Source organism: Wyeomyia smithii, chromosome 2, assembly GCF_029784165.1.
Source record: "Wyeomyia smithii strain HCP4-BCI-WySm-NY-G18 chromosome 2, ASM2978416v1, whole genome shotgun sequence".
NCBI lineage: Eukaryota > Metazoa > Arthropoda > Insecta > Diptera > Culicidae > Wyeomyia > Wyeomyia smithii.
The window spans coordinates 43,645,554-44,151,556 of NC_073695.1; the positions used below are offsets into that span (position 1 = coordinate 43,645,554).

The window sequence follows — 506,003 nt, forward strand, 5'->3', positions numbered from 1 at the left end:
AGATTCACTCTATTTTAAACCGTAATATCGCACCAACCCGCTTGAGGATTGAAATTTCTTCCCTTGACCCATTGGATCGAATGAATGTGGAACGCATCAACCCTCACGAAGATCGAAATCTGTCAGGTGATTCATTGAGTCCTATCCTCTGAAGCATTGGGTCGAACGTTTCTTATGAACCGCACTAATCCTCTCAAGGATTGGGTTATGTCCTGCGACCCACCGGGTCCAACGCTCTCTACGGAACGTACCAACCCGCTCGAGGGTTGGATTTTCTCGACTGACCCATTGGGTCGAACGTTCCTTATGGAACGCACCAAACCTCTCAAGGATTGGATTATGTCCTGCGACCCACCGGGTCTAACGATCTCTACGGAACGTACCAACCCGCTCGAGGGTTGGATTTTCTCGACTGACCCACTGGGTCGAACGTTCCTTATGGAACGCACCAAACCTCTCAAGGATTGGATTATGTCCTGCGACCCATCGGGTCCAACGCTCTCTACGGAACGTACCAACCCGCTCGAGGGTTGGATTATGTCCTTCGACGGGTCAATTCGAATCATATGTAGATCGCAGCTTTGAATTGTTTGTTTGTCAATTATCTGGTAAAGAAAAAAAATAAACTAACGTCTAAATCTAGTGCGTATTTTTGGCACATATTATTTTACATCTAATTCATTCACTAATTTCATACAATCAATATTATTATTCACGTATTGGCGATCAACAGTAGTACATTAAACAACGGCCCAATTTCGTAGCTAGTAACTTTTATTTCACAAACGATTATAATCGCATTCTATCCACGCCATTTTAAGGACACGTTTCACAAATTAAATCGCCATTTTTTTTTGCAGTCTGCACTTTACTTTCGTGGCCGAAAAAAATCCTTTTAGTTTATTTAAACCTTACTTACTATTACTTACTTTTTGTTGGGAGCGATTTGGTTATCCAAGACTTTGCCATTGTCGGATTTCTCCATTTTTGATAACTTATTTTTCGACTGGTCACTTCACAACGCGTCTACACTTATTCACGTCTGTCTCAAAACTGACTCGGATTTCCGGTCTGCTCTCTTCAAAGGACTTCTGATGGTAAAGAAGAAACCCGAACAACACTCAATGATCAAGAAGGGATACAGTGCTGCCACCTTGAAAAGTTTAGTTTATGAGTTAATTCATACTCGCATATGAGCGAGACGATTGAATGCCGTCAACGCGACTTGCTATTCATTCACTTCCACACGATTGATTTATTCAATCGTAGGGCCGATACACGCTTATCGAAAACGTTTAATCCTAATTTTATTATGCCGATTTTTAAAACATTTCATCGTACCTCTTTTTTTAATTAACCGCCCTATATATTATCCGCAATATTATCTACAGTGTGGTGGGTTTAGACATGCCTGATACCGAGTAACAGTGAATGACAATGAACTCATGTCCTGGGCTCTAATTAAATTGTGTCCGCTGTCAGCAGTAAGATGAAGATGTTTGAAAAGAAGTGATATTCTATCTCGTTTACAAATATGTTGAGATGTTAGTCATTGAAACATGGCGTGATGCCAAAGGGGTGGTGTCAACAATACCGATACCTTTGAGTCGACATTTCGGTTTTTTTTGAATCGATTCACGAAAGTGCCACACGCTCATTTTTTGTTACTCTATCCCGAATGGGATATCACTCATTTTTGTTGAAAGTGGAGCTACCCTAGTTTGAGTACTTTTACGGTTACTCACTTCTGAGTAAAGGCTTTATTATTGCAAATTCCCGCTGAAACGCGAATTACAGGGAACTTGCAAGCAAAATGTAGACAACTTGTACGTCATATTTATCGTAAACCAGCATACGAGAGCAGTCTTGACCTAAGAGAGAGGCGCCAGCTGGCTTCGTTTTTATTCTCACGAATGTCATCGTGAACCAGACAAGAAATATCATTGTGAATTGGGAGGTCAGATGAAATGAAATATGGAGAGTATCGCAGTCGATGTAAATTTATCAGGCATTTATTTTTTCAAGATAATTTTGAAATGAATATTTCTGAAAGATAAATTATTTAAATTCTATTTTTCATTTTTGTTTATTTCCAGTCTAATTTAGTTGGAAATGTGCTAACTTTTTTGCTTTGGTGATTTAAGCGTTTTTCGAAAGCTCTCACATTATCGAAAGCCTGCATAAATTCAAGTAGATTCAGCTCTTTCTTTAAATGTACAATTCATTGTAAAAAAGAAGCGGAAATAAATAATTAAAACCAACCATAATCAACATCAAACTACAAAACTATGAGCTAAATCAATTAGGAAAGTGCTTATTTTTGTTTCCATCGGCTTTGTTTTTTTTTACACGAAATAATTAAATGTTCGTGTGAATTGAAGTTATAGTTATTGATCTACAGATTTTGCGAGTTTCACTTCGCAGGCAAAATAATAATAATATCGGTGGTGAATACAAGCCTAAATATGTTCTTGATTTTCGACGGCAATCCAAACTCGTACACTGTAAAAATTTGACAAGTTACTGCCAAGTGGATTCCACATACTTCTGTGCTAATAGATGAAGCATATCATATCTGCATGGAATACACTTGCGTTTCAGTTCACTGCACAAAATCAAGTGTCTTACACTTCGGGGACGGGACACGAGGCATATGGACGCTAGGCATATGGATGTTAGGCATAGTATGCTAGGCATACAGACGCGAGGCATAATGGATGTGAGGCATAATGGATATAAGGCATACTGCCAAGAGGCATAACGGACGCGAGACCGAATGGACGCAAGGCCGAAAGGACGCGAGGCCGAATGGACGCGAGGCCGAATGGACGCGAGGCCGAATGGACGCGAGGCCGAATGGACGCGAGGCCGAATGCGATGTTGTGCGATCGCTTGAGATCCAATTATGTAGTTCAGGTGTTATTATATTCCTAAACAGTTTCAGTTGGGTATAATACTTTTCTTGAAATCATGCGGCGAAGACGCATAATCGAGGGCAAGGAAACGAGGCGGCACTAAGCCGCCGTGGTTTCCGCAGTCCGAGCCGCCCGCCGTTGGAAGCGGCGGCCTCTCGCATCCAAACGACTGATCTACTGGTTTGCTAGGTCTACTCAAACAGAGTTTTCTTCCCTTAGTTAAGTCCGAACGAGCGGTAGCGGGTAAGGACAGCATTCGCTCGAACAGCGAATCGGCCGAAGGCCGCGAGTGTATTGCTTTCCAAATGACACTTTGAAGCGAAATACATGTTATTGAATGCTGTGATGATGATGACGATAATAACATATTCCGCATCACTTCCCTTGGCCTTGTATCCATTCGGCCTTGCGTCCATTCGGCCTCGCGTCCATTCGGCCTCGCGTCCATATGCCTCGTGTCCGTATGCCTGCCGTCCATTATGCCTAGCGTACTATGCCTCGCGTCCGTATGCCTCGCGTCTGTATGCTTAACGGGGTGTCATCCTACACTTCGGTTTGCCATGTAATACATATCAAAATCAATCCTTTTACACTCAGATTTTAATGCTTACACACGTCAAATGCCAAAACACGTTTAAATACCGTAGATTCCAATAAAAATCGATATGGGTCGACACAATAGAATGATTAGGTTCGTTAATTGACATTATATGTAAAGAGCTTAGGGATTAGCGTGCGATTTGTTTTCAGTGTAGAACATACCGCTACCAACGCTGTTGGCTACCAACTGTCAAATTTCTTCCATTTTCCTCTTGTTCGTAATGCTTTGGCGCCAATCTTGCCTGTTAGCATCGGAATCAGCGACTTTCAAGCGTAAGCATCTGTTGTGACTGGTTTGTGTTTTAGATATTTGAAATTTTTGTTTGAGAAACTTTTATAAATTGTTTAAACAGTTATTTGGTAAACTCCAACAAAATGCAGCGAGATTACTTAGCCGATAAAGGTAACCGCTACGCGCTAAAATTTTTTCATTGCTCTAATGAATGCAATTTCGCCATTATGCAGAAACCATCAAATCGTTTTTGACTGAATTCCACAAGGAAGATGATGATGGCAAGAAGATATTCGTGTACGCTCGACAAATGACGAACATCGCCCATCGGGAGCAGGTTGGTCTAACGGTCGATTTGGATGATGTGGTCAACTATAACGATCAGCTGGCGGAAGCAATACAGCTGAACGCCAGACGCTACGTTAAACTGTTTTCGGATACAGTTTTTGAATTGCTGCCCTCTTACAAGGAGCGCGAAGTCATCAACAGGGATCCGTTGGATATTTACATCGAGCATCGACTGTTGATGCAGGCACGCACCAGAAATCCGCATGAAGAGCGTGACGCGCGTAATTCCATTCCAGCAGAGCTGATTAAGCGCTTCGAGGTGTACTTCAAAGCTCCCAGCTTATCGAAAGCCGTTTCCATTCGTGAGGTAAAGGCGCAAAGTATCGGGAAATTGGTGACACTTCGCGGTATTGTGACCAGATGTACCGAAGTGAAGCCGATGATGACAGTTGCCACCTATACATGTGATCGCTGTGGTGCTGAAACGTACCAACCTGTTGCATCGATGACTTTTATGCCAACGGTTGATTGTCCCTCGGAGGACTGCCGTGTGAATAAGGCCGGAGGGCGCCTCTATTTACAAACTCGTGGTTCTAAGTTTATGAAATTCCAGGAATTGAAGATTCAAGAACACAGCGATCAGGTTCCAGTGGGACACATTCCTCGGTCACTGACTGTTATGTGCCGTGGAGAAACCACACGCATGGCTCAACCTGGTGATCATGTTGTGATTACTGGTATTTTCCTACCGATACAAAGATCCGGATTTAAGGCTATGGTTTCTGGTTTGTTGAGTGAAACCTTCTTAGAGGCTCACAGGATTGTTTGTCTTAATAAATCGGACGACGGAGATACTAGTAACGAGTTGACTGCGGATGAGTTAACCGAATTGGCTAAAGATGATTTTTACACCCGGATCGCCAGTAGTTTGGCACCTGAAATTTACGGTCATCTTGACGTGAAAAAAGCTTTGCTGTTGCTTTTGGTTGGTGGTGTTGATCGCAGTCCGGATGGTATGAAGATTCGCGGTAATATAAACATTTGCTTGATGGGTGATCCTGGAGTAGCCAAGTCACAGTTGTTGGGATACATCGATCGCCTCGCAGTTCGTAGTCAGTACACTACAGGCCGCGGCTCATCTGGTGTTGGTTTGACAGCTGCCGTTATGAAGGATCCTTTGACTGGTGAAATGTTGCTCGAGGGAGGAGCGCTTGTTTTGGCTGATCAGGGTGTATGTTGTATTGATGAATTCGATAAAATGGCTGATTCGGATCGTGTTGCAATTCACGAAGTTATGGAGCAACAGACAATTTCGATTGCTAAAGCGGGTATAATGACGTGCTTGAATGCTCGAGTTTCAATTTTGGCTGCAGCCAATCCGGCATATGGCCGTTACAATCCTCGTCGCACTATCGAGCAAAACATTCAACTGCCAGCCGCGCTTCTGTCTCGTTTCGATCTGCTTTGGTTGATCCAGGATAAGCCGGATCGCGATAATGATCTGCGTTTGGCCAAACATATTACCTTTGTGCATAGCCATGGAAAGCAACCGCCGTCGCGGATTAAGACGCTGGACATGTCTCTGATTCGACGTTACATTGCACTCTGTAAACGCAAGACACCCGTCATCACTCCGGAACTGTCCGATTACATCGTGAATGCATACGTAGAGCTGCGTCGCGAGGCTCGTAACAATCGCGACGTGACTTTCACCTCTGCTAGGAATTTGTTGGGAATTCTTCGTCTGGCGACTGCTTTGGCTCGGCTGCGACTTGCCGATGAGGTCGATAAGGATGACGTGCTCGAGGCACTGCGGTTGCTGGAGATGTCGAAAGATTCGCTGAATCAGACCGAGCAGAAGACTACTCAGTATGATGATTATGTTTTTAAAATCTTGAAACCATCAATAAATTACTGTTTTCATGTTTTTACAGCGTTCAAAATACATCGGACAAAATCTTCGCCCTTGTGCGAGAGCTGGCCGGTGCCAGCAAAACCGTTAAAATCTCTGATGTCATGGAACGGTGCACTACCAAGGGCTACAAACCTGACCAGGTGGACAACTGCATCGAGCAGTATGAGGAACTGAACGTCTGGCAGGTTAATCAAACCAGAACGAAGCTTACGTTTATTTAAGCGAAAACGTCTCATTTATCTGAATGCATTTTAAATATTTGTAGTTTTGTTTTTTTTCCGTTTGACTTTTTAAGGGTTAAACTTTTCTGCATGTAGAATCGGATGATCATAAAATAAACATCAAATGACAAACTTCAAATAGATGGAAATATTCATGCGTGCATTTTGTACCTTTTGCCATTGAAAATAATTAACACATTCTACCAATCATAGCTTCTAGTGAATACAAGCATGTTATATATATCAATGCAAGTAAATGAACACTTATTCCAATACGTAAATAAAAATTTATTAACACCCAAAGTGCGGCGTCAATTAATTCGGGACTACGGAGCTGCTGATATTTGTTTGGTTTTTCGCATAAGATAACTTTTGTCATCTGACACAATGGAAAATAGAAAGGTCCGGATATGGTTTGAGTCCAGAGCCGGATTTATGGGGGGGCCCGGGCCCCTACATTTTTAGGGCCCCCACAAATCGACAAAAATATATTTTCTCTTTAAAAATGAGATTTAATCAAAAGTTCGATTTACAGTAAGAAAATTTGAACAGACCATTTCAATCTGACACTTTCCTTCAGTGTTATTTTTTCGCGAGCTCCAATATCACAACTACATCCATAAGAGTTCACCTCGGATTCTCTTGGAACTACACACATTAACACACCATTCGAATCGAACCAGCGCGCATTAAACGCCTAGAGTATTTTTTTAAGAAAAAATTCTAACAAATTTTTGGTGATTTTTCAATAGCAAATAAATGCTTTTAACTCGTACGATAAAAAACAGTTTTGTTTTATTTTGGGGCCCCCACTATAACTGGGACCCGGGCCCCCACTATAACTGGGACCCGGGCCCCCACAATCGTAAATCCGGCCCTGTTTGAGTCTCAGGTTTAAAGGGCTTCCTTTTTGTCAACATTGATGACGTAGAAGTTTAAAAACAATGTCCAAAAATCAATATTCGTTTCATTTTTTACGAATTTCTCACTAGTTAAGGCTTAAATGACGTAGCATTCAAAGGGGAGGGGGGATATCATCGTTTTGTGACAAACTGTGACAACAGGGGGGAGGGGTTGGAATAAAATCGACGTAGCATTTATTTTAAAAGACCGATTTTTTACAGGAAAAATTTATAGAACATTGCACAAAGTTTTGCAGCGAGAGCTGTCAAAATCTTTTTATCAAAATCATCAAACACACAATCTGTTTTGAAAATAAAAATCGTCGTTTCTTTGTGGCTTTTAATTTTGGAAAATTACAAGATACTCGTTCCTTTTCAAAGCTGGTAAGTGTAGGGATTAGTTTTTTTTTGCGAATTCCGAAACATTTTCTGTGTTTTCTACAGACATAGATCACGCGAAGTTGTATCATCTATACATCTTTCCGTTTCGTACCAAAACACAAACCCTTTGAAGTAGAAGACATTAATCCGGAGTTGGGTGGTCGGTATTACCGACTTTTCGAAAAACTGGTATTTCGGTATTCATAAAAATAGAAACCGGTAAAAAACCGGTATTTTCATTTTTTCCGGATTAATACAAACCAGAGGCGACTCGTGGTCTTTGAACCTACTTGTTTAACTACAAAATTATGAAAATTATAGTTTGGGGAAGTAATGACAATCATGTTCGCGAAAAAACGCTCTTTTCTCTGTACTAATCAAAATTTAGACTAATTACATATATACATAAATTAGGATTTGAAATTTTCTTGTGCTTAGCGTCTCAGGTTGCATCTATGGACGTGTCGTTGCATAATTATGTTTTTGCATTTATGAGTACCTATGCTACATTACGATCCAGATTTTTTTTGTAAGATTTGGAACACTGCGACCATTTGTTTTGATCTCTTGTGGTATAGGACCCAGATACAACACTGGATGAATTTAACAGTGTTTGAAAAACTTCAATGAATGAATCCAGTGATATGATTACGAATAATATAATTTCGAAAATCATATTAACAAAAAAAAAAAACATGCAGATTTTTATTTCAATTTCTTTCACATCGCAAAACTTACTGTTCTTTTCTTTTCTTTCCTTTTTCTTCGCAAAACTTTTCTCAGCTAGAATTATTGCTAATAAATTCCGGTGCGGTATGAACGACGAAGCTTTGACCATGCTACAGCTATTTAAATTCCACTTTTTCAAGGAGCAGGTATTTTTAGGATGAAATTCTTTATTGATTGAATATTTTATCCTGTAAACAGTTTATATTACAAGCAACTTGTTTATAACTAGGTGCAATCTGAGCAATGGGCACGGAGACGCAAAACAAAATATAAATTCCCAATCCAAATTTATATTTATATGTTATTTTTTTAGTTTTACTTTTAAATAGCACAAAACAAATAATGACCTGCGATTTTTCGCGGACATGGTTGTGATTACTGCTTCAAACTATGATTTCCAGAATTGTAGTTGAACTGGTAGGTTCACAATCCACGAGTTGCCTCTGTAAGTATGAGTAGGGTAAAGATTAGCTGTTCTACTTAGAAAATAAATGTTTTGCTTAATTGATTGCTTCCATGTAACGCCTACCTCATTCGTTGTTTTGCTTTCGTCTCGATTAGACGCAAATTGTTTATCTCCGTTTGAGTTCGCAAAATAACAATACACGAGTTATCGTACGGGTGTTTTTTTGTCGATTAGTTCTTGTGCTGCGCGATAACAATAGCCTGTTATATATCGGCAGAAACATCTGCACACTGGTAGGGGCAGGCTACCCCGCCATTGATTCGATACGCAGCTGATATATCAGCAAGAATAATTCTCCCGCACCGCTGTTACCCCGCTAGCAGCACGGACCATCATACGATCGAGCGAGTGGAAGTCAACTACAAGTGGCATCTACAAGGTCGCGTGTAGGACACGGCCACTGCGTCTCAACACTAAGCTGGATCGTCATTGTTTGTTCTGCGGAGACGCTCGATTAATTCTACTATCAGCCGTGAGGTCGTGACTTAGACGTTCGGTGAAGTATTACCTTTAGAATTTTTACTATTATTATCAATATTATTACTATGTTATAATATTATTATTAATATTTTTATTGATATTATTATTGTTATTATTAATATTATTACTATAATTATTATTATTATTATTATTACTATTGTTATTAGAATTAGTATTACTGTCTTTTTTTTTATTTGATCCATTGTAGGTTGAAAAATTGTTTTTAAAATTTAACATCAACTACTTGAACCCCCCCCCCCCCCCCCCTATAATCGAATATTTATCGTTTGTGTGCGGTAGAGCGTAACGCTCCCGCAAAATGGACGACATGCAGGTGCAACTTTTCCTGGAGGTGGAAACAAACGGGGAAGAAATTGAAATTTCTCCCATCAGCTCACCCCTACCTTCCCCTGTGCCCTCCCCTTTGCCAAGTCCTGTACCAAGAGTACCGGAAGTACGGGTAAAAGCTTACCCAGATGCCGCTGGCGGTCCCTACGTTGTTTTTTTCCGGCCCATAAAGAAGCCATTGAATATTATTCAAATTGGCAAAGACCTGGCAAAACATTTTTCGGCCGTAACCGAGATTACGAAGGTGAGGCCGAACAAACTGCGAGTTGTCGTGAGTAGCTTGAAGCAAGCAAACGAAATTGCTGGCTACGAGCTCTTCACGAGAGAGTATCGCGTGTACATCCCTGCCAAGGATGTAGAAATCGACGGTGTGGTTACCGAGGGGAATCTCACTGTCGATGACATTTTGCGTCATGGAGTTGGCTGTTTTAAAAACCCCGAAATTGCTGGCTACGAGCTCTTCACGAGAGAGTATCGCGTGTACATCCCTGCCAAGGATGTAGAAATCGACGGTGTGGTTACCGAGGGGAATCTCACTGTCGATGACATTTTGCGTCATGGAGTTGGCTGTTTTAAAAACCCCTTGATGCAAAGTGTAAAGATACTGGATTGCAAGCAATTGCATTCAGTATCCATCGAAGAAGGGAAGAAGAAATTCCTCCCTTCGGATTCCTTCCGAGTAACATTCGCCGGATCCGCGCTGCCGAACTACGTCCGCTTGGACAGGGTTCGTCTACCTGTACGCCTGTTCGTACCGCGGGTCATGCATTGCCAAAACTGTAAGCAGTTAGGTCACACAGCCACCTACTGCTGCAACAAGGCACGCTGTAGCAAGTGCGGAGGCAATCATGCTGAGAACGCTTGCAGTGGGGATACTGAAAAGTGTCTTTATTGCGAGGGAACTCGGCATGACCTTCCGGCATGTCCCGCGTACAAACAGCGCGAGGAAAAAATTAAGCGTTCCCTTAAGGAACGATCAAAGCGCTCTTTTGCAGAAATGCTTAAGAGGGCTGAGCCACCCTCGACAGGAAACATCTTTTCCTTTTTGCCAACCCATGAGGGTACATCTGACGATCCCGTCGAAGGGTGTTCCTATGCCTTGCCAGAGGGATCTAGGAAGAGGAGAATGCTCAACTCTCCTAATCTTTCTCGTAAAGGTCGTAAGATAACCCCTAGCGGAATGACCAATAAGACAACACAAAAAGGAAGCGGTGAAGAAAAACCGAAGCAAGTACCCCCCGGTTTTAATTTCAAATCAAACCAGGAGTACCCACCGCTTCCTGGGGCACCAAAAACCCCTCGTGCACCCATTTCTCGATCAGAAGACATAAAAGAAACAGGGTTCATAAAATTCTCTGATATTGTGGACTGGATATTTAAAACATTCAACATACCAGATCCCCTTCAAAACATTCTTCTTGCCCTTCTCCCAACAGTGAAAACCTTTTTGAAGCAACTCACAGCAACTTGGCCCCTCATTTCAGCTATCGTATCTTTCGATGACTAATACGTTGAAAGAGGTTAGGAATTTTGTCACTGTGTTACAGTGGAACTGCAGAAGTATCATCCCCAAATTTGACTTATTTTCACATTTGATAAACACATACAATTGTGATGCGTTCGCGCTTTGTGAAACTTTTCTCAATTCAAATGACCAACTTAATTTCCACGATTTTAACATCATTCGTCGAGATCGAGACTCACACGGTGGAGGGGTACTTTTAGGGATCAAAAAGTGCTATTCTTTTTTCAGAATCGACCTCCCCTCGTTCTCGAATATTGAAGTTGTTGCCATTCAAACGAATATGAATGGAAAAGACCTTTGCCTTGTTTCGTTATATATTCCCCCATCCGCGCGGATTGAACAGAAGCAACTCCTTGATATAGCAGAATTGCTTCCCGCACCTTTTTTGATTTTGAGAGATTTTAACTCTCACTGTTCGCTATGGGTGTCGCTGTACGACGACAACCGATCTTCTTTAATTTGTAACTTGATCGACGACTTCAATATGACACTTTTGAATACTGGGGAAGCGACACGTGTACCTAATCCTCCAGCACGTGAAAGCGTGCTTGACCTATCCCTCTGCTCGACATCACTTGCGTTAGATTGCCAGTGGAAAGTAATCAACGATCCCCACGGTAGTGATCATCTTCCAATCGTTATATCAATTGCTAATGGTTCAACTCCCCCGAACCCAATCAATATTTCCTACGACCTTACACGTAATATTGATTGGAAGCGTTATGAGTCTATTACAGCGGAATCTATCGAGACTCACGAGGAACTTCCTCCGGAGGAAGAATACGCGTTCTTAGCTGGCTTGATAATCGACGCCGCGACGCAAGCTCAGACGACACCGATACCCGGGGTAACGATTAGACAACGCCCTCCCAACAAATGGTGGGACAAAGAGTGCTCTGAGCTGTACGCGCGAAGGTCCGCGGCGTATAAGGACTACCGGGAGTACGGCACTGTCAACCTACTACGAAAGTACGAGGCACTGGGCAGGCAGATGAAGAGCTTAGTAAAGGCGAAAAAACGCGGGTACTGGCGGCGGTTCGTAAACGCGTTGTCGAGGGAAACAGCGATGAGCACTCTTTGGGATACCGCCAGGCGCATGCGGAACCGTGACGTTTCGAATGAGAGTGAGGAGTATTCAGATCGCTGGATACTCGATTTTGCCAAAAAGGTCTGTCCGGATTCTGTACCGGAACAGAAAACCTTTCGCGACGCGTTTATAGTAACTACGGAAGAGCCTCCATTTTCGATGTTGGAATTTTCAATGGCTCTCCTGTCGTGCAACAATAAGGCTCCAGGGTTAGATAGAATAAAATTCAACCTGTTGAAGAATCTACCCGACTCTGCAAAAAGACGCTTGTTGGACTTGTTCAACAAGTTTCTTGAGCTAAATATTGTTCCGCATGACTGGAGGGAGGTAAAAGTCATTGCTATTCGGAAACCCGGGAAACCTGCCTCTGATCACAATTCATATAGGCCGATTGCGATGCTCTCTTGCCTCCGGAAATTAATGGAGAAAATGATCCTCTTACGGTTAGACAAATGGGTCGAAACAAACGGTTTACTTTCAGATACTCAATTTGGCTTTCGCCGGGGCAAAGGGACGAACGATTGCCTAGCGTTGCTTTCTACTGAAATTCAACTCGCATTTGCTCGAAAAGAGCAAATGGCTTCTGCGTTCTTGGATATTAAGGGGGCTTTTGACTCTGTCTCTGTAGAAGTTTTAAGCGCGAAACTTCATTCGCAGGGACTTTCACTAAATCTGAATAACTTTTTGCTCAATTTGTTGTCAGAAAAGCATATGTATTTCTCACATGGCGATTCGACAACTTCCCGAATTAGTTACATGGGCCTTCCCCAGGGCTCATGTTTAAGTCCTCTCTTATATAATTTTTACGTCAATGACATCGATGAATGTCTTGCAAATTCATGCACGCTAAGGCAACTTGCAGACGATAGCGTTGTATCCATAACTGGTAGCGAGGCTAGCGATCTGCAAGGACCATTGCAAGATACCTTAGACAATTTGTCTGAATGGGCTCTTAAGCTGGGTATCGAATTCTCTCCGGAGAAAACTGAGTTGGTCGTTTTTTCTAGGAAGCATAAACCAGCTCAGCTGCAGCTCCTACTAACGGGTAAAACTATCTCTCAGGTTTTAGTCGCTAAATATCTCGGGGTCTGGTTCGACTCTAAATGCACCTGGGCTTGTCATATTAGGTATCTGACACGAAAATGCCAACAGAGGATTAATTTTCTTCGTACGATTACCGGAACCTGGTGGGGAGACCACCCAGGAGACCTTCTAAGGCTTTACCAAACAACGATATTGTCAGTTCTTGAGTACGGCTGTTTCTGCTTTCGCTCCGCCGCGAACACGCACATTATAAAATTAGAGAGAATACAATATCGTTGTTTGCGTATTGCCTTGGGTTGCATGCAGTCGACCCATACGATGAGTCTTGAAGTGTTAGCGGGTATTCTTCCGTTGAAACATCGTTTTTGGAATCTCTCTTACCGGTTGCTAATTCGATGCACAGTTATGAACCCATTAGTAATTGAAAATTTCGAGAGGTTGGTCGACCTTCAATCTCAATCCAGATTTATGACTTTATATTTTGACTATATGGCTCAAGATATTAATCCTTCTTCATACGATTCCTCCAATGTCGCACTTTTAGATACCTCTAATAATGCTATATTCTTCGACACCACCATGAAACAAGACATTTCTGGTATCCCGGATCAATTGCGACCCCAAGAGATCCCTAAGATTTTTTCGAATAAGTTTAAACATGTTAGTTATAATAAAAGGTTTTACACTGACGGATCTAATCTAGATGAGTCCACTGGCTTCGGTGTTTTCCACGAAAATTTTACCGCCTCCTACAAACTCGATGCTCCTGCTTCCGTGTACGTCGCAGAACTTGCTGCTATTCAGTACTCTCTTGGAATCATCGAAACCCTACCCACAGACCACTACTTCATCTTCACAGATAGTCTCAGTGCCATTGAGGCTCTGCGATCGATGAAGCCTGTGAAGCACACCCCGTATTTCCTGGGGAAAATACGGCGGTTTTTAAGTGCTTTAACAGATAAAAATTACCGGGTTACCTTAGCGTGGGTCCCTTCTCATTGCTCGATTCCGGGTAATGAAAAGGCTGACTCTTTTGCTAAGGTGGGTGCTGTTGATGGCGATATTTATGAAAGACCAATTGCTTATGATGCATTTTATAGCATTTTGCGTCAGAGAACACTCAACAGTTGGCAATCATCATGGAACTCAGATGAACTGGGACGGTGGCTACATTCCATTTTTCCTAAGGTATCGACGAAAGCATGGTTCAAGGGATTGGATGTCGGTCGGGACTTCATTCGCGTGATGTCCAGACTTATGTCCAATCACTACACGTTAAACACGCATCTCTTTCGTATAGGGCTTGTAGACAGTAATCACTGCGTTTGTGGCGATGGCTACCATGACATCGAGCATGTTGTTTGGTCGTGTACAGAATACTGTGGTGTTAGGTCCGAGCTTATAGATTCCCTTCGGGCCCGAGGAAAACAACCGAACGTACCCGTTAGAGACATTCTGGGAAGCGGTGATCTCCAGTACATGACACAGCTATACTGCTTTCTGAAAAACGCTGACATTAAAATTAAAAATTTTCTTTGTCTATTTGTCAGATTAAGGATACAAATATGCTATGCTGAAGACACGGAAACGAAGAGCCCGCATCTTTTGTTTTACCGGTAAATCACCCTAATCCAGAGCGAAGTTAACATCATATGAAATGCTCTCACAAGTGTTGATATATAAATTTAATTAGACATGGTGATTTTTTCAAGTAAAGGTACAATCACTGGCAAAACCGAAAGTATAAAAGTGCTCCAAAGGGCCGAATGGCATATATCACTCGACTCTGCTCGACGAGCTAAGTATTTTCTGTGTGTGTGTGTGTGTGTGTGTGTGTGTGTGTGTGTGTGTGTGTATTTGTGTGTGTGTATGTGCAGATTTTTATTCTCACTCACTTTTCTCAGAGATTTCACTTTGGGCTGTTTTTCAGAAACCAAAAGTCGTCATTTTGGACTTCAAAATTGCCTGTAAAGTCAACTTCTGTCATCTGGGCGTAATTCTGGCTCCGAAAACATTCATATTCCATGATATTTGGTCATTTCCGGCTGTTTGCCAGACACCGGAAATCACCATCTTGAAATTCAAGATTGTGTCTGTGATCAATTTTTAGCTTCTTTAGCTTTCTGCATCTTTCTGGTGCCGGAGATATTCATATTTAATGGGAATCGTCCATTTCAGGCTGATTTCCAGAAACCGGAAGTTGCCATCTTACAATCCAAAATGTTGCCTGAGGTCGATTATGGAACATATTTGTTACCACTAAAAACATTCACCTGCCAAATTTGGTTCCATTTAGTTCGTTAGCTCTCGAGATGTGCAGAAATTTGTGTTTCATTTGTATGGCATCCCTCCCTTCCAAAAGAAGGAGGGGTGTCAAAACATTATGGACATATTTTTTACCCCTTAAAACATCTACATGTCAAATTCGGTTTCATTTGCTTGGTTTGTTCTTGAGTTGTGCAGAAATTTATGTTTCATTTGTATGGGACCCCGCCCTTCCAGAAATGGGAGGGGTCTCAAACTATCATATGAACCTTTATTGGCACCAAACACCCCTGCATACAAATATTCACGCCGATGGGTTCGGTAGTTTTTAAGTCTATATGGATCAGACAGACAGACAGACAGGATTGCATTTTTATATGTATAGATTACAACATCAACATTTTAGAACCTAAAGAGTTAATATACATTTATTGGATTGAAGCGTTCAAAAATTCACTTAAATTATTACATTTTTATTATTCAATTTTCAGTACATTCTATATTTCTCAATGCAAAAACTTCGTTCTTGACTTGGTGGCAGCAATAAATTATAAGTCAGGGAAAAAGACTATGTGGTCATTTCGTTAACCCCCCACCCCCGTCCGTGGTCTTTCGTGGTCTTTTGACAAACTTCCTCACCCCCCTCTTTGCCACGTGGTTTGGGAACGGCCCCTAATCGAGTTTCATCTCTAGGTTTTTCGCATTTTGCTTTTGCTAAATCGCAATACTTCCCCTCTACGAAGACAAACATTCTTATGTTCGATTGGAACGAGTTTCGACATAAGATTATTTAGTCCCTAGATAAGTAATGTCGCTGGCGTCGCTGGATTTTTACAGGTTATGTATAGAGTTGATCTGCTTGGGAACGTAATATCAAACGTCGTTACACTGAACGGAATCGTCGATTCCTTATTAGAGAATTCATTGCTCAGAGGTATCAGACGGGAGAAATTAAAAAAGTCATATGAAATACTCGATGCACTAATAATTCACATTAAATAATATTATTCGCTATGCACACTTGTAAAAAGTATCATCAATGAAAAATTTTGCATTTATATTTTCAGTGATAGTTGTCGATAATTTACAACATGAATTCAAGCACATATGTGAAAGAAAATCATCCTTGTCAGCCTCATCAACCCAACCCATTGCCGTATGGCATCACCTGACATCTGAACTTGGATTACAACTTAACAATTAAACTTGATATTTTGAACGATTGAACTAATAAACAACGCAACCCAGTTTGTGTTAATTGTACGCGTAGTTGCTGAGTAATAAGAGTTTGAAGGTCATGTTTCGAGGTAAAATCTGAATACTCTCCGCCGGGAATGGGTTAGGGAAATCATATACAAACATGAACTGTTTTACGATTCAGTTTCACACCGTTTCACTTTCGATGTGCTCATCCATAATCTTTCCCATAGTTTAACTGTTTAGTGTTACCCTTATTTGTTTGAAGTGCGCAAGCAAAGGGTGATAATCTGTTCTAAAATGATATACAATCGTTAAAAGCTAAAGTCAAGCAATGATAACACATTTATGAGCGAGCAATTTGGTTCAGTGTAGTCTGCTTTTTCTTTTGGCAGTTTTTGCCCATAACAAGGCTCAAAATAGAGGTAGGTCTACCGTGCTGGATCGAAGCCCGTACAGTATCGAAATCCGTACACCTAGATGTTTTTCTTCAGTTTTAATCATTATAAAAGTGTAAATTCATTTGATAGTTACATGTACATATCCGTTGAGTTGTTGGCCTTCTGTTAAATTAAACTATGCGTCAGTAGGCCATGAAATAAAAATATTAAAAATTAAAAAATCAATCGAATCCGGTTACTACGAAACGCTACGAAAATTGCACTATTTCAGCTGATATCAAAAATTAGAAAACCGTGTGAAACTTTAGGGGCCAGTTGATCCTCAAAATATACTTATTCGGTAATTTAAAGATAAATTATAAATAAAAGATGTTCATTTTTGTACTTCTTGTTTGATTTATTGTTGTATGGACTTTGATCCAGTCTATATCGCGTGTGTGCGGATCTCGATTCAAAGGTGTACGGGTTTTGATTTAGACAAAAAACTGTGTACGGATTTCGATTCAAAAAATATTCTATTTAAACATGATTTTTTCGAGTTTCGGAGTGATTTTAATCATTTTGCTGGAAAATAGTGATAAAATATAAGTAGACCTATAACTAAACAAGTCAGTTTAAAGCAATATGTGATTTCTTGATTTTAAATTGACCGTCGAAGATTTTCATGTGCTTAGGTGTACGGATTTCGATCCAGCACGGTACTAGATCATGATTCCCAAAGCAGTTTTCAAGTCGAATCGCGACAAATCGACTCAACTACTTGGGATCTTTTGTGCAACATGATTTGCCTCGAATACAATACACTGGGGTCTTTTTTTACGCGGTTGGTTGTACCGCGTTGAAAAAATCCGCGTATAAAAAAACCGCGTAATTTGAAAAAATCGCGTAGAAAAAAACTCCATTCAATAAAAAGATCCGATTAAAAATAATAGCACGTGAGTAAATATAAACTTGAAAAATGATATAAAAATGGTAACAACATACAAAAAATGAGTTTATGGTGCTTCTAAAATGAAAATTCATTGAAGAACAAGACAATTACTTTTTTATAATATTTTCGCCATATTTTTAAGCTTTCGTTCTTCAATCGGAAGTTAATCGCAACGATCCTGACCTGTATCGTTATACAATTTTGAATGTATTTTTGTTCCTTTTTTCCGAATCAACTGAAATTGTCTGTTACTTGATAAGAACAGCAAATCTTTCAAAAACATGCATTATTTAGATTGATAAAACAGAAAATCTTATTGTCATGAACCATACGATTGTTTTTCTACTTTATTAGATTTACTTTTACTAAACTTATTTGCATCCGCGTAAAAATAATCTTCCAAATCGCATAAAAATAATCCGCGTTATTTAAAAAAATCGCGTAAAAATAATCCGCGTTATTATAAAAAATCGCGTAGAAAAAGCCGCATATAAAAAAACCGCATAAAAATAACCCGCGTAAAAAAAGACCGCAGTGTAGTCCATTTTACGAACTGACAGGTGTCACGGATCCTGCTGATGATGATGTTGCTTCTACGTGCGTTATGTCAGCGGTTCCGAGCTTTCTGTCAAAATTTCATTCATGAATTGAGTTCAGAAACGTCTCGTAAAATGGTCTATGGGCACACTAGCGACATTACTTATCTAGGGACTAAATAATCTTATGTTTCGACAGTTTGATTGGAACTTTTCAGTGACAGTCGTCCAAACTTTAGTTCTAGAGCTTTAGGTAAATCCAGCTGCTGCGCAGCCTTTAAAATTTTTGAGCTTCGTTGTCGCGAATCAATGAGGTAAACATAGGTGAGGAAGAAAAAGACATTTGTCTGAATTAGTAGCGAAAAATAGGTAAACAAAGGCACATGTTTGGATTGTGCTAGAGATCTCGGTCAACGAGCAAATGCCATTTGGAACGGTATTCTGCATTGCTTAACGACACAGGTAGACATTTTCAGCCTGAAACTTTCAAAAATTGTAAAAAAATCTTGGAAAAATCTACCAAACATTGTTTTTTTTTTCAACAATGTCATTGGAATTCTACGTCACAACTGTTAACAAAAAAGAAGCCCTTTAAACCCGAGACTCAAACCATCTACGTACCTTCCTATATTCCATCGGGTCGCGATGGCCTAATGCCGCTCGGTAAAATCGTTCTATAGTATGTATCACTTCGGTTCTGGTCACTCACTTTCATCGGTACAAATCAAGCTTCTTAAGGTTGTATACTTCTGCAGTCTGTTAGATTTCTTTTTTCGTTTTGATGAAGAGTAATCGTGTACTGCCAGTTTCAATTTCGTCGTTTTTAAGATCGAACCTAGACAAAAAATATCACCAAGAATTCATTTTATCATTTCATCGAGGGGCACGTCTGTTTGTCTGTGGATAAACTATAAATATCAAAATAAATCAACCAACATCGTGTAATATTATCGAAATATTTGTCCTGAAAATAAAGGTGTCTAGCCCTTAAAAGTTATATACCTTTTTTCATGAGAAAAAAGACCAAAGTTTAGATTTTTTTTAAGCGTGTAGCACCGTTCTTATTGCATAAAAACAGTAATTTTTCAAAGTTCATTTATTCAATAATAGCAAAACACGTTCGTACATACGGGATACCAATTATTTGGCGAGTAATGGCCGCTTCTCTGAAACGCTTTTTTTGGCACAGGTTTGCGGTATTTTCGATAGTGACGCAGCAGATCAACTGAAATCAAAAAACTCATATCAATCATTAGTTCGACAGTTTTCCGGGTATCTGAACGATCGTTTTCATGAGTATTTTGTTTTCAGTGCAAACGGGAACGTTTTTCCCGAAAAAAAAATGTTTTTAGCGTTAAAATTGCTTAATTTTTTTTTTCGGCAAGGTAAGCTTCGTGTTTCAAGAATCGATTTTTCAGTGACCGTGGAATTTAATAACAAACAATTTAAAAAAGATGAAGAAAATCGGTTCAGTAGTTTCGCCGCAATCGAAAACACGGCAAAGTCATTTTTTGAGAAACACCATTCCGAGATAAACGCGCTCTAAGTTTCTCTCTTTCGATCAGATCTTCATGAAAATTTGTAGAAATGTTCTCAAGATGTTGTACTTCAAGATAATGCAATAAAAAAAAATCGATTTTTTGAAAACTAAAAAGGTATATAACCCCTTAAGTCGGATATTTTCGAAACTCTCAGATGATAAATAAACACATTAGTTATGTTTTTGCGAAGTTGGTTTATTCAACCTCCTCTCTTTGGCTAAATTCCCGCAGCTTGGACTTATCACTGCCCAAGTAACAATTATTTTTGCTTAAACATTTACTCGATCACTTTTATTAGGCTACAGTTGAACGATAACCGAAATGGTAAATAAACAGCTTCTGTTCAATGGTTGCTTAGTTAAATTTGGAGAAATTATCACAGTTGCTTAGTAACGGCGGGGAGGGTTTTGAACAACAACAGCAGAATATTTAATTCAACACTTGTTAAACCAGCGTTGAACAGACGCACCGGAAAACATTTATCAGCCTGCTGTTCTGTATGCGCACGACTTGTCGAATGGAATGTTTATTAAAAATTTGTTGAAGCTTTGTTTGACTGTTGAAATGCTCTTGTTCAACGCGCGTTTAATAATAATGTTTGCAAACGTTTGTTTCGCGTGTTAGAACATATTTATGCAGCTTACGTTGAATAGTAGCGTAGAAAAAACATTTAAACGATATTAATTTAGCTATTTTAGCACAAACAAAATGCAAAAATGAAGTTCGAAGAAATAGTTGAGCGATATTTTTTACGTGGTAATATTTTTTTTTATTATAATACCTACTTACTTATTATTAACTTTATTAGATTTTTACTTGTGGAAGTATCGCGGGTAATTTTTTTATTTATGTCGGAAGGCAACAACCACCCTTTTTAAAACATCTTTTTTGTTAGGTTCCTACTGAGATTCGTACTTGCGATCCATTGCTTGGCAGTCATCAATAAATGCATGTGAGCTTAACTGTAATATGACGTGTGCTGTGTTTAAAATTAGCTTCTAAACGTTCTGGTTTAATTGGTTTTCCCGGTGGAACTCCACGACCATGGGCGTTGATCGATGAAGAAGGCCAACCGGTGAGCACTTAAGGTCTTTAAGCGTAGGATCCAGCGTTCAATACTTGAAGAAAAACTAGGAAATGGAGCGTGGCGTAGGTGAGGTGCATAACGTGCACTGACATAACCAACAAGCGGAAACCACGAAGTTGATTAGCTATGGCAGACTACAGTGGGCTGGTCACTTGGCACTAATGACGGAGGAGCGACCAGCGAAGATAGTATTCAGCAAAGAGCCGATCAGAGGTGGTAGGTTGTAGAAACGATAGGAGAAAATTAGCCAAAGTTTGATTGATGTGGAGACATCAATCAAACTTTGGCTAATTTCAGAATATGACTTTTTTTGAACATCATCGTCGTTATCATCATCACCATTATTATCATTATGATACACTTTACATTTTAAATACAGAGAAATGATTGTTTTATTATTTATATTTACCAACACCCTTTAGTGCCGGTTACAAAATCACTATTGATTACTATCCGTGTTTTGTTTTTAATGTCCAAAAAACCCTTAATTTTATCGATGCAGATTACGTACTAGTTATTCAATAGCTTACGTTTTATGGCTGTTTTATAGATTTCGTGGCAGCTTCTGCCCAGACGGCACAGACAAACGACAGCTCGGGCCTATTAAGTCGTCACTCAAGTGGTTTAACTTCACGATGCGCGAAACGGACGCCGAATCGTTAAGCAAGACCTCGGAGCCCGTGCGCGTCATGGCGCGCGGACCGAGTTTGGAATGATTTATACGGTTCATTGTTTTCCACTAGCTTATTTCACGATTCCGTGATACAGAGGGCTATATGAGGAAGGTGCCAGCAATTAAAGAGCGATAAAACAAGAACTCAAAGTGTGCGTAAACTGTTGCTGACGGTTTTGACTATTGGCGCCAGGCGAGTGGGCGTCCAACGCTAGACAGGTAGTTTTTCAGTTGGAATCATATTTTTAAGCATGTTTTTAATAGATTTGTCGTGTACGGTGAGCTGATTTCTAAATGAGAAAAGTTTCCCGTGCGCATATTGAAAAATTGTGTATATGCCAATAAACCCAATTATTGACTCGAAGATGTTGACTGGTTTTATATTTCGCGCAATCGCAATTTTTTTTTGCGTATTTGAATCCATAGATTTTTAACTTTCATCGTGCTATTATTCTTTTACTTTCAGCGAGAATACAGCTGCAGTTAATAACACCCGAGTGCGACAATAATAATAACGCTAAAGGTATGATGAAATAAAATTTCCATAATTGATGCTCAAGCTGAAAGCTGTAGAGAGCTTACGAAAATAAAAATTTAATACGCGGTTTTACGTTTATTCCCCCATTCTATCGCATAAATCCCGTTCGCTATATCCTTTTTTGGCAGCTTCGTTCTCGTTCAGAACTGTTTTCCCCCCCTGCCGCCCCAATATCAAACTACAGTTCATCTCCCACGCCTGACAGAGTTTCTGGCAGACAACACCGGGATGCAACTCGCCAACCGCAGCCAAGTACACCGTCCGGGTGGATGGGAAGTGCCCTATATCTTAAGGGGGTTGAAAAAAAAAACAACACAGCTTGAATCTGCTTCGCGTTGCAAACGTCACATTGCGCTTTGGTTGATGGACTCATTTTCCATAGTTTCACTCGCGTATCCAATATATTATCTCTTATATGTACATATTTCAACCGCGATTTATGATGAATATAGGCCGAGGAAATTCGCTTCATGAAGCGGGTGGGAAAACATTAGGAAAACGAGTGAGTCCAACAATCGCTGGTTATTCCTGCCACAAGCATATGCCAGCTTTCCGGAACGGGGATGAATCTGAGTTGTTACATGATTTCATCATTTTGTGAAACGAAAATAGAACGATCTGTGTTTAGATGTAAATTTGACTAGGAACTACTACTGTTTGGACATTTTTTTATAATTTTGCACTTAAGATTTAAGATTTAAAAAATGTAGAATGTAGAACTACATCTCTCAGGAAGTTCTCCTACGTAGGGTTTTAAATTGAAAACCTAAAATCGAAGAAAGTGAAAAATAAGTCCAATTTCAAATACTAATAATCTATCTTTTATGCATCCGCCCAAATGCAGAAAATTGTATTTTGATTATTCGAACTATTGTACTATTGAAAATTGTCAAGGTGAAATGCAAAATTCGACATATGATTGGTCGTTTATTGCTTGCTGTAACTAACACGGTCGACAAAATATGAAACCTAGTTACCCAGGAATGAATCATTTGGGTTATATAACAGCCTATCTCTGCTCAAACCAATCATTTTATTAGTAAATGCCGCTTCCTTTAGTAAAAGTTGACTTGTGCGGTAGCAGCAGCATCAGCGGTATGGTCCCTCCGGTGAAAAGCTGCCATATTTTGGCAACACACGAACTTTTCCAGGATGTTGGCAATCAAAATCTGTCGGCATTCGGCAGTAAATCACCCCAGTTGCCATTTTAAATCTTTTCATAGCCACCACATTATTTCCAGAGATTTACAGTAATAAATAGTGTTGTAATATTGGCGCACCCCTCGTCCATTCCAATACTACTACTATTATAATGCTTCATACTACTACTTCTATCGATAGGCTGACAAGTCTAAGAACATGAGAGTGTAAGATCAATCAGTTATAGACCACCGCGTGGTTAAGTTCGCTCATAATAAATACTCGTTAAATCGTAGAATACGGAGTTTTATTTACGACGAGAACATGGTGTCAGATGCGGACACGGACTAGTTAGTCATTTGTTGTATTTGTGTTTCCCCGAAATAAAAAAAAACGGGAGTGAAGAACATTTTGGACACGTTGTGTGAAGGCATCGGAAGCCATTTTGTAATACGGGTGATTTTTGCATATAGGAATTCGGAATCCTCATCGATATGGATGCTACACAATTCCAACACTTTATGACCCAACAGGCAGAATTTCAGATGAGGCTGATGGAGGGAGTGACCACGGCGGTCAATCAACAGCCGTCGTCGTCGTCGAGAATTCCAGTTCCCCAGCCATCACCGTTAGTCGTAGACGGCGACATGGAGGAGAATTTAGATTTTTTTATTAAAAGCTGGAACGAATATTCGAGAGCTATTGGAATGGACAAGGGGTGCGTCAATATTACAACAAATAGTGTCTCATAAAAATATGTGTAACAACGGGATAAAATAGTCCATCGTAATCCTAGCGTCTATCGATCAAAGAAATCGCGATTACTCCCGAATGCAACAACGCAAAAAGTTGCGACCTGCATATTTTCCACTCATATTATTGCGTGCGCGTTAGGCAATTCCATTTTATCATTTTACGAACTGCTAGAGTAGGATACACGGTATTTGCTGTTCCATGTTTTCTATGAGAATATTTTCCATGAATTGAGTTCTGAAACGTCTCGTAAAATAGTCTATAGCCGTGTAAGGTCGTTTCTATTGCGCTCAAACTGTGAATCGTCGCATCGCGGTACTCAATTTTTTCCACTTTTTGCTGATAACGTTCGTGGTTGTGATAAATGCGTGAACGTGTGGATGATTTGTTTAGATGATTTTACGCGATGAATAGTCGTAGAAAAGAGCGAGACATCTATGCAAGCGCGGCAGCGTTTTTATAATAACCTATTTCAATTCATGTTTTCAGTCACTGGAAGGAGCAAAACAATAACTATTGATGTGTCATGAAAGAGTCTTTTTTAGACCTTCACTCTTTTTGGGAACACAACATAACGGACACTTTTCATATGTTTTTCGAATCCGTTTTATTTTTCGCGTTTTCCACTTTAACAATATGAAAATTTCAGCTATGGAAGGCAGTCAACCGAGATTTTCTTCACATGCTTCTTGTTGTATTTTATAATTCATTTTTAAGAATCTCACATTATATATGATCATATCTACAATGTTTAGATGACTTTATACGGTGAATAGTTGCGATGCAATGTTGTTGTAATAATTTATTTCTATTAATATGTTCAGCCGCCAAAAGCAGCACAATAACTACTATAGAATTTTCATGAATTAGTCTAATATAAGTTCATCTATTCTATTTTAGCACAACATGACAGATCATTTTCATATGTTTTTCGAATCTCTTTTAAATATTTCTTTTGCGTTTTCTGCGTTAAAAATTTGGATATTTCAGCTATGCAAGGCAGCCAACCGAGATCTTCTTTACATGCCATATTACTTCTTTTTTTTTTAGAATTCATCTTCATTAATCTCACATTATTTGTATATGATCATATTTATATTGTTACATCAATCCAATTAAATCATGGTCATATCACTTATCAAAGTGAATCCTGATCAAAAACCTAACCCTAACCCCACTAACAAAAACTCCCTTCCGTGGTCTTTGTAGGGATGCAGTGGTAAACTCGATCTCTAACAAAACAAAGACTACATTCTAACACTCCTTCCTTATTGAAGGCTCCGTGCGGTACTGGCATAACTCGAAATTCAGAGTTCGAAGAGAAACGGGATTGAAAAGTTTGCGTTTAAAATTACCTTTATCGTCTCCAAGAAATCTACGAGCAAGTTAAAAACTTTCAAAGACACATCAACTGATAACTCAGTTTTTTTGTGGATTTTGAAACAAGTCTTTGTGAAATAAAATTTGATAATATTTGGTATCATTTGACTGCAACATGGAAGACTTTTGAGCTGTGCCGGTATTGCACAAAACCGACGATATCCCCATCTGACTGTAAGGACGTGGCCGGCGCCGTTATTGGTCTATAAAAAATCGGGTCATTGAATGATGCACAGTGAGAAGGAATTACCACTCCCAGTCGTTCTTTCAGTTGATTCATTGTGCATCTTGAGTGGCTCGGACCCATCACGGAGTAGCAACCATTGATATGTTCAGTCAGAACTAAGCTAAGCTAAGCTAAGCTAGGGCATATCTCACAATAGATCTACGATTCTGGTCGCAGTGAGGAAGTCCATACAGGAAAAAAAAAAGCTAAGCTTATAGACACTTTAACAACAAATAGTTAGAAATTCCAAAAAAATGGCAAAAAAATCTCGAGAAATAGAAAAATCTAATTTTTTTTGATCATGTTAACAGAATAAGTATTAAGTGTATCATATTCTTAAATTGATGTGACTTTGTTGGTCGGCATCTTTCTATACCCAGTAGAACCCGAGTTGGGTCCTTGTTTTTTTAAAGTTCAGGTATTTACTAATAAGTTTTGAATACTTTTGCTGTGACCACCTGCGACCAAACGATTTGAAACATTTGAAAGCTTTTGGTTCCTCTAGAGATAACACAAAATCAAATAAATATTATTTATATTGTCACCCAATTTTAGACTGTACAGTAGGGTGGCAATGCTTGTATGAAAAAAATTTCATCATCGAATTTCAAAAACCGACCATGCACATTTTGTTCATTGGCCCAAAAAAATTAAAACGAGTTATGAACTTCACGGTGAAAACTGTAGAAGTGACAATCATAGTAAGCACGGTGTTTCCCATTTGAATTGCACGCGTTTTTTCCGTTGTGAAAAACATTCAAAATCTTCAGGAGTCGATTCACAGGATTTGTATATCATCCCAATTTCGAGAATATCAATATTTTGCACTGTTCGGCCATTTCCCGACACCGGAAGTCAGGTATTTGATTTTTTCCAGCCCTGTTGGTCGGATTCTGCGTTCAAAGCAAGTTTATACATTTTCCAATAGTACAATAGTTGGCAATAGCATCAACCCAACAAACAATTTTGTTGGATAACCGAAACCCACTGAATAATAGGTTATTAAGCTGTAAATCAACAAAATTGTTTGCTGGGAATAGAGGTACAATTGTATGCATTCGCGTCCACTAACGTAGCTAATCCTAAAATCGATTGCTGCAATAATGAAGGCGATTCTTCGAAAACTTACTGAGATATAAATTTTTAAAATTGGAGAATTTTTGTGATGCTTTCGATGTTCAGATTTTTATTTTACACCTTTTGAAAGTAGGGTTTGCAATCCCGAGAACGTTTTCCCGGGGAATACCTATTCCCGAGTTTCTAGAAAAAAAAATCGCAAGAGTTTTTATAGTTTTCTATACGATAGTGCTATAAAACTAAATACTTAATCGTTAAACCATATGGATTATCGCCCGTTTATGGTTATTGATTATTCGGGCTACCCTTTCTTCGCCGTGACCAGATCTTACCGTGGAGCCTTTCATACTATGTAGGCTTTCAAGGCAAACTTCCAGTGGCGGACAAGCTTCGTAGACTAGTGAACAGTCGCAAAATCGTTTGCAAGTAGATGAATCGTTTGTATACTGTAGTGTCGGCTGTGCTGGGAAAGAAGGACAGTAATTGATGGTTTAGTTTGATTTAGATTATAACTGAGGGTTTCATTTCATACTTGGCCTTGTTTTCAGCTCTGATTCGTTAGAATGCCCTACAAAAAGGCTCTACAATTTTCAAAAGTACCCTTTTGACGTAGGACTACGTCTTTGTTTTCTATACTAGATTACACTTTGTGAAATTGAGGATGATACTGGCGAATGTTGCGTCAGATTTCAAACGATTATAGCAAGCGAACGACTTAATGCATCTTAGTCATTTATATTTCGGTGGATAGATAAAATGTGTAACAATTTTTTGATATAATGTTCAACATTGTTGCTTTACTGCTTAATGGTGGAAAAAGGTGAAAAGCTCCAAGGTCAAGCTTTCCCATACATTTCCCTCGCTATTGGCTTGCTTCCCGAGCACAGATAACAATAACATGGACGAAATAAATCCCACTGCCTACATGTTTTGACTCAACAAAGTCTGCGTGTAGAAAATTCAGCTTCATTTTGGTTTGTTACACAATAGTGAGTGCAGTGCAGCTGTTGAAGGCACGCGACATTGAGAAACGAGAGCTGCATACGAGTCAACTTCCAGACAGTGCGGAGCATGTTACCTGCATTTTGCATACGGCAGCAACAGTTACCATCGTACGCTGCAGGATATTTTGCTGGCACAGCTACTGGAGGGCACAGCAGAGAGCAAATTTTATGCGCGGCCAACAAAATATTCAATAATACTGGTGGTGGTGCGATCATCAGCGTTCTATAGCACACATTTCGAGCTGAAGATTATAAAATCGGTTCTTTTTAGAACTATAAATGCTTGAAGAATTTTCACTGCTAAATTGAGTGATTTTCCGGTTTAATTGTTTCTTTGTGTCCACTCGAACACCGTTATCAGTCAAATATTAGTAACGAAAATTACTTAACCTAAGAACCAGAGAGATTTTCGCATCGGAAAAGCAAAATCTTTCTTTTGATGTTTATGAAAATCATTTAGTAGTATCGAAGGTGTTTTGGTTTGTTCCTCTTTCTCCAAGCTGTGTGGCCACGCCCTAATGGCAAAAATCTACGCTGAACTCGATACAAAAGACTGCGTGTAGAAAATTCAGCTTCAGTCTAGTTTGTCACACAACAGCTAGTGGAGTATAGCTGTTAGAGGTACGCCACATTGAGAAACGAGAGCTGCATACGAGTCAACTTCCAGGCAGTGCGGAGCATGTTCTTCATCTCACTCATTGGTGATCCACCCATTTTCCTACATTAAAAGATGCATTTTTGAATATCCTAAAACTTCTCCGAACATACCTTATGCCTATAATGAACATCCCAATCACTATTTAGGAAATTATACGCACAAACGGCAAAATAAAACACTGTGCAATGGAGATATTGAGCTTTGATGGAAGTTTGACAAAATGCATAGTTTTCCATCACATGTAAAAACGCCAATATCTCAGCCCCTTGATAAGATATCAAGGATCTTTTTTCATGTAAATTTTCGTCCCGCTTTGCAGTAAAAATTTCAGTTCTTGATCAAAACATTTTTTTATATGTGTTTTGAAGAATTTTATCTAAAAATTATGAGAAAAATTCACTTTTTTGTGATGTTCAATGGACTCTTTGAGTCAAATGATTGAATGCGATGCTGAACTGAACCATGCAAAATATTCAAAAACAACCCCACAAAAATAAAAAAATATATTAAAAAATTTAGGAATCGAAAAGATTTGAAAAAAAAAACACAAAAGAGTGGTTTTGTAGCTTGAAAAAGTCATGTTTTTATAAATCACGTTTGGGCAACCTGAAAACGATTTTTTAGAAAGTCGAATTGTTCTACAAAAATGCTATAAATAACATTATCTTTCAATTTAGGGCTGAGCACCTTGACTTTTTAAACATCGTTTTTTTGGGGATAGCCCAATGTTCAAGTATATATTGAGAAAATGCTGCGATTTCATGAACTGAGATATTTTTTGAAGTATTGGATGCATGGAACTTCATCAGTTTTTATATTCAATAGGTGGACTTGAACGGACTCGTTCAAGTGGCCAACTACAAAAGATTTTACGCGCGCTATAATAATTGTGCCCTATCCGATTATTTGAATACAACAGGTTCAACAGAAATTTCAGATTATTAGATCGTAGAAAATCGTTCTGGCCGATTAGTGCTAACAACTCAAAAATCTGATGAGAAATGATTGAGTCATACACGCTTAAAACTTGACAACTTTTTCGGCGGCTCCAATTTTAGATTTTAAATAAGACGTAGTCCTTCGTCACAAAACTATTTCCAAACCCAGTTGTTTCAGGCGTCACATTGTTTTAAGGAATGGTAGAATAACACTTATCATCAACTGTCAACAGACGTGCTTCTAGCTGCATTGACGTCATGCCAAAATCATGTCGTCGCTCACACTAGGAGATGGGAATCTAGTCGTGATTTTGGCATCAGCTGCTATCCTGAGAAAACACAACAAAAAACTCAACGAGATTGCGTATCCCTGCATGCAGGAAAGACGTGAAATTTCCTTGCGGCCCTTCCCCAAATCCTAATTGATCGACTGAGCCAAGCAATACATTCGTCGACCCTCCAGCAGCCGCTCTGTCAGCCAAAAAGGGCAGCAGAAAAAAAACTATAACCATTCGTTCTCGTTGCTATCCGAGCCCCAGCTTCAGTGGACCAGTCAGTGGCTCTGCCATAGATCAACATTCAACCCTTCGGAGGGTCTGTGCTTGCTGTTTGTTGTCGAGCAGACTATACGACAACCGCGTCTATCATGGACAGTATGGCGCCAGTAAATATCGATTGGGCGAGAGCTCCTCGAGAGATGCTTTCGCGTTTCTGTTTGTAGTAAAAATGCTAAATCCTTGAGTAGCAGAAAAAAAACGAATCTGTGTCACGTGGTTTCTCGACATTCTCGAAAGACAATCGTTTGCACAAGTTGGTAGGAGATGTTTCATAACATTCACTTATCTCTGTTTATTCAGGTAATCATGCAGAACACGAACACGAGGAAAACGGGTAACATAAATGGTTCTCCTTCCCAAATCCGCCACTCTTACTGCGAATGACACAGATATGGTGCAGAGGAAAAATATGCAACCCACCCACCCGCACGCCCACGTGGAAAAACAGTCGCAATTCAGGAAACAATAGTTTTTATGTCCAATCCGAACGATGGAAAGGCGACAGAATTACGAGCAAGTCATGCCAGCAAAACTTATAATTATTGTCAGTAGTGTTCAGCATGGATCGTGATTTATTCCATTGTTCTACTAATGAATTGAAGGAAAATGAATAAGTGGGGGGGGGGGAGTTGGTTGTTGGAGGTGATGGTAGTTGTGTCGCATCGGATGGAACGAGGAAAATAACAATTGAAGCGTTCGCTGGTGGGTGGCCTATCGAGATTTTGCAATAAAATTATGTAGATGTAATATTTATACCACTTTTTATTACTTCACAAGTGACAAGCAAATGTGGGGGAAGAAACGAACGCTCTATAAAACAATTTATTACTCACTTAGAAATCAGTTATTGACTGCTCTGTATAAATCAGCATCGTCATTTATTATATTGCGCATAGATCCATCAACTATCACAATTACACTGTCCCAATTTCCAATGACGAAGCAAGTGGGGACAGTCAGAGTCAACACGAAGCCTGAATGTTGAAAAATAGATATAAAATCGGCGAATTATTCCACCATCAATATTTCTAGGTCTATTTTTTTGTTCTGATGTGTACTCCCGATCTTTACTGTGTTTTTATTCTTGATCATCTGAATCACTTTTGTGTTTTATGTGCGGGTGTAAGGGGAGACTGGAGAGTAGCATCCCAAGACCGAGTTTTGTGGAGACGTATTCAGAATTCGGTAACTCAATTGAACAAACTATGCAGCCGCTTTGCAACAGAGTACCTATGCCATGTTTGAAGACATGTTTTGAACACAAGAAACATCTTTTTAATTCTCGAGATTGATTCGTTTTTTGTGGGTGTAGGGTAATCGCTCCATTATTCATCTCAACAGCTTGGTGCACCTATATTCATCTTATTTCTCTCATTTGTCCAATTTACCGTCAAATATCTACAAATTTTTGACAGTATATTTATTTGCTTCTCGATTATCTCATGTGGCTGAAAGTTTTACGTTGAAAATATGGTAAAATTTGACGATAAATTGATCAAACAGGTGTGATGAGATGAATATAGGTACTAGGGTGGGGAATCGTTATATGAAAAAACGAAACTTGATGGCAGAAAGCCAGAGCCAAGTGTTTTTTGTTCTATTTGGGGCCCCAAACAATCCTAAATTTATCGGAAGTCGATTGGTTTTGTCTCCGCTTGGCGCATTGCATTTCAAATTTATATGGAGGTTTGTATGGAAAAACCAACTTTTTCGCATTTTCCATTCTAAAGAGCTCAAAATGGCTCAAACCATAGGTTTCATAACTTCAAATGGTAGGTTTTTTGATGCCTAACAACTTGGCCGAAGACTATAAAGAGCTAGTGTGTCCCAGAAAAATACTAGAGCTGTTCAAAGTTGAGTATGTCAAAATTTATGTTGCAAATCATTTTTTCTGCCAACACTGCTAGTGTACCGACGTCAGTCAGATTTCCATCAGAAGTAACCTCTGAAACACGTTGTAGATTCTTTCTACGCCTAGAAAATTGACCTAAATTTGTTTGCTTGATCCAGCTGAGTGTACAAACTCGTAATGACAGGTTACTTCTGATGGGAATCCAACTGACGCCGGTACATTGGTAATGTTGGCAGAAAACAAGATTTTCTGCATTTAAAACGACATACTCAACTTTTAACAGCTATAGTTCTTCTTAGGGACATTCTAGCTCTTCAGTGTCTTTTGCAAAGTTGTTAGGCATCTGAAATATTATACTTTAACATAATGTAGTGCATTATTAGAGCATTATTGAGCTCTCTAGAAAGGTAAATGTAAAAAAGTAGGTTTTCCCATATAATATTTCATACAAATTTGAAAAGCAATGCGCCAAGCGGAGACAAACCCAACCGATTTCAGGTAAGTTTAGGGTTGTTTGGGGCCCCAAAAGGAATCAAAAAAACTTGGTTCTGGAAAATCGATCACTTTTCCCCATCCTAATAGGTACTGAGATGAATATAGGAGCGGTTACCCTACAATGTTTTTATCGAATATCTGTCTAAATGTGAGTCGTTTTTCTCTCTTTTCTCAATCAGCGTAAGCAGCAAGTTCTTCATTTATAAGGCTTCTATTTTATATAATCCCTAATTTTCGTCCAAAAAATGGCTTGTACACAAAGATTAAGGTAAGTTTCTTACGATTTAACTAAATTTCCTCACGATTGACAAGTTTTTAACATGCAAAAAAAAAGAACGTAATTCACTCTTTAACTACTCTCATTCCATCCTTCTGTGTAATCTTTCGCGATCCCACCGTTTCTTTACGAACACGCGCGTTCAGAAACGATTTCTTTTCTGTTCGCTACAATTAATGTTTGACGGGAGCCGATAATGTCCTCCAGTTTCCAGGCAACGGGTTCGAAGCTAGCTTTGTTTTGTAGCTTGTTTACCTAAATTATACCTGCCAGCAGCGTCGTGTCGGGTGCTGCTAGTGATTGTAATCAATCACGTTTTAATGGAGCATTTGGTATAACCAATTCACAGCTGCTGCTTGCCCACGCTGATTGCAAAAAAAAAACTAAGAAAAATGTGCATGCTGTATTATTGTTGTAGTTTTCTCACATTAATTTTAATTGGACCTTCGAATTAAATTCAGTTTGATTGATTCGTGTTATTTGACCTTTCTCAATAATGATCGCAGCCCGAAAATACCTAGATAAACCGGCCAAACATTCGTTCCAAACAACACCCGAGAGCTCGAAAGGCAAAACTCTCCCACCTACTCACTCGATCTGCCAGTAGGGTAGGTTATAGTGCATCCTTTGAACCGTCAACAATCCGACGTGGCGCCAGTTCCCAGCCATTTGCAACTGAAACGACTGCGGTGGAATGCTCCGCAAAAATTCCACACATCATTGAGCGCACACAAAAATATAAATCAATAGCAAGCCAGACAACCAGACGCCACCGAATTTCCCACCACGAGGCAGCATCAGCAGCAGCTTCGGGACCGAGGAATCGAGTGCGTTTTCGTCGCTTTCCGTAAGCTCCGATAAATTATTGAAGCAGACGAAAATTCTGTCCGGATGTCCGATGCAAGAGCGAGAGAGAGAGAGAGAGAGAGAGAGAGAGTAAAGCTATTTTTTGTGTGTGGCTTTTTGTACTTGTCAGAAGCTGAAATTGCTTAGTAGAAGAAAAAAAAAAGAACTGCTATTGATGGCAGAAATATTTCCGAATGCATCTCGGTCAGAGAAGATCAAAGGACACGGAAGATGACCTATTTACTTGGTTTATGGTGAAGGAAGAAACTAGATACGATATGCTATCTGTGATGCTGAGTATAATAGATATTGCGAAATGAACGAAATTGATTCGGAGTATGATTTAACTTTGATTAATGAAATCTTTGATAGTATTAATGAATTGAATTATTGTATCAACCCGTGTCGAGCATAATAATGCTAACCATTCCGGATGGAGTTAAGTCCGTTAGAAACTTGGTGGTCAGCTCAATTGGATTTTCAATTCTAATGTTTTCAATACTAATCATTTAGTAATAATTTTTCTGCGACTTTCTAAAGTTTAATATATAGTTCAGTTTACAATTAAACATAAGCAGGTTTTGATAAAAACATAATTATTTAATTCTATTTTCTGGTGACATGAGTCCTAATAGATTTTTGCATGCTTTTGCTAGCAACTTTATCGAGAACGTCAAATTTTTATCTCTTATTTTTATTTAAAAGAATGGAAAATGGCAAAACGACACAGAACATGATATTAAAACTACGACTTCCTTGTTCTGCGGTGGTATAATCGGAAAAGCATCTGACCGAGATTTGTGGGTTCGTTTTTTTTTTTTAAATTTCATCCCTAAAGGTATAAATATATGGACATATTTTATATCTTCCAACGAGTTTTCAGTAATACAGAAATACATTTCAAGCGCTCAGTTTTTGTTTGTATGGGCATACTACCATTAGTTTTTGAACTTTTGTGGCATTGTCCGGACCTGTCTTGCTGTTTTTAACCTAAAACTACGATATGAGCAATTCTCGCTGAAACTAGGCCACTAGGTGCACAAGGTCTTTCAAATTTGATATAAATACACATAGTTATTAGAAATAGAGAAAAAATGATAATGCCATTTTTGTTTAATCAAATTTGTTGACCCCTTGGTCACCAAGGGGCGAAACAGTTTTCAGAAAAGTTGAAATTTTAGCAATTCTTGATGTATTATTTGAGCTATATCTCTAGAATTCGTAATGTAAAGTACTACAAGTAGCACATTTCTGTAAAGAGAAGTGATAGGGCTTTCATTTGAAGTAATCAGAATTTAGGCCGCCATCTTGAATTTGGCCGCCATTTTAGATTATATCAGAAAAACGCAATTTTGACCATGTTCGCAACTACCGATTTTCGATCTGAGACCAGCATTGGAAAGCTGAGAAAAAATGCTATAAGAAGTAAGACAAAAATTTGGTGAGCATCAGTGTTAACCCATCAATTGAAGCTATTTTCCAAGCTGAGTTTCAAAATATTCATCGTACATCACGCGATCAACGTAGTAACCTGTCTACTGAGACCAAGTAGATGCACATGTTATGTCCATATATCATAATCGATTCGTTTTTTTAAGTTTAGTGAGAATAATGAGTACATACAACACTAGCATGTGTGATACTAACAAAGCGATAGGTTTTTTAATACTGAGCAGTTCCACAAAAAATTTCCCAGTTTTAATATTTCATTTAAATTGTCATTTTTAATTCGGCTGAAACTCTGCATAGACGTTTCTATAGGCAAAAGATGCCATTCTGTGCTAATGGTTTAATATTTTGCAACACGACTCATTTTTGAGAAGCTACTGAAAATGCTATTTTGGGAAGGTATTTATGATTACAAATATTTTTAGGGCCATAACGGTTTGTTTGATCGGTATGACGTCTTCGATAAAGTTGTACATAATACTTTTGTCTTTCCGAAAAAAATATACACTCTATAACTTTTTATTGGTTGCATTGTTTCAGTAATTTTTTGTAGTTCTTATAAAAAAATAGATTTTAAAAAAATGAGCTTTTTAGATAGATATAGGCTCTATTGTCGTCAGATTTTACCTATTATCGCCCGAGGGGGTAGATGATGTCCTAGAGCGTTGAATTTTTGCATGATGATTTTTCATAATGCAGATTATCTTCCTGCAAAAGATTAGTTTTCTATGTCTTCATTGGCTCCCCGGGCGATAATAGCTAAAACCTGACGATAAATTAACATTTTTCTCTTACCTTTTTTTTTTTCAATAAAAAATAATGTTAAAGTGTATATTTTTTCGGAGAGACAAAAATATTAACTACAACTTTATAGAATAGCATATCAACTACAACTTCCCGAAATAGCATTTTTCGATAGCTTCTCAAAAATGAGTCGTGTTGCAAAATATTAAACCATTAGCACAGAATGGCATCTTTTGCCTATAGAAACGTCTATGCAGAGTTTCAGCCGAATTAAAAATGACAATTTAAATGAAATATTAAAACTGGGAAATTTTTTGTGGAACTGCTCAGTATTAAAAAACCTATCGCTTTGTTAGTATCACACATGCTAGTGTTGTATGTACTCATTATTCTCACTAAACTTAAAAAAAACCAGTAGTGGCGTACTAGTTGTAGCATCAATCGATTATGATATATGGACATATATGGACATAACATGTGCATCTACTTGGTCTCAGTAGACAGGTTACTACGTTGATCGCGTGATGTACGATGAATATTTTGAAACTCAGCTTGGAAAATAGCTTCAATTGATGGGTTAACACTGATGCTCACCAAATTTTTGTCTTACTTCTTATAGCATTTTTTCTCAGCTTTCCAATGCTGGTCTCAGATCGAAAATCGGTAGTTGCGAACATGGTCAAAATTGCATTTTTCTGATATAATCTAAAATGGCGGCCAAATTCAAGATAGCGGCCTAAATTCTGATTACTTCAAATGAAAGCCCTATCACTCCTCTTTACAGAAATGTGCTACTTGTAGTATTTTACATTACGAATTCTAGAGATATAGCTCAAATAATACATCAAGAAATGCTAAAATTTCAACTTTTCTGAAAACTGTTTCTTCCCTTGGTGACCAAGGGGTCAACAAATTCGATCATACAAAAATGGCATTATCATTTTTTCTCTATTTCTAATAACTATGTGCATTTATATCAAATTTGAAAGACCTTGTGCACCTAGTGGCCTAGTTTCAGCGAGAATTGCTCATATACGGTAACAGTATAGGGGGCAAATCGTAAGCGTCACGAAATCTACTTTCAAGTGCTTAAAACCTGGGAGGGAGAAACGGATACGAAGCTGTGTGAGTGTCAAAATAAACCAGAATGAGCTGTCATTGACTGTCAATTTGAACCAAGGAAAAAAAGCATTTTTTTTTTGCGATGAGTATTGTTATAACTGAAAGGTATCGCGTTGCTCGAAAAAATATTCATCGCAAACAGCTTTTGTATTCATTGTCGTTTTACAAAATATTTTGGTTTGTTTTTACGTAAAATAAAAAATTTCATAAGCTTTAAGTAATAATCATGCTAGCGTAGCGTAGAAGCACCGGTTTTGGCCATGGTAGAATAAAATTGATAAGGCTGATACAAATTTCGAATTCTTTTTATGTTCAAGGTTATCAAAGTTAGCAGAGGGGGTGGCAAAAAATAAATAACACCGATACGAAAAAAAAAGATCTTTGATCAAAGTTTGTGTGCAAGTTATGACGTTTGTAACTTGCACTCAAATAAATGTTGAAAAATAACACTTTATTATTATTATTATTTATTTCGCTTGCCTTTTGACGACACTCTCGCTGCCACTGGACTTGTCTGTTGCTAAATAAAGCATTTATGCTGTCAGAAAAGCGATAAAATGAACAAAACGGTTTGAGTTTTTTTTCTTTCCCTTCCAATATTAAAGATTTTTGAAGAGGGGGGGGGGGTAACATAAAATGAAAATAAAATTTGTTATGGCCTAATTGTGAAGAAGTATCTTGAATTACTCCTATTTTGAAGTCACCTATTGAAACTGCTGATGTTATTCGACAAATACATTACTTACTGTAGCAAACAAATATGCGTGTTTTACTTTCAATAAAGGAACTAAACATCCTCCTCCCAGCTGGTCTCGTGGTACGATGCTGGTGTAACAAGCCAGTCATCGTAGGTTCGAGTCTCGGCTCGGGAGAGACTGTTAAGCCTGTATCAGACTAACCGTTGCAGCGGTCAACCGCTACCGTTCCGTTCTTTATCGACCAATCAGAACACAGCGGTTGACCGTCGCTTGTTGTTGTTGCAACAAATAGAATCTTTTCTATTTTTGTCGCCGACCGTTCCCAACGGTTGCCGGCTGCTGTCATTGACATGGCGAAGGCAAACGAATCTCTTCACACCTACACAAGATCACATGTAGAGACTTGAAAAAAGAAAATTGTGTGCTTCTCTTTTTGGCACACACGACAGCCAGTCAAAACATTGATAGCACCGGCAACGCTGATTGGCGATGTTAATTTTCGACCAACGCACACTGGCAAAAATGAATCCAAATTCCCACTAATTAAAAGCCGCTGGGCTGGATACCTTAAATATAGCATTTCTTATGTAAAATTGGTCAACAAATTGATTGGCGATGGTTTCATTTTGGACAGGGCACGGGAAATGGTCTTTTTCGCCTCTTTTCACCATATTTTTGCGCATTTTTGGAAATATAGACCCTTTCCCGTGCCCTGCACAGAATGAAAATATCACCTATCGATTTATTGGCCAATTTTACATAAGAAATGCTATATTTAAGGTATCCAGCCCAGCGGCTTTTAATTAGTGGGAATTTGGATTCATTTTTGCCAGTGTGCGTTGGTCGAAAATTGACATCGCCAATCAGCGTTGCCGGTGCTATCCATGTTTTGACTGGCTGTCGTGTGTGCCAAAAAGAGAAGCACATAATTTCTTTTTTCAAGTCTCTATATGTGATCTTGTGTAGGTGTGAAGAGATTCGTTTGCCTTCGCCATGTCAATGACAGCAGCCGGCAACCGTTGGGAACGGTCGGCGACAAAAATAGAAAAGATTCTATTTGTTGCAACAACAACAAGCGACGGTCGATCGCTGTGTTCTGATTGGTCGATAAATAACGGAACGGTAGCGGTTGACCGCTGCAACGGTTAGTCTGATACAGGCTTTAGTGTCAGTAGGATCGTAGCGCTAGCCCCGCAATTGTCCTGTACACTTAACAGTTGGCTGCGAAGTCTGTGTATAATAAACAGAAGGTCGAGTTCCGAACCGGAATGTAGCACCAATGCTTTGCTTTTTTTTTAAAGGAACTAAACATACTCTCCCAGGTTTACTGTACAGTCTAACGTTTAGGTAATTTGCAAGCTATTTTTGGTAGAGCATAATCTTGTTTAAGTTTGTACATTTCTATAGCAAATTTTCTTATCAGCATCAGGCACAACTTATTACAGCACATGGATAAAAAAATAGGCATTATGGTATGATTTTTCTCTGCAATAACAAAAATAACAAAAGCTTTTAAAAACGATCAATGATCCATTCTTGGCCACATATCAAAGCAATTCAATAATTCATAGTCCTGATATTGGCCATATGTAAACAAATCCATGGTAACGTATTAACATTGATGCAAAACATGAAAAGTACGAAGTTTTTCTGTCATAAGATATCGCATGAGATTCGTGAAAACACAAAACTGGTTTTGAATAAGAAAGATTGTATTACTACAGCACCGCTATTTGATGTAATATATCCGTTCCGCATAATATATCCGTTCTTTATTTGTTCAGATTATTTACAAAATTGTAACTTCGGTTGTATCTACCGAAACTAACACTTCGGACTTTCAATAATACAAATAAATTTCTATGTGAAAAAGTAAAGAGCGGAAGCTTATTAATAAAGATAAATGACAGAAGAAAAATTAATATAGATCAATGATGTGATGTCAGTGTTATTAAATATCCTACTCAATTCAAATAAAATTCTAGCTCGAAGTAGTTTGCACTGCTAGCTATGTGTGAATATAATATTATTATTTAGTTTGATTAATAGATATACTGGCCTTTAAGTTAGTTAAATAACGAGGGTTTTCTGCTGATAAAATGTATCTACATGGTGAAGTCAAATTATGAAATAAATTCGTGTGAATTCAACTTTTTCGCGAATTTGCCAAAATAGGAGCCCCGAGTGGCAAATAATAAATGCTATGGCCAAAATAAGAGCCTGGAGAAGTTTTTTGGTTGGAAAATATATAAACAAAATAACATAATTTTGCTATTTAAACCCAATGTTGGTGAAAAATATAGGCGAGTTTATCCGATTTCCACGTTAAACTGATTTAATTACATATTTTTCAAAGGAAGCAGCACAAATACCTCTCATCAATAACATACTATGGCCAAAACCGGTGCTTCGATTATTAAACTTGCGATTCTCATGATTTAAGGCTTTGGTTACAATTTCGAACACACTACATCACGGTCTACCTCAAAACTCTGAAAAAACTTTTATACAACGGCAAATTGAAAAAAAAAACACAGATTCGAAAAATTAGTCTGTAATATTTGCACATTCAGTATTCCTGATGTTACTAAAACTTCGTTTGAGTCATGCATGCGTTACAGCAAGAAGTCAGTTACACGCTATCAGAAAACGACGCATGTGCGTGTTCTCTGTTTTGAGTGTAGTATTCGTTTCTCTCTCCCAGATTAAAACTAAATCAGTTTTCTAAGAATTTTCTTCATTCTTGCAGTAATCGATTGGAAAATTAGATATGTGTCCACCAAAATGCGTGAAATTACGATTTTGTGATGCTGTTACTAATAGACCGCATTGCATTAAATTTCGAACACTTACAGGTTGTTCAATAAGTTCGAATACAACTTTTCTTCGTAGTGTAGGTGTGCACCATGTGCTTTCTGTGTATTGGTTTTGGTGTCAGGTTCAGCCTCATATATAGGACAACTGATGCGCATGGTGTCGACTTGCTGGAATTTGTTGTTTGTTTACCGCGCACGATTAAGGAGTACTGCGATGTCGTAGTAAAGTTGTTTGCAGCATGCAGGTCAGGAGTTCGTGTTTTCTGGTGAGAAATTCTTTGTCTTGCAACAGCTGCACAATGTCAAAAAGGATCAGCTGTTCTACATCAACATCCCGCGGTTCCAGAGTCGGTGATGGTTTGGGGCCGTATCCAGGCGCGGGAAGCTTCCACTGGTGTTTATCGAGAAAAAAACGTGAAAATAAATGCCGCGTGATATAAGGTCGATGTTCTGAAGAAGATTGTGGCCCCGGCACTTCGGGACCTCTACGGGAAGGATCATTAGAGCATCTTCAGCGGTGGTCTATTTTTGGAACAATTTTTTACTAGATTTACATTCAGCAAATCCTGAATGGAACTAGCTAATATAGATCAACTTCGTGTTTCTCGCACCGTTGTTTTAAACCGCTGACATCTGTCATCCGTCAACATTTCAATACCCCATGCTATCAGTTAACCATGAGACTCGTTATAATATGAGGCGCTCAATATTCAACAAACGGAAATTCGATAATTACGCATATTTAACGATTACTTTGGTAAGACACTTAGTATCCACAAGACTATGAATTTGACAGTTTGAGTTGAACGTCAGTTACATTTTTCAAGAAGAATTGGTATGATCGAAAAATTACTGCTACAAGTAGGGCTTCGGAGAACAGCGAAAAATCTCACAACTCCCGCAAAGCTTATATGGAAATACCTAAAAATGAGGTATTCAATTAAAATATGACATTTTACTTATACCAATTGGTAGCGTGCAACGTGTTTCAGAACGTTCTATTTCTTGTTCAAAAAAGTGACAAAAATAGATCAAAACGTATACCAGTTTCAAAATTTTTCAGCTTAGATCTGGTATAAAACAAAATTTACAACATCGGTGCAGCAGTGAGTTTGAGTTCGTTCCAAAAAAAAGAACAAAACAACGATTTGGACCACCGCTGAAGATGCCCTTACGTCCTTCAATAGGGCGGTGCACCGGTTCCCACAGGGAATATGCGTGATGTCGGGAGAATTTCTCGATAAGACTTTGTTGCCTTCCAGCTCCCCGGGACTTAACCTCCTGAAATTTTATATACAGTTGTACACACTGGCCAAGCAGAACGAATATAATGTGAACACCATGGACCAATTAAAAAAGCATATTTTCAAGATCTGGAACGAGATCCCGATGGATAAGGTGCGTGCCGCGTGTGATTTTTATTGGAAAACGTCTCATGCTCGTCATACAGTACAAAGGGAGTGTGCTCCCAGCTTATATGTCGTGAAGGTTCTCAATAAACACTTCTTCGAAAAATATTGATACAGGAAAGAATATCTTGTATTTTCATCTTTCTAACATCTCTTTTCAGTGTATTCGAACTTATTGAGCACCCTGTATGCTATAATGTAACTTCTTGCACTAAAAATCAACGAAAAGTGAAATCGATTTTAGGGGTTCCAAGGAACGACATGGCATATAATAATCATATTTTTTGTTACAGTAGCTATAACAATTTGATTTTTATTCTAAAGTGTTCAAAGTTTGAACCAAACCGGTACTTTTGAAAAATGTAGAACCTTGTTGAACGCACATTCCGACCAATCAGAGCTGAAAACAAGGCGAAACTCTCAGTTAAAATCTAAATCAAACAAAACAACCAATCACTGCCTTTCTTCTACAACACAGTTGACTCTAAAGTATACAAACGATTCAACTGCTTGTAAGCAATTTTGCAACAAGTATTTTGTATGTCAGTAGTAAAGTAGTAAAGTAGTTCCTAGTCTACGAAGCTCCTCCGCCACTGAGAGTTTACCTCTAAAGCTTAGTATAAAAGGTTCCATACCATATGGGCAGTAAGATCTGGTCACGGCGGAGAAAGGATAGGTAAAATCCCGTTCATCTCGTGCCGGACTCTAATTCACGGTAGGTCGAATTCATTGGTGTTGGAGCACTCATATATTTGCTGAATGTCATGAAATACTTAGTAGTTGCTAAAGTGCTGGAAATGCTTCCGTGATAACGTTCTCTTGTTAGAATCATCCCACGTAAAGACGAGAAATTAACCCTCTAGTGCCCGAGTTAATTTTCAGACGGACTTCGAAAAAATCACTAAGAATTTTTATAAACATTTTGAAGCATTGATTGAAGCTTTTTAGAGGTTCAACTGGAGACCGCCTGAAGGCGGCACTGGGCACTAGAGGGTTAAACAAACTTGTCGGGATTACTATTGTGACATACCATTGGCACTTATTAGTGCCGCAAAATTATTTAATTGAAGTAGTTACTATTTTTCTGCCATTCACCAAACCGTTGATAATAGTGACAATAAGAATTACTTCTAAAACAATAACATGTTTCATATACAAGAGCTAAGTCAAACAAGTCTGAGAGAGGATAACTAAATTCAAACATTTATTAGATTTTTAATACAACTATACTGATTTACGTGAACAATGAGCCAATCACATATGAGTAGCACAAACGACACGGATAGACACCAAGCATTTACATATAATGAATTTGATTGAATCAGAGTTGGATAAGGCAAACGCATTAATGATGTATAATTAGGGACCATACTAAAATGACGTAGCATTTATGGGGGAGGGGGGATATCATCATTTTGTGACAAGCTGTGACAAGGGGGGAAGGGGGGTTGTAGTAAAATCGACGTAGCATCTTTTTTAAAGACTGGTTTATTTGCAGGAAAAATGTATTCTAAAAATACACTAAAACATTGCACAAAGTATTGCAGCGAGATCTGTCGAAATGTTTTTATCTGTGGCATTCTGAAATCTTCTAAAAGCTCTGCTACATAAACAATCACTTGGTTTTCCAAACACACAATCTGTTTTGAATACAAAAATCGTTGCTTTTTTGTGGCTTTCAATAGTGAAAATTACAAGATACTCGTTTCATTTCCAAAATAGTTTCTAAGTTGTTTAAACACCTTTACTCCTTGTACCAAAACACAAGCCTTTCGAAGCAGAAGATGAAGTCACGAGTCTATAAGTTGTAAATAAATTGAATTAGACACGGTTTTTTTTTCAAGTATTTTTTGTATGTATGTTACTACAGTCAGGTTTTAATTACGTACCTCGTAAAAAACCGCGTTAATTCAAAATTCCGCGTAAAAACCGCGTTATTCAAAAATCCGCGTAAAGTGAACCAGCAAGAAGGGCTTAGAAAAAACCCGAGGCGCTCTAGAACCAGTATTTAAAATTGTCCTCTTTGACGGTAATTCCGGATCTTTCGGAGGGCGGTGGGTATTTTTTGGACTAAGTCTCCTACTAGATAAACACTTAAACGTTTCTGGTTCCAAACCCACGTCAATCCGAGAATTCGCGAAAAAATTTTTGAATTAGCGCGGTATCGCGTAAAAAAACCGCGTTAATTAAAAAATCCGCGTAAAAAAAAACTCGTAAAAAATTCCGCGTAAAAACCTGACTGCACGTATTTCTGTACGTTTTTTCAGAAGCGGTGAGGGGGGGGGGATTATTCGAATGCTACGTTTTTTTTTTTCAGGGGGGTTTAGGTTTTGTGACCAAATGCTACAAGGGGGGAGGGGGGGGCTTAAAAATCATGAAAAAAATGCTACGTCATTTAAGTATGTTCCCTAATAGAATTATTTCTGATTTATAAGCATTAGGGAAAATTCTTGGTGCTTATTCAACAACCGGTGTGCCGTGTCAAAATGTTGTTTGAGCGAAAAAAACAACACTACAGGCACAAACTCGCCAACTGTGAAAAAAATTTTTTTCGAAAGTTTTTATTATATTTAAAAAAAGAATTTCCAGGGAAGCCTGAGAATAAAAAACCTAAGTCACTGAACAAACGAATTGATTCTGTCGCTGGACTCTGTAACCTTTGTAACTGAAAATCCTTCTAATTACAGTGTTTAGTCTCACATCACCATTTAACACAATCTCTTGGGCTGTAATGCTTGTATGAAAAAAATTTCATCATCGAATTTCAAGAACCGACCACGTTCATTTTGTTCATTGGCCCAAAAAACTGCTCTGTGCAAAATTTCAGTTCAATCGGAGATGATTTAGGGGTGCATCAAAGCGCTCAAAGTTGTAATTTTTCGACCTTCGAAAAATTACCAATGGGGAGGTAGAGGAAATTGGGAAAATAGAAATTTTTTTCGATGCCAAATGTCTTTAAAATGCATAACACGTCAAGATCTGGTGTTATCTAAAAAAAAAATTTGGTTTTGACCGAAAATCAACCTTCTGAGACTAAGCCATTTTCTGAGCAACCGAAAGCTTAATATGGAATATTTTAAAACGGGCTTTTAAAATGACTCACAGCTCGTTCCAAACCAGATGTAAGTTATTTTATTGTTCATTTGGTATCTCACACTTGATTTTCATTAGAGTGATTCATTTATTTTTTTACTAGGGTGGTTTCAAAAACAATTCGTCTATGAGCTGTGATTGCTATTCGTTTTGAGTTCATTGGTAAAAAGTTGTGAGAAAAGAAACTACTTCCAGATGATGCTTCACAATGCTAGAAAGATCTTTTCCTGTGGTTTTACCCAACTTTATTTTTGATCTTGGTGTCTGCTCAAAGCGTGGGAGTTCCCGTGGTGTTGCTGCTTAGGTGGAAATAGATGGAGAACGATTTGAAGTGGTTGACGAATTCGTTTATCTTGGCACGCTTGTGACATGTGACAACGATATGAGCCGTGAAGTGAAACGACGAGTTGCAGCTGCGAACAGGGCCTTCTACGAACTACGTAATCAGCTAAGGTCCCGTAGTTTGCAAACTCGCACAAAACTAGCGCTGTATAGGACGCTGATACTCCCGGTGGCCCTTTACGGACATGAAACATGGATGCTGAAGGAAGCTGATCGACGAGTGCTCGGAGTTTTCGAGCGTAAAGTTCTGCGGTCGATACTTGGTGGTTAATTGGAAGATGGAGTGTAGTGCAGGCGCGAGTTGTACCAGGTAGACAAACATGTTGATATAGTGAAGGTAATAAAGCGGGGTAGGCTTCAGTTGGCTGGACATGTCTTGAGATACGATGCTGGCCTAACAAGCCAGTCGTCGTAGGTTCGAGTCTTGACTCGGGAGAGACTGTTGGTGTCAGTAGGACCGTAGCGCTAGCCCCGCAATTGTCCTGTACACTAAACAGTCAGCTGCTAAGTCTGTGTATAAATAAACAGAAGGTCGAGTTCCGAATCGGAATGTGGGGTGGGTCTACCGCAGGCTTTGAGAAATTGCTTTACTGTGAACAGAAGAGTCTGTTCAGTAACCGGAAATCACTTGTGCTCCAAATCATGCAGCCAGGCAATGATTTCCGGTTCTGATTTCGGCAGGAAAATTGTCGGTGGACCTTTGGATATTTTTACACCTCATCTGCCACTTAGACGAAAGCGGATCGTTGATTCGGGTATTACGTAGTGCCTAGAAGCACCGTAAATCGTTCTTCCACTGCTTTTGATGTTTTCTAGGCACTGGCAGATGGTTTCTTCGGTGTATGAACGAGATACCCGGTGACGTTTTGCCTCTCTCCTAGAAAGGTATAGCAATCACTGGCAAAACCGAAGGTATAAAAGTGCTCCAAAGGGTCAAATGGTATATATCACTCGACTCAGTTTGACGAGCTGAGGATTTTCTGTATGTGTGTGTGTGTGTTAGGGTGGGGAAAATGATCGATTTTCCAGAACCAAGTTTTTTTGGTTCCTTTTGGGGTCCCATACAACCCCAAAATTACTTAAAGTCGATTGGTTTTGTCTCCGCTTGGCGCATTGCATTTTAAATTTGTATGAAAATTCAAATGGGAAAACCTACTTCTTTGCATTTACTTTTCTAGAAAGCTCAATAATGCTCTCATAATGCACTACATTATGTTAAAGTATAGTATTTTAGATGCCTAACAACTTTGCAAAAGACACTGAAGAGCTAGAATGTCCCTAAGAAGAGCCATAGCTGTTCAAAGTTGAGTATGTCTATTTAAATGCAGAAAATCTTCTTATCTGCCAACATTACCAATGTACCGGCGTCAGTTGGATTCCCATCAGAAGTAACCTGTCGTAACGAGTTTATACACTCAGCTGGACCAAGCAAACAAATTTAGGTCAATATTCTAGGCGTGAATAGAATCTACAACGTGTTTTGAGAGGTTACTTCTGATGGAAATCTGACTAACGCCGGTACACTGGCAGTGTTGGCAGAAAAAATGATTTACAACATAAATTTCGACATACTCAACTTTGAACAACTCTAGTATTTTTCTGGCACACCCTAGCTTTTTAGTATCCTCGGCCAAGTTGTTAGGCATCAAAAAACCTACCATATGAAGTCATGAAACCTATGGTTTGAGCCATTTTGAGCTCTTTAGAATGGAAAATGCAAAAAAGTTGGTTTTTCCATACAAATCTCCATATGAATTTAAAATGCAATGCGCCAAGCGGAGACAAAACCAATCGACTTCCAATAAGTTCAGGGTTGTTTGGGGCCCCAAATAAAACAAAAAAACTTGGTTCTGGCTTTCTGCTATCAAATTTCTTTTTTTCCATATAACGATTCCCCACCCTAGTGTGTGTGTATGTGCAACTTTTCAATCTCACTCGATTTTATCAGAGATGACTGGATCGATTTTAATAAAATTATTCTCAAATCAAAGGTCTAGTTGCCCCTATTAAATTTTATTGTAATCGGATTTTTAGTTTGTATGTTATTTATCAAAAAGTGAAAATCACGACAGTTCATTATTTTAGAAACTATACAACCGATTTGAACAAAATTGGTTTAAACGAACGGGCTACCTAAAAAACCCTTAACTTTTGAATTTTAAAAAGATTTAACATGGGCTTCAAAAGTTATGGAAAGAAAAGTGTTCTGGCGATTATTTAATCTCGCTCATGTTTCTTAGAGATGGCTGGACCGTTAGTGTGTCACATGAATGGTCTAGCTGCCTCATAACACCCTATTGAATTTCACTGTAATCGGACTGTAACTTCGTCTGTAATGTATCAAAATGCGAAAATCAAGTCCTATAGAGTTTCAATTCATCCAGTTTTTTTTAATGATTATTTGTTATATTTTCGAGTGAAAACATTTTAAATTAAGAAGAGTTCAGAACTGTTTAAATGAGATAGTTTCCCAAATCGTAGACATATTTCCACAGAATTTTTATTGATTCTGATAATATATAATTATCCCGAAAAATTCTTGAATACCGCTAAATGCTGGTATACCACTATTACCGGTACAACCACTAAAACTGGCTCATCTACCCTATATGAGTTAAGCGTTCAGCGATCATCGAGCTAAATTTTTCGATTAGCGGATTAGCAAAATTTCAATTGGCGATGCCTATCACTGATTTCACCTGCGAAGCAAGAACACTTTGAATAAACGATTTGCATCTGAAACCAAATGTTCGGGGAAATCCTTGTGAAAAACGAATAAATTATGAAATCTGCGTGAAAAAAAAAAGTCTAATTCCAAATTCCAATTTCCACTTTTGAACTCTTAATGAAACACTCATCCTCTGAATACGCCACTGTGAGAAAAATACGCCACTGTAAGAAAAATAATTGAATAAATCGAACACTATTTGTGTATTTATCTTATCAAACTATAATATGCATAGAAGACCGTTCAACATCGCCATAATGTTATCACATCATTTGAAAGATTTAATCTGATACAATCGTTTCAACGCGCCCTGCGCCAATAAATACCGTGCGTATGCGTTTTCTTCATTCATCATACCTGTTATTCTCCTCCACCTCCAATCAGCTGATTGTGGCCACCCGGATGAAGCGGATGAAAAACATCGCATCGGAGTGCGCGAGAGTGAAACCGGGAGCGCGTGAGCGATTCATCTCGTTGCAGTGAGAGCGCACAGCGCGAACCATTCATGATGATGGGAGCGTTCGTCCAATCAGCGCACCGAATTGGGAGCAAACGAAATGAACTACCGCCCTGCCGTGATGCGAATGCTGCAGTTCTGCTGGCTCTGGCAGCAGGAGAGAGAATTATGAATGAAAATCATACAACAAACACAAAGCCGCATATATGCTGGTGTTGTGTGATGCAAAGCGAATCGAATCGAATCGAATCGAGCTAAGAGAGAGTCGCCTGTGGCTTGAGGAGTTTTCATTCTTGGCCGTTCAGTTCATTTCGGGCATTTGTTATGGTTGGTTGGGTTAACGCAGGTTTGTTTACGGTAGCAAAGAGGAGCCATCCGAGCCCTAGGAGAACCGTACCGTGGTGAAAAAAGGAGTGTTAGGATATTACCGCCTAAAGAGTGTCAGTTCTACAACCCACAAAGCTAGGGCTAATTTCCCGATTTTCCAGTACCGGTAGAAGGGTCCTAGTCGTTCCGCTGTTGTAGTCGAAGTGGTTCGAAGGCGAGATCAACGCGCTTGCAATACGGTCGAAGAGAGGAGAAGACAGTCAGTTCAGTTCGGTTCAAAGATCGCGAAATTCGCAATAAATAATCGCACCAGCACACTGCCAACTTTTCACAATCATTCCGCATACGCCGTCTGTCCGTCGTTCGGATATGGTAGTCTGAGGGCAGTGTTCGGCCGGAGAAGAGCTTTTGGACTTGTTGTGGATAAGTGTGTGGCTTTGCTAGTTCTAGCAACAATAATCAGCTACTTACTGACGACGACCGACTGCGACCACGACCGCGGTGAGGAGAGTTCATTTTTCGCGAATTTTTTGACAGCTGAACGTACATACGAAAAAAGGTAAAAAAAGCTGTCGCGAAAGGAGAGCAGCTAACACAGCAAGCGAGAGCGCGATGAGTGTGAATTTGATGAAGAAGTGATAGATAGAGCGCGCGCACAGGGTGCCTTTGCCTTGAAAGGTAGATCAGTGGAAGAAAGAGTGCACGGCGGCAAGTAAATAAAAATAATACCGTGCAGTGCTTTGAGTAAGAAGATTGTGTGATTGGGGCGAATCCGTATCGATAAGAAACGAAACGCGCAAGTGTCTGTTCAGGTTTGTTTACGATTTTTCCGCGCACTGTTTGTTTGTTGACAAGGAAAGGCTACACGAGCTGCGCCGTAATCACCCTCGGGAGCGACCGCTGAGACGGGAATGCTCCGTGGCTTTTAATGTTTTTGTGGCTGGGTTGAAGCTGTGTCGCGTTTTCTTTTGCGAAAAAAATTCATGAAAACCTCGAATGTGCTATAGCTCGTTTCCTCCCGACGCCCTTTCAATAAAATTGTGGAACAGTGAAAACGTCGACAGTTAAGAAATTCAACCCTCCAATTAGTGGCGTGCCGTTTTCTTCGCTTCCCGGTTTGCTAGAGTAAATATGATATACTCGAGAGCCAGAGCAAATCTGTAAAACACCGATTTCAAAGGGCTTGGCAATTAAAAATTCCTTTAACCGCTGTAGAAAATTACTAATGGAAATGTTTGGTTCACGTGGATTACGTTTGTACGCGAAAATGTCACCGTCGTCGGTGCTTATGTTGTGGAGCACCACGCTGCTGCTGCTGCTGCTGGGTGGCTCGAGCACGACCGTGGAGGCCAAAAGTGTCGAACAACACGAACTGCTGAGCTGCGAGCACGTCAGCAATTTTTTCTCGTCGATCAACGTCACAATCGCGCCGGTCACCAAGAACGAAGGTAGGTACGAGCACTTGGTAGGACCACCGAGTTTAACAGCTGTCCGTGTTTCAAGAAGGCCGAATGGGTTGCCGATATGTATTGGGCACTCGATTGACCAATGCGCTGCTCTTATCACTATTGGTGATTGTTGCTATTGTTGTTGTATACATTCGATTGATGGCCCGATTGATAGACGGCTGCTTTGGCAGAGACCGGGTGGAATCGACAGTGTTTAGAGTTTTATGTCAAATTGGCTGTAAAAGGTGCCCTAGCGCCGAGTTCGTGTAAACAGTGACAAATTGAATTTGATTGCCGGGTTGGGGAGTAAACAGGGCCGTAGATAATCGGTTGTTATGACGGCGAATTTACTTCCGTGTGCTTAGTGTTCGCCTCTAATCTGGATATGGCAGTAAATGAACACGGAATAATACTTCTAGTCGTACAATGTGGTTTTTCTACGAATTTTACTCTTTGTTATAGAAGATTAGTAAATATTTGATGATTTTTGATGAAGTTTCAATTACTTTCTACAGGATTAGGTTACATTTTGTAGGATTTTGATTTTTCGGTTGCGTTTGGAAAGTATTTTTAATACTTTTCAAATGAAAATAAATATTATTTTGTTATCTCTTGAGTCATTCAAGAAGTATATGATTAGAAACACGTTTCAATTACGGATGTATCGATTAAAGTTATCGAGTCACATTCTTAATAATGATGATATTAAATCGGAAAATATCTAGACCTTACAGTCGATACTAAGATTGTGTAGATCAGTTAGGCTATCTCTTAGAAAAGTGACTGATACTGGATAGTGGCACTCATGAGTTTATAAAATTCAGGCCTCTTTTGTGACTTCAATTTCCACAGCAAACAGGCAAGTAGTACACGAGTAGAACTGCAGTACCATGCAATTTTTAAAAGCATTGCATACGTAAATCTTCCCCATTCTACTCACCACACTAAGGCGTGGATTTTTCGTGCTTCCTGTCGTTGGTTGCCTGAGTGGGGGTAGCAAATAGAATATTTTGCGTACTTCCGGTGTGCGTTATTTCTGGGAAAACTCGTTCACTGTTGTGGGGAGAACATAAACGACCCTCATGAAGGAAAGGCAATCGATGAGTCACGTTTCAGTTTGCAGGACACACGAATGATGTAATCAGGGGTTGTACTTTGTGTACCCACAAACAACTTTGCACATGTGGTTGGATAAGAACCGCACATATCACGAATCCGGCCAACGATCGTTTGTCGTAAATGAAGGCTGGGATTGGCCTTTTAAAAGTCCCACAAGCCGTTTTTATTGCGAGCAGATAAATACGTGCAATGGTGGGCTTGATGATTGTCTTCTCACATTGTTCAGCAGAAAGGATACTAAAATTAAGCTGTAAAAAATTACTCACAGAAATCGAATTATGCTTCGACTTTCACACAGACACAGGCGCTGCCATGTCCTTCGCAGCGTGTGCTGGGAAGAAAAGTGCGATAAACCCCCGGGAAACAAGTGTCCCTATCGGCAATTCATAATAACGTCGTTTTGAGAATGAACAACGGAGCGAGGAAAAAGAGATTAGCAAAGTGTAGCTTTTTTTTGTTTCGCCGTCCGAAGAAAGGAAAACAGTGGGTTCAGGTATCTGGCCGACAAATCTAGCACTACAAGTTTGAAGTGTGTTGCTACAAAAGAAAGGTGCATAGGCAATGTCGGGTTTAAAGGCGCAGCCGAAAAGGGGCCGATCGACAAAGTGACCAGTGGAATAACTGTCCCTGATTTTTTGCTTGGCTGGCTCTACTTTTTGCTGGGGTTTAATCGTACTTTTTTATCAAATAAACAAGGCTGGGATCTGGAAGTAATGCTTTCATCTGCGTTTTAAGCAAAAGCTATGTCATTACACGAGTAAGTGGGTTTTCCATTTTCTGCTTAGTCGCTAGAAATAAAACACAAAGCAGCCATGGACGCTTATCACAAGGCGCCATCTTTATCTCTTTATCTTGGCTGATGGTGGTTTCAAGGGAATCTGGGAAGTAAAAATAGATTCAATGCGTAAATATATGTACGCCCCAGCCGCCATAATCGGTAATTATACGGGACCAAACATCGGACAGCTCTGGACACAGAAAGACAGCTCGGATGTGGTCAGGTATTCTCGGAAAGCGACGATCCACGAGTCGGACTTTTAATCAGACAGATAAGATTCTGTCGCCGGCCCCGTCCGGCTGTGTTTATCTTATCAATAATTAAAATTGCGCAATCGCTAGATCGGTCCCACTTCAGCGTCCTGGCTTTACGTCGTAATTTGAGCTACTATGCGAAATCGTGTCGCGAGTATTATTTTCTTTCTTTAGCACAACAAGCTACGTCGTTTGACGCTGTGCGGTAGCTTCGCAACAGTCGCAACTTTTTACCAACCAATGCGAAAAAAATCTGCAAATTTGGAAGTAAGTTTTATGATAAAACTTGCACTTTAGTGAATTTACCCTAAAACTCGCGAGTTTTACCCATTTAGACTGTAGCCTGAAAACAAAACGACTGTTTTGCCTTCGGCGTGCTTTCACGTTCTTATCTGATCAACTGACGCAACGCGTCTTTTGTTTGCTTTTATCGTACATCGACCTATCTGTCCCGAGCAGCTATCGATGTTTTCGATTTGCACTATAGTGATGAGTTGGAAGTAAAAAAAGGTGTAATATAAAGCTGTAGGACTTACGGCTCGAAATTCAGCATGTTTAACTGGAGTTGGGATACCCTAGTGGAAACCTTGATGCGTAAAATGAATTTTGTTTTGAATTGTTTTTCAAAATTCCTAAAGTGGATGTCAAAGAACTCCAGTACCCCTTTTTCTTTGATATATGAAAAATGCTTCTGAAACCACACCGAGTGATAATTTGGCGATATGTCAGGGCAAAAAACTATCACTAATTATAATGATCCCAGAAATTGGCATAATCTAAACATATCAAATATCGGTGTTTTTTTTGTAATCCGCAATTTATTGGTATCGCCATCATGGTTCAATACCAATTTTACTCACGCATATCTTAAAGTATTAGTATTAAAACCTGTTTCGTTCGACATGATAGAGAAATTAAATCAACATAGTAATTAAATTGTGCACATATACTCAGCTTTGATATACCGGTTGTGTAGTTTTTTTTTCGAAATTACAGCTCGGTGCTGAAGGACGACGAAAGAGATAATCAAGTACTTTGATTCGAACTCTGCTACCTCCACAACATAGAGGGCTTGTTAGCAAGTAGCCATTTAATTCCTAATTGCACGAAAACATATCTATGCAATAATAAACTTCCATTTTAATATAAACATAAAGAGCATGTTGAATGTTTTAGTGATATTTTGAAATAACCCTGATTAGGTGGGAGCGGCAAATTCGAAAACGGAATTCGATTATTCAAATCAATTCAATAATAATTTATCTCTCGGCGGTGTAGAATCATGTATAATAAAGGACATCACTATATTTTTCCACCGGTGCTTTGCCTTGTTTGTCCACACTCAATTTCAATTGTGTAAATTTACATTGGATTTAACTATTACAGCAAATTATGACTAGCTGCAAAGGTATTCTAAAACCATAGCAAGTGAAATCTAGTCAATGTTTCAGCCTGATTGGCCCATTCTTCAATTTCCTAAAAGAAAGTATGTATTTGAGGCACTTAAAACACACAGGAATACAGTTCGAATATATCGAAAACATCACTGGAATAAAAGCAGTATAAATATTTCCGTGCCACTTTCTGTATCTCTTCCCTGCTACTAACTCCTACCGAATCTTTCGCCCAGAATGTAACAAAATTTGATAAACTACATTACATAAACAGTCACAATGGAGCTATTTCAGCAGGCCCAGGACAGAGTAAAATGAATACAAGTGCAAAAACTTCATTTATTAGAATTAGATATATTACCATAATAATCAAAATAGTGTCAACACTTACCGTTCAAGATTCATGTACCAGAGTATTCAAGCGCGCTCGATCTTTAGACAGCTTTATTTCCACAGTACTAAGTGTCAATCATTGATTTTTGAGAAAAGTCTGCATTCATCATAAACTTTGTTGACACTCTTTGAGACACTTTCTTCTAACCTATGATTCTAAATTCAATCAGTTTCATCCATGTATGGAATCAATTTTAAACAAGTTTGGAATAAATGTTTGCTTCGCCCTTTTAGGCTGAATTTGAATTATTTACTTTTTTGGTTCTTCCTCTCGTTTGAATCAGTTACTTAATTTGAACCAAATTTAACATCATTTCCTTTCTTTATGGATTACAGGAGCGTTCTCAAGCATTTTAGTTAATTCAGAATATGTACCAAGTTTGTTTCGTCCGTTTGTTTCAGGGTTTTTTTTTATAAATTTTAGGACGAATTTTTATTTTCTTCTGTTTCTTTTGTACGTAAAAAGCATTGTTCAGTCCTTTCTTCAAGTTTTGTTTATATTTTTTTTTACTTCTTCTGTCGAATTAAAATGTCTTAAACCATAATTTTTATTGCTATCCTTTTCTAGCATTCAGAGACGTTTCGCAACCCTTTTAAATTTGATATATTTCATTTGAGTTTTATGGTTTATAGTTGCTTTTTAAGTTATTAGAATCTAATCAGAGATCATTTTTTTAGATGTATTATTTTTGGTTTAAAAATTTCTCTGCCGCTTCGAATGTTTTTTTTTTTCGATTTGGGACTAATTTCTGTTGTGGCCTTTCCGCTGTTTTTTTTCGTTATCGTAAACTTTCAAAGTGCATTTTTGAATATTTTGCTTCTGGGTTCTCTAGCTCTCAGGAGCGCTTCAGACAATCGGCTTCCATTTGTTAATGATATGTAAATTTTCTTACTCTGTTATTATTTTCGATTTTCTCAACTGGATTGGGACAAATGGAACCTTAAGGAGTTTATAGTACTTTAGCTTATCTTCAAGAAAATGTATTGACATCATGATTTCACTTGCTCCTTTTTAACCTATACGTTATTACAAAAGTTCACATCAATGGACAACGTAATTCTAATTCCCTAACAAAAAAAACCTATACGTTCTTGAAATTATAGAAAAATTAATTTTTAATTCTAGATGTGATATGACTTTGTAAGGAAAAGTCCTGGATATATATTACCTTCGGCAAAAATGTGTGTTTTGTGTGCCTTAATAATTCCTCTGAACAATACTTTCATGTAAAATGCGACTAACAAAAGTTAAGTACAAAAAACTAACTTTTAAGTAAGTTCCATGTAATATTCATCTTTAACTTTGTACCAAAAAAAGATAGGATTTTCATTTGTTCGACAAAGTTTCATATTTTTGAATCTTCTACAACTTTGCTGAACAAACTATTCTTCTATCTCTTAACACAAAAAGCTATTTTTTTTTGTTTTTAGTATAGTAAACTTTTCATACTTTTTGACAATTTGTGATTATGCGGGTCATTCATACAAACAATTGTTCCGAAGACTTTATTAAGCTAGGATGAAGGCAAAAGGCGTTATGGAACTAAGTTCCACTTTTTGCCTTATTGGACCACTGTGCTGGTTTGTGATTCTGGTGTAAAAATCAAAGCCGAAGTGTATATCGCTATTTTAAAGAACCTAGTGTTTTCCTGGTTAAAGACCAACTTCTCTTAAAATCAATACGTTGTTCTAAAACAGGGTGGAGCGCCATATGACGCGTCAAAGCGGACTTAACGATAGCTGATGGAAAACATGAAATTTTGGTCGAAAGATTTATGGCTTCGAACCTCGATTCGTTGGATTATTCGATTTGGGCATATTGTGGAGCACAAGACTGCAAAACATCCCAACCTAGTATGAAGGCTTTGATACCCGACGACTACGTTCGAAAGGTATGCTCTGCTTCCGGCCGTTGTCTTGAGAATGTCAATAATAAAAATGGAGTACACATCGTGTAAATTTATTTGAAAGAGCCTAATAAAGATAACTGAGCTAGAAAATTTTAAAATTACTACCTAAAGTAGTTGAAAATTAAATATGAAGAAATACATAAAATTTTCGCATTTTTTCCAGCCGCACCCTGTAATAATCACCGTTAATTATTATTTGATAGTTTCACAAACATCTTCACTCTTCTCTGAATCACTATCTTTGTTGTTTTCATCTTCGTGAGTCAAATTTTCTGAATTATCCACGGCAATTCGAGTAGCAAAATTCTTGTCCCGTATTTTGAATTCCATATAGGCCATCTTAGGATCCGACCAAGCCAAAGAAAATCTCATCTTGAAAAAATAAAGTGAATTGTGGTTACGGGAATAGAATCTGATGATAAGTAAATTTGATAAGTATATTTTCGAGTAGCAAGCTCAGCGGCAATTTTGGTTATATGAGTTTAGGTATAAAAATCACAAAAATATTGAATTGGGGCAGAATATATAACTTCCATAGCTCAGAATCGAATGAAACGAACGTCATTTGACTTTCCGATTTTAGTTAGGTTTATATTTGAGCAGAAAATTTGCGTCGACAATTGTAGTATGGATTACAAGAATAAGGTGAATTGGGGAAAATAATACCATCTACAGGACTTGGATTTAAAAGATATCATCACCGTTGGATTCCATGAAATTTTTACATGGAATGAGTTCAATTTTGAACGGTATACTGAGCGGCGTTTGTTGTTGGACGGCAACCATATTTTATGTAACGCTCATAGGGTTGAGGGGGTATCCTTGAACGTTACGATTTGTTACATAGAGGAGGGGAAGGTTGAATCAGCGTTACATAACAAAATTAGACCTGTGCGCCGACCATATCACCGGCGGCGGCGGCGTAGAAAACATTTTACCTCGGCGGCGATCGGCGCGCCGGCGTGACGCCGTTAGCTATTATATTGCGCATAATGTGTGCTTTTGTACTCTCATGTTCGATTTTTTTTAATTGAACGTTCATAAATAAAAATGTATGCGTCAGAGTTGTAAGAATGTCAAAAATAGAAATAAAATTGGTAAGATATCAAGTAAACAAACAATTGAATAACCAGAAAATAATAAACCAAGCAGAGAAAGTACAAACAAGTGTAAATCCCAAGAAAAATCATCAACGAGCCCACAACAAAAAATTACATGGAATACTGTTCCCAGAGACGTTCAATTTAGGAAAAAAGATAGATAGTTTTTTGATATGTTGATTTCGATTAACCGTAGACCTTTGGGAAAATTCGATAAATCTAACGTTAGAGAGTCATTTTTAACTTTCATATATTTTGTTAGGTTACCCATGGAATAACTGAAAAAATGGGAAACTCTTTTCAATCGAATAGAGTTCTTCGGTAAACACCACAGTTTCTTCATTTTCTATTGCGTGTTTTGGGATAAAACTGACCAGAGGTGAAGCATTAAGTCCTCCTCGGGTAACTGTGATTGTGTTGGTAGGAGCAACGAGGTTTCGTTAAGACTCCTCCCTCTTGACAAAATAAGTCTTTCTTATAATAAAACTGTTCTGAGGAATATTAATCCTCTCCAGGAAATTGTAATTGGCGGTATGGGCACGAGGAACGAGGTTTCGATAAGGTTCCTTCATCTTGACATAATGGCCAGAGGGGAACGTTAGGTGTAGTCTCACTCCTGGGAATTGTAATTTGGCAATATTGGTAGAATAGTAAGAGGCTCGTTGTAGTAGAGCAGTAAGCTTGAAACGAAAGGGTAAACTCTCTCACACAAGCACGGATATAAATGAAAAGTGTACATTTACTACCAATAATATGAAGTGCGGAGTACAGAAAACACCTGGCCAATGTCACAATAGATCAAATGTCTCTGGTCGCACAGAGGAAAAAAAATAAAAATTAACGAGAAATCAACAAAAAATATAGTCGTGCTTGAAAATGTTGACGAAAAAACTATCTACAAAAATGTCTGTTTCAGCGCAATTTGATCAACTATTTAATTTGCGCAAAATTTTTAGTGAATTCCCGCATTTTGATCTCCAAAAAAAACTTTGTATTCTAAAGAAAATTACCAAATAATTAATGAAAAAACACTAGTCATTTTTCATAAATTTTTTGAACATTTTAAGACTTCTCATACGTTTGCATAAAAATAAAAAACAAATGTTATGATAACTGAAACAATTTTCTCGAAGCAAACTGACGAAGCAAATCACTGATAATGACATTGATATTTTTGATTTCATTCGATAAAAAAGTCTGAATATTTATTGTCAAATATTGTATCAAATTTCCACAAATTAAGATAATTTACACTTAGGAACATTCGTAAATACACGCTCAGGAGAGGGAAAATACTTAACGAAGTGTTACACTGCGTGAGGCCACCATGCAAAATTGCATTACGTAGGGGTGAAGGGGTATTGAGAATTTCCAAATTCCGCATTACCTAATACCTATACGAGTGTTCCCTTATCGGCTGTGATTTGCGCTATTTCTATAACCAGGAAAAAATCCAGCATACACAATCACTATCGGCGCGGTAAAGATTTTCTCGGCGGCGCACCAAAAATTTCTTTGGCGGCGCGCCGAGTCCAAATCATCGGCGGCGGCGGCGTGCGTAAAAGTGTCGGCGGCGGCGGCGTGGCGTGGCGGCGCACAGGACTAAACAAAATGAGCATTTTAATTATGCGAATTCTTCTACAGCGTTACGTAATTTCTATGAAGGGGTATTCTCATTTATTCACAAGAATCTCGAGTGAAAATTCCCAGAATTCCTATAACTTGATGACGAAATCGTAAGATAAATTCTTCCAACTGAACCTTCTCATTGATCTCTATTTTGGGAATCTACACTCAGAATTTTCAGTGTGTAAGCTTGTTATTGTTCTTCAAAATCATCGCGAACTAGCTCAAGTGAATCTGATCGTTTCCAATTCTGCGAATCCTTTAGGGTGGAAGATTTCGAATCCAATGGACTCTCATTACACGATTCTGTTAGCCAAAAGGCAGAACAGTCTAGAGGATTTTGTTTTCGGTTTTTTTTTTATTGGGGATGACTACCATTCCAATGTGAGGAACCCTTGGGAATCTATGCGAAACTTAAGAGTTCGTCCTTCGCTCCGCTTCCCGGTTTCCACTGTTAAGGACCATCCTGTTGAGATTTTCTGGTGCGAAATGATGACGAAATGACATCCACCTTGTAAGCCTCATTCGGCGTCTTCTGGGCTCGTGATTATTTCTTTGGTGCACATTTTTTAAAATTTGCACTAACATAATTCTGATGTTCTGATGCGGCATTCAAAAGTAAACGTAAACAAATACACTGTCTCCAAAAATAAGTTATTAGTTACACAAATTAACGCAATACTAAAGTGCAATTCCACAATAAAACGGGCAACCAATTTGATTGACCGTTTTGATGTGGCTGAAATGTGGCTGGATAATTTATATTTATTTGCATAGATAATTGCATTTTGTTGCTCATAGAAACGTTTATGCAAAGTTTCGGCCAAATCAAAAATGACCAATCAGAATATATTAAAACTGGGACATTTTTCGTGGAACTGCTCTAAAGTTTGAACATTTTCGCTTTTTTTCTGCCGCACTCGGTATATTCCAAAACATGGTAGCAGCGAAGCTCTGTTTCTATGACGAAAAATCCATTATTTACAAATTATTCCTAGTAGGTTGCGGTTTTGAAGTGTCTGCAATATTCCGCACTTCAGTCATTAGTAATTTTTTTTTGTTCATCTATAATTTATTTGACACGGCACAAATACAATTTAATGTTTAACGGCGCCAATTATATCTGGTAGATTACTTTCTAAAGTATCCTCATAACTAAAAGCAAATTTTTTATCCTCGCTGCCGACTACGAGCTGAAACTAAATCTAACTTAAAGCTATAATATTTTGCATTAAAAGTACTGGTTTACTGTATGATGGTTTTCATTGCCATAGGTAAGCAACATATTAAATTTGTTCCGCTGCTGGGCCAAGATATTACGGACTGGCATATTGGGTTGTTTCCATCGGGCCTTGAGAGTATCGTGCGGGTCTGATTGCTGTTTCCGGATCCGGGGTCTTAACGTGTTCTTGTCGTTTGGTTGGATGTAGGCGGAAGGGGATAAGACTAAACTGGGGCGTGGATGGATTTCAGGAAAACGTATATAAGGGACATATAGGATAGGTCACGGCTCGCCAAGACATCACGAACAGGAACAGCCGACTGCCTACCTTCGGCCTGCAGGGAAGCTATTAATTTAGACCTGGCGTCACGGTGTACAGGGCATGACCAAACAACGTGCTCTATGTCGTGATAACCATCACCACAGGCACAGATACCACTTTCCCCGAGCCCAACACGACGGAGATGCGCGTCAAAACTATAGTGATTGGACTTAAGCCGGGACATCACGCAAATGAAATCCCGACCTACATCCAACCCCTTGAACCACGGGTTCGTCGACACCTTGGGGATTATGGAATGTAACCACCTTCCCAGTTCCCCTCTGGTCCAAGCATTTTGCCAACTGATAATCGTATTCTGACGTACAAATGAGAAAAATTCATTAAAGACAATTGGTTTTTCATAAATTCCACCGTTTGTTGCGCCCACCTTAGCCAAAGAGTCCGCTTTCTCATTGCCCGGTATCGAGCAGTGAGAAGGGACCCACGCTAAGGTAATCTGAGTAGATTTTTCGGATAAAGCACTCAGATGTTCCCGTATTTTCCCCAGGAAATACGGAGAGTGCTTAACATCTTTCATCGATCGGAGAGCCTCAATGGAACTGAGACTGTCCGTGAAGATGAAATAATGGTCCGTGGGCATTTTTTCGATAACCCCTAGGGTGTACTGAATTGCAGCCAATTCTGCGACGTAAACAGAAGCAGGATTATCGAGCTTATGGGAGACGGTTGAATTGTTATCGAAAATACCGAAGCCAGTGGACCCATCAAGAAGTGATCCGTCAGTGTAGAACATATTGTCGCAGTTGATGTTTCGATATTTATTGGAAAAAATTTTGGGGTTCTGCTGCACGCATAAATGATCCGGGATTCCACGAGTTTCTTCTATCATGGATGTATCGAAAAATACAGTAAAATCAGAAGTATTTGATAAGTTGACACGATTTGGAATATTCGAAGAAGGGTTAATATTTTGGGACATGTGATTGAAATACAATGTCATAAAACGGGTTTGAGAATTAAGTTCGATTAACCTTTCAAAATTTTCAATCACAGGACGGTTCAAGACCTCACATTTGATAAGAATGCGAGAAGACAGGCTCCAGAAGCGGTTTTTAAATGGTAGTACTCCAGCTAAGACCTCCAAACTCATCGTATGGGTCGACTGCATGCAACCCAAGGCGATACGCAAACAACGATATTGTATTCGCTCCAGTTTGATCAAATGTGTGTTTGCTGCGGGGCGGAAGCAGAAACACCCGTACTCAACGACAGACAATATCGTTGTTTGGTAAAGCCTTATAAGGTCTCCTGGGTGGGCTCCCCACCATTGTCCGGTTATTGTACGAAGAAAATTCACTCTTTGTTGACATTTTTTCATCAGATACCTAACGTGACAACCCCAGGTGCCTTTTGAATCGAACCAGACACCAAGATATTTGTATACCAAAACCTGAGAAATCGTTTTACCCATTAATTGTGTTTGAAGCTGAGCAGGTTCATGCTTCCTAGAAAAAACTACTATCTCAGTCTTCTCCGGAGAGAATTCGATACCTAGCTGTAAAGCCCAAGCAGACAAATTGTCCAAGGTATCTTGCAATGGTCCTTGCAAATCGACAGCTTTGGCTCCTGTAACAGAAACCACGCTGTCGTCTGCAAGTTGTCTTATCGTGCATGAATTTGCCAGACATTCGTCAATGTCATTTACATAAAAGTTGTAAAGAAGGGGGCTTAAACATGAGGTCTGGGGAAGACCCATGTAGCTAATGCGAAAAGTTGCCAAATCGCCGTGCGTAAAATGCATGTGCTTTTCGGACAGCAAATTGTGCAAAAAATTGTTCAAAATTGGAGAAAATACTTGTCGGTGAAGTTTACCCGAAAGAATGTCAATAGAAACGGAATCAAAAGCCCCCTAATGTCCAAGAACACAGATGCCATTTGTTCTTTGCGAGCATAGGCTAGCTGAATATCTGTAGAAAGCAACGCAAGACAATCATTCGTTCCTTTGGCACGGCGGAAGCCAAATTGAGTATCTGATAGTAGACCATTTGATTCGACCCAATGGTCTAAACGACGGAGTATCATTTTCTCCATCAATTTCCGGATACAGGATAGCATTGCAATCGGCCTATAAGAGTTGTGATCAGAAGCTGGTTTTCCCGGTTTTTGGATGGCGATCACCTTCACTTGCCTCCAATCCTGCGGTACAATGTTTTGCTCCAGGAACTTATTGAACAAGTTCAACAAGTGCCTCTTGGCATTGCCTGGTAGATTCTTCAACAAGTTGAATTTGATTCTATCTAACCCAGGCGCGTTATTGTTACAGGACAGGAGGGCAACTGAAAATTCTGCCATCGTTAAAGGTGATTCTATCGCATCGTGGCCCGGAGACGTATCGCGAACAAAGTTTTGCGCAGGAACAGAGTCCGGACATACTTTCCTGGCAAAATCAAATATCCACCGACTTGAAGACTCCTCGCTTTCGTTGACCGTTACGCGATTCCGCATTCTTCGGGCTGTGTTCCAAAGAGTGCTCATCGATGTCTCCCTCGACGTCTCGTTCACGAACCGACGCCAATATCCGCGTTTCTTTGCTTTGGCCAGGCTTTTAAGCTTGGTATTAAGCTCCGAATACCGTATATAGTCGTCGGGTATACCTCCCTTCTGGAAGGCCAAAAACGCGTCGGATCTTTGCGTGTAGACATCGGAGCACTCTTTGTCCCACCACGGAGTTGGAGGCCGCTTTTTGTTCGTTACGCCGGGATATTTCTTCGTTTGGGCTTGCAAAGCGGGGTCGAGGATTAAGCCCGCGAGGAGGTTGTATTCTTCAAGTGATGGATGATGTTGAATCGACTCGACCGCTTTTGAAATCATTTCCTCGTATAACTTCCAATCGACATTCCGTGTGAGGTCATACGGAATGTCAATTGGTCGCATGCGGGTTGACTCGTTAGTAATTGAAATAAGAATAGGCAAATGGTCGCTACCGTGGGGATCGAGGATTACCTTCCATGTGCAATCCAACCGTAGCGACGTCGAACATAAGGATAGATCCAAAGCGCTTGGGCGCGCTGGAGGTTTCGGGATACGTGTCATTTCACCGTTGTTCAAAATAGTCATGTCGAAGTCATCGCAAAGGTTATAGATTAAAGAGGAGCGGTTATCATTGTAGGGGGAACCCCAAGCCACACCATGAGAGTTGAAGTCTCCCAAAATCAAACGTGGCGAGGGAAGAAGTTCTATTAAATCAAAGAGCAACCGTTGCCCAACCTGTGCTCTGGGAGGAATATATATTGAGGCAATGCAAAGCTCCTTACCTTGTATTGTCATTTGACATGCGACAACTTCGATGCCTGGAATCGAGGGGAGGTTAATACGATAGAAAGAATAGCACTTTTTAATCCCTAAAAGTACTCCTCCATATGGGGTGTCTCGATCAAGGCGAATAATATTAAAATCATGGAAGTTGAGATCAATATTTGAAGTAAGCCAAGTTTCACAAAGGGAAAATGCATCGCATTTGTTTCTATTTATTAAAACTTTAAATGAATCCATTTTTGGTAAAATACTTCTACAATTCCACTGTAAGACAGAGATAGAATCCTTCGTATACGCCAGCGGTTCTCAACCTGGGGTACGCGTACCTCTGGGGGTACTCGAGCGCCTTCAGGGGGTACGCGAAAGAAAAATCAGTAATGGCGGACTAAGGAATTTTTCTTTATGATACTTTCTTTGTTGTTCAATCTTGCCCTTAAAACATGATTGTGCAATCAAACAAATCATAGTTCACTTTGAAACCTGAACTAGTCTACCACAACATGATCTACCACCGCTCTCTTCCATTCTGCGAGAACGTTCTAAGCCAGGGGGTACAATCGATATGAAAAATATCGCCAAGGGGTACGCGGGCAAAGAAAGGTTGAGAACCGCTGGTATACGCAGATGAATTAGGCATCGAAGGATACAATCGCTGCAAGGAGGGGCCATTGGGCAGTCAACTGCTTCAAAAATGATCTAACTGTTGGGAGGAATGCTGTAAGAAAAATTTTAATTGGATCGGGTACATTGAAATTTTCAAAGATCCAGTCCACAATGTCAGAAAATTTCACAAATCTAGAGTTTGTTTCATCAACTGGGTGTGCAAAAGGAACAACTGGGGTTTTAGATGTTCCTGGCAGTGCTGGGAACTCCTTCTGGGACTTTAAATTTGCAAGCCCAGGAGGAGATTGCTTCAGTTTTTCCGCAGCACTGTTTGGTTTGTTTGTAACTTTCATTTCACTTTGGGAAATCTTAGGACCTTTTCGGGGAAGTTTAGGAGAGGAAATATTTTTCCTCTTTCTAGACGCCCCAGGATTGGCATAAGATGTTCCCGCTGGTGAATCGACAGAATCGGTTTCATCAGAGGACAACAGATCAAAGGGGTTCGATGTTATGGTAAAAGTGGTCACGGTCTTCTTCAGCATCTCAGCGTAAGATCGCTTTGAACGCTCCTTAAGTGACCGCTTGATTTTATCTCTGCTGCATGTACACCGGGCATGTGGAGAGCTCATGCTGATTTTCCCTGCAGTGAATACATTTTTCAGCATTTACACTGCAAGAATCGTCCGCATGAGTTTCTCCACACTTGCTACATCGCGCCTTATTGCAGCAGAAGGCGGCTGTGTGGCCTAGCTGCTTGCAATTGGTGCAATTCATAACACGGGGTACATACAATCGCACAGGCAGACGAACCCGATCGATCGAGACGTGGCTAGGGAGAGCAGATCCGGCAAACGTAACACGAAACGAGTCTGACGGAGTGTACACTTTTGTGCCGTTGACAAGAGACACCGACCGCAATTGCTTGCAATCTATGATCTTTACTTTTACGTCGTGACACAAAGCATTTTTGAAGCAGCCAAAACCGCTTGCCAAGATACACTCGACCGACAGACTCGAATCGGTTATGACACCGTCGATCTCCACGTCTCGTGCGGGTATATAAACGCGATACTCGCGTGTGAAAAGCTCGGAGCGAGCAATAGCGTTGGCCTGTTCCAGGTCGCTGACCACGACACGGAGCTTGTTGGGTCTGACCTTGGAGATTTCGGTCACGGCCTTGTACCCCTTCGTCAGGTCTTTCGAAATCTGCAGGATGTTTAACGGTTTCGATTTCGGTCCTGCTTTTGGCCGAAAGAAAACAGTAAAGCTGCCCTGAGGTCCGTCCGGGTAAAGCCTGGGGCGAGGGGGGGCTGGAGAATTAACAGAGGAAGGGTTGGCAGGAGGGACAGAGTCGGAGGGGTTCGGGGATGGTGGCACGGGAGGCGAAGGAACTACATCCATCGCGCTAAATCTAGCGCACTAGCGCCGACACAACACGTACCTCTTTACTTCTCCTTTCAGCAGGGTTGGTTGTCCGAACGGTCGAAGCTGCAGCCGTTACAGCCAGCAGCACCAATACAGCAGCTCCAAACAGCCACCAGCAGCGAGCCGGGTGTGCGATCACTCAGCACAGCGACACAACTCGCTGTCAACTGTTGGCTTCTTCTTTTTCCTCCTTTGTGTTGAGATTCTCGTCCACTGCTGTAGCACAAATCACTTAGCAGCCAAATCGGCTTACGCACCAGCAAACAGCCACGATGCGAAACAGTTGCACAAAGGCGGGCGACCTTGAACCTTCACTCGACCAGGCAAACAATGCCAACACTTGCTCACGCGTCTTTTGTTTTAAATTCTATCGGAGCGATCACCAAACACGTCCGATACTGATGCGTGTTCGGCACAGAATCTAGTCATTAGTAATATCACTATTAGGAGTGTAAGACATGCTTATATTTTGCCTGCGCTTGGGTGAATGCTTTTCACCATTTCTTTTTACGCCTACTGCTCCGAGCCTCGTTCTTTCTGCTAATATTTTCATCAATAAATTTTGGATTTTCGGTTCTGCAGTCGCGGTAAAGTCTCGGTTTCGGCTGTTGATTAAGGCATTTTCAAAGAAATTGAAGATTGACCAACGTTCGACACACTGGATGTAAACAAAATTGCCGTTCAGATCTTCTACTGAGAATATTAGTGAAAAATCTTAAATCTAAAATAGTTAACAGTCGTAACGAAAAAGTTATTACCACCAGTTGCAATTCACTGTAGAGGTTTCAATTGAATGTTCCTCTGGTCAATTTTATTGTAAGAGGGACTCCAGAGAAAATTATTGAGGTTTCGTAGAATTCAATGAGAAGGAATGGTTAGTGGGGGCCTGAGAATAAACCTATGCTTGAGCCCGGTGATATCGAATGGCTAGATGAATTCTACTAAGATTCGAACCCATGGCCACCAGCCTATTTAAACAGACTCTGCAAACTTGCGGCTACGAAGCTCTTTTAGAAACCATTTTTCAAATTTTCATGCAGAGCAGGTTAAATGAACCAACTGAAAGCATAGCTAATATATACTGATTTATTCCCTTCAATGTTTCAAAAATATTCGACTTGAAACGAATTTTTGATTACCATTTTTGTCTATTGCATTTTTTTCAAGTACGGTCCCTTATGCTCCGTCCAGAATTATTTATTTTCTTTTATTCGTTTGTTTCAACCTATTTTCATTTATTTGGAACTCTTGTTTTAGAATTAACAATGTATGTATAGAAAGATTTTTATTTGTCAAATTTTCGTCTCTTGTCTTTCTTTTTCCAGTACAATAATTTCTTTATCCACAGAAAGCCGATTTAAAAAAAGGGTTAACACAAGATTTCGATGTTTTATGCATTTTTAATACATTTGGCATAAAAAATCGATATCAAATATTTCATGAATTTTGCATGGGGGCTTTTTTCGAGGAGACAAAATTTTTAAGCACTACCTCTAAACGAAATTCGATTTCTATTGGCACACCAGTGATAAAATCGAAAAACTACTGTAGTAGTCTAAGTCCGGTCAGAACGGGACATTCGTGTAAACGAATGATTTGCCAAATTCTTCTGTGGAGAATTCGTTGGGTTAACGTGCGTCTCACAGTCTATAATTTTTATACGTGTGTGTTAGAAATTAGCATGAATAAAATTTTCTGTACTGAATGAACTTTTTTATTTATTTATAATGGATTTATATCGACCGTAGAATTCCATTTTTTTATATTTTCTCCTAGTTTGTATTTTGCCTCCTTCCGTTATTCGAATAATAGTACCAACGATTGCTCCTATTCGCTTCGTTGCAAAACCAAAAGTCCTTGATAGCGACAACCTTTCGTTCGCCTTATTGCTTACTACGTGCTACCAGGCCCGTGCCTAGAATCTCTCTCTTGCTACGGCAAACTGTTATTATTCACCTGTCAATCGTTTCTCGTTTGTATAGTTCACTCCGGATCATATTGCTGTGGTTTGCACTATTTTCCGCAGTCTTTAACAGTGGATCAGCTCGAGTGCACCTAATCCCACTTGAACGTACGCTGTGAAGTATTGCATCGACGAAGTCGTCAATCGATTCTAGGCGGAATCTCTTCGCATCGAATCCAAACAGAGTGGTGGGATTTTATACGTTTAATGATAACGACGCCGTATGGCTCGTACATAAAGAAAACACATCGCCAATCAGTCTCCCAGAATCGTCCAATACATACACACTCGCAGACTCTAGAAAGACAAACAATGATAACGATATCGAGGTCTTCCCATTCGTTTCAATCGATGGTTTTTTCGAAATATGCATATTGAATGGGAATGATTGAACGAGTTATGCCGACGATACTGTCGATGTTTACTTTAGATAGCTGAAGAATTTCGAAATTTGGGGTAGGTCAATCTGGGATGAGTTTTCCCTGAAAGGGACAGGTTTTATATTTTTTTTTAAGTTAAAATCACAATGTCAACTCCGTCGTCGTTACGGTTCTCTGCAATGGCGTGCGTGTCGTGACGCCACTTGAATGGCGTGTGAAAGAAAAATATTGGTCGATATCACAGAGCATTAAACCGGGAGTAACTCGGAACCGAAACATGTCGGGTACAGTTTTTCTACCTTTGCTGCTCAACCAGGGGGCAGTATCGAATAGAATAATATTGAACCATAAATTTTAGAAAAGCTTCATCATAATCGAACCCGAATTGTGGAGGAAGAAGGACGCAACGAAATTCTTCAATGACTTTTATTATGTGCTTCGGCTTCTCTATTTTTTCGTGTTTTTTTCCACATTTTTCTTCCGTGGAGTACAAATATGCCTGGTGTACCTTCCTTGCGATTCCGAACACTTATCCGGGGCTCTCCTCGGTAGTTTTGGTTTTGGCTTTGGTCGTAAGTATTCGGCCACTTGGCTTGAAGAAGGAAGTCCGAAACGGGGAATAACGAACATGCAGTCTTCGTCGTACTGGACGGGAATCGTAGTCATCACGAGTCCCGGCAGCTCAGTGGCGGTAGTTGTTGTGTGCCCTCTCGTGCATGAAGCGAATCTCGATCAAATCGCATGTTGTTGAACCAGTTTTCAGGTAAATGGATGAAGGTTAAGTTGAAAATAAAAACCCGCTGTGCTCTCAGCTGAGTCAAGGTGAGGCATCCAACAATACGTCCGCCCAGCACTTGACGCCGAGGGGTCTGCCAAATGTGATTTATGGCTGGTCGATTCCAGCCGGTTCAAGCAGCCCGGGCGGCCCCTTGGTTTCTCTGTGGCAACGGAAATGTAAAAAAATACATTTAAGGTGTTCTGCATGCAAAGAGGATGCCACCAATCGATGCGATGGCTCAGGAATTTTCGCCAACAACAAACAGGATTCCCCGCCCTACCCAGCGCGAAAACCGAACAGCGTGTTTATGCAAAACCGTTCCTACCCAATAAATCTAGATAAAATAAACATTTCTGCTAGTGAGACACAATAGGGACGGGTGAAAAAAAAACAACACACAAACGAATCGGCTGGAAATGATAAATTATGAGACGCGCAGATTCGAGAGTTAGTCGGCTGCGTTGAGTACAAAAAAAAATCGAATGTTATCACTGCGTCGCAGAAATGTCCTTTTTTGTCACATTAACACTGCTCATACTGAAGCAATTCTAAAACCTCCGCTCTAATCGCCAGAACGGGTTTGGTGGGCATCAAAAAGTATTTTTTTTCTCTTTGCTACAAGATTACATACAGTGCCAATCAAAATCTGCTGAACGCACCCATCCGGAAGGCGAAGGGCTGACAGACATTCGCACACAGTCTGACCGAGCAACAAGGGAGTGCAAGATTTCTGCATGCCCTACCTGCCTCTGGTCTGCTCCGACGCAGCCGAGAAACTTCATGATCGGGCCTACAGCAGGCTGTGGGTCGTCTCGCGTTTTGGTGACTGTGGAACAAAGCCAGAGCAGAGCAGAGCCAGGTAAATTCCTTGGTAAAGCGCACCGTCCTGGTCGCTCCTCTTCTGTCGTTCTCTCGCTTCTCTGTGATGGACCGCCACCGTGCAACGAAGGCGATGACGATACACAACGTCCAATGTGCCGTTGCTTCTCCGGGCTCCCGGGACATCCTCTTGGCTTACGGCTTCTCGGGATGCTCGGGTTTTGCTGGGTTTGGTTTGGAAATGAAATTCTTGTGCCTTTCGGTTCTTTCATTATTCCGGTGCAGCAGCAGCGGTCTCTCTGAGTTTCGAAAATTGACAGGTTATTTATTATTTATTTCCATTCTACTTTTCACAACACCTTTGTTCAGTGCTGAACGAGATGATCTGTGGTCCGCAGGGACAATTCGAAACAAAGTTGTGAGGGATGTGAAATTCCATTGAAATCACTGGAAAAACAAGTCCCGAACGCCATCCTCTGGTGGCTGCCGGAGTTGTTAATATTAATTGGAAAAAATATTTTTGTTTGAACAGGACTATCCAAACATCAGCCGTGTTTGTGTTGTAAGTTTCGAAACCGTTTAAAACTACCTGTACTTTCCGTTTACCCTCTCGATGTGCAATAACTGTTGCATTCCTGAGAGCCTCGAGCAGTTCCCACTTGAATTTCGTCGAACAGACTGGAAATAGAGCAATAAAAGTCATTTTACGACCCACATATAATATACATGAAACTTTTGCTTTGTTCGAACTCGACAGATCCTCTGCTTTCACTCTTCAATATAAAAAAAGAAATCAGCAAAAAAAAAATCATTGACCACACAGGAAAAGTTGATCTATTGACTTAGTTTCCTTCTTTTATGAATGCGCCCTGTAACCAGCATACGGTGGGCTCTGTTTTTATGCTGCCCGGGAACCCGTAGAACTGCTGCAGCCCTGTTCGGGATCTCTTTTGTGTCATTTGAGATCGCTGTGCTTCGATGAGTACGTGTCACCGCAGGACATTTGATGCTCTTCTCCGGCTGGTTCGGTAAGTGCCTCTCTAATGGGAACTGGCAATAGAAGACTGTCCGGATTGGCAAAAGTCGGTTTTTTTGCGACTTTCGCTTCCCGGGTGGAATAATAACCTTTTTTTATTAAAGAGTGTATTTGCACTCGGTCGGTAATGGAATAATTTGCACTATTAAGTTAAGAACGGAGTCATTCAGAATAACGGCCAGCTTGCTACCCTGCTCATAACGAAATTCATGAAATGGTGTACAACCCATTGCCAGTTGCGAATGTAATATTTGTATGATTCGAGCCGGAGTTTCATCAACACCAGAGGAAGCTGCTGCTGTAGAACGTGAGAACGGTCGAAACTGACGGGAAAGCGGCAGTCTATCTAGCGCAGGAATGTGCCCTAATGATAGGTTTTTATTCTGGACCCTTTATTCATTCATACTTTCGCTCCGTTTTCGAGAACGTACGGGCCCGAGAGGTCGAAACGAAACGAAATGAAACGAAGTGAGAAATGTTGTTCCATCTCTCGCGTATATTTATTGATAATGCTGACGGAACGAGGCGGGCGGAAGATTGAAAATCGATGAGGAGCCTTTTTTCTCCCCTTCCTACGGCATCACAAGGCCAATCTGGCTGCTTGTTTCCTTCTGTGGGAATGAATCATTCGTTCCACCATCGCTGCCCACAAAGTCTGCTTCTGACGTAGAATTAAATCATGATAATATAAGCTATGAACCCGCGGTGGGTGCGGAGGTGCGCGAGGAACTAGTGCCACACTAAAATTTGTGTATTTTCCTCACCACGGTTATCGTTAACATTATAATAATGATAATGGCAAAATGTTACTCGGCGAGAATGAGCGAAGCGCCTTTCCCGCGGTCCTGTGTTTCCTTTCATGATGATTCAAAGTGCTTCGTTAATTTGATCTGAACTGTTGCGAAAAATTCGGTTTGCTACGGGGAACTTGGAGGTTGCGAATATTTTTGCACTAGACTTAATTTGGCGTCGATGAAATCGGCCATTTTTAATCGATCGGTTCGCAGCGAGAAGCCCGAAGTGTTGTACAATATATGCTCTTAGTTGTAGAACCTCCTCGCTAGGAGAAAAAATAAAGCAGACAGCGTGGATCGGTGAGTGACTGGGAAGAAGATTGATCCCGCGAAATGATTGAGCACCTTTTTCCCGGACTCTGGGAACCGATACGATTAGACCTACGTTCGCTAATGTGCGTCTGTCGAGAGCGTGGCTGCCAGAGATCAAAGCCTTGGCTTGGAATGCGGAATAAAAGGAAATCGTCACGATTGGACCACATCATTAAAACTTCGCGTAATGGATACATTACACTTATGCGATCTAGAATCAGCCGCGATTTGGTGTGATCTGCTGGGCGGAATGGTATACCGACGTTGGCAATGTCGTGGAATGCTGCTAACAGTTTGTTGGTTTTCTTGAGACACAGTTTTGTTTTGTTTTTTTACCAAAAAAAACTTTTCACGATGTTGAATAAAACGTTAAAATTTCATTACTTCATAATGACAGTTCGCAAAAAAACGATTTTTTTTCTTGGGAAAGGTTGGGGACATTTCCATAGGCGTTAATTGTAGAGATGACGCAAGAGCTATTTCCTTAATTTCTCTTTACCTTGAGACTCAGACCGCTTTTAAGTAATAACTTTAGGTAGCCAATAAAGAACATAAACAGCAGTGAACTTACATCACTCCCTTGGGGAACATCAGAAGAGATTGTAAACTAATAATAAGAGCACAAGATCAAGTTTAGACCAGATCCCATGGAGCTTCTAATTCTATCCAGTTTTTAATACAGATTCATTCCCGATTAGAGGCGATTAAAAAGTGATCAGACCCGATTTAGGCTAGCTTTATACAAGATCGGGATCCAATCAAGCATAAACTGGTATAAATCGGGATCGGGAATTGAAAGCAGATTTATACCAGTTTATGCTTGATTGGATCCAGAAGAGATCATGCTAGATTCTAGATTTGATTTACCAAAGCTGGAACTGACCTAGAGTGGAGTTATACTTGTTACAAACCAGAGCAGGAGCACATCTTAATGGTATACAAATTAGGTTCCGCTCAAGTCCACAACAGTTTCAGGTTAGAATTATTCAAAATACATCCAGACCCAGACTAGATTGCTTCTAGGTTAGGTCTGATCCACACAAGCAGCGTTGCCTGGTAATTTTTTTTTAATCTGGAAAAGGCGAAAAAAAAAATCTGGAAATCATTTCGTGGGGTGAAAGGTAAATTCTTCGGATAAAAGTCTTGGGGTACGTAAAATTTATCACCTCAAATTTGCAAAATTTCGCGCCAAATTTGAAGTGATGACCTTTTTGGGGAACAGAGAAATAAATTCTAGATTAAATCTGCATCATTCATGAAAAATCTGGATAACTGGACATCAAATCTGTCTACCTGGATACATGTTCAAAAATCTGGATAATCCAGCTAGATCTGGATACCTGGCAATGCTGCACACAAGACCTAAGTTTGTTTTCAAACAAAAGCAGACTGGACATAAACAAGTTTCAGCTCAAATATAATAATTTAAAACTAGATTTATACTAGTTTCTGGCTATGTTCAGAAAACCATCTGAAACGATACAGATTACTAAAATCTAGCTAAAACTGTGACAACTTCTCGACTAGATTTGGCTGAGATATGGATGAAATCTAGAGCTAGACAGAGCTGGAACAAATTAGATTCCGTCTAAATCAAAAACCAGAAAGATTCAAAAAGGAACAGATTCAAGCCCGATCAAGACTAGATCTAGAACAAAGTCGAAACACATACAGATCAGATTCGGACTCAACCGTGGCCATATTCAGACCCGATTTCTTCCAATTTTACGACCGACCCATACAAGATCCAAATCTGGCTCCAACCAAAAGTAAATAAAATGTAAACAAGATCCAGACTAAAATCAGCCAAGATTAACAGGTGTCCGAAATCAAATTGCATCACGAGAAAATTTTTGAAAAAGTTTATCTTTTCATATATACATCTCCTCATCCATAGCGAGGCAATGCGGGTTTGTCAGCGAATGTGTAATCCTTCACTTTTTTTGCATCTTGCACGAAGCTTTTGCTTGAATTTAGTTTTTTACTAACAAAACTGTTCGAATTCATCTGAAAAGCTTGAATCACGCGCTATTCATCTTCTACATTATTCACATTCCGATCGATGGTCAAAGGTTTGTTGTATTCGTAAAGGTTCGTTGTATTACTTACTGTAGATTATATAATTTCCAGCTTTCTGTAGATGGCACAACGAGTGAGATCCGGATTTTCGTGGTACGTAGAAATACCCAAATGGTCAAAATACATTCGAAAATGATGTAATTCAATTCCGGACACGCTTCGGGATTAATTCGGACCAAAGTTATGCTAGATTCTGGATATCTTTATTTACATTAAGTCCAGATTATAATCAAGTAAGATCTGGACCAATTTTCGACAAAACTTTCACGACAGGCTAAAGGCAGAGCCATCGTAATCAGATTCTGTTCGGATTTAGTTCAGATATTAATTATATGAATACCGGATTCATACTGACTCCAAACCAATGCTAGACCGGATTTCGAAGAAATTCCGACCAAGTTCATATCAGAGTTGGATGAGGTCCAGATCGGCTTCAAACCACTTTTTGATCAAATTCAAGCTAGATTCCAAAAAAAAGCAGACCAAATGTTGTCCGAACTCAGACCATTCAAAAAAAATTAAGGCTAATTGATTCTAACCAGAATCAGTCCGCATTTAAATAGATCTAGACCAGATCCACATCAGATCCAGAAGAAGATTTTGATAAGGGTTGGATTAAATTTCAATGCGATTCCGACTAGATTGGCATCAGTTATTGGACAATTTTAAGTCAGATATGATTTGTCTCTGATATGATTCAAGCTATACCTGATTCAGACTAGATTCTGACCAGATAAAGTTCGAATGCAGACTAAATCTAGACCAGATCCATATCCAATTAGGGGTTAGGACTACATTCCATAGATATTGCTTCCGGCTTTATCAATTACTGGACAAATTCTAAACAATATACATTTAAATTCAGACCAACTTTCGTGCGCCTTAAACTGTTCTTATAAAATTTAGTTAAGACCTGTTCAAGATTAGGTACTGGTTTCCCAGAATTTTCCTTTCAGATTCGGATCAAATACTGGACAAATTCTAGTCAGACTTTGCCCATGTTTAGAACAACTTACGACCGGATTTTATTCGTTCAGATTAGATTCAGGCTATAATAGAGACTTGACAAGATTCTGAGCAGATGAAGTTCAAATTCAGATTTGATCAAGATTAGATCCAAATCCAGATTTTGAAAAGACTTCGACTAAATTCAGCAGGACAAATTTAGACCAGATTCATGCTATATCCAATCAAAATTCAAACAATTAAAATCAAATTCGTTATAGGTTCTGACCAGCTGAAGGACAGATTCAGACTAGAGCTAGACAGAATAGGAACATATGAGATTCCGCCTGAATCCAGAACAAATTCAGAAAAAATTACATCAGATTTGGAACAGATCTATATTCAGACTAGATCTAGAACAAATTCGAAATACATGAAGATCAAATTCAGCCCAGATTCCTTCTAGTTTTACGACGGATTCATACAAAGTCCAAATTTGATTTCAATTATGAGTAGACCAGATGAAAATGAGTTCCATACCAAATCTAAATCCGATATTTGGAATTAGTTAAATTGAATTTCAGACCATATTCCTGCTAGATTCTGGCTATTGTAAGATAAATTCTAGACCTCATTGAAACTAGGTTAAATTTAATTCGGATTATAACTATATTAAATCAAGACCAGTTTTCGACAAAACTTCTGCAACATTCACAACAGACTGAGCCCAGAGCTACTATAACCAGGATTCAGCCAGATTTTGATTAAATTTTGATTGTATAAAGACCGGATTTACACTAAATCCGAACAATTAGAGACCAGATTTCGACAAAATTCCGATCAAATGATCAAATCTGGATCAAATTCTGAGCGGCTTCAGACCATTTTTTGACCAAATTTAGGTTAGATTCCGAACAAATTCAGATCAACTTTTGAATAGATTCATGCTATTTAGACAAGATATAGGCTAGTTTTGATCCAGGCCATATATTACTTCCGAATTTTTATAACAAAAATGGACAAATTCTAGCCAGATTCCACTCCAATGAGACTAACCTTCGACCGGATTCAAACCCTTCTTCTTGGATTTAGACTATATCTGTTCCAGACTAAATTCTGAATAGTTAAGTGCGTGTACAGATTAGATCCAGATCCAGATTTTGATAAGGTTTCGGCTAGATTTCAAAAAGATTCCGACCAGATTTAAAATAATTTCAAACCAGATCCAAGCCGAAGAAAATAAAAAAAGAAAATCGAATTCAGAATAGATTCTTACCAGATTAAGGACATATTCAGGCTAGAGCTAGACAGAGCTGGAACGAACCTTTATAACCTACAAATCACATTCCACTTAAATCCAGAACAGATTTAAAAAGAATCGCATCAGATTTGGACCAGATGTTCAATATGCACCTCCTAGTTGTTTTTGGGGTACGATGCTAGTCTAACAAGCCAGTTGTCAGTGTCAGTAGGATCGTAGCGCTAGCCCCGCAGTTTTCCTGTACACTAAACAGTTGGCTGCGAAGTCTGTGTATAAGAAAACAGAAGGTCGAGTTCCGAATCGGAATGTAGCACCAAGGCTTTGCTTTGTTTTTCAATATGCAATACAGTTTGCATATAGTTGATAAGTAATAAGAGTTTGAAGTTCATTTTTTGTTGTTGTGAAAACTGAATTCTTTTCGGTGGGATAGGGTTAAGATCCAGACTAGATCTAGAATAAATTTAAAACACATGCAGATCAGATTCAGACTGAATCTCTACAATACCACCCAACCAAGAGTTTTATGATAGACTCATTCAAGATCTGAATTTGATTTCAGCCAGCAGCAGGCTACATTTAAGAATGCCTCCCAAATTTCGATATAACACTGATAATGATTCTAGACAAATTACGCCCAAGGTTCAGACCTACTTACGACCTGGTCCTAGTCCTATTCCAGAGTATATTCTGAGCAGATTAGGTCCGATTTTCAAGATATTACTTTCCGATTTACAGCAAACTCCAAATGACAGGACAAATTCTAGTCAGATTCCGCCCAAGTTCAGAACAACTTTTTTCCTGTATGGACTCATCACTGCGACCAGAAACTTTTGATCTTTTGTGATATCGCCCGGGTGTTTATCTACTATTAGCTTTATCGCTATTGAGAGCAAGTGACATTAATATTCGTGCTTGTGTGTATGTTTTTCACCCTTCTTTTTTACGCTTACTACTACGAGCCTCGGTGCTTCTGGTCAATCTTAACGCCAATTACAATTCCCTGAAGAGGCTCCAATTGAATGCCCCTATGGCCAGTTTTTTTGTAATAGGAATTTATTTCTGTCAAGAGGTATTTTTCGAGGTTTTGCAGAGTTCAACGTAAAGAAAGGGCTAGAAGCCTGAGACCCAAAACCCTTAAGTCCGTTGACATCGAATGGCCTGAATTCAACTAAGATTCGAACCCACGACTACTCGCTCGTCAAAGTGGACTCTTTAACCTAGAGGCTACGGAGCTCCACTTCAGAGCAACTTTCGATCAGGCTCAAACCGTTCAGATTATATTTAGATTTTATTTAGGCTGAAACAAATCCAGACTAGATTGTGAACAGATTAGGATCAAACTCAGACCAGACCTGGATTTAGATTTTGACAAGGTTCTGACTAGATTCTAAAGATATTTCATTCAGAACTTTATCGAAAACAGGACAAATTCAAGCCTAATTAGGATCATTTCCTGGCAAAATTTAGATAAAAATCAGGCAAAATTCACATTACGTCCAGATCAGGTTCTTACCAGATTAGGGCCAAATTTGGACTAGAGCTAAATAGACAGAGCAGGAATGAATCTTTATGACATACAATTCAGATTTCGCTTGAATTCAGGACAGACTCAAACTAGAATTGGAATAGATTCAATCCAAACTCAAACTAAATCAGGAAACAAATTTAAGATCCATATAAATCAGATTCAGACAAAATCTCGACCATAAACGACAGATTCATAGAGAATCTGTATCTGATATCATCCAACAGCTGACAAGGTGTGAACATTTTTGTTTCTTGTAAGAACCATTGACCACTGCTACCATTAGTTAGATATATGTGGTATACTCCGCGTTACTTTATATTTATTGTCAGTTCGTTGGGTATCATGCTCGCACTATGGCTGTGATAGCCGCTCTAAGACTGTACATTTCATCCCCAAAAAGATATGACTTTTTTGATAATGTTCCGTACCGTCTTTAGCTCAGCAGACCATATCTTGTAGGTGTGAGAATACCGTTTCCAAAAATACGTAGTCTTCGTTGAATCAATGCGTTGCATTGGTACAGTAAATGTTCCGAAGTTTCATCTTCAAGGTTGCAGAAACGACATATGTCATTTGTCAGTTTAGGATTAGGAATAATTTCAGACCAGATTACTTCTAGGTTTTGACTAGTTATATTCAAATCCAGATCGCATTCAGACTAGATTATATCAGTCGGAATAGATCTAAACCAGATCCCGGCAAAACATTCACAACAGTCTATGAACAGAGTTATCGTAATCAGATTCTGACCAGGTTTAGATTAGATTTTTTTGAGACCAGATTTCGGCGGAACTCCGACCAAGTGTATGCCAGATTTGAATCAGATCCAGACCAGCTTTAAACATCTTTTTTACTAAACTTAGAACAAATTCTGACCAACTTTTGACCGGATTCAATCTATTCAGATTATATTTAGTTTAGTCTTGATTCAGACTAGAGACAAATTCAAACTATATCTAGACCAGATCCAGATGTTGGCAAACTTTCAACTAGATTCCAAGGATATTTCTTTTAGGTTTAGATCAGATACTAGATAAATTTAAGACAGATTCTACCAAAATTGGGCTAGATTCAGATAAAATCTACAGCAAGATTTTGGAAAGGTTTCAGACCACATATAGGACAAACTCAAGCTCAAATCAAGACCAATTTTTGACTGGACGTTAACCGTTCTAGTTAGAATTAGACCGAACATAATTCAGACTTCAGATCCACATTCAGATTTCGACATGGATTTGAGTCGATTCCTAAGATATTTTTTCTGATTTTACTAGAAAACTCTAGCCTGGTTCTGTCCAAATTCAAATCAACTTTCGGCCGGATTCAAACCGTTCTTTTTAGATTTTGACCAGATTAATACCTAAATTCAGTATCCAGATCTTGAACCAGACTTTGACAAGGTTCCGACTAAAGAGCAGACAATGTCAAGTTAGATTTCACCCAAATTCCGACCCATTTTGGACCGGATTCAAATCACGTTTTATAAGATTTAGACTAGATTCTGACCTGATTAGGTCCGAATTCAGACTAGATTTTGATAAGGTCCTAATTTAATTCCAGAAATATTCCTTCAAGATTTGATTAGAATACTAAACAAATTCAAACCACATTCAGACCGGGACTTAATAAAACTAAAAAAAAAAAACTCAATCCACGTTTCCAGACTAGATTCTAACTAAATTAAGGTCAGATTCAGAGCGGTTGAAGACTAAAGCTAAACAAAATTGAAAAATTTAGATCAGCTTATTGTTTATTTTCCACAAAATTTCGACTAAATTTCGACAAGTTTCGCACCAGATTTAAACCGAATCCAGATCGTATTCTCATCAGGCTGAAAACAGAATATGGTAAAACTCAGACAAGTATCTGAACAAATTATGAACAGTTTTTTGAAGATTGGTGTGGTTACTGACATTCGATCCAGATGAAATTCATATCAAATTTAGATCGTCTAGATTAGATTCCGATTAGATTTCATCTGGACTCTGACCAAATTCAGATAAGTCCAACATCTTACCTTTTTTAGACTGGATCCAGACTAGACTAGATCCAGAACCAGCTGAACCAAATCATATCCAAACCAGGACAAATCCAAATCAGTGACAGATAAGATCCAAATAAGACTCAAATCTACACATGCTAATGTCATGTGTTTCTGGAAAGGTCAGCTTTTCAGGAATTCGTATCGAATGTCAGAAACTCGACTAGAAGGCTTATAACTTCAACTACGTGCTCGACTTAAACTCTATTAACATTTGAGTTTTTTTCTGGATCACTATAAATGATTGAGAATATATTACAGCTAGAAGCAATGTAGGGATAAATACATAATATTTAGTCGCAAAACTATAACGGCGAAATTTTACGTCTATTAAAGTTCCGACTCATGCGTTAATGTTCATCTCTGAAAACACCTCGCATCGATGCATCATTTAGGAATATTATATTACGCATAACATACATTACATTGTCCTTTCCCAAGAGCCCTTTACGTAATCACGCTCGTTTCATCCATCTACCTCTAGAGCAACTTGATTAGAGTGCCATATCTCGGCTAATCCCGCCCCGTGAGTGTCTGTAACAAATAATTATCAGTCATACCAACTCGGGCGATTCAACCGACCTGACCAAGGGTGGTTCTCTACACAATATCAACGTGAAAAACGCACAAACTGATTGCTCAGCACGGTGTGAATTTTGAACCGAAATGACAACTGGACACTTTGATTTCCACGAAACTCCCGGCTGCATACACACTCTATATGCGCATGCAAATTCGAATCCCAGCCGCATATAACTGCCGCCCTCGTATGTGGTTGTCTTTCCCTTATTCGGCACGGCTCGTTAGTTCGAAATTGGATTCTGGTATATATTTGGCGGAATCGACGAAAAATTTATGCGCACTGGTCATGCAGTTTCGCTAACGCTGTTGGCTGTTTTTTTTTTGTTTGCGGTTTGGAAGTGGCGTCCAGCGCGGTCGGGCGAGCGTGCAGATTCAGCAACGCCCGGCTTGATGCCATCGCTATGCGAATCTTTATCACGATCACAACCCCCCCCCCGCCCCCCTTCCCCCTCTCTTAGCACAAATTTCAAAATAAAATATATGGTTGTTTTCAATTTTCGCTGACTCACACCGGCATTTTGAAAACCGTCGCTGGTCGCTTGTTGCGACGTGTTGTTCGATATCCTGCTCTATTCGCCTGTCCGATGGATGACATATTACCTCATCATGCGCGAATCACGCGCATCGAATCTTTCCCATCTCTGGCGGGTCCGAGGGTTCGCTGAACGCCGTGAAACTCTCGGTTGGCGCGTGGGCGTCTGCCAAAAATGTTGCCTTTTTGTCGGCTCTGGTGCAGACTGTGGGCTTCGCTCGACACTTTCTGTATGTTTGATGCAGACCCTAGTGAGTTTGGTGAGTCAGAAGATATAACGATCATCTGAGTCATGGCGATGTTTTTTGCTGATTGTAATTATCGTAAGATGTTTTGAAACTGGGAGACTACAAGTGGAAAACTTGCAGTGAAAGCAATTAGATTGAGTTTCTCGTTCTTCGTGGCCTGATTTAGTAGCATTGAAATGCCAACCACTAATGGTACAGCATTTCAAACATCATTTAACGCGCATAATGATACTTCAAAACGATTAGTGTCCTGCCGCTGCCGCAAGGCACAAAAGTGAGAAAAGAAAATATGTGAAATTTTATTCGTGCGAATTGTTTGACAAGGACACGTATAAGCCGACAAACTTCATCCTCATCATTCCAAGCTCCGGCTGAGTTGCGACCAAGAGACGACTTTCCTCAGCTGTATATTTATAACACTCATCACTCATGGCAGCATTCCACACTGCGTCTCTCTACTCTAGTCACAACGACGCACAGAGCTGAGGGCATCCTACACTTTTGGGAAGTTTTCCACTTTTGCCTCCTCGGTGAGAATGTTTTGTTTAAGCTTTTTAATTATCATCTGCTTTTGCTTTTCCACAGCGGACTAAGTTGGATTAAACCAATCAACACATACTTTTTACCGGTTTCTCCCTTCGCTCGAGGGTCCGGGTTTTCACACACAAAAAAAAAGAGTTTTGCATCGATTTGTTCCTCACTTGGGTTTCTCAATCGGATTGTTTTATATATTTATTTTGGTCGATAATGAAAAAATATTAAACAGATGGCCAGACGGATCTACGTTCATGTATTGAAAATATGTAAACGGTTCACTGCTAGCGCGGTTGGGTGAGATTGGCCCGATTGTGGAATCATTCATCGAAATTTTCAAGTGGTCCAAGCCGGACGCCCACTCGTCGTCTGTCGAAAGATTGATTCATGTTGAAGTGGTAGTTTCAAAAATCTTGGTTTTATAGACAGTGAAGAAAACAAAAATTAAATCACTCTCCATATTGCAAAACGAAAACCGCGCCTTTATTTTCGAATCGCAGTATCAGTACCTAGCAGTCGCGAATGCGCGAAAAACTCTCGACGATTCGTTCATTTTATGCCAAAACTAACCTGCTAACCTTCAACCGTTTCTATTTTCCACCAATTTCCGGCAGCTGTCTCGCACTTTATTTCCTCAATAACCCAAACTTCTCGTAAAAACATCAATACAGAATTAGCCAGACCGTTTCGCCATTTCCTGTCCGCCCATTTTTCCTCGACACGAACTGCCAACCGTTCGACTTTCTGACCGCCGCCGAACCGAATTTCCGAGTTCAAGGCGTTCGGAAGATGGCCGGAAAATGATTCGCGTACCAACCCAACCCCGCTAGCCAGTAAGCCGTGTGGCAGCATAAAAGCAAGTGCTATCAATTTAATTTAGAGCCGCAGGTAAAACCGTCTGACATTTATGACTGTCGGTCGGTCGGTCGGTCTCTGAGCAGCTCTGGCTGGCAGCCCGTGAAAAATCTTTATCTCCGTCGTCCTCCGACGCGTTTGTTCGGTGGAGCAGGCGAGGCAGCTTTCCGAGGAGGCTGACGTGCGGGCCAATCGCCCGCGCTACATAGTGGGTGAGGCTTGATGGCGGAAAGCCGTCAGTCATTCATCAAACAAGTTATTTGCTCTTTTTCTTTCCGGGGGAAAATCCTCGAATTTTTCCTGTTACTGCCGCAGCAGAGAACTGACGGCATACAGCACTTCATAAGTTTGACTGGCGGAGGGATGGGGAAGGGTACGAATTCGCTTGGCTAAATTTAGTTCGCCCGCTGCCCGCGCCACCTTTTGCGTGATTTCTGGTAATGGAAAGTGTGATTGGTATTTTTTTTTTTGATCGACGTTAGAAATGCTGTTAAGCACGGTCAGCGGAATAATGGTTGATGGTTGATGGTTTAGCTAAAAGTTTTTCGTGATGTTCCCATAAAACGATACAGTCGTTGATTGTTATTGAGTTTTCTAAAAAAAACTAACGCTTGTGATTTTTTACTTTGCGTGTTGGCAATCATGATACTGTCAGTAAATAGCATAGAGAAAAGTGAATGATTAAGTTTGATGTGAAGTCTTAAATAAAAATAAATTTCGAAGCTTAATTCTTTTAACATTTAATTTTTGTTTGTTGGTCGTTAATTTTAACCTCATGACTACCTCATCATAGATAGTTTTCTCAGAGAAATTCTCGCTGAAACCGTCCCACTGGTGACATGAGGTCTTTCAAAAAGAATATTTTTATGTCTAATTGATTGAAAGTAGCGAAAAAATGAGAAAACCGCTTTGGTTAGTTCATATCGATGGACCCCTCGGGCACAAATCGGTTAAACGGTGTTTACAAAAATTGATTTTTGAGCAATTCTTGACCTTTTTATTGATTTATTTCTCTTGAATTTGTCATTGAACCCCCTACAACCAACACATTGTTTTCAAGAGGAATGATAGAGCTTTCATTTGAAGTAGAAAAAAATGGCCACGACTGCAAGGTTGACGTACAACTGCTTAACAAATTTCAACAGTAGGTGTAAGATGCTATACTAAAGAAAAACTAGTAGAGCTGCCACCCGCTGCTGCTAACCACTACTACTGAAATAGGTTCGACAGTCACACCATCCAAAAGTAAAATGACTTGTTTGATCAAAAGCAAGCTTAAGCCCATGTTGTGAGAAACCCAACCAGTTATGTAACTAGCTTTTCCCTTTTGTTAGGTTTGGTCTTCCCCCAGTTTAGTTCAACGCAAGACACAAGGAATTTTATATTTAGGTTCAGAAGTTCAGTGAACGGCTCACTCACTCTTTTTATTCTTCCTTTGCTATCCTTTCGTGTGCCGTTTATGCTGGTGGACAAACCGTAGTGAACAGTCAAGTAAACTCATCGTTATTCAACGATAAATATCAATCAACGTAACTAGTAATGGTGATTATACCAACAAACAAATACAAGTAAACTTTCGATTGCTTATTTTTGCTTGCTCTCCTGTGTGGTGAAAGGATTATTGCTCGAAATTCGCAAACCAAGTGGAACGAAAAGTGCGAGTGAAGAAGAGCGTGTACACCTTAGTGAGCGGAACCGCTCTGATTCACACCGTAGTGACCCATTTCACCTCCAATCCGCGGCTTATGTCCGATAGTCACACCATCCAAAAGTGAAATGATTTGTTTGAGCAAAAGAAAGTTCATATATACATAGCTCAAAGAATGCACTCTTGGTTAACTTGGTATGATATTCTGTCGATCGTGTTAGGTTAGAAAGCAAGCATTAAGCGACCAATCAGAAGTCGAAGTCTGCATTTCAACAAGACTTGACCATTTTTAATTGTATAATAACTCAAATAATCAAGTTATAGTTTTCTGCATTTCAGCGGATGCATAGATAATTTTTCTATCGAATACAGCAAGAACGAAGGAAATCCATTGCAAAATAACTAACTCATAAGCATTTGAATTTGGACATATTTTTCCCATTTTCCGTTTTTAGATTTTCGTTTTGCACCCCTATGTAGCCGAACTTTCTAAGAGACGTAGTTCTACGTCAAAAAATCTGCAAAGTTAATTATTGAAAAAAAAACTTTTTCTCTAGAGTCGCAATGGTTTGTTCGGGAAAGTGGCAAATTTGTAAATAATTAATTTTTACATCCAGAAAATATAAACTATACCTTACAAAATTTAAAAAAAAATTTTACTAGAAAATTTGAACTTTTTTAGATTATATTCCTTAAGTTCCGACAAAAATCAATATTTAGCTAATATTTTGAAGTGAAAATATATAGATTATCAAAAAGTCGGTGTTTTGAGACATTTGATAATCATTTTTCTAATATTTCTTTTAAAATTTGTTTTTATTATTTGTTTTAGGTTAAAAAAAATATCTACAACTTTGTGGTAGACATTATACCGATCAAACAAACCGTTTGAAATTTTTAGCTAGGTTCGTTTCAAAGGCTAGCCTTGAAAAAAAAACTAATATCACAAAATTATATCTTCAGCCTACAGGAACATTTGTGCAAAGTTAAAGCCAAATCAAAAATGGCGACATTTCACTTGGCATTGCTCTAGGAGGGTGTGCAGTTTAGAAAAAACATTGCTAGTTTATATATTTATTTATATATTAATTATTTCTAGCCTGGGAAAAATCGCACCAGGTGCCACGTAGTAGCCACTTCAAATAATGATATGGTGCGCTATAATCATTGTGCTCGGTATGATTGCGGTACAACGACCAATGATTTGAGTTTGATCTATTTTAAACCCTGGTTATGTGAATATTTGTATCGCATAGTGTTCGCGCCAAAACTCCCGCCTCAGCTGGGCATTACTGTCATCCGTGAGTGACCAGCTGAGGCCCAAGCGACGCTGGTTTGCGCGCGATTATTTTAATCTTTGTTCTGGCTCGACAATGCTGCCGTCCGAGAGGCAGCCTATAAAAGCGCTCTTCAGAGCAGCGCCAGTGTTAGTCGTTAGTGGTTTGTCGATAATCGTACGGTGGCAGCGCCGTCACGCTGCCCCGTTGTAAATATTGTACGGTATAGAATAAATGTAGTTAAGTGAAGACTTGTGTTTGCGTTGCAGTATAAAAGAAAACTTCTCCATGGACCGTAATGCCCATCGTGATGCCAGAGGGCGAAAATTAACACAACGTAGGGCCGTGCGCGATCATATTTGGTGCCGTGACCAGGATCGCGCCAATCTGGCATCACCCGCGAGTGTTCGTGTTACGACAAAGTTTTCGATTCCGCCATACGAACGGAGTAAGAATTTCTTTCGCCGCTGCTAGTGTGCGATATGCAAGTGTGGCAACCACACAACAAAAGTTCTCTTCGAGTGCCAATTTTTACTAACGGGACGTCACCCTCATCGAGCTGAACCTACCCAGCTAGGTAAAGTGTTCAAGTTTCTACATTTACGATCCATCCCTCACGCGTTGAATGTCAGCCGACAGTTAGCAGTCGGTAGTCAGCAGTGACGCAACGCTGTGCCAGTCTGGCCGCATCGCAATGGCAACAGGAAAAATGGCAAATGTGCGGTGCGGTGATTGGAAACAATAGTCAGATGTACATTTGTACGTACAAAAGTGAGTGGATATCGGACTACAAAGTTGTGAGAAGAACAAACTGGCGTATTTTACCAATTTGCAACCGATTGTGTGAAAATCAGTAGTGTAAAACATCTTCGGACAATGATTCACGTGTGCCACTCAGTGCTGGGCCAACGACGAACAAGAAGTAGGAAGTTGCCTTCAACAATTGGCGGAACATGCCGTTCGCTGATTTCAAGGAATGCTGATCAACGGAACGAATCGACATTCATCCGTTTCATCATGGGCAGCCACAAGCTAAAGGTGGCCAGGTGGTTCCAGTAACCGATGCCTCTAGGGGTAGCGCGTTTAGGTCAACCGCGGCGACCGAAAACTGCTGCCCCACAATCCTGCTTAGTTAAGTATTTATTTTTATATGCAACAATGTAGTACGTTTACGCTGTGACAATTTTTAGTTCGCGTCAGTCACCTGACTGTTTTCGATGGAGTTGAGTCTCCACCCGGACCGCTGCGTCCACGAGTTTTCGGAGTCGAACCTCCGCCTGGACCTCTGCGTCATTATGCGTGTTTGGAGCCGTGCCTCTCCTTGGATCCATGCGTCCCCGCCATGGAATGGTTAGCAGCCGTGCCTGCTTTCGATGGAGCTGTGTATTCATCCCGGACCCACGCGTCTGTACAAAGTGATGTTTATGGAACAGTGCCTCCATTGACGGACCTCTGCGTCCACGCTACTTTCGGAGCCGTGCCTCCACCCTTTCGGAGCGATGCCTCCAGGAGCCTAGACTCCTTTGTGTGAATATTCGGAGTCGTACCTCCACCCTTCGGAGCCCTGCCTCCTCGAGTAGATAGTCGGAGACGTCCCTCCACCTTTCGGAGCGATGCCTCCAGGAGCCCTGCCTCCTTGTGTTGATATTCGGAGCCGTGCCTCCACCTGCCGGACCCCTTCATTCGGAAAACGTTGAAACCCATGGGGTTTCAAGGGGGGGGAGTATGTTCGCGCCAAAACTCCCGCCTCAGCTGGGCATTACTGTCATCCGTGAGTGACCAGCTGAGGCCCAAGCGACGCTGGTTTGCGCGCGATTATTTTAATCTTTGTTCTGGCTCGACAATGCTGCCGTCCGAGAGGCAGCCTATAAAAGCGCTCTTCAGAGCAGCGCCAGTGTTAGTCGTTAGTGGTTTGTCGATAATCGTACGGTGGCAGCGCCGTCACGCTGCCCCGTTGTAAATATTGTACGGTATAGAATAAATGTAGTTAAGTGAAGACTTGTGTTTGCGTTGCAGTATAAAAGAAAACTTCTCCATGGACCGTAATGCCCATCGTGATGCCAGAGGGCGAAAATTAACACAACGTAGGGCCGTGCGCGATCACATAGTTTTCTAGAATCGTGTTATTTATTTATCCGATAAATTTTATTCTTGACTGATTTGACGCCAACTTGATCAGATGTTTGCAGTACCCTTTCAGAATTCAATGAAACTTTGTGGGTGCATAAGTATGGTGGAGCTTATTTTTAAAAATGTTTGCGGGATTTGTTTTCCCAGTCAAAAGCACCTCCTTGGGGTTCAATAAGCAACATATAAAAAAAGGGAAGAATTTCACCTAGGTCTAGAGATGACGCAGAGGGCCTAAAAGTCAAATTTTGAACGAAAGCAATTTTTTAACAAAACATCTTCGTAACATATAAAAATGCAGTCCTGTTTGTCTATCTGTCAGTCTGTCTGATCTATATAGACTTGGAAACTACTGAACTGATCGATGCGAAAAGTTTTATGTAGGGGTTTCTGGGACCGGGAAAGGTTCCTATGATGGTTTGAGACCCCTTCCTCTTCTGGACGGGATGGGTCCCATATGAATAAAACACAAATTCCTGCACATCTCGAAAAGTTACCAAGTAAATGGAACCAAATTTGGCATGTGAATGTTTTAAGAGGTAACAAATAAGTCCATAATGTTTCGGCACCCCTCCCTCTTCCGTAAGAGAGGTGGTTCATTATTTTAGAGTACTCTCTATGAAAACTGAAATAAATGTATGGTGCTTTAGGAGAATTTTACTTATTTTCAAACTTTTCTTGCGTACAACTTGAGAACAACTTTGCAAGAGTTTTGAATGCGTCAAAAGTTGTTATTTTCAACAGGAAACTGAAAGATTACATTCTATATATTAAATCATTTTCAATACTAATAGTTATTTGAAGTGAAAATACTAATCAATTTTTTTTGCATCATCCTTTTATTTTCAGGTAAGCAACTGGAAACTTGGTTTCACCAGATGTTTTCAAAGCCAGTAGGTGTTTATGTAATAAGATTATGTTTGAAAGACAGGGACTAGCAATAGAATACCGGATAGAAACTGGATAGAGACATTGATTCCGAACCTTCGATATTTTCGTTTGTTGATAATTCTTGCTTTATTTTGATATTTTGATAAGGTTTTCTACTCAACAAAAAGCTTCCTTACTTTTCATATATTTTTCATAGCATATGATAGATAAATATATTCTATCATTGTATCGATTCTGTTAACAATTTTTTACCAATTCGCTCGGTATTCAACTGCACAAAAAAACCCAACCCATGGGTTCCCTCGAAGAAAGCCGAACGCTGCGATCTTCTGTGTTTACACTCTCTGCCCGAATCGGAGAGAACCGGTTGAACGATTCGCGGAGTTCATCATGGCTAGCATGCCTCCCAAAGGAAGCACATTCCCCTTCAACCGAAGATACAGCGTGAAGACACAGACAGAACGAGAGAGAGAGAGACTAAACGCGCACGCGAAGCAACGCGTATAGAACATCACCTACAATATCTTTGCAGTCCACCAGCCAGCCAGCCAGCGAACCACGAAACGTTATGGCAGAACCGGTTTTCGTTTGCATCTCTTCACTAGGCTTTGCATTTTTTCGATCTCGTTCATGCCTGCGCTGTCGTGGTGCTTGTTTGCTGTTGCCTGTTTGTCTGAGCAGGAAAACCAATCATTCAGCATCCACTCCGGTTAGCCTCCCCAGCTCCCCCGCCGATATGTGGAAGAAGATCTGATCTGATGCGAATTTAGAGCCGAGAGGAAGCGAGCAAGATAAAATTGCAACAACAGTTACATTTTCAACCAATTTTCAATTTCGTATCTAACTCACGGATAAAGAAGTTTCGTGGGAAAGTGGATGATTTTAATCATGGATATGACTTCGCTTCTTGCTGCACTCTAAAACCCAACATCAGGTTATTACCCTAATAAGAAAATTATGGCTGGTATTGGGATGCTTCACACACAGCCTATAAAACGATAGCTCTCTAGTGCACAAATTAGCCTCATTTGCTTCTTCAAACTTCATCGTTTAACTATGGCTTCTGGCAGATCAAATTCATTGAAGGCAGCTTTCAGAAACGTACAAGCTGTCGTTGGCCTGCCAGGTAAGCCACATTCTGTCAACTGCGCTGTCGATATTTGCTGTTACAGCACATGCACAGCGATTGCCGTTTGATTGACCAAATCAGTGTGTACTTCAACAGCTGAAGTAAGTTAAACTAGTTCAAGTGGACATTTATGCAGCAACAAGTTAGTCTGCATCTTGAACCAAGTGGTGGCTAGCCTTTTTTTGTCCACTTCAACAACTGCGGCTTCGTGGACAAACGGTCGGTCGCAATTGCTTTTGCGCGGATAGGACTTTTTTTGGCCAACGCACTTAACCGTAATCATAATAATTACGGTTCAGAAATTGCACCCATTCGTCAAAACTTAGCAGTGAGGTGATCGTGTTCAGCAGCAGCCGTCTGTTTACTGATCTGTTTACTGAGCAAACATCGAATTTTGATGAAGGATGAGGTGCGGCAGGGGGAAACCGTCCAGAAGAACACGGGCCCCAACCAGAATGTTATTACAAACGAATTGGAACCAGTTTTTCGTGCGGGTTTTGTTTTATTGCGCCCTCCCCATCGCTCTCCATTTGCTGGTTCAGGCTCAAGGCAGTCTGGAATGAAGCCACAGCCTAGTCATTCACCGTCACGCGGCTCCCTGGGTGGTTTCGGATGGGTCACCGAATGTTGATCGTTTTAAACGGGTGAGAAGTGCACAATGGAAGCAATTGCTGATTGCAGCACAGCGCGTCATGAATGAACCCGAAATGTGAAGGATCAACGCGGTACAGGTTGATGTTCGTTGTAGCTGCAGGTGAGGCGAAAAGTAACGGTTTTGAATTGATGTTTTCCAGGAAGAAGGAGGTGACCGATAATAAACTTCACAGCAACCCGGGTGCTGCTGCTGCTGCTACTACTGCAGCCGCCGGGTGCTTGCAGAACAAGTTTTCTGCCAGTCCCGACCTGAGGGACTAATTATTGTTGCCTTTTGGTGGTCTTCTTTCTTCGAGAACTTCTCGGGCCGAAATTGTCTAACGGTTGTGTGGAAAAATTTGTTATAAAGACGAGCATCTCGTGTAAAGCATTTTAGTTTGTTAGGTTATCATGAATTCTGGTCGATATATGGCTATAGGCAGAAATATTTATAGGACCACAATGGGAAAACATTCACTTATTCATTTATTACGGCGTAACCACACTCTGTCGAATGAAACAGAACAGCTATAACTACACATCACTGAGGAATCTGCATAAATTTTGCATCTCAGCTTGTTTTTTTGTCGCTCCGGCGTTCATGTTCAAAATGTACGTGGATCCACGTTCGAAAATAGATATGTAAACTAGGGCCTGAAAATACTTCAAGAAATCTAGACTTTTATACAAATATATACAGCTGAAACCTTTTACGAATGATTTCTCAAAGCAGAAAACCTTGATTAATGGTACTTTTATGTTTCCATCTCGTTTGAAACGCCTTGTAATTGCAGAAAAATACTTGTTTGTTGAGGGTTCATGGTACATCCAAGCCCGAAATTCGCTCGAGTTTCACGAGAGGAATTTGAACAAGGTAAAAATCGAAGCTAATTTGTAGCAAAAACGGTTTTTCCTCATTCAAATTTATTATTTCGATATGAATCACAAAACAGAAAACGAAGCTTCTTTAAATTTTTGGCCTAACCATTGTGTATTAACGTTCATCTATCAAGTTAGATTCGCTGAGAAAAAGCTCAATCGAGAGAAAAACAATGATTGCATTGATTGATTGCATATAAAATTTTTGTCACCCAAATTTTTAATATTTTTTAAATAAGCGCTTTATCATATGTAACAACTTTGTAGAAGAAAGTTTTTCTCTAAAATATTGCTATAGAGCTAGACCCAAATTTTCCATAAATTTGGTTTCTGCACCATTGTGCAGTGACTACAGATATAACATCATTTTCAAATGGTCATTTTCTTGACTTAAATCTTGAATTATCTTATCTTTTGAAGACGTCATACCAATCCAACAAATCGTTGCGACTTTATTTTTTTCTCTTCTAGTGAATTTCACCTCAATTTATTAAATTTTACCTCAGTTACTTTTTATAGTTTACATTTAAAACTTAACTTTTAATACTAACTTTTAAATACATACTTTGATTTTTTTTCTCTTAAAATTTGTTTTACCGTTGTAAATTTTGTTGATCTACAACTTTGCCAAAGACGTCACACCGATCAAACAAACCGTTCTACCACTAAAAGTATTTGTAATCATCAGTGAAGTAACAGCCGGATAAAAAAAGACAATGAATTTTTTTTTTGAAATTTGGACATTTTGATGGAATTTCTCATATTGAGAATGTGCGAAAATCAATCTTTTTTTTTTTGCTGTGACGCTCAAATATAGCGTTTTGGTTTGAAGTCCTGGGTGATTAAACCGCTGCTTATATTGCTGTGGCAGCAGATGTTGCATCATTTTTAAATGGTTATTTTCTTGACTTGAATCTTTAATTCTTTTATACTTTTTATTATCGAGTAGTGATAAATATAATACTACTACGATCTGCAGTGGATTTTATTCACGGTTTCAGGTTAATAAAAATCAATCTCTATCATTTTCTAAATATATTTAATTGCTTTGAAAAGGCGACAATTCTCGCATAAATGCGTCATGGCCAGAACGCGTATGTTATATGTACATTAGGGTGACGATGAAAATCGAATTTTCGAATTTCGTTTAGAAGTAGTGCTCAAGGGTTTTGTCTTTTCGAAAAAAGCCTTCATGCAAAATTTCAGCTCAATCGGACTATGGGAACACGTGTCTTAAAGCCGTCAAAGTTTCACGAAAAATCCATTACAGATTTTTTTGAAGCCTTAGGTATCGACAATTTCGTGTACTGCAACTTGTGCCGTTCTTCATTAGTCAAAAAAGTGAAACTTTAATCGCTTTGAAACAGGTCATTAGAAAAAATCTAAAAAATAATATCACTTATCTCGCACGAAATCCCTTTAAGGTTGAATATTACGATAGTTCTGTTATTTGGAACACCAACACTTATTTTCTCGCAAAACACACTTTAAATTGATAAACTATGTGGAGATAAAAACGGCCTTGTTGCCAGTTTACAACCCCTTTTCGTGCTGACTGACCAACATGTGAAGGAAAGTAAATAGAGTTCGAAATGTTGCAGTCGAATTATCCGTCTTTTCTCAGTATGTTTGAATATTAAATGAGGAGTAATGATTTTTCTGTTACGAATTACGCATTTCGAGTAGAATTCGTCACAACTGATTGAAATCGACTCTTGATGAACAATCCGTATTCAAGTTAGTTTCAATTCTTACTTTATGTAAAATACCTTAACAAAGTCCTACTAATGTTATCAAAAATCATTTTTATAATCGCATTCGTTATGATCAAATTGCATACGGCATTAGCACTAAAATAATGTTACCCTGCTCTGCGAAGTTTATTGTATACCCGGGTTGCAAATAATCCCGCCCATTTTTAAAATTACATCATTCTCTTAGTTTCGTGGTGTGACGTCATGACGGTTTCTTTAACATATAATAAGAATGTATGAGAAGGCGATATTTAATTTCATGCTGTCGACCAGCAGATGCTGTCTTCTTTAAACTCACTATTTTATTCTGCTTCATCTCCGTTTTTTTCTTCTTAATCAGGCAGCCAATTAGGCAATTAATTATGTCCTGATATGTGGTTAAACGATCATGTGTAAAATGCGTGTGTTACTAATTTATTTCTTTCATTATATTTTATTTTTCCAATCGGTAAAATTGATGTACGAAAATCTGTGTATGGAATGCAGTCGGTATATAATACCTCGGATACAACTTGCTTTGTCGTGAAGTACTACTTCAAACTTTCTGTATCTACAAGTTCTGAGCATCAAATCACAATCGGAATATTCTGGAGCGTTTCGATTATATCCAACCTTTAGTTTGGAAGCTATTATCATGACTCTGGTTTATCAACTCATCGTGAAGCAGAGCCTAATAACGATCACTAGGCCTTAAACCATAACCTTCTCTCAATCCGTGTTTTGTTCTACTGTTGGAAGTTTTTTGAAAATGTAGTCTTCGCTGTACCCGTACATAAAGATTTCCATGCGTACAGTGGACTCAGGAATAGATTAAAAAGGAACAAAGTCAGTCTTCCACGACTTTTAATATCATGGCAACCAATTAGTCGCACCTAAATGTCTATCGAAAAATAACAATGTGAAGACAAAATCATGGATATCATGTCAGGGAAAAATATTGTCAATCCGACTCAAACCTTATCAAACCACTTACTGACACCCACGAGCCCCAAAAATAATCAGGAAGCTATTTTAGTCATTTAATCGTAAACCTTCACATGACACGAACAGCGGCTAAAATCGATCGCCATTGTTTTTTCTGCAGCTGTAGCGCTGCGGCATGATGATGTGCATTCATGATGTCATCTCTGTGCAAAACCGAGATCGACAAAGTATCGAATGGAAAAAAAAAAAATTAAAACAGAAACGCACTCGCCATCATTGCCACCATATCGCAGCCAACAGCCAGCTTGGCAGCAGACGGGATTGCAGTGCGCTCGGTGGAACTGGTTTCCATGTGACAGAGTGCGGGAAATTTCGCACACCACCAGCAGCACACTCCAGCACACATGTGTTTTCCATCTTCTCACGATCGACCACCGGCGAGCGGTAAATCGTCGTCACAGCGAGCACATATTGATTAGAGCTGCCGCAGCGGGACCTTCGCAAAGTGAGTTGCGTTTACTAGACGGAAAATGAACTGTGGGGCAGAAACAAGCAGCAAAGTGTATTTATTTATAAGATTATTAATTTACACAAACGTTCTCAGCATGAGTCCCATCAGCGCGAACATTGTGCTCTAGTTAGTCAGCTGACAAGCTTACAGCTATCTACACCACTCTGCTTGGCGTACGGCAACACATCACCACCTATTGAAGGAGGAGTCGGGATTGGGAAACTATGCGGAAAACTGTCCGCATCTCAACCAGCCGCAATCCCTCTCGTCCGTTCGCGCACTATGCACCCGTGTGGTTTTGTGCGGAACAAGTTTTAATCTAGACGAGACGACTGCCCGGCTTTCGGTAGCAAAACCCCGACCCCGGTCTTCAAAATTAATTATTCATCTCGTTTCTCCAAAGTGCGCCACTATGTCTTTCTACTTTGTACGACGTAGACTGCAAACAGCCGCCGCAGTGTTGGCAAACCAACCAAGCCAGAAAATGCCCTGCCTGCCCCATACCATAGAAGCGGCGTGCCAAGTAGCTCTAAATGGAACCAGACATGCTGACGTCTCACGTGTTTCACGATGTTACATGCAGGTAATCGTGAGCATTTCAATGAATTACGTTACGCAGACGGAATATCGGAAAGGTCACCGTTTGGCGGCGCTCGCGGGTGTGCGAATTAAAAAATCACAGTTCCGTTCTTTACTGAAGTTTGGTGGGTCACCCTATACCGAGCTAAGAAGACTCATAATTTATAATTCAATTCGACATTAAGCCGATAATGTATCGGCTTGGCTCGATCAAGTTCTACGGTTGCGCAAGGCCATCGGAATAATAAAGTGGAATTAGTTCGTTCGGACAGCAACACAGTAGCATTAGAATCGGTAATCATTGCGTTTCTGGTGTCTTTGCACGGGAAGCATAGGTGTGGATCGGAGGCTCACCCATGTCAGCAAGTTTCGCTGTAAAATTGCGCAATATCTTCATTCAGCTTTGAACCACACCACATCTCATGTTCGCCTGCGGTTGCTGACCATATTGGAAACGCAACTGACAGTGAACAGTTTAACGCTATTTAAGGAAATTCCGCTTCAATTCGCAGCGCAGCTAACAAAAGCGGCAACTCGCCCTACGCCGCTACCAGAGCGGGTTTTGCACTAGCTGTACGTTTGTAGCACACAGTTGAAGATTTCTTTTGTGCCTCCTCTCGTCGTGAACCAGTCCGACTCGATGCTGTCTAGTAGTGCAAAACGCACATTTGCCGTCTCACAAATCAGAAGCTATAAAAATCGCTTTACCAAATGCCAGATACATGTGTGCACTGTTTTGCTCACGCTATGTGAGACACATAGAACGACGGGAGCAGCTTTCCCTGCTCATAGTCACGCGGTGCATTTTATTGTGGGGTTTTTCGGTCATCCTAGGGCCATGTATTAAAAGTGGACAAATTTTTCACAGTTCAAAAAATAATTCAAATTTTTACCAGGTCATCAAACAACTTTCGTTCGGAAAGTATCACTGTGGTTAAGTTGTATGTTGGAGAAAACTATTCGAAGTTTGCATTTTTTTTTAGTTTATGTTGGAAAATATTTCCCTTTGAAATTTAACTAATTCACGAAACGCGAGGGCCTGTTTTGTGACATGGTCGTTGCTTGTTTCACTTCCGAAACTTTACTGCTTTCTTTTGCCTGCTCGCTGCTGTGCAATTCTGTGTTCCTGGATATTAATGTTAAACGTAATACAAATTAGAACACATGACGCTTCTATCACAATGTTAGACTTGCAAATTGAAGGAAAGTAGTCTTCATCTTTCATTTCAACATGAGGTAAAATTTGAAATATTTCAAAAAAATCTGTAGCTATCCTTTTTTTTACCACTGGAAATATATCTCACTGTATACCAAACTCATGCTCGATTTTAGGAAGGGGAATATTTTAACTTTATTACAATTTTTCAAACTCAAACTTCATTTTATTACGCCTTTTCAAACTTTCAAAATTCACTAAAATACATTACCGTTGGAGGCTGCTGATACGTTTTGACGTAGGACCTTGTCACCCTAGTACAGCGGTTCTCAACCTGGGGTACGCGTACCCTTAGGGGTACGCGAGAGCCTTCAGGGGGTACGCAAAAAGAAAATCAGTAATGGCGGACAAAGCAATTTTTTTATTATACTTTATTTGTTGTTCAAAATTACTCCTAAAACATGACTGTGGCAATCAAACAAATACAGTTGAATTTGAAACCTATACTAGACTACCACAACATGATCTACCACTACTCTCTCCCACTCTGCGAGAACATTCCAAGCCAGGGGGTACAATTGATTTGGAAGAGGTACGCGGACAAAAAAAGGTTGAGAACCGCTGCCCTTTTTTTTTCTTCACCTATCTGCCGCTGCCCTAGTAGACACAAATTTTTTACCGTGATATCTTCTATATCAGTATAAGAATTTTTTTACAGAACTTTTCTGTCCCGACAAGTGAACTAATGGTCATTTCCATGAGCCTCTACTATTTTGATGTCTCTAAGGTAGAGCTTATCGAAAAAGTTTGCAACAACCTTCTCTAACACACAATTTAATTAACTGAGGTTTTTTTTTTCTTCATACTGAGGTTGCTTGTGCAGGCACAAGCAAACTTGGTAACGCACGCATAGCGCTAAGAGCGGATCAACATGTAGCTCTTTCTTCCTACCCAACACGCACTCAGTGCTTGATGCTCTTCTGTGACTCGGCACGCAACAGATGAAGAACAGCACCACAAGCCTTTCAGACGGTTTTCAGATTCTTGGGTGTAAGAAAAATTTTATTTCCCGGGAAATCACGAGAGCCCGACAAATAAGCAAAACTGCGAAGGAAAGTAAGAAATCAGCGATTTATATAAATAAGATTTTTTGTCTTATAAAGAAAAAAAGCAATTGAAAACATAGACCGTCAAAGAGGACAATTTTAAATACTGTTTCTAGAGCGTCTCGGGTTTTTTCGGAAGCCCTTCTTGCTGGAATACTTTACGCGGATTTTAAAAAAACGTGGTTTTTTTACGCGGATTTTTGAATTAACGCGGTTTTTTACGTGGATTTTTGAATTAGCGCGGTTTTTTTTTACGTGGATTTTCGAATTAACGCGGTTTTTTTCACGAGGTACGTATCCCCCGCATAAAAAACCTGACTGTATTTCTGAAACATTTAACACCAATAAACAAGGTCTCGGTTTCGTTAGTTTCATTAAATACTTTCTGTGCATTTTTTATCGGTAAAATTGTGTAATTTTTACCGTTTTGAGGTTCCATCTCTCAAATCCAATAGATTCAAAGGTGAAAATTTTTTCACACATTTTTCTACATGAAAGAGATGCTTGCTACTGTACTGTTGCGAATGTTCACGCAATATTGTTCAACATTGCTAAAAAGTATGCAAAACAAAAAAAGATCTAAAATTTAAACTCGAACTAGCAATAATTTTTTTATGCAGCATATGTTTTCCGTGGTCTCGTGATTCAAATAGATGAAATCCCGGGTATCGGAAATTCCGGAAAATTCCATCCCGAGATGTCCCGGGAAGAACGCTTTAGTGTGACTCTCAGTTATTGTTTGTTTGCCCCCCTTTGCTTCGTACCGTCTTCTCGTATTCTGATTTATGCTTGTTTTTTAACGTGTAGTAACTAGTAACTCTATGTTTTATTTCGCAATGGAAGTTTTGACAACGTATACCGGTGACTAATGTCGAATTCGTGTAATGTAAAGTGTAATATAACTATATGAATAGCATTGTGAAAATTTAAAAAGTTTAGCATAGCATCCAAGCTTTCTGAGCCAAATAAGATTAAGGGGTTAATGAAGAAAATAGCGAGAATTCACAAAGTCACAGCTATTCTAAAGCAATGTGTCGAACACTGATTGACTCTGATACGTGAGGTGGACATTAGAACACTTTTCTCATTGAGAAAATGGAACTGGAATAGATTAAAAATAGTATAAACTTCTTTATAGTAAACTTAATGTAGATACCTCAGAGTGCTGCTTCTTTCATTTAAAATTGGCCAAATAGTTCCGCTCTTTGGGTTCGCAGATTTCGTGAGGGGGAAAGAACCCGAACATTGGGTGTTGAAAATGTTAAAAAATTCTCTACTGCCTTCCAAAATTGCATAAACCTGGTAATGAAATGAGAGAAAATATTTCCGCTGTGGGAGCACCAATAAAAAGATAGGCAAAATGGTTGTTCAATAAATCTCTATCAATGTCAAAATAATTTTTTACCCGATTTGGGGATTTTGTAGCAAATTTTCTCATGGGATATTAATATTGACCAGAAAATAATTTCTTTTGATGTCACAGTGCTCTACCCAAACGTCTTAGAGAAAGAAGCCAAAAATCTTTTGGAAGATTGGCTTCTTTCCTGAGAATGTGTCAATACTTGGCAAACTTAATTACGTAGTTATTTTAAGTTAATTCGACTTTGACGACTCGACTTTGATTCGACATGGAAGACAATGATTTTTCATTTCGAGTGAAATTTTACAAACAAAGAAAAGGCACGCCTATGGGAAACCCCTGTTCACCTTTTCTATGTGAGCTTTTTTTATGACGAACTTAGAGAATAAATTAAAAGAGTAAGATTCATTTCCAGACCGTTGGTGGAGACACGTGGAAGATTTTTTTTTTGTATTTTGGGTAAAGGAACCTCTGAAATTTAGACTAATATCCGTGTTACAAAATCCGCCCACTTTGAATTTTCAGGAAACTCACGTACATAAAACGGGTAATACCTAGCACTTCTAAGGCGGCATCTATAAATTACGTAAGACTCATTGGGGCCAGGAGGGGTTTCCTTGAGCGTTACGATTTGTTACGAAGGGAAGGGGGGGGGCTTAAGATCAGCGTTACGTAGCAAAAAAGCTCTGAAGAAACTCTCCAAAAACGAGCATTTGTATTAGGCAAATTTTTCTACTGCGTTACGTAATTTTTATGAGGGGCAGGCCCGGATTTAAGGGAGGGGGGCAAAGTGGGCAAATGCCCCGGGCTTTCCGACACAGGGGGCCCCTAGTCCTGGGCCAGACGGGATGACAGAGTAGAGACCTATTTTTGCTCGTCACCTTCCAGTGAAGCGTTAAATAATTTCAAAATTTTAAATTTTCTTAGTTCCTATTTTTTTAAGAAAAGAGAGCCAATTTTGGGTTTTACTAAAGACCCCGTTTTTACACATATTCTCATGTTTTTCGGTAGTTATGTAACTGAAATTAAGTTTAGTATTTCTTTCGTCTGCTTGTGACCAGATATTCATAGATCTCTCTTTGAGTTTCAATAGCGTTTCCATTACAAAATAAGACATCTTTTTCGGTGTGAAGCAGTAGAAAAAGTACCATTTAATGTCTAAATTATATTTGATTAATGCTTACAAGCCAGCACGATTTGTTTCTATTTAATGATGCATAGCTGACATAAATGTTTTTGTTGCAAAGTTTGTAATTTGTTTCATAAGCCAGTTATGTTTTGAATGAACAATCAAACATCATACAGGTCGGAGGTCGGAACATCAAAAATTTTTTCATTCCGGATAATCGGATTTTCCGGATAATTGAATCCCACAAAAAATACTGAAATTTTGCGATTAACGAACATAAAATAAATATTTCTTTTCTTTATTTCACTTGTATGATACAGTGGCGTAACCAGAAGTTATTTCTGAAGCGAAAAGGGGAAAAATCTTTAGAAGCAAAAAAAAATTGGACATTGATTATTTTCACTTAATTCGAACATGTCCCAAACATGCCGGAATTGACTTAAATGGTAACAAATATGCCAGAAGGGATGGTAAAGGCAAAATTTCGGAATAATAATTGAAAACGGACACCAAAAAAATAAAATTCCGCATAATCGAGTCTAAAATTCCGGATAATCGAATTCCGGATAATCGAGTTTCCGGATAATCGAGTCTCCGGATAATCGAGTCCGACCTGTAGTAAAGAACCTCTAAAAGAAAACTAATATTTTCTATTGCGGAACCATTTTTAAAATATATTTTCAAACGGGTTAACGATTGCTTCCGAATTATTTCAGTGATGACCTCAAATATGCACTCGATTTCTTTGAAACCGTGTCTAGATTGGTCCACTCATAACACATCACCCTATCATTCAACCGAGTCCTTCAACTTTTAGAGACACGGTTTTGTTTCTGAATGCGAAGTTGATCGCCGCTGGCGACATCCGAATCAAGTGGACAGCCAAAGTTTGCATGAGACAATGCGACGACGAGTTTACTATCTAGACAAATGATATAACTTATTGTTTCAGTGCAGTTTTTCTAGAATCTCGCCCAACTTTTTTAGCTGCTGAAGTCAGTGGAAAAACACCGGCACAATTAACTTATCGCACCGTCGTCGCAAAGATTTCATTCTGTCCAATTTTCCCTTCCGGTTAGGCCCATTCCTCCTTTTCCACAAAGAGTGGTTGAGGTGTTTGCATGGTGACCCCCGAACCCCACCCAAAGCGCACAAACAGTTTGTGTTTTTCATCGGAGAAACCCAGACAGGCAAAGGGTGAAAACTGATATCGAACAAACGCGTTTTCGCAACCAAGCTATCGTTTGTCAGTCAGTTCACAAACGCACCTTCCCACACCCACACCCACACCCTCACCCACGGGGGCGGGTGGCCTTTGTGGGTTCCATCATCGAGCGAGGCGCCCGGTCGCGTCGCGTGGGAGTCAACGCGAAGCCAATTCGATTATTATCCGCTGATGATTCAAGGCGAATAAGTGCTCTCCTCAACTCGTGTAGCGAATGTGCATGTCTTGCTATCGATGATTCCATTCGAAAACGACCGCGACGACGATGGCGCGGTTGTTCGAATTTTCAATGCGTCATCATTTAGCCAATGCCAAAGATCACCACTAGTTGGCAGGCTGATGAGACCGGATTACGATGATGCTAGTGCTGCTGCCGATGCCGATGCCGATGCCGATGATGATGATGATGATGATGATAATGGGAACCGCAAGGATCAAATGACAATGGCAACTGGAGAACACAAGCCTTCGAAAGGTTTGGTTGCGTGGGTGCAAAAATCGTGTTGTTAAATATTCATTGATACTCGGGTGGGTGGATGGAATCGTTGATTGTGTACAATGTCGTTAGCATTTTGATGCAGTTGGGCCATTGTGCGGCGGGGGAAAATCTGAATCAAGATATCAAGCTGCGGTATAAAGATTACAGTTGCTGTACTGTGAAATTGGAATGCTGTAAATTAAACTTGTTTTCTACAGTATGCCATTATTTTCGATTGCTTCGGTTTTGGAAAGTTAAGTCTGTTTGGAAAGTTTTATTGATTTATTTTTAATGTTTCAGGTTGTTTCAAGTTTTGTCAACAATAGTGGTAATCTAGAGATAAATTTCAAATGAAAATATGGAACAGAATCAATTCTACGTAAGTAGGCAAAGGCCCTTCCGTAAACCGTTGAAACAAAACAACAGAAAAAACATAGAAAATCTCTAAACTAAATGCGCAGCTATCACAGTTCTAGTCCATAGGTAATCATTCCCCCAAGCTAGAAATGTGTACTTTTTTGTACAAAAAATTAGGGTAATCATGTTTATCATAAATTTTCCGTTTCTCGGAGCTTACTAAATCTCTCATCGCCGTTGCTAGTAACATTAGAGACTCGTTGCGTTATAAGCGGTGAAAAATTGCTATCCGGTTCACCGAGGAAGTAGCGACGACGACGACGACGACGATTGTCGAGGGGATATTTTCCCAAAACAAGTGTCCTTACCAATGAAATCACGAGCCAAACATGATCGCACTGCTGCCCGGGAGAGGCAACCCAGGAAGCGCGCGCACGTAGGTAAGATCCTGTACGGCTCATCGCGAATCTTCGCCGCCAACGATGTGAGAAAATGTAGATTTATCAAGCTGGAACAATTTCCACCCACCTGTCTCGTTAGCGTCAAACTCCAACCGGAGAGACGATCGCGCTGTGTGTGACTGGGTAGGGTCCACTGGGGACGTCGAGCGACGGACGAACGCGGAGACATGTCTGTTTCCGTAGCCGAAATTCGAGGAATGTGGACAAGGCGACCAACGACCGACGCCGCGACGGCAACGAGAGTGCAATGACGCCGGGAATCATATTCTTTAATGTGCTCTCGAATTGAGGTGGTAGCTTTCCCGATGATGGATTCCCGTCATTTATCTCCTTTGTTTCTCGCTGAGTAGAGTGGAGATTTGTTTTTCACATCTAAGATATAGATGGTACTGGTTCTACATTATACCGAACAACATATTTTGGGGTGATTTATATGGTCTAGTTCATGAAAAAGTCAGTGAAAAGACATTGTTAATTGCTTTGTGCTTGCAAAATAAATCAAATTTTACCCCCTTCAAATGACAAAACATGTTTTCGCTTATTTTGTTTCATGACTTTCACGTTTACGCAGTTTGTATTGGCAAGGATAATCCCATTGACGATTTCACAGTCCCTCTAGCCGCAGATTCACAAACACTAACTAAGACAGACTACGAAACAACGAGTAATTTTACAACATCTAAATATTTTTGAAATTTATCTTCATCTTCTTGTTCGGGCAATTGGGACATGGTGACTAATCTTGAGACGAGTTTTACAATCTTAGCTTAAAACCCAGCATCTACTAATATGTTACAAAAAAATAGTTTGGTAAAAAAGTGACTACATTGCTTGATGGAGACGCTTGATGGTTCATGAAGGATATCTGACATTTGTTTGATGCACATACTGTAAACTTATTCTATAATATTCTAACTATTCTAATTCTCTTAAATTTTTTCACCCCATTAGTAGGGTACCCACAAAATGAAATGCTTCTTGCTTTTTCATTTCTTGACCGATTTTCGACCTTGGCCTTTCAGAAGATTGGAAAAAATGAAATTGCCAAGTACATAACGATTAAAAACAAATTTGTCGTACACATCCTTGAACAAGCGAAAACATTTGTCCAAGGAATTGTTGTATTCATAGTTAGTTCTGTAATAGCGGATAGCCAATAGAGTATAGTTCCGGAAACGCCGAGAGGGGGCATTTATTGACATTTGCTTGAGTAACGCGGGTCAGTTAATTACTCCTTAAAGCACATCAAAAACGACGAGGCGTTGCGCTTTATCACGTCTGACTGACAGCGACTCTAAACATATAAGTTGAGTCCCCGTGGCTCTGTGGTTAGCGATGTCGGTCGGCTAGCTCTCCCACACGGTTGTGATATCGGGTTCGATTCCCGATCGAGTCGAGGATCATTTCGAGCTGGAAATTTTCTCGACTCAGCACTGGGGCACGGTGTATCGTTGTACTTATCCTACACATGCAAAATGTACCAAAAAACAATATCGATAACGAATTCTCTCAACTAATCTAGTTGATCGAGACCACTATTAGCCCCATGGCTAAGCGTGCGATATTGTTGTTGACATCTATCAGGGTAAGGGGGAAACTCGACTGGGTCGTTCCAAGGGTGTGACCATAACGCAAACCGCACAAATTTCTTCTGCACGCGTTCAACTGCGAGGTTTTGTCCAAGGCAGTGCCGGGACCAAACAGGCGAAACGTACTCCATAATGCTGCGCACCCGTTCTGAATACAAAAGCGTGACGGCGAATAAACCCCAATACAGAGAAAGCTTAGATATTCATAACCACGATATGGTCGTTGAGCTCTTCGTCAATGGTCACACCGAGATCGCAGATAGACTGTACTGGTGATGAACTGGATTGGCAGAGCTTGTAAAAGATATGTGTTTGTATTTTGTGCTGTTGACACTCATATCATTATTTCGTTCTGAACGTTGATGTCTTCCTGAAGGCCAGTGTGGTCATCCGTAGACACAACTACCCGAAATACTTTCAGGTCGTTGGCGAACGAGAGTTGAAGAAGGATATGAGCAGGTACAAATCATTTACGTAGATGTTATATAACAGCGATCCAAGAACACTACTTAGGGGCACGCCAGACGCGATACAAAATAAGCGGGATCAAGTTGAGCTGAATGTAACATATGAGGGGCGGCCGGATAAGTATGATATGTTGAGTTAAATTAAAACAATTGTATCTCAAGAGTAAATGATATATGTCCTTCAAACATTAATATTTTATGTTAAATTTCCTGAGAAAAAATGAAACGTTATGGTCTTTTAGGTTTTGAACCCTGCAAAACGGTAAAATACGGTTTGTGTCATTATTTTCGCATAGTTATTGTTATTAAAATTACAGTTTGTTATTTTTCTTTGAAAGGCTTTTTAATTAACTTCAATTTGATACCAAAATATTCAAAATCGGTCAAAAGCTACGGATTTCAGAAAATTTTGAATTTTAAGAAAAGTTGATTTTTTGGGCCGCTTTACTTAATAAAAAATACGGGTCTAATTTTTTTCAAATGAAGAATATATATAGCGATTTTGAGCATGCTCGGAGCAATTTTTTCTCTAAAACAATGAAATCGACCCGCTTCGTAAAAGCGTAAAAGCGAGAATGACGGAACTTGAAAAAGTTGTACAGTTGTTGTGTCCCATACATATCTCTCGTAAGATATTTAAGAACTACTGCTGGTGCTTCTGCTTCAGAAGCTAGATTATAAATGAACACGCGCCGCATAGTTGTAATGCTTTTATGCACGAAAAGAATTTTGAGGCTGTGTTCTGCCACAAACATTTCAATTTAAAATTTTTTTGGTTCAGTTCTCCTGCGGCAGCGAACAGTTTCCAAATGTAATTCGGTTTTTGTTTAATGATTGGAGGTAACTGTTTCAATACAAACACTGTCCTTCTCAGGACAAATAAATCTTCTATTGAAAGGTTAATGCATTTTCTTTGTTCGTTATACACATAACGGTAGGTATAGACCGAATTGACACGAGCTTGAAGCAATATTCTTTCTTTTGTGGTAGTAACAGCTCGAGCACTGGTACACTGTCCTCTACAGGACAAATAGGATTGAAAACTGAAGAGTTGATTTTCTCCTTTTCTATAGTATATGCCTTTATAGCTGGAATGCAGAAATGCTCACAAGTTTTGAGAAAAGTGCTCTAATTTATGGTGGGGATAGCACAAGCATTGGCACACTGTCCGTCCACTACTCTACAAGATAAAACACAATTTATGACGTAACGAGACATGAACGATGCCAACATCTCCGTTCGCCGTAAGGGGGTGGGGGGGGGAATTATGTGCTGAATATGTCGTTACAATGAGACCTTTTTTATAGGAGAGGGGAATGTTTTGTGATGAATTAATTATTTACTAACATTTATTCAAAGTTTATTTTGTGTGTCCTGCTGCAAACGTTGACATATCAACACTATGTAATGAGACCTAATGATATTAAAGCGAAGATGGAATTGAAACCAATGACTTGGCAAGGACGTGATAATTTTAGTTTTCTATTCTCTTGCTTACTGTATTGTGTGTTAATGAATTATAGCTCCTCGTTGCCTTACGTCAATAATGCGGTTGTGTGTCATATATAATTTTCTACTTATTTAGTGGTCACATTTGACTTGGCTATTAGTGTTTGTTTTAAATCACGATTAATATTTAAAAAAGGTGTATGAATTGGTATTGAAATTACAAATATTTTTAGAGGCCAAAACGGTTTGTTTGATCGTTGTTACATCTTGGGCAAAGTTGTAGATAATAATTTTGTCTCTCCGAAAAATATACACACCGCAAAAAAAATTGAAAATCAATTATATGAAAAAACTTATTTTGAAAATTTCGACGTAGAACTACGTCTCTCAGGGATGTAAAATGAAAATCTGAAAACGAATAAAGGGAAAATATGTCCAATTTCAAATGCTAATAAGTCGGTTATTTTTCAAAAAAAAATTTTCGTTCCTGCAGCAATCTGCCCTAATGCAGAAAATTGTAATTTGATTATTAAAACTATTGTACTATTGAATCATCAGCTTTTTTGATTTACTCTCCAAATATTGGTTTTATAACCATACTATCTTCTAAAAATATTTGTTATATAAAAAACTCAAAGTATGTTAACAAGTTTAAGTTTGTATCTTCGCCGAAAGTGGCGCTGCAAAATCTTACTTTTTGGTCTTACACTTTTGAGAAAAGCAGTCTTTAGTAAAGTTGTAGGTAATGTGGTCACAAAAAACTTTTCTGCAGAGTTTTTTCTTTAAACTTCTCTTGTTTTGGAGATACACCGTTTCATATAAGACTAGTCCTTAAAATTCGATTTTTTCGGACATCTAAAAACTGTAGCATTTAGAAGGCAAGAATGTTTAGCACGTATGTGTATATCACTGAAACACACAACTTTGTAGAAGCCAGAAAAATGATTACTTCTACACAGACCGAGTTCTACGTCAACCTTGCGGTCGTGGCTTTGCATACAACCCTTCTGTTATATTTTTTTAATGAAAACACATTGATGGCTGTCTGATCATAACAAATGAGGAAAAAAGTTTAAATTTTAAAAATATAAGGAAAAATAATTAAAACCGTTGTTTAATTGCTACGCTGTGTTCGGCAAAGTAAGACAAAAAAAAATCAAGGATAAAAAATATAATGAATTGAATATTCCAAAACCCCACTTTCCATAAATTAAAATTTATTTCTACGGAAACTAAATACTGATAGTTTTTTGAATTTGAAGAAATAAAAAACTGAAAAGTTAAACTTTTCTGAAGACAAATAAATTCCTTTTCAAGTTTTTCTGCAAGTTTGCCGAAGAAATATTTTGAATATTTCGATTTCTTCTTCTTCTTCTCTATATAAAAAAATTAAGCCGCTGTACGTACGGAACTGCGGATCGGCGTGAAAATTTGTTTTTAGGGGTTTTTAGGGCCGAGGAAAGTTTATATGATGGTTGAGACCCCTTCGTCCTTTAAAACTTATGGCTCCCATAGAAATGAAACAAAAATTCGAGCATAACTCGAGAACTATTCAAGTAAATGGAACCCAATTCGGCAGAGGTTTTTAGGAGCAAAAGCTCTTTTTTCAAAGATATTCTAAAATTAAGTTTTCAAGATCTGATTTTTCTAATAAAACACACCTTTTACAAAAAGGCACGATTTTATAAAAAAACCAAAATTAATCCACCTAGCGGTCAGACCCAGCCTTTCTCATTCAAACTTTTATTTGTAAAAATAGATTTACATTAACGCTTCAATCCAATAAATGTATATTCACTCTTTAGGTTCTAAAATATGATGTTGATGTTGTAATCTATACATATGAAAATGAAAGCCGGTCTGTCTGATCCATATGGGTTCGAAAACTACCGAACCGATCGACGTGAAAATTTGTATGTAGGGGTTTTTGGTGCCGATAAAGGTTTCTATGATGGTTTGAGACCCTTCCCTCTTCTGGAAGGATGAAACAGAAATTTCTGCACAACTTAAGAACTAACCGAGTAAATGGAACAAAATTTAGCATGTGAATGTTTTTAGAGGAAACAAATATGTGCATAATGGTTTGACACCCCTCCCTCTTCTATAAAGAAAGGGTTCCATACAAATGAAACACAAATTTCTGCACATCTCGAGAACTTATCAACTAAATGAAACCAAATTTGGCACGTAAATGTTTTTAGTGGTAAAAAATATGCCCATAATATTTTGACACCCCTCCTTCTTCTGAAAGGGATGGGTGCCATACGAATTAAACACATATTTCTGCACATCTCGAGAGCTAACCAACTAAATGGAACCATATTTGGCTGGTAAATGTTTTAAGTGGTAAAAAATATGTCCATAATTTCTAGACACCCCTCCTTCTTTTGAAAGGAAGGGGTGCCATACAAATGAAACACAAATTTCTGCACATCTTGAGAACTAACCGAGTAAATGGAGCCAAATTTGGCATGTGAATGTTTTCAGGTGTAACAAATATGTCCATAATGGTTCGACACCCCTCCCTCTTCTGGAAGGGAGGGGTTCCATACAAATGATACACAAATTTCTGCACATCTCGAGAGCTAACCAACTAAATGGCACCATATTTGGCAGGTGAATGTTTTTAGTGGTAACAAATTTGTTCCATAATCGACCTCAGGCAACATTTTGGATTGTAAGATGGCAACTTCCGGTTTCTGGAAAACAGCCAAAATGGCCGATTTCCAATATAATAATATCCGGATCTAGCATGATACACAGGAGCTAAAATCGATCGAAATTGTCTTCAAATGCCATGATGAAATCCAAAATGGCGACTTTCGGTTTCGGAAAAACAGTGACAAACGACCAGATACCACTCAATATGGGTATTTCCGGAACCGTAATGATGCACTGGAGCCACAAATCGACTTCAGACAACATTTCGAATTGTGAGATAGCAACTTCTGATTTCTAGAAAACAGCCTGAAATGGACGATTCCCATTAAATATGAGTATCTCCGGAACCAGAAAGATGGACAGAAGCTGAAAATTGATCACAGACACAATCTTGAATTTTAAGATGGTTACTTCCGGTGTCTGGCAAATAGCCGGTAATGACCAATTACCATTCAATATGAATGTTTTCGGAACCAGGATTGCGCTCAGATGAGAGAAATTGATTTCACAGGCAATTTTAAAGTCCAAAATGACGACTTTCGGTTTCTGAGAAACAGCCCAAAGCGACCAAATACCACCCAATATGAGTATATCTGGAGCCAGAATGTTGCAAAAAGCTAAAAATTTACCTCAGACACCATTATGAATTGTAGGATGGCAACTTCTGGTTTCTGGAAAACAGCCAAAAATGGCCGATTCCCGTCTAACATGAGTATCTCCGGATCTAGAATTATACACAGCAGCTGAAATCGACCACAGACCCCATTTTTCTAGGATTCTAGGTTCACGACTTCCGGTTCCTGGGAAAATGATCGAATAACACCCAATATTGGTGTTTCTTCAACCAGAATGACGCATAGAGGCCAGAAATTATTTTAAATACCATTTTGAAATCCAAAATGACGACTACCGGTTTATGAAAAACAGCCTAAAATAAACAAATGCTATCCAATATGAGTATCTCTGGAACCAGAATCTTCGAGATAATAGACTTTCGTTGTTTTATAAACAATTTAATACATAACGGTTGCTTAAGTTCGATTATAATCAAATGAAATGGGAACGTATAGGGCAGCCAAAATTTGAAACCACGTATTCAATCATAATTCATCAGGTAACCCTTAACTAGCCCGCTCATCTGATGATAATATTAATCAAATCGCTTGTGTAGTTTCTGAGATAATAAAGTTTCGTGATTTTCACATTTCGGTACATTACAGACGAAGTTACAGTTCGATTGAAGTAAAATTTAATAGGGTGTTAAGAGGCAGCTAGACCTTTCATTTGACACTAATTTTGTGGAAATCTTTGAGAAAAGTGAGTGAGTTTAAGTAGTCTTGTGAATATTTTACTTTTCATAGCTGGATTTCACATTTTTAAACATAACAGGCAAAGTAATAGTCTTATTGCAAAACAAATCATTAGGGTCTTATGGGGCAACTAGACCTTCCATTTGACACTGATTTTATGAGAATCGGTCCAGCCATCTCTGAGAAACATGAGTGAGATTAAACAGTCTTCAAAACACGTTTCTTTTCATAACTTTTGAACCACAAGTTCAATCTTCATAAAGTTCAAAAGTTAAGGGTTTTTAGGTAGCCCGTTCATTTGAAACCAATTTTGTTCAAATCGGTTGTGTAGTTTTTGAGATAATGATGTTTCATGATTCTTACATTTTGATACATAACCTCTAAACTGAAAATCCGATCACAATGAAATTCAATAGGGTCTTATGGGGCACTAAGACCTTTCATTTGCAATTAATTTCATGAAAATCGGTTCAGCCATCTTTGAGAATAGTGAGTGAGAATAAAAATCTGCACATACACACACACACACACACACATACAGAGTCGAGTGATATATGCCATTCGGCCCTTTGGAGCACTTTTATACTTTCGGTTTTGCAAGTGATTGCTATACCTTTCTAGGAGAAAGGCAAAAACTAAACAGTGTCCAAAACTGACATAGAGCTAAGTATCTTCTTGAATTTGAAGACAGTTTTTGCTGCTAGCTGCACATTATTGACTAGCTGGGTTAGAACGTCATCGTGCAATCGAAATTAGCTCACCACTCGTGAATGAAACATTCGTGTCAGCAGTACATTGAATCGGTTCATCGAACTGAAGGAATGATAAAAAAATGCGGCCCCAGTGCGAATTTTACGTACAACTTGTCACCGTCATCAGCGGCGCATTGTCATCGGTGGCGGCAAACGCAGCACCATAAAATCGATGGTCACCAAAAAAAAAAAAAACGGCTCGGCTTGGTTTTTCGGACAGTGCATGCGTTGTAGCGGAACGCCCGAAACGATTAAAATTATTAATGGCGACTGCATTGATCCGAGTCAGAATGTAATTTATTTCTTTGCTCGTATGGCGCGTATGCAGCCTCAGTTTTGAGCGGTTCAATTATGATTTTAGGCCGATGTTGGAGAGCTAAAATTTTCGGTTTTGAGGACGCAATATTCGTTTCTATGTAATTAGTTAGAACAGTGCTACTTGAAGGATGATTTCATTGGCTGACGTTTTTTCTGTTTGAGCAAGCATTTATGAAATATTGTTGTTTGAACTTCCTTTGCCTGTTTGTAAACGAATCAAAGTAGGGCACAATTTTGTTTTTACCATTTGTTGGGCGGAAGTTCCGAGTAGTGCTGATTAATACTCCGCTGAACGAGTTGACTGATTGCAGTGAAATATTTTTTTTTTTCAGCAAAACTTTGTTGTCAGCTCCATCAAAGCTCAGCAATCAACATAGTGCTAATGGATAACATAAACTTAAGTCAATTCGCAAGCTACTCGAAGCTCAACACTACGTCACATATGATGATCATGAGAAGGTGCTAACAGACGCTAGTCGCATTCGTCCTGTTTCCTAATAGACTTTAACTTACGACTATTGACTGCAGAACGTATTGGATTTGTCTCACGTTCATGCGAGAAATTACTAAAGAAATGAAACGGTGGTCTTATTTAAAATGCAGACTTTTTAATCTTCGTCGCTCGATTACATCCCAGCAGCAAGCTTCACCACGAAGGATACCGTTCTATCGTAATGTGCTTTCTTTGCTGCCGTCATGTCTGGCTTGGGGAAAAGTTTTCGCTTCGATTAAAGCCACCCGCCACCGCAGGCCACATTTCTCCCACATCCGCAGAAGAAGGAAAATTGCGAGATACACAAGAGCACACTCACACACTCTTATTCATCGAAATTCACTCACGAACGCCATCCTTTGATGGCGAACGATCCACGAGAAGAAGACAATCCAATCTAAATCCCTTGATTTTATTGGACGTCAGCCGCCCGTTCGGCGAAGGAAGCTGCTCTCGTAAGTGGCAGCTGTTGTCTGGGGGGAATCCACCACCGACGCGACAACCGACGTTGGCTTGTTGGAGGTACGGAAAAGAAAATGGTTCGAAAAAGTTATTCCCTACCGCTTCACCGGAGATGACCTTTTTACGGATGCAAGGTTGTGTGTAGCTGTGGGGACGGAGAGTTTCGCGGAATTATCTACTTGGAATGTATGACAACCTTTCCGCGCCGCTCGCTACCCTGGTTGGTGGCCATTGGCATCCACGCTGTGATCGTCCATTTTTGTGTGTGTTTGTGTGCAATTCTGGTTTGTACGTCAGCTGGCAATGAGAGGTTTTTTTTTTGTTTTCTTCTTGATTTTTTGATGTTGTTACGGGGGGGTTTGTCCGGTACGATGAGCGCAATTGGAAATTTGGTTTCTCATTCGATTGGTTTAAAGAAGGGATGTTTTTGCGAGTTATTGTTTGATGGTGGGTTGACTGTGGCGGAGGACGGTTTTTCCTTTAAAAATTTGGCGTTATTATATTTTAAAATTTTTTAGAATGATCGATAAACAATATAGACGCATTTGTTGCCAACTCGACCCTCTCCGAATTCAATGAGAACTCGTGGGAGTTTCGAAATTACTAAACTAAGCCAGCAACTTTGCATACCTTTTCTTTCGAAAACTGACTAGCACTCGAGAAGGGGGAAATCGTTCTGGATCTAAAAACGTGTCATCCTCTTTACCATTTTTACACAAACCGTTTTCACAAATTAGTCGTGATTAAAAAAAATAACCAATAACACAAAATGATATCTTTAGCTTTTCATTGCAACATCTGGTCATAATTCAGCCAGATCAAGATTAGCTAATTGAAATTATTGCCCGTTTTTTGTGGCACAGGTAATATCTTTGGAAAATTCTGTTTCAAAAGCGATAATCTATTCTGAACTGTTGCCTATGGGCGAGTTATATAAAATTTGTTTCTATGCTTGAAAATAGCATACACTGGAAAGAAAATAATAAATTTTTCGAAAGTAAGTAAAAATGTCAAGCTAAGTTATCTGTCGAACCACGATTTTGTATGTAATAAAACACGCAAGATTTATTCGACATGGCACTCCCACAAACTCTCCGGTAGCGTACAATTACAGCAGAAATTCGGCGTTTTTGATTTCTTTGGTGATTTCCTACTGTACACCCATTACCGATTATCTAATCGAATTAGTCCAGTGGTTGGACAACGGTAACATCTGTGCCGTGTATCCCAGTGGATTGGTATTGACCCGGAAACAGTCCACCAGAGAGAAAAGAGTTACGCGCCGAACGTGCTAAATAATCATAACACACGGTCTATTATTCATCCCCGAGGCGCTGCTGCACCATTCACCGGAATAAAGCTGTTTCACAACGCAGACCGAGCATAAACAGACCTCGATCAAACATAAGCTCCCCGGACCGGACTCGACTCGACTCGACTCGAGTCATCATCTATTTGTAACAGCGGAATAAACAAACAATAACATTAACTCGAAAGGGAACGACAGAAAGTCTTATGTCGAATCATCAATTTTCTTCTGTGTCCAACTGCACAGACCGGCCGCAGCAGTATAGAGAGAACGCCACCACCATCCATTTATTCATCAAAAAGGTTCGCAGGAAGTTTATTTAGAAAAGCGCCCGTGGTAATGATTTACATTTGTCATCTATAGACGAGCGTACGATGTTCACGATAAAAGTAGCAATACTTGTTGTTGATTCTGTTTTTCGAGCACAAATCCGTACCGCTTGCTCCAATGTGTGACCACAGGCTGGGCCAGGTTCAACGTTTTTCGGCGACGCAGCTTGATGCCGGCTACTTAACGCGGCACGGGACGGGGGAGGCAAGTGGGGGAACGGAAATCTGATGTCTGATCCTATTTCGCTTGGGACAGCGGCGTGTCGATTCCGTCCCATTGTGTTATGCTAATAGGAATGATAAACATATACGACTTAATTTTAATCATATGCAAATCGGTACGTCTATCATCTCCGCTTCTTTCGTTTCTTCTGGGGTGCGATAAAAACAACTGGAGCAAAATGTCGCCCGGCCGCCAGCGGGGGAATTGGCTGTATTTTTTCTCATCTAGCGATGCAAATGCAAATTTGTGTCATTTTGCTGCCTCTGGCAGCGAGGACCGGTGATTCCGGCTCAGTGCAGTAATAATTGGATTAGAGTGATATTGAGGCGCTTAGGTAAGAAAGGTAACTTTAATACCGTGGGGAAAGCCAATGTTGCCTAACGTTCCGAATTATCCCAAAACATTCACCCCTGGTAGCTTAAGATTAATAGCTCCAGACAATAGAAACGATCTGCAGCTTAGTAGCATTCCTATGGTTTCAAACAAAGAGGTCGGAACTGCCCAAATAAGCTGTACACAAGCCCCGTAAAGTTGCTGACCACGAGGCCGTCGATCAAGTGATTTTTTGCTCGATTACCACCCGGTGTGTGAATGCTTTGCACTACAACAGTGGACTAGGATCGAACTTCCATTTCGGTTCCGAACGGTTTTGTGCCGGTGGCTGACAGCGATTAGCGATCTGCTAAATCGTGAATTGATCGAATATTAATACACTCGCGCACCAACATTATCATCGCACAGAATGGTTTTATGGTGATTGAGTTTTTATTTATCACTTATCGCACCAGCTTGAACGTAATTGAAAATTATGATCCAACAAGCATATCGATTTCAGGTACTGGTTGGATTGGAAACTAGTTCAATTTATAATCGAGATTGATATTTATTAAATGTCGCATTGAAATAACATTTCCATATGTGGAAGGTAGCAATCGATTATGGTAGCCTAAAATGACTGTTTTCAGTATTAAAGTGATTTTTGAGTTCATCCTTCTAAATTTAACTGAAAATTAACAAGATTGCACGACTTATATTGGATAATTTGATCAAGTTAAGTTGAATTTTCTGCTTGTCGTATCAAGATTAACTCTTCCAAAGTAACTAATGACTTTTTCGGAGTTGTGATTTCGGGTTCGATTCCCGATCAGGTCGAGGATCTTTTCGAGCTGGAAATTTTCTCGACTCAGTACTGGGGTATGGTAAATCGTTGTACTTATCCTACAACATGCAAAATGTGCCAAAAAAATATCGATAACGAATCCTCTCAACTATAATCTAATTGATCGAGACCGCTATTAGCCCTCCAGGCTAGCGTGCGATATTGTTGTTGACATCTTCATCCAAACACCAGGCTCGATTCTCACAGTCTAACTTCAAGCACCTACAGACTGAGAATGGCTGAACAACTGTGAAAACTGATACGAATGTTTTAACCATGAAGCAGAAATAATAATACATTTAGAAATAATCTCAGATCTATAAAGAAGCCGTCCTTCAGAGAGCCTTGGAAATCAATAAAAAATTGAAAGAAAAATCTACTATCTATATCTATTGGAGTGGCAATGCTTGTATGAAAAAAAAAATCACTATCGAATTTCGAAAACCGACCATGTACATTCTGTTCATTTGCCCAAAAAATAATCTGTGTAAAATTTCAGCTCAATCGGACATGATTTAGGGGTGCCTCAAAGCGCTCAAAGTTGTGATTTTTCGACCTTCGAAAAACTACCAAGGACCCTAGTAAAAAATAAACGAATCACCCTAATGAATATCGAGTTTGAGATACCTAATAAACATTAAAATAATTTTCATCTGGTTTGGCACGAGCTGTGGGTCATTTCAGAAACTCGTTTTAAAATATTCCATATTATGCCTCCGGTTGCTCAGAAAGTTCCAGAAGGTCGATTTTCTATCAAAAATTTTTTTTTCGAGATAACACCAGATATCGACGTTTTATGCATTTTAAAGACATTTGGCATCGGAAAAAAATTTCGATTTTCTCATTTTTCTGTACTCCCCTCTTGGTAGTTTTTCGAAGATCGAAAAAGAAAATGCAAACACCGTATATTTGACAGTCAAGCAATCGGTAATTATTTAAAGCCGTTTAAAACTTATTTTTTAGTGAAAGTTATTCACCGAGAGCATATTCCAAGGACCTTTATAACTGAAAATGTCACTAAAATCGAAAATGTTTCGACAATCATTAGAAAATAAGAAAAAATCTCGATCAAATAAATCTTTTAAAAGCAACGAACAGCGTGTAAAGGGAATGAAAATAGTATAAAAATCCATCACCACGGCAGTACTTTTCCTTTCCATTCCAGTCGTTCGAGATGCAGAGGTATACTCGGTCTCAGGCAACAACGATTGCAGCATACACTCTATAACCGACCGCAAAGACGTAGCCGGCACCGTTATCGATCTATACAACGTGGAAGCTACTGAAAAGTTATACATTGAAGATGGTGAATTAATCCCAAATTAGGCATCTTACGGTGGTTCTGTTTGCAACTTCACTAGCTCAGATCCATCACGGAGAAGCGACTATGAAATAGAGATGGTCGGGTACGGGTATTTTTACCCGACACCCGTACCCGACCCGTTCCCGACGGGTTCGGGTCGGGTTTCGGGTAACGCCAAAAAATATTTTTCGGGCTCGGGTCGGGTACGGGTTTGAAAAATTCTCAAGTCGTCAGGTACGGGTCGGGTACGGGTAACTCGATTTCCGTGCATTATGAGAATTTTATTATTAACTTGTCAAGCCTCGGCGTTTTAGCATAGTTTTGGTCTCGGAGGGAGAAACGGATACGAAGCTGTGGAGTGTCAAATTAACCAGAAAGAGCTGTCAATTTGAACCAGTAGAAAAAAAGCATCTTTTAGTAGCAGGTATTGTAATAACTTGAAAGTATTGCCTTACTTGAAAATGAAAGTATTGCCTTACTTGAAAAAATATTCAACGAAAGCACTTTTTGTATTTAGTGTGGTTATACAAAATATTTTGGTTTATTTTTACGTGAAATAATAAATTTCATAAACTTTCAGTAATAATCCTGCAGGAAAAATGAAGCCCAAATTCTCCGTACACAGTTATGAATAGATATTTTGCTGCGTGATAAAATGGTCAAATTTTTCTACATCAGACGAGCGGACGTACTCAGTGACAGATGCTACGCTGGATTCCAGGTGAACCAACATATCGCCTGGATCTCTGGGTTCATTACCATTCGTTCACATGAACACTCGGTTATAGCCTAACTCCGGCCATCATCTCGAGAAACCACATAAGACAATTAGTGCATAAAATGTGCGAGGTAACCAGGTATTTAAAATTTAAAAAAAACCAAAACGGGTCGGGTACGGGTCGTGTACCGGCAATTTCAGGGCATTTTTTTTCCGGGTTCGGGTCGGGTACGGGTATTTTAAACAAACCTGACTTCGGGTTCGGGTCGGGTACGGGTTTGAAAATTCTCGATGAGTCGGGTACGGGTAAAAAATTTCCGATACCCGACCATCTCTACTATGAAATGTGTGGTCGTTCAAGCACAAGCTCGAAAGTGAGTGCAACTTTGTCGAAAAATATGTAATCCAGTTAATTTAGACAAGTTGAACTAAATCGAACTAAAATCTTTAAAATCGTCAAAAAAGAATCTTGACTAATGTTAAGATAAATAAATTATTGAATTGAAAATTGAAAACCTGCAATAATTAAAGTTAGTTAATTTTTATTATACAATTTTTAGTAAAAATTATGCTAATTAAAATCAGGAAAATGCCTCACCAAAAAAAAACCGAGAAGATTTTGTTACTTTTGAGCAACATTTTATTACTTTTTGTGTCTTAGGACCGCGCATTATGCACAAAAAGTAATAACCAAAAAGTAACAATATCTATGACTGCTTCACACTCGTATGTGTTTTTGCAGGGGAACATACAACCAAGAGCCACAATGCATGTGTTAGCAAGACTTTACCCGCTGCTTTTGTATAGTTGAAACGATCTAGTTCATTTCTGTTTTCTTCATTCATACATGACTAGAATCTTACCGGTCAACCTCAAATGTCCTATTAGGAATATCACTGTTTCGTTCCCCACGGTCGACTTAGAAATGAAAAATGACCAGAATTGCCGGAGATGCGAATATGGGATTTCTAAATGGGTACGAGTTTTGTATCATCGACCAGATCTAAATGCGTTTCCATGAGACGATGAGTGTGTGTTTCCAACATGACTTGCATCTACTAGCTAGAAAGCAAATGCTTGTGTTTTTCTCAAACGCATTTTACAAATCGTGGTATGATTTTAGACGCATTTCGTCTTTGACATAATCAACGTTTGCTTACTGTATGACTGAGAAACGTATGATATCTGGCAGCTCTTGTGATATTTTTCTTCTACTCCGTATGCGTATGACGAATGAACTAATACCCGCACATCGGATGAATTGAAGATAGAAGAAGAGTGCGTCTTGAACTGTCCTACAGGTCAGACGTTTTTTCGGTTGCTTGTGGACTGGTCTTTGACTGCCTATAGCTTCAAAGTTTGTGTTTTGTCAGTGTGTCTTTTAAAGACTACCTGAAAGTTATTTCCCATCAGTCTTTCTCAAGACTTCCTACTTTTGAATTTAACATTTGTTTTAACTTTTTTCGTATCACCTGAAATGGCTGGACGGAAAAAGAAACCTCGCATCGCTGCGGGGAGGAAAAGAGAGGCATCTCTTTCTGACACTTCGAGTGTCTGTAGTGACAATCCTTTTGATATTTTGCCTGAGCAAGAAGCTGGTGAAATGGAAGTTGTTAATAATGAAACTATACAAAATATAAAATCTTTAAAAAAGGAGAAAGTTCCACCTATTGTGGTAACTATTTCTTCTGAATTTAATATATTCAAAAAGGAACTTTCAACGTTTGTTTCTGACGTTAAAGTTACCTATCAAATTGGCCGTAGAGGTGAATGCCGCTTATTAGCCGACTCAGTAAAGGGTCGTGATCGTCTTGTCCAGTATTTAACTGACAAGATGTACAAATTTTTTACATATGACACCAAGAACGCCAAGCCGTTCAAGGTTGTCTTGAAAGGTCTCACCAACGATCAAACCGTTGATGAGATCAAACTTACTTTAACAGAATTACTTGGCATAGCCCCTACCCAAGTAATTCTAATGAAACAAAAATCACGAGGCGAAAACAGTCAGAGAACTGGAATTTCCCTTGTTAATTATTTAATTCATTTTAACCGCAATAAGGTTAACAACTTAAAATTTTTTGAAAAGGCACATGCTCTGTATAATGTGCGTGTAAAGTGGGAAATTTATAGGAAGTATGGCGGAGGTGAAAAGCATATCACCCAATGCCGTACTTGCCAACGTTATGGCCATGGTTCCAAATTCTGTAACCTGGACCAAAAATGTCTTAATTGTGGAGACTCTTCTCACAAAAAGGACACATGTCCTGTGAAAGAGAGAGTAAAAATTTTCGCTGTGCGAATTGTAACGGCAACCATATGTCAAATTTTTATCAATGCCCAGTCCGGTTAGCAATTGTTAAGGCAAGGCAAGGTAAACAAAATTCAATTTCTCAATTAAAACCAACTTCAAAACAAAATTCTCCAAGCGTACCAGTGACGCATAGTTTACCTACTCCTTTGCATACCCGTTTAACTTATGCACAGGTTACAGGTAGTTCGAACATTATACCGCCTAGTGTTGGTAGTTCGAAAATGACCGTTAATATGGGTAAGCAAAACACGCTAGAAAATAATTGTACACCTATCACTCCAGCTAATATTGCTACCGAAAATATTTTTTCTAATGTCAACTGCCTGGGGCCTATTACGGCAGGTAAACTTTCTTTTTTGCAACAGGCAATGTTCGATCTTATGAACGCCATGTTGCAGGCAAAATCAATGTTTGAAGCCATTCAAATAGGCACAAATTTTACTATTAAAATTGTTTCTAATTTAAAATTTAGCAATGATTTTAAATAAAACAATTAAAATATTAAATTGGAATGCTCGCTCATTGAAGGCCAATGAGAATGAGCTTTTTAATTTTTTAACAGTAAATAATGTGCATATTGCAATTATTACTGAAACATTTTTGAAACCTAACATAAAATTAAAATATGATCCCAATTACGTGGTTCATAGATTTGATAGGATTCAGGGTTCCGGCGGTGGAGTTGCAATTGTTATTCATCGCCGAATCAAACATCGTGCTCTTCCCCATCTTGAGACGAAAGTTATTGAAACTTTGGGAATTGAAGTTCAAACTGAACTTGGTATTTTATTCATTGCCGCAGCATATTTACCATTTCAATGCACACGCGAGCTCAAAAATTATTTTAAAGGTGATTTACAAAAACTCACCAGAAATCGTTCGAAATTTTTCATAATCGGCGATTTTAACGCTAAACATCGTTCATGGAATAATTCTCAAAGTAATTCCAATGGAAAAATTTTATTCAATGATTGTTCTTCAGGATACTATTCTATTTTGTCTCCGAATAGTCCTACATGCTTTTCTTCTGTAAGAAACCCTTCAACAATTGATTTGGTGCTAACAGATCAAAGTCATGTGTGTAGTGATTTGATCACACATGCTGACTTTGATTCTGACCATCTTCCAATAACTTTTTCTTTATCACATGAATCAGTTTTAAACCCTATGAGCTCTGTTTTTAATTATAACAAGGCTAATTGGGAAAGATACAAAACTCATATTGAGAGAAATTTCAATAATGAGCTTGATTTGCAAAACGAAGTGAACATTGATTCCGCTTTGGAAGCATTAAAATGTGCAATTGTTGATGCCAGGAATTATTCTGTTCCAAAGGCTCAAGTGAAATTTGATTCATCAATAATTGACGAAAATCTTCAACTTCTAATTCGTTTGAAAAATGTCCGCAGACGTCAATATCAACGTTCTCGTGACCCTGTTTTTAAAACTATTTATAAAGATTTACAGAAAGAGATTAAACATAGATTTACTCTTCTGAGAAATCAAAATTTTGAGACTAAAGTTGAAAAATTGAAACCATATTCAAAACCATTTTGGAAGCTGTCGAAGATTCTTAAGAAACCTTCAAAGCCTATTCCAGTTTTAAAAGATGGTGAACGTTTTCTTGTATCCAATGAACAAAAGGCTCAAAGACTTGCTCAGCAGTTTGAGAGTGTTCATAACTCAAATTTGAATTTTGTGAGTCCAATTGAAAATGAAGTCACACGTCAATTTGATTTAATTTCTTCCCAGAATTTTTTACCTGCAGAAATAATTGAAACTAACTTGAATGAGATTAAATCAATTATTAAAAATTTCAAAAATATGAAAGCACCTGGTGACGATGGAATCTTTAATATACTAATCAAACATCTCCCTGAGAGCACAATGGAATTTTTAGTGAAAATTTTCAATTGCTGCTTCAAAATTGCATATTTTCCCAAATTATGGAAAAATGCAAAAATTACTCCAATTTTAAAGCCGGATAAGAATCCAGCTGAAGTTTCAAGTTACCGACCAATCAGTTTGCTTTCTTCAATAAGTAAACTGTTTGAGAGAATTATTCTTAACAGAATGATGTCACACATCAACGAAAATTCAATTTTTGCAAATGAACAGTTTGGATTTCGCCATGGGCATTCCACTACTCATCAATTGCTCAGAGTTACTAATATGATACGAGCTAACAAATCTGAAGGTTATTCCACTGGAGCTGCTCTTTTAGACATAGAAAAAGCATTCGACAGTGTTTGGCATAAAGGTTTGATTGCGAAATTGCAAACTTTTAATTTTCCGATTTTCCTTATCAAAATTTTAAAAAATTATCTTACTGATCGAACTCTGCAGGTTGTCTATCAGAATTCAAAATCTGATAGATTTCCTGTCAGAGCAGGTGTACCTCAAGGTTCAGTCATGGGGCCAGTCCTGTACAACATATTCACTTCAGATCTTCCTGATTTGCCTCCAGGATGCACAAAGTCATTGTTCTGCGATGACACAAGCATTTCCGTAAAAGGAAAAAGCCTTCGTGTCATATGCAGTCGATTGCAGAAAAGTTTAGATATTTTTTCTTCCTACTTGCAAAAGTGGAAAATCTCTCCCAATGCTTCTAAAACTCAAATGATAATTTTTCCGCATAAGCCTAGGGCGTCTTTCCTCAAGCCAAACAATAACTGGTTCCTGCCAAAGGCGAGTATTTTACCAATTTTGAATCCCCCCCCGCTCTCAATGACTGTACCTTGCAGCGCAACGGCAATTGTGCGGACGAGTACATCTGGACCTTTTACCAAAACGTACGTGGCTTGAGGACTAAAATTAACGACCTGCTTCTAGCAGTAACCGACTGCAACTATGACGTGATCATCATGACCGAGACAGGACTTGACAACTGTATTACCTCGCAGCAACTATTTGGTGCTGATTTCAATGTATTTCGTTGTGATCGGAGTCCAGATAACAGCAACAAAGTTCGTTTTGGTGGCGTTTTGATCGCTGTTTCGCAACGATATGCCAGCCGTGTGGTGCACTTATCGTATGGCCAAAGCCTGGAACAAATATGTGTTTCTGCGACTATCAAAGGGAAAAAAATTTATATGTGTGCTATCTACATCCCACCGGACAAAAGCCACGACGTGAGAGTAATCAACGATCATATTTTGTCACTGAATGAGCTGAGCGAGAAATGTCTTCCCAATGACGCTGTCTTGGTGTGCGGAGATTTTAACCAAGCACGTATGCGATGGAACTCGATAGATAATAGTATTGTATGCGATTCTTCTCAGCTACCGGCGGCTAGCAGCACTCTTTTGGACGGTATGAATTATTTGTGCCTTCACCAAAGGAACCTTGTTTGCAACGCTCTCAATCGGATTCTTGACTTAGTTTTTTGTTCGCCAAATTGTGAGGCTGCTGTGTATATCTGCTCGACTCCGTTTCTACCCGTTGACTCGCACCACCCCCCGCTTGAAATATCTCTTCCCGTGCAAGTTGTGTGTGAAGGATCAGCTGATAGGCGAAATGAACGGCCTTTGAACTTTCGTAGGATCGATTTCGAGGCCCTTTCGCAGTATTTGACTACGGTTGACTGGAGTACGATTTTTACGAACGATGTTGATGAAATGGCAGAAACGTTCTGTTCTATTTTGAACAATTGGCTAGTTGCGAATGTTCCACGGATTCGACCACCTGTTTCACCCGCCTGGAGCACTTATCGCTTACGAGAATTGAAACGTGTGCGCAACGCTTGTCAACGGAACCTACGACGACGTAGAACTTCTGGTAACCAAACTAGGTTTCAGCAAGCTAGTAAGGCATATAGGTTTTTGAATTCCTGTCTCTACAAATCGTACGTATTACGGGTACAAATGAGTTTAACAAGAAATCCACGTAGTTTCTGGCGTTTCATCGATTCTAAGCGAAAAAGTTCGGCGATACCAAAAAATGTCTATCTGAATAATCTAACGCTATCTGACGCTATTGTTGATTCTTGCCAGCTGTTTGCCGAGCATTTTTCTTCGGTGTTCTCAACGAATTTCTCATCCAGAACAGAGATAAATGATGCCATCCGTGATGTTCCCGCTGACTTGGTTGAACTGCGTGCTTGTATTGTAAACGTAGATATGGTATTATCAGCTGCGAAAAAGTTGAAACGATCGTTTGCTCCTGGTCCTGATGGTCTACCTGCAGTTGTGATATCTCGTTGTATTGCTGCTGTAGCTCAACCTCTAAGCGACATTTTCAACCGCTCATTTCTGCAAATGAAATTTCCTCGCATTTGGAAGCAGTCTTTTATGTATCCTGTTTTTAAGCGAGGTGATCGTTATAATGTGATCAATTACCGAGGTATTACGAGCCTCTCAGCCGCTTCAAAATTGTTCGAAATAATAGTGAGTAAAATTATTCTCGATGTCACGAAAAACTACATTTCTGTTGACCAACACGGCTTTATACCTGGGCGGTCGGTAACTACAAACTTAATGAAATTTACCTCGGAGTGTATAACGAGCATGGAGAATAAAGTGCAGGTAGATACGATTTATACTGACTTGAAGGCAGCATTCGATAAAATTGACCATCAAATATTATTACACAAATTGTCGCGGCTTGGGATTTCTACTCAACTGGTGACCTGGTTGGAATCCTATCTAACTGATCGTGAACTTCGAGTGATGATTGATGGTTGTGTATCACGGCCTTTTTCAAATAAGTCTGGTGTCCCACAAGGCAGCAATCTCGGACCGCTTTTATTTATTTTGTATTTCAATGACGCTGCTTTGATACTGGACAAACGTTGTCTGAAACTAGCGTATGCTGACGACCTAAAGTTGTATGCTGTAGTACAAACGCAGGAGGATTGTGGGCGTTTACAAACCTGTTTAAGTTTGTTTGCTGACTGGTGCCACAGAAACAAACTGATTATTAGTGTTGAAAAATGCCAGGTTATCTCATTTCATCGTAAATTACAACCAACAGTGTTCGATTACCATATTGACGGCAAATTACTTACTAGAGTTAGTAATGTGACTGATTTGGGAATTTTATTGGACTCAAAAATGACCTTTGATTTGCACCGTTCTGGATTGATATCGAAAGCTACACGACAACTAGGTTTTGTATCCAAGGTTGCTAAGGACTTTTCTGACCCACATTGTTGGAAGTCTTTGTACTGCGCACTTGTACGTCCAATTTTAGAATATGCAGTCATCATATGGCATCCTTACCAGATTACTTGGAGACTTAGGATTGAACGGATTCAAAAACGGTTTATTCGCTTGGCCCTAAGGAACTTACCCTGGCGTAACCCCGACAGTTTACCTTCATATTATGATAGGTGCCGGCTACTGGGATTAGATACTCTTGAACGTCGAAGGAAGTTACAGCAATCATTGTTTATCGCTAAGCTCTTAAATGGCGAAATTGATGCTCCTGGACTACTCCAAATGTTGAACTTTCGTATCCCAAACAGATCTCTTCGAAACACGACGTTATTGCAACCAATTTATCACCGTACCTTGTTTGGAAATAATGAACCGTTCACAGCGTGTGTTCGTAGCTTTACTGATGTTGAAGAGCACTTTGAATTTGACGAACCAACCCGATATTTTGTAAATAGACTTAGAAATGTGATTAGCTAGTTTTTTTATTCATTAAGACTATTATTGTCAGATGGATTATTCAAATACAAATACAAATACAAATACAAATACAAATACAAATAATCACGTTGTCAAGATGAATGGGGTTATTTTAAGTTGGTCCGACAAGGTTAAGTACTTGGGACTAATTTATGATAAAAAACTTATTTTCAAAGAGCACATTGAGAGTATACAAGCCAAGTGCATCAAATATACGAGATGTTTATATCCTCTCATTAACAGGAATTCTAAACTTTGTTTAAAGAACAAACTTTTGATTTACAAACAAATTTTTAGACCAGCAATGCTTTATGCTGTACCGATCTGGTCAAGTTGCTGTTCAACAAGGAAGAAAACGCTCCAAAGGATTCAGAATAAAATTCTGAAAATGATTTTGAAGCGTTCTCCTTGGTTTGGTACACTCGAATTACATAGACTTACTGGTGTTGAACCATTAGAAGCTATGTCAAATAAAATTATTAACAATTTTCGACAAAAATCGTTGCAATCCTCAATTGCTACGATAAGCTCTCTTTATAGCCAATAAGTTAGCAATTAAGTTAGTTGTAAGTTTACTTCCCCTTTTCTGACAAGTAGGTTTAAATCCCTACGAATGATAAGTCCTTATTGCGAAAGCAAACAAATCCTAACAATTAAAATTTCAAATTTCTAACAGTGTTGAGAAGTCACCATTTGTGATTGGACACACATACTCACTATTTACTAATATTTATCATAAATACTTAAGCTACTAACAAATCCCCCCTTATTAAAAAAAAAAAAAAAAGAAGATAGAAGAAACTAAAACCATCTGCAAAATATGCGATAGTATGTGTTTTTTGTTGACTGGAGGTGAATGTTATTACTTGTTTAGTAATAAATTGAATACAAAAAGAGCATTTTTCTATTATTGGTGTAAAAGAACAAGTGAAAATTTTGCATGCGGTTGTAACGGCCATAGTCATGATGTTGTACCACGTGCAAAACACATGACAGTATGTGTTGTTAGTTGCCTGGAGAAGAATGTTATTACTTTTTGTGTAACAAATCTAATACAAAACGGCGAAGTTTTGGTCATTGCTTTTAAGGTAATAAGGAAAACTTCTGCGTGTATGAATCTGCGGTATTTTTTTTGCTTACAAACATTGTTATATACCTGTATATTTATCTTTGTACTTTGTTTGTTAGTTAAATGATGCTTATTCGACAGAAATATTACCTGATAAAGGCAGAAAATTTTAAAATATCGTTGTAGGAAGGAGGTGAGTTTGAAACCCCTCCGTTTTTATTTTTCTTGATCTGGGTTTAAAAACACTGCAAGGTAATTGACAGTTAATATTGATTTTTTATCATAAAACTCAATCTGTCAAAAGGTGGACTTTCTTTTACCAAATCGCTGTTTTTTGAGTAAAACTGAAACTTCATTTTTAAGATATAGTTACCTATAAACCATTCAAAGTATTGCTCATCGCTAGTTTTTAAGCCTAATCCCATCCTTCTGGCAGAGCTTGAATACCATTTCAATACCAGTTTTCGTCTTTCGAGGTTATCCACGAATCAGGCCATTTTTCGATGTCTTCACATGAGCACATGAACTGATCCCTGCCATCGACCGGAATAAATGATGATCGAAAGGACTGCGGAATACGGCGGGTGAGGTAGAACTTCCCATTTGAGCGTTTCTATGGTAGTATAAACGACTTTGGCAGAATGAAACCGAGCGTTGTCATGCAGTAGAATCACTTTTTCGTGCCTCTGCTCGTACTGTGGCCGTTTTTCGCACTGTGCTCGGCTTAATCGCTCCAATTGAAGTAAATACCATTCCCAGTGTACAATGGTCCAGAAACCGAATCTAGGAGAAAGTTTGGATCTAGAGCTCGATAGCAATTTACTAGAGAAAAACTTTTTTCTACAAAATTTTATATATGATAAAGCGCTTTTTTAAAAATCATCAAAAAAATTTCGATGAAATAGTTAGGGTATCGAACGTCTTCGTCAGTGGTTTTCTTCGGAAAGTTTTTTTGCAGCAATCTTATGCAAAAACCTGTCGGAGACAATCACTGACGAAGACGTTCGATATCAATCTAAATTTTTTATGTTTTTAGATATCTCTGAAAATAAGCGATTCATATTGAAAAAAAAACGTATTTTTTGCACTAATTTTTTGAAATCTATTTTCACATCAAAACAACAGCACAATTGAAGCACTTTAGATGACCAGTTCCGAAATAGGTTCCTTTTTTTCCACTGGAGCAATTGTTCACAGGCGACGGCGCATAAGCTCAACATCCCTTGGCTTCAAATCATATGAAAGCCCAATTCCTTATTTTTGAGTCCTCCTCGAAGCTCACAATCGCTTAGAAATGGTTTGGTGGGTAACTCCCAATACCGAAGCGTGCTTTTGACTTAGATTCTCATCGAGCTATTACTCCAAATCAGTGTCTTCGAAAGTTTACGGACTTTCTTCACGCGGATAGTCGTCAACATCAAAATAACTGTCATAAATGCGGCGTTGTTCGGGTTAGATTAGTGTTACTGTGAACTTGTGAAGAGTTTTTCTCACTCATCTTCTGAACATACATTCTCAGTCATTCCGGGTTCTGGACCCCGTGTCACTCGTTCATTCGTGTCATCCATTCATATATATTATTGTTTCGAATGTTTTCAAGAAGATCCCTTAAAACCTCTCCCTTTTTTTCAATGTATTCAATGTTCTTATACGAGAACTTCTCCTCTTTTCATGAAAAAGTTTTTATTGGAGAACTTCCCCCTCTGTTAGAATGATTTTTTTGAATTTTTCCCTTCTCTTACTATTTGTCTACCTCCACTTTTTGCATTTTGAATCCCCTGCCCTTATTTATGGAATATTTTTTTAACTTTCGAATACCTCGAAAGCTTATGTTTTTCTTAAAAATACCGATAAAATCTGTCAGTTATGTATAACAACTTTTTTATCTTTGTGTAGACTCATTACTGTGATTGGAAAAATGATATAACTGTTGAGAGTAATTAAATCTCCATCCCTCCTGCCAATATTGCCAATTACAGTTCCTTGGAGAGGAATAATATTTTTCAAATCAGTTTTGTTTTTAGTAATGACTTGGTTTGTCAAGAAGAAGAGAGTCAGGTCTAAACCTCGTTCCTCCTGCCAATATCGCGCCACAATTACAATTCCCAAAGGTATACTCACAGAACTTGTTAGATTCAAACAGATTTTTTGTTGATAAAAGAAAACATTTTATTCTTAAAAAAATCAATTGATTTGTATATCCACAAACTCTATTCGGACAAAAAAACAACAAACCATATCAATATTTTTTTGTTCCTTGTTTTGTCCTAGTTGCGAAGGTTTAGGTAATACATAGGAAAATAGCGGGAATGACTAGAAAAGTTATTTTCAGAACAGCTCAAATTGACACCAAAGCTTTAAGTGCATTAGGAGTGCATAGCAATCTTAGGCCTTATTTCATTCGAAGAAAATTCAAATCAATAATACCGTATAATTTACACCTAATTTTACCGTTCAAGTGTACTTTAAGATAATATACAGAGCAAATAAATAATCGTCTGACATCTAAACTACTACTACTACTAAAATCGTTTAATTTCTTGAACGAACGCTGTTCATTTTTTAATATCGGCTTAACGGGCAGGAATAGAATACTGAAGTAGCAATATTTCAGGCCTAATGACGACATTTATTCGTTTTTTTTTATTTATTAGTCACTTTAACTGACCATCTGTAATGGTTTTGCTGTGCATTTAAGGTGACATTTGAATGACCCTTCGGTACCCGTAAAATAAAAATCCAACAAGCGCCAGGCGCTCGATCGTCCGGCAATGAAGCGCAGCACCTTTGTTCGGGTTTACCTGGTTGTTACCGGTACAGACTACATAGTGGTTCCATTGGATTTGTTATTAGAAATAGGTGAATCGTCAGAGTTGACTCGAAAAAACGTATTCAAAGTTTATTGTAAACTCATTTTAAACTTCACCGTAGAGGTAATTTTCATCCGCATATGACAACCGACCACCGCGCTCGAAACTGCGTTGTTAGAACTTCATTTTAAACATTGACTAAACAACAATGTTGCTCTTCAATGAGCCACACTGTCTTCAAGTTCCCTATCGTGCAGGAACTTACTACAAACACAGAACACAACACAGGCATTCATTCAGGTTGGTGTCGTCGTTTCGAAAATAACCCATTCCACCTTCGCCGTGACGGCAGAGATAGGAAACGTCGGCATTCGTTAGGTAAATTAGTTTCTTTCATTCCTAGCTTTGATCCTGTCCTGCACCGATAAACATGAAATATTAGTTAGTGGTAGGTACAATTTTAGACCGCACGGTTCACGCGTTTCGCTGTAGGTCGATTCAGTCGAGGTGACTAATGATGTGACAGTCTGTGTTGAGTTCACACTCTCCACCGAAGCACCAAACACAGTGCAATCATCACGAAGCGGGTCATTCTAAGTTGACTCGGGACACGTTACCCTCCCACCCACTCGTGTGGTTCATCCGCCAGAACCTACAAACGGCTACATCGTGACCGGTGATGTTGTTTTCAACCATTTTTTTTGCGCAAACATGAGACGCATTAGAAAAGAGGTACATGACACGTTGCATAATCGATACGAACATACATACCTACACACATACACAGCGAGCAGGCAGAGTAAAACAAACAAGCAGTCACCTTTTCACTGACATTTCTCTTCTCTCGTCGAACGAATTCCGCGCGGTCCAAGCGAGATTCTGCTACATTTTTTCCGTCCCCGCGCGGTGTTTCATTTGCTGCTAAACGGATTGTAGAATTCTATTTTTGAATCTCTTACAGATCTGCATACACAGCCTGCACCCTGCCGTCTGCCAACGAACCTGAATTCGGTTGGGAAAGGTTGACGTACATTTTACGGATCCTCCCGCGTGCCGCGAGTGTGGGCAGGCAGACAGGCAACAAGCGCGTCAATAGTAGAACATCTCTATCGCAGATGGCAGAAAAAAAACCTATGGAGACGCCCGGCGTTTCTGCGCTATGGTGAATCGATGACATTTCTCTTCCCATCGTTTCGCACAGTTCGGTTCGATAAATTTTGAAAAAAAAAAATAAATGAATTAAGTCATAATCGGTGTACAACTCGAACACGGGATAGGATTGTCGTACAGTACACAAATCATTCGGTACATTTGTTTATTTATTCCGTTGGAATCTGCCAACAAGCTGTCTGGGTGCTTCACTAAGGGGAGGATGATATTTCTTCACAAATCACGAGCAATGCAAGTACTGTTAAATTCCAATTAGGGCATTTGGCTGATCTTTGAACCAGTGAAATATCCTTCACGTGATTCGGGTTCCTTTGAATAATCAGACTCAAATAATGAACATATTAATGTTAAAAAAAGTATCAACTGTCGATAGTAATAACATTGAAAGCTACTTCATCATATTTCGTAAAACCTTAGAAAAATCTATCATCAGCCTTCGTCCACCTCTCTCTCACTCCTCTTCGAAATCAGCTCCCGGGGTCACAACCAAAGGCATTCGAAATGGCCTTATTTAAATTTCACTGTCGTGTTCGGTTGTTTATTGCTTTCCCAGTGACCCATGCCTGATGATTTAATGTGGTAAATGTGTTCGGATATTAACCGTCGACCGAGAGCAACTTTTCGGTAGCTCTAGCGCTAGACCTCGCAGCAGTTACGTGCTCTGTAAAATTATGTGTAGAAATTTCCTCTGCGTAAGCGTATCGTATTTTTTTTTACTGTTGTTACTGTCCAGTACCAATTTCGAGCTGAAACATCAAAACGGGGGCAATAAAAGTTCCAGTTGTTTGTTTTCGGGCCGGCCACTCCTGACCGTGGTCTTCACATCCCGTCAAAAAATTCTGGAATTATACGCCGAAAACTCGCACTGCCACCGGTTTTTCATTCAGCGTGGACACTACCAAATAATTTACGGCATGCAGAATGCGGCCATTCTGGTTAATGTTTTCCGCATTCTATAGCACGGCTGCGTTGCATTCCGGCATCAGTAGTGCCGCAGCAGCTGCCGGTCACGCCAGCTGTCGAGCGTCGCTATTACGAGCGGTAACTTTTAGACCTTGCAGCAGCATCGCCGACCGTCGCGCCTGCATGCTGCCACGCTTGAGGGGGCTACGAGTTTGACGACTTCCCCTGAGTAGGACCGCTCCAAAATTGACCGGTTGCCTGTCAATTTTAAACCTAAACGTGATATTTCTATCACGTCTTAGTCGTCGTGATTATTTTCACCTCCACCTCCGGCCCGTGCAGAATGCGATCAACTTTGAGTAAAATTCGGCCAAAATTGGCTAACGGCAATCCTCTCTCCGAACCACCGAAGCATCAATCGCAGCTTGTGTTTGTGGGTTGGTTCGGCACCAAAATACAGCTTTTGTGACCACTGTCTGGGCCGTGTCTTGGTTGAAGTTTTTTGTCTGGCCATGGCAGGGTCATTAATTTGCGTGTTTTGGGCAAACTCATGCCTCAAATGTACAATGGCCGGGGACCAGATAAAAAAAACGAAACTCAAACGTGTACAGACACTGTATCATGGTGGTGAATAAAAATTTGCCATCGCGCACATGCAACAACATCAGGGATGAGGGACGACAAATTATGGGCGTAAAATAATGAGCCCGTAAAAAAAAAAGAATACACTGCGAAACGGGCGAATTTGATGCGCAAAATAGCACCATTTCGCTGCCCGTTGATGGCTCCGCTTTGTTTGGTCGGCCAAAGTGGGGGCGCTCCACACGCGCTTTGAACCCTGCTGCCTGTAATACACTGTTTTTGTTTTGGCTGCGTTGATTTGCGAGCCCGAAGGAAACAAGCGCTGCCGCTCGGGGAAGTTGTGAATCGTTCACACCTAAGCTGAAACGAGTCTGTTTATTTATTTGAGATTTTCGTGAGAGATTGTTTGTCTCGCGCGGGTTTGAATGCAGATTTGTCGCTGTCTAAACTGATTTTAGCGCAGTTTTATATTTTGAGGCTCGCATAAGCTCCCTGCAGCATAATTTTACGAGGATTTAATTCACTGTGAACACATTGTATTTTTTATGATTCGCTGCTAGTGTGATGAAACTCTTTGTATTCTGCAGTCAATGTTTTAGTTTCACGCATTGCAAATCGATTGAGCAAATGGTTAAGTGGGAGGGTACTGAAAAACTCAACACGATCTTCTCGCGGATTGTGACCATATTTTTCCTAGCATGGAAATCCATCGTTGTAGCAGCTTTGGAAACGAATAGACCATTACCATTCATTGCAAACGAAAAGACCATTACCATTCAAAATACCATAGAAAGGTGATACTCCTCCAAACTGAATGTTAGAATGAGGGTTAAACCCGAGGAAGTATGGGAAAAACGAGTTTAGGGTAGGAGAAAAGTGAATGTCTGCAGTATTTGAAGCAATGAATCTGTGTTTCAAGAATGGATACACTTGCAAGAAAGCAAATGTTTGTGTTTTTTCCATTAGTAGCGTATTACAACATTGTTCAACATTTTATCTATCCAACAACATATTAGCTATTGTTATCCATCATGCGGTTATGCTGCTATTATCGTTTGAAACCTGACGAAACAATTGCCAGTTCCATTTCTAATTTTACAGAATGGAGACAAAGACGTAGTCACACGTCAAAAAACGCCTGTAACGTGAATTTTTTTAAGAAAATACGACTTTTCATTCTCAGCGGTGGATCAAAACGCTGCTATGCTTTATGTCCAACGTTTCGGCCTTAGAACTTGACCTTCCTCAAGGGGTATACAAATTTATTGAAACACTTCTCTATAATTATTCGGTTAGAATATTGCAGGTTACTCTGGAGCTTCAACTAACCCTAACGATTCATAAATTATAATATCATCCTACTAATACGCTTAAAACAATATTTTTAAAATTTGAGTTTTTTGGGAGGACATGATCTCTCCATGATCGAATCGGTTGCATTTTTTAAGCAATCTTTTAAAGTTTTTAAAAAAAATTGATTTTTTTAAATTGGGCTAAATGATTAGTAAATGATTTCTAATTTTTCTTTTACCCTTTTTTTCAAAAACTAAATAAAATTTTTAAGAGTGTATTTATTTTCCAAGAGACAAAATTATTATCTACAACTTCGTCGAAGACATCACACCGATCAAAGAAACCGTTTAGGCCCCAAAACTATTTGTAATCATCAATACCTTTTACCTATTCTCGGACCGACCGGTTGCATTGTTTAGGTAATCTTTTGTAGTTTTTATGAAAAAACAAAAGCTTTTTTAGATTATTGATTTTTAACTTTTCTTTTAACTTTTTTTCAAAAAATAAATAATATTTTTTAGAGTGTATATTTTTTTTCGGAAAGACATAATTATTATCTACAACTTTGTCGAAGACGTCATGCCGATCAAACAAACCGTTTGGGACCCAATAATATTTGTAATCATCAATACCCTCCCAAAATAGCATTTTCCAATAGCTTCTCAGAAATGAGTCGTATTCCAAAAAAAAAAAAAACAGTTGCACAAAATGGCATTTTTTTGCCTATAGAAACGTCTGTGCCAAGTTTTAGCCAAATAAAAAATGGTCGATTAAATTGGTTGCCCGTTTTTTGTGGAATTGCTCAGAGGTATCTTGGAGGAAACCTGTTTGTACGCTGAACAAAAAACGGTACAACTTTATGTGAGTGTTTCGAGAGAAAAAATGTTTCAAGTATTAAAAAAAATCAATAAATTCGTAAATCTCCTGAAGAAGTCCAAAAGCCGAAACGTCGGACATGAAACATAGTAGTGTTTTGATTCACGGTTAGGATTGAAAAGTCGTATTTCCTTAAAAAAAATTCCAAACCGTGATTCCAAGCGAGGCTATAAAATTATCAATGGTTGAGAAAAAAACACCTGTCAGCTCTTTTCACATTTTTCTCTATTCCGTATACGTATGACAAGCAAACTAATACGCGTTCTTCGGATAAATTGGAGATGGATGAAATTAGTAACCTGTGCATAAATTTTGCATTTTAAATACACGACACAACACATATGTTACTTGACTCGAGAGTGGAGATGCATGTTATTACTGTTCAGGTAACAAATTTGTTACAAACGGAAGAATTTGTTACAAACGGAAAAGTTATAGCTTTCAAAGTAACAAGTACAATTTTGTGTGTACCTTAAATTCAGCAACATTGATATTCAACAAAAGCACTCAGAAAATTTACCAAGCACATTGGTAATCTTCACAAGCGAAAGAAAACTAATTGCGCATTTAATCATAAAGTTGAGGAATAGTCTAAAATACGTAAAAGCAATTTCACTAGGAACTGGATAGATTATACGGAGAAACCGAGGTCATAAAGTGCTGACATATTGATGCAGCTACATATTGAATTGGCTGATATTTTATCAATATTAACAATTTTAATGATAGGAGTAAAATCTCAATAAAATAGCTGCCTCGTGAATAGAATACAAAGTTTCATCAAAACAATGAAGTAATCAAAGTCCCGTCGGAATGATGATTTATGTAAATGTTGCTAAACTTTTAAAGTAGTGACTGGAACTTGCTCAATTCATACCAGTACTCAAACAATTTTGTATTCAGTATATTTTAAAAATATTTAGGACATATAGGGGGAATAGGGGCATAATGAGCACCCTAACTTGGTTGCTGATTTAAGCATGGAAAACGACAAAAAATTTAGGCTGTCTTCAGTGCAAAACTTGAATTAACTATCTATAATTAAAGGTACACTATCCACAAATTGATAAGTTTGTCGTATAATGGTAAAAAACACAAATTAGATTCATGCATCAAAAACTAGCAATCAGCCGATGTGTGGGGCACAATGGGCACCCCACTGGGGCATAATGAGCACCCACGGGGTATAATGAGCACTCTTATAGAACATATCTTGAAACTGTGTAGAAGTACAACTAATGGGCCAACGTTTGTCGCGGGATGCCGTGATACTTGGCGGCTTGTTTCGTGAATGTCCCGTCGCGCCTTATGGTGGCCAATTCCGCCTGAAGTCCCTTTTTCTGACCGGTTCGGTCTCAAAGATTTTCTAATATATGTTCGCACCATCACTGTAAACAAAAACTGACTATGGAAACAGACAAACTCACAAGTCTACTGAGCTAAATTTCAGGTAAGTTTATGTGACAAGGTGTGCTCATTTCACCCCACCTGAAGGTGACCATTTCGCCCTTATCGAATCAGTTTGAGTTAACATGAGATTTTAACACTACTTGTAGCCTAAAATCAAAACTTCAATGATGGTGAAATCTGGGGTACGACTCATACGTCATATTTATGTGTCTACATATTTGATTGAGCCATTTAAACGACCGTAGAAGCTTATTTTGCAGTGCGCAAGAATAATAATTTTTCCAACATCCGGGAACCAAGTTGATTTTTTCAATATATTTCCATATTTTAAACAGACAAACCACTTTTATTCTACGTAAAGAGATACTGTAGTAACTACGGAAGAGTTCCACATACTATATTGTATTAAAAAATGCGTAGTTCCGCATAAAAGATGGGTGCCCATTTCGCCCCGTGTGCTCATTATGCCCCTAATCCCCCTATTCAACAAAGTGATAAAAGTCACCCCAGTTTACGGTACTTATTAGACTGGGACACTGTTATTTGATATAATATAACAACTCTATAATATCTGTGTAAATGTTCGGGTCGATCCGTGGAATTAAAATTTCGCGCCTGATTTTTTCAAACTTCAATACGATTTTAAAAGGGCAAATTCATTATCCAAAACTATTCTTCAAGGATGTCCAATTGACTCCTGAACATATATCAATACATGATATTTATGAGAAACTTTCTATTCAAGCTGATTGAATATCTAACGGACGGCTTAACACGGAAGTTTTCCAGCAAGATTCGCTGTTGCCAGCTTTCTTATGTATGAGAAACAATTTGGCGCAGAATGATGCTTAGAGGGTGTTTTTTTTGCTTATAGTATCTTCGGAGAAGCTTTCAATCTTAATTTTACGCGAAATTGTTTCTCATCCGTAAGAAAGTTTGCAACAGCAGCACGCTGCAGCGGTATTACTAGAAAAATGTCATGTTGAGCCGTTGGTCAGAAATTCAATCAGTTTGAGGCAAATATTTTTTTCTGCAAGCATCACAGCACCTTGACTGCTTAGCAGTTAAAAACCCCTCAACAAAAAAAAAAAAATTAAAAATTCGGCCCAAAAAAACAGTGTAAGTGATCGATCTGAAAATCTACACAGTTGTTATAGGTCCCATAAGGAACACGAAAATTGCATTGGAGCTGACATTTTTTTTTTGTTCATATGGCTGTGGTTTAAAATTTGTAAAATTTAACAGAAAAATCTAAATGCAATTGTGGTCGTTGACAAAAACACAATTTGGATAAAAAATGAGAAAAAAAAACCCAAAAAAAAATATTCTATTGAGGCAAGACAATGAGTAAAACTAAAAAAGACAGGCAGGGCCGAATTTTGGTGCTGAGGGCCGAGGCAAATATTTTCGTGGGGCCCTCTTTTCTTAAAAATATGGGAGAAATTTAGAAAATTTTAAATTTTGAAATGACTTAACGCTCCACGAAGGTGACGAGCAAAAAAAGGTCTCTCTTCTGTCTTCACGTCGGGCCCAAGGCTAGGGGGGCCCCTCTTGTCGAAAGGCCAGGGGCATTTGTCCCATTTACTCCCCCTCAAATCCGGGTCTGAAGACAGGACCTAATAAAAATTTCATAAGCCCATAAAAACAGTAAAAAGTCAAACATTATCAAATCTTTTCTAGACACAAATAGTAAAAAATCATATAGTTTTTATGTTGGATAGACTCTCAAGGGGTAAAATTCAGATTAGGTGGGGTTAATTGAAAAAAGCAATAATTTGAGATTTCAATTATCTTGAAATATTAAAAGTCAAAAAATAAATTTATAAGAGTGGGGAAAACGGCAGCATGTGAATAAGTTTAAAATTCATAAGAGAGCGTATAATCAAAATCCAAAAAAAAAAACACTGAGAAAGAAAACTTAGAGCGAAAATCTCATTGAAGTGACACATTTGAAAAATGAGGAAAAAATCGTCATAAATGTTAAATGTTAGAGAAAATTTAAAAAAAATCGTAAAAAAACAAGGACTTACAGAAGATAATGAGAACGTTAAACTGGAAGTTAAAAGTTGTTTTCGAAATTCGCGGACTCGTTTGGACAATGTATCAACTTTCTCAAAACTGCATCATATATTAGTCGAAAAAAGAAAAAAATCCAGATTGAATTTATTCCGCAGAAATGGATTAAAACGAAGATTGAACATGAATCTAAAATAAAGCGTAGTGCTCACTATTTTTGCACCCACGTCATGCAAAATACATCTTCAAATATACCATATTCAATAGCCAAAGTACCCGAACACTTAATCCAAAGTAACCGAACACTTAACATTCGAAAAACAAATTATTATTTTTCAACTTTCCAGAGTAGGGTTCCCCCTTAATTTGAAAACCCGCTTTAACAGAGGTATATAGAGAGAAATTATCTTCACCTGTCTACAACGATACAATCTAATGATAATAGACCATTTTATTATATTTATGTTTATGAATTAAAATTGACAATTGTCGAATCGACAAATTGAAATTTGTTTTCTCTCAGTGTACATTGGATAATAATTATCATCCAGCGGCAACACTGTCAGAAAATGTGTCAGCTGGTTTCCAACGTTCAATTTCAGATAAAGCCGTTGATAGAAAGGCAACAAGCATTGAATATTACCCCCACATGATACCAGTGAGGTAATAACAGGTAATAACAGATAATAAATAAACAAAGATTGAAGTGTTAAGCTTGTACAAAATGCATAAATAACGGTTGAAAAATACTCAGCTTGCGTAAAATTTAAAAAGTACTAGGGGCACTAAAGGGTGTCCATGATGAAATTGCCACACACAAAATTGATTCGCAAAATTCGAGTTTTTCATCCGATTGCCATCAATTTTCAGGGATTGAAAAATAACTATTAAACTTCATTTTGCCATTTTACTCATATTTTATTTACAGTTCATACGCAAATGCCCGCACCTTGGCCTTAACCCCGGCCATAAGATTGTGCACAACCTGTGAATCAACCGTTTTTTGCATGTAAACCCAAACTTTCTTCAGTTCCTCGACTGTCTTCACTATTTTAGGTTGTTTAAGAAGGTGCTGCTTCATAATAGCCCAGTACTTTTCGATGGGGCGGAGCTCCGGAGTGTTGGGAGGGTTGAACGTTTTCGGCACGGAATTGACCTTATTGTCCGCATACCACTTCAGCACGTCCTTGGAGTAGTGGCATGAGGCCAAATTCGGCCAGAAGATTGTTGGGACGTTGTGGGCCTTCAGGAGAGGAAGCAGCCGCTTCTGGAGGCACTCTTTCATGTACACCTGTCCGTTATCGTGTCCTGGGTCACGAAAGGTGCACTCCGCTTCCCGCACGTGCAGATGGCTTGCCAAACCAGGAATTTCTTCGCAAATTTGGACATCTTCTGAGTGCGGATATGCTCCGGAACGCTGAACTTATCCTTGGCCGTGAAAAACAGATTGCCGGGTATCTGTTTGAAGTCGGCCTTCACATATGTTTCGTCGTCCATGATGCAGCTTTCAACTTTCGTCAGCATGATGAGGTACAACTTCCTGGCACGGGTTTTGGCGGACTTGTTCTGCTTCTCGTCGCGATTAGGGGCCTTTTGTACCTTGAACGTTCGAAGCTCAGCCTTAGTTTTGGCCTTCTAGTCTAGTCTAGTCTAGTCTACACTAGCACAGCCAGTACTTGAAAGGATCCTGGAAAATGCTATCCACCATTTAAAAAAAATGATTTCCATACATTTTTCTTGTCAACGGCCAGGCCTACTGTGTAGCGCAATATAATACAATAGAATCTAAGATCGGGGACAATCCGTACCAACCGATCCGTGTGTAAGAAGTAATAGGTATACCTAATTCGTTGGGAGTAATAAAGCTGAGAAAGTACACTCCTTTGTTGACCAATCTCCTGGCATGGAACATAGGTATTCCTTATGTTCGGGTTTCGAAACCAAGGATATAGCGCCTTGACTCGCTTCCACTGTTACGGTTGGAACTTGAGTATTAACTCTAGTCCTAGCATTTCTAGCTTATGGTTATAGCGCCATGACTCGCTCTCTGAAATGAATATGGTATTGTTTTTTGTTATTGAAAAAGGAAAAATAATAATATTCTTATTAAATTTAAAATCTGGCACCATTCATGCATCCAAAGCCCGAAAATTCGATAAAAACCTTATAAGTATAAGTAACAATACAACATTTTTAGTCTATTTTAAAAATGCTGAAATAAACGTTATTGTTTTAAAGTGGCTGACCTTTGAAAAATTAGAATAATTATGTAAAATTTGTTTAGGAGCTAAAAATTTATTCAAAAGCTAGAGAAGTCATAAAATTAAATATCTCAAAAAGTTCCTCTTTTAAAAACTAATTTTCTTACACATTGAAGATGAAAACTCGTTATGTTTTGGTTAAGTTCGGTTTCGAACGGATGATCAGTTTTGAGGCGCTTAAAAAACTGTTGGTAATTTTCGTTAGCTGGTTCAAATGGACGGAAGGCCCATAATTTTTCTCAATTACGATTTTAACACAAACAAAAATCAAAACATCTCGAATAAAAATACTACTAATCTAGCAGTAGAACCTGAACTAAAAATCTTGACCAAATACACTAATATTTCTGGCAAGAAAACAACTTTTTAACGAAATTAAACTTAGAGCAAAACCACGCACATCATCCAGCTGGCCTTGTTCCCGGTCAACCCTCCTCGTAACAGATTTGTGCGAAAACCTAATCATTTTGAAAGAAACATACGAATTGTTCATCAAAAAGTTGATAATTACTAAAACCCAAATACCCGCCTTTCCTCCTCTCACGGTTCATCACAAAATTAAATTTGTGACCCGCATTTGGGCTCACTTTAGTCATAAGTTATACTTAGCTGTTCAAGGGTTGAATGAAGATTCTTCACCGCCATCTTGTATTTTCACGTGAACAAGTAAATGATAAAACTTGACTATTTTTGATTTTTTTTTTATTCTCGCTTGTTTTCCGTCGGTCTAGTTCCGCCACTGTTGTGGCCAATCACCGACGCCCAGGAAGGCGACTTCACACCCAGGACCCTAACTCACAACCCGTTTATTAACGGGCCGGCGCAACGGCTTTTCTTCCTCATGCGATGGAAGGCGTGATCCCAGAGATTTTTCGCCTCAGAAAATCTCCCGGTTTCGGCTAGGATTGAATCTAGACCGGTTGGGTTGGTTGTGAGTGGATCACGCCCCCTCACAACCATCGACACCTATGTCGGCGGTGGGATTCGAACCCAGTCGTCGAGCGTGGTTGACCCTTCTAGCAGTGTTTGGCCCAGTTTGAAGCCCAGCCTTAGTTTTGGCCTTCTGGACAAAACTTCGGCTTAGGTGCAGCTTCCTAGCCACATCCCGAACGGAGGCGTTCGGGTTTCGGTTGAAGGCCCCAACTAAGCGGTTGTGATTTTTGGTGTTGTACGGAATACTTTTTCCTTCACTTCTGGGCTTCCGATCGGTGATCAATCGTTCCTCGAACCGCTTAATCACTCGCGACTCCGTGGAATTCGCGATTCCCACCGTTTGAGCGGTGGAACGATGCGAAAGATCCTTGTTTCCGTGATGAATGCGTAAGATTTTATCACGCATGAGCTGTTCTTTCGACTCCATTTCCGCGAGTTTTGATCACAGGACTTTAAAACTTGCAGGATGTAAATAATGCTCTATGAACTTAATTCACCCAAATGTTCATTAAATTCTACCCAACGGTTTAAAAGTTAGAGCAATTTCATGGTGTGGCAATTTCATCGTGGACACCCTCCAGGGGCACAAAATTGAATGAAACGCTGAGAAAAGTAGCCTAAGTATTAAGGGCGAAAAACTCATTTAAGTGGCAAATGTGCAAGAGACGAGAAGCTCGAGAATTTAACACAAAAACCTTAAAACTACTGAATTGATCGACGTGATCATTTGTATGTAGGGCTTTTGAGGCCACGAGAGGTTCTTATGTGGTATCCTCTGAAAAGGAGGGATCCCATACAAATGTAACTCAAACTGATTCATTACAACAGCCCAAAAATGGTCGTGGAAACTATTCGGTCATGCTTCTACGTCGTCGGCTACCCCGAATATATGGGACCAGGTCGGTGTTTTTTATTACAAGCTGTTTAAAGCTAACGAAACCGTCACTGTAGGAAGGTATCGATCTCAATTGATGCGATTAAGCCGAGTATAGCGCGTGCAACGGCCACAATACGAGCAGAGGTATGGAAAAGTGGTTTTACCGCACGACAATAAAAAAACAATGTCGCACGCTTAGCCTTGGGGCTAATAGCAGTCTCGATCAACTAGATTAGTTGAGAGAATTCATTATCGATATTGTTTTAGGCACATTTTGTATGTGTAGGATAAGTACAACGATACACCGTACCCCAGTGCTGAGTCGAGAAAATTTCCAGCTCGAAAAGATCCTCGACTCGATCGGGAATCAAACCCGATATCACAACCGTGTGGGAGAGCTAGCCGACCGACATCGCTAACCACAGAGCCACGGGGACCACACAACCCCACGACCCCACCGCACGACAATACTCGGCCTCATACTGCCAAAATCGTTTAAAACTAACATAAAAACGCTCAATTTGAAAGTCTTATGTCACCCGCAATATTCTACAGATATTGCACCTTTCGATTATTACTTATTCCGGTCGAGGGCAAATTATCTGACTAATCTGCAATTCCGCTTATTTGAAGACATCGAAAAATAGCTTGATTTTTATTAAAGAATACAGAGAACTTAATTGCGTACCCAATGTATAAATTTTGCAGGGCTCATTTTAGATTGATATGTTGTCAATAACTTAAAACTGCTATTTTTCTGATCAACTACCCATATTCATAAAAAACTCCCCTCGAATTGAAGCTCTGTGCACGGCTGCGATTGAAACCAAGTAGGGAATCCGCCAGTCACCTCGAAATCGAACAAAAGAACAAAAGCCGGTTGACATTTGACCTGAGAGGAGACTGTTTTCTATTGCGCTTAAGCGCTGCTAGCACTCCACGGACGAATTCACAACCAACATTCATTTTAGAGCGTTGGTGCACGGTAATGAAGACTTTCTGCGCGCCTGCGTTCCCGCTTGTGGAACCCTTCGAAAGCTCGACGACCTCTGCAGTAATTGTTCGCCCCGGGTTCTCTCGCGTGGTCGGCCGCACATAGAGATATTGACGCCCCCATTCAGTGACACGGCTGTGTATCTTTGTCTGTCGCTAGTCGTTCGTTTGCCCGCACCGACGATGGCAAATTCGTTCTGTTGCGGTTTTGACGCATAGCATGGAAACCGCAAACCGAATGGCAAAAGGGGGTTATATCTGCTTGTAAGTCGGCGACTATGCCTTGCTCGTTGTAACAACATAGATATACACCCCCGTCAACGACGACGATCAGGCGACGTGCTGCGGATGGTAAAAGTTTCCATGTCGCAAGTTCGTGACCCGTTTTGCGAGGAAGAAGACGCCGATACGCGCCTGTAGCAATTCGAGATCCAAAACCGAAGAAAGGCGCCCGCTAGGCTATGCACCGTGGATTACTTAGCTAAGTATCTTCGAACACGTCGCGCGCTGAACACGTACGCCGTGTTTATGTTTCGGATGCCGCTCGTTGATGCGGTTCGTTGTCATAGATGAAGCTCCACAGGGTAGGGAGCGGGGATTTAATTGAATCATAAAAATATCTTGAAACAACTTCTATTTTTTACGATTTATCTAAGAGATTTTTCAAATGTCTGTATGCCGGTAAATGCATTTACATACAGATTGTTTTACTTTTCATAATTTGCTGGTGTAGAGCTGAAGAAATGCGCAGTTGTTTTTACAATGCCAAATGATTCACCCAGTGAGTGTCAGCTGCATGCAGCTGCTGGCCAACAGTGGGTGCAGTTTTTGTCGGAGAGTGCAAAATTTTCGGTATAATTGAGTCTCATATATTCCTCGCTCTCCCTTAGCGCGTCTGCGTTATTCGAGTATGTTTTTCTGATGTCAAATTATCCTCAGAATAATAATCTATTACTTTATATGCGATTTCCTTGACAAAACACAGGGTCTACTCTCTTAAATTTTATCAGATTGACACCAGTTTTAAGCTTTGTTTTTAAGTTTTGAAAGCGCGTACGTAATATTTTTTGATCTCCTATATGTTTGATTAAGCTTCGCAGTTATTGATCCCAATTCTGTTTTCACTAATATATTTTTCTCTCTCTTATTTACTTTTCAGGTATGCACTGTCAACGTCGAAAAATCCCTGTAACCTGTAACTGAGTATGTAACCTGCAAAAGTAAGAAAAGTATGCTGAGATAATATCAATATTTTCGTAATTGCGTTTTATTAATTATTTTAATAATTATTAGACTTGTATTATTGACTGAATAACATTCCGCGCAGCTCTGACTCATCGCATGGCGATTCGAGAAGGTACACCCTTATTAAACATTTACACGTCACTCAAGAAGCATGTCGAATCATACGCCAGTTATCTTCATTTAATAAATAAACAATTTTTCACTTCCTTGCCTCTCACTGAACGAAACCGTGCTAGGTCGGGTTCGGCAGGTTACGCTACCAAACTGTTCATGACGTTCATCAAACCGGGACAATCGACCGTCCCCATTCGTGTACCTACTTACTTGCCTTGTTCGAAGCCGAACCCTATGCACATGCATAAAATGTTGGAATTTTGCAACGACAAACAAAAACATCAAACAACTTCTCACAATGGACTACCATCCGTGAAGTGGCCGAGCTTCCTCTTCGGATCATTTCATTACATCCGTTTATTGTTATTATTCAAATGCTCACATATGTTCCGCACCGGGGTTCGTCGTCAACTTCTCTGTACACTCAAGTGGCAGCACGCATTCGGGGCGGCACACAGAGTACCTGTAATTATGAATAATATTTCATGAAATAATTATTCATCAAGGTTTAACACCCCGTGCACCAGCAGCCACCCGTCTTAGTGTCCCTCTTTGCTAAGCTTGCTTATGCACTACTTATCGCGCTCGAGAAAAGAATGGTCTCACATTGTATTCAAAACGTGCACTCTCATAGCCACTATAACGCTGTTCAGCACTTTTGAATAAAAGATTCTTTCAAATGCGCTGTACTATCATATGCAGCTCCTGTAACTAGAAAGCTTTTCTCTAATAAGTTCCACTCTTTGCTGTCTAGGGTGTCTGTTCCGTAGAACTTCAACGTTTTTTACGGCTGAAGCGCGGAAGCTTCCAAGCTAACAACGCTTTAGAATGCACTTTCAATTGAGTGCAATTATTAAAAAGAAAGGAAAAAATTCTCTCAATCAAGCATATTCCTGAACGAATATTATTAGCATTCGGTGTTCGTTTCATTCATCCGTCAGAGCTCAGTCGAGCAAATAATGAAAACAAAAAAGTCAACAAGCAAACTGTAAGTAGGTATATGTTCTTGCGAATTTCCCCTCGACGTTTCGTAGTGAAACAACGGTGAGGCAACGGGCGGTCGAAGTCCCACGCGATGTGCGAAGAAATTACTTATTAAAATAAACAAAACGCTCCGCCATTCGGGTGGACGCAGAAGGCACCGAATGGTTCACGCTGTTGCTGCCGCTGCTGCCGCTGCTGCCGTTGCTCGCTTCGTCGAGTTCCTGTCCACTATACACTTCCCTCCACTCCAGACGAGTAGGTATTTTGTATACAGACAGGAAAGGAAATGGCGAAGATTCACACTTTTGCATCGTTGAAGAATTACTAGCTAAAAGGCGTCCGGTTAATGGCAAACGGAAGGTGGCAACGCGGCACAATATGCGGCGATGACGGAATGCGCCATTAACCGTGGTTTCCAAATCGGTTTGGCTAAAAGCGGTATAATTTGGAGTGATTGAATAGTTATTTTTGCAGCTCATTTCATCATCATCGACAGAAAAGGAAAAAAATCCTGCTCGTGCGTCTTTGCGCACTTCGCAGATTTTTGAAGCTTAGCAAGTCACGGTGAAATCTAGATTTTTTCTAGGCGGCTTCATTTGGGAATCTTTTGAGTTGGTGGTGGAAATATTTGGGGTTTTTCTGTTAAATTTTAGGTTGCAACTACAAAATATGTTTCTAGTTCTGATCAAACATAAGTAGCGAATTTATGATCAATAGTTTTTTTTAATAAATTTACACACTCTCATATAAGTATACTTAATTTTTGATTTAATTCGAGATGAGAGAGGTCGATGCCCTTCGACATTTCCTGCCTTTCGGTGTTACGTTGTTCACTTGACTAAGCTTAAATTAAACAATTAAAGTCAGTAACTTGAGAATTGAGTGATTCGTTAAAATGCACGGCGGAGTTTTCTCAGGTTTTGTTTCTTTTATGAAACTAGGGTAATGAAAAACACTCAATTTTTTTTTCTTTTTATTCAATTCACTGAAATTAGTTGACGCAAAATTTATTTACTTCTAGCTGAAATCCAATTGCTCACAAAAGTAAGTTTTAAATTAGTGTAAAACAATATTAAATCAAAATATGTAAGGTAATCTAACATATTTACTTGACAATTTTGAAAGACTTTTATGGCGACAGGTCATTAACGACTTATTACCGAATTCAGAATACGTCTCCACATAACTTGTTTTTGAGCAAGTTTTATCCAATCGCCCGATCGGGTGTCCTCATGCACATTATACATCCAACGGGGTCTACCGCGACTCCGCCGAACTTTGTCTGGCTCTCTGCTGAACATTATCTTCACCGGTTGCTCCTCCGACATTCATGCTACGTGGCCAGCCCATTGTAACCTGCCCTGATTGATCAGCTTGATGGTATCCGTACATGTGGGTGAATGATTCCAAACGCACGCTGCGCTAGAAGCATTGAGTTTATGCGATGCTAATGAGAAACAACATTGCGCCCAAACGCGGCCATTCATTTATACAATCAATCACCGCAGAAGGCTGTGTGGAAGTTGAGAATTATGAAATAGGTATACTGCGAAATAATATTGGAACATCTATAAAAGAGCACGCAAGAAGAGTTACAGAAATGTATGAAAATGTTTTGTTGAAATAAAATAGGTTAAATAACATAAGAAAAATTTACCAAATGGCAATGGTGCTGTTTCCTGAGGCTGAAAACATGAATTAACATAAAATATCAACGCAATGCTACAAAAGTACCCGTGTCGTTTGCTGAAGCAAAACGCGCGTTTCGCTTGAAACATCAAAATTACTCGATGCTAATGGGAAACAACATTGCAGTTTAGCCGTGGCTGTTCCTTTCTACAATCAATCAACCGTATGAAGCTGAATAAATATTCGCTGCCGAAAAGCTGTAAAACATGGTGTGTCCAGCAGACCTTTTGTTTTCCAGCATTTTTACCACAAACATCACTTTAAAAGAAAACGTTTCGTTGCACCTACCATCAATCAGCAATGCTTAGTAATTGTCAAAACACAATAATTCATTAAATTTAAGAGACTCAAATAAGGCTTAACTATTTTCCGAACTGAATTTCTATTTTTAACAACGGCTTTTTCGCGTTAACACGCAAGTTCATTAAGCAGACAGTATGTGAAGTAAAGAGAGAAAATAATAAGCGAACTGGAAATGTGATACAGATTTGGAAAAATAAACCGCATCCCGACGGGACTTGAACCCACAATCTCCCTGTCTCCGGCATGGTGTTTAACTACTTACTGTAATTAATGATCTCGTGCCTTCCTATGGTCTTGAAAGCGATCAAAATATCGGTTAAATTGATGAGCATTCCATGAAAATGTCTCAATTTTAATATTTTTTTATTGTCTTTTTCGATTTGGCTGAAACTTTGCAAAATTTTCATATTGGCTAAAGATGTCATTTTGAGTTGTTAGTAATTTTAATTCACGACTAATTTTTGAAAAGGATTGAAAATGATGATTACAATTATTTTTGCAGCCAAAACGGTTTGTGTGGTCGGTGATTCGTCTTCGGCAAAGTTGTAGATAATAATTTTATCTTCACCGAAAAAATATACACTGCGCGAAAAAAAATATTCTAGGGGAAATTAATCAAAAAAATAAAATTGATAATCTTCAAAACCTCATTTAAACTTTTTTCTATAAATATTAGAAAAAGTCAGCCAAACAGTGACGGTTGTCTAATCATGGAGAAATTAGAATGAAAAGTTTTGAATCTCGAAAAAAATTAAAAACATTTTGAAGTCAGAACAGTTTGTTCGATTAGTACAACGTCTTCAGCAAAGTTGCGATCTTGTTCTTCCAGAAAAAAATATACACCGTAAGATTCAAATATAATATGGTAATAAAAAAACACAAGTATAAAACTGAATACCTCCAAAAACCCACATGTTGAACTTTTTCGACGAAAAATTCGCAATATTTGCTAAACATTGACATTTTACTTAAAGAAAAAAAAAATTTTGGTTCATATTTTGTTACGGAGTATATTTTTGACAAAAAACTACGTTTTACGGCAACATGTACAGAGGTACAAATTAAAAAACGGAAAGCATCGAGAGCGTCACAAAAATTGTCTACTTTCAAATGCTTGAAACTCAGTCAGTTTCCAACGGATTTTCTTCATTTTCACAGCAATCGTTTGGATAATTAGTTATGTGTTCACCAAAATGCGGAAAGTTACGATTTGATGCTTCGAACTATTGTACTATTGAAAAATGAAGAGCCATGCTGAACTCATGTTTCGACCAATCAAAAACAAGGCCTTCTTCTCCAGCACAGCCGACGCTGAAGTACACAAACGAATTTAACTGTGTTGTTGTTGTTTCACTTGCCCTAGTTCACAGACACGCCTACCAGAAGTGTAACTCTCAGTAGTCACGTATAAAAACCAGCATGCAGAAATTAGGTTTCCATTGTACATATAACTGATTACTGCAGCAAAACGCGGTTGATGCTCACTGTAAACTGATTTGATTCGCAGCTTGTGAAGCAGCGGCTGATTCGATCGCAGCATTCCACAGCAGACGGATCAACCGGCGCACACTGTTTCCAAAGCTGCAAAAAACGTGGTCGAAATTATTTTGACCCAAAAACATTGATTTTAGAGTCGTAACGTTTTCAGCAAAGTTGTTCCATTAATTATTCTCCATGTTATAGAAGTTGCAATTCCATGATCCATCCACTCAACAGTGAGAAACGAATTTTACTTTTCTCATTTTGGAATATAAAAATCCACTTTGTTCAGCAAAGTTGTTGCAAATTTTAAAGAAATAACTTTGTGGAAGACATCATGCTTCTATCAATTTATTTAAATGGACTTTTGTAGAGTTTTCTATAGATTACTGCTAAAAATGGTTTTTTGCTTTTTACCTTTTTATAGTGATTTTCTACAATTTTTGAATGTTCTTCAAAATTGTTTGCTACAACAAAACAAACAGTATCTTTGAAGACAGTGTATTTTTATCTCACATATATTTTTGGTTGTTGACGATTTTTACTAGAATAATGCGCTAATTTTCACTAATTACTCTCAACTCAAAAAATAATGATTTTGGAGTTGTACACTGAAAATAAATCGCACGCTAATGCTCTATGAAATGAAAATACATATGAATGACAATAAACGAACCTAATCATTCTATTATGTCGACCCACATCGTTTTTTATTGGAATCCACGGTATATTAACGTGTTTTGGCATTTGACGTGTGTAAGCATTGAACTTTGAGTGTGAAATGATTGATTTTGGTATGCATGACATGGCAAACCGAAGTGTAAGACACTTGGTTTTGTGTTGTAAAGTGAAACGCAAGTGTATTCCACGTAGATATGAAATGTTTCATCTATTAGCACAGAAGTAAGTGGAATCCACTTGGCAGTAACGTGTCGATTTTTTACAGTGTAGTGTCTTTAGTAAGGTTGTACTATTAATTATTCTCAATTTTGTAGAAGTTAGAATTTTGTGAAAAATCTACCTAAAAGTGAGAAATCAGTTTAATTTTTCTCATTTTTGCATATAAAAATCCATTTAGCTGAGTAAACTATTAGCACATTTTGTAAGAAACAACTTTGTCGAAGACACTATATTTGTATCTGCTAATTGAAATGAACTATTGTGAAGTTTTCTCTAGAATGCCCCTAAAATCACTTTTTTAATATAACTTTTTATAGTTATTTTCTAAAATTTTTCAATGTTCTATAATGTTGTTAACTATCATAAAAAACACAAGTTCACTGAAGAAAGTTTATTTTTATCCCTTGAGTTTATTTAGTTATTAAAGATTTTTATTAAAATAATGCACTTTTTTATTTACAAATATCTGCACAAGAGACAGCGAGAGACTAATGTCTATATGTCTGCAGATATTTGCAGATTTTAAAGATATCTGTTAATAATGTACTAATTTTGAAAAAAAATCGTCAATAACCGATGAAATATAAGAAATAAAAATAAACTTTCTTTGATGAAATTATTTGTTTTGTGATAAACAAACAACAATGTAAAACATTGAAAATTTGTAGAAAATCACTACTAAATGTTAATTATTTATTGTTAGTTATTTATTTATTTCTTTATTTATCAACAGGCCTCAAATGGCCCCAATGATAAAACTAAAAGTTAAACAAACACTAAACATTTTTGAAATAATTTAAAAATAGTTGTCTCAATCTAATCCTAGGAACATTTAAGTCGAAAATATGCGACACACGATTAAACAGTCTTTGAAGCCCTGTTATGGCAGCATTTGCGGCAACGTTCGTTCTGCTATGGGTTAATCGGAGGAATGAACTGCCTCTTAAACTACGCAGCCTTGCTTGGATGTTGATGCGCCCTAGCAGAGATGGAGCATCACAACGTCCTGTCAAGAGATCGGATACTACTAAAGCCCGAGCTGTATTCCTTCAAGCATGTAGTGGGTCAAGACGGATGAGTTGACATCGATTTTCGTAGCTTGGTAGTCTTAATGGATCATGCCAAGGTAACTGTCGAAGGGCGTAGCGAAGAAACCTGCGCTGAACATTTTCGATTCTCCCAGCTGCATTAAAGTACACTGGGTTCCACTACTGAGCAATAGTCCAGGACTGAGCGAACAAGCGAGCAGTATAAGCTTTTTAGGCAGTAAATGTTATATCAAAAAAAAATGATTTTCAGTGGCAATCTGTAGAAAACTACATAAAAGTCCATTTAATTAGGCAGATAGAAGTATGGTACCTTTGACAAAATTGTTTCTTATGAAAAGTGCAACAACTTTGTCGAACAAAGTGAATTTTTATATGCAAAAATTTAAACAAGTAAAATTCGCTTCTCACTGTAAAGTGGATTAATCACAAAATTGCAACTTCTATAGAATGGAGAATAATTAATGGATCAACTTTCCTGAAGGCACTATGGCTCTGAAATCTATTTTTTTGAGTCAAAATAATTTCGATCACGTTTTTGCAGCTTTGGAAACAGTGTGCGACGGTCCGCAGCACTGCACAGCATTGCTGAACATGTTCGGCCATGTTGGTAATTTTGTCCGGATCTGTCGCGTCACGGTTGCTTCTAGCCATTTGGTCACTGCTTATAGCTGTGAGTGTGCCGATAGCGTGTGTGTATGATCGTTATACACTAAGGTCCTTTTTGCGCGGGGGATACGTGCCGCGAAAAAAAAAACCGCGTAAATTCCGGAATCCGGGTAAAAAAACCGCGTAAATTCCGGAATCCGCGTAAAAAAACCTGCGTTATTTCTGCGACCGAGTGAAGAGAAACCGAGATAGAGATAGAGATAGAGATAGAGATAGAGATAGAGATAGAGATAGAGATAGAGATAGAGATAGAGATAGAGATAGAGAAAGCGATAGAGATAGAGATAGAGATAGAGATAGAGATAGAGATAGAGATAGAGATAGAGATAGAGATAGAGATAGAGATAGAGATAGAGATAGAGATAGAGATAGAGATAGAGATAGAGATAGAGATAGAGATAGAGATAGAGATAGAGATAGAGATAGAGATAGAGATAGAGATAGAGATAGAGATAGAGATAGAGATAGAGATAGAGATAGAGATAGAGATAGGGATAGAGATAGAGATAGAGATAGAGATAGAGATAGAGATAGAGATAGAGATAGAGATAGAGATAGAGATAGAGATAGAGATAGAGATAGAGATAGAGATAGAGATAGAGATAGAGATAGAGATAGAGATAGAGATAGAGATAGAGATAGAGATAGAGATAGAGATAGAGATAGAGATAGAGATAGAGATAGAGATAGAGATAGAGATAGAGATAGAGATAGAGATAGAGATAGAGATAGAGATAGAGATAGAGATAGAGATAGAGATAGAGATAGAGATAGAGATAGAGATAGAGATAGAGATAGAGATAGAGATAGAGATAGAGATAGAGATAGAGATAGAGATAGAGATAAAGATAGAGATAGAGATAGAGATGGAGATGGAGATAGAGATAGTGAAAGAGTTAGAGATAGAGATAGTGATAGAGTTAGAGATAGAGATAGAGATAGAGATAGAGATAGAGATAGAGATAGAGATAGAGAAAGAGATAGACAGCGAGAAATAGAGTGATAGAGAGGGATTAAGAAAGAGGTAGAGAGAGAGATAGATATAGAGACAGAGATAAATAGAGAGAGAGAGTTGAAAAAGAGTTATCACTAAAATTGACCGATTCACATTGACATAAGACAGACCGTCGTAAATCTACGTTAACTACACAGTAAGAAAACTTTATGTAGAATCACATATAAAAAATTACCTCCATTGCTTATGATAGAAAATTCCATGACATTCCACGCAAATTTAAATGATCTTGTACATAATTTTCAAACAAAATCGTGATTTATGTCAGAAGCAACTGAAATTTAAATGACATTGCCCATAATAACATAACTGGGGAAATCAAGCAAAATATTGAAGCCAAACAAAATTGAAATTGACGCAAATTCGAGCAACCTAAGGTTACAAAAATTCAACGAAATGAGTCGAATTCGAAACAATAAGTTGAGCTTATCGCCAGAATACTTTTTATAATACAAAAAAACCAAGTTAAAATTAAATTTATAAATTGAAAAACTAAAGAGAAAATCAAACTGATTCGAAATGTAACACTACATCTTTTGTTTGAAATTTTTAAATTCATTCGAACAATTGTTCAGAACATTTCTATAGTATATCAGATAACCCTATAATGGTAATTACCACAAATTCACTACCGGAAATACTAATGAAGCATGTTAATGAATACCCAAACGTAATTATATTACCGAATTAGTAAAACTGTCACCATCGGTCGTAATTCGAAACCTCCAAATTTCTCATCACTACGTGTAAACCTTAAATCTCCAACCGAAGCAAGTATACGCAAGGTACACATTTTTATCCCACGGTTCGGTATCTGATAAACGAACCATTCACAAGGGGGTTAACAGAAGAGAGAGAAAGAAAAAAAAATGAAAGTGCAATGTGCTGGTCTCGCGAATTCCTCGGTTGGTCTCTGCCTTCTTTCTGCGTTCGCGACCCGCCCGGGTATGATCGGTACGACAATATTGGGGCCCCGAAGCCAAAGACCCCGATACTGCCATCGTTGGCCAGAACGGCAGCGCAGCCATCGTTATAAGGCCTCCTGATAGGATTATTGTTATTATTTTTAATCTTCATACAACTGGCTCTTTTATATCTTCCGAAGTGTACACGTATTCCCAAAATATTTAACAGAAAAAAAGAACGAAACCAATGTACATAACCAGAGGAGCATAAAAAGAGGTTACCGACAAAGAGTCAGTGATGTGATCGCCAAACTCTCTGACCGCACAACGGCAAGCCGTCGGCCGTGGGTACCGAAAAAAAACCCGCAACGCCACAGCAAAATATGTAAATCGATTTTTTGCTCGCTGCAAATTTTCTGGTTCACTCTCACTTGCGTCGTCCCCCTGCGCGGTTCAATTTTATACTTTTCGTTCAGGTCTTTGTCAAATTTTCAAGCCCATCTTATTGTGGTGGCCCGGGAAAAGATCACGTTTCATGTTCCACCCCATCATGGCTGCAGCCGGAGAGCTAATGATCACACTTCTGGTAATGGCCAGTGGGAAGCTATTGACCTTATAACACTGCCGGAATAATTCATAATGCATCCTTTTTCGGCACATGTGAATCGGATCGATACGACAGCAGGATCAGCTTTCCGGGGCCCGAGAACAGCGAGAATCTTTAATTCGAACCAACTTTCAAAACCTCCCGCCTGTCGTTAAACGTTTCGGGTCTTTCCGGTTGAACCAACAGCGTTGTGTTCAAGTGGGCGTTATATTTTTGTCTTTTATTTCGCTGGAGATCGCAAGATTCTGTCGCCTCGTTTATCTGGCTTCGAGTGGCTTGCAGATACGGTCGCCTTTTGCTTCCCAACTTGAACGAAACTTAATTCGTCTGTATGAGAGCAGCCTGAAGGCTACGATTAAAAACTCTTCGGATGTGATTTATCAGCTCCTCCTACACGGGAATATTTTCAGCCAAATGCGCGTGTGACGAACGCGGAGCAACCAACGCACAAAAAACAATGATTCGAAAATTGCTGAAACTCGCCACTCTGGAAGCGGAGCCAAAAACAGTAAATAGAAGGATGCACCATCGTCCACAAACAGAGCACCCAAAATACGAACCAACAAAGCAGTAGATATAGACAGAGAAAAAAGAGTTGCTCACTGTTTCTTCGGCTTGAGAAATCGCCGTTTAATCTAGAGTCATTATTCATGCTGAGTGGATCAATTATTCAAAGTGCTAACGAAACGAAGAGGAGCTGGAGCATAATTCACTTCCAAAGACGAGATGTTTTGCGCGAGATCAGCTTTTATTTTTGGTTAGCTTTTCGAGTATTTCGAAAGGTGAATCGGTTTGGGAATCTCGCGTGTGAAAACAGCCAGCCACAGTTGCATTGTTTCCGTGTCCCGAGCGCCCATCGAGTCTCTCGCTCTCATCGATATGGAAATCCGCGCACCCGGTGCCACTCCACACCGGACAACATTTGCTGAATAATTACTTCAAGTCATCCTCGAGAGGCTCCCTCACTCCAGAAAGGTCTTGAGCGAAAATGTATAATTCATTAATGCTAGAGCTTCCACGCTGTGCTGCGGAATGTGCTAACTCTACCTCACCCCTGCTCCCTTCCAATTCGTTGTTGATTGTGAAACATTCGCAGTTGAAGTTATTTTTTGTTTGTTTCGAGTTTGGATTAAGATGTCGACCTTGAAGGCACTCTCTGTTATTCTGGGATTGATATATCCAGTTGAACTTGTTGAATTTTAATACCTTGCGAGTCATATAACTGGATATTCGGCAGACGTTGCTGAGTTTTCCCGTGAGCGAGAAGCACATTTCCATGATTGCATTTGGTACAAAACCAGACAACCAGATTAGCGTGAGTGACGCAGAACGACCGCCGCCGAGCTCCTCATGCTCGAACAAGCACATCCTACAGTGCTGCTTTCTGATGTACGGATTCATGGTCGGGTTTTGTTTCGTGAGAGCGAAAAGTGCAATATGATACTGTGCCCCTCAATAGGAATCTGTTAACATTCTGTCCGATCACCATCATCAAGATTCGCAGCATTGGTGTAAGTTGTTGTTCTTCCTGCTGCATAGATATGACCTGCGGTTAAACTGAAATGTTTACTAGCAGACCATAATCGAGTTATGGGTAAGGTTTCCGTTTATGCATCAGACCATAAAAACAAAGAAATAACTCCTTATACAAGCGATCCATTGCGTGATTTACTGGCGTGGTTTACATTACCCTAGAAGAGCCGGAACCTCGCGTCGCCGTACTGCACTGTGGGGAGGTTGTCTGCAGGTTATTCCTAATCTGCAGTAAGAACAATACAACGGTCTGAACCAGTCAGCGAAACAAGTCACAAGCGGCGCATAGTCGTGAACAGGATGGAGGTTTTTTGGAATTCTCAAAACTAACTATCAAAACTAACTATTCAAAAATCATACTGGGCACAATCATAACAGCGCGATTTATGAACCATAACAATTTAAATCGCCTACAATTTCAAAAATGATTCTAACAGCAGGATTTACAAAATTCAAAATATACAAAGAATTAGTACTTAAGGGAGCCTTTTTCTAAAGTTTTACGTAAAACACCCCTAACGAAAATCCTGCGCACGGCTATGCACCGACACGATATAAGTATCGCTGATGACGACGATGTCGTCTAGATTCCCTTTCCCCAGGCTGATGATGTCGCTTTGAATCGACCACTGCTGACGAAAACTCTGCGAAACGGTTTGGTGTGTGAGAATTTAATTTTAACTTTTCCCGAACCACTAGAGAAAATTCACCTCCCGAAAGCGAACAAATCATCCGTGTATACGCGATGTTGGTGGCCAGAGGCAGGGTAGCGAGAGAGTAAGAGTGACGCCAAGGCAGGAGATTGTCCGAGATTGCCACGAAGTGAGAACAAGATGGAAAACGTCTGTGGAAATATCTTAATGAAAGTAAATATTTCTACCGCCACGAGTGCATCGTCCAAATCAGCAAATGTTTGATATGTAGCAGACATTCTGGGAGCGTGAAGCCGGCCCATTTGACATCCCTAGCATTCTTGCTGCTCGAGTTTTCTGATGTGTAGTAACGAGAGAAAAAAATCAATTACCTACACATTAACCTGCGCGAACACTTCTCATGCAAATGCATTCTAGAAAGGCGGAAACAAGAGGTAAGATTGCAGGCCACGAGCCTGTGGATACGGCCAGATTCCATCCACGCCGTAGAATGTTTGGCACGTACGGCACACGAGAGTCGAATGAAATATAGCAGTTATGCGGGAAAGATTTATGGAACTAAATTACTTTATAAATATGGCTCAAACCAACGAAACAACTGCGATGAGAGGTGCAATGTCAGAGGCAAAAAAAAACGAGAATACTAACACAGTTTGTTTGCTTCGTGTCATCATTTTTCCGCGACAATCGGTGGCAAAGTTTAGCAGCATGCATCTAGCGTTTTTTTTTCTTCTACATTGCAAATTCGTGCTGAGCCAACATTCACGGCAATAAGGGGAAACGATGCTGTTAGAATAATAATCGGGTGGCGTGCATGAAGGCAACCTTTGCGTTGAATTAAAGGCTCGTTAATCATACCATCCGTTGAATGCAAAATTTAATTTCCACTTTTCTTTGGACTCGCGAAACACTGCCGCATTAGCAGCTTCGTACAATGCTGTGACTTCGTTACCGTTCGTAAACAGTTTACGGATACTTGAGAGAGCCGCTATTCGGCGATGATTACCTGAAATAAGCACCTCACCCGATGGTGATTCAGCGTCAAACGACGAAGAGACCTTGAGCAGGATGTTATCCGCTTATTAATTTGTGTGTAATGGGCAGGAAAATGAGAAAGGCCACACATTGTATCGTGGTGATGACATTCGGTTGCGGTCGATATTGTGATTTACGACTGGTTCTGCTTTTTCGGAAGACAGATGATATCACTTAACGGCACAACACTGCCACGCCATGGAAACTGTTTCATTTTGGATAGCAAAAATTGGTGTTTAATTCTCCCTCCATATTTGATTCATTTATATTTTTAATTATTAGTTAGTAAAAATGAGGTTTTAACTTGTACAATGTGCTCATAATATGTGCATAATAGACCCAAGAATGTCGAATGAAGATTGGAAATCTTGAACTATAAAATTTCTTGAAAATTAAAAAACCAATTTTCGACATTAATTTTTGGGTGAAAAATAACTTTAGCATCGCTTTTTAATCGCTTGGAATAAAAGCAGAACATATTTTATAAATTCGTCGTCGAGCTTCGTAGCCGCAAGGTTACAGAGTCCGCTTTGACAAGCGAATGGTGATAGGTTCGAATCTTAGTAGAACCAAACCATTCGTTCGCAAAAAGGACTTTGAGTATGAGTTTATTCTCAGGCTCTTCCACACAAACTCTTCCCTCCAGACTTAATAACCACTGATCTAAAGCTTCGATAATATCATAGACTATAGTACGTTATATGCTTTTAGAGTGATAGCCTGCAGGAGGATATGATAAGGTCGATAAGGAAGGTAGTAGATTACTAAGTCTGAAGGAGAAGACAAAAAGCACTATAACACGGAGCAGGTTACTTCTCAATCAGTGCTTTGTAAAGGATCGCAAGTGGACTGTTAAAACACGAATGCGATCGCTTTCCGCAGTCAACTTGCCTGCTCGGCATAGTACAGCGATCGCCCGGAGAAAGAGCAGTCAAAGTGGAATTGAACATTTTTTTAGTTCCTAGGTGGCGGTCATTCGCTATGGCAGCGCTCGTTTATTTCGTTTAATCTTTCATCATGTATACGTTCAAGGCACAAAGTGAATAGGGCAGTTGGTAGCATTTCTACAGCTTCGCTGAGTTGCGGGCCAGCGAAGACGGCACAGAAGGCGGGAAGTTAAGAATGAAATAACTTTTGGTCGCTTGCGCGGCAATTAACACATGTGATTTGCTATTTCCTAATTGTGTGCTTTGCATCTGAGGTGGATGGCCTTTAGATTTAATGTACAGGTATACTTAAGGCTGTACATTAACCCACGGTAAGGCGAACCGCCTACGCAGCGCAGGCCGCGCCAGTATGTTTTTAGCCTCACAGTCTTTCGTGAAGGTGTAAAAGAAATCATATTTTCTAATCAATATTTTGTACCGTAAAACGGGGTATCATTGATCAGCGGGGTAACATTGATCAGTTTTACCCTTCTCATGAATAGTTGAAATAAAACTGCCCCGTGATTACTTTTGCTAAATTTGAGTAAAACATCTTAGTCTTGTGTAATTCGAGATCTGAACAATATTGCATTGTTTGAAATTTTTTATTGTTTTGATAACCAAATTTTACAATCAATTTGATCGTTATATTTCTTACTCTCAGTAAGTGCCAAAAAAGCACTTTATACTAGTCGAATGTTAAACATTTCGTATTCATTGACATGTTTTTCAAATCCGTTATCTAATTTTCTCAATCAACTAGAAAAAATTTTATGGAAATTTATTACATTTATAATTAATTAATTTATATATGTATGAGAAAGTCCAGTTTTGAGAATATATATAGAGAATATATGAGAAAGTCCAGTTTTTTCTCTAACCAGACGTCATCCTGGTCTACGCCAGGATGTTGTCTTGGCTAGAGCATAGAACGTAAGAGGCTAGAGCTGGCCTATTGATACTTCCGTTGTTGGAAATGCCTTGCATATATGATCAACATACGTTTTCTGAACACTAACATTTTACAACGATTGCTGACTTACAAAATACTTCTGGCACATTTCGCAACGTTAACGTTTTTCATGATCGAAAGGTGAAATTACATATGGCATAAAAATGACTCGCAGTAGGCCGCGGCTAGGTGCAAGGACAGGACTATCCTCCGCAATGAGAGCAGTCAAGGAGAACGTGATGTCAATCCGGAAAGCGTCTCTGAACATGTTATCAAAGCAATGTCTAACATTTTTAGTTCAAAAAGTTTCAAAACAATTCAAAATTGGCACCGATCAAAGTTACCCCAAATAAGGAAACAACGACGAAAAACAAATGTTTCAATGTTCAAAATTTTCGAAGGGCTTTAAAAACTAACTTCTCAAGTTCTAAGGATGCCAATACTACTAGTACTAAAAATATGAAAACTGTAATTTCAGTTGTAAAATATATAAATACACAGAAATCTTTTTTAACGCGGTTGGTTGTACCGCGTTGAAAAAATCCGCGTAATTTAAAAAAATTGCTTAAGAACCTCCATTCAATAATAAGATCCGATTAAAAATAATGGCACGTGAGTAAATATAAACTTAAAAATAATATAAAAATGGTAACGAAACACACAAAATAAGTTTTTAGTGCTTCTAAAATGAAAATTTATTGAAGAACATGACAATAACTTTTTTATAATAATTTTGCTTCATGTTTAAGCTTTCGTTTCTTAAACGGAAGTAAATCGCAACGACCCTGACTCGTATCGTTGTAAAATTATTAATGTATTTTTGTTTCTTCTTCCCGAATCAACGGAAATTGCCTATTTTTTGATAATAACAGCAAATATATTAAAAATATGAATTATTTAGATTAATAAACCAGAATATTTTATTGTCATGAACCATACGATTGATTTTTACTTTATTGGATTTACTTATACTGAACTTATTTCGCGTAAAAATAATCGTCACTGTGCTACAGCGATTTAAAACTTCTGAAGTAACCTAGTGTAGGTTGTAGGTCTTGTTGAGTATAACATTCGCTTATACTAGAAATTTTACAAACACCCTCAAAATCTGAAGTTAGGGTCAAAATACGGTTTTTGGACCTCAGCGCATATAATATTTTTTAACTCAGTCATTTATCAACCGATTTTCAATATTTAAGCAATTTTAAAAAGGGGATAAATAAAGCTTTCAAACCATATACAGGTTTTTACTAATATCAATAAAACATGTTGAGTTATTTGAGTTTAAATATAGGTTTTAAGATTTTTTCACGCAGTTTTTCGACTTAATTTGAAATTTGCCGTTTTTGTTAAGAAACGTACCACAAATATACTATAATTTTGAAAGTAAATTCAATTCCGAATCAAATGAAAATATTTTGGTGAAAATCGGTTGATATTTGGCTAAGTTATATATATTTTTTTAGGAAACCAGTATTTTTGGCTTCTGTCGCACAATTATTTCACGGAGCTACAAATGATAAAAAAAATGCAAGAACTTTTGATGTGACTTAGTGTGGGTTATATTAGGTCAATGATCTAATTAATCAGCCAATATAGGCTTTTACTTAGTATAAGTCTGGTCTTCTTCAATCAGTTATTAAAAACTATCTTTAGATTTAATCTTCTTAATTGTCTCCGTACGTACTCGTTCACGGCTCAAATCAGAAAGGTCTTTTCATGCTATCATTTTTCGAGAGCGAGAAGTCTCTCGCATCGATTGGTTTTAGTACAATCTGTTATTTTTACATGCTTAATTTAAATAACTAAACTATCAGTATATAACAGGTTATAGTTTAAGTCACTTGCGCGTTTACTTTAAGTTTTTCAAAAAACCCCAAAAATTATAAGTTAAGGCCAAAACCCTGCTTTTTACCTTAGCTTACATTTTTATATTTAATTCGGTTATTTTCCAACCAATTTTTTATATTTCGGCTGTTTTGGATAGGCGAAAAATAGAAACTTTGAAAAATATAAATATGTTTAAACAGTTTACCTATATGTGATGAATAGTTTTAAAATAAATAAGATGATTCATAGTTAAAAAAATAAGATGATTTATATTTTTATTTCAAATTTTACTTATATGTGACAAATAGTATGTTACACTCAACAAGACCTATAATCTACACTAGGTCACTTCAGAAGTTCTTGCATTTTTTTTCTTTTGTAGCACAGTGTAATCCGCGTTGTGTCAAAAAACCGCGTAAAAATAATCCGCGTTATTGTGAAAATCGCGTATAAAAAACCACATAAAAAAAACCCGCGTAAAAAAAGACCCCAGCGTACTCACCAAAAAGTGAAAAAACTGATCAATGTTACCCCGTTTTACGGTATATACCTACCTATTTGTGTTGTTGCGAGCACGAGTGGTTGATTTTTCTTCAAATGCTGTTAATCAATTTACTTTGATTATTGAATTTCATAGATTCAACAGCACTAATGCAGTGCAGAGCATGCAACAAAACGAGACGATCAAAAGAATTGGAATTTTGTATTAAAACGTAATTGAATTTGGATACGACGGCCATGTAGCATGTACCACTTTCACTCTATGAAAAAACAACGGATACAAACGTTGCGAGCTATTTATTCAAAATATATATACATTTAAAACTTATTCAAACCACAAATCGTAATTTTGACAACAATGCGAATGTTAAGCATCATTTCGGGATTCTCTCGCTACGCCTCAAACGTAAGAATGCTTTAGACTGATTGACTGTTTTTTCGGTCGATCATGAACATAAACGAAAAACGGAATGGTAATGCAGACAGAACATTGTACGAAGTTTCCCGAATGGCCTTGAATACCGTGGCCGTGCTCCTTTTGCGGAAACAACGCACGCTACCCGTTGCATATTCATGAATGTTGAAGACTGATTGACTGTTTTTTCGGTCGATCATGAACGCAAACGAAAAGTGTTTGTGAATGCCGGCAGACGATTTTATGACGGACATGAAAGACAAAGCGGCGGTCCTTTTGCGGAAGCAAACGTTGCCCGCAGCTCATTCCACATTCGCTCTGCTTTAAACCGTTAAACCGGACAATGTCACAATAGATCAAACAACTACTGGTCGCAGTGGGGTCCACACAAAAAAAAATCATAAATTGCAGGGTGAGAAAATTTAGCATTGCTTTAAGAACGTGTTTGTGGTCTTGAGAAAAGCCAATTGTAATTTGTACCTGACAGAAGGAACGAAACACTTAATTTTGAGTTTAATAGCAGCTTTACAAGCTATGAATTAACAAAATTGTTTATCGGGAAGTGTGCGTATTTTATGTCAGTAATGTGGTCGTGTTTTAGATACAACCTTCTACTATAATATGTATATGTTGTTTATCTCGTTAAGCCGATATTCACGAACAATGCACGGATTAAACACCATATTTTCACGAAATCATTGAACAAATAAACAAAATACGCTTACATTACAAACTTACAAACTTAGCTTGATTTATTCTGAATTTTGTAAAACAAACCATTTTTCACAACGCTTCCATATCCATCTCAAAACTTGTATCACTACTCAATTTTTTATCTCACGACGCCCCCATATTCATGACACTGTTAATCATGAATGAATCACACTTTCGTGAATGAACGTAGCCGCAAACCGTCATAGTAAGTTACCTAGGTATCCACTGTAGTTTTTTACGTGTAAAATTGGTAACCTAGGTAACCACTGCAGTGCTGTCGATTTATGTCAATTATGTCGGAATAATTCAACGTTTTCAGTATGATCTTTTTGTATTTTTTTTTTTTCTTCACATAACATTTATTTGACACGGCACAAATACAATTTAATGTTTAACGGCGCCAATTATATCTGATGACTTAAAAACTAAAGCAAATTTTTTATCCTCGCTGCCGACTACGAGCTGAAATTAAGTCTAACTTAAAACTAGCATGGGATTTCCAATCAGTGTTTTGTTGTTCAATGGTCGTCTGATAATCGTCGAATGGCATGTATGGATTCGTTCTGCTGAGCCACGATGTCGTGAGTTGGGACAGAGGCTCGTAGTCCTTGGGTCCTGGTTCTGTTGTGCGGGGTCTGGTTGCTGGTTTTGTGCTTAAGGTTCAAACGTGTTCTTGTCGTTTTGTTGGGTGTAGACGGAGGGGAACGGGACTAGACTGGGGCGTGGATGGATTTCAGGAAAACGTATATAAGGGACATGTAGGATAGGTCACGGCTCGCCAAGACATCACGAACAGGAACAGCCGGCTGTCTACCCTCGGCCTGCAGGGAAGCTATTAATTTAGACCTGGCGTCACGGTGTACAGGGCATGACCAAACCACATGCTCTATGTCGTGATAACCTTCACCACAGGCACAGATACCACTTTCCCCGAGCCCAACACGACGGAGGAGCGCGTCAAATCTATAGTGATTGGACATAAGCCGGGACATCACGCAAATGAAATCCCGACCTACATCCAACCCCTTGAACCACGGGTTCGTCGATACTTTGGGGATTATGGAATGTAACCACCTTCCCAATTCCCCTCTGGTCCAAGCATTTTGCCAACTGATGATCGTATTCTGACGTACAAGTGCGAAAAATTCATTAAAGGCAATTGGTCTTTCATAAATATCACCGTTTGTTGCGCCCACCTTAGCCAAAGAGTCCGCTTTCTGATTACCCGGTATCGAGCAGTGAGAAGGGACCCACGTTAAGGTAATCTGAGTAGATTTTTCGGATAAAGCACTCAGATGTTCCCGTATTTTCCCCAGGAAATACGGAGAGTGCTTAACATCTTTCATCGATCGGAGAGCCTCAATGGAACTGAGACTGTCCGTAAAGATGAAATAATGGTCCGTGGGCATTTTTTCGATAATCCCTAGGGTGTACTGAATTGCAGCTAATTCTGCGACGTAAACAGAAGCAGGATTATCGAGCTTATGGGAGACGGTTAAATTGTTATTGAAGATACCGAAGCCAGTGGACCCATCAAGAAGTGATCCGTCAGTGTAGTACATATTGTCGCAGTTGATGTTTCGATATTTATTGGAAAAAATTTTAGGGATCTGCTGCACGCGTAAATGATCCGGGATTCCACGAGTTTCTTCTATCATGGATGTATCGAAAAACACAGTAGAATCAGAAGTATTTGATAAGTCGACACGATTTGGAATATTCGAAGAAGGGTTAATATTTTGGGACATGTGATTGAAATACAATGTCATAAAACGGGTTTGAGAATTAAGTTCGATTAACCTTTCAAAATTTTCAATCACGGGACGGTTCAAGACCTCACATTTGATTAGAATACGAGAAGACAGGCTCCAGAAGCGGTTTTTCAATGGTAGTACTCCAGCTAAAACCTCCAAACTCATCGTATGGGTCGACTGCATGCAACCTAAGGCGATACGCAAACAACGATATTGTATTCGCTCCAGTTTGATCAAATGTGTGTTTGCTGCGGAGCGGAAGCAGAAACACCCGTATTCAATAACAGACAATATCGTTGTTTGGTAAAGCCTTATAAGGTCTCCTGGATGGGCTCCCCACCATTGTCCGGTTATTGTACGAAGAAAATTCACTCTTTGTTGACATTTTTTCATCAGATACCTCACGTGACAACCCCAGGTGCCTTTAGAGTCGAACCAGACACCAAGATATTTGTGTACCAAAACCTGAGAAATCGTTTTACCCATTAATTGTGTTTGAAGCTGAGCAGGTTCATGCTTCCTAGAAAAAACTACTATCTCAGTCTTCTCCGGAGAGAATTCGATACCTAGCTGTAAAGCCCAAGCAGACAAATTGTCCAAGGTATCTTGCAATGGTCCTTGCAAATCGGCAGCTTTGGCTCCTGTAACAGAGATTACACTGTCGTCTGCAAGTTGTCTTATCGTGCATGAATTTGCCAGACATTCGTCGATGTCATTTACATAAAAGTTGTAAAGAAGGGGGCTTAAACATGAGCCCTGGGGAAGACCCATGTAGCTAATGCGAAAAGTTGCCAAATCGCCATGCGTAAAATGCATGTGCTTTTCGGACAACAAGTTGTGCAAAAAATTGTTCAAAATTGGAGAAAATCCTTGTCGGTGAAGTTTACCCGAAAGAATGTCAATAGAAACGGAATCAAAAGCCCCCTTAATGTCCAAGAACGCAGACGCCATTTGTTCTTTACGAGCATACGCCAGCTGAATATCTGTTGAAAGCAACGCAAGACAATCATTCGTCCCTTTGGCACGGCGGAAGCCAAATTGAGTTTCTGATAGTAGACCATTTGATTCGACCCAGTGGTCTAAACGACGGAGTATCATTTTTTCCATCAATTTCCGGATACAGGATAGCATTGCAATCGGCCTATAAGAGTTGTGATTAGAAGCTGGTTTCCCTGGTTTTTGGATGGCGATCACCTTCACTTGCCTCCAATCCTGCGGTACAATGTTTTGCTCCAGGAACTTATTGAACAAGTTCAACAAGCGCCTCTTGGCATTGCCGGGTAGATTCTTCAACAAGTTGAATTTGATTCTATCTAATCCAGGCGCGTTATTGTTACAGGACAGGAGGGCAACTGAAAGTTCTGCCATCGTAAAAGGTGATTCTATCGCGTCGTGGCCCGGAGACGCATCGCGAACAATATTTTGCTCAGGAACAGAGTCCGGACATACTTTCCTGGCAAAATCAAATATCCACCTACTTGAAGACTCCTCGCTTTCGTTGACCGTTACGCGATTCCGCATTCTTCGGGCTGTGTTCCAAAGAGTGCTCATCGATGTCTCCCTCGATGTCTCGTTCACGAACCGACGCCAATATCCACGTTTCTTTGCTTTAGCCAAGCTTTTAAGCTTGGTATCAAGCTCCGAATACCGTAAATAGTCGCCAGGTATACCTCCCGTCTGGTAGGCCTTAAACGCGTCGGATCTTTGCGTGTAGACATCGGAGCACTCTTGGTCCCACCACGGAGTGGGAGGCCGTTCTTTGATCGTTACGCCGGGATATTTCTTCGTTTGGGCTTGCAACGCGGCGTCGAGAATCAAGCCCGCGAGGAGGTTGTATTCTTCAAGTGGTGAATGATGTTGAATCGACTCGACCGCTTTTGAAATCATTTCCTCGTATAACTTCCAATCGACATTTCGTGTGAGGTCATACGGAATGTCAATTGGTCGCATGCGAGTTGACCCGTTAGTAATTGAAATAAGAATAGGCAGATGGTCGCTACCGTGAGGATCGAGGATTACCTTCCATGTGCAATCCAACCGTAGCGACGTCGAACATAAGGATAGATCCAAAGCGCTTGGGCGCGCTGGAGGTTTCGGGATACGTGTCATTTCACCGTTGTTTAAAATAGTCATGTCGAAGTCATCGCAAAGGTTATAGATTAAAGAGGAGCGGTTATCATTGTATGGGGAACCCCAAGCCACGCCATGAGAGTTGAAGTCTCCCAAAATCAAACGTGGCGAGGGAAGAAGTTCTATTAAATCAAAGAGCAGCCGTTGCCCAACCTGTGCTCTGGGGGGACAACTTCGATGCCTGGAATCGAGGGGAGGTTAATACGATAGAAAGAATAGCACTTTTTAATCCCTAAAAGTACTCCTCCATATGGGGTGTCTCGATCAAGGCGAATAATATTAAAATCATGGAAGTTGAGATCAATATTTGAAGTAAGCCAAGTTTCACAAAGGGAAAATGCATCGCATTTGTTTTTATTTATCAAAACTTTAAACGAATCAATTTTTGGTAAAATACTTCTACAATTCCACTGTGAGACAGAGATAGAATCCTTCATATACGCAGTTGAATTAGGCATCGAAGGATACAATCGCTGCAAGGAGAGGCCATTGGGCAGTCAACTGCTTCAAAAATGATCTAACTGTTGGGAGGAATGCTGTAAGAAAAATTTTAATTGGATCGGGTACATTGAAAGTTTCAAAAATCCAGTCCACAATGTCAGAAAATTTCACTAATCCAGAGTTTGTTTCATCAACTGGGAGTGTAAAAGGAGCAACTGGGGTTTTAGATGTTCCTGGCAGTGCTGGGAACTCCTTCTGGGACTTTAAATTTGCCAGCCCAGGAGGAGTTTGCTTCGGTTTTTCCGCAGCACTGTTTGGTTTGTTTGTAACCTTCATTTCACTTTGAGAAATCTTAGGACCTTTTCTGGGAAGTTTAGGAGAGGAAACACTTTTCCTCTTTCTAGACTCCCCAGGATTGGCGTAAGATGCTCCCGCTGGTGAATCGTCAGAATCGGTTTCCTCAGAGGGCAACAGATCGAAGGGGTTCGAAGTAACGGGAGAAGTGGTAACGGTCTTCTTCAGCATGTCAGCGTAGGAACGCTTTGAACGCTCTTTGAGAGACCGTTTTATTTTATCCCTGCGCTGCATGTACACCGCACATGTCGAGAGCTCATGCAGATTTTCTCCGCAGTGAATACACTTTTCAGCGTTAACACTGCAAGAATCTTCCGCATGAGACTCCCCACACTTGCCACAACGTGCCTTATTGCAGCAGTAGGCGGCTGTATGGCCTAACTACTTGCAATTCAGGCAGTTCATGACGCGGGGCACGTAGAGCCTCACAGGGAGACGAACCCGGTGGATCGAGACGTGGCTTGGTAGTGCAGACCCGGCGAACGTAACTCGAAACGAGTCTGACGGAGTGTATACTGTTTTGCCACCGATGATCGATGCTGACCGCAATTGCTTGCAGTCGAGCACCTTTACTTCGGGACACGTTTTGTTCTTAAAGCACCCTTTGGCACTTTGCAGTATACACTCGACGGACAGACTCGAATCGGTTATGACACCGTCGATCTCCACGTCTCGTGCGGGTATGTAGACGCGATACTCGCGTGTGAAGAGCTCAGAGCAAGCTATATCGTTGGCCTCTTTCAGGTTACCGACCACGACACGGAGCTTGTTAGGCCGGACCTTGGAAATTTCGGTCACGCCCTTGTACTCCTTCGTCAGGTCTTTAGAAATCTGCAAGAGGTTCAACTTTTTCGATTTCGGTCCTGCCTTTGGCCGAAAATAAACAGTATAGCTGCCCTGGGCTCCGTCTGGGTAAAGCCTGGGGCGAGGGGGGACTGAAGAATGAACAGGGGAGGGGGTAACAGAAGGGTCAGGGTCAGAGGGGTTCGGGGATGGTGGCGCGGGAGGCGAGGGATCTACATCCATCGCGCTATGTTTAGCGCACTAGCGCTGACAAGAACACGTACCTTTTTATTTCTCCCTTCCAGTAAGGTTGGTTGTCCGATCGTTCGAAGTAGCAGCCGTTACAGCCAGCAGCACCAATACAGCAGCACCAAACAGCCACCAGCAGCGAGCCAGGTGTGAGATCACTCCACACAGCGATACGACTCGCTGACACTGATGGCTTCTTCTTTTTCCTCGTTTGTGTCTCGTCCACTGCTGTAGCACAATCCAGCCAGCAGCCAAATCGGCTTACGCACCAGCTGGCAGTCACGATGCGAAACAGTTGCACAAAGGAACGACCTTGAACCCGGATTTATTTCACTCGACCAGGCAAACAATGCCAACACTTGTTCACACGTCTTTTGTTTTATACTCTATCGGACCGATCACCAAACACGTCCAGTACTGATGCGTGTTCGGCACAGAATGATCTTTTTGTATTAACAGGAACTGATTTGGCAACTATTTGTTTTCTTCAACGCAGTGAAAAGATATAAAAATGCATATAGCTGAAATTTAGGACTTGTAAAAACTCATCTCATATGTACATTTGATAAAAAAGCTTGTATTTGGAAATGTGAGGTGATGATTTTGAAGATTAAAGTTTTCTTAGTGTAGTGAGTGATTTTGTTCAGTGATAAAAATAACAAGTGGTCCTCTAATGACGAAAAAACATGGTTTGGCTGCTGAATGAGTCCGCTTGTGGCCGTATAGAGCAATGCGCGGACGTTGTTTGTTGAGATAGGTGATTGAAACAAATGAGTTTTCGAGTGTATATGCCCGACTGTTATATCGAATTTAGTGCTTTTAAGTAAGTTTTTGAGTTTTCTACTTTATGAGAAATCTAAAGTGAACTCAGAAGAGTTCATTCCATGGATTAATTGATTGATTTGATTAGAAAATATGCGTTTTATCCCGTTTTCAATTATGTTTGCATGTTGTTTGAGTTGAATATATGGGCTGAGATGAATAATGGAACAGTTCTCCTAGTAAGAATATTTTCAAGAATTTATATTTATTGCGACATGTTTTATTGTATTTATTCTATTGTTTCTTTAACTTGTAGTATTAGAAGCTTATTTCTAGTGAGTTCAAGCAATATTTTTATGTGATTTTTTTTACTTTTTCTTTTTTCAGGTACTATGATCGAGTTACTGTTCTTAACAGGCCTACTGTGATGGTTTGTAGAATTTATTCTAGGTTCGTTATTAGGTGATATCCATCAAGTACGTCACGCGAGATTTCATGAAGATTGACCCTCCAACATTCAAAAGCGATTTAATTCTATTCTTAATTTGAAATCACAATCGAAATGAAAAACCAAGGTAATCAATTGATAACTTCTAGAAATTTATCTGAGCTTTTATTTAAAAATACACTAAGGTCGCTTTTCACGCGGTTTTTTAGGCGGCTATTTTTATGTGGATTCTGGAATTAACGCGTTTTTTTTTATGCAGCACGTATCCCCGCGTAAAAAGCGACTTTAGTGTATAGGAAAAAATAGAATTTGTTAAAATAACACTCATAGTTAAATAATTCATACTTGGATGGTTACTTGACGGACTTGCGCTCCTTGAGTACCAGCACATCTGTTCAACTGAAGAACCAAAAACAAGACAAAATCTCTTTATTTTAAGTATTGACATCTAGCGGTGGATAGAACGCATTTTACACTCGAAATTTCATTACGCTTATATTCCATTCATTCAACAAAAGAACTGTATGAGCTCTCGCCGCTTTTTCATCGAGAGAATCCTTTGTTCTCCCCGGTACTGGTATAGCGAAGGTGCCTTCTCATGATAAACGTACAGTACCACCCGCATACGTGCAACGGTTTTTTTGTAGATATATTTTCAATGAATTTCATTGTTGCTCAAGTTGAAAACTGAATATCTTGACTAACGACAATCATTTTTTTACATTGTACCTGATGTCGTAAGCAGTGCTGGTACAGCGCGTCTGATATGCATTTCTAGCAATGTTAGGTATAAAAAACGGTACGAGAAAAAAATATTGTCGCTGATCGAGAAATTCGGTTTCCAAGTCCAACGAAAATATTCAAGCAAATCAACTAACAGGTTAAAATAGCTTTAACACTCGTGAGGTGTACGATCCAAGAAAATTTGTCAGACAATGTTTGAATGGTTGAAAGATTTTAAGTTTAATTTGTTTTATTGACGTTGATTGTGAATTGTTACTGAATTTCCCCTTTAAAGATCTCTTGAATGCGATCCTGTCTTAACTTGATTTTTATAGATTCAACTATTCAAGATCACCTTTTTGCCTGGTCATTAAAGCAAAAAAAATAGTTTTTTGGTGCATGTTCAAACTATTGGAGCGAACTGTTCGAACGATGCACTGTAAAATCAATGTAGGATGGAACAGCAAAAAATGAATGTGAAAGCTTGGGCACCGATTTACTGCAGAGTTTTGTTCGAAGTTGCATATCTGTTCTGTGGTACCAGTAAACTAGGAATGAATTCTAGTTTATTGGCAACATATGAACCTAAAAAAAAATGTGAAAAAAAAAATTTTCACGCAAAAATGTATATTTTGACACATATTCTTAAAATCAATATTAGGAAACTAGAAATCTGTCCCAGTAAAATGAGACCTGTTGCCTCCAAATTGATTCATTTTTCGTAACGTTTTGGCCTTTTCGAAATTAACACAATTTTGCCTATCTCAGTTATTTTGTCTATCCGTTGTATGATTTTAGCCTTTTGAGGTTTTAGAGCTGGGCAGTTCCACAAAAAATGTCCCAGTTTTAATATTTTTTTTAAAATTGTCATTCTTGATTTGGCTGAAACTTTGCATAGGCGTTTCTATAGGCAAAAGATGCCATTTTGTGTAACCGTCAGCCGGGGTGAGATTGTGCCACTGGGGTGAGATTGTGCCATCCAACCCGCGACTTGTCAGCCATCTCTTCCGGGTCAGATGACTAGTCTTTGTTGGTTAAGTATTCGAGGAAACTTATTCAAAAAAGATTTGTCTTGTGATCGTCAAGGGACGGCTGACAAACAATGGGTTTGTATGGCATAATCTCACCCCGGCTTACGGTATTGGTTTAATTTTTTGGAGCACGACTCATTTTTCAGAAGCTTTTAGAAAATACTATTTTGGGAAGGTATTGATTACTTACTTACTTTCCTGGTAAAACATACCATTTAGTGCTATTGGATTAAGTTTTTGGAATCAGTTTTGAGAATCTTTTGAAAAATGATATTTTGGGAAGGTCTTGATGATCACAAATATATTTAAGGCCAAAACGGTTTGTTTGATTTAAAAAAAATTAATATGTTTTAACACAGGGTCCATTCTTTTATGGAAGGACAACAATTTTGCCAAAGAGACTCTGCCAGTCAAACAAACCGTTTTGACTGCAAAAATATTTTTGATTCCCCATAGAGTGCTCTATTGGAAATTAAAAATATTTCTACAGCCATGACGGTTTGCTTGATTGGCATGCTGTCCTGAGCAAACTTGTAGATAACAATTTCGTCCTCCAAAAAAATGTACCTCGAAAAAAAATTGTAAAATAACAAAAAATTCTTTTTTTTCGAAAAATCATTACTTTTTTTTTATTGATTTCTCTTTGATTGAACCGGTTGCATTGCTTTGGCAATCTTTTTTAGTTTTTATATAACAAAATATATTTTTTTAAAATGAGCGTTTTGAGATTATTATTTTTAATTTTTCTTTGCACTTTTAAGAGTGTATATTATTTTCGGAAAGACAAAATTATTATGTACAACTTTGCTCCACACCACCCAATCACACCAATCAAACAAATCGTTTTGGCCCTAAAAATATTTGTAATAAGCAATACCTTAGCATTTTTAGTAGCTTCTGAAAAATGAGTTGAGTTCCAAAAAATTAAACCAATAGCACAAAATGGCGCAAAAGAAACGTCTGTGCAAAGTTTCAGTCAAATCAAAAATGGTCGTTAATTTGGTTGTCCGTTTTTTGTCGAATTGCTCAGTTTCAGGATTTCGTTATTTAGGGATTTCATGATTAAAGTATTTCAGGATTTCAAGAGTTTAAAATTTTAGAATTTCAGGAGTTTAAGGCTTCAGTGTTCCGAGATTTTGAAATCTTTTTTTTTGGTTTAAATGATTTTGGGTTCCTGGGGGCCATCCACATACCACGACAGATTTTTAACGATTTTAACCCCCCCCCTCCGTGGACAACTGCCCATATAAATTCTAAAAATTTGGTATGGACCGTGGACATTACACAACCCCCCCCCCCCTCCCAAGCTTTCCACGTGGTATATGGATGGCCCCTTAGGGTTTTAGAATCCCTGGATATTAGATTTTGGGGTTTAGGTATTTTCAGATGCTAGGATTGAAAGTTTTTCGAATTGCAGGTTTTTTTTTATTTTTGCTTATTTTCCGTCGATCTAGTTCCGTCATTGTTTTTACACGAATCACCGAAGCCCGGGGAGACAACTTCACCCAGGGTTCTTACTTACACCCCGTTGATTAATGGACCGGCGCCAATGGCTTTACTTCCACATGCGATGGAAGGCGTGATCCCAGAGGTTTTTTGTTCAAGGAAATCTCCCGGTGTCGGATTACAGGATCTTAGCATCTTAGGATTTAAAAATTTTAACATTTTGTGTTTTTGTTTTTTTTTATTGTTTGCAAATATGGGATTGCGATTTGAGGCCTGTAGTATTTTGAAATTAGGAGTATAAAAGCGATTGGAGAATTTCACGGTTATAATGTCGTAGAATTTTTATATTTCAAGATTTAGATGTTTTAGACCTGAAATCCAAAAATTCTTTAATCCTCCTGAAATCTTGAAGATTCCTAAATCGCATAATTTTCAAATACAAGCAGCCTAAATTTCTGAAATTCAAAACCCTTTAAGAATCCAATGACACTTTGTGGCTGTGTAGGTCTTACTAAACTAAGACACTTTACATGCTAAATTTTTCGAAAATTTGTTTTGACGAACATTTAAAATGAGCTGAATTGATATTCATAAATCGATTTGTATAAGAACAAGAGGTAGTGGAAGAATTTCGCACCAATTCGACTGAAGGGCTGGCAGCACCCTTCCAATAATTAATTAAACTTTGTGAATCTGTAGGCCTTACTTTTTTTGAAAATTGATCTGAACTTACATTTGAAAACGGGAGCAGTTTTTTTTATAAGTCAAAATACAGTAAGGTCTTTTTGCGCAGTTTTCTAACGCGGGTTGCCTTTCTCCATTGCTCAAAAACGGCACAAAACTTCGACCTTATTTCAATTACGTTTTCCGTTTTGGGCTATCATATTCAAAAGAGGTTCAAACATTAGGACGGGTTTCTTCGTTATATTTTCATCTCAAAAGAAGTCTTTTTAACGCGGTCCTATACAAATTTGAAAAGCATGCCCCGCGTAAAAAAAGACCTTAGCTCTTCTACATAATGGCAAAAGGTAGAGGAAAGTTGTCAAGGGACGACTTTTAGAAAAATGTTTGAACTTTTATAGAAAAATATTGTCATTGAGATTTGTGTAAGATATAGATAAGTTTTTAGATAAACAGTTTAGTTGCTGAAAATATTTCAATCATGGGTATTCTCAAAAAGTGTTTCTTACATTTTTTATATCCACTTAGAAGTACGGTAATGACAAGAGAACAAGAGTTAGAGAAAAGTTGTCCAGGGTTGACTTCTAGGGATTTGTCCTAATTTTCATTTCAAAATCTTGAAAACAAAATGAAATTATACACTGAAAAAAAGTATTTTGGAATCAAAAAGTGATTTGAAAAAAGGCAGAAAAAACTGTTTCTAAGAAAAATTTGTTTAAAAAGGCTCCTAAACGACCATGTGAACGATTATGGTCTTAGAAGAAAGAATCCTGAAACCGCGTTAAACATGAAACAGTTTTTGTTAGAAAAATTTTCTTCAAGAGTGTCCTTATTTATTTGTTCAGAAAAGTTCGATGAAAAATTGTCTATCTAAAAGACATGTTTTGACAAAAAATCAGAAATTACCGACTTTTTTAAAGTCACTTTTCATTTTCAGAATGTTTTTTTTTCTTCAGTGTAGGATTTCACATTCAATTTTGTCAATGTTTTTTAATAAAAATCGGACATTTTTCTAAGGGTCATCCCTTAACAACTTTTCTCTACCTCTTGTTCTTATTCAAATATAACGGTTTATAAACATAATTCATCTCTTTTCAAATATTAGTACAGCAAAAAAGCAAGGTTGCTCATGGCAGTATTGTTTTCACCCCCACAAAGATTCTTTAAATCCTGAGAGAGTGCTGCCAACATCTGGTCGTGTTAAAGCGATATCCTTCAGGGAGAAGTTGTCTAAGAATGGTTTTAGGAAAATTGACTGAAGTTTCACTTGAAAATATTGACAGAAATATTTAGTCGAGTTGGCGCGAAATCCATCATTTCTAAAATTCTAGGATTTTAGGATTTTGGCTTTTTAGAGCTGTTGGATTTCAAGATTTTAGAAGGAATATAGAACTTTGAGTTTCTGGGATTTCAGGATTTTAGCATGAATGATTTCAGGATTTTCGGATTGTAAGATTTTAGAATTACAGGTTTTTTGGATTTTAGAATCTTTGAACTTTCCGAGTTTGGTGTTTTATTATCAATTGAGATTGTACAATTGCAAGATTTTATGATTTTCAGTTTCAAGGATTTTGTAATTTCGATATTTCAGAATTTTGGGATTATGAGGTTCAAGGATTCTAGGATTCAAATATGTTTGGGTTTTTGGGATTGTAGGTTTATAAGATTTGAAGATTTCAGGATTTTACGATATTTGATTTTGAGGTTTAGTATTGTTGCGCGGGGTTTCCTTTCATATACGGGGCAAACTCGGGAACTTCAGTTTTATCTTGTTTTTAGCAAAAATACACTTTTAACTTGTACACAACCTTCTACATGTTGAGGGAACGATACATTTTTCACCATTTTGCATAAGTTGTTTAAAAAAATCGCTTGTTCATGCTTTGCAGAACACGAATAAGTTAGTAATACAGTTGTTGAAACTTTTGTTCATGGTAATTCGTAGTTAAAGTTGCTGAAACTTTTGTTTTAAAATCGTTGTTTTTACCGACCATTAATTTTGGTAGGTCAATAAGTTTATCCAAAAGCTATTCCTTTTTTATATTTGGTCATCAGTTCTGTAAAATTTGAGCTAAAAATTGTTATTTTCACAAAAAACATTAGAGGTGGTCAATTTTTTGTCAGCCATATTGCAAGATTATGTTTGTTGACCAACCGAAAGGCCAACAATTTTCGGAAATATGCTATAATTTCAGGCACACATTCGAGGGTTATCTGTTGAAAAAAAAAAAATAAGTGTAGTAACATAAAGCAAAGCCTTGGTGCTACATTCCGTATCGGAATTCGACCTTCTGTTTTTTACTATACACAGACTTCGCAGCCGACTGTTTAAGTGTACAGGACAATTGCGGGGCTAGTGCTACGATCCTACTAACACTAACAGTCTCTCCCGAGCCAGGACTCGAACATACGACGACTGGCTTGTTAGGCCAGCATCGTACCTGGAGACCAGCTGGGAGAACAAGTGTAGTAATATATTCAACTTGAAACAATCGTAAACATTGCATGCACATCAGCCTTTAATATAAGTAAAAATTATTGAATTCCATCTACTAAAATATGAGCTAAAATTACGTTAAGTTGAAAAACTTTTAATAAGTGTCCAAAGAAGCCCCGCATGCTGATACATAAGAATTTTGATACTTTGTTTGTATCTCTAAGGTTGTAAGAAATTGGGATTTCGAAATTGAAGATTTCAAAATATTATGATTTCAGTATGTCATTCCATGTTTCAATGAGTTAATTTATATTATATTTCCCCCTATTTCAATGCTCCAGCGATTGTATCACAAGGATCCTTACCGTGTGATGTTGCAAGAAAACACCATTCCATGGAATATCATGTTTCATTTTCTCTTCAGGTTTTTTTCTGGCCTTCAGAAATGTTTTTTCGCAATTCTGATATTAATTTAGGGCCATTTTCTTCTTTGGTGATTCTAGCCTTCAAAAGCGTTTCCTCACAACTCCGAACTTATTTTGGGGTCATTTCTCTTTTTTAGTGTTATCTGGGCTTCTATGGTCTCTAGAATCGTTGTTTCTAATTGTAATTTGGAATTATTCTCTGATATGGTCTTCGTAAGCCTTTATAAACATTATTTGCAATCAGCTTAATTTAGGATCACTTCACTTTCTCTCGGTCTTACGGTCTTTTCTTGCCTTCTAAAAGCGTTTTTTTTGCAATTTTAAGCCTAATTTGAAGTCACTGTCTTTATTGGTTGTTTCTGGCGCATTTTTTCGCAATTCTGAGCTAAATTTGGGCTCGTTTTCTCTTTTGGACCGTTTAAAATGTAACATTTGAGTTAAAATGGTCCAAACACTAGATGTTTCGTCGTTTACCCATTTTCATAAAATTTCACCTACGCCAAAAATGGGTAAACTGTCAAAAATGTCAAATATTTATACATAATATTTTTCCTGATGCGAAAAAGATTTTCTTTCACCTAAGAAATTATCCTGTAAAACCCAAAAAAATTACCACCCTCAAACCGGGCCATCTTTATTTCACAGTGCTACTACCCGCACTATCTCCTATCGAATCCACAACAAGATAGTAAAGCCATTAGTGACGCTGTATGACTTGAAGTGCCGATAGATAGAACAGTAAAAAAAGGGAACGCCGATTCATACCTACCAACCTTCCGTGGTCGTTGCGCTGGGCAGGCGAAGAGGAGGACCGAAACGTGGGGCGGAAGATGCCTGCCTTCGGTATAATTTATACATTTTATCGTTTCAATTATCGGCATTATTTATAATTTGTAGCGTGTTTACACGATAAAATGTGGTTGACTGTGGATCGCAACGATTGCATGTGCGTCGAATGCACCCGCAACGGTGTGGCCGGTTGGACTTGGAACCGACTTTGACGGGAGAAAGATTCGGACAAAACGCACTGTCTTTGCTCGATCAACCTTTTGTGTTGGGACAGTAAGTGCAGGAACGAATGAAAGAAGAACAAAAATTATTTCTGGTAGTAACGAGAAACAAAGACAAATTATGTTACCAACATTCGGAAACGGGGTCATAAATTTAGTAATTACTCAGGAAGATAATTTAAAACATAGGTTTTCCCACTTTCCCACCTACAGCGATGGTAGGTTTACAATTTTCTATAAGCGGACGGCGGAAATGCTCTCGTGAGCATTTCAATGAAATATTAAGTCGTAACTAATTTGTTACTAATGGGCATGCTAAATTGAATCCATTTGATGCTAATTGGTGCGTAAAAACTGTTTGGAATGACTGAATTGCAATGCCAGCTCATACTGGATGCCAGGAATAGTGCAACGCTGTATTCTATTTCGTTGTTTGAATGAAAACCGTCTACTAATTGCTGCCATCATTAGCGCGACGGTGAAGCTTTTTTTCGCTTGAATTGTGGTGAATGGATTGAAGCGACAAGCTTCACCTTTCTTGTCTAATGTTATCTGAAAACAAATTTGTTATGTTCATTGCTACAGTACAAATAAACTAAACACCTCTTTGTTTGTGATAAGCAGCGGTCTTGACAGGGTTTTTTTTTTTAATGATAAAATTCCAAGCCCATTAGAGCAGTGGAATGCTGCTATCCAACTGTGATTGTGTAACAACCCAAAAGTATACAGAAGCGGCTTGCCCAGCATCACTGTTTAGCGCTGCTTTGATACACACTTCCAGTGTTTACACGAAACTAACCGTGAGCCTGCTCGGAAGGGAACACACAGCACTGATGGGATGAAGGAATGTGTTTGCCGTCCGGAATGAGGTGTCGAAAGAACAATTTGAAAACGAAAGCAACACCACCGGCAGGAGTGTAGATTAAAGAAGTTGAATGAACTCCGTGTGATATGTACCGAGTTATGCGCTTTGCGGCGTCACTTGGATTTACTAAACTGCACTTTGTTGAGTAACTTTCGCTTGATATAATTAATTTTTGGTGTTGGAACGAAATGGTGAAAAAATATCAGATTAATCGGCGAATGGATTTGCATAATTATCCGTTTCGACCAATTTTCGTTTAAAGCAACACGCAATAATATGGAAGGGGTTCCGTTTCTCGCCCACATAGCAATTCTCGCGCTATCTATCGATATAATCCGAAGAAAGTTTTGTTTCGAAAAAAAAGTATCAGAAACCGCGGAATATGAAATGAGACAAGCTCCAATTTATTATATCTCTTTCGTGTCGGCCGACTGACAAGGGCGCCATGCTTCGATGAGTCACAATCTCCTTCTTTTGGAAGCTTGGGAAACTTTTAGCTCTTTTTGACTGCTCTCCTCGGTTCGGCTCTAGCCGCAGACACGGTGGGCAGCTTCCGTGCGCTTTTCACCAGTGTCGACAAAATTTGAATTAAAAGCGACGGAGAAGAAAGCTCCGCTTGATCCATTTGACCGAATGAAAGAAAAGTAAATGGAGTGCAAATAGCATTTCGAAGCGTTGGACGAGAAGAAATCGATAGCAAATAAAAACTTTATGAAATTCGACGAAAAAAAAAACTTTTTCAACTTGCTCTGTGATACAGCCACTGGCTCGTTACTTGAAAGACAAAAAAAATGTGAATTACTCAATCGGAAAGGAGAATCGAATCATACAAAATTGATCACTTATTTTCGCCCTAATAGATTGACAGGTCAATATCGATTTCCATTACCACGGTAAGCACATTCAATATATTTACTCAGCGCAACTTTTCTCTAAGAATATCATAACAATATTTCCGAAGTTAAAGGACAAATAACGAGTAGGATTGAAAGACATTATTTTGGTCCGACTGGCTGACATTGCAGCTGAATAATATGATATAACGAAACAATTGGAAACATTTCCCCAAACAAACCGGAAACAGTGTAGCACATAAAATCAAGCTTTCTTCGTTCATTTTTCACTTTTTTTGTTCCACATCAGTTCCCATGTACCAATTAGCAATTCCCGAGCATCATTTTGGCTATCTTGTTTCGCGCATCTCGCATCGTATTGTTGACCGAATCAAGTGGACGATTTTTTTCCGTCGGTTCTTGCCTTATTCGAGTGCCGCCGACCTTCATTCATCAAACCATAAAAAGCACTATTCATGCGAAATCATGACTGAGCTTGGGTCGCAGTTTACGCACGGACGCAGCAACCGCAAAGGCTAATTTGTGATAAAATCAGGAATACGACCGACAAGCGTACGGGGTTGGAATAACAGCAAAAAAAAATATGGGAGGCCACAGTTAGAGGTTCATCAAGCGTGCGACGCGTAGAAAAAAACTGTTCGAATCGAATCCAGCGAAAGTTGGTAGCAGTTTCTGAAACTAGATTTTTTCATAAAACATAATAAAATAATGCATAAACTTTATTAAAATTGTTTTTGGTCAATTTCCAATTCCGCGTGACATTCATACCCACAAAATACATATCACATATATACGGAAAACAAGTCACTATCACGTGCGGCTGAGCTGTCCGACAGGTCAGTTGCGTTTTTGGTTGCTTGTGGATTGGTCTTTCACTGCCTGGGTTAGTCGCTCTGAGGAGAAGGAAAGAAATTTATCTCTCGGGTACTTCTAGTGCTTGCAGAGAGAACTTGTTTGATATTCTGCCTGAGCAAGAAACCGACGAAATTGAGATGATTGAAGATAAAACCACCGAGAATGAAACTGCTTCATGAAAGTAAAAAGTTCCGCCTATTGTGGTAACTTTTGCTTCTGAATTTATTTTTGACGTAGGACTACATCTTTGTTTTCTATACTAGACTACACTTTGTGAAATTGAAAATGAAACTGTTAAATGTTGCATCAGATTTCAAACGATTATAGCAAGCGAACGACTTAATGCATCTTAGTCATTTATATGTCAGTGGATAGATAAAATGTGTAACAATTTTTTGATATAATGTTCAACATTGTTGCTTTACTGCTTAATGGTGAAAAAAAGTGGAAAGTTCCAAGGTCAAGCTTTCCCATACATTTCCCTGGTTATTGGCTTGCTTCCCGAGCACAGATAACAATAACATGGACGAAATAAATTCCACTGCCTACATATTTTGACTCAACAAAGTGTTTTGGTTTGTTTGTCTTTCTCCAAGCTGTGTGACCACGCCCTAATGGCAAAAATCTACGCTGAACTCGATACAAAAGACTGCGTGTAGAAGATTCAGCTTCAGTCTAGTTTGTCACACAACAGCGAGTGGAGTATAGCTGTTAGAGGTACGCGACATTGAGAAACGAGAGCTGCATACGAGCCAACTTCCAGGCAGTGCGGAGCATGTTACCTTTATTTTGCATACGGCAGCAACAGTTACTATCGTACGTACAGATTATTTTGCTGGCACAGCTACTGGAGGGCACAGCGGAGAGCAAATTTTATGCGCGGCCAATATTCAATACAACCGGTGGTGGTGCGATCATCAGCGTTCTATAGCACACATTTCGAGCTGAAGATTATGGTATCGGTTCTTTTTAGAACTATAAATGCTTGTAGATAAGAGTTATGAGAATTTTCACAACTACTACTAGGGTAAAATTTTCATGTATTCATGCATCGTTAGTTTTACAATAACGACCATCAAATTTAAACGGTAGTGTTGCCTATGAACAGTTTATCGCAGCATATAATATATACATTTAGTCCTACGCAGACTTCCTGAAATCTCGCTCGTACAGAAAAGAGACAATGCGCTTTGCGCTACAAGTCTCGTTTCTCATTCAGTCGTTTTGTGCTGTGCGCCACATGCGAGCAAGAGAACTTGCAATACGTACGAGCCATGTCTCGTCGCATGGAATTTCTTTTGCGACGTACACGAAGATATCTCGTCTCACAACGTAACGAGCGCGGTACATGGGCGTTGCGCACACGAGACAGCTTGCGCGCAAATTCTCGTGAGCTCGTCTCGCGAGCTAGTTTCACATATTGCTTTGCGCTGATGGCGCAAGGAAGAAATTAATTTTGCCCAGAGGGATGAAGGCAGGAGATTTTATGTGATTTATTATTTACGGTGGTATAGGAGCTTGCGTCAGAGCACCGTTTGAATAATGAATGGTGTGTAAACTAATTCATTTGTTTATCAATTCATATGTTGATTAATCCGACTTTTGTTAACAATAATGAAGAACGTTTTGTTACCATATTTATATATTATTATTTTCTTTGCGAACGGTATAAAAATGCATGGTATTTTTAACTGAAACAAATATATTAGATGCAGAGTGTTAGTTAGATGTTAGTGTTGGTTAACGTGGAGATGCTGTGGGTTTCTGTCGTCGTTTAAGATGTCATTGACTATTATATAATAGATACCATTCCAAAGAAAATCATATTCAGTTATGTACCTATAAGATTATATGTGATTTTTAATTCGAGTACAAGCCTTTCGGGAGTTAAAAATTACAGAACCAATATAATCAATTTTATATTTTTCAATACATGTTGGGGGTAAAGGTGTTGGATAGAATTTTCAAATAAGGTATAGATATTGCAAATCAGATATATGATTCTAAAGCCACATTAACTCTAGTGCGACTATATATACTCGTATTTATAGTAATCTGATCTTTTTTTGCTGTTAGGGGAATATTACCTTGTGCAACGATGTAAACTTTTGTAATAATCTTAGTAATATTGTATTATGAAATTTTCCAACTAATGCACCTCCAGAAGGATCTGAGGGCTCATACTGTATCGAAGACACAAATCTTTGAGTAACTGTGGGAGACGCGTTGCTCGAATCATGTCGCTGATACATGATGCTTTCGATACCGGAGACGAAAATGCAATTCAATGCTACGGTGTTATATTATCTAGTAAATATATGTTTTATAATGTGCAACATGGAATTTATGAATGAATTTCAACATTTCAACGTTCGATTCGTCAAATGCGGAGTGTTAATCCTAGAAAGATGGTCTGCGTCAATTTGAGTCCTGAGTGTTATCATGCCAAATGTCCTATCATCATCGAATATCTACCATTTTTGATTTGGCTGAATCTCAGCACACGTACCTAAACTAATAATACTTACAAAAAAAATACACCGCAATTAAACCTTTTTTGGACAAAATAAATTATAAACAAACACCTTATCTTAATTGACAAACAAAAATTAAGAGTTAATTTTTTTCTCATTTTCTTTTCGAAGAAATCCGAAGTTATAACAAAATTTCCGGTTTAAATTTCAGGATAGTGGAATGAAATGTAAATATTTTTATTGAAGGTAAACTTTTATGAAAAAAATCAAATTAAACATTTTGCAAAACATTCATGCTCTCATGATTTTGGGTGGAGGCGGGCATCGCACTTTTTGGACTAAAATGTCTATCTAAATAACTTAAAAAAATACTTTGTAGACCCATTAAAGTGAGTGTAAAATATTGCATTTTGAAGAAAAAAGTTAAATTTGAAATGGTGCTTCAGAGCGTCTTCAAGCACAGCAGGGACTTTTTTATTCATGACTCAAAATTTTATCCCTAATATTTAACTATTTGAAGTATTTATTAAAAATGATTTAAAAACGGAAGAAAACCAGATGTAATTTTCCAAGAAAAAAATAAAGTTTATGATTTTAAGAGGTTTTAGTAAACATTTTCAATCAAAAAGTTCGACTAGCTTTTGTTGTCAAAGCATTTGTTTATAAGGTTTAGCAGAATGAACAAAATCTTAGAACATCTTAGAATCGTCGAAACATTACAGAAAAAGTAATGGACAAAAAACCAATTTTGAGGGGTGTTTTCCTTTCATTCAGTACTCGGTTGGATACAACTAGAAACAGTTGAGCTCTTATGAGTAATACATTTCTTTTGACAAACTTTCAAATGCATACAGTCTGGTTTGCTACTATCTGCAACCTTCGCCGAAATATGGACTCAAAACATGGTTATTTTCAGCAAAAAAACTAGAAATATCTTTACAACAAATAAAAATAGCAAACCACTATATTCTACAAAAATGCAAGGTTTAGCAGAATGAACAAAATCTTAGAACATTTAGAATTGTTTCGACGATTACAAAAAAGTTATGGCCGAAAAATTAATTTTGAGGAGTGTTCCTCGTAAAACTCTGCTTCGTCATATCAGACGTACAGTTAGAAGATTACAGTGTTCAGCAATTCTTTTTCTTATATATTTTCCTACAACTTTGCTGAAGAAAGCAATCTGGTATTTTGAAAATTAGAAAAAATAGTTTTTATATCGAACTACTAGGGGGATTGATAAAAAAAACCGAAAATGCCAAAAGAAAGGCCTTGTTATATGGAATAAACTTGCTGAAGACACTGGGTACATACAATCAATATTTCACAGTCGAATCTAAAACGATCACGGTTTTTTGTGTTTAGACCACTCTGTGGGTTGCTTTGAAAAAAATTTACTATTTAACTTTATTTTTTGCTAACCAAAATCAAGTGTTCATTAACAATTCACTCTGGCCCAAAAAGTTTTAAAAAAATACACAGTTTGCCAAGTCAAACACGAGTGCAAAGTTCCATTTAAATCGAATAAAATTGACTTTCCCTAACAGAACAGCACAAAATAAGTATTACTTTGAGCCTGGTACACGAGAAAGTCTCACGAGCTCTGGCGCACGAGCTGTATCATGTATGTACAGTACAGGCGTCTCGCTCAATTCGTAGTGTGACAAAACATCGCTTGCGCATCGCAATCCGAACCGAAAGAGAAGCGAAAGAGCAACCTGCAAAGCGCATGTGACGTTGTCTCGTCTCGTCGCACGAACATGGAAATTCTACGAGCGAGAGAAAGATTTCTCTCGTCCCTTGAGAAAAAAGCACGTGCACAGGAAGTCTGGTCCTACGTCTTCATTTCATACAACCCCTAGGGCTGTGAACCTTGTAGTTTTTTTGAAAGGAACTTTCGAAGTTTGTTATCTACCAAAATGACCGTAGAGGCGAATGCCGTTTACTGGCTGAAACATTGAGAAATCGAAATCGCCTTATTGAGTCAAAAAAAAAGCAAAACCTTAGTGCTACATTCCGATTCGGAATTTGATCTCTGTTTTTTTTTATACACAGACTTCGCAGCCGACTGTTTAGTGTACAGGACACTTGCGGGGCTAGCGCTACGATCCAACTGACACTAACAGTCCCGCGCCGAGACTCGAACCTACGACGACTGGCTTGTTTGGCCTTGAGACCATCTGGGAGATCACCTTATTGAGTTTTTACCTGAAAAGATATGTGAACCAATTTGTTGATGTGATCAAAATAACTTTGGCAGAATTATTTGACATAGCCCCTGCTCAAATAACTCTGATGAAACAAAAGAAATTTGATGATTCCAGCCAGAAAATTGGATTTTTTTGTGGATTATATAATTTGTTGTAACCGTAATGAGGTTAATAATTTCAAAATTTTAGAAAAAGCACATGCTATCTAGAATGTGTGAAGTAGAAGTTGTTTGGGAATTTTGATGGAGGTGAGAGGCTTCAATGCTGTATTTACCAACGATATGGCTATTGCACGCTTTGAATAGTGTGTCTTCAGCGAAGTTATTCCATCAATTATTCATCATTTTATAGAAGTTGCAATTTTGTGATCAATTCACTTAAAAGTGAAAATATTATACTACTTTTCTTATTTTTGCATATAAAAATCCACGTTTTGACCTCTAAAGGAAAAATGAAGAAAAAATATTCGTCTGAGTTTCGGATGAGACGTTATCTCAAGATTCTTTCTACGTTTTTTTTTTGACAAAAGTATGAGCTTCGTAGCCGCAAGGTTACAGAGTCCGCTTCGACAAGCGGGTGGTGATAGGTTCGAATCTTAGTAAAACCAAGCCAGTCGCTGGCAAAAGGACGCACTTTTCGTCTTATACCGCCCATCATTTTCTGCACAGTGGAACTGTCAACTCGATCCGCCATTTTATTCCACCATCTATGTAAATCTGCGGTTTTTTTATCGTTCTGCCACTTTCCTTCAACATGCTTGTGATGATCGCCGAATATTTTCCAATTGGACCAAAATTTTTCATACAGCATCCTAGCGCGGCGTTTTGCAACGAGATTCCGCTTAAGGGTCCTGTTGGGGTGCTTGCTGGCGTGGAACGACTGCAGGCCTAACGCCGGCAGATTCATCGAACAGTGTTGCTTGTCAATCGTTCCACTTCTGCGGTTGCTGTGATCAGCGCGATCCAGCGTAAGAGTTTCAGTGAATCTTTTATGCACGCTGTTGACGGTTGATTCGGGGAATTTAACAATGTCGGATTTTCAACGTGAGAGTGCAGAATTTTCTCACGTCTTTCACGTTCCATCGTCGAAATCTTCGATCCATTGGCTCGAATTTGATGAAACGTTCACCACTATGTTAACAAACCTTCCTCACACCAATGACAGTCTCTCGTAACCGCCACTAGAGACACCACAGTAATAGAAAGCTACGACCAAATATTAAGTGGATCTACCTCTGGATCACTGCTGAGCGAAACAAGAGTGGTGAATCGCTCTACTGAGTATAAACAGAGATACACCGCGGTGCTCACTGCTGATATGAATTCGACATCATTCGAAGAGCAAATATGCATGACGGGTGACTGGATTTATTTTTTTGTTTCAGTTCCAAGATACAACGCAATCTACTTTCTTACCTATATTTTTCCCTTATTTAATCTCTGCTTGAGAGACACACAGTAAAAGCACTACACAACTGATAGTTATTGAGCACATTTTCCTCTCGTGTGGGAAAGATCACACCAGTTTATCTCTCTTCCACCACGGTGTTTTTTTTTGCAAGCTACTCAGATGCACACGATTTGCTGCTCTCTTCAAGTAAGTGCGTCGATTTGCCCTCCAGTGAGAGAGTAGTTGTTTTCGCAGTGAAAGATATCCTCAAACACACTAGTGATTATCTCAGGAGAAATGAAAAGCCTGAAAGGTAGTAGTTTATGCACTTATCGATAACGAAACAATTTTTTGATGCCAAATATCTTAAAAATTCATGAAACGTTAAGATCTGGTGTTATCTAAAAAAAAAACTCGGAAAAAGTACACACGACCGCATGACGTTGGACTACGGTATTTTTATATTCTATTAAAATAAATAGTAGACGGAGTTATAACTCTAGTATTTTCTGCAATTTCATCTAGCGGTGCATTTCTAAATGCTGAGATGTTAAAGCGTTATAAATAAATATATATACCAAATGAATTGATCTTTTATATTAGCGCTGTCACTTCAGAAAAACCTTAGCTCCAGCCCAGCATATAATTTAATGTATTTTAAGAAATTACGTTTATTTTAATAACCTAAAAAAGCAAGAACTCAATTATACGCTTTTTGCGTAGTTGTTATAAAGAGTTTGGCGAGTGACAGGAAAATATAAATTAAATATTACTGCTTTAATTATGATTTAGAGCATTTCTTAATGTTTTGTTATTTTTCACGATAGAGACAAGTTTGGTTTTTTTTCTCTGTGTGCGAGAAACAAAAACAAAACCGCGCACCGATAAACAAAAACGAAAACTAAATGTATGCTCATTGAGAAAATTTTACCGATAATTTATAGTACTCCTTTTACCGATAATTTATGGTACTTAGAAGAACCTGTTTTGATCCAAAGGCAATTTCTAGCAAATAAGTGTTGATCATTCATCGGCAATAATTTTTCCTTGATGAATAAAGACTGTCTGAAGAAGTTTAAATCGCTATTGTAAAGTCGAATTAACAAACGTGTTTGTTTAGGCGTGTTAATATTTTTAATGAATGTTAATGAATAAACGAGAAAATACTAAATATTCGATAAAAATCCGCTATAGCTACCCACACACGCGCTATAGTATTCCATACACACAAACGAATGAGAAAATTAATTCGATGGCGTGCGCTTTTATAAGCGATTATTATTTGCCGCCACTCGCTTTCTGCTGCTCCAGAAAGAACCGTCCGCTTTGCCGGTCAATGAACGAATGAGAAGTTTAATTCAATGGTATGCGCTTTTATAAGCGACTAATATTTGCCACCACCCGCTTTCTGCTGCTCCAGAAAGAACCGTCCGCTTTGCCGGTCAACGCACGAATGACAAAGTCAATTCTATGGCGTGCGTATGATACCGGTAGAGTTTTGTAATGTATGTGATGGGGTGAAATGTTCGTATGGTAACTTATATATCAATGTTACGTCAGTTATTTGGAAAGAGGTAAGGAAAGTAAAAAAGCATCGGAAACATAAAGTGACCTCGAGTAAAACAACAATAACAACAACAAATCGTTTACAAAGTCAGAACAGTTGTATCAGTAGTGAGGTAGTGATTGGTTGCTTGGTAAGATTTAGACAATCAATGTTATTTACCAATTTTTCAATAGTGTACCTCAAACAATAGGTTGGTTTTATCACATAAATTTAACCGCAAAGAGTTTCTGATCGGTTGTCGCCAAAGCCTCGATATTCTGAAAAGAAATGACTGATATATAAGCGCCTTAAAACTGACCACTTTTCCCTGGTTTTCCAAGGTTGAATTCATAGATTTTCGAATTCAGGCGCCTGATTTCGTCCAACGTCAAAACTCGATTTTCTGGAATTTAATTTTTTTCAAATAGGCAAACATACGGCAAATTTTACCAATGACCTGATCGTTTGGCTGAGGGCAATACAGAGTAAACAAAATTCAATTTCCAAATCAAAACATTGCTGATTCTTCTAGACCTATTGTACCTATTTTACCGCATAATTTTACTATTCTTTCTAACGCGACCCTTTGAAAATGTTAAACAAAAAAGTTGAAGGGGTTGTGTATGAGACACGGCCGCAAGGCTAACGTATAGTTACGACAGCCTTTGGGAGTACACTCGATTGGGGTTAATCAATTTGGTGGTCTGCAACGGTGAAGTAAAGTGATATATATTTATTTCAACTCGCTCTAATGCCATGATTATGCTAGACTATCTATGTTTACAATTGTTATCCAACACCCAAGATAATAATTCTCTGAAAGTTATGTGACAACCTCAAAAAGGTACAAAACAGTAATTGGGGTCGGACCGGAAATCCAGAATTAGTTTCTGTGAAAAAATCCAAACTCTGCCGGAAGCTACGCGGCTCCAAAAGGCGATGTCCAAAGACCATACAAGTAAAAGGACAAGTAAGGAAAGAGGATGGATGCCTCACTATAACTACCAAGGAAACGTTTGAGGTTCTCATGAACAACCACTTTCCCGGATCGACGGAGACCGAAGAACTGAATAGTGATGGGTCGCGGCGGGACAGTTCGAGACATATGGCGTCTCGGGAGTCCATCCTGCTGGCCCGTCGGCTGTTCACGGAAGCTTCAATAGGTTGGGCTCTAAGCTCACTCCACCCTATGAAGTCTCCAAGTCCAGACGGAATACTACCCATCTTTTTACAAAAATCGGCCGCAGCTATCATGTCCGAACTCATCAACCTCTTCAGAGCCTTTATCCTGGGCCATATTCCGGATGACTGGCTGGATGTGAAGGTAGTGTTTATCCCCAAAGTTGGAAGAAAGGATAAAACCCTACCTAAGACTTTTAGACCCATAAGTCTGACTTCATTACTTCTCAAGCTGATGGAGAAAATAATGGATGAATATATCCGTGATGAGTTTCTTAAAGACTCCACGCTGAATAGGAACCAACATGCCTATCAGAGCGGCAAGTCAACAGGAACTGCTCTTCACAGCTTAGTGACGTTGATTGAGAAGTTCCTGAGTCATCAGGAGACGGCGCTATGTGCCTTTCTTGATATAGAAGGGGCCTTTGATAACACGTCCTTTGCATCAATTAATACGGCTCTCTCCAATAAGGGAATCGACCACACTTCAAGGAGCTGGATACACGTAATGCTCTCTAGCAGAGTGATCACAGCAATCTTGGGAGATTCGTCTGTAACAATGTCAGTGATCAAGGGATGCCCGCAAGGAGGAGTTCTCTCGCCCTTGTTATGATCACTAGTTGTCGACGCACTTCTCAATAAGCTTGGATAAAAGGTCATTAGATACGCTGATGAAATCGTCCTCATCGTCAGGGGTAAAGACGACGCAACTCTGTCGAGCCGAATGCAAGCGGCTCTGAATACGGATAATCACGGGAATACGGAATGCAAGCGGCTCTGAATACGGATAATCACGGGACTCCTTACCGGACACTGTCCCACTTTTTATCATTTAAAGAAAATCGGTGTAGTGTTGAAAGACACCTGTCGATTCTGCAAATCTGAACCAGAGAGTTCAGAGCATTTGCTTTGCTCTTGCGGAGCTCTTGCTTCCTCTAGGTACAACTTCTTAGGAAGTTACCTTTTAACTCCATACCAAGTATGGAGCTCTAATCCCAAGCAGGTCATTAATTTCATCAACTATGTTGTACCTAATTGGGGTACAGGTTTACAACAAAACAGTTCTACTCCATCAATGAGTACGAGCAATCCGTAACCTGTGCACAGCAATCGGGGCCAGCCACAAAAGATAATCAGCAAAACTGTCGCAGTGGCATGTCAGTACCCAGGGCACACAGAAAAAATGGGGTCGATTTAAATGGATATCAACCCGGTTCCGAAAGTATTAGGTAGGTTTTGGCCATTTTAGGATGTATTCTACAAACTGGAAGTCTAAATCTTGGACTTCAAAGTAGCATCTGAAATCGCCTCTATGAATCATCCCAGTTACGAAACTATCCTTATTGAGTGGTATTCGGCCATTTTAGAACGTTTTTCAAGAACCTAAATTCAACATCTTGTGCTCTGAAATGGCACCTGGGGTCGATTTTCGGCAGCTGGGTATCTTTTCAGTTACGAAAGTATCCATACTGGGTGCTAGTTGACCTTGTATTCAAATCTGTTGGGTCAAAATCTGCGTTCCAAACAAAGCTCTATACAACAGGCTTAAAGACTTGCTTAGCAGTTTGAGTGTTCATAATCAAAATGAGAATTTGGTGAATCCAATCGAAAATGAAGTGACACGTCAATATAATTTAATTTCTTCCCAGGATTTTCTGCCTGCAGAACAACTTTGAACAATTTTTAACGGGATTAAATCAATTAGGTATTAGAAATTTTCAAAAATATGAAAGCACCTGGTAACGATGGGATCTTAAAGCACGGTGCTCCCACAGACCGTAGTTATAAAAAAAATGCACCAAAAAATCTGAGTACGCCATTCAATTCGTTATGATGTCCTGAATCTCTGGTCAAATTTTCAAAATCATCATATTTTTGAGTAATGCCCTTTTGAAGGTCGTAAAGTACAAAAAAGTGATATGAAAACGACGAAATACTGATTGTAATGCACATTTTTCAACCACCATTTTATGAAATAACATCCAAAATATTTTTTACCCATTCCAAGTATTATATTTCAAGATATTTACGTTTGCTGCAAAGATTTATTTGAAAATCCCACAGTGCACAGTAGTCTAAATTCAAAAATCGTGATCGTTTCAAATTTGACTGTGAAGAATTGATTTTATGTTTTCAATGTCTTCAGCAAAACTGTTCCGAAGAGTAAGATCTTACTTTTGGCTTTCTCGGTTTTTCGATCAATCCACCTAACAGTTAAGTAAAAGAATATTTTTTCAATTTTTTAATATAACAGATTGCTTCCTTCAGCAAAGTAGTGGAAAAATTTTAAAGAAAACCAATTGCTGAATGCTGCGATGTCCTATCTGTACGTTGGTCACTACAAAATAGAGTTTTTTTTGTGGAACACCCCTTCTTAAAATCAGTTTTTTGTTTATAATTTTGTCTGTAATGGTCAAAACAATTCAAACTGTTCTAAGATTCAATTCATTCAACTAAGCCTCCCTTAAGACTTTGTAAAATTTATTGTTTTGCAATCACAGAAAAAAGTAAAGATAAAAAACTGTTTTTAAGAAGGGGTTTCCCACAAAAAAAACTCTATTTTGTCGTGTCCAACGTACAGATAGGACATCGCAGTACTTTACGACCTTCAAAAGGGCATTACTCAAAAATGTACCGTACGATGATTTTTAAATTTTGCCAGAGGTTCAGGATGTCATAACGAATCGAATGGTGTACTTAGATTCTTTGGTGCATTTTTTAATAATAACGGTCTGTGGGAACACCGTGAAACATATTAATCAAACTTCTTTCTGAAATGAGATTTTTAGTGCTAATAAGGCTTGATTGCGAAACTGTTGACTTTAATTTTTTTTAATTTTCATAATCACAATTTTTAAAATTATCTATCTACTCAAGCTCTGCAGCTTGTCAACCAAAATTCAAAATTGGCGGGATTTCCTGTCAGAGCAGGTGTGCCTCAAGATTTAGTCCTGAATTCAGTCCTAAGAATTACCTCCGATGTTCCTAATTTATCTTCAGAATGCACAAACTCATTGTTCTGGAATGATACAAGCATTTTCATGAAAGGAAAAGTCTTCGTGTCATAGGCAGATTGCAGAAAGGCAATTTTCGATGGAAGTCATTGCAATCATTAATTCAATGTTGCTGTGAAACAGTCAATTTTTGTTGTTAAAACTGAATCATGCCAAAATCGGACCCCTACTGTACTAACTAGTGACGATTTTTAACTTCGATCGCTATACCTAGTTTATATTTATTTCTACTTCATCAGGAACTTGAGGAAAGCATTTGTTTTTCACGCGTGATCCAAAAAAAATCGAAAAAAATAACCATGCTTAGTAACACCAACCACTCAAAAGCAAGAACAATCACATTAGTCAACGAGAAGTTATTGCCTATGCCATCTGTTGGAAAAATATGACCGACAATATTTCACACGCCCCACATCATCACCGTCATCATCGGTGAGATCCAAGAGCCGGCTGCTCATTAATAATAATTAACCCAAACAGTCAAATCCATTTCGGGTTCGGTCAACTGCCAAACCGCCGCGCCGCCCGTCGTCGTTGCCACCGCGAAGCACACGCACACGCGTCGTTCTATCGCGTTTCTAATCAGTGACACACGAAGCCTACCGCCTAGCGATCGGGCGGCGTAGGCATAAGCGATCGAATGAATAACCAACCAGATTGGCGATGAATAATTCATGATTAGAAGTGTGGTAAACCTTTAAATGTGCATCGGTCGCTTCAGATTAGGAAAATTTAGTGTGATTGCCGCTACCGATCTGTCATGGGAAAGATTATTTTGCTGCGCAAATTAACATTGCTGTTATCAAATCAACGGCCTGTATCAGAGATAGTTTTTTTGAAGTAGAATACTTCTCTCAGGAAGTTCGGCTACATAGGGATGTGAAATGAAAATCTAAAACTGAAAAAAGTGAAAAATATGTCCAATTTCAAATGCTAATAAATCGGTTAGTTTTCGATGGATTTCCTTCGTTTTTGCAGCAATCGATTAGAAAATCTTCTAAGATTTCTACCAAATGCATGAAATTGCAATTTTATTATTCGAACTATTGTACTATTGAAAATTCTTAAGCCTTGTCAAAACACAAAATTCGACCTCCGATTGGTCGTTATACGATTGCTTTCTTAAGCGCGGTCGGCAGAGTTATGGACCTAGTAAATTGGGAATGCATCATTTGGCCTATATAAGAGCTTCTTCAGATAATAAACAGACATTTCATCGGATATTGAATTGAACAACTGAAATTTGAAGAACACAAATGAATATTTGAAGAGTTAATATTTTCTCGTTTTGCGCTATAATCCAAAGTTAATTATCTTCATCTACATGCATACTCTGACTTTTATTACGTGTTTGCGTCGCTTAGTGTTTGGCTACGGTTATGCAGAACGAAAACAACGGCGCGATACGATTTGGCAAGAAATGTGTTGAAATGTATAGCTCTACTTCGCCTTAAAAAGAGCTGTACATTTCACCACGGTAAGGCGAATCGCATCGCGCCGTCATTCGCGTTCTGCATAACCGTAGCCTTTGTTCCGTTCCCGTTTAATGATGTCGTATTAAATGTGCATATTACAATTCGGCAGCACCTCAACTTCTCATTTGCACAAAATTTAAAAATATTCAATGAACTTCATTCAAAATATCAAACAAAAAGAAATTATAATACTGCCACTGAACGGTCAATGTTTATATACTAGAAAAAATTACTGACACGCAAGAAGCCGGGTTATCTTTCTTGTAAAAGTATTCTACTTCAACCTTGCGGTCGTGGCTTTGCATACAACCTTCCTGTGATTTTTACAGCACAATTATGCTAATTCCATTAGGTTATACCTTGTTGTCAGTATCGGGATGTTGTTTATGAAAAACGAAATTCGTTCCAATACGATTTCTATTTTGCTTGCGGTTGTCTAGAAAATCACTCATGAGCAGTGAACGGAATCGAACCGGGTCAGATATTTCAGTTAATTTTAATATTTCTCGCCAATTAACGGGAACGCCTTTTCCGGTCCAAAATGAATTCGAATCACTTTACCGTTATTTTTCACTCAATTAAGCGCGACTGCTATCGCCCGAAGAAATAGCTCGGATATAAATTTTTCGCAATCGTATCTTGCAGCAGGAGCAGCAGCACTACCATCGATGTCGTTTTATGCATCGATAAAGATAGCATTTTACGATTATTGGCCACCATCGAAGCGGGTTCAAATCACTGGTCATACACTAACGTTCCGAGCTGAGTAGGAGTTACTGTAATAAGAGTATTTTAACCGATATCTTTGGCCGGACTGGATCTCGCTGTCCCTGCCCCAATACGGTAGCCGGCAGCTACTACACATTCCGATGACTGGTTTTACCCCCGAGCGAGACATCCGAGAGATGAGAGCGTGGCGACAACGTGAAGCCTGATGCCACCTGATGCCACCGGGCCAGTACCAGTGTCAGTGCCAGCAGCAGCAGCCGCAGCATCGCAATGCAATCTATACCTGCTTCTTCTACCACTACTGAGCAACTTTAGCACTCACAAATGGGGTTGCGTCAGACGATACGTACGTATTTATTGTGATGCTTTTAACCTCGTTCATTCCAGACAAAATATCCGATGGCTGATAATCCAATAGCCCGGTGGATCGTGCACTGGAATCGATTGTCTTTTGCTGGTGAAAGGGAGAATTACTTTCAATATATTTATTTTGTTTTGTCAGAATGTCTTACTTTCATGTGTAAGTGATAAGGGGATGAAATTGAACCGATATCGAAAAATTTATCGCAAATGATTGGAGTATTCACTATTCTCATAGCAATGCGTTTGGTGAACGAAACTCTTGGGGTTCAGAACCCCATTTGTGCTTATTAGTTAACACATTCTCTGAGGTCAGCAACAATATAAAACTACAGAACTGAAACTACTTCATCATTTCCTCACACCTCTCGAGTTGCGAATGACATCAGGCGAAAAGTATGTGTCCCTCATCAACATCAGAATTTAATCGATATATTGTTTACTGGTAGTGCCGCTGCTACCCATCTCTATGTTCGCAATTTTTATGGCCTGATTTTGAACTTTTGAACAGACAACTCACAACAACAAGCCTAGGCCCGGAGATTGGCATGTGAATGACACTTTTTTCTCCTCTTTCGGTTCACATCTCCACGCGCTGGGTTGCCGTCAATCAATAGATGCGATGTTTCGTGCCATCGAGGCGTGGACAACTCAATTAGCTCCACTTATCGAGTGTAATATTTTTTAATTGGCCACCATCCGAGGGTGAACATCATAAGTTGCGTTTTTTTGCGGCAAAAATTCGGAGATCACCAGTGTTCGCGGTGACGCGCTCTATTGGCACCCGTGTGATATGTTTATGGTTTAATCGCCGCCAATTATGAAGACTGGAGGCGTCAACACAAAAACCATCAAATTTTGACAGCCGCCATTCGATGGCTATCGTGAGGTCATATTCGAACAACGATGCTTCCAACTTTGGTAATTGATTTTTTCGAAAAATAGGCAAGGCAATTTCGCGCTACGGCACACCCATGACATGAGAGATGAAGGTAATTTTTCAGCCTTACTGCAATCGACGGAATGCTAAATTACGCATCATCTGCCACAATCTAATGCCAAGTGAATGATCCGAAGACTGAAAGTATCCTGTAGATTAACTCTCAAGACGCGGCAATTAATTGCCGCGTATTCTCCGCAGCACGGTTCGACATTTCAGCGACAGGAGATGCGTGGTAGCATTTTCGCCCTACCTACAGTCACAAAAGTTGCAGCATAAATTAACACAGACGCCAAATGCGGAACAGTCCGAAGGAAGATACGATGCGTGATTCGTCGAGTGCCGGCTGGACGGAGGACCTGTTGTTCACGCCTCGTATGTTGGTTTTCCTTCTCCGGCTGGATGACCGGGTCGACCACACGTAACTGTCCTGCGCGGCTTCGGCCGGGTCCACGCGCTACTTGGAATGCGTACAAGTGGGAGTCCTGGGCGAGAAGAGAGCAAACTCATAAAGCAAGATAAAGTACTATTAATCAACGGAATTGTTCGACATCGTTGCTAAAAAGTACACACGATCCGTCGTCGTCGTCGCCGTCGTTGGTCACTACTATGTTACGACTACTGCAAATCTTTCAAACCAATGCTCTTAGCCTGGCGTGATGCGTTCCGTGACTGCGTTGGTCGCATTGATTTATATCGCGCTTTGCAAGTTGTTTATTCGGCGCAAAAAGTAAGACCAGCATATCTACGTTACCGCACAATCAGCAAAGTGGTAACCGAGTGGAATTAATACCGTTGTTCTTCTGCACGGAATGCAAGTCGAATGTATGTTTTATAGTCCTATGATACGGGCAAAAAGATACCGTACCTAACAAAACTTCGGACTCCGAGAAAACCCTAATGGGTGCGGCTGGAATACGAAAGCTGCAACCACTCGATACTCGATCTCTGTATGCTATGTTTCACGCGTGTTCAATTAATTAATCATTTTAACACCAGAGCATAACCACGCAATAGTTGAGCTGCAACCGCTTGGTGGGAAGATTAGATCAATATAGCAGCAAAACTTCTCCCGCAGGCACACCGAGTGAGGGATAGAAGTAAACACTTGCTCGGAAGTATTGAAAGACACGCAATCCATATTTAGTTTTTATTTGCGTGCAGTTAAATGTCGGCTGAGTGGTGGATTTGTACGCTGCAAATGATTCAATTAAAGCTTCATAGTGTAGCTGTCAGTTGGAGTGTTCGATTGAAGATAAATCTCTATGTTGATGTTGATTAACCTTCTCCAGTTTTTATATTTTTCAATATAAGTTTCTGCATTACTGCTTGTTAGAATACCCTCGAAATGTACATGGTGTTACGGCTTAAAATTGGGCAAACAAAAATGTTTGTAAATAGGTCAATAAAACAAATGTTTCTTTGTTGAGTTCAACTTGTACAGAATAAAGAAAAATTTTGACTCATCCTCTGCCGGAGATTTTTCTTGACTCCTTCCACTTAGTTTGTATAGCCTTCTTGGTAATTTTGTTCGTCGCAGAAAGCCAGTTAGTTTTGAACTGCATCTTATTGACAACTGTCTTCGTCAAATAGAGCTCTGGTGTGTTGGGAGGGTTCACGTCTGGATGTGTTCGCGGTAGACCACTCCATTGCTTTTTCCCGTAATGGTAAGATTCCAAATTCGGTCAAAATAGAACGGAACAACTGTGTTGCTCCAGACCAACCTTCCAGCTGGTCTCGAGGTACGATGCTGGCCTAACAAACCAGTCATCGTAGGTTCGAGTCTCGGCTTAGGAGAGACAGTTAGTGGTCAGTAGGATCGTAGCGCTAGCCCCGCAATTGTCCTGTACACTAAACAGTTGGCTGCGAAGTCTGTGTATAATAAACATAAGGTCGAGTTCCGAATCGGAATGTAGCACCAAGGCTTTGTTTTTTTTTTAACTGTGTTGCTTGAGGAAAGGCAACAGACCTTTTTTTAGGCATTCCTGAACATAAATTGCTTGTTTGACGGAACCTTTCACGAATGTTGCTTTTCAAATCACAGGAAGGGATTGCCTGCCAAACAAGATATTTTTTCGAAAATATCGACAACTTAACGTGTTTGAAAATATCTTCCACTTTTCCTGTTCCAGCTGCCGTATAATCTTCTTGCTCAGGAAGTTATTTAAAGTCTGCCTTGACGTAAGTTTCACCATCCTGTACCACGAAATCGTTTTTTAGCTCGATTCACTATTATAGACGAGCTTGCTTGCGACATCTCGGATGGAAAGTAGACTGGGACACGGTTCCGTGCCTTTTTCGTGTTCCTAATGGATCCTATAACAACTGTGTAACTTTTCAGATCGATCGGTGAAACGCCTGATTTGCGCCCGATTTTCAAAGTTTCCATACGATTTTATATGGGAAAATTCACTTTTTCAAAACTTATTCTCTATAAATTCCCAGTTGGGTCCTAAAAATATATCGATACATGATATTTGTAGTTTCTCAATGTAAAAAATTTCATGCTATTTTTTATTGCTCAAAAAATGAGATTTTGACCGTTTTGAGAAACGATTCCCGGATGTCCGATTGCTTCTGAAAGCTGAGTTAATTTATAGATCTTTGCCATGAACTTGTAATAGGACCGCTCGAAGTCAAGTCTGTTGCAAGATTGATTTTAATAAACGAACTCTATTTACACGTATTTTGCTGAAACCGCGGAGAGAAACAAATCTCTTTTCCAATTTCTCTCCATGTCCTTTTCTGTTTTTTTTAATCATGTCATTTATTCCGCTGCCATGCGGCCGTTGTTTTTTATCCCAAAGGAAACGAGGTGTCTAGTATCATTACTTTATTCCAGCGAAGAAATGTTAGGGAATTAGATCAATGACTATTCTGTTTTGCTACATGATAGCCTCTTTCTATTAAAAATTCCTAAAACTCCCTTTTCTCACTCCTTCCCCTCTCCTCCAATAGCAATTCTGAAAACACCCCTCCAAGAAAAATCCTAACTACATCACTCTGGTGCTAATAATTAAAAAGAAAATTTCTAAATTTCAAAAATCTGAAAATGTTATTATTATAATCACTTCTATGTATTGCGGGATTTCGCGGGATTTACGTTTACAATCCAGTCCAGGGCAAGAACAAACCAGCGAGAACATCATGCAGCCAGCAGCAACCGAACAGCATATCCAGCAACAGCCTCAAGATCATTCCAGTAGCACACAACAGGTAAAGCTGTACAGGTTCTGTCCCGTATGTCCTTTTGCTAACAGAAGTTGCTACATTGGCATGACGAACAACAAACTGAACACAAGGCTATTGAGTCACAAATCTAATATTAAACGCATAGACGAGATTATCGCCACACAACAACAACAATAGACGAGATGAGAGAGAAAACAGCTCTCATACAGCACTGTGTTGATTTCGGACACAGATTCAACCTAGACAACACCACCATGCTTGACCGTAGTAGAACCCCCAACACACTTCCATTCCTTGAGATGTGCCATATATACACCACACAACAAGCCGTCATTAAGAGAACAGACATTGCTGGACTAAATACAGCCTATGCCTCTCTTTTGACTGGTATAACGAACAATAGCCCATCTCCCTCTAAAATTAGCTCAAATAGCAATAGCCAAACTTTCAATAACCAAGATACCATTCCTTAGTAGCTTAAATCCACCATAGAGTACGCAACCGCCACAATCACAGTTTTTAGAATTAAAACACCAAAATAGTAAGAAACTTTAAACCTAAGCTAAAAATGACACATTAAAAATAATAATTTTCCAAATTTAGCCAATCCACCAATGTCACTATTGAACGATACAGAACACACAGTTATATGTTTTAAAAAACCGTAGGACGCGAAACAAAGCTAGAACTTGTAAGTAGGCAATGTATGTACAAATGAAAATTGTTAAAATAGTTGACTTATTTAAATATAGTTTCCCCGAGGAAGATACCAATCGGTGTCGAAACGTAGGACACAATTCAAATAGCTGTTTTCAAATTACAATAATCACTTCTTTATCACACGTTACGAGTGTACCAAGATAAACAAATTCATTTTTCACTTCCAAAGTATGCACATCCATCACTATCATGGCACCAACGCCCGTAGGACTACCATGCTTTCTGCCAGTGACCATGCATGTGGGTACAATTCTCGCAGCTTTCCTTCTGAGCGCCGTAAAGACCTTCTCCGAAGCTCAACGATTCACCGATGCTGTCGATGTCATCCACGAAGCCTAGAAGCATGTGAGATTTTGTGATGATGCTGCAGCTCCACTGCACACCTGCCCTTTGTATAGCACCTTTCATGGATATGTTGAACAGCAAACTCTAACTAAACTATCCAACTTCACAAACGTGGCCGAAAATTTGACCACTGTTCTGACACATGATGTGAAACCTTCAACCTTAAATAACCTCAAACAGTTTTATTTGGAAACTATGTTCAATCATAGTCTGCCACATCTCGTTGCGTTTTACTGAATCGTACGCCCTCTTGAAGTGTACAAACAGATTATGTGCCTACAAACTGTGCTTGTGAGACATAGAAGAGATCAAAAATATGTTTCAGTACAACTTAACCAATAATGTTGTTTTTTTTTTGTTGAATATTACTGAAAATTCAGGGAAAAAATGAGCTTTAAAGTAGCGAAACCTTTAGAAGTACAGTGCTGTTTCGATTTTATCAACAGTCGTTTTCATCACTACGCGCCAAATTCACGCTCGATTTTCTCTTGCTTTTTTTCGTTTTTGTCACGCTTTTCAAAAAAAAAAAATTCTAAATCAAGAATAATGTACTGCCAGTTGTAGAAAGTGTATTTGAAACATAATTTTCACTCGTGCCTTGCGTCCTTGAATGTGTATAGTTTTATGAACTCTATTTATTTGATCAATTTTCTTTGGAGCAAAAATTATGTATTATTCGAACAGTTGAGAAAGAAAATCATAGCTCAAATAGCCCTGCTCATAGAACGTGGATTTAAAAGTTATGAAATCTAACGGTTCGTCAATTTCACATAAACAAGCATTAGACTCTCCTGACTATGCTGAAGAATGTGCAGTATAAATCATATTGATATTGCATGTATAATTTCCGTGAGAAAGTTCGCAAAAATGCTATGAGAAAAATTTTATCAGCTAATTTTTTTTGTCTATTCATTTGTATCTTGAATTTATATGTCATTGAACTATGAAAGTGCATCATTTTACACAAAATATCATAAATTTCAATTAAATCCAACACAAAAACTCGATTTTTTATCACGGTTTCGGCAAATTTACGGTGAAACTTTTTTTTTATCGTGATAAAATCGAAAAAGCACTGTATTCATAAAGCCTGAGTAAACTGCCGAATTGTTCTAAAAGTTATAAAAAAGAACATAGGTGAATTAGGAGTGTGTATAATTCTGAAAGAAACATATAACAATTGAAAAAGTTGGTGATTGCGTCTAAAACACAACCACATTTTTGACGTAGAACTATGCAAATTATTATTCGTCAAACTTCTCAGTGATTTTTGTAGTGGTCCTGAAAAAAAACCGTTTTCCAAAAATTTCAAAAAAACACCCGACTTTTTTGAGTGTGTAGTCTTCTTGGTTCGGCTGTTGTTATGGCTGTTTTTTCTTCACAAAAAGGGACATTTTAATACACGTTGTAATACTCTTTCGTAGAAAGTTAAAGACCGATTTCACACCAGCAACTCAGACGTTGGCAACACTTTGTCATAGTTCAACGAATCTTCGTGAGTGTTTAGGCCTTGTAAACTGAGCAACTTTGCTTACTTTTTTTTGTAAATTTATTCAAGCTAAAGTTTAAAAAGGGTTAAAGTTTTAAAACCTTTATTATCATGAATCGGTTTATTAAATGAGAGAGATAGCGATAAAGGGGGAAGTGATGATGTTTAGAAAATTGTTTTAAATTTCCATTCCAAATTATTGAAATAGCGTTGGATAAAACAAATTTTACGTTAGTTTTGACGTAGGACTACGTCTTTCCGTAAGTGTCCATTTTAAGATTTCTCTCGCGTCTTGTCAGCGTGTGTAAAAATCGACAAATATGTTTATTCAACTCCTATATTTTATATGCTTTGTTATTGCCATTTGTAGTACGACATAATATGTTATAATAGTTACTATTTCATTAAAACAATCAACAAGTCCAGAATCAATTCAAAATCAATATCATCCAACCAACCACGTGCACGCTTCTCATACACGGATATCGCAAACAAGTACCAAATATTGCCTTACACCTCGAATCTTCATCGTTACCATGGTTGTTTCATTAATCATACTACTGTCACCGTGGATGAGACGGTCTCATTTTACATTGCATAAAAGCAGGATAAGCATGCGACTCGCATTTATTTTCTAATGTTACTTCTGAAACAGTAGCATCAGCAGCAATTTTTAAACACATATCTTCCGAGCAATGACGCATATGAAGCACATACAACTATACAACTATTTCAAGCTCCGTCATTCTCGCTTCTACGTTTGCCTTAGAGAAAAAACGACAAGATTCGCTTCATTCTCCCATGTGGATTCTCGTCATGAATTTCATTCATCAATCGGATGCAAAAGAAATAATATCCGCCAGAAGCAACAACCAACCAAGAGTTGAATTGAATTTTCGCTTTAGTCCGGTAGGCATCGGACAGCATGGCTTGGATTGACTGTATAAGCCCTCCATCAAGTGTATTTTTGTCTTCAGCAGATATTTTTTTTAGTCATTTTTTTTTTTTTAGTCATCCACATAGTGGTGGTGTAGACCCAATTTAGACGACTTTGAATAAATGTTTGTTTTTGAAGTAGAATACTTCTCTCAGGAAGTTCGGCTACATAGGGATGTGAAATGAAAATCTAAAACCGAAAAAAGTGAAAAATATGTCCAATTTCAAATGCTAATAAATCGGTTAGTATATGATGGATTTCCTTCGTTCTTGCAGCAATAGATTGGAAAACCTTCTAAGATTCTTTCCAAAATAAGATAATTGTAATTTTATTATTCACACTATTGTACTATTGAAAATAGTCAAGCCTTGTCAAAACGAAAAATTCGACCTCTGATTGGTCGTTATATGCTTGCTTCCCAAGCACGGTCGACAGGATCATATACCTTGCAATTTTAAACATGCTATTTGCCTATATAAGAACCTGTTTCCGTCGAAGCCGCACATAATAGTTCTAGACAGCGACAACGGCAGTCGTCCTTCCTTAGCAGCAGCACTAGCAGTGCAGTGGATACCAGCGATGGCGAAAAGCGGCCAAAACTGTGGCGTAGCAATGGATAGCGCACTAGTTGCAGCGGATTCCAGCAACGATAGCAGCTGGGCCAGCTGATGCAGGGACAGTGGGTATCTATGGCAGAATATAGCGGCCACAACTGTGTCATGGCTATAGAAAGCGAACTAGTTGCAGCGGGTTTCAGCATCGATAGCGGCTGATGCAATGAGGCACTTTAGTGAAATGCAGTCTCTTTGCGATAGTGGGCACTAGTAAATGCATTCAATGAAAAGTTGACTCATTTTGACAACACGTGAGCCGTCTAGTTTTGAGTGTTATATCAGCATTTCATTGTTTACTTTATCACAAGGAATACTTTATTCGCCCTGTTAGTGATAACGTGATCGGCATCTTATCCGATACTAAAATAAACAACAAATTGTCCTTTTCAGGATGAAATAAAAACATGATTGAAGAGTTAATATTTTCTAATGAGTTAATTCACATTTTTAAATTTGTAAAAGTTATAAATTTTACTTCATCTCCGTGTCTCAAAACGTACTGAATTATCTTTTCCTTCAGTCATGAGCACGACATCCGGAAAAATTTCATCTCAAAATTTAAAAATTGTCAAGCCCCAACCATGACAAACAACTTACTATATTATTGAAAATGGTCAATCCTAGTTGAAGCGCAAAATTTGATTGATCTGATTAGTCAACGTTTATTTCCTAGAAAAAATGACTGACACGGGTTATCTTTCTTGTAAAAGTATTCTACTTCAACCTTGCGGTCGTGGCTTTGCACACAACCCTCCTGTTTTTTTTTTTGTGGTAATAGCTCGGGCACTGGCACACTGTCTTCTACAGGACAAATAGGATGGAAAATTAAAGAGTTTATTTTCTCCTTTTCATAATATATGCCGTTATAGCAAAATACAGAAATGCTCACAAACTTAAAGAAAAGTGCTTAAAAATATGATGGAATAGTTCGAGTATTGGTATACTACCTGTCCTCTACTCTAAAGGTTAAAACTTAATTTGTGACATAACGAGGCATGAACGATGCCAACATTTCCGTTACCCATGAGGGGGTATGGAGGAAGTTGTGTACTTAATATGTCATTACAATGAACCCAAATAAGATTAAAGCGGTGATGAAACTGGAACCCATGACTTTGCCAATTAACAACTGAGGACGTGATAATTTTAGTTTTCTACCATCTTGCTCACTGTGTTGTGTGTTAATGACTGATAACTCCTCGTTGTTCTACGTCATTAATGTGGTCAGATATGTGTGTTTCTATTTTTTTCAATATGACTTTTTACGGGGGATTTCTGCAATTTTTTAGTGCTCTACAATGTTGTTTTCTATCACAAAACACATAATTTCACTGAAGAAATTTTAATTTTTTTCTTACATAACTTCAACATTATTGAAAATTTTTACATTTCTTCAGTTATTGAAATTTTTTATTGAAATAATGCACTAATGGAGCCGTGCCAAAAACCGAAAAGTTTTCAACACAATGTACATTGTTACACATTGTACTGAACATGCACAGTAGTGATCCTCATCAAAAGTAGATAGCTAGCATAGAAACAGTGAGTTTGAAAAGAATCATTAAACTATATTCAATATTAAATCGTCTTGATAAATATGGTTGTTTTATTTGTCGACCTCACAGAAATTGCAGAAGAAATTCCCAAAATGTTAAATTACGAAATTCAAAAGCAAAATTTTGGATCTTCAAAACGATTTCGAACATTGCAGGTTAAATTCCATTTTACCTGCAAAAATTCCCGAAAAGAACTACCTAAAAAAACGGTTTAATTTCAATACAATGAACTAATTGCTAGCCGTGAAACTTATCAGGGCGTAATTTTTCATTCGCGATTGATCACACCGAAACCAATAGCCCGGTGACAAATGATACGTGCTGCGGCCTTCGGTAACTCCTTGTTCGGATTTAAACGGTGCGATACACATTCCTGATTTTAATGGTCCACTCTCCGCGAGCAGTCGAATCCGTTCAACGCCGGTCAGTCCGTCCAAATGTCGTGCTGCTGCTACCCGGCTCGGGTTCGCAAGTTTTGCTTCGTTGGCGCCTGGCTAGTCCAATAAAAATCGAATAAACTCAAGTGGCTAACTGGTTGGGCTCTGATTCGGCCGTCCGCAGCACAGTGATCGACCGTTTAGCATACGGCTGCCTGTCGCGACAAGCGGATCATTTTCGCCCGGCTTGGTTATGATTATTTTTCCTTCAGTTCAGCGATTTTATTTTATTGCGAAATGTGACACTTTTTGCCAGTTGTATACATTTACGCTGGGTCTGTCGGATATTTATCGAGTCATAATCGATGTGGAACTGTTTATAAACATTTCAAGCTGGCCGTGGAAGGTAATGCCGAGCATGACCAGATTGATGGATCAGTTGAATTGCCATTCGTCATTTGGACTAAATTTCGAATTCTGCCCGAACTTTTGCTGTCTCTAATCTACAGGCGGCGGTGATTGTGTTCTTTACGGCCAGAAGAGCACACAATAAATCAAATTTTCATCCGAGCTAAATTATTCCTCACTTCATAAACAACAACCGCAAGCTCTTCCGAAGCAGAGATTGCAATCGAGCGATAAGAAGCCGCCTCGTGGAAGACACTTGAAACTGACACAGCAAGCGCGCCGCCTCAGGGTTAATATTTCAAAGCATTCAATAGCTAATAAAAATGATAATCCGTATTAGAAATAGCTAACCGAGAACCGAGCCGACACGGCTGTGCGGAAGATCAGCGAAGCCGTTGTAAAGCAGCGTCAACGACACTCTCAACTGAGTCGGCGGAACTGGTTTCGGCCTTAAGGTGGTCTAAAACAGGAATACGATCATTTGCGCACATTCGGAGATTGGCCACGGTTTGGTATGGATAGATGTGAGCGAGCGCTAGAATTAGTGCATTGAACTCACCGCCACCGGGGCTCTCTTCTGACAGTAATGAACATGATTTGATGTGCCAACATGTTATCACCGTTATGTATATCCATAAATAGAATATGCGTCGTCGTCTATCGCTTCAAATCGATGCTAAATTTCCCAAGAAAGCACTTATCGGTGCAGTGTTTGAATATAGGCACAAATCCAGCTCGCTGTGCAGATAATGGAAAATCAATTTGCGAGTGTCGATTGCATCAGTCTTATCGGATAGCACTAACGCGCTACGACGATGATTAGTCTAGACCTGCTTCAATTTCCTTTGAAAACCGAGGTGTGGCTTGATTAGCATCGCTCTTTGTACGGTGCATTCTGCCTCTGCCCACGGTCACGATGAGTGACCGCACGTTGAGCGACGGAATTCACCGTAAACGATGTCGGATGATTTGCGAAGTCATAAATAACCGTATCGACCCGGTTACCAAACGGTCGGTTGCGTCGCAGCTGGTGTCAATTGCCAATTCGTCTAGCATGAAATGACGACGGTGGAGCTTCTTCTAATGGCAGAGTGTACCGGGGAAGTATTGAACAAGGACAAAACAAATAATCGGACATCGCTGGGTGAAATTAGAGAAGATGGAATTCTTTGATTCGATAGCGACTATGATTGAATAAATTATTATCACAATTAATTTTTATGCTGCAAATAAGTCACATATTCACACCCTCTCACAATGACTTCGAAGTTGGCGAAAAAATAAAAACTAGAGACCAACTAACGTTTTGCACCCGGTGCTTGTTTTGGCACAACTTTTGTGTGAGACCAACTTTTTCTCTGCCATCCATTTTCACGGAAAGGAAGCTACATCAGTTGCTCCGAGTGGTCATGCTCTCATTTCATTGTACGTTATTTTCGAACCGCATTTAACTTTTTAAAACTTCCAAAAATTACACTTCAACAACCAAAAATAAAATAAAGTACAGCGGAATGTAAAATTGCTAAATAATTCACGATTGCAGTCTACGTTCCCATTTCGGATTTCCTGCCAGAAACGGAACAACGAAGCCCGGTGAATTGAATGGAAAACGGTTCCGCAAGACGTCGGCCGCCACATCGGTTGACATTATGCATTGCATACATTTTAGAACAGTTCCTGTGGAAAATTGTTTTCGTTGGTTTCCTTTCCGCCCGCCGGCAAAGATCTTCTCTCGAAAAGGGGGTGGAAAGGAAAGCGATACCGGTTCCTTGACTGACGGCGAATTAAATCCGTCGCCGCTGTCTGCCTGTCGTGTGCTTTTGTTTTACTCGAGAGGAGAAATTTCGAACGATTCTTCTGACAATTTGATACCATGATAGGCGTCACTGAGCGTTGTTAGAATGATTGAGCGACTTTAATAAGCGGATGTTTCCTTCTCGCATTGCTCGAGCTTGAAAAGAGCTGAAAAATTCTGCTAGCTCTGATTTTGAAATTCGTTGGTCTGTTGACGAGAGCTTGGTGAACTAGGTTAAAAATCGATCAAACCACAAATAAGAACTAAGCGGATACAAATTAGTGTCATTATTACTGGAATTGGAAGAAGAATACGGGCTCCATGTTTTGGTGGTATAATTCAAACAGCTTTACAATCAAACATTAGAATGAATTTATTTGTTAGGTGCGCAACTAACTTGGCGGGTGATTCCTAATGCAGAAGAAAGCTATTGCACCTTTTGGCATGGATCATCATCGAGCAATTCGAAGGTTTTTAGCCTTCCGATGAGTCGAACAGTCATCCACATCGAGATTACCATCTTTAAAGCTCCAATCAATCACGACACGTTGTTTCACTTGAAGCAGAGTTTTCGTTAACTTTGACGTAGAACTACATCTCGCAGGAAGGTCGGCTACATAGGGTTGTAAAATGAAAACTAAAAACGGGAAAAATATGTCCAATTTCAAATGCAATCGAATGGAAAATCATCTATATTGCTCGAACTATTGTAATTGATTGTAATTGGAAATTTTCGAGCCGTATTGAAACGTAAATTTCGATCTCTAATTGGTCGCTTAGCGCTTGATTCCTCTAGCACGGTCGACAGAAATATATAATTAAATTGAACAACAAACTTTTCTTTTGAGGACAAATAAATACTTAACTGAAGAGTTATTTTTTTTTTTCGTTCATCTATCTCACTTCATTCAAAATGTTAGAACGCCTCTAAAAGACGGTTGCAAATTTGATTTCGTCCCCATATCAGAGCACGAACCGCGTTTTATTTCCTTTCAGCAATGTGCAACACCACCCAACAGCGGTGTAATAAAAAAAATGCGACACTACGACACTAAAACGCATAATCAATCCTTGAAAATTGTCAAGCCTTAATAATGCAAACACTGTACTGTTGAAAATTGACAAGCCTTGTTGGAACGCCGATGTCGATTGATTTGATTGGTCGTTTAATACTCGGTTTCTCTAACACGGTCGACAGAATTAAATACCTTGTTAACCGGGAATGCATTATTTAAGCTATATAAAAGCCTGCTTCTGCTCAAACCAATCATTTTCTAGGACGGTCCTAACTCAATAGTAGCAGTAGTGGCTGTGGATAGCATAAGCGGCGGCGGGTACCAGTAGCAGCATCGCTAGGTGCAGAGGCACTTCCGCTAGTGAACAGCTGCCTCGGCAGCATCAGCGGTAGGTGCACTGACCAGCACTTTCTCCGGTGAAAAGCTCTGCCTTAATTTGGCAACACTTAAGTTTTTGGGATGCTTGCAATTGTCATGCACGAATTCACCATAATTCCTGTTGTTGAGGTAGCATAGAGGTGCAATCTGCATCATATTCTATTTTAGGCTGAACGACAAACTGTCCTTTTCAGGACAACCAAACACATGAATAGAAAGTCAATATTTTCCTGTTTTGTGCTAGAAATAAAAGTAAAACGTTATTTTAACCTGCAAGCACTCTGCCTATTAGAACTTGTTTGTGCCGCCTAGTGTTTAATTCATTCCTGTTTAGTGATGTTGTATTTATATGTGCAAACTAAAATTCGGTTGCACTTCAACTCCTCTTTTGAAATTTTGAACATTTTGAACACAAATAATGTAACAAGCAACCCTATGTAGTTCTACGTTAACCTTGCGGTCGTGGCTTTGCATATAACCCTACTGTCATTTTAACTCTCGATGCGCTTTAGCCACTGTTTTCTTTGAATGAAGTGAAAAAAGTAACACTTCCTGCAAATGACGATTATTTGGCACAAAATCTGATATTGTCACACAAATAAAAGTGTAAACCGTCACAATAAAATCACTTCCATGTCAAAGCGTATTGTTAACCATATGTCTCAGCTTGGTTCATCAAGTTTTAGACAAATAGCGAGAACTTCGTTGCGCACCTAATCTTTATATTCGTAAGAGAAGTAAAAGAAAAGAAGTAAGAGTAAATGCTCAGCCTTTTTATTTGCATATAAGATATGAACTTTATGTCAAAAAAGTTAAGAATAACAATATTTTTAAAATGTAGCAAATATCAAATATGTTAAAGATTACAAAAACAATGATTTTTTTTTGAAATTTCGAAAATGTTAAAAAATTGTTTGAAATGTCAAAAATGTTAGAGATGTTGAAAAATATTAAAAATGTTAAAAAAGGTAAAACACTTAAAAATGATAAAACATTTTTTAATTTTTTAAAAATGCAAAAAATTATTTATTTTTGCTATTGTCGAATTGGAAGAAATATCTTAATCTTACAAATATTGGGAAAAAATCTGAGGAACGTTAAAATATTAAAAATGTTAAAAATGTTAAAAATGTTTATAATGTTTAAAATGTTTAAAATGTTAAAAATGTTAAAAATGTGAAAAATGTTAAAAATGTTAAAAATGTTAAAAATGTTAAAAATGTTAAAAATGTTAAAAATGTTAAAAATGTTAAAAATGTTAAACATGTTAAAAATGTTAAAAACGTTAAAAATGTTAAAAATGTTAAAAATGTTAAAAATGTTAAAAATGTTAAAAATGTTAAAAATGTTAAAAATGTTAAAAATGTTAATAATGTTAAAAATGTTAAAAATGTTAAAAATGTTAAAAATGTTAAAAATGTTAAAAATGTTAAAAATGTTAAAAATGTTAAAAATGTTAAAAATGTTAAAAATGTTAAAAATGTTAAAAATGTTAAAAATGTTAAAAATGTTAAAAATGTTAAAAATGTTAAAAATGTTAAAAATGTTAAAAATGTTAAAAATGTTAAAAATGTTAAAAATGTTAAAAATGTTAAAAATGTTAAAAATGTTAAAAATGTTAAAAATGTTAAAAATGTTAAAAATGTTAAAAATGTTAAGAATGTTAAAAATGTTAAAAATGTTAAAAATGTTAAAAATGTTAAAATTGTTAAAAATGTTAAAAATGTTAAAAATGTTAAAAATGTTAAAATTGTTAAAATGTTAAAAATGTTAAAAATGTTAAAAATGTTAAAATTGTTAAAAATGTTAAAATGTTAAAATGTTAAAATGTTAAAATGTTAAAAATGTTAAAAATGTTAAGAATGTTAAAAATGTTAAAAATGTTAAAATTGTTAAAAATGTTAAAAATGTTAAAAATGTTAAAAATGTTAAAAATGTTAAAATGTTAAAATTGTTAAAAATGTTAAAATGTTAAAATGTTAAAATGTTAAAAATGTTAAAAATGTTAAAAATGTTGAAAATGTTAAAAATGTTAAAAATGTTAAAAATGTTAAAAATGTTAAAAATGTTAAAAATGTTAAAAATGTTAAAAATGTTGAAAATGTTAAAAATGTTAAAAATGTTAAAAATGTTAAAAATGTTAAAAATGTTAAAAATGTTAAAAATGTTAAAAATGTTAAAAATGTTAAAAATGTTAAAAATGTTAAGAATGTTAAAAATGTTAAAAATGTTAAAAATGTTAAAAATGTTAAAAATGTTAAAAATGTTAAAAATGTTAAAAATGTTAAAAATGTTAAAAATGTTAAAAATGTTAAAAATGTTGAAAATGTTAAAAATGTTAAAAATGTTAAAAATGTTAAAAATGTTAAAAATGTTAAAAATGTTAAAAATGTTAAAAATGTTAAAAATGTTAAAAATGTTAAAAATGTTAAAAATGTTAAAAATGTTAAAAATGTTAAAAATGTTAAAAATATTAAAAATGTTAAAAATGTTAAAAATGTTAAAAATGTTAAAAATGTTAAAAATGTTAAGAATGTTAAGAATGTTAGAAATGTTAAAAATGTTAAAATTGTTAAAAATGTTAAAAATGTTAAAAATGTTAAAAATGTTAAAAATGTTAAAAATGTTAAAAATGTTAAAAATGTTAAAAATGTTAAAAATGTTAAAAATGTTAAAAATGTTAAAAATGTTAAAAATGTTAAAAATGTTAAAAATGTTAAAAATGTTAAAAATGTTAAGAATGTTAAAAATGTTAAAAATGTTAAAAATGTTAAAAATGTTAAAATTGTTAAAAATGTTAAAAATGTTAAAAATGTTAAAAATGTTAAAATTGTTAAAATGTTAAAAATGTTAAAAATGTTAAAAATGTTAAAATTGTTAAAAATGTTAAAATGTTAAAATGTTAAAATGTTAAAATGTTAAAAATGTTAAAAATGTTAAAAATGTTGAAAATGTTAAAAATGTTAAAAATGTTAAAAATGTTAAAAATGTTAAAAATGTTAAAAATGTTAAAAATGTTAAAAATGTTAAAAATGTTAAAAATGTTAAAAATGTTAAAAATGTTAAAAATGTTAAAAATGTTAAAAATGTTAAAAATGTTGAAAATGTTAAAAATGTTAAAAATGTTAAAAATGTTAAAAAGGTTAAAAAGGTTAAAAAGGTTAAAAATGTAAAAAAATGTTAAAAATGTTAAAAATGTGAAATATGTTAGAAATGTTAAAAATGTTAAAAATGTTAAAAATGTTAAAAATGTTAAAAATGTTAAAAATGTTAAAAATGTTAAAAATGTTAAAAATGTTAAAAATGTTAAAAATGTTAAAAATGTTAAAAATGTTAAAAATGTTAAAAATGTTAAAAATGTTAAAAATGTTAAAAATGTTAAAAATGTTAAAAATGTTAAAAATGTTAAAAATGTTAAAAATGTTAAAAATGTTAAAAATGTTAAAAATGTTAAAAATGTTAAAAATGTTAAAAATGTTAAAAATGTTAAAAATGTTAAAAATGTTAAAAATGTTAAAAATGTTAAAAATGTTAAAAATGTTAAAAATGTTAAAAATGTTAAAAATGTTAAAAATGTTAAAAATGTTAAAAATGTTAAAAATGTTAAAAATGTTAAAAATGTTAAAAATGTTAAAAATGTTAAAAATGTTAAAAATGTTAAAAATGTTAAAAATGTTAAAAATGTTAAAATTGTTAAAAATGTTAAAAATGTTAAAAATGTTAAAAATGTTAAAATTGTTAAAATGTTAAAAATGTTAAAAATGTTAAAAATGTTAAAATTGTTAAAAATGTTAAAATGTTAAAATGTTAAAATGTTAAAATGTTAAAAATGTTAAAAATGTTAAAAATGTTGAAAATGTTAAAAATGTTAAAAATGTTAAAAATGTTAAAAATGTTAAAAATGTTAAAAATGTTAAAAATGTTAAAAATGTTAAAAATGTTAAAAATGTTAAAAATGTTAAAAATGTTAAAAATGTTAAAAATGTTAAAAATGTTAAAAATGTTGAAAATGTTAAAAATGTTAAAAATGTTAAAAATGTTAAAAAGGTTAAAAAGGTTAAAAAGGTTAAAAATGTAAAAAAATGTTAAAAATGTTAAAAATGTGAAATATGTTAGAAATGTTACAAATGTTAAAAATGTTAAAAATGTTAAAAATGTTAAAAATGTTAAAAATGTTGAAAATGTTAAAAATGTTAAAAATGTTAAAAATGTTAAAAATGTTAAAAATGTTAAAAATGTTAAAAATGTTAAAAATGTTAAAAATGTTAAAAATGTTAAAAATGTTAAAAATGTTAAAAATGTTAAAAATGTTAAAAATGTTAAAAATGTTAAAAATGTTAAAAATGTTAAAAATGTTAAAAATGTTAAAAATGTTAAAAATGTTAAAAATGTTAAAAATGTTAAAAATGTTAAAAATGTTAAAAATGTTAAAAATGTTAAAAATGTTAAAAATGTTGAAAATGTTCAAGATGTTAAAAATGTTTAGACTGCTAAAAATGTTATAAATATTGAGTATGATTCAAATGTTAAAATTGGTACAAATGTTAAAAAAAGAAAATTAATCAAGGAGTCTCAATATAGGTCGGATATGAATTATCTAAGGAGTCAGATAGAACTTATCTGAAACTGAAATGTCGCGATGAAACTTCCATAAAATACGTTACGCTTTAGGAGAATAGCGTGGGGTTACCTGACAAGAACGTTGCAACCCATGCAGAAAAAAAGTTTAAATAAAAGTGTCAAAACACAAACTGACGTTAAGGGTTAAAAGTAAACAACTTAATATAGGGGAATTGCTCCATTATTCATCTCAGCCCATATGTTCATCTCATAAAACATGGAAATACAATTGAAAACAGGAAAAAACGCATATTTGCTTCTTAAACCAATCTGCGAATACATGGAATGGATTTTTCTTAGTTCACTTTAGATTCCTCACAAAGCATAATCCTCAAAAACTCACTTAAAAGCTCTAAATTTGATTTTATAGTCGGGCATCTGCACTCGAAAACTCATTTAATTCAATCACCTACCTCAGAAAACAAAATCCGCGCATTGTTCTATACGACTACAACGGGACTCGTTCAGCAGCCAATCAAAGTTTTTTTATCACTAGCGGACCACTTTCTATTTAAATCACTGATCAAAATCACTCACTACACTAAGAATACTTTAATATTAAAAATGTTCACCTCAAATTTCCAAAAACAAGCTTAAATTATCAGAAATATATGAGATGAATTTCTACAATTCCTAAATTTCAACTGTATGTATTTTTATCTGTTTTCACTGCGTTGAAGAAAATCAAAAGTTGCCAGATTAGTTTCTGTTAATACGAAAAATTCATACTGAAAATGTTAAATTATTCCGACATAATTGACATAAATCGACAGCACTGCAGTGGTTACCTAGGTTACCAATTTTGTATGTAAACAGCTACAGCGGATAGCTATGTAACCTACTACGACGGGCTGCGGCTACGTTCATGCATGATAATGTGATTCATTCATGATTAACAGTGTGATGAATATGGGGGCGTCGTGAGTTGAATAATTGAGCAGTGATTCAAGTTCGGAGATGGAAATTTTGATCAGTGTATATTTATTTTCCAACTCGTTTTTTTTTTAAAATAAAAAAAAACTTGTACCTAAAAAATAAAAATCAAATTTAAAAAACAAAATTGTAAGTTCATGAAAATTTTAATTTTTTTTATTTAATTTAATTTTTTTAATTTTTTTTTTTATTTTCAAATCAACACAAAACTAACTATTTTCGACTTCCACTTCTTTTGTTAAGATCTTCAAAATTTTCTTTCAGGTTGCTAAGCTTTGTCAGACAGCCTCCCCTGGAAGCGTTGTTAAAAATGGTTTGTTTTACAAAATTCAGGATTAATCTAGCTAGTTTTACTAAATATATAATGCTGAACGATTCCATAAGAGCACATAAGCATATTTAGTTTATTTGTTCAATGATTTCGTGAAAATTTGGTGTTTAATCCGTGCATTCTTCGTGAATATCGGCTTAATGAGATGAATAATGGAGCAGTTCCCCTACGCTGATAAAAAATTTTCTTTCCATTTGACTGCATTTACATGAAAAAGACCTAAGGTGGGTTAGTCAAAAAAATCTTCAGATTTATTCAAAAACCACAAAACTTTTACGCAGAAGGAACAAAAAAAACCTGATGCGATTACATACAAGTCGGATGCAATTATACATAGTATCGATTATATATGATCCGAATGAATAAAATTTTAGACTCGATTTTATATAGTAGTGGGATTTTTTTTAATTCAAGTATGCCTTATCTAGAGCTAATATTTCTTTAGAGAACATCCATAAAAAACGTAACGTTTAATGGGAAGAGGGGAGGCTGTCTGACAAAGCTTAGCAACCTGAAAGACAATTTTGAAGATCTTAACAAAAGAAGTGGAAGTCGAAAATAGTTAGTTTTGTGTTGATTTGAAAATAAAAAAAAATTAAAAAAATAAAATAAAATAGAAAAAATAAAAATTTTCATGAAATTACAATTTTGTTTTTTAAATTTGATTTTTATTTTTTAGGTACAAGTTTTTTTTTAATTTAAAAAAAAACGAGTTGGAAAATAAATATACACTGATCAAAATTTTTCCTTACGTTTGACTGCAATTACATCAGAAATAACTACAATATATATTTTTTTATAAGAAATCTGTTTTCTGACTTCTAGGGGGATGAGCGAAAATTCGAAAACAACAAAACGTTAATGTAAAAGAAACAAAAAAAAAACATTTTGTTCGAATATGTGTACATATATAGGTTTCGATTATATAAAGTGTCCAACCTGCATCAAGTTGAGTGGTAGTGTAGCCAGATATATATTTTTTTGTTTTTAAAAATTAAATTGTGTTTTTCGGCAAATAAATACATATTATTTTTGAATTTGACAATTTCATCATGTTTCTGAAAAAAGTTCATGCGAAAAACACTCATTATCAAAATTCTTACTACAGTATTTTTTAGAAATTATTATGTTAAATTTACTTTGATTCGTGTATAGTTTTCATTTTTCAACGGCTCTACTTCCTCATGCGATAGAAGGCGTGATCCCAGAGATTTTTCGCCTCAGAAAATCACCCGGTGTCAATTAGGATTGAATCTAGACTAGTTGGGTTGGTTGTGAGTTTATCACGCCACCCCACAACCATCGACACCTATGGCGGCGTTGGGATTCGAACCCAGGCGTCGAGCGTGGTTGTCGGAGACGTTACCAACCACGCTAGGCCCCCGTCAAATCAGTAATTGCTTTTCCTTTACTATATTCTTACTATATTCTTACTACATTCTTATGACGTTGGACTAACGTCTATATCGAAGTTAGGCACCTGAATTTGAAAATCTAGTAATTCAACCGGGGAAAACCAGGGAAAAGTGGTCAGGTTTTTGAGCGCTTATATATCAGTCATTTCTTTTCAGAATTTCGAGGTTTTGGCATCAACCGATCAGAAATTCTTTTACGGTTGAATTTATGTAACAAAAATAACCTATTGTTCGAGATACACTATTGAAAAATTGATAAATCACATCGATTGTCTAAATCATACCGAGCAACCAATCACCACCTCTCTTCACAAGCACAGTCGACACTAACGGATACAACCGATCTGACTTTGTAAACAGTCTCACAGCTTTCAACCAATAACGAGCTCGCTTTCGGTAGCTGCAACAGGTGTTTCAACACCGTTTTAAAATGCTTCTTTTATCATTACCACTGAACAGATTCTAAACACCAATGGCTTGATTGATAGGGGAATTATTGCGCAAGATTGTCATATAATAATTTAAATATGTTTTCGATACTAAACTAGTTCAAAGTTGTGTTAAAAGTCGTGCACATTCAACCAATCACAAGCTCGCTTCTTGTTTGCTCGCGGATGGATTTTTGCTTTGGGCTATATAATAGCCTGTGTCGTCTCATAGCAGTCATCAGTTAACAAGTGAAAGGCCACCAGGCCGGTCTTGTATAATCAGCAGCGGTGGCTGATTCCAGCGGCCAAACTGAGCTGCAGCAGAACCAGAGCGGTGGTATCAGGCAGCAGCGGCGGAGGTAGTGGGAAGCTGCATTTCTTCATTCAGTTCGGTGCTCCTTCGATCTGAGTTGGACCCCACCAGCGGTAATCCAATTCAGATATCGTTGGGTGAAAACGTTGGGTGTGTGTGCAGTGTGCACATATAGCGTATGTGCATCTGTATTGCTATGACATTTGCGATGATAGGGATGGCGCTGTTGCGTGTGTATGGCTAGCTATAGCGTGTGTAAGACACTAGCATGTGTAGCATATTATGGCTATTGCGTGTATATCTTCAGCGTGTGTACGGATAGTTATAGCTTGTGTGTGGATAGCTGCTGCGTGTGTAATGATTAGTTATAGCGTATGTATGGATAGTAATAGCACATGGTTGGATAGTTTATGCGTGTGTATAGATAGTTGTATCGGATGTATGGAAAGGAATAGCGTGTGTATGGATAGCTATAGCTACAGCGTGTGTATGAATAGTTTTAACGCGTGTTTAGATAGTTATAGCATGTGTGTGAATAACTATAGCGGGTGTTTATCGGAGATTATTATTGTCATTGAAAATATTAAAACGTCTTAACGAACACAGTTGTGAATTTGATTTTACAGCAGCGATTTTAACTTCTTCAGCCAGTCTTTATTCATCGAGGAAAAATTACTACCTATGAATGATCAACACTTATTTACTAGAAATTTGATTTAGATCAAAACGGGTTCTTTTGAGTATCATAAGTTATTGGTAAAAAGAGTTGCAAGTTTTCTCAATGAGCATTCATTAAATTTTCGTTTTTGTTTCTCGATGCGCGGTTTTGATTTTGTTTCTCGCACACAGAGAAAGAAACAAACTTGTCGCTATCGTGAAAAATAACAAAACAATTAGAAATGCTCTAAATCACAACTGAAGAAGTTAAGATATTTTCCTGTCACTCGCCCAAACCTTGATAACAACTACCGAAAAACGTGTGATTGAGCTCTTGCTATATTGAGTTATTGAACCAAACGTTTTTTTTCCAAATACATGAAGTTATATGCTGGGCTGGAACTAACCTAGCATGAGTTTTATCGATTAAATGTCAAACAATTTTCAAATTTAAAATTTTCGGTTGAATCGTTCGGGCTCCAATTTCAGATAGTTTCGTAAAGTTTGCTTTTTGCTTAGATAGGAAAATTTTACCAATTCGCTCAATTAAATGATTGTCTTGGTAGTGCATCAAACAAAGGGTTGATTCGAATATGTATGAAATGACAGCGATTAAATAAAAGATATCCATTCTTTTAGTATATATTATTATTTATAACGTTTTAACGTCTCAGCATCCAGAAATGCACTGTTAGATAAAATTGCAGCAAATACTAGAGTTGCAATTCTCTCTATTATTTGTTTTAATGGAATATAAGAATACCGTAGTCCAACGTCATGCGGTCGTGTCTTGAATACCACCCTCCTACTTTTTTACTATAGATTGCGAAAACAATAAGAGAACAATTGACAACACTGTCTCTGAATAAATATTAATCGAATCTTTGGAAGCATGTTCCAATTCCTTTTAATCTCAATTGTTTTTTGAAATATATCCAACAGAAAATTACGAATTTGAAAAATCTAAAATTGTTTGCAGACAATGCTGTATCTGGTGTAAAAATAATGAGCACCGAAATAAAAAAAATTAAAGGCTGGTAACACTACTGCTCAATTTTATTATTCTTTGGTCAATTTTCTTGAGAATGCTGTTTCTAGAATACCCATTGATATAATATATTTGAACATATAAAAAAATAAAAGAGAATTTTGCTCAAAACTAGATAAAATTGGATTTTACGTCCTAAAAAACGCTGTAACTTGAGTACCGCTCAAGATACCTCGGGATGATAAGTATTTTTCGTATAAAATTATCTCAGAAATACGATGAAATTATCAAATTTAAAAACGATATATATAAGTTTGTCGAAAAATGCAGTTTTATTTATTGAATGCAAAAAAACGCGTACCTGATAACACCATTGTTTAAATTTTTTTTTTGATTCCTTGACTTAATCTCTTCAAAAATAATTTCCAATATATTTCTAGATTTTAGGCTTTTAGCCATATTTGAAAAAAAAAAAACAAAAAAACTATTGACAAAAAATAGCAACTTTACAAAAAAGGGGAGGGTTTTACAGAGCGGGGAGTTGTCCAATCGGTATATAAGTTGGGATTTTTTCATAGTTACCTTATATAACCAATTCTCTATAGTTTAGGCCTAATTTAGGAAGCTCGCTGTCACGTTTGTACATTTGAAAGTTAAAAGTATTACAAATATACAAAAATGTTCTAAATCTAAAAAAATATACATTTTGTATGGGACCCGCATCGACAAACGATGAAAATCTGCTATGTCTTAGTGAATTAGCTGATTGGTAGAATTACTAGTTGGCTGTTCAATATTTATGCTCACAGCAAAGTCTTGGTTCAAATTCACTAAATTTGTTTGAGCTCACCTCCGATGTAATATTAATCTGCTTTCTGTTATCAAAACCTTAGCATTGCACCCTCATCGATTATTCCAAGGCAACCATTGAATCTATCAGCGCGCATCGGCGGCGGTACTGTGGCAGCACATTGCTATCTAAATAAATTAACTCTCACGTGTACACGGTTGTCTACCTGTTTACATTGGAATTATAAATACCCATTTTTACAGCTGGCTTCTTCATTTGCTGCGGCTGTAACCAGAAACGTGGGACGCGCCGCATCGGTAGCTGAAGAGGCAACTCGGTGCAGCAATAAATTATCCAGTGATAAATGATCGCTTCCAGATCTGACGCTTTGGAAGTTAGTAAATCAAACTGTCACTCGGCTGTAGTACTTTCGCCGCGTTCCGCCCAACAATCGATGCAATCGAATGTAACAGGCGGAAAAGTGGAATCGTTTAATTTTCCTGCACGAGCTGGACTATCGGATTCGGCTTCACTGTCGGCTCCCCAGTGTCTCCGAACAAGGGGCGAATTGGAGTTTATCTGTTTGACAAGGTTCTACGGAGTCAATTGCACTAACGCACCACACAGCCCTAGCCTTCGGTGAGGGAGATTAGAGTGCAGCAAGAATTCGAAACCGAAACGAAGCGCCACTGTCTGGAATTTGGGGCACATCCGCCGGTAACAAACGAACGAACCAAAAAAAAAAAAAAAAACATGCTGGAAAACCGTTCGGTGATCGAGGCATTGAGATAAAAGAGATATTTATGGTAACTGAAACGATGCCGAATATCGGGACGCAGCAGGTAATAGGCCAATAGATTTGTAAAACGCTGCTCAATTATATACTGTGTTATCGGTCACGTCGATCCGAGCACCTACAAGTGGAACCATTAACATGTTCGGTAGAATATTTGCTGATGATGGGTTGATTATACGTTCCTCGGCCTTTTTTTTCTGCGCTGTTGTTGATTACCTGTTTTAGGTATGCTGAGTAAATGTATACCCACGAAGTGTACTTTAAAATTAACACTGTATTGAGCCGATCAGTTCACTCAGTTCGCCCACGTGAAAGAGATTCTTTGAACCGTTATGACGGGCTGGAAGTGCGGAGCCTCGAGACAGCCCAAGACTGGATTGCTGTTGAACAATCCACTCTTCTCGGACTTGTCATTTCGCGTTGGTCGCAAACGAACTTTAATCCACGCCAACCACTATCCGCTAATCATGTCCAGTGATGTGTTTGCCGCGTTACTAGACGACAAGCAGAACTGCAGCAGTGGCAGCATACAGAAAGTGATTGAAGTCATCGACATCGAGCCGGAACCATTTCTGGAAATGCTCCGGTTTATCTACTACGGAAAGGCGAACATCACCCCATCGAACCTAAAGCATTTAATCTACGCAGCAGACAAGTACGAGTTGGTAGTACTGAAAAAAGTGTGCCTAATGGTGGAAGCAAGTTTGTGAATGTAATCTGGGTGTGAGCTAAAAAAATGTGCAATATATTTTCCAGTTTGACTGAATAAATTCGATTATATTTTTACCGAAAACATGTTTTTTATTATCATGTCAGAATTTCAAATGCCAAAAATTATTGATGGTAGTACTGACTTGTGCCAGTCCCAACAACACAACATCCACAGCTTGCAGCAGAAAATGAAAATTTGCATTTCATCATCAATCGCAATCACGTCGTCGCAATAGCTCTGTGCCGGTCTTTGGCTGGAATCGTTAAGCGCGCGCCATCATCATCATCATCATCATCATCATCCCCGATTGGCCAGCAGCACTAACAGGCATGGACGCGAGAATTACCATTTCAAAGTAAGATCAATTTCGTGCACGTGTATGCGATACAGCGTTCGCACCCAGAAGGCCGCCAGAGTCAATCAAACGCTCGATCCGCGAGGGGTAATTAGAAGTGCATTTGATCTCGACGGTAAGCCATTCTATGGCAATCGAATGATAATAGCTTAATAGTTCCTGACAGCAGCCGGGCTGCTGGTAAGAAGGAATGGCTCGAGACGACTGGCTGAGTTTAGTAGGTCGATTGCTATTGATTTTGTTTAAGCAGAATAATAAAGCGACCTGAATTTCATTTATGTCAAAGTTGCATGTAGAAGCGCTCTTCACTGAATTGCAACAAATTAATTGTTTTGGAAACGCAGCTTGGGTTCCACGTGGTTTATTTCATTACAGCAATGCAATTGAGGGCTCAAACAAAGCTGGATGATCGAATAAAAGTGATTTCATACACAGACTAATTTATAGTCCTATTCGATCAACTGCCAAAATTTACTGCCTGCTTGCTGCTGGTCCGACAGCCTTGACAGCAGCACTCCGGTGACGTACCACTAGCAACAACGACAGACCAGATCGGTTGCAACGCCTCCGGCTGCCTTCAAATAAACAAAGATTCCAATTTGTTTACAATTATTGCCTCGGAACACATTCCGCATCAAATGCAGTCTCGGATACACGGCCAGCAGTGTTTTGTTTCGTTTTATTGCAACCCTAAAACGGTTTATTTTATTAGCCGAATAAACAGACCAGTGTTCCGCTTCGCTTGGCCACAGATCCCTCTCCAGACCGGACCAGCTGGCCGTCTCCTGTCGTAGTGTCGCGTTCATTACTACTAGCGTACCTTTCGCGGGTTGACAGCACGTCAGTCGATATACCTGTTGTATTGTGTAAGTTTGTTGTCCACCCACCCGGCTTCTGCGGGAACAGAAAAGTGCAGCACGACAACAACGGCTGCAACCTGTCGGCAGGCAAGCAAGCAGCCTTATTTATCGCACAATTCAATCGCGGTTGTTGACATGGCACCAATGTCTAGGCGGGTAATCCGTTTCGTCTGTCGTGATGACACTAAAAATTCTCCTCAAATCTGTAATCGCATCGTAACATTAGCATCTGCGTGTGGGCGAAGGTAGTTACTTTCTGCTATAAAAACTGTTTTTTTCCTCGGAACTTAACGAACGTTAACGATCAATTACCAATTCTAATTAATCAAATAAAAACATGAAAATGTTACACAGTATTCAAGGTGACCTTTTCAGTATGCTACGTTAAGGTTGCTAGACTAATCATTCTGGGTTATATTTTAATCTTCCGTCTCAAACCTCACGCAATGAATGGTTAGAAATTTACGTCATCCTTCTCCACCTTCTCTCTAATTTATTCTCACACCAATCATCGCCCCAATTTTGGGGTGTTTACATTATGCGCCATACCGCCAATTGCTTGCCATTATCGATTCCAGTCAAAATAAACAACAGAAAAAACATCCCATGATGCTTCGCACGTAGCCGTGCCAAAAAAAAACGCTAGAATCTACTAAATAATATTTTCATCACTTCTACTGCAATTGGGGTGGCGCTAGGAAGTCACCATCATCGTTTGCTCTTACTAGGCTAGCTCGCTTTTGGCAAAATATTTACTCACAATCAACGCGGGAGATGCGCGGCTCACTGGAACAAAAATTTCTCATAACTTGAATATTCGAACTTGATTACTTTGACCGCTTTTGAACCTACTTCCAGCTAGGCGTATCAACATCATGTGACATAACATAGGAAAGATGCGAATCGCCTAGCGCCGCCTTATCGCTTCAAAGTTCCCCCCAAAGTTCGCTGTTTATTGTCAGCATCAATTGAATGTACGCACACACCGATGTCGCAGCCGACTGACGCGGTGTCGCAGGCCCCCAGTTTGCCTCCACCGCGGGAGATTAGCTGAAACGTCATCCCCAATTTGTTGTAACTTTCACGGCCCATTAGAAATAATTAATTATTCAAAGATTGTGTCAAGCGAACGACCAACCTTCGCAGGACGGCGCTGCTCTCGCGTTACTAATTTACTCGACCGGCATCGCATTGATCGGCATCGGTATTACCGCTGCTTAATGAAAATGACTGGTATTACTCCCGGTATTTGCTTACCCTCACAGCTGCAGGTGTTTTGTGCATTAGTGGCTTGCCTAGGGTGGGGGCACACCAGGGAGTTTTGAACAGCTTTGTTCGTCAGACTTCATGAAGCGTATCTATCGTGCAATCCAGCTTCGAATATAGGTTTTGAGCTACTAAAATCATGATAAGCTTAATTTTTTGAATAAATAATAAAGTCCCATTTCTCACAAAATGCTCTAGAAATAGAACATTTCCATTTAAATTAATCTTCTCCGTCTTTAATATTTTATCAGTTATCAGCATGAATGTGTATTGGTTATTATTCGGTTGGTAGTCTGTGTCACACAACCAAATAGCGTTTCAATCCCCGCGGTTTTGCGAAGTTGTTCATTCTCGGTGGTCCAAATCCAATCAAAATCGAACCCAAATGTATTCCAAATCCAATCCAAATCCAATCTAAATCCAATCCAAATCCAATCCAAATCCAATCCAAATCCAATCCAAATCCAATCCAAATCCAATCCAAATCCAATCCAAATCCAATCCAAATCCAATCCAAATCCAATCCAAATCCAATCCAAATCCAATCCAAATCCAATCCAAATCCAATCCAAATCCAATCCAAATCCAATCCAAATCCAATCCAAATCTAATCCAAATCCAATCCAAATCCAATCCAAAACAATCCAAATCCAATCCAAATCCAAAACAAATCCAATCAAAATCCAACCGAACCTAACCCAAATCCAATCAAAATAAAATCCAGATCCAATTCAAATCCAATCCAAATAAAATCCAGATCCAATTCAAATTCAATCCAAAACCAATTCAAATCCGAATTTAACCCAAATCCAACCCAAATCCAATCCAAAACCAATCCGAATTCAATCCAAATCCAATCAAAATCCAACCCAAATCCAATCCAAATCCAATCCAAATATAATCCAAATCTAATCCAAATCCAATCCAAATCCAATCCAAATCCAATCCAAATCCAATCCAAATCCAATCCAAATCCAATCCAAATCCAATCCAAATCCAATCCAAATCCAATCCAAATCCAATCCAAATCCAATCCAAATCTAATCCAAATCCAATCCAAATCCAATTCAAATCCAATCCAAAACCAACCCAAATCCAAATCCAGTCAAAATCCAATCCAAAAATAATCCAAAACCAATCCGAATCCAATCCGAATCCTATCTAAATGCAATCCAAATCCAACTCAATCCAAATAATATCCAAATCCAATTCAAATCCAATTCAAAACCAACCCAAATCAAATCCAAATTCAATCCGAATCCTATCTAAATGAAATCCAAATCTAATTCAAATCCAATTCAAATCCAATCCAATCCAAATCTAATCCAAATCCAATCCAAATCCAATCCAAATAAAAGCCAAATAAAATCCAAATAAAATCCAAATCCAATCCAAATCCAATCCAAATCCAATCCAAATCCAAAACAAATCCAATCAAAATCCAATCCGAACCTAACCCAAATCCAATCAAAATAAAATCCAGATCCAATTCAAATTCAATCCAAAACCAATTCAAATCCGAATCCAACCCAAATCCAATCCAAATCCAATCCAAATCCAAAACAAATCCAATTAAAATCCAAAAATAATCCAAAACCAATCCAAATCCAATCCGAATCCTATCTAAATGCAACCCAAATCCAACTCAATCCAAATACTATCCAAATCCAATTCAAATCCATTTCAAAACCAACCCAAATCAAATCCAAATTCATTCCGAATCCTATCTAAATGAAATCCAAATCCAATTCGAATCCAATTCAAATCCAATCAAATCCAAATCTAATCCAAATCCAATCAAAATCCAATCCAAATAAAAGCCAAATCCAATCCAAATCCAATCCAAATAAAATCCAAATCCAATCCAAATCCAATGCCAACATAATCCATATCTAGGATATTTACAGGGGATAGTCAAAATAAGTAGGATAGGCAAAATTTTGATGGAATTTGAAATGCTGTAGCTTTGCCAAATGTTAGTCGATTTTAATAATTCGAACACCATTAAATTGGAAAACTTTTAAAGTTTCATTTTCTGACCACAAATTTGGCCTAAGTCACTGGATGTAAGAAATATTCCTGAATTCCGGTAGGCATGTCAAACCTGCTAATTTTTGGATGGATTTGGTAATGGGTTACCTGATAAAAATGCTTATTTGCCTCATTGACATAGATGACAAAATCATTTCTGAGGCGAATGGTTCATCAAGTTTCGGAATCGGCCAGGAACTCATCGAGAAATGGCTATTTTTCATTTGGAAGTCCTCAGAGGACCCTGTAGTAGGAGGCATTCACATGTTTGCATCAAATACAGCGTGTGACTCCTCTATCTTCAAGATTTTTCATCAGGAATCTTTCAAAAGACATACTTTTGAATACAGGCTTCATTGGCCACTTGCGGAACAATCTGTCGCATGCTATATTTTGATGCAGAAATGTAAATTCCCCCACTACGAGTTTCTTTGGGGACATCCAGGTTGTTTCGGAAGTGGCCAATGAAGCCTATGTCCAAAAATATGTCCTTGAGAGATTTCTGATGGAAAATCCTGAAGATAGAGGTGTCACACGCTATATTTGATGCAAAAATACAAATGTCCCCTACTGCAGGTTCCTCTGAAGACTTCCGGATGAAAAATAGCCCTTTCTCGATGAGTTCTTGGCCGATTCCGAATCTTGATGAACCATTCGCTTCAGAAATGATTTTCCCAAGGAACAATTGAAACATAATAGAAAAATAAATTGTGATCATTTGTTACACTAATGAAATTCCGAGGTTTTAAGAAACATTTTTTGTTACTACGATGAAATTGTAAAGAAACAAGCAACAACTAAAGTTGCATCGCTGCTTCAAAAATCTTCACACCAACAACGTAATTCGCGTGGTTGGATTTGTTGTTGAAACGTGTAAACGGCATTTGGAAATCTAACCTTCACTGAATAGATCTAGAATAGATACGAAAAACAAACACACAAAAATACTTCTAAAAGTTGCTGTCATGCTCTGAAGCCATGTAACAACAACTTTTGCTCGATCGTTCGCCTTATATTTGTTTTTGAGATGCGGTTATTTACTGCGTTGTAACTTTTAGGTACTTGGACTAGAAGTCGTCCAAAAAGTGTGGGTCTCTAAAACGAAATGTGATAAATTGCTTTGAATTTCATTATCACGCTGAGGTACTGATGAATTAAAAAAGCAAAATTAAAACTGGTAATGACCATTAGCATGATAAGGGAAGCAAAATTTTAAACTGAGCCATGAACTTGCAAGTGTTCCTACAGCAAATGGCGTAAATAGTACAAACGAGAAAAGTGAATAGAAATTAATAACTGGAGTTGAATCCTCAAATTTCTGGAAATAATCAAAGATAAATCGCTATACAGACAATCTTTTTCCATTCTGACCATTTGCCGTTTTACAATCTCACCACAACGCCATGAAGTTTCTGTTGCGCCCTAGTTGCTGTTACGATGCATCTTCGTAGCTGAAATTTTACCATGCAGCATTTACCATGTTGTTCTTAAATTCCATGCATTAGTTCATACACATTGCGGTTTCATTCTTGAAACTTGTGTTGAAACAACGAAAATGTTGCAATTGGCTCCACCTCCTGCGCTTTTTTTGTCATTGTATAAGAAACTGAGATGTAACTGCAACTTAATTTCACATAAGAATTTGTTGCTGTGATGCACAAAGTTCATAATCGAAACAAATTTTGCTGCTTGGGTTGTCATCTACGCCAATGAGGCAATAAACATTTTTATCAGGTAACCCATTACCAAATCCATCCAAAATTTAGCAGGTTTGACATGCCTACCGGAACTCAGGAATATAACAGAGAATTAAACTTTAAAAGTTTTCCAGTTCAAAGGCGGTCGAATTATTAAAATCGAATAACATTTGGCAAAGTTACAGTATTTCTAATTTCATCCAAATTTTGCCTATCCTACTTATTTTGACTATCCCCTGTAATAATATCTTGTAGAAAAAAATCAAATACCAAATACCAATACAGGTCGGACTCGATTGTATAGAGACTCGATTATATATTGACTGGATTATATATGATTCGATCATATATTATTTTAGACTCGATTATATATAGTAGCAAAAAAATTTTTTTTGACTACCAAATATGACTTACCTAGAGCTAATATGTCATAAGAGAACATCCATAAAATACTCAACGCTTGATGAGAAGGGGAAAATATGAAAAAAATAAAAAAAATATTTAAGTTTTTTGTAATTTTTCAAAACTTTAAAAATAAAGGAGTTAAAAATATTTAAATTAAAAATACCTGAATAAAAATAATTCAAAAAATACGGAAAAAAGTTAAAAAAAAGTTAAAAATTGAAAATTCAAATTTTGAAAATTTGAGAAATTAAATATAAATGAATTGACAGATCAGTATACACTGGTCAATTTATTTACATTTGACTGCAGTTAGATCAGGAATAACTACAAGATACATATTTTTTTGCAAAAAATGTGTTTTCTGACTTTTAGGGGGATGAATCAAAATTTTAATTATTCTTATTCATTCGAAAAAAACAAATCATTTATGCAAAATAAAAAAAAAACATTTTTTTCTCTGATTTGATCATAAATTTCGATTATACATAGTGAAAAAAAGTCGGGGACTTTATATAATCGTGTCTTACCTGTACTGTACTGTCAACATTGAGAGCAAGTTCGCTAGAAACGCAACCACCTTTTTCAATTAAGAAAACAGCATCCCGAGAATCACCAAGTCTTTTCCAAGAAATATATTTTTTTCCGTTGTAGAAATTTATTTGTCAACTTTGTCACATTGCCCTTAGGTTCTTATTTTGCAAGAGCAATAATCTTAATTTTCAGAAAATTTATCAAGTCTTTCCCGAGCTCTTACAGTTTAGTGATTATGACAGTATTCTGAAAAAAAAATTCTTCAAGTAACGTTTTACCCCAAATGGCGTATCTTTGAGGAAGGCAGAGTGATTATCAAATTTTTAAGCAAAATCTATCGAGTCAAGCCGAAAATATTGTGACTTTAGTGATTCTGATGGTTCTTGGAAAAAAATCTTCTAATGCCGTTTTACCCCATTTGACGCATTTGGCTTATACATGAAATTAAAGCTCTTGAGTTGCTCTTCAGGACGCTATATTGCAAAAATTGCATTTTTTCGTCACGTTATTTCTTTACCATACACAGGTCAGACTCGATTATCCAGAGACTCGATTATCCGGAATTTTATTTTTTTTTTGGTGTTCGTTATAATATTTATTCCGAAATTTCGCCTTTACCGTCCCTTCTAGCATATTTATTACCATTCATGTCACTTCCGGCATGTTTGGGACATGCTCGAATTAAGTGAAAATAATCAATGTCCAACTTATTTCTTTTGCTTCTCAAGATTCTACCCCTTTTCGCCTCAGAAGTAATTATTGCATCATACAAGTAGAATAGAAAAAGGAAATATTTATTTTATGTTCGTTAATCGCAAATTTGAATATTTTTTCTGGGAAAGAAATTTTTTTTTATGTTCCGGGTAATCGAGTCCGACCTGTATTGTGACCATGTATTTTGAAGTACTATTAGTATGGAATAATAACATAATTTTGTAGAAAATGCATCAAGTCTGGCAGAAATTAATAAACTTTTTATGGTTTGGAAGTTTTTGGACATGTCATCTATAAGGGCCGTTTTACCTCACTTAACTCCAATGAAAAGATACAAAATTTTGCCAAACTCCCTACCTTGAATAGACAAACAATCGCTCAAAATTCCAGCCCAATCGGAGAACATCAAAGCAACATGCGGCTGCGCCTCTCGCAAACTAACTCTTAAGTGACGCCATCGGACAGAACATTTTCTTGTTGTGTTTACTGTATTGATAAGCAACAATGATAATGATGATATTTTCAATTGGAAAATATTTTTAACATTTTTCTGAGTCATTCATTTAATTTAATTTTTAGTTTTGACAGTATCTCCCAGCCGAAAATGTGATAATTGTATGGTTACCGGCTTCGTATATCGGAACTACTTCTGGTGCCACAAGAAAAAAAAAAGCATTTTCACCATAAGAGAATATGTTAATTTTTGACTACAGATTTTGACGTCACATAAGTTTGCGAGTTTTCTTTAGTTTTATTTAAAGTTATTATTTTGAGTTTCCATATTTTATGATAACCGCTTGATTAGTTCATCCCTTCTAATGACTTCGAAACTTCTTTTCAACAGTGGATCTTGTAGATTTTTTATTCCGTGAGATAAAAATGAAGGGTACTGCACAAACTACTTTGACTACAAAGAAAGTTCACTAACTCCTCTTCTATCACACACACCGCCTCATTCAAATTTATCTGTTTATCTTTATTCTGCTACAATCCGAAGCATTAAAAGTGCCACGGTATGTGGTTTTCCACAGTCGAAAGTTTTGTCATTAAACTTTTCGTGTATTAACAAATTATTTCAGCTCTTGGGCTGCTTGTTCTCGCGACTAGTTTCGGAATAGTTTCGCTCTTTTTTTTGCAGTACAAATACTGCGGGCTTTCTTCCAAGCAAAGCACATCGCGTCGGAGGGTTCTTTGGGTAATGCCGGTAAAAAGTGTAATTTATAGATAGGAAAACTTTTGGTGCAACATTACAACAACACACCCATATCTGTAGCGGGAGGTAAGATGAACTGAAGGAGGAACGGTTTTTTCGTTAATTTGCTCCGCAGAGCACACCAAACTCATGACATCGAGACGCTGCATAGCTCTCATTGTCATGCAAAATTTCCCTCGGTTACAAAAAAAACCCGAAAGAATGTTCAGCACGGAGTAACGTCAAAGTTTTCAGCCTGTCGTACGCCAACTAAATGTTGAACCGGAAAAGATAACAACAATTTCACTTTTCGGATGTTGCGACGCCGCGCGACTCTCGCGTGGGGGTTTACCATGGCGTCTTGTTAATGGTGCCGCCACGGAAGGTGGATCTGGATTTGGGTGGGAGCAATAAACGAAACGAGCGCCATCAAGTTTACACAAGCGAACATGGAATGATAAATCAACAGGAAACGTGGAGAAAGTTTACGGGTCATGAGCGGCTTTTTATTTCTACACAATGTTTTGGCGTATTATTGTTCGTTTCGAGTCAAATCCAAACACCATCTGCGGACTTCACAGTTCCCCATTAAATTGTTAAAATTAATTCCGCGATCTAAGTCAACAGCAGTGTAGAATGGAAACTTGTGTTCGATCAATAAATGCGCCTTGCGAATGGCTAAGCGCTGTAAGAATCTGAAGAGCTTAAAAACAAATTCAAAACGCAATGTCTGACGCTAATGGCAGTGCCAATTGAAACCAATCTCGCTGATGGCTGCCTTCAAACGGACGGTCTGTCGGTCGTGTGGATTGAGTAAACGCGCAGAGGAAATGTTTGTTTTCCTCTTTTTCACCGAGATTCTACCGACTGATGTAAAAGCTCGCATACAATGGCGACATGATTCCCGTTTGCGTGGAAAATTCTCATGGCCGCGCAAATTTGCGCTGGCGGGGTACCGGTTATTCCGACGAGGGATCACCGGATATGGTTATATTTTCTAGAGCTATCGCAGGCTATCGGATTTTTCGGACCAATTTGTGGGTCCCTCACTGGACCAAATACCGGCTCCAATGTGCCGAGCTTTCGCTTGAATCTTCCCCCTTGAGGGATAAGCAAGATTCTATTTGCACTTGCTGGTATCATGTCAGGTTCTGTTTGTTAGCGTCATTTTTCCAATGTAAAGCAAACTTCGTGCCCTGATCCGGAGAGTAAGTACAGACTCGAAAATGGCACTCTGCCCATTGATGACGGACGGATCGTCAGAACCAGAAAAAGGAGAGAGACCCGTCAAGTGAAAAAATAAATATAGACGTAGCGTTGGAGTGGAAAGTGGAAATCGATTCCCTCCGGTATACCGTGTTGTTGCTTTTCCTCGGGATCAAATATTGGAAATGAATTGAATTGTGTCACAACAGAATGCCGTTTATCTGGATTTTGATGCATCACTGGATCTCGTTTCATCCGATTCAACTTGTTTCCAAACAACCTGAAGCCTAGTGTGTATGGATATTTCAACGGTGGTGCTTCCAAACGACACTACCGGGCATGATATCTGTCCGGAAGAGCTGCCAACGGGCGATTTGAGTCTGCCTTCGCAAAAATTTGAGACTGCAAATAAACTCAGCCGGTTCGCCATCCATCGAAACCTGTCCGATGCGGTGGTCCCGTTTCACTCGGTACGCCATGAGGTGCCAACCGTTAATGCAGATTTTATGTCGCCTGTCCGCTGAAATTATCCCGGCAAATCCGCCAACTGTCACATGTCGCCTGGTGCCGTAACAGGGTGTGAATTTAGTTACTAATAAGTAAGTTTCAAGCTGATCGGTGGGTTTGGACTTAGTTCCTTCGCACTAGAAAATTGCCTTGTCATTTTTCGAATCTTGAGAAAACTTGGGAAACTTGCATAAATGTTTTACAACTTTGCCTAATGAATCATGCCTTTTACTCCTACAACAGATTTTTCATCACTTCAATGACAGCAAGATACAGTTTTCAAGGCAATCAACAATACAAAACCACAAAAAAAATCCAAATAAAATTACATATTTTGTATGATTATGGGGATTTCAGACAATTTTAACACCTTCTACAGTTTTTTCAGTTTTGAGTAGTATGAAAGTGTCTGTTTTTGTGCTTAATAATCGTCATTTGCGGGAAGTGTTACTTCTTATTTTTCATTTGAAGGAAATGATGGCTGAATCTCATCGAGAGTGCCAAAAAGCTTACGTAAATGCTTCTCTAAAAGGAATAACGTTACTGTTGGAGTTACCTGCCAAGCCATTTCACGCTACTTGGGTCAGAACTCAAGAATTTTTTCATCGCATCGTGACGGATGAACAAAAATGGATTTTTTACAGAAACCAAAAAAAAGAAAGACTGCTCGCTCATGTTATTTATTGGGACCGGGTCGGTGTTATTTATCATGGGTTGTTGAAACCGAACTAAACCCACAAAATTTTAATTGATGGAATAAATCTGAGCAATACACGAAAAACAACAGTGACACGAAAAAGTGATGTTACTACATGACAACGCTCGGCCTCATACTGACAAAGCTGTTAAAACTTACATAGAAAAGCTTGACTGAGAAGTCCTATCTTACCCATATATTTGATATGTTGGACAGTTTTAATAGAATTCTATTCTCTTATTTTTTTCCGACAGTCATTAGATATTCATATTTAATTTTGTTTTTATTTTGTTTTTTGGTTTTTTCCTGATTGAGTTTTAATTAATTTATGATTTGGTGTTGAAGGTTCCCAATTTCCTCTCCTCTTTTGGGGTTTAAAGTATGGGGTCCTTTTCCGACGGATCTAAGCCTATATTCTATTTTTCGTCATATGGGCGAAACACCTGAGAAAAAAAAAGAAAACGAGTGGTGAATTGCTGATTTTCGATTTAACTTTCATCATATAGGAGAAAAACAGAGAGCATGATTCAATGATTCAGTCTCGTCAAAAGAGCATCAAAACAATAAATGTCAAAAAGCGGGAGTGCAGATAGCGCGAAGAACAAACAACCTATTTTTTTAATGAAAACTACAAAAGGGTAGCTAAATATTGATGGTTATCTGATCATGGCGAAATAAGTTATGAGAAAAAACAATCCAAATCCAATTACAAACCAAATCCAAATCCAAATCAAATTCAATTCGAACATAATCCAACATAAATCGAACATAAATCCAATCAAAGTCAAAATCCAATCCAATTCTAATTTAATCTAGATAAAATTCAAATTCAATTCAAACCCAATCCAGATTTTATCCCAGTCTAATCCTATCCTAATCCAATTCAAATGCAATCCAAATCCAACTTAAATCCAATTCAATACAAATCCATTCCAAATCCAATCGAAATGCAATCCAAATCAAAGTTCAATTCAAATCAAAATCCAATCCAAATCAAAATCTAATCGAAATTCAATCCAAATTCAGTTCAAATCCAATCCATATCCAATCCAAATCCAATCTAAATCCAATCCACATCCAATCCAAATACAATCCAAATCCAATCCAAATCCAATCCAAATCCAATCCAAATCCAATCAAAATCCAATCCAAACCCAATTCAAACTCAATCTAAATCCAATCCAAATTTAATCTACATCCAATTCAAATCTAATCTTATCAGATCCAAATCCAATCCAAATCCAATACATACCAATTCAATCCAGATCCAATCCAAATTCAATCCGAATCTAATCCAAATCCAATCCAAACCCAATCCAAATCCAATTCAAATTTAATCAAAATTCCAAAATCCAGTCCAAATCCTGTCGATATCCAAATCCAATCCAAATCCAATTCAAATTTAATCCAAATCCAATCCTAATCCAATCCAAATCAAAGTCCAATGAAATCTAATCGAAATTCCAACCAAATTCAGTCCAAATCCAATCCAAATTCAATCCAAATCCAATCCAAATCCAATCCAAATCAAATCTAAATCCAATCCAAATCCAAATCCAATCCAAATTCAATTCAAACCCAATCCAAATCAAATCCAAATTTAATCCAAATCCAGTTCAAATCCAATCCTAATCCAATCCAAATCCAATCCAAATTCAATCCAAATCCAAACCAAATCCAATCCAAATCCAATCCAAAACCAATCCAAATCCAATCCAAATCCCATCCAAATCCAATCCAAATCCAATCCAAATCCAGTCCAAATCCAATCCAAATCCAATCCAAATCCAATCCAAATCCAATCCGAATCCCATCCAAATCCAATCCAAATCCCTTCCAAATCTAATCCAAATTTAATCTAAATCCAATCCAAATGAAATTCTTATCGGATCCAAATCCAATCCAAATCCAATCCAAGTGCAATCCAAATCCAATATAAATCCAGTTCAAATCCAATACCAACCCAAATCCAACTCAAACCCGCTGTAAATCCATTAAAAGCATCTTGTAGTTGTCTGATCGTGAATAAATAAGAAAAAGCAAGTTCAAATTTTCTGAAAAGATAAAAAAATTTAACCCGAACGGATGGTTTGATCAGTATGTTGTTTCCGGCAAAGTTGTAGACAGTAGTTGGGTTCTTCCGAAAAATATGCACGGTATAGCAAAAAAATAAAAACTAAAACTATAACAACTTTTAAAAAATTTGATTTTTTCATGACTATTGGTAATTGTTTGAACTTAGAAATAAATAATGAAAATGGTAAAATTTTCCAAACAACTGTTTTGTTTGAATGTACAAAATTGCTAGTAACAATATAAATAGGACGGTGTACCGATCAGAAAAAATTTTAATATTTTTACAGTTTTTTAAAAATAAATCATTTTGGCTCTAAGAATAATTTTATCATTAAGCGCTCGACTCGGGAAATACTCCCACAGATTATTCGATAAAGTGTCTTGAGCAAAGTTGTAAACAGTAATTTTGTCTATACAAAGAATAAAATTTTTTTTTTGGTTCAATCGGTATAGTGTCTAAGGCAAAGTTGTAAATAATAATTTTGGCTATTAAAAAAAAATCTCCAAACTCAAACAATTATCAATGTTCAGCTTACATTGTGTAGTTTTTGTAGACAAAACTCAGATTTCCATTTCAGATTTATAGTTTATGATTATATTCTTGTGTTTTCTTCTTCAATTGTCTTACGGTGTATAATTTCTCTGGAAGGACAAAATTTCTGTTTACAACTTTACATAAGATGTCACACCGATCAAAAAAACCGCTCTGGCTCTGGAAACATTCAAAATTAGAATTTGCCAAATTTCCTAAAAATGCATGAGACTCTTAAATGTGGTTTATCTCAAACAAATATTTTCAGAAAAAAAAAAATAAGAATGGGAGTCTTTCACAACTTGCAAGTTTTTCAGTCGTAAAAAGTGTTTTATTTTTTAAAACAAAATTATTTTTATTGTTTTAAGTTATTATGACCAGATCTCGACGTTTCATACATTTCTAAGATACTTTTACGAAGCCTTTGAGCCATAAAAATAGTTCGGAAGGTTCGAACATAAAATTAGGCAGGCGTTTATTTCTAAAATTAAGTGAATTAAAACGCTCTCTAATATACACAATTGCGCAGTTTTATGACAGCCCTTTGTCTGCTATTGCACGTTTTCGTTTGATGTACGAAAGCTCTTCTAGTTTTTCGTTCATTTCCGTTCGCTGGTGGCTAAACTGTTCAAGCGAATTAATTTAATGGCTGCAATCTGTTTTCGTTAAATCGAGTACTCTTTTGCTTATGCTAGAAAATTAATATTCCTTCCAATTAAAGTGGAATGCCAAAAACTTTCTCAATTTTACAAATTTCTCAATTTTACAGCTGTCGTTAATCATGTTTTTGTTAAAGAATGTTAGTAGCTGCCAAATGCAAATTCACTCCACTCAACAGTTCGCGCTGTCGCCAACTTCTCGACTGGAGCCCCCGGCTGCCCACGGCATCCCAGTTTGGCTCGATAAGAACATGCACTTTAATGGTACCTAATTCAGCGTAAAATGCTTCTGCTTTTACTCCGCGCTGCCGGAATCGATCGAATTCGCCTTCGCAATATGACCTAGTGAACCAATTTCGCGTAACTGCGATCGAGGTTGACCATTTCGTAGCGGTTGTTGGTCAACAGCGTAGCAGCTTCAATAGTAAATATTAACGGCCTAGGCTTATCGTAATCTCGGCAGCGAATGGTAATTAAACTAATAGTTCTGCTAGCAAAGCAAATAGGCACGGCTGTTCTCGCTTTTTCTCGATCTTTCTCTCTCTCTTCCTCTCACTTCGGTATCTCTGTTTTTAGTATGGAACCGGGAACTATCGCAACAAACAAGTTCCACAAAACCGAGCACTTGCGGCGTGATAATCCACTTCGCAAAAGCTTAAGTTCGTGCTCACTAACAACACGGCCGGCAGGCACCAGCTATTGTGGAATCCAAAACCAGCCCGGGCTTGTCAAGCTCATATGCATGCAAGTGCAAAACGGTAAGTAACTTGTTTCCGTGCTGTGGCGGCGGTATGATAAGCGGATAAATTTTGCACTGTGCGCGATTAAATTGTAATCCAGCCAGTGTTTTGCTGCTTGCCAAAGCTTGTTTTTGTTCGAGTGAAGAACCGCCCAAAGCAAAAGTATCGGATTGAACGGAACGTTCCGTCGGAAGGCGACTTTTGGGCTTAACTTTGCACTGACCAATTACTAGAATCTTCAAAGTACGACAATCTCTGCCAACTTCAATCCCTCGATAAACTATATGGCGACCGACGTCGGCTTATCATTGAATGTGAACCTACTGGTGAAAAGGATAATTGGTCATCATTTCGCTCCTTTGACGAAGCGTTTTCCGTCCGTCTGCCGTGCTGACGGGAGGCTGATCGTAGGGGAGAACCGTACAAGACGCACCAGTTGGGTAAGATGGCCCATGCTTTTAATTCCCCAAAATACTTACACATGTGGCTTTTTATAACGAAATTCTTCGCTTTTTTCATAATAACCCAGCTTCTCTACTGTTCTCATTTAAAAAAGTATGCCATAATGACTAAAAAATTCAAAAAACTGTGCAATTGGCTGTGGCTCTGTCCAACCTGTAATTATTCATGAATTTTATTTAAGCTTCTATGATTAACTGACTTGTAAATAATACAAAAAACTATGGTTCCCCTAACATTTACACTTTTTGAGTTTATAATACTATGAGTATTTTCAATTATTTCACTAACTTTCGTCAAATTTTACCTAAAAACATTTGAAATTAAAATTGGGGCAGAATGCACTATGAAGAGCTTGCAGGAGATTGCTTGACAACTTAGAGCATGTTCCATTATTTTTTATTTACTTTCGAGACTTCAAGCGCTTCGCACTTCGCGAGCTGATTATATTAGCCTACTGCTTTGGAGCATACTGACCTTTGTTGTGGTGCGTTTTGGTCACGGGCTTGTTTGGCGGCGATGGTAATTTTTACCAAGAAAGACATTGAAATCGAGTATTTTATAATAAACTTCGTCATAAACATATAATAAATAGATCCTACAATCATCCAACACGTTCAATGTCGCTTTGAAATGATTTGAAGCGCTGTAAATCGCGCAAATGCTTAACTGGTGCGTTTTGTACAATCCTCCCCTAATAGCAGTCTTGAAGCCCGCCCGGAACAATGCAGCGCCCGAGAGTTGGCTGTGTAAACCACCGAGGCATTTCAGACAAGAAGCCTTTCTTCATGCATAGTTGAAAGTAAGAGGCGAGACAATGAAGAGATGATTGTGCTGCTGCAGCAATGAACATTTGGCCTGCTCGGTGTTGAGAGCTAAAGTCCTTCTATTCTCTTATCTATCAAGTGGCTCTGTTCAAGGTAATTTCCAAACAATGGAAGCTGAATGTAAAAGGTACCTCATTGTTGTGGGAATTCTGCGCTTGTAGAGCTTCTCTTCTACAATCAATGGTAGCAGTGATTCCAAATCTATGTAGCAACGTGCTCGGAATGAATCACAACTGGAATCGTTGCTGAATAAAAAAAGATAAATCATCATTTTGGGGAGAATATAAAGTAAACCACTTCATTGAATTCAGATAAATCATGCGAACGATTGAAAACAGGCATCAAATTTTAATAGAAAGTACTTCATCCGAAATATACTGCAACGCATAAACACGGTCGCCGTTGAACGCAAACCAACATAAAACGGGGCCAGCAATCGCTTTTGTGCATAAAATTGCATCGTTGACGGATTTCGTTAAGCACCGACAACAACGACGACGGCGTCGAAATGAAATATGATATGCATCAACTGCTCCAGCGATGCAGTGCAAGCCCGCAGCGTAAACCATGCTGGCTATGGCCCCACGAAAAAAAACTTGGACTCACTTCATAAAACAATAAAAACCAGTGCGACTGCTCTTTCAACTAATAAAAATTTGAGTTGCCTGGTTTCAAATACCGAACCAGGCAACCGTCGTCGTCATGATGCAGCTTTTTGGAGCGGGGTGTGGTAACCCTGCACACTGAACCGAGACTGAGTGCGAAAATAATAAACCATTTAGTGGAGGAATTTGCCAGTTCGGTGCAGTTCACCACGCACCACTAGTTCATGGTCAGATGTGTGTGTGTGTGTGTGTGTGTGTGCTCGTTTTTTCGTATATCGAACTTCTGCCGAAAAATGCTGGTTGATGCCGTTTGTTTTAGATATTAATTTCTGTAGAAATTGTTGGACAAACCTCTATTTGTTTTCGACCCTGCTTGTGAAAAAACAACCAATGGCATGCTTATTGGAGATGTAATCATCGCTGGTTTTAGGACGTTATAGTTATAGTTTAACGAATGACAAAAAGAGAAAGCTTAAAAAATTTGATAAAAAATTTAAGCTTTGTTCTATATTAAGAAAAATAGATAATAATGCTTAACCTGAAATGTGCCACAAGTACCTAACTTGGGGCCGCTGTCATTTTCTCTTTAAAAAACTGATATAAAGTGTTGATGTCTACATTTCATCATAGAAGTACTCAATTCCCTCAATAGACGTTCGGTGAATAAATGCTTACAGTGCTGAATAAAGCTAGTCATGGAATGTAGCTGCCCTCATCATTCTCGATGTGAAACAACTGACTAATCAATGATCTAAAAATCCTTAAAATCATCCACAAATATCATTGAAATACCCACCAAGGTAGGGGAAATTCGCGCTTAACATGGAAACATTATGGTCTCTGCGCATCCGGTCATCGAGAGAAAAAAAAATTCTAATACTTGGTAATACTTAATGAACATTTTTTCAGCACTTTTTGCTAACCATCCGTTTGTCTGTTTGAGAGAAACGCGTAAAAATTTTTATTTATCCATCCGCGTATTAAGGACAAACAGGATTGGATTTGGATCTACAAACAGTCGACTTCGAGCCATTACTTCGAATTTTCATAAGCGCAGGACTCGGTAACAGTTAATGCATCACGCGTGAAAACGCTAATTTATGTTTGCTGCGGTTACTGAACACCACACATAGTTCCATTTTCGTCGCGTTAATTTTCTTGTTAGAGCCTGGAATGCTTAAGAAAACTCGTATCATCGCATCGCTTTGAAGCTTTTGAAAAGTATCGTTCGATGATATTGTTGATACGTGGTGCTGTTACGGAAGCCAAATTCGAAATGAACGTAGAAGGCGGTAGTTTTCTGCTCTATGCATATGCAATTCCACAAAAAACGGCCAACCATTTTAAACGACCATTTTTGATCCAGCTGAAACTTTGCGCGAAGTCCTTTTATGCTATTAGTATTTTCGACGTAGAACTACGACATAGGGGTGTAAAATGAAAATTTATTAACGGAAAGGTGACAAAATTTGTCCCTTTTCAAATGTTTGCAAGTTGATTCGTTTTCAACCGATTTCTTCCATTCTTGCATCAATCGATTGGAAAATTATACACGCACCCACCCAAATGCAGAAAACTGTTGTTGGGTTATGCAAATTATTGTACTACAGTGATCACCCGATTATATCAGTACCAGATTTTATCTGCCCCCGATTTTATCACCCTTTTCACCCGATTTTATCATCATATAACATGTCATCGAAAAAACATGTCAGTATGAACTGATATTCTTTCCAGATTCAATATTTTAGTACTTTTGCACAACTTTGGGTAGAATAACATTATTCTGGATATAGTTTTCATTGAAAACTCAACCATTGCACAGTTTTTTATTTTGGCTTTTTCGTTCGATTAATTGAATTCAGTGATTCAAGCCATAACGTAAATCCATATATTTTTAAGCTATTGAACAACACATCTTGGTATAGAAAAATGGGTGATCAATTCACCTAAAAGTAAGATAGAAAATTTCCTTCTCCATCTGATTGAGATAGACGCATAGTGTCTTCAGCAAATTTATTAAATATTACGAACCATATGAAGTTTTCTTTCGAAAGGCACTAAAAATCCCAATTTTCGTTCTAACTTTTTCACACATTTTCCCGAATTTTAAAACCTTCTACAAGATGTATGTATGACACTAACAGCACAACTTCACAGCTTTATGCAAACACTAGTACCTAACTTCCAGAGGATGGAGGGGTGTCAAGTTACCATTGACATATTTCTTACTCCTAAAAACCTTACCATGTAAAATTTGGTTCCATTTTCTGGATTAATTTTCAAGCTACGCAGAAGTTCGTGTTATATTTGTATGGGAGCCCTCCCTTCAAAAAGAGGGGTCTCGAGCTACTCTAATAACCTTTTCCGGCCTCAAAAACCCCTACATAAAAATTTTCACGCCGATTGGTACAGTAGATTCACGTCTGTAAGGATCAGAGAGACAGACAAACAGATAGAACTGCTTCTTCATATGATTAGATTTCTTGTATTGATTTAAATCGCTGATTTTACGTATTAAATTATTGGTTTACCATTTTTTATAACAAAATATTAATAAAAAAAAATTCCCTATTTTATCAATTTTCCCTATTTTATCACCCATAACATCATCAAGGGGGTGATATAATCGGGTGATCACTGTATTGAAAATTGCGATGCCTTTTTGAAACGAAAATTACGTCCTATGATTGGAAGCATGCTTGCTTTTCCTAAAGAGATCGACAGAATAGTTATCCGGGAATGCTACTCCTTGGGCTATAAAAGAGCCTACCTCTGGTCAAACTAATTACATTCTTTTGGTAGACGGTGGGACTGACAGACGGTCCTATATTAGCATAAGCGTAGCGGGTTGTGACAATAACAGCAACGGGTAGCGCCTCTGTATCAGCTGGCTTTCCGAATTTGCTTTCGGCTCAAACAAATCACTTGCCAGTTTGCAAGTTGAGGAATTCGGCCATCTTCCATGTGTTGATCTTTGCTTTATTTTGGCCATTTCTATCGTCGTGGATGTAGCTCAGATGTTAGAGCGTTCGCTTAGCATGGGAGAAGTAGTGTAACACGGGACGGTTTTGGACCGGAGCCTGACTTGGGGATTTGCGGGTGGCTTAAATGCGCCACTCCCTTTCGAGAGACCACCCACCTTTGTTGTTCTTGCCCAGCTAATGAGACCCTCCTTATTTCGGGCGGGTTTTATTTGTTCCAAGATTCCGGCTCTGAAACGGTTCAACCTTACCGGAAACGACCTTGATATTCCATCAAAACTTAAAGAAAACTACCAGGGATGACAACCCAACAACACGACGAAATCGGTTTGGCCAAATAGATTCTACTGGCCGATTATCATCACTGGGAAGATTTCTCGCTTCTGCTGTCTTAGAACGCTTCAGACTTGAAGCCAACCTCGCTTGCTTTTCCAAGGCAAAGCGATTAGAATAAAATAAACCCAAAAATATCCGAACGTGAAATTGCCTCAAACCAGAAAAGTAACTAAAATAGATTGCGATTGAAAAACTTTATATTATAGCGGCATTTATATTTAGTGATTATAAGGGAAAAAAAATTACATTATCATTTTTCCATTGCGTGGTTCGAACCTTGGTTCTCTTAACTTCTAATTATCATATCAGTGCTTTATCTACCTCGGCTATCGCCGCTATCTATTTGGTGCTTTCCCAGAGCGCTATACAAACTCATTACTATCTATCTACTGAGCTTTTAAACGTGCGTGCGGAGACTGCAGCGATCGCATCGCTGACCTAGCTAGGATTTCGATTGGTCAGTTCTATCGGTTGAGCAAACGGCAAAGAAGAGTAGCCGTGCTATTTAAGTATTTTCCACGTGGCTTTAGTTAAGATCAGTACATTTAATCGAAGCGGTACAAAAAAACTAACCGACGACGACGGGTCTCGAACCCAGACGGGCCGCGAACCCTAGAGCTTTTTAGCTTTCGAATGAGGGGAGTTAACGGTACGATCTACCCTCTCTACCACCGGGTGATGGGGGTGGAGTTTAATATTTCGAATATCGATCATGCGCATGAATGAAATAATAAGGAACGTACTCACAACCATGGATTCTTTTACGTGCTTGGATTCCTCCTGTAGATTCTACTGATTTAGCCAGGTAAACGGTGTTGACACTTCGGCGTGTTGCTCCCTGCCTAGCGCGCTGATGACGATCGGCGCTCTTCCGGCCGCATGGTAGCCAACCGGGAACTTGTCCTTAGAAAAACGGGATCTCGGGGTCTGAAGCGGGTCCAAACGTAGAATTGGCGATGCGTCGGGAATCTCCAGCGATGAACCTACACCACAAGCACGCATATCACAGATTTACGATTTTGCACATCGTTATCTTTAAGTTAAAATTTTATTACCTTTGATACGATTCTTGCACGCACGATATTTGTCACGCACTCACTATATCTACTCTGGGAACTACTAACTACTCTGGGAAAAGAATCTATTATTAGTACTTCCCTAATATGAAACTTTTTCACGTGGTTTGAATACCTTTTCAACCACACCGCGGCGTACTAAAGAAAAACCGCTCCAACTTCTTTCACGATCCAAGAACAAGTGATCGAGAAATCTAAGGTTCCCTCAGATAAGAATATGGTCCTAGAAATCATCGTGACCGGAACTACGTAATAATTCACGAAATTATTACGAAAGTTCCACCCGAACTCATTGGTGACGGGAGCCACCCCCCTAAAGTATCCCCAAGGTATTGATTTCCAACCTCCGAAGTTCGGGTATGACCGAACCGCTTCTCTTTGGAATCTCGAACAACTTCTGTCTCCCTAATTCTCATTGCTGTGAAAGGGGCGTCTCTACTCCCCTTAACTTCACCGTCAAACCAACCCGTCTGCAAGTTACAGTGGGCCCAAAGCTTAATCAAACTTTCAAACGCTCTGCGCGAGATAGCCAAAGATGCACACTCACTCTCTTGTTAAGGTGAGAACGAAAAGAAGAAAGCTTTAATATTGAGCGAGCCAAATCTACAAGGGGTTGCTCAATGTAATATTTTTATTTGTAATTGTTAATTTATAAATAACCAAAATTATGGTAATGCTACATCATTCCTTACTAGGTTTTCGAAAATTTGATTGGCAGTGGAAAGCGAATTCGCTTATACAATACCAATCAAATTTTCGAAGGTTAAGACTTCGAATTATTTTTATATTCAACTGCCGGGGTCATATGTGTTCATCGTCAAAATTTGACTCATCCTCTATTTGCAGACTATGTCTGTAACTGACCATCAACGTTTCTCAACTCCGGTCTCCAGCAGCAGTATAAATATTAAATTAAATAGACAAACTTAGAGTAAATTCTAATCCTACGTGAACAAAAAAAAACTTCCCAACTCACTTGACCCAATCGACAAACAAAACTATTGAACTTTAATTCATGTTAGCATTGGCAGCTACATACACAACCCAAATAAAGAAAAAAAACTTTGAAGAAATGTCTCAAATAATTCGCAAAAAAAAAAAAATACTAAAATTGCCCAAACAATAAAGAAAGAAATATATTTTTAAACATCAGTATAAAAACTAATTCACTTCATATATTTCTAACCAAAATACCTTCACTTGTGTGAAATAAATCTAGAGAGTTTTGTTTTCTCTTACCCGCGATTTTTATCGAGGAACGATTAGATGAACAAACTTCTCTTTAAAGTAGTGTCTATGTTCAAGTTCCGGTTACTTAATCATCCTGAATAATATCAACCGTTATTTAAACATGTAAATTTTTTTGAGATATCCTTTCCCTAACGGAAATTATTAAATTACCCCATAATTCAACATTCATTCACCCCTCGGGCATTCTGCTCACTCTCACTTGATTACCGACTCATTCTTTTGCCAATACCATAAACAAATGTCAAAAAAACCGTGAACCGTCAGTGCCATCAATCGTCTGCAGTGTTTAGTTTGTGAGAAGTGGAATTATTTACGATCAATCAATATTGCTTGATCTAGGTCCAGAAACTATAAGGAGAGTAAGAACTAGTGTCGTTAATGGTCGATGTAAGTTGAAGAGATGTTTTTTTTTTCGGTTTTTACTTCTAGGTAATGTTGTTGCGACGGCCAACTTCAATCTACGGTTACTGGAGAAACAAGGATAGGATAGGATGGTGGGAACAAGGAACTGTGATGCTATATGGAATGAATAATACGACTACTGACCACAGGACTTGTTTGAAAATAACGATACCTCTCAGGATTTAGAGAAAAAGAGAAAAAAAAAACCGACTGTCGTCACAACAGCCAGCATCGCGATTGAGGGAAAAAAAAAACTGCGAGAAGTTAGGCTCACAAGTGCAACGTCAACAATTTTACCAACTAAACTGAGTGTATCCTTTTTTTAATCTAAATCGGCTACTAATGTTATTATTTTTTTTAAGGTGCTATGTACATGTGAACGATAATTGAAGAAGGATAAAATAATATATATATACATACATGAAGAAGGAAAAACTAGTGCTACGAATGACAAATTGCAACCACCTCATTGTCGGTAAAGAAGAGAAAAAACTAATCTAAATTTTAAGAACTAATAGTAGTAAGAATAGGACGGATTGTAGTAATCAAACAACTAGCTAACTAACTGTAATATTTACATTTTCTATTTACATTATGCAAGTTGGAGTTTGCGATCTCGTTCTCCCCATACTATGCTGAAATGTCTAGCTTCTCAAATCTTTTCTTTGGAAATGTTGGTGCTCACACGGGAGACTGCTCATCTGACTTTGCAAGTTCTACCACAACATCAACGACGGGCTCGCTTTATGATTCATAGCATTGCTACTACTTTTGACAGGTCATAGCCCTGTTTCCGTTAGGCATTGAACCGCTATACTTCTACGAATCCTCACATTCTTCCGTGGAGATTCGGTTATTTTCCAAAGCTACCGCTGAGTGCTAGTTAAAATTTTCCCCGCAGGTGTTTCTTCTCATCGTAATCGGTGGTCGCTTAAAAAGGTACATAGCTGTTAGTCTACTTATATGTTTAGATGAGAAGAAACGGGAATCATTTTCTTCAGCTGGTCGGCGAAGAAAACTCCCACTCTCTTCCCCTGTTCGTCTTTGAGTTCGTAGGTGTGTGAACCAAGAACTTTCCTGACTACTGCACCATTGATGGACGCAGATTTCCACCTGCGGCTCCCTCTGTACTATTTAACATTTCGTTAATGCGAACTTTGAACATTGAAGTTGGCAGTGCAATTTTGTTATCTCTCATACAATCTTCTATACGACGAACTAATTCCCTTCTCATTTTCTTCTGGTCTTCGCTTACCGCATTGCAGCGTTTAGCGCGATACCAATAGTGTAAAAGTCGTGACTCAAATCTTGGTTCAAACCTGCTGTGATCTGCTTTAATCTGCAACCCATTGCGAAATGTGACAAAACTCTTCAGACACATTGAGTGGCGATGCATAGTTTCTACTGTTTTTAATATCTGATTTGAATAAAGTTCTTTATAACCTTTGCTTGCCTGCCAGGTCAAGTTCATTTACTGATCCGTTCAGTTGACCACGAATATTCAACTCATAGTCAACTTCTTCTGAGTTTAAATGTTCAGCGTAGGGAAATTTGTCCATTTCCAGAATAAGTTCATATAATGTAGTATTACCAAGAATATAGGTTAAATTATACAAAAATTTACTAAAAAAAATAACAATAGCTTAAACTAATGAGTGTGCAACGAAATATAGATACTAATCATTTAATGGTCAATTTATATACAGTTGAAGATTCAAACATGAACATATAACAAAAAAATTTTATAGTAAAAAAATTTCATAAAGCGGATTTTTTTTTTAATTTTGAACAAAAACAAATGTCCACTGAGGTTTATTTTAAGAGAAAAAAAAAATTATTGAAAATACTCAAGAAGATTTTGTTTTAATTAAAATTATTCAAATAATGTGCCAAATCACGTTGGGCGCCATTTGTAACACGGGACGGTTTTGGACCGGAGCCTGACTTGGGGATTTGCGGGTGGCTTGAATGCGCCACTCCCTTTCGAGAGACCACCCACCTTTGTTGTTCTTGCCCAGCTAATGAGACCCTCCTTATTTCGGGCGGGTTTTATTTGTTCCAAGATTCCGGCTCTGAAACGGTTCAACCTTACCGGAAACGACCTTGATATTCCATCAAAACTTAAAGAAAACTACCAGGGATGACAACCCAACAACACGACGAAATCGGTTTGGCCAAATAGTTTCTACTGGCCGATTATCATCACTGGGAAGATTTCTCGCTTCTGCTGTCTTAGAACGCTTCAGACTTGAAGCCAACCTCGCTTGCTTTTCCAAGGCAAAGCGATTAGAATAAAATAAACCCAAAAATATCCGAACGTGAAATTGCCTCAAACCAGAAAAGTAACTAAAATAGATTGCGATTGAAAAACTTTATATTATAGCGGCATTTATATTTAGTGATTATAAGGGAAAAAAACTACATTATCATTTTTCCATTGCGTGGTTCGAACCTTGGTTCTCTTAACTTCTAATTATCATATCAGTGCTTTATCTACCTCGGCTATCGCCGCTATCTATTTGGTGCTTTCCCAGAGCGCTATACAAACTCATTACTATCTATCTACTGAGCTTTTAAACGTGCGTGCGGAGACTGCAGCGATCGCATCGCTGACCTAGCTAGGATTTCGATTGGTCAGTTCTATCGGTTGAGCAAACGGCAAAGAAGAGTAGCCGTGCTATTTAAACATTTTCCACGTGGCTTTAGTTAAGATCAGTACATTTAATCGAAGCGGTACAAAAAAACTAACCGACGACGACGGGTCTCGAACCCAGACGGGCCGCGAACCCTAGAGCTTTTTAGCTTTCGAATGAGGGGAGTTAACGGTACGATCTACCCTCTCTACCACCGGGTGATGGGGGTGGAGTTTAATATTTCGAATATCGATCATGCGCATGAATGAAATAATAAGGAACGTACTCACAACCATGGATTCTTTTACGTGCTTGGATTCCTCCTGTAGATTCTACTGATTTAGCCAGGTAAACGGTGATGACACTTCGGCGTGCTGCTCCCTGCCTAGCGCGCTGATGACGATCGGCGCTCTTCCGGCCGCGTGGTAGCTAACCGGGAACTTGTCCTTAGAAAAACGGGATCTCGGGGTCTGAAGCGGGTCCAAACGTAGAATTGGCGGTGCGTCGGGAATCTCCAGCGATGAACCTACACCACAAGCACGCATATCACAGATTTACGATTTTGCACATCGTTATCTTTAAGTTAAAATTTTATTACCTTTGATACGATTCTTGCACGCACGATATTTGTCACGCACTCACTATATCTACTCTGGGAACTACTAACTACTCTGGGAAAAGAATCTATTATTAGTACTTCCCTAATATGAAACTTTTTCACGTGGTTTGAATACCTTTTCAACCACACCGCGGCGTACTAAAGAAAAACCGCTCCAACTTCTTTCACGATCCAAGAACAAGTGATCGAGAAATCTAAGGTTCCCTCAGATAAGAATATGGTCCTAGAAATCATCGTGACCGGAACTACGTAATAATTCACGAAATTATTACGAAAGTTCCACCCGAACTCATTGGTGACGGGAGCCACCCCCCTAAAGTATCCCCAAGGTATTGATTTCCAACCTCCGAAGTTCGGGTATGACCGAACCGCTTCTCTTTGGAATCTCGAACAACTTCTGTCTCCCTAATTCTCATTGCTGTGAAAGGGGCGTCTCTACTCCCCTTAACTTCACCATCGAACCAACCCGTCTGCGAGTTACAGTGGGCCCAAAGCTTAATCAAACTTTCAAACGCTCTGCGCGAGATAGCCAAAGATGCACACTCACTCTCTTGTTAAGGTGAGAACGAAAAGAAGAAAGCTTTAATATTGAGCGAGCCAAATCTACAAGGGGTTGCTCAATGTAATATTTTTATTTGTAATTGTTAATTTATAAATAACCAAAATTATGGTAATGCTACAGTAGTGATGCTATTGAGACGTTTTGAGATATTGCTGAGCTGAAATAGGTTGACAGATATGGAATTTTGCACAACCACGTGAAGGTTCCCGATCACAGACATATATTTCCTATTCTAACACGGCACAAAACATGCAAATTGTTTCTTACTTCAAGTAGTGCAGTATAACTTCGACAGTAGACTCCCAGTGTTCCCGGATGAACACATACGATTCGCATAGATTCTCTAGGATTCCTCACATTGGATTCGTGAGCGTCCTTGAAAAGGATTCCTGAAAGAAGATTCCTCAGGAATGCCCTGTATATGGCTCTAGGATTCTTGAATAAGAATCCTGAGTGGAAATCTTCCGGATCGTGTTTGCGATTCCTTTCACGATTCCGTCACCGAGTTGAAGGTATGCTTCTTACTCAGGATTCTCTGCGTGTTGGTAAGGGTTTACTCAATAAAGATTTTCAGGAATTGTGCAAGCAATAGCAGACTCTATGACTCATTAATGAAACACTTGCAACAATGCGTTTGTTAATAGTGTGCGTAGTTCTACGCCAGTCATGCGGTCGTGTCTAAGATACAACCCCTCCTTTTTTGATGCACGACTACTTTTTTAAAAGGTGTCATGTTAATAGGGTATTGATAATTGCAAATATTTTTAGAGCCAGTCAGATTTGTTTATTCGGTCTGACGTTTTTAGCAAAGATGTAGATAGTAATTTTATCCTTGTAGAAAAATAAAAAAAAAAATTTCAACAACAAAATTCAAAAAAAATTAAAAAAATATTTATTGTTAGAAGTTCATGTTTTTAAAATTTTGTATTTGTTTTTGTAAAAACTTCAAAAGGTAAGATAAAGTGTAATGATTTTCGATCAGGAAAAAATAAAAAAGGTCAAATTATCCAATAAATTTGAAACCATAACTATTTGTTTGATTGATATTATGTCTTCGGCAAAGTTGTAGACAGTATGCTTGTCTTTCTAAAAAAATAAGTTTCGTAAGACGAAGAAATAGGAGAGAAGCCGAAAAATATAATTATAAATTAAATATCTGAAAATAAGAATAAAAATTTCCTAGTAACCAATTTTTTTTAAATTTTGCTACAGTGTTTATTTTTTTGGCAAGAAAAAAATTGTATCTACAATTTTGTCAAAGACTCACCACCGATCACTGATTTGGCCTTAAAAATATTTCCGTTTTTAAACAAATTTTTTCATGATCAGACAACCATCAACCTGTTTTAGTTTCTATACAAAAAAAATTTTAAAAATGAACTCTTTGAAATAATAGGTTATTATTATTTTTTTTTTTCAATGATGTGACAGTAAAGTCGTTTTTACGCAGATTTCGGAATTTGCGCGGTTTTTCACGTGGATTTTTCGAAAAAATCGTTTTTCACGCGGTATGTGTTTAATAGCTTTTTATTCTCAAAACGTTTATTCAGAGTGTCAGATGAGTTTACTTTACTGAATACTCAGTGATTTGGCCTAACCTTTCCATATTTTCTCTTGATTTTCAGCTCGATTCGCAGGCGAAATAACGCTGCTGTTGAATCTTTTTCGAAAGAAATGAAGTTTTTCACATGGATTTCAATTTACGCGTTTGTTTTATGTGGATTTCGGTATTAACACGGTTTTTTTACGTGCTAAATATCCCCCGCGTACAAATTAATGGTTGGATATTGATAGTTCGCAGCAAGTAATCCGTAATGTATATGGATTTTTGAGATTGGCATGTGTATTATACACAAACTTGTTCCAATGAGTCTTTTTCGCGGTTAACACAATAATGGTCAGAAAGAAACTAATCTAGAGAACTTCAAATCTGTTTGGATTCTACGAAGTAATAAGCTCGTGTTTTTGACATGGTTTGCGTCCGCTTGCAAGAACGCCAATGCTTGTGATTTCGTCTAAGGGAACATACTTAAATGACGTAGCATTTTTTTCATGATTTTTACATTATTTAATTTTTTTTTACATTATTTAACCGAGATTTCGTCGAACAAAAACGCTCTTACCGAGATTCCTGAAAACTGAGCTGTCAGAATAACGCGTGTTTCAGGACACACACTAACAGTTTTTTCGTGTCCGGGTTTAGAAAGAAAAGGAGCAGATTTTGCGGCTGATTATTATTATATAAAAAAATCTGCAATGATCTGATTGGTTAAAATATTGAGTGAGTATACACTATTTTTTCTCAGAGCTTGTTTTTTTGCTGCGAGGAAAACTCGATGGAAACGATTAATTCTTTCTTCATTCAATTTCGCAAGTTATAAACTCTCTTCGTAGGATGGAAGTTGCAGAGTGATAGATGTTTGTTTATTTCATGGAAGCAATAAAACTCTCCAGTTTTTAACAATGCTGCACGCAAAAGTTGAAGTATTGAACAATCATTGTGTCTTCCCGATTCGCACAAATGTTGCACAGAAATCGCACAATAAATGTGTGAAACGCATAACGCAACAGTTGTACTGCGAATACATTGACATAGAATGAAATCAGAATATGTATCATACACCGACACTTTATTTCTCACGTCGAGTGTGTTAGTGACTGCACGCGCTTTTTTCTCAAGCGACGAGAGAAATTTCTCTCTCGCTCGTAGAATTTCCATGTATGTGCGACAAGACTATGCGACGCGCAAGGCGATTTCTCGTTGCTTCACGAAATGAGCGAGACACCCGTGCTGTACATACTTGATACCAGTGTTGTTAGTCTCTCACTCATACTGTCGGTGCGTGCTTGCTGCTATTCAGAGGAATGCATGAAGAAGAAAAAGTATCTCGAAAGCGTGTGTACAAAAGACTTGAAAAGCGTAGCATATGTCTCGTCCTCAAGCAGAAAGGAGGAGAAAGGTTTTGCTTCTCGCTCGCTTTGCAATGCTGCTTGATATCAGTTGAAACTGTTTGGGTGTAGTAGTTTGGAGCTGCCAAATACATTTAAGAAACGCTAGAGCATTAATTGCGTTATGCCCAACAAGCAATCATTTTACTGGTTCCGAATTACATCAACAATTGCGCTAAAAACGCACAATTTTGTACTGGTTTCGCACCATCCAACTTTTGCGTGTGTATTTAATTCAATCAGTTGACTTAGTAATTAATAAATTAATTTGTATATTTAATCGTTTTATTCATATTCTGGGTTATCTAAGAAAAGTCGCAAAATACGTGCCTCAGTGAATTTTACTGAAGTTCTCGTAATAATTTGACAGTTCGAATTCCAGATTAGCTCGGCGAAACATAACCGAAAATCTCGTTAAAGTTTGACAGGTTTTTGATTTTTGCTTTTATATAATCTCGGTGTTTTGATGTATTACCGAGATTTTTACCGAGATCTCAGTTGTTGAAAACTCGGTAATTGATTTTACCGTACTCGGTGATAATATCTAAGTGTGTAGTATGATCCATGTCTGCAGAAAGCACAGAAACTATTCCGGAAATGAAACGAGTGTCTTGTAATTTTCACTATTAAAAGCTACAAAAAAGCAACGATCTTTGTTTTCAAAACAGATTGTGTGTTTGGAAATCCAAGTGATTGTTTATGTAGCAGAGCTCTTAGAAGATTTCAGTATGGCACAGATAAAAACATTTCGGCAGATCTCGCTGCAATACTGTGTGCAATGTTTTGGTGTATTTTTAGCATACATTTTTCCTGCAAAAACATCAGTCTTTAAAAAAAATGCTACGTCGATGTTACTACAATCCCCCCTCCCCCCTTGTAACAGCTTGTCACAAAATGATGATATCCCCCCTCCCCCCATAAATGCTACGTCATTTAAGTATGGTCCCTAATGCAATGCACAGATCGTGATGTGGTCAGCCTTCTGAAAAGTACTGTCTTTCCGTGACAGCTAATTTTGAACTAATTCTGCTCTTATTGTATTGCACAGCTCTCTCTGCTCCCTATACGTTTCGTACACAGCACGACAGCCACTGACGACAGCCCACACATGCAATGTTGAACGGACTGTTATTTTTCATCTCCTCACTTTTTTTGTTTCTCCCAAGTTGTCGCTAATCAGCCTTCACAGCCAGAGTTGCCACATTTACATCTGTATTTTTCTTTAAAAATATCTGTACATCTGTATATCGGGCCAAAAAATCTGTATTAAAAATCTGTATCGAGCAAACTAAGAATGTTGGATGGAAAAATTGTTACTTGCAGAATATATTCTCTACAGGTTTTTAAATTTATTTTTTAAAGTTTTCTCCTCCTTGGTCTGCAACGTAGCTGTTAGCTTTTAAAATTGAGAATATTAGCCTAGGGGTTAACAATTTCTGACTTTAGACTTGTTATGAACGGATGTGTTCTAACCAAGTTGAAGAATGTGGATTTATTTAAAATCAATTTAACAAATGATCTGTAACGGAAACATAAATTTACCGTCCCGCCTGAGGGTGTCCAACATATCAGACCAGGTTAAGTCATTTGTTTCAATGAATCTTTCGATCAAAAGTTTGTTTTAAGCGTGCGAAATTCGTTATTCAGCCCTTGTCGGTCAGTTGCTGATACGAATTTGGGGAGTTGACGCATCAAATCGTTTAAATTTTCCAATTTCACGAACGATTTAAGATTACTTATAGCTGCCGTTTTTACAACAAGATCGGTGAAATCGCACCTCTTTGCAATTTGTGTCACGAACCCGACAAATATTTCTAAACGTTAGTTTTCGCGCTGCGTCCAAGTCACATTCCACTTTTTCTGCATCGATACCAACAAAATCCTGATGATTTTTTTAACAAAACTTTGACAATCGTGTAATCAAATTATAACTTTGAAATTGATTTCAGTTTGTCGGTATAACAAAAAAATCTGTAAAATCTGTATTTTCGACAATATTCTGTAATTCTGTAATACAGATTCTGTATTACTTTTTTAGTTCATAAATCTGTAAAATACAGAAAAATCTGTATATGTGGCATCCCTGTTCACAGCCCGACATCCTTCGGTAAAAATCCGAGCGGGCTGTCAGGTACGTGTGATTCCCGAGGGAGTGAGGCGGTGCGAAACACGTTGTTTATCAAGTGAGGAATAAAGTCAAAAATGAGAAAATATATGAAACGGTTGCTTCGTAGTCATTATGGCATCGGTTAAGAAAAAGGAGAAACGAATGAGTGCGAGTCTAATATTATCGATGGCAGCTACAGGCGTTCAGTAAGCTGTCGACAGCGCAGGCCAAACCAACAGGACATCCTCAAAATGAACAAACCAGGCTGTCATGTCCGAACGAACAAAATACTTGCGCAAGAATGAGCTGTCGTGTGCAACACAATGCAGTTTCGTTGCCAGTATGTGAGCTCTCATGAGTTCATGAGGCTGTTATAGAAAAAGAGAGTCCAGTCGTAAGTATAGTGTCGCACCGCAGTACTTTTCTAAAGCCTGGATTTGATTTCATAAGTCACACAAAGGCTTTGAAATGATCAGCATTAGTATTTTGTACTTGAATTCACTAACTGATAAATACAAATTAAGGACTTTTTCTTTTGAATTTCTACAATCGGTTGTTCATTTGTGAATGAAGTTGTATCTTGAGACTAATTTACGACCAACAATTTATTTTCAAAGAGCACATTGAGAGTATCAATTATACGAGATTGTTATTAGAATTTCTAAACTTTTGATTTGCAAACAAATTTTTTGACCAGGAATGCTTTATACTGCACCGATCTGGTCAAGTTGTTGTTTATCAAGGAAGAAAATGAAAGGGATTCAAAAAAAAATCTCAAAATGATTTTGAAACGTCCTCCTTGGTTTGGTACACTCGAATCACATAGACTTACTGGTGTTAAAACATTAGAAGATATGTCAAATAAAATTACAACCAATTTTCAACAAAAATCGTTGCAATCCTCAATTGCTACGCTGTGCTCTCTGTATAGCCAATAAATTAGTTGTAAGTTTATTTTCCGTTTTCGACAAGTACGTTCAAATCCCTACGAATAATGAGTCCTATTTGCGAAAGGACTGTTGAAAAGTCACCATTTGTGATTGGCCACACAAACTCATTATTTACTAATATTTATCATAAATCCTTAAGCTGCTAACAAACCCCACTTATTAAAAAATAAAAGGTATATCTTAAACTAACAAGTTCATTCTGATATTAAGGTGTAAGCATTTTTCCAAGCAAGATACTCAAGATGGAACCTTCTTCGAGATTAAATAATGTTGATAGATATGAGAAGTTGGTTCGACAATATAGTTGCTCATATGATAAATGTGCTGCTAAAATGATAAAATGCTGAAGTAAGGCAGACTAAAATTTCTTGTCCTTGTTTTGCTAAACGGTTCATATTTTTCCAGAAGATACTGGGGGCCTTCGAAAATCATAGAAATTACAGCCAACAAGTTTACCTGGAAAAGAAGAGTTTTTTGAAAATCTAGATAAGTTGAATACTCACCAGACCAGCAATTCAAAGCAGCCCTCAATCTTTCTGAGGCTGCCATGAATAGATTCGAAGTCAACTTCATGATTTGAAAATTCTGATTTTTATTTCAACTGTCAACATCCCAGCCATGAGCGAATACCGGTAGCGGATTTGTTCAACCCATTCTAAATTATCTTGAAATTTCACTCCTAGTTTGGTAACACTATCAACGTAGTGTAATACATCTCTCCCTGGAATACTATTCGATTATCAAAAGGGCCGTTGTTGCCGAATTATAAATATTTACTTTAATTTTAGTCGGTAGGATACAAATTTTGATAGTTTTTATGTCCACGGTAATCAACCTTAGCTTTCGGGAGGGCAAAAAATAAATAACAGTGAGAAGAAAAAAAGAAATAGCTGTCATGAAAAATTGTGTGCAAGTTATGACGTTTGTAACTTGCATGCAAAAGTGTGATGAAAAATATCACATTATTATCATTATTTTTCATTTGGCTTGCCTTTTGATGACACTTTCACAGTTACTGGACTTGATTGTTGCCGAATAAAGCATATACGCTGTCGAAAAGTCAATAATATCAACTAAACGGTTTGAACTTTTTTTTTCTTCCCCTTCCAATTTTCAACATTTTTTAAGGGGGGGTGGTGACATAAAATGAAAATGAAATTTGTATCGGCCTAAGCTGGGCCATCTCTGTTTAAGATAAGTTGATACTACCGAAATATACGTAAAAATGTACGAAATGTACGTCGTTGGCAAACACGTGTATCATGCATACTTTTAGAACTGTCGGAAGATCATAAAAAAATAATAAAGGTCCAAGAGCAGGTCCTTGGGGAACACCTGACAAAATGTTAACTTGACTTCAAAGCTCACTGTCGCGTTTTACGACTTGAGTTTTTTGATCCAGGTATGATTTCTAGGCAGCACAAGAAAAAGCAAATTGACTGGATATTTTTTCTTTCTAAAGTTTAACATAGTTTACTCTGTCAAATGCTTCGGAAAAATTACAAGTAAAGAAATGCTGTACATTTCTTATCAATAGTTCGATGGATGTTATCATGCACCTTTGAATGAGCTGTTATTGTGCTATGATTTGAACGAAATCCTGATTGGTGAGCATTAATCAAATCGTATCTGTTTATAAAAGATTGTATTTGAATTTTAATGATTTTCTCGAATGCTCTGTATAAGTAACAAACATACTGTCCAATCAACGGATTCGCTGTGGTTGTGATGCGAGGGCGGAGGGGACAAACACGTTGTCACCGACGGCGAAATGAACCTCGGTAAACACTCCGTTCTTCCGCAAGCCGGGCAGCGAGGGTGGCAGGTTTTCAAGAGGATTTTGCATTCAGCTTCGAGCAAGACAACACAGAAACTCAATCATCCGTCTCACGTGGAAACTGTACGACTATGACAATGCACAGGCTTTGTCGTGTAACAAGACTGTTGACCGGTAACAAACAACAGCTTCCCGTCAAAACACAGTAAAATTTATATTACTTCTCTTGAACTGCAATTTTTCTGCACCGCGGCTTCGTCGTACGTTGTGTTTCGGGGCCGACGCGGCGTCGCCTCTTCACTTCAGTCAGTCTCACGCAGTCTCCTCTCGCGCAACGCAGCACAGCGAAAGATTATTACCTACTGCCGGCAATGCAAGTTTGAAAGCCTTCTTCACTCATTCGCATACGGCAGTGCCAAAGCGGCGGAAACCGGCGGAAACAGAAGGAGGTAATCGAAGGAAAAAATTCCAATTAAACTTCCCCAGGTGTTTCGAATGCACGTCATTCTGGAGAATCGCGAGCAAAGTTTCCGCGCCGGGTGCGTCTGTATGCATACCGCACATCGTAATTTTTCGTCACTGCCTTGATCCCGAAAGCGAGGCACATCCAGAGGCGTGGAAAATCGATTTGAAGAAAACATTTGTTCATCATCATCGTCGTCATCATCATCACCAGCCGCTGCCCCACGGCCGCTCGCCGCCACCGTCGTGGTTTTCTCTCTGCTGTTCACATCCATGTCTGGTTTTGCACGGTTTTATGCCTGAAAGCCCGACATATTACTCTTTTCTTGTAACAGACGTAAAAAAGCATACAGTTGAGTATGTATTTCCCATTACTTAAGAACCGACATAATATATACCGGAGCGGAGAGATATGCGTTTCGAGTCCTTCATTTCTTGTGCTCAGGTTGGCAAGGTTCCGGTTTGCAGGTATGCCATTCTACCAGTCACCGAAGCGAAATGACTTTTTTATTGTACGCTATAAATAAACTGTAAACTGAAGTATTCTGCTTTATTATTCAGCTAACGAAAGCTCTTTAACGAATAGGTTACTGCCAATTTTCCACAATTACGCATAACCATGCAAATTTGGGATGTTTTTTCCATTATTAACTTGACTATCAGTAAAGGAAACCCTTAGTGACGTTGGGAGAAAACTTCCTGCCCTCGTTGCGATTCACTTAATTCATTTATCATCTCAAAATCAATGCTGCGACGTGACCCAATCTTGTCATGTCGGAGTACGAAATGCCTTGCCCCGAAGAGTCAAAAGGTCAGCGACACACGCATTTTCGACTGATTACGTTCGGCGTTCGCTTTTTGAAGTTTACGAGCCGGAATAAATTGAGCAACCTCCACCTCCATTACACCCTCCCCCTCCACCAGGTGTGCGTGGAGCCTGCGAGATGCAACTGCGAATGACACAGTGCACCTCTTTGCTTCTTCGTTCGTTCGAGTGACGCCCGACATGATGCACTCAATTTAGGCAAATGTGAAACGGCTTTCGTTCCCAACCCGCCGTCCGTTGTCGCGGTGATGAAACTCACTAAATGCTGAAATTGTCCAGGTGCTCGGTGCATGTTCGATATGGTCAGACGATGGCGATTGGGAAACGGTCGACACCAACTGACAGTTCGGATTGCGGATAATGATGTTTTACTATGTGGCATCGGTGTCATGGGAAGATGACAGCTGGGATAAGGTTTCGTTTTGCCTAAATATACCTTTTACGCACTATACTGTAGCCATGTTTAATTATGTAGCACTAACAATAGTTCTTTTTTCTCCCTCTCTTTCATAGGTAAGCACTCCACCAACATCAAACAGAATGATCCTAACTAACCAGAACGGTGGCTGACGATTTGCTAGTGCAGTTGAGCGTGTTAGGTTGAAATGAAACACATGGTGAGGGATTGCTCGTCGTGTTTTTTATACCTTTTCGCCACCCATGACGAAGCTTTCCTCAGCGCGAGCTTAACCCTCAACCTTTGCTGCAGCTCCACTCTACGGCAGACTGGTAAAGTAGATCATGACAGATTTAAAGTCTGCAAAAGATTCCGGTTCTGTGCTGAGGTAGAATGAAACTTTCAGTAATACGCACCGGTTAAGGGAGTGCACGTCTCACCAAGTTGTAGTGCGCATTAGTTCAAATTAGGAAGATGATTTATTTCAGCAGCAAACAGCAGCGTTGTGATGGCTGTGTTACGTTTCATTAGGCACCCAAGTGAGGATTAACGAAGTCGGGACGAAGTCGTTTGAGTACGGATCATGGCGCAATTTACCTCTTCCAGTGTAAATGAGCAAAACTAGACTGCCGCCGTAGGTCAAGAAAGAAGGCGGTTATTTACTTCCACACTGATGTTGGCAGTGGGTAGTAGCCACCCACACAAGAAGAAGAAAAAGAAACGCAAAACTCTTCACTCTACTCGGTAGCACAACTTTCAACAAATAAATGAATGTATTATAATCTACTGCCGAGACTGTCGGCTCATCAACGTGTGCCCCGCAACAGGAAAGCATATTCCCATGACAAAGAAAAAGTTTCTAAGCCGCTTTGTTGATCTGCGCTCTAAAACTCGTAGTAAGGAATCACTTTGCTTGGGAGATAACATTATTACTCTTCATTTGTGTTGATGTACATACGGAAAGTCTCACAGTAGTAGAATATTTTTTTTTGCAGTTGGTTAAAGAATTGCATTGCATCTTCACTGGGCTTTACAATGTGTCAGTGTGCAAAATCGATAAAGTTTCATTCGGTCGTAAATCTATCTAGGCTTTATTGGGATGTCCCACAACTTGTTATAATATGCTTGAATGTTTGTGCTTTTTTATACCATTCTCATTTTTTTAAATCTAACAAGATTTATTAAAGCGAAAATTGAAAAAAATAAACAAAATTAAAAACATTCCAGTATGTGAAGCACTTTTTTCAATTACTTTGATCACTTTCCAGAGTAATTACTTGGCAAAAAAGTTCTACCTTAGTTAATTTATTTAATTCGCTATAGTTGTTCTTTATCGAAAAAAACCTAAATTAATCCACCTAGCGGTCAGACCCAGCCTTTCTCATTCAAACTTGTCATTTGTAAAAATAGATTTACATGAACGCTTCAATCCAATAAATGTGTATCCACTTTTTGGGTTCTAAAATAATGATGTTGTAATAGAAGTATAAAATATGAAATTTGACGTAATGTAAATGCTCAAAAAATAGCGAAACAAACGAAATGACTCCTAATTTCGAACAATTCAATCACGTGCGATACCGGGAACATTCAAATGGTACGACACCACATTTAAATTATATTGTGGCCACATATATTGATCGAAGCAGGTATAGTATTAAATAGCCTTTGAATTTCTTTTCTTTCCATAACTTTTGAACCACATATCAAATTGTTATGGAGTTTGTTATTTGTAAGTTTGAGAGATGACTCGTTCGTATGACACTAGTTATGTTCAAATAAGTCGTGTAATCTTTGAGATAATAGAATTTCGTTGTTTTATTAACAATTAAGTACATAACGGTTGCTTAGTTCGATTATAATCAAATGAAATGGGAACGTATAGGGCAGCCAAACTTTGAAATCACGTGTTCAATCACAATTCATCAGTTAACCCTTAACTAGTCCGTTCATCTGATAATACTATTGATCAAATCGGTTGTGTACTTTCTGAGATAATGAAGTTTCGTGATTTTCACAATTCGGTGCATTACAGACGAAGTTACAGTTCGATTACAGTAAATTTCAATAGGATGTTATGAGTCAGCTAGACCTTTCATTTGACACTAATTTCGTGAAAATCGGTTCAACCATCTCTGAGAAAAGTGAGTGAGTTTTTGTATTCTTCGAAATATGTTTCTTTTCATAGCTAGATTTCACATTTTTAAACATAAGAGGCAAAGTAATATTCCGATTGCAAAACAAATCAACAGGGTTTTATGGGGTAATTAGACCTTTCATATGACATTGATTTTGTGGAAATAGGTCCAGCCATCTCTGAGAAACATGAGTGAGATTAAACAGTATTCAGAAGACGTTACTTTTCATAACTTTTGAACCACACGTTCAATCTATATAAAATTCAAAAGTTAAGGGTTTTTAAGATAGCCCGTTCATTTGATACCAATTTTACTGAAATCGGTTGTGTGGTTTCTGAGATATTGATGTTTCGTGAATTTTACATTTTTAAACATAACCTCTGAAATAAAAATCCAATTACAATGAAATTTAATAGAGTCTTATGGGGCAACTAGAACTTTCATTTGCATATAATTTCATTGAAATCGGTCCAGCCATCTCTGAGAAAAGTGAGTGAAAATAAAAATCTGCACATACACACACACACACACACACACACACACACACACACACACACACACACACACACAGACACACACACATACATACATACATACAGAACTGAGTCGAGTGATATATGCCATTTGGCCCTTTGGAGCACTTTCATATCTTCGGTTTTGCAAGTGATTGCTATACCTTTCTAGGAGAAAGGCAAAAAGTTAAAAAAATTATTATTTACTAGTAAAATATTCGTGCTGAAGAAATAGCGAAATAAAAGAAATGACTTTGAATTTCGTACACTTCAATCACGAGCAATACCGGGAACGTACGAATAGCACAATACAAAATTTAAATTTTGTTGAGGCCATATGTTTTGATTAAGTCAGTTACTGTTTTAAATAGTCTTTAAATTTCCTTTCTTTTCTTAATTTTTAAACCACATATCAAATTGCTATGAAATTTCTTACTTGTGAGTTTGAGGGACAACCCGTTCAAATGACACTAGATATGTTCAAATAAGTCATGTGATCTTTGAGATAATAGACTTTCGTTGTTTTTATAATTTAATACATAACGGTTGGAATAAAAATACTATTATAGTCAAATAAAATGGGAACCTATAGGAAAGCCAAACTTTTCTTTTGACACTAAGATTGTTGAATTTAGTCCAGCCATTTTTGGGAAAACGAGTGAATTTGAAAAGTCACCGGAACATGTTTCTTTCCACAATTTTTGAACCACGTGTTTAATCACTATAAAATTCATCAATTAACCTTTAACTAGCCCGTTCATTTGATACCAATATTGTTCAAATCGGTTGTGTACTTTCTGAGATAATGAAGTTTCGTGATTTTCATATTTTGATACATTACAGACAAAGTAACAGACCGATTTCATTGAAACTCAAAAGAGTGTTATGAGTCAGCTAGACCTTTCATTTGACACTAATTTCGTGGAAATCGGTTCAGCCATTTCTGAGAAAAGTTAGTGAGTTTAAGTAGTCTTCGGAATATGTTTCTTTTCAAAGCTGGATTTCACATTTTTAAACATAACAGGCAAAGTAATAGTCCGATTGCAAAAAAATCAATAGGGTCTTATGGGGCCACAAGAGCTTCCAAATGACACTGATTTTGTGGAAATCGGTTCAGCCATCTCTGAGAAACATGAGTGAGATTAAACACTCTCCAGAACACGTTTCTTTGAATACCTTCTGAACCCCATGTTCAATCTTCATGAAACTCAAAAGTTAAGGTTTTTAAGTAGCTCGTTCATTTAAAACCAATTTTGTTAAAATCGGTTGAGTAGTTTCTGAGATATTGATGTTTCGTGATTTTCACATTTTTGAACATAACCTCTAAGCTAAAAATCCGATTGCAATGAAATTCAATTAGGTCTTATGGGGCAACTAGACCTTTCATTTGCAATTAATTTCATGAAGATCGGTCCAGCCATCTCTGAGAAAATCGAGTGAGATCGGGAGAGCGTTACATACACACACATACACACACACACATACAGAAAATGCTCAGCTCGTCAAACTAAGTCGATTGATATACAAGATTCGACCCTTCGGAGCACTTTTATACCTTTGGTTTTTCCAGTGATTGCTATACCTTTCTAGGAGAAAGGCAAAAATTAATCCGTGTTTTTACCCTTCCTGAAGAGTGACCGAAAAATCAACTTTTGTCAAAATTTTCAATTTTCATAAATTTCAACTTTTTAACTGTTTGACCGATTTTGAATTTTTGGCGTCACATTGTAGGTAATTAGTGAGTCCCACAAGGAAATACACCGGTGTGCTCTAAAAAATAAAAAGTAGAAGGAATGGACTACCGTCAACTGTATTTCTTGGTACGAAAGTGGCTGAGTTTTGTGAGATCTCCTTGCAATCTTTTTGCACACCGTTTCTCGGGAGTTTTTAGTACTGAACCTGACAACGAACAGCCCGAAAACCAATAATAACCAGCATTTCCAGCAATTGGTAACATGGCCAACAGACATTTGACGCAACCCTACAAATTTCGCAATTCGCGTTGCATGCGAGAAAAACGAAGGAAATATTTTTGCTATTTTCATCCCGCACATTTTGACAATTCTAGCTAAACATTTCAAAAGGTCCTATCTGCTTTGATCGATTTTTTGATTGATCACTTTCATTCAATCACCACAACTTATTAAACACCTTTTATGACACGTTTTTGCACAGGTTGATAGCAGAGGGATCACTTTTGCCTTCTGAACGAAAACCACGCTTGGGAGAGTTACTAAAGCTGAATCATTACCAAAATGAAAAGACGCTCCGGAAAAACAATAAAAGCTGATAGAACCTTTTGAAATGTTTAGCTAGAATTGCATATGAGAGTTCGCGTTGGTGCGAGCCAACTAGCTGACATCTCTATCCTAATCCCACTGCTCTTGTTGTCTTGTTTTAGCTTTGACCTGTTATTGTTTTCTTCTCTTTTCAATTACCAAAGCAAATGGCAAATCATATCAGTTCACTGTAGTGTGAACACTCGAAGTGATTTCCGATATCATCTGGCGATATCAGGTGATATCCGACGTAGTCTGAACAAGCCATTAGCGATATGTAGTGAATTTAACAAACTGTGCCATTTATTAGATTACTCTTCTCAAATCAGTGAAAATTTCAAAACCGGTCTAAAACATTTTAACTTGTTCTCTTAAAGTGTAACTTTAATAGCGAATTGTGGATTTTTTAATCATGTTGACAGATCTAGACAGTGAATCAAAAAAACCAATATTAAAAATAAAAACTATGTATATATCATGAAACAAATTGTATTTTTCCGTTTTAGAGGGTTTCAAGTCCCAGGAGATCCTAGCCTTCCTTTTTTTTGATTCCTAAGAAATCATTGCATGAATTGTAAAATTTCAACGGAGGCATTTTTTTTTTATTTTGTACATAGAAATTTTAATTAATTAATATCCTAGAAAATCCATCAAGTTCAAACGTTCTCCAGTAAAGACGTTTGATGACTACAATGTTTGATGAAGGCTTATCTGATATATTTAGTGACATAAAAACCTAAGTAATGTACTCTCGTCAAAATTTTACATTTCAGTTCTTGGGTCTTGAACCCTCCAGAAGGGCAAACTATGGTTTGTATCACGATTTTCGCAAACTTATTATTTTTTAAAGTATGCTTTGGTGTTTGTTCTAGATAGGCTCACTGATAACCTTCAGTTTGACGTAAAAAATTTTAAAATCGGTCAAGCGGCTCAAAAGTTACAATATTTTGAAAAAAGTCGTTTTTCGGACTATTCTGCTTCAGAGAATGTCACACTAAAGATCAAACAAAAAAACGGCTCTAAAATTTTTCGATAACGAAACCGTCAACGATTCTATACCGATTCTGAGTATGATTGGAGTAAAATAAAAATTTTGGGTATATTTTTATTATATTTATTCCCGAATAACAACATTAAATTTGGTTTTTCTTTGTTATATATTTCCGGTATGTATTCTAATTCTAGGTCATGTTGGGGACTAGCAAGCAATAAATACAAAAAAAAACAACACACAAAATAACACTTTTTTTTAAATCAGTGCCATTTTTGAAAGTTTTCATGAAATATTCCAATGTTTTTACTGTCTAAAAAATATTCATATAGGGTATTAGTTTCAGCATCGTCAATTTTGTCCTTCAATCATCAAGGGGATAAATTATGTTCTAGAGCATTAATTTCTCACATGATGGCTCTTAATATCCTGCAAGAGATTAGTTGTGACCTATTGATGGTGGTTTATGCAACGTCAGTAACGCGTACAGTTGTGTACGGTCTTCGTAGTTTTTTTTTATTGTTTTGTTATAATTATTAATATTTTGTTTACATTCATCGGATATAATTGTATATATGAACACTTAAAACTAAGAAGAGTAGGAAGTTATAATTTGTTACACTGTAATGAAACACTCTAATGCTAACACTGAAGTCAAACAAATGACTTAACATGAATTGAACAGAAAGTACATAAATCATATTGGTTCGTGTCCGTGTTGTTGGAATCAAAGAAAGTTTCGCTGTATCATTTGCCGGGGAATAATGTTTAGGTTAAGCGAGCGAGAATCCATGGTGCACTTACATCTCCCAAGAGGCACTTAGTCAGAAAAATGGTCCACAGGATTTTTCGCACACCAGTTCTTCGCAGACTCGATAATCTGCTGCAGCATTCGGCGATCGTCTAGTGTCTTCACCAGCCAATAAATTTTGAAGTCATTGACGTAAAATAACCTGCAACCTTGAGGAACATCATGATAGACGTCGTTGAAGAATAATGAGAATAGTAATGGTCCCAGGTTGCTTCCTTGGGGGACACCGGCGCAAATTTGGAAGTTCCTAGTTTGACGATTGTCGATAGGTCTAATATGATTCTATCCATTTGGTCCAGTTTTGCTTGAAAAATCCAATGATTAACTTTGTCGAATGCTGACCCTAGGTTGGTGTAGACTGTGTCGATTTAAGCTTCCCGTTCCATTGACTTTAGACATACAGAGGTAAACTGCACTAAATTTGTCACCGTCGATCTCCGCGGAAAAAAACCCATGTTGGTCTTGAGATAGATGATTTTGCTGACCGAAACAATTCATTTCTAACAAGGATCGCAAATAATTTGGATCCTGCGCTAAGCGAAGTCACATCATGGTAGTTCGATACATCACGCTCATCCTTCGTACTGAGAAAATATAATAGCGATATCCTTAGGAGGGAAATCAAATCGATAATACGTTGTAAGCGATCGGTATTGCGCAAATTTTTGGCATTTGCCCCTTTTGAACCCCCCCCCCCCCCCTCTCAAATCCGGGACTGCACTTCGTGTCTTGCTGTTGACACGTACGGTTGTGTACAGTCTTTAAAGCTGAGCTTCGCAAAGCGATAGTTACCAAACCATTTGTTATACCATCTATAATTCTATGTCAAGACTACGATAGTTTGAAAATTTGGATATGTTGAATTAGGTATGTTAAACTATTTAAAGTAACCATATCAGTTTTACTATGCACTAGTAGTAGTTTTGATTGCTCGTCCCTTGAAACGGGGCATAAAACTTGTTATTCTCCCAAACTCCGTTTTTTGTATCGTGCTCGATTCAATCGCATCAACTGAAGGCGATGCAGCACTACCGTCTCAAGAGCTCACAATAAATAACACCGACCTGGGTGCACAGTATAAGGGGCCGTTCAATAATTACGTAAGCAAATAGGGGGGAGGGGGTGTGAGTAATTTTCTTACGCTATCTGAATTGAATATCTTACGTGAATTGAATATCTTACTTAAGAAAAACAGAAAAAAAATGCAGCTGTTCAAATAACCATGTTCATGGAAATGTGGACGGTAAAATTCATAGAGGAAAAAATACGGAAGCATGAGCAGCATGAGCATGATTGACCACCCGCGGTTGCTACTCCGTTATTGCCAGATCAGCTGTAATTACACAGAGAACCAATGGATGATGCTTGGGATTAACATTCATCCTCAATGTGTAAAAACTGGTGACCTCAATCTTTATATTAGGCAATACCAGCGCCGGCCGCATCCGAATGCAGGTCAAAGGAGGAGTGTGTATAGGAATATGTTGACGTGATACTCGCTTTATTGGAAGCCGAGAACACCTCTGCACTTCCACGAGAAATCACTGGGATGTTGGCGAAAAGGGTAAGGTTTGCAGCAGGTTTCGTTTTTTTATTAGCGTACATATATCAAGAAATGACTATCATATTGATGGAGTCAAATCAGTCCGTTCGCCATATTTGTCGACGGTTTTGTATTGATCCCTGAGAAGACGCTTTCAAACTCAAACTTTTTGTGAAAGACTAACAACATTTTTAGTATCGTGATAAGTTCACATTTATTCATTGCATTCTCGAAGAAGAATTGCCGCGTTTCAAGAAAACTTGTTTAAACTTTCTAAGGAAAACAAATTTTATTCAAGATAACCATAAAATTAGTCCTTAAAAAACATAAAATGTCGATGTTGAAATGAAAAGAGCTCGAAAATAATTGTTTTCGAGTTTCACAACTATGAAAAACATTCTTTCCAATCTCCGTTTAATTTTTTTTTCTTAAAATGTGTGTAGTGGACTATTTAATTTGATTTATTACCACAAATTAGATGTATGCATTGAACATTACAATTTTCAGGAAAATGCTAGTATATTGAGATTTATTTTTTGACCGACCTTCGTATTCGCCGGTTGCTTGAATGACGAATTAAAAATGTCGGAGAGGTTTTTATTGAATTTTCGCCCAAATGATCCACTTTTTCAATTTTTCCCGCCTATCGGCTTCAAATGTGAGGCGTATTTGTTTATTTTAGACACCTCTATTTGAGGAATACATTATCTCCTATAGGATGAAATGGTTTTAGGAAATGTTCATCTTGAAGATGTGTGCCATAAAACTCTACCAAACTCCAGTCAAGTTTTAAGGAAGTTTCTAAACCAAGTACTTCAAAAAACACATGATAAAACCATAAAACATAGACAATACCAATTCGCATTTCGATTGTTACTCAGGATCAATAACACATTCTCAGCAAATTATCATGATTATAATGGCGTTAGGATTCCACACATACTTTAATCAACAGTGTAATGGAGTATGACTAAACGTAGACAAAACGAATATAGTTGTACAAGCTTTCCTTTTCTAGTAGTACTAACGGATTTCAAGTTCATCGTACAAAGTTGTTCTACATTGTCCTTTGTATTTTCCATTTACATCCTTTTCAGTTATAATCGTCACTAAATAATTGATAAAAAATAAGCAACTTTCAATATCACGAAAGTTGTTTAACATTAATCAAAACTCAATTTTCTATACTCGTTTGTTAGCAGGCAAGAGCGATTCATTGCAAGATAATTTTAGCGTATGGGAATCAGTTTTTTTCGGCGGGTAATAGTTAGATTTCATATTACGCACAGTGCAAATTGGCTACTCGATTATATCATTGAATAGTAGTTAACTTATGCCGCTCTGGTGTGAAAATCCGAAAATGCTAAATCGGATAAAAGTGCACACCCGACAACGGATTATAAACCACAATTGGGTATATCAGTAGACCAAACGATAGTAAGTTTTCAGCACGTTTTCTGTAGGCACTCAGGCACGGACTGCTCCAGATAACAGCCAATTCCATCGCAAACAGCTGACTTTTGACATCAAATTCCGTTTCACCTTCCACTTTCAATTGAAGAAACAAAACTGAAGCCAAGTACACCGAACCTGAAGAAAACAATTTTCCCAATCGTCGTCTGTCCCTGCACTTCCGTTACTCACCGTCGTTGGCCCCGCAGCCGACAGCAACGTTGGAAGCCAGGATAAGTACGCCATTCATCCATTCAACACTTTTTTCGCTTGCCTCAAGTATACTTTTGCCGATTTCAAGATAGCAGCAGAATGAATGAAAAGCTTCACGGGACGGAAAACTCACTTCATCGTCTAGCGGGAAAGGCTTTAGCCTGGGATGAATGAAAAATAATTTAAGTGCTTCGATGGTGCAGTGGTGCAGCATGCCGCCTTCCAGTAGGATTTTGGGTCCTGTCGGTAGCTCGGTTTCGGGGGTGGTGCTGCACCACCAGATGCCAATGTAAAAGCATCTGCAGCAAGGGCAGGCACGGTGATGATTTGGCTAGTCGACCGACATCGTCGTCGTCGTCCTCATCGTCGTCGCTGTCGGCGGCTCGGATGGATGGCAAATGAATGCAATCTGGCCTCTTTTCGAGCGAGGTGTGGTGAAATTAATGCAGCCACTTAGCATATAGACTGCACACTTGAGGGAGCCGCAACAAACTCCGGTTGAAGATGGAGTTGTCAGCATAATGAAGGCCGAGTTGAAACCCGAAAATACAGAGAGGGAAAACTCATAACCGAGGACGATGACGACGGCCAAGGACTGCAACCCTTCGCAAAAGCAGCCTCCGTTTTAGCGCTCGGATATAATAGTAAAGGAAAGTAAATGGGGACACGTATAGAGTGGAGTTTTAGGTACTAACGGTGAAGGTAGCCGGATTTGCTGCAGCTTCCTGCAAGGAAGCTATCAGAAACTGAAACATTCGCCCTCGGCCCCAGTTTTATGATTAATTATGGATATTTTTCGGTGGAATGTGACCCACAGCGGAGCTTGAAAACGCTATCCTGGGACTTAGGTAAACATTTAATCACTAGCTAGCAATGTGACATGTGTTCATACTTGTAATCCGCTGTCGATTTCACCGATTTAATAGCAGCGAGAATATCATTCGATGTTGCAACTGAAGGCTCTGGGAATGGTGGATCGAGAATATAACAAAAAAATCAAACAATGGTGAAAACGTTGCAATGCGCAAATTCAAAATTTATGCATGCACACCCGATGGAGATTATTGCACCGGAGGGTGATTTGAAAATTGTTTTTTTTTGTGGATCTGGATTCGTGTTGAAATTGGAACCAGCTGCAAGTCGAGAAAAAATAGTGAAACAAAGGCTTGTCTAGTTGAAACAGTTTCAATGATGAGAACGAGATTTTTCCATTAGTGCGTAATGGCGATAAAAAAATTCTATCAGTTTTTGTAATCAATTTTGTACTATTTTCTATTTAATAAAAATTAATAAGCAATAATAAAAATACAAACTCAAAACAATTATTTGCACATAATCCGGATGGAATGCAAAAGTTGTTTCATGATGTTATAGACCACTTAAGCTGCAACTCGTAGATAATCGCACGTAAAACCCATGAAGAAATGCACAATATGTACTGTTAACCAGTAAATCTACGTTTACGAGCAAGCCTGCCGGGGTCCATCTTAACCAGAAACGAACCGGAGTTGTGGCACCTAAATGCAACCTCCACAGTGTTAATCCACCGCAGCCAAACGAACGAAGTTGCCAACACGAACGGAGCAAATTATAAAGATGTTCTTCGCCCGGAAAGTCCTGGCCCTGACAACATTAATCTTACGAGGCACGTACTTAGGCAAGCGCATGCCATCCAGAGGGCGCTTCAATGCCGCTCGAATGGAAACCTGTCCCATATTGTAATTTACGGTTGTTTCATTAGAGAAATGCTCTCACCTGTGCAGTGACCCTTTTCCAATCAGAACAACGGTGCTTGTGTTCCCGCCATCAGGAGCATGATAAATGGACTGCTTCCTTGCAGAAAAGCGACCAGCCAGGCTTGGGCAATAAAATACTAGTACGTGTGTGCATATTTGATTACCTGTTTAAAACTTCAATCAGTATGATGGATGTTGTTTCGCTGAGATTGTACAGTTGAAATGTTGATGCCATCGTTGTTGGTAAGTTTATTACCCCACTTTATTTTTTCATTTTATTACATTTAAATGGTAGAAAAATGCAATTCGCAATTAAGAAATAATTCTAAATAAAATAAATAAACAATTCTAAGCAAACTACGTTAAAGTGAACGATAAAAGCAAGATCTGCCGCGCAGATAATTTTTTAATAACCGTTTTTAAATAATCGTTATATTAAAAGTACTACTGCTAAACTTATTTTCAAAAAAAATTCTACGGTATTTTGTGAAATTCTTTGGAAATAAATTCTACAACTATAACCAAATGAGGAAAAAATTAAATTTTCAACGAAAATTCTTTTAAAATAATAGATTAACAGACATTGGAAATAAAAACTTCACTAGCACACTATCTTGGACAGGCTTCAGAAAAGTACTGCGGTGCAACACTATACTAACGACTAGGGTCTATTTTTACTACAACAAGTGATGAATAAGCTATTCATGAGAGTTCACATACCGCTAAAGCTTAAATAAGCAACAAAGGGGCCGTTAATAAACCACGTGGTCATATTTTGAACACTTTTTCTACCCCCCTCCACAGTTCTTCCAGAAAAAAAACATACTGCGGAAAAAATTTAAAAAAAATGTTTTTTTTTATTGATAACTTTTTTAGTTTTTATTTCTACAAGTTCTAACAAGCATCAATGTTTAGCTAACAATGTGTAGTTATTATAAAATAAATTCAGATCTTTGAAAAGGGAGTTTTTCGAGATATTCATGTTATAATTATTTATTAAACTTTTTCCAATTTTTCCCTTTCGTTGTGTATATATATTTGTTTCTGAAACGACGAAAATAATATCTACGAGTTTGCTGAAAACATCATATGTATCCAACGAACCATTTTCCACAAATGAAATAACTACCATGGAACGGGGTGAGATTGATCAATTTTTTTAATATTTTCCAATTAACTAGCTTCATGTAAATTTTTCCCTAAATAATATATATTCAAAACAAGTACTGGTATGTGGAAACGAAAATGAGGATATTTCAGGTTAAAATTTATTCATTTTGGTTCACGAGCTGCAGTTTGCTAAATTCGCTCTCATTTGATCATTGCTCGATCGATTTGCATTCGGTTTATTGCAAACGCTTGAAAACTAGCTTTAAAATTAAAATCTTTGATGTTTCCAGTGAACTAATCAGTATTACTTTGATGATATGGAATAATCATTGCTGAAAATTATATTTTCTGAGCTTTTATCAAATTTTACTCTTTTCTTCAAATTTAACGTAATTGACCCCTAATTAAGATTACTTTAGGTAAATTCAATAGACCCCTAATTAAGATTACTTTAGGTAAATTCAATACTCCATGATCGGACATGATCGGAAATTCAGCTAATCTTTGTAGTTTCCATAAAAAATGGGTCAAAAATGAATAAATTTTCTCTCGTGTCAAGCTTTACCGAGATAGATTATCAGACCCTCCGGTTGTCTTGTTTCGGCCCAAAGCAGAACCAAAGTCGAAATATCTGAACATCGGAAAGTGGCGCCTCAAAGCGGTCAATTTTTTCCTATTTTTAACTATGAAAAATGTCAAATAGTTTTTGAAATTGACAAAATCAGATTTTTTATGCGAAATGGCCTAAGAATTTATGGAGTGTCGATAAAATAGAAAAATGACGTTGGACTACAGTATTTTCATATTCACTGTGTTCCACTGCATTGAAAATGTGACTAAAGAGCAACTCTCTGCCCCGAAGTCTTGCATCTCTACTGGTACCAGTGTATGTGTGATGACAATAGTAAAAAATCCAGCTTTTTGCTCCAGATTGCTTTTTTAACTACCAGTGTATGTGACGACAGATAAAAAATATTGCTGCTTTCACTGCCGTGTACGTAATTATAATAAAACAGACTTTTTCATGCACTGTTGTTGTCTTTGCTCCAGCTGTTTTATATCTCTGCCAGCACCAGTACTAGAATTTTGCTATTCACCAGCCTCGGTTTCTGACAAGTGACAGAGAAATATGTGTCCTTCTTCAATTATGATTTGGAGTATTTAAAACGCTCCGGTTTTCCTCATAAAAGTGACAGGTTTGTTTGGTTCTCCATCATTTTGGATTGCCATTTTATTACACGGTATGATTCCAATTCTCTTGTTAACGATCATACACACTCGCTACCGCTGAAAGTAAAACAGATCCGGACAATTATTATTAACATGTCCGTTTGCTGTGGAACGCTGCGATTGAATGAGTCGTGCAAGGCTGAGCCTTGCTGTATTAAAATCAGCTGCTGTGATGGATGTAGATTCTTCATCTCCCGGTTCCCCATCTCCGAACCCCTCCGACTTTATCCCTTCTGCTCCCCATCTTCTGTTTATTGGATAGTTTCCTCTCGTGTCGAGCTTTACCAAGACAGATTATCAGGCCATCCGGTTGTCGATTTTCGGCCCAAAGCAGGGCCGAAAAAATCGAAATTCTTATACATTTCCCGTTTTCATTCAAATGTCCCTTCATTTGTCTCATTCGAAAACGAAAAAAAAAACCTTTTTATAACGTGAATTGATGTAACGTAATTTTTTCCTCCATATAACAATGTTTCAAATTTTGAAATTTACATAAATAAACTTACTCTGTACTAGCATCTAAATATGCTTAGATGACCTGTATTGATCTCTTCAAAGTAATTGATAACAAACATCAGGTAGCTAAAAAATTTCAAAATTTGTTCGTTTTTAGTCAAACAAAACATTACCTCAAACAATAAAAACAAATAATGATAAGTACGGTACTCTTAAATTGTGAAATGCAGTCTTTTTTCTGGTAAATTTATTATAAAAAACACGAATGCCTGCATATTAATGACCACAAGGAGAAAGGTAAAACCGAATTCCCTGCAATGTAAAGTCAACTAAAAGTCAAGCGCTTCAAACAATTCAGTTCTGTTTTCCCCTCAGCTCGAAAGAAAAGCAAAACAACTGCAACATTGGGAAACTTTCTCAGCAGTTATCTACCGGCTGGGAAATCTTGACACGAACATCCACTTGTCTGTCCTCAACTCAACTGAAGCATGCCCGAAACTGGGCGAATCGCCCGGAGACAACACAATGTGAAACATAATCATTCAACGAGTCCAAAGGGATTCCCTCAACCGAACGAAAGGAAAACGAATATTTCTCTGAACCATTCATTCGTGATACAAGTTAAGCCAGCGGGTCGGTCGGTCCTTTAAGCACCTGCTTCCAACCGGAAGATCACTGAGACGGCAAAATCTCAAAGTTTAGGAAAAATTTCCACTACATAAGTTGCTCGGTTCTTCACCTGGGCATTTTCAAACGATGTACGTGATTCAGTCAACCGTTCTTGGCGAAGTTCATTTGTCCAAATTAAAAAGCGATTCTGCATTTCGAGGATGGCAGTCCCAGTTTGACAGCCAGTTTTAGTCAACTCCGAAAGCCATTAGTGAAATCAGTTTCTCTAGACTAAAGCGTGGATTTTTTAGTAAAACCTTTCCCTGTATGGATGAAAATTTAAAAAAAAATTAAATAGCTGCTTGCGACCAGACAGAGTGGTTGAACTTTGTGTAAAAGTAGAAACACACATACAGGTTACAATCGAACGTATCCTTGAACTGATTGATGATATACGCCGTTTCGGTGACATTTTCTACTTTTGCTATTGACATTTTAATTATGCAGAAGAGAGGTGAGCTAAGAGAAAGCAAATGTGAAAAAGAGATGTGAGAGTTAATGAGAGGATTGTTTCTGTGCATCTTGTAGTACGTTCTCGAAAATCTTAACCATAATCAAAAAACGACCAACTGTTTTTAACACCAAAGAGTTTTAATTCGTATTTTACGGAGAAGGATAAGCAAGTTTCTGCTCTTAGCCTAATTCCGCGGAAGGCGAAAGCGGCGCTTATTTTTATCCACCCGAAAAGGTACTGCTGGTGGAAAAGAAATGGGTTCTGACGTGCGAAGCATTCACAATGATTGTCAAATCAGTTAATGGCTCATTGCGTAATTCGTCAGACCAGTATTGACATGGGTTTCAGCATTTCTTTCTCACTCTCCACTTGAATTTCTTTAAACTATGACGTGTTCAAATATAAAGCACAACATGAGAACAACGCATAAATTCAACTAAAAGTGATTTTTTCTTCATTCAAATTGTGCAAGTGCGTTATCCATGTCGCTCTGCTTCTGCGGAGTGAAACTGCGGTTCACTCCGGAAGTTACGCTACCATCTGCCCATTTTTCAGCAGTCACTGCTTCCTGGGAGCAGCAGCGTAAATATTGTTGCTGAAAGCATTCCAGACAAATGATGTTGTTGCTACACAGTAGGACAAATTTATGGCACCGTTATTTGCGTCTTCTTAGTTCTCCTGTTAGAGAACATTATTGTCGCTTTGGTGTCGTGGTAGGAAGACGGGTCCCAAAAGGAGAAACTGTTTTTTCCGACAAAACTGGGAAAGATGAGTGAATTCTTTATGAGATGTGCCAAGAAAACAGCGCACCTTTTGTGATCCATTGTCCTTTTATGGTTCGGGTTATTGTTCCAAAAACTGACGGACAAAAGTCTCCATTCATACTTGCGGGATTCATAATTAACGACGCGAGCAAAAATTAATCATGTTTAATTAGCAAACAGCTGGTGATTACATGCTCACTCATTCTGTCGCCTGCAAAGTGTTGGAACTGTTCTTAGCGCATCGCATCGCTGCTCGAAAACAGTTCGCAAAGATGCTTCCGTGTGGAATGGTGACGATAGTGTGGTGCTGGTGGGATTCTATTCGATGCTAAGAGGATTAGAGCTGAGTTGAATGCTCTGTACTGACTGACAGACAACGGAGATAAAATTATGTGCGAAAAATTAAGCGCAGTAGAGAGCGACCGAGAGAAGCAAAACAAAGCAGAATTTATATCGCACAGTTCACAAGCAGTGAGATAATTTATACTAAGCAGATAACTCAGCCATTTTGTAAACAACATGTTATTTCTGTAAAGTGTGCTTGATCTAAAACTGTCACGTATGAATAAAGGTTGATGCAGTGAATCAATCATTGTGTTTCTATATTATACGATTCAACATCGCTGTGTAAATAAACCAGTGATATTAATGCGACATCGACACGACACGACAATCGGAACTAATCAGATCAGATTAAATATTGAACACACACCGAGCATCCAGTTTCTTTGTGCAATCTCGAGAACATGCTGTTTAGAGAATTGATCAAGTTTCTTATATTGTAAACTCAAATCTCAGCACAATGCATGATTAAAACTCATTATATTTTTATTATGCTACAGCATAGCTTGTAAAATTTACCAGCTGTGATGGTCAATATTGAAAGTCTTCATAATTTATAAATATCCTATACTAAATTTAGTATAAATTCATATCCCATCACATTTTTTTTCTTGACTGCTCTCGAATAGTGTTTTTTTTTTTTTCCTTCACATAAAGCTCGAATAGTGTTTTGACAAACATATTAAGTTTTCAAGAATAGTCAAGAATCGAAAGCTCAGTTTTCAAGGACGACTGTCAAGGATCGAAGAAAATAGAACCAATAGTGATTGCTTTGGCGTTTTGAGGGTGGATTAGGAACTTTGTTTTGAGGCTGATTTTGTTACACTTTTCAATGCATGTATGTTGCCAAGATTTCCGATCTTATAGGATTATTTTCTGTTGCGTCAACGAGAGCAATGGCCACGTTATTATCCTTAAGACGGTTCTCGTGGTATAAGATGGTGTTGATTGGACAGCCCTGCCGTTGGACTAACAGATTTAATGTTTGTTGGTTTAATTCGGTTGCAAAAATAAAAATGTGATAACTAGTTTCTTTTCAAGTAGAACCTGCAAATTTGTGAGTGGCCCCAACAGCCTTTCTATGTAATTCAGATCCACTTCGTGCAGTATAATATCTTGCAGTTCACTGAAATATACCACTAAATGGGCGTGTGGCCGAAAACATACCGTCTGTTGGTATCAATCAGTCTCAAATCAGAAAACTTAACAATTTTGTACTCCAGTGGAATAAATCTCACACTCGTACGCTAAGCGTGCATCTCTAATCAGCCGATTAAACGAAAAATAAACTGAAAATAGCTCAACAGAATCGGGTATAAATTATATGTATAATTGCATCACTCATCAAAGTGAATCCTGATCCAACTAACCCTTTCCTGCTAACAAAAAGTATTTTCCTGTGACCTTTGTGGAGATGCACTGTCTTCAAATAGCAAGGGTCACACTTACATCCCTTTCTTCTTCTCCCCTGATTTCAATTACGTTTCCGGCGTCGTTATTGACCATTTAAAGTATTGAGTCCCTAAAACTTGTACAATCAGTGGGGTGTCCCAAAAAAATCGAAGTTGTCGAAGTCAAGGTGCTCAAACCTAACTTGAAAGAAAGTTTAATTTATAGTATTTGTGTAGAACATTTCGGCTTTATAGAAACATGTTTAGGGTTTTTTTTCCTGTGTGGACTCATCACTGCGACCAGAGATTAAGTCTATTGTGACATTGCCCAGGTGTTTTCTGTACTCCGCATTTCATATTATTGGCAGTATCACTATTGAAGTAATTGATACGCTTATCATTCATATCCGTGTGTGTAAGTTTTACCTTTCCGTTTCAAGCTTACTACTCTACTATACCGAGCCTCTGTCCATCTTAACAATATCGCCTAATTACAATTCCCTGGAGAGAAATTTAATACGTTACTCACACCAGTTTTATTATAACAGGGACTTATTTTTGTTAGAAGGAGAGTCAACAGAGGTACTGTAGAATTCAGATTGAAAGAAGGGTACTTGGTTGGAAGCCTGAGAATAAACCCATGTTTAAGTTCTTTGGCAACCAAATGGCCTGATTCTACTAAGATTCGAACTTACGACCACCCGCTTACCAAGGCGGACTCTGTAACCTTGCGGCTACGGAGCTCCCCATAGTTTTAAGAGTTACCTAAACGTAATTTATGAAAAAAAAAAGACTTTTTCAAGCTAAAAACATCTTTTTCACTTTTTGCAAATTTGTGGAATCTAATGGAAATCAAACATTTTCCATATTGCATGGTTTAGTTCAGCATCGCATTCAGTTGTTTGACTCACAACACTCATAAAAAACCGCAAAAAAGTGATTCTTTCCTATAATTGATAAGGGAAACTTTTTAAAACACATATAAAAAAACGGTCAAGAACTGAAATTTTTGTTGCACAGCAGGATTTACGAGAGGCTGAGATATTGGCATTTTTATATGTGATGGAAAACTTACTGTTTTATTTTGAGAGATAAAAAATAACAAAAATGCAAAAAAATGGAATCGTAGTCGCACATGATAGTGATTTTTTGTCAAAGAAGAGAGTAAATGAGAGTGTGTATTCTCCTACTCTAGCTCAACTTAAGCAACCGAAGAAGTCCCTTTCTCCGCACTTTCCTTCTAACTGCATCGCACCACTGCTGCTGCTCAGCATCATATCCGAACGATATTTACGGCGCTCTAAGAGTCATAAGAGGAGAAACGATGGCGTCAGCAATTAGCATAGCAATTTTCAATGACTTGAAAAATGTAAAAATAATTCAGATGTTAATCAAAGAGAAAGTAAACAAAAACAAGTCTCTTAATGTTACTTAGGTCCTTTTGGAATGTTACGCGAGTTTTTTTTACGGATTGAGCGTATTAAAGTTTAGTCGTAACCTGTACAGATCATGAGTTGTACAGTTGAACTGTGTAGTTACAGTTACTTTATTAGTTATTAGAATATTCCTAAACAATTCCATGAAAAAAGTGCCAATTTTAATATTTTTTGATAAATTATATCATTCTCATTTGGCTGCAACTTTTTACAGATGTTTCTCCAGGCTAAAAATGTCATTTTGTATTATTGGTCATATTTTTTTAACACGAAGATCGGCTGCACTGCTTTTTGAAGTGCACATTTGATCCTTTTTCAGCTCGTGAATAAAACTAATTTTAGTGGTGAAAAAGAACTACGGAATCACACGTGATAGTGTAAGTGAATATCAAACCGCTACAAGTATAGTGCACAGGCAAGAGGCACCACTTTTTGGGTCTTTTCTAAATTGTACTGCATACATTGGAAGTGGTATACAAAAGAAACGTCATTCGTAGGGTGGTTTACCGGTAAAACAAAAACCGGTAAAACCGTTAAAACCGATATTTTTTTCAATACCGAAATACCGGTATTGGGGAGGCGAAAAAACCGGTATTTTCGGTATTTTTCTCAAAATTGAAAAGAAAACTTGTCACAATTTTCATAAATCATTGTAGGGCTAATGAATGCTACCAACTTAGGTAGGCGTTAAAAACGCATATGACGGTGTATATAATAAATACATTTACACAAAAGCAACATTGAACATAAATTTATTTTCTAAGTAAAACAGCTAATCTCTATACAGACTCATACTTACTCTTTTCAACATCGCTAGAAAAAATATCTGAATATGGCGTTTTGTAGAGCAACTCAAGTGCTTTGATGTCATGTATAAGCCAAGTGTGCCAAATGGGGTAAAACGGCCCTAGAAAGTTTTTTTTTTTTTTCAAAAAACCGTCAAAATCACTAAAATCACTGTAGTTTCTGCTAGACTTAAAATATTTTACTTAAAATTTGGATTATCACTGTACCTTGCCAGATCTACCTTCTCTATCAGAAGATAGGCAATTTGGGGTAAAACGTTCCTTGAAAATTTTTTTTTTCGAAAAATGCCGTCAAAATCACCAATACTGCAAGACCTCGGGTTAGACTCGATAGATTTGATTTGGTAAAATTTAGATAATTACTCTCAGTTAATACGAACTTAAAGGCAAGATGACAAAAATGACAAATAGATTTACATAAGGGGCCATCCACATACCACGTGGACAGCTTTGGAGGGGGGGTTGGCTAATGTCCACGGTCCATACAATTTTTTTAGAATTTATACGGACAGTTTTCCACGGAGGGGGAGGGGGGGGGTCAAAATCGTTAAAAATCTGTCCACGTGGTATGTGGATGGCCCCTAATGAAAATAAATATTTTTCTTGAGAAATACTTAGCGATTTTCGGGGTGCTATTTTCTCTACAGAAAAGGTCCAGAACCAGAAGTTAGCATTTTATAAACAACTACAAAGCTTTTATTTGGCATATTATCCAGATGCATCTTTTGGGAAGTGACTAAAAAGGACTAAAGTTTTCCTTGACTTCACAAAAAGCTTCAAACAAAGTAAAAGATATTATCGACATGATGGTCGCGAAAATAAATAATTCCAACCGAGTACCTACTTATCCGTGGAGCAAATAAAATCGTTATTTGCACGATTCTCTGCAATAGTTATGTATGCAAAACTTAGCGTAAAGGAAGATGGTGCTTTGATGAAAGTTGAAGAACATCATGACTAAAAATTGTTAAGCATTAATTTTCGAAGTCGTGATTTTTCAAAATGATTGTTCATTTTTGTTGATACAACAGCAACCAGATCAACATGATTTTTTTGGCCAACACTCAGGAAAAAGCGAAGAATGAGACCGATGACAATTAAGTTAAAAATAATCAAATTAAAAAGATTTAAATTAAATTTAAAAACAATCAAATTAAAAAGATGAACATGAAACTCAAACCATAACTTACTTCATTTGCTTTAACAAAACTCGAAATATTGCAGTCTTTCAGCAACCGTCTCATCGATATTGTCTTTTACAGGGTTTGATGCTTTTCTTGAAACCTAGTGAAAAAGTCAAGAAAAAGTTCAGTCCTTTTTAGTCAGTTTTCAAATGTAGTAGTATTTTCCAAGAAAAATATTTTTTTTCGTCATGTAAATCTATTTGTCACTTTTGTCATCTAACCCTTAAGTTCGTATCTAACTAGAGTTATAATCTAAAATTTCAGTAAATTTATCAAGTCTCACCCTAGTTTTTTGGTGATTTTGACGGCATTTTTCGAAAAAAAAAATCTTCAAGGAACGTTTTACCCCAAATTGCGTATCTTCTGGTAAAGTAGGTAGTTCTGGTGAGGTACAGCGATAATCCAAATTTTAAGTAAAATCTTTTAAGTCTAGCAGGAAGTAAAGTGATTCTAGTGATTTTGACAGTTTTTTGAAAAAAACCTTCTAGGGCCGTTTTACCCCATTTGGCACACTTGGCTAATACATGACATCAAAGCTCTTGAGTTGCTCTACAAAACGCCATATTCAGATATTTTTTCTAGCGATGTTGAAAAGAGTAGGATGACCCTGAAAATTGACAATTTTTAAAAGAAAAATGCGTTTTTTTCCGTCAAATCACCTCTTTACCCTATATTGTTACCATGCGTTTTGAAGTACTCTTAGTATAGAATAATTCCACAAATTTTTGGAAAAATCCACCAAGTCTAGCAGGAGTTATTGCACTTTTTAGAATTTGTCGTTTTTGGACATATCATTTTCAATGGCCGTTTTACCCCACTTAACCTCAATGAAAAAAATTTAAGTTTTGCAAAACTTCCTACCTTGAATAGACAAACAAATACTGAAAATTTCAGCCCAATCGGAGAACATCAAAACAACATGCGGTTGCGCCTCTCGCGAACTGGCTCTGAAAACACATTAGAAATGTAAATGATAAACAATGTAAATGATAAACATTTCAAAGTGACCGATCAAAAAATCGATCAAAGCAGATAGACCTTTTGAAATGTTTCTCTAGATTTGCTATCTGAAAACTCATAAAAAAAATTTTGGCCAAGTTTTTGTTCTACGTACTCCTATGTGCAATGGTCTAAATCTTACAAAAAAAATCTGGATCGTAATAAAGCATAGGTACTCATAAATCCAAAATCATAGTTATGCAGTGACACGTCCATAGATGCAACCTGAGACGCTGAGCAAAAAATAAAATCAAAATCAAAATTAATGTTAATTTTTTAGTTTTATTTTAAATAGTACAGTGAGAATAACTTGCGTTTTTTGCGGACATGATTGTCCGATCCCTACGAACGAGAAGTCCTAATTGCGAAAGCAAACAAATCCTAACAATTAAAATTACAAATTCTTAACAGTGTTGAGAAGTCACCATTTGTGTTTGGACACACATATCCATTACTTACTAATATTTATCATAAATACTTGAGCTACTAACAAATCCCCCCCTTAAAAAAAATCTATTTTTTTTTCTTAATTTCAAGTTGGGCACTGAATATTGGTAGTTTTTTTCCTTCATTTTCAATTCTTTATTATTATTTTTAATTTAGTTATCTCAGTTTTGCATTTAAAAGATTTATTCATTTTATTGTGTACTTTGGGCTTTCTTCTCATCTTTAAATGTATTTGGTTAAGCAAATTGAGTATTTTTTACCGATGGAGGAATTTTTAAGACTCAGGACTAATTTCCCAATAAGGGCATATGCATTTTGGCCTATGTTTTATTCAAATAGCTCAGAATAGCTTTGGTTGTACTACGTAAAAACTGTCTGAGGACGAATATTAGAGAGCTAAGAAAGCTTTACAAAAAATAAACAGAATGAAAAAAAAAATTGATCAAAATAGAATTTCTTAATACAGTCGCGTTTTTTGTTTGATTCAAAAAATTCGATTTCAAAAAATATTTTCGCGTGATATAGTTGAATCGTGATATATTTGAAACATAGTTTTTAATGCAGATTTATTCTGTATAATCAATTAAAACGATATTTTATGTTCAACATGCATATTCTCAACTGTTTATTAACTCAACAATCGAAGTTTAATGCAACATATAACAACTCAAGAATATATCTAAAGAATTATTAATTCAGTGTATTTCGATATTTTTCGATTATAATACATACACTACCTGTCACAAGTTTGGAATCGCTTCTCTGAGTGTTGCAATACTCAGTTCAAATAATACAACACCCCGAAAATTTGATCATCACCTGTTATGGGCAAATTTATTTAACTCTATCTTGGAAACCGACAACCGACAACCTCGTCTTCAGAAAAGTTGTGAGGGCTTCTATTTGGTGCACAGTTTATTCGAAATTTAACTGCAACGTGGCACTAGTGTGCATGTAGTGTTGAGTATTTTGAACCTTATACATCTCGTATATCCGGTCATTTAAAAAGTTGTCGTCTTTACTAAAGTTGTTCCGAGGGTCAAGTGATTTTATTTGATACACAGTTTGTTTTGAAATTAGACCGCAACGCAACGCTTGTGTGTATATAGCATCGAAAATTTCAAACATGCTGTGGTCTTTAGAAAACTTGTTCAGGAGGTCATGTTGAAAACTTTGCTGGAGATCACAGTTTTCTAGGACAGCGGTTCTCAATCTGGAGTACGCGTATCCCAAAGGGTACTCGAAAGCCACTAGGGGGTACGAGAAAAAACAACAGTAATAGTGGCCAAAGAAAGTTACACAATGTTTTAGATAAATTGTTCAAAAATATATTTTCTGTTGTTATATTGGAGAGTACTACCAACTTTATTACAGGTTTTTTCAGTTGATTTAACAAATTACCATATAAAAAATCAGCCAAAAAGATTTGGGGTACAATTGGTTTGTAAACTACCGCAAAGGGGTACGCGGAGAAAAAAAGGTTGAGAACCGCTGTTCTAGGAGGATGCAATAGGTAAATCAGGATCAATAGAGGTGGAATTCTGTACTTAACTTGACATTCTGAACAACTTCGTTGACATAGCGACAGAATTCTGCATTGAATCAATCAGAAGCCCTCGACCTTCCGAACAAATTTGCTGTAGACCTAGTTGTAAATTTGATCGGCAATCAAGTCATGATTCATCATTCTGTGCCGAACACGCATCAGTATCGGACGTGTGATCGGTGATCGCTCCGATAGAATATAAAACAAAAGACGTGTGAACAAGTGTTGGCATTGTTTGCCTGGTCGAGTGAAATAAATCCGGGTTCAAGGTCGCGCCTTTGTGCAACTATTTCGCATCGTGACTACCAGCTGGTGCGTAAGCCGATTTGGCTGCTGGCTGAATTGTGCTACAGCAGTGGACGAGACACAAAAGAGGAAAAGAAGAAGTCATCAGTTGACAGTGAGTTGTATCGCTGTGTGGAGTGATCTCACACCTGGCTCGCTGCTGGTGGCTGTTTGGTGCTGCTGTATTGGTGCTGCTGGCTGTAACGGCTGTAACGGCTGCAACTTCGAACGATCGGACAACCAACCTTACTGGAAGGGAGAAGTAAAAAGGTACGTGCTCTTGTCGGCGCTAGTGCGCTAGACTTAGCGGGATGGATGTAGATCCCTCGCCTCCCGCGCCACCATCCCCGAACCCCTCTGACCCTGACCCTTCTGTTACCCCCTCCCCTGTTCATTCTTCAGTCCCCCCTCGCCCCAGGCTTTACCCAGACGGAGCCCAGGGCAGCTATACTGTCTATTTTCGGCCAAAGGCGGGACCGAAATCGTAACAGTTGAACCTCTTGCAGATTTCTAAAGACCTGACGAAGGAGTACAAGGGCGTGAGCGAAATTTCCAAGGTCCGGCCTAACAAGCTCCGTGTCGTGGTCAGTAACCTGAAAGAGGCCAACGATATAGCTTGCTCTGAGCTCTTCACACGCGAGTATCGCGTTTACATACCCGCACGAGACGTGGAGATCGACGGTGTCATTACTGATTCGAGTCTGTCCGTCGAGTGTATACTGGCAAGTGCCAAAGGGTGCTTTAAAAACAAAACCTGTCCCGATGTAAAGGTGCTCGACTGCAAGCAATTGCAGTCAGCATCGATCATCGGTGGCAAAACAGTATACACCCCATCAGACTCGTTTCGAGTTACGTTCGCCGCGTCAGCGCTACCAAGCCACGTCTCGATCCACCGGGTTCGTCTCTCTGTGCGATTATATGTGCCTCGCGTCATGAACTGCCTGAATTGTGAGCAGTTAGGCCACACCGCCGCCTACTGCTGCAATAGGGCACGTTGTGGCAAGTGTGGGGAGAATCATGCGGATGATTCCTGCAGTGAAAATGCTGAAAAATGCATTCACTGTGGGGAGAGTCAGCATAAGCTCTCGACATGTGCGGTGTACATGCACCGCAGGGATAAAATAAAGAGGTCTCTCAAAGAGCGTTCGAAGCGTTCTTACGCTGAGATGCTGAAGAAGACCGTTACCACTTCTCCCATTACATCAAACCCTTATGATCTGTTGTCCTCTGATGAAACCGATTCTGACGATTCACCAGCGGGAACATGTTACGCCAATCCTGGGGAGTCTAGAAAGAGGAAAAATATTTCCTCTCCTAAACTTCCCAGAAAAGGTCCTAAGATTTCTCAAAGTGAAATGAAAGTTACAAGCAAACCAAACAGTGCTGCGGAAAAACCGAAGCAAACTCCTCCTGGGCTTGCAAATTTAAAGTCCCAGAAGGAGTTCCCAGCACTGCCAGGAACATCTAAAACCCCAGTTGTTCCTTTTGCACATCCAGTTGATGAAACAAACTCTGGATAAGTGAAATTTCCTGACATTGTGGACTGGATTTTTGAAACTTTCAATGTACCCGATCCAATTAAAATTTTTCTTACAGCATTTCTCCCAACAGTTAGATCATTTTTGAAGCAGTTGACTGCCCAATGGCCCCTCCTTGCAGCGATTGTATCCTTCGATGCCTAATTCAACTGCGTATATGAAGGATTCTATCTCTGTCTTACAGTGGAATTGTAGAAGTATTTTACCAAAAATTGATTCGTTTAAAGTTTTGATAAATAAAAACAAATGCGATGCATTTTCCCTTTGTGAAACTTGGCTTACTTCAAATATTGATCTCAACTTCCATGATTTTAATATTATTCGCCTTGATCGAGACACCCCATATGGAGGAGTACTTTTAGGGATTAAAAAGTGCTATTCTTTCTATCGTATTAACCTCCCCTCGATTCCAGGCATCGAAGTTGTCGCATGTCAAATGACAATACAAGGTAAAGAGCTTTGTATTGCCTCAATATATATTCCTCCCAGAGCACAGGTTGGGCAACGGCTGCTCTTTGATTTAATAGAACTTCTTCCCTCGCCACGTTTGATTTTGGGAGACTTCAACTCTCATGGTGTGGCTTGGGGTTCCCCTTACAATGATAACCGCTCCTCTTTAATCTATAACCTTTGCGATGACTTCGACATGACTATTTTAAACAACGGTGAAATGACACGTATCCCGAAACCTCCAGCGCGCCCAAGCGCTTTGGATCTATCCTTATGTTCGACGTCGCTTCGGTTGGATTGCACATGGAAGGTAATCCTTGATCCTCACGGTAGCGACCATTTGCCTATACTTATTTCAATTAATAACGGGTCGACTCGCATGCGACCAGTTGACATTCCGTATGACCTCACACGGAATGTCGATTGGAAGTTATTCGAGGAAATGATTTCAAAAGTGGTCGATTCGATTCAATATCATCCACCACTTGAAGAATACAACCTCCTCGCGGGCTTGATTCTCGACGCCGCGTTGCAAGCCCAAACGAAGAAATATCCCGGCGTAACGATTAAAGAACGGCCTCCTACTCCGTGGTGGGACAAAGAGTGCTCCGATGTCTACACGCAAAGATCCGACGCGTTTTTGGCCTACCAGAAGGGAGGTATACCTGGCGACTATTTACGGTATTCGGAGCTTGATACCAAGCTTAAAAGCTTGGCTAAAGCAAAGAAACGCGGATATTGGCGTCGGTTCGTGAACGAGACGTCGAGGGAGACATCGATGAGCACTCTTTGTAACACAGCCCGAAGAATGCGGAATCGCGTAACGGTCAACGAAAGCGAGGAGTCTTCAAGTAGGTGGATATTTGATTTTGACAGGAAAGTATGTCCGGACTCTGTTCCTGAGCAAAATATTGTTCGTGATGCGTCTCCGGGCCACGACGCGATAGAATCACCTTTTACGATGGCAGAATTTTCAGTTGCCCTCCTGTCCTGTAACAATAACGCGCCTGGGTTAGATAGAATCAAATTCAACTTGTTGAAGAATCTACCCGGCAATGCCAAGAGGCGCTTGTTGAACTTGTTCAATAAGTTCCTGGAGCAAAACATTGTACCGCAGGATTGGAGGCAAGTGAAGGTGATCGCCATCCAAAAACCAGGGAAACCAGCTTCTGATCACAACTCTTATAGGCCGATTGCAATGCTATCCTGTATCCGGAAATTGATGGAAAAAATGATACTCCGTCGTTAAGACCATTGGGTCGAATCAAATGGTCTACTATCAGATACTCAATTTGGCTTCCGCCGTGCCAAAGGGACGAATGATTGTCTTGCGTTGCTTTCAACAGATATTCAGCTGGCGTATGCTCGCAAAGAACAAATGGCGTCTGCGTTCTTGGACATTAAGGGGGCTTTTGATTCCGTTTCCATTGACATTCTTTCGGGCAAACTTCACCGACAAGGATTTTCTCCAATTTTAAACAATTTTTTGCACAATTTGTTGTCCGAAAAGCACATGCATTTTACGCACGGCGATTTGGCAACTTTTCGCATTAGCTACATGGGTCTTCCCCAGGGCTTATGTTTAAGCCCCCTTCTTTATAACTTTTATGTAAATGACATCGACGAATGTCTGGCAAATTCATGCACGATAAGACAACTTGCAGACGACAGTATAATCTCTGTTACAGGAGCCAAAGCTGCCGATTTGCAAGGATTTGCTAGGTATCGAATTCTCTCCGAAGAAGACTGAGATAGTAGTTTTTTCTAGGAAGCATGAACCTGCTCAGCTTCAAACACAATTAATGGGTAAAACGATTTCTCAGGTTTTGGTACACAAATATCTTGGTATCTGGTTCGACTCTAAAGGCACCTGGGGTTGTCACGTGAGGTATCTGATGAAAAAATGTCAACAAAGAGTGAATTTTCTTCGTACAATAACCGGACAATGGTGGGGATCCCATCCAGGAGACCTTATAAGGCTTTACCAAACAACGATATTGTCTGTCAGCAAACACACATTTGATCAAACTGGAGCGAATACAATATCGTTGTTTGCGTATCGCCTTGGGTTGCATGCAGTCGACCCATACGATGAGTTTGGAGGTCTTAGCTGGAGTACTACCATTGAAAAACCGCTTCTGGAGCCTGTCTTCTCGTATTCTTATCAAATGTGAGGTCTTGAACCGTCCCGTGATTGAAAATTTTGAAAAGTTAATCGAACTTAATTCTCAAACCCGTTGTATGACATTGTATTTCCATCACATGTCCCAAGATATTAACCCTTCTTCGAATATTCCAAATCGTGTCGACTTATCAAATACTCCTGATTCTACTGTGTTTTTCGATACATCCATGATAGAAGAAACTCGTGGAATCCCGGATCATTTACGCGTGCAGCAGATCCCCAAATTTTTTTCCAATAAATATCGAAACATCAACTGCAACAATATGTTCTACACTGACGGATCACTTCTTGATGGGTCCACTGGCTTCGGTATTTTCAATAACAATTTAACCGTCTCCCATAAGCTCGATAATCCTGCTTCTGTTTACGTCGCAGAACTGGCTGCAATTAAGTACACCCTAGGGATTATCGAAAAAATGCCCACGGACCATTATTTCATCTTTACGGACAGTCTCAGTTCCATTGAGGCTCTCCGATCGATGAGAGATGTTAAGCACTCTCCGTATTTCCTGGGGAAAATACGGGAACATCTGAGTGCTTTATCCGAAAAATCGTTTCAGATTACCTTAGCGTGGGTCCCTTCTCACTGCTCGATACCGGGCAATGAGAAAGCGGACTCTTTGGCTAAGGTGGGCGCAACAAACGGTGATATTTATGAAAGACCAATTGCTTTTAATGAATTTTTCGCACTTGTACGTCAGAATACGATCATCAGTTGGCAAAATGCTTGGACCAGAGGGGAATTGGGAAGGGCGTTACATTCCATAATCCCCAAAGTATCGACGAACCCGTGGTTCAAGGGGTTGGATGTAGGTCGGGATTTCATTTGCGTGATGTCCCGGCTTATGTCCAATCACTATAGATTTGACGCGCATCTCCGTCGTGTTGGGCTCGGGGAAAGTGGTATCTGTGCCTGTGGTGAGGGTTATCACGACATAGAGCATGTGGTTTGGTCATGCCCTGTACACCGTGACGCCAGGTCTAAATTAATAGCTTCCCTGCAGGCCGAAAGTAGGCAGCCGGCTGTTCCTGTTCGTGATGTCTTGGCGAGCCGTGACCTATCCTACATGTCCCTTATATACGTTCTCCTGAAATCCATCCACGCCCCAGTTTAATCCTATTCCCTTCCGCCTACATCCAACCAAACGACAAGAACACGTTAAGACCCCGGATCCGGAAACAGCTACTAGACCCGCACGATACTCTCAGGCCCCGAGGGAGACAACCCAATATGCCAGTCCGTAATATCTTGGCCCAGCAGCGGAACATATTCAATATGCTGCTTACCTATGGCGATGGAAAACCATCAAACAACAAATCAGTGCCTTTAATGCAAAACATTCTAGCTTTAAGTTAGATTTAGTTTCAGCTCGTAGTCGGCAGCGAGGATAAAAAAATTTGCTTTTAGTTATTAAGATACTTTAGAAAGTAAGCTACCAGATATAATTGGCGCCGTTAAACATTAAATTGTATTTGTGCCGTGTCAAATAAATTATAGATGAAGAAAAAAAAAGTCATGATTCATCAGGCAAATAATGAACTCTTGCTTCGCGTGATAAAAACGAAACGTGGAAAAACGAACCGTGATAACGTGATTGACACGTCACTGTCAACACTAAATTATAATTTCCAAAAAGAGAGTTACATTTTTTCAGTTGTCCAGGATGGAGAAATGAAAAACAATTTGTTTTATTAAAAATTGAGTTTTATTAAAAAAAAAAGTAGTTTTCATTTTAATTTTCCAAAATATTTATATTTCAATGACATTTGAAATAATCATTTTAAATTGAAAATCCTAAGTAAATTACTTTCGTGAATGCATCCGTTTTCGAGGTATTTTGAATTTAGGTTGAGAAAATTAGAAAATAAACACTAAATCATACATGAAATAAAAAAAAAATTATATAATGCAAATTATTTTTTGGTAAAACTTGACATTATTTCAAAGAGGTTGAAACACGACTTATTTTTTAAAACGGCTTGTGTAGGAAGATATTGATAATTAAAAATATTTTTAGAGCCAGAGCGGTGTGATTAACCAGATCAAACAAGGTCGATTGAAATGGTTACCCTTCGTTGCATGAAACTGCTCTTCACAAAAAAATCTAGTGCTGACTGTGATATAGTAAATTGTATTGAATTTATAAGTTTTGAAGTTTTCCAACCACCACCCCAAATCGCCCTCAGCAAAAAATGCTATATACTCTCAAACTGTTTCTTCCATCAAGACATCAAAATTAGGTACTCGTCAAAGAAACTGTTAATTACTGAAATCAAACTAATAAAAGTAGAGATAAGAACAGAATAAAAATTGAGCATTGCACAAATCGCTATTTGTGAAAAACATTTCTAATTCAAAACGCTGCAAAAATACCATTTTGACGTAGAACTACATCTTCGAGGAACGTCTAGAGGAGTGCAAAATCACTCGGTTTGTTTTCAACGGATTTCCTTCTTTTTTGCAGCAATCGATTAGAAAATTAATTTCACATCCATCCAAATGCGAAGACTGTAATTTGATTATGCGAAAAATTGTTCTATTCAAATTTGTCAAGCCTTGTTAAAACGCAGATTTCTTCCAATCAGAATCGAACTTGATGTTTTCCTCTACCTAGAACGGTCGACCGAATATTATACCTAATTAATCAGGAATACACTCGTTGGGTCTGCTTCGGCTCAAACACAACGTTTTACTAGCGGATGGTACGACGGACGGTAACATTTTAGCACCTGCAAACCTACTTTTTCTGTCAGTGTCGGCAAACACTTCAAGGCCTATTTATAAGTTTTCTTTTGGCTCAAACGAATGTTTTATTTAGCGAATGTTGCGATAAACGGTCACATCCTAACAGTTTCTGATAAACGTATCCGAGAATTCAGTTGAAACAACAAACTGTCCTTCTCAAGACAATTAAACAATGCATTGAAAGATATTTTTCGGTGGACAACATTGCTAAAATATGTCACCTAACGATACGTATTCAGTAACGGTGATTATCAACCTATAATAAATACATTGAATTAGTTGTGGCAATTGTCTCTTAGGTAGACTTTTTAGTATCATTGTACCGAAAAGGACATTTCACCGATATTAGGAATAATATTTAGCAGTGCAACGGGAAAGTTGGTTTAGCAACATTGATGAAACGTAAGAAAATATTAAACATTCTGGCAATTGTCATATTTTTATGAATAAATAGTAATTTAATACTCATAGAAAAATATCCAATCCTAGTGCTGCAAATTTATGAATAGAAAGTACTTTGAAGAAAAATAGAGGATAGAATCTGACGGCAAACCTTCCTTGTCTAGAAATAAACAACAGTAAGAATTTAGTTGATTCATTTTCCTTTAATTGATGGTGGAAGATAGATGATACAAGTCCTTCCTCACTAACCGTAAACAGGTTCACCAACATTCAAACATCTCGTTCGTGCAATTCCACTGTACAGTACAATAAAGTCCATTATTTCAGAAAGGTCGGTTACCTGGGTTAGCTGTCAACCAGCGCTGCTTCGCACGTGTTATCGTATTTATGTACTAACAATTCCACCCCCCAGGGTCGATTCATATAATTAAATCCTTCCTCTTCCAGCATCTATACACAATACATGCACAATGTAACTCCAGATTCCAGATCGACACAAACGCTGATTGGATCAGGTCAATAATTTGACCTTGGATTAGATGTCTTGAGCAAGACAAACAGACACAAGATAAACTTTGACGAGAGCAAATCTTTCACACCAACTTTACGAAGTGATCCTTGGTGGCAATTTATCATCGTTCACTTGGTGCGTTCGTTCGGTCGGAAGATTTGCCGCTTCATCGTTTCAAGTGTACTAACATTAAGGCCAGTGGCGCCTAATATTTTCCCTCAGCCCTCGATAGATAGATGATCGATAAACTAAGCTGTAAGAATTTCCTCGTTCTGTAGCGCACCGTGTGTTAGGCTGGTGTGATGAATCTTTAGTAAACAGTGAAGCCGCTCCTTCAAGTGAAAAATACGGTGCCTCCGGATGTTGTGGATGAGATTATCACGTCATCTGACGTGGGATTTATCTTCATCGGACGAAAGCGGGAATACCTAATCCGTAAAATTTACCGCCGAATGATGAGTATTGCTGTTTGACGTCCTATACGTGCGCTGGGTGTAAATGTTCTCGAGAAATTTTGTGACTATCAATTGACGATTTTTCAACAAATGCTCTTCAAAGCTAGTCTTTAAGTGTATTAATGAACACTCATTAGCAGCCTTAAGGCCTTCGTGCGGAATTTGCATCGTAGCAAATTTAAAAACCTAATAAACGCAAATAGCAGCAGCAGAAACTCGGCGCCGGCTGCTAGCGCTAATGAGATTTCACGCTTCCTTAGGTCTACTTTTGTCGCAATTATCCTGCTCTGCAATGAAATTCTCCTGCCTGGTGATTTCGCATTCCGCCTAATGAAGTTACATGATTATTTCTCGCCTAGCCATCAGTAGTCAGTTTCATCTTTCAGCACTACCAACATAGATTAGTAATGAATTAAATCTTCAATCTGATTAACTTTCTTCTCTTGTTCCCTTTTACTTCCTTCACAGGCAATGTTTGTGGCGGTGTCTGCTGTGATAGCCAAGTGGAAAGCCAGCTTGAAGCAAAGGCGGCGAAAAACTTCGAACGACTAGTCAAACACCACACCCGGAGTCAGCGGGGCCACTGGGAGCAAACGGTGAATCTCTACCGAGGTAAGTTAGACTGGCGCTATGTTTTATTCTATCAAATGATAATTTTTTTCCACGTAGTTCATAAAAAAGTTTTAGTTCGATTGAAAATTATAACTCTAAGTACGATACAATACACCGAATAATTGAATCCAAATTTACTGTTGGTTTAGCTTGCCAAATTACGGCTCATAAATATCAAGATGTTCTCAGTACAACACCGGCTGCAGGATACCGTTCTCTAGCCAGTGACTGCAACCTATCTAGAAGCTAACAAACTGGTTCCAGCAGATGTATGCAAAGTTGAAACACTACACATTTCTCGTTGTTGTACGCTGCATATTGCATTTCGAGTGGAAGAGTACCCTCTTAACTCGGTGTGCGAGAGAAGCAAGTTCGTGTACCCACTCCAGGGAACACATTGGGTCCAAAGTTCGTTATTGGAAATGTTCCTCGTTTTCTGTACGCTTTCTGGCAGCAGCAAGCGGCGTCATGTCTCAGCATCCGGGGCGCACCGATAAAAATACTCTCATAAGTGGATTGAAAAGTTGGGGCTCACTCCAGAGATTATGTGTCATGTATAACCTGGCGTTAAAAAAGGCTAAAGTTGACTCGAGCAAAATGCTAACCGAAAGAGCCCGAGCCAAACACCCTCGTGCGGACGGAAGCGTTAAAGACCTGGCAGGAGAATAATTGAGATTTATCGGTCCAAAAAAGCCAATAGTAGCAACGCACTGTTGAACGACGAAACGTGAGGTTGGGTTTTGGGTCGACAGTTGATGTTGACCAAAAATAAAACAGGAATCCGTACCGACAATCAGGCTAATCCCATGAAAATTTCCCCGCTGCTCACCTTTACGGCAGCCGATTTCGGCAGGGGCATCCTTGAGGCCCCCGCCCGTAAGAGGATTTACAGTGGGTTTATACGGACGAACCTTGTCAGGCAAATTAAAAGTTTGGACTGTCTGGTTGTGTTTATGTTGACTGCCAAATTGAGCGATCGCTTGGCATTTGGTTGGGGTGGGCGAGTAAAATGATTTTATCGTTGTGAAACCACAAACAAACCGGTTTATTATGCGGACGCGGCTCGGAATAAACAAAGCGGAAAAAATCTATTGTTCCCTGTAGCCAATGTTATTTTTTAATTTAGTCGTTCAATATTGATTTATATTCTCAATTAAATGTATTAATGATGCGACAGGAGAGAATGACTACGCTTTCATAATCAATGTGAAAAAAAAAATTAAAATAAATCAAATATTTCCACACCAGATCATGCATATTTACTAGAGTGCCGATGATAAATTTGACCTTCGAATTTCATTTAGAGGCAGCGCTCGTGCTTCAAAAGTGAAACCTTGAGCGCTTTGAGGTACAACTTCCTGTAGCACGGATTGAGCTGAAATTGGGGACGTGGACTGAGTGGACGTGGAGAAGAAGGAAACTCAAATGCTAATAACTCAGTCAGAGTTTGGCAGATTTATCTTATTCTTGCAGCAATCGATTGGAAAATTAACCAAGCGTCCACCAAAATGCGGAAAATTGTATTTTTATGCTTACTATTGTACTATTGAAAAACATAGAGCCTTGATTTTAACGCAGATTAAAACCAATCACAGCGGAAATCAAAAACAAATCCCATCCAATACAAGTATTTTTTTAACCAGGATATCCAGAGGCCGGAAATCGACCCAAGACGCCATTTTGAAATTCAAGATGGTGACTTCCGGTTTGTGGAAAATGTCTCATAATGGCCAAATACCATCCAATATTTATATTTCTGGAACAAGAATGATGGCCAGAAACTGGTAATAAACTTTAGGCGCTATTGTGAAGTTCAAGATGGTGAGCTCCGGTTAATGGAAAACAGCAAAAAATGACAACCAAAAATGACAGCATAAAATGATATTGGATTCAGCCAATATCCGCACACCCAATGCACGCACAACACTATGAGCAGGAGGCAAAAAAGTAGCACTTGCTTCTTAGGAAACACGCACTTCAGCTAGGTGCTTCGGTCGACGATTCGGCACGCAACAAATGAAGAACAGCCACACACAGCTAATATCTCTTTGTTGACGTCTTTTCTATAGTAACATGGAGCGTACGGGGTAACTTCGAGTCACTATTCTCCTGTTGCTATCGTCTCTCCCCTGCGGCAAATCATGTATAATAGTGTGCTAACCAAAATGGTCATTTTAAGAAACCCTATACAAAATGTTCACCTGCCCGAAAAAACATCCTGTGCAAAATTTTAGCTCAATCGGACCTAAAATGGGGTGGCGCAAAGCGATTGAATTTTGGCCTTTAAAAATCCAAAAATTAACGCAATGGAAGGTGTATAAAATTTTCAGATGGCTTAAAAATGGGTGAAACGTCGAAATCTGATATCATCTGAAGAAAGAAAACATGATTTTGGTGATTTTTCGAATTTGTCAAAGATTTTTTACGAGGTTTTCCAACGCGGATTTTCGAATTAACGCGTTTTTTACGCGATACCGCGCTAATTCAAAAAATGTTCGTGAATTTTCGAATTAACACGGGTTCGGAACCAAAACGTGTAAGTGTTTATTTAGTAAAAGACTTAGTCGAAAAAAAAAACCATCCGCCCTCCGAAAGATCTGGAATGACCGTCGAAGAGGATAATTTGAAATACTGGTCCTAGAGCCTCTTAAGCCCTTGCTCCTGCTCTCTTGACGCGGATTTTTTAATTAACGTGTTTTTTTACGCGGACTTTTGAATTAACGCGGTTTTTTACGAGGTACGTATCCCCCGCGTAAATAAAAACCTGACTGCATGGTGGTATATATCATTCGGTATGCGATACAGACATCCTTCAGTGCACAGCCGTTCTATTGCCGAGTTTGCTTTTCTCCGCACGAAGGCTGCCGGTGACTTGCCGAGCAGTCTTTACACTTCTACTTCCCACAACCTTTTTTAACAGCCGAAACCCGACATCCATCATAGGCAAATAAAAAAAGAGAGGGAAAATGTCTCCGGTGGATTCGGGCTGTAACCAAAACGCGCTGTTTGTGTAGTGCGGACACGATCGTCTGTATAAAAAACAGCTTCTTCTCTTTTCTACATTCGCAACCCCGAAGACGTCCTCGAAATTATGCCGAGTCGACGCACGGAGTACATTTTCCGTTTCCTTTTGTGATGCTCGGTTGCCAATACGTTCTCAATGTGACTCTCGGACTGCCAGCGGGAATAGGTATCACGAAAAAATAGCAACAGCAAACACATCCTTAGAAGACAGTAAAAAAAGACTGCACCATTGGCATGCCCGCATAGGTATGTAAAATGAAAATCCCTACACGGAAAAAAGGATGTTCAATTGGAAAAATTGGTTAGTTTTCAACGGATTTCCTTCATTCTTGCAGCAATCTGGAAAATGATCCACGCAATGCTGAAAATGATTATTTGATTATTCGAGTTATTTACTGTTGAAAAGCCTCGTTTAAACACAAACTTCGACCTCTGAATGGTCGTTTATTGCTTGCTTTTCTCTAGTACGGTCGACAGAATTATATACCTAGTACCGTAAAACGGGGTGAATAGAAACAGTGGGGCGAATAAAAACAGAACTTTTGAGTTTGAAAAATGTTATTACAAGTCTTTAATAACATCAAAAAATCATGTGAAAAATTTTCTTGGGTAGTTCAGTAGTAAACAAGTGTTTCAAACCCACTTATAGATTAGGAGCACTACTATCAGTTTGTTAAAAAATTACAAAATGGAGGATCACAATTCCAAGTGCTAAAAAACTTTGCCTATGGAAGCTATGTTATACTGGGTCGGTAGTAAAGCATTTCAAGATTGTACAGTGAATTTTGGGATTGCCGTAAGGTATTTTTCAACCTTTTACTTATGTTTCACCTATGTGTAGAAACAACGCCATAACGAATATTTTTACACAAAAACAAGCAGTTTCGAAAAATACAATCGTATTATCTATGTGAAATGATGCCTGAAACTTTTTTCGTATATTCTCAGCCCATCTCGGTCAGGACTTAGCAAGCTGTAAGAATGTTACATAGAAATAACTGTTTCTTCGTCAAGCGGCCGTGAAATATGAAATCAACTTCTTCGGTTACCATCAGAACCCAATCCAGCAGACAACCAAGCTATTAGCCAAAAACATGACAAAAGTCTGATTTATTTGCTGTGTGATACTTGACATGAATTGATAACGATATCAACAACCCAAGAGAAATGAACCAAGATTCCATTCTACCAGCATTACTGGACGGCGTGTCTAGACGAAGTACAAGAAGACCCTGATTTGGTAGAAATACTTGTCCCAACCCTGAATCCTTCCGTTTCTAACACTTTCAGAACATATTCATACATTGAGTTGACATACATAAAGTAATTAACCGAACATTTTCGTTATTTAAATACTTTTTAACGTTTTTTTTTGCATCCCATATCAATAAAGTTGATGCAATTGTTCTCTTTTCTATAAAATAAAATTCGAATCTTTTATTAGTTCAAGGAAAACGCAGCCGACTGAGTAAGGCTAGACCCTGGTTTTAAAGCTTTTTTATTCGTTCTAGACATAACAGTATTTTTTGTACACTGCAAGATATAACGGAGGCTGTTTCTATTCGCCCCGTTTTACGGTAAACCGGGAATGCACTTTTCTGCTATTTAAAAACTAGTCTCTGCTTAAACCCATCATCTCACCACTAGATGGCGACTAGGACGGTCCTAACTAAATAGCAGTGGGTAGCAGTGGTGGCAGATTGCAGTAGCAGCAGCGGGTATTAGTAGTTGTAGTGGCATCAGCGTCTACGATAGGTGTGGCCGCACTTCCTCTATTAAAAAGCTGTCTCATGCAGTAACGACAGCATCAGCAGAAGGTACATCTACCGGCACTTCCTATGCTTCCTATCCTAATGCTACCATATGCCGACAATACACACGTTTTGTGATGCAAAAACTTAGAATCTGTGTGACGTCAAATTTTCAATGTGAAAACAACAACATTTTACTAATAAAAATGTTCAAACCTTGATGAAACTCAGATTTCGATTGATCTGATTAGTCGTTCTATGCTAATTAAATACCTAGTAAACCGAGAATGCACTGTTTGGGCTACATAAGAGCCTTCCTCTGCTCGAATGAATCATTTTACTAGAAAATGGCCACCAGGATAGTCCTCACTAAACAGCAGGGTAGGTTCGGCTGCACTTTCTTTAGTAAAAGGCCGTCTTTGGACGGTAGCGGCAGCATCAGCGATAGGTGCATTGGCCGGCACTTCCTGCAGTGAAAAACTCTGCCATATTTTGGCAACCACATATGGTTTTGGGATGCTAGCAATCAAACCTTACACGACGCGATTGTGTAAGTGATGGTAGTTTTTACGTTGCACAAAAAATACCAAATATTGATGCAATTCAAGCCTACTGGCCGTAAAATTTTTAGTGTGAACACAGCTTTCCACTGTGTTATCAGAAGAATACCTTATTTTCACTATCGAGCCTAGCGAAAAGCTCTGCCGTATTATGGCAAAACACAAATGTTTTTGAGTTGCTTGAGATCAGAATCTGCCGACGGTTTGTAGTTTTATGTGTTCAAACAGCCTTTCACTGAATTATCAAAGTGCCTCATTGAGATTTTGTGATGTTATTTAATTCAAATGTTCACAAAGATTTTAATATGTTTTGCTCTCTTCCGTCCTATTACACAGATAAATCGAGGTCTTCAATTACACCATAAATCCCGCTGTCAAAGTAGCACAGCGACAATACTTTCTTGTCTTGCGCGATTTAATACTTTCTTGTCTTGCGCCATAATTAAAAGTGAAATGTTATTTTACCTCGCATGCACTCTGTCTAAACCTGTTTGCACCGCATAGTGTTTGCTCCATCGATCTTCAGTGATGTCGTATTTATAGATGCAAATTGAAACTGGGTAGCACTTGAACTCCTCTTTCGCACTAAATTTTAAAAATATTCACTACAAGTGATGACCTTGCGTTCGTGGCATATTGATTCTCTTTAATAATAATGTATCAGTTTATTTATAGACATTTTGTATTTGTGACCACAATTAAAATTGGCACTTTTACCAAAAAAGGGGAGGGTCCCACGATCCAATGGGTGGTTAAATCGGTACCGAATGTGTGATTTTTGCATAGTGGTTTCATATAACCAATTCTCCAAAATTTGAGCCATATCTTAGAAGATCGTTGACACGTTAATAATTTTTTTTTTTTTGCACACTTGAATTGAATGACACTTGAGATTGAATAACCTATGTGCTATATTTTTTAGAATCGTAGTTTTTACTACCTTTTATTAATTCAATCCGTCTCAACTCTCGTTTTTCTAAAAAAAAATCCTCACCGGATTCCGGGAATTCCCGAGAAATGATCATTTTCATTCCCGTTTCCCGGGAAATCGTGTTTTGGGAATATTGCAAGTTCCTTTTTGTCACATTAGACATTTTTGTGTTATACATGTGCGTTTTTTCATATTTGATATTTTTGATATATTTGACATATAAATTTGCTATCAGCCATTTTTGACATATTTGACAATTTTATTTACGTTTTTGACATCTCCGATGTTCTTGACAGTTTGTAACTTTTTTCAGAACTTTTGACATTTTATAAATATTCAGTTATTTTTAACATATTTGATTTCTTGATTTGATTTTTCGATATTTTTTCCAATGACTATTTCCTTGATTTTTTTTTGCCTCATTTGATATTCTTTCATTTCTCGAACGTATTTCAAAATTTTTTAAACACTTGACATTTTTGACATTTATAATTTGTATGATACTTTATTATATGAAGTTTCCGACCCTCTTGATATTTCTGAAATTTTTTTTTATTTTAACATTTTTAACTTTTTAACATTTTTTGCAGCTTAGACAGTTCTCAATTTTTTTTAAATTTAAAAAATTCTTGATATTTCCAAAAGTTGTAATATTTTCAAAATTTTCAATACTTAAGGTGTGACTTCCTTTATGTTAGTGACATTTTTGACGTTTATTTGTCATTTTTTGGCATTATTAACAAAACATTTTTAGTATATTTGGCTGTTTTACCATTCTGCAATTTTTTTACCTATCTGACACAGAATATTTTAAAATCATCAGAATGCTAGGCATTTTGTTTGATTTTTCCAAGCACGTCATGATGAAATTAGCATATTGATAGATAAATAACAAATGTGACTCATCTTTAACATTTCCTGTTATTAATTTTATTCCAACAAGTTTAACCTATTTACTGTGAGCAGCTAGCTTATACCAGTTTGTTCAGTGTTCCCTATTACTTTTCCATCGTTTTGCACTCTCCATCATTACAGCCGTCAGGAGCAGCCGTTCGTTCTGGTCGAAATGACTGGTCAAAGGCATACAAACACCGGTATTATATGAATGTCATGCATAATTATCACATTAATTGAACTGTAATTGCGAATCGTTAATCATCACATGGGCACCAGCACTTGATACCTCTGCGTTTATGCTAACCTCTCCATGCACCCGAGCGCTCTACTGGGGGAGCCCCTCTCATGTAGATAGCATGGAAAATTACCCTACTTATTGCTTTAAACCTTTCAACGATAGCAATTATGATCCCTACCAGAGTGCTTCATCGGTGCATTTTGTCGCTAGTGTATCATTCTGTTCCATTTGCTATTTTCAGCTTCAAACCTAAAGTCCGTTACCCACTACGCAAACCAAATGTGTTCGAATTATTTTGCTTTCCTTTGTTTGGGTATCACACAAAGTACGATACTTAGTATACACATTGATTAAGAATAATTGGTAGCTTATTGCTTGTATAATGCCAGCTTTGACCAAACACATCAACCTCGCCTGTCCACACCACACATCCAATCTGGTAATGAATTATAACTAAAACCAACAACATCGGCTTCCTAATAATTGATCATATTAATCAATACGTTGCCGGTACGTATTTGGATACAGCAAATATGTTCTGTACGCCTCCTCGGGTGAACTGAATCAACTGAATCACAATCACACCGGGTTGAAAGTCGGGAAAGGTTGTTTTTTTTTCTCTTCATGAATTGGTAGTACCACCCCCGCTGCCCGTTAGTAACAACTTCCACTTAGTTAATAGCAGCAATATGAAGCGTAAATGATAGGATTATGCTGCGGATTGCTAACGATGCCTCCGCATAAAGGCAGAATGGTGCAGTGTAGTGTGTAATTGCCGCTGACACCCTCGCTCGCATCCATTCTGTCTAGCGTCGCAAGTTTCCCGATCTGAGGTACTGTGTTTTATGACCCAGCTAGACGAGGCTTCAGGTGATTTTATTCAGCTGATTTGCAACTGACAGCATGCAACTCAATGAGCGGTAATGAGGAATGCTCGCGTGCCTCTTGAATGTGTTTGCTTTGACGCAGCAAAGATTAATTAGTCGGGGCCACTCAAAACAGATCCCTGGATGAATAGCTGGTTTGAAAATGTGGAGTAGTGATGGCGCCGCTGTGCCATGGAAAACAGGTATGCTCTTCAAGGTACAATTTTCATCAACATCAACATCTCCTAGAATCTTGTTGCTAGTGTGAATCAATTTACTTTCATAAGAATCACCACCAAGAAACGGGTGCAATATCTCCAGGAAAGTTCTATTTTGCTTGGAAATGAGCCACTTGAGTGGAGTGCAATTACTTATGTGTGTTCCGACAATTTCTCTCGAATAATCCCCGCACCACAACATCACTTTTACACCCAGCTAAATTCTAATGACCCTAGAAGCAAACCAATCTTCACATTGACCAGGTGATGCAACGAAACAAGCCGGCCAGTGTTTACTTATTCCTGATAGATTTACGTGAACGGTACGTAAATACATTAAAAATAAGCTGAACAAGCTGCCTGCTAAATTTATATCGCACGGTGTTGGGGCGATACTTTCTCTCTCTTCAATTTGAACGATCAATCGAGCGAAAAATTAATTCAATATTTCCGATACTGCACCGTTCCTGTGCTTCAAAGTAAATAAACAAAGTTCGGAACCGCAGAAACACCCACTCGATATGGTGGTGGCCATTTCGGTGAATGTAATCCGATGCAAGCAAAAACCGCAAATTAGCACTCCTCACGGTTCATGGCTGGTGGCATGAAGAAATATACTTATCGTCTGAAATGAATCGCGCGCTCCGGCATCGAAACTGTGGAATGCTTTTGCAAGCAAATACAATCTATCCGTTGGACAGCCGAACCGGGCCGGACCGGTGGACGTGGCCACAGAATGGATGCACTTTGAAGCGAGGAAGATGGTTTCGGGTGGTAAATCGCTGCGGTATTGGTTTGATTGATCAACCACAACTGCGAATTTGTGTGCAGGCAGCCAGAAACGCGTGTCAGACCGCGCTCGATGATCTTGAACTTGATTGATCCGGGCTGCCATGAATGCACTTGTTGTCTAAGCTGCTTCTAAGCACAGACGGGAAAAAAATCAAACGAGAGATCGACTATAATGCATGCGTTGTTTTCGAATGTTTGATTGGTTTCTATTAAAATACCACACGCCCTTTAGTGTGATTTGACAAGGTTAGACTTAGTAAATCAACAATAATTGCCACAGAATACTATAACATGAATGGAGTCGGGTTTTATAAAATTTAAAAAGATTATTTGAAAACAGGCTTAGCATGCAGAAAAGGTCAAACCCCCCTAGAAATAACGTGCAAGTTTTCAAGCTCTGCAACTTCCCAGATACAGGAAAATCCTTCCCGGTATTATCAGTTGCAGATTTCTTCTTGGCAAATCTTCTTACCCTTAGCAAAAGGTAAAAAGGCAAGAAAAAAACGAAACTTCTCCTTTCATCCGAATAATAGGTAGGATGGTTTTATCGCTCTGTTATGCTGAAACTTTACTACCTCTGCAGAGTAAGGGGTGAGAAAAAAAAATCGAGAGAAAAATTTTCCAGCCCATCCACTGATAAAATTAAGTTCATTGAGAACTAACTTTGAATTAATCTGGCGATAAGAGTAGCAATTCGTGGTTGACTGCACTGGAAATGGCTCGAAAAGTAGCATTAAAGAAAGTGGCTCTGCATTAATCTTCAACTTTACCGCCGGAGCAAGGGCGAAGCAGGGAGCATCGTGAACAGTTGGACTTTGTTTTTCTCGAGCTTGAGTCAGAGACGATGCGAGTTTGGGCTGAGTGCGAAATAAAAAAAAGTCAATATAATCTGTCCGAATATGGTGCTTTTGGTATTTTCAATCGATTTGGATATTTAGTCGGTTCGCAGCCAAACGGAATCAAGCGCCATTTCGAGTAGATAGCACCTCGTATGTTTACTGCAAGATGCTACGGGCAACTTGTGTTATAGTATCAAATGATTTTGTTGTTTCATGAAAGATTATTAATTTCCGCAGCCCATGGAGCTACAAAATCAATAACGACTCGGGTTGACCACTTTCCGACCATTTGTGATTGATTCCGTATTTTTAGCAGTACCTTGAAATCTACAGAAATAAGGCTTGGCGCCAATTAAAAACAGCATGTGCAGTCTCCTGTGCATTGTTGGCTATCTTTTTCTTCAGTACCCAAGAAAACAAAGTCAATAGTTTAGGTTATTTTTTTTATTTATTTTTTTCAATAGGTTGCTATTTTTTATGAGCTTCGTAGCCGCAAGATTACAGAGTCCGCTTTTGCTTAGAGTCCGCAGAGTTCACTTAACCTTCGAGAATTTCATCCACCAATTTCTCATTATACCTTCCAATAACTGGCTTGGGGAGAGGATAAGAAAGTTGCAACGATTTTGGCAGTGTGAGACCGAGCGTTGTCATGCAGTAGAATTGTTTTTTTCGTGCCTGTGCTCGTATTGTGACCGTTTTTCGCGCAGTGATCGCATCAATAGAAGTTGTTATCGTTCCCCAGTGCTGGATTTGTTTAGTTTCAACAATCCATAGTAAATAACACCGATCTGATCCCACCAAATACACAGAATAACCTTTGCAGCATGTATATTAGGGGAAGATGATAATGACCGGGCAGTCCTCATGACTTTGATTTCATCACTTGTCACGACGCGATGAATAAAATGCCTCCTTCTTTGCCGCTGGAGCAGTTTACATAGATAAAAAAAACCACTCAACGTCATTAGGAACACATAAAATAAATCATAAGGAACACCAGTTCCTTGTTCTTGGAATCATTCCCAAAACACGCACTCACTTGGAAATGGTTTGGTGGATCCTGCGTTTGTCATTGATCCTCATCGAAGCAATTGAAAAAATCACGGCCCGTCGTTTCACTTCTTTTTCCTACTCTTGATGCGCTCCAGCTGCCGTTTTCTCTAAACGAATTGAGAAAAGCAATACTTATATGAGTATTGCTGGAAACGAAGTGATATTAGTAGGCAATAAATCAACTCCAGTTGCTATCTCAATTTTTTTTTTTTTCAGGGCCAACACATAATTTTACACTAATAAATATTGCTGGATAAAAGTTACTTACATTGTCATTCAAATGGTTGATATTAATAAAAATTCAACAGTTTGAGGGTCGTTTTTTGCGCGCTAGAGGCGAAACGGCGTTGAAGCCACAAATGGCCGACTTCGAGCCACCACTTCGAATTTTTACAAACAATAGCGTTTCAGAGGTGATGCATTAACTATTACCGATCATCGTTTGATCTTAAAATAGGCATCATTGCCTAAGCCGTTGCTCACCCTACAAGAGTTCGAATCAATAAATTACAATTTTCTGCATTTAGATGGATACGTGGATAATTTTTCTGTAGATCCTGCGAGAATGAAGGAAATGCATTGAAAACTAACCGTAAAACACTTGAAGTTGGTAACATTTTTCTCCTTTTCCCACTTTTAGATTTTGATTTCACATTTCTATGTAATCGAACTTTCTAAGAGAGCTTAGTAGTTCGTGTAGTTGCATTGGTGTGGTGGTGTTTTGTTCTGGTCATTATCGTTATCGTCTTTTATTTCATGTTTCCATATTGTAAATGTGCTTAAATAATATGTATCTGACAAATTTCCACGTAGTACGAAAACCAAAATTTGACACATTCGTGTGAATGTGTTGGTGTCTTGCAAACTTCACGCTGTTCTTTCGGTTGCTGTCCGGGACAGAAAAAAGTGTAGTTCTGATGTAGTCTGGAAAGCAAAAAAAAAACAGCAACAGAGAAAAAGTGTAGTAAAAATATGTGAAAATCGACCTGAACTTACTATCGGCCGCAGAACATAAGAAATTTTTTGTGGTTGATCATCTTCTTATTATTTCACGACTATCGAATTTGCGATTTTGGTGTAGAAGTACGTCTCTCGAGAAGCTCCGATACAGGGATTTTAAATGATATTCTTCCCTTTTTAAATGCTTATAAGTAAGTTTATTTTCAAAGGAATTATTTTGTTCTTTTACCATCGATTGGAAAATTATTTTCGCATCCGCTCTTATACAGAAAATTGTAATTTGATTATGCGAAAAACTGTACTATTGAAAACTGCTAAGCCTCGCTAAAACGCAGACTTCGACCAATCATAACTGAGCTTAATGCTTACTTTCCCTAACACGGGCGACATAATATTATACCTAGTCAACCAGGAATGCACTCTGGGCTCGTCTCTAATAGGGGATTTTATTTTTAAAATTACTGGGTTTTTCTCCACAATCGACGGACCTTTCATTGAGCACTACGTAGTTTTTCTTAGATTTCTACGATTTTTCTCTGATTTTTAAATTAAAAATTCACATGCCTATTGAGACTGCGGTGGATCGAATTGAGAATCTGGCACACTAAACAAAATTTCTAAAGAGTTATTATTCTTCACTCCAAATGACATCGAAACGTTGGGGCCTCCCGAAAACTGTTCTAATCAGGGTAACCAAATGTACAAGTGAAGATTAAACATTTTTCTCTATTGGTTTTGTGGTAGCATGACACCGAGCAATCCTACTGTTAAAATTTGTTAACTAGGTCAACGTTGAAAAAATATGAGTAAAGTACTTCTGGAGAAAGACAATTAGGCTAACAATAAATAGGGTTTGCAATATTCCCGGGAATGGATTTCCTGGGAAGCGGGAATGAAAAATCTCATTTCCCGGAAATACCCGGGAATTCCCGGGAACCATTGAGTGTATTCTTCTTAATTCACTTCAGATTTCTCATAAAGTAGAATCTTCAAAAACTCACTTAAAATCACTAAACAAAATTACTCACTACACTAAGAATGCTTTAATCTTTGAAATGCTCACCTCAAATTTCGAAAAACAAGCTTGAATTAGCAGAAATATGTCAGATGAATTTTTAAAAATCTCAAATTTCAACTGCATGTATTTTCATTTGTTTTCACTGCGTTGAAGAAAATCAAAAGTTGCCAAATCGGTTTCTGTTAACACGAACAAATCATGCTGAAAATGTTGAATTATTCCGACATAATTGTCATAAATGGACAGCACTGCAGTGATTACCTAGGTAACTATATTTGCACGTAAACAACTACAGCGGATATCCAGGTAACCTACTACGACGGGCTGAGGCTACGTTCATTCATGATAATGTGATTCATTCATGATTAGCAGTGCACTGCAGTGTGTTGAATATGGTGGCGTCGTGAGATGAATAATTGAGCAGTGATTAAGGTTTTGAGATTGATATGGAAGCGTTGTGCAAAATGGTTTGTTTTACAAAACTCAGGATAAATCTAGCAAAGTTTACTAAATATACAATGCTGAACGATTCTATAAGAGCACGTAAGCGTATTTTGTTTATTTGTTCAATGATTTCATGAAAATTTGTTGTTTAATCCGTGCATTCTTCGTGAATATCGGCTTAATGAGATGAATAATGGAGCAGTTCCCCTATTTAATGGTTTTCCAATGCCGTAGGTAAGCAGCATATGCAATATGCTCCACTGCTGGGTGTTTTTGTAACAGTTGTAAGGCAACATCGTTTGTCGGGTTTTTGGAGAAACTGTTCTTGCGTGAATGGATTCTCACATTTTCAAGATGGAAGAAACTTTAGTTACCCCAAACATCGTGTGCGACGCTATGAGTGTCGCGAAATGCGTATTGCAAGTACTTGTGAATAGTGTTCGAACATCGGATCAAGTTGATAGAGACATGAACGAGATCTTCGAATTCAATTTTATTTTGGACCAGACCTGAGCTACCTGCTTCCGGGATCGGTTGAAAATATTAAACTCGATTTTTTATTTTTTCATTTGATCTTTTTAAGAAGTTGTAATTTCCAATTAAAGTTTTGAAGTTAATATATATTAAATATTTTCACAAACTGTGTTGTTGTCTGTCACGGCAGGAAAACTCTGAGGGTTTTCAAAATGGTTGATATGTTATTATAATGTCGGTTATAATGTAAAGAATCAAAACTAAATTTTCCACATTCAGTTTTCGCGGAAATGTAAAAATATGTTCATTGGAAGATGTAAAGTTGTTTTTGAAAACTTGAAAGATGGAGCAAAAATGTTATTTTAATTTTTTGTTAGACCAATTTTTTATATAGTTCAGAATTTTGAAGACGTAAAAACGTAGTAAAATTGCTTTACACAGATTTTGATGTTGTTGTTCACGCGGATTTTATTTTACGGACCTTGAAAAAATACTCATATATTCCATTGACCCCAGCTGGAAAAAATTGTAAGTCCAAGAATATCGAAGATTTTCTAAAAAAAACAAGTAAACAACAGATCTCGCTGTTTCATGCGTTTCTACAATATTTGCCATAAAAAAATGATTTCGACGATTTCATGTGCATTGTTTCATTGATCTCTTTGTTCAATATCACAGATTTTTGCATGAGAACTTTTTTTCGAAAAGACACAACTTCTAATCTCTAACACAAACCGAAATTCGATGGTTAAACTTTTCCCATACATTTAATTGGGACCCTAATATAAAAACATTTCAAACTCAAGTACAGGTTGATAGTGAGATATAGCAAAAGCGCGAGACTTCGCATTCTGTCGACGATTTGGAGATAAAAAAGGTGAACACACAAAAGGCGACAATGACGACAAGCAAAATTTCACCGAAGAGAACGACCATCGCATCATTCGATAATAACATTATTTTAACCGAATGGAAAGTCTGCCACTTCTGCTGCTAGTAACTTATGAATGAAGTGTAGTAAATGAAGAAGAAACATAGAAATATTAACTCTTCGAATGAAATGTTTAATTTGTCCTTATAATTTGATGTTTATTTTAATATCGGTGATGGGGAATCAGGAACTCTTCTGTGTTACCACACAGTGATAAACTGTTTTTACACTGAAAATTTGACGGCCGATAGATTTTGATTACCAACTTCCCCGTTTGTGTACTGCTTAAATACGGCCGATCTTTTCACTAGAGAAAGTGCAGGGTAATTCAGTTACCGCTGATGCTGCCGCACAAGGGCAGCTTTTCACTAGAGAAAGTAGTGCCGCTGCACCTAACGCTGATGATATTACCACTATCGATGCTAATACCCGCTGCCGCTACTGCTGCTTAGTTAAGGCCATCATCGTGACCATCCACTGATTGATTTGAGCAGAAGCAGGCTCCTATATAGGTCAAAAAGCGCTTTCCTGGTTAACTAGGTATATAGTTCTGTTGACCGTGCTAGGGAAAAAGGTTAAAATCTGCGTTTCAACAAGGCTTGACAATTTTCAATAGTAGGGTAGGGAACCTATTTTGAGTAGCTTATGCAGTCTCCTGTGTATTGAGACGGAAGAGTCAACAAGTATAAGCATTAGTATTTCAACTTGTTTACTACCTATTCCTCATCAGCACTTATTTTAAGATAATAAAACTGACGAAATAAACAAAAGCTATTGAAGTTCCCAATCGAGAGACACTATTTCAATCACCACGAACCTATTTTAAGCAGTTTGTGTCTGTTTTGCAGGGAATTTCTTGCAGCACCCAACTGGCGCGTAAATGGCTAAAATTTTGTTTTTTTTTCGATTGATATTAAAAGATTTCTCTGTGACGAACGGTATTTTTTACATTCAGACAGCTAGTTAATCAGACTTTTCGATCCTGTCATTCAAATGGATGATATTAATAAAAATTCAACAGTTTGAGGCTCGTTTTTTTACGCGCTTGAGGCGAAACGGTGTTGAAGCCACAAATGGCCGACTTCGAGCCACCACTTCAAATTTTTACAAACAATAGCGACTCCCAGCTGGTCTCGAGGTACGCTGGCCTAACAAGCCAGTCGTCGTATGTTCGAGTCCCGACTCGGGAGAGACTGTTAATGTCAGTAGGATCGTAGCGCTAGCCCCGCAATTGTCCTGTACACTTATCAGTCGGCTGCGAAGTCTGTGTATAGTAAAACAGAAGGTCGAATTCCGATACGGAATGTAGCACCAAGGCTTTGCTTTGCTTTTAGTGTTCCACAGGTGATGCATTATCTATTACCGAGTGTTTTCCCTATGAAAATTCGAAGAGATAGTTCTAAGTCGGCCATTTTTGGCTTCATCATCTAATTTTCAGATTTATCGATTGAGTATACTCAAAGCTACAGCATTTGTTTGTTTTCAGCAGATTTTGACTCGAAATTTCAGAATTTTTTTTACCCCACTTAAGCCTTGTCAAAAAAATCTGGGATTATTCGAAACATTGTTCTATCATATAAATCAATAAATCCTTTCCAAGCTTCAGTACGATCGGATAATCTTGATAACTCCGCGTAGTCATCAAACATATTACTAATATCCATTTAACTAACTTTCCAATTATAAAAAATGTTTGAAAAAAAAATTGCTCTGGAGCCGCCGATAGAAAATTTTAATTTTTGTGGAATATTATATATATATATATATATATATATATATATATATATATATATATAAATATATATATATATAAATATATATATATATATATATATATATATATATATATATATATATATATATATATATATATATATATATATATATATATATATATATATATATATATATATATATATATATATATATATAATATTATATTAATATATATTAATGGAGACACCTTAAGCTTTCGAATGACGAGTAATAGAGCGACACTTTTTTTCAAATAAGTTCTTCTACCAGAGATACCGGGTGCATATAAGGAACATGTTGGGAAGGTCAAGGCTCGCCAAGACCAAGTGATAACCTTCACCACGGGCACAAATTCAAATCTGATATGTGCAGAGTTTCGGGTCAGTTCATTTTCGGAAACCGAAAAAACCAACGAGTAGAATGTCAAACGGAAGTTTTGTAGTTGTTAACAAATGCGATACATCCGTCATTTCGGTAACGCGCTCTGGTATAATACAATTTTGAGTCTTTTATTTCGTAGAAGCGTGCAATCGCAACTTTACTGCCCCAAAAGACATTTCCAGAACCCAATGACGAGAAATTGTGAACAGATGTCCAATTTCATTAATCATGTTTTTGATTCGACCTTTTTGACTCAATGTTTTCATCATTCAAGATTCATCGAGTCTAATTGGCGAACATGAAACACACGGTTAACTAGTTTTACTGACCTTTCATAATATGTATTTCAGCAATGAAGCTCTGAACCGTCGACTAAAATCCAACTTAAAATGTCGCTCAGGCCATGTTGCCATTCACCACTTCCTCTCCAGCCCTAATTTACCCTCATTTATAGTAACTTCAGCTTGCGACTAGATATAACTTTTCCGGCTTAATCGACCGTGTGTCACACGCGTCGCATTTACCGCGTGCATTTCGTTACTGCTTGGGGCAACTGATTGACAAACATAACTCTGCACTCATCCCACACACGGTGTTATCTTTTGATTATTCTCTCTCTTCGCTAGTCACGTATTTCATTTGGATCTCCCTCGAGCGATGTTGTGAGTACTAGTCCAAGTGGTTGGGTGAAATTGCTCCACCGTTCTACTTTCAAGAAGCAGCACTGCGCGATTTAATTCAAACTAGTTTCGGGGATTGGAAGTACCTTTTTTCGACTTCAAGAAACTGCGTTTTTCATCAAGCAAAGTACCCTCGCTGCGTTCTAATCGCAGTGAATCAGCCCCACGGAATGCAGCGGGATTGCGTCATCACCCAACTATTCCAGAGCTTCATCCCTTTTTTTCTTCTCTCTTCGAAACAGCCGCACAACGAAGGGCTCCGAAAAATTTCCGCCACCACGCCAAGAGGAACGAGTTTTTCTTCGTCTAGCTTACATTTTCTTCCCTTCGGAGCGCGGGAGCAGGCTTCCCGCGGACTGCGCACCGCTGCAGGTTAAATTTAAATGTGGCACCGCGTACTCTCTTGTGGCCTCGTTAAAAAGATTTCAAAAGATGAATTTAAGATTTATTTTCTTTGGTCCTGCTTTTGACTCGCACGGCTCCGTGGTTAGCCTTTACGGAGCGGAAACTTTCCGACAAAACTGATGATGCTTTGTGCACATTCCCACATATTGCAGATATTGAATTACCTGTTAGGCTTACGACTTCATACATAAAATTGTGCAGCACACGACCTGGAAGATTCTCGCTTCCCATGGCACGTTTGTACTTTGGCAGTTCGGAACTCGTTTCTGTTTTTTTTTTTTTGTTTGATTCTGTGAGAAATATTCTGCCCATACATTTATGCATGTGACGTTATCATACCGTAGCAATCTTGTACTAATCCTGTGCGTTGTTCTGTTTCTCTCCAATTACACAGATTACCTGCTGCAGCTCTCCCGTCAGTCCGAGAACAAAACTTTGAATCTGTTCTCGACGGTGTACCGTAAAATGTCCCCACTGTCGCGGGAACCGATTCTGGAGCTGTACGAAACAATCCGGAACCATCTAACGTCGGACTCGTTTACCGACGACATCGGTCTAGTCACAGACAAATTCTTCCGAAATCTGTTCCCAGTGGCCTATCACCACGCAGTGGTGCTCGCCGATAAGGATGTAGATTTTCACAGCGACTACAAGAATTGTCTGATCCACACCTACGATGATTTGAAACCATTCGGGGATATTCCGCAGCAGCTTGCGAACTCACTAGTGACGAGCGTCGGTGCGGCCAGCGTTCTGTTGCGAGTGCTCCGAGAAGGTGCCGAAGTGCTGAACAAACTCGACGAGCTGGGAGCGGAAAATCTCCAGGATACATGCAAGGCCGCTTTGCTCAGGATGAACTATTGTGCGAGTTGTAAAAAGTATAACCACAATCACGCGAAACCCTGTGCAGGACTATGCAAAAATGTCATGAGGTAAAACTGCCATTCAACAGCCATTCAACAGCATACAGGTAGCGATAATAACATAGAGCATGTTTTGCGTTGTTTCCAGGGGTTGTTTGATGCAGTATATCGGCATCCTGAACCAGGACTGGTACACGTTTACGGAAGCTATCGTTCCACTTATAAGCACCGTCCGGTCGAACGATGGTATCGAGGCAGAAATCAAGGGCCTGGATGGAAGATTGTCCAGCGCCATCATGCACGCGATGGAGAATGGCCCGCAGCTGGAAGTAAAGGTAATTATTTGCACCGTACAATAGACTCACGGCTGATCCCGACTGTTTTGAATTAATTAGTGATGATGTAAAGCGAAGCGAACTGCGTTGCATAGTTTCTCGCTTTGTGCAGCTCACTGTGACTTGAGATGCTGATCCAATCCTGCTAATAATTACAAATTACGTTCACTTCTTTTGTGTCGCCACGCGACCGAGAAAACAATAGCCTGTGGGGCGTGACGTTAAGTAACAAAAAAAACTTTGACACTGCAAATACGTCGATTATCGCCAATTAATTAAAAAACCGACAAAAGTTACCAGGAATGCAATTATTTTTCAGATGAAGCGCAGAAGAAAGGGAAGGTCGAATGCAGCCGAAAGTATTTATTATTGGAAGTGCAGGTTTTTGGTGGCTGGCTACCAAGCCAAGGCACGCAGTAAAGTACTCGAAGTGTGGTGAAATCTGCCAGACTGCATAATCAGGGAATCCGCTCAGGCCAAAGAACCTTCAGCATCAATTACGTCTGCCTAAATTACTGGTGGAAAAAGTATACTCTTTTTTGCTGCGTACATTACGCCCGCTGCAAGCAAGTTTCGGTCCCCTACTGGGACCGTTATGCAACGTTGTTAAATTCAATAATTGCTCGCTTTATTAAAATTGGCTCTGGGGTAATTGAGATTTTTTTTCGCCACTGCAAGGTTCATTTCCTGTCGGTGCAGTAATATTCGCAGGGAGATTTTATTTTCGCCGGGGTATGAAGTGGTTTGCAGGGAAACTAACATATGGTGTTCTGTTTTTTAAAATTAGCAGAATAAGTGCGGATAATTTGTTTTAATGCTAATAGTTTTTTTAAGATTCTTTCTAAATTATTTACTATTGCAAAAGAGCCATCAAAAATTATATATATGGTATTAATTGAAAAATGGATTAAAAGGTACGCCCCAGATGGAGCGAAATGAAATGAAATTAAAATTGAAAGACAACGCAGTAGAATAAATCAAACTTTAAATATAGATTTTTTTCAGGAAGAACAAGAAGTGTTAGTGTTATCCCCATGGAATTCAAATTTGCTGTAATCAGGCCAAACTGATTATCTTCCAGCTGGTCTCGAGGTACGATGCTGGCCTAACAAGCCAGTCGTCGTATGTTCGAGTCCCGGCTCGGGAGAGACTGTTAGTGGTAGTAGGATCGTAGCGCTAGGCCACGCAATTGTCCTGTACACTTAACAGTCGGCTGCGAAGTCTGTGTATAGTTAAACAGAAGGTCGAATTCCGATACGGAATGCTTTTTTTTTGCAGGCCAAACTGATGAACTATAAAGCTACCTAAAGCTTGTTTCAATTTAATTTCGGTCAATTTCCAAAAAGTCACAAAAACGGTTTCACTGCACTGTGGGATGATCTTGTGCAAAAATCAGGTATAAATTGGGCAGTATTCAACCAGTAATTGGTTAAACTAAACTGGAGAAAAAATGAAGACGAAAAAAATTACAACTGCAAACAAAATCGAAACAGATTCAAATAACACCAATTTCAAATTCATTCATGGCCAAATTGAGCCCTGTTCTTATTATGAATGTGAATTTTATCCAAGTTCGATTAGAACATTGAGTGTTTGATTTTTTGGATTTACTACTAGGTTATCCTAGTACATAGTAAATCCAGAGAATCAAACCTTAGCCTTATAAGACTTCCACAGTAAATTTTAACAAATTGAAGCAGGGTATTTTTTGTATTTTTTTGAGTATTTGTCTATTTTTAAGAACACAATTGAGTGCAGAAAATATAATAGCATTTCTCCGCTATTTTTTATACAAATGTTATTTTAACTACTTCAAATTATTCATTTGCTTGAATTTAATCTCAGTTATGTTGTTATTTACTCCCCATTACAGTTTTTGTAAACTACACTTTTCTCAGGTCAAAGCTAAATAAAGTAATCCTAAAGATAAAAAAAGTTCAAGTAACATGATAATATAAAAATGAAGAAACATTTGGTATAGAAGCTAATTGGAAAATATAATTTATTTTTATTTTATGTATTTGAATTTATTTCGCTTTAATGCAAAAGGTTGCCAGATCTTTGAATTGAGTGGGTTTTGTGTCATTTTTATTAAATTTTATTAATTGGTTTATGAATGTGTCCCCATCTTTTTTGAGCTGTGCCATACTCCCAGTTTCGCAAGACGCAAGAAATCCACTCTGTATGTACAGTATGTACGTTTCTGAGGTATAAAAAAATTAATACCCCGAATGAATCCACCTAGCGGTAAGTTCTAGCATTTATCATACGAGCTCTCTTATTTGCTTAGTTATATAAAATATTGCTTGATAACTTCAACTGGATTGGTCCTTCACTCTAATCAATACATTTTTGATACTCCCACCCCACTTTGAACAGGACTTGAAATCGTAGGCGAAACAATGGGCTTAGAAGCATTAGATGAATATTAAGATATTTAATTTTACTCACCCTGTCTTGCCCCAACAATAAGTGAATGGGTATGGGATGGGGGGGTAGTCCGCTTTGTCAAGCAGATGGTCGTGGGTTCGAATCTTAGTAGAATCAGGCATACGATGTCAAAAAGGACCTTCAACATGGGTTTATTCTCAGGCTCCCCCCACTACTTACTCTTTCTTTACGCTGAGTTCTATAATACCTTTGCGTGACTCCGTCTTGACAAAAATAAGTCCTTTCTATCAATAAAACTGGTCAGAAGAACGCACGTCGAAGCTTCTCCAGGAAATTATAATTTACGATTTTTAGCAGGACGAGGGAGGCCTGGTATAGTAGAGTGTAAAACGAAGGGTAAAATCACATTACACACAAGCACGGATAAAACAATAATAACATGCACGTTTCTCTCTGTGTGGACTCATCACTGCGACCAGAGACATTTGATCTATTGTGATATTGTCCAGGTGTTTTCTGTACTCCGCACTTCATTATATTGCAGTATCACTATTGAAGTGAATGATACGCTTTTTCATTTATATCCGTGTTTGTGTGTGAGAGTTTACCCTTTCGTTTCAAGCTTACTGCTCTACTATACCGAGCCTCTTTCTATCCTACCAATATCGCCTAATTACAATTCCCTGGAGTGAGACTACACCTAACGTTTCTCTCTGGCCAGGTTACTCATAAGAGGGACTTATTATGTCAAGAGGAAGGAGTCCTATCGAAACCTCGATCCCCGTGCCAATATCGTTAATTACAATTTACTGGAGAGGATAAATATTCCTGAGATCAGTTTTATTATAAGAAGGACGTATTTGTCAAGAGGAATGAGTCTTATCGAAACCTCGCTCCTCCAGCCAAGACCGCGCCATAATTACAATTCCCCGAATAGAACTACATATTATACGTTACTCAGACCAGTTTTATTATAAGAGGGACTTATATATAACTTCCATTGTATCCGTACATTATACATAGCATTGCGGCACAGAACGGAAGGTCATCCGTGATACGAAAACTGCTAAGTGCTCAGTGAATTTTGCAGCGCTTCCTAGGGGTGGAAAGAACGCTTTTTACACGGAAAATAAACAGAATTTATACTACTTTTATCGAAATCAATCAAACACACTGGTATAAATCTGTCGGCGAAAACACTACAGGTTAACCCTGCTAAGCATCTTTGAGAAGGAAAACAAATTATTTCTAGGGGCTTGACAACTTTATTTCATGAAAAATATTTCGGTAATATTACACGATATTGGTTAATAGATTTATTAATATCTATCATTAATTTATTTATTTATTTACATTAACTTCCCAACCATAGCGACATGTTGAAACGGTTTGATCAACAAGTAGGCACGAGCGGGGAAGCGTTTTTTTGTTTTGTACGGTTGGAGACGAAGCATCACCAAGCGACAGCAAATAACTTTTTCTACTTGTTACTAGATTCTTACTAACTAAGCAAATGAAAATCGCAAATTCATGTGTTCCAAGTTGTGAATTGCTTCTAAAATGAATGAATATCAGTAGCAAGGAATGTAGCTTTACCGGAATTATAATTTGAATGCATCGAAATAGTATATTATAAGTTGCGATGAATTTTGGTCATCGGTTGTTTTAATAAACAACTTTAGTCTTTGGCATTTTTTTTTTGCAATATAGCCGGTTGTACTTTTGGCATACCGTTTTACTATGTTTCTATACACCAACATCACAACGACGATAATATGACTTCAAAGAGTTTTGATGTAACTAGAGGTTTGTCTAAAAATGCAACGATAAACACTTAGTAACAATGAATACAATCGAATTTTGCTAGTTGCACTAAATTCGTAGCCCAACTAGTGAAGGACTTTCACGCGTTGGGTTGAGCTATCCAGGTTGCAAGATGACACCGGTTGTTTCTTTTTGTTAGGATTACTAATCACCTATTGGGTTACGCAGTGTCTTGCCCCTAGCATCCTTCAAAACAGCTGACTCAGATAGCGGCATAGATAATTGTAGAACTGTTCCTTTATTGTTTTTTAGTAATCTACTCCTTTTAACTGTGAAAATAATCAGATTATTAACACGAGTTACATAAAGTGAGTGTCGCATCTTTTGTTTCAAGTCTCTAATTACCACCTCGTTTAGAGTCCTCTTAAAGAATATTCGTATATTACGTAACGTGAAGTTCGGAAATTTTCAAAACCCCCATCAACTAAGTAACGCAAATTTGCATGGTGGTCTTATGCAGTTCAACACTTCGCTGGATACCTTTCCTCCACCTCTCCCCTGAGCGCGTTATCTATTATACGAATGTTTCCATATATGAACGAACGCTAGGGGTAAGGCACTATTGATATACAATGGTGATTCGCTTACCGGTTGCTCATTAGTCGGGGGTTTGTTAGTTGGGCCCTCATCCATCTAAAAAGCGCTCTTATGTCAAAATTGAACGTCATTCAAATGCATGCAAGAAACCCGAAAAGTGAATAAATAATAAAATAAATTTTGACTACTCGTACTTGAGTTTATTTGTCATTGATTGTTGATGGTTACCTTGGATTACTCGAAAAAAATGACATTGATTACTTCGGAGTAATCTCAGGTTACGACGCATTTCGAAACCTCTTGAAACGAACCTCTTGAGATCCTTTTTCAGTGTTCTGTAAGGTTGTCACTTTCGGTTGTCAGCAGGGATACCATATTTGTCAGCAAAACGCTGATTTGTTTTGATTCGCAGGTATGTGCGATTTTTTTTTCAATCTCCATCCCGCATAATCAATAACCATAAACGGATGATAATCCATATGGTTTAACGTTACCTCATACAGTCGAAACTATATCCCGAACTAGTTGTTAGGCACGTTTTATGGTTATTGACTATGCGGGATGATTAACTACATTTTTTCCCTATGACTTTCTCAAAATGTGTGCAGATTTTCACAGACTTCTGCCTGCTCGAGCGCATTTTTTCGAATCACGATTAGATTTTTATCAGATTTCAAAAAAAAAGACTGCACAATGGAACCAGTACCTCTTACAATCGCATTATTCGTTGCCCTAGAAGCTAACCTGATTTTACTTAAGCTTATTCTGCTTATTTTTATTTAAATGGCATGTCGCATGTCGCATCAATGAGTAGAAAATCTATATTCTCCAGAATGGACTAGAGTCAATCGGCAAAATATTTAATATAATCTAATAAGAGGATGAAACTAGTTTATAAATTTTATTTCCGAATAAAGATGTGATTCATTTATTATAAATATGACAAACTCCACAAATGTGAATAATTGCGATTTTTTCCCAAAACGTTTTTGCATCGAACGTAATAGATTGTATTAAACGGGTTAAACTGTTGAAATAACCGTCAATTCAAAACATCGAATAAATTATGCCACATTATATCACTGGCAAAGCGGCATAAACGTACACGACAAATATATATTGCCCGAGAGCACAGAAAATTCAATTGTCATTTTTCAGTACTTTTTGTGTGCACTTTCTGTTCAATCATATACCTGAAGTTGACCTTCCGTTCTGTGATTGCGGATAGAATGAAATACTTAATTAACAAGAGAAATTCGCAGTTTGTGCCTGGTTCGGCCTGAGACAGTTGCATTCCTTAATTGACTTGGTCAGCAAGCAACATTCACCTCTACGGCCAATTTGATAGAGAACTTCAACGTCACAAACGTTGAAAATTTCCTTTCGAAAATATTTAACTCAAAAGCAATAGTTATCAAAATAGGTGGAGCTGTTTTTAACACAGTTTTATTTGGAACTGATTGATTATCAATAACTTACATTTCGCCGGTTTTCTGGTCTGGTACATCTTTTTTGCTTTGTTATTTCAGGCAGTACGAAACGAAATGCAAAACAATATAAAGTTTCGAATAGGCAGTTCTGAAAAAGATTATTGAGAACCAACCTTTAGGTAATCTTGCAAGATGCACTGTCACATATTGAAGCTAATCTAACAGTTGTTAAAGACCAATCCACCAGTAACCGAAAACGCGAACGATCTGCTTAGGCCGCACTGGCTTTTTGATTCATAGCAGGACGTTTTACCTATCATAATTACAAGGTTTTGAAAGCAACCAGGTGAGTATAGAAACAATCATCTTATCAAAGAACCACTAATAATTATGCAGGGCTGGAGGAAAAACGAATCAGCCACACATAAGTTCTTGATAGTCTCTATTGCCAATGTGCAATCAGAAAGTTTCGATGAAAGCGGTAACGAAGAGAATGAAAATAAGTTGATGAAAATAGAAACTGAGAGAATGAGTGCCCAAGCAGCAAAATTTGTTTCGATAATGAACTTTGTGCATCACAGCAACAAATTCTTATGCGAAAATAAGTTGCAGTTACATCTCAGTTTCTTATGCAATGACAAAAAAAGCGCAGGAGGTGGAGCCAATTGCAACATTTTCGTTGTTCCAACACAAGTTTCAAGAATGAAACCGCAATGTGTATGAACTTATGCATGGAATTTGATAACAACATGGTAAATGCTGCATGGTTAAATTTCAGCTACAAAGATGCACCGTAGCAGCAACTAGGGCGCAATAGAAACTACATGGCGTTGAGGCAAGATTGTCAAATGGCAAATGGTCAGAATGGAAAAAGATTGTCTGTTCAATTTATCTTTATTTCCAGAAATTTGATGAGGATTCAATCCCAGTTATCAATTTCTATTCAATTTTCTCGTTTTTACTATTTACGTCATTTGCTGTAGAAACACTTGGAAGTTTATGGCTCAATTTTAAATTTTGCTTCCCTTATCATGCCAATGGTTGGCTTCAGAACATGACAGCAACTGTTAGAAGTATTTTTGTGTGTTTGTTTTTTGTATCTCGCAAGCATCATGCTGGCAACCTATATGCTCCACCCACTAGATCTATTCAGTGAAGGTTAGGTTTTCAAATGCCGTTTGCACGTTTCAACAACAAATCCAACCACGCGAATGACGTTGTTGGTGTAAAGTTTTTTGAAGCAGCGATGCAACTATAGTTGTTGCTTGTTTCTTTACAATTTCATCGTAGCAACAAAAAATGTTTCTTAAAACCTCGAAATTTCATTAGTGCAACAAATGGTCACAATTTATTTTTTATTATGTTTCAATTGTTGCTTGGGTGTTGAAAATAATTACCTGCTTTGTTTATCAAACAAAACACCCAAACACCCACAATAAAGCAGTCAAAGATAAACGATAGCGTTGTACGTGCTGAGCAAAGCAATTGGCCTTTTGCTTATGTATTATCCTAATGGAAAACAAATAGACATAAAAAAGCACTACAGGTCGGACTCGATTATCCGGAGACTCGATTATCCGGAGGCTCGATTAACCGGGGCTCGATTATCCGGAAAAAATGGTTCGATTATCCGGAGTATTTTTTTTTATTGTATTTCTATAACGTACTTTTGTCTTCCGGGTCATTGGGAGGTTCGGGGTTGTTCATAATTGTAGCGGTACAAGCCCCGTCCGCTTAGGCAGTAGTTTTTGGCAGCTTTCTCGTCGTTCCTTTAACCAATTCTTACTCAATAACTTTCAAAAGCAAGGTATTTTGTTATTTTTTTGTTGTTGCCAATGAGGACAGCCGCTATTGGTAAACCGGTTTCGGATTTATGGCAGGAACATATTCCTGTAATATAATGGCCATGATCATTGCAGTACTTAGAAACACAAGCAGGCCTGTACCGGTTCTGTTCCGGATACTCTCGGATTATTGAACTAAAACTCATCATGCGAACTTAATAACGACTTGAATTCTGCAAAGTAGTCCATATTGAGCGTCTAGGTCGTTATAGGTCACTCAAGAAATAGAAAAAATATATAAGTGTTGTTTTATTTCGTTTTTGCATCTTCGAGATAATCATTATAACAAAATTTATTATAACGTATATATGTATAACAAACGCCGACAAACAGTCAGAAGACAGTTTTCAATTTTTTTCGTCGACACATGCATTTTTTACAATTTATTATAATAGAAAACTCACTGTTCTAGATGAAAGATATTAAAAATTTAAATTGAAAAAATGGCTCGATTATCCGGAAGGTTCGATTATCCGGAGCGAATATGTTTTTCAAAACTCCGGATAATCGAGTCCGACCTGTACCTGAATAGTCTTTTTCATGATATTGTTGTTATTTTATATGTTGAATTTTGCTTCGATTTATTCAAAATTTATGTTTAACACCTTCAGGTGATTAGTAATACACATGCTTATTTATGTTGAACATAAAATATCATTTTGATCGTTTAAATAGTGGAAACTTTTTTTCTCTCGTTGAATAAATATGTTTCAAATATATCACGCGAATTTTTCTTTTGGTTGCGATAAAATCGACACGTCACTGTCATACGAATGTACAAAAAATAGCTAGAGTGCAGTACTCTCAGCAACGCAACAGTTTATTACACTGTTACTTACTTACTTACTTTGCTTTTATGGCGACAGATCGTTGAGATCCTATGCCGAATCCAGAATACGTCTCCACAAAACTCGGTCTTGGGCTGCTACTCTCCACTCTCCCCTTAAACCGCTGCTCTGGCACCCTCGTCGACAGCACACATCCAGTGCGTGCGAGGTCTGCCTCGAAGTCGTCGGCCTCTATCCGGTTCTCTGATAAATATTATCTTTGCCTGTTGCTCATCCGCCATCAGTGCTTGACAAAATCGGCGTGTTTGTATACTTCGTACAGCTCGTGATTCATGGCCTGTGCTACACCCAATTTCCTAGTTTGCCTCCGAGTATTGATCGCAGGATTCTACGCTTGAAGACTGCAAGCGCTCGTCGATCGGCCTCCTTCCACGTCCACGATTCATGTCCGTAGAGCGCTACCGGGAGGATCAGAGTCCTATAGAGCGCAAATTTCGTACGGATCTGTAGGCGACGGGAGCTAAGCTGGCTACGTAATCCGTAATAAGCCCTATTCGCCGCCACAATCCGTCTCTTCACCTCGCGGCTCACCTCGTTGTCACATGTCACGAGAGTACCAAGATAAACAAATTCGTCGACCACTTCGGAAGTATCCCCATCCATCTCCACCGCAGCACCAACATCCGCAGAACTACCACGCTCTCTGCCAGCCACCATGTACTTCGTTTTGGCAGTGTTTATGGTAAGTCCACTGTTGTTACAATGTTGTGTTTTGCATATTGCAGCTGTGCGGCAAGGGGACAACAAAATTCTGTACGTACTGACATTGACTGGTGGCATTCATGCGAATAGAATTGAACATGCTGCTGCGAATATTTTGAATGAAGTGTAATAAATTTTGTGAAACGAATTCAGTTAAGTTGTTAAGTTGTTAAGTTGAAAAACAGTGAAACATGACCGAAGGATCCTTCAGCCACACAACTAAACAATAAATCAAATTTATCTCGTGTTGGATGTGGGCAAATAGCAGGAGTGCAGCACTCTAATCCTCGCAACAGTACATCACGTTGTGAATGCAGTTATGTCTTGAATACCATGCTATACTTTTTTTTCAAGTTCTGTTTGACTTGTTTTGATTAAACTAATGTAAATCATTTTTGTTAATCATTTTTATACACTAAAGTCGCGGCTCTCTTACGCGGAAAAAAAATTTCAAAATTTGTGCGTTTGTTGTGGGGAGTTTACAATAATAAACATAGTTTTGCACAGATTGCCTGAAAAAGTTGAGTTTTACGTGGTATGGTTTTATTGAATTTTTTTTGTTAAATCGTTCACTCACTTCATTTCTTTTTTAATATTTAGCAGACATCAGGATAGTAACTAGTAACTAGTAACTAGTAAGTAATCAGGACTAGTAACATTGGTTACGCGGATTACAGAATTTATGTAGGTTTTTTTGCGCGGTCGTACATACCGCATATGAAATTTCTAGTCATTTTCATACATCGAAGTTCTATTAGATCCGGAATTTACACCTTCTTAGGCATGTTCGAAATGACCGATTTTACGTGTAAGAAAGATGATTGTCAAACGTTGTCAAATCGGTCAAAGCATTGAATAAATTTCTAACTCAAAACTCTCGAATATTTACTAGTTTGCGCTGACCTTTTCATTTTTTCTCTGGATTTTTACCGCAGGCGAAATAACCGCTCCACTTTAGTTTTATGCATGTTTTTTTGCGTGATTAGTATTTTTCTCGTAAAAGCAACTGCAGACTACATGTACAGTCAAACCAGTTTTTGTGCGAGGGATAGGGACCGCATAAAAAAATCGCATACAAAAAATCATTTGAAACTTCACGTGCAGCTACAAAACAATATTTCCACAGCATTATTTAAAAAAAAACTTATTTTATGCGGTGGATAAAAAAAAATTTCAGTTAAAAATAACTCGAAAGTTGATGATTTTTATTTGGAATACCTATGAGGACAATTTTTAAACATCGGATTGATAAACGTAGTTTTTTTTAAACATACTAATCCCTTCAGCCGTTTTCCTTCGTAGGCTAGCAATTCGTGACTTTTCCTATGTAAAACTGGCTCAAATAGTAATTTTTGGACGCAAAATTCCTGTAAAGCGTTGGAATTCATTCCAAGAATCGGAAAAACTAAATGGCTAAAATGTAGTCGGAAGTGGTCCTTTTTCATATGCCGCACAAAAAGAATCGCACAAAAACAGTCGCATAAAAAATCGCATAAAAAAAGTCGCACAAAATAAATTTCGCACAAAAACAGGTTTGACTGTAGTTCTTGTATATTTTTCAAGTTCTTGAGTTAAAGCTTCGAGTGGTGGATTCCGTCATATACCACGGTGACACAACCCTTCTTTTCCGTCACAGTTGTGGGGATGCAGAAGTAAACTCGGTCTCCGATACCAACGTCTGTTACCCCTCCTTTTATCAATCTCCTTCACTACCCTCATAATGAGAAAAATGCCTCAACCAAGTTCAATTGATAGTTTTTAAATGAACTCTGGTTGAACGTTTAAACATCTCTGCATTATTTAATTTTTTTTTTTTTCAAAGTGCTTTAACAACGAATACAGAGGGTAGACAAAATGATTGAGACAGGCAAAATTTTGTCAATTTTTGAATAGTCAGAACTTCACGACAAATTAATCAATTTTATTAAACCGGTTTCATTTTACTGGATAACTATTCCATTTTCAAAAAATTACTAGGAAATTTGACGGATTCAACGGACACCGGAAATGCTCCGGAATTAAGGAGTGTGTGTCAAAATCCATCCGTTGCCTGTCTCGATCATTTTTTCTACCCCCTGTAGCTTTTGAAAATCTTTGTTGTTTTTTATAATTCATTTCTCATTAAAACATAAATTACTATTAAAATTATTCTCTTTTCACATATCCTGCCTAAAAGTGAGCCTGGATTAAAAACGGTAATTTCGATGTTGGCGATCGTCTGTGTTAAAGTTCTTCGAGGAGAAATTGCTCGAAAAGGATCAGCTTGTTCGATTGGTTATATTTTTTCAAACATTATTTCCCTTTATATGTTATTAAATTTTTTAGGCGCAATATAGAACACCCAAATTTTGCAAAACATAGAAGTTTTAAATGCAGGATATCGATAGCTGAAAAGTGCAAGAACATGAAAATTTTTCAATGCATTCTCGCTATTTTCAAATCTCGATAACGATGAGTAGCATGCTAGAAGCATATTTCTATTTATAATTAGAAAAAACGTGTAAAACCTAGAATTATCATATAATTTGATGTTGTCTGAAAAAAACTGGAAACGTTTGGAAATTTTTAGAACAATCAGGGAGTTTTGCTTTTTGAACAGAATTTTGTCCGAAAGATCTAGTTTTACTTCTTGAGCATCGCATATTAATTTTTTTTCGAGTATCCTTGAATTTTTCCATATTTTCCAACACTAAAAATTATGTTCATAGAATAAATGATTCTTGGCGCAAGCGTCAAAATTCATTCGGGGCATAAATAAACAAAGCATGAAGCTTAACAAAGAAAAACTGATTAAATTGTAAAATTGGAGACAGATAGATAGCGTATAGCTGATGATCTGAAATCAAATTGAAATAATATAAATAACTTCTTTTTAATGCTACTGAAATCAGTTGAAAAACTCCGTGAGTAATAAACTCTTTATCAAAAGTAGCTTACAGAGGAGAAATGGTGTGATAACAAAAAATATGTTTTGTAACGAAAAGACGCAAAACTCAAATTAAGGTCAGTATTCCAATTATTGTTTTAGTCAAGACTCGACCATACGATGGCTAGCTCGATGAAAAAATTTCATGCATTCAATAGGAAGCCACAAAATTTATTACGATCTTTGACAATTAAAAAAATGTAGTGTTTTTAATAGATGTTTTCGATAGCATTTTTTCATGTTTCTTGCGTTGAAAGTAATTGGTATGAAAAACCACTTTAAAATGTTGGTTCTGTGGTAGAGATTTTGCGCAATTTCAAATTACAAGCGCAATTGGACCGCTTTCGCCCTGTTTTCTTTTTTTAATAACTTTCTGATGAATCAAAAAAAAAATCTTAAACACAAGGCTGGTTTTGAGAAAAAAGAATCTGCGAATGAATTATTGGGCATACTTCAGGGCCACTGCGTCTTCAAGATTATCATTCGGGTCTTTTCTGATTTGTACTTAAAAAAAATACGATCAATGCATTTGTATTTCTTTAGCAATCGATTTTAGAACTACCAAAACAGATGTATTGATGATTTTTGATGGAAAAAAAATTAACCTTCTGGTAAAACCTGAAAATCTCAGATAATTTCATTTTCGAAGTTGAATAGACACCCTGATAAAAGAAGCTAGGTTACAATCGGTCAGCGTAAAATATATAATAACTTTTCCACAGATCCTGCGTTAGAGCGAGTTTGGAAAGTATGTCACAAAACAAACAGAAAATTTGGCAAACATTTTTTGTAGTTCGGATCTAAAAAAGTTGAAAAAAGTGACATAAAACCTCTTTACTGTGAAATTTCCTTAGCAAAACAAATGAGATATAACAGCCAATCTGTGGAATAGGTAACTTGGTCAATGTCTAATAAAAATAAAAACAAAATTACGAAAAATGTGTGAATAAAATATAAAATTGAAACTGATAATTGTTTTTGTAGAGTTTCTTATAAGCCTGGAACAACTATTTGTATTTCAGAAATAAAAACATAAATTATTCAAATAAAAATAGGTTCAAAACAGGTCAAAATTGCCGAAACTACGGCAAACTTGTTAAGATTGAACAGTAGAAATTTGAAATCAGTCGAATGAAGATGAAATTACGACAAAAAAGACAAACATCAATGCATAATCATTCTAACAATGATAGTCAGAAAATGATTTCAGATAACCAGAATTTAAAAATTTAAATGACAACCACATTTTGTTCTAGTAGTTTTGTCATTGAATACGGGCTTTGAGTTACGAAGCAAGAAATGCATTTTATTAGTTCCTTGCTCAAACTCAAAACTCTTCTAGGTAATATCCGATGCAGCTAAAATTTCGCATTAGATGCCTATCGGCGATCCCTTTCACCCTTCGATAAACCATCTTCAAACATGATAGGAAGATGACTGTGCACCAACTCCGATTCTATCAAGCTCATTGCTAGTCTCGAACGAATCAAAACCCGGTCGGTAATGGCTCAGATTGCATCGGGTAATAGAAAATCTGCTCTATCATTACTTTTAAACTCCTATCTGTAGCCCGGTTTCCCATGAGGTGTGTCTGTCTGGGCTTAAATGCGCTGTGGTCTTGCATCTCGGATGAGTTCTGTGTGAATTTTGTTCTCTACGTGCCAAAAATAGGAAAACCGAACCGGCTGAGCTGAGCTGCAGGGTTTTCTGCAGGTAGACTGGCGCCGTCTGATAGCAAATGTGCACTTTTCATCCGAGCGTCCGCGCATTTCACTGTGGAATATGCTTCCACTTGCCGCTAATCTCATCCGGATAATGGCGCTTTTATGGCGCTTCTAGATGAAAGTGTTCTGCTCGGGGATGAAGCTCGGAAAGAAATTTAATTTCTCATTACATTAGTGTTAATCATATTATCAATCGATGGACGTTGGAATCAAAGTCAAAATTTTCGCATTTGCCCTGTGGATCTGGAATGAAGTTTGAACGAAACTACGCCGAAGATGGAATGTTTTGTAGAAGCAGCACCTGATCTCTGCCGTACTTTACCAAATTGCTTTATTAGGAAAAGTCATGTTGAAACCGAAAACTCAGCACTTGTTTTGTCTCTAGTGTGCCTCTAACGCAAGCAAAACAAAGAGTACCTTTTCTGTCGGAGCCAACATCTTGGACGTGGTTTGTTCTCCGTTCACACCAGAACAAAACAAGAAAACATCATCCCAATAGCAACTTAAAATCACTTAGCACTTTGGAGGCAACGAGTGAGTGGTCAATTACATACATCTTTTATAGTGCACATCGGGGCAAGCGGAGCTATAATGGGTTTATCCTACTGATTTCACACTAACAGTTGTTAATTTGTGCGTTTTTGAGTCACTTTTTCCATATAACTTATACTGGATTATTTCACTACTCACACTTGCCCCAAACCGTCGTATGACTGGGCTTGTTAACAAATTATGAAAGGCAAGAATTTTTCGGTTCCACCGTTACCACCGCCACCGTCAAAGGTCCCTCCAGCAATTGCGCCAGACACGCATATGTTGTTTAGTCATCGGTTCTTCTCGATGTGAGGCCCATGGTCACGCGCGCATATACACACGGACATGGTCGTTATCAGCAGCAGCAACATCCACTTGGTTCCAAAGAGCGCCAGAAAAAGAAAAAGTTAAACGTTTAGAGGTCAATCATTTTGTATCCCCTAATGCTGCTTAATAGAGGAAAATTATCTAAATTGTTTTATTGAGAGATTCGTCGCTGGTTGAATGCTAGAACAAGAGCGCTGGTGAGTCGCACACAAAAGCTCTCGAGCATTCTTCTGCAACACGTTCTTGCCGTATTCCGATCTTAACGAAAACGAAAGCTGCCTCATGGAGGACCGATCAGTAGAACTGAACGTTCATTCGAACCGGACTGGAATTTACATAGAATAACATTCCTGAGCGAGCATGCAGCGTTCTTCTTCCGTGGCTTCTTCCGTGAACGTTTTTCGGCCGGTGCTCCTCACACCTTATTGTACAATCGAGGAAGATCTACCACAGAGCTGCTACCACTGGGCAAACTGTTCTCCTCCTCCCTCGCTGGTCCGGTTCAGCCGGGCTGGCCCAATGCGCGTCTGATTGTCTCGATCCTTCACATATGCGCGCGCAAGAACTCGACTTGAGCTTCACCATCGTGCGCTCACTGCCACCACCTAAATCGATCCCATGGTGGATCACTGCACAGTTAACCCTTAGATAGCAACTACCGAGGGCGCGAACCAATCCCCTAGATTGGTACGCAGTTTTATGGAGCTGTAGTTCGATTTTTTTAAGAGTATTTCTAGTAAGAAGATGTCAATAGTAACTGAATTGACGACATCTGGGCCCGGCGAAGGTTAAGCGCATTCTCCAGAACTGGCCCGATCCTCCCGACTCCCGCGTATGGTTTCAATTTCCCCCGCACTGCCGAACCCCGCGCCAGTTCGAGTAATAAAACACGCATAAAACTGGTTTTACTGGATTTTTCTGATTCAGAAATACATTCCATTTTTGTTGCAGTTTTTTGCCCTTTTCGTTTCATCTTTTCGCACCGGCTCTTCTTTTCGAGCTTATATAATTTATTGTCTTCCTCCTTATCGCTTTCGCGAACGTTCTTCCCCGATGCCCAGCCCCCCATCCCATGAAGCTCATTTTTGGCACTCCGTTCTGCTTCGCTATGCAGCGATCCCGCCCCATTTGCCACCCAGAGATTGCAAACTCTTCCCGGGTCGTCGTAAATACGATCGCTATCACACGTTCTGTCCGCGAAAAGAGCAACTTTCTGCATCATCGTTCCCTTTTAATTTAATGATCCTATTGACTTCTTCGGCGTTCTTCGCCTTAGTCGATCGAACAGGATTAAGTGATATTCCTCTTTTTCGTTCGTTCCGATATGCCTACCTACCCAGTCGAATTCTCTGCTGGTTTTGGGAGGAAGGTGACATTCTGACTAAGCTGAACATTTTGATGGAACTTGTTTGATTTTTACGACCGGCTCTAATAACATTGTTAAATAAAACCGACGACCACTCGGAGATTGTTTTTTTCTCACTTTCTCGTGAAATGCAGATTAGCCCCTGCCACCCGTGTACAACTTCTGTAAGCTTTTCAGTGGATGAATAATATGGCCAACAAGCTCTCGAATGAGTTAAACAAACAATAGAAGCCAGCCAGCCGCGCGCTAATTCTCTCTTCACTCCATTTCAAAGGCGGCTGTAAAAGCATCAGTGTAACTTGGGCTGGATGTGTTTTCCATCCTTCGTTTCCCACAAACGCGTGAATCGCGTAAGAATTCAAAAAGCAATAAACCGGATGATTTTTCATCCATCGGCTGCTTGCCTTCTGGTACCGCCGCCGCTGCCGTTTTGCTGGTTAGGGTATTTGCTGAGTTTATTCTACAGAACAAAAAATGAATAAAATACCTGAATATACGATAGTCGAATCTCGCTTATTGTCTCAGAATCAGAATCAAGATCAAGTATTTACCAAGGCTAAAAATTGAAATAGGTTGGCGAGAAGGCTTTCGGCATTAAGCGCAGTCTAGCAGGAAGCCGCAGTGGAACTTCCAATTGCACTCACGATCACTCGAACGATTGCCGCACCGCTTTCACCTAGATCGTGGTGACATAGATTTTGCAGCAGCCCATTCATCTCAATTCCAAACACAATCTTCGTAAACCCACGAATCAAAGCGTGTGTAATTGTACCCGTGCGCGTGCCGCTGCCAAGAAGATCTGGGAAAATGGAGCAAATCTCTTTCAAGTTCCACCATGATGCCGTACATCAGCCGCAATTTACTGCAATTATTTTACATACTGACATACACTCACATCTCTTCTAGCGCGCTGTCCTCCGACGAATTCGAACGCACATTACATGGCCGAATCGCCGCTAGCGTCGTATTGCATCAGCAGCGATGCTTTTATTTTTATTGATATTTATGCACTTTGCCAACAAGCTAAATCGACCATTAAATCATTGTGATTCCGGCCGAATCTGTCTTTTATTCTCGCACTAGAACAGCCGGTGACTAGAAAACCATTCCACTGAACCTGTCAGTTTCAATTTAAATCACACTTCACGCTCCAACCGCGCCGCCACTGTCCTTGAGCTAGTGTCCTAGGCCTGGTCTACTAAAGTGCTATATCCTTCTATTTCCAGGTCAAGAAGGGCTGCGGAACGCCTTCGCTAATGCAGAACGATAATCTGGCCGGTTCGTACGAACAACAACTGCAACCGACGATGCACAGCAACAAATGGATTCTAGCGCCGATTAACGAGATGCTCCAGTTCGAGATGACTATCGACAAAAACAAGGACCTCTTTCTGCAACTTTCGTCTACGTGAGTATTGAAGTTAAAAATTAATAGGACTAAGTTGAAAGTATGAATTGTTTAGTTTTTGGTACTTTTTTGACTAGCATCACGATATAATAGGATTAAAAATAACTCTGGAATGCATACTGTTTCCACAGCTGCAAAAACGTGTTCGAAATTCTTCTGACCCAAAAAACCTGCATGTTATAGAAGCTACAGTTTTGCGATTAATCCAACTAACAGTGAAAAGCGAATTTTACTTTTTTCATTTTTGCAAAAAAAAAATTATCGTGTTCGGCAAAGTTGTTGCACATTTTATAAGAAACAACTTTGTCAAAGACACCATACTTCTATCTGCCCAATTAAATGGACTTTTGTGGAGTTTTCTATAGATTGCCACTAAAAATCAGTTTTTTCCAATATAGCTTTAAGTAGTGAGACTAACAATTTCTGCGAAAAAAGTTTATTTTTATCTAACATATTTCTCTGGTTATTGACGATTTTTATTAAAACAATGTATCAATTTACTAACAGATATCTTCTAAACCTGCAAATATCTGCAAGCTGAACCATTTTTATATTAAAGTAAAGTAAAACATCATTAATCTAGATATAGGCATTTGTCTCCCGTTGTCTCCTGTTTATATATCTGTTAGTAAGTTAGTGCATTATTTTAATATAAAATTTCAAATTAAAAAAAAAAGAAATTTGTTGTCTTCGACAAAGTTGTTTCTTATGATTTGTGCTAAAACTTTACTCAGTAAAGTGGATTTTTATATGCAAAATTGTGAAAAATAAATTTTGTTTCTCGCTTTTGGGTGGATTAGTCACAAAATTATAACTTTCATAAAATGAAGAATTATTAACAAAACAACTTTGTTGAAGACACTACGGCTCCAGAATCAATTTTTTTGAGTAAAAAGTAATTAGTGTGAATAAGTGCATTATTTAAGTAGAAATCGTAAATAATATGTGAGATAAAAATAAACTTCCTTCGCCGAAGTTGTTTGTTTTGTTATAGCAAACAATATTGTAGAACATTGAAAAATTGTAGAAAATCAGTACTAAAAGTTCTATTGAATAAACTGATTTTTAGTGGCAATCTGCAAAAACACTCCACATAAGTCCATTTAAATGGGCAGATAGAAGTATGGTTTCTTTGACAAAGTTGTTTCTTATGAAATGTGCAACCACTGTGCCGAACACGATGAATTTTTTTTATGCTAAAATGAAAAAAGTAAAATTCGCTTTTCACTGTTAAGTGGATTAATCACAAAACTGTAACTTCTATAACATGCAGAATAATTAATGGAACAACTTTACTGAAGACACGGTGGCCCTAAAATCAAGTTTTTTGGGTCAAAATAATTTCGATCACGTTTTTGCAGCTTTGGAAACAGTGTAGAATGGTCGGAAAATTGTGTCATTTGTTAAATTATTCTATAGTATTTCAATGTTTTTTTAGTTTTAAATAGTTTATTTGACACGGCACGATACAATTTATGTTTAACTGAGCCAAGTACATTTTTTTTAAATTCTAAATTAGCAGGGAAAAGAGGGAGGCCTTTTCTTTATTCTCGCGGCCGACTACGAGCTAGTGGGGATTTAAGGTGAGAGGAGGGGAGTTACAATTTTGATTTTAACTATATTGAGTTATACGATTTATTTATTTGTACATGGCTAAGCAGTGATGTTCTATTTGAGCAGTTTGGACTGAGGTGTCTGCGTGAACATAAAGATGCCGAGTCTTCGTTTGAGTGTCTCCAGCTTAGTGTATCATCTTCTTTCAGCGGGTAGCGGGAATGGTAATCTAACAAATAGATAGAAGAGTTTCATATTTTAATACCAGCGTGTTTTATGAACACGTATAGCTGTGTCATGTACTGGAGATCACCGCTTCCCAGAATGTCTCTAACGGGTACGTTCGGTTGTTTTCCTCGGGCCCGAAGGGAATCTATAAGCTCAGACCTAACACCACAGTATTCGGTACACGACCAAACAACATGCTCGATGTCATGGTAGCAATCGCCAGAAACGCAGTGATTACTGTCTACAAGCCCTATACGAAAGAGATGCGTGTTTAACGTATAGTGGTTGGACATAAGTCTGGACATCACGCGAATGAAGTCCCGACCTACATCCAACCCCTTGAACCATGATTTCGTCGATACCTTAGGAAAAATGAAATGTAGCCACCGTCCCAGTTCATCTGAGTTCCATGATGATTGCCAACTGTTGAGTGTTCTCTGACGCAAAATGCTATAAAATTCATCATAAGCAATTGGTCTTTCATAAATATCGCCGTCAATAGCACCCACCTTAGCTAAAGAGTCAGCCTTTTCGTTACCCGGAATCGAGCAATGAGAAGGGACCCACGCTAAGGTAACCCGGTAATTTTTATCTGTTAAAGCACTTAAAAACCGCCGTATTTTCCCCAAGAAATACGGGGTGTGCTTCACAGGCTTCATTGATCGCAGAGCCTCAATGGCACTGAGACTATCTGTGAAGATGAAGTAGTGGTCTATGGGTAGGGTTTCGATGATTCCAAGAGAGTACTGAATAGCAGCAAGTTCTGCAACGTACACGGAAGCAGGAGCATCGAGTTTGTAGGAGGCGGTAAAATTTTCGTGGAAAACACCGAAGCCAGTGGACTCATCTAGATTAGATCCGTCAGTGTAAAACCTTTTATCATAACTAACATGTTTAAACTTATTGGAAAAAATCTTAGGGATCTCTTGGGGTCGCAATTGATCCGGGATACCAGAAATGTCTTGTTTCATGGTGGTGTCGAAGAATATAGTATTATTAGAAGTATCTGAAAGTGCGACATATGAAGAAGGATTAATATCTTGAGCCATATAGTCAAAATATAAAGTCATAAATCTGGATTGAGATTGAAGGTCGACCAACCTCTCGAAATTTTCAATTACTAATGGGTTCATAACTGTGCATCGAATAAGCAACCGGTAAGAGAGATTCCAAAAACGATGTTTCAACGGAAGAATACCCGCTAACACTTCAAGACTCATCGTATGGGTCGACTGCATGCAACCCAAGGCAATACGCAAACAACGATATTGTATTCTCTCTAATTTTATAATTTGCGTGTTCGCGGCGGAGCGAAAGCAGAAACAGCCGTACTCAAGAACTGACAATATCGTTGTTTGGTATAACCTTAGAAGGTCTCCTGGGTGAGCACCCCACCAAGTTCCGGTAATCGTACGAAGAAAATTAATCCTCTGTTGGCATTTTTGTGTCAGATACCTAATATGACAAGCCCAGGTGCATTTAGAGTCGAACCAGACCCCGAGATATTTAGCGACTAAAACCTGAGAGATCGTTTTACCCGTTAGTAGAAGCTGCAGCTGAGCTGGGTTATGCTTCCTAGAAAAAACGACCAGCTCAGTTTTCTCCGGAGAGAATTCGATACCCAGCTTAAGAGCCCATTCAGACAAATTGTCTAAGGTATCTTGCAATGGTCCTTGCAGATCGCTAGCCTCGCCACCAGTAATGGATACAACGCTACCGTCTGCAAGTTGCCTTAGCGTGCATGAATTTGCAAGACATTCATCGATGTCATTGACGTAAAAATTATATAAGAGAGGACTTAAACATGAGCCCTGGGGGAGGCCCATGTAACTAATTCGGGAAGTTGTCGAATCGCCATGTGAGAAATACATATGCTTTTCTGACAACAAATTGAGCAAAAAGTTATTCAAATTTGGTGAAAGTCCCTGCGAATGAAGTTTCGCGCTTAAAACTTCTACAGAGACAGAGTCAAAAGCCCCCTTAATATCCATGAACGCAGAAGCCATTTGCTCTTTTCGAGCAAAGGCTAGTTGAATTTCAGTAGAAAGCAACGCTAGGCAATCGTTCGTCCCTTTGCCCCGGCGAAAGCCAAATTGAGTATCTGAAAGTAACCCGTTTGTTTCGACCCATTTGTCTAACCGTAAGAGGATCATTTTCTCCATTAATTTCCGGAGGCAAGAGAGCATCGCAATCGGCCTATATGAATTGTGATCAGAGGCAGGTTTCCCGGGTTTCCGAATAGCAATGACTTTTACCTCCCTCCAGTCACCGGAACAATATTTAGCTCAAGAAACTTGTTGAACAAATTCAACAAGCGTCTTTTTGCAGAGTCGGGTAGATTCTTCAACAGGTTGAATTTTATTCTATCTAACCCTGGAGCCTTATTGTTGTACGACAGGAGAGCCATTGAAAATTCCAACATCGAAAAATGGAGGCTCTTCCGTAGTTACTAATAACGCGTCGCGAAAGGTTTTCTGTTCCGGTACAGAGTCCGGACAGACCTTTTTGGCAAAATCGAGTATCCAGCGATCTGAATACTCCTTGCTTTCATTCGAAACGTCACGGTTCCGCATGCGCCTGGCGGTATCCCAAAGAGTGCTCATCGCTGTTTCCCTGGACAACGCGTTCACGAACCGCCGCCAGTACCCGCGTTTTTTCGCCTTTACTAAGCTCTTCATCTGCCTGCCCAGTGCCTCGTACTTTCGTAGTAGGTTGACAGTGCCGTACTCCCGGTAGTCCTTATACGCCGCGGACCTTCGCGCGTACAGCTCAGAGCACTCTTTGTCCCACCATTTGTTGGGAGGGCGCTGTCTAATCGTTACCCCGGGTATCGGTTTCGTCTGAGCTTGAGTCGCGGCGTCGATTATCAATCCAGCTAAGAACGCGTATTCTTCCTCCGGAGGAAGTTCCTCGTGAGTCTCGATAGATTGCGCTATAATAGACTCATAACACTTCCAATCAATATTACGTGTAAGGTCGTAGGAAATATTGATTGGGTTCGGGGGAGTTGAACCATTAGCAATTGATATAACGATTGGAAGATGATCACTACCGTGGAGATCGTTGATTACTTTCCACCGGCAATCTAACGCTAGTGATGTCGAGCAAAGGGATAGGTCAAACACGCTTTCACGTGCTGGAGGATTAGGTTCACGTGTCGCTTCCCCAGTATTCAAAACTGTCATATTGAAGTCGTCGATCAAGTTACAGATTAAAGAAGATCGGTTGTCGTCGTACAGCGACCCCCATAGCGAACAGTGAGAATTAAAACCTCCCAATATCAAAAAAGGCGCGGGAAGCAACTCTGCTATATCAGTGAGATGCTTCTGTTCAATCCGCGCGGATGGAGGCATATATAACGAAACAAGGCATAGGTCTTCTCCATTCATATTCGTTTGAATGGCAACGACTTCAATATTCGAGATCGAGGGGAGGTCGATTCGGAAGAAGGAATAGCACTTTTTAATCCCTAAAAGTACCCCTCCACCGTGTGAGTCTCGATCTCGACGAATAATGTTAAAATCTTGGAAAATGAGTTGATCGTTTGAATTGAGAAAGGTTTCACAGAGCGCAAATGCGTCACAATTGTATGTATTTATTAAATGAGAAAATAGATCGAATTTGGGGATGATACTTCTGCAATTCCACTGTAATACAGTGATAAAATTCCTAACCTCTTTCGCCGTATTAGTCACGACCTCACGGCTGATAGTAGGATTAATCGAGCGTCTCCGCAGAACAAACAATGACGATCCAGCTTCGTGTTGTGACACAGTGGCCGTATCCTACACGCGACCTTGTAGATGCCACTTGTAGTTGACTTCCACTCGCTCGATCGTATGGTGGTCCGTGCTGCTAGCGGGGTAACAGCGGTGCGGGAGAATTATTCTTGCTGATATATCAGCTGCGTATCGGATCACTGGCGGGGTAGCCTGCCCCTACCAGTGTGCAGAAGATGTTTCTGCCGATCAACTGCCGGCTATTGTTATCGCGCAGCACAAGAACTAAACGACAAAAAAAACACCCGTACGATAACTCGTGTATTGTTATTTTGCGAACTCAAACGGAGATGAACAATTTGCGTCTAATCGAGACGAAAGCAAAGCAACGAATCAGAATTTCAATGTTACGCAGTTTTATTGGCGTCGATCGTTTACAGTTTACTTGCTTCAATATCATAAAATCTAAAAAAATCGGTCTCGAATTCACCCTTTTTCGAAAGTGACATAGATAATACACTCTTACAGGAATACTACTAGTTATGCTCTAAAAAAGCAATAGTTTTTAATTTTTTTGAATAAACTTTTTTTATTTCTTCATGATCGGACAGTCCTACATGTTTAGGTAATCTTTTATAGTTTTTATAAAAGAAAATATTAGATTTTTAAAAAAACAAGCCCTTTTAGATAATGATATTCATTTTTTCTTTTAATTTTTTTTTCAAAAATAAATATTTAGAGTGTATATTTTTTCGAAAAGACAAAGTTACTATCTACAAACTTTGCCAAAGACATCACATCGATCAAATAAACCATTTTGCCTCTAAAAATATTTGTAATCATCAATAACTTCCCAACATGGCATTTTTGAAAAGCTTCTCAAAAATGAGTCGTGTTTCGAAAAATTAAACCACTAGCACAGAATGGTATCTTTTATGGACAACGATACAGCCGAATCAAAAATGACATGTAAAAAAGATTCAAACTGAAATATTAAACAAACAAATGAGTCCTGCATCCAATTGACAACACCGCCAAGCACGCGATGTTTTTCAATCCTTCCGTTCATTTCATCATGTGTCATTCATCGCCGACGACGGTGTTGGGGCGTGATGTCCCGGTACGATGGAGGTTTCCCCAATCGAATGATTGTTCTCCATGTACAACTCAACTGAAACCGGGCAGCTGCACTAATTCGTATCTCCGAACGATATCTATCGCGGTGTGTTCCGCTGCATTGGAGCTATGACTGACTGCGTTTCGACACGCTATAATATGTGTACCTAGTATGCAGGTTGCTAACCGGCGCGGGTCAACTAACGCGCCTTGAAGTCCCGCGTTTCTGCGGGCTAAGTCGAAACAGTTTCTCAATTTCAAATGCCTATCTATTTGCATGATAATGATTGCTATTAGTCAGTGTGTGCCATTATGACACCCATCGCCGTTGTTGTGCTTTATGGCGAGGCCCGTTCGGAACCGGGACTCTCAACGATTGCGTGCATTTGAGTATTCAGCGCGCAATTTTCGAACCATTAGCGATTGATTAATTGGAGAGGAATTTTAATTAGACAACAGACATCTAGGTTTTTGTCGCCTGGAATCAATCGCAGCGCGGCTTGAGCCAGCTGGCGAATTCAAGGTCAGCTAGAACACGCTGTTGTATAAGCGGTGCAATTCTTGCTCATTTGAATAAAGGAATTCATCCGTTATTTATGCTGATTTTAGTTTCCTGCTTATTTCTGTTACTTTTCCACAGTCTTTGCGACGATGAAGATTATCACAACAACGATGAGAATTGCTGGACCGGCACCCACTACGGCGATTACACCCACGAAATAGTATCAACTACTTCCCAGAAGTACAACCCGGAGGTACCGTACAGCAGCACCACCGAACAGTTCCCGCGGGACATCCGGCTGCAAATGCTGATCGATAAGTTAATTAATTTGAAGAGTGCCGCCACCAAAGCTGTAAGATTAGTTTATTCTAGTTGGGTTCATGTTAACTTGCAATTGTGTTCCCTATTCCGTAACAGGTATCGGCCAATGCGTTCAAGAGTGACGCCGACAAAATGCTATCCGACATGGCAGACGGTTCCGGTGGTTATCGGGACTACGAAGCGCCGGACGAAGAATCCTCGTATGAGGAAAATGGTTCGGGATCTGGTGAAGGTACGTTTTTTCTTCTTTGTATTCTCCACAATAATCGACTGATTGCATTCAGGACGCTCTGAAAATAACCGACACTTTTCGTGATGGAGAAAATATTGCACACCTTTTCTGAATATTAAATCGAAGCCTGTTTTTCTAGTCATAGAAAGTTGCTCATAAAACTTATAGAGTAAACCGCCTCCTTTAGAATCAAATCAACTAAAAAATTGGCCTTAAATTAACGTATTCTAGTCATTTTACAAGGAAAAATGAACTTTCATGGCTTCTGCAAACATCGAAATTTCGCGCAGCTATGATGAAAATCAATATTCTATTGAGAATTTTCCGCTCAAAGCGTTTGCTGATAATTTTGACAGTTAAAGCTGTTACCTCGATCTGTAGAAATTTCTTTGACCTACCTTAGGAGTTACAATAATCTACATGGGAATCAATTCATCTATATAATAGAACAGTGTTTTGCATAGTATAAGATTTTTTGGAAAACGTGTAGGGTAAATATAAGTATTAAGTAATATAAGTATTGAGATTGCAATGTAAGAAATTCAAATTTATTTCAAAACAAAAAAAAACCAATGGTTTTTAGACCTTTTTTATTTTGCCAGTAAAACTTGATCCTAAATCAAAAGAATTTGCAGAGCAACTCAAGAGACACCCAACCGTTAAAGTTTCCTTTGGCGGCTGCTACTCATCTCTTCAGTGCCAGGGTACACGAATTCATCGATAACTTCATAGACACCCCCATTTATCACAATCTCAATACCAAGACTCGATGAACTTCCGCGCTCTCTACCTTCCTTAATGTACTTTGTTTTGGTAGAGTTGATGGTAAGTCCAATTCTCACTGCTTTCCTCTCAAAAGTCTCGAATGCCTCTTCCACTGCTCTACGCTTAATAACGACGATAAAATCATTACAAAGCCAGGCAGTATATGAGCCTTCGAGTTATAATATTATATTACTGTATGCCTGAAGGGCACTGGGTACTGAAATGCCACTGCGACAGTCTTGCTGATTGTCTTTTGTGGCTGGCCCCGATTGCTGTGCACAGGTTACGATTGCTCGTACTCATTGATGGAGTAGAACTGTTTTGTTGTAAACCTGTACCCCAACTAGGTACAACATAGTTGATGAAACTAATGACCTGCTTGGGATTAGAGCTCCATACTTGGTATAGAATTAAAAGGTAGCTTCCTAAGAAGTTGTACTTTGAAAAAGCAAGAGCTCCGCAGAAGCAAAGCAAATACTCTGAACTCTCTGGTTCAGATTTGCAGAATCGGCAGATGTTGTTCAACACTACACCGATATTCTTTAAATGATAAAAAACGGGACAGTGTCCGGTAAGGAGTCCCGTGATTATCCGTAGTTCATTACGATTTAGACTAAGTAACTTTCTGGCGGTTCCAGGGTTCGGATAGATTAACTGTTTAGCTTGTCTACCACCCTGTGCCTGTTGCCATTGGGATACTATTTCTAGCTCTTCCCAAGCTAGTAGTCCGCTTTTGATAGCGGAAATGGGCGTACACAGAAACGGCTCGGGGCCAATAAACCGCTGAGCTGATCTCTGTCTTGCTAGGTAGTCAGCGTGTTCATTACCCTCGACTCCGCAATGTCCGGGCACCCAAAACAGAAAAACGGAGTTCTGCCGGTAGAGTACCCGTAGAGCTTCAATGCATTCCCAAACAAGTTTGATGGACTTAAGTGCTAGTAGTGCTGCTTGACTGTCCGAGAATATACCGATTTTTGGATGCCTGTAGTTGCGTTTCAGATATATTTTTGCGCAGATATATATGGCATATACCTCTGCTTGAAAAACGGTGGGCCATTTGTCCAGGGGAAATCGTTTCCCCGATACCGGGTCCGTATATACCAGATCTCGTTAGGGATCCCATTTTCGAGCCAGGTGGAAGATTAGGCCCTCCATTGTTCCACATAGAGCGGTTTGTTTCCGTCACCCTATACGGAATATCCATGTTGGTCCTAACGTCCATCCAGTCGGAGACTGTAATTTATAGCGGAGTTAGTTTGAACTCCCTAAGTATGCGAAGGTGGCCGATTTGGTCACCTTCTAGTATAGTTTTCGTCCTTTGCAACCTTAGAGCGCCAAGCTCTGCTTCCTTTTTCACATGAAGATGCAGAGGCAGTAGGCAGAGCATTGCTTTCATGGCTGCAGTTGGAGTTGTTCGCATAGCGCTGGTAACCGAAAGACATGCAAGTCTTTGAACTTTTTTGAGTTTGGCGTGCGCGGTCACTTCGTTCACCTTAGGCCACCACACAAGGTCAGCATAGGTGATTCTTGGTCGGGCAATGGTCTTGTAAGACCAGAGTGCCAAGTCTAGTTTCAGTTCCCAGGTATTACCGAACAGAGTTCTGCAGGCCCAGATCGCCGAGATCGCTTTTTTAGCGGCATGATCCAGTTGTGCAGACCAGTTCAGTTTCTTATCCAGAATAATTCCGAGGTATTGGACTTCATTGCTAAAGCCCAGTCTGACTCCATTCAGTGTTGGAGGAGTGATGGAGATCTTCCTTCGTCTACTGAATGGAATTAGGACTGTTTTTAAGGGGCTTATGTTTAGACCCTGTAGACACCAGAACGTGGTGAAATCCAGAGCCGCTTGCATTCGGCTCGACAGAGTTGCGTCATCTTTACCTCTGACGATGAGAACGATATCATCAGCGTATCCAATGACCTCGTATCCAAGCTGTGAAAGCTTATTGAGAAGTGCGTCGACAACTAGTGACCATAACAAGGGCGAGAGAACTCCTCCTTGCGGGCATCCCTTGATCACTCACATTACTACTGACGAATCTCCCAAGGTTGCTGTGATCACTCTGCTAGAGAGCATTTCGTGTATCCAGCTCCTTGAAGTGTGGTCGATTCCCTTATTGGAGAGAGCCGTATTAATTGATGCAAAGGACGTGTTATCGAAGGCCCCTTCAATATCAAGAAAGGCACAAAGCGCCGTCTCCTGATATCTCAGGGACTTTTCAATCAACGTCACTAAGCTGTGAAGAGCAGTTTCTGTTGACTTGCCGCTTTGATAGGCATGTTGGTTCCTATGCAGCGGGAAGTCTTTAAGAAACTTATCACGGATATATTTATCCATTATTTTCTCTATCAACTTGAGAAGTGATGAAGACAGACTTATGGGTCTGAAAGTCTTAGGTAGGGTTTTGTCCTTTCTTTCAACTTTGGGACTAAACACTACCTCCACCTTCAGCCAGTTATCCGGAATATGGCCCAGGATAAAGCTGGATCTGAGAAGGTTTATGAGTTCGGACATAATAGCTGCGGCCGATTTTTGTAGAAAGATGGGTAGTATGCCGTCTGGACCTGGAGACTTCATAGGGTCGAGTGAGCTTAGAGCCCAAACTATTGAAGCTTCCGTGAACAGTCGGCGGGCCAGCAGGATGGACTCCCGAGACGCCATATGTCTCGAATTGTCCCGCCGCGACCCGTCACTAGTCAGTTCTTCGGTCTCTGTCGATCCGGGAAAGTGGGTGTTCATGAGAACCTCCAACGTTTCCTTGGTAGTGACAGTGAGGCATCTATCCCTTTTTCTTACTTGTCCTAAACCGTTAGTATGGTCTTTGGACATCGCCTTTTGGAGCCGCGTAGCTTCCGGCAGAGTTTGGATTCTTTCACAGAAACTAACTCTGGATTGCCGTTTAGCCTTGCGTAGCTCGGCGTTGTACTTAGTGAGGGACGCTCTGTAGTCATCCCAGTTAGATGTGACGAAGGTCACTGAGTTGATCATTCCACCAGGGTACGTCACGGCATACTGACCGCTGTGTTAGTGGACAGTTTGCATTAGAAGCATCCATGATTCGGTTTTGTAGATCATTTGCTGCCGATTTCAGGTCAACTGAATTTCGAATGTTGCTGTAACTGAAAGTTCGTGAATCGATCAGGTGTTCCTTAAAGGATTCCCAATCTGTATTCTTAGGATTTCTGAACAGCTCTCTTTTCAGAGGGTTAGCCTCTAAATTAAAAACAATGTGTCTGTGGTCCGACAAACTAGGTTCATCGGAGACATGCCAATTTTTAATCCTTTCAAAAATAAAGGCGCTACACAGAATGAGATCAAGGACCTCCTGTCTGATAGCGTTGATGAAGGTGGGGTTATTCCCTACATTACATACATTGACATCGTTAGAAGTAAGGTATTCAAGTAGGTACTCACCCCTGGTGTTGGTATCCGAGCTGCCCCAGATCGTGTGGTGGGCGTTGGCATCGCAGTCGATCAGAAACGGCTTGTTGATGGCCTTGCAGTACCGCACGAGTGCAGCAACTTCGGGTGGTGGTATATCACCCGGGGAGTAGGCCGACGCGACAACCATCTCCTGCTTTCCTCTGGTTGTCGGTACTTCAACCGTAACGGCAACGACATCGCGTTGGATAAATTCTGTAATAGGTAAAAATTTTACTTCTCTATTCAGCAGAATTGCAGTCCTTGGTTTGGACTGCGTGTTGCAGTAGATTAACCTACCGTTAGGAGCGTTAAGTCCGAGAACTTTGGATTCGTTGATCCACGGCTCCTGGATGAATGCAGCCGCTAGCTGCTCTTTGGCGAATCTCCAGCAAAGAACACCCGAAGCGCCTTTTGCGTGATGGAGATTCGCTTGCACGCAGCGAAGGCTGCTCACTTTACTGTGCAGTTGCCGTCTTTGTCCGGATCGGAAGATGATCCGGGTATTGGCTTACGGCTGCCAACAGCGGTTTGGCTAATTGATGGAAGTTGCTGTTCCTCACTGTTCGGCTTCGGTTGCAGCAGTCGATTGGCAACAGAAGGTCGTCGTCACTCTGTGGCGGTTTTTGACTCCGGGGGGTGCGACTGTTCGGTGGTTGATGCTTCACACTCTTGCGAGTCCTAGGCGGAAGCCGCAGGGTTGCGTTTGGGTGGTGGTGGGGCACTCCCGGAGGAGTTTCCCACGCGAACCATCAGCCCATTCGCAGGATCGCTTTTCCGTGGTGGTGGCAGGGTACTCCTGGAGGAGTTACCCGCACGTACCTTCCCTGACATTGCGACGGAGTCTTTCCTGCCTATGACGTTCGGTCTTCCGCTTACCTTTCGGATGCGTGCTGTGCCAAAACCGTAGTGCAGTTCATGGTTTCCATTTACGATGAGTTTGGCTGATTCTTCGTCGATATCAAGAACTAGCTCAACCAAGGTCTTTACCAATTTGAGGTTACAGGCTCGCCACATTTTGGTAGAGAGATGGTCGTTCTGATTCTGGAGTGAACGAAGGATTTTCTCGTCCGGAGAGTTCGCACTGTCCGCGAAGTAACCGACATAGCGTCTGGCCTTCGGCAGATCCTTCATGTGGTATACACGAAGCTGTGCTCCCTCCCACGGTACGAGGGAAGGTACCTCCCTTTCCAACCACTGCACTGTGTCGGTGTCGGCACAGGTAAGTTGCAGTAAGCCATTTTTTAGATGGCAACCGTTAAACTTGGGTTTGGTGGTTGGATTTTCCTGGTCAGCAATGTGATCGAGGATGGAGGTCCGGACAGTCTAAAGCTGGCCCGTTGTGAGTAGGGAGCTGGGGTGGGTAGCAGAAGTAACCGCAAGGCTCCCGCCATGTCCCTAAATGGGGCCGTCGGGAGCGGCTTCGGACCCGATGACCTCAAACCAGTGCCATTCCGCAGTTTTTTAGGCTGTGGACACTTAGTACTGGTGTTTGGAGACACTAAGTCGTCCGACCGCTGACGCTTGACGGCAACTTGGTTTGTTTGAGTAAGCTGCTCTGTCGGAAGGAGGGCCAGCTTCCTGGCTTCTTCGTACGAGAGACCGGAGCGAAGATTTTTGCTCAGTCGCCACCTTTGCGCATTTGAAAGTCGCTTGACAAGGGGTGCCGATGATTCGGGTTTCCCTTCGTCATCGGGCATTGTCTCTGGACCGGGAAGTAAGTCCATTTGACTTTCGTCATTCCCTTGTGGAGAACGTAGGATTAAGGATGAAGCAGAGGGTCCTCCGTCCAGCGATTCGCTGTCGAGGTTGAAGTCATCCTCATGCTCCATCTCCTCCGTTCTGCCCGGTGCGTTCGTTTCTATTGGACTTCGCTCCAATAAGCTAATTCTATGCTTTTTGAGATCGTTCTTTAGAAATATTTAAATAATTCTATTAATAATAGTTTTTATTCCCAGAATCCTGAGAATGTGCGTGAAATATATGAAACATTTATAATTGAAATTTAATTTTATTTAACGTAATTTGGTCGAGCACAGGAATACAATATTTGTTACACCCAGAAATGAATTAACTTTTATTTCCTTACAAAAGACACAAATTTGAGCCGAAATGGTATCTTAAACTATTCAAACTCTTAAATAAATGAAGAAATTCGGAGGAATTCAAAGTTTTTGAGATATCGGTTTACTTTGTAGGTGGCCAATATTTATTGGCTATTATCAAAAAGACATGTTCATATTTTAAACAGTGCAATGTATGCAATTGACTTCACCACTATTTCTAAGTACAGCAATGAAAAAAAAACTTCATTTTTGTGCAAAATTTATTCAAATCAAAGATTTCCATGAAATGGTGTGTAAATCATCAATTAATTCTATTGTTTTCTCTCTTGGTCCCCCAATAACAGGTCCCGATTCGCGGCGTGGTGGCTTTGAAACTATCAACGTCCAAACTGGAAGTAACTTCACACCGCCAGCCGGTAAAGCGGCCGGAATCTCCCTCTCGTATGTGCTCGCGTGCGTTGCTCTCCTGCTGTCCGGCCTGATCAGCAACAGCAGGCACTAAGTGTGTAGGGCTCGGGGAGACACCCGCACCGGTTGTTTTGTTCTTCAGGTAAACTCAGCTGTAGAGAAATGGAGTCAAGTTATTCGTACTCGTTGTCTTCTTTCGCCTATTTAATGCTTCATTCAGGAAACTCGCGAAACGAATTCACGCACACGGCAGTTTCTACGTGTAATAGCAGCGCGTGCAAGTCAGATTGTAGGACTGTAAAATTATTAAACGACAGCAAAAAACAACAGAAAAAAAATACTAGGATATAACAAATCTACCCGTAGCAATGTAAATCAATTGTACACGTATCCGGCGAATCCGTGGCGTGAGAAGCCACTCAAACTAGTGTTGAAATTTGTGAGAATACCTATCCTGGAACGCAGAACGTTAGACGCCATAGCAAGTATCCGCAGATTTCAGCTTTCTATTCATTGCTGCTGCTGCCAAAAAGCTCAAGCAATATGTTGATATTCTAATATGTTTTACTCAAACATTCATAGGAGGAAAGTATGCGTGTGTACACTAGAGGGCAACTTGCGTTTTCGATTGTGTTTTCTCCCATCTAACTGTGTTTCGTGAAGTCAAAATTGTGAGAGTGTACAAATTTTACCAAGAAAAGAAAAAGCAATCTAATCTCATTTCCCGTTCCGCGGAAGCTTTATATTTTAGTAAGTAAATAACCAATGTCCCCCATCCCTCCTTTTCCCTCCTGGAGTTACGAGCAGGTATCGCATTCAAAACCAAGTCGCCATATTTAATTAAAAGTTTATAATAGTTTAGTTAGGTGCCAGCGCACAGAAATATACGCAGTTTACTACTAGTAGAACAACTCAGCTTAACGATTGTACGCCAGACAAATGTATACTCTACTTCGGATCTTTGTTTTATGCTGGTAGCTTTACCACTTCGTTTCAGCAACAGCAGTTGAAAGTTTATGAAACGAGAAAAAAAAAACAACTAATTATCGTTAGTTATAGAAAACCTGCCTGCCCTTTGGTCCCTCAATCAATGATTAAGAGAAAAAATGAACTAGAATACCGTAGGTAGAACTATTAAATTAAACAAAACCCTAATTTTTCAATGTTAGTTGGGAAAAACTTGTAAATAAGTAACAGATAAGAAACGAAAAAAAATCTAAAGTTTATTGGTGGTTAACAATATCCAGCAGAAAGCGGCCGCAGCAAATCGTTCGAAGTAACGAGAAAAAAAAGCAAAAAAACCCTCTTGTCGACGTGAAAGTATTAGAAATTTCTTCCATCCTAACCTGCCTCAACGAAGTTTGTTAATTCACTTTCTTTCGTTTCCACTTTTCCGACTATCTACTTACTGAAACAAACAAAAAAAATTAGGCAAAAAGAACCCAAATTTGTAAATAAAAACAAAACTAACTTAGCGTTAAAATTGCATAACACGTGCGAAACAGGTTTCTCTTCTTTTTCACCTTCGCTACTTCTTTACCCCATTGTTACACTGTCCTCCCAAGGCGATAAAATTAACGTACTACAGCAACAATAATCTACCGCACGCCTCCGGCTAACCCCGAGACTGTCCTACTAGAACTAATCCTACTTTCAAACCCGTCGTCCTATGAACGGTTTTCACCCCAGTTCAGTCGAACTTTGTGAGTTTGGTGACATCAATAGTTGAGGTAACTTTGCGTACTCTTTCTTTTTAAATCTTTTTTAAAAATTATTTGAATTTTTTATTTGATTTGGTCCATATCAAGTCCCTTTGTATTTATAGATGAAGCAAAAAAAAAAAGTCCCTTTGTATTTTTATTTGTTATAGCATATTATTTGGATTTAAGTCATTCTTTAAAACCCGCCGGCTTTTCTCGTCATACTTGTCTTTGTGATAAACTGTCAAAAGAATGCAATGCACTAACAGTAACTTTTTCCTGCCGAAATTACCCAAATGACACACTGTTGAATCGACTTTTCTGTCCAAAATTTTGAATAACAAAACAAAAATAAAGTCAAAAACCTTTTGTAAAAGACAAATAGATTTTTCTTTGAAATTTTAAATTGCTCATGTTACCAAACGTCTCCAAACTTACAATGTTTCTCTGCAATCGGAGAGAGATCAGCGTAAAATCGCTCCAATCAAAACGTGACAAAAATTTTGCAAGCATATTTCATTTCCCCCCGCCCAGAACGATAGAAGTAAAAAAAAAAAACAAGCTAAACTAAACTTGTGCTGTGCGTGGAAAGGATTGAGTCCCGAGCAGTGGATTATAAACCTACTTTACGAGATGTGGGGCGAAAGATCGAAAGAACAAAAAGAAATGATTGTGTTTGAACTATCTGTGATTGAGCTAAGAAAAAAAAGTTTATAAGGTGTAGAAAACAAGGCGTAACATCATGCAAGAGAGAGAGAGAAAGAGAAATAAGAGAGAGAGAATGATGAGGAGAGCCGAGCTACTGCAAGCCCAAACTAGAGAGTAAAAAGAATACCTAATTTATTGTTATAAATGAAGAATGTTGTTCCACCAGCCCAGGCAGCGATGAATCGTGTTTTCTGCAAGCTATAAGAATTAAAAACAAACAAACAAAAACACTAAACTAAAAACGTTATCTTTCGCGGCATCAACTGCACCGAATTATGTGCGGTGCTTTTCGTTTTGTCGTTTTGCGGAAACGAATTCCCAACTCCGCGGGACGTGGTCTGATTCATCCCGTATTTGGCTGCCAGTGATAATATTTTTTAGCTTTAGGTGTTGTTTTCTAAATTTATTTTATTTTCAAAATTTGGCCACACGCGGGGGAGGGAGATTTTTCGCGCAACAAAACCAACACCGCTGCGAACCTTTACTATCGATTGCGTGCATGCCATGAGACGGGACATGTAAAGAACAACAATAAAGGTAGTGCTAATGTGTTCTCGCAAGTTGATTTGTTTTAAACTGCAAACATGGAAGGCTATAGAAGACGAAAGTTAGTTGGACGTTTGTATTTATATAATAAATACGCCAGAGAAACAGGAATAATATATTTAACTGCAGCTACGACAAAAAAAAACATTTAAAAAATTAAAAAAAAAACAGTGAAAAGGTCACTAACTGTTAGAACGATGTATTATAGTAACTAGGTGAAAACGAGAAATCATTTCAGCAAATAAAAGAAAAACTAAAAAGAAAGTGTTATTTTGCCTATGTTAAAACGTACAATAGGAAGATTTGAAGGAAGAAGCAAAAAAAACTTGTGTAAAAATGTGAAGAAATCGGGAAGAAATAAATAACCTACTATTCAAGTAACTTGGCGGAAATCGACCACTAGTGCGAAGACTATTCCCACGGAACGCAGCCCTCAGGCGCGATATGGAATGCGGCCGCTGCAATGACACGCGAAAGCACCCTGGTATTAAACGGAATGAACAGCGGGAAAATTGGAAAGCCATAAATTATGCAAGTGGCAGAAGAAAAAAAAACACCAGTGCGATTCGCAGCAGAATCAGCGTTAGAATGGATGATGGTCATATTTTTGCAACTTCGAAACAAAGAATGCAATTTAAACCTGTTTTTATTTTCTTTTTCTGGTTGGGTGTCTCAGCAATGGTTCTGGATGTCGAAATGTAGCACTAGAGTGCTGAAACTCCTAACAATGCAGCGCGAAAATATGTATTAATCCGGGTTTAGTGGAGGATTTTTTGTTGTTTCTACATCTACCAGTGATTTAGTCCATTTCAAATTCTCCAATCTTAATTTAATCATTTATTTATTCAAAACTTTTTTCCTTTTATTACTGCACGATTTTTTGAGCGAAAACTTTTCTTCTGTGAAACCAAAAGTCAGCTTTTTATTTGATACCAAAAAGAACGATGAGGGCGGGGGACAATTTTTTTATTAAATCTGTTCTATAAAGTAGGAACGCTTCAAATCGACCTAACTGAGAATGAGATTATTTTTTCCTTACCGACGCTTTAAACAGAAACCGTATTTTTCAAGAAATAACAAAAAATCAAAAGATCCGTTTTTCTTAGGTTTGCTGCCATACATTCATCATTAATTCTTCGTATAAAGAATTATTTTAGAAAAGCATTGACTTTATTGTAGGATACATAATGAAACAAAAACTTGCTTTAAGCAACATCGAGTTTTTCATTTTGATGTTTTTCTTTTGAAATCAGATACACGTTCAAAGTTTTCGTTTGTATCAGTGAAAATCAGTCATTAAATTATTCATGCAACGCCCTTCAGGTTAAATATAATCCTAAATGCTAAAATAAAATCTTTCTATATGTAGAGAGTATTTTACTCATTCTTAACACAGGATTACGTCTTTGCTTATCGAATGAAACGACTACGAACCAGATAACTGTTTAACCAAATAATGGATCGCAATAATTTAGTTGAGTTTAAATTCATGATTCCCATTAGGTCGGTTAGGAGGAACTCAAACCGGTTATTGGGAAGTTCAGCGCATACCGGCTTACAAGAACATGGCTCATTGACTTCGCCACCCCCAAGAAGATGGCCATACGTAGTACCTACTTCCTGCATAAGCTCCCATATGGAGATAACCACAACACACTGAATCTCAAATCACTCACGTTTTGATTGACGGATGGCACTTCTCGGTTATAATCGACGTCCGGACCAATCGTGGAGTAAACGTCGATTCTGACCACTGTCCCCTGATGGTTGAAATGTGCCAAAGAGTTTCGGTTTTCAATAACATCCACTACCGTCGCCCATGCCGGTATGATCTGGATCGACTAAAAATTTTCGAATTCATCACGCCTTGCGGAAGTATTGTGGGTGAGGGGGAGAATCGAATCCCCTCTAGAGGACTGCTGAAGTATCGCCTAAGGAGAAATTAACAGCGCAGTGGAATGTCGTCGGGATAAGGATGAAAGAATCTTGACGGAAGAACGTGAGGTGGTCGACAGGTGGAAGCACTACAATTACCATCTGAATGGTGCTAAAGCAGACGACCAAGGCGGCAGGAGAAACAACTTTATCAACAGAGCGGATGAGGAAGACTTACCGCCTCCTCGATGGGATTTCATCAAGTAGCTCAAGAACAACAAATCAGCTGGTAAAGATGGCATTGCAACGGAGCTCATCAAGCTGAGCCCGGTTAGGTTGGCTTTCTTAGAACAAGCAGAAAGGTTAGTGGAAAATTTGCCAAACCCGTTTTGCGAATGGGCGATCGACAATGGAATCCTCTGGCAAGTGTGCACCGACTCCAACAATATGGTCAAGGTGACGCTCCCATCATCTTCCATCATCCATACGGACTAATCCGAGAAAGCTCCGGAGTGCTTCTACTGTGCCTGGATACCTGAACTGTCGAATTGCCTCTACTTTTTCGTCAGTAGGACTGATCCCTTTGGTGCTTAATAGATGGCCCATGAACGTTACTTTAGTCTTCCGGAATTCGCACTTCGCAGCATTAATAGTGATTCCCCATTCTTTCATACGAGCCATAACAGCTTTTAACGCCACGTCATGTTCAGCTTCGGTTCGGCCGAAAACTTGACTCCCTTGATACCAGACAGCACTCTCTCGATGACACTTTGAAACACCCCCGAGGCACAGTTCATTTCGAAGGTGAGACACTTGTACTGATAGTATCCATCGTGAGCCACAAATGTCGTTATTGCGCGAGATTTCTTTGACAACTCTATTTGATGGAACGCTTTATTCAAATCAATTACCGAGAACGCCTTGCAGTTGTGTAGATGCGGAATAATCTCATCGAAGGTTGGAAGAGGATGGTGTTGTGAAACTATCACCTTGTTCGCATCACGCATATCCACACATAGTCTAACGTCGTTCTCAGCCTTTGGTCTAACAACCAATCAGGAGATCCAGGGTGAATCGCTCGGTGCTCGTTCAATGATATCTTGATCTAGAAGCTTTCGCAGTTCACTTTCAACTTTCGACTGCAGAGGTATTGGTATCCGACTTTGGGAATGTTGAATAGGCTTTACATCGGGATTGATTTGAACAGACACTGTAACTCCTTTGATTTTTTCATTTTTGTTGGAGCTCGCCTGAACACTGCAGATTGATGTATCGATTCCCGAAATTCTCAAGTCTGTAGCTGCTTTCCGTCCCAAAAGGTTCGTTCCGCTTTCCTTCACGGCGAAGACCTTGTCCAGCACAGACATTTTCTTGGTTTCGATTCTTGCCATAAACATGCCCTTTACAGAAAGCTGGTGGTTTCCGTATGCAAGTAATGTTTTCACGACATTACTGGTTTGATAATCTCCCAGATGGTCGTGAGGTACGATGCTGGCCTAACAAGCCTAACAAGGTTCGAGTCTCGGCTCGGGAGAGACCGTTAGTGTCAGTAGGATAGTAGCGCTAGCCCCGCAATTGTCCTGTGCACTAAACAGTTGGCTGCGAAGTCTGTGTATAACAAACAGAAGGTCAACTCCCGAATCGGAATGTAGCACCAAGGCTTTGCTTTTACTGGTTTGATATTCTAACTTCACTTTTTGTTTGTTTTTGTTTTTTTTTTTTTTTTTTTTTAACGACCAGGTATCCTCTTTTATAACGTTCACACCTGCACCAGAATCAACCATCCAACTAAGCATTACACCTCCAACCTTGCATGTGACTCGATCATCGTTGTATGGACTAGTAGCGAAGACATAGTTTACACTCTCCTCGTCACTAGATGGCTCATCAGATCCTTCACTACTGCCGTTCGAATCGTCTCTAGTAACATGATGCACCTTACTTTTCCGACTCTTTTCTTTTTTTAACATTTTTGCCTTTCTCCTAGAAAGGTATAGCAATCACTTGCAAAACCGAAAGTATAAAAGTGCTCCAAAGGGCCGAATGGCATATATCACCACCGCAACCTGCCTATCTTAGCGGTGTGAACGATAGATGGCTCCCCAAGCAGCTCCTGCAGTTCGTGGTTCATTCGGCTTCTCCACACTCCGTTTTCCATCTGCAGTCCACCGAAGATGGTACGCAACACCTTCCGCTCGAAGACCTCAAGGGCGCGTTGGTCCTTCCACATGCATAGTCCATGTCTCATGCCCGTAGAGGACTACCAGTCTGATCAGCGTCTTGTAGATGGTTAACTTGGTGCGGCGACGAATTCTACTCGATTGGAGCGTCCTCTGTAGACCAAAGTATGCACGATTTCCTGCCCGCATTATGAAATTTCTCTGCTGGTATCGTTGTCGGCAGTTACCAGTGAGCCCAGATACACGAACTCATCAACCACCTCGATTTCATCACCACCAATTTGAACTCGAGGTGGGAGGTTAGCACTGTCCTCTCGTGAACCCCTTCCTTTCATGTACTTCGTCTTCGATGCATTGATGACCAGTCCAATCCGTTTGGCTTCAGCCTTTAGTCCGATGTACGTATCCGCCATCTTCACAAAGGTCCGAGCCACAATGTCAATATCGTCGGCGAAACCAAACAGTTGAACCGACTTTCGGAATATCGTGCCACTCGTGTTAATCCCCGCTCTTCTAATGACACCTTCCAGGGCAATGTTAAACAGTAGGCACGAGAGACCATCACCTTGCCTTAGACCTCTTCGGGTTTCGAAGGGGCTCGAGAGTGCCCCCGAAACTCGAACTACACACATCACTCAATCCATCGTCGCTTTGACCAACCGCGTCAGTTTGTCCGGAAATCCGTAGTCGTGCATAATTTTCCATAGCTTGTCCCGATCGATTGTGTCGTACGCCGATTTAAAATCGATGAACAAATGATGTGTGGGCACGTTATATTCGCGGCATTTCTGCATAACCTGCCGAACCGCGAATATCTGATCCGTTGTGGCGCGGGCACCCATAAATCCCGCCTGGTAGTGCCCCACGAACTGCTTCGCAAATGGTGATAGTCGACGGTAAAGTATTTGGGAGAGTACCTTGTAGGCGGCATTCAACAGAGTGATTGCCCGGTAATTGCAGCACTCCAGTTTGTCGCCCTTTGTGTAGATGGGACACACAATACCCTCCATCCACTCCTCCGGTACTCGTTCTTTCTCCCAAACCTTGATAATGACCCAGCGCACGGCCCTAGCCAGTGTTTCTCCGCCGTATTTCAATAGCTCGCTGGGAAGTTGGTCCACTCCAGCAGCTTTATTGTTTTTCAGCCGACCAATCTCCTCCCCCACCTCCAGAAGATCGGGGGCTGGAATTCTGATGTCTTCTGCTCGTGCACCAAGATCAATTGCCATACCGTCCTCGCGCTCTACTGCATCGCCGTTTAGATGCTCGTCGAAGTGCTGCCTCCAGGTTTTGATCACCTCACACCCGTCTGTTAGGAGGTTGCCGTCCAAGCTCCTGCACATATCGGCTTGCGGCACTAAGCCTTTGCGGGAGCTGTTCAGCTTCTCGTAGAACTTCCGAGTGTCGTTAGCTTGGTACAGCTCTTCCATCGCTACGCGATCTCGGTCCTCTTGCTGGCCCTTCTTCCTTCGGAGGACTGAGTTTTGGCTGTTCCGTGCCTGTCGGTAACTTTTGAATTTTATGAAGATTGAATTTGTGGTTCAAAAGTTATGAAAAGAAACGTGTTCTGAAGACTGTTTAATCTCACTCATGTTTCTTAGAGATGGCTGAAAATTTTCATAAAATCGGTGTCAAATGGAAGGTCTAGTTGTCCCATAAGACCCTATTGATTTGTTTTGCAATCGGACTATTACTTTGCCTGTTATGTTCAAAAATGTGAAATCCAGCTATGAAAAGGAACATATTCTGAAGACTACTTGGACTAACTCACTTTCTCAGAGATGGCTGACCCGATTTCCACAAAATTAGTGTCAAATAATAAGTCTAGCTGCCTCATAACACTCTATTGAATTTTACTGTAATTGAACTGTAACTTCGTCTGTAATCTACCGATATGTGAAAATCACGAAACTTCATTATTTCAAAAACTACACCGATTTGATCAATATTTTCATCAGATGAGCGGGCTAATTAAGGGTTGACTGATGAATTATGAACATTGAACACGTGGTTTGAAAGTTTGGCTGCCCTATACGTTCCCATTTCATTTGATTATAATTGAATATAAGCCACCGTTATGTATTAAATTGTTAGTTAAACAACAAAAGTCTATCATCTCAAAGATTACATGACTTATTTGAACATAACTAGTGTCATACGAACCAGTCATCTCTCAAACTTACAAACAACAAACTTCATAACAATTTGATATGTGGCTCAGCAGTTATGAAAAGAAAAGAAATTCAAAGACTTTTCAAAACTATACCTGCTTTGATCGATATATGTGGCCTCAACATAATTTAAATGTGGTATCGTACTATTTGAACGTTCCAAATTCGTAGATTCCTCGCGATGTGTCTTACAATCCAAAATGTTGCCTGAGGTCGATTGGAATATATTTGTTACTTCTAAAAACATTCACATGCTAAATTTGGTACCCTTTACTCGGTTAATTCTCGAGATGTGCAGAAATTTGTGCTTCATTTGTATGGCACCCCTCCCTTCCAAAAGAAGGAGGGGTGTCAAAACATTATGGACATATTTTTTACCACTAAAAACATTTACCTGCCAAATTTGGTTCCATTTAGTTGACTACTTCTCGAGATATGCAAAAATTTGTGTTACATCTGTATGGAACCCCTCCTTTTCAGAAAAGGGAGGGACGTCCAACTATTATGGACAGATTTGTTCCCTCCTAAAACATCTACATGCCAAATTCGGTTTAATTTGCCTGGTTTGTTCTTGAGTTGTGCAGAAGTTTATGTTTCATTCGTATGGGACCCCTCCCTTCCAGAAGAGGGAGGGGTCTCAAACTATTATAGGAACCTCTATCGGCACTAAAAACCCCTACATACAAATTTTCACATCGATCGGTTCGGTAGTTTTCGAGCCTATATGGATCAGACAGACAGACAGACAGACCGGACTGCATTTTTATATGTATAGATTACAACATCAATATTTTAGAACCTAAAGAGTGAATATACATTCATTGGATTGAAGCGTTCATATAAATCTATTTTTACAAATCAAAGTTGGAATGAGAAAGGCTGGGTATGACCACTAGGTGGATTGGAATCTTTTCTTTTTGTTTTGCAGCATCTTTTGAAATAACCGCGAGTCTGCACTTTTCGCACTTCTTATCTCGTGCGGGACAATCGCTGTCGTTGGCATAATGACCAATATGACCGCATCTGAAGTATTCTCCTTTCGAAGGCGTAATCCGGTTTATTTCGCCACATTTCACTAGATTTTTACGATGCTTGGCAATGGTCTCCAGAGATCTTCCGAGTTCCACAGTCTGCGCTAGAGTCATATCCGGTTTCGTCAAGATTTTCGCTCTCAATTCATGTGAGTTTCCCTTCTTAAACAGTTGTTCTTTAATGTTTTCATCTAACCAATGACCATAATCGCAAAGATTTCGTTGCCCGCGAAGACCGAAACCTGTGACGTTCGCATGGAATGCATTTCAACGGTAAGAAATAGTTGTCCAACAGCTGAAGCTAATCTGTATACAAATCGGAACCCTCCGGAATGTTAACTTCGTCGTTTCCTCTCAGGTTCAAAAATATATCTTGTAACTCACTTCCAGCATTGTACAACAGGTAGGATCGTTTTCTTGAAGGAACCATAACATTGTTGACTTCCAAAAAATATCTCGAAGAACCGTTTCCACTTCTTCCAACGATTCGATACTGTAGATGTGCCGGTTGGATCGAACCTGGGCAAATTGAAACTCCTTGGGTTATCCACAATCTCGGAAAGTCGGTACAACTGGTCAAACAGTGAAAAGAAAACCTAGCAAACATAGGAGATACATGGCAGGAAGCGGCAGTCCTGTCCGCTGTTCTCGGAACAGCAGACAATGACGCAGTGGCAGCGGCTGAATAAGATGGTCAAATCGTTTTCTCCGGAGAATCGTGACGTGGCGATGGTGATGGACAACGAGACCGATCTCACCCTGGATTGTAACGACTGGCAGGGCACTTCGTATTATACTTTCCCCACGAAGGAAGTAAGCACCGGGGTGAAGTTCATTTCACACAGCAAGTTCTCCAAAAAGGTGTTGTTGTGCTGCCGTGGGCTGGCGTTTTGACGTGAGCGCCAGAAGCACAAAATCACTCCAGAAGCGATTTATTCCAAATCATTCGCAAATTAACAGAAGCGCGTTTATTCGCATTCTGATCTGATAGAATCTGAGTGAATTTGTTAAAAAATATATCCCATTGTTCTAACACATTTATTTTTATAAACGCATTGAGTTTTAACATCAACGTTACTTTTCCTGCAAAATAACAAAACCATTTCGACGTTTTGTAAAAAAAGTGACGTAGGTGTGCATAAATAGTCAAGTTTGCCATGCGTACTGGTCGGTAGTCAGCAGCAAAAAACATAAGCAATCACGTGAATCGACCTAATGACTGCAGCGCAATGCTATACAAAATGTGAGCAAGAAGTTGGCACGAAAAATACATCGCAGCACTCTACCAGTATGGTACGGTATTCTATCCATACCTCAACGACACTTCTATACAAAATGGCGCTAACGTCACTTCTTATTTCTGATATTTCTCAGTTATTTTCCAATATTTTTAAAAATGGCAACAAGTATCTTGAAATGGGCAACCTATACTCTGCCGTAATCTCGCAGACTGACGTAAGCGCCATTTTTTCAAATATTGGGTTCTTATGCCAATTTTTTCGTTATTCGAAGACCCCTCTTTTGGTATCTTCCTTTTAATTGTTACTTATTCGTACGTTGCATAAAATCAAGAAAACAAAATGACGTATGCACCATTTCAATACAAAAGTGACAAATAACCCGTTCGTTTTTGGGCCGTATTGAAAAACTAATCAAATGGATGTACGTCATAATGTTGTATCACGGCAGTACTTTAGTCATAAGTAAAAAAACGAAATTTTAAAATTTGGCGCTTACGTCAAAATCCCAGCCCACGGCAGTGTGGCTGACAATCAACGAGAAGGGGAAGTCGGAGCCGCTCTTTTTTCGCACCTGATTGGCCGTGAACCGAAAAATGTATAGTATAAAGTGCCTGCCGGAAGTTGCGTCGTTCATCAAGAAATACGATAAGGCCAAAGATACGGTGTTTTGGTCGGATCTGGCGTCGGCCCATTACTCGAAGCGATCGTCAAAGGAGATGGAGCGGCTGAATATCGATGTGGTACCCGCGCGGGTGAACCCGCCCAACGCCCCCAAGTTGCATCCCATCGAGGATTTCTGAACAAACCTGAAGCGTAAAATCTACTCCAACAATTTTGTTTTCGCAACAATCTGAGGAGGAATTGATTAATGAAACGAAAAAGGATCTCAATGTCCGCCACGGCGAATGTTGTTATAATTATCTTGCAATCAATCAGATCCTTACGCACCATAATGGCGGGGCTATAATGCGTGTGCGTAATTTGCGAACCTTTCTGTTTATACCCCGTTCACACTACACCGCATATCATCTGATATCAGGCGATTCGTGCTATCGAGGCCATATCACCATCCGTATCACCTGATATCCCATACAATCGAGCTCTCATCGGATATCACCTCGGCTACATGATATCGCGGATATCATGTTCAAAAACCAATAAAAACCAGATTTGCAGCAGTAGGCAAGAAGGACATTTGACGCAACCCTACAAGTTTCAAAATTTAAAAATTGCATGCGAAAAAGAAGAAAAAAAATATTTTTGCTCTTGTCGTCCCGCAAATTTCGACAATTACATATGAAAGTTCGCGTTGGTGTGAGCTAACTAGCTGACATCTCTATCCTAATTACATTACTCTTGTTGTCTTGTTTTTGCCTTGACCTGTTTTTGTTTGCTTTTCTTTTCAATTACCAAAGCAAATGTCAAACCATATCATCTGACTGTAGTGTGAACACCGGAGGTGATATCCGATATCATCTGGCGATATCAGGTGATATGCGGCGTAGTCTGAACAAGCCATTACGTCAGTTTTGTGATTTCTGTAGTTTTGGTATCAAATTATTATTTCTCTAGCGAAATACACGAAGAGTAAAAACTGACGTTAGCAGATCTGTCAAAAGGGTAAGTAACATGTTACGATTTTTCATGAAAGCGTCCTCCATTATGGTGCGTAAAAACCTAATTAGGAGAACATGTATATAGTTTTCGTGGGTGTAACTTCTTGCGTATGATAATCAATAATTATTTTCACGGAAGTAAATACTAAATACGCATGAAAATACTCTCATAGGTGTGTAATAATGTATATAATATAATGTAATATATAATATGTAATTAATCGTCTAGCCCAGCTATTCGTGTCCAGTATAACCAGAGCCTAGTGCGAAACGAAGCGTTTTGTAACATACTCACATTGTTGGTATTATTTCTTACGTGAGACTAGCGTTTTCCGAAGCCAAAGCCTTCAGCTCCGGTGCCTGCCGAAGCCTTAAGCACCCGGGCCGAAAATACTACACCGACACTAGCTCCGGTGTTTCAAGTGTCGTTCTTCGTACCGTCGGTGTAACATTAACACCGAGTTGAAGGTTGCAGGTCGCGTCGTGTCGTGTTTCTACGCAAAACCGCACCCGGGCAGGCACAGTTCAGTGTTTACACCGTGGCTGGTCACAGAAGCATACCAAACTTCGTGTTAATTCGCTCAACAACTCAGTTTACATCTAGTTTCACACTAACTGTAGGTTGTTTGCCTCATAATTAACTCTTATTTTTACTTTAGCAGATTTTAGAACAAAAAATAGAACTCTTTTGTGTTGCTATCTACTGTAATTTTAATATTCAAATAGAGGGATATTTTTATCTGCATAAAAAATAGTCTATCCTCGTAAGAATACGTCATTATTTAAAGCAGCAAACGAATATTTCGTAATCATTGCAGACAATTTGACAGTAAATTGCTAGGGGCAAGACACTATTGATATATTGCGAAATATTTCTAACATTCAATATTACAGAGTATTTATCGTTGTTTTTTGGGCACCTCCTTTGGGCAAGACACAATTGATATATTGCGAAATATTCCCAATATTCAATATTACAAAGTATTTATCGTTGCATTTTTGGGCACCCCTCTTTTTATATCTTAGCTCATTGACGTTAACTTATCGGTCGAGGGTTGTCAATTGACTGATAAACGATAAATATCAAAATACAGATCGGACTCGATTATCCGGAGTTTTGAAAAACATTTCGCTCCGGATAATCGAGCCATTTTTTATTTTTCAATTTTTAATATCTCTCATTTAGAACAGTGAGTTTTCTATTATAGAATGTTGTACATGTACATGTGCCGACGAAATAAATTAAAAATTGTCTAGAATGTTCGTCGACGTTTGTTATACATATATACGTAATAATAAATTATGTTATATTGATTATCTCGAAGATGTAAAAACCAAATAAAATAAATCAAAACTGCCATCAGAAATACAGCCTTCGCTTCGAGAGATTAAAGGAAATATTTTCCAGAAAATGTGATAGAATTTGATTTGATTTAGGTATTCATCTGTTTTATTTTCTTAAATATTAAGAAGAATTTAGGTGTTACATATACAGACCCTGTTCGATTTTGTCAACACTCATGATTTTATTTCTGTTTCCCAAGTGACTTTTAACGACATAGACGCTCGATATGGCCACTAATGGGCTACTTTGCGAAATTTCAAATCGTTATTGATTTCGCTTGGTGAATTTTAGTTCAATAATCCAGGAGTATCCGGAACACCACCGAAACAGGCCAGCCTGTGGTTTTAAGTACTGCATTGATCATGGCCATTATATTACAGAAATATGCTCCGGCCATACATTCGAAACCGGTTGACCAATAGTGGTTGTCCTCATTGGCAACTAAAAACCATAATACCTTGCTATTAGAGGTTGTTGAGTAAGAAATGGTTGAAGAAACGACTAGAAAATTTTAAAAACGAACTACCTAAAAAAAACGGGGCATTTTTGTTACAATTTTGAACAACCCTGAAACTCCGAATGACCCGGAAGACAGAACTACGTTATAGAAATACAGAAGAAAAAAAATACTCCGGATAATCGAGCCATTTTCTCCGGATAATCGAGCCCCGGATAATCGGGCCCCCGGATAATCGAGTCTCCGGATAATTAAGTCCAACCTGTATATCAACAAATATCGAGTAATATTATCGAAATATTTTTCGTGAAAATAAAGGTGTCTAGCCCCTGGGTAGTTTGCTTGTTAATGTAGAATTCGTTATTGCGGCGAGGCTACACCAGGACTCTATCCCACGTACTATAATCTCATTTTGTAAATATATGCCATTAGACAGTGCTTGCCTATGCGTTGGTTTCTGGACGACACCGCGAAAACGAATACGACATTGATTTTCGATACGGTTTAAACCATGATTTTACACATTTTTTATACACTTTGTAAGAAGAGTGTTAACTTCTCCACACCTTCTGTAGTACACATGGAATCTCGCACACAACTGTCATTTGACATAACAAAAATATGATGTTGGTTGTAGAAATTTGTTCGTTATTCAGTCAGCAGAATAAGGCCTGCGTAACACAATATATACAACTGTTATGGTGCATTACGGTATAGAAAACTTTTAGTGTAATCATCCGTTGGAAAATGAACCTATTTGAAGCACTGAAATCCTGCTGGTTGGCAATGTTATTGGGGTCGATTTTGCTAACTGCCGGTACATGCGTATTATTCTGGAATGAGGTAAATGTTATCATTCTATTTTTATTCCTCTGAATCATCAACCCTTGTCTGTTGGTAGGCTCGGGCAATAAGTATTGCACTCTCGCTGGAGGAAGCATTCAATGATGCGATTACGGCGAGCGCCGATCGTCCCTATGACAGATTGTACGAGGGAAAACTTATCCACCTGAGTGGCTGGATAACTACCGGTGAACCACTAACTGAACCGGACTATAACATTCAAGTGCAAGCCGTGAAACTGCGACGTCGCGTTCAAATGTACCAATGGATTGAAGAATATGTGTAAAATTTATCACCTTTATCTGTTGTCATCGTCAGTAGTTAATTGTTTTGAACTTATTCAATCTAGGGAAAGTCGATTTGGCGAATCCGATACAACTTTCCAAGCCGATGATCGAACCTACTATTATACGTTGGACTGGCGTGATGAATTGATAGACTCACGTAGCTTCTACATTCGAAGTGGTCATCACAATCCTAGTACCTTTCCGATGGACACAAAAACATTCGTGTCGGAGCGTGTTCACATTGGTCAATATGAATTGGGTGCCGAGCTTAAGGAGCGGTTCAATAACTTTATCGAAGTCACCTCCGATACACGCCCCGAAGATCCTTCAGTTAAACTGCATGCCGGGCTGTACTACCATTGCAACGATATTTGGAATCCTGAAGTCGGCGATATCCGACTACAGTTTTCCTATGCCGGATTGGAAGGATCAGCTGTAAGTAGTAGTATCATTATTTTTATCATTTACTTTCATGTGACTCATCCATTGCGTTTTATTCTAGTACACGGTTGTCGGCATGTTAGATAATGGCAAAATAGTCCCGTATCAGTCATCCCATTCGAGAAAAGTTTTGCTGATATACCCAGGCGAACTATCTATGCAGGATATCATCAAGCTCGAGCACAAGTCGAAGCAAATTACCATTTGGAGCTGGCGTTTGATCGGTTGGATGCTGCTGTTTTTCTCGGCCACTTGTTCAGCTTCCATACTGGAATACATTACGGCCCAGAGTGTGACACTGCGGAAGTTCGTACCCAACCCAAACTTTCCGGTTTCAACTAACTTGACAGTTTCGTTCTCGTTGGCCCTGGCGATTGCTTCGACAGCCTGGATCTTGCATCGTCCCGTGCTTGGTAGTGGTATCTTTCTGGCCGCAGTTACACCGTTCCTTTATCGCGCACGAAGACTTTTTAGTAACTTTCAGCGGATGGACTGAAAACAGGCTCAATTCAGTGATATTCTCTTTTTATGTGTCAATCTAGTCGCAGTTTTTGAAATAAATGATTTTTTTTAATTATTATTATATTATGCGAAAGAAATAAAAAGGTTTTAAAAACCTGTAATTTCTCAATTTCAATCGTCTGCCTTTGCTAATCTAGAAGCTTTTACTTGTGAAAGCTTTAGCTGGAATTTGAAAAAGCTTTCTAGCTTGATACTAGAGAAGACAAAAAACCGATTCGGAGAATAAAAACCGTTTCACTGTCTTGTCAACGCATAAAATTCTCCCCTCAACAGATGGAATGAACTAAGCGAAATCTGCTTTCATCTTCCTTTCCTCAAATCACGTTTTACTCAGAAAATGCAGATCTTTCAGATGATATAAAAAACGGATATTGCTAAACAACCCAATTATGGGGCCTATTACAGAAGACGGACTCGACTAACCCAATTTGCAATTTGAGTGACATATCCAAATGCGATCATAAGTCGATTCCTATGATATTCGGCACAGCACAAGTCTGTCGTGGTTGTTGAATAAGCACCAAAAATTTCTCCTAATGAATCGAAAACAGAATTGATTTTGTTTGTCAAAAACCCAAGAGTATCGTTACTAAATCTACTATTTAATATATAAATCTTACCCTGAAAATGATTTTGAAATTTCTGCATAGGCTTACTAATATAGAAAGATTAGAAGTTATGCAAAAAATACCAACAAACTCTTCTTGAAATTTGTATGTTTTGGAAAAGAATAACTCTCTTGATACTGTGCCGGTCACGATTGTTTAGTAAAGACCAACTAAAACTTAGCTTTTAACCGTTGCTAAACTGTTGCGTTCTCGTTGAATTTAACCTGTTTCATGATAAATTGAATAAAGTAGAACCCTGTTTTTGAGATAAAACGTGTGATTCTGTTTTCCTTCAAGACATCAATTTTTATTTTCAAACAATTTAAGTCTTTTATGTTCATTTGACAATTTTTTTAACTTCTTCATCAGTAATCGTGTTAGATTCAGTCTTATAGCACGGTGTGCGGGCAAAACTGCCGAGGAATAATGAAACGTCATCGCCATTTAAGATGCAAGTAAGAAAGAGATACCAGATAATTGTTTACGAACTTAGCACGTGCGGTGGTGGGCTGAAGCTGACAAATTTTACAGTGCGCTTCGGGCAGCACGCCAGGTCAAAATCGAGCGAATAAAGAAGGGTTTCGACAGCAGTTAGTGCGCTTCCAGGTCAAAACGAGGTGAGCTGGTGGAATAAAGAAATTCGCTATTAATTTGTTCGATCTCTTCTTTTTCTTCACTAGCCGGATCTCCGTTATTATTTATTAGCTTAAATTGTATAAATTGCAAAAAAGAATCGGTAAAGCTCTGAAACGAAGTGAGTATTGAAAAAGATTATTTGTATTTTTAAACAATGTCAAGGTATTTCGATAGCTTCATGTATCCCGCACGATTATTCTGGAACTTGTTTTGGAATCTGTGGACCGATTCCGATAGAATTTTTAAGGATTCAAATGCCCCATATTTAATTTATTAAGGCTCTAATACACTCTTTGACCAAGCGTCAAATGTTAGTCACTTTTTGACAGATAAAAATTTGGTCAAAGACAATTGTTTGTCACTCTCCAATTTTAACATGGGGCAAACAACAACCATGATGTCAAATAGCAATGGGCAAGATCGATCCGATTTTTGCAAAATCGATCTTTTCTAGTCGATTCATCGATTTTTTTAATCGATTTCTCTGCGCGCGAGCTTCTCCTGAATCGATCCTTTGGATGGCAAGATCGTTTTTTTCCGCCTGAAAAATAAATGTGTGCAAAACGGATTGAAAACAATAGTGATTGCATTTATTGTTGCTAACGTAATCTGCGGCCGAATTCCGAGAACACTTTTCTTTGAAGAGAAGAAAATTTCTTTATTGATAGTATACGAAATTTTTTTCTTCTCTCCGAAGAAGTGTGTGCTCGGAATTCGGACACTGATCTGAAAAATGTGTCAATTTTTTACCGGGATGTCCATAGTTGGAGAATGGGCTGAAATTCAATAGACATGAAACCGAGAAAAACGCATTTCAAATGTTTTTGTTGGTTAAACAATTGTCTACGTCCATGACAACTTTTTTCATGAGTATGTCACAACCCCCATATCCAGCATATCCAGCTTTTCACGAACGGTAATGGCGTATAGTGCACGCAGTCCATTTTGACGTTTTCTGTAGGTCAGGGAAGCTGGATAACCTTGTCGTCGAGTTGAAAAAGAACAATCCGCAGCCAAATTAAGTCCCTCCAGTATTTTCAACGCATTTTTTGCCTTTGTAAACGCGACATCAATAGACAAACCCGTATGAAATTTGGCTAATACGCATGCGTTGTGATATATATCAAGGATTAGGGGTGGGTGAAACGGCTCTTTTGCATAAGCGGCTCTAAACCGACTCATGGTTCACAATGATTCACGAGCGTTGACAGTTCGTGTTGTCTCAGTAAACTTCGGGTTCACGCGAACCAAACAGTTCTGGTGCGCCCAAGAACCGTGGTTCTTTTTCGTGAGCCGTTCGTTTTTTCGCTCTTTCCTAAGAACCGGTTCATATGAACGGCTCGTGAGCCGTTCGCCCATCCCTAGCGAGGATGAAAAGAACGACGAGACAAGTTTGCACCTCGAACTGAATATAAATTACCAGACCACAAGACCGTCTCGAAAGTTTGACATATATTGTACACAATCATTACTATCTGATTGGTGTACATTGGGGTGGCAATGGAAATTGACTTTGACAGTTTTATTTAGAAGTAGTGTTCAAAATTTCGCCTTCACGAACAGTTAGCAAAATTTCGATTTTTTGGATAACACCCGACCTCGACGTTTTATACATTTCTAATGACCAGTTCACATGGTCGGTGTTAAGTCAGACCGGACCAAGTCGCAAAATTGGAAAAAACGAGTTAACGATAGTATTGGATAAAGATTTTCTAAAGCTACATCACACAACAATCAGATTATATTTATCTCTAAAACTGCAGAAATAACAGCATGATTTTTGTCTGCATGACCAATGAAAAGCGATTACAGTGTTCAGTCAGAATGGACCAAGTGTTTATTTTCAAGAAGACTGCCTTCGGTCAGCTATTGATAAAAGCGAACGAACGGAAGAATTTTCAAGCGTTTTTCCGGATTTCTTTGTATCAGAGAACTCTTTCACTCACCCCCCATCGGAATCTGTAAAGTTTCACGCACTGCCATGGTTTTGAATGTGTTTTTGGACCATTTATTGCTGTCACTAACATGAGCTGATATCATGCCTTATAGTGTGCAGACAAAGTGAACCATGTGTTAAGCAGAAAAAAGTTGAAATTGTCGGAATTTACAGCATCGGTTTGAAGTCAACATAAATGAATTTCAACACTATCAGGCAACTTATCGGAATGCTTCTATACCCGTTAGTCAAATAAGTATACTTTACCAGTAAATGAGGAAAATGTACATGGTCCACTCTGATTGAACACACTAATGAGAAACGTTAGTCATTTGTGTGGGTGACACAACATTCCGCAATTTCAGAAAGAAGTTCAAGTTACAGTAGTAATACTTGATAATTTTACCAATGAATTATATCCTCAGGAGGTTGAAATAAGTAGTAAGTGTATGTTTGTTACTGTTTTATGCAAGTCATTGATTTGTTGAAACAAACACAGTTCAAAGTTTATTCAAACTATTTTCAATAATTGTTGATGTCACAGAACCTAACCATGTAGATTAAAAAGTTTTTGGCTGCTCGGCGATCAATGGACTAAAATCATTTGTTCAATTGTTCAGTCATAATGGGCCAAGTCATTAATAATTCTTCTTTGATTCAATCAGTGTGGACCAAGTACATTTAATCAGTTACAAACCTGTCCTTTTTGAGCATACGGCACTCTATTTTTTCAATTGTCATATTGCATGATACAGTTAGAGAGTTACTCCAACTCATAACATCGAAACTGCGCTAAAATATTGAAAACTTCAAAATTCCCAGAGCAACAAACTTCATACTCGTTTTTCTCGGTCCGGTCACACCGACCACATGATGTAATATCGCCCATCTTGATTTCAAATCCCATACTCCAAATTTTCCGTGAAAACTAGATGTATGTATGTTTCAAGATACGCGATATCACGTGATATCTGCTAAAGTGTGAACAAGGCATAAGACATTTGGCACAAAAAAAATTATTACAAACTGTGCTTTTCTTCATAAGTCGAGACAGTGAAATTTAGACCAAATACTCCTGAATTCCGATTGAGCCGAAATTTTGCATTGCATTGGATGTTGAATTTACCATTTTGGATATGAGCCAACATTATTTCATATTTGCTACCTCTGCAAGTGCACTTTTTGAAAATTTGCTTCCGTAGGGACGTTGTTTACTATCGTTGTGGGTGTTTACTATCAAGCACAAATTTTTTGATTTAGGTAGAAAAGGCATATGCGCTTATTTTTCAACTATGAGTAGCGGGGTACTCGTTAACTCAAATATTGCAAAAGTTGAATTGAATGGTCGTGTATATGCCGTGCTCTATTCTGTTCTGCATGGTGTCGCGCTCGCCATTTTTGTTTATTTGAGTTTGTTCTGCGGATGTTCCGATTTTTTTATGAATTGGGTTGTTCAGCTATATCAGTTTTTCATATCATCTAAATGATCTGAATTTTCCAAGTAAAACGTGATACAAAAAAAATTCTATCATTGTCCTTCGCTTTTTAAATCACGATTTAAAACTTCTTAAAATCTGCTCGAAACCGCTACAATGACAGTTCGCCCATCTACCAACTGTCATTGTAACGATTTAGAGCGAATTTTTATTTTTCATTTAAAAACCGAAGGAATATGAAATAAAGTTTTAAAAAATCACGTTTTGCTTAGAAAATTACACTCTTTTGGATGATATATAAAAATCGGAAATCCGTGAATAACTAAACAACCCAATTAGAGTCAGGTTTTTTATACGCGGATTTTTTACGAGTTTTTTTTACCCGGATTTTTTGAGTTGACGCGGTTTTTTACGCAGATTTTTGAATCAACGCGGTTTTTTTACGCGGATTTTTGAATTAACGCGTTTTTTTACGCGACACCGCGCTAATTCAAAACAATTTTCGCAAATTTCCGAATTGTGGGTTTGGAACCAGAAACGTTTAAGTGTTTATCTAGTAAAAGACTTAGTCCAAAAAATACCCTCCGCCCACCGAAAGATCCGGAATGACCGTCAAATAGGACAATTTTAAATACTGGTTCTAGAGCGTCTCGGGTTTTTTCTAAAGCCCTTCTTGCTGGACTACTTTACGCGGATTTTTAAATTAGCGAGGTTTTTTACGCGGATTTTTGAATGAGCGCGTTTGCGGAATGAGCGGATTTTTGAATTACCGCGGTTTTTATGCGTTTTTTTACGAGGTACGTATCCCCCGCGTAAAAAAAACCCTGACTGTATACAGGTTTGGATTGCTCTTAGTGCATCCGAAACAATAGACCATTTCACGAACTGACAGGTGTCACGGATCCTGCTGATGTTCTTGATGCTTTCACGTGCATTATGTCAGCGGTTCCAAACTTTCTGTCAAAATTTCGTTCATGAATCAAGTTCCCAAACGTCTCGTGGAATGGTCTATGGGATGAGCGACAACGAAAACTTTTAATAGATAAAAAAAGCTAAGAGTACACGCGGTTAAAGAAGATGGCAATAAACTAAAAAAGCCGTATCGTTAGTAGATGTTGTGTACGAAAACTCGATGAACATGATTAATAAACCAGAAAACGCAAACAAAACAAAATCTCCATAAATATAGCCAAAAAAAATCGTAAAAAGCTTATGCCGAACAAAAATCGATTTTTTGTTAAATCGATTTTTCAGGCTCGATTTTCTCTTGAATCGATTTTATTGATTTCGATTAATCGATGCAGGAGAATCGATTTTTGTTCAAGGATCGCCCATTGCTAATGTCAAATAAATTTGACCATTAGGGATGGGCGATATTTGTATCGATACCAAGGGTATCGATACCAGGGGCAGGAGTATAGAGTATTTTGGCATCGATACTCGTTGCTAGCGATGAGCAGCGGTATCGATACTTTGCCAACGATACTTTGAAACGATACCGATACCACCGATGCCTTCTATTGGAGATAGGCGATACCAGTATCGATACTTCGGCTAAAAGCATCGGGTATTTTGGCATCGATACTTTCTATACCGATACCACGATACTTGGTATCGTTTTGTGCAAAAGTATTCGAGTACTCAGGTATCGATACTTCAGACAGTATCGCCCATCCCTATTGACCATTATGTCAGAAGGTCAAATCGCAGACAGACGTCCAAGCTGAGTTCCAAACTTGTGTAAAGTTTTTTGTAGTAGCAATCCGTAACCAGATAGCGCTACCAGTACCGCCAGCTTCGAGCACCAGCGAAAAAAAATGTATTGTAGCGATAAGGTCACCAGGCGGCGCTAGTGTACGAGTGATTTATAACGCAATTTACTTTGAAAATTTACACGGAAATTTTGATCAATGTTTTTCTTGCTTGGACGTCTGTCTGTGGTCAAATATTTGACCATTAGACAAAAAGTGTAATACAGGCTTTACTAAAGCCTGTACACGCTCGTTCAATTTTACTCTAAATTGTCAAAAAAATGTCAAAAAATGAGTAACCTTAATTAACGAAACTGAGTAACTAATACTCAGTTTACGTATTCTTCTATTTTACTCATTTTTGAGTAACTGGCCATTTTATTTTCCGCGATTCAAACGCTAATTTCGTGATTGGATGTGCAGAACCTAATTTGTGAAGTGAAATAAAGGAGTAAAATTTGCTAAAAGAACCGAAATGGATAAAATTGCAGCTAAAGTAGACGCCGAGACGTGTAATAAATTGAAAGGTAAGCTATTTGAATAAAAATTTTGGAAAAATAAACAATAATCATTATTGAAGGATTTCGTTGTCATCTTCCTTCATGCGGGACTCTAGTTCCGGGGCTTCATTACATGCCATAGACACCTTCTACAAAGCTTACAGTGTGTTTGGAATAAAAATTCCAACTAGCTTAAGCATGATTATGGATTTTTTAGGATGCGTTCTGTATAAATCTTTAGATCACAGCTGCCGCATAACAATAAACAAAATAGCCGCTTCTTTCGGAGAGTGACAAATAATTATCTTTGACCAAATTTTTATCTGTCAAAAAGAGACAAATATTTGACGCTCGGTCAAAGAGTGTACTACAGGCTTAAAACGGTTGTTCGTACCACAATCGATTTTAACTTTATCTAGTATCGTAAAGATGTCGCTTTAGTGCATTCTTGTGTGGTTTGATTTTTGTTTGTGCCTCAAATGACAACAAAAAGGTTTTTGTCGCTTAGGCCTCTGCCATGTTGAATGCCAACGCGAGCGATCGGGCGAGATTCTTGTCGTACACAACCAAATTGCTCGCACACAAGTGTATGATTATTGCTTCACTTTAGCCCCATAACGATTGTGCGTCATTTTGAATTGATTATCATCCTTTGATTGTGCAGCTCAAACCAAGACAAATAGTATTACTTTCGGGTGACAAATATATAGCAATAGGTTAAAAACAGCTTGATTATTATTTCTTATAAAAAAGATTATGAATGAGCATATCGTATCACATACATCGAATTAGATAAAGATTTGTTATTTAGTTTGAAACTGTATTGTCAGGGCATCTTCAGCGGTGGTCTATTTTTTAAACAACTTTATACTAGATTTACATCAGCGAAACCTGAATAGAACCAGCTAATATAGATCATCTTTTCGTTCTCCGCACCGATGTTGTATATCTTGTTGTTTGAATCCGCTGACATCTGTCACACTATCAACAATTTAATACCCTATGCTATCAGTTTATGAGACTTGTTATAATAAAAAGTACTCAATATTTAACAAACGGAAAATCGATAATTTTTACGCACATTAAACGAATACTTTGGCAAGACACTTTATATCCACGAGACTTTATGTATTTGACCCGAGCGTCAGTGACATTTCTCAGGATAGATTGGTATGAACGAAAAATTTCTGCTGCAAGTAGGGCTTCGGAGGATAGCGAAAAATATTTGATCGCGTAGATGTTCATCTTCCGTTTTCGTCTCATCAATCTTTCAGAATCTTGCAGTTCTCCAAACTTGCTTTCGGTCTTGAGGATATTGAAACAAGCCTGCATTTTGAACGTTTTCAGTTCAGTGTCTTCGAGGAGCATTTTTCTGGCTTCTCAAGGTCTTCTCTAGTCCCACTACAATTAAAGCGATTAACAAATAGCCAACATATTTGTCATCCTGGTGGTTGATGGTTGCAAACCAAGTAGTTGAAATTACGGTTATGGTCTTCCAGAATTCCCTCTGTTGCTGTCCGATTTCCTTGAAGTCAAAAACGACAAACCTGTTCATTTTATTCTTCAGAAAGCCACAAAAATGAATTGTGAATTGTCATAAATATCTTCGTTTTATTTATTGCTCAATACTCGCAAAACGCTCATATGGAAATAGCTAAAAATGAGGTATTCAATTAAAATATGACATTTCATCGACCTATTGGTAGCGTACAAAGGATTTTAGAACGATCTATTTCTTGTTCCAAAAAGTGACAAAAATAGACCAAAACGTATACCAGTTTCATTTTTTTTTCAATTTAGATCTGGAATAAAACAAAATTTACACCACCGGTGCAGCAGTGAATTTGAGTTTGTTCCAAAAAAAATAGATCAAAACAACGATTTGGACCACCGCTGAAGATGCCCTCATAATATATTAATATGATAAAAAGCCGTGCTCGAGATAAAAGCCATTTCTAAAGAAAGTTTCATTCACTAGAAATAAATTCATACGGCTTGGGAATCTCAAATTTAATTGTAACATGTTTTATTCATCTAATTGGTATAACTGCCTACGAAACATAACTATATTTTGAATGTTTTCTACAGTAAATGGAGGCCCATAAAAAATATTCATTATGAACACATAGATACTTTCTAATTTTTCTCTTACTTCGAACGCCTGATAACGCTTGTTAAAGCATTCAACTTTCCATCTCGTTACAACTGCATGATCCTTGCTATCATATTTTAGAAATTCTATTATTTGGTAGAGTTTAACTGTAGAATTTTAAGTTAGCGAAACAAAATTTCCTGAACAATATTTGATATTTTTGTACATTATGGATTGAGCTGTTTGAATCATTTCGCGCCTATGTATGTTACTGTTACAAACATTATCAATTTACGTTTTTTCACCCCATATTACTTCATCATGAATACCGTTCGTCTTAGTTTTCAAAAAAGAAGCATTAACAACATCGTGTGTAAAATATAAACCAGCCTTAATACACAACGTGAAACAAATGTTTTTTTTTTGACGAGCTACCATTAAAATACTCCTTGAAGTCTCTATGTCGAGCTTCCTGGCGAAAACAGGACATTTTCTGGAAAGGGCCACTGTTCTTTATTATCCTCGGATAATGTGTTAAAAAGTGTTGTTTCGGTTTCAAATGTTGATTGAATAATGAAATATACAAGGTATGATGCTGCTTCACGAGAATTACCAAACGCTCTATATCTTCTTCTGAGTTTCACAGGTAAAATAATTGTATCGATCATTTGGATAAGACCTATGGCATATGGAAAAAAACAAAAAAACAGCTTTCAGTATTGGACTTATAAAAGATTACAAAATACTCAAAATGTACGCCAAGCACATTACTTCTAGCACATTTTATTTACCTTCAAGGGAATATAGTTTCAGCTATTGATATTAAATATTTCTGGCGAGATTGAAAAGATCGAAATTTTCATAAACCTGGCTTCACAAAAACTGACTGCAATATGGTGGAAACGGTGTGAAACTGGATCGTATAACAGTTCATGCTCGTATGATTTCCCGTATGGGGCTGCCATGGATGATTTTCTTTCACATATACGCTTAAGTTCATGTTGCCAAATTTTTACAAATATCACTCAAAATATGAATACAAATTCTCTCAACGATGTTAATATTATTCTACTTTTTTTTTCCTTGTTGGGGACATTATACCACTGCGACCAGTACTTAGATCTATTGTGGTGTGTCCTCTTTTGCTTTAAGCCTTTTTTTGTATAGACAACTATTCAGAGCCGGATTTACGATTGTGGGGGCCCGGGGCCCAGTTTACAGTGGGGGCCCCAAAATAAAACAAACCCGTTTTTTTTTCGTACGAGTTAAAAACATTTATTTGTTATTGAAAAGTTACCAAAAATTTGCTAGATTTTTTTTACAAGTTTTTTTTTGCAGAGAACATATTGATTGAATAATCAACATTCAGCTCCTTCAGAATATTGTACTCTCAACTTAACAATGCTAAGTTTGACAGCCTGTCACTCTTCATAGTCGTACGCAACCTATTTTCAATCAGTTTCATCTTCGAAAAAGACCTTTCTCCAAAAATTTGCACACAATTTGAGAAAGACTGCGCAAATATAAGGCTACGCTGGCAATAATCTACAGAAACTAAGAAAAAACTACACACATCTGCAGGTCAATAAAATCTGCACACGGACTCTGAAAATCTGCATTTTACAACGCAAATCTGGTATCACCGATTCGGACAAGTAAACTTATTTTCGGAATCAACAGCAATGCATTAAAAAAACTTGTGGATTATGTATTTTCTTTCCTGCTTGATCTCCCATGCGCGCCGGTTCGATTCAAATGGTGTTTATGTGTGTCATTCCAAGAGAATCGAAGGATCTTATGGATGTAGTTGTGATATTGGCGCTCGCGAAAAAATAACACTGAAGAAAAGTTTCAGATTGAAACGGTCTGTTCAAATTTTCTTGCTGTAAATTGAGCTTTTGATTGAATCTCATTTTTGATAGAGAAAAGAATTTTTTCTCGTTTTGTGGGAGCCCCAAAAATGTGAGGGCCCGGGGCCCGGGCCCCCTGCCCCCCCCCTTAAATCCGGCTCTGCAACTATTATATGTTTTAATAGTCACTATCGTGATTGAAGGCATTGTCCCAGTGTGGTATTATGCAACGAATAAAATTTAAAACATTGTTCGGAGAACTAGCCCATATTTCCCAAGGTTCTAGAAGTCACTTATCAAGAAATTTGTGCCGTTTGGTGAATATTGCTGGGCATTCACACAGCAAATGATGAGCACTTTCACTCTCTGTGCAACAGAAGCGACAATTGTCGTTTTCAAGCCTTCCTATTAGCTTGAGATGATATTTACTTGGATAGTGACCAGACGTACCGTTTTGAACGGGGCAGTACCGTTTTTTCGACTATTTTTAACCGTCCTGTCTTTTTGCTATTTTGTACCGTTTTCGGATACTCCTTGAAAAAATCTTACATGAAGCTTTGCATTGAAATTCTTCCTAAATGGAAAATAAGTTTCCAAGCAGCCAGGATTTTTTTTAATATTACTGAGTACATTTTGTGCCTTCCTGACAGTACCGCACCACTGGAAAGGACATCCCCTATCGTGAACTGACTTAAAAGTCGCGATTGAAAGTTGAGACCATGATAATTGTTAGTCAAAATCTCGATCATCATGTAACAAATTTCAGGAACTCATTGCAAAAATCATACAAATTCAGGACAAATTCAGGATCGGGTAAGTGCATCAAAGCAATGTTTAATTGTTTGCATGCTTTGGTTGGTAAGAATTTTCAAAAATCAATTTTATCATTTGTCCCGTTTTTGAACCCATTTGTCCCGTTTTTATCCCGAGAAAATCTGGTTAGCCTACCAGTAATCAGTCCAGTATAAGTACTAAGATCCTTCTTTGAAAGGTTCAAAATTTTTTGTGCAATCGAAGCGTTGGGCTTGATGTATCGTTTTGCGTGACGAGCTACTGTAGTGCTATACCAGTTCAGCATTATTCTACATAGTGTGCATGACGAATCATATTATTTTACGTGTATTATCAGTGCATCGAAATTTTCATGTGATTTTCGGATTTTTACTCGTTTGATGATTCTGAATGATGAATCATCTAATAAAGGCTCGATGATTCCGTTCGGTGAGGTAAATAAACCGCCGTAAGTAGAGCTGTTCATTAACCTACGGCAAAAATCTCACCCAATTGCTCGCGTTGGCATTCAGCCTGGCAGAGGCCTAAGCTTGACACCGGTCCTTCAAGACATTTTCAACAAGACTGTTATTCACTGTTTTTGCGTTGCATGCTGATAATTTGATGAAAAGTAACGGTGATAAGGAACACTTGCAACGTAAAATTTTACTGTTTCAGTTGAGGCCTTTGATTACGCCGACAATCGTTTTCACGATATAACATTTATATCAGGTCGATCTAAGTTATTTTTTACACTCAAAGTATATTTTCACGTTATTGTTACGTGAAAGTTCCTATACTTGTTCATTTTCTGTCATTTTGCTTGATTTATGTGACAATCTTCGTGAAAATCACATGCATACCATGGTTTATCACATACCATCTACGTGATCTTGACAACGTCAAACAGGATGTATCCCGTGAATTCTCTGTGCAGAAATCAAAATGCCTGATTCAGTTGCCTGATTCAGTGTCAGAACATGAAACGAAATTTCTCGATGGCTTGCCAATAAGTGAATCTTATGAAAACCTCGAATCTTGAGCTCACATAGCTTCAGTTCAGAGGTGGGGGAGTTATCTGAACATAAACAGCTGCAGCTGACAGTAACTACCGCAAGCGAAAGTCGTAATATTCATCAGTTTCGTTCCGGTCGACCTCCGCTACTATTTATCAGTTTAAATGTCGTTTATTTCATTCAAGAATTGCCGAATTTGCATTATGTAACATCTTTCGTTAATTTTTGAAAACCATTTCGTATCTCTTAAAAATTAGAGAAATAATTGAAAATTATACGTTACAAAAAACGTGTCAGCTATCAGATACTCAAATGCTTTTTGAAACTCACATAAAATGCATATGTCTACTGAATAAGTTTCAAAAGATGATTCATCTCACCAGGTCTCGATGAACACAAATGACGAACACGTAGAATTTACTTGAAAACTATAGTGGAAAATATTCACATAACTTTTCCGATCTCTCACACTGAGAAGTCATTCCAACTTCCACTGAGGGTGTTGAAACAATAGCCAGCTATAAATAATAGTCTCTACTGAGTAAATGTGCGAAGTGCGAGAATTGGATAAGCGATACAAAACTTGATTCTAGAACTATGTCTTTAACGTTCTGCGGTGGTGTAACGGAAACACATCTGACCGGAAATTGGAAGTTGTGGGTTCGAGTCCCACCTGCTGAACTATATTTTTCGTAGTTTTTACAATCATATTTTCAGTTAGTTTATTATTTCTTTCTTCATTACTGCATTTACTCCTTAAACAAGAATTAAAAATAGCATGACTTCCCGCATAATCAATAACCATAATAACATGATTAACAGCCTATTCGTGGTATAGTCAGAACTATCTGGGTTATCGTTAAACCATATAGATTATCGTCCGTTCATAATTCCTATTTGGGGCATCCTTAACAGTGCGCTACTATTTAAGTTGTTATGGCCTAGGACAGGACGTGACAAGTGGCTTCTAGTTATTCTTCTTTTCTTTCAAAATTGCCCTCATGAAACATTGTGGTTTTTCGGCACGACGCTTGCCAGTGTTTCCAAAAATGTTTAATAAGCAAAGTATAAATATCAAGGATTTTTCAAGTTCTGGATCTCAATTTTATATAATTCATTTGATAATGCTAGCTCAATTGATTAGAAGATATATGTTAAATTTATTTGAACCAGCCATAATTTCAACTCATTTTGAGTTCCTCTTGCTTTTCATGAAATGAATCTGCTATTGTTTATCATAGCAAAGCAAAACAAAGCCTTGGTGCTACATTCCGATTCGGAACTTGACCTTCTGTTTACTATACACAGACTTCGCAGCCAACTGTTGAGTGTATAGGACAATTGCGGGGCTAGCGCTACGATCCTACTGGCACTAAAAGTCTCTCCCGAGCCGAGACTCGAACCTACGACGACTGGCTTGTTAGGCCAGCATCGTACCTCGAGACCAGCTGAGGAGGCTGTTTATCATAAGTAGTTTCAAAAACATGAATAACATTTCGAATGTTGATTTTTATAGACATTACACGGTACAGTGTATGAAAAAGTTTCAAAAAGTTGTTGAACCAAAAGCTGTTCATTCAGTTGGTAAGCAAAAACAGTGTGAACAAAAAATGCCGATAGTTTTCGCAGCACGGCCAACAGTACCAACTAATAATGAAAATTTAACAGTGCGCTGAGTTCGCTTTGACAGAACTTTGGGTGATTTTTGGTTTCTCTTGTCACGTCCTGTCCTAGGTTATGGCGACTGTGTACCAGTGATGGAAACGAAACGAATATGATGCAATCGTCGTTTATTCATCATATGTGCACTTCACGAAGTGTACAGGCCGGGACTAAACTCGAATCCTCTCAACCCATAATGAAATGATGATAGGGTGCATAGGTTTCTGGGAGAAAACAAACACATGACTAGACTACATCAGCTCTGAGAAGCGATTCGATCGTTGCGTTTGTCTTTCTATAGGCCGGTAGTTACGGGAAGAAAGGATAGCAACAGGAGAAAACCATGTCGCCTGATCAGCAGCAGAGGTGTGGTGCGGTGAGAGGGAATGTGTGGGGGAAGGAACTACTTCGGCAGCGGTTGAGTTTAAGCGAGAGTAGGAGAGCATACACTGTCATTTTCTTTCTTTTTCTGACAAAAAATCATATTCATGAGTCAAAAGAATAAGAATATAACAAGTTCTGATCGCTCTCTGTAACAGAGACGAATAACTTCATATACCGAGTTGTGCACATTGAGAACCACGTATTGTGGTGTACACTAATGAATAGGAATATGTCGTAAAGAGGAAAGCAAAAAGAGTGCACCAGCACCGATACTTTGTTTTTCGCATACTGACGACGATGTAAACGCATCCTAGGCTTGTTTTATATGTATTCATTAATCGCTAGAGGTGATTTTTTTTCCTTCGCTGCTGTGTACAGCGCGGCTATTTTACGTACTCACCCGTTTTCACACCGGTCGTTGCTATCGTCTCTGTTTGACGTTTCTTCCAGCATAAACCTTTAGCAGCGCTGTTACCGGGCTGCCAAATTTGAGAGCGCGATGCTTCCCGGAGGCCCGGCTACTATTTCTCTAGCGCGTTTAGCAGCGACCGGTACGGTATAGAAGCGCACTGTTAAGGATGCCCTTATTAGGGTTTGCTTGGAGTCGAAAAAAGAAAAGTGATAACTACAACGTGAAAAAAATTGTGAGTGTACGTACGAAAAGTAAAACCAACTCAAACTATGTGCAACTTTCTACGAGCGTATGCGTAACGTCACCTGAAATGCGCCCGCTTCAGCGCAGTTTTCTCTTCTGTTTGCTTTCTTGTTCCGCGCTTGCACGCTAGCGGCACGATTTGCGCACACACTTCCAAGCTCATTTTTGACGGATTTTCAAATTTCGTTCAGTCCCTCTCTTTCTAGTAAACGTCCGATGAATTGGATTGCTTTTTTTTCCGTCTGCCGCTCGTTGGATCATTCATTCGATTTGTAACGTTCGGTGTCGAAGAATCGCGCAGCGCAGGAAAAAGCGAATCGTAATGGCTATCTTTTAGCAGAGAAAATGCAGTGTTATGTGAATTTAAGTGGCTAGTTTGATGATTATGGAAGGCCATTCGGGATGGTACGATGTGTTGATATCCGATTGTGGAATAATCGTAGAAATGTTACCTGAAAAATTGGATAGTATCTAACGCAGAGCAGATTAAAAAAAGTTCGTTACCTGCTAGTGCTGCTGCTACATCGCTATCCTGTTTTGTGTGGATGGAATCCGGTGGAAATTTGACTGCCTGGATTGTGTATGCCCGGAAGACCTAGTTAGAAGGGCAGGAAAACTGAATGCGACAAAAAGTGCAGTGTGTTATTCCTGATTTGCAGTACCAGGATCGTGTTCTTATGCCTCAGCTTGTAGTGGTGTTAGTGGTTAACATCGAAGTTTGTCGTAATTAAATGTGGCGGATACTGCTCTAGTAACAGTCGTTCTGAATTCCATAACATAAGTTTATTTTTTAATGTTCGATAGTGGCGCGAGGCTATTATGAAAGAAATAGTGCGTTGTAATACTAAAGGAACGAAAGCAAACGAGTGTGCTTCATCCAGACATGAAAAGGTGAAACCGCGCGAGTGTGTCAAAGGATTAGGTGTGAAAGCGGAGCAGAATCCAAGTGTTTCTACGCAAATGAGAAATCCAATATCGTTATCGAACCAAGTACCATTGATTCCGATTGAGAATAAAAACCGCACCGAGAGGATGGATCATCCTTCCGCTGAGAAAGCTCAATGTGAAGGTAAGATTGTTTTTTTTGGTCATAATAATTGAGACAGTAGCTTCACAATGTCTTCAGCAATGAATGACAGTTTGATTCGTTCACAATAAAATTATTAACTAGTCAAGAAGCTCATAAGTAAGTGTTACTAGAGGCGGACGAAGAAGGCGGAATCAAACAAATTAGTATAAACATAAAGAATCGATAATGTTCAGCCGGTCAGCTTGTTCAGCATACTGGGATGGGATCTCGTGGCTTTAAGTTACTTACCTGTTCAATTCGAATAACATTATCCTTAGCAGGCAGACAACTGTATACTACGGTTTGCATGTTTTCGTCTACTTGAGTCGTTATGAATGCAGTATTTTCTCTAGATGAAGCGTTCAGATTCGACTGTAAATAAGATAAATAAATGAAGATTAAGTCTGACATACGATGTAGTATTACGCTAGACAGAAATATTTTTCTAGTTTTATATAAAAACTCCAAAAATGGGCTAAAGAAAAAACTGTTTAAAGTGTAAAAAATCGATTCAAAGTGTCTGAAGTCTTTGTAGAAAAATTATATGAAAATATCAAAACATTGAATACAAGGAAAAAAAAACAATAGAATATATCCTGATACTTTATCACTGAAAGAATTTAAAATTAAGTAAAAATACTACAAGGTATACAGCCCTAGATTGTATGAAATGGTGACGTGGGACTAAACACTGTAATTAGGGGATTTTTTGTTACAAAATATACAGAGCCTGCAGACAGAATCAAGGTGTTTGCTCAGCGACTGTACGTATTTTTATTTTCCGTCTCCCCTGGAAATCGATTTTTTGAAATATATTCAACAACACTCGCAAGAATATCGTATATATTTGGCGATATTAGTATAAGCCTGTAGTATTCTTTTGCGCAAAAAATATGTATTTGACAAGGCACAAGTATATCATTCTTGTTGAAAAAGCACCAAGAATTTCTCGTAATGCGTCAAAGTCAGAATTAACTCTATATCCTCGAAAACCAAATCCAATAATACTTACGTTATTTTAATAAATGGTTTTGTCTTATTTAACTCTGAATAAATCAAATCTATTTTATGGTTCTTACTTTTGAGTAATATAGAAGCCCTTACGAAGGTTAATTAATTGGCAAACATAAGAAGAAACGTCTAACAAAATTATTAACAAGTTCCAGCAGAAATCCATAACAATCAACAATTCCATTTTTGTTTTTTGCTTGACAATTTTTTTCATTTACCTACAACTACATTCGCTGTATCACGAAGACTGCTAATATACATACGTTTATTATGGTAAAGCTTTGAATAATAATATATCATCTAACCATTTTGAAATGTAAAAGGAGATTCTAATGAATCTTAGTAAATAAACCAAAAATTCACAAGCATTCGCAGGCTCTTACTCTTCTATAAATGTGTTTATGTGGAATTTGCTTTTTCGATACTATCCGATCACGATTATTTAGTGAATATCGAAGATAAAATTGAATAAATATCCGTTGCAAAATTTACAATTCTTGTTGAATAGTTAATGGTAATCATATTTATGAGATAAACTTTCAATCACCATCAACAGCAGCATTGCAGTTTTTCCTCGATTGCACACGAATAGAAATGTACGCACAAAAGTGTACCAGTGCAATATGAATAGTACCGCTGCAGTACGAATAGAAGTACCGCTGAAATGTACGAATAGAAGAGTACCGCTGCGATCATAGACGACGAGAGACCTGCGGTTCTTAATTCCACTGGTACTGTTGCTTTCACCGGCATGTTTTCTTTAAAGACATCAGTTTTATGAGGTTTTGATAGCAGGTTTAGAAATTGATCAAGAATGGAGATTGTTTCAAACTTTTCGAAAAACTTTTACCTTCGAGACATCATATTAGTTTAAGCTCATCAAAGCAAAAATAAATTGACCTATTGGGACGGGAAGACTCTGTCAATTTTTATATCGATATTGATACAGAGAATATCACAGGGAACGGATGGTGTCCATTCACGTCGTCTGTGCTAGGGATGCGCGCATGTAATTGGTTCATTGTTCGCGTAAGTTTCCCTGTAACTTTTTATCAATTTTCACCGTTGAGCAGTGAAGTAATAACGATAACTAGCATTTTGAAAAAATGTTACACATTTGATCTATCCAACAGCATATTGGTTATTGTTATTTATCATGTGGTTATGCTGTTATTAACGTTTGAAATCTGACGCAACATTTGCCAGTTTCATTTCCAATTTTACAGAATACATCCCAGTATAGTAAACAAAGACGTAGTCCCACGTCAAAAATCCAGTCCGACGGAGAGAAATCAGTTTTCAACTCCAAAAATGAACTTTAAACTCTCATTACTCATAAAATAAATGCACAATTTACACAAACTGTATTGCATATTAAAAATCAATCTCTCTAATCGTACTGTTTCATCTTGCAAATTTTCAAGTATAATTGTTTAACTTAAATCAAAGTTTAATGTCAGGTGATGCCATACACACTTAGATTTTATTGCCGAGAACTCAACAGCTGATAAATTCAGCGAAATGTTCTACAAATTTTCGGCAGAATTCTCAAGAACTTCGGCAAATGAAATGTCAATACTTGCTGATTTACGGTTGATCGATATATTTGCTGAATGTTCGTCGAAATATATTGCTGACATTTGTTGAAAACTTTGCCGAGCTCAATCAGCTGTTGGGAAATTTGCCGAGATAAATTAAGTGTGTATGGCATCTTCCGCCGGAAATGGGTTAAGAAGTAAAGCTAAAAACTTAGTGACAAACTCGGTTTCTTAGAAAATTATACTTAAAAAAAAAACAATACAATTGGAGCTACAAGAGTGGTAACTTAAACAAACAAAACTTAACATTTCCCCATTTTCTCTGCGGAATTTCACCATTAGTGAGCACGAAAATCGCTTTAGTTTATCTCAAGTCTTCGACCTCAAAGAAAATTACGATTTTTAGGAAACTTGTTAATAAAATCAAGGGCTTTTGGTTGATGGACAGCTCAGTGCAAGGTTTTCTGTCTGTATGGGGCTAGTTTGTACGCAATTACCCCCAGCTCAGTCTCCAGACTTGAATCCAATCGAGGTGTTTTGGGATTACTTGGAGTGGCAGGTGAAGAAGATACGGCTTCACAATCTTCACCCAGGGTGGCGAAAACCTTGAACCTGGAAAATCAGGGAACGTCAGGGAATTCATTTTTAGATCAGAAAACTCAGGGAATATCAGGGAAAACTGAAAAATATTCAGGGGAACATTTTCAACCGAGACGTGATTCTTTTTTAAACGACTCTTCGGCGCAGAAATTCATTCTTGTAGCATGAAAGGCTAATTCAGGACCTCCAAGGTTCGTTTAATGCCCACGGTCCTTACAAAATTTTTAGAATTTATATGGGCATTTGTCAAGGGGGGGGGGAGTCCAAATCGTTACAAATCTGTCCACGTGGAGTGGCTTAGTTGGCTTCACCAACTTCAAACGTTTGTTGAAGCTGTCGCACCTCAGATTTTCTGGAGGACCGCTCTAAACTGTTTCCAGTTGGAACCTTACCTTGATTGCAAACTACTCCTCAAGCCATCACTGAGGCTGTAATCTAGAATCGAGGAATACTACCAAGCAGAAGACCTTATCCTCTTGAATAACTTCGTTTAATTTTACATCTTTTTAAGTGATTGGATTCACGGGAACAATGTTCAAAATACCTTAAAATTATATGCACACTAAAGGGTGTCCACGATGAAATTGACACATAATGACATTGCTCTAACTTTTTAACCGTTGGGTAGAATTTAATGAAAATTTGGGTGAATTTAGTTCATAGTGCATTATTTACATTCTGCAAGTTTTAAAGTCCTGTGATCAAAACTCGCGGAAATGGAATCGAAAGAACAGCTCGTGCGTGATAAAATCTTGCGCATTCATCACGAGAACAAGGATCTCTCGCATCGATCCATCGCTAAAACGTTGGGAATCGCGAATTCCACGGTGTCGCGAGTGATTAAGCGGTTCGAGGAACGATTGACCACCGATCGGAAGCCCAGAAGTGAAGGAAAAAGTATTCCGTACAACACCAAAAATCACAACCGCGCAGTTGGAGCCTTCAACCGAAACCCGAACGCCTCCATTCGGGATGTGGCTAAGAAGCTGCACCTAAGCCGAAGTTTTGTCCAGAAGGCCAAAACTAAGGCTGGGCTTCGAACGTTCAAGGTACAAAAGGCCCCTAATCGCGACGAGAAGCAGAACAAGTCTGCCAAAACCCGTGCCAGGAAGTTGTAGCTCAACATGCTGACGAAAGTTTAATGCTGCATCATGGACGACGAAACATATGTGAAGGCCCACTTCAAACAGATCCCCGGCAAACTGTTTTTCACGGCCAAGGATAAGTTCAGCGTTCCGGAGCATGTCCGCACTCAGAAGATGTCTAAAATCGCGAAGAAATTCCTGGGTTGGCAAGTCATATGCACGTGCGGAAAGCAGAGTGCACCTTTCGTGACCCAGGACACGATGAACGGACAGGTGTACATGGTAAGAGTGCCTCCAGAAGCGGCTGCTTCCTCTCCTGAAGGCCCACAACGTCCCAACAATCTTCTGGCCGGATTTGGCCTCATGCCACTACTTCAAGGACGTGCTGAAGTGGTATGCGGACAATATGGTCAATTTCGGGCCGAAAATGTTCAACTCTCCCAACACTCCGAAGCTCCGCCCCATCGAAAAGTACTGAGCGATTATGAAGCAGCACCTTCTTAAACAACCTAAGGTAGAGTGAAGACAGTCGAGGAACTGAAGAAAGTATGGGTTTGTATGCAAAAAACGGTTGATTCACAGGTTGTGCATAATCTTATGGCCGGGGTTAAGGCCAAGGTGCGGGCATTTGCGTATGGACTGTAAATAAAATACGAGTAAAATGGTAAAATGAAGTTTAATAGTTATTTTTCAATCCCTGAAAATTTGATGGCAATCGGATGAAAACTCGAATTTTGCGAATCAATTTTGTGTGTGTGGCATTTCATCGTGGACACCCTTTAGCACCGTATAGCGACTAAATTTCGAAACAAGTTGTGTACCAAATAAAAACTTTTGATCTCCCAAACTTTACTAAAGACGGTAACTTCTTAAGTCGGATGTATATAATTAAATAAGACGGTAAGAAAAATGGAAACGAATTGATTGAAATGGAGATAAAAAACTACAAATTTTATCAAATTTTAATGAATAAGTAAGCTATCAAATTGGTTGTTGAATCAATTGAGCAAAATCTGGAGAATAGTAGAAAATGGGAAAATGTTGGAACGAAAATAGGGATTTTCAGTGCCTTTTGAAAGAAAACTTCATATGGTTCGTAATATGTAACAGATTTGCTGAAGACACTATGCGTCTATCTCAATCAAATGTAGAAGGAAATTTTCTATCTAACTTTTAGGTGAATTGATCACCCATTTTTCTTTATCAAAAGATGCGTTATTTAATAGCTTAAAAAATATATAAATATACTTTATGGCTTGAATCACTATTAATCGAACACATTTGACATTTTTTTATGAAATGTTATATGATAATAAAATCGGGTGAAAAAGGTGATAAAATCGGGTGCTGATATAATCGGGTGATAACTGTATTTTTCACAGATGGAGAAAGTTTTTGGACCCATGAGATATTTTCATTTTCAAGCATTCTAAGCGTAGCTCTCCCAGATGGTCTCGAGGTATGGAGCTGGCCTAACAAACTAGTCGTCGTAGGTTCGAGTCTCGGCTCGGGAGAGACTGTTAGTGTCAGTAGGATCGTAGCGCTAGTCCCGCAATTGTTGTCCTGTACACTTAGCAGTTGGCTGCGAAGTCTGTGTATAATAAAAAAAAACAGAAGGTCGAGCTCCGAATCGGAATATAGCACCAAGGCTTTGCTTTGCTTTGAAGCATCTTAGCTAAGAAACCGTTGTATATACAGAAAAACTGTAGTAAACTAAGATCGCTTTTTACGCGTCTGCTCATTTCAAGATGGCTTGACAAAGTATTTTTTTTAATTTTTTTAGCACTAATATTTAGTGGTTAATTTGTGGTTTCGAAATCCAATTTGTGGTAATTTGTGGTTGAGTAATCTGAGAAATTTTCAGAAAACTGAGTCAAGCCATCTCTGAAAATGATTTCGCTTCAAATGAATCGGACAACGATGATATATACATCAATCGAAAGCTCTTAATTTGTGGCTCACGAAAATGTAGTTTTTGTAGACATACTTCATATTAAAATAATTATATACCTATTATTCAAATTTTTGAACATTGTTTACCTCTTGTTGTCAACACAGACCGTACGCGGCGTTGGATGAGCGTAGTACTGGCACCTGCCGATGTTAGTGCTAGTGGGTTATCTAGAACATATCGACAGTCGTTCATATATACGACATACAGTTGTCGCTGCCGTTGAAAGCTTTTTTGTTTTATTATTCAGGGGGTAGTTGTAGTAGCATTGTTGCCTTTGCAACGTAAAGAAAGCGAGTTCCGAAATTTTACAACTGGTTTATCATCCAAGTTAAAGTTTCCTGCAAATTATCAGGGTATAGTATAGGATATAATATAAGGTTTTAATTAAGCTTACGTTATGTAACTTTCTGGCTCGCTTTACTCGGAATACAATAATTTTATTTAATAACTAATTTTACCTATAAACAAATTTCCAGTTTATTTAAATTTAGATCAAGTTTCAGTTTAGCTTACTCTACGATTTCAAGGTTAACAAATGAACAATTAACACGTTTGGCTTAATTATGAGTCGTACAGATATATAATTTTACACGTGCGCACTCCTCGACGATCTCCAAGCAAAAAGAAGTTTTTATCGTTAGGTTCGATCTGCTTCCCTCAATTCAGCAACCAACGACAGATCTGTCGTTATCAGTCGGCATGTAGGTTTCAAGGTGCGCTCACTGACGAAGGGCGTTCACAACAAGTATATTCCTGAGACGAGAAAATATCGAATTTTAATTCTAGTCAGGACTCACACCTTTGGGCATTTACCATGCGTTTCAACCGTTCCATACAGTTCTAAGGCCCATTCCCGATCTTCAGGCATCATTCCGGTTTCTAAAATACCCAACAGTCGAATACAGTTGCGTAATTGGTTACCAAAATATTATTATATTTATCGAAACAAAAAATTGTTCTTTATTATTATCAGGCTGTAATTCATTTCAAGAGTTAAAACGTATGTGCTAATAGATTTTAACATATAATAGATTTTGTATGAGAAAGACCAGATCACACCCCTTGGTGTATTAATTTAGGTTTTATTTTTCAAACAATCGGTCAACGGCAAAACTACATTTTCGGGAAATGATTCGACCGAAGATCGAGAAAATTACGCTCGCATGCCTACGTAAAACTTCACTTATTTTGAGGAAATTTACGTAAAACACACGGAGGCTTGTCAACTACAAATATCTGCTAATTGATCAACATTTGCATTTCGCAACAAATCTGCACATATAGTATCCCTGCTGTTTACATACTGTTTCACCTAGAAATACTCAGAGGAAGAGATTCGCGGTAAAAAAAATCGCCAATTCGGCAACTGGGTTTCATATGTCAGAGGTGCCAGATCTCTTCTCAAAGCGCAATGTTGACTAACATTCGACTTGTATAATCGGTGGTGACGGTGAAAGTCCTTAAGAATAGCAAAACCTGTTAAGGTGATATATTTTATGTTTATGTTTAATTTTATACACCTTCACTTATTTTGTTACCTATACACAAGGTTTGTTGAACTACGGGTAAAAATCACTCACAGCATTCTTAATTCATTCATTGGCAATAGAACAAAAAATCGTATAGAAATAAACACGTTCTTTTTTGTACCTGATTGCAATACCTCTCAATGTGGTGTTACCGTTCTTGTTCGTTTGGCTCCAATTTCGACGGTTCGTTTGGCTCACCGCATATCTCTCCCTCTGAGCATCTCTAGGTTCACCATACTCATCGCTACACGAAAGCTTTCTGAGAAAAAATCATCTGTTTTACGTTACTCGAACAATACTCACTACACAAAAATGACGAATTGGAAAACGTTACGTGCAGATGGCGCAGGTAGATAAAAGAATTCAAACAAAGATTTACCGGTTTTCGATATGCTCTAGATCTCTTAGCTCTTGATGGTCTACCAGCGCCGCGTACGGTCGGTGTTGACAACAAGAGGTAAACAATGTTCAAAAATTTAAATAATAGTTTTTTTAATTATTTTAATATAAAGTATGCCTACAAAAACTACATTTTCGTGAACCACAAATTAAGAGCTTTCGATTGATGTATATATCATCGTTGTCCGATTCATTTGAAGCGAAATCATTTTCAGAGATGGCTTGACTCAGTTTTCTGAAAATTTCTCAAAATTACTCAACCACAAATTACCACAGATTGGATTTCGAAACCACAAATTAACCACTAAATATTGGTGCTAAAAGAATTTAAAAAAAATACTTTGTCAAGCCATCTTGAAATGAGCGAGAAATCATGTTTCAAGATGGCTTGACTCAGTTTTTTGAAAATTTCTCGGAAACCACTTTACCACAAATTACCACAAATTGGATTTCGAACTCACAAATTAACCATTAAATATTGGTGATAAAAGAATTTAAAAAAAACTTAGTCAAGCCATCTCGATATATGCCGAGATGGCATCTAATTTTCATGATTTATTCATGATTAACTGTTTGGCATCGAAACGCAGGGTTGTACTCAAATGAAGACATTCAAAAAAGCTTTTTCTAAGGAGATTCGGTTGGCAAAAAAGATCAAAATCTCACTCAAAATACGGTACAATTTTATTAAAGACTTAGGTCTGTTTCCAGTGTGGCTAAAACTGTGACAACACGATTCCTTTTACTCCAATATGTGATAATCATATTCGCTTTCTATTGCAGCCACCAATATCTGAGGAGGTAAAAAGGTTGTTCCACAAGGGATAGAGTATAGTTTTTGCAGCCACTGCACTGTTGTGAACTCGAAAACGGTCTCACTAGACCAAAGTTCCCACGGGGTCACCGGGTTCTTGTCGGCCTTGTCGGTAATTTATTCTCCCTCACGTTTTACACTTGACGGATTCTCCATCGCGAACAATAAACTGAAGTAGGATACACAAAAAACGAATTTCAATACCTGTGCTGTGTTCTTGCTTGCAGTTGTTTTAACATGCTGTTCACAACGAGCTGATGCAGAACTCCTGTCGCACGTGTTGCACTATTCTTTTTTTCGTACAATTTATTCACCGGTTCGCCACTGGTGTCGTAAAATGGAAAAGAATAAACTTTTCTTGCTGCGAAAGTTTTAGTTAAAAAAAATCAACTCAGGCAGTTGGAATACGCGATTATGCTTAAGTTCACGAGTATCACCAGCTTCGGTAGCGTCGATTACGAGGGCTTATTCGATCTGGAACTTTTACTTAAAAATGTTCAACTGGATTGAAACTTAAATTTGAATACAGCACGGTAAGGTTATGAGCAAACCGAAAATACCTTTCAACACCCAGTGGTTTGAAGCTCCACGCGTGCAGAGGGATGTAGTTTTATTCCGGGGGCGTAGCGTTTTTTCTTTCACAATCGCTTCAATGAATGCAAATGACGGAAATCCCCTTGGGGTCACTTTGTTGGATTATTCTACTTACGATTGAGACGAAAAAAATGGATGGAGGCTGCGGCGTTAGAAAAGACAGCTCCCAACCTGGGGCAATTTTATTTTTGCCAAGCGTTTTGTTGGTTGGTAATTTTGAAAGAGAGTTTTTTTTCGATCTTTACAGTTTCGCTTTAATGTCGGGAGAAAGAAAGTTCGGTGAAATTGCTGTCGTCAATTTTATGTTCTCACTAGAGCACTACAACTAAGAACGGTTACGACGTGTCGGCAAGAAAGCCGGAACTTTTCGCATAGGAACAAGTTTTGACTGTTAAAAAAATCTTTAAATTCCTGGTGCGGATTTTGTGTGAAACGGATGAAGCACAGCATTGCTGCACTCATTAAATCCAAGTTAGTGGGAAACAGTTTTCGGTAGAGAAAACACCGAACAAAACGCCGGGCAGGCTGACAGTTTCGCAAGAAGAGAAAGAGCTAACTTTTCTTATCCTTGCAGTCAGAGTAGTTTCGCTCGCGACATCTTGTTAAATAGGAGGTGTAATTGATTAATTACGTTATCGTTTGCAATTATGAAGTTTATTTTCGCTGCAAAAATTTGCGACATTTAACGATTGTTAAACTGATTTATTGTTTTGAATTTGGTGTGCTTTGTATTTGTTAGTTTACAATTTATCACGGTAAACTAATCGTCTGATGTACACGAAACTAGTGAATCATGCATGACTCAGCCTCAGCCTTTTGTGATGAGTAGTTTAAGAAGACCAATTTTCATACATTTTTTTCTCACGATTTTTGTTAAGGAAACATATAGTCCGAAATTCTTTCCCGATGGCCAGATGCCCAGATCAAAGAGTCCGTCGGTTTCTAGTAGTATTAAGTGTCGCACATTCTCAAAATCTGTGAGATCAGCAGAAGTTCTGAAATGAAAATTTTACTACCCCCCGTCATTATTTTGATGATTCGCGGGTAGCACACAGGCGATCGAATTGCTATGTTATGCATGATTTAGCTTCCTTCTAGCGTATTACGTATATTTTTTTCCATACGGCCAAGTTTAAGGACGGATGTGTCACCTCTCTGTCTCAGGCCGGGCACGTCTTTATGTAGCTCTAAAGTTGTGCTATTTAGTTGCGCACTTTTCATGCATTTGCTGGTGGCGGTACAGTCAGTGCAGGTGGGACTGAACGATTATGTCCGTGTTCCGGTGGCGTGTTTGGCGCTGTCCTATTTTTAGCGCGAACCGTTGAAACCGAAATGAGTTACATAGGTCGTGATGCTATTCGTCAAATCACTTGCTGTCAAGGATTGACATTCGCTCTTGTTCGGCGCTCCTGTTGCAAAAAAAGTGACTAATATGAACGAGACAGCCGAACTGCAGCGGAAGTTTGGATAACAAATTAGATGTACCGAATTTCTATTTTCAGCTTACACACAATTCACTGACAATACCTTTTCTTCCAGGTAAAAACGAACCATGCATTTCCACTCAAACCGAACGCTTTGTGATCCAATCATTGAAATTATTTGAATCGACTGCCAGCGCCACGATGCGGTTGTTTCTTCGGTGTTGAGTTGAGCATATTGAAATAACGTTGTACGACGTTCGAATTCGACACGCACACCAAGAAAAGCAGCTGCTGCTGCAGTATAAGGGGCCGTTCAATATTTACGTAAGCAAATAGTGGTGGAGGGGGGGTATGCAGTTTGCTTACGCTATCTTACAGGGGAGGGAGGGGGGAGATTTGATTATCTTACGTAAGAAAAATATTGTTAATGCAGTTTTTCAAATATCCATGTTCATGAAAGCGTGGACGGTAAAATTCATGGAAGGAAATTACGGAGTTACTCGAATAAAGGACAGAAGAGGAAACGAAGTACTGTGTTTGCTTCATAATGATAAAACTAAAATAAAAAAACTATACATGCTGGCAGTAAGATCTTATTATGAGGGAGAGGGGGTATCAAAAAATCTTACGATGTTTTACAATGGGGGGAGGGGGAGTCGAAAAGGTGGAAAAATATGCTTACGTAATTATTGAACGGCCCCTAAGGACAGACGTAACAAGCAACATACATTGCCATGTACAAAGTATGGATGTAAACTGACAACGAAGGTATGGTGGAAGCCGGCTACATTTTGATACAAGGAAGAAGAAAAAAATGAGTGCGATTAGCATAAACGTGCACAGTCGACGAGACAGGTTGGGTCGTTCGCCGGCAAGAAGATGAGTCACCCCCTTCTAGGTATTCTTGTGTGCATATTTTGGCGGCAACAGCTCTGGCTTTGCTTTGCAACTCACTCAACAACCGAAAGATGCTCATTGGATTCTAGGGGGGAGCTTTCGGTCGGTCGTAACTAGGTTTTAATGGCAGTACATTTTTGGCGTCTCTGTTAGCAATTCTGCAATGAAATTCGGCTTGTGGTGTGGACAAACATTGCACCATTTCGGACGGTGGCAGCTGAGGTGCTATTACTAGACTCTTATTGATGTTGTAGGACAAGCCCGAGTGTGAGACTGTGGGCAGACCGAAGCCTAGGGCAACTGATAGGCTGGTTTGAGTACTAGGGTGGACAGTGCATCTTTTTAGTCTAAATTAGAGCAACGAACTTTGTATTGCTAGGTTAGATTAGTGAGGTACAAGCTCCACTCTAGATCGGCACTATTTGCGTTTAGCTGTGAAGAACCTTTTTGGTAATATTTATTTAGGGTAGCCAATGTTATGTTGGGGTTTGCTGGTTAGTTGACCACTAACAGAGGGCTATACGCTATATACATGTTATTTTGCATTTGTAGCATTTGGGCCTATCTTCATTTGGCTTTTGAAAGCTATCTTTGGTATTCACATTTTCACTCCAGATAAGCTTAGGGTGAGAAAGGATAGTATTGCAGTGATTGCACAATGTTTTGTGTCGTTGTCGATAGGGGATTACTCAGATAAGATAATTCATTTTAACTAGTGTTAAAAGCAATCCAGCACTAGATGAAGTGTTAAAAAAGGTTTGATAAGCAGTTGACTACCAGGGCAATTGCAGGGTTTGCCATGATATCGGAGCACTGCACAGTGGGGCGACTCCATACAAAGGCTGGCCAAGCAAAAAAAGTGTCGATAAATGTGACGAAAACTTGGTATTTACATAATTTTGGGGCGCTGAACACGAATTTGGCATCCATTTTTTGTTTGGGGTCGTCCATAAAGCACGAAATCCAATTTCTAATATTTTTTGGCACTTTTTTCCTTTTTTATAGAATTATATGATCTTTGATCACAAGCAGTGCCACCGGGTGTCCTCCCCATTGAAAAAATACGTAATTTATGGACGACCCCTCGAACTAAACAAATTTGCCCTAAATATTTATATATTTTTTTTTTCAATAAACTAAAACAACATAAGTAATACAAACTAATTACAAATTGAAAAAATCATCATCAACATCATCATCTTCCGCTGTGATCGCTTAAATCTCGTGTTGAATTGTTTCCAGAAAATTTAAAGTTCATTATACTTATCAGCAGGAAAAATGTCTTTCGCTGCAATTTTCATTTCTTCTAGCAATTTTCGATGTTTCATTGTTTCATATATATTTTATCTTCCTAATCCGGTTTCTATGGTTGCAAGAGGACATTTAAATACATGTATAACACCATGAATTGACAACTTACTAGACATTGAAATAGGTGGTGCCACTGAAGTTGAAGGCTCCATAATCAAATTCAACGAATTTATGAATTTGAAAACCAAGACACTGGAATGACACAACGTTCTGAATGAATACGAAAAGATGCGGAGGGCGACCACTGTTCTTTGTTTTTTTCTCAAAGCAAAATGTGTGCTTTACTGTTGTATGCCAACGAGTGCGAAGCGAAAGCAATCTTCAAAAGGGGTATTGTTAGCCGGAGTTTGATGGTATGAATTTGCTGCTAGTATTTACAACTTCAATCAGTTTAGCGAATTTCATAATCATAAATTGAAAAGGGCTGAATGTTTTTATTAGTTTTTTCAATTTGCAGAAAGTGATGAAGTTTGACATAATTAAAATTTTAACACTTACACTTATTTTATAACCTCAAAAAAAGTGAAAAAAAACTGCTATCGCTTTTTTCACTAAAGTGGCAATTTGCGCAGTTTTGCGCAGCAGCGGACAGTATGCATTTGAAAGCTTACGTTTTTACCTAATTTTTGAATGTAGTCACAACCGTGGCAAACTGCGGCAACTAAACTTTTAAGCTACTTTTCTACAAAAGTCACCTTTTTTTTAATTTTTTCTAGTGTCAGGCCTATTATGACCAAATTTTACAATATCTAATGAAGAGGGTTTGTTTAGCACAATATTTACAACAACTTTTTCTTTGACGTCAAAAAAATCCAAGCTATCATTGAAGCTACAGAGCATTTCAAAGTAATGTACTTTTTTTTCAAAAAAATGACAAAAAACGTCAGTTCGCTAAGCTTTGAAAAGTCATAAAAAATTCAGATTCCATGATATTGCGCCCAAATTTTGGATTTAGACACTTGAATGTTATAGCAATAAAGGAAAAATTTTATGAAACAGCTAACGAAAAAAAAATTTTTGGCTGATGGCCAGCGATTCCCCACTGTGCACTGTGCCGACTAGCAGTAGGAAATTTTTGTGACGAATGGTATTGTATCAAGCCAATTTTTAACTCAGAGTTTGTTATTAAACTGCATAAGAAATGGGTATAGAAACATGTTTCGTTGGTTTTACTCATCTTTCAATATATTTTTCAATCTTCCTCGAGTCAACATCGGTGCAACAGGGCTTGTAAAATTTTGCTGGAGAAGGACCTTTTTTTCAAATTTATTTTACGAACTAATTTCATTTTTTTTTCATGACTTCATTTTAAGGTTGCATGTTCGAGTTCCGTTTGGATCAGGAGATTTTATTGTGAATCTAAGTCGTTTTTTACGCGGGTTGCTTCTCTCTATTATTCAAAAACGGCTTTTTTTTAAGTCTTGTTCGTGTTTAAAGTTAAATACCGTCAGCCGGGGTGAGATTGTGCCAACGGGGGTGAGATTGAGCCATCCAACCCGTGACTTGTCAGTCATCACTTCCGGGTCAGAAGACTAGTATTTTTTGGGTAAGTATTCGAGGAAACTCAATCAAGAAAGATTGGCCTTGTGATCGCCATGGAATGCTCGCCAAACAATGGGTTTGTATGGCACAATCTCACCCCCTCTGGCTTAATCTCACTCGGATTACGGTACTCTATGTAAAAGATACTCTTTGATCAATATCTCAAAATCGCGGTTTTTTTTACGCGGCTTTTTACGCGGATTCCGGAAATTACGCGGTTTTTTTACGCGGATTCCTGAATTTATTCGTTTTTTTTTTTACGCGGATTCCGGAATTTACGCGGTTTTTTTACGCATTTTTTCACGCGGTTTTTTTTACGCGGCACGTATCCCCCGCGTAAAAAGCGACTTTAGTGTATAGCACAGTAACTTTCATTTGCATATGAAATCATCAAAATCAGATATTGCGTTCTATAAGAAAGGTGCGTTAGTATTTTGTGGCACATACATACAGACAACACACATATACACAAACAGACATTGCTCAGTTGGCCGAGCTGAATCAATTGGTATATACAGTTCGGCCCTCCGGACCTTGGATCTATTTTGCGTTTTTCGACCGATTTTTTAACCTTTGTTTAGTATAACAAAGGTAAAATAAAAAAAAATGTTTAATTTTGCCGAAAATACTATTCCGATCAAACCAACCATATTAGCTCTAAAAATATTTTTATCAATAATAGGCACAGGGCTCAATAAATTTGATTCATATACCAATACAAAATTTTCTTTGTGCTAACGGTTACATAATGGTTTGAAGCTAAGGGATTTTGAGCGTCGTTTTTTCACCTGTAAATAACTGCTCTAGCTGCAAAAAAAATGAGTTTTCTTCGTCGCATCGTGATAGGTGATGAAAGATATATTACAGTAACCCAAAGAAAAGAAAGGTCAGGGGGCTCGGGCGCATATACACGCTGCGAAGGTTACGCTGTATATTTAAACCAAACAAAACCATCATTGGGAAACATAACTGACTTCATTTGATGTGATTAAGCCGAGCACTGCACGGAAAACGGCCACAATACGAGCAAAGGCACGAAACAGTGATTCTACTGCATGACAACGCTCGGCCTCATGCTTCCAAAGTCGTTAAAACTTACATAGAAACGCTCAAATGGGAAGTCCTACCTAACTCGTCATATTAACCAGATATTGTAACTAGCGATGGGCAATACTTTGAATGATTTATTGGTAACTATATTTTTGGCGTTTTTGGCCAGCTTCACATTGGGTTTGGAATTAGCCGTGAGTTATTTTAGAAACCCGTTTTATTATATTCCATATTAAGCCTTTGGTTGCTCAGAATTCCCAGAAGGTCGATTTTCGGTCAAAATTTTTTTTTTCGAGATAACACTAGATCTCGACGTTTTATACATTTCTAAGACATTTGACATCGAGAAAAAAATTTTGGTTTTCCCAAATTCCTGTGCTTGGTAGTTTTCCGAAGGTCGAAAAATCACAACTTTGAGCGCTTTGAGGCACCCCTAAATCATGTCAGATTGAGCTGAAATTTTGCACAGATCATTTTTTTGGGTGTATAAATTTCGATTTTTTTTTTCAAATGTTTCATTAACTTTCATGAGTATCAACCCCGAGTAGAATGGAACGAAGCCTCACAGAAGTTTATTTTATTTTTTTAAGTGGTTATTTGACACGGCACGATACATAAAATGTTTAACGGAGCCAGATAAATCTAATTTCCAGGGTATCATAAGCTAAGGTAAATTTTTCATCCTCGCTAAAGCTAAAGACTACGAGCTAAAGCTGAAACTAGAGCTAAACCTAGCATGGTTTTTTTAATCAGTGGTTCGGTTTGTTGGTTGTTGAATGGGCACTCTGATGCTTTTCAAGTAGCCATAAATCAGCATTCCCTAACTAACACGCAGAGAATCCTGAGTAGGAATTCCCAGGATACCTATTACTCGGTGACGGAATCGTGAGAGGAATCGTTTCTGCGATACGGACAGAATCTGTACGAATCGCATTTGGAAAACCTTCTAATTGATTCCTCAAGAGTCAAAATGAATCGTGCGAGGAATCATTTCTGCGATACGGACAGAATCTGTGCGAATCGTTTATGGAATCTAAATGTAGGAACCTTCAAGAATCTTAGAGTAGGAATCCTTAGGTTTCTTTTCGAAAGAATCGTGAGATGAATCGTTTTTGCGATATATTTTTACGCGGTTTGCTTGCCAGGGGTTTTTACGCGGTGTTTTGACTGAACGCGTATTTTTTACGCAGGTTTTCGAATCAATCATGTTGCTCAGGCAGAATTACCGCGGATTTTTGAATTACGCAGTTTGATTTTACGCGCATTTTTGAATTATGGACTGTTCCAAAAATTATAAATACATCTTCTTTCTTGAATAAAACAAAAAATACAGGATTTTTCAGGTCATTTTATTCTGAAATATAGATAATAAGTGTTTTTTTTCCGGTTCGATTCAAGTTGGGATTATTTTTCGTAGGATACGCGAGTTCTCTAACTTTTCTCTTAACACTACTCATAAGCTTTTGCACAGTGTGTTCTCCGACAATTTTTACCACTTTAAGCCAATCTTTTTTAAAATTTTCAACATTGTCCGCTGGTTTGACATATTTCCTCAGCTTTGCCTTGGTCAAAGCCCAAAAAGTTTCAATAGGGCGAATTTCAGGGCAGTTAGGAGGATTCATCTCCTTTGGGACACATGTGACATTATTTGTTTTATCCCACCCTAGTGCATCCTTAGAGTTATGGCAGGAAGCAAGATCGGGCCAAAAGATTGGAGGATTGTTATGCTGCTTAACCATGGGTAACAACCTTTTCTGCAAACACTCTTTCACGTAAATTTTACCATTCATTTTGTCATTCGTAATGAATGGACGAAATATTTTCCCACATTCACAAATGGCCTGCCAAACCATTACCTTCTTGCCGAATTTTTCGGTGTAAATGGCTTTCACTGGTCCAGGGACATTCTTTCCCTTCGGTGATGTATAAAATTGCGGTCCTGGCAGAGTCTTATAGTCCAGTTTTATGTAGGATTCGTCATCCATGATAACGCATCCCATTTTTTTGATCAGAAGTTTGTCATAAAGCTTCCGAGCTCTCGGTTTCACAGATTCAGCTTGTTTTGGATTTTGTTTTGGCTGCTTCTGCTTCCGACGGGTCTGTAGACCCATTCTTCCCTTGGCACGCATAACGTTACTCGCCGAGGTTTCAAGCTTTCTCGCCACATCTCGTACTGATACTGAAGGATGCCGCTTGTAGTATTCCTTAACCTTTTTGTCCATTGTGGGATCAACAGGCCCGGGTTTTCTATCACGTCTTGGGGCATCAGTAAATGTGCACTCTTCACAATACTTCCGCAATGCGGTTTGAACTGCTCCGACACTTATACCTTCTTCTCTGGCTAATTTTCTTATAGAAAGACCACTCACGGTGCCCCATTTGTGCACAATTCGCTTTCTTTGCTCGGGAGAAAGGCCACGCGTTTTCATAATTTCGCATTAAATGTTAGAAAAAATGACAGCATCTGTTTCTCTTGGATGTAAACAACAGGACGCAGCCAACGTTTGGTTGAATACTGCACGTTATTTGAAATGACGGTTGATCGTAAGTGTATTTTTAATTATCGGAACGGTCTATACGGTGTTTTTTACACGGAATTTTGAATTGCCGAATCATTTACACGGTTTTTTTATGAGGTACGCTCTCTCCGCGTAAAAAAACTGAATGTATCATTACTTAATTTTTTATTACAGCGTTTTTACGCGGAATTACGAGTTTTTTACGCGGATTTTTTTGAGAAAAACCTAACTGTATAACATAACACTGAGCAATACGTATCGTAATGTGTCTATCTCTTTTCCAGAGGAAGTTGAAGAATGTAACCAACATCATAACAAATATTATACACATTGCGAGAGATAAAATGGTAAACTTGCTTCCATTTTCAGATCAAATTGTGATCCTGAGAAGACGGTGGATCTTACTGAGGAAATAAAGACTCCAACTTGATTTAGATTATCTTTTTCTCAGAGTGTTCTACTTGCCAATTTAATCCTGTAACTTGTTAATTCTGTTCTGAAAGTATACAAAACCTATGTTTGGAAGTCAATATTACTTCCACACTCATGTAACTGATGGTTAACAAATGAAATTTTTTTATTGAATAAATTCAATTTCAGCCAAATTAGATTCACCAATATTTTTATTTGGCTTTCTCTGATCTGAATCTGAAATAATATGATTTAGAAAGACTAAAAATCAAACATATACACGGTGACAAAAAAGTCCGGTCACACTTTTTTGGGGTCGCCTGTAGCCTACACGTTGCATCTCTCTGGTGCCATCTATATGTCAAATGAAAGGGTTAACTTTGCTGCCCAAAGTGGCAGAGTTTCGTTTCTGTGCAGTTTGTTTACATTGACTTGTGAGCCATGGCAGAGTTAAGAGCAGCTGTTAACGCTGAATATGTGAAAGGGTACAAACCCGGACACATATTCAAACACCTAAAACCGCTCGGAATCAACCGGAAATTCGTGTACCGGACCATAAATCGGTACCTAGAGACCGGAGACACCGAGGACAAGGCACGATCTGGACGACCAAGGTCTGTGAGAACTCCAAGGCTGAAAAAGATTATACGAGACCGGATTCGCCGGAATCCCGCCCAATCTGCACGGAAGCTGGCCAGGAACCTTAAAATGAACCGAGAATCAATCCGCCTGCTTCTGCGCAAGGATTTAAAACTTACACCGTACAAAAAAACAGGTGGTTCATGGGGTTACCAAAGCTACAAAGGACAAAAGGTACCAACGGTCGCGGGAGTTGCTCGGTTGGCGCGCAGATGACGTGATTGTTTTTTCGGACGAGAAGCTGTTCGTTTTGGAGCAAACAGTCAATCGCCAAAATGATCGAGTTTGGAGTGTGAGCATCCAGCAAGCTCCTGCGGACAAGCTGAACGTTTCCCGGTTCCAAAATAAGACGTCAGTGATGGTTTAGGGAGCCATTTGCAAGAGAGGTAAACTGCCTCTTATTTTTATCGACAAAGGGGTCAAAATCAACGCAGCGTACTACTTGGATACGGTTTTGAATAAAAATGTTCTGCCTCAACATGTTTGAAGACGATTACTACTGCTTCCAGCAAGATGGCGCCCCATCCCACATCGCAAAGGTTGTTCAGGCGTGGTGTGAGGAAAACTTGACCGATTTCATTTCGAAGAATGAATGGCCTCCGTCGTCTCCGGATCTGAATCCACTGGATTATTTCGTGTGAGGAAACAAGATGTCGAAGCTGAACGACTATAAAATTACAAATTTGGAGCAATTCAAGCGAGTTATCACGAAAATCTGGGACGAGATGCCGATGGAGCACATGCGCGCCGCTTGCGACGACTTTCCGGGACGTCTGAAGCTGGTTCGATCAGAGAGAGGTGGTGTAATTCCGAGATATCGTCTGTGAAGTATCTTTATGAGTTACTGAATAAAGCTATGAAAGCCAGATTCAGATTTTATTTTTATTCTTTGAAATATTGAGATTTTCCTTTGTGACCGGACTTTTTTGTCACCCTGTATAACAACGCAGGGTGGCGATTCAATTTCAAAAATAAATTCTCTGATATTCCCTGATTTTCCCTGATGTTTCAAATTTTTTCCCTGATTATTCAAATTCATTTTAAACTGATTTAAGTTACGACTATCATAGGTTTCCACCTAAATCTCAAAAGTCAAAGCTAGTAATGATCAGACCTGAACTGTTTCCTGCTACACTTTGTTGAGAAACACGTCCAGTTTGATAAAATTGAAAATGAAAATTACACTGATCGACAAAAGTGAAAAAAAAGTTGTTTTTAAGCTCAAATAGGTACCCTAGAAATACTATAGCTCCTTAACATGTTCATTTTGGTGCCCCTGGTAAATGCAGAAGTGCGTCAAAAGACCGCAGAGTAATTGTTCGCCGTGTTCGTCGTTTAAAATGTTTAAAATCCCATCGTGACGAGATGCTTTTATACTTTTGAAAATTTTAATGATAGATTTAATCTCATTTAAGTTAGTTTCCAATTAATTCTGCTGGTAAAAATTCCGGGGTAGAAATTTGATAACATGAACTCACTACTTACTTACTATATTTCGAGTTATGAACACACTCAAACTACTGAGCAAGTCTTTGAGCTTTCTGTTAATTGGTTGCAAGGAAGTAATCACCATTTTTAGTTACTGGAAAATGACAAAGGCGATAGTGAAGCTTGCTCAGGCGATGTTAGAAGGTGCGTTGATAGTTTGGAAGCAATTGCAAGAAACCAAAAAAAAAATCTCGTTTAACCACTGGTTTTTATAAAAAAAGCGTAGTAATTAGCATAAAATTCGCGCACTACTTGATGACTTGTTAGTACTTGTTTGAATACTTTTCAAAAAATTCAATCACTGTTTCTTGATATCTTGGTCACTAAAGTCACTACAGCTGCATTGTCTAACCGTTATGAGCCCTGTACAAGGTATCATCAGTGCTACAGTGCCTCAATCTATTCCCGCGGGAATTTAACTAAAATTTAAACTTTATTTGCAGTTTAGCAAATACACTTGAAATTTTTAACGATGAAACTATTTAAAACGGTTGGAGAACAAATCGACCTTTAATTCACAATAGAGTTTATGCAAATTGTGCATGTTGCTGAGTAAGAAGATTTCGAAGGTTATTTATCGAGGAAAACCCTGTCACTCCGCGGTGATGGGGTTAAATAAAACCTATGCTAAAATGGATGCGTGCTTCTAGAAAATTACTTTCCAAGAAAGTTCTTCTACCTGGAACTAATTATTATTGAGTGTTGTTGTAGGGTTTCTGGTGACCGTCCACATCAAATGCATTGAAATAAATCCAATTCAGAACTAACTCCGTAGAAAATCCCAAGCCTTTAAAATTTTCCCTGATGACTTTTTATATTCCCTGATATTCCCTGATTTCCCTGATCGAAAAATTAAATCCCTGATATTCCCTGATTCTCCCGGTTTTTCCCGGTAGTCGCCACCCTGTCAACGACGAAAACTAAATACTGCGACTGACCATGGATCTTGCGTTCATCAAGCATCAAGCTGAAGTTGCTTCAACTTCTTAGAATGTGAATGGAACTTCTCTGAATATGCGAACAGAATTACAAACTCCAACAACTGACACTAGCACGGACAGACTATAACCTGACCAGGCTTGTAAACGGTCACCATTTTCATTTGATCTCGCTTCCTTAGCGTGCGTCACAGTCGGCTTTCGCTCGTAAATGTAAAATAACCAAACCATCGCCGCTCAGCTCACAGAAAAAAAAGATAGTCAAACGACACTCGCGTATCAAAGAGATGCACACTGTCAATCGTTTAGCGATGTTATTTCGGCCTATTTCTGTCTACTTCGTTCATTTATGTTGAGAAATAATATTACAAGATCAATGATATAAATAATTTCCAGAATACACGCACTCAACGTGTGTAATTCTCATTTCTAGAAAATATGTCAAAATACGTTTGAGGAAAACAACTTCGTGATGGCGATACTCATTTGACATGTTTGTTTAAGAATGTATTCAGACAGCGAGAGGAAGAAGAAGACGATTGTCGCAGTGAAAAGTGGTTCTACCGTGACCATTTCGAAGCCTTAACCTGACTGACGTCCCGGATAGAATACACTCATATATATGTTGTCTATGGGACTAGGATTCTTGAATGAGAATCGTGTTATGAAAATTCTTCGGATACGAACATTCTCACTTTAACCGTTTTAGGCACGATGGGACCCAAAAATTGAAATTCTTGTATCTTTTGCAATTTCACCAGCACCAGAAGATTCAGTGATTTATCTACTCTCAAATTAGCGTCAGTCTTACATTCCCGGGAATCCGGTTTTTCTGAAACAGGAATTTCATGAATATTTGAACATAATCTAATAACTATACGTTCATAGTACAATAACTTTCACAGGCTATTTTTATGACTTCCAGTGGGGCTTCTAGTGGCCATAAAAACAATCAAAACAAGGTCAAACATTGATATTTTCGGAACCGGGATAACATCCAGAGACTGAAAAATGACCGCTGATAATGCATGTAAAAAATTCTCTGAAACAAACTACAAACTACAGACCCTGATCGATTTTGGCACGGTTCAATTTTGACACTATTCGATTTTGGCACATGTGCCAAAAGCGAACGGTTATGTTTAAAAATATTCCGTAATTTCCTCGTCTTTCCGCTAACTAAGTTAAGCTCAACAGCCGCCAAAAGAATGTTGATAAATTCCTTTATGTTACCAATGCGGATGGCCACCCATCGAGCGACACCTTTAACGACTATGAATACAAAAGGTAGTCCATTGGCATTGGCATTATCTAGTGCCTAGGTTGCAGCGCAATTGTTTTAAAACGCTTCTAAATGATAGAAAAAGGTAGAGCAGGAAAGTAATTTCAAATTTAACTAAAAGTAATGCCATGGATGGATCAGATGGAAGTGCCTCAAAGAGTTAAAACCCAAAAAACTTAATAGTACCTCTGTCAACAAAAAAGAAATGATTATATCTTATTTTATTAAAAATTTTTCAAAGTGACGTCATCCCGGTTCCGAAAATACCTATATTATGTGGTATTTGATCTCATTTTATTTAATTTTTTTCTTCATAAGCCCCAGTGGAATCTGTCTCGGGAGGACCATTTTGAGGGCATATCACTAAAACACCCATAACCATCTGACTTGTGAAAGTAATTTTAGAAAATTCGAACCAATTATGTGAGACTCTTTTCGAATACTCATAAAATTCCTCAGTTTTGGAACATATCCCCGGAAAACCGAATTCCCGGGAGAGGAGAATTCCCTCGGGGCACCGCTAACGCTCATCTGAAAGCAGATCATTCACTTAATTTTTTCACGTTGAAACTATCGAAATCGGATAAAATTGCAAAAGATCCATGAATTTTAATTTGTGGGTACCCTGGTACCTCGTCGAGCACTAATGGGTAAAGTGAAAGATTTTGTATCCGAAGATTTATCATAGCACGGTACTCATTCAAGAATTCTAGTCCCATAGACAGGGCATTCCTGAGGATTCTTTTTTCAGGATTCCTTTTCACGGACGCCCACGATTCCGATGTGAGGAATCCTAGGGAATCTATGCGAAACCTGTGTGTTCGTCCGGTAGACGTCCCGGGTAGAATTAATTCATATACATCCGGTCGAACACATACGACTCGCATAGATTCCCTAGGATTCTTCACATCGGAATCGTGCGACTGGGACGTAGGGTTGCATTCTTCGGGCCCTCAGGGAACCAAAAGTAGGCATCTAGCGTTACGGAATTCATCACACACCCAACTTACGTGTTCAATGTCTTGATACCCCAATCCACAAACGCATTGATTACTGCCCGTGAACCCAATACGCAGTAGATGTGCGTCTAACCCGTAGTGGTTGGATATAATCCGAGACATCACGCGAATGAAGTCTCGACCTGCATCCAACCCCAAGGTTTGGTGGATGCCTTGGGGATGATGCTGTGTAGCCAGTGTTATGGCCACCCAACCGGGAAAACCTGGAAAAAACCTGGAATTGTTTGGAACCGGGCAAAAACCGGGAATTATACATGAATATTACATCAGTTTAGTACCGTAAGCCGGGGTGATATTGTGCTAGTCAAGAAGTACATAGTCATGAATCTGGAAGAGAAAAGGTTTGTAGCGCATCGTTTGGTGTACGATGCAGTAAAGGATGCCGGTGGAGGAGACGAAATTGATATTACCAAGTCGTTGATCCATTACGCATTTGCATTTCACATAGCCGATATGTTGAATCGTTGAAGGCAAAGAAGAAGGAGCTGTCAGATCAAGATGAAAGTACCCGGATGAAGAATGCCGCGGCCCTTGCTATCAAAGCGATAGAAGCCAAAAAGGCAAAACTTCTCGCGGACACCCAGAATAAAACAGCAATGATGGATGAGCAGATGCGTGAGCTGCTGAAGTATTGTGTTAGGTGTTGTAAAAATCTGATTGGCCTGATTAAATTGATGTTTGTTTTGCAAGAAATGTGTAACATAATTTTTTAATATAATAATTCTTATATTGTTGAGGTAAGAACGGTTCCTACAAACTTAATTTGGCTGAGGGATGCGTTGTTTATAAGATACTTGTGGACAAAGTCTCCTCTCGAAACAGATGACGTCCGACACATTTTTCGAATTTTTGCGACAATATCAATAAGGCTGAACACGTTTAAGAAGTGACTTTGAGCATACTGGGATATGAATCGAAAGTCACGCTTTTTTAATCCTTAACTGTATGGAAAACTACAGAATTCGAAAGTACAATTAACCGGGAAATATACCAGGAATTCAATTTCGGGTTTTGAGTGGCCACCCTGTCTATCATGAATATCACCGTTTGTTGCGCCCACCTTAGCCAAAGTGTCTGCTTTCTCATTGCTCGGGATGGAACAATGGGAACGGACCCACACTAAGGTAATCTGAGAAGATTTTTCGGATAAAGCACTCGAATGTTTCCGTGTTTTCCCCAGGAAATACGGAGAGTGCTTTGCATTTTTTATCGATCGGATAGCCTCAATAGAACTGAGATTGTCCATAAAGATGAAATAATGATCCGTGGGCATTTTTTCGATAATCCCTAGGGTATACTGAATTACTGAATTGCAGCTAATTCAGCGAAGTAAACAGAAGCAGAATTATCGAGCTTATGGGAGACGGTTAAATTATTATTGAAGATACCAAAGCCAGTTGACCCATAGAGAAGTGATCCGTCAGTATAAAACGCATTTCATAAGAAAACACATTTCATAAGTCAGATCCCAGAAGCGGTCCTTAAATGGGTACAGAAAGTTATGAAAATGGCGAACTGATGAGAAATACTTGCACTGTGAATTGATACACTGGTAGTACATTTTCCAACGGAGCACGACGCTAGTTAGTATCTTTCTTAGCATCGACTGGAAATAGTATCTCAGCGCTGAGATATTATAAAAGACATTATGAATTCAAATGAGCACAAGCAAAATTTTTCATGAGCCATTAAACAAATTGTCAAACAAAATGTTCAACTAAAGTGTAGTTTTTCAATAAACAGAATTAAATTACAGCTCTTTTGATAAAAAAAACAATCCTGTTTTTTTTGTCAATAATTCGCTAACGAGCTTTCATGACGTGATAATTTTCACTTTACATATTTGTTCGCACCAGCAGCGTGTATGGCGCTAGCACATTTAATTCAAAGAATTAATCACAAAAAATGCTTTTTGATTGTTCTTATCCGCGCTGTTTAACACATGAATTCCCCCGGTCCAGCATAAAATGGATCATAATTCAACTACACAAAGCAAGCATTGTTTACCACAGCTACCGCGTACCACCTGTCAGAACGGAACGCCGCGAAAAATGCCGCCATCCAGCGGTGGGGTTATTGTTCTCCCACTTGCGTATCCGTTTTTTTTTTTCGTTAGCGCCCCACTGGACTGGAGCCCAACGTGTTTTTGGGGAAGACCAGCCGCGGTGTGGCTATCTGCCGGGCGAGAACATAGCCTTTTAAAAGCAGCCCTCTAGTTACGGAGTGGAAAATGTCATTTATTTCCGCCAGGCCGCTAGTGTCAACGCGGTTAGCAACGTTTCACATCCGCGCGCGCGTCATCCTCTCCGTACGCCGCTGATAACATGTGCGTGTTCTGTGGGAACTACATTTTCGGTTCTGTAATGGTTGGCCATGTCGGTGTTGCTACTGCTGCTGATGACATCTTTTTTCGGTTGTACCGTGTGATGCTTCGAAGACTGCATTTGAAGGTTGAAATTTTTGCTGTTGTAAACATAAATAGCAAAAAAATTCTGTAGAGTTCGATCTAAGTAAATATGGTAATATGGTAAAATGCTTTTGTACAACGTAGCGAAGCTCGCCATTGCCATTGAAAATGCAATAAAAGAAAATTTGTGTCCGAAAGTTCATTGTCATGGTCTGCAAAAGAGACCGTGAGCTTGTTCCGTAGCTGACTATGGACAGTGAACGTGATGATTCTTCGCTCCACGAACGACTACAGCGTCCGCTTTTGGTTTTCACATGTTCAACAAGAATAGTTGTGTATATAGAGCATGAAGAAAGCGTGATATTTAACTAAGCCAAGCACACAGACGCTTCCGTTCCGAGTGTTTGGATTACTTCGCATTGTAAGAGTGTCTAGTGTTACTAGCGTCAAGCCAGAAAATTCGCACCGAAAACAACGAAGCGCCCTTGCTTGCACTGTAGAACTCTAATGCTGTGAGCTGTGCTATGCTGTGCAAAACGTAAAACTTCCAAAGTGGGTGGTGCTCTTGGCCGAAAAAGTACGGTGTTTCCTCTCTTTCTGAATAGAGTTTGCTTGTAACTTATTATATTACTTTTAACCTCACGAAATAGTTTAAATAGAAGTGAGAGTACACAATTTTGAAATTGTTTGATAATTTCATTAGACAGGAGTTTTTCGGACGAAGCATTGGAACTGGTCTTTAGAAGATGGGAAGAAATGCAAAAAATGCAATATACAGTCGATACGATATATATACTGGGATCTTCATAATCTAGTTCAGCTTTAGTTTCTTCTAGTATTGGATGTCAACAAATGGATCATTTGACGCTTTACATGTTTTTACTGACCGCTTTAATTCGTTTGTCGCTTCTACTTTGCCACTCGTCAAATGACCGACAGCGAGTTGAAAATCACTGCTAAAGAGCTTCAATAGTACCAAAATAGATTTGTATCTTTTTGGCTCGCCGCTTGCAGCAGAAATTTGAAAAATCCCGAACAAAAATGATCGATGAGTAATTTCGAGTGAATGGTAACACAACTTAACACATAACCCTTACCCGTCGTCTGTCTCGTCCGCTACAGTACATAGTAGGTTAAGTCTAGCGTGTCGACCATTCAACATCCGCGCCACTGCGACTCATCCTTGTACAGTTTCGAATTGTGAACCACATAACAGAACGAATCAACCGTGCAACGTTTCGTTAGAGTTACACGTGTTTTGAGGACATTCACAGCGGTTGTGTTGGGGGTTAACAATCCTAGGAATGTCGTATAGCCCAATTTGATACTGAAGGCGTGTCTCGTTGTCGCGCCGGTTAAGTTTTAGTTTCTTTTGCTTTGCTTTTTAACTATATGCACTCTCGGTTCTACGTACTTCGATTTTACGCACATTTTACCTCGATCTTATGCATACTTATGCATATATATTTTTCAAACGCATTTTTAGTTTTCTGAGAAACCTGAAAGATTACCAAAACAATGAAACCAGTCCGATTATTTAGAAATCAAGAGAAAAAAGTTATCATTTTTTGAAAAAAAAAATTTTTTTCGAAAAAAATGTTTTCAATTATTTTTTTAAGGCATATTTTTGGAAGGACAACTTTGCCGAAGACACTATGCCAATCAAACAAACCGTTTCGACTGAAGAAATATTTTTATTTACCAATTACTCTGTAAAAAAAAAAAATTAAAAAAAAAATTATAACTTTTTTTTCTGATTTCTCCATGAGCGATTTCGTTGTTCAAGTAATCTTTCGTAGTTTTTATAAAAAAATCAGTTTTTTTAAATGGGCTGTTTTGGATAATTAATTTTTAACTTTCTTTTAAATTAAAAAAAATAATTTGTTTTTAGAGTGTATATTTTGTTTTTGAAAGACAAACTATTATCTACATCTTTGCCGAAGACGTCACACCGCTCAAACGAACCGTGTTGGCTCTAAAAATATTTGTAATCATCAATACCTATCCGAAATAGCATTTTTCAATAGCTTTTCAAAAAAGAGTTGTGTTTCAAAAAATTAAACCAATAACACAAAATGGCATCTTTTGCCTATTGAAACGTCTATGCAAAGTTTCAGCCAATGGGAACGTTCACGTTCTGATGATGTAAACTTGACCGAAAATGTATGGTCGAACTGTCAAAACGAAGCAAACCCAGAAACAACGAGTCAATTGTGTTGCGTATCTGATTGAGATCCCTATACTCTCATTATCGCTGAATAACATCGATACAGTCTATTGTCCAATTATATAAGCCAGAGCCCTCTGTGTTCGATCAAGTGTTGGCAAAGGACATTGTTGAGTTTGATTCGAATGGCCAGCAATCTAGCACACCGAACTTCTTTGAGCGCAAATATTTTAGCCGTTGAGTAGCTAGCTTTGCTCACGGGGGAAATGAACTTTCTTACGCAGGGGAGTTTGTCCCGGATGAGCCGCTTATCGAGCGATATTGCCGAGATGAAATTTCATCAACGCGCGTACCGATTCCCAAAAAACGTGAACTGCTTGCAATAAAAGCCACCATTTGCGATTGAAAACTTATTTATTTTACCGAAGGAGCACACAAATAACACATGCTCTTCACTTGACCATCTAGACGCTACTACTTTGGTGAACAAATTCAGATTTCGATCATCGAGATCGCACCTACAGATTATCCGTTGCGGCCTAATCTCTGTGTGCGTGAATCAGTAGAAATGATCAGTTTACCCGATATCGTTTGCCTTTCTATCATTCATTCTATCATTTTTAAGACATTTGGAACCGAAAACATTTTTCAAATGTTCAAATTCCATGTATCTACCGCATTTTAAATCCGATTGAGCTGAAATTTTGCACAGGGTTTTTTTTTCGAGCAAATGAACATTTTGTATAAGGGGTTTCTTTCTGAAATCTTCTGGTCACTTTTTTTCCATACGATGATTGGCACCATACTGGTCATATTAGGCTGCTTTACAGACACCGGAAGTCACCATTTTAAATTTCAAGATGTCCTTTGGAGTAGACTATTGAAAACTTCATACACATTAGCACCATGTTGTGGTATAATTCCGAACTAAACTATTGGCCAACCATAATCCTTTGACCTTCTGAACGACTTTGCTGGAAACCACGACTCTCTCGGTTGTCGGAATCAAACGATACAGTTACATAAATCTGCCCATTTTAGGTGATGCTAAACTTTTCGAAATGCTGCAAGATTCAAATTTCAATACGCAGTGAAGCGATTCTAAACTTTGACGGGTAGTGTATATGAGAGAGTCTTACAGCTTTAAAATTTTTTATGTCCCTAAGAGTCAAATAAAAAAAAAATTCTCTGGATAGCACGTTTCATGCATTTTTGAGACATTTTGCATTAAAAAATCGATGTTGAATTAGTGAGATTCGGCAGCATGTTTTGTAATTAAAACATGCGCCAAAATAATTTACTATTGGCTTTTGGACTTTCGAGTCCTAGAGGTCGTCTTGATTGCCGGTAATAATGAACCGGACGGAACGTTCCTTTGTCGATTATTATTGATTGTTCAGAGAAAACGTTGAATATGAAAAATTTTCCCGAGTCCTTGATGAAACTATATTATTCGAACTTAAATTCTTCTATGAATCCAAGTACTTCAGCTAACATGCGGACAGTGATAGGCACCGCTAACTGAAAATTTAACCACGTTAATCTCTAACTGGAGAATATAGCTCGTTAATCGATATTTTTCCAAAATTCATCTGACACAGGGTCTTACTAAGTAGTAACGACAGGATGTACTCATAGATGCCAGTAAGCATTTTATGTGTAGTTCTTACAATGATGTCCTTCCGTCGCCGTTCTAACCAACCAGCACCAACCCAGGAATGAGAAGTCACCGGTTTACTGGTAGACTGATGTGATAGCGGACCTCCGCAGTGCGTGCCTCCGGCAAAACGGAGTATGCACTGTGCGTGAACAGACGAACAGAGGATCAAGCGCCGCGCTGTATTCGGTTCTGCAAGATCGGCGTTAAAGAGTGCGATTAAGGCAAGTAAGAGGGCCTCACGAGGGTCTCACGTCCGATGTTACAGTATCTCAGACACAGACCAGGGATGGTCGGCCAACCTACCGAACATCCAATCCGTGGGCGACGACAGCCGTGTATAGATCAAGGGAGACGTTAGAGTTACGAATGAGGAGCTCATCGTGATCACCAACTCCCTAAAGGTGAGCAAAGCACTGGGACCTGATGGAATCCATAACCTGGCAATCAGGCTGGCGATAGAAACGGCCCCCGGGCTGTTTCGGGCAGTCATGCAGAGGTGGCTGGATGACTGCCTTTTCCTGGAGAGGTGAAAGCGGCAGAGTTTGGGAAATCGCCAGAGGACCCATCGGCATACAGGCCCATCTGCCTGCTGGACACTGCAGACAAGGTGCTTGAAAGGATTATCCTCAACAGACTGGTGAGATACACGAAGGGTGTTAACCAGCTCGGTTTTCGGAAGGGCAGGTCCACGCTGGATGCTATCCTCTCCGTCCCCAAGACGGCGGAGGTAGCACTCCAGCGCAAGAGAAGGGGAATACGCTATTGCGCAATCGTCATACTTGACGTGAAGAATGCGTTCAATAGCGCCAGTTGGGACTCCATATCGCTTGCGCTCAGGAGCATGCATGTACCGGTGTCGCTGTACAAGATTCTGGAAAATTACTTCCAGAACCGAGCACTTGTTTACAACACGGAGGAGGGTCAGAAGTGCGTCCCACCGTAGGTGTTCCGCAAGGTTCTATACTGGGACCGGTGTTGTAGAATGTGATGTATGACGAGGTGTTGAAACTCAAGGAGGTCTACGGCGAGTCGATCGAGGAGGTCGAGTTGACGGCCGCGCACTGTATACGCAAGGTCGACGGCTGTATGCACTCCAGGAAACAGGAGCTAGGGCACCATAAGACGGAGGTCGGGGGTTGTGAATAATCGCAAATCAGAGCCACAGCCGGTGGTCAGGATCGGAGACTGCACCATTACCTCAAAGCGATCGATCTCTTGGGGCTTATGACTGACGATAAGCTCACAGTCAAGAGCCTCATGGCGGTTTCTTTGAAAGACAGCCGGAATGCCATCAGGGCCAGGGCGATAGGATTGTTTCAGATTACTGATAGCTTTCACTACATCCTCGTTCATAACTCTGAAGGGATTTGTAATGAACAAGTCGCTGGGAACACACAGCAACGATAGATTGCTATATTGCTATATTTATTGCTCATAAAAGCAAATAAATATAATTACATTTGAGAGCTATTTACAAAAAGGGGTTCAAAGATCACAAAACGACGTTTATACTTGGGGACATTGTAAAAACTAGGAGCAGCAAAAGTGATGAAAATAAATACTTTTAGCATTTATAAAAAACTTTTAAATTATTATCTGAATCAAAAAAGTAGAACCGAAGTTGCCATAATTTCAAGTGCATTGCAATTTAATCCTCTAGTGCCCAGTGCCGCCTTTAGACGGTTTTTAGTCACACCTCTAAAAAGCTTTAATCAAAGATTCATAGTGATTTTTTCGAAGCTCGTCTAAAAATTAACTTGGGCACTAGAGGGTTAAAGAAGTTTCTGGCGTGCCTAAAATTTGATATAGATACGATCACCTTGAGCTTGTTCTTCAGAATGCTCCTGTAGCTTGTACGATAACTGAGACTTCATTCTAGGGTAAAAACGGCTAAGTTTTACTTGTGTCGTAAATAGAGGAATTCTAGACAATCAAGAAAATTGAACGTTGCTTGAATAAAACGTGTTTATCATTCGAAGTAGTTTATGTAGGGGGAAGTAGGTAAAGACGGACACCCTAAGGTTTAACCTAAATAATTACTCAGGTATTGCTATTGAGATCGCGGTAGTCAAATTGAAACTTAAGATCATTTGTTGTCATAATTATTTTTTGGTATAAATGACCTTCCTCCAAGTTTTATGTGTTTTAGGTCTTCAAAAATATGACTACAAATTGCTGTTTTTTGACATAGTTGGAAAAGACTGACACCTGGGGTGGGTAAGATGGACTCACAAAAAAGATATAGTACGTTACGTATTCTTTTGATTTATGTGTTAAGTGATGTCCATACACTACTCTACGTTATTACAGTTCATCTATACATCACGTGAACAGTTTGGGAGGGTGGGTTAGGATGCAGGCAAAAATTCCCGGCCTATATAGCCTTTTCTTACTGCTAAGTGATTAATTTCTGCTAGTTTCTCTCGCGAGTGTACTTCGTGAACATCTGTAGTACACAACCGATAGTACATGTGAAAATTCTTGGAAAATCCGTGTGTCCATCTTTCCCTACCTTAGTGTATCGGTTTAGTGTTACATCAAATGCGCCTTCAAGAAAATATTCTTTGTTTTACTTACAAATTTGACAGTTTGCTTACTTAAAACCGACAATGCATCTCAAAAGTATTAACACACTACAAGGAAAGTATTCGCATCACTCACCTGTCATAATACATTCTAGTTTATAAAATATTATGAGTGTCCATCTTACCCGCAGAGTCCGTCTTGACCTACTTTCCCCTACGGAATCAGCAACTCACAGTTTTTGTAAATAGTTTTTTTTTGTCGCGAATTAGCGATTAGCGTTTCGAAGTTTAACATTATAGCGACGCCAATAGTTCGCTAACCAGTTCATTAATAAGCGAAATCGCTTAAAACACTATCTGAATATTAGCATCGCTAATTAGCAATTAACGAATTAGCGGAATAATATTGCTCGAGCCCCGGTACACTGATATTAGCAACTTCATTGAAATACTTAATTCCCAGCAAAATCGAATCCGTTGCCGGCGCCTATGAAACAGCTGGTTAAAGCTGGCAAATCTCACTGTTTTTTTTTGTTATTCTGTTTTGCTCGGTTCCACGCCTGAATACTGCAGTGCCAGAGAGGGTTCGATGTTTTGCGAAAAAAAACCGCTGATTCTAGATTGACGTAATGCAGCTACGGTTTGCATCGCAGCGCGTGTGGGACCGCGTAGATAAAAGGAAGCAGTGAAGTGGTGTAACTTGAAACATATATTTCAATAGAAGGACATTACCACGATGCAGAACGTACAGCTTCGTTATCTAGTTTCATCATTTATTAATATTTGTGCTGTTAGTGCCCAAATGAAGTGAAATTTTGCCGATATCATTAAAAATTGGCTCAATTTTATGAATCTGTTTTTAATTGTCAAAAAACATCCTTTCTACGTCCCTTACGCATTATGCGTGAATTGGAGCAAATATCATTGAGCGCCTAATAACTTCAGGATCGCAAAAAAGTGGCGAACGAACATTTTCACAAACAATTTGCACGCTTGTCGACGGTTGGCAGACATAAATAGAAGATGAAGCTGTCACGAGCGTCAACTTTTTTGCGTAGGTACAGTCCGAAAAGTTTATGCCTAAGAATATGCTCTGCTTGATAGCTTTGTTATTTACTGTGCGACAAAAGGCTAGGCCAGTGTTTTTGTGTTATGGCACAAAGTGTAGAAACAGTAACTTTCGTTTTCGTTGGAATTACCTTTCATATCCGTTACTAGCGCTCGATAGTGATTCGTTAGATAATAACTTTATTTACTTTTCCTTTTTTATTGGCTTTTTTCTTTATTTGTCAATCCATCTGACCTATTTAGCTATTAATAAAGTTTGAGGTAGAGAAAAGCGTATTGTATTGTAGTGATAGCTATTATCTTTTGGTGTTTAGTGGACATACAAAAGTATGCTGTACATTGGAATCTCTCGTGCTGACATTTTTATATATTTTTTTTTACAAATTTGTTTCTTTTAACTTTATTTAAAAGTTCATTTAATTTGTAATTTTATCTTAGTTTTGCGGTATAGCAAAGCAAAGCCTTGGTGCTACATTCCGATTCGGAACTTGCCCTTCTGTTTATTATTATACACAGACTTCGCAGTTAACTGTTAAGTGTACAGGGCAATTGCGGGGCTAGCTCTACGATCCTATTAACACTAACAGTTTCTCCCGAGCCGAGACTCGAACTTACGACGACTGACTTGTTAGGCCAGCATCATACCTCAAGACCAGCTGGAGGTTCGTATAGCACCGCATAAAAAGATAGACTGGAATACTTTAACCCTCTAGTGCCCAAATTAATTTTTAAACGGACTTCGATAATATCATTATAAACCATTATAAACACTTTTAAAGTATTTATTAAAGCTTTTCGGAACTTCGACTGAAGCCCGCCAAATGGCGGCATTGGGCACTAGAGGGTTAATTTGGATCCAATTTGAGGAAACAGAGAAATTTTTTTAAAATTATTGATTTTAAGTTTGAATAGTTTAGTGCAAACAACTCTCAGACACACAAGCTAAGTTATAGCTCTGAGGTTCAATTCTTCAATAGGTATAAAGTTTTTTCTAGAAATCAATTATTAATACAAGGTAGAGTCTACCCGCAATGCGAATTTTACTTAAGCTACTCGAAAATGTTCTTCTTTCACATTTGCTGTTTATATTGATCCAACAATTTCTCATTTCATTCTCGTTTTTATTCTACTTTCAGGTAAGAGATAACAGTGGGGCGGAAATGAGACCAGATAAAAATTCGTTGAGTGGTAATTTGTTCCGAAAACCTCATTTAGGACTTTGTTTTTCACAGTGATTGCTTTACCTTGCTAGGAGAAAGGCAATAAGGTACACCGGTTTGTTGAAGTGCAATAGTCTTCCTCTTTTCTTTTTTTTTTGCTCTTGGATCGTCGACCTCAATCAAGGTTTGTTGCTTCGTCTATTCCTTGGGCCAATTGTCGGTCGGGTTCGTTTAAATTTTTTGACAGAAAAATCTCCACAGAAAACATCGCAAGACTAACACAGCATCCGTGTCACGATAGTGTCTTACGCCGGTTTGCTTGCGGTGGAAGCAGTAGTGGTCCGCACAATAGTGTTGAATAATTTATTTCTTTCGCCCGAATGCCACCGTCATAAACAGCGTTGCCAGGTATCCAGATTTAGCTGGATTATCCAGATTTTTGAACATGTATCCAGGTAGACAGCTTTGATGTCCAATTATCCAGATTTTTCATGGATGATCCAGACTTTATCCTGATTTTATTTTCTCTGTTCCGCAAAAAGGTCATCACTTCAATTTTGGCGCGAAATTTTGCAATTCAAATTTCAAATTTTGCGTACCTCAAGACTTTTATCCGAAAAATTAACCTTTCACCCCACGAAATGACCGCCAGATTTTTTCTAGATTTTTATTTTGCCTTTTCCAGATTTAAAAAAAAATGACCTGGCAACGCTGGTCATACAAGTGGAGGTGTACCTTACTGTTGCACTTCGCAGAAGACTCTTTTGAGACATGACACTTGTGAATACCGGAGCATTTACTTGTTTAAATGAATTGAAGATTTAGTCACCAGGAGTATTGAAACTTTCTGCTGCCAACAAAATGTTCTTGGTGAGGGAAAAGTTTTGTTTATTCAAGTTAAGATGGTTATCATGACATTGTGGCGGGTGAAGATATTTTTTTGTTGGCTCTGTATCGCCACATATTATTGCTTATTGCGTGCAAAAGAAAACAAAGCAGAAATCTGACATTGAGAATAAGGGAAGTTTCTCAATTTTTGCCAAGAAAAAAAGAAAAGCTTTTCGTTCAACATTCTCACTGTGAATTTGTTCTTTTTTTTCGCATGGCACATGCTTCGATGCAGAATTTCTACCCGTAGCCATGACGATAGAACAGATTCGTATACACCAATATAGTAACATCAGCTCCGACGAAGATGAACTGCATCTTGCACGGCAAGAAGCTGCTACTGCTGCTGCTGCTCTGGGCAGTTGTTCGCAATCTTAGCTAGTCTCGTGGAACACTTAGCAGAATGAATGGAATTAAAAGCGTATCAATTTTCATCACTCGATATTTCAAAATACTATTAGTGTTGACTTACATCAAACCGCTGTATTCAACCGGCTGTGCACATGTAGTGCAGTGTTGTAAGCGCATATAGACATATCCGCCGGAGGAGATTACTCGCTTGCTTGCTGCATGCTGCATGGGGAGAAGCAATTTGGTCGTTGAAATGAACGACGATCAACAAGATCACTTGGTGCTTGTATACTCTCACTAGTATAACAAGATTTCCGATACACAATGCATTTTCGATGGACCGGCAAATGTGAAGTGCAATCTTATTACCAACCTTCCCAACCAGCTTGACTTTGCTTCGTTCGTTGCCCAAAGTACATGTGATAGAGAAAAAAACCGCACTGTACTGTGTGGGAGAGGTGCATACCAGAGGGTAGTCGCGCCACATATGGTCTTCATTCACAGCTGAAACGGTACATGAGGCGGATTTCGGTTATTCTGTGTAAAATAGTGGTAGGAGTTAACAGCTCTTTTCGCTGTTAAATTTGCAGTAGATGCGATAAGGTAAATTTGGCCATGTAATGGTTTGAAACTCAGCGCTATAATTACATGCATTTCCAATTTCTTCGGCCAAGCGAAATTGCCGGATAGCTTATCTAACCACACAGCGCTAAATCACTTTGCTGAAGATGAATGTTATCAAAAATCGATATCTAACCGGTAAGCACTCCAACAACAGCAGTAGCAGCAGCAGCAGCAAGTGCCAGCTAGTAGCTATAATGCTGATATTATCATCACCTCTAGTCGTGCTCGTATCAGGTGATGAAATTCGCTACTCTAAAAGCCACATAAGCAGCTCGTCACTCAACCAGATTACCACCAACTTACATTAATTAAGTGCTGTTCGAGTTGGCTCTTGCCTACATTCAATTATCCACCAAATCCCTACCCGATCGGGATGACGCATCAATCCGCAAAGCGTTTAGCTAGAAGCGGCCTCATTGAACCCCAGAATGACATTACAGTGTCCGTTCCGTTTCGCAAATCGGAGCGAAAGTGCTACAAGTCAGTCGAAACCGCTTTCACCACAGGTCGGGTATTGAAGCGACCAGACGCGTATTCCTTGATCGAATGCAAACACAACAAGAGCCTTTGCCCGGAGGAGAGTGTAATTTACAAGCACTTACTTTCTCCACCAGTCCTGCCTCTTCCTGTCAACGGAATCAGTGAACCGGGAGTATCTTGTTTTGCTCTATCCGGAATCTGGCGTAGCGTATCCGCCTCTCAACAGCCATGAAATTACAGGGAATTTTATGAGGAATCGATATAAATCCTTAATTAAACATAGGGCTACACTGTGTTTGCTGTAAGCAAGACCGCCCTTTCGCATTCTGGTCAGCCGAGTACCGCCACATAGTCGTCAATGTTCTGACATGTGTCCAACCGAATCCATGAGTCGGTCGTTTTCGGGGCCTAAATATTAATTACGGATGTTTTGCAACCTTTCGTTGAACTTTCTGCGCTAATGTTACGTGATGTTACCCAGAGGGAGAGAGCGAGACATAAAAACGAATGGCATTGCCGAGCGTACAATCGAAATGTGACTAGGATACGATAGCTAAAGTGTATCGATTTTCGGTCTACTCGGTCTAGTCGGGAATTGCTCTTTCTATCATTGCTGTTTCACGGCGCTAATCTACGTGTGTCCAGTTTTATCCAGGCGAGTCCCGTCGGCCGCAGATTTTGTGGCATTACATAGTGGGATGGAATTGATTACGCAGTATTATTTGCGGTTTATGATGGCTCTCGTACGTGGCTTCCTATCGGGTGGCAGGCAATTGAATTGCGGACGAATTTTATTATCAATATTCTAGGTATGTTAATAAATTATGCTCATGCTTAATGCTTAGTGACGACCTGAACCTACACCGTTTAGGTTGAATTAACGCGGGTTTGTTTGTTTTTTAATTTGCACTGTTACAAACTTGTGGCCCCGGAACACTGCATTGATACAATGTCACGTTTTTATTTTGTCGCGTGAAAGAGCTCAGTTATGCTACGGAAGTGTATTACAGTGAAAAATGTTTTGGTGCAATTTTCAATTTGTGCGTTGGTTTGTTATCGACCATTTACTTTTTTATGCATTTCAGCGCATAGCATGACTATTGCGTTAGTCAACTACTGTTTGAATTGGTTTTCCATGAAGTTTACACATGGTGAAACTACTGGTAATAGTTCAAAAATATTGTATGTGTAAAAAGTTCAAATATTAATAGAATGCCGTAACCGGCGTTATCATGTTCCGTGTTATTTCCAGCGCAGGATTTTTATATGTTTTATATGCACCACATAAAAATTATTCTGGTAAAGTTTTGTACGGCTTTTGATGCATTTATATTTGTGCGATTCCTGTTCAACACAAAAAAAAGGTAAACCGCTTCGTTAAGTTTAGAAAGGTTAAGTACTATAATAAAATCGAAAAGTATAATTCCCGCCGTTTGGGAAAAATTCTGCATCGATGCGCTTTGTTTGTTGGCCACTATATTGGTCTATATTATGACTACTGTTAGTTTATTTTAGAGTATTTTTCATTGCCTAATATGTTGGTCTCACAGAATTCCATGGAAAGAGTTCCCAGGGAAAATAATACTATGGTATAGAACCATAGGGGTCGTATGGATTGATGACGTAGAACTAAATATTACATTTAGGAGGCTTCAAGCAATTTGTCCATGATTCCCAGCGAACAATGTTATATAATAGGTTATTAAGCTGTAGTTCAGCCGAAATCCGTTTGATAGCAGCTTTACTAGCTATAAATCAACAAAATTGTTTGACGAGCTACGCATGTTTATCCTTAGGATTGCCATAAATCCTTCCTTCATTATATGTTATACAACACCCCAATGAATTTTGGTGATACACTCAGTTATTGTACTTGTAGTGGTTACTCAAAGAGCGACAAGAATTTCTCCTTATGCATTGAAACAATGCAATGCCTCAATAATTAGTACTTCTCTGTTTCTAAAATATTTCTTTATACTTCCAGAGAAGAATAATGCATCAAATACAGAATTCTACTAAATAAAAAGTCTTTGGCCTGCCTATGTAGAAACGATACTTTTTATAGAAAATTGTTTTTTCAACATTGTCTTCGTTTGAATGGAATCGCTTGCCAGAGAGCTACATTTTTAACCGACGAAACAGGAAATATCTTATACGGAGGATGTAGAAACAGTTTGTTGTGCAATTACTTCGGTTTATCGCAGAAGCAGAATGAGCAGGAGCGTTGTCTCGATAGAAGATTTAATAACATATAGTAATATAATTTATTGACTGTTTTGTAATGTTCAAAGTTGTGGAGTTTTTTGAGAGCATCGGACGACTCACCAGGCAAAAAATCATTTCGAAATTTGACGCGTTCATCTTTTTGATCAATTGCTAAGAAACGCGGCACACATCGTGCACGCAGCTTCTTCATGTGAAAACATTCATGAATGATATACTTAAGGCGTTGCTTCACGATGACGTCACTCTGCGGTCATTTAGCACGATTTTTCACTTGATTATTTTCCGGCTTGACTGCCTTCTTTGGCCCTCCCGAACGTAGTGAATTGGTTGTAACTTTTTCATGTCTAACACTGTTTCACGTTGAAAGTGTTTCATAACTTTGAAAAAGTTATTTCAAAATATCTATTTTGAAATATTCAGAAGAGTTTTGGATAATTAAATTGATTATCCAAAAGCTTAAGTTGAAAGAGATTGCCGTTTTGTTTTGTAGCACTTTTTGGCTTTTGACTTCATTTTTTTCAGTGAAGGTTTCAATTATTTATTTCAATTAAAAAATGGTTGATGATTAATGGTAAAAGATTTTGATGTTTTGACCCTCGGAAATGGTCATCTCTGATAAAAAATTATGTGGTTTCGTGAACCATGTTACATGTGATTTGGTGAATCGTTTTAATGTTTATTAGGCATCTTGAACTAGATTTTTTGTTAGGAATATCTATTTCTTGGGGTCAAAATATCATAACTTTGAACACTTTTTGAGGCACCCCTAAATCATATCAGATTGAGCTGAAATTTTGCACAGATCAGTTTTTGGGTCAATGAACAGGTTTTAGAAATACGACATGACCATTTTTGCTGCCACCCTATTACACACCCACAAAATTTTTTAAACTTTGAGAGGGTGCTCCCAACATCTGGTCGAATTGGCGCGAATCCGTTGAATTCATAGTTGTTTATTAAAAAAATACTCCGAGCACTCGTTCATCAGCTTCCTTTAGTGTCCAGGCCGTGAAAGGCACCGAGAGGATCAGCGTACTATACAGTGCTAGTTTTGGGTGAGTCTGCAAACTACGGCACTTTATTCCTATCCCCCGCGTAAAAAACGACTTTAGCGTACCTATCAAAGCCACTGAAGATTGAAAATGAATAATTTAAAATAAAAATAAACGCATGAGTAGTGCAATGAACCAGTAATTATTATAATTACACATTTTAGAGAAATTATGCAAAAAACAACAGTTTGAAAAAAATCTAAAGAATAAACTAAAAAACTTCTTTTTTTTTTATTGGATTTCTTTGGTTCAAGTGCAATGGATGACGATATAATTTTGCACCAGTTTTCTCTGCATTTCGGGCTGATTTCAACTGATAGAGTTTGTTATGTTGTCTTGTTAGGTTTCAGTAGTGTTGGGTTTGTCCACATACACCAGCGATTCCACGTAGCTCCACAAAAAGTAGTCCCGAGGCGTCAAATCGCATGATATTGGTGGCCAACTCAAAACGGCCAACACGAGAAATATATTGCTCACCAAATCTATTTCCCGAAAAATTCCTTGTTTTGCGTGCTGTGTGACATGTGGCTTCGTCTTGCTGGAACTGCATGCCAACCAAATTCAGATCTTCCGTTTTGGGTAATAAAAAGCCACGGATCATGGATCGATATCGTTCACCGTGGACGGTAACATTTCGTCGTATTTAACTGTTATGTACTCGGCAATTTTAACACCCGTTTTTTTTTGACAGATCACGCCTGATCGCCATTACATATTAGCGCAACCAGCTTGAAAAAAGAAAAAATATTACAAATTGTGATTGTGGTGTTATTTCCTAGCTGAAAGTGGAGGATTGAACTGAGGAGTTCCACAAAAACCTAAATTTATCCACCTAGTGGTGAGACCCAGCCTTTCTCCTTCGAACTTATAATTTGTTAAAATAGATCTCCAACACTTAAAAAATACACCTTGATTATTTCTGCCGGATTTGTTATTCATTCTAAACAACAAATTTTTGGTAGCCAACAGCACAACTATACCGAACATTTAAAATTTAACATCATCGGCTTCGTGCAACACTGGCACAACTCAAAATTTTGCATTTTTGGGTTTTTGATGGCACTGTTAAGTTTCAACACACGAAATCCCATTTCGAAAATCACAATAATTCCAGAGTTATGAGTAGAAGTGCCTTTGCTGCACAAATCGAAATTTCTTCATATAGTTAGTAAAAATAAGGCTTCAACTTGGACAACGTGAGTAAGTAATATGTGCATGATAGATCCAAAGGTGTTAAATGAGGATTGGTAATCTTAAACTTCAAAGTTTTCTTGAAAATCGAAAAATAAATTTTCGATGCAAATTTTCAAACGCGTTTTTCTCGAAACTATGTTTTTAGAGTTGTGCCAGTGTTGCACGAAACCGACGATATGAATATAAATTAACACATATAAATGCAAATAACATTAAATTCTTTCAACTATATGATGCGATTTTGTTTTTGATTGTGGTATAACCGATTTGTACTCATATACTGCCTATATATAAATATTCAGATTCTTTAAGTCAACGTTAGTCAGTAGATTTCAAATAATGTATATTTAAATGTTGTTCCTTATACATTAATTTGAATGATCTTATCAGTGAAATTAAAATTCTTTAACGCAGTTGATATTACTGATCGTTTCTGAGAGGCATCCAATGAATGGCCAAATACCAATCAATATGGGTTCTTGAAACCTGGATTATACCCAGTGTCCAGAATCCGACCTAAAACCCTATTTTCAAACAAGATGACCATTCCTGGTTGCCTGATAATCATAAAATCCATCATAAAATTGTCGAACTGCCTAATCTGGGTATTTCTATGACAAAGATGGCGACAGTTTCCGATCAACAGCCTAAAGTGACAAATATCATCCAATACGATTTGAAGAAGCGGTATGATACCCTGAGGCCAGAAATCATCTTTTTTTTTTACTCTCGCTTATTTTCCGTCGGTCTAGCTCCGCCACTGTTGTGGCCAATCACCGACGCCCAGGGAGGCGACTCCACACCCAGAACCCTAACTCACGACCCGTTTATTAACGGACCGGCGCCAACGGCTTTACTTCCTCATGCGATGGAAGGCGTGATCCCTGAGATTTTTCGATTCAGAAAATCTCCCGGTGTCGGCTAGGATTGAATCTAGACCAGTTGAGTTGGTTGTGAGTGGATCACGCCACCTCACAACCATCGACACCTATGTCGGCGGTGGGATTCGAACCCAGGCGTCGAGCGTGGTTGGCGGAGACGTTACCAACCACACTAGGCCCCCGCTCAGCCAGAAATCATCTTCAGATGCCATTTTAAATTTCTAGACAGTAGCTTCCGGTTTCTACCAGTCTAAAAGGGACAAACATTACCCAATGTGAGTTTTTTAGTACCCGGGATGATGCTCAGAGACCAGGAATCAACTTCATGCTGCATTTTGAAATCCGAATTTGCGACACCTGTTTTCTTAAAATAAGTCGTGTAATCTTTGAAAGAAGAGATTTTCAATATTTTTACAATTTAACACATAATGGATAAAATAAAAGTCCGATTACACTGGACAACACAAGTGTTGCCCTGAAGGTCAAACTTAGAAAAAATGATAAATTATAGGTTTTCCTGTGAATTTTTTTCTTTCTAGGGCAATTATTATGAGCTTTAGAGCAGCATTTTTTTCGATTTTGTCAACCAGTGTTATAATCAAATTAAATGGATACCAATAAAGCAACTAAACCTTCAGTTTAAAACTAAGATTGTTGAAATCAGTGATGACATCTTTGGCAAAACGAGTGAATTTGATAAAGTTTTCTGAACACGTTTCTTTTCATAACCTTCGAACTACATGTTCAATCATCATAAAATTCGTTATTTAGAGGTTTTACCAGACAGCCCGTTCATTTGATACCTATTTTGTTCAAATCGGTTGTGTAGTCTCTGAGATAATGGAGTTTCATAACTTTTACATTTTGATACATAACAGACAAAGTTACAGTCCGATTATAATAAAATTTAATAGGGTTTTATCAGGCAACTAGACCTTTCTATTGCAACTTATTTTGTGAATATTGGTCCATCCATCTCTGAGAAAAGTGGGTGAGTTCAAACAGTCTTAGAAAAAACATGTTACTTGTCATAGCCTGATTTCACATTATTATACATACAGACAAAGTTAAAGTCCAATAACAATAAAATTCAATAGGGTCTTATGGGGCAACAAGACCTTCCATATGACACTAATTTTGTGAAAATCGGTCCAGCCATCTCTGAGAAAAGTGAGTGAGTTTAAACACGCATAACTTTTAAACTACATGTCCAATCATTATAAAATTATTTCACAAATGGTTCAAAAAACAAGCCCGTTCTTCTGATACCAATTTTGTTCAAATCGGCTTTGTAGTTTCTGAGATAATGAAGTTTTGTGATTTTTACATTTTGATACATAACCTCGAAACTAAAAATCCGATTACAATAAAATTCAATAGGGTCTTATAGGGCAACTAGATCTTTCATTTGTAATTAGTTTCATGAAAATCGGTCCAGCCATCTCTGAGAAAATCGAGTGAGATTGGGAGACCGTTACATACATACACACACACATACACACACACATACAGAAAATGCTCAGCTCGTCGAACTAAGTCGATTGATATACGAGATTCGACCCTTTGGAGCACTTTTATACCTTTGGTTTTTTCAGTGATTGCTATACCTTTCTAGGAGAAAGGCAAAAATGTCCCAGTTTCAATATTTCTTTTGAATTGTCATTTTTGATTTGGCTGAAATTTTGCATAGACGTTTCTACAGACGAAAAATGCCATTTTGTGCTATTGGTTTATTTTTTCGGAACACGACTCATTTTTGCTATTGAGAAATGCTATTTGGGCCAAAACGGTTTGTTTGATCGGTGAGACGTCTTCGGAAAAGTTGTAGATAATAATTTTGTCTTCCCAAAAAAAAATATACACTCTAAATAAAAACTATTTTTTTTTTTCGAAAAAAACTAGAAAGAAAAACTAAGAATTAATTAGGGTATCGAACGTCTTCGTCAGTGGTTTTCTTCGGCCCCCTTTTGCATAAGATTGCTGCAGAAAACTGCCGAAGAAAACCACTGACGAAGACGTTCGATACTCTATCTAAAAAAAGCTCATTTTAAAAAAAATCTATTTATTTTGTATTAAAACTACAAAAGATTACCTAAATAATGCAACGGGTCCGGTTATGGAGAAATCAGAAAAAAAGTTATGATATTTTTGAAAGAAAAATCCTGTTTTTTTTCACAGGGTATATTTTTTGTGGAAGGACAAAATTATTCTCTGCAATTTTGCCAAAGAGACTATGCCAATCAAACAAACAGTTTTGACTGTAAGAATATTTTTAATTCCTCATAGTGAGCTCTATTGGAAATTAAAAATCTTTCTACAGCCAAAACGGTTTGACATAGTGGCATAGTTGGTATAGTGTCTTCGGCAAAGTTATAGATAACAATTTCGTCCTTCCAAGTATGCTACTCGTAAAAAAATTGAAGGAAATTTCTTTTCAAAAAATCATAACTTTTTTTCTTGATTTCTACATGATGGAACCGGTTGCATTGTTTAGGTAATCTTTTGTAGTCTTTATATAAAAAAAATATTTTTTTTTGGGAAGACAAAACTATTATCAACAACTTTGCCGAAGACGTCACACCGATCAAAGGAACCGTTTTGGTCCCAAATATATTTATAATCAAATTATTGTCAGAAATGAATCGTGTACCAAAAATTAAACCTATAGTAATCAAACAACAGCTGCGTAGCCGCAAGGTTACAGAGTCCGCTTTGTCAAGCGGATGGTCGTGGGTTCGAATCTTAGTAGAACCAGGCCATCCGATGTCGAAAAGGACTTAAGCATGGGTTATTCTCAGGCTCCCCACCAGTTACCCTTCCTAACGTCCTCTTTGCGTAACGTCCTCTTAACAAAAAATAAGTCCCTCTTATCAATAAAACTGGCCAGAAGGTCGCACGACGACACTTCTCCAGGGAATTATAATTGGTGATATTTGGCAAGAGGAACGAGTATCGGTATAGTAGAACAGTAAGCGTGTAAGGAAGAGTATCACATTACGCACAAGCACTGATGAACAATAATAATAAGCATGCCACTGGTCAATAGCGGTATTGCTATTAATAGAAGTGCGGGATACAGCAGACACCCGGGCATATCTCACAATAGATCTACGATTCTGGTCGCAGTGAGGAAGTCCATACAGGAAAAAAAAAATCAAACAACAAACAACTGCTCAAAATAGCAGTTAACGCATTCACAAATATAGGAAAACTCCACACTTCCAACAATAACAGCCCGAGCCCAATAAGAATAAACGACACCAAAACCAAAATCACCGCATTCGGGGTAACAATGGACAACCAGCACTGCGTAGTCCATTCGGTGGTTCTGCCATATAAAATGAAACCAGGATCAACTAATCGTCCTTCTCCAGCTTCTAACCGAATCTCGGAATAGAACATCCAACGGTAAACGAAGATAAGAGCCTCTTACTGCTATCGCTAGGATTGCAACTGAAATTCGATTACCACTAGAACTGCATCAGAGCATCATCTTGCTAGGTCCAGTGGACTGCACAAAAGGATAGCGGTGAGAATTTTATCGCAAAGACCCATCGTTGAATATCAATAAGTTACATCTTTGTCGGCGACAGACCGTGCCATTCTAGTGAATAATATAGCCTGGAGCACTCATGTGATTGTAGTGTAGACAACCTATTATTATGGACCGAGAGACAAAGTTTTGTCATTTTCCGCTTTTGTCACATCATCGCCAAGTTACGATGGTGATCTTGTTTCGGTTCTCTCCCATCAATACTTTTCTCAAGCCTATAAACACAGCAATCAAGTTATTGATTCTAAAATATAAATGAGCTTTGTTACCCAGAAAACAATTTGCAGCTTGAACCATCCAATGTTTCAAAGTTTCCTTTAGGTTGAAGTCTAGCCCAGTAAGTAAAACAGAATCTTCAATCTCGCCCCATCATCATAGTGTCTGATTGCAGCACTTTAAATAACTCATACTGACTGCTCGAGTTTTTGTTTCCGCTCAATTGCTGCATACTACGCATAGCAATGTCGGGTGTGAAAATAAATAAATCAATTTAATGAAATATCTCATAATCGTTACCATTTGCAGCCGCAGTACCGAAAACATCCACGCTGCTGGGAATCACATCAACCACCGAATCGTCTTTTATCTGTTCTCTGATCTAGTCTGTACTAGTGCCGAGCAAACAAAATCATATCCAACCGTCCCAGGGCTGTTTCAGCTCTTGCTGGGACTGTCCGATATACGCCGTCTATTTGTTTAATAATATACTACGCAAACTACGTCTTCCATCTACGACTTATTCATTTAGCAAGTGGATGGAATTGCCTTTTCCCTTTCTAGGATGGTGAGATGGAATTCCACAGGAGGAGGTTTCATTTTCTATAATTTGCTACCTAAACAAAATCGTCCTACAAATGGGAATGTTAATATTGACGCTGTACGGTTAGACGAACAGTGGCCATTCAGTAACATTCGTAAAGTGATTTGACGAATTATTGTGAAAAACTAGACTGTGAATCTTTGGTTGGTTAAACAATTTCCAGATGAAAATGCCCGCCGATTGGCATTGCAGTGCCTGTTGGTACCTACGGTTGTGTGCGGCCTACATAGCAAATTAAATACACGGTACTTTGTAGAGTGAATCTTTGCAGCTGGATTTATAAACTCGATCAGAAAGACAAAATAAAAATGTTACAGAAGCTGTTGTTATGAGCGAAACCTTTCAAGTTATGTTTTGAATTTGATCCGGTGAGGTGTTGAATCAAACTTTGTTACTAACGAATCAGCTTCCCAACCAAATAAAATAGTATATAGAATAGTACAATAACAACCATTGTTAGAAACAACAACTGTAGACGAAAAATTAGGGATGGGCGAACGGCTCACGAGCCGTTCAAATGAACCGGTTCTTAGAAAAGAGCGAACGAACGAACGGCTAACGAAAAAGAGCCACGGTTCTTTGAGCGCACCAGAACTGATGGGTTCGCGCAAACCCAAAATTTACCGAGAAAACACGAACTGTCAACGCTCGTGAATCATTGTGAACCATGAGCCGTTCATGTGAGCCGGTTCGGAACGGTGAGAGAGCGGTTCAGAGCCGCTCTTGCAAAAGAGCCATTTCGCCCACCCCTACGAAAAATTTGTTAGACTTGTTTCAGAACATCTTCATTTCACAACTAGTCTTAATGATATATAGAGGATTCCATATTTTGAGTCTAGCTATTTCACATAAAATAGCATCCGCATATTTTTCTGCTGTCTTTATCACTCGGAATCACAGCTGCACGCACAGTACTTTGTCAAAAATCCACCTAACCGGTTGTTTGCTCGATTAATTTGACCTCGTTTGTGATCAAAGCTTTTCGGGGGGACAACGCTTTTAGCTCATATACATCCGAGTCGATGCAAGAGCTCCCCTCTTTCGGGTACGCACAGAGTGGCTGGACTCGAGTTTCCCGAGCGAAATGTTGTTAGCTGTCTGTCAGCAGCAGCAGGCAAGTGCCAAAGTGCTAGCAAATTGGTAAATTTCTTTGATTATCGGTCGGTGGCAGGTCAGAGTTCACCTGAGGGCTGCTAGAGACAGACTCGTTTGGTCGCACCACCATCGTTCAGAATATCTCAAGCTTTGCGGTCTATAATCTAATCGACCGGGGAGCGAATAAACCGTTTCGTATCCATCTGTGATGCTCTGTGAGTATCAGAAGCTTTACATTGATTGATTTCACCTTCAGCAACACTAGCTGCTAGAATAGATGATAAAAAATCACACTTCACCGCAGCTAGCAGGCAGATAGGCAAACACTGTGGGGAGAGATCTAAACCGAATCGTATTTCAAGTCAAGTGCAGATATTCAGTTGTGAGTCTATAAATTTCCGAATCAAGGCACATCAAAACGCAATGGCCTATCTAGGAACAGCAGCAGCCAGTAGCAGTGAATAGTCATGGGCTGTGTGCAATAGACCTACAGAATGACAAACAACCAGTCAAGATGATATAATTGATATAGTGGAAAATCAGGTTATGGTTAGCCTTTTCTAGTCACAGGATAGTATTCGATTTCATTGTGCATGGCCAGTTCTACACACTACGGCATAGTTCAAAGAGTATTTATTGTTCAAGTCCCTAATTGAAATGTAATAATTTCAATAATTTTACAAATGTTTTACGTGCTTGTTTTAGAGTACACTTAAAAGTTGTAATTTGTGTGAAGAAAAAAAAAACGGTAACTAAATTATAGCATTACAGTAGCCGCTGTATCCATCAACACTATAGTAAAGTGCTTTCGATTGCACCTTCGGTACAAGGTTTCCACTTTCCGTTTTCATCGTTTAGCCTATCGTCCTAATAGGATGGCGTTCAAAGATGTTGCAGCGTGGCGCACGTCAGCAGGAACACATCAGACCGTGAATATGAACGTTCAGCCTCGAACTGATCCTTTTACACGGGGCTTCCAAGGGAACCAGGCAGCCATGGCGTGCGAAAGCTCCATCAATTAATCATAATCGGAAAGAGGTTTCGCTCAAGATCGCCGTTCGCCTGCCGTTAGTTGAGAGGAAGGCAAGTGTTTCGGAACCGCTTTGAAACTATGGCTGCCGTTCCAGACGGTGAAGTTTGCCATTCACGAAGTTTGACATTAATTTAGTTCGCATCATTTGACAGCTCAACGTGTTTTGGGGCGGTATGAAAATAGCGTCTACGTGTGGAGTGAGTAGGTTGTGCAGGCTGAGGACTGAAGAAATCGAATTGTGAATTTTGGGATGATGAATAGCAGTTTTTCTTCTTTCGTTGAAATGTCTTGCTGCTGTCTGTCTATCATACATTTTTAATATGTATTTTACTATGAAACAGCATTTCATCTCCATGTTTCCAACGGGGCTTTTAAATTAGTAATGTGAGATTCGTTCCATACCTTTGTATTACAGGTTCAGTTTTGTCTGGTTTAAGAGATGTAGAGAAATTATTCAAAATATCATTGTGTTTTCCACCAGCGCACAATGGTAGATTTAGATTTGCGGCCAAAATTATTTTGTTGTTGTTAAATTGTTAGTTATTTACTGTAGGTGATTTTGTCATATATTGTAACAGGGTGTCGAAAACCTGGAAAATCTGGAAATGTCAGGAAATTCGTTTCCCCATCAGGAAAAAAAGTAGGAGGGTGGTATTCAAGACACGACCGCATGACGTTGGACTACGGTATTCTTATATTCCATTAAAACAAATAATAGAGAGAATTGCAACTCTAGTATTTGCTGCAATTTTATCTAACAGTGCATTTCTGGATGCTGAGACGTTAAAACGTTATAAATAATAATATATACTAAAAGAATGGATATCTTTTATTTAATCGCTGTCATTTCATACATATTCGAATCAACCCTTTGTTTGCTGCACTACCAAGACAATCATTTAATTGAGCGAATTGGTAAAATTTTCCTATCCAAGCAAAAAGCAAACTTTACGAAACTATCTGAAATTGGAGCCCAGAACGATTCAACCGAAAATTTTAAATTTGAAAATTGTTTGACATTTAATCGATAAAACTCATGCTAGGTTAGTTCCAGCCCAGCATATAACTTCATGTATTTGGAAAAAAAAACGTTTGGTTCAATAACTCAATATAGCAAGAGCTCAATCACACGTTTTTCGGTAGTTGTTATCAAGGTTTGGGCGAGTGACAGGAAAATATCTTAACTTCTTCAGTTGTGATTTAGAGCATTTCTAATTGTTTTGTTATTTTTCACGATAGCGACAAGTTTGTTTCTTTCTCTGTGTGCGAGAAACAAAATCAAAACCGCGCACCGAGAAACAAAACGAAAATTTAATGAATGCTCATTGAGAAAACTTGCAACTCTTTTTACCAATAACTTATGATACTCAAAAGAACCCGTTTTGATCTAAATCAAATTTCTAGTAAATAAGTGTTGATCATTCATAGGTAGTAATTTTTCCTCGATGAATAAAGACTGGTTGAAGAAGTTAAAATCGCTGCTGTAAAATCAAATTCACAACTGTGTTCGTTAAGACGTTTTAATATTTTCAATGACAATAATAATCTTCGATAAACACCCGCTATAGTTATTCACACACATGCTACAACTATCTAAACACGCGTTAAAACTATTCATACACACGCTGTAGCTATAGCTATCCATACACACGCTATTCCTTTCCATACATCCGATACAACTATCTATGCACACGCATAAGCTATCCAACCATGTGCTATTACTATCCATACATACGCTATAACTAATCATTACACACGCAGCAGCTATGCACACACAAGCTATAACTATCCGTACACACGCTGAAGATATACACGCAATAGCCATAATATGCTACACATGCTAGTGTCTTACACACGCTATAGCTAGCCATACACACGCAACAGCGCCATCCCTATCATCGCAAATGTCATAGCAATACAGATGCACATACGCTATATGTGCACACTGCACACACACCCAATGTTTTCACCCAACGATATCTGAATTGGATTACCGCTGGTGGGGTCCAACTCAGATCGAAGGAGCACCGAACTGAATGAAGAAATGCAGCTTCCCACTACCTCCGCCGCTGCTGCCTGATACCACCGCTCTGGTTCTGCTGCAGCTCAGTTTGGCCGCTGGAATCAGCCACCGCTGCTGATTATACAAGACCGGCCTGGTGGCCTTTCACTTGTTAACTGATGACTGCTATGAGACGACACAGGCTATTATATAGCCCAAAGCAAAAATCCATCCGCGAGCAAACAAGAAGCGAGCTTGTGATTGGTTGAATGTGCACGACTTTTAATACAACTTTTAACTAGTTTAGTATCGAAAACATATTTAAATTATTATATGACAATCTTGAGCAATATTTCCCCTATCAATCAAGCCATTGGTGTTTAGAATCTGTTCAGTGGTAATGATAAAAGAAGCATTTTAAAATGGTGTTGAAACACCTGTTGCAGCTACCGAAAGCGAGCTCGTTATTGGTTGAAAGCTGTGAGACTGTTTACAAAGTCAGATCGGTTGTATCCGTTAGTGTCGACTGTGCTTGTGAAGAGAGGTGGTGATTGGTTGCTCGGTATGATTTAGACAATCGATGTGATTTATCAATTTTTCAATAGTGTATCTCGAACAATAGGTTATTTTTGTTACATAAATTCAACCGTAAAAGAATTTCTGATCGGTTGATGCCTAAACCTCGAAATTCTGAAAAGAAATGACTGATATATAAGCGCTCAAAACCTGACCACTTTTCCCTGGTTTTCCCCGGTTGAATTACTAGATTTTCAAATTCAGGTGCCTAACTTCGATATAGACGTTAGTCCAACGTCAACAGGGAATATCAGGGAAAACTGAAAAATAATCAAGGGAAAAATTTTAACCGAAACGCGATTCTATTTTAAATGGATTCCTAGCATTAAAACTGATTTTTTTAGCATAGAAAGCTAACTCGAGACCGCTACTGTTCGGTTGCATGACGATCGAATACATTTTTCACTGTGATTTCTGAGTTTTGCGTCTATCTACGTCGCACTTTTTTGTGCCAAATGCTGAGAAATATCAGGGAAATTGAAGTTATATTCCAGGGAATTTAGTTTTGATAATAAATAATATAATATAATAATTATATATAATATAATAAAGTAATGTAGTGACAAGGGGCTGACCACAAACCACGTGAATTGAGGCATATCTTAGTTTTTGTTCGAAATTCACGAATAGTACGAATAATTTTACGCATTCTCAATGGATTCTGGACCAAATTGGTGTGATATACCAAGAATTTCGTTAATTAAACACCCAAAAATTCAAAATATACCGCAAAATAAAATACTTTTAATCATGTTTTCCTACAAAAACGCGAATTTTTCCGCAAACTTTTAGCGTTGATTTTTGAGGAACGGTGCCTAGGTGCACCCGCAAACTGAGAATACTGACTGGAACAATTCCACAAAAAATGTCCCAGTTTTAATTTTTTTTTAAATTGTCATTTTTGATTTGGCTGAAATTTTGCATAGACGTTTATATAGGCAAAAGATGCAATTTTTTGCTATTTGTTTAATTTTTTGGAACACGATTATTTTTTGAGAAAATATTAAAAAATGCTATTTTCCAGCCATCCTCAGAAAAACTATTTTTTCGTGTGCATCACCGTGTAGATCCCTCTAACTTCTATGTTCTATAGAAGCAGGGGCGACTCGTGGCTGTTGAACCTACTTGTTCAACTAGATATTCTGAAAATCAGAGTTTGGGGAAGTAATTAAAATTTTATCCACGAATAAAAACCAAGTAATTCCCTTTGTTAATATTTAAAAATAAAACTGAAAAATAAGTAAATAAAAGCATGAATTTGGATTTTAGATTCATTTTTGCCTGACGTCCACATGTGCATTGCACAGGTTGCACCTATGGACGAGTCGCCCCTGTATAGAAGTTAGAGGGATCTATTTTTGATAGCTTCTCAAACATATGTCATGTTAAAAAAAATTAAACAAAAAGCACAAATGGCAGCATGCTGATATCTCTCACATATTGCAACCAGAAAAATCCTAAAATGTAAATAACGATATTTAATGCCTTCTCATAGAAAACTTTATGTTGCTTGCAATATGTGAGAGATAGAAACATGATGTCTTCTGTAAAGTTTCTTGTTTTGAGATCACCTAATACTTTGCCTAAGACACCAAGCGTCTATCTTTATCTAATGAAAAAGTAAATATTCTATCTCACTTTTAGGAGGATTGATCACCCAGCTTTCTACATCAAAAGATGCGTTTTCAAATATTTTGAAACTTCTCCGAACATATTATACGGTTATAATAAACATTTGTATCACTATTCAATTATTCGCACGAAAACAGCAAGATGTAACAATGTGCATCGGTTGAATTTTTAATGTAAACTACATCCAGAATGATGTTATTCTACACAGAATTATGAAAAAAATCTAAAATATTGAAGCGTAATAAAAAATCAGTTCACCCTGACCTTTTTTTTAATGAAATGTTTTATGATGATAAAATCGGGTGAAAAATGTGATAAAATCGGGGGCAGATAAAATCGGGTACTGATATAATCGGGTGATTACTGTATATCCTAAAATATTTTTTCTCAGCTTTCCAATGCATGGTTGTGTCAAATTGAAAATCTGTGGTTGCGAACTTGCTCAAAAAACAAGTCTTTCTGATGAAATCCAAGATGGCGGCAAGATCTTTCCGCTTTACATGATAGCTCTATCGTTTTTCTTTGAAATGACGTACTTGTTGTAGGGGGTTCAATGACAAATTCTAGAGAAATAAATCAATGAAAAGAATTGCTCAAGATTTAACTTTCCTAAAAACCGTTTAACCGCTTTGTGCCGAGGCAGGCATTCCAATGGTACAGTCTTTTTTTCTGCCTTCCGGGAATATTTTTTGTTGTTGCTATTTGTTCGTGATACCTATCCGCGCTGGCAGTCCGTGGTCACATTGAGAACGTATTTGCAACAGAGCATCACAAAAGGAAATGAAAAATGTAATCCGTGTGTCGATTCGGTATTATTTGGAGGATATTTTCGGGATTGCGAATGTAGAAAAGGGAAGAAGCTGTTTTTTATAAAGACGTTCGTGTCCGCTCCACACAAACAGCCCGTTTCGGTAATAGCCCAAATCCACCGGAGACATTGTCCTTCTTTTTTTATTTGCCTATGTTTGATTTCATGTGCCAACTGTTAAAAATGGATGTGGGAAGAAGAAGCGTATAGACTGCTCGGCACCTTACCGACAGCCGTGCAAAAAAAAGCAAACTCGGCAATAGAGCGACTGTGCGCTGAAGGATGTGTGTATCGCATACCGAAAGTTATATACAATATACAACCATACATGTTATCGTCTTATTCCCATTATGGTAACAGTAAAGAAAAAAAAATATTCGTGTATGGGGAACTAGACGCCAACATTATACTCGCAATATATTTTATCTATCGGCTGTCTTTATTTTTCCAATACCAACACTATCATAGAGGGACGCTCTCGGATGTCATAAAAAACTGTCATCGCTCAAAACATTTTTCTCCTGACTGGAGGTGTCCATCAATATGAACTAGCCAAAGTGTTTTTTTTTTCATATTTTCACTACTTTTAATCATTTAGGCACAAAAATATCCTTTTTCAAAGACCTCATGTCACCAGTGGAACGGTTCCAGCGAGAATTACTCACTTATAAAATATTGCAAAGTTTGCGTTTCGTTTTGTCCTGTTCGAAAGCTTTTTCAACTCAACTGTCATGAATAAAAGAAGTTTGCGATCAGTGTTGATAGGACGTCAACAACTAATATAAAAATGAAATAAGAAAATAAAGATATTTTTTTCGATTATTACACGGGCTGGTAATAGGGTTTGCAATATTCTCGAGAAATGCATTCCCGGGAAACGGGAATAAAAAATCTTTTTTCTCGGGACCCTGGAATGAAAAACATTTTGTTGGCAAAATTAGATAGCAAATGAAGTTTATTTCTAGTGCTCAAGTTAATTTTTAGACGGACTTCGGTAAAATCACTATGAATCTTTATAAACATTTTTTAAGTGTTTATTGAGCTTTTTAGAGAATTGACTGAAGCGTGTCTGAAGGCGGCAGTAGGCACTAGAGGGTTAATGGAAGGAAACAAAAATTGCTTACAAATTATTTATTATAAATTCGTATGACAAACTAATTAAAAATAACATTTTTGAGTTCACATCAGAAATTTGCAATAGATTTACCTTTTCAGTTCCATTCTAAGGGAACAAGCCGATAGACCATAGAAGGGTTCTGGTCATATGAACTGATGAGACGATCCAAGTCTTGCCAGTTCATCGGCTCTTTCGTTTCCATCTATTTCACAGTGACCAGGAACCCAATATAAGTCTACTTGATTATTACAACCCAGGGGTTTGAAGTGATTGAACACACTCCCTCTATTAGATTTGGATTTAATTCTCATTGGTTTTGGATTGAATTTGAATTGGAATCGGTGAGATACAGATTGGAATATTTTGGAATGAAGATTAATTGGATTTGATCAGAATTTGGATAGGACTCAGATTGAATTTGTTTGAAACTAGCAGATTTTTCAGAAAATAGACTCGATTGACGTGAGCAAATTGTTCATATTTAAGTAAGTTAGTTTTTATTTATATTTGTTTAATCATCTCACAGGTGTTGTGTAGAATCTGATTGATTCTTGTATAAAAATTAGAAATCACATCACACCTCTCTAAAAAATTTTCAAAAAAAAAAAACATCGATTACACAGTGCAAAATTTTTTTTGCCTTGGCTTCTATTTATAGTTTTTTGATGTATTTTGACGCAAAAACAAATTTCTATGAGTTTGAACACATTTCACTTTGAGGGGTAACAGTGGCGCCTTTTGAATTTTTGAAAAATCAGGAATTTTCGATGTTTTTTCGATACTATTTTGTTTTGAAGCCAAATATCAAAATTCTAAGAGTTTGTTCACATATTAGCATTTCCCAACCCTTCTTTGAAAAAAAAAACAGATCGCAGGAACAGGATCAGAGAGAAAAGGGACCAAAACTGAGCTCAAAACGGTGATTCTACGAAAACGGTTTCAGCATGGTTTTAGTATATTTCACAAAGCGAAATAATATCGAGTATATATGAGCATTAATGGTAATGCGCTGACATCTAAAAGTGGCAGTCAAAATCTGTCTTATATTGAGTATAAAAGTCTCAGGAATCGATTGGTATGTGTCTGATTCACTTAAATCGTCAGCAACATGTGAATTTTGCCCCAACTCCCCCATAATACTAAAATAGGTTTATCTCGACGTTAGATAATCTTATTTGAAATCTGTTCAATGTTATATTTATTATGTAAGCGATACTCAAAGATACAATAACGATTTGCCTTTACGTGATCCTCCCCCTTTTGCGGAGAGGGGGTCGCATTTTTGGGTCAGGACCGGTCAAAACATAAAAATCTCGCTTCAGCTATCAGACAGAATTATCGCGTTGTCGATAAAGATAAATGCGACCCCCTCCCCGCCAAAAGGGGATCTTTGAGTATCGCTTAAACAATTGATATTACAATCAACAGATTTCAAATAAGTTAATCTAACGTCGAGATAAACCTATTTTAGTGTTGTAGGGAAATTGGGGCAAAATTGACATATTGCTGACATTTTACGTGTTTCAGACACCTACTAATCGATTTTTGAGACTTTTTCCCTCAATATAAGACAGATTTTAACTACCACTTTCAGATATTAGCACATTATCATTAATGCTCGATACTCGATATTATTTCACTATGTGGAATATACTGTTGCCCCTTAAGGTGAAATGTGTTCAAACTCGGGGAAATTCGTTTTTGCGTCAAAATACATTAAAAAATTATGCATAGAAGCCGAGGCAGAGGATAAAGTAGATTGTGCAACAAACTGTGTTTCTTAAGATTGATCAATTGATTTCAATGATCAGTATCAATAGGATTTCGGCATTGAAGATTGTAGTTTGTTTTGGTTTTCAGTGTACATGAATCACTAATAATAGAAATAAATCATTTTTCACATCCATTGTTCCTTATTACGCTGTTTCAACTAACGAGCAATCGATAGTCATTAAAGACGACATCATCGATCACATTATATCTAATGACCATAACAGATTAGATTGATTATGGTAATGGTCAATTAATCACCTATGTAACGAACAGCCAGACTATTGTGATACCATCGCGCTCAAAAACCCGACTTCCGAATAAATGATTAATTTATTTGTGGGCGACGTCTCTTTAACTAGACTTTACAATGATATACAAACTGAACTGAATATTGGATGAGATTAAATAAATTCTTCTCCTTAAAGACTGCCCCGAAATGTCATCCAGTGTTGAAGAGCTCGTGGCACGCAATACGAATGTGCTCAGCCTGATGATTTATGATGAGAGATTCATCGTCCTTTAAGCGAACGCTACGTGGTATCAGCGGAAAATTTTTAACAAGTTTATTAGAAATGTTCTAACCACCAACTGAGGCTGCTGCTGGGATATGAGCAAGCTGCGAGCGTTCCGTCGCGTACATCCATTAATTATCATTATCGCATTATGATAACATGAGCTCATTGTTCTTAGCGTTATTCCACTTGATTACGTTCCGTTTTGGAGTCCGTTTGCTTGAGCTAGAACCAACCGAGAGATACCTCGGATCATTAACCATGCACACTTGAGTTTTTTGTGCACAGAGAATCAAGTCCGAGGATTATTAAAAAAAGGAAGCATTTATTTTATGATTTCCGAGATTGTCGAATGTCGAATCAGGATAATTAGCCTTCAACAGATAATTGAGTTTTGATTTAAGGATAATTTTTAAAATGCTGCTTAAGAAAAAACAACACCCCTAATAAGCTCTCACGTTCTAGCGCTTGGTTGTTAATTAGCTGTTCAAATGACTTCAACAGGATCGGATATCATTGTTTTCAATTTGTCGAGTAAATGCGGTATTATGCAGCACAAAAGAGAAAACAGATGCGGGGCGAATTGTAATTTTAGTATGCAGATAATAATCAGGATTTCATTTTTATAAGAGGCTATTAAATTTCATTTTGAACCGAAACGGAAAATCGGAATTAGGCTACATGTATGAGTTAACGGACAATCAAGCGTTCGCAGAACCACTCACAGGATTGAGGAATCAATTTTCAACTAATCAGGATATTGCCTAATGCGCTGATGATAATTCAATTAAACACAACGCTGGTGTGCTAGTTGCTCTAAATTTAGCCGATCGAGTTAATTAGATAATGCACTAAAATAATAGATTTGGATTGCTTATGAACTGGATAAACTAATAATTGTGAACTTGATGTAATTCAAAGCCTATTGAAATTGATACTGCATTATTAAACAGCATAAGACACAATGCAACAGATCGTCGGGTATTTGTTCATCAAATTCCATTATGTCATAGTTTACAAAAATCTTGTCAAAACACAACATACCGTGTAGCCAAACCAAGTGCCCGTGCGATATGACCATTAAATTCCACTTGTTTGTCTGACATCTTCCAACACCTTCCGTACACTGATGGGGGGTTACGAGTCATAAATCACAATGAAATGACTCAATTAATTAAAAATTTCAATCGTGCCCTTCTTCTTCGAAAAAGGAAATGTTTTACAGTGTTCGCGAGCTGGCCGATGAAACTGCTTGAAACATATACCGATGTATCATCTCCCCGTAATGTTTTTGCTCACCGGAGCATAAACAATAACATCATGAGAATCAAGCTTAATCCATCCGTAGCGCACAGAAACAATCAAACCGCCGTGAGGCAAGTGATGAAAACCGTCAACTTTCCGGTGAAGTAATCTAACAACAACAAACACACCGGCGTTCGTGTGTTCAAACCGTGGAAAATGACGAGGTCAAAGGTCTTCGAAACCGTTTGAGATGCTCTGTTTCGGACTGCTTTCAATATTTTTCCATTGCCCCGTGTTGTTCATGGTAGATAAAAAATAATTCGAAGAATAGCTGTCGCCATCCATGATACAATTTTTGATGATAACAAAATGTGGCATGATGAAACTCGCCTCAAATTGTGTTAAATCGTGGCGGCATTCGCAGACCCTTCGTTGTATAAACCTATCAAACATGATAATGTTCTACAGAACATAACAGTCTGTCATGGATACTTTACGAGTGAACTAATTTTCCACTTGTAAGACTCCGATCCTCTTGGAGTTGGGAAACACGACCCAAACGTCACGTGCTGTTACTTCGTGCCTGACTGTCAGCTGTAAAAGCGCGCGGGATGGATCATAACATCACAGGGAGTTGCAACAGGTGCGATGATGGGAGAGGCGAGGCTCTCGTCTTGAACAAACACCTCGCCGTACCACGCGGCCGTATTTGGTTCCAGTCCATCCTAAGTTACAAGGCGCTCTCGTTTGTTTTGGAACTGGAAATCCAATTAGCGAAATGAATTTTACGCGCCTCGTGAATTTTACATCATGCAGCGGCAATTTTCTACCTTGCGCCGATTTATCAGCTCAGAGGTTTTCGTCCCTGATGCGAAATTGTTTTGTGATAGAAGGTGGAGCTCTATTCGTATATCATGCACAAAAAAGTTGCCAGCTTAAATTATAATACATTAATGACACTCAGTAATAGCAGTAAATAATTCATGTGCACTTGATTACTGTTCTGGTTGAGCTCCATCGATCAAAAGCCTAATATGTACTTCAATCCCAGACAGATTATCGAAAACAATGGGCAGTGAGTAGAATTTATCGTCCTACTACTCGATGTTCGACTTTGTGAATGTAGCTTTGTGACATTTTAAGCCGATTTACTGCCCCTTTTACTTGTATGATTTAAACCAGGTTTGTCAGCAGAGAGCAAACTGGAATCAGGAGGACATATACATACATACAAATAGATGGATAATTCAACCTCGTTCACCAGCGGTCACGTATCATCATGTTTCACCATACTGTGACAGCCTCTTGCTTACTGTCAGACACCCCCGGTTTTCACTTTCAAATAGGATTATTCGGACATAGATTCGAACAAATAGGCGACACATAATGCAATCGCTCAGTGCAGGGTCATCTGTCGCAACATCGACGCCAAAACTTGTGTAATCCTCTAGGACAAAGAGAAATTAATTGACTCCAGCCTCTATCGCCACAAAGTGGCCATAATCGTCGGTTTCTGGTTACACTGTTAAAGCTTGCGCTTGGGAAGTTTTGGTGAGGTTTTGGATTGAAAATTGGAGTAGTCATAATATCCAATAATAGTAACAAAGTATATTGAAATCATATTGCAGCAATAGGAGATGAAGGATTGCGTTTTTACGGTAACAGTACCAAAAAATGAAATCTACAACTAATACAAATGAAAGCACATAATGGTTTCTAGCACATAAAGGGAAAAATATATACAATTTCACACCGTTAATAATGCACAATACAGAATCGTTTCAGGTCATGTAAATTTGTACGTTTAGGGGCCATCCACATGCCACGTGGACAGATTTTTAACGATTTTGAACCCCCCCCCCCTACCCCTTCGTGGACAACTGTCCATATAAATTCTAAAAAAATTGTATGGACCGTGGACATTAGCCAAACCCCCCCCCCTCCCCCAAAGCTGTCCACGTGGTATGTGAATGGCCCCTTATTGATATAAACTTAAAGCTTCGAATATAAATATGCATGCAAATTCACAATATTTTCATTTACATTGCATGTGAATATAATGCCACACGGAATATTACATGGTTTTCAATGCTATATTTATGTGCATTTAAAGTAATGTAATTTTTCTTTACTGTGTAATTTCTGTTGAAGGGCACTAAATCAAGTAGTGTCCTTCAACAGAAATTATTTATTACCTGCCGGTTTAATAACCTAATTTTGCACTTTCGTAGCACCAAGTTAAGTCTTGATGTTTTTTTCTTGGAAGGAGAAACAGTTTATTTGGGTCTCTGAAATCCCAGGTTTCTATTCCATTTTGCAATTATATGTGTTATCACGGAATAACATTTGGTAGTCCACCAACTCTTGCACAGCAAATAGCCGTTTAGATAATTCACTGTCAATAAGGTTATAGAACATTTTGTCATATCTGTAGTCAATTGATTTTCGGAACACCAGTCACAGAAAAGGTCAATGTACCTCTGAAGTTCACAGCAGTTTTTTACAGATGTTATTGATAAATACAGTTTAGTTTACAATCATTTTCGTAAATCAACCATGGCGGTGAAGCAAGACAAATATCACTGAAAAATAGTAAGAATACTAACGATCCAAGGTAGCTTCCCTGAAGCACACCAGATACGAAACTGTAGGACTCGGCAATTTTGTATCGATTTGGCTTAATTTTTTTTACTGAATAGTAAGGCGTACTATGACGGATAGAATAAGCTTAAATTAATAGTAATATAATAATTCTCAGTACTCAAGTGTACTATGACGGATAAAAGTTCTTATCAAAGATACAGAGAAAATTACGTTTTTCAAGACAAATGATTGAAAAGTAACGAAAGCCAATTAAACGGGCCAGATGATCAACTTTCGACGGGGAAGGTGACAACCTCAGCTTTTTTGCAATTTGTACAGTATAATCGTCAGACCTCTTAGATGGTCTCCAGGTACGATGTTGGCCTTACAAGCCAGTAGTCGTACGTTCGAGTCTCGGCTCGGGAGAGACAGTTAGTGTCGCAAGAATCGTAGCGCTAGCTCCGTAATTGTCCTGTACCCTAAACAGCTGGCCGCGAAGTCTGAACACAAGAGAAAAAAAACAAGATCGAGTTCCAAATCGGAATGTAGCACCAAAGCTTTGCTTTTACAGTATAATCTTTATCGATTAATTTGTCATATTTTACTTTTAGCTTTGATTTAAAATTTGATGTTAATTTTCTGATATTGTGAAGTTAAATCTAAAATAAGCAAGTCTATAGAGAATACCGGTGGAAGCAGCGAACCGATGTTTAATGATGGAGAAACACACCAGTTGTCGCATATTAGCGTAGAGAATGATATTACGAAGAATTAGAAATGAAAAAGTTAACTAGCCCAGATCAATTATCAAACCAACTCCTGCAACAGTTTCAGCAGGAATTTGTGAGACCTCTTACATGGTTATTCAGCTTCTCGCTTGCTCCCGGTCATTTTCCGTCAATTCTAAAAATTTCGCAAATTATATCCGTGCATAAAAAGGGTTATGCTATGAAGTAGAAAATTATCGTGGGATTGCATTCTAATTTTTCAAACAGATTTTCATACGTATCAATTGCTCCATGTGTCAAATCATGTCAGGTGGATGGAATATGGTATGTAGGAGTGAATTTTGGAGTTTACAAATTATTTCAGTATAAAATCACAAAACTACGTATTTTTATAAAAAATCAAACAACAAAACCGTTCTTCAAATTTTAAGCTCTACATTTTTGCGGTAAGGTCTCTCGACTCCATACGTGATGAAATATTTATTCTAGCATGCAAACGTTTTGAGAAAAACCAGTTTAAATTCACCAAAGTACGTATTTTCATGGAAACCTAATTTTCTCAGTCTCCCACGGTAGGTTTCAACTTAGCTCTTCAATTCTCAAGCTCTATATTTTAAGAGTAACGTTTTCTGAATCCAAAGATGTTGAAAGATTTATTCTAGCATGCACAGATTCAGAGAAAATCAAGTTTTCATAAGAACTCGTACTTTAGCGAATTCAAACTCGTTTTTCTCTAAACTTGTGCATGCTAGAATAAATCTTTCAGCATCTTTGGATTCAGAAACGTTACTCTAGAAATATAGAGTTTGAAAATTGAAGAGCCAAGTTGAAACCAACTGTGGAAGACTGAGAAAATTAGGTTTCCATGAAAATACGTACTTCAGTGAATTTGAACTCGTTTTTCTCAAAATATTTGCATGCTAAAATGAATGTTTCATCGCGCATTGATTCAGGAGACCTTACTTCAAAAATGTAGAGCTTAAAATTGAAAGAACGATTTTCTTATTTGATTTTTTATGAAAATACGTATTTTTGTGATTTTGTACTGAAATAATTTGAAAACTCCAAAATTCACTCTTACATACCATATTTCATCCACCTGACATGATTATGATTTGATACATGGAGCTATTGATACGTATGAAAATTACCAGTGTTTGCTCAATCTGTTTGAAAAATTAGAAAAAAACACAGACATATTTGCGTCTCACAAAAACGGGGAGGGGTCCAGAGGGGTGGCACCTTCACCAAAACTTAGAGCAACTATTCCCCTTGAATAAAAGTTTAAGTTTTCCCAAATCGGCGGTTCCAGTGCTGAGAACGAGCATTTTCGAAAAACAAGTTCCGTCCCGGGTCTTTACGCGTTAAAAACAAATTATCGAGAGCGTCATAGAAACATTAAGTTTTGTTTATCAGTGCGGATCAGTGAGGATGAAGAGTAGAAACCATAAAAAATGACGTTTTGACTTGGTACGAATATTTCATTCACTTAGACTATTTTGAAGGATTTGATAAATGATACTATGTTATCCGAGTCATAACAACTATAGTGAAATTTTAGGAAATAAAAAAATAAACTTAAGGCTAAATTTCGCATGGACGTCGAGTGGACCAATTTTACTATGTTTTTCAACATATTTTGCAAAATTTTAACGTTTGTCAGTGACGCAACAGTTTGAAGCATTGCATATCTCTTGTTTCAGTTTAACGGCCCGTTTTTTTTACTAACACAATTTCTTCTTATTGTTTTCAGCCATGTTGATTTCACCCCCGCCAACGCCAGAGAACGCCCGTATCTGCCTGGTGGGCTCGGTTGCCCACGACAAATCCACTCTGTCCGCGGCGCAATCCTTCAAAGTACCGATCGTTCTGTCGGAAACTGGCACCGAATACATATCGGACAGCAGCTTTGTCACCTACTTCGTCCTGGAGCACTTCGAGGGCCCGGTTTATGATGCAATTTATCGCTCCAAGCACAGGTGAGTCGAATGTGTGCTGTTACTCGTAACCAGAGAATTGTTATTTTATGAATCCATTCGGTAAATTCGAACATAAATTAGGCGGCTTGTCACAACAAAATTGCAACAAAAAACCACCAGCTTTTTTATTTCAACATATGGTATATAATTAAAGAGCGTTCCAAAACCAGAGCAGATTCATTCATGTTTGAGTGTTTTAATTACAAATTTTGGCACACCCAATGCAATGGAAAATTTCGGGTTGAATTCATTTCGACTTTTTCGCTAGTCGGCTGTTAAACTTTGCACTCAACAAAAGTCCCATTAAAAACCGTGGTTTGGTACGCTACACATAACTACAGACTTAACTACAGACTATTAGTTGAATCATAGCTTGTAGAATCCGTTAAAATTTCGGTGACCTGTGGTGAGTGGACAGCGTCTTGCAGCAATTAAACAGGAACCCTCAGAAAGTTTTTTTGATAGTGGCTTAAAATTTGAGAGAGCTATTATGAAAAGGTGTGCAATTCTGAAGTTAGTTGTGTTATTTAGGGCCTTTTAATATTTGTCATTTGAGTCGCTGAAGTTGTTGGGATTGGAAAAAGGTTTTTGGAAAAAGGAAGCGTTTTCCTGTAGTAACTTTGTTCAAGTGGAAAGCCAGCATGGAAATCTTCACACTTCACTAATGCACTAGCGTCCATCTCAGCATATGTAATCGTCATTCGATCAGTAAACCGACCAGATAAACAATTAATTTAATGATTATTGGAATTGCACCCATCTGGCGTCCAGAGTCCCATTCGCACGTACGTACCGTACGACGCGCGAACCTCCCGCTAGTGTGCTTTACAGTGTGCCCGTGCGAGGAGGATGCACTTATGAAATCGCTTTTCGCCTTGCCGTGTGTGGCATGTATTGGCCATAAATTTCAGTTCCAGCATGTGACACCGTGTTGCAGTGCGTTGAAAATATTTCGCGCCTCGACTGCATCGAGCACATTTATCCTATTTGCTACCGAGAGGGTCGCTCGGTACAATTCCGTGCCTCGAGTGATTTTACAGAGTGCAGTTGATTATTTTATTGGTAAATTTATTGCCTGTTGACCAACTGATTCTGTCGCCAGAAATCCGGCCAGAGTCCTAAGTGTGTGGCAGGGAAGGGTCAATCTGATAGCGCGGAGTTGATTTGAAACTTTAGCATGCCCTGGACATCAGTAATGGTGCGACCGGTGGAAGGAGAAATTTATTGGATGCTCGAATTTGGTAACCTGAGTTGAATTTTCAACTGGTAGTAGTATTGATGCTCTTTGTCAGACGGTAAAATGCACTTCGTTGTGATTGCAAATAAGTTAAATTTATTATCAGCTTTATTGATGCATATCTGAGTCTTTCAAATTTGTTGTTGAAAGACTGTGGTATATTACGTCGATAAAAAGTATAAGTAGCAAAAAATTGAAAAAAAAGGAATAGAAATGATTCAGTGGATTTTGTGAAATCTCGAAATTCTAGAAATAGCAGATTTTGTTTTGCAAAATTTAGGTTACAATTCAATTAAGTGATTTTCGCGAGTTTACTTACATTATTCATCTTGAGAAGTTACGATGCAAAAGCAAATTGATGCTCAGTGAGTCTAGTAAGTTTTTAGGTATTGTATGAATTTTCGTAATGCTTGTTTGACATTCCTTCATTACTTTGTCAGTTTGCTCTCTCGAAGCAAAAAAAAAAAACATGCCTATTATATTCATTGATTCACTTCTTTGGGTACCTATCGTCCTGCGACAACACCCTCGCAATATGTTGCGGTAGACAGCTGCAATCTCGTTTATAAAGAGCCGACATTACAATCCCATTGACGCCACAAGAATGCTGTGCGGAAGGCAAACGACACCGAGGTGTTGGCAAACGATGTGCTAAAGTGAGAAAAACTCACCCTAGTCCAGTACAGTTTAGTCCATTCCGAACGTTTGTTGCCCTATTCCGATGGACGACAGCATAAAGGGCTGGCGGGCGGTGGTTCATCGAGGGAGGAAGCTCAAAGCAAAACAAATCGCTTATGGGCACCAACAGAAGGAGGGATCTGATTTTATTTGTTCAATCGTTCTGTCTCATCCCCACACTGGAAATTGACCAAAATAAGTTGCGAACCTATATAAATGCTTCTAAGCTCCAACGGTGCTAATAGTCGGATGGCGGGAAAATCTTTGCTTCTAGCGTTACCGGAGACTGAATCACTGAACTACCGATTGCCATGATAGGATACGATAGGAACTCCCTCCCGGTTGTGATTCTAATAATTGAGATAGTAACTGTAGGATTAAACCAATACTGAAAATGGAATCCCTTTTCCTCGCTTTTCTTACCAGTCGTTATATGGTGAATCGAATTCTTGTTTCAGTATTGCATTGGATTGGATTGCACAAACATGTGTTTTTATTTTGGAAAACCCTCTTCGTCTATTTGTATTTTTGACTTGAATCCCTGTTTGCTTAGCTATTTAAATCCGTCGACTTTGTGAAAGAAGTTTTAACTAAAAACCTCTTATTATTTTCTTCTCCACAGAATCCTTGGTCCGCCGGCCTTGCAGCAGGCTGTACAAGCCGGCAATGGACTGCTTCGAAACAATCGTCCCATCTACAACTACTGCATGAGAGGCGTCATCACGTGCTTCACCGGCATTCGAAAAAAGGATGAATTGGTAAGTGTTCATTTATTTACTACACACAGGAGGACACTAAATTGAACACTGTTTACCATGGGGACCGGACGTAGCTTCTTTATATATATATATATATATATTCATATTATCGCAATTCAGCCTTCCTCGGTGTCTCACTTAGAGAAGGAAGCTCCGACTGAATAATCGATTTTTGCGTATATTGTGGAATGCCAGAAACAACATCCATGTTGTCTTCAATTTGTTTATTTTTATGATGTTCAACTTTTTGTCTCGCCAAAATGTATTATTTGTTCAGGTCACGTGTGAAGCCTCACGCGTAACCCATTGGGTTGCTCCTGGTACAAGTTGATGATTTTCTTTTTGTACTGTAAACTACGTCGAAAGTTCCAGGATAATATTATCCTACGTAACGGAAGAGCTTTCTGTTACATCCCCCCATTCGGATGAATCACTCGGTAATTTGCGGAAAGGAAATACTGCACATGTCCCCGCAAAATGGCACCTTTCAAGAGCAAACCGATGAGCGCAAAACGTGACATCTTGTTCATCCGATTGGACAGCATACAACGAACGCCGCCACACAAGAGGGTAGGCGGTAAATGACCTCAGGCACTCAAATTTGCCCTGTTTTCTTCGTTGGGTCGATTGGAAGAGGATAGTCGTGTGCCGCAACCGCTTTGTGGTACAGGAACAGGACGCCCTATGAATAAAGATGATGCTGACGCAATTATGGTTATGGGTTGAATATTTCTGCATTTTTCTTTTGATGCGTGGAAGAACGGGCTCTAGAAAGGAAAGAATCGGGACGCCTATTCTCACTATTGAACACCTTGAAATGCCTCTTAATCAAGCCCTGATTGTAGCGATAACCGTGTGCTGCATTTTTCATGAAGACATACATTAATGTAATTTGTGCTGTCGTGGTTGGTTTGTTATTTCCCGCACTTCATGTTTATTTCAAAATTTTATTTATATTTTGATCGTATATGCATATATTTTCAGTTTGATTTACTCATCAGGCTTTATTTCGCTTAAGCCAGAGCGATTGGTTTTTCTAACCTTATCGTAGCATTGGCGTCGTAGCAATAATTGATTTATATTGTCGGAATTAAAATTTTAAAATGTAAGTTGGGTTTGTTTATGAACAGCTCGTAAAAATTAAACTCATGTTAAATAATTCGTGATATATTTTGATGCATTCGAACTTGCTGGTAATACGCATTATCCTAGGTTTCTATTCGCTTTTGAATGATATGTGTTGTCACGGAATTACATTTGGTAGTCCAACATTTTGCACAACGAATAGCCGAGTAAGTAATTCACTGTTCATAGTGAATTGATATTTTTTGGTGAATAAGGTTATAGAACGTTTTGTCAAATCTGTTTGTTATTTGCTTCTCGGAACACCAGCCGCAGTCAATGGTAAAGCATCTCCTATCTGAGGCATTCCATGGAAAATAGGTAAAAACACTTTTTTTTGGCATGTCATTTTCGATTTCGCTGAAACTTTTCACATATGTTCCGTTTTGAAAAAGAGGTCATTTTATCATATCAGTTCTTCATGTAGACTCGTGACTGCTGCTTCAAAAGGGCCTATTCAAAATGGTGACTGTTTAATAAAAAATTTCTATATGAGAAAAACGGCTTGTTTGATTGAAATGGTGTCTTGAGCAAAATTGTAGGTAATAAAATTGCGGTCCTAGAAAAAAAAATATACACTGTAAAATTATTTTTTCCTGTGCCAAATTTTCCAACTTGTCACAAAATATTGAATATCTCAAAAAGTACCTTTTTTCAAAATCTAATTTTTTTTAAACATTGAAGATGACAACATGTACTACTATCTGTCAAAATTTAGTGATGGTAGAATGAAAAAAGCTATGAATGTTTGAGTATTTTGAAATTTTCACTGTGAACTTTTTTTTGAGTGTTTTTTTCTAGCTACACATAACAATGTTGAAAATTTGTCACTAAGAGCATGGTACCAACCCAACGCGCTGTTTTTGAACCATAATCGAGCATTTTTATGCTGGCCTTGTTGAAATTGTTCGCTATTGAAGTTGCGCCTGGTGCACGTTACTTCGAAAATATTTTTTAAGCCAAATATCTTAGAATTGCAAGGAACGTCGCGATGTGCTGTCAACTCAGAAAAAAAATTTGACTGGCTTGAGACTGGCAGTGTAATTAGTTTTTTTTTTCAAGGAATACCAGATCTCGACGTTTCATGTATTTCTAAGACATTTGGAATCGAAAAACAAGGTTTCGATTTCCACAATTTTACTAACCACTTTCTGTGCATTTTTATCGGTCAAAAACGTAAAATTCTGACCGCTTTGAGACTCGATTTCCCGAAATTCGATTGAGTCAAAGGTCAAAATGTACCCTTACATTCCATTAACACTTTAAGGAGCATATCCAAAGACAAAGAATAAAAGAAATGTTTCATGCTAATCAGGGCCGGGTTTGTAAATGCAACTTTGCTCAACATTGCCTGGAACAGGGTGGCATCGAAAATGGTCATGTCAAATTTTTGAAACATAGGTTAATAGAGCGAAGGGGTCCACTATAGGTTAATTTACCCTATGTAGTAGAATGTAGTAGACTATAGAATGTAGTATGAGTAGAATGTAGTAGACGAGAATGAAATTGTTTTTGATGTACGGATTGGAAGGAATTTGTCAATTTTGGATAAAACGGGAGGCTTGTTTAATCTGTTCGATATCTGTTGGTATCTAAAAAAATTAACTTGTTGGGCATAGAAAATTCTCAACATGGAGAAGCAAATTGACTTTAAATTGGAGAACTGTGTTCCGGTCAAGAATCCGGTTCGAAGTCTGGGAATGGAAGAGACCAGTTTTTTTTATGATAGCGCTTTTAATGAAGGAATCAATCATAAATTCTAATATACATGTTAGAAACTGTTTCAATTAATAAGAACAATGTAAAACAAGTTTTGCTCACTAATGTTAATAACTAGCTGTTTTTAATGGGGACGGGACACGAGGCATATGGACGCTAGGCATATGGATGTTAGGCATAGTATGCCAGGCATACAGACGCGAGGCATAACGGATGTGAGGCATAATGGATACGAGGCATACTGCCAAAAGGCATAACGGACGCGAGGCCGAATGGACACAAGGCCGAATGGACGTGAGGCCGAATGGACGCGAGGCCGAATGCTATGTTGTACGAACGCATGAGATCCAATTATGTAGTTCAGGTGTTATTATATTCCTAAAAGGTTTAAGTTGAATATAATACTTTTCTTGAAATCATACGGCGAAGACGCATAATCGAGGGCAAGGAAACGAGGCGGCACTAAGCCGCCGTGGTTTCCGCAGTCCGAGCCGGCCGCCGACCCGCCGTCGGAAGCGGCGGCCTCTCGCACTCAAACGACTGATCTACTGGTTTGCTAGGTCTACTCAAACAGAGTTTTCTTCCCTTAGTTAAGTCCGAACGAGCGGTAGCGAGTAAGGACAGCATTCGCTCGAACAGCGAGTCGGCCGAAGGCCGCGAGTGTATTGCTTTCCAAATGACACTTTGAAACGAAATACATGATATTGAATGCTGTGATGATGATGACGATAATAACATATTCCGCATCACTTCCCCTTGGCCTTGTGTCCTTTCGGCCTTGTATCCATTCGGCCTCGCGACCATTCGGCCTCGCGTCCATTCGGCCTCGCGTCCATTCGGCCTCGCGTCCATTCGGCCTCGCGTCCATTCGGCCTCGCGTCCATTCGGCCTTGCGTCCATTCGGCCTCGCGTCCATATGCCTCGTGTCCGTATGCCTGCCGTCCATTATGCCTAGCGTACTATGCCTCGCGTTCGTATGCCTCGCGTCTGTATGCTAAACGGGGTGTCATCGTTTTTAATGTGATGTTTTCTTCGACAAAAAAAAATTGAGGACATAAAGTGACACACATGGCCGACTCTACAGTATTTAAATATAGGATTTTTATGTCAGATAGTATTTTAGAAGAAATATTCGTTGAACTCTAGCTCTAAGCAAAACATGTTATTTTTTGAATCACGATTTGTTTTTGAGAAGCTATGTCAAAATACTTATAGAAAAAGTATTGATAATCTTCCAATACTTTTAGACCCCGAACGGTTTGTTGATTGGAGTGACGTCTTCGGCAAAGCTGTAGAATATAAATTTGTCTTTCTGGGAAAAATATACACTGCAAAAAATTTTTTTTTGAGAATAAAATAAAAAAATAAAAACTAATTATCCAAAAATGCTCATTTTGAAAACAAGTTTTTTTTTATAAAAAACTTAAAAAGATTAGCTGAACATTGATGGCTGTCCGATAAGTCCGATCCGATCATGGAGAAATGAGAAACAAAAGAGTTTAAACTTAAAAAAAAGAAAAGCGGTTTAAAGCCAGACTGTTTAATTTGATTAATTTAACGTCTTCAGCAAAGTTGTACAGTTATTTTGTCCTTCGAAAAAAATATACACACTAAAATAGGTTTGAAACAATTTTTTTGCCAAATTTCTGTAAATTTTTTAATCAGCCTATAACGTGTAGTTTTCGTAGGAAAAAAATCATATTAATTAAAAGTGAATGTTTTGAGATATTTAATTTATAATTATATATTTGTGTTTATTTTTCCTGAAAAAAAACTTTTTGTTTCACGTAGTTTATTTTGGGAAGAACAATGTTACTGTCTCCAGCTTTGTCGTCAAGACTTAGCTTATCTTTTCTAGTCTTAAAACAAAAAAAAAAAGATTTTTGAAAAACGAGATTTTGTGATTGATGAGATGTGATGTGATTGTGAGATGATGAGAATTGAAAAAAATTATCTGGGACATTTTTGTGGAATTGTGGTAATAGTGGTAACGTTTTTGGTCGCAGTGCTTTGTTTTGGAAAATACTTAAGCTTGTCGACTACGGAGAATTTATCTTAACATAGTTACCGACTTGTTGAAGTTAAATGACTGCCTAATCGGTGTCGAAGCTTGCTGATAAAGCAAATTCGGCCGTATTGTCCATGTGATGCATTCAGCGTTGCAAAGCGAGCGAGAAGCAGAATCTTCTTCCTCCTTTCTGCTTGGAAACGAGACATGTGCTACGATTCTCAAGTCTTTTGCACGCACGCTTTCGAGATACTTTTTCTTCTTCATGCATTCCCTTGAGTAGCAGCAAGCCCGCACCGACACGCAAAAATTCTTTTGTGTTGATACTCAGCGACTGTAGGCGCGCGTGTGCTTATATGATCTCGGGAGCGAATGCGAGCAAGGAAGAAAGCGAGAAAGAACGAGAAATAGCTTAAATGGAGAATTATCCAGTGTGTGATATTGGCAGCTACGAGAACCTCACTTGAGGTGTTGCATGCTGTTTATTAGAGAGACTAACAACACTCAGGGTGGCCACCCAACCGGGAAAACCGGGAGAATCGGGAAGAAACCTGGAATCGTTTGGAACTGGGAAAAACCGGGAATTTCACTGAACATTACAAGTCGGGGTGAGATTGTGCCAGTGGGGGTGGGATTGTGCCATACAAACCCATTTTTTGTCAGCCATCTCATGGCGATCACAAGACCAAAATTTCTTGAGTAAGTTTCCTCGAATACTTAACCAAAAAAAGACTAGTCCTGTGACCCGGAAAAGATGGTTGACCTATCTTACAGTGCATAAAACAGTTTTTGTTTTTATTCATCTTCCTCTTGGAAGCTAATTTGACCAAGGTAAGCTCCCCGGAAGTAGCATTCAAATGGCTCGAATTTTGCCTAATGCAAATGGTTCACAACGATAATCTCGCGGGTACTGTAGCTGATAGATGTCGCCAAGAATACTCACAACTATTGAGTATGCATTCGACGAAGACATTACTGACTTCCTACCTTGATACTTTTTGTAGAGATCTGATAGCTGCTTCAGGCAAGATTCTAATTTTATCGCATGGCAATGCCACGTTGGATAGAGGTTTCTCCGTGAACAAGGAGTGCGTAGTCATGAATTTGGAAAAAGACAGACTTGTAGCGCAGCGCTTGGTGTACGATACAGTACAGGTTGCCGGAGGAGGACACGAAATTGATATTGATGAGGAGATGCGTGAGCTGCTGAAGTAACGTGTTTTAAGTGTTATGAAAATACTCTTTTATATATTACTCTTTTATATATTGAATCTTATCTGGTTGAGGTAAAAACGATTCCTTCTAACTTAATTTGGCCTAGAATTCCTCGGTAATGAGTATTATATGCGTTGTTTATAAGATCATCAGACATCTCCTCTCGGAAAGGTGACACCCGTCGCATTTTTCGATTTTTTGCAACTCTATCTCTTGACTTCGATAAGGCTGAACACGTCAAGAAGTGACTTAGAGCATATTGAGATGTAAATCGAAAGTCACGCTTTTTTATTCCTTAACTGCATGGAAAACTATAGAATTCAAAAGTAGAATTAACCAGGAAAAAATATTTGAACGAACCGGGAGAAAACCGGGAATTTAATTTCATGCATCTGCGTTGCAGTATGCCTGCAGTATCGCAGGACGCAGGCACAGTGGATCATAGAATTCCGAAGATATCATTGAAATAAATTTAAGCTGCCGAATAGCCTTTGCTATAATCTGATTGTAACGCGCCCTGAATGAGAGCGCTGCATCTAAAGTGACATAATATTTCGAACCTAGTTAACTGTTTTGACAAACATGGTGCAGCTGAACGTTATAGTATGATTTCTTCTAGGGAAGGAAATCACACAACATTTCTGAATATTGATTGTCAGGAGGTTACTGGAGCACCACGCATGAAACATGTCGATGAGTCGTTGGAGTTCGTGACAGTCTGCGATAGCTCGTGTAATCCTCAGTGATTTGACATCGTCCACAAGATGCGTCATTTATGAAAAATACAAAGAGCAGGGGTCTTAGATTACTGCCTTGCAGAACGTCCGATGGATTCGAAAACTGTGAAGAATCTTGTGATTCAATTTCAACGTACAGTGGTGTTTGATTTACATACTAGGAGCTAAACCATCGTACGAGAGCAGTAGTAAACGCTAGTGTTTCTAACTTTGGCGAGCAGGATACCATGATCGACACAATCGAACGCAACCATCAAATTAATATAAGAATATGATAATATTCCCACACACCGTACAGATAGTCGGGTTTGATATTTTTCGAACCCGTACTAGACCCAAACCCGAATATATTTTTTTCACCCAACCCGCACCGAACAGTCCGATGTTTCCAACCGCATGAACAGGCTTGCTTTGTGCAACTTGCGGTATTAGATGTGTACCTGTTGACCTGTACAGGTGTGTACGGTTTCCATAAATGGTCTTTCGTAACAGTGAAAAGTTTAGCAAACTCCTGGTTGCCCAAGAAAACTGAGCAGTTCCACAAAAAATGTCCCAGCTTAATATTTTTTTTAAATTGTCATTTTTGATTTGGCTGAAACTTTGCATGGACGTTTCTTTAGGCAAAAGATACCATTTTGTGCTATTGGTTTAATTTTTGAGAAGCTATTGAAAAATGGTATTTCGGGATGATTTTGACGATTACTAACACTTTAAGGCTAAAACGGTTTGTTTGATCGATATGACGTCTTCGACAAAGTTGTAGATAATAGTTTTGTCTTTCCAAAAAAAAAACAACACTAAAAAAATATTTTTTTTTTAAAAAAGTTAAAAGAAAAATTAAATATCTTTGAAAGCTCACTTTTTAAAAATCTAATTTTTGTTATAAAAACTACAAAAGATTACCTTAACAATACAACCGGTCCGATCATGGAGAAATCAAGAAATTGGATTATTGTTAATCATGAAAATTAACTTATAAACTTTTATTTTCATCCTCCCTTGCAGACTCGTCTCGTCGATTTGATCCATTCGATGGGAGGGTCAATCCGAAAGGACATGAACACCAAGGTTACCCATCTGATATGTAACACTACCGGTGGCGAGAAGTACCAGTAAGTAGCAGGGCCTAGGTTCCCAAATGTAACATTTCATCTCCATTCGTTGCTCGTCTTTCCGCGCACACCAGGTACGCCATGACATTCCGCCTCGCGGTCGTCCGTCCCAGCTGGGTCACGCACGCGTGGCAGAATCGCGATGACCCGAGTCTGGTTGCCACTTCGGAAGAGTTCACCAAAAATCACCGGCTAAAGGCGTTCGAGGGCCAGAAAATATGCTTTTTCGGGTTTCCCCCGGAGGAACATCAGCACATGGTCGATGTGCTCACGATGAACGGCGGCATACCTACCAATTTGGAAGATCCGGAATGTTCGCATGTGGTAAGTACAGGATGTCCCTATTTTACTACCGGAGCAGGCTACAAATGAAATGGGTTCCGTTCAGCTCTCAACACACAATGCATTAAAACTGAATCGAGTGCACAACTGCTCACTTGGAAACGGATTATAGCCTTTGGTTTATGGTGTTGGGACAGATGAAAGGGAGGGAAGGGGGGTTGCGAGCAAGATAGACGACTGGCTCCCACAACCATCGAAGTTGACAGTGTTGTTTTCATTCGCCATTAAATGCCCGTCGAACGGGGAAGTGAGCAACGGGTTGACCGATGTTTGAGGTTTGAGGTACACCATGTTCGGCTGGTGTTTTTTATTTCTATTTCGAGTTTTGCATAGGAAGCATGCATGTATGCGTTGATGTTCAGCATTTTCTGTGTTGCTTTTTTATGACGTTACTGCTACCGTTTGTATAGAGTGGAAAGGAACCCTCGTGATAACCTAATTATTTTAAGTTGCAATGAAAGAATTTCACGGAAAGCCGGGTTGATCATTAAACATCGAAAAATGCTTTTCAACGAATTTGCTTCAATTTACAGTTGATTATACACGTCTAGTAAATGATGAAGAAATTTTATTCGTCCTTTATAATTTAAAAACAGGCTCACTGCAGTATGTTTCAGATGGTTATTCAAGGCAGAACTAGCAGCAACAACAACGCATTCATTTCCGTGCGCAACATTCTGGGCAACTCGTAAATAGTGGCGAATGAAATAGACTTTTCAACATGTTACAGTTTTGAATAGACTATCTTGAAATCTGATCGTAGGATGGTGTATCAATTCTATTGTGTCGGTAATGATGAGAATTCCGTGTAGTTTGGTCTATTAGGAAGGCCTATAATAAACTCTCGGATTCAATGACAGAGCGTGTGCTCTGCTGGGAGCTGCGTAAGTTGACAGGAGAATTTTTTGATGTATGACTACTCGTTTACAAACTTATTAAACTGTAATTAATAATCGCGTCAAGCGTGCGTGCGTGCGTGCGTGTGTGTGCGCGTGTGTGTGTGCGTGCACGCATCCAAATTTGTCCGGTTTCAATTGAAATTACTACTGTTCGAATGGGCTGGCCCTGATTGATGGTATTTTCAAGATGACAAATTTACGCGTGAAACTGTGCTGGTGTTGAGATAACTGTGTGCTGCGTGTTGTGGGGAAAGATTAGAACAGATTTATGCTAATATATCCGCTTTTGATAGGCTATTCAGGTAATAAATAACTGATTTCAAATCAAGCCTGCAATAAAAGCAGTTCAGTTTGATATCCATGTGGGGTATAAAGCACGAAGAAGTTTGGTTTTGCTAGTAGCCGTGCTTGTGTTGCTGAATAAATATTTGATAACCTGTCTTTTGATAAAATGTCTTCCCACGCATTGTTATTTGAACCATGATCAACTTAACCTCTAAATTATGTTGCAGTATTTAATTATCATGGATGTAGCGTGATGTTGTGTATATATAGAATGGCTGTAGGATGAAACTAACCCATCATGTACAAATTGGTGCTAGAGCAGATCTTTGCAAATCTATTGAATGTTGCTTCTTATTTCCTTGTTAGGTTACGGGTACGCTAATCACATTTACGGGTGCGTATCTTGAATAATTACTGCAATTAGTGATTCATCCGTCTAACTTATCTGAACGTATTCACGACAGGGCTTTCGAATACAAGCCGTGAAAGCACGGAACACCTGACCGTGTCTGTCGTCGCACTAGCTAAATAATAATTAACAACAGATTGGTTCACTTCAACGCACCCTTTAGCGCCTCATTTCCAAACAGTTAGAGAAGCCACATTCTCGTGTGCGACAGGCAGTCATTCGCATTCACACACACACACGTACCAGCACACAAGCACACACGCACCACGCACTTATCCTCGTCGTATCACAATTCGCACGCTCTTTTCCAGGTCATGTCCAACACTGGCGAGCATTTCAGTGACGCTCTAATACCGACTGTAACCTCGCCAAAAGATAAGAATACATCTTCCACCTCATCTTCATCATCATCATCATCATCATCGTCGTCACCCTCACCGCCAATGGATAAGGAAGATAACAACGAGAATGAGCCTAACAATTGTCGGATGGAGGGCAATTTAGTAGATCCGGTGAAGTCTGAGAAACAGGGGGCCTTTATTAGACGATTGAACGAGTGCCAACGTAAGGAGGAAGAAGGAGCAGAGATGCTGAACCCATTGCCAGCCTTACCGGAAGAAAGTGAAACCAGTGAAAGTAGCGCTCAGCTGGAGGTGGATCACGTCAGTATTGCTGAAAATGAGAACAATTTAAACATTGATTGCGAACAACAGCAGCAGCAACAACAACAACAAGAAGAGGAGCAATTGAATGTTTCACCCATCAGATATATGGATGAAAATGTTGAAAATTCGACTCCAAAACATTCGCCTACGGAGGAAATATCCAAGAAAACCGATGGCATTGTTCTAACCTCAGGAGAAGAAATAGAATTCCTTAATCCGAATAATATTTCACCGATATTGAAAATCAATAGATTAACTGACGTTTCTTTGAAAAAAATTTCCGAGGAAGATGACGACGACGACGAAGATGATATGGATGACTACATTATTGCTAATAAAGATGCTCTGAAGCGGAAACGTCAGGAAGACAGCTTCGATGATTTATCGATCATATCGACTGATTCACTAGCTAGCAGCGTGGCCTATGGATCCGCGAAGAAACCCAAGCTGATTCGTACGGGATCCATCACAAGGGGCCTCCGCAGAAGTATGAGCTTTGCAGCTATCAAAACTCCAATCACATCAATGTTCCGATCCCGGCGAAATTCCGTCGATCCGAACTCATCCATAAGTTCTATTGCGTCCATCGAGTCGACTTTCAATGAGTCGATAAAGAAGCCGGTCAAAGAGAAGCTTCGAAGCATACGCGACAAGATTACCAAAAGCAACAAGAAGGAAACGCCCAAGTCGATCAAAAATAAAGGTTTAATAACCCCTGCTAATTTGGACAACCTTAAAAAGGTATGCAATTTCAAGACCGACAAGAACGTCAACACTCCAGAGCATTCCAAGATCGGTGATAAGAGTGAGGTCGATTTCAAAACTCCAATTGCACCTCCCCTGTATCCTAATTGTTCATCATCTTCGAAAGCCAAAAAGAAAAGCTTCTTCCGTCACTCGATGATCGCCTCGGGTTCGAGTGCAACCGCATCCTCCCAGCTTGACTCCAATCCGTCGGCATTCGACGCTGGCCTCGCAAACATTGTTGTATCGACGGAAAAAGAAGCCTCAAATGTGGCGGCGAATCTGGCCACAATCGAACTTAACGCACCACTGGCGGCAGCCGATTACACAAACCCTGCAGTCGTCACGGCTGAAACGATTGATGCCGAGGGTGAAACTGTAACTACAGTAAAAGTAATAGCAGCAGCAGCATCAGCAACGACAAGAACAGCAGCAGCAATAACAATGGTATCTATTTCATTTTGATCATGATCTGTTTATATTTGCTTGTATCATTAGTAGTCTTACACCCATTGATGTCTGTTTTCCCCTAGGGAATCGTAAACTGAGCGTTAGTTAGTCAAGTTGTTAATTGGTTTAGTAAATTTGCTCAGTTTGCGAAACTTCGGCGGTTGGCAGCACCTTGAGAAATTTTATGAGTTTGCTGACATCCGTAATTAACGTAAAATGTAGAAAAGCTTACTAAAAAATAGGATCAGTAAGGCAATTGTTTGAATTGCCCATCGACTCATGTTTTAGAAAAATCATTTTAGACATCAGACTTTCGGTCTTATTAATATATTTTTTATATGAACTTGAAAAATTCCTCGTTTCGGATTCTTTGTTCTAAATTCAGATTTCATAGTTTTTGTGCAAAAAACGGAACAAACACAAAAGTTTGTTTGGCCTTTGTCAAAAAGATGTCACCAAACTCACAAAATTTCCCTAAAATATGAGCGTGTGCTGCCAACTTTAAAAGCGAGTTTGCGTGAAATCCCTCACCTATGTCTCATGTTTCTTTTGTTCAATCGGTTGACCGACGTTTGTCGTATTGCAGAATCGTTTCAGAATGCAGTCATTATGAAAACTATTTAATTTCATTCGCCGCAATTTTCCATACCATAAAATAATAACCTCGGTGTGCAGTTTGAAACCGCCGCGTCAACCCATTGAACAATCGAAAAGTACATTAATTTCCACGTTCCGAAATGTGTTTTGAATTCTTCGCATATAGAGCATTTAGGTAGTAGTATTATCCTGCAAATGATTATAATCATCACAGCTGAATGCTGCCGTTCTTCATCACACTACGGACACAATAGAATTGCTACACTTGAGTACGACGAGGTAGTACAGCCAGGTTGATGGTGGTGGCACGTTTCCAGCATCGCTAAAATTCGAAGCATCCCCGATTTGTATATCGATTTGAACCCGCATGCTCTCGCTATTCTACTGTAACAATTGTACGCAACAACTTTTTCTCTATATGCTTAGAATATCAAACCATGGTTGCACTGCTCCCTAGCTAGCCCATCAACTAAACCACCCGCGATTGTTTTCTGTAGCTTTTATTGCCGAATTTGCGTTGTGTTGTTGAATGTAAAAAATAACCTGTAACTAGATTTGATCCGCAAAACCGCCAATTATTTGTGCATGTTCGTGTGACCTACTAACACGTCTGGGCATATCAGTTGCTCTAAGCCTAATATACATTTGCATTCATTTAGAATTATCCGTTCCATAAACCGAGCGGCCAATGGAATGAAATGAAAAAAAAAATCTCACACGGATGATAAACGAATTGAAATGAATGCCCCAAACCGGAGAACACTCCGAATAAATCGATTGATAATCCGCGGTTTCGATCGCAGTGGAAAGGTTTAGCATTTGAATATTCGCCCCTGTTGTGCCAGTTTTGCATGCTGCGGATGATTTGCGGGGAAAAATTTAAATTTATTTCATTATTTCTACTTACACACATTGGAACATTTGCAAGAGTAAAAGTGCACCCAACTGTAAGCCGTCATTTCCTATCAAATCTATCGTTATAGTTTTAAACCTGCTGTTTGTTTTCGTTTTGTCGACATAAAAATAAAAACAAAATTTACCAACAGGTGAACAATCAATTGCTGCACCGCAATTGCAACCTGTAGGAAAATGCAAATGTTTTTTTTATGTTGTAGGGTAACTGCTCCTATATTCATCTCAGTACCTATATTCATCTCATCACGCCTTTTTGATCAATTTATCGTCAAATTTAATTATATTTTCAACGTTAAACTTTCAGCCACTTGAGAAAATCGAGAAGCAAATAGATTTACTTTCAAAAATTTGTAGAAATTTGACGGTAAATTGAACAAATGAGAGAAATAAGATGAATATAGGTGCACCAAGCTGTTGAGATGAATAATGGAGCGATTACCCTATTTTCATTGTTTTTGATCATGTGCGCACGTTCGATTGCTGGTGGGAGTGAGAGAAAATAAAACGCCCAAAACTGGCAATCGTTATTCATTGTCAATTTTCGACCACGTTTGTCGCTGTCGAAGCTAATTCTATTTTTGATTTTGTTTTCTTTTTTTTCTGTTGAGCTTTTGCCGTTCAAGCCTCTGACATCCTCTCACAAACCGACGAGGTGTGAAACGTTTTAGATTTTTGCTGCTAGCGAAAAGAGGGTTTCGATTGTAGTGAATAACAAAAGAAAACAGATGTTTTTTGCGCTTCTTGTCTTATTTATTAACTTTCAAAATGCTATCGCTGGAAACGAAGATAACATAGTTCAGCATTCAGCTAAGAAAGTCATCGAATACCTTAAAACTGTATATTTTTGACTAGAAATGCATTGGTCTTAAGACATTATCTTCCGAAAACCTTAAAAAATTTTCACTAGGCACGAAAACTGGACAGTAAAACCAAGTTCAAACAATTATAAAATAACTTTGCAGCGGTATATTTTTTTTTAATTTTTTATTTAATTAAAACGAACGGGTTTTGAAGGTGCGAACTCATGGTTACTCGTTGTTAAGCGGATTCCGTTTTGATTTTTCATGATAACTCCGCACGTTAAAAAATGAGTTAATATTCCTTGAAAGTAAATAGAAAATATCAGAAATCTGGTTAACTCTTACCGCGTTATTACAGGTAGAATAAATTTTGAGCTTTTAAAGCATTTGGTGCAATGAATTTAATGCAAAAAATGTCCGTAGTTAGGCACGACTTTTCCAGTTTTCAACCAATATTTTAATTCCACTTTAAAAAATGCCATGAGTCATCGGTCGGAATGCGGCAGATACAGTATGCCCTATAGATGCGCTTTCAACGTTTCCGTTACGATTAAGGCAACACCAAACCGAGCGTTGTCATGCAGAAAGATATTTTTGTCATGTGTTTTGGCATATTCGTAGCATTTGAACTTTGATGTTTGAAATTGCATAAATTTATTATCGGCAACATTTCTTATTTATGCGCATTTCGCACCTATTCTGAGGTGCTGACAGTCCCCCTCCTCCCCCTTCAGAATTCATTAGTCTTGTGGGTGTGTAGGCTTACTAAGTCAGGCAACTTTGCATAATTTTTTTTAAATTTTTCCGGAATAACTTGAAACGATATGAATTTTTAAAATCTCTTTCCTATAAATCGATTTATATACTTAATTTATCAACAAATAAGTCCAGTGACAGAGTGAGAGTGCCGTCAAAAGGCAAGTAATATAATTAACAATAAGAATAAATTGTAATTTTCCAACATTTATTTGAGTGCAAGTTACAAACGTCGTAACTTGTATACAAACTTTCATCAAAGATATTCCTTTCTAGTTCGTCTGTGTTTTTTATTTTTCGCCCTTTCCTTGGCTTACTTTGATAACCTTGGACATAAAAAGAGTTCGAAATTTGTATCAGCCTCATTAAAATATTAGTCCTGAAATTTATTTAAAAAAAAAAAAGATTGTAAAATCGTTTTTTTTTTTTTTTTTAAAGGGGGGATTTGTTAGTAGCTTAAGTATTTATGATAAATATTAGTAAATAATGAGTATGTGTGTCCAATCACAAATGGTGACTTCTCAACACTGTTAGAAATTTGTAATTTGAATTGTTAGGATTTGTTTGCTTTCGCAATTAGGACTTATCATTCGTAGGGATTTAAACCTACTTGTCAGAAAAGGGGAAGTAAACTTACAACTAACTTAATTGCTAACTTATTGGCTATAAAGAGAGCTTATCGAAACAATTGAGGATTGCAACGATTTTTGTCGAAAATTGTTAATAATTTTATTTGACATAGCTCCTAATGGTTCAACACCAGTAAGTCTATGTAATTCGAGTGTACCAAACCAAGGAGGACGCTTCAAAATCATTTTCAGAATTTTATTCTGAATCCTTTGAAGCGTTTTCTTCCTTGTTGAACAGCAACTTGACCAGATCGGTACAGCATAAAGCATTGCTGGTCTAAAAATTTGTTTGTAAATCAAAAGTTTGTTCTTTAAACAAAGTTTAGAATTCCTGTTAATGAGAGGATATAAACATCTCGTATATTTGATGCACTTGGCTTGTATACTCTCAATGTGCTCTTTGAAAATAAGTTTTTTATCATAAATTAGTCCCAAGTACTTAACCTTGTCGGACCAACTTAAAATAACCCCATTCATCTTGACAACGTGATTATTGTTTGGCTTGAGGAAAGAAGCCCTAGGCTTATGCGGAAAAATTATCATTTGAGTTTTAGAAGCATTGGGAGAGATTTTCCACTTTTGCAAGTAGGAAGAAAAAATATCTAAACTTTTCTGCAATCGACTGCATATGACACGAAGACTTTTTCCTTTTACGGAAATGCTTGTGTCATCGCAGAACAATGACTTTGTGCATCCTGGAGGCAAATCAGGAAGATCTGAAGTGAATATGTTGTACAGGACTGGACCCAAGACTGAACCTTGAGGTACACCTGCTCTGACAGGAAATCTATCAGATTTTGAATTCTGATAGACAAGAGTTCGATCAGTAAGATAATTTTTCAAAATTTTGATCAGGAAAATTGGGAAATTAAAAGTTTGCAATTTCGCAATCAAACCTTTATGCCAAACACTGTCGAATGCTTTTTCTATGTCTAAAAGAGCAGCTCCAGTGGAATAACCTTCAGATTTGTTAGCTCGTATCATATTAGTAACTCTGAGCAATTGATGAGTTGTGGAATGTCCATGGCGAAATCCAAACTGTTCATTTGCAAAAATTGAATTTTCGTTGATGTGTGACATCATTCTGTTAAGAATAATTCTCTCAAACAGTTTACTTATTGAAGAAAGCAAACTGATTGGTCGATAACTTGAAACTTCAGCTGGGTTCTTATCCGGTTTTAAAATGGGAGTAATTTTTGCATTTTTCCATAATTTGGGAAAATATGCAATTTTGAAGCAGCAATTGAAAATTTTTACTAAAAATTCCATTGTGCTCTCAGGGAGATGTTTGATTAGTATATTAAAGATTCCATCGTCACCAGGTGCTTTCACATTTTTGAAATTTTTAATAATTGATTTAATCTCATTCAAGTTAGTTTCAATTATTTCTGCAGGTAAAAAATTCTGGGAAGAAATTAAATCAAATTGACGTGTGACTTCATTTTCAATTGGACTCACAAAATTCAAATTTGAGTTATGAACACTCTCAAACTGCTGAGCAAGTCTTTGAGCCTTTTGTTCATTGGATACAAGAAAACGTTCACCATCTTTTAAAACTGGAATAGGCTTTGAAGGTTTCTTAAGAATCTTCGACAGCTTCCAAAATGGTTTTGAATATGGTTTCAATTTTTCAACTTTAGTCTCAAAATTTTGATTTCTCAGAAGAGTAAATCTATGTTTAATCTCTTTCTGTAAATCTTTATAAATAGTTTTAAAAACAGGGTCATGAGAACGTTGATATTGACGTCTGCGGACATTTTTCAAACGAATTAGAAGTTGAAGATTTTCGTCAATTATTGGTGAATCAAATTTCACTTGAGCCTTTGGAACAGAATAATTCCTGGCATCAACAATTGCACATTTTAATGCGTCCAAAGCGGAATCAATATTCACTTCGTTTTGCAAATCAAACTCATTATTGAAATTTCTCTCAATATGAGTTTTGTATCTCTCCCAATTAGCCTTGTTGTAATTAAAAACAGAGCTTATAGGGTTTAAAACTGATTCATGTGATAAAGAGAAAGTTATTGGAAGATGATCAGAATCAAAGTCAGCATGTGTGATCAAATCACTACATACATGACTTTGATCTGTAAGCACCAAATCAATTGTTGAAGGGTTTCTTACAGAAGAAAAGCATGTAGGACTATTCGGAGACAAAATAGAATAGTATCCTGAAGAACAATCGTTGAATAAAATTTTGCCATTGGAATTACTTTGAGAATTATTCCATGAACGAAAAATTTCGAACGATTTCTGGTGAGTTTTTGTAAATCACCTTTAAAATAATTTTTGAGCTCGCGTGTGCATTGGAATGGTAAATATGCTGCGGCAATAAATAAAATCCCAAGTTCAGTTTGAACTTCAATTCCCAAAGTTTCAATAACTTTCGTCTTAAGATGGGGAAGAGCACGATGTTTGATTCGGCGATGAATAACAATTGCAACTCCACCGCCGGAACCCTGAATCCTATCATATCTATGAACCACGTAATTGGGATCATATTTTAATTTTATGTTAGGTTTCAAAAATGTTTCAGTAATAATTGCAATATGCACATTATTTACTGTTAAAAAGTTAAAAAGCTCATTCTCATTGGCCTTCAATGAGCGAGCATTCCAATTTAATATTTTAATTGTTTTATTTAAAATCATTGCTAAATTTTAAATTAGAAACAATTTTAATAGTAAAATTTGTGCCTATTTGAATGGCTTCAAACATTGATTTTGCCTGCAACATGGCGTTCATAAGATCGAACATTGCCTGTTGCAAAAAAGAAAGTTTACCTGCCGTAATAGGCCCCAGGCAGTTGACATTAGAAAAAATATTTTCGGCAGCAATATTAGCTGGAGTGATAGGTGTACAATTATTTTCTAGCGTGTTTTGCTTACCCATATTAACGGTCATTTTCGAACTACCAACACTAGGCGGTATAATGTTCGAACTACCTGTAACCTGTGCATAAGTTAAACGGGTATGCAAAGGAGTAGGTAAACTATGCGTCACTGGTACGCTTGGGGAATTTTGTTTTGAAGTTGGTTTTAATTGAGAAATTGAATTTTGTTTACCTTGCCTTGCCTTAACAATTGCTAAACGGACTGGGCATTGATAAAAATTTGACATATGGTTGCCGTTACAATTCGCACAGCGAAAATTTTTACTCTCTTTCACAGGACATGTGTCCTTTTTGTGAGAAGAGTCTCCACAATTAAGACATTTTTGGTCCATGTTACAGAATTTGGAACCATGGCCATAACGTTGGCAAGTACGGCATTGGGTGATATGCTTTTCACCTCCGCCATACTTCCTATAAATTTCCCACTTTACACGCACATTATACAAAGCATGTGCTTTTTCAAAAAATTTTAAGTTGTTAACCTCATTGCGGTTAAAATGAATTAAATAATTAACAAGGGAAATTCCAGTTCTCTGACTGTTTTCGCCTCGTGATTTTTGTTTCATTAGAATTACTTGGGTAGGGGCTATGCCAAGTAATTCTGTTAAAGTAAGTTTGATCTCATCAACGGCTTGATCGTTGGTGAGACCTTTCAAGACAACCTTGAACGGCTTGGTGTTCTTGGTGTCATATGTAAAAAATTTGTACATCTTGTCAGTTAAATACTGAACAAGACGATCACGACCCTTTACTGAGTCGGCTAATAAGCGGCATTCACCTCTACGGCCAATTTGATAGGTAACTTTAACGTCAGAAACAAACGTTGAAAGTTCCTTTTTGAATATATTAAATTTTTTTTTAAAGATTTTATATTTTGTATAGTTTCATTATTAATAACTTCCATTTCACCAGCTTCTTGCTCAGGCAAAATATCAAAAGGATTGTCACTACAGACACTCGATGTGTCAGAAAGAGATGCCTCTCTTTTCCTCCCCGCAGCGATGCGAGGTTTCTTTTTCCGTCCACCCATTTCAGGTGATACGAAAAAAGTTAAAACAAATGTTAAATTCAAAAGTAGGTAGTCTTGAGAAAGACTGATGGGAAATAACTTTCAGGTAATCTTTAAAAGACACACTGACAAAACACAAACTTTGAAGCTATAGGCAGTCAAAGACCAGTCCACAAGCAACCGAAAAAACGTCTGATCTGTAGGACAGTTCAAGACGCACTGTTGTAAAATCGTAAGTAAGATTTATACACCTGCATAGTTTCATTGAATTCTGAGACGGTGCTGCCAACATCTTGTCTCGTTAAAATCTTTTTCACGTTTTATTTTTTCTGGATTACTGTACATTTTATGAGTTATGTATTTCTATAATAGGTGACATCCGCGAAAATTAAGAGATTAGTATTCTGAACCTTGCTCGAGAAAAAAATTCCATACTACAATTCTCAATTTTTATATTGAAGGCTTTTTTTACAGTGGCAATTTATATATTTTTTAGAGCACCAAACATTGAAAATACGTTTAAGGGAGTCTTTCCATGTCGCTGACAACCTAAATGGCTAGCATGATTTCAGCCTTGTAATCTTGTAATATGATTGATTGATTTCGTCTGTAACACTCAATAAATATATTCTCATGCTCGAAAGAGTCTTCTGCACTCAGTCGTCAGTCACTATTGCCAAAAATTTTTAAGAATAAGGAAAAAAAAAACATTTTTTTCTAACTGTGATGGATTACATAAATTATCTTTGTAGCGAATAAAACGACATTCGCTACAAACAATTTAGACAGTCTCTTCGTAATCATGCATGCCTTGTAGCGCGCTAGATTGTTAATAATTCTGCAATTCTTTGTTTTTTGACGTGGGACAATTCTTACTAGTAGTGTGGCATGCTGTGGATAGTGTAATGAAAATGGGCCCTCTTGAAATGCAAATTTTGTTTTTACCCCTGAACGGATTACAAGGGCCAATGTCTTGATCAAAAGATAAATGTTGTCCCAAACTTTTGGTATAATAATTAGCATATTTTTGCTATGATAAGTTAGTAAAAACTTGAATTGAAAATCATTAATTTTGGTATAGTTTTGCAGCTTTCTGCTGCTTGCTAACTCACATAAATAGAGGAATTCAACCACTCATTTCACGTTGTGGGACCTTGCTGCACAGACAGTGCGTTACGATGTATACTTCTCGATGGTTGGACCGCGTCGCACACTGTAGCGGTAACAGATGTTATTGGAATAACTTGATGGGTCTACAGTCAGCATAGAAATGAAATCGTTTATATTCTCTAATCGATACAAAGTCGTGTACATAGGATGAGGAGAGAGCCTTCGATAGAAAGAGAGTGAGAGGAACCTGGAAACGCACAAGGTTAAAGTTTTGTGACAGTCGGCAATCCGTCGTGAACTGTCTTGTGAACTGAATTCTGGTAATTTGAGAACTATGGTGGCCGTGCCTGGGGAGCCGCATCGTTGGCAGCTCGAACATGGGCAATTGAACTTGAGTGAAATTGACTACGTTACGAGACTTATACGAAGCAGTTTCAGAGTTGCTATGCCACATCTGTTTTCAATTACTAGCACTTGGACTTGTGCGTACCACATCTCCCCTTTTCGAGGAAAAATGATGATCGTAAAGGAATCTTTTTGGAAAATCATTGTATGTGTTCCTAAGCACCTCGGATACTGATATTCTTTATTACTTACTTTACTTATTTTACTTTTATGCCGAATCAAGTATACGTTCCCACAAAACTCGGTCTTGGCCTGCTACTCTCCAGTCTCCCCTTACACCCGCTGCTCTGGCATCTTCGTCGACAGCACACATCCACCGCGTGCGAGGTCTGCCTCGAAGTCGTCGGCATCTATCCGGTTCCCTGCTAAATATTATCATTGCCGGTCGCTCATCCGCCATCCGTGCTACATGGCCAGCCCAGTGTAACCTGCCGTGTTTCATCAGCTTGACAATATCAGCGTGTTTGTATACTTCGTGGTTCATGCGCCTGCGCCACACCCCGTTCTCTAGTTTGCCTCCGAGTATTAATTGCAGGATTCTACGTTCGAAGACCCCAACCGCTCGTCGATCGGCCTCCTTCCACGTCCACGATTCATGTCCGTAGGGCGCCACCGGGAGGATCACAGTCCTATAGAGCGCAAATTTTGTACGGATCTGTAGGCTACGGGACCTAAGCTGGCTACGCAATCCGTAATAAGCCCTATTCGCCGCCGCAATCCGTGTCTTCACCTCGCGGCTCACCTTGTTGCCACATGTCACGAGAGTACCAAGATAAACAAATTCGTCGACACTTCGAAAGTATCTCCATCCATCTCCACCGCAACACCACCACCCGCGGGACTACCACGCTCTCTGCCAGCCACCATGTACTTCGTTTTGGAAATGTTAATGGTGAGTCCAATTCTCGCAGCCTCCCTTCTGAGAGCCGTAAAGGCCTCCTCAACTGCTCTACGGTTAACACCAATTATATCAATGTCGTCCGCGAAGCCCAGAAGCATGTGAGACTTAGTGATGATGGTGCCGCTCCTTTGCACACCTGCCCTTCGTATTGCACCTTTCAAAGCTATGTTGAACAGCAAGTTCGAGAGCCCGTCACCTTGCTTCACACCATACAACGTCACAAACGCGTCCGAAAATTCGCCCGCTGTCCTGACGCATGATGTGAAACCGTCAAGCGTCGCACGTAACAGTTTAACTAGTTTTGTTGGGAAACCATGTTCTAGCGCTGATAACTTCTGGATGTCCAGACGTATCTTCCTCGCCGATCTCGATTTAAATACGTTGGACAACCGGGCGCGAATCTTGCCTACCACGAGATAGTGATCCGAGTCGATGTTTGGCCCTCGGAAGAACCGCACATCTATGACGTCGGAAAAGTGCCGGCCGTCGATCAGCATGTGGTCGATCTGGGGACAGGCCACTCCATTGGGATGCCTCCAGGTGTGCTTCCGAATGTTCAGATGTGCAAAATGGGTACTACAGTTGGCCATTTCCCTAGCCGCGGCGAAGTTCACTAACCTCAAGCCGTTGTCGTTGGTGGTAGAGTGAAGGCTTTCCCTACCAATAACGGGACGGAAGAACTCCTCTCGTCCGACTTGTGCGTTCGAATCTCCGACGACGATCTTTATATCGTGTTGTGGGCACTCTCCATACGTTTCTCAAGAAGCTCATAGAACTCCTCTCTTACGTCATCGGTTTTATCGTTTGTCGGCGCGTACACGTTGATAAGGCTGTAATTGAAAAATCTGCCCTTGATCCTCAATACGCATAGACGGTCATTAAAAGGCCTCCACCTAATAACACGCTTCACTTGGTTTCCAAGTAGTACGAAACCGACGTCCCGTTCCGCTCTAGCGCCGCCACTGTAGTAGATGTGATACTTGAAAGAAGTGCCTGCGGTCGGATCGACCGCCCGGAATTCACGTTCTCCGGTTTTAGGCCAACGCACCTCTTGTATGGCTGCTACCTCCACTTTTGCCTTCCATAGCTCTCTGGCCAAGATGCTCGCGCGTGCCTGTTCGAGCAGAGTCCTAACATTCCAAGTACCAAGTTTGTAGACAGTAATTTTGTTCTCACATAAAAAATATGAAAAAATGAATAAAAAAATTAAATTATAAATTAAATAAAAAAACTCACTTTTTGAAGGAAAAAATTGGAAAAAAATTTCCAAAAAATATTTTTTTAGGTGTAAAAATTTACAATAGTGAGATCGTGAATAATCCTGCCCAAATGTTTTTTATAAGAAAAACTCGCCCTTTCTATTGTTTGTCGTTCTTTTTTAGGGCAGACATGATAAAAAATATGATAGTTTCATAATTTTTGCCTTCGAAAGTACACAGAATTGATTCTTTGGTATGTTTTTTTTAAGCTATAAATAAATTTGACCCAAAAACATCGAAGATTGATCAACTGGATAAAACGTTATGAATTTTTGATAATAAAATACACTAAAGCGCCGAAGTGGGGTGGCCTGATAAAAAACGACTTTATTTTGCACTATACCAGATAAACAGCCTATTGTGACTTCAAAAATATTTTCACATTATTATTAGGTACTCGGCTCAGCCAACTTGATTTATATGTCAGCAGAAAGTTTCTTTCTGCTGACTGGAAATCTAACTTTAGGCTTTATTTTTACGACCTTAAAGAATGTCTCATCACACGCAGAAGAGTTCACATTTTGAATAGAGAAAACAAAAAAAAAACAGTCCATGTTTGAATGAGCTTTGTTTAAAAGCACTCTTGAGCTGTGGTTTTTTAATCAATAATAGTATATTTGACACGGCTCTTGAGCTGTGGTTGTTTGAGTGTAATGAGCCTCTTTTTTGGTTATCGAAAACAGTTCCTTCTGACATTGGAAATGCAGCTTTGGGGTTAAATGTAGGTAAATTTTTATTCAGAGTAAATTTATAAGTTCTAAGAAATTAAGGTGAAACGGGACGTGGTCGCGATCAACTCGAATTTTGCAATCTAATTTTTACTTGATTTATGGAGACTACGTACATGAAACTTTGATCAATTGTTCTCACAACTTTTGCATGCCTGAAGTAGTAATTTGAGTGCTGTTTATTTAGTGGAAGCCAAATTTTTTGCGCTCAAACTACAAAAGTAAAAAGAACTCTAACCTCAAAATTGTATAGGAAAAGACCACTATCCCGTTTCACCTTAATAGAAGTTATTATTTTCACATTCTGCTGATTTAACCACAAAATCGAAAACTCCCAGCAGTAGAACAAGAAACTTTCTATCCAATCTGTAACAACCATTCGTAATGTCCGCTGCATTTTATTTTCGCTGTGGCTAATTTTTTCAACCGTCTGACCTCTGTTTGCTGGTGCCGCCGTTTACCACAGAACAGTTTTACAGCTGGTTGGCGGTTTTGGGTTCGATAAAATTTAATTTACCGGTCGGCGTTTGTTGTCGTTGCTTGCTTATGGTTGTGAAATTCTTTTGAATTTATACCGATTGCGGGAATCATTAATGCTTGGAATGCAGTTTCCGTTTCGATTTGCGAACCTGCGCTCGGCTCACACTCAGTTTATTCGGTGCATTGGGAAGAATAGTTGTTTTTGTCGATATCGTGAAAGGTTTTTTTTGGGATATGACAATGCTTTTAACAGATTAAGTGTTTTAGAAGGATTAAACACAATGTACTAGACTAGAAAAATTTCATTTTATTCAAAAGAATTTTAGTTCGATGGTTGTTAATTGATTGCATCAATGTATGGTTTTGTGGAAAAAATGGCACCACTCAATGTTAGTATGAGGTCCTGTTTAAACCAAAATTTACCACACCATTGCTAGCGTAGAGATGCCACTAGTAAACATGTGGTTTTGCTGTATGTTTTGCGAGGATTTTGTGGCCAACTGCATTTTTAATTTGAATTGGCTATTTGAAATACGATAGTGCCAGTAAATTGTGAATCAAACGACAGGTGCTGAGTTGCGGTTGGTAACGATTGTGGTTGATTATTTGCCTTCTATTATTGATGAACTGAACAGGCAATTTGATTGGTTGTTTATTTCTACTGATCCTTTTGTGTTTGAGTTAGATTTAGTGTTTCAAACTATGCAGCTCGTAGAACATTACTGTTTCAAATTCGTAGTTCCTCTATCTTTCCTGATTTAGTTAGAACGTAGCAGTAGTTTCTAGACTAACGTAATTCTGTTGAAAATAATTTCTGTTTGCTAATAAACTCATAATTTATGTTGTACTAATTTCCAGGTTGTTGATGAGCACGTCGTGTCGTCCAAACCGGAGCCCAAGAACAACAAAACGCACATAGTGAAAGCGGATTGGTTCTGGTATACAATTCAGAACGGTTACGCGGATGAGGGTTACTACCTTTTCGGAGACGTAAGTTTGCGAGGGGTGTTATTTCCATGCCAAACGATTTACTAACTGTTTTCCACCACATCCACAGTATTTAGATAGCATTGCGAACACTCCAGGAGGTGATCGGAGGGATTCGCTTCCGATCAGCTTCAACAAGCGCAAGCGAAAACGACTCTCCCATCGGACGCCGGCCAGCGACGGTACGCCGTTGGGAGCGGGTAAGCGAAGATCTTCCGTTTCCGATGCAGGTTTGCTGTCGGTATCCGGCAGCTTTCTGGACTGCACGACCAGCCCGGACAAGCATGAGGGCAGCAAGAAGAACATCATCGCAGAAACGGTGGACGTTTCGATTGAACAGCCTGTCAAGGGTCAATCGATGAGGTATAATCATTTCACAGATTTCTACCGCACAGAGTCAAACTACGTAGGAATATTGGACACGATTGTGAATGTGAGTTAAACGTCGAAGTACGATTTCGTAACTTCTGTGAACCATATTTTCAATCACTTTTGCAGCTGTTCAAAGTACCCCTTGAAGAGATGATTGAAAAGGAACCGGAGAATGCACTGCTTAACAAATCAGAATTGAAGGCGATCTTCAGCAACTTCCTGCCTATTCACGACGTTCACAAACGAATGCTGAATCGGTTAAAGGAGATACACGGCAGCTGGACCGAGGAACATCTGATTGGCCAAATCATTCTGGACTACAAAGATGACCTTTACGTGGCGTATCCACCGTACGTGAACTTTTTCGAACAAACGAAAGAAACACTGTTGCAGTGCGACGCGGGCAATCCACGCTTTCATGCATTTCTGAAAATCAACCAAGCGAAACCGGAATGCGGACGCCAAACTTTGCAGGATCTTATGATTAGGCCTGTCCAAAGGTTACCTAGCATTAGCTTGCTGTTGAATGGTTAGTTGGAAAATTTCACGAATTTTGATAAAGGTTGGATGTTATATTTTTTTCTACCTCGCAGAAATTTTAAAGCACACCTCAAAGAATAACCCGGATCATAAAAAGCTGGTGGAATCACTGGAAGCAATCAAAGAGGTTATCAAGAACATCAACGAAGATAAACGGAAAACGGAAAGCAAGCTGGCAATATTCGATATCTTCAACGACATTGAAAAATGTCCGGTAAGTATAAAGTTATTGTTGTCAAACATAATCGATTTAAAAACTTTCTTTCTTTTCAGCCCCATCTGGTATCTTTCCACCGGCAGTATGTATCGCGCTGCGAGGTTACCGAGCTCTCGGACAGCCTCAGCGGCCGGGGTGACACGTTGGTACTGTTTCTCCTCAGCGACACGCTGGAAGTGTGCAAGAAACGATCACGAGCACCGAACAACGCAAAATCGCCCAGCACAAATGGACTAAATACGACTCGTTGCCAGGCCAGCAAACCATACAAACACGTCAAACTGATGCCACTCAGTTCGATTCGGCTGGTGGTAAATATCCAGGACAGTCCTCGGGCGTTTGCTTTGAACTGTCGCGCCACGACAGACAGCAAGGATCAGCTGCATTCGTTTAGCATTTGCGACGATGAAAAGGATAAGATTATCTATCTCAAAAGCTTATGCCAGCAGCTGGCAGAGAACGCATGCAAGGCCGATGCAAAAACGTTCATGGTGAGCTGCGACTCGGAGGAACTTGGAATCGACGTCAGTGACATCAACGTGGGTACGCTCTCGAAGGCATTTAAATTTGCTACCCGTACCAGGCTGAGGGTAAGTTTCGGGATTAGAATGAACCAAGAAAGCAGCAGGCTAATTCCCTGGCTGAATTCGCGCTTTAATTCAACATCCTGTTCGACTCGTTGCATATTTTAATGGTCTTTTCGTTGTGTTACTTTCAGGTTGGCCGTGCACTTTCATTCAACAAAACGCCATCCAAGTTGAAGCGCGCCGTCTCATCGATGATGACGTCCTCTTTCGGCAGCACTCAGTCGCTGACACCGGCTTCCCAGTTGGCCCAGATGAAGCTGGCAAGCTGTACGAACATAAACGTATGCATTTTGCATGAATACATTCAAAATTTAGCACCCACAGGCTCGCGATAATAACAGCCCGGATGAAGTAGTTATCTTCGGCTTTGTTCCCACCTAACGGAAAATCCCAACTCGTAACCATTTTTTGTGTTGGAAAAAATTGAAATTTATTTCCCTTATTGCAGCAAGCAAAGCATAATTGCACCCGAAAGTTTTATCAGAAATTAACCGTTTTCTCATTATTGCTTTCTGCTTTTCTTTCCCCTTCATTTCCACCCCGACAGGAAGTGGGTGAGGAGTCGTCCGAAACCGATTCGAAAGCGTCCTCGTCACCGTCGTCGGCGTCGGAAATCCTGGTAGCCCCGATGTCCGTCCAGCCGACTCGCAAGAACAAGAATCCGCCGATGTCGATAGCAGCACTGCGGCGGCTCTAGTCTGGAGCGTAACACCCACCGACCGAGGCCCATACATACTTTCATCCAACGCTGGCTTTCTGATATGGTTTCGTTCCGGTTTGGCTTCTGTGCCGAACTATATTTTTTGTGGTTATTATCCGTCTATTCCGGTACGAGAGGGAGATAGAGACAGAGGGAGAGAGCGAGAGGGAGCATTGTGTCGACATCACACAATCACGGAAATGTCCTCGATTTTTCTGTGGCACTATTCGAAGCAGCTTTTGTTTTACCTTAGTTTTGGGCTGCATCTGTTTTTTTTTCTTTTTATTACTTTTCCTTTTTAATTTTAAGGTGTCAGGAAAGATTTTTCTCCTGCTGGCGAAGAGAAAAATCGGTTCAATACCAACTATGAGACCATACGCAGAGATAAAAATGCTACCCGCAGCTCAAAGATTTGTGGTATTAAGCAGGGAAAGACAGGAATAACATATTTTTCTTCCATTCTCGTGATGAATGGTTGTTGGCAGAAGATAATTGGAGAAATTGTATTCAGTTGAGGGTAACCATTTATTTTTAGGATTTTCAGTTTCATAGATGTATCAGTATGCGTACGTCCTTTGTACGAAGTGAAGTTAGCTAGCGTACAGAAATAAAACTAAAAGACAATCACAATGGATAAATGAGATCTGTGTAATATAGATCTGGTCAAGTGAGCCTTAGTAAGAGAGCACAAAATGTGTTCGTATTCTAGGATATGAATCTGTTCGAATATAAACCGTTTTGAACCGTTTTGCTATGCAATTATAGCTTTTTTAATTTTCTAGACTATTGTGAATGTTTGTGATGAAGAAAACAATACAGATGATAAAGGTACTTCTATCTTTTTCCCTGAAAAGATTTCTAGTATTTATTCTATTTATTGAAAGAAATTATACTGTAAAATTTTTAGATCGAATATTCAATCCGAAGAGAGTAGATTATTTTATAACTGTAAACTGTCAAAAGGTGTATGACAATATCAATTTAGTTTTCGACTCGAGTAACTTCACCAAGCTGGCATCTTCCATACCAAACGATGACTGAAGGAAGGTTCATAATAAATGCTTAAAGATTACATCAGAACGACTGCAGCTGGCGGCGTGGAACATTTTCTCTCCTTGCGAGTGATTTATTAGCTGGAATATGTATCTCGTACCATTTACCGGACAAAAGCAATCGTACATTATGTAACATTGTCCATTGCTGCTTCGATACGTGTTGGTTGGTTACGTCTTCGTAACCAGCCATCGTCCGGGACGCCCTCGGGGGAGGCATCCTAGTCCGTGACACTTTTCCGCACCAAGTTTTCTTTCAATGGCGAAGAGCAATAAAAGGTTACTGTCATCAGCATACCGAGCACGTTTTTACCACGGTTCCCCACTAACTGCTCACTACAATTTCTGTTTTAAAATTCTGCCAGGGATATTCGTTCGGTTTTGTTCGACCATAGCTAAGGCAGGCAATTTCCTCCTTATTCTTCTAGCAGTTTTATTTACTTGGATGCCTGTGGGCGCAAAAGATAGTTTCGGTTCTGCCCGAATAACGAGTCTGTAGGTATGCAGTAGTACTTCGTTCGCTGCAGTAGTGGCATTCCAAGCCTAGCGGCAAGCAGCCGTTGATGCAGAAGCATTCAACTTGACACGGCCGGGTGCAGTGTCGGAAGCTTTGCTCAATATGGTGGATATAAAATCTATAACTGGAAATCTATCGCCTGTGGAACGGCACGCTATTCCGGAGGAACGGTGGAATAGGGAATCGACCATAGACCTCGGCACCGAAAAGGGTGTGTGCTTTCCGGCTTTACTGTGTGCTTTTTCTATCATCGAGCCACAATCAAACGGCAAACATCGGAACAAGAGCGAACGATGAAAAGCCGGAAAACCTCAGGAAATGATGAAAATTAAATACATCAAACAGAATTTATGGTTCTTTGGCATGCATTCAAATGAAGGTCGTCTTCCGTGCCAGCTGCACTCGTTCAAGGCTCCCGGCGAAGATGCGTAGCGAACCGGTTTGCTGTCAGTATGCTGTCTTATGGAACGGTTCGTTGGTTGAGTCTGCGAGTACGTTATACATATCGATAAGTTTTGACTCTTTAAAAGGGATTTGTGTGTATTTATGAAGGTAATTCAACAATTATGATGATAGCAATTGATACGCTTGAACTGCTGTATAGATACTTATTACTTCTATTTGTTCAGGACGTTGCGCTTGGAAGGATATTGAACTTTGTCATGCTACACGCCACCTGAACTGTTTAGGGTGACTGGAGAATGACTCGTTTCGATGAATATATCTTATGTACCATATTTTGTTACAACTTATGGAACGGAAAATGAATTTTCTTGTGGATTTATGAGGTTTAATATAGCGCTTCGAGGCAAAACAGATATCTGTCTGACCACAAAAGCTCTTCTGCTTGTTTTTGTCTACACTATTGGAAAGTTGTTGTTTCACTAATTAAAATGGTCTTCTATGATGACTGTCCGATAACTGAACAGACACGGCATGAGTTAAAACTAGCCGTTCAGTTGGCACTACAAAAATCGCATTTCTTTCCGCTGGACATGTGTCCTGTTTGAGAGGAGAATTTACACAAATTAAACATTTTGGATCCATGTGACAAAATTTCGACCTATGGGCTATTTGAGGGTCCGCAGTTTTGACATTGTAGCGCTGCAGGAGGTATGCCCGTGCACAGCCTCACCTTTTACGCGCAGTTGGAGCATGCAAAAGAAAACCGCTATCGGAGATCTCAATGCTCAGATTGGCCAGGAGGAGGAATTCAAATCGGTTATTGGAAAGTTCAGCGCACACCGGCTCACGAAAGAAAACGGCCTTCGACTCATTGACTTCGCCGCTTCCAAGAACATGGCCATACGTACCATACCTACTTCCTGTATAACCTCCAATATCTGAAACACTAACTGATCACGTTTTGATTGGCGCAGGGCACTTTTCGGATAGCATCGACGTTTGAATCTATCGTGGCGCAAACGATTCTGGCCTGAAAAATGCGCCAAAAACGGTATGATCTTGAACGACTTAAACTCCCCAAAGTCACTACTGAGCAGGCGCGAAACCTTGAGGCAGCGTTGTTGGGTGAGATAGAGCTTACCGAAGCCTGTACCGGAGGACTGTTGAAGTATTGTGAAAGCGGCCATTAATGACGCAGCGAAAGGGGAAATCTCGCCAAACATGTGAAAAGGGCCCATGTGCCATATGTAAACAAGAAAAATTTTCTCGTTTTTTGCTCAATACAAGCGAAATCTGCTCTTACCAATAAGATTTATTGATAAAAGAATTCACTCTTTATCAAAAAATCTTATTTGTACGAGTAGAGTAAGCTTGTATTCATTGAAAAACGTGAAATTGTGGCTTGTTTACATATGGCACATGGGCCCTTTTCACATGTTTAGCGAGAAATTGGATTCGTCGAGAGGAATCTACGTAACGGCTGGTTTGACGAGAAGTGTCAAACGATTGTAGACGAGAAGAAAGCAACGCGGGCATTGCAGCAAAGGACCCGAGTCGATACAAACAGGAACGAAGATAGCACAGCACACCCATCTTTTCCGGGACGAAATGCGCCGCCTGGAAGAGCTGGAAATGGAAGGAAATGGAGCAACTGCGTCGTTCTCAAGAAACTTGTAGATTCTACGAGAAACTAAACGCATCACGCGCAGGCTTTGTGCCGTGAGATGAAATGAGTCGAAATGAGTATGGAGGAGTCTTGACGGATGAACGTGAGGCGATCGACAGGTGGAAGCAAGCCGAATGGTGCAGAAGCAGAAGACCAAGACGGTAGGAAGAACGACTTTGTCAGCAGGGATACAAACCGCCCTCCACGACAAGTGAAGTGAGGGATGCTATCAAACAGCTCAAGAACAACAAATCAGCTGAAAAGGATGGCAGCGCAGCGGAGCTTATTAATCTGGGCCGGATATGTTGGTTTCCTGCCTGCATCAGCTGATAGGCAGGTTCTGCGATACAGAACAGCTATCGGAGGAGTGTAGGGACAAAAAGTGTTCTCACAGATCATCTTTTGCCGTCTCTCGCCCCAACATAAAAAAAAACAAAAAACTGATTTTAAGGAGGGGTGTTTAAAAAAAACTTTATTTTGTCGGGTTATCACAGTAATCAGCAATTGTTTTTCTTTAAAATTTTTCCGCAGCTTTGCTAAAGGCAGATTGCTATATTGAAAATTGGAAGAAATTTTTTTATTTATCTAACTATCAGGTGGATTGATCGAAAAACTGAAAACGCCATAAGTAAGGCCTTGTCCTATGAAACAGTTTTTCTGAAGACATTGAGTCCCTACACAAAATCAATTTTTCACAGTCGAATCTAAAACGATTACGATTTTTCAGGTTTAGACCACTGTGCACTATGGGATTTTCGAACAAATATTTTCACCAATTATAAATGTCTTGAAATATGGATTGGATTGTGTAGAAACTATTTTGGAAGTTATTTCATAAAATAGTGGTTGAAAAACGTGCTTTATGAAATTATTATTATTAATATTTAATTGTTTTCATATTACTTTTTGGTATTTTCTGATCTACAAAAGGGTATTACGCAAAAATGTACCGTACGACGATTTTGAAATTTTGACCAAAGATTCAGGACGTCATTACGAATCCAATAGTATACTCAGACTTTTAGGCGCATTTTTTTATAATAACAGTCTGTGGGAGCACCGTGTATCGCTAATCTATTGGTACGAGACCGAGCGTTCCCCGAGCATACAAAATTTGATTCAATATTCTTTACTTATTCTTTAGAGAAAGCAAACGGATTAGGACCACGAGTGGTAAGGAGTCTGAGAATGAACCCAAACTTTAGTTCTTTGGCTTCTAACTTAGATTCGAACTCACGACCATCTGTTCATCAAAGCGGATCCTGTAACCTTGTGGCTAACAGCTCTGAAGCTTTTAAATTTAATGTTGGTTTGGGGGAATTAAAAAGATTACACTGGTCGACAAAATTAAAAAAAAGTGCATTCCAAAAGCTCAAACCAGAAAAAAATTAAAGATTATACTGCCCATAATAATAATATAAAATAATTGAGAATTTGGCTAATATCCAATATCCAATATGAACCTGTGGCATTTTCTCGAACCAGTGTATTATTACTGAACTGTGTTTCTTCTAACTTTCGAAAGTGTGTTGTAGCTTGGTGGTTACTGACGACAGGTGAGCGATCGTAAGGCCCTTGCATCAAATTTGACTTTTTCACGAAGAATATTTGATGCTACAAGAATTCATTTGTTGTACTGCGAAACCCAATGATCAAAACGTGTGACTGTTTTCTTCTGTCATAAATCTTTACATTTAAAAAAAAGATATTTAGCTCTTTGGTTAGGAGTAATATAATTAAAGAGAAGATTCAGATTTCATTTTGGATTTGATGAGAAAAAATAGGAAAGTGGATTGTGAGATTTCCATGAATAATAATATTTTCGTTACATTATTATATTGCAGCACGTAACAATTGTCTCGTCGTCCTTTTCATCCTCACTTGTGCTTCCGTGTTGTTTAATTAAATTTAAAACCATTTTCATCACCAACGAGTACGATATAATTCACATCGTATGGATATTAGCCAAATTGCTCACCGTTTTGTCAACTGACCTTTCGTTTATAATTGAAAAAACGGCTACTGTGTTGAAAATACGTGGCGGATGGAATTTTTCTACAGATTTCTCTGTTCAACGCAACTCAACGGCAAGGTTCCAGCATATATAAAGGGTGATATACTCAATAAAAAAGTTGTCATGAACAGTCGAAGTATGTTGTACTGACAAAAAACTTTCAAATGATTTTTTTTTCGTTTTGTTGCCTATGGCATAAGAGCCATTTTTTGAATTATGGGCAGTATTTTGGAATTTTGGAGCCCCTAGCCATTACCAAAACGCGTCAACTTATACTGCCCATTCCATGAGTTCTAAAAACTTTTGCATGAATTTTAGGCTTGGAAATAAATGATGAGACTTTTTTCTTTATTCTCACTTATTTTCCGTCGGTCTAGTTCCGCCACTGTTGTGGCCAATCACCGACGCCCAGGAAGGCGACTCCACACCCAGGACCCTAACTCACGACCCGTTTATTAACGGACCGGCGCCAACGGCTTTACTTCCTCATGCGATGGAAGGCGTGATCCCAGAGATTTTTCGCCTCAGAAAATCTCCCGGTGTCGGCTAGGATTGAATCTAGACCAGTTGGGTTGGTTGTGAGTGGATCACGCCACCTCACAACCATCGACACCTATGTCGGCGGTGGGATTCGAACCCAGACGTCGAGCGTGGTTGGCGGACCACTCTATTCAAAAAAATAAAAGCATATCAGTCTCCAAGCATTTTAAAAAGGTCAAGGCATTTCTCACCATTCCTTATTGTGTGTGTCATGTGAACAGTTTATTTCAATCCAACATTCTTGGATCATACGAAATACAATATAGTGATTTGGTTTCAACGGTTTGCTACAGGAATCGGTGAATAGTATTTATCAAAAAGTAACTAAAGCTGATAGACGAAAGCTTGTTTGACATGGAGTCTACAATGAAATCTCTAAAGAGTCCACGGAGAATCGATGCAGACCGTTAGGCCACAGTCCAGAACGCTTTAATTTTACTCATCCCAGATACGTAGAAGGCTGGTATACGGCTGGCCAGAGCGTACCTGCAGTACAACCCGTACTAGATGGCATAAAATAGACTCCATTGTGGTCCATAGCATCCTGCCCAGCAACTCCTATTCCTACCTCCCCGTGTTACCAGCCGCGATACGAGTAACCAAGCGAAGATCATGGTAACTGACAGGGAAGGGGGAGATGGTTTGACCTCCTCAGTGGAAAGCCCAGCCTTTCTGAGCGTCTGTTTCCCAGGTTAGGGGCGGCTCATAACGGCGTCTGACCCGAAGCGGGCGGCTGAATTAAGAAATGTGCTGTCTCGAACGCTATACCCAAAATGGCAGCTCCATCACGAGACTCGGTAGCGTGGCCCTAGTAAGGCAACCTACCTGAACAATTACACTACGAACATTTAAGAAAATATAATTCGGAACATTCGGCATGGACCTAGGCAACGAAAAACGGACCACGAGTGGAAATTCGATACCTGGAACTACAAGTCACTAAATTTTGTGAACGGAGACAGGGTACTGCTTGACCAGCTGGAACCACGCAAGTTCGGCATCATGGCTCTGCAGGAGATCTGTCGCAAAGGTGAGAAAGTGTAGAAAGTCCACGGAGGCAAGGCTCAGTTCTACCATGTCATGGGCAGAATGCAGGATCGCGTGATCAATTGGAAGGCGATCAACGAGAGGATGTGTCTGTTGAGGATTAAAGTTTCTTCAACTACAGCATCATCAACGTGCATTTCCCGCACGAAGGTATACCTGATGACGAGAAGAAATCGTTTTACGCGCAGTTGCAGGCAACATACGACGGCTGCTCGTCACAGGACATCAAAATCGTCATCGGGGATATGAACGCGAACGGTTGGTAGGGAAGCGATGTATTGACCGGTGATAGGGCCTCACAGCCTACACACCTATACGAACGCCAATGGCCAACGAAGCATCAACTTCGCAGCTTCTAAAGGCCTAGTGGTTAGAAGTACCTTCTTTCCACGCCAAGATATCCACAAAGCCACCTGGAGATTACCTGACCACCGAACAAATAAATCAAATTGACCACGTTGTCATGGACGGCCGATTTTTCTCAAACATCGATATCGACTCACACCACCACCTAGTAGCAGTACATGTGCGCTCAAAACTATCCGCGGTATTTCACACACGTCAGAATCGTGCTCTTCGCGCGCCTACTTGATGAGGCACTACCTTCCACGGAAGAATCATGTGCTTCGACTCTCGACGATGGATGGGGGATGTTACGCTCAGCCATTGGAAAGGCCACAACCGTGGTTTCCCGTAAAGGCTACATACCGAGTCCAGATATGTGTAGGGACGTGGAGGGAAATCTGATCACAAGCGAGCACGAGGTGGTTGACAGGTGGCAGCAGTTCTTCGATGAGCACCTCAATAGCAGAGTGATAAGAAGAGGTGAAGTGCCGACAAATGACAGTAGTGTCCCAGTTCCCGATATCCTGGAGATCAAACGGGAAATTCTACACTCAAGAAAAACAGAGCCGCTGGCAAGAACAGGCTATAAACATGAAAAAGAGGCGCTAGCAACGGCACTCCACTGGGTAATCTCTAAGATTTGCGATGAAGAGAGACTACCGGAAGAATGGATGGAAGGAGTTGTATGCCCCATCTATAAAAAGGTCAATCGGCCACAATGCAGCAACCACCGCGGCATAACGCTGACCAACGTTGCCCATAAAGTTTTCTCCCAGATTCTACTCCGCCTCCTATCTCCTTTAGCGAAAGAATTCGTAGGGGTACTGCGGGCTTCACACAAGATAAAAATTTCACTCTCCGGCAGATTCTTCAGAAATGCCGGGAGTACAACGTGCCCATACATCATGTTTCCGTGATACAGTCGAGACCAGCTATAGCAAATAATGCACGACTACGGTTTTCCGGATAAACTGACACGACTTATCAAAGCTACCTTAGACCGAGGGATGTGTTACGTGTGCATGTCGGGGACACTCTCGAATGCCTTCGAAGCGCGCAAAGGGTTGAGACAAGGAGATGGATTATCCTGCACGTTGTTCAACATTGCCCTTGAGGGTGTTATCCGACGAGCAGGCATTGAAACGAGAGGCACGATTTTCAGCAAAGGTAGTCAACTCATAAGCTTCGCAGACGACCTGGACATTATTACGAGAAACTCAGCGACGGCGGAAGCAATCTAGGCCAGACTAAAAGTGGATGCTTGAATAGTTGTACTAGAAATAAATGCGTCGAAAACCAAGTATATGAAGGGAAGAGGCTCGAAAGAAACCAATATTCGCCTCCCACGGACGGTGATCATGGACGGCGATGAACTCGAAGTGGTAGAGGTGTTCGTATACTTGGGATCTCTGGTAACAGCCGACAATGACACAAGTAAGGAGGTCCAACGACGCATTCAAGCTGGAAATCGAGCCTACTTTGCCCTTCGCAGGACGCTTCGATCCAGGAGCATACGCCGCCGCACGAAACTGACGATGTACAAAACCTTAATTAGACCTGTAGTTCTCTATGGACTCGAAACTGTGACGCTGCTCACGAAGGAACACGCGCACTGGCCGTATTTGAACGGAAAGTGTTGCGGACAATATTTGGTGAAGTACAAATCGAAAGTGGAGAGTGGCGTACGTATGAACCAAGAGCTGCAGGTACTACTTGGAGAGATTCCCATTGTGCACCTGACGAAGGTCGGGAGGCTACGATGGGCCGGGAATGTTGCAAGGATGCCCGACGACAGTGCAGTAAAATCGGTTCTCTTCAAGGACCCCACCGGCACCGGGAATAGAAGGGCCCAACGTGCTGGATGGCTTGACTAGGCTGAAGCGGATCTGCGAGTATCGAGGCGACGAGTAGCCATGGACCGAGTAGAATGGAGGAAAATTCCTGATACGGCACGAGCCGCTGCGGCTCTAGGCTGCTGAAGTGAGAGGGTAAGTGAAAAGATGCTAAGAAAGATTTCTGGAAACAGTTGCTAGAAAAAATTTCACTTTAACTTTCGATTTTCTTTAAAAGTACACAATAGTTTCAATCAGTTTTAATTTCTTCAGCTTATTTTGAATTGAACCTTGCAAACATGTACTATGTTTATTCAAGTCAATGATATTTTAATGTAAACTCTTTTCTTTTAAATGATAACATATGTTAAATATTGTTCTAAACAGATAATCAAATATTTACTTAGGATGGGATTCATATGCCTTTGTTTTCAATATGGGACAGGCGAGGCTTGGTATTATTTCAGTATTTTCCAGAACAAACATTCAAATTTCATCAAGGCATAGGGTAATTGTTTTATTATTCATCTCATTAAGCCGATATTCACAGAGAATGCACGGATTAAACAACAAATTTTCACGAAATCATTGAACAAATAAACAAAATGCTGTCGATTTCTGTCAATTATGTCGGAATAATTCAACATTTTCAGTACGATCTTTTCGTCTTAACAGAAACTGATTTGGCAACTTTTGATTTTCTTCAACGCAGTGAAAACAGATGAAAATACATACAGTTGAAATTTAGGATTTGTACACTCAAAATATTTTTCACGTTATTGTTACGTGAATTTCCTGTACTTATTCATTTTCTGTCAGTTTTCATGATTTATGTGACAAACATAACATCTACGTGAAAATCACATGCATACTATGTTTTATCACGTAGTATCTACGTGAACTTGGCAACGTCATACAGAATGAACTCTCCGTGCGAAAATATACAAGAATCAAAATGGCGAAGCTGTTGTGTAATTCGGTCTCTGAACATGAAATTGATTTCATCGATGGCTTGCCAATGAGTGAGATTTAGGAAAAACCATAATTCGACATGGAATCTTTAGCTTACAGATTTTGTACAGATTCAGTTCAAAGATCCAGGAGCTACCTGAACATAAACAGTAGCAGCTAACAGTAATTATAGACGGTGAATGTCTTAATATTTGTCAGTTTAATGTCGTTCAATCCATTTTCGAATTGGAAATTTTGCATGCCCGTGCGATTTATCTAGCAACATATTTCAAAAAATTCTGAAATCTAATTTCTCTCTTAAGAATTTGGGAAACCACAATCGAAATTAATACGTTTTTTAAAACGTAGTAGCTATCCGTTAATCAAATGCTTTTCACTTTGCCGGTAGTTAAATTCTACGTGAAAATACTGAATAATATTCACAGGATAAATCATCTCACCAGATCATGATGAACTCAAATGACCATCACGTAAAATCTACGTGAAAATGACAGTGGAAAATATTCACATAACTTTTCCGGTAATCATAAAGTGAAAAATATTTTGAGTGTAAATATTCATCTCATACATTTCTGCTAATTCAAGTTTGTATTTGGTAATGTGAGGTGAACATTCCAAAGACTGAAGTTTTCTTAGTGTAGTGAGAAATTTTGTTTATGGATTAAAATAAAAAGTGGTCCTCTAATGACGAAAAAACTTGGGTTGGTTGCTGAATGAGTCCCATTGTAGCCGTACAGAGCAATGCGCGGATTTTGTTTGTTGAGGAAGGTTATTAAAATAATTGAATTTTCGAGTGCAGATGCCGGACTAAAATTTCAAATTTAGAGCTTTAAAGTGAGTTTTTGTGGATTCTACTTTATGAGAAATCTGAAGTGAACTAAGAAGAATGCACTCCATGGATTAGTAGCTTGGTTTTGTTGGAAAATATGCCTTTTTTACTATTTTCAATTGTTTTTAAAGGGAGGATTTGTTAGTAGCTTAAGTATTAATGATAAATATTAGTAAATAATGAGTATGTGTGTCCCATCACAAATGGTGATTTCTCAAAACTGTTAGAAATTTGTAATTTTAGTTGTTAGGATTTATTTGCTTTCGCAATTAGGACTTATCATTCGTAGGGATTTAAACCTACTTGTCAAATAAGGGGAAGTAAACTTACAACTAACTTGTTTGCTAACTTATTGGCTATAAAGAGCGCTTATCGTAGCAATTGAGGATTGCAACGATTTTTGTTGAAAATTGGTCATAATTTTATTTGACATAGCTTCTAATGTTTCAACACCAGTAAGTCTATGTAATTCGAGTGTACCAAACCAAGGAGGACGCTTCAAAATCATTTTCAGAATTTTATTCTGAATTCTTTGGAGCGTTTACTTCCTTGTTGAACAGCAACTTGACCAGATCGGTACAGCATAAAGCATTGCTGGTCTAAAAATTTGTTTGTAAAACAAAAGTTTGTTCTTTGAACAAAGTTTAGAATTCCTGTTAATGAGAGGATATAAACATCTCGTATGTTTAATGCACTTGGCTTGTATACTCTCAATATGCTCTTTAAAAATCATTTTTTATCGTAAATTAGTCCCAAGTACTGTCCTTGTCAGACCAACTCAAAATAACCCCATTCATATTGACAACGTGATTATTATTTGGCTTGAGGAAAGAAGCCCTAGTCTTATGGGGAAAAATTATCATTTGAGTTTTAGAAGCATTGGGAGAGATTTTCCACTTTTGCAAGTAGGAAGAAAAAATATCTAAACTTTTCTGCAATCGACTGCATATGACACAAAGACTTTTCCTTTTACGAAAATGCTTGTGTCATCGCAGAACAATGACTTTGTGCATCCTGGAGGCAAATCAGGAAGATCTGAAGTGAATATGTTGTACAGGACTGGACCCAAGACAGAACCTTGAGGCACACCTGCTCTGACAGGAAATGTATCAGATTTCGAATTCTGAAAGACAAGCTGAAGAGTTCGACCAGTAAGATAACTTTTTAAAATTTTGATTAGGAAAATTGGAAAATTAAAAGGTTGCAATTTCGCAATCAAACCTTTATGCCTGTCACTGTCGAATGCTTTTTCTATGTCTAAAACTATTTTCAATTGTGTTTTCATGTTGTTTAAGACTGCATATTCAATTTTGGGATGCTGTTTCATTGCGTGCCGATGGCTCGCTCCACAAGTACAATTTTAAGAAACGATGTATGACAAACTTATAGTTCCTAAGTGGTACTACAAGTTTGTCGAATAATGCAGTGCTCTAACTCTTATACCTGAAGTGTGAGAGCCCATAATCAGCGCAATATTCAGTAATTATTCTCGGTGAATATTATAATATTCACCGAGAATAATGGCTAGATATCCCACTGAATATGAGCTCTCACACTTTAGGCATGAGAGTTAGAGCACTGCTTTTTTTGACAAACTTGTATAATTACTTTAGGACTGCAAGTGTGTCGTACATTATGTTTCAAAACTGTGCTTGTGGAGCGAATTATTGGCACGCGACCAATTGAATGGAATTGACACCCCAAAATTAAATATGCAACCTTGGAGTCAAGTCCGAGAAACTGGTAGCGTTCGTGGAAAGATTGTTCCACGAGTAGGGACGGAGAGTGTAGCGAATGAATTTTTTCGAGCCCAGCAGGCATGTAGCGGAACCAAGCGACAAAATTTGACTCGAGAATAGATCGAACCAACGAGCAATACAAGAATCGAAGGTTGAACTCATCACATATTTTGTAAATAAGCCCCAACTGTCTATTCGCTGTTTGAGATTACTTCACAATAGTGCATTTCTTTTGAGTTACTCGCTGCAAAGGTTGTCTTGCTATAGTGTAGTCGGATACGATCTGTATCATTTTGTGTTGGACACCCCAGAAGGTTTGGGATATGTTTGCTATTGAACAGAACCGATTCCAACAGACAGACAGATACTAGTATCGAAATCGGGGTGGGTCACCAACCATTTTCTAAAATTTTGACAAGAGATTTCAACGCGATCAAACGCAGCTTTGGGATGGCCGTGTAAACAGTGACAACCTGGACACCAGAATCAAAGATTCTGACGAACGTGGTGAGAAATTCAACAAGGTTTGTTGAGACAGACCGCTTTGGAAAGAATCCGTGTTTGTTGAGACAGACCGCTTTGGAAAGAATCCGTGTTTGTATTTTTATTTGTCTGTATTTCATCTGACATGGGTAGTGTCTTAATGAATAAATAAAAATTTACAAAATTGTCGAACGTGAAAGCTTATTTCTAAAACGACTAGAAGTTTCACTGAAGTCGTAGTGATCCTCCACAAGCATGAAAGTCCGAATCATCGAGGGTATCGCCGCATCATATGCATAGGCAGTACGGTGGAATCTTTCCTGCAGCAGTGACCGGTAACAGTACGGATCATTGAAGCCTTTGGCAACTTGCGAAATGAAACGAAGTTGTCGATTGGTCTTGGCAATTATCAAGATGTAGTGGTTGTCGAATGACAGTATTGGGTCCAGAACGACTCCCAAGTCATTAATTCTCTCAACCCTTCGGAGTGAAGTCCCATTAATGCAATAATCAAATATAATCGTTTTTTTTTTTCGAGCGATGGAACGTCATGACGTTCACGATTAGTTTATTGCGAAAGTACCAGTCCGTGAACAGATTCAGCTGATTTTGCAAACAGTGGCAGTCTGCAATTGAACGAATCACTAAATATATTTTCAAGTCATCAGCGTAAATGAGTTTGCAACCCAGATGCAATTTCGGAGCAACGTCGTTGAAAAAAAGCGTAAACAACAACGGACCTAAGTTGCTGACTTGGGGCACTCCGGATGAATTGCAGAAACTCGAAGATACACTGGAGTCAACTTTAACACGAAGTTCACGACCAGTCAGATAAGATCTAATCCACGATAACAGCCTCGAAGAAGATCCAAGACGAGACAGTTTGGCCAACAGTATATTGTGATCGATTTTGTCGAAAGCCGCCTTCAAATCTGTGTAGATGACATCCACTTGAGTTTTGTTCTCCATTGCAGTAATACAGGTGCTGGTGAAATCCAACAAATTCGTGGTAACAGATCTCCCAGGCATGAAACCGTGCTGATCATTAGAGATGTAACTTATAGACTGGCTACGGATCACATCACTTGAGCTTGAGCTTGAGCCTGATTGATCACCACCGGTTGCCACTTCGTTACTGATCAGGATCGATTGGAGTTGTAAATCGAATTTAGTGATTCCTGCTTGGGATTTAGCTTTTCGATGTGCATCTCCAATAACCCCTGCATGCTGATCAGTACCGACGCCTGCCGGTCCAGAACGTAGATCAAAGGAAGGAAGGAAAGGGGTGTTAGTTCGATACTTGTTGTTACTAGAAGCCGGATATACTCCTGCACACTCCACAAGCACCACGGGTACAGGAATTTTGTGTTAGTTGTTTGTCGCGTTTCTTCTCTACATACGATAAAACTCTTGGCGGTATTTATGGGCCCCCTATTTTTCGCGAACCTATCTTCTATGTATCTAAGACGTTTTGTTTCATTGATTTTAGGAGTACGACGGGAATAACGAGCTTTGTGCTAATAGAGGAACTGACCGACCCTTCCAATTTTGAACCCGACGTGAACGCACTTTCCCGAGGTTAGTGGTGCGATCTTCGATATATGAACTCACGAAAGCGCGCCAGGTGCCAACATGTTTGAAACCTCATCATATTTGCAGTTACGGGATACAAGCGAATCGTGGAGGTTAAGTAATTTCGGTTACCTTACGTATCGTACGACTCTACGCGTTTCTGCACATGAACACCTTAATTCACCCATTCACGAATCAATGAGTAGCTTTATTTCGTAAGACGTTAAACTTTGTTCGGGAAACTGTAAGCTGACCGCAATTTTAGAGGATATAAGATCTACAACGCGTTTTTCTCTTGTAATATAATTTGGAATGAGCTAAGTATCCTAATGAATTCAAAAACTGGCAAATTTACATGCATCCAAAGCCCTTAAAATTCAAAAACAAAAAATTGCATCCAACAAGATTTAAACATTATTGAATGAAAAAAAAAATTCAAGTGTATCAACATTTGTCCAAAAGCTAGGAAAATCATAAAAATAATAGGGTTAAATATGGTTAAATGACCGTAACCGATCAGAACTCTTCATGACAGACGAAGCACTTAGATATTTGTCGCGTGTGAATGACAGATGATCAAACTCTATTGTAAAACTATCAATTCGATCTTGTGAAAGTTAGCGTGTTCAAAGATTTATAGTAGCATATGAATATAGTAAAACCTACGACACGCTGAGCCGCATCCGAGCCAATCTCCGCTTTTCAACCACATCAAGAAGTTTAATTTACTACCCCATGAAAACCAAAAAAATCTGTATTAGTTCCAGAAAATCTGCAATCTGCATGCAGATATCTGTATGAAAAATACGCAAGAAATCTGTCTAAAAGCAGACAAATCTATATATGTGGCATCACTGGTCACAACTGAAATGATCTGCTATAATTTAGAACCAAACTGCATCGCCCGAAGGCAAACAAAGCCACCAATAGCTGTCAAACGCAAGTGCGCGACGTCACCGTGCGATGGTCTATTTGCTGAACACACATTCTCATGTCAGCCTACTGCAAGGGATTGGTATGGTAGCCTTTAAGCGTAACGCACATCTATTTCTGTACCGTTCATCACAAAACTTCCTTTTATGCCGTCACAATTCGCTTTTATTTGTTTTGGGGCACAATTATTGTACAAAATAACACTTAGAATATCACATCACATACAAACATTTTGAAAAATTGCTCAAAATTATCCGATATGCTGTCAATAACTGCAATCAACATTTGGTCGGTTTGCCCGAATCAACATAAGATAAGGGTAAACTGACCATTTTTCGGGTGCCAGTGCCAGTGATGTTGGTAACGCGTCAAATGTATGGTAGCTGACAGCGGTGCCATCCCCGTGGCCTACTGCAACTTGCAAGTTGATGCAACGTAAAAAAATTACAGGAGGGTTGTGTGCAAAGCCACGACCGTAAGGTTGAAGTAGAATACTTCTACACAGCTCTACTTACGGCTGTACATTATCCAACGGCCGGGCGAAACGGTTCGCGCCGCTTTTCGCGTTTAGTCTGGCAGAGGCCTAATGCGCACGGCCAACACAATAGAAAGGTGTTTCCACATTGGAAATTAGACACGGCTTTACTGGAGTAAGTGTTGGCAAATGCATCTACCGCTAATACCGCCGCTATCGTACGAAAGCGCGTCGTTTCATGTGGGGAATAATATCAACAACGAAAAATGACGCGCGTCTAAGCCGCTTCCATTTACTTCCGTATAACATCGGCTACAGGGAAAAGTACCGGCTGCACCAACCACTGAGGCTGTTACCATACTGCTACTGGTACCCAAAGCTATTAACTCTTCAAATTAAGTGTTTTATTTGTCCTCAAAATAATGCAATCGCATCTCTGTAATATTACCGACAGTAATATTCTTCTGAACAAAATGATCTAACTTTTCCATTAGAGGAAGTGCCGACTGATGTACGGCAAAAATCTCGCCCGATCGCTCACGTTGGCGTTCAGCCTGGTAGAGGCCTGAGACGTGGTGACCAACCACAGGACAAGTGATTTGTTTAATTTGAAGGCAGCCACAGGCGCAACCTGCCGCTATCCTCTGTTGTCTGCCCCAAAACGGGGGGAATAATAGCAGTCTGGCGACACACACTGAGAAGAACCGCGCTGCTCCTGAGACGTAGTGACCAACCACAGGGCTAGTGCTGCTGCTAAGGAAGGACGACTGCTGTTGTCGCTGTCCAGAACTATTATGAGCGGCTTCGGCTGAAACAGGCTCTTATATAGGCCAAATAGCATGTTTTCAATTGCAAGGTATATGAATCTGTCGACCGTGCTTGGGAAGCAATCAAATAACGACCAATCAGAGGTGGGATTTTTCGTTTTGAAAAGGCTTGACTATATTCAATAGTACAATAGTGTGAATAATGAAATTAAAATTATTTTCTTTTGGGAAGAATCTTAGAAGATTTTCCAATCTATTGCTGCAAGAACGAAGGAAATCCATCAAATACTAACCGATTTATTAGCATTTGAAATTGGACATATTTTTCACTTTTTTCGGTTTTAGATTTCCATTTCACATCCCTGTGTAGCCGAACTTCCTGAGAGAAGTATTCTACTTCAAAATGCAATCAGAACTTTTCGTGCTCTTTTATGCAGATATGACATTTAGATGAGGACTTATGGTATATCATGTGCGGAACCTTTTAGGCACAGTTCAGACCTTTTGTTTCAGTAAACTGTTGTACCTTTTGTAAATCTTTGTTTATGCAACGAAAATGATGAGAATTAAAAGTTAGAATTATTTTGCCTTTAATTACATCTCTTAGGAGAGTTCAAAAGTTATGCTTATATTGCATGCACGACAATATATAAATTTCATCATTTCCGCAGTATTATATCCAAGGTAAATTAGACATGAGAGCATACGGAATAAATAAATGGTTCGATTTCTCCTACCTCTAGTAGAAGGCCCTTCTCCAGCGTCCCAACCAGAGGTTGGACACGTGTTACCTCTGGCTGCTTTTACATTGACCTCCGTACTGGTACTTGGTTTCTTCGATGCACTTCCCCCATGCTGGTCCTTCGCGCGTTTCCGAGCATCCCGCTTGTATTTGGTGTTCATATATTTAGACATAGCACTGAATACACTTCCGATGGATTTCTCAATAAATGCGAAAAATGCACTCGTAGTCTCTTACCCGAGAATAATAAAACACTTCCAAGAAATGTTGCACTAGCAAAAAGACAATTTCCACGTGTTGTAATGTGCTGGAGCACGAAATCTATGTCTGTGATAGGGAACCTTCACGTTCACGAGGCATGACTGGAGAAACGCGTCTAATAATGCGGTAAAATTTTTAATGTCTTTTTGTGCAAATTATTGTACTCAGACAAAAACCTGTTTTGAATTGGATGAATTTTTAGTGAATAAACGTTAACCGTTTGTTATTCAAAGTTGGTCATGCTGATCGCAGCCTTTGTGGGGGGATTACTAAATAAAGTAAAAATTGGACAACTACAACAGAATTTGATTGCATCCCGCACAGAATGTCTGCTTGTGTTGATGCCAGAAAATTATTAACCTTCATTTATTTTTTATTTGCCTTGAAAAAAGCATGGTGTGGTTCAAAATCGGTTGCTAATTACAACCTTTGAGCTGCCCTAACATTGGGGGAATTAAGATACACGGACAACATGCACTGTGGAAGCTATTTCACATTCAGTAAATTAAACGGGTGCGACAAATTTAAATTGCTAGGATGCAACACAGAATGCTTGCTTGCGTTGACAAAAATTATTAACTTTCAATGACTTGTTTATTTGCCTTCAAAAAGGCATTTTGATTTCCGAAACTGGATTTCCTGATGGCAATCATCATGCTGCCCCAACACGGGGGGAATAATGGCTGTCTGGCGACACACGCTGAGAAAAACCGCGCTGCTCTTGAGACGTGGTGACCAACCACAGGGCTAGTGCTGCTGCTGAGGAAGGACGACTGCTGTTGTCGCTGTCTGATGCTACGCTATGCCACAGTTGTAGCCGCTATACGCTGGCCTATCCACAGCCAAGCCACAGTTGTGGCCGCTTCCGCTATCGATGGTACCCACTGCTGCTAAGGGAGGACTGCTGTCGTCGCTGTTCAGAACTGTTATGAGCGGCTTGGACTAAAACAGGCTCTTATATAGGGATGAAAATAGGAATGAATTATTTCACGTACGTGGTGGAATGATATAGCGATCATTTGATAAGCTCCACCTCTTTTTTCAGTTTCTAAAGTTTTTCCTCAGTTTCGTAGCACGGATGCACAAAAATGATTTCTTGTCGAGCCGGACCGATAGCACTCTCATTGAAGCAACAAAATAACATGTTTTGTGTCGTGTTGTGCAGCTTGGTTGAAGAAAATGTTCCCGTCCCCATGTCGCATGTAAGCAGATTATTGCGTTCAGTAGACAGTAGATAGTGTATCCAGCGAATAAACACCGATGGTGCTCTCACACACGCAACGGTTTTAACCCGTATCTTATTGCGGTTTGTAACATCAAGCGATTTCGTTTGCTCGCTGTTGCGTGTTGCATCATGTTGCAACTTGGCAGCTGGGAGATGACGAAATTCTGTTTATGCTGATTGATTGAATCGACTTCATATTAGCTCTGCATAGTCGGACTAACTGCTTTTGTGAAGGCGTACTAACAGGGAAATTTATTATTCAATGTCGGTTATGCTGATCGCAGCCTTTGCGCTGCCCCTACAGTGGGGGGTTTACTAAATAAAGTGAAAGTAAAAATTAGACAACTACAACAGAATTTGATTGCATCCCGCACAGAATGTCTGCTTGTGTTGATGCCAGAAAATTATTAACCTTCAATTATTTTTTATTTGCCTTGAAAAAAGCATGGTGTGGTTCAAAATCGGTTGCTAATTACAACCTTTGAGCTGCCCTAACATTGGGGGAAATAAGATACACGGACAACATGCACTGTGGAAGCTATTTCACATTCAGTAAATTAAACGGGTGCGACAAATTTAAATTGCTAGGATGCAACACAGAATGCTTGCTTGCGTTGACAAAAATTATTAACTTTCAATGACTTGTTTATTTGCCTTCAAAAAGGCATTTTGATTTCCGAAACTGGATTTCCTGATGGCAATCATTATGCTGCCCCAACACGGGGGGAATAATGGCTGTCTGGCGACACACGCTGAGAAAAACCGCGCTGCTCCTGAGACGTGGTGACCAACCACAGGGCTAGTGCTGCTGCTGAGGAAGGACGACTGCTGTTGTCGCTGTCTGATGCTACGCTATGCCACAGTTGTGGCCGCTATACGCTGGCCTATCCACAGCCAAGCCACAGTTGTGGCCGCTTCCGCTATCGATGGTACCCACTGCTGCTAAGGGAGGACTGCTGTCGTCGCTGTTCAGAACTATTATGAGCGGCTCCGGCTGAAACAGGCTCTTATATAGGCCAAATAGCATGTTTTCAATTGCAAGGTATATGATTCTGTCGACCGTGCTTGGGAAGCAAACATATAACGACCAATCAGGGGTCGAAATTTTCGTTTTGACAAGGCTTGACTATTTTCAATAGTACAATAGTGTGAATAATAAAATTACAATTATCTTATTTTGGGAAGAATCTTAGAAGATTTTCCAATCTATTGCTGCAAGAACGAAGGAAATCCATCGAATACTAATCGGTTTATTAGCATTTGAAATTGGACATATTTTTCACTTTTTTCGGTTTTAGATTTTCATTTCACATCCCTATGTAGCCGAACTTCCTGAGAGAAGTATTCTACTTCAAAAATCATGAACACATGAACGCGCTACCCAACACACACAGCAAGTGATCGAGAGAGAAAGAATCAGAAAATCGGCATCTTCGAAGGTGCCTCTGCGGTCGTAAGCAGCACAAAAGGCAGAAAAAAAACAAATTCTCTCTCGCTCACATGCCGTTCAAATCGAATGGAAGAAAAGCTGTGTGCGTTAACATAGGTAGTCACAATTTCACTCTGATCCCGTTTCAAACACGACGTGAAATATCACCAAAACCAATACTTAGCTTCTGTTTCCTGTCTCTCCAGTTGCATTTTGCGAGCCAGCAGCAGGAACCACAAATGCAAGAAAGCTTTGCACTTCGCTGCGCGCAAAGCTCAGCGGAAGATAAAAAAAACACACAAACCCAATCGATGTCAGTGGAGAGGACGTGTTGAACCTCATTCCTTCTTTACGGTTTCCACTCAGACTGGCTACGGATCACATCACTGACGATTATTTCGAATAGCTTTGAAGCTGTCGATAAGCTTGTTATTCCTCGATAATTTCTTACGTTTCTCTTGTCGCCAGATTTGAACACGGGAAACATAAACGATTGCTTCCAAACTTCGGGAAAAACTCCATCGTTGAGGGAGCGGGTGAAAATGGCTGCGAGTGGTGCAGCAAAATCAAAAGCACAGCGACAGAACATCACCGACAGTATACCGTCAGGTCCCGGAGAATTTGAACTTTTCAACTTTTTCGCAGCAGAGATAACCTGTTATGTTTAGTATAAATTTGTTTGTGGTAGTACAAAATTTATGCACATTTGTAAGTGCAAACACGCATCACCTAAGACTGGCACCTAAAATTTGCCATCGCCATTCATCAAGCCCCTCGACAGATCATCCAGCAGAAAAGTCAGCTCAACACCTACGTTTCGAGCACTGACCAACATGGATTCACAGCCGGTCACTCCACCGCCACCAATTTACTTTGCCTCACTTCGTACATCAGTGACAGTATGGCGAAACGTGCTCAGACGGATGTTATTTACACTGACTTGACAGCTGCCTTCGATAAACTGAATCATCGCATAGCCGTTGCAAAACTTGACAATCTTGGAATCAACGGGAATCTTTTACTATGGTTTCAATCGTACCTTACCGGTCGCCGTCTAACCGTTGCTATTAGGGATTGCCAATCCTCTTATTTTGACGCTACGTCTGGAATACCGCAGGGAAGTCACTTAGGACCGCTAATCTTTCTGCTCTATTTTAATGACGTGAACCTAGTCATTAAAGGACCACGGTTGTCCTACGCGGATGACCTCAAACTCTTTCTTCAAGTTCACACAATTGAAGACTGTCACTTTCTTCAACGTCAGCTAGATGTTTTTGCCGATTGGTGCTATCTGAACCGTATGGACGTTAATCCATCCAAGTGCTCGATTATATCATTTTCGCGAAAAAAACAGACTATACACTACAAATACGCTTTGCTAGGAACTGAGATCGAGCGCGTAAACCAAGTTAAAGACTTGGGGGTAATTTTGGATTCCCAGCTCACTTTCAAGCCTCACATTTCATTCACTGTCGACAAAGCCTCTAGAGTTCTGGGATTCATCTTCAGGATCGCTAAAGACTTTACGAATATCTACTGCCTTAAATCATTGTATTGCGCTTTATCTCGCTCTATACTGGAGTACTGCTCGGTTGTCTGGACTCCTCATTACAACAATGGCGTAGAAAGAATAGAATCAGTTCAACGGCGCTTTTTGAGATTCGCTCTTCGTAAACTGCCATGGACGGATCGCTTCCGTCTACCAAGCTATGAAAGCCGCTGCTTATCAATTTGTTTGGAGCTTCTGTCCGTCCGTAGAGAAACAGCCAGGGCATTGTTCACCACTGACCTTTTACAAGGCCGCATAGACTGTCCCGCTCTTTTGGAACAAGTAAATATAAACGTGCGACCTCGTGCTCTGCGAAACAATTCGATGCTACGACTGCCTGCTCAACGAACTAACTACAGCATTTTTGGCGCAATGGTTGGTCTCCAGAGGTTGTTCAACAGAGTATCTGCTCTATTTGACTTTAATTTACCTCGAACGCTTCTTCGTCGGCGATATCGTTTATTTTTTTCAAGATCTGACTAGTTCAAATGTTATATTGTTTGTAATATGTAATATTGTATTGACTCTCTGAAGATATTTTAATTGTTAGCTTTAAGTTACACCATTTGGGCACCTGCCTGCCTGTTGGTGAATATACCAAATAAACAAATAAACAAATAAGCAAACGTGCAAAAAGGCGGAAGCAAAAGAGCTAAGACAGTAGGGAGAATTCGCTTGCAGATGAGAATCAGTGCCCAAATTTTCTTGCCACCACATCATCATTCGTGTCTGCTATTCGCACTGGACGCACTTCCGTCTGATCATTACGACGAATAACAGAGTTCGAGAGTGCCACGTCCGTGTTTGATCGCAGAATAGTTTTGCTAGTATGGTCGAATCAGGACCAAAATATCCATTTTAAAAGTCATTCACCAGTAGTAAAGAGTTGTGCCTACACTTTGAAAATAGAGAGTGATTAACACAATCAGCAAATCACAAGAAGGTAAAAGAGATTCGTTAAAGGCACGAGCCACAGTTCGGCAAGTCGAAGCACGACCGGACAATAGCAGCAGCTAGTCAAGCTTAAGTAATCAAAAGCCTTCCGCGTTAGGGCTTTTGTTTCCTGCGCGATTTTGGACTTTATTTAGTGTGCTGGAAAGAAATCATCGCGTGGCTTCGGTGAAGGCTTTGTCGGTGAAGTAGCAATCGGGGCGGTGGAAGGTTGCTTAGCAAACACTTTGGCACATTGGTGACGATAGCAAGACGGACACGTGGAGAGCGGAAGCCCTTCTGTTGGCACACGGTGCGGCAATAAACGGACGGCCATACGGTGCTACCGACCGGGTGAGATACCTCCTGAGTCGGTGCAACCAGACAGCGCAGGAGAGCGTTGACGGAGTTCATCGCTATTCATCGGTGCTCAAGGGGACACGCTATCGACTCAACGGCAGCAGTGATTGGTTAGGTTTGAGGCAGAGGAACCGCTGACATGCGACACACACTAGCGCACCGACCTGGAATTAGCGACGGCTAACCTCGAAAGGCGGATGCGACGCAGATTGCCTGTAAGCGATATCAACGGAAATAGCTGGCACCACAAGACAGTGGCGTTGCTCAGCATCAAGGCAGGCGGTCGTGGAAAGTCGGGAGCACGAATGAAAATAGAGACAGGAATGCACCCAGTGTCGTCACATTTCAGGCTAAGTGCCGAATAAAGGTAAAGCTGTATACTTGGTGATCTTGTCAATTGATATAATGGGCCGATGGCGGCGTAATAAACTCTTGTGATGCTAACTTGTTAGTTTGGGTTTTTGAAGTAGAATACTTCTCTCAGGAAGTTCGGCTACATAGGGATGTGAAATGAAAATCTAAAACCGAAAAAAGTGAAAAATATGTCCAATTTCAAATGCTAATAAACCGATTAGTATTCGATGGATTTCCTTCGTTCTTGCAGCAATAGATTGGAAAATCTTCTAAGATTCTTCCCAAAATAAGATAATTGTAATTTTATTATTCACACTATTGTACTATTGAAAATAGTCAAGCCTTGTCAAAACGAAAATTTCGACCCCTGATTGGTCGTTATATGCTTGCTTCCCAAGCACGGTCGACAGAATCATATACCTTGCAATTGAAAACATGCTATTTGGCCTATATAAGAGCCTGTTTCAGCCGGAGCCGCTCATAATAGTTCTGAACAGCGACGACAGCAGTCCTCCCTTAGCAGCAGTGGGTACCATCGATAGCGGAAGCGGCCACAACTGTGGCTTGGCTGTGGATAGGCCAGCGTATAGCGGCCACAACTGTGGCATAGCGTAGCATCAGACAGCGACAACAGCAGTCGTCCTTCCTCAGCAGCAGCACTAGCCCTGTGGTTGGTCACCACGTCTCAGGAGCAGCGCGGTTTTTCTCAGCGTGTGTCGCCAGACAGCCATTATTCCCCCCGTGTTGGGGCAGCATAATGATTGCCATCAGGAAATCCAGTTTCGGAAATCAAAATGCCTTTTTGAAGGCAAATAAACAAGTCATTGAAAGTTAATAATTTTTGTCAACGCAAGCAAGCATTCTGTGTTGCATCCCAGCAATTTAAATTTGTCGCACCCGTTTAATTTACTGAATGTGAAATAGCTTCCACAGTGCATGTTGTCCGTGTATCTTATTTCCCCCAATGTTAGGGCAGCTCAAAGGTTGTAATTAGCAACCGATTTTGAACCACACCATGCTTTTTTCAAGGCAAATAAAAAATAATTGAAGGTTAATAATTTTCTGGCATCAACACAAGCAGACATTCTGTGCGGGATGCAATCAAATTCTGTTGTAGTTGTCTAATTTTTACTTTCACTTTATTTAGTAAACCCCCCACTGTAGGGGCAGCGCAAAGGCTGCGATCAGCATAACCGACATTGAATAATAAATTTCCCTGTTAGTACGCCTTCACAAAAGCAGTTAGTCCGACTATGCAGAGCTAATATGAAGTCGATTCAATCAATCAGCATAAACAGAATTTCGTCATCTCCCAGCTGCCAAGTTGCAACATGATGCAACACGCAACAGCGAGCAAACGAAATCGCTTGATGTTACAAACCGCAATAAGATACGGGTTAAAACCGTTGCGTGTGTGAGAGCACCATCGGTGTTTATTCGCTGGATACACTATCTCTATACTGTCTACTGAACGCAATAATCTGCTTACATGCGACACGGGGACGGGAACATTTTCTTCAACCAAGCTGCACAACACGACACAAAACATGTTATTTTGTTGCTTCAATGAGAGTGCTATCGGTCCGGCTCGACAAGAAATCATTTTTGTGCATCCGTGCTACGAAACTGAGGAAAAACTTTAGAAACTGAAAAAAGAGGTGGAGCTTATCAAATGATCGCTATATCATTCCACCACGTACGTGAAATAATTCATTCCTATTTTCATCCCTATATAAGAGCCTGTTTTAGTCCAAGCCGCTCATAACAGTTCTGACCCAGTAAGAATTGTCGGGCCGATGTCGGACCAATTCGCGTCCGATTCTCCGATAGATCGGTCCGACAACGGGTGGACATTTGGCTCAACATCGGTCCGATATCGTGCTCAAATGCAACAAAAATGTCGGACCAGGGTTCATTCGCTCCTAGGGGTTCATTCGTCTTCGTGCGTCGCGGGCGAGAGGGAAGTTTAGTTGTGTTTGTTTTGAAGCAAGTCCGGTGCGGCTGGCATGCGGACTTGGTCAAAACAAACACAACCAAACTTCTCCTGCCGCAAAGAGATCACGATGGCGGGGTGTGCGATTCAATCTTCATTGTATGCGACGCAGCAACGGCGGTGTGCAGGTTGCTTTGTTTTGATTATTTTGATAGCGCGGTTTTGGATTAGAGCGCTTCACTTATTTTAGGATGGTGCATGATTAATTATTTTTATCCACTATATAAAAATGGATTTACGTAACGCAGATTTTATTGATATTATTCCCGCCGTTACTGAGGTGCACAATAAGCACCATCATTTTAAATCGTTTTAAATCAAGAAAGTAAGCGGTGACATGTACATTTTATTGAAAGAAAATATTCGTAGAGTTCGAAGCAATATATTTGTGAAACATTTAGGGTTTCATAATACATAATTGATATTATTCACATAATGTAAAACGTGGCGACGGGGCTGTGCAATTTATACCTAGTGGTGTGGGATGTAGTAACGGCGGTGTGCAGGTTACTTTGTTTTGATTATTTTGATAGCGCAGTTTTGGTTTAGAGCGCTTCATTTATAGGATGGTGCATGATAAATTATTTTTATCCACTATATAAAAATGAAATTTCGTAACGCCGAGCTTATTGATACTATTCCCGCCGTTTCTAAGGTACACAATAAGCACCATGATTTTAAATCGTCCTTATCAAGAAAGTAAGCAGTGGCATGTATGTTTTATCGCAAGGAAATATTGGTAGAGGTCGAGGCAATATATTTGTGAAACAGTTACGGTTTTGTGATAATAAAAATTGTGATTTTTTTTCTTCATCTAAATGATAAAAATTGTGATATCATTCACATAACATTTAACATGAATAAAACCTGACTTTTTTTCGTTCAACCTTCAACGTTCACGTATATCAAATAAATCTTCGAAACGAAGATTTTATTGATATTATTCCCGCCGTCACTGAGGTGCACAATAAGCACCATCATTTTAAATCGTTTTAAATCATGAAAGTAAGCGGTGACATGTACATTTGATTACAAGAAAATATTCGTAGAGTTCGAAGCAATATATTTGTGAAACATTTAGGGTTTTCTTAATAATAAAAATTGTGATATCATTCACATAACGTAAAACGTGGTGGCGGGGCTGTGCGATTCAAACCTCATTGTGTGCGATGCAACAACGGCGATGTGCAGGTTGCTTTATTTTGATTATTTCGATAGCGCAGTATTGGATTAGAGCGCTTCATTTATAGGATGGTGCATGATTAATTATTTTTATCCACTATATAAAAATGGATTTACGTAACGCAGATTTTATTGATATTATTCCCGCCGTTACTGAGGTGCACAATAAGCACCATCATTTTAAATTGTTTCAAATCAAAAAAAGTAAGCTGTTACATGTACGTTTTGTTACAAGAAAATATTCGTAGAGTTTGAAGAATATATTTGTGAAACATGTAGGGTTTCTTGAGAATGAAAACTGTGATATCATTCACATAATGTAAAACGTGGCGGCGGGGCTGTGCGAATTATACCGACTGGGGTGCGACGCAACAACGACGATGTGCAGGTTGCTTTGTTTTGATTATTTTGATAGCGCAGTATTGGATTAGAGCACTTCATTTATAGGATGGCGCATGATTAATTATTTTTATCTACTATATAAAAATGAAATTTCGTAACGCCGAGCTTATTGATACTATTCCCGCCGTTTCTAAGGTACACAATAAGCACCATGATTTTAAATCGTCCTTATCAAGAAAGTAAGCAGTGGCATGTATGTTTTATCGCAAGGAAATATTGGTAGAGGTCGAGGCAATATATTTGTGAAACAGTTACGGTTTTGTGATAATAAAAATTGTGATTTTTTTTCTTCATCTAAATGATAAAAATTGTGATATCATTCACATAACATTTAACATGAATAAAACCTGACTTTTTTTCGTTCAACCTTCAACGTTCACCATATAATTCGAAATTCAAAGCGATGGCATGTGGTTGATATTCAGACGAGGCATTCGAGGAGAAATTATAGGTATTTGATTACTAAAGATATAATTCACAAGACTTCGAAAAACATGAAAAACCGTGACTTTTCATGCTTGATTTACCTCTAAATCAAAGTCTGAAGCGATGATTTGTGTTTTTTTTTTCTATAATTAAATGTTTGTTATTGTTTCGGATAGACATGTGTGGGAAAGTTATGGTTTTTTTTTACTAAAAACTGAGTTTATAATGCAAAATCATGTCTTTTTATGCTCCATTTTTTCTTTAAATCGTAGTTCTTTTTTTTCTACATTAAAATGTTCGGAAAAATATTTGAGGAGAAATATGTTTCACGCATATTTCAAGCAGTTTTGTGAATAATGACTTTTAATGCTCAAACTTCATCTAAATCAACATTAAAAGCGATGATATGTTTTTTTTTTCAAAAAAAATGTTTGATGATGTTTAGAAGAGACATTTGAGGAGAAACAACAGGTACCTGATAACTAAAAATTGAGATATTATTCACCACATAAAACATTCATAATGATGATATTTATTGCGTGATTCGCCTCTAACTCGAATTTCAAAGCAATGACATAAAGTGATTTCTTACATTGAAATGTTCGGTAATGCTTAGCAATGAAATTTAAGGATATATGACAAATGAAGAAAATATGGAAATATATTGCAAATAACTCAATCTGATAAATAAAAATGAGATATTATTCATAAAATTACGAAGACATGTAAAATCATGAAAGTTAGTAGCCCAAAAATTGATAAATTTTAATCACATTAAATCGTTGATTCAAATGTGCACGCGAAGTGATGGTTTTGAATATCCATATTCTAAGCACCGATCTTATTTTTCCGCGTTTCGAACTTATGCGGTTTTTTACGCTAAACGGTGCACTAGATGCGACATTATGCGCACTGTGCATAAGCTAAAAAAATCTAATGTCGCACGCAAAACATTTTTTTTTAATTTTCTGCTGGAACGGTATAATATATGACAAATATATGTGTGCCGCCAATCTCAGACACGAAGCTATTTTCATCAAATACGTAACTACAAACATTGTAACAATCGTGATTTATCTTGCAGATTGTTAGACCTAAACTTAAAAATAAAAAAAAAACAACCCTAAATGGTCATCTTATATCAGCTCCAGCTGCCATATTTAATTTTGTGATGGTAATTTCCGGTTTTTGGCGAACAGCCCAAGGTAGTCAAATACCATCTAATTTTAGTGTTTTCAGAAACAGGATGATGCCCAGAGGCCAGAAATTATTCACAACAGCCCAATAGATTTTGTATTTAAAATGACGATTGGAGTATCAGAGGTGAAACGTAATATTTCTGAAGTGAAGTGCGGCAGAGAAATATAAAAAAAAATGATTCGTATAACCGTTATGTGCTTGACGGAGTACCCGGGTACCTTTTAAAGTTTCATAAAACGGAATTTCATAGTTCACTGCAATCAAAGCTCATTGAAAGGGAACTCTTGATAACATTAATTTTTATGTAATAACAATATGCCTAACGGGGTACCCGCGTACCCAAAGATTGTAATTCTTGTAACATTGACAATTATCTTCCGATTTCGACACTTTTAGCATCAAAAGATTCAGTTACTTCTCTGCATTGAAATCAGATTCAGCGGTGCCTCGAAAGAATTTTCTCATTGCCGAAAATCTGGGTTTTCGGAGATATGTTGCAAAACTGAAGAATTTCATGAATTTTCGAGCAGAATCTTATAAAACTACTTCCATAGGCCATTTTTATGGTGTTATAGTGATATTCCTTCGAAATGGCCCTTACGGAACAGATTCCACCGGGGCTTCTAGTGGACATACAAAACAATTGGATAACACAATGTCACATACTATCCATTATGAATATTTTCAAAACCGGTATTATATCTAGAGACTGTCAAACGAACCCCGACGACATTTTGCATTCCAAAATGACCACTTCCGCTATCTGGAAGAGAAACAAATTGACCGAATACGATCGAATATAGATAATTCCGAAATCGGGATGGTGCCTATAGACCGGAAATCAACTCCAGACGCAATTTAGAAAACCGAGATGGTGACTTCCGGTTTCTGGAAAACAGCCATAATTGACTAAATAGCACCCTATATGAGTACTTTCGGAATCTAAATGATGTCCGGAGACCTGAAAACGACCTCAGCGGCCATTTAGAGTATCAAAATGGCGACCTCCGGTTTCTGTAAAAGATTAAAAAATGGCCGAATGCCAGCCAAGATGGGTATATCCGGAACGTGAGACACCAATTGTAATTATTCCAATAATATTATCAAATATTCATAAAAATCCTCAGTTTCAAAACATATTACCGAAAAAAAACGGATTTCCGAGAATGGGAATTTCTTTTCGGAGCACCGCTGACACTGATTCCAATGGAGATGGTAGAGTTGCTGAATCTTTGAGTACTAAAACTATTGAAATCAGATGAAAATTGTGAAAGTTACAAGAGTTTCAATTTATGGATACCCGGGTACCCGCCGGGCATTTAAGGGTGTTTTTTGTCGAGCACATAACGGTTAATTTCAAATCTATCCCGAGCATCGCCGGAAGGGTTCAACTAGTAAATAATATCGAATCAATTATTATATTTAATAAAAAGTGTGTATCAATATTACAACGTCGCAGGTGTTTGAGTTCATGAATAATTAGACTTGTGTAGGTCATTCGCATTTCCAGGTGCGACAGCCGAAGTGATGACGTGCCTCTAATTTTTAATACAGCGCTATTTCGATCTTGTTCACACCAAACCGCCGTGTAATGTCCGGGACAGTGTTATGTTGTCGCCGTGCGAATGAAAAATATCGTTGCCGACGATATTTTTTGCTTCCCGGAGAGTGCACGGCAGCAACTTGCGAAGTTTTTACTAGGGTAATCGCTCTTATATTAATCTCATCACGCCTTTCTGATCAATTTATCGTCAAATTTTACCATATTTTCAACGTAAAACTTTCAACCACTTGACAAAATCGAGAAGCAAATAGATTTACTTTCAAAATTTGCAGAAATTTGACGGGAAATTTAACAAATGAGAGAAATAAGATTAATATAGGTGCACCTAGGTGCTGAGATGAATAATGGAACGATTACCCTATGTGGCAGTGAAATATTTTCGTTCTTTTATTGCATTTGCACCACGGCTTGGACACTGCCCGGAAGCAGTGGGAATAGCGCTTAATTCGCATATAACTTTATATATACAACCCAGAAGTGGACAGGTATGACAAGAGTGGCGCAGAGTCTGAAGCAAGAACAACCAAACGAACCGGTAAACGCTGAACCAAACGAGCAAAATAAATAAACTTTACTACTACGCTAGACTTGTCGGAAAGGGTATTGTAATCATTAAACAAAAGTTCACAATAAATTGAGTTTTTACTCTTTTTGTTTATTTTGATCATTTTCACATCTAACATACCGTAAACAGATTAAATTGAATTAAATTAAGATTTCTTCTTTTTGTTCATTTATTGGAATCATTTCCTGTTAACCACAAGACATGTGTATGTACGCAGCTTTTCAATTGTGTTGGCTTGTTTGCCCGATCGATGTCGCAATCGCTGAATCGTTCGTATCTAAGAAGTAAAATAAAGTAAAAACATAAGCAACTGTTCTCATAACGGGAACATTAAATTTTTACCTTGGCATTCCCGCAGAGGCAAATCTACCAATCCCTTTGGAGCTTCCTGAACTTTCCAGTTGATTGTTGAACCATGCTGTAATGTTGTTCCAAGAGTTTCCACGGAGCTGCTTAGAGGCAACAATTTATCGTCGGTACCAGTTCCAGCAACAGTCGCAATAGTCCTAGCAGCTGCAGTAGTCTCAACGTCTTTTGTCTACCATCGACAATAATTTTACTATGGAAGACATTGTCAGTGACTTCTAAATTTATAAAAAATGCCTGAAAAATTGCTGTTAAGATGCATAACAATGAATGAAAATGACAAACACAGTGTTTTTATTGTTCTGAACAATGATATTTAATGTAAAATTGATGTATTCACAATGAAAAACATAAACCATGTACAATTATAGCAACTTTTAAGTTTTTTTTATGTTATTTTTTTTTTCGGGTGCCCTTGTGCTGGTTCGTTTCACTTAAGTTCGGCATTGGGAAGCTTGAAGCACACCAGATATAGGTCTCAGCTTCCTGTTGACTGCGGCCACATACAGATCCTGCTCGTAATTAATATAAAGCATCCGCTTAACAAAGCGGACTTTGTAGTCTTGCGGCTATGCAGCTCCTCACTTCGAACTACCGATGCTCGTGGTACGCATTTTTTATATTTTAGTCAAATAGCCTAAATATTTTCGATAAAGAATTTATTTTTATCAAACTTATTATTCAATTAGTATGCTATGCAGTATTTTGTTGAGTCATTGATAGAATATTGCATTTTTACAAGAGTAAAAAAATGGTTTGCTCGATTTGATCAGTGAACCAACTTCAGCGTGATTCGAACCAGGATCATTCTTTCTCTGTCATCAATGAGATCAATCAAAGTGTATCATGAAAAAAACTGAAACTGGTTCGAATCAGGTTTAAAAACCCTGCATTTATTCATCTGCTTTGCGCCTCGGCTATGTTCTAGAACTGATGCATTTTTTGTTGTTTTCAATAGAAACGCCTAAACAAGGATTTGAATTTAAAGTTCTTAAGAGTTTATATATACTTGTGTGCTCGCGATCAAAAGTATTTTATCTTTCTTGAGAGTTGAAAAGTTAATGAGTTTTCTTTTAAATAATGAGATCTTACCTTTCTTTTTCAAAAGAAAATATTAATAACTGGACTCACTGGAGTTCATGTACCAAAATATAATTTTTTCGACATTCCTCGCAATGACCATGATACAGAAAGAACTACTTGTCGGAAACACGAAAAATCCTGTACGCTATACCTGAACGAAGGATTTTGCATCATTAACTTTAAATCGGTTCTACTGCTCAGACATCCTTTAAATCGGTTCTACTGCTCCAGACACCTCCCAGATGGTCTCGAGGAACGATGCTGGCCTAACAAACCAGTCGTCGTAGGTTCGAGTCTCGACTCGGGTGAGACTGTTAGTGTCAGTAGGATCGTAGCGCTAGCCCCGCAATTGTCCCGTACACGAAACAGTTGGCTGCGAAGTCTGTGTATAATAAACAGAAGGTCGAGTTCCGAATCGGAATGTAGCACCAAGGCTTTGCTTTTTTTACTGCTCAGACCATTCTGATTTTTAAAGGAAAAATAATCTAGTCTAAAACATCAAATTTTTTTAATTGCAATTTTTTGAAATTCCGTATTCTTTTAAATAAGAGAAATAAAAAATATATTTCGATTTTTTCTCCTTAACATGAGAGTAACCCCTTTTAGTATAGATTAATTTATTATTGTAAAAATGATGAACGCATACTTAACTTTCCCTGATAGGTGACTGTATTTTTTTGTAAAGAGCAATTCCACAAGAACGGGTCCCCAATTGATTCGACCCTTTTTAATTTGGCTGAAAATTTGCATAGTTGTTTCTATGGGCAAAAGATGTAATTTTGTGCTATTGGTTTAACTTCCTGAAGCACGTCTCATTTTTGGGGAGCTATTTAAAAATGCAATTTTGGAAAGGTATTGGTAATTACAAATATTTTTAGAGCCGCTTAAAAGGTTTTTTGATAGGTATGATGTCTTTGGCAAATATTGTCTTTCCGAAAATATAACTATAATATTTTTTGTTTGAAAAAAAAGGAAGAGAAAAACAAAAAAAAATATTTTAAAAACTCATTTTTTTAATACCGATTTTTTTTATAAAAATACAATAAAATACCTAAACACTGAAATTGGTTCAATCGTGGAGAAATAAAAAACAAATTAAGATGTTTTGGGTTTTTTTTTAATTATTATATTTGGAAGGACCAAATTGTTATCTGCAACTGTGCAGAAGACACTATGCCAATCAAAGAAAACGTTTTAGCTTTAAAAATTGTTCGAATCACCAATAGAGCAGTCTGATTAGTTTCTAATTTTTCTGCTAACTATTTTTTGAAAGAAAAATTTTTTTTTCAGGGTATTTTCTTCGGAAAAAAAATATTATCTACAACTTTGCCGAAGACGACACTACGATCACGAAACTGAGCAATTTTTATTGGCAGTGATGTTTTTTATAACTCAATTGTAACCCTATTCATACGATTGAAATGATTTAATGTTGAAAATGTTACTAAAAACATTTATTCTGCTCGGTGCAATAAGTGAAGTAACCCATAATTGTAGTGATGTTACGTTTTGCGGTGCACAATGGTGGGTCAGTCCATATTTTACACTAAACATGAACACTAAAAATGATTAATTAACAAAAAATGTGTCGCTGCTCGGTGCGCTTCGGTGCAGTGACGATTCCGACGATAACTTATATATTGTTAATACACTCCCAATATTCACTAGCTTTTCAAAAATTAGTTGTTTCAAAAAATTAAACCAAGCACAAAATGACGTCTTTTGCCCATAGAAACGTCTATTGAAATTGATTCCCGTCGATTGTTAAAACGTTTTTTAAGTAGACCGCATTTAAAGATTTAAAGATTTTTTTAAAGAGTCGCGAGAGTTTCCAAAAAACGCGTTAATTTCAAAATCCGCGAGTAAATTCTGAAATTCGCGTAGAAAAATGTTATTTCGTAAAAAATTTTAATCATATCTGCTTAATTCTTTCGAAAAAATTAATAAGAAGTGCTATTTCATATAGGAATAAATATGAAAAAACCCTTAGAAACATATCTCGTAAAATAACGACTTTTTTGGGAAATTCGAGTAAAATACGCGTTAATTCCAAAATTCGTTGTTTACCCACTTTTGAAGTATTTAGAAAAGTTTTGGAATTAATGATGATTCCGGACTCACCATGTTTGTTCCACGTGTCTGGTATTACCCGCGTGAAAAGCGATTTAAACGCCAGTGCATCGGGCATTCCAAGTGAAGTAAAATAAAAAAAAAAGAAATATTTATTTTATATCCGTTAAACACAAATTTGAATATATTTTCTATGATTCGATTATCCGGAAAAATCGATAATCCAGAATGATTTTTTTCTATGTTCCTGATAATCGAGTCCGGCCTGTAACGATGAACCACGACAGTCGAAAAGTTAAGAAACTTTATAAAACGCCGACAATTAAAAAAAAAACATCAAGCTCATACTGGCATGATATTACCTGTAGCCAATTTTAAACATCATTTAAACTTAGCATGCCCTGGGCCTGTTGACAATTGCAGTTTTCTACAAGTGCTATTCTGCCCATAATTCAAAAATTGGCTAATACGTCATAGGCATCAAATCGAGAAAAACGCATTTTAAAGTTTTTCGTCGGTACAACATATTTTGACTGTCGATGACAACATTTTATTGAGTATATCACCCTTCATATATGCTGGAACTTTGCCCTTGAGTTGAAACAGAGAAATCTGCAGGAAAATTCCATCCGCTACGTATTTTTAACGCAGTAGCCGTTTTTTCAATTATAAACGAGAGGACAGTCGACAAACCGGTGTGCAATTTGGCTGATATCCGTACGATGTGAATTATATCGTGCTCGTTGGTGATGAAAATTGTTTGTAATTTAGTAGAACAACACGGAAGCACAAGTGAGGGCGAAAAGGACGACAAGACAATTGTTTCGTGCAATAATATAACAATACATATAACGAAAATATTATTATTCATGATAATTTCACAATCCACTTTCCTATTTTTTCACATCAAATATAAAATGAAATCTGAATTTTCTCTTCAATATTACTTCTAATCAAAGAGCTAAATAGCATTTTTAAGAATGTAAAGATTTATGACAGAAGGAAACAGTCACGCGTTTTGATAATTGGGTTTCGCAGCACCGCAAATAAATTCTTGTTGCATCAAATATGTTGTTCGTAAATAGTCAAATTTGATGCAAGGGCCTTACGATCGCTTACCTGTCGCCAGTAACCACCAGGCTACAACACACTTTCGAAAGTTAGATGAAACAAAGTACAGTAATAATACACTGGTTCGTGAACATGCCACTGGTAGAAACATATTGGATATTAGCCAACTTCTGAATTATTTTGGATATAAGCCAAAATTGTTTCACCTCTGCTGCCTTCCCAAATGCATTTTTTGACAATCGGCTTACGTACGGACCTTGTTTAGGGTGTTAACCGTCTTGAGAAACTGTTTTCCCGATTTTGGTGAAAATGGCATATCAGCCGTTTTCTGAATTATGGGCAGTATTGTGTTAAACTAATATTAACATATTGTATTTTACATTACATTATTTTACATAAAATAAATTTATTTGACAAAAAAAACTGGACAAAAAAGTTTCCAGTTCAGTCGATCAAGTCTAAGTTTCTTAAAGCTTTAAGGATTGAGAAATCATCCCTTTTGAGAGTCAGTAGTCCCCGTCAACTACGTGAAACTAAAAAATAGCAGATTCGATCAACTAATCAACTCGATCAACTAGTGTGTGAGTATATATATATATATATATATATATATATATATATATATATATATATATATATATATATATATATATATAAATATATATATATATATATATATATATATATATATATATATATATATATATATATATATATATATATATATATATATATATATATATATATATATATTTATATTTATAAAAAAAAAATTAAAAAAAAAAAATATATATATATATATATATATTTTTTTGTGTTTTGACAAGGCTTAAGAATTTTCAATAGTACAATAGTTCGAATGATAAAATTGCAATTTCATGCATTTGGTAGGAATCTTAGAAGATTTTCTAATCGATTGCTGCAAAAACGAAGGAAATCCATCGAAAACTAACCGATTTATTAGCATTTGAAATTGGACATATTTCTCACTTTTTTCAGTTTTAGATTTTCATTTCACATCCCTATGTAGCCGAACTTCCTGAGAGAAGTATTCTACTTCAAAAAGCATGGTGTGGTTCAAAATCGGTTGCTAATTACAACCTTTGAGCTGCCCTAACATTGGGGGAATTAAGATACACGGACAACATGCACTGTGGAAGCTATTTCACATTCAGTAAATTAAACGGGTGCGACAAATTTAAATTGCTAGGATGCAACACAGAATGCTTGCTTGCGTTGACAAAAATTATTAACTTTCAATGACTTGTTTATTTGCCTTCAAAAAGGCATTTTGATTTCCGAAACTGGATTTCCTGATGGCAATCATCATGCTGCCCCAACACGGGGGGAATAATGGCTGTCTGGCGACACACGCTGAGAAAAACCGCGCTGCTCCTGAGACGTGGTGACCAACCACAGGGCTAGTGCTGCTGCTGAGGAAGGACGACTGCTGTTGTCGCTGTCTGATGCTACGCTATGCCACAGTTGTGGCCGCTATACGCTGGCCTATCCACAGCCAAGCCACAGTTGTGGCCGCTTCCGCTATCGATGGTACCCACTGCTGCTAAGGGAGGACTGCTGTCGTCGCTGTTCCCCAGTCAGAATTTCATGGAACGCGATTCGGACCATCCGACCCGCTTCTCTCAAAATTCATGCGGGTTGAACGAAATTCGCTCGAAATACACGATCTCTCGCATTGGTGTGTGCGCTGGACGCTCTATTTCTGTTTTTTCGTCTTTCTCTTTTGGCGCCGGGCATATTCTTTCGGTTTTTTTTCTGTCTTTCTCGCATTGGCGCAGACCTTATTCTCACCGATAGCAACGTCGCGCA

The 506,003-nt window shown here is 38.6% G+C and overlaps 5 protein-coding genes across 7 annotated transcripts; 4 read left to right on the forward strand and 1 right to left on the reverse strand.

Moving 5' to 3' along the window:
- Window positions 1-3,751: 3,751 nt before the first annotated feature.
- On the forward strand, window positions 3,752-6,310 carry LOC129721903 (DNA replication licensing factor Mcm7). Its single transcript, XM_055675005.1, has 3 exons — window positions 3,752-3,918; window positions 3,981-5,904; window positions 5,970-6,310. Exons 1-3 carry the CDS (start codon window positions 3,891-3,893, stop codon window positions 6,169-6,171), a joined length of 2,154 nt encoding a protein of 717 aa, XP_055530980.1. The 5' UTR covers window positions 3,752-3,890; the 3' UTR covers window positions 6,172-6,310.
- A 42,346-nt stretch (window positions 6,311-48,656) lies between these two features.
- LOC129721343 (division abnormally delayed protein) lies at window positions 48,657-343,764 on the forward strand. Its single transcript, XM_055673793.1, has 8 exons — window positions 48,657-50,138; window positions 288,682-288,825; window positions 307,437-307,974; window positions 308,054-308,240; window positions 325,920-326,101; window positions 333,359-333,572; window positions 333,638-333,773; window positions 340,370-343,764. Exons 1-8 carry the CDS (start codon window positions 49,916-49,918, stop codon window positions 340,525-340,527), a joined length of 1,782 nt encoding a protein of 593 aa, XP_055529768.1. The 5' UTR covers window positions 48,657-49,915; the 3' UTR covers window positions 340,528-343,764.
- Window positions 343,765-346,317: 2,553 nt separating this feature from the next.
- LOC129719583 (uncharacterized) lies at window positions 346,318-346,629 on the reverse strand. The gene has a single exon (XM_055670976.1). It carries the CDS (start codon window positions 346,627-346,629, stop codon window positions 346,318-346,320), a length of 312 nt encoding a protein of 103 aa, XP_055526951.1.
- A 9,279-nt stretch (window positions 346,630-355,908) lies between these two features.
- On the forward strand, window positions 355,909-357,446 carry LOC129722746 (transmembrane protein 43 homolog). Its single transcript, XM_055676445.1, has 4 exons — window positions 355,909-356,146; window positions 356,205-356,428; window positions 356,496-356,868; window positions 356,936-357,446. Exons 1-4 carry the CDS (start codon window positions 356,051-356,053, stop codon window positions 357,368-357,370), a joined length of 1,128 nt encoding a protein of 375 aa, XP_055532420.1. The 5' UTR covers window positions 355,909-356,050; the 3' UTR covers window positions 357,371-357,446.
- A 15,461-nt stretch (window positions 357,447-372,907) lies between these two features.
- LOC129723497 (protein ECT2) lies at window positions 372,908-469,058 on the forward strand. Of its 3 annotated transcripts, none has more exons than XM_055677751.1 (13): window positions 372,908-373,762; window positions 437,720-437,945; window positions 440,483-440,618; window positions 448,425-448,531; window positions 448,606-448,855; window positions 450,778-452,322; window positions 465,669-465,800; window positions 465,868-466,230; window positions 466,296-466,698; window positions 466,763-466,923; window positions 466,983-467,516; window positions 467,645-467,780; window positions 468,061-468,199. In XM_055677751.1, coding segments are annotated over exons 1-13 (4,245 nt in total). In that variant the 5' UTR covers window positions 372,908-373,512; the 3' UTR covers window positions 468,063-468,199. The 3 variants fall into 3 exon arrangements, with proteins under 3 accessions (XP_055533726.1, XP_055533724.1, XP_055533727.1); XM_055677749.1 differs by having other exon boundaries at window positions 372,910-373,762; window positions 467,645-467,794; window positions 468,061-469,058; XM_055677752.1 differs by lacking the exon at window positions 450,778-452,322 and having other exon boundaries at window positions 372,929-373,762; window positions 467,645-467,794; window positions 468,061-469,056.
- Window positions 469,059-506,003: the final 36,945 nt, after the last annotated feature.

Bases quoted from the DNA above. Each gene is read 5' to 3' on its own strand.
- LOC129723497 (XM_055677749.1), top strand. From the start codon at position 373,513: ATGAAAGAAATAGTGCGTTGTAATACTAAAGGAACGAAAGCAAACGAG. The intron at 440,619-448,424 runs GTAAGTGTTCAT...CCTCCCTTGCAG, and splicing joins TTCGAAAAAAGGATGAATTG to ACTCGTCTCGTCGATTTGAT. The intron at 465,801-465,867 runs GTAAGTTTGCGA...CCACATCCACAG, and splicing joins GTTACTACCTTTTCGGAGAC to TATTTAGATAGCATTGCGAA.
- LOC129721903 (XM_055675005.1), top strand. From the start codon at position 3,891: ATGCAGCGAGATTACTTAGCCGATAAAG. The intron at 3,919-3,980 runs GTAACCGCTACG...GCCATTATGCAG, and splicing joins AGATTACTTAGCCGATAAAG to AAACCATCAAATCGTTTTTG. The intron at 5,905-5,969 runs GTATGATGATTA...ATGTTTTTACAG, and splicing joins ACCGAGCAGAAGACTACTCA to CGTTCAAAATACATCGGACA.
- LOC129722746 (XM_055676445.1), top strand. From the start codon at position 356,051: ATGAACCTATTTGAAGCACTGAAATCCTGCTGGTTGGCAATGTTATTG. The intron at 356,147-356,204 runs GTAAATGTTATC...GTCTGTTGGTAG, and splicing joins GCGTATTATTCTGGAATGAG to GCTCGGGCAATAAGTATTGC. The intron at 356,869-356,935 runs GTAAGTAGTAGT...GTTTTATTCTAG, and splicing joins CCGGATTGGAAGGATCAGCT to TACACGGTTGTCGGCATGTT.
- LOC129719583 (XM_055670976.1), bottom strand. From the start codon at position 346,629: ATGTCTGTGCTGGACAAGGTCTTCGCCGTGAAGGAAAGCGGAACGAAC.
- LOC129721343 (XM_055673793.1), top strand. From the start codon at position 49,916: ATGGAAATGTTTGGTTCACGTGGATTACGTTTGTACGCGAAAATGTCA. The intron at 307,975-308,053 runs GTAAAACTGCCA...CGTTGTTTCCAG, and splicing joins CTATGCAAAAATGTCATGAG to GGGTTGTTTGATGCAGTATA. The intron at 333,774-340,369 runs GTACGTTTTTTC...CCCCAATAACAG, and splicing joins TGGTTCGGGATCTGGTGAAG to GTCCCGATTCGCGGCGTGGT.